General features: G+C 37.9%; 12 protein-coding genes, 3 long non-coding RNA genes and 1 other non-coding gene across 36 annotated transcripts in view; 4 read left to right on the top strand and 12 right to left on the bottom strand.

The window, feature by feature from the left end:
- rras2 (RAS related 2) overlaps window positions 1-23,328 on the bottom strand; it is a 37,602-nt gene extending 14,274 nt beyond the window's left edge. Inside the window, exon 1 of the mRNA XM_042727538.1 lies at window positions 22,928-23,328. Within this exon, the coding sequence (XP_042583472.1) occupies window positions 22,928-23,029 (102 nt within the window). The 5' untranslated portion in view covers window positions 23,030-23,328. The remainder of the gene's footprint in view (window positions 1-22,927) is intronic.
- Window positions 23,329-31,845: 8,517 nt separating this feature from the next.
- copb1 (COPI coat complex subunit beta 1) lies at window positions 31,846-42,410 on the bottom strand. The gene is made up of 22 exons (XM_042727537.1): window positions 42,254-42,410; window positions 41,268-41,409; window positions 40,061-40,290; window positions 39,794-39,963; window positions 39,594-39,708; window positions 39,404-39,496; window positions 38,036-38,173; window positions 37,817-37,936; window positions 37,206-37,313; window positions 36,427-36,560; window positions 36,068-36,226; window positions 35,789-35,885; window positions 34,995-35,155; window positions 34,797-34,917; window positions 34,482-34,709; window positions 34,106-34,285; window positions 33,205-33,349; window positions 32,999-33,118; window positions 32,760-32,905; window positions 32,577-32,666; window positions 32,330-32,485; window positions 31,846-32,186 (listed from the first exon to the last, which is right to left on the bottom strand). Exons 2-22 carry the CDS (start codon window positions 41,356-41,358, stop codon window positions 32,127-32,129), a joined length of 2,862 nt encoding a protein of 953 aa, XP_042583471.1. The 5' UTR covers window positions 41,359-41,409; window positions 42,254-42,410; the 3' UTR covers window positions 31,846-32,126.
- A 1,944-nt stretch (window positions 42,411-44,354) lies between these two features.
- LOC109094294 (cGMP-inhibited 3',5'-cyclic phosphodiesterase B-like) lies at window positions 44,355-92,294 on the top strand. The gene is made up of 16 exons (XM_042727534.1): window positions 44,355-45,929; window positions 77,148-77,198; window positions 78,439-78,687; window positions 79,805-79,941; window positions 80,405-80,511; window positions 81,478-81,697; window positions 81,793-81,884; window positions 81,990-82,153; window positions 82,735-82,869; window positions 83,217-83,328; window positions 83,500-83,613; window positions 85,410-85,609; window positions 85,868-86,071; window positions 88,823-88,984; window positions 89,056-89,293; window positions 89,403-92,294. The coding sequence occupies exons 1-16, from the start codon at window positions 45,036-45,038 to the stop codon at window positions 89,624-89,626; spliced, it is 3,303 nt and encodes a 1,100-aa protein (XP_042583468.1). The 5' UTR covers window positions 44,355-45,035; the 3' UTR covers window positions 89,627-92,294.
- A 1,724-nt stretch (window positions 92,295-94,018) lies between these two features.
- On the bottom strand, window positions 94,019-98,697 carry LOC109094296 (vitamin D 25-hydroxylase). The gene is made up of 5 exons (XM_042727535.1): window positions 97,914-98,697; window positions 96,732-96,873; window positions 95,460-96,089; window positions 95,043-95,369; window positions 94,019-94,958 (listed from the first exon to the last, which is right to left on the bottom strand). Exons 1-5 carry the CDS (start codon window positions 98,151-98,153, stop codon window positions 94,777-94,779), a joined length of 1,521 nt encoding a protein of 506 aa, XP_042583469.1. The 5' UTR covers window positions 98,154-98,697; the 3' UTR covers window positions 94,019-94,776.
- A 3,258-nt stretch (window positions 98,698-101,955) lies between these two features.
- On the top strand, window positions 101,956-106,202 carry LOC109094399 (calcitonin gene-related peptide-like). Of its 2 annotated transcripts, XM_019108126.2 has the most exons (5): window positions 101,969-102,274; window positions 102,845-102,936; window positions 103,351-103,485; window positions 104,787-104,972; window positions 105,635-106,202. In XM_019108126.2, exons 2-4 carry the CDS (start codon window positions 102,851-102,853, stop codon window positions 104,944-104,946), a joined length of 381 nt encoding a protein of 126 aa, XP_018963671.1. In that variant the 5' UTR covers window positions 101,969-102,274; window positions 102,845-102,850; the 3' UTR covers window positions 104,947-104,972; window positions 105,635-106,202. The 2 variants fall into 2 exon arrangements, with proteins under 2 accessions (XP_018963672.1, XP_018963671.1); XM_019108127.2 differs by lacking the exons at window positions 104,787-104,972; window positions 105,635-106,202 and adding an exon at window positions 104,074-104,779 and having other exon boundaries at window positions 101,956-102,274.
- Window positions 106,203-137,706: 31,504 nt separating this feature from the next.
- LOC122137867 lies at window positions 137,707-139,867 on the bottom strand. Its single transcript, XR_006155102.1, has 3 exons — window positions 139,755-139,867; window positions 139,465-139,541; window positions 137,707-138,995 (listed from the first exon to the last, which is right to left on the bottom strand). It is a non-coding gene; the product is annotated as an uncharacterized LOC122137867 (long non-coding RNA).
- Window positions 139,868-170,932: 31,065 nt separating this feature from the next.
- LOC109094401 lies at window positions 170,933-236,399 on the bottom strand. Its single transcript, XR_006155171.1, has 4 exons — window positions 236,167-236,399; window positions 176,003-176,128; window positions 172,593-172,800; window positions 170,933-172,516 (listed from the first exon to the last, which is right to left on the bottom strand). It is a non-coding gene; the product is annotated as an uncharacterized LOC109094401 (long non-coding RNA).
- A 935-nt stretch (window positions 236,400-237,334) lies between these two features.
- Window positions 237,335-388,026, bottom strand: sox6 (SRY-box transcription factor 6). Of its 18 annotated transcripts, XM_042727519.1 has the most exons (19): window positions 385,806-386,063; window positions 385,666-385,724; window positions 382,979-383,095; window positions 365,916-365,986; window positions 354,811-354,861; window positions 336,695-336,941; window positions 333,827-334,037; window positions 312,024-312,113; window positions 301,178-301,350; window positions 299,356-299,424; window positions 280,014-280,137; window positions 274,593-274,672; window positions 264,980-265,129; window positions 262,848-263,025; window positions 262,034-262,221; window positions 251,731-251,836; window positions 244,939-245,172; window positions 243,256-243,472; window positions 237,335-242,244 (listed from the first exon to the last, which is right to left on the bottom strand). In XM_042727519.1, exons 5-19 carry the CDS (start codon window positions 354,852-354,854, stop codon window positions 241,935-241,937), a joined length of 2,421 nt encoding a protein of 806 aa, XP_042583453.1. In that variant the 5' UTR covers window positions 354,855-354,861; window positions 365,916-365,986; window positions 382,979-383,095; window positions 385,666-385,724; window positions 385,806-386,063; the 3' UTR covers window positions 237,335-241,934. The 18 variants fall into 18 exon arrangements, with proteins under 18 accessions (XP_042583453.1, XP_042583457.1, XP_042583452.1 ...); XM_042727523.1 differs by lacking the exons at window positions 385,666-385,724; window positions 385,806-386,063 and adding an exon at window positions 387,965-388,026; XM_042727518.1 differs by having other exon boundaries at window positions 385,666-386,063.
- Window positions 388,027-396,238: 8,212 nt separating this feature from the next.
- On the bottom strand, window positions 396,239-484,856 carry plekha7b (pleckstrin homology domain containing, family A member 7b). Its single transcript, XM_042727513.1, has 30 exons — window positions 484,401-484,856; window positions 484,104-484,307; window positions 483,920-483,996; window positions 483,675-483,732; window positions 439,859-439,942; window positions 432,081-432,192; window positions 430,400-430,504; window positions 430,001-430,073; window positions 429,503-429,603; window positions 423,472-423,647; window positions 419,476-419,916; window positions 418,194-418,728; window positions 416,357-416,440; window positions 415,975-416,100; window positions 413,134-413,187; window positions 411,733-411,801; window positions 410,828-410,908; window positions 409,661-409,810; window positions 409,403-409,504; window positions 408,208-408,373; window positions 407,923-408,086; window positions 407,643-407,834; window positions 407,461-407,551; window positions 406,698-406,789; window positions 405,312-405,530; window positions 403,342-403,524; window positions 402,815-402,949; window positions 402,400-402,541; window positions 399,156-399,313; window positions 396,239-397,374 (listed from the first exon to the last, which is right to left on the bottom strand). Exons 2-29 carry the CDS (start codon window positions 484,184-484,186, stop codon window positions 399,171-399,173), a joined length of 4,038 nt encoding a protein of 1,345 aa, XP_042583447.1. The 5' UTR covers window positions 484,187-484,307; window positions 484,401-484,856; the 3' UTR covers window positions 396,239-397,374; window positions 399,156-399,170.
- Window positions 484,857-489,460: 4,604 nt separating this feature from the next.
- rps13 (ribosomal protein S13) lies at window positions 489,461-491,564 on the bottom strand. The gene is made up of 6 exons (XM_042727512.1): window positions 491,419-491,564; window positions 490,785-490,833; window positions 490,617-490,695; window positions 490,042-490,211; window positions 489,812-489,912; window positions 489,461-489,531 (listed from the first exon to the last, which is right to left on the bottom strand). The coding sequence occupies exons 1-6, from the start codon at window positions 491,439-491,441 to the stop codon at window positions 489,498-489,500; spliced, it is 456 nt and encodes a 151-aa protein (XP_042583446.1). The 5' UTR covers window positions 491,442-491,564; the 3' UTR covers window positions 489,461-489,497.
- On the bottom strand, window positions 489,602-489,730 carry LOC122138109. The gene has a single exon (XR_006155321.1). It is a non-coding gene; the product is annotated as a small nucleolar RNA SNORA19 (small nucleolar RNA).
- Window positions 491,565-492,652: 1,088 nt separating the features above from the next.
- nucb2a (nucleobindin 2a) lies at window positions 492,653-497,794 on the top strand. Its single transcript, XM_019108032.2, has 13 exons — window positions 492,653-492,824; window positions 493,371-493,511; window positions 493,694-493,801; window positions 493,889-494,021; window positions 494,163-494,266; window positions 494,708-494,893; window positions 495,386-495,476; window positions 495,577-495,635; window positions 495,784-495,876; window positions 495,991-496,080; window positions 496,228-496,398; window positions 496,513-496,573; window positions 497,072-497,794. The coding sequence occupies exons 2-13, from the start codon at window positions 493,371-493,373 to the stop codon at window positions 497,323-497,325; spliced, it is 1,491 nt and encodes a 496-aa protein (XP_018963577.1). The 5' UTR covers window positions 492,653-492,824; the 3' UTR covers window positions 497,326-497,794.
- A 636-nt stretch (window positions 497,795-498,430) lies between these two features.
- On the bottom strand, window positions 498,431-510,004 carry caprin1a (cell cycle associated protein 1a). Of its 2 annotated transcripts, XM_042727510.1 has the most exons (19): window positions 509,844-510,002; window positions 509,012-509,143; window positions 508,160-508,222; window positions 507,968-508,054; window positions 507,490-507,728; window positions 507,323-507,405; window positions 506,116-506,262; window positions 505,983-506,032; window positions 505,189-505,272; window positions 504,917-505,096; window positions 503,221-503,311; window positions 502,822-502,874; window positions 502,617-502,727; window positions 502,402-502,530; window positions 501,551-501,704; window positions 501,252-501,452; window positions 501,033-501,142; window positions 500,865-500,925; window positions 498,431-499,079 (listed from the first exon to the last, which is right to left on the bottom strand). In XM_042727510.1, exons 2-19 carry the CDS (start codon window positions 509,141-509,143, stop codon window positions 499,015-499,017), a joined length of 2,040 nt encoding a protein of 679 aa, XP_042583444.1. In that variant the 5' UTR covers window positions 509,844-510,002; the 3' UTR covers window positions 498,431-499,014. The 2 variants fall into 2 exon arrangements, with proteins under 2 accessions (XP_042583444.1, XP_042583445.1); XM_042727511.1 differs by lacking the exon at window positions 502,402-502,530 and having other exon boundaries at window positions 509,844-510,004.
- A 39,506-nt stretch (window positions 510,005-549,510) lies between these two features.
- Window positions 549,511-572,868, top strand: alx4a (ALX homeobox 4a). Its single transcript, XM_019090555.2, has 4 exons — window positions 549,511-550,198; window positions 563,224-563,534; window positions 566,674-566,802; window positions 568,540-572,868. The coding sequence occupies exons 1-4, from the start codon at window positions 549,685-549,687 to the stop codon at window positions 568,855-568,857; spliced, it is 1,272 nt and encodes a 423-aa protein (XP_018946100.2). The 5' UTR covers window positions 549,511-549,684; the 3' UTR covers window positions 568,858-572,868.
- Window positions 569,139-573,379, bottom strand: LOC122137955. Its single transcript, XR_006155170.1, has 2 exons — window positions 572,867-573,379; window positions 569,139-570,788 (listed from the first exon to the last, which is right to left on the bottom strand). It is a non-coding gene; the product is annotated as an uncharacterized LOC122137955 (long non-coding RNA).
- A 119-nt stretch (window positions 573,380-573,498) lies between these two features.
- ext2 (exostosin glycosyltransferase 2) overlaps window positions 573,499-576,716 on the bottom strand; it is a 28,047-nt gene continuing 24,829 nt past the window's right edge. For both annotated transcript variants that reach the window (XM_019090554.2, XM_042727506.1), the window contains exons 14-15: window positions 575,285-575,367; window positions 573,499-574,495 (exon numbers count right to left, since the gene is read on the bottom strand). In XM_019090554.2, the coding sequence (XP_018946099.1) occupies window positions 574,357-574,495; window positions 575,285-575,367 (222 nt within the window). In that variant the 3' untranslated portion in view covers window positions 573,499-574,356. The remainder of the gene's footprint in view (window positions 574,496-575,284; window positions 575,368-576,716) is intronic.

The following is a 576,716-nucleotide window of genomic DNA, read 5'->3' as shown; positions in this document are numbered from 1 at the left end:
GCATGAATTCTGAGTATGGGTCACCATACTTGGCTGTATGTCACGTCACTTTTTTTTCTTCACTTTGTCATTCCGTGTCAAATCAACCAAATTTCAGATATTTCCATGGCTCAAATTTTTGATTTTGCTAATATGTTTTCTGAAGAAAGATAAACGTATAGTAATGATAGCCCAAATATTAAATGTCATGTATGAATATTTACTAAGTAATCTACTATTCTGTAGATTCAGAGCCAAATTACAAGGGGTTAAAAATGACTTAAGAAAGATGGCAGCATCACGATGTTATTTTTACACAGAGTTTAGTAGGTCTGTTAGTAAAATCTGTTGACCACTGAAAATATGTACATTTTAACAATTTACTCCTGAATCCATATTAAAATTCCAATATCTCTGGAACCGAATCATATAGGGCCTTAAAAATTAAGATGCCAAAATGAAAGTTTGTTAAGACCCAATATCTATAAGGGCATTTAGATATCTTTTATACTTCTTGAGTTACAGGCATGCAAACATTGGAGAAAAACAACTTGAAAAGTGCTCTTTCCCCATTTCCTCAGGTGAAAATGGCCATTTTGACACCACTCTACAAAATAGTGGACTACTGAGTAAACATTAATCCATGACATTTAATATTTTGGCTTTCCTCACTATACATGTCTGTCTTTCTTCAGACAGAATATTAGCAAAATCAAAAATTTGAGCCGGGGTCCTCTGGTTTAGTTGACATGGAATGACCAGTATGCAAAAACAGTCCACCAAAGGAGGAGCATGTCTAAATACAAAATATCTGAAAAATATAGGTAAAAAAGTAAGATTCTGTAAGGAGTCTGTAATTCTGCATCCAAAATTTAATTCAAATTCAGGAATTCAATTCTTACTGCTCACATCTTTTGTAAATGGGCTGACGCTCATCTGAAACTTGTGGAACACATTAAACTTCCTGTTGACATCATGTGTTTTAGATAAGCAAATGCATTTTCATCCATTTTCTCATCACATGAAGTGCAGCTGGGGGCTAAAAGCTGCAGAATCAAGAAGATAACACACAACTCTTTATTTCCATATGTAATCAAGGATTCTAGCACAGTCATTGATCGTTCCCGGCAGTGGTCTTAGCGAATCATCTGAAACCCCTGGAAACTCCTCAGAGCAGCTGGTGATGCATAAAAACCTCCATCTGTGGGTGAAGGAATCTACATGTGTCCTGTTAAAAAGTGTGAACTCACATTAAAATCACACAAAACCACATAAACAGACCATGGGGAAACCAAACCATCAGAGATGTGTGTGTAGTGAGGACACCTGTGAATACTTTTTCAAACAGAGCTTCATAAACCTGAAATAGTTCAATGGAGTCTGTTGATGGTTTTGCCAACAAGAGGAGCATCCCTGCAGAGTTTAAAAGACCAGAGAGACTGAGAGAGCTGACCAATAGTTTAGGCCTTCAATCATGTTGCAAAAGATCAGCGTGATCTAAACACTCTGTTTGAACTCTCCAGGGGGTCCCATAAAGACACACGACCAGCAACCGCCCCACTCAACAGACTCAAAGAGCTCATTTCACGCAACTGGCTTTTAATTGGCGGCTGACCGCTCTGCGTCATGGCCTATATTTTACCGCAATTTGGGGAACTGGTTTCCAGTTGTGTAACACATTTCCTTGTCACCTGCATAGTTGGCTTTGTTCTAAATCACACCAAAACAAGCAGAAACACAGCATCACATGTTAAAAAGAAACACTCTCAGCCTCCCTGTGAGCTCCAGATCCAGAGTTGAGCCACTAATGTTGCTAGGCTGCCACTGTGGCCTGACTGGCCTCTGATTTTGTTGTTGAGAAGGGGAAACACAGACTTTTTGTTTCGGTTGGCATCAGACCCTGAATGCTAGGACTACGGTATTCTTTTTTTCAGTAGCGTAACAGGCTGAAGTAAAGTATCATTCAGTTGGTTGGCCAAGAAAACCAATCAGTCATGGACCACAGTTAAAATGAACTATCTGGCCTCATTCATCACAAGTAACTTGGTGATTTCACTAATGCAGTAAAATTATCCTATGCATGAGCTCATACATATATTCATTTCCATCTGATGTCTTTAGAGCAGCAGCGAAGCCACATAGGATTCAATATGGTGGTCTTTCGCTTAAAGTTAATCCTCACAGGTGAACCATACTGAGAAACGTTTACAAACTGACACTAGATTTTATATTGTGAGCAGTGCTTGATTCGTTAAGACAGCGCTAAGGTGTTGTGGGTAGTGGCCAGGGCAAGTCTTTAATGTGTTGCTATGTGGTTTCCTACTGGCCCAAGTCCCATCCTTAACTCTATTGCTGTCTGAATTTGCCCCCTAAACCTTTATATAGTACACTATTTAAGGGGAGTCATGCTGAATGAATCACCACATCTTGGCAAAAATGGCATCCACAACCCTTCCCAGCAAACTCAATGTTCAAAATCGCTCACTTGTTTTAATTTACTCCATTTAAGTGAACTAAACTAATGACAGAATGACAGAATACTGCAATATTTTTTTAAATAGTTTTGGATACAGCCTATGATAATCTGGCCCCTTTATTAAAAGTAAAGTCCACCTAAAAATGAAAATTTCCTAAATATTACATTGTGTTTCACCAAAACCAATCAAACGCATAATAATAATTTATTTTTCCACGCTGTAAATAAAGCAACAATTATTGGATCAGGCTTTATGAGAAAATACTATTTCTGTCTTTTTACAATTTCATGTTTAATTCAATGTTTTACTTGTCATTTTTTTGTAATTTTTAGGGAAATTTACTAGCGATTTCTAACTGAACATTGTTTCTAAGTAAATTGTACACCCTTTTTTTTTTTTTTTTTGGTGCTCTACAAAATTCATCCTACCAGATCAGTGATTGAACCGCAATGTTATGAAGCAACGAGAATACATTTTGTTGGCCGAAAAAACAAAAATAACAACTTTATTCAACATCTTTTTTCTTCTGTATTGCATTCACAAGAGTAGCACAACGCGCATGTGTGCGATGCTGCTGATGCAGGAGCCGGTGTTCTGACACAGAACATGGATGCGCTGCTTCTTGTTTACAAGCAGAGGAATGCACATGTATGCGTCGTGGTACTCTTGTGAATGCAACACTGTTGAATAAAGTTGTTATTTTTGTTTTCTTTGCACACAAATAATATTTTCATAGCTTAATAACATTACAATTGAACCACTGATGTCTCCCTTGACTATTATAACGATGTCCTTACTACCTTTCTGGGCCTTGAACGTTTCAGTTGCATTGCTCTCTATGAAGGGCCAGAAAGCTTTCGGATATAATCAAAAATATCTTAATTTGTGTTTCGAAGATGAACGAAGGTCTTACAGGTTTGGGACAACATATGGCTGAGTAATTAATGACAGAATTTTCATTTTTGGGTGAACTAACCCTTTAAAGCGAGGATGTATTGCCATTTTAGATTCCCCAACCAGATATTCATCAAATCCATTATTTTTGGGGTAAACTATTATTATAACTCTTCAATGCAGTCCATTGAATCTTTTGACACATTTGATTGTCTTCAGCGAAAGTCCCAATTAATTTTTATTAACATCCATAGAACAAACAGTGTGGGATGAGTACCACGCCAAAATCTAATACTCAGGGTGAGGAGCAACACTAATATACTAATACTAATTACCAGACCACTTCAGATTCCAGGAAGTTCATGACACAGAGTTGGATGAGGTCATGTGTTAGCATACTGCAGTCATTCAATGCTTGGAATGTGGAACAAGTCAGCCGTGTCAAAAACGAGTATCAACAGTGCGACCGGACTGAGACCAGTCACCCTTTCGACCCCCATCTAATCAAACAGCCTTCTTTTATGGTTACTGCTATTCGGTTTGACATTAACCACCCACACGGTCAGAATGTGAACGGCTTTCTAAGGACAAAAGAGGAATTTTCTGATCAAAAAACCTTGAAACAGCTTTCTGGCTACGTTATATTACAATATTTTGGAAGTTAAAAAGAGGCTTGTGCGTTGTTCCAGAAAGACTAACAGAATGAGATCTTTGCTTGGCAGCCTGACAGAAATACAGCACCATTACCGTTTTAGGCCAGCGGTCTCCCAATGCACAGAGAACAGAAATGCTATTAAAGCACCAGACTGCTGCTAATAAATAAGAGCTAATGGCACTATGCACCGACTGTCCTCAAGAGCCCTCCTGTTTGAGAAAGTGAGAAGAGAGCAGTACAATTCATCTCCAGACACCATTTTAACACCCGGGGAGGCTGATACAGATCACATTAAATCAAAACGCTTCTCCTTCTCAACAAACATCACTCTATTCTGACAGAGGAATAGGAATTAGAATTAATCCTGAAAGAATGTTTTGGTTGCTGAAGATTAGAGGTTACCGCAACTGGAGCTATACGAGTGCGATCTGGGGTCAGGTCCTTCATGCAAAACAAAAATATCAAATGTTTTGTTTGCTTATGCCAAACATTTATCAGACCCACTTGACATGTGTCCTCTTAGGCCAAGTGGTTCTAGTAGGCCACATGCTCACGGGTCATGAAGCAGTCTGTGAGACACACGTCCATCACCTGTTGAGGAGCTCTTCGGCCCCCTGCTTTCTATGCAACAGCTGCGCCGCTAATGAACTCAACTCTCGTCTCGCTCGCTGACAACTGGCCTGCCCCTGTGAACTGGAACCCAGGCACCAGCAGACTGAGAAGATCTCCTGCACTACAACGATACAGATTGGTTGGACTGGATCATGTGTTGTTTTAATTGTCTATTTTATCAAATGATCATACAAAAAATATTATGAAAGGTACACATTTATTGCTCAACAAAGGCCTTTAGCTGTTCATAGGAAATGGGATCATTAGAATCACTGAGCCTGGATTCCTGAAATCCTCAGTCCCCATGTCTACTCCGACAATGTGAATGAATTTCAGGAAACCGTGGCATTGGATTACCGTCACAGTTTGAACTCTAACAGTAAACAGCTAACAGAAAAACTATACACCACAAAATAGGTTTCCATCCGCATATTTGTATGCAAATTTTGGCATACTGCATAAATTTGATGGGTGGAAACACCAAAGTGGAATTCAAATTTCTGAAATGTGAATAAAAAGCATATGCTCACTTGAGGTACAACCTGTTGGTTTAGCAAGAAGATATGCGCATAAATTACAGTGGAAACACATTTACGGAATACATTTTTAACTGTGAATCATAAAAGGAATTCACTAACAATTCACTTACGAGATCTGCCATCAATCAGTTATTCGAAGAGTTTTTCGGCAAGTAATTAATTATAAAAATTAATAAAACATGACTTCATTTCACCAGCTTTAAGGATGTAAAAATCTACAATTTATTACTTATTTACGATTGTTATGATTTAATTATTTAAATTATTAAGATCACCAAACTGCAATTAAAATTTCTAAAATGTGTATGTTCATAATAATTTTGTAGATAAAAGTTTGCTTGGTAAGACATGCACATAAAGTGTGACAGAAACACATTTAGTCAATACATTTCTAGATGAGCATCAACAAATTTGTAACTTTTTTCAACATGTCTAAATGAATACCTCATGAGATCTGCGATAAATTACTAGCAAATATGTAGTAAAACATTTTGCAAATAATATAGATTTAAAATAAAATCGTTTCATTTATTAAATTAATAATTTGTTATTTAATTTGATGAAAGAGGCCAGTGGTTACAACATCCATGCATCAATTATCTAATTTATTAAAGAGAAGAACTCTTCTCTTTAATACATTTTCTATTTCTAGCTTTAAAAAAAAAAAAAAAAAAACATATAGAAACCACCTTAAATATATATATTTTTTAATCAATTTAAGGTCTAATTTAAAACGGCAATGTAATGGAACTTGTGATTTACATCATAATGAAATGGATTATTAAGAATGAAAAATATGTCAGGCGGAAGCTTGGTTCGATCCACTGGTTGTTGATTGGATGGAGGTAGATCTGAATGTAAGCTTGCAGTTGATTGTAATTATGGGGCAGAGTTTATGTGGACGAAATTTGTTTAGTGAAGTCTGCCATGTTTCACCAGAGAGAAGTCTGTGGTTTCTTTGTAATATATGTCCAAAAAAATACACGAAATTAGATCAATAACATGGATTTACATAATAGGATGAATTTTAATTTCATGCTGACTGTAAATAGGTTAGAAAAGTCTTCTTTGTAAGTTCAGATGGTGGTCTGCATGCTGGGCTGGGGCTGAGGGGAGTGGGTGGCTCATACTGGGCTAGACCAGGAGGACAGGGTGAGTTATGCATGCATACTGAGGGCACATGAGGAATGCAGGGAAGGGGGGCTGATTCACTGGCCAGACTTCCGGGGGAAGGCGCCATGAGTTCACAGAGCAGCTGAACTGTGACTTCATCAAAGCCCACCATAAAGCCACTGACCCCATGGCACGTGCCTGTATGGAAAATCATCAGAGCAGGCAATGCCAAAAGGCTTAAACATTGCTCCGCAGCACAATGAAATAAAGACAGATAGAGAATGGGGGAGTTGAGCAACTGCAATTGTTTGGGCGTGTGATATCAGGTCAGCACTTTCACAATGCCCTCCTGCGTGTGACTGTTCCACACTTGCTGCCACAATAAAGACTTGCATTGTTACCCACCCAGCTTCAGAGAGCAAATAACTTTTCGTCCAGCTTGCAAAAATAGACAACATCATTTACGAAGAACATTTTTTAAACGTTTCTAAAAGAAGCTTCTTATTCTCACCAAGGCTGCAATTAAAAAAAAAATACTGTAAAAAACGTAATATTGTAACATATAAAACAATTATAAAAATGTATTAAAATATTAAATAATTATTTTTAATTGTAATAATATTTTACAATTTTATTACAATTAAAAATAATTGTTTTATATTTTAACACAATTTAAAAGGTCATTTATTCCTGTTGTGGTAAATATAATAATTATAATTATAATTATACTATATATAAATTATAATTATAAATGTCTTTATTGTCTCTTTTAATCAACTTAATGTGTCCTTCTTGAATAAAAGTATCCTTCTTTTTTGGGATTTCTTCTAACTAGACACAGCATCTAAAAAACAGTGATCCTGAACAAAAAGTTCCTGAAAAAAAAAAAGTTACACATAATTCAATTACCAAAGATTGTGACTGCTGACTCATGTACACAGATCATTTAAATTGAAAAAATTGTATAGACCGGACATCCTATGTGAACCCATAAGTGTACCTGAGACGTACTGACATCCTTTTCTGCAAAACTAACTGTCCTAATTAGAAGCTAAAATAACATGTTTGCTGTTGAACAGACAGAACTCTGATTTAAAAAAAAAATAAATAAAAAAAAGAGATACTTAATTATAATTGAATAGCAGATATATCAAGAAGCAGATATTAAAGCAGATGACAAATTTATTAATATGTTTTGCGGATGCTCAGCAGATTGCTTGACATTACTGATCTCCTTTTATTCTCCTCGTTTATACCTGATAAACGATTGGCGTATTAGAAATACAAACTTTTAATAGTCTCTCTGGAAGAAAAACATAAATATCACAATTCCAAGAAAAGCAAGAGTATGGTTTAACTTCAAAATCCTCTCAGCTTGCAAACTCAACACATTGTATGTTTGCTACGCAATGGAAAGGTTGTTTTTTGTTCTTTAGGGTAGAAAAGGTGTGGTATAATTTTCAGAGCACAGCGTAAAGCAGACAAGGTGTGAGCCACGATTCAGTCAATAGATGTTCATCCAGCAGTTAGCACAAGTAAACAGGATACCTCAGAAGAACGCGAGCCACATAAAAGCCACAGAAGTTAACGAAAGAGGCAGTATGCGAGCGAGAGATGTGTGTGGGCGCCACTCAACAAACATCAGACAAACACAGACGCACAGCCTACATACCCTCCCCCTCTCATGAAGAGTCACACTCCTCTCCTTCAAACACACACACGTGCTCAAAACACATGTAACCAAAACTTACCACTTCTGCAAACTGCTACTCTAACCAGTGCAGAGCTGTGTTTTCAGTAGCGACGCAAATCGGAAAAGAGTGACTTCATTTAAATGAGGGCTGAAAAACATCCGAGAGGTGTATTATTAGATGAGCCGGGCGTGTGTAACCTACAATAGACGGGCAAGTAAATGAGGTACGCCGTGTGCTCCATTTCTGATGATGAGGTGTAGCCTCCTGAGACACCGCGATGAATTGGCCTGTCGCTGTGCTTTATTAAAGAACCGGATAAGTCAGCACAGCAGTGGATAAGCTACAGCTGGGACGAAGCGTAACCCCTCTAAGAAGTTTCTGCTTACAGCATCTGCCTAATGTGCTAGTTGGAATCAATGGGTTTCCGCAAGGAGGTTCATGGAGAGGCGTGTGGGCCTTCTTCTTGATTTATAAAAGCAAAGGCCACATGTAGAAGTTCCTGGCTCTGATCTGATGGAGGTTCCTTGAAAGGAGTCACGTCATATATTCTTATGATTTCATTTTTATACTGAGGTCAACTTATTTAAGTTATTTATGCCCAAAACAGTCATATTTAATTTTTAAATTAATTAATTTGAATTTTCTTTTCCACCCTCTCTCTCTGGCGTTAAGAATTAAACAGTATATTTATCACCATTTTGTGGGTTTTATTTTATTTATTCATTCATTTATTTTACACACACACGCACACACATTATATATATATATATATATATATATATATATATATATATATATATATATATATATATATATATATATATATATATATATATATTTATTTATTTAATTTTATTTTTTTTTATTTTTTTGAAGAAAACAAATTTATTCTGCAAGGATGAATTAAATTGATCAAAAGTGATGCATTAAATTGATCAAAGACTGTTACAAAATATTCTATTTCAAATTAAATGCTGTTCTTTGGAACATATTCAACAAATCCTGAAATTTTGTGTGAATCACAGTTAGTAATGGGAAATAGGGATGCACCGAAATGAAAATTCTTGGCCAAATTCAAAACTGAACAAAACTAAACACTGGGCCGAGGGCAAAGGGCCGAAGGCCGAATAGTTAACATTTTTCCCCATGTATTTTGCTAATTGTTTTCACCATTCCATAAAAAGCAAAAACCTAATCCTGCACGCTATCTATGCAAACAATATCAAAATATTTATTTATTGATTACGTTTCAGTCACATGACCTTCATCAGGAATTTTTTTTAAACATTTCACAATTGCATAAAATTAAATAGCCAAAATGTGCTTTTTACTGTTTTGTCTTGCGTTTCAACGAAAAAGTCAATTCAAAAACAAAAATGTAAAATATTTACTTAACACTGAACATTTTTTAAAGGTGACCTAACACACACAGTTTCACCCAATCTCATGTTAATCTTGAGTATCTATAAAGTAGTACTGCATCCTTCATATCTCCAAAAAGTCTTTAGTTTTATAATATTTATAAAGGAAAGATATAGCTTTACAATTCTCTTGTAAAAAGCCGAGCTCCTGGAGGCGGTGCTAAAGAGTGATGAGCACTTGAGCGCTGATTGCCAACAAAACAGACATTTGATGCAGTTTCACCTACTGTCTGCAGTTCTGAATCATGACCGGGATCTTTTATAGCTGGGACTGCCCCATCTTTCAGTATCAAACAATGTGCAAATCCAGCGTTGAACTGGGCTTGTTTATAAAACGTTCGTCAACAAACACACTTGCTAAACTCCTGCTGCCCCCCCAAAAAAAAAAAAAAAAAAAAAAAAAACTGCATCCACTGTTCACTAACGCTGCTCTTTGGTAAGCTGAACAAGGTCATCTTTCTCTTACGACCAAAAACCGACCTCTTTAAAGACATTCTTACTGAGTGAGTCCCGTGCAGTGCTGCTGAATGAAGTGCGCTGATGGGCGCACTCTTGCTCTCGCTCTGGTCGATGCATGTGCGAGCATGCTCTTCCGGGAGAAGTGCCCATATAAGGAGTTCCACCCTTCATTACGTAATGAAGAGGCATGATCGAGAAAAACATTCCAAAACTTGTAAGAAACCCGGAAGTGTGTATTTGGCATAAAAATACTCTGTTGTATGTCCAAATTGTTTTTTGAAACTTCGGCCATGCTTAGCATGAGAATCCAATACCATCCTTCAATACCACGACTGAGGTGCCCTTGAGCAAGGCACCGAACCCCCAACTGCTCCCCGGGCGCCGCAGCATAAATGGCTGCCCACTGCTCCGTGGTGTGTGTTCACGGTGTGTGTGTGTTCACTGCTGTGTGTGTGCACTTTGGATGGGTAAAAAGCAGAGCACGAATTCCGAGTATGGGTCACCATACTTGCAGGGTTTTTCCTACATTGAAAATTTTTTGGCGGCCGCCAAAACAATTTTTTGTCCCGCCAAAGCCTTATTTGATGTGTAATTGTTTTTTTTGTGAGTGAAGCAGTCTACAGACGGAGTGACGGAGAGAACGAGCACAGCGCCCCTCCCCCGCGCGCGCACTCTCCGTCTTCAGTTCTGTCTTTGCTCGCTCCCTCGCGTCAAAATCAACTGATCCTAAAGGTCGGAAGACCGAATCCATGTTTCACGTGGTGCATTCGGAGAATATTTTTGCTGAATTACCGCTGGGTGTGAATTACAGTAAAAAAAAAAGTTGCCTTATCTTCTCTTACAACTTGTGACAAGCATTCCGCAGCTGACATAACTTTAAATAAACGAAAAAAAAAAAAAAAAAAAAGCGTTTGAAGTGTTTTTTGTGTGTGCGTGTGTTGACAAATATTTCGCGATGTCCTAACAGCCAGGATTCCCACACAACACGTCCGCTAAAGTCCGATTCGCGACCTAATGACTCCTTTGAGCCGATTCATTATAATGAATGGTTACAGCGATCGGTCTGCCCGTCAGTGTCTGAATCGGTGTACAACAAATCATTACTTCTTAGAAGAACATACATATCTGAAATGAGAAAGTAAGTGTGCTTACCCCATTTAGCAAGAGTGTTTAGTAAAATCTAGCCTTAATAATCCACAGTATGTATAGGCCTATGACAATGTGTAGTAAATTACCTATAAAATCATTTAGTTTAAAGTTAGACTGGAGTGAGATGAAACTAGACCAAAGCACAAAGCAAGCTGTTGCTAGCTAGCTGCTAATTTTATAAAATTTTATATGGTAAAATATTACACTATTACACCTTTTAACGCTACATTTTTAATGCTACTTTTTAAGTGATATGATTATACTAAAATAATTATCAGGTCTATCAAAAAAGGATTTTATCTTTCAAAACTATGAAAGCCAGTCGTGGAAAAATCACAGCTTTTTTTGCAAAAAGAGGGCAAGAAAGGATGACAGTGAGAGTGACAGGTAATATCTATGTCAGATAATTGCATAATTTGTAAATAGATAAATTGTGATACCTTTGACACTTCAAATATACTTTGGTATCGATGATGTTTACATTCTTTTACTATCTAGCCTTACAGTGATCGTTTTTTCATGAATAAATAGGATAAGAAAAAAAAAAAAAATCACAAACTGTTTCTTTGTATTTATTATAAATTTAACATTTATTGTCAATATTGGGCTTGTGGATCATGTGGGTACTAGGGTACACTTTGCTGTGTGTGGATGACCATGTCGGTCAGCCACCACCGAAGACCAATTTTGACCCAGGAAAAACCCTGACTTGGCTGTATGTCATGTCACTTTCACTTTCAACTCTTTAACAGTGTAAATAACTCAATGCATGAAACAGAATTAGACCTCCCCTTTAACATTCTAGCAAACATTATTCCAACAAAGCACAATTTAACTTAAAATTAATAAGTTAGTAAAATAATATTTTTGGCCATTTTTGAGACCCCCTTCTTGAATCAGGCATGTATATTTTTACTGTACAAATGAATGCAGCCTTGGAGAGCAGAAGAGACTTTTTTTTAAAAACATTAGAAAATATTATAGATCTTAGTCTGAACACTATGTGTGAATGCTATAATAAATATATTTTATTTTACAGAACAACAGTAAAATTACAATACTAACATTTACGAATGTTGCTTTTTCTCAGGTTTTATTTTGGCGGAAACCCGCAGGAAGACCTCAGTGCTTCTTTTTGTTGACAACAGCAGATTTACAGTTGATTCTCATTACACATTTGGGAAGATGTTTGTCGCACGTATCACATTGTCACATCCATGCCTTTGAAAAAATACAGAAAAATGCTACTGAGCAAATTGCAAGTAAATCACACAGCACTGTTTGAATACCTGCAATTCGTGCATGTATTAGAAAACATAACATTCTGCAGTTTAATTGTTTAAGGCCATTTCGTAATTTCAATTATCATACAGTAACCAGCAACCACCACTCACTGCTTGTAATGATTTTAAATGCTTCCACACTGCGACATGTTTTCTGCATTAGTGTGTGCCTCTATTTGATCGTGTCACATCATTGTTCAGTACAATTTATTCTGTCTTTTTGCTTATTAATTTCGGCTGCCGAACATTTGGTGCATACCTTATACTTAGAAATGTTTCTTGAGCAGCAAGTCAACATATCAAAATGTTTTCTCAAGGATCATGTGAAACTGAAGACCACTGAAGTAATGGCTGCTGAAATTCAGCTTTGACATGACAGGAATAAATTAAATTTTTATATTATTATAATGATATTTTAAAATATATAAAAATTGAAAATTCATCTTATCAATAAATTAACATTGTAATACAGAGGAGAGGTCTGTGTTGGGGGGTGGGGAATCAACATTTTAACCCCTGTTGAGCTCAATTTAGCCTATCACGTATTTCTGACAGTGTCCTAGACATAGGTCACCACACCCAACATGTTGGGAGACAACTCAGAAAATTACATAACATCACATCTACATCTTTAACTTAAAACCCATAACTTCCTGTGAAGTTTTTAATCATAGACAGATGAAACAAACCTCCCTGACTAGCAGAGATAGGCCTACTAGTTATTCACTACAGAGTAGTGAATCTCCTGATAGCTTTCAATCTACTAAAATAAGTAATGGAACATAATAACTAAGGAATATAGTGAAATTGTGAATTAACTGCAAAAATCAGACAAGCAGAAGGAAGTTAACAACACTATAGATAAACCAACGATTGTATATGTTTTAAAAGAAGTGACTTCGCTAGAGCACCATTTATAGCTTTGTTCTAGCTGACAACATGGAACAAAATGGATTATCATACACTGTTAGCAATAAACAAAAAGCAAGAATTAATAATAAACTAATAAATAATAAATTGTTTGCTTAATCTAGAAGATCCTCCAAAAAATCCTGGCCATAAGGGGTGTCTTGCTACAAACACCTAAATGTGAGCAATTAATAGGCCAACCAACAACCAGCAAAATGTCCAATCATTAGTGTGACACACTGGCTAAGAATTAACATGGGGAAAAGAGAAAGAGAAAGTCTTTAAAGAATGTCTTTAAAGCATTGCATGGTTAAGTCATGAATAAACTAATCTATGATTACTTCTAAGAAAATATCTGATCAAAGTGATTATGTGGGTGATATGAGTTTGAGTACAGCATGCAACACAATCCTGTTTCCTCTATCCCCTTTCCTATTGCTCTGTCTAGTAAAGAAAAAAAATTAATAATTAAAACATCTTGATGGACAAGTTACTTTAGGGATTAGACTTAAAGGGTTAGTTCACCCAAAAAATAAAAATTAGGCTGCATTTTACTCACCCCCGAGGCATCCTAGGTGTATATGATTTTCTTCTTTCAGACGAATCCAGTCAGAGTTATATTAAAAATAGTCTTTGATCTTTCAAGCTGTTTCATTGCAGTCAGCAGGTGTTGCATTGCTTCAGTCCAAAAGACATGAAATAAAATGCGCCTATCCATAAAAAAAACGGCTCCGGGGGTGAACAAAGGCGAATTGATGTGTTTTTGTAAGAAAAATAACCATATTCAAAATGCAATAATCACTTGAATCTAGCTTGCGCTCACTGTTGTAAATGGAAGCAGTTCCAGGGGAATGACGTATGAGGTTGGCTTTTTCCATGTTTTTAGAATTGCATGGAAAAACATTATGTCCAGCTATAGACAGGCTCTAAAAGATGCCAGGGCCGAGCATATCCAGAAACTCATAGAAAATAACCAAAACAATCCAAGGTTTTTATTTAGCACAGTGGCTAGATTAACAAATAACCAGATGCCACCCAATCTAAATATTCCCTCACAGTTTAATAGTAATGACTTTATGAATTTCTATACTGATAAAATAGATAACATCAGAAATGTAGATTCTACAGCGTCTAATACTTCAGCTTCATTCATCTGACCCAAAGAAAAACTGCAGTGTAGGGATGCAACAGAATTGGCCGATAATGGCTTTTAATGTAAATATCGGCATCGGCCCGATATGAAAAATTATGCTGATATGTCTAACCGATAAGAGGAATACGTTAACTCACATGTGCTCAGGGTGTGCTAGTGATTAGATCACGTCAGCAGCATGGCTCATTCTTGAAGCAAAGTTTTCTTGAAGCAAAGTTTTGTCTGAATGATGGATAGCTGCATTTAATCTGTGAAAGCATGTACAAAATGACACATTCGGTGTATGACAGAGTAAAAAAAAAAGTAATTGCACCTGCAGTGGCAGCAGTGGCAGCCTCCCCCAGGTCCTAACGCCCGTTCGGTAAGGAGTTTCAGTATGTAGGGGGTGCTGTTGGCCTACTTCTAATTAAATTAAAAGTAAAATAAAAAGCCTACACAAATAACATTTAGACTGGGCTTTTGATTAAATAAAGCAGTAATTGATGTCATAAAATAATGAGTATGTTTTGATTTAAAGGTCAGAAGCTATAGCTTACATGAAAAAAAAAATCACAAACATAACACTTGTAAATTAAATAATTTTATTGATACTGATTTATTCATTAATGTGTAATATGTTTTATTATTTAAACAAATCATAAGCTATAAAAGATTTTCAGAATTTTTACAACTCTTTTGCTTTAGACATCTACAAATGTTAAATCTTAAAACATAATGTTAGGGTTAACTCTGCATCTTTCTGGGGACAAAAATACAGCGATTGACAAAGTTTATTTATAGTTATTTTCAAAGCTTCAAAGTACTGTCAAAAATTAATTTGTGTTTATTTAATTCTAACAAATAAGTTCTTGTTAAAAACTAACCAAAATTAAAAATATTTTGCTTATAATTTCTGCACAGGAGAGACTTGATGTTTCCAAACAAAAGGAAATATATTAGTATCGACCAAAATGACTTGAAAAATATCGGCATATCGGATATCGGCAAAAATCCAATATCGTGCATCCCTACTGCAGTACTTTACAACTATAGGACAGGAAGAGCTAAATAAACTTATCACTGCATCTAAACCAATAACATGTTTATTAGATCCTGTACCCACTAAATTACTGCAAGAGTTGTTAACTATAGCAGAAGAACCGTTTCTTAATATTACTAACTTGTCGTTATCTTTAGGTCACATCCCAAAACCAAGCTGGTGGTTATTAAGCCTCTTATTAAGAAACCACAACTAGATCCTAGTGAACTGGCAAATTACAGACCCATTTCAAATCTTCCGTTTATGTCTAAAATTTTTAGAAAAAGTTGTCTGCTCAATTGTGCTCCTTCCTGCAAAAAAATAAAAAAATAAAATAAAGATCTCTATAAAGAATTTCAGGTTTCAGGCCCCACCATAGCACATGACTTGCTTCTTGCGTCAGACCAAGGCACCATAGATCATGACATACAAATAGATCGATTACAAAACTATAGGTGTATTCAAAGGCAGGCTTTAAGATGGTTTAGATCCTATCTGTCCGATCGCTACCACTTTAACATTATTAAATATAATTTAAATAGGGAGTCATCTCAAGTATCACCAGTAAAGTATGGAGTGCCACAAGGATCAGTCCTAGGTCCTCTGCTATTTTCAATATACATGTTGCACCTTGGTAATATTGGTAATAACCACCACTAACTGCTTGTAATGATTTTAAATGCTTCCACAATGCGACATGTTTTCTGCATTAGTGTGTGCCTCTATTTGATCGCGTCACATCATTAGTACAATTTATTCTGTCTTTTTGCTTATTAATTTTGGCTGCGGAACATTTGGTGCATACCTTATACTAAGAAATGTTTCTTGAGCAGCAAGTCAACATATCAAAATGTTTTCTCAAGGATCATGTGAAACTGAAGACCACTGAAGTAATGGCTGCTGAAATTCAGCTTTGACATGACAGGAATAAATTAAATTTTTATATTATTATAATGATATTTTTAAATGGTTTAGATCCTATCTGTCCGATCGCTACCACTTTAACATTATTAAATATAATTTAAATAGGGAGTCATCTCAAGTATCACCAGTAAAGTATGGAGTGGCACAAGGATCAGTCCTAGGTCCTCTGCTATTTTCAATATACATGTTGCACCTTGGTAATATTATTAGAAAATATGGGATTAGTTTCCACTGTTATGCTGATGATAATCAGATCTCTTGGATTACAATTTGCAACTAGACAGATGTACCGTTACTTCCTCTACAGTCAAAAATCTGGGTGTTATATTAGACAGCAACTTGTCTTTTGAAAATCATATTTCCCATGTTACAAAAACAGCATTCTTCCAACTTAGAAACACTGCCAAGCTATGAAACATGTTACCTGTTTCTGATGCAGAAAAGCTAGTTCATGCATTCATGACCTCTAGACTGGACTATTGTAATGCACTGCTAGGTGGTTGTCCTGCATCCTAGGGTAGCAAAGTCAACTAAAGGAGGTAGAGCTTTTTCGCATTTGGCTCTCAAACTCTGGAAAAGCCTTCCTGATAATGTTTGGGGTTCAGAAACACTCTCTAGGTTTAAATCTAGATTAAAGACACATCTCTTTGGCCAAGCATTCAAATAACGCATCTCATAATCATGTGCTGCAGTTATATCTGATCAAATGCACATTATTATTCTTTAACTTGGGTTAAACAAATAAATATTGCTTGGTTGGAACAGCAGCTACGCTAATTATGTCTCTATTTGTTCCTCTGTTTCTGTGACATTACTAGGATTTACACAAGCTTCAGTCTGGATCCAAAACACCTGAGAAGAGATGATGCCAACCCTGAAACAACATACAGAACTACCAAATTTTGCTACAAGTTTGATTGCAACATATAATAATTGCTGTTAATAGTGTTCATCGTCTGTTTAATTACGTCTTTAATTGATTTTTCCGTACATTTCTGCCATATGTATGTACATTACCTGACATAGTCACCACTGATAAGCTACTACTAAATATATTGTAGAAACTTAATTTTCTTTAAAGCGTGAAAAGAGCTATAGAAATAAACTTTTAATTGAACTGAAGATCTTTTATAATATTATAAATTTATAAAATCTTTGCTGTCACTTTTGTATCCTTGAATAACACTATTCATTTCTTTCACAAAAAAATAAAAAATAAAAAGATCTTACTGACCCCAAACTTTTTAATGGTAGTAGTTATGGGAAAGTACTTTCTCTTCTTCCTGTAATAGTACCATGTTTATCAGTACAGTGTGTGTTTATCAGTACAACAGTGTGAGAAATCAGCAGGTGAGTCTGCAGGAAAAAAACAACATCTCTACTCTCACATTACCTGCTTCACACTGCCTCCCACACACAGTCTTTCACACTTACTACTGTCAAACCCATTGTGAAAATGTAATTTCTTTAAAGATAAAGTTTACATTAAAAAAAAAAAAAAACTCAATGACCTTTTAAGTCTTTATTTCCTTGATAGTTTTCCCCTAAACTAGATCAGTGGTTTGAGGTAAAATACACATGCAAAAAAAGACCTTTTCGTTCTCTGAATGCTGCAAACGATTAGCCACTGCATGATCAGAACCAGCTGATAATCACTTCCACTGATTCGATATATGATCTCCCATCTTGCTGATCACAGTGTTAGGACACAGAAGATGTGAATGTGTATAGCAAATATGACAAAACTCAGCCATGTCTCAGTCTCCACCTGGCTAGAGTAAAATAATAATGCAGTTACAAGGTGTGTGTAATTCAAGCTACTACAGTTCCCGATCAATCAGCTGCTCTTCAGTTTGCATACATGTGCTGCTTTACTTCCACTCTTGACTGCACTCTTCCTTCCCACAAACAAGTCATCATCTTTAAAGCTCCAAGTGTAGGGTTGCTAGATATTTAAAAAAAAAAAGCAACCGGGTCTAATATACACAACGACCCCAGATACTGTGCTTTGGGTAAGTGAAACAAACCCTTAAAAATGCAATATAATAAGCAGGCATGGCAAAACTGTACCAGAAAAACAAACATAAGATCAATATCCTACAAAATTAAAAGACAGGAAGTATAAATTATAAATAAAATAGCTGAGTGCCACAAGGATCTGTCCTAGGTCCTCTGCTCTTTTTTTAATATACATGTTGCCCCTTGGTAATATTATTAGAAAATACGGCATTAGTTTCCACTGTTATGCTGATGATCCTCAACTATATATCTCAACAAGGCCAGATGAAACTTCTAAATTATCAGAGTGTGTTAAAAATGTAAAAGATTGGATGACCAATAATTTTCTCCTATTAGATTCGGATAAGACAGAGATATTACTTATTGGACCAAAATACAGTACACCGAATCTCTTTGATTACAATTTGCAACTAGACGGATGTACTGTTACTTCCTCTACAGTCAAAAATCTGGGTGTTATATTAGACAGCAACTTGGTATGGCAAACCAGTACCACAAAAACAAACATAAGATCAATATCCTACAAACTTAAAAGACAGGAAACATAAATTATAAATAAAATAGCTGAATATAAAATATTTGGTGCTTAAAAAAAAAAATTCTTATTAGTATCAATGTTGAAAACAGTGCTGCTTAATATTTTCTGGAAATTGTGATACATGTTTTCTTTTATGAACAAATAGTTCAAAAGAAAAGCATTTATTTAAAACATAAATGATTGGTAACAATCTTTGATGAATTAAATGTGTCTTTGCTAAACAAAACTAAAACGTAATATAGTCGTAATATTTTAAAATATTTATTATAGCACCCCGTTTGACTGTGACATATCAGCAAAACAAAATGTCTACCATGATCCTTTAAGATTATCAGAAAGAATACTGCTGTTTCTGCTTTCCCTCAGTACAGTACAGGTCTTGTTTGAAGCTAAAACACTCATATGTAAGCACCAAGGTCTGACCATGCTGCAGTCGTAAGGAAACAGTGCTGCAGGGAGTCATTCTCCCAGAAATGAGAGCCAGCGATAAGAGCTAATATTAGCTAACATGTGATCGTGCCTTCAACAGCGCCATGCTACGCTTAGTGTACTCTGAGACCGTCTGAAGCGACAAAAAGGTCAGTGAGGCCTGCAATGATTTTACTTTCACACTTTTGCTAATGAGGAACAGCCGTTACTCACTAGAAGCTCAGCTGACAACTAACAATCTAGGAAAACCAAAGGCAAAAAAATTATTTTCTTGCAGCTTTAAATCACAACACAAACTACATCAACTCCACCTTTTTAAAAGTAAAAATAAAAAACAAAAACTATGCCAGTAGATATATTATTTAATATTATCATTAATAATTAAATTATAATTAATTAATTTAATTAATGTCTATAACACAAAGTTAAAAGTCAAAAATGAAAAATAATAACAAAAATCATCTTTTACATTATAATATATAATTAACATTCATTTTAAAGCAAAAACGGTAATCTGCTACTAATATCTGCACAAAACTCCATGAAATGCCATACTTACAGTATACTACACAGCTTGGGTTGCATCACAATGACGTCAACTAATCTATTTCAGTCTGAGTCACATGCCTGACTGGTGCTGATCATGGCCCATGTCATGACGCTAGTTTGAGATCAACCTGTCTGCTTTTGAAGTGAAGTCATCCTTGAGACACCGTGTGTAGCAGTCGAGCAAAGTAATGCATCACTGCAGTATCGTCAACCAAATTTTGACAGCAATCAATTATGTTTTCTGACAGCATAACTAACAAAGAATGTCACACATGCACCTAACATTTTGTGGTAAAGCAGTGTGAGTTAGGAGGCAGCGCATTCTTTCCCATACACATCCAGGAGGTCCATAGAGACCGAGCAGGAGTGGAGGGACTTCCTCTTTCAGAGGCCGGATTCTGGCTTCTCCATGGTCATTAACCCAACATGACTCAGATGAAACCTCCCTGAGTAACACACATCTGAATGGGAAAGCCTGGAGTCAGAAACAGCTGGGCTGCGCTTTCTCACTGGCAAAGACTTCTAGAAACACTCGAACAGGAAGGGTCTTCCATGGTTTTCTTTGGACTGCTCTCGTTTTTACACATTTAGTACCAGCGGAAATCAACACTATCATCCTACATCCCTACTAAACCCCGTTTCAGAATAGTACATAAACTTTCACTGCATACTGAAGTGTGTTAGGTTAATGTATAACTGTAGTCTGATTTTCAATACTATCTGAAGGTGTTTTATTCAGTCCATTTGCTAGTAACAGATCATGATGTCAACAAATGTTGATTATTAAGCTCAAATGTGGTACTGCCAGCAGCAGTTAAGCTTTAGTAAAAATCACAAGGGCATAAGGTGATCGAGCACATTAATCCACTTGAATTCCTCTCTTGCTAATGCTTGCAAAAATATGGACAAAGAAAGCAATATTTCAGCAAGTCTATAATGAAACTGGTTTATAGGGAGGAGACTGTGACATGCACTAAAAAAAAACAAAAAAAAACAGCAATCTGGCATGATTGAAACAAAGATACAACACTACTATGATGAAGAAAGCAATTAAAGAGAAAACACCTGTTCTGATGTTGATCTGCTGCTTTAAGCAGATCAGACTGGTTCAGTGGAAACATCAACTGTATTTCACTGCTTTTGAATCCAACAAATGTACTTTTAATATCTAAGTTCACACTAGAAATGAATTAGCTACTGACAAGCTTGCTGCACACTCACTCTTCGCCAAGATAAAATAGTTGAACGTATACCTTAAAGATAAGAAACTCTGATTTCCTAGTAAATTTTCATCACAAAAACAAATCAGCTTCCTCAGGCATGTAACTACATTTTCTTGAATTACGCCCAAATCAACGTTTTGCCAGTCGTGCAAAGTTATTTAACACACTGTTACCCTGTAATCTGCTGTAAATATAGCTGCCTTGCTAAAGGTTCATTGGGACAAACTATGAGAGATGAGACAACTTTACGAGAGACAGATTTAGACTGTGTCTCAAAACTCTAGTCAGTTTTCTACCTAGACACCATTTTGGGGCATCACAGGGATATACAGTAGGTCACCTAAAATAAAGCGATTCATTGGTTTCTTGTCTTGTGAGTTCTGGAACAAAACAGACTACAAAACTAAAAAATAGTTAATGCAACAGAATCATTTTTACATTTATACTTTAATTTTCTTATAGAATGCATTTTTTTTTTCTTGTGTAACATTACAACAGTGTCAAATACAAAAATCACATTGACAAATTTAGCATTCACTTCAATGAATGAATGAACTGAGACAACAGGATAGCTTCAAACCGATTTTCGGCTCCAACTATTGAGCGGTCACCACAGCCTGAAGGAATACCTTACAGTGTTGTTGACCGCTTATGATATTCACACAACAATCATGTTTCGCATATCACTTGAAATGCAGTAGCCATTTTGTTTCTCTTATCTTGCTAACTACTAACATGACTTAGCCTTCTTAAACTTTGGGAAAACATCTAAAAATTCTAATCAATTTCTTAATATATTAAAGAGTTAATATATAATAATTGAACAAAGAAAATATAAGCATACTTATTTTTTTTAATACTAAAAACAACTTATTCCTTCTATTAAGACATAGCAGTAATATTTCAAATATATATATATATATATATATATATATATATATATATTTATATGTTTACTTTCTTAAAGTTTAATAGATTTCTATCAGTACATGAGGTACTGATTAATGTAATTAACTGTCTGAGAATAATGTAATAATATCATAGATAAAATAAATGATACATTTGTGTTATGAACATTCTATTTACCCTTATTGGTTAATTGTGATGTGAATATGTTGTATATGTATGTGTATATGTATATTTTGATAACTAAGCAGGTAAAGTTGCGATGCAAGTTTTGTCCCATGTCTCAAGAATGAGTGTAACAATGTTACTGCAGTTTTTACTATAATAACCTGGCATTAACCATTTCCTCAAAAACAACTAAAATGTCATGATTCTGAAAACAACTACTTACACTAGAAATGTCATTTTCATTAGCACAGATTTAGCAGAAGAAACACTAACTACAGCAACTATGGTATCCTGGCAGAAACATTTCTAAGGGACTAGTCAACTATCCAAAAGAAAAGGGGAAAAACTTGTGTCAATATTGTTTTACATACTGTTGCATAACTTTGTTATGCAGTCTTTAAATATATTCCTAGTCACTACATAGCCTTTAAAACTCCAAACAAACAGCCCATGTATTTCAATCGCCTGCTATGGTTATTAATTTGGTGTATCTCAGTCTAATATGCAACAGTTTACGAAAGTGTTTATCATGCCTATGAACTATACACAGCACTTTCGCTACAGAGTTTTAACTCTTACTACATGCATTAACTCTTACATTTCTCCTTACATATTTGTTTTTACGTTTAAGCAAGAATTTCCTTAAATAAATGCGGGGAGTTAAAGTGACGCAGGCCTTGCTCGGATTGCTGAACCCCCTTTTTCGCTTATGGGGTCCCCATTTCTGTGAGCAAGATCCACCCATATCTCCTAAACACCCTCACATCGTTTTAAAGGGCCGAAAAGCACATACGATTCCGCCATCTATCCGCTTACCTGGATAAACTGGATGGTTAATGCTGATTTTCCGACGCCTCCACCTCCGACGACCACCAGGCGATATTTCTCCTGCACTGAGCCGTCCTTCCAGCCAGCCATCGGGGACACACTGCTGCTCTCGCTCCGCTGTCTAAACACACGCACACCGAGACACTTTACTCTGTGACAGGCCTTCAGATGGAGAAATGCAGCGGGGGAAATGCGATACGGCGTTTAGGCGATATGTGAACTCAGTGGTAATCCGTACGAGTGGAGAAAAGTACGACCACAGTCTGTGGGAAATGCATTCACTGCTGCCTCAAGTCCTTACGCCCTCGTTTAAATCGCTACCAGGCACTGACTGCCTGTGCTGCTGCAAGATGAGGGGAAGATAGGGCTAATCAGTTCAGCCAGTACACACGGCGGGCGCTAGGGGGCGCAGACGGCTATTCCCGCCGGTGTGTGTTGGCTTGAAACTCATGTGAATGTATAAATGATCCATGTTACTAAATATGCGGAATTGCGAAGTAAACGTTGAAGTCTGCCACTGACAAACACATATCGTCCCACTCAGTGTCTATGGTGGTCCTGGGCTATCTCATGGTCATTCACTGTTGAATGTAAGTCTGAAAAATACCAAAAACTAGCCAGACCATCAAGCCATCGTTTAGGCTGGTTTGCTTCTCAACCAGAGCACTGGAGCCCAAGCCCAAGGGTCTGCAAGATGGCTTAAAATGGATCATTTAAAAATACTACAAAATCTGTTTTAAAATAAGTTAAAACCACAAAAGAAAAAAGAAACAATTACCCCAACAATTGCCATTTTTATTTAAGAATCAGGGTTCTCTGCTTAGAATAACAAGCTGGATATATGCAGGGATTTTAAAAGTGTGAATTGTTTTGTAAACCTTGAAAAGTTATGGAAATTAGTAAAATAATAAATAGTCATGGACATTTCTAGAATAAATAAAAAAAATGTAATAATAAAACTTCGAAATCTTGTAATCATGCATTGCAGTTCATTCAATTCAGTTCATTAAAAATAGTATTAATATTATTAAATAAAATGTAAAAATAAAAAATTAAAAAAATACTACTTATCAATCATAGTTTCTGTAGGAAAAAAGTTTGAAGCAGCACTGTCATTACATCCAAAGTAAAAGAAATATCTTAGCCTATTATACATAGGTGGTCTTCAAATATTGTTTTGGACAGTGGTGGGTCTTGGAATTAAAAAGGCTGAGAACCACTGCTCTAAACTGTCATTATACATACAGTACTCAGCATAAATGAGTACACCCTCTGAAACTTAGCAAATTCAGCAATTACTTTTTGCTTAGAAGGCAAATTAGTGGTCTTTGGAGATACAATGTTCCAGTAAGTCTGTCTGATCAATTACCAAAAAAGAATAATTACATTTATTCAGGAAAATAAGATTTTTTTTTTTTTTTTTTTTTTTTTTTTATCACAGTGATAAAATGTTGTGTCGCAGAAATTAGTACACAAATGAGTTACAAAATAAAACTAAATAAAAAAGAAGTTCTGGTGCAAGTCAAAGGCCATTTTTGATCAACAGGTGGGTGGGTTAAACCAAAACAATTAAAGAGGAGTCATTTCTTGACAGTTAAACATGTTACATAGCCCACTGAATCATTCTCAGATTTAAGACTGTCAACAATGGAATCACTTGGGAGAGAATTGTCAGGAGACTTATTTCTTTGTACAAAAGAGGAAAGTAGTACCAAATCATTGTTTTAAGTGTGAAAATATAGCAAAAGTACAAACACAAAAACTTTGAGCTTGTGACAAAGTCCCTGAAATAATCAGGCATTCACTTTAAGCTGTCATTTCAATACGAGTAAGAAAAAGAGCAGTGTACCAAGCTAGTGTTTTAGAGCTGGCAAAAGCAATGATAAATGTGACTGTTTAGCAACTGAACTGTTGCCAAAGCACATACACACACACAAATCATTTCGTGTTTTCCGGAGCTCATATTTACAAAATAAAGACGTCTGGGAATCCACTCTGGTCTCATGAGACCAAGTCAATCATTTCGGATTTAAAGGGGTCATATGATGCGATTTCAAATTTTCCTTTCTCTTTGGAGCGTTACAAGCTCTTGGTGAATAAAGAAGATCTGTGAAGTTGCAAAGACTAAAGTCCCAAATCCGAAGAGATATTCTTTATAAAAGTTAACGCTCATCCACGCCCCCTGAAACGGCTCGTTCTAACACACCCTCACATATCTACGTCAGTATGTGGGAAGATTTGCATAACGCCGCCCAGATGTTCCAGATGTCACTCTAGGCCTCTGGCCTCTGCTCACTCAAGCCGGCCACGGCTCACTCTAGACTGCGGCTCACTCTAGGCCTCCGGCCTCTGCTCACTCAAGCCGGCCGCGGCTCACTCTAGACCGCAGCTCACTATAGGCCCCTGCTCAATCAAGCCGGCCGCAGCTCACTCTAGGCCTCCGGCCTCTGCTCACTCAAGGCCGTGGTGTGTTACGCTGTTTCGTTGAGAAAGCGAGACTACTTTGTTTTTGCCTTCCAAAAGAAAACACGACTAGAAATCATGTTTATATCACATTTATAATGGGTTTTATGTTTAATGGGTTTTATGTTTTGTTTTCTCCTCATACAAAAAGTTTTCTCATCGCTTCATAACGTTACGGTTGAATCACTGATGGCAGATGGAGTATTCTGACGATGCTTTTCATACTTTTCTGGACCTTTACATAATAACCCTGCTTGCTTGACACGGGACAGTCTCAAGCCTCCCTGTTTTCATCCAAAATATCTTAAATTGTGTTCCGAAGATGAACAAAGCTTTTATGGGTTTGGAACAACATGGGGGTAAGTGATTAATGACAAAATTGTCATTTTAGGGTGGAGTATACCTTTAAAGTTATGGAGGACATATGTTGAATTTAATCAAGGGTGCATCTCCATTTAAACAAAATTGGCTAATTTACTTATTTTACAGATATAAATCACAGATACTTCTGTTTTTCTTAAGTATATGCTTTATACATTTCAATTTTGCCATCTTTCCATACATTGTATTAGTGATCATTAAGAAAAAAATAACTTTTGTATTTGTTCAGAAGGGGTGTACACTGAGTACTGTAGTCCTTTATCATATGGGTTGTTTGTTTCCTCTCCTAAAGGGAAACTTCTGTCAATAAATTTATCTGTCTACGGAAATCTGAAAAGGACAACCAACAACACAGCACCTGTTTGTGTGACAAATATAACAATTAAGGCCCTTTTCCACCCACTTGAATGTGCAGGGTTTATAATGGAGCTGTTTATTTCCACAGCTGCAGACCAGTGACCCGACACTTACTTACTGAGGCTCAGTCTATCTTAAAACAATGACCCATCCTAATAAAACCCCAACAGTCCTCTACATGTCATGACTTGGTAGTATGACCTCTGTAGGTCTTCACAAAGAGAGCCTGTGAATCAACAGAGCAAGAATTTTTACAACATGAGGAAGCATCAGCTGTGAAATGTAAATCCTGTAAATACTATACCACTGAACTCCAGAAATGTCATTGTTAAAGGATACTGTGGTTTGCATACTCTTTTTTTTCACACGCAATGGTTTGCATACTCTTTTAAGCAGTAGTTTGTACACAAACTGTCAGAAAGATATTATTTTGAGTAGCAGAATTAATCAATTCCCTTTGACTCCTTCAGGAATTTGAGGAATTTCAATTAACTCGTAATCCAGAACTCCAAGATTCACATGGTCCCACTGCAGTCGCTGAGAGGAAAGCAACAACACTCCTGTTGTTGCTTTCCTCCCACAGTCCTGGAAACCAAAAAGATAACGAGTGTACATGTACATGTTCAAGTCAAGTCAAGTCAAGTCAAGTCAAGTCTGCTTTATTGTCAATTCTTCCACATGTACAGCACATACATACAGAGAATTGAAATTGCATTACTCTCAGACCCATGGTGCATACAGATAACACTAACAGTAGAGCCTAAAAATCCAGATAGATACAGATTAAATATAAATATAAAATACAACTATACAAATAAGGGCATGTAAAAAATAATAAAAATAAAAATAAAGTTAAATAAAGCAGCGCAAAGCACATGGCAGATAGAGTGCAAACCAGTGAGGTGAACAAACAGTGCAGATAAAAAGTTAAAAAGGGCTCAGAGAGCAGTTCTTTTATTTAAACTAAATGAAGAGGTAGTAGAATGACATCAGTTCTATGCTGAATGATGTAGTCAGCAGACCAATGCTGCACAAAGTGACTGGTGCATGTCACCGTATGTTAGTGGGAGGGGGGAGTGGAAGGACCTGGGGATGTGAGACCTTGTGTGCTTTCTTGGCCAGTGCTGCAGTGTTTTCTGTCCAGGAGAGGTCCTCTGTGATGTGCACACCCAGGAACTTGGTGCTGCTCACTCTCTCCACAGTCACACTGTTGATGGTCAGAGGAGCATGCTGAGTGTGCACTCTCCTGAAGTCAACAACAATCTCCTTCGTCTTCTCCACGTTCAGAGAGAGATTGTTGTCACTGCACCACCCGGCCAGGCGGCTCACCTCGCTCCTGTAGTTTGTCTCGTCTCTGTTACTAATGAGACCCACCACAGACGTGTCATCCGCAAACTTAATAAAGAGGTTGGAGTTGTGTGACAGTGAGCAGTCATGGGTCAGCAGAGTGAAGAGGAGGGGGCTCAGCACACATCCTTGGGGTGCCCCAGTGTTCAGTGTGATGGTGCTGGATGTGTTACTGATAACCCGTACTGCCTGAGGTCTTCCAGTCAGAAAGTCCAACAGCCAGTTGCACAGCAAAGTGTTCAGTCCCAGCTGGACCAATTTGTAAATGAGCTGTTGAGGTATGATTGTGTTGAATGCTGAACTGAAGTCTATTAACAGCATTTTGATGTATGAGTCATTTTTGTCTATATGTGTGAGTGCTGAGTAGAGGGCAGTTGCAATGGCATCATCAGTCGAGCGGTTGGACCGATATGCAAACTGGAAGGGGTCCAGGGAGGTGGGGAGGGCAGACTTGATATGGTGCATGACTAGCCGTTCAAAGCACTTCATGAGAATAGAAGTAAATGCAACTGGATGGTAGTCATTGAAGCAGGATGGAGACGGCTTCTTCGGGACTGGAATGATGGTGGTAGCTTTAAAGAATGTGGGAACAACAGCCTGACTAAGCAAGATGTTGAAAATGTGAGTGAAATATCAGTGAGTTCCGCTGCACAGTCTCTCAGTACACGACCAGGAATGTTGTCAGGACCCGGAGCTTTGCGTGCATTGATCCTGCTGAAGGATCTCCTCACACTGTCTGGGGTCAGCGTCATCACCTGGTCACCGGGAGGAGGTGCAGTCTTCTGTGCAGTGTTGCTGTTTTGTTCCTCAAAGCGAGCGAAGAAGGCGTTCGGCTCGTTCAGCAGGGAGATGTTGCTGTCACAGGTCCGCAGTGGGGGCTTGTAGTCCATAATGGTCTGTATCCCCTGCCACAGACTACGAGTGTCTCTGCTGTCGCTGAAACGATTGGCTATCCTCCTGGAGTACTGTCTCTTAGCCTCTCTGATGCCACGGGATAGGTTGGCCCTAGCTTTCCTCAGGCCCACCTCATCTCCAGCTCTGAAGGCAGCGTTCCACATCTTCAGGAGCCTGTAGACCTCCCCTGTCATCCACGGCTACTGGTTGGCCTGGACAGAGATGGTCTTTGTGACTGTTACATCATCAATACATTTGGTGATGTAGGCAGTGACTGTCTCGGAGTACTCTTGGAGGTCTGTGGTGTTATTGTATGTGGCAGCCTGCTTAAATATATCACAGTCAATAGTGTCAAAACCGTCTTGAAGAGCCTCTGACGACCCTTCCGGCAACACTTGAATTTGTTTGTGAACTGGTTTGGCGACTTCAACGAGCGGTCTGTATGCAGGCATTAGCATGACAGTGATGTGGTCTGAGGCACCAAGGTGGGGGAGGGGGAGGGCTTTGTAATCTCCTCTCTGTGTGGTGTAAACAAAGTCTAAAATGTTATTACCTCGTGTTAGAAAGTTAATGTGTTGGTGTATTTTTGGGAACACACTCTTTAAGCCTGCATGGTTGAAATCCCCAGCTATGATGAGAAAAGCATTAGGGTGGGCTGTCTGCTGCTCACTGATGTGCTAGTACAATTCATTCAGTGACTCACACCTGTTGCTGTAGTTTGGAGTTCGGAGGAATGTATACAGCAACGAGCTGTATGGCTGTATATTCCCTCGGTAGATAGAACGGCCGGCACTTAATAATCATAAACTCCACCAGGGGTGAGCAGTGTTTGCAGACCACAACAGCATCGCGGCACCACACGTCATTGATGTAAACACAAAGCCCACTGCCACGGGTTTTACCTCCAGCGACGAGAGCTCAGTCCGCTCGATAGCATGTCAGCTGATCAAGCTGAATAGCGCAGTCTGGAACATTGTTGCTGAGACATGTTTCCGCGAACACAAAAACACAACAGTCTCTTACAGTCCTCTGAGTTGAGCGTAGTAGACAGATGTAGTCCAGTTTATTGTCCAAAGAGCATACGTTAGCCAGTACGATGGTGGGGATGGCTGGCTTGTGTGGATTAGCCGTTAGCCGTAGTGGGGCGTCGGTGATGATGCAGGCCTCCGGAGCAGACCGAGGTCCCGCAGCTCTTCCGCATGTGTGGAGTTTACCTCTAAAATTGTGGTTCTGCCGACATCCAGCAGAAACTCACGACTATATGTGCGCTTAAAGACAGATAGACACGATGAAGATGTACAAAAACACTGCGACTCACAGGACATAAAACACGAAATCACCATTCTGACGGGAGAGAGAGAAGCCGCCATCTTGGATTAAAATAATTCTACGACTTTTATGCACTATGTTGCATAAAACATCTGATTATTATTACTTTTCCAGCTCCTCTCAAGAAATGTCAGTCTTATCTACAGAATGAAACATCTGAACACCCTTTATTGAGTGTACAAGAGATAATAATATATTCTGCTTTTCTTAGGAGTCTGTAATAGCACATAACATCTCTGGATGATATCTGTTCACCAGCTTTTGCTAGCTTTACTTCTCTTATTTGAAATTACTTGATCCCTATACCAAACTATTCAAATATTTCAGTAGTTTTTCTATTTTTTTTTAAATAAATAATAATTATGCTCACCAAAACTGCATTTATCTGATTAAAAATACAGTATGAACACAAGTATTATAAATTAAAGGAACAAAAACATCTTAATGCAAAAGTCAAAACTGACACCATGACTTACAACACGGAACAATTCCGTTATAACTATACATGAATGATTAATACTCACCTACTGTGTTTGTAATATCAAAACAGAAAGTCTAGCTATAGCTTTGTCATTTTGTGATTCACCACTCATTTAGTCACTAATTACAAAATGAGTCTAAGCAATCACTGCAGCATTTTCAAAGGGCAATAATACCATAAAACATTAAAACAATTCTACGACTTTTAAGATTTGCCAGAATACTGATCAATTATTGTGAAATCCCTAAGCAGCATAGAGTTTTTTTGTTTTTTTTTTTCGTTTTACTATCAAATTTTGTAAACATATCGAAATTGTTCAAATGTGTGTCTCATGAGAACTAAAGGAGCTGAGAAGTTGCAATATAGATCAAAGTCTCATTCTGAAATTGCTTTCTTGGAAAAAAGCTAGCGTGTAAAGACATGTCAAAAAAACAATCAAGCTACAGCTTTGTGTCACTGCTAGATGGAGAGTCTTGAGTGCTTTATTTGCCTATGAGTTTTGAATAACTATAGAATATAACGGTCTTCAGTTGTTGCACAATATTTTAAGCGTGCCTTCATTACCTATTATGTGAAAACCTTTATGAAAAGCTGATCCCCTTCAATTAATAGTGTTTGCTTAGAACTTTATTACCTCATTTTCCCTAGCTATCATTTGATTATATGTGGAACATTTATAACAGTGAGTTTGAGAAACTCATAAAACTCCATTAACGTAATTTTTATGCAAGTAATGTTCCACATTATAAAAGCCTAATGGAATTAAATGCAGGACTTACATAAAGTCACATCAGCACTTTAACATCCATCTCCAACACCCTACATGAAAATGGAAGCTACTTAAATCTAATGTATCGTTTACATTAAGAACAGACAATGACTAGTGACCACGTACAATGCAGTGACTAAATGCACTACCGTTCAAAAGTCTGGGGTCTGTAAGAATTTTTTTTTTTTTTCCTCTAAGTAATACTTTTATTTAGCAAGGATGCATAAACTGATCAAAAGTGACAATATGAAAAAGGATTTCTATTATATATACATGCCGTTCTTTGACTCAGTTAAAAAAATAATAATCAGGAGCTCCCCTAAAATATTAAGCAACACAACTATTTTTAATGATTATTTAATGATGAAATATTTTTTGAGCTTCAAATCAGCATATTAGATTCTATACCACTTAAGACTGGAGTAATGGCTGCTGAAAATTCAGCTTTGCCATCACAATTACATTTTAGATTAAAATAGTAATTTATTTTAAATGATAATAATATTTCACATTGTTATAGTTTTTATTGCACTTATTTATTGTTTATATTCACTTGAAAATGAATGTGCGTTCTTATAAGGCCAAATCTACTCAGGGCAAGGCCACATCCTTAACGCCTTTGTCATTAATATTATTATACACTACACAAACATGAAAGTTATGACTGACCACAAGTCTTATGAGCCCAAGTCATCTAAGAGGCAGGAGACCATAACAAAATTCTTAAAATTCCAGAAGGTTTTCTTCAAGAGAACACATCCTTTGTTGTGTTAACTGTGGTTAGAAGGCAGGACTGTTCTTGACTACTTACAAACGATTTTTCCAATTCATAAAAAAGGGTTGTTGTAACACTTTTTCGTTAACAAGAGAATACAAACGCTTTTGTGATATATGGTGTGCAATGTTTAATGAAACAGAATACAGATCAACAGGGTCAATTCCTTTTAGAGCAGTTAGGAAGAATCGTGTTGGTAGAAAATGTCAAAATGATCTCTTTAGACATAGTTTAAAGAGCTTAGATCTTGGCCACAGAGCTCTGCATGTGTACGGTAGTCTGGACAGACACAAAAGAAGCACTAGAAAAAAAAAGACAAGACATAGGAGTAACTATAGCACGTTTTAGTCAAATCTCGCCCTTTCACTCATTGGCCATTGGTCTCTGAAATTTATGCGCCGGTCCTCTTCTGAGACAGGTTGATTTTGTCACCCAGACTCAAAGCCATACCCTATTAAAAAACAAAGAGGAATTATCAATCATGCAGTAACAAACTACACATGCAAATTCAAGAACTGACTGTTGTAAAAAAAAATTATGACTTTGTAACTGACCATTAAAATATACAAAGAACTATACATAAGTCAAAATCACCTGGCTTTTGGCTCGGATGCGAATATGGCCATTGACTGGGGCATCAGGTCCCATGTGGATTGGCTTTTCAATGCTGACGTTTGCAAGGGCATCCTCCCCAAATATAGAGCGGGCATATAGATTTGCTGCCATAAAGCCACAGATGCCAGACAGGGCCTGAGTTACAAAAGCAAAACATGAGATATGAATGCAATCACATTATAATGTCACAGAGGCATTTACTGTTCTCTTCGAGTGGGTACTGTACCTTCTCTGGGGTCAAGCACTTCATGTTGGTAGAATTAAGAATGTGTTGAAGGTATTCGTTCAGATCTATGATATTAGTGTTGACGGTAACCTGTGTGGAAACAAAACAGAACAAACTCCAGACATTCCCTCTCACAAAATGGAAATTAACAGCCATTTTCTGCTAAAAGAAATGACCAGCCACCTTATTTTCCCACTCAAATTCAGCCCACATCTGTCTGAACTCAGCATCTGTGCAGGAGGCCGGCTGAATATAGTCCATGATATCAATGTGAATATCGCTGAGGACTACGCAGTTCCTGTCACTGGCTGCTCCTGATACATCATATACTGCAAAACATAACAAAAGTGATTCCAGGTCCCTCCTCAACAACAAAAATTGGTACAGGTATTATTAAGGACAGCTACACAGGGTCCACAAACCTATGTTTCCAAATATGATGCCATTCTCTGTGGAAGCCACTTTCACATTGGCTTTTATGTTGGCAAAGTCGTGAGGAGCCAATGTAAGAGGAGATGGTTTCTCAACCAATTTAAGATCACCTGGAGATTGAAGAACATGTTCAGCAAAACATGCACCAAACACATACAATACAAGTTTCTTTAAGGATCAATGGAACAACTTGTACCAAGTGTCGCCAGCTCCAGGGTGCAGTTCTGTAGGGTGTCGCTAGTCTGATTAACAACCAGGACATCCAGGACAATGTCATACTGATTGACATGGACATAAGCTTCTGCGTACACTGGATCTGAGAAACCAGTTAATTGGGTGACCTGGAAGAAAACATCAGACAGCTCAGACCAGGACAATGGCTTTCAACCAGGTGGCCGAGGGCCAACAGGGGCCTTAAGATAACTTAAAATTACTTAAAATAAGAAAAGTCAAGCTAAAAAGAAAAATAATAATAAAAATAAGCTAAAAATTCATATTTGTTTATTTTAACTTTATTTATTTATTTATTTTTAAACAGGGTTCTTACAGCTCTTAAGGAAGGTAGACTAAGTTTAAAATGGATAATTCTAGACCTGGAGAAGCCATATAAATTTATTTGTTAAAGAATATATTCTATATATAAAAATATATATATAAAATAATAATTTTGAAGAACATTTAGCTCTTAAATCTTTCAAAATTTTATTATTTAAAAAAAAAAAAAAAAAAAAAAGTAATTACATCTATAAGGGAAGAGGGCCTTCAATTATTGTTGAAGACAAAGGGGGGCCTTAGAGTCAAAAAGATTGAGAACCACTGGTCATGGTTATCTAACTGATAAACAAATGCACAAAAATTAAAAAGACCAGAAGCTCACATTTCAAATGAGGATGATGAGTTTGTAAGATGCTAGAAATGGGTGGAAAATTCAGACTCCTGCTTGATGTGAGGCATTAACAATTTCCATCAGTTGAACCAACATGCCCTCTGGTGGTCAAAGATGACAAACTACAAGCAACCTTTCCAATCAGTCGTCATCATCATAAAAATATGGCTTGTACAGATTCAAACATATCCATATAAAATCTTCCAAAAACCTTATTAAGTTTGGAGGCCAGAGGGTCTGCGGCTTCTTTCCTCTGAGTGTTGCCCATAGCAGCCAGCAGACTGAGCTGGAATTGATCCTCTTTGGATGTCATCTCATTCTTAGCGGTCAGCTGCATGAAGGAGATCGGATCATCTGCCTGAACCAATACATTGCGCTTCTCCGACTCTTTCTGAGGGGGAAAAAACAAAACAAATAACACCACAATTAAATATAATGGTCACAAATAAATGAGCAACGATCATCTTTTAATCTGTAAGACAAGATCTGACAATATGTTTGTCTATATCTTCATATGGATATAACAATACTATAATCATATTATTAGGTTTCTGATTTCACTAACTACCAGGAATGACCGCGCTTACCTTCTGAGACAGTTTCTCCTCCTCCAGTCTGACAGCGAGCATATGGGACAGAGATCTGCGGCATTCCTTGTTAAAGATGTCATTCATGAGGGGCGAGCACTCGGACAGGACCTTGAGGCATAGTGAGATCCGGTCCACATCGTCATCTGTGATGGGCTTCTTGGGTAGAGATGACTTGCCAAGATGGAGCACAGTGGCCATGATCAGCATAGCCTCTGCAACAAATGACTAAAGGCAGGAAAATAACATTTATTCCACCATAAATGGACACATGAATAATTAGAGTTTAGTCACATTTTTTTTAAATGAACTTACATTTTGCCTTTTTTTGTCCTCGGCAAGAGCAACGTAGCGCAAGGCCACTTTGGTGAGGGTGGTGGCCAATGAGGCAGCAACGTAAAAGTCTCCATCCATCAGGAAACCCCTCAGAGGAGGCCTACAGAATAAAGGGATCATTTAGAAATGTAATATGGAGGATAATCTCCATAATGTATCAATAAGGGGGATAATCACCTATCCTCTTCTTTTTTGGATGGTCTGGAGGTGCTCAGGGCACTCTGAGTGACGTAAGTGCCCATTTCTGTCACCAGCTTAGGAGCTGGAGCTGCAGTGACCTCCTCCTCTGGTTTCACCTCTCCAGCCTCCTTTTTCAACTCATTTTCCACAATAGGGATCTGAATTAAAAAAAATGTTTTTTTAAAACAAATGTTTGAGAGCTCTGTAAGGTGCAGTAACATTAATAAAGAATGCTTATCACATTTTTGTAGATTTCAGAACACTTCAGTTGTTTTATGTGTACTGTACAATACTCTGCACTTTTCTGCAAACCTGCATATTACTAATATATATATATATATATATATATATATATATATATATATATATATATATATATATATATATATATATATATATATAATTAGTAGAAGAAATAGTTACATTCAGGGCTCCCACACTTTGACAAATTCATTTTTAGTTTTTGAAAAAGAATTTTACAGTGATCACACTCAAAATAATAGTTCCTAGCCAAAGAAAGTTTTTCTCACTTTTATACTGACTACAGAACTGTCCATGATCTATTAAGATATCATTAATTTTCAAGAATTTTCCAGGCCTGGAAACCACATTTGTGAAATTTCCAGATATTTACAGAAACATGGGAACCATCATTTTTATTTTCCAATACAACACTATTTAACCCTAAAGCCATTGACTCTTAATATGTTTTAATTTGGTGCTTGTTCCATACAGGTGTTAATGATGAGCCCTGAATTTAACAAAGCACTATGAACTGCTGCCCTACAGACCTCTCCCAAAGATCTGCGGACTTCTGTCATGACACTCTGGATGTCTTCTTTAGTGCTGCAATATTCACCCAAAATCCACAGAGCACCTCTGTAAATCCTGCAACAGAAAAGTCCTTGTTTAAAATCACTGCAATGCATCATGATCCCTTTTATAACCCCAATCAAATCAAAGTACTATTAAGCAGTCCAGAATAATAGACCAATTAATATTTAATACAGATGATTTACGTAATTGGATTTATCAAACTTCTAATGAAGCAGTTAAGCAGCATTTCTTACTTGACAGTCTTGATAGCATGAAAGACCTCTAGCATCTTCTCAATGATGAGAGGTCTGAGGTTGTCAAACCTCTGAATCGCCTCACGCACAAACTCCAGCACGTCGGCTGCGGCCGCCTCGTTAGTGTCACTCAGGAACTCCATCAGCTGTGGCCACACATAAAACACAAATCGTACATTTAAGAGCAAAGATGAGAACAGTGAGTTTAGATGAGAACATCTAAAAGGACTAGACGTATTAACAGCAAATGTTCAATGAACCAGCTTTCTGGTGAAGTGTGTAACTTCAAGTTTGTTGCTAGAAATAAATGTTTTGAAATAGCTGAAATGCATAAAAAGCACCACAACCACAACAATTGAGATCCTGCCATGTCAGGGAAGCGCACGCTACAGGAGTGGAGAGTGCGAACAAGCAGCTGCCTGTACTTGTCTGTGTCCTCATGCTCGGTCACATTGTTGGTTTTGATGACTTCTTTCTTTAGCACTATAACCAGCTGCAAAAAAAGAACAATTCAGGTCCTTTGCTTGAATCTGAAAGATTGTTTGACATTAAATAGTAATTATTTACCACTGCATGAAAAACTTTTATTTTGTTTAGTTTTTGTATACATAGAATGACAATAAACAGGGAATCCTGGATGTCAAGCTTTAAAAAAAAAAAAAACACTAGAAAATGGCACATAAATCAGTGATCACATTAGACTTTAAAAAAAAAAATGCTAAATTTCTTCACAGTTGAGATATGACATCATGGTCTGTGGCACCTTTTATTTCAAACTTAAATATAACAAACAGAAGTTTCCTGAAGTTTGGAATGTATAAAAATGTGAAACTTCTTTGCATGAGCTTGAGTTTCCGGTCTTCCACATTTGCATGCATATGAATGGAAGTCCACAGGACTAAATGTGCAGATGGACTACTTTTATAGTGCCTTTTTGGCCGTTTAAAGTCCCTGTAAATGTCCCCATGTCCCCTTTATTACGTGGAAAAGAGATGAAAATACATTTTTCGACATTTTTTCTTTTGTGTTCCCCTTAAAAAAGAGCATATCATAAAGGTTTGTAACAACATGAAAAAATTATGATAATGTTCATTTTTTGGGTGAACAATCCTTTAAAATGGAAGGTATTGATACACACCTCTTCTACATTGCGGGATGACACCAGGTCCAGGGCCAGCTGTAGGGTCTTCTTGCGAACCTCAAGATCAGGAGTGGTCAAAACCCTCAGAATATCCATCACAAGGTCCTATGTATAAGACACAGCAACAAGCTTACTGCTAGGTTTCATTTGTGGATAGGGATGTAATTATTCACTCAAGTCACGATTCGAAAAACAGAATGACTTTTGAATGACTTCAGTTTTGTGAAACTATGCATGAAAAATATCAGCATGAAACAGAAACATCAGAAGAGCTGAATGAGAAGCAGATTCACTCTCTGCCAGCAGGTGGCGCTTAAAGCATTTCCTTGGTTTTCACTGTAAGCAAAGCAGTGCTGCACTTATGAACTCTAATATGCATTATACAGAGGCAAGATGAAAAGAAAAAATACCATCTTATTTTTTCTTAAGACCATACGTTCCCCTCAGACATACATTCATATAAACTCCTACCCCTAATTGAATCGCGATTCGTTTAGCATCTCAACCGATTTGAATCGTTACTTATTTGAATCGATTTTCAACCGGCTCACGGTTAGTCGTTACATCCCTATTTGTGGAATGAATGTCTCTGATGCACTCATGTGTACCTGCAGCACACGCTCATGTGTAGGATGTTCCTTCAGCTCGATCAGTCGGTCCAGAACAATGAGCTTAACGTTGTTGTCACTCTCTTTAATGATCAGATCAATGTAGCACTGAGCAGCAGCCTGAAACACAACAAGAACATGCAAACAATGCCATTCAACTTCCATTTACCACCATGCAGAAAAAGTACATGAGAACAACAGTGGAGATAGATGCTGTACCTTGATGGCAGTGGGAGCGCTGGACAGAGTAACCAGAGTTCCAGCTGCTTCATATTTTACAGCTGGACTGGAAGACTGCAGCAGGTTGTAAATACAACGGATGAAACGAGCTCTCTCTGAGGGGTTGGCATGGCAGACCTAAACAAATTTAAGAATGTAAAATAGACACTGAGAATGCATTTAAGACCATCCGGCAGTATGCAGTGTGCGTAAAGAAGAGCTTAGAATTTGATTGAACAAGAGGGAGAAGAAAATGTGCTGTTGATGACAGCATTTCTGTAATGAAATAGTACATCCAAAAAAGAAACTAATGATTTGACGTTGGCTACAAGATAAAATAGCAAAAAACTTTGTGTACTTGGACCACTTTCATGGTTCTTATATGTCCTTTAAGGGGCTTTATAGCCCTAAACTAAAAACTGTTTTTTCAAAAATAAAATAAAATATATACTATTAATATATATATTAATAATAATAATAAAAATAATAATAATAAAATAAAAAAGTTCCAACTTCCAACAAATAAGAAATACCCATAAACATGTTTTTTAAAAAGCCTTTATTTTCTATATTTTATAAAACTAAATTGTGAAATTAATGGGCATTTAGTGTTGTGAAGTTCCACCCCTACAGTACAAAATGTAGGGATAAAGTGGTGAAAGTTGTGTGTAAATGAAGTTATCTGACTGTTTAAACAATGTAATAAATTTTCACATCCAAGCATTTATTTTATTTTATTTATATGTGTGTGTGTGAGAAAGTGACGTGACATACAGCCAAGTATGGTGACCCATACTCAGAATTCGTGCTCTGCATTTAACCCATCCAAAGTGCACACACAATGCACACACCGTGAACACACACCTGGAGCAGTGGGCAGCGGCACCCAGGGAGCAGTTAGGGGTTCGGTGCCTTGCTTAATTAGGCCACGACTTCCCCATATGCATGTATGTACGTATGTATGCATGTATGTATGTAAGCCCAAAGTATACTCTGGGCATAAGCCTTGTCAAAGCCTTTCCCATCACTAGACATATAGATGTAAAATAAAAAATAAAAAACTGATGTCAAATACTTGCTTTGTAAATAGATGTTCCAAACCTACTAAGAATTGTGTCAGCTAGCTGGTGTCATTTTGTGTGACTACAAGCTGTGGCAGTTAATGTGCAAATAGTTTCCCAAAAAAACTGAGATCAAGTGTCAGCTACTGTTATGCATTGTTTTACCCATATTTAGTCAGAGTTATGTATTATTAAATTGGTTTATATTGAAGTTGCAGTTCTACTATGCTGGGTCTCTGAGGGTTAAACAAGAATCACTTGTGAAGATAGATAGTACTGTGAATAGTATTGTGAATAAACAACTCACCTTATAAATCAGTTCCACAATAACAAGCTGTAGAATGTCTCCGAAAGTATGCACCTGATCAATACAGGTGCTAAGGTAGTCCAAAGCTCTATCCTGCAATGATTATTAGAAGAACAGGTAGGTAGTTTCATGAGATTCACATTCTTGTACTTAAAAACAGAATTTCTAAAACTATAAGAAGACTTTGTACCTGATCTGCATGAATCAGCATCATAAAAGCATTTCTCTTGCAGCTTGCGTCTTTCTCATTTACGAGAAAATCATGAATTAACTCAGGGGCGTCTGGGATCAAATGCTCAAAGTTCCTAAAAAAATAAAATAAAATTATATAATAAAAACCATCTCTGATATTTGTTTCTTGCTTGTGAGTACAAAGATCCATCAACACACCTGTAGATAGTGTAGATGGCCAGGACTGCATTGCGGCGTACATAGCTGTGACGATGCTCCAGACAGGCACGGATCGCTGGCATGAGGGGCTCCAGCAGCTCAGATTCCTTCAGCTTGCACAGGAAGCGCAGGGTGGAGCCACGGATGAACTCATTGGGATGCTGGAGATCCTATGATGCAGAACACAGATGGCATTTTTGAACAAAGAAATACAACATACCTCTTTACAATAAACAATAAACATTAAGTTGCATATTTCTTGCCTACCTTCCTGTAGGCATCACAGACCAAGATCATCTCCTGAAGAAGTTTGCCATCAGGAGTAGTTTTGGGAACAATTTCCCAAAAAACTAGTAATAGTTTCTTAATTGTGTGGTCCTGAAGAGGCAGCACAAACCTAATAATGGTCATTAACAGGCCTGGAAGTTTCTCTCCATTCAGGATCATGATGATGACCTTTTTCAAAGCCTCTGTCTTGGCTTTGATTTCCCCCTTTTCTGTTTTGACAAAAATAAACGAGGAAAACTGTTACACACGTTTACTACCTTTTGAATATTTGGAGTCGGTAAAATAGTTTTAAGAATAAATTAGAAATTTTATTCAGTAAGGACACATTAAATTGTTCAAAACTGACAGCAAAGACTCGTAAAGCATTATAAAAGATTTCTATTTCAAATAAATGCTGTTCTTTTGAACTTTAAAAAAAATACAAAAAAATCCTGAAAAAAGACAGTTTCCACTAAACAGCAGTGCAAGTGTTTTCAACTGTGCTAAAACAAAATAATAAATGTTGCTGTGCACCAAATCAGCTTATTAGAATGATTTCTGAAGCTTATGTGAATCTGAAGACTGGAGCAATGGCTCATGACAATTCAGCTTCGCCATCACAAGAATAAATAACATTTTAAAATGTATTAATGTAGAAAATTAAATTGTAATAATACTTGATTATAATAATTATTTTACTGCATTTTGATCAAATATGTGCAACCATAGTGAACATGAGACTTTTTTCAAAAATCTTACCAACCCCTAGGGCTGGGCGATATATTTAACGATATAATCATGCGCATCTAGTCAGTAAAGCCGGTTCCCTGATTAGCGCTAAATCGCCATCACCTGCTTTCAAATGGAGCGGCATTTAATAGACAGAGCCGTAGATCACTGACAAGGTACGCAATATCGCGTTCATTATCAAAGACGATTCATCTGGGATAATGAACGCGATATTGCGTACCTTGTCAGTGAACTACGGCTCTGTCTATTAAATGCCGGTCCATTTGAAAGCAGGTGATGGCGATTTAGCGCTAATCAGGGAACCGGCTTTACTGACTAGATGCTCATGATTATATCGTTAGATATCGCCCAGCCCTACCAACCCCAAACTTTTAAAATGGCATGCATTGCACGTTAATATAAATTGAAATGTAATAAATGTAATTTTATTTAATAAACTACTCCACATGAACATTACCTAAATCAGTTTTCAAGCTGACTTCGGACGGTGGTTCCGAGTCATTGGTGACATTGATGAGTGTGTAACACACATTCTCCGCGGCTGTCATGATGTCAGCTCTTTCTCTTCAAGAGACTCCACTCAGAATGAATGAGTTTTCCTGAAACACAGGCTGCAACACATCACTAAAAGTTCAAATGAATAGTCAATTATATGATAATGTGACAACTCTCTCGGTACAGTAGTCAACATCTGAAGTGGATCAAAACAGTTCATTAAATTTGTCCTTATACAAGAACACATTTTGGTTTTAGGACAACTTTGATGAAAGGTTTTGATCCACTTCAGATGTTGACTACTACTGTATTGTTTGGTAGTTTTCTGTTCATGCGTATGCATAAAGTGACCAGACCACTAGCTCAAAGCACTACATAAATTGTTAGTTTTCATAACTAAAACCTTGTTATCATTAAAAACACAGGTCGCACCTTTAAATGATTGCCATACCCACGCACCTTGTATTTACGTGTCATTCCAAAGCACTTCAAAGAACACCATGGAACTTCCACAGTATATGTATTACTACGTGAATTTTAGGTGATTTCATGGTAAACTCTGTTAACAAGAATTTTTATATCAGTATCCCGTCAGAAGTCTCAAGGTCTGCGGCCGCACAGGAGTCACTGAAGTAGCAGCTAACGTTTGTTTACCAGCCGTGGCAGAAGACCAATTTGCACCATGTTGTGCAGTTATTATAAATAACAGCGTATTAATATCACCACTGCTGTTTAATAACACATCTTGATAACGGACTTAAGGTTATAGAGTTATATTATTGATTGCGTGATCATTCGACATCACTGCTACAGTAACAGCTAGCACGCTAACAGTTTGCGACCAAACCTAACACAAACCACCAGCTCTTCCGTGCTCGAAGCAGCTCAAAGTAACAATGAATCTGTCTTTTATTTATGTGCTCTTTTGTAAAGCTGCCAATTTATTACCTTTCAAACAGGTATTAGGTCTCTCTCCTCTTCTGTGTGCGCATCCGTGTCTAAAGAAATTCTGATCCTTCCGAGTGACGTGGAACCTGGCTGACTTGGCCACATCAATACTACAGCGAGCCGGAAGGATCAAACCACATGTCGCGTTACGCAAACGCGAAAGTTTGTTGCAGAGTAGACTGGAGTTGTGTATGTGTTTGTGATTATGTTGTGCTTGTTTATACTGGAATATTACACTTAAATTTCCCTGTGGTTTGTTTGCCAACCGGTTTAAAACACCAAAAGAAGAAGAAGAAGAAGAAGAAGAAGAAGAAGAAGAAATTTCCACGTGTTAGTCAAGATGTATAAGGAAAAATAACCCAATCTATTTGTATATTTATTGGTGTGAAAATAGGTTTTTCTAGTTAATCAAAACTAAAACCATAAAATTATATATATATATAATAATTAAGCTAGTTGTAGCTAGTTTTTGTTACCTTATCTTGGCGTACTAAAATAACTGAAATAAAAAATGCTAAAAACTATAGACATATTTAAAATGACTATACCTTTAACTAAAATTGAAACAAAAATGGAAAATAGAAATATTTTTTACAATTGGAATAATATTGTACTATTGAATGTTATATATTATATTCATAATTACAATGCAACATTTTTGAGAAAATTCATATAAATAGTGAATTTAATACAATTTAAGGAGGTTTAAAGAAGAATTTCTTGTATTTTTCTAATACCCATATACCTCTGTTATATGTAATAAATGTATTTATATTTATAATATAATATAATTTATAGCTTATATTTTATTAAAGTACACTGTAAGAATAATATCTGTGGAAAAATGGAAAATGGTGCTGTAAAAATCAATAAAGACCTTCATACCCTCAAATTAACACAGTATTTTTTGACTTTTTTTAGAATGTAGCACATAAACATTTGTTTATGTAAATAATAGCATGGCCTCCTGCTAAACAGCTTTCTACCAGTTCCATAAATGCTTGGAAGATACATTAGTGTACATGATCCTCACATGAGAATGACTGGTGGTTTTATTGACTTGTCTACTCAACCACTTCACTTGTGCAGTTGGAATCATAGAAAAGCTCTTAAGATAGCTATGGGGATTGCTGCACAGATGTCAAGTAAATAAGGTCAATTTCAATGCATTATGGAACCAGCATTAGTCTCCAGCATTTGAGATCATAAATGAACCATAATGCGAGAACCACAATTTCAAACCAATTTTCCAGCCAAGTGCATAAATTGTTCTTGCTCGTCGATATGGAATAAATATATTACATTTTCATAAACTTCTATATCTGGATCTTTTTACAAATGTGAGTCATCTTAAGATCATTAAAAAAAAATTCTTTGTGTTCACGCTTCAAAGGAAAGACCACAACTTCGTTCAGAATACAGGTTCTTTTTACCTAAAGCATTGGCATTGGAGGGACTTTCCCTCTTTATAACATGTTTTTTAGGAAAGGGAAAAGGTGTTGACTGAGCAAAGACAAAAGGATCATGGGCCAATTTTATTTTCTACTTTATATTATTTGTCTTATAATCTCTAGATCAGTTAATAAAATAAACGCTTCAGTGTTATCACTGAATGTTACAAAAGTCCTCAAGTTGTAACCTTGAATTAAAATAATGCCCCCCAAAAATATGGTATATATAAATAATACTCCAACAAAATGTTCTTAAAGGTACTGCAGGGGTCTGTGGACAGATCTATTTGCAATAAGAGAGATTTCTCCTTAAAAATATATGAAGAGTTTATTTGTAAAAAGAGATAACTGTTTTTTTTTAAAGTCATGTTTTTTTATTGTTATCATGTTTTATTGTTAGTCAGCTGTATTTAAAAAAATATATATTTTTACTTAATCAAAATAACCCAACTGCAGTTTGATTGAGATTAATTAGAATGCACAGTGAAAAAACTTTGATTTTGCTTTTGTAGAGGACATTGTAAAGAATACAAATTTTACTGAGAAAATTAGCATAATGTAACAATGATGAGATAGTATAGGCTACAGTGTTATAAATAAAACACAATAATATTAGGGGGTTCCTCACCCGGTTAAGACTCAGGATCCCCATCACTGGTAGATAACAGTTGACAACTCAGCTATAGCATAGTTTAATGTCAATGTTAGTGACCTCTTGTGGTGCTTATGCAATGAAACCATAATGGCCTGTTGTCACATTGTTGCCAAAAACGTAGAAGATAGATAGTCAACACTAGCCTATTTACGTGACTGATTAGTGACTTAGCTCAATCATATGCTGCTACAATCGTAGATATAAGCAAACAATAAAGACAACGTATGTAGCCTACACACGACTCCAAAGTTTCTAATTATACACTTGCTCACACACACAAAGGAAGGATACACATATGCTGTTTAAGTCTTGTTATATATTTTCCACATATAGATAGTCTATACTTCAACATTCTTTAGTATTGTTCAAGCACCGCATTAAGGCTAGGAAAAAATGACTAGAAATGAAAGATACAGACATAAATTGAAGGCGGCGCGGTTTGCGTCTCTGTCTCTCGCGCTCTAGTCATTTTACAAATTGTCGCACCTAGACGGCGACATAGAGCTCGAGTCTGCTAAAAAACAACAACATTTCAGCCTCTTTTCCTCCTGGCCAAAATGCCTGAGCACGTTTGAGTGACCATGGAGCGCGTTTTGCCGTCATGTAGTGAAACGTTGACACGCGGAGGATTTATCTCGGAGCAATGAAAGTTTAAAGCGCACCGAAGGAGGACAACATGGCTGTGCAGGAGGAAGGAGAGGTTTTGCACAGTAAAATCAGACAGCACGATGGTGTTGTTGGCAATGCAAACAGCGGGGAGAGCTTCAGGAACGGCTATGTGAAGAGCTGCGTCACTCCGTTAAAACAAGACCATTCGAGGGGCTTTTTATTCAACGTCTGTAGGTTTTGCAATGAGGATATTCTCAAGTCCAAACTATTCCGCGGCTCGGCTCTCTACGTGGGAGCGCTGGCAGTCCTGGCGCTCTCCTGCTTCATTTCGAGGTGCTTTCAGAGTGGACACGGCGTCTCGGACCTGCGGACTTTCCTCTTTGATTTCTCCCAGTCCATCAGTCCTTTATTCAGCATCGGCTGCGCGTATTTCTTCCTCACCCTGTACCTGAGGCGGACGAAGAGGGAGAGCAGCAGATGTTGGCTTTTGTCCTTACCAGCATCATGCTACTTGGGGGATTTGATGGTCTTGCGCTTGTTGCAGTGGGGAGAGGAGCACCAGCAGATGCAAATGATGGGCAGGTTGCTGTTTGTGCTGGGCTGCGTGGGTCTGCTCACTCTCATCCCCACTCTCAAACTCAAACACAGCGTCCTGATCCTGGTCTTCGCCAGCCTGGTGTGGCTGCTGTCTTTCACCAGCCTCGGCTGTCTGTCTCCGTCCCTCAGGCCGGTGCTGGCGTGTACGGCGGGGGTCTCCGGCTCTTTGCTGGCGCTCTGTTTCGATCACTATTACCCACCGAGGGAGACGGCCAGCAGGATTCCTAACGCGGAGGAGAAAGTTCCCGTCATCAGACCCAGGAGAAGGTCCAGCTGTGTTTCTTTGGGAGAGACGTCCAGCAGTTATTATGGCAGTTGTAAGATGCCCCGCAGACCTTCTCTGCCCTGTATATCCAGAGAACAGGTAGGGGCTGTTCAGCAGTCGGTCAACTCAGTTACTGGTTGATACATGGCATCACATTCCTGAAATGCACTTTAAAACCCATCACAAATCATTATACTCCTGATACACACACTTCTGACACTCCAAAAGGCCACATACACTCATAAAAATAAAGGTTCTTTATTTGCATAGTTCCATCAAGAACTGTTAACATCCATGGAACTTTTCCATTCAACAAAACGTTATTTTTAGTGGGAAAAGGGTTAAAAATGTTCTGCACATTAAGAAAAATGGTTGTTTTAAGAACGCTTCACTGAAAGGTTCTTTGGGGAACCAAAAAACGGTTCTTCTATGGCATTTCTGTGAAAAACCCTTAATTTTTCTAGAGTGTACTCTAATGTTGGGCCAGTCACCTGTTGCCTAGTTCCCAAATTTATTTAGGTTTGATTGTTTCACTGTGATGGGGTGAGAACTTTTCTTTATATGCTAAACATTTCCGTTTAACTTTTTGGTATTTTAGAGTGAACACAGAGCATATTTCGGGATGTTTCAAATGGATCGAAATTGAATTTAGGCCTATGTGAAGTTTTGTGTTGTATCCCCTTTGTTGGTCCAGTCTGATACAGTTATATTTTAAAGGTGAATATGTGTCCTTTAAAATATTTTTGATCCTTTTTTTTTTTTTTATTTACAAGTTACAAAAACACATTTTATGAAATGTCTGTTTAGAAATATTTCCTTATTGCCTTTTCTCAGTGCTACAGGAAAACATTTACTTTTCACCCACGAGACGTTATCCAGTTTACAGCACTTCTCATAATGCTGCTCAGAATGGTGTGTTCGTCCTGAAGTGAAACAAAACTTACACTATTAATCATTGATTCAAACACTTGAAAAGTGGGCCACCGCTTGTCCCAGTGTCTGTACCGTAAATAGAGTATGTAAGGTTTGAAATGTTTTTCTTTGATTGGCTCTTCTTTTGCGTTCTAGTGTTAAGTGAAACGTTTTAACAAAAGTTTTTGGTTTATGTTATGTGTGTGTGAGATAATGGAAAATCAGCAGACTGTTTATTTAACTTTTTTAGGCACATGCGGTTTGTTATCTTTAAGTTGTATAAATATGGAAACTTTGTTAGTTCATTGAGTAGGATATGGTGCTTGCAGTTGTTTGATTTATTTATTTATTTTTACGTCAAACCCACATTGCCCAAAAAGTCATCCCCAGCCAAGGGTAAAGGGTCATGTTTAAACACTAAATTCAAGGTCATCAAACCTGTGCTTCAAAGTAAATATACTGACACACAGTGCTGGGTTTTCATGTAGTCATTCTGACTTGTTTCTGCACATACACAAAGGCAGCATTTTAGTAAATTACAAAAATATAATTTTAGTAAATTTGGAATTAGCTATGCATGTTTTCACACTAATTATAAAGAGTTTTGTTCCTTCTCTACTTGCTTGCACATAAGGCTATTCTCTTTGTGCTTCAAGTGATTTGAGTGTGCTTTGAATGAGTGCACTGTTCCAGTCACGCTCATGAATTGAGGTTTCAGTATGACCAGTTTCAGACGTTATTTTGACCTGTAAGCACCTGTTCTTACTGAGCAGAAGCATCAGTTCTCCCTCACATGGGATCTGTAAGGACACCTGGAAACAAAATATCAAGCTAGAAAGAAAGTAAATGGAATTTTGCTATATATGAACTCCATCTTGTCCTAGTTTGAATTGCGGCAGTTGGTGCTTATTGAGACAAATATATTTAAATTTTACTTTTGCATTTGACGTTGAAGTGATGAGAGCTTTCATAATGCATAAAACAACAAATAATTTTATCATCAATCCATTAAATATTTATGCCATTAATGCATTTTTTTTTTTTTTAAATGCAACCTACTTTGTATAATTTTATGCAATTAAATGTGTGCCCTCATCTTATCAAAAGGGAGCTGGAGAAGTTCACTTTGAAGTTGAATATTGAACACTGATGTCTATGTGTTTGCTCATTTTTATTTTTATTTTTATTGAAGTAGAGTTGTTGTACAGTGAATTTTCAGTGGGTGTTTTTGTGCAACTTTTTCTCAGTTTGAGTCATGATATGACATGAGAGACACAATTCTCTCATTCTGATTCTCTCTGACTGTTTTTGATAGTTAAGCTTTTTTCTTTTATTCATACTCTCACACAATCTGGTTTAGATAGACCTTGTGAACAGCTTTTTTTTTTTTCTCCCAAAGTGCTGCTTGGGCTTAATTTTAAGGAATGCATTATATTAGTATTAGTGTTCTCTAATTTAACATGGATATTATTATAAATAATAATAATATATGTTGTTATGACGTTTAGTAAAAATATACACAAGCTCTAGTAAATGTATTATACTCTGAGTGAAGCTGATCTGCCTAAAACAATATTTTTTGTGTACACAACAAAATTAGCTATTTATATATGATATATATCTGCATATATATATTACAAACGTTTTTATATTCTTTTTTTTCACATGCTCCTTGTAAAGACCTTGAAAGTTTGAGAGTGTAAGGTTATTATCAGTCATTATCAGTTGTGAAAAAACGTCATGGGCAATCTGAAGTAAACATAGGTTTAGCCTGCTTTGTTCTGCTGCTAAAATCATTGCTGTGTGAAAATATTGTACATTTATATATTCTTTTATGTTACTGGCACTATGTAGTTTTTCTTCCATGACAGGATCTTAATGTGTCCGCAAGTATTTTTTTTTTTTTTTTTTTGCATGTTGTTCTGGTCAGTGCTGTGTCTCACGTATGGCCTTATGACTTTTTCACTTGCACACAGTGAGAAACGGCTCCAGTCCTCTCTTCAAGCCACCTGTGATTCATTGCATTTTCAGCCCAATGTTCGTCACAGCCTGAGCTGTGTTTAGAACTGATGGCAGGATTATGGCGCTTTCAAGATGGACCACTATATGAGGTAGCCAAGCTGTTTGAGATGTTTATGTGGCTTGGATCTTTAAATCAGTTGATAATCATAACAAAGCCCAGTCACCTTTAACATAGCACATGGAGCGGTGATTATATTGTAGAGATGCTAGGGGCCGAGTAGCGAACAAGGTCTTGTTCCTTTTTGTGTGTTTTTTTTCTTCCATAGAAGTTGAGCTAAAAGTAATGCAGTTAGGTGGAATTAGGTTTGTTTTATACATAATCATATATATTAGAGTTATAATTCAATTTAGCCCCTCGAGTTATGACCATAACATACATACATACACACACACAATATATATATATATATATATATATATATATATATATATATATATATATATATATATATACAAATACAAAAAGAAGTAGTTATTTGCAGATAAGGTGAAGTTTTTGTTGTTTTATTGGATCACGGATTGGAAAAAATCTGTTTTTGTTAAGGCCAAAAAAAGTACTGGTTTATCAGAATGTATTGCATAATACATTTCTATTTAAAATTCTATTTCAAAAATCCAGAAAAACACATAATTAATTTGTACTGTATATAACATTCTTTTTTCTGTTGATGCATATTTAGACTTTTAGTCAAGAAACGTCTTTAATTTTATCACCTAAGGTAGCTAGAAATACAAGGCATTACTAAACTATGAATAAGTTTGAGCAGTTGCAACCAGAATGCAAATAAGCGTGCATGTTTTTATTTTAACATTTCAAACTGATGATTTATTATATATTGTTTATTGAATGTGATCATTCAGGGCATGGTGAAAGAAAAGCTGAGCAATTGAAGAAAATGCAGAATGAATTGCACAGAGAAACCCAACATGACCAGCCAATTGTGTCGCATAATCTGTTTGCACTTTAACCACATTGTAAGCTGGTCAGTTACGTTACATGTCGCAATACAGTTCATAACAACCGTAATGCTTACAGCCTTGAATTAATATGTGCGTGCGTAGATCAACATCAAGCAAAAACCATCATGAGCAGCATCACTGGTGTAGTCGGTTATTGGTCAGTTGTGGCACAGAGCAGCTAAGCTGGATATTTCACTGTTGTCCATGGTAACATATGGGTGCTGCTTTCATGTTTTGTCACTTTGTGGACTCTTGTTTTTCATGTCAACTCAAGTTAGTTGGTGCCATGTAGTGTCTCAAAGCACTATCTCCGACTACTGAATCTTATATTTTCAATATAAATATTCTCTGACAAAAACACATGCTAGTCCCAAAAGAGACACAAAGGAAATATTTAGCTCTTCAAATTTGATATTGTTGCTATATGGTTGTATTGTAATTTAGCCAGGCTGAATGTTAATGCAAGATAATCTACAAGGTAAATAAAAATATTTAATCAGCATTTGATGCCAACATATTTATTTATTTATTTATTTATTTAATAAGGTGTGATACGAGACCCCCTCTGCTTCAGGGTCCTGATCACACTAGCAGGGTTTTTCTTGTGATAATGACTGGCTGACTCTACATTTGGTGACAAAGTGTAGTAAATGTACTGCCTGAGGTTAGGACTGTAAAATTGATTAATTGCGATTAATTGCTTCCAATATAAAAGTATGTTTACATACATAGATACATATATATATGTGTGTGCACATGCTTACTTTTATGTTAGAAGCGAATCATTGATTTTACAGCCCTACTAATAATAATAAAGTCTAATTGTTGTATGACGGCAAAATTATATGTAAACTGATGAACAGCGCTGACATTTGCTGTTGAAAAAGGGTACTGCATTATTAAAGTAAAAAAAAAAGAATATTTACATGCTGTGCCATAATTGATGACAATTGATCACATATTATAAAATATATCATTATTTTTAAAATATCAGTTTAAAAAATATCAAATATCACAATACATTTTTTTCTGTAGAAAACACTTGTGTTATTTAGTTTTTCGTTGCTATCAGAATGATTGGAATGTAGCTTGGCCATTTGCTATTAGTGGCTCATGTTGATATGGAAGCTGTGAAGCTGGCAGTTGTTGTTTGTCTCTGGGGTGTTTTGCCATATGGGTTTGTAGAGAGTTTTGGGTATTTCGTGATGTTCGTGACCTCATGAAAGCGAAGAGAATGAGAACAATCACTACTTGGCTCATAGCTATTTTCAGTTTTGCCAGCTTCTGGGAGGTTTAATATATTGTGTTTAGGTAAGGTTTCAGCTAATCTTTTTCAACACGTCAACAATAAGCGAGGGCCCAGAAGGTTTAGATGTACATAAGTAATGCTGAAGTCACGAAAGGTTAAAATGCTGTCACATGGGCCTGCATCTTTCAAACTCTACAGACTGACCAATGTTTATTTGATGAAATACAGTTTGTTTAACAGCTTACTGCTGATTGTGACACTGTTTCCATTATAGTGCACTCTGCTGAGAAACCGCTGTTCTTGGTCATGCTGTTGTTTTATTGAAATTGGAAATTTATAGGAATTTCACAGGGAGTATTTTATATTCAAATCATTGCAGTGGTATGAATAAAAAACTGACCAAAACATTGCATTGTTTTCTTAGGGAATAGGCTATCTTTCTTCATTGAACTAAGAATTTAAATTCTAAGACTTTAGTTATATACACTGGAAGAAATTGCTTGTAAATACAACAAAGATTATTGGAGTTTTTTAAGAAAAGAAAATCATTTTTTACCCTTTCTACTTCAAAATTGCACATTTAAATCACTTATTTGTGTGAAATTATTTCTAGTTTTTTAGTGTTTGTGTATATATATATATATATATATATATATATATATATATATATATATATATATATATATATATAATGTGTGTGTGTGAAAGTGGTTTGTCAGGAAATGTTAATGGCCTGTGATTGTGTGTGTGAATGCAAATGCCAGAGAGAGGCCATGTGTGCTCACAATAATTTCCCTTAGTTGAAAATGAATAGATCACTTTTGCGAATGAGATGCCTGAATGTGGGAGATGTCCTGGGCTGGGAATCCCCAGCACATTTGGAAAGCGTGCCATATTATGTATTTATGAAAGAACAGTGAGACTGACGATTCATAATTGGACTTGATGAGAGGGATTGACATTTTACCACCGACGAAGTGTCAGTGAGGTGAAAGTGCGTGTGCAGATTCACAGTAAAACATCATCATCCGAACATTGGTTTATGTAAGCTACTCAAAAAGAGCAATCAATCGCATAAGTGCATCTTTTCATTAGGTATAAAGGTCTTGTTACGCACAAATCTTATTTGAATGTTTTTCTACCTTGCTTTGGCAAAGTTGGTGCTTCACCCATTAGTTGTTAAGTTTAATATATTGAAATGTTCTCTTCTGCTGAATGTGGTGCTAGTGTGTTTATCTGTAAGAGCTCTTCAAGCTCTGATTCAGTCTCTAGATTTTATTTTGGATTAGCATTTGCAGTCACTCATCAACATGAAGCGTGTTTGTGTGTGTGTATTTAAGGAATAAAGCCTGTGTGGTATTACATGGCCTTCTCCCATGGTGTGTGCAACAATGTCTTAACGTCTCATTGAGACTTTTGAAACACCAGCTGTTACTGTGCTTTAATGTAATAATACAGAGGACTTAAAATAGTAAAAGACAAAGGCTGTCACACAGATAGCGTGGCGTTATTGTAAGTACAGTCAGCAGTATTGTCTTTTTCAAATTGTCAAATTATGTCAAATGATCAAATTAAATTATTTTTATTTTCATCTTGTATCCCTTTATTAAGTACACACAAAATGCCTCAAAGCAACCCTTAAATATAAAGCAAAAAGAGCGAGCGAGAGAAAAGGTGCATGTGTGTGTGTGTGAGGCGGTGGAACAGTGGAGTGGAGCTCCTCTCAGCTGTCACGTTCTCCTGCACTAATGCCATGTGGAATGATATAACATTGACGTCACTAAGTGGTGACGTATGAGAGTATGTCTACAGAAAAAAAGGCCAAGTTTTACTTATTGCCATGTACAATTTACTGACTGCCTCCTCAACGGCATGATCAGAGTAGAGAACACTACGTCCATAGCGAGCGCTCGGAGACATGACAAACCGTTGTGTGTGCGTGTGTTTTCTCGGAGAGGTCTGATAGTTTCAATATTAATATTTCTCTTTAAATGAAAATTACAGCTTCTAAAACAATGACATCAATACGTTTCAAAAATGTAGTTCATAGTCATAAATGAAAAAGATGAAGTGACGTAAAACAGGGTGTGAATCTCTGAGAATGCCTTTTAAAACAAGTGAAAAGAGAATGGGGAGGCTTGGCCCTATTATGTGTGAGATGAAGCGCTGTGATCTATTTCCATTATTGGAGTGCGAGTGAGGTTTTGGTCTCGTTCTCTGAATGGACTGGTTTGAGTGTGTGTGTATATGTTGGAAAGAAAGGGATAATCTTGAAATGTGGAAATGAGCAAATTTAAAATGAGGAGCATGGGATAGATGACAGTGAGGAATTATCTTTAAGCCGTAGTCTCTTATTAAATAATAATCAAATTACTACTACTATTATTGTTATGAAATTAAATAAAGAACTTCCCGAATGATGTTTATTTTTTTCCTATTGAATTTTTCAAACAATAATGAACTGATATAGTTAAACTGTTACAAGAATTGCACTTTATTTTGTCTCAGCTAGATTTGCAGTGCATTCACGATGTAATGGTGTTAGATTATCTAATAATGTGTTCGGCTGGTTTTAAAGTGAAATGTGCTCTTTATGAGGGCAGCAGCAGATAAATGTGATCTGTTGTGCCAGGAAACTTGCCAAGCTGGAATACTTCAACGCTTGATGCTTTCAGTTGCATCTCTCTCAGTTCGTAAGTTGTCTGTTGCGTTTTAAGGTAGACACAAAGAACTGTAACATAAAACCAGCCGTTCCTCTCTGTTACTTCCCGAAAACCCCTCTTATTTTTTTTTCTTCCCAGACTTCCACCCGACTCGATCCTAACAGCACCTGTGGCGTGAGTAATTACTGTAGTGCACAGCAGTTCTCCAGGTTAAGGAGGAAGGGGTTAACAGAGATCAGCAGCGTTTCTGTCTGCAGACTGAAACAGGATGCAGCGAGTGCATTGTCAGCCTGCTGGTGTGAGTGCAAACAGATGAGGAAATGCTGGAGCGGCTACTCCAAAACTCGGTTACCTTGGAGACCGTTTGCGTCATGATCACCAGCAATTAGCTTGCAGCTCTTTAGTTTTTCGTGGTGGCTGAGCCGAGCTGAGCAGCGGTTGCTGAAAGCGCTGAAGTGTTGCTGTTAGTCAGGTTTACCCACACGGTGTGTTACTTTTTATTTTCATTTGATTCTTTTTTTAAATACAAAATTTTCTTTTCTTTTTTTGCAGTAGAGTTGTTTTTTCTTCTTGTTACCGCCTTGACCACATGTGCATCATTTCTATTAATTTGTCTTAATGTCTCATCCAGTTGCTGTATTTTTTCAGACAAGTAGTGGTTTCTTTAATACATTACATGTGATTGACATGATGAACATTGATAAATCTTATTCATTTAGCACACAAGGGATATTTGAGGACAAGCCGTCCTAGCCAAACTCTTGTCAAATTGTACTCTGGCTGTTCCTCATTTCTCCAGCTTCTTATCTGGCCTTTCTCACTCTCTCTCCACAGCCATGTGTGTGTGTGTGCGCGCGCACTCTCGCTCACCGTATCCATGCAGTGCTTTGTGTCTCCATGTTTTGGGGACATTAATGGAAACAGTAGAGAGATAAGTGGCTTTTCCTGGATGTGTTGAAGTGACGGTTCACACCTTCCCTTTGCGGACGGGGTCGAAAGTGGGCTAGGAGACCCGTGGGTCAAAACAGGGGACGTCTGGCACACCTTCCTTCTTTATATTAGCCACTCATTCAGCACATCTCATTGGTTTTAAGTAGGCCCAGGGATTTTCTGCATGGCTTATCGGGAAAGGTTTATTGCACCATAAGGTTCCCAGACACTCAAACATTTAAGGTGGCCTAGTAGCTCTAAAGTCCACAAGGAGTTTGTTGATTCTTGTATGTGTCCAGCATTTGAAAAAGCTGTTTGTTCGCTTGGCCGGCTGTGGGGGGGTGCGAACACATGGTCAGGTCTGATGGGGAGGAGGGAATTGTGGGTCGAATGTAGAGTTCATGGGTGAGTTACTGAGCTCGGGAAGCCTGTGTCCAATTTACGTAAAGATCCTGATTGTAACTTGGCTTTGGCTCTTTGATTTCCATGACATGAGAATGAAAGGCATGCAAGATTTTATTGGTTTATTTATTTAATTTTTATTACTTGAGTTGTTACACTTGACAATTAAAATTTGAGAGCTTTATTAAAAATACTCTAAATAAATACACAATTCTCTAAAAATAAATCTAAATCATTTTGAGCTTTTCTTAATTATTGTTTTTTAAATACTGTAATTTCCAGAATGAATACTTAATTTTGGAAACACAAGTATTATTATGTTTAATATTTTATTTATTTTTAAGTGTGTGTGTGTGCGTGGGAGGCATAGTTTTAATGTCCCAAGTGTGTATGGAAAGTATTTGCTAAATCAAATTAAACAGATTTTTTCCTTAAAATATATGTGTGTGTTTGAGGAAGCATTAAATTACTGTGGTAATGCATTATGCCATTGAAACACAAGTATCTTAAAAGCGTCGCTGCTCTCCTTTTTCCTCCTTTTTTGTCTCTTTCTTTCTTATTTTGACCATCTGTCTCTCCCTCTCTCTCTCTTTCTCTCTCTCCCTCACTCTGTTTCTGTCTTATTTGAAAACAGTGTCAGCACTGCTGCTTTTACACCAAAAGACTGTTGCTAGGTGACTGCTGACGTCAGTGGTGGCTACAGAGGAAGGTCTGTGTGTTTAGCTGCTGAGAGCGAACCCCACTGAAAGAGGGCAAAACTATGAACCGCTGTTACTCACTACAGTGCAGAAACCTGAACTCCTGGAAGAACTGACCTAAATATTCCAAACATTTCCTTTTCTATTAAAAGTTTTGACTGTGAAAATGTAATGGCAATGAAATGTAGCCGTTCCACCGGCCCCCTCCCCCCACCCCCCGTTTTGAGCTTCAGCTATGATGACGTCAGTCGCATTTCACAGGAGGGGAAAAGTCAATCATTAGTGTCAAAAGAAGGGCCCTGACTTTAGTGCCGGCGTCTCGCCTCCTCTCGCGTGAGCCTTGTCCTGAATTTTCTTGACTTTGTTTATGCTGATCAGGAAGTCCTTCTTTTTTAAACATATGAAATGGATAAAGGCAGATGTTTTAACAGGTTTAGAAATTGCATTTTACTAGCCTTTTTTATAATTATTTTTGCAGTTTTGCTCTGATCCTCTCAGATTTTTTTTTTATCTTTGTGTATGGTTCAAATTTTAAAACTGGCATTTGAAAACTGACAATTAAAAACTACTTTATGCAGGGACTGTATTTTTTATTTTTTTAATTATCAATGTTAGTTTACTCTTGAAATTAATTTTACAATTAAAGTGTGTTTGTGTACAATGCAGGGTTTTTTTAGCAAATAAAATATTTACAAATATATTATGTAATAATTATTAAAACATAAAAATATCAAATTTAAATATATCTGCTTAAAATGACTTCTTTTTAAATTTAGCATTTAGTGAATGTCTTTCAGGTCTGCCCAGATAGTTACACATTGACATTCTTATTGGTACATGACTAAAATTTCTTCTAAGTTTATAGAAAAACTACATCGTAAATGGAAGTAATGAGGCATAAAAGTACTGTCTGTTAAACCCTGAGAGGTGTGTGTCTGTGAGTGTCTCTTTAGAGCTTTGTGTACTTGCTCATGTGTGTGTTATGAATGACGTGAGCTGTCATGAGAGATAAGAAGGCCACTCAAGCATGTGTCTTAATGAAGAGTGTGATAGGCGTCTGTGGGAATCACGTGGCCATTAGCACAGAAGACTCGTTACTTTAGTGAGCTCTCACACAGACACATGCTCCGGTGGTGGTGGTGGTGGTGGTGGCGCTGCGCTAGATTAAATCAGAATCGTGGCCCACCCAAACTGCCACGTATGACGCACACACAGTTCCCCACCAGGTTAATGAATAGAGGCCTCTAAGAAACAGACAAGTGAGCTTTGATTGTTGATTGTAGTTTTTTCTCAAAAGACGTCAGAGAGAAATATAACTGCGCTTGAAGAGAAAGGAAAAAATGCTAATTGCATGCCAGTATATAGAGCAGATATATATTTGTGTTATTATATGTAAAAAAAAAAAATATACACAGCCTGGCATTTGCTAGGATATAGACGTCCGTTTCTGCCACAGAATAAAACAATTAAAAAGGTAATTACGACTTTTTAATCTAGCAATTCTGACTTTTTTCTTGCAATTCTGAGTTTATATTTTGCAATTCTGAAAAAATAAAATAAAAAATCAGAATTCAGTCAGAAGTCAGTTTTTTTGTACTTTTTCTCCTAATTCTGTGTTTATATGTCAGAATTTTGACCTTTTTCTTAATTCTCTACATCAAGTTTACATCTAGAAGTTTTTTTTTTTTTAATTTTTTTATTCACATCTCACAATTCTGATTTTTACTTTTTGACAAGGAATAAAAAAATGAAAAAAATTAATTTTTACATGGTCTCACAATTTTGGCTTTTATCTAGCAATTGTGAGCTTATATCTCACAACTAACATCAGAATTAAAATCTTGCAAATTGGACTTTTTCTTTTTTTCTCAGAATTCTCAGTTTATGTCTCAGAATTCTGACTCTATCTCACATTTTGAAGAAAAAAAGTCATAATTGTGAAATAAAAAGTTTTTATCCTGCAGCAGAAATAAGCTTCCGTATAGGATGATTTTCTTGAGGCGTCTTTTTAAACTTTTTATGCCATTTTTTGAAGTGCTTTTAAGAGGGAACAGGCTCTTGGGAAATGGAGCGTGATGCTCCTCTTCGCTCGTGCCCGGAGAATGACTGCAGCAGCTGCAGGGCTCCCACAGTGCCGTGCAACAGGGATCATAGGAGCACGGCAAAGCCTTTCTCAGCTGCACACAGACAGGCGTGCAGAGTTAACCCGAGAGTTAAAGTTCCCTGGCTCGGCCCGGTGCCTGACAGACAGATCTGACCCTCCCCCAGAAACCCGATGACAGCAAACACAGCCCTGCGTACACATAGGAAGGGATGTATGACCAGAAGCCCTATCACGATCCCTGTCGCAGCCTGTATCATGTTCGCTCTCTGCATCATGGCACACAGGACAAAAGGAGCTCAGTGCTCTGATGGGCACCTCTATCCTCGATGACAGGCCACTGAGGTAAAACCTGCTTAGGGGCGCCACAGATGCGAGCTTGACGTTACTCGGTTACATGCTCGCCGCACGTAGGCAGAGGAACCTTTATGAATCATTAAGACAATGTAATTAAAGGAAAAAAAATTCGCGAACTGTGCCCCTCACCCTTAGGCCTCCCAAGATTTAGTTGAGTTTGTTTCTGCATCAAAACAAATTTGGAGAAATTTAGCATTGCATCACTTGCTCCCCAGTGGATCCTCTGCACTGAATGGGTGCCGTAAGAATGGCAGTTCAGGCATCTGATAAAAACATCACCATAATCCACATGACTCCAGTCCACCCAGTAATGCCTTCTGAAGTGAAAACTGTGTGTTTGTACAAATCCATCAAGATGTTTTTAACTTCTAGCTGAAATATGAGTCCTCTAACCACAATATTGCTTTCTTCAGGAAAAAGGTCATCTTATATCAGGGGAGGAATGTGCACAGATCAAGCACCATTAAGAAGTGAAAACAGTGAAAACAGTTTTAAACAATTATGTTGGTGGATTCTAATTTGAGAGAAGGGATCATTTTTTCCACTAAAGCATCTATATTATGGGCTCATATTTAGGCTAGAAGTGACAGTTTAATGTTTAAATGCCTTAATAATGGATTTGTTTCTTACAAGCACACAACTTTTCACTTAACAAAACGTTAATTAATTTTGTGGATTACTGATGTTTTTATCAGCTGTTTGGACTCTCATTCTGACGGCACCCATTCACTGCTGAGGATCCATTGGTGAGCATGTGATGTAATGCTAAATTTCATCAAAACAAGGGGTGCGCGATATGACAATTTTTTGATCGTGGATGATAAAAATGTCTCCACAATCTGCTTTCAAAGATAGTATCATAGTATCGTGCTACAGTGCACATTCTGTCAGCTGCAATTCTGACACTGTTTGTTTTATTTGTATGTTATGTGTATTTGTAATGTGTATCTTTGTTCTTTTTTTTTTTTTTTTTTATTATGAAGATAAAATAATGACAAAAAAGTTTATCTTCGTCCACTTTAATAATTAAGATCTTGCAGTGGTTGTTTGGGAATGTTACAGATATCCTAAAGACCTGAATGTGGCAGATCTTTGATTGATGCTGGCTCATACTTTAGGACGAGGACCAAGTAACATGATTTAGTCACTGTTTCAGCAGGAGCCGTCCTGGTCCCAGTTACTATTTTTGGGGTTGTTCTCCCTGCCTATAACTCATTAGTCAGCTGTGTGCTGTGTTTGCGCTGTTTTTCTTTTCCTAAAAAGTGATTGGAGAGTCTGTATCGTGATAAGTTTTAAAGCCCCTTGGGGATCAAGTGGAAAGTATTCTTTTTGCATTCCTCACATGCCTCGCTCTTTTCGAGATGCTGTTTGTTAAGGGCAAATTGACACCACATGTCGAAGGTAACTACACTGAAGCATGATAATAGTGAATTTGTGTTTGTTTTTCTATGGGCAAATAAAAAAGATTATTTACTGTCTGTTAATTAGGAGACCACATCAACAAATGTTTGCTAAGGGAAAACTCAATTCCATTGCACATAAAAACATTGCATGTTTTACGTAAGCAAACACAGCCTATCATTTTTATTCTTTTTAATCTTAACAATTAGTTAATAATTATATTTTAATAGTTTAAATGTGTGTGTGTTTTTTTTAAGTAATCGCTAAATGTTTTTAATCAGAATCCATGTGTTTTTTCCTCTGTCAGTGAATTGCTTTTCTTTTGTTTCTGGAAACACATTTAGGAACTGGAACACTGCTAATCTTGCCCAGAGAGTCAGCCTTTCAATTAGTAATCCTGAAGAGATCTTACTTAAGAAATTTCCTCTAGCCACTACATTCCAAAGATGTGACTTTGGCCAACTAATGTGTTTTCACCTATTACCTCATCCAACTTGTTTAACCATAACAACATTGGGGAACTCATTCATGAAGAAGCGCACCAAATCCCTCCATCAAATCAGTTTTTAAGTTTTTTTCCCCCCTTTTATTGATTTTAATGCTTTTTTTTGTATCACTGAACAAGCTAGTGTCAGTTCTGTGGGTATTCTGCATTCTCTGAATAAGACAGTTTGTTCTGCTGTTCTCGGATGAAACTGGTTTGCGCTTGAAAGCTTTCTCTGTTTGGGTTCACATAGGGTTTATATCTGATATTTGAACATTAAAGCACCACAGTGATGTGAAAAATAATGCTCACACTAGATGACACGAGACATGTGGTTATAGAGTCTGGGGTGTTTTTGGGATTTAGTCTACTACCTTTTTTTCTTTACAAATTTGGGATCTTTTATTTTACTTAGCAGTTATGATTAACTAAGAGTAATTAAAAAATTAGTTCAAATTGAAAGGCGTACAGTTTTCAGGCTGAAAATGGGCATAAATGGAACATCTATATCATTTTGTGTGTGCGTGAGCTGATTAATAACCAGGAAGAAACTGGCAGTGCTTTAATAAAGTTACAAACAAAACAAAACAAAAAAATTCCATTGTATTCAAAGGTTTTGTAATAAAAAATTATTTTACAGTATTTCTCTGTTTAGAGTTGCTAGGAAGCGCCCAGTAATATCCGTGTTCAGATCACTCAGACGGTGCTTTATCTTGAAGTGAGTGTTAAGTTGGTTCTGAATCATTGAGGAGTGAAGGAGCAGCATGAACTGAAGGCAGGGAATAACATCAGGTGTATTTTTAAAATGGTTTCTTGGTGGCACCATTTGTGATGACCAGGCTGTGCATTTAAGTGAATGACAGAAGAATCTCTAAAATAATGAAAAGAAAAATTCTAGTTCATTTTCAAATAGTATTTTTTTTATATTTGTATAATTTTAAACTGCTTTAAATTTTTTTTATTATTATTATTTTTATTTAGTGACTCTAAAGTGTGGTGTAAGTTTTCCAAAAAAAAAAAATTCTAATGTACTTCTTAAAATGTTTAGGGTTGGTAAGATTTGTTTTATGTTTTTGAAAAGGGTCTTTTGCTCACAGTGCAAGTAGGGCTGATCCGAATATCATATTTTGAGCTTCGAAGCTTTGATAGTAATCAACACCGAATATTCGAAGCTTCGGAGGGAGGTGTTGAATAAAGCCAGTAATCTCTGTGTGTCTGTCTGTCTGTTTGCATTTTTATTATGTCGAGAACCATTCATCCAATCGACTTCATGCGTGGCAGGTGTGTTGCTGCGGACCCAATGGAGTGCAGTGTGCATTTTGGTGCAATATGGAACACGTTCAGAATTAATAAACTTTTAATCAACTATAGAACAGCGCGAGCCGAAAGTGGTGCACCTCACGCGGCAGGGCTTATATGCGCCGAGAACGGACACTGCTCTAGTGATACAAAACACACAGGTCTGTTAAGAGCAATACTTTTAATATAGACAAATTATTATTAGGCTGGGCTACTCGCAAGTATTTTCCAAGCAAATTTAATGCACGTTTTTATCATGTGTAAAATTACTGATTAACATGGAGGATAAATGGAGCTCGTTTTTTTTTTTTTTTTTTTTTACACCAACAATATACTATAGGCTTAGTATTGACAGAACTCAGGTGATTTTTCAAACTTATGCTGTTGTGGTAGGCCAGTTTCAAATCACATATCTGGCACGCTGCCTTTGTCTTGTCCTCACTCAATTTAAAGTGCTTCCACAGAGCTGAGGTCTTCTGCATCTTTGTCTTCTCTTCCAGATGAACTGAATCATGATGTTCACTCATGGGCGATTCATAAGCAGCTTTTCTACTATCGGGCCGAACGGTTCTCTTTGCTTAACCATTCCATTCTGTGCCGATCCGGGCCAGTCAGCACGGATACGGTTTTATTTTCCACTGTGGCGCTTATAACGGAGCTCTTTGGAATGCAATACAAATGTGTTAGTTGCTTTGGTAATGCAAGTGTAATATAAACAGTGATATGGACGATGATCGGATATTTCTGTTTTTGGAGCTCCTTTTTTTATCTGATATTTACTTCTTTCAATAACAGAAAAAAGACAACTCTCTATGTAAAAAATAAAATAAACAGAAGGTGTCGACGGGTAAAGTATCAATAAGTGCAAATGTTTCCTCCACAGACCAAACTGTCTCAACATTTTTTTTCTTTTTTATATTGAACGTAGCGTTGCTAATACTCTTATATTGTGAAATGTTACAATTTAAAAGAACAGTCTTCTATTTAATATATTTAAGTGTTATATCAACCTTCAGAAATCATTGTAAAATGATGATATGATACTTAAAAACATTTCTTATTATTATGAATATTGAAAACATTTGTGCTGCTTAATTTTTTTTGTGGAAACCATGATACTTTTTTCAATTGAAATAAAACAACATTTATATGAAATGGAATACCTTTCTAATATTATAAATGTTTTTACTGTGACAACTTTTGATCAATTTAATGCTTCCTTGCTCTGCACATCAGAGGGTTGCTGAGGCCTTGTTTTGATATGATGCCTGGATTTCTGATTTCTCACATACGTACATACACACACAGTGTTCTAAACATTTCACACTCTCCTGTCAAGATTTGGACTCTAGATCCAGAACAACACTTGCCTTGCCAGCAAAGGACCATTTTATGTTTCTCATAAAACAAATCATTATACTCACATTTGATAACAAGAGTGCATTTTTCAGGCATTTCTCAAAGCATGCCCTGAAAAAAAGTCAGTGTCTGATATTTTGTTAGAGTTTTGGCCAGAATACCCATGATTTGATTGTGCTGATTGATAGCAGGCAGAGCACACAGTTTGTCAGGTGCAAGATCACGATAACATGGCTGTGCCAGTGAGTTTGAGGAAGATTAGTTCGTTTTGTATTACTTTCTTGGCCAGACTCTTGTGTAAGACAGAGAACATGTTAGCGTGAAGTCCTGTTTGCGCATGTGAGGTCCCTCTGTGAAGCAAGGGCAGGCATCACATACTGTGGCCGCACACTAGATGGCTGACCTTTCCTGCCCTGATCCCCTCTCAGCTCTCAGAGCTCTTCCTTGTCATCCGCTGCTCTTTAACAACAAGCTTCCTGTGAGCTCAGTGCTTAACACTGCCACAATCATCAAAAAGCTTTCTATGAAATCCCTTATTGCCGGTATTATTCGCTTTTGTCAATGTGTGCCGTTTGTATGATTGCTTCGACTTTTAGTGTCGTATTCAGTACTGTCAAGATACCCCAGGTGACCACGGTAATAGATATCACCATACTTTCCCAGCTGATTGATTACAGTATTGAAAACTTTATAGTATTAATAGTTTTCTAAAAAATTTTAATTATGCAAATGGTACATTATCTAATTAAATGAAATGGACTTTAAAGATATTATATCTATAATATAATATAATTGTATTATATTATAATTATATTGTACATGTTAAATATGTGTAATATATAATATAATTAAAAGTTGCAAATAAATAGGGTGAAATAAAATAAACACTTAAAAGTGTATTATGGATGTTTTCTTTCCATTAGTCTGAAACAACATGTTGTGAAAAACAACATAGCCTGAAATCTCCAAAGTTTCCAGTAATGGAAATAAAAACAATTGTTTTTGCCTCTAGTGTCTTGTCTTAACATAGCTGTGTGTTTATTGATAAACTGTGTGAACTGGGTAGTATCTTAATGTAATGTTCCAGGATGCTGTTGTTTACTTACAGAAAACCATTTCAGTTCATCTCTTGGTTTGTGTAATATAAAAATAAAAAATAATGTTTATTAACATATGCATACTAACTGGTATACACTATTTTCAAAGCGTGGTATTCCTTAGTTCTCCTAAAGGTTGGTTAAACAGTAGCCTGAAATACAGTAGGCTAAATATTTTTCTGCATGGCTTTTTACAGGCCTTAAATACAAATATAAACTCTACCCTAGGACAACAAACAAGCCTGCATGCTTCCATTCATCAAAAAAGTTTGACGACGCCCGTCTGTCACGACAAAACCAGATCGCACCCAACATAATCAACAGCGCCGTCTACACTGGAAGGCCTGTTTCTGTTTTTGATGTGCTGCACAGCTAGACCAGCTACTTGCCCAGCTAAAATAATATTATTTACACAAACCATGTGTGTTCACTGATTGCCATATATTTTCAGTTGTTTTATATTTCTTATTACAGTTACATCAATGCCAGCTATTTTAACACTATTTTATTTAATTAGTTTTTATTATTTGTAAATGCTTTTTATTTGTTAATTGTTTTTTTCTATCACTTATAATGTATATAAAATATATAATATAATATGTATAATGCTTAATGTGTAATATATTATTTTTAATATATTTCTCATTGTTAATTATAATTATTACTATCATTTATAATGCATATAAAATAAAATATGTAATATTTTGCATACGCTATTTACTTAGTTATTTATTCATTATAATTTCACATACAATATTTAAACATATAGGCCTACATTGCTGTCATTTGGTAACTTGAATCTGTTTTAACTGTTTAACTGGCTGTCGGGGGCACCCCCTGGTTAGAGGCCTCCGGGTCATATGAGTTCGAGACCCCTGATTTACAGTTCATTCGTTGGATATGATTGATATGTATGTAAGAGTTAAGCAGGAAGAAGAACTCATGGTTATATGATCGCTTTGATAAGCGGTTAAGAAGCCCGTGGCCCCAAGCGTCCACTTGTTTGTAAATGATTCACTTGTCAACAGGCGATTTCTCTGGGTTCTCTAATAGATGGCAGCTCGGCGCCGTTCACAGGCTTGTTAGTGACTGAAGATCTGCAGCGCTCCAGTGTTTATGTGAGAGGTCTGTCCGCGCCGATTCCAAGATAAAGCCAGATGTTCCCTTACAAGGCCTCCAGCCTGGGCCTATCTGGCAGCCATGGCCATATCAGGTAGAGTCTTCCTGTTGAGCTCCGACTCTCTTTCCCCTCCGCATGAGAGGACTCCTCTCTGCCAGCGTTGTTTGTGTGTTTGGCCTTACTTGACACAAATCAGTCTGGCATGAGCCGTGCTCCACGGAGCGAAAAATTCCAGGGCTTGACGTGTTGTATCCAGCATGTTGACGTTTTGGAGACGTTATGGGGTTTAATGTTAACACTGGAGTTCTGGAGAAACTCTGAGGGATCAATTATGCGTGAGGCTGTCGTTGTGTGTGTGTGTGTATGTGTGTGTGAGTTCATGTGTTTTCTGTTCCATCAAGCTGTAAGGAACAGTGGCCTGTGTTCGTTCAGCCTTCATTTACAAGCCAATTACAGCATAAACGTCTGTCTGTCAGGAAACACTATTTATTGCCCCTTTCTTTTAAAGTCACTTGCATAAAATATATGACTGGCTCTTGATGGCGACAACAGGGAAGTCAAAGGCTACTTTGGAGTCAGTCTTGCATCATGTTCTGTAACATTTCTGAACACCGTTTTATTGTACTATTGCACGTCAGCTTCACAAGAAATGCACTGACAACTTTCTGTTACATCTAAATGACATCAGACTAATAAAGTGTATTTTAATAAATTGTATTTTATTTTATTTTTTGATTTATTTTATTTTACTTTTTTATTGTATTAAGTACTTATTTTTTATTGGTAGTTTTATTAGTATCGAAGTAAAAAGTACATAGATACTGTAATTCTGCAGCAGTGTAGATGAACATTCAGGTGATATTAGACTAACAAAGCTTAGTCGAGGGCGCATATACATTTGTTAAAAAATGTTCCAGTACTTTGCTTGCATGCTTGCTTATATTTATTTATTTATATTTATAGTGTCAAATTACTGTTAAAAGCTTTTATTTTGGTTTTGAAATCGGAGATCATTTTGATTTATATTTACATCCAGATGATATCGGACTAACAAAGCTTGGTCAAGAAAGGAAGAAATAATTTGTACTCATATATTTCAAACCTGTGTGCAGTTTTTTAATGTGTGCTAAAAGTAGATAAACTTGGTAAACTGGTGGCCTGACAAATGAAGGCTGAGCTCAAGAGGCTTATCATCGAGGGGGACTGTTGAGGGTGTTCATGACGGTAGGGCACATAGCCAGTGTCCAGAGTCATTTACACCTATTTGTGCTGGGTTGAACAGCTGAGGTCTAGGTCAGTAGAGGATACTGGGTGCAGATAAAGCTGAACCCATATGAAATGCCACCTGCCAGAAACTGATTTATTGAGTGCTGTGCTTTAACTTCAGATCAAACTACCTCACAGAATCTAATCTCAAAAGTACACTGATGGCTTGCATTAACATTGCTGTACGGACGCAATATGCTAGCTGTTATGTCCCTAAGCTGCTAAATATATTGGGTGCAATAAGATGAAAATAAGAGATTTTGTGTTAAACCGAAAATGCTAATGTTTTTTCATGTGGCTTGGAAATATTATATACCTCTCGATCCTGTGGAGCTTGTATTTGAAATTGTTTTGCAATGAAAGGTTCCAGAAGACGATATTAAATAGAAAGGCAGAGGAGGAGTTCGAATTGGTCGAATGAGGCTGCTTCACCTTTCATGCTCTAGACTTTTCACACTGTCTTATCAGCCGGAGTTTGAGAGAGTCAGTCAATATGTCACACACTCCTGCTAGAACTCCATGTGCTCGCACTGGAACAGTTTGGATAAGCTTTCAAAACTCACTTTAACAAAACTGGCTTCAAATTTTGTTGAGAATGTTTTTTGTTTATTCAGGGATCAATAAGGAAGGCCTGATGGCTCAGGGCCAGTGACTTTACAGACCAGTTGACGGAAGTGGGTTATCACTTTATTTTATGTTTGTTGGCCATGTACATGTTGTTGTTGTTTTTTGGACTTACAAAAATTTTGATAGCTTTTATAGGTAATTCAATATGTCATATTTTACAGTTTATGATATTGTAATGACTTGTGATTGTTTTGGAGCCTGTTACAGCTGGTAGAAAACTATTAACAGATTAGTATGAATTTCCAGCCAAAGTGTGTTTTATATTAATTTATAGCTGTTGCTGAGTTGACATTTTAAGAAAAATATAAATTCCTGATATGTATTAATATACTGCAAAAAAATAGGTCTCCATTATATGTTGTGGGGCCAGTAAATTTGGGCAAGATGAAAAAAGAAAACTTTGTTGAATGCATTTATTTATTTATTTATTTTTATTTAATAGTTTTTTTAAAAGCACAAAGCACTATATGCTACAGGTAGGTACACTGCTGTTGAATTTTTTATTTTTTTTAAGCAAATTAATGCTTCTAATGCACTGAATTGGTCAAAAGGAACAGTAAAGAAAAAAATAGATTCTATTTCAAATAAATGCTGTGATTTTGAAATTTCTCTTCATCAAAGAATCCTGAAAAAATATGTATCATGGTTTCCACAAAAATATTAAACAGAGCATCTGTTTTCAACATTGATGATAAGAAATGCAGCATCAAATCAGTATATTACAGTAATTTCTGAAGGATTGTGCGGTACATTAAAATATATTATATATATTGTTAAAAGATTTTAGGTTATTAATCAATATATATCAACATTACTGTTTTTACTGTATTTCTGATCAAATATATGCAGCTTTGGTGAGCATAAGAGACTAATTTAAGAAACATTAAAAAATGTTACCAAACCCAAACTTTTTAAGTGTACATATTATTGTAGTGATGTCAAACACGCAGAGATAATTCTACATCGGTGGGTTTCTTCAAATAATTTGTATACATAAACCATAACCTGTCTGTGTGGTTTGTTTTGAGTCTGTGTGCTCGTTGTAGTTCTGGTGCTTTCTAAACACGCTTGCCTGTGGCTCTTTGTTACTTTTTGACTGTTATAATGTTGACTTTTTTGATGAGTATAAAGCAGAACAAAGCCAAATAGCGAAGGGCCATTTAGTCATGAAGCATACCATTGTGGGAAAAAGTTCATCATTGACGTAATATTGTTGACCTTCCTCAGCTTGTGGCATTTTTGTTGTTCCTGCAAAAACGTGTTTGTTATTATGCAAGCTCTGCTCGGTCTGGCGTGCAGCCAAGAGCCAAAACCTGAAGAATGAGTGAAGAGACAGACACTTTAACAGAGATTAGCCTTGCGTGTGTTCACAGCTTTTGAACTCTCAAGATGTTAGCTGCTATATTCTATTTTTTTTTTCATGGTGCATTTTTTCACATATCTTCATGTTTGAAAGGAAATTCAGAAACACTGCTTGCACACTACTACGTGTAATATTGTTCATTTTATACACTTAACCCAAACCTTATTACAGTCTCTTAAAAGAGATTTGATCATTTTAATCAGTTTTATTTATCAGAATCACAGGTCAATTTAAAACCAGAAGTCCCAGTACTAATGCCACATTCCCAACAGTCTGTGTGCTGGTTTTTGCGGAGGAGCTCTGAAAAATCCAATCCAGGAGTAGGATTTGATGAAGGTAGTGTGACTTGAGAGAGTGAAAAATGCAAGATCACACCGTCAGCAGGTTTAGAGCCAGGTCTTCCAAACGACATGCAACTTTCGGCACAGATTTACTGTCCGACCGGCTCGGGTTTCATTCTCCAGGTGCCACACTTGCGTGAGCTTGATTACACGAGTCAAGGCCAACCTTTGGGAAACCCTTGTTCCCTCCTCCAGGATTCTGCCCTGGAGTCTCCCCCTTTGTTTCCTGTTAGGGTTCTTGGAATGGAAGCGTTTTGACAGCGGAACACTGTGGACTGAACTGTTTTGCGTCAACAGCATCTGTTTGTGTTGGACGCAGGTGACCCCAGAGGCGTGAGCTGTAAATCAGAGAAGCACAGCAGCTGGGACGGCCCATTTACATGCATGCTCATATGCACATTATTTATATGTATATTTGATCATATCAACGCACACAAACAGTGATGAACTATTTCTTTCTTTCCCCCGAGTGCCTTCTGTGTCAGCACTGTCGGAGATTCATCACACACTCAGATATGCTGTATTCCCTGCTCTCCCAGCCACACTTCAGACAGCAGGATTTTCATTTCAGCCCTAAAAAAAAGAGCAGTCACTTTGGAGCTCTTTGCTCTTAGCTGTGCCAAGACAGCAGAGGGGCAACATGGTGTGGGGCAGCCAGCCAGCTGTGCGCAGAGGCAGGGCGAAAGAGAGGGCAGCCAAACTCTAGGCCTGCCCTGATGACCCCATAAAGCCTCCCCAACTGTTCCCAGCACCCGCTCTGGTGTGACTGGGGCTCTGCTTGGTTGGCGAGGGGGGCATGGCAGTGACTCTTGCGGCTGCTGGCCTGCGATTAACGTTTGGCTGCTTTCTTACTTTTCCATTTTGCTTTTCAGGAGTTCTGCTCGAATCATACGTTTATTGCAAAAAAGTACGTACGTATATAATACTTTTATTCAGCAAGGACATGTTCATTTGATCAAAAGTGACTGTTGTGAAGACTGTTGTAACAACCTATTTCTATTTCAAATAAATGCTGTTCTTTTGAACTTTTATTCCTCAAAGAATCCTGAAAAAAAAAACGTATCTCAGTTTCCACACAAATATTAAGCAGTACAACTGTTTTCATTGTTGATAATAGTAAGATATTTATTGATCACCAAATCAGCTTATTAGAATGATTTCTGAAGGATCATGTGACACTGAAGACTGGAGTAACTGGTGCTCAAAATTCAGCTTTGCCATCCCATGAATAAATTACATTTTAAAATACATTTAAAATAAAAAAGTTATTTGAATGACAATATTGTTTCACAATATTACTGTTTTTACTGTATTTTTGATCAAGTGCAGACTTTGTGAGCTCAAGAGCCTTTTTCAAAAAAGTATAAACTTGCTCTAAACATTGTTTTAAATATTTATTTTCTTTTTTTGGCAACATTTTTTGTACCCCGCTATCATTGTTTTTTTTTTTTTTAAAGATGCAGTTTTTTACATTTTCAAATATATAGTTTTGCACATCCCTAGACAGGACAGGATTCCCTTCCTCCTAGTCTAGCAAATCACATACCCTGGTTGACCACTGAATAACCCCACCTCCACAGCCCCCCTACAGTAATACCAAAACAAATGGCGATGGCTAAAGCAGATGCTAGCGAACTCAGACCGAGACAAAGACAACAGCAGACAGTAAACTGGAACATGTCTTAGAGCTTAACTGCGTTCCAGACCCAAATCAAATGAATTCTTGTGATGTTTAGATTGTCATGTTTTGCAAAAAGAGACAGTGAGCTGTTTTGAAGACCATTGTCTATATTGTGGAAAGAAGAAAAACCATCAAAATCATCATCCCATGACGACATTGTGGGGAAATGCTTTCAAACACTCCCTTTGGAACGACTCTCCATTATCACCCCATAACCAGTTTTAATAATTTATAAAACTGCAACTGATACATCAACCCATTTACAGCATCTTTGTTTTAGAGCACCTTATAATGACTTGCATCATTTCCTGGAAGACTGTAATCACACGATCGCTATCATAGCCTTTCGGCCAAGTGAAACAGTGGAAGCTTGTAGCTGGTTTGGTCTGTAACTACCCTCAGTAGTTTAGAAAGAAGTGATGCTCCCATGTGAAAAGCGCAGGATGGCGCGGTATCTCTTCATTCCCCTCCGCAAAGGGAATGTTCCACAAGCCTGCCAGCTCTTCTTGACAACATAACCCTCTTCCCCAGTCTCTCTCCTGTCCGTCAGAGTCCTGACACCAGCCACTGAGAGCCAGACGTAATCACTCCTCAGCATGAAGTCACTGACTGCTTTCCAGAAGACGGCATAACTATGTAATGACCAGGACTGTGAGCCATTAAGGATGGGTTGTGCCCAAGTTCAAGGATGAAAGCAGTGATATTGGAGATGCTTGGATAAATATCTGTCAGCTAATTATGCTTGGCACCAAAAATGTTTCAGGTTGCTGTACACATGGATTGATTAAGTAATAGGATGTGAGATGCTTTTTCACTACTTCCTTTTTAAGTAGCAGCACTCTTGATTTTGTGATGTTGCTTAATGATAGATCAGAACTGATTAAAATGTATTCATCACTGTGTGATTTCAATTCAGATTGATGCGGCCGAAAAGTCATAATGTTGAATGTGAAATGCGATCGTCTCTGGGGTCAGATGAGACTTGAGAAAGGGCCATTGACCTTGTGTTTGTGAGACTGGCTGGAGTTGACTGCAGAGTAGCCAGGACTTTCCCACACTCACAGCTGCTGCAGACGAGCTGAGCCCTGAGGGGCGTTAGCCTGCACTGACGTCAGCTCTCTGACACCCACAGGAACACAGACTGGGACACATTCGGCTCTGCTGCACACTCTTCAAAAGGCCTATTCAAAATCGCCACATTTTGTGGGCTAAAACCAGATACATCATCATTTTGTACATATGGACCTCATCATTTTATACATGGTATTTTATGTGGCATACGTTTTTAGGTGGCATATTAGTTCTGGCTTTTTTGTTGCTCCTTTTTGATTAAGCTTTTATCTACATACTGACCCAGTTTTTTTTACAAACCCTTAAATGCTGATTTCTTTACTTGGATCTATTTTTGTTGTATTTTGATAAAAACACTCTACCATTCAAAAGTTTGGGATTGCACTCTTTGTTTTTGAAGTCTCTTATTCTCACCAAGGCGACAAAAATCATTTAAAGGCTTGATCAAAACAACAGTAAAACAGCAATGCTTTGAAATATTATTATAGTTTAAAACAACTGATTCTATTTTAATCAATTTTATTCAAGTGATAACAAATCTGATGGTTTTTTTTTCATTACTCCTGTCTTCAGTGTTACATGATCCTTTAGAAAACATTCTAATGTGCTGATTTGATGCTTGAGAAACCGTTCTTTTTTTCATTATTACAATATTGAAAACAGATATGCTGCTTATTTTGGTGGAAACAGTGATACATTCTTTAGTTAGACCATACAGAATAACAGAAATTATTTGACATAGATTTTTTTTTTTTTTTTTAATTAGAATACTAAAGTGTTTTTGATCAGTTTAATGCATCCTTGCTGAATAAAATTCTTTTTTTTTTTTAAATCTCACTGACTCTCAAATGTTAGTGTATTACTATAAAACATATAAACTATTACTAGTATATCTGTTTTATATACACAATTACTATAGAACAGCTTTTTTTTCATTTATTAATTTAGGTTAATATTTTATAACTGTTAAGTCACTTTAGTTCATAATACATCAACTAATGTTGCTTTATACAACTTTATATACAATATTTATATATTGTATAAATATATTATATATTTCTATACAAATTTATTTGAACGTAAACATTAACATGTAAGATTAATAAATACTGTAGAAATATAATTAATTGGTAGTTTGTTACACTTAAGCATTGCACAGTGTTAATGTATAGAAGCATACTGTAATAAGTTTCGGGAAAAAGCTTTCAAAATCACCCAATAATGACATGCTTGTGATTTCCCTTGTTGCATATTCAACAACCTGTTTGCTGTGTTTTTAATCAAATAAGACAGTTTTCTCATTTTCATAAAATCATGAAGTACAGATGGGTGTTTTCCGCTCTCTCTCTGCATATAAAGTGATACGTGTTCATCAGTGGTTGGTTTGCTGTTCTGGTTCGCTGGCTGGTCTGTTGTGTGTTGATGAAGCTCTTGACTGGCTCTGTGTAGTACCGTGGCTTTTATCATGCTGTTTATTTTTATTTTTTTTGGGCAGCCCTGGATGGCCTCTTGGTTTCGGATGGTGTGCAGTTATTTAGCCACTTGACTGTAGCCACTATACTCTCCATCTCACACCTCAACACACTGACTCTCTCATAAAGACATTTAGTAGCGGAAGTTCTGGGAGGGGGGGTTTGCAGTCTTGTTGATGTCTCATTTTTATTTAGCCTCATTGTCAGCAAAGTTCCCACATGTCATTTGTGTTAGTTTTAGGTATAAAGTATGTTGGCTTTGACCTTATGTAGGCGAATATCTGCAGACTAGAGTCTACTTTCGAGTGTTGTAAATCGGTGTTTTGTGATGCAAATACTATATGACACATTTTCCACACAGAACACTCGCAGGTTATCTGTCCTTAAAAGAACCAGAGTGTCTCTTTCTGCCTGTGGGTCAGATGAAGAGAGTGTTTTTTTGTTTTGTTTTGTTTTTTACGTGTATGGGTGTTTGTTCTGCTACTTTTTGCTTAGATTTTAATCAGATTTTTTTTGTCTAAATCTCTTTATATATAAATGTGTTAAAAATGCAACTCCTCAGTACAATTTCTATTTTTTTTTTTTTAAGAAATTAATAGTTTTATTCAGCAGGATGCATTACAGTAGCAGCCGAGACATTTTACATTTGTGTTCTAACAAAAATGTTCTATTTTAAATAAATGCTGTTCTTTTGAACTTTCTGTTTATGTAGGAATACTGAAAAAATTTATCACACTTTCCACAAAAATATTTGTTTTCATCATTAGTAATAATAACAATAAATGTTTCTTGAGCAGCAATGTTTCTTAAGCAGCAAATCTGGAAAGTACTAAATTTTAAGATATATTAAAATAGAAAACATTTATATTTAATTCTAATAATATTTCACAGTATTACTATTTGTATTTTTTTTATCATACAAATGCAACCTTAGTGAGCAATAAGAGACTGCTTTCAAAGACATTTTAGGTCATATTTTAGATTTGACTTTTTGATTTATATCAAGGCTGTAACAAATGGTGCAAGACAACACAATATTCATGAGATTCATAATTTTTTTTTTTCACCTTATATAAAACTTTTTTTGAAAACAGTGATTGAGATTGTACGTCCATATGGAGTCAGGGTAAGACAATATCCTTTAACTTTTTACAGGTGTTTACACCTGGTAGTTACATGAATCTCAAGTGCGTCTCCTGTGACCACCTGTGATCGGTTTTCAAGGGGAAAGTCTCTGATTTCATGACTACATGCATCACTGACTGCGTCAGAGTGTACAAGGAAAATCTGCGTAGTGTTACTCTCAAAAATGCATGCATTTTAAAGTTTTAAGTGGAATTGTCCTTTAACTACTTTACTTCCGCTGTGCTTCATGTGATCTGTCTCACTGCATGCCAGCATCAGTCAATTTATCTAAAATGTATTTGAAAAAAGTCTCTTACTCACCAAGGCGGCATTTATTAAGTCTAAAATACAATAAAATTGTGAAATATTACAATTTTAAACTATTTTCTGATTTAATATTAATGCATTTAATGCAAATTTAATTTATTTCTATGGCAATGCAGAATTTTTCCATTTCTCCAGTCTTCAGCGTAACAAGACCTTTCAGAAATCATTATAATATGCTGATTTGCTTTTAAAAAAAGGACAGTATTATAATGAATGTTGAAAACAAGTTGTACTGTTTAATATTTTGTAGAAAGCATTAGACATATTTACAGGATCATTTGATAAAGAGAAAACATAAAAGGGAATTTATTTAAAATAGAATTTCTTTTGTTACAATTTAAATTCCTTTAAAAATCCACACTTGTTAAATAAAAGTATTATTACTATTTTTAATCTTAAAGATGTCAAACTTTTGAATGGTAGTCTAGCAGGATGGATTAGCAGTTAAACTCTAAATGCAATGTGAACACAATGTGCTTTTCCAGCTATGTATGAATAGCTCATGAAACATTTTGTACCTACATTTAGTCCTGTTCACGTCACCCAAACAAATCTTAATACCAGGTATACAAAAGTCAAAATATTGTCAAATATTCAAGGAAGCAGATTTAGTGAAACTGACCCACCTTTATTTTTCTGTTAATCTCTGTTCCATCTGTGAAGCTCACTAGCTCAACAGAGCGTAAAGAACATAGTGAGATTTGCCTAAGTGACATTGTGGGGCATTCAGAGGGGTCAAGAGTCGAGTCTGTGTTTATATACTCATTTAGCTCTATGCCACATGCTCGATTTAATGGGAACGTATCTGACCAGTCAGATGTTAAGTGGTCATTTTTGACCCACAGAACCTTCCCTGTGTTGGTGAGAGAAAGTGTCAGACACCTTTTTCTGACACCTCTCTCCTCTATCTATCTATCTCCCGCCATTCTGAATGCTGTGACGTTTGTACTATTGTTTGCTGGCCTCTGTCAGGTTGCCATGGCAGTGCTTATTTGCCATACTAAATTTCTGATGGTGTTAAGCAGATGCTAACAACTAACAGTTATCATCTCTGTCTGATCAGTAAAACATCTGATTTGAGAGCAAGAGGCCACAATGTCTACATCGTAATCAAATCCCAATCCAGACTTAAGAGGAATTAAGTCATTTGTGTCTTGGTTTAATGTTTGTGTTACTCTTGATTCAGTGAAAGCAGGTGAGTGTGTTTCTATCAGCTCCATCTGTTGCTGTCTGTGGTCATGTCTTTTGGACAGCTCTGAGTGCCTCAGAGTGCTGCTGGTTTTAAAGATCAGAGCTGCTGGAAGTGACACATGACACGGCCAGCGCAGGTGCAGGGGACTTCTGCTTTGTCTGTTATGTGGAGAAACCAGGCTCTTCTCTCGCATATCACCAGTACTCCCCCATGTGGGCAAACGCTGTGCTGCCATTCGGTTACAGTCTTTCTGAGTTTAACATGGCGACTGCTTACATATGAGCCGTTGTTGGCCAAGAACTCTCTCGAACTTTGCTCGTCTGATTATCTTAGGACTGTGACATGCCACTGTTTTGGTAATGCTGTTGAGCTCTTGTTAATTTGTGTTTGCTTGGTTGCTAAATTAATTTATGTCAGTTTTCCCTGAAAGGTTTTCTACATCTTTGAAAGAAAGGATTTTATTTCTTTATTGTTGTAAACAGAAATAAACCAGACTTAGAATAAATAAATGGGTTGTTATTATAAAGTCCAACATGTTTCTATTTCTTATAAAAATACATGTAGTCTTTTAATTAATATAAGGCCAAAAAACTGCATTGAATTTGTCCTTTTAAAAAATTCATTTGTCACTTTGTAGGACTGTAGAATTGTATTGCAAAAATATAAGGTGGCCAGGAAAATTTCTATTCACCTAAAATCTTTATTTTTTTCTTATATATTCATGTAAATTTTAACCAAAACCTTGATGTTTAAAAATAAATGAACACTTTACTTTCTGTCAACCAGCCTAATATGGCTCATACTTCCCAAATATGCCAAATGAAACCGATATCAGTAACACTTATCAACAAGGTTCCATTAGTCAATGTTAGTTAATGTATTAACTGACATGAACAAACAATGAGCAATACATTTATTACAGTATTTATTGAAAATACAGTCCTTCATTGTTGTTCATTAATGTAAAGAAGCACATTTGATTTTAATAATGCATTGGTAAATGTTGAAATTAACATTAACTAAGATTAATAAATGCTGTAGAACTAGGCCTATTGTTCATACTTAATCTTAACTAAAGTAGTTAACTAATGTAAAGTGTTACCAAGGCATCTTTAGCTGAATGCATATTAAAATCACATTTCTCAAATGCATGTTTAGAGTGTGAAATTTATATTTGTTTTGTTGCTAAACATGTTGATTGTGACTTGTGCAAGTTAGTTTGGGCCTTTAATTTGGTATATGGATAAGTGAAATTTCAGTCTACAAGACCATTCAATCATATTTAGACAACTTGTTTTGCAATTTAACTGTATAAGTTTCTATCTACTCCGTGATACCAAAAAACAGACACAGCCTGTGACCTATCTTGGTGATAGTGTTGTGAGACTTGGCTTCTGTTAGGTGACTTTCCTCTGAGCCTCTGAGACAGATAACGTGAAAATGCAGTCAAATGACGTAGTTTGGCTAGATAAGATCTGTGAGCGCTATTGTTGACGTCTCATTGTGGTTACAGTGGTTTTCTTTTTTTCCCCCTGCAAGCGCCAGAAAGGTTTTCGTTTAGCAGCTTTCAGCTCGCGAAAAGCATTTCTCAGGTGTTGACAAAATGTTCAATAACACATCAAATGCTTGTTCAAACCAATACGTAGAAATGTGTTTATTTTTACATGGTTATAGGCACTTCAGAAACATAAAAATAACTATTTATCTGCTTCTTTGTCTTAGATTTCCATAGTTTTTGTGCAGGGTGGCAGTCGCGAATGAAATGTGCTTTAAAGAGCCTTTGTTTTGTGTCCTTTAGATGATCCTGTGGGACTGGGACCTTAAACAATGGTACAAGCCACAATATCAGGTCAGTACAACTCCTGTTCAGCTTTTCAGCATGATTTATGTAAGTTTTATTAGGTAACTGCACTCCCATGACATTCTGGCTTAAACAACCAATATCCAGAGCAGACTATGCTTTCAATTCACTTTTTATGAACCTTTGTGAGTTACTTTCTTTTATTAATCAACGTAAAAAATAAAATAATTGAATAAAATGTATTTAGTAATCATTTATTCGGAATGCCTGGTTCTAAAAGTTAAGCACATTTATGTTTTATATATATATATATTATAAGTTATGTCCAAGTTTTATGTTATAATGCTTTATGTCCAGCCTGGAATAAGAGAGTAATCTTTGTGGTCTGTCACATACAGACCAGCATCTCCTCTCACTTTCTTTCCATCTGAATGATCCTCATATGGTCCATCTGAGAACAGTTTGTAGCCTGTTAGCATGCTGAGGCCTGTAGCCCCTCCATCTGCCTGCCGCTCATTACTGCGGCTGACCTGCGAATGGATAGCCCTCATCCTGGCTCACATAAAGCTTGCCAAATGACGTCAAAGCCTGGAGGAAGTGCTCGCTGTGCACTTTTACCACACACATGAGCACGCACACACACGCAGGTCGCAGCAGTGCCGCCACTCTACTTTATTACTTTCATCAGAACCACCACCCCCTTCAAAAAAAATTATGTAGGTCTGAATTAAATACAATCAATAAAATGAGCTCAGCATGTACGCACACGGCTGAAGATGGATTAAAACGAGCTGAGTTTATAGAGACCCAGAGTTCTTCCTGTAATATCATTATGAACGGTTTCTGTTTTTTTTTTTTCGCTGAGTGGATATCATCAAAACCTGTCTCTGCTACTTGACTGGATTTATCAAATGGATGGCTCTGAGAATGAGTCATTCTTTGCTACAGTTACTACTGGCAAAAGTCTGGAGCAGTGGGATGGCATGCTGTAGCGTTGCTGTAGCTCAAACATTGCATGGCGCTAAAATGCCAAAGTTATGGGTTTGATTCCTAGGGAATGCATGAACTGATAAAATGTGTAGATTTAATGCAATGTAAATCACTTCATATAAAAGTGTCTGCCAAATGCAAATGTTAAAATGTATAAAATCCTGCTGTACTTTTAAATGACCACAAGGAGGCAGTATAAGTCTCATAAAAAGATGCATACAGGGTAAATTGTAGTTTCTTTATGCAGAAGATTTCCTAATTTTGCATTATATGAATGTTCTGATTTTTGTCTGCTTAGGGTGCAGTGAGTGGCAATGGTGTGGATCTCTCTGTGATAAACGAGGCCAGGAACCTGGTCTCAGACCTGCTGGTGGACCCGTCTCTCTCACCACACGTCCTCTCGTCACTGCGCAGTGTGAGCAGCCTCATGGGAGCTTTCTCTGGGTCCTGCCGGCCCCGGGTCAACCCCTTCACCCCCTTCCCCGGCTTCTACCCTTGTGCTGAGATCGAAGACCCCTCAGAGAGAGGAGAGAGAAAGCCACTGAAGGTAGGTGAGCCGCAGTGTTGGGAAAGAGACTTTCCTCACCGAGCTACCGGTCACTCATAATTTGAAGTAGTGTAACTGCAGTCAAGCTACACTTTAAAAAAAAAAGGTTGGTAGCAACACACAAACTACATACAAAAAGTAGCTACTACAATGTTGTTGCGCAAGGGATATAAACATATCTTGTTTATAAGTAATAATTATAATTATTTTAGAGTTTAATGTATTTTTCTGTGCACTGATATTAAAGATATGACCAGTGCTGGAAATCTGATAATTATATACATGTTAAGGCAGATTACTGACTAAAAAGTAAATTATGTGGTAAATAAATTACAGTTTATATTAAAAAGGTAAAATCAGTGGTTTTAAATGCTTGAAATGAATTTAGGCATCACATTATTATAATGTATAGTCTGATAGATGGATATTTATTATGAAAAGTTAAATCTAATAATATGGGAAATGTGGCACAATTACATTTCCAGTATGAGCCATTGTATATCCAATATACAAAACGGATCTAATATCAGCTAATAACTATTATGGGACTGATATACACTATTGTTCAAAAGTTTGGAGTCAGTAAAATTTGTATTTTTTATTTATTTTTTCTTCTGTCAGAACACTGTACATTTGTCACATTTATAATGTCTTTAAATAGCTTATTTTTAAATTTTGAGAATCCTGAAAATCTTGATTTCAAAAACAAAACAAACAAACAAACAAAAAAACGTGAACTGGACCTTTTTTCAAAGTTGATAATACTAAAAATATTTCTTGGGCACCAAATTAAAAAACTGCTTGACAGTTTCATGAACCGTCCAAATGCAATGATTTACTAGAATTAAATAATACTTTTTAATACTACAAATGAGTGAGAGAAAAGGGTGAGAAGGCAGTTTAGGACAGTGTTTTAAAATATTAACTTGGGGCTAAGTGATCAATACAGTGGGACATTAGGACATTTGCTGGTTCAATCCCTGCTAGTAGCCATCTTCTTTGTGCCCTTGAGCACAGTTGTGCCCTTAGATATCTCCAGAGGTATTGTCCCTGTGACTGTTGCACAGTAAGTCATGCCTGTTTATTGAGTACTTCCGAAATGACCTTGTACTTTCAGGGTCTGAGCAGCAGGAACAGTCTCCCTACCCCTCAGCTGAGGCGCAGTTCAGCCTCTTCCTCTCTGTCCCCACTGGAGTCTGCCTCGTCACGCTGGGAACGCACCAATGGAAAGAGATCTCACTCTGAGCTCAGCAGGTCAGGCCTCTCAAACTGCCTCGCGACTACACTCTTACACCTTAGTGTACTCCTCTGGCACGGGCGCGAGCAAGGACAGGAACACTGGTGCATTTGAATCTGTGGATTGGTAATCGCCCCCCGAGCGTGACATAATATAACCAAATAGTTGAGTTTTTAGTGCTTTCTGACTGTGATTTTACTGTTTGTCCTCAAGGTGGCAGTATTAAAACGAGATCGGTCAGAATCTGGGTTGAGAATCCCTAAAGAAACTCCATCTAATGCAAATTTGACTTAGGCTTACATGGAACATTTAGTCATTCATAAAATACTCCATACCACCCTATGTCTTTTTTAATTAAGTGTTTAGATTGATTAAGTCATTTTATTATGCTGTCACCTATCAGTAAAATTGTAGTTATCTCAGCTGTAACACATTTTAGTATGTGACTTCTATACATTTCTTCTTTTTTTTACCCTACAGCCAGAGTTGTGTTTCTAATGGGCCCAACAGCAACTTGCTGACTATTCCTAAACAGAGATCCTCCTCCGTCACACTCTCCTATGGCCACACGATACCCAGAAGACCAGGTCTGCAACCATCAAGAGTGAAATAACCTTCCTTTCATATAAAATTTTGTAAAAGTTAGGAGATTAGCCAGACTGAAATACATGTCATAATTGTGGAGGTGGCATTACTTCAACAGCTGTCCTCTTCATATGTTGGTAAATGACAAATAAAGCAAAATCTAGTATAAAATACTTAAGCCAAGATCTATCTATCTATCTATCTATCTATCTATCTATCTATCTATCTGTCTATCTGTCTGTCTGTCTGTCTGTCTATTTATTCATTTTTAAGAAAAAAGTTACTTCTTTTTTTTTAACCTATTCTACTAATATATTTTGGTTTATAGACTGGTTTTAAAAATGTGTGGTGTAACCAGTAAGTAAAATGTAAAAACAAATTAAACATATTTTCCAAAGTTAAATAAAATAAGAATATGTGTGAGATATAGAATACTTAAAGGTATAGTGAAAATGAAAAAATGAAAATTCTGTCATTATTCACCCTCATGTTGTTCCAAACCTGTTTGGCTATCTTTCTTCTGTGGAACTTATAAAAGATATTATTATTATTAAGATTTATGTTTTTGTCCATACAATGGAAGTCAATGGTCACTGATCTTGACACACAACATGAGGGTCTGAAGGGGTCCTTTCTGGTTGTTTTCTTGTTGCATGACAATGAAATGGCCACCTGTACAGTATGTTGACTACACTACACTTATTTAATTGGACAGAAAAACAATAATATTTGGTTTATGCCAACATTACTTTTTCAAGAATTTCAGTATTTTAATACTGACCTTTACAGACCTTTAGTGGTCTCTGTACAATTGCACCACCTTGACTTAAAGCCCTCAAAAAATATCAAAATGATTTTAATTCAGAAATTAAATCATAGCAGGAATGTACTTGTCCTTTTTTGTATGAATTAAATTTTTAAAATGTATTTTTGGATAAATGAGTAGATATTGATTTCTATGTCTATAGGTGCTTCTCCCAGCCTGAGTCCCGTCAGCTCCCCGAGTCACAGTCCCCCTGCTGCTCCCGGCTCCTCTCTGGTCACACGCTCTCCAGTGGAGTTCCCAGACACTGCTGATTTCCTCACCAAGCCCAGTGTCAACCTGCACAAACCACTGGGCTACACACTGAGCTCACCTGATTTCCAGCCACACTATCGAGGTCCCTCCTCGGCCCCCTTGTGCACCAGGTACTGTAACATCTAGAGCCCTTCTCCTCTCAATTAGGTTGTACCTCATAAACAACATGATTAATAGGTTTATTTTTTGTTTTGTTCTTTTGTAGTTGTGGCCGACAGATGTTAAAAAGTGTGGCTAGCATAGAGGTGGGTGAGGGCCATCATGCAACAGGCAATGAGACGCAAAGAACACGCTCAGGTAAAGTTAATAACCTATGACACTAATGCCATTTATCACAACAGAGTCATTCCTAATTGCGTCCTTAGGTATTACTCAAAATAATACTTTTGCTCGCTTTCTTAGCTGAAGGAGCAGAGTATGGTGGGGAAAACTTGATCCGAGAGGAGAGCTTGGAGGCAGAGTCTCAGGAGGAGAGGACTGCAGACGCAGCAGGGGAAAAACTAAATAGCCAGCCTGAGGAAGAGGAACAGACCTCCAGTACGGAGCAGTCCTCATTGGATCCTGAGGTAGAACACGCACACATGCTGAACTACATGTACACTTTATCCCCGCATGGTTTCGTTATATTAATGTCTAAAACATTGCTTCAGGAAGTGAAATCAAGATGCAGTGTTGCTTGTGGATGAGTAATTTTAATTTATGAAGTGCTGTTTCACCAAAGAAAGCCCCACAAGAGAAGAGCTTTTCTTTCACGTCACCTGAAATACCCTCGTCTTGATTCCACCCCTCTCCTACTTCTTTTATAGGCCAATCTGGCAGTTGTTAAAGTGGCCAGCTGTTGAACAAGCCGAGTGGAGTTTAGAAACAGAGTGCTTATTTGCGTTCTCATGATTTTGCATTATTATGTGGTTGCTGGATTTATAGCTGTGACTCTTGAGTGGATCTCTCTGCAAAACCTCAATTTATTGTTCTGCCCAAAGGGGCCTACAGTAAGAGCCTGTGAGGACAACACAAATTTAGCTGACTTAGTAAAACCCTTTCCTTGTTATCTCTGGAAAAGATGCCAAGCATGACTTTTTCCTGCAAGACTTAGATTACTGCAACACCTTCTACCTACTGTCAGCTGACTGTGATTGATCTCTGGCAGGGAGACGAGGAGTTCAGGTTGGACTCTATGCTGGTGGACCATGAAGCACTCATGGAAAGGATCAACACCTGGAACTTCCAGATCTTTGAGCTGATGGACATGACAGGAGGAAAGACTGGCAGGATTCTCAGCTATGTTAGTGCTTTGCACTTCTAAGTATTAAAAGATCCTGTTGAAATGATTAAGCTAATAAAAGGCCTTAGTTTTGGGAAAATGCAATTGAGAGTTTTTTTTTTCTCACTTTGGTGGAAAACATGGTTCTCTTTTAGCTAATTAAAACGATTCCTGTTTAGTTAAATCCACGTAATTGCACACTTTTATTGTCTGATCTGATGTGACTGGCATTTCATAGATTTAGCTGAATGTAATGCGTGCGAGTGGTCCTTCTCAGTACTCTGTGCCAGTAAACATGAATCTGCAGGGACTCAATGGCTCACTGCTTGTCTTGTCTTAATGAAGTTCTGTTTGTTACATTCTCTCAGGTGGCGTACACTTTGTTCCAGGACACGGGTCTGTTCGAAATCTTCAAAATCCCTGTGCGGGAATTCATGACGTACTTTTGCGCTCTGGAGAACGGCTATCGTGACATCCCCTGTGAGAATAAAAAAAAATCTTGTTTGAAGTTAAACTTGAAAACTGGGTTAGAATTGTTCTAGTATTTCTCAGATTGGACCACAGTGAAGATTTGTGTCTTGTGAAGCCATGAACGGTGGGAAACAATTCCAGTGATGCGATAACTTGGTATATTTTCTGGTCTTCCTTCAGATCACAACCGTGTCCATGCCACTGACGTCCTTCATGCGGTGTGGTATCTTACCACCCGGCCAATCCCAGGCTTTCAGCAGATCCATAATGAGCATGTCACAGGAAGTGATACAGGTACATCTGTACTCTCACACTCCATTATAGTTTTGGCGTCAAGAAACTTTGAGGTCTGCAGATGTTGCTGAGGCAGGGTTGTGTAGTGGACTAGTGACTGAAGGTTGTAGGTTCAAATCCCACAATGGCCGATTCATGATCTACCATCATTGTGCCCTTAGATATCAAATGGTAATATGGAGTACATGATGGACAGATTCAGGTTAGGGCATCTGCATCCTCAGTCATGTCTCTAATTATATCTCGCATATCTCCTGATCCATCGGAAATAAATTAGAGGCCGTCACTGCTTCCCGGTCTTCGTTATTCCAGCCAGCGGCGCAAATGCTGTCCGATAAGAGATCATCTATTGCGACTGAGATCTGAGGTGGCTGCTGCCTCAGCATGTACGAGGCTTATTTTAAGTCTGCTGATGGCCCTTGTAATTTCTCAAATGGAGTTGACTCTGAGTCACTCTGCTGCTGTTCCACGCAGCAGCCAGCTCTGGCAGGCAGAGGTGTTGAATCACACTGAGACCAGTGACTTCACTAGCTGGCTCAAATACAGAGTTGCTAAATATTCAAAAAATCTTTGGGAAAGAGATGGAGTATGGTTTCAGAATATTTGGTTTGCTATAAAAACAGTCAGCTTAATTGCAACCTCTTGGCAGTGTTTGGTTCTCTTATTTCATTAGTGACTTTCTTAGGCCTATGCAAGTTTGAATTAGCAGTGAAGAAATAATGGAATAGGAATAAAAAAGGAATAAAAAAACCTTCTCTGAACATTACTGCACAGATCTCGACGTGTATATATATATATATATATATATATATATATATGTGTGTGTGTTTGTGTATGTGTTTGGCAAGTGTTTAATTTGCAGAACAATATATATAATTGTGTATAGTGTGTATCTGTGTTTATATAGAGTGTATATTTACTTATATAACAATTTCTCATTTAATCTAAATGTATTTAGAGGATTATGGTGAATTAAATTGAATAAATAGGTTTCATACATAAATGCTGCATTTGCATATGGTTACATATTGATTATTGTCTGATATTAGAGATATTAATTTTTTTATTTCAGGTATCTAAATTGGATATATTCAGCATTTTACAGTCCCATTCCCCCTGATTTTGGCAATTTGTTAGGATAGGACAATATTTGACCGAGATACTATTTGAAAATCTGGAATCTGAAGGTGCAAAAAAAAATCAAAATACTGTATTTAGAAAATCATCTTTAAAGTTGTCTAAATTAAGTCCTTAGCAATGCATATTACTGCTAAGTTTTGATATATTTATGGTAGGAAATTTACAAAATATCTTCATGATTTTTGGCACAAAAGAAGAATCGATAATTTTGACCTATACAGTGTATTGTTGGCTATTGCTACAAATATACCCCTGTGACTTATGACTGGTTTTGTGGTCCAGGGTCACATATTGTAATGTTGTAATGTCTAAATTCACATATAGCATTTAAAGAAATTGCTTTAGTATTTAGTATTTAAAATTTATTTAGAAAAAATACTAGCAAATAGAATTTTAAAATCAGCAATTTATCAGTTGTTAGCCACACCATGAAAATGATTATCGGCTAATCTCTATCACATGTGATTAGCTGATAATTGAAATAGTAATTTATTGGCTCATTCACATTTAATATAAAGCAAGTTCATAATATTAGGTTGCATGTGTCACCTAGGTGGTTATGTAAGACACTGTATTGATTTTGGACTGTCACCTGGAAAGGATGTGCAATATTGTTTCACCACTCTTCTTGCATGGTCACTCTTTGTATTTATTAGATTCGGACAGTGGAATTTCCCCAGGCAGGGTGGCATATGCCACCTCCAAAAGTTCCTCATTCTCGGATGACAGTTACGGCTGTCTGGCCTGGAATATCCCAGCGCTGGAACTCATGGCACTATATGTAGCAGCTGCTATGCATGACTATGATCACCCTGGTCGCACAAATGCCTTTCTTGTAGCCACTAACGCTCCTCAGGTAAGTCATGAGCAATGGCCAAATTGTAGTTTAGAAGAACCGAATTTGTATAGTTCATTTGGTTCTGAATAGCTCATTAACAGTCTTGGCTATTTGATCTAGTTTTCACACTGTTGTGTCAAGAAGTGAAACCAGCACATATTTTATCAGAAGCATATGCTTTTGTAATCAGAGCAAGGAACCTCTTGACTCATGCACACCATGTTTCCCTCTTCTTTCTTTCTCTATTTCCACCCCTCCGCACACTCTCTTACACAGGCGGTGTTGTATAATGACCGTTCAGTTTTGGAGAACCACCATGCAGCCTCTGCCTGGAGCCTGTTTCTTTCCCAGCCGGAGTTCAACTTCCTGTGCAGTTTGGACCACGTTGAGTTTAAGCGTTTTCGGTTCCTAGTCATAGAGGCCATCCTCGCAACAGACCTAAAGAAACACTTTGACTTCCTAGCAGAGTTTAATTCCAAGGTAGGTAGTAGGGGTGCATTGATATGGTATCAATAATCAATAACAAGCACAATAGCTTGTTGTGTTTGATATAATAAATCAGACCAACTCTAAACTACAGATTTTTAAAGGTGACGTATCATGAAAATCTGACTTTTTACGTGTTTAAGTGTTATAATTTGGTCCCTGGTGCATCTGCCAACCCAGAAAATGTGATAAAGAACAACCCAGTACATTTTTTTTGGTAAGCCTTTCTCTGCAAGCTTGTGAAAAAACTAGAGCGTCAGATTTCGCTCCCACTGTGTCGTAGAAAGGGGATCTTATTATAATATTACCGCCCCTTGATCTGCCAGCTTCCACCCACGGCGCCGCCATTGTGTGACAACAGTGTACCAGTTCGAACGCCATGGTGAAAGTTCGAGCAAAGCATGCTAACCGTTCTGTCTTTAGTTGCACTGACGAGCACAGAACACTGTTTAGAGTCCCAGCATCAGAGGAGACGAGAGCAATGGATTTATTGATTTATTTACTGTATATTAAGCTGCTGCCACACAGATGTAATATAAACATGCAATTTCCTTCTCATCTGTTTACCTCCACAGACATAACCGACTGTTTTTGTAACTAGTGTGTTTTTAACAAACTTCTGTGAATTTGAAAGTTTAAGCGCAATAAGACATGAAAGAGAACTTAGTTTAGCTGAAAACTGTATATCAGAAGTTTAAGCTAATAAGGTTTAAAACGCATGATTTCAGCTCAATAGACGTAATAATCAAAACCAAACAGATGTTTTTAGCAGAGTATCTGAGCAAGGAGCTGTAAAGGCACAGCCCTATTCTGGAAAAGGGGGTGGGGTTGCAGCAGCTCATTTGCATTTAAATAGACATGCACAAAAACGGCGTGTTTCTTCTTCCGCTCAAAATAGGCATTTTCAAAATGTTATAATAAATGATCTGTGCGGTATTTTGAGCTGAAACTTCACAGACATATTCTGGGGATACCTGAGACTTATATTACATATTGTAAAAAGGAACATAATAGGTCTCCTTTAATTTTCTGATCAGTGTTATTGTATTTTTTTCAATTATCATAAGTAATGTCAATCTATAGTCAGCACCTTGCACCCATAAAGAACTAGGTTCATTAAACCTTTCAACTAGAGACAACCTAACATGGCCAGACATGGACAAACATTTGCAAAATAATAATAATACCTTTTATATACACAAAATATCTTTTATACCATTACAAAATGTCTTCACTGTCACTTTCAATGAACTTAGTTGAAAATCTTAAATCTTAATATTAAGCAACAAAAACATCCCACATTGATAAGAAATGTTTTTCGAGCACCAAATCAACAAATTAGAATGATTTCTAAAGGATCATGTGAGACTGAAGACTGGAGAAATGACTGCTGAAAATTCAGCTTTGCCATCAAAGGAATAAATTAAATTAAAATTACTTTTATATATGAAGACTTTGGCTCCAAAACGCTATAAATCCATTTTGATTAATTTGAGAAAAAAAAGGGGGTTTCTATACCAAGAAAGTGGCAAGCTGAAAACCACTATTTTCAAAGATTTATTTAAAAAAAAAATTTTAACAATTATTTTTTCCCAAACTGCAATAAATCCATTGAATCAATATAATAGTTATTTTTCATATTGAAACTGTTGAAAATACCCAACAAAGTAAATTGATCCACATATGACAGCCTCTGAACTTGGTCAATACTCATTTTAATTAAAAGCTTACGTTTCTTTCCCACCCTAAACGCAAAGTACACAAAGACAATTTAATTTTAGTTTTGTTTTAGAATTTGGCCAGAGGTTATGAGAACCGCTTATGTCATTTCTTTTAATGCGGTGCGCTGTTGCTCTTTCTACGTAAAAATCAGTCAAATCATGTAACGTGAATTTGTCAGTGTCTTACTTGAGACAAAAAAAAAAGAGTTGAAAGCGTACCGAGCCGCTGAAGAGATGTGTTTCTCGAGTGCTTTCTGTGAGTGCGATTCGAGACAGAGTGAATACAGACAAAGGCGTTTCATCATTCATTCATAACTCCGATTGTCATGCGCATCTCATCAGTAAAGCCGGTTCTGTGATTAGTAGTAAATCTCCATCACATGATTTCATATGGAGCGGCATTTACTACACAGAGCCGTAGATCACAGACAAAGCTACGCAATATCGCATTCATAATCAAAATGTGATTCATCTGCGATTAAGAACGCAATATTGCGTAGCTTGTCAGTTACTGTTTACAATGCGTGGAATGGTGTGCTGTGATTGGTTGAGCGGATGTACCGCATTCTGTAGAGAAGGGAGACTGGCGTTTGCCATGGTTTGGAAAGATTGGGAGAAAACATGACAGAATAACACGGCTGATATCGCATTTTGTGTAAAATAAAAAATTGACTTTTCAGTACCGACCAGATACAATACTGACTTTGGCGGGAACTCAGTTTTTAAAAAAATGGTGTTTATCACATTCTGGAACCAACCTCTTCATATATTCAAATAGAAAATGGTTATATTAAATTTTATAAATTGCAATAATATTTCAGAATGTGTTTTTGATCAAATAAATGTAACCATGGTGAGCATAAGAGACTTTCAAAAACATTAAAACTTCTTTATACTAAACGTTTGACCAGTAGTCTGTGTTTAAAAATGTATCATTTAATACATATCTCCTGAACATGCCTACTGCAGAAAATTGTGCTATTTTTAGGTTAATCCACTGATTGGTCCTTTTTTTTTTTTACAGGTTAATGATGTGAATAGTCCAGGCATCGACTGGACTAATGAAAATGACAGGTTGTTAGTGTGCCAAGTGTGCATTAAGCTGGCAGATATCAATGGGCCAGCCAAAGACCGCAGCCTTCACCTCAAATGGACAGAGGGTATCGTCAATGAGTTTTATGAGCAGGTATGTCCTATTCTCTTCACATAACTTACACAACATACAGCAGCTTGAGATCAACATTTGTGCATTTTTAGGGGGATGAAGAAGCCACTCTAGGATTACCCATCAGTCCTTTCATGGATCGCTCGGCACCACAGTTAGCAAAGCTGCAGGAGTCTTTTATCACGCACATCGTCGGGCCTCTTTGTAACTCCTACGATGCTGCCGGCCTGCTGCCGGGATACTGGATTGACGAGGAGGGCTCAGACGATGAAGAAGAAATGGAAGACATTGAAACGGAAGATGAAGAGCTGGACGAGGATCTTGAACCAAGTATGAATATACAGTTGTGCAGAATCTGTAAAAACGGAGAACATTTGTGTTTAGAGTTTTATTTAGTACTTAGGTATCGCACACACTAATCGAGTAGTTTTCCTTACAGAGAGGAGGAAGGGTGAACGTCGGTTATTCTGCAGCATCATGCAGCACTTAACAGAGAACCACAAGGTGTGGAAGAAGACCATCGAAGAAGAGGAGAAAGCCAAGGAGCTGGAAAATCATCAGCAGCAGCAGCAATCTGAGAGCCCCAGCCTTCCTCCGTCCACCTCCTCCTCCGACGACATCCAGGTCATCCAAGAGGAGGCCGAGGAGGAGGAACGGCAGTAGCAAGAGGAGAAGGTCAAGAAAAGACCCCTCCCTTTCCTTCACCTACACAAACACACACATTGACACCCAGAGGAAGACCCTAGCGGTCTCCCCACGCTGAAAATCGTCACCGACACTCTGAAGCTAATGCAGTTCACATTGTGTTGAAAAAAAGGCCTTACTACTGTGAGAGGACCCTTTGGTGGGAACCCCACTCCTATGCACTTTCACCCCATGGAGAATCGGCGGAGAACGAACAGAGCTTTGAAGACGCCGGACCGTGTTGTGAGATTAAAACCAGACGGAGAAGAACACAGACAGGAGACAATCGTGCCATCCCATGGTTCCCTGGCTGTGACGCTGCCTTGAACATAGAGCTCTTAACTCTCCCGTAGGTACTTAAGTCCAAAAGGACACGAAAAAGACAATGACATAATTGACACCCGTTACCAAAGCGAACAGTTCAAAAACAGAAAGACTGCGACTGAAGCCGTTTCAGGCTCAGTGTCAGGAAGCATAACTCGAAATGTGCCTGTCTGAACTTAAAAAAAAGATATATATATATATATATATATATATATATATATATATATATATATATATATATATATATATTAGATATATATATATATATATATATATATATATATATGAAATATTGTTTGTTTTTATTTTTCTTGTGGTCCAGAAAATGGGCTATGTACGCTGCACTGTATGTGCAGTCCCCAATTCATGCTGGCGACATAAAACACTGTATTACTGAACAGAGTCATTAGGACAAGTGGAAATGCTGACATTTTGACTGAAAAATGACCTGACTTCTGCATCGTTTTGGATGCTTTTTATTCATGTTGGTCACTTTCTTGCAGTTTTTTTTGTTTGCCTTTGTTGTTTCTTTCTTTCTTTTTTTCTTTCTTTTTTATTTCCATTTGTGGTGTCCCCCGGCTCCCCTTTTCTCCTCTTCAGGAACGCTGAGTTGCCAATTATTCTCTGTAAAGTCCATCTGTGTTTAAAAGCATAGCAAATGGGACAGGAATGCTGTTCAAATGAAGGGACGTTTCTCCTTTTTTACGTTTAAATAGATCTATTTTTTCACGGTTACTCAGGATTCATGTGAAGGATTGATCCTTGTTTTTGGCGAAAATTTAATTCTGCAATTTCAACTTGCACGTCGAACGTTCTTTTCAGGGGCGGGGCAAAAAAAAAGTTTCTATTTTTTGTACGAATAGCTTGAAAGTCGCTAGCAACAAAAGATGCTCCCCCAAAGTGCAGTGTCCTACATATTAACCCCCATCGTTATCAGCTGCTCCAGACCAGTATATCCATGTTTATTTTTTCAAAGACCCCCTGATAAGAATTGGGAGCCAGGGAAGTTAACTGAAAACTGAATGTTTGAGTTAGCATGCATGTCATAGACTAAACATTGCTTTGGGGTAACTTCATGTTTGGCATTATTTGAACATGCTTGTACTTTAATTATTGCCAAACGCAAAATCCGGCCAGTTCATTTTCTAGGAATCCAGGGTTTCACCTTGAAAGCTGTACTTTTTTCCCTGTATATTTTCTTATTCTTCACCATAAGGCAAGTTTAATACTAATAGTTCTATATTTTTTTGTCTGAAGCAAGAACTCTAGGCATTCCACTAGAATAATGAGGGAAGTACGGGGAGGTGGAGACGAACCTGGGTCTCCAGGTCTCTTTCTCTCTCTCGGTCTGCCTCACCTCAACAAAAACTCATTTTGTCTCTGTAGAGGAAAGTTCTCAAGTAGGCAGTGTAAATCAAGCTAGTATATTTAAGAGTAAAAAAAAAAAAAAAGAAAGATACAAATGTGCACATTTTACTACCAAACAAGTGTTTAACCTCTGCACAGAAAGAATACTTGCATATATAAATATATATATTATATATTTTTTAATTAATCAACAATGTGTCTGTTTTCTACATACAGCTGACATATATTGTACATTGAGACCATGTAATTATCATCTTGTTTCAGGAGTTTTTTTTTTTTTAATCTAATGCTATTTGCAGATGTGGATTTGTTTGGGTGTTGTGTTTTTCAGTTTTTTTTGTTTTTTTGTTTTTGGGTGCACTGTCTTTTGTTCCTGCCCATAACCACTCTTTTGCAGAAAGCCCCTCATTTCTAAAGCTTGTGGCGATGCCGGATGCCTCCCTGTCTCTGTCTCCCTTTGTGGGTTTGTTCATTAGTCACTTTTTTGGCCTGTGCTCAGGGTGTGTTCTGTGTTGGGGGCTTGTGCGCACCCAAAGCAGCTTGTGGTGCTTCTATTTCTCTTTTTCTGTTCAGACTGTGTTTCCATCAGTTCTTGGATCCGGGACTCCAGTGTGGCTCAGTTCGTCCCCCCTCCCCTCCACTTCACTGAGCTCACCCCGGCTGGGCTCATACAGGTTGCCAAGCAGGGTGACGGCGGATCAGAGCATCACGGCGCCCCATCCCCTCGTGTTGACCACTTGCTCGACTGTGATATCTCACTTTTGGGGGTTCGTCGCACCACAGTAACCTCCAATGTTCCTGTCATCATTAACTTTACGATGGCTTTCACTTTTTTTATGTAGCATTTAGATGGCAATGTCTGATGTAACCATTCAGCCTTTTCAGGGTTGTGGGGGGAAACTGACTTTTTTGTTATTATTTATAGCTGTCATAAAAGCACCATCCCTGAACAAGAGTTTGACTTTCTCTCAATTGTTTTCTGCCTGTCTTGTAATTTTTTTGTCTTCTGTGTTTTGCATGGGAGCGGATGTGTACTCGCATGTTCTAAGTCAGGGGATTTCAAACTAGTGTTTGAAGAGGCCCTGGAAAATAAAAAATGAATAAGCCGTCAGAGAAGTCAATGTTTGCATTTACGATGTTAATGAAATCTATTGACAGTACTTGATTTTAAATGGTAAGAAAAAAATCTGCATGGTTTGTTCACTGAGGCGCCATAAATATGATCAAAAATACAAAAAAACAAAAAACAAAGAAATATTGTAAATTCACTTTAGAAACTTTTTTAACAGTCATTGGTCTAGTCTTCACTGTCACGTGATCCTTCAGAAATCATTTTAATATGCTGATTTAGTGCTCAAGAAATATTTATCTCAACACAGCTATGCTGCTTTATATTTTTGTGTAAACCACAAAGCATTTTTTCAGGATCCATTCATGAACAGAACATGAACATTATAAACATCTTTAGTGTCACTTTTGATCGATTTAATCCTTGACGAGTATTTATTTCTTTAAATATGTACTGACCCCACACTTGATTTTATGTAGTTTGTATTTTTCCCCACAAAATAATTTTTTTTTTAGCTTGAGCTGTCGACTCAAAAGTAAATATTTTAGATCAAACGTGTATGTATATATTTATAAGAAAATAATTCTCAGATACTCTGTCTACTTATGAGGAAAGAATGTGTGTTTTAGGTTTACAGCATATTAAAGGCATTTTTATTTTTAAAAATGATTGTCTCGTCAATCATCTCGAAAATACTTTTGACAATTTACTTAACTTTACTGATCATTTTTGTATACATGAAAAATTCTCAGGGTCCCTAAGGGATCAAAATTGTTGGGGGTACTTGTCATCAAAACCTCTGTAAACCCCTGGTCTTGTTAATAGTAGAATCATAATACTTGCACAAACCACATTATCCGGGTACACATAACATTTTAATTGCACCACTGCAGTGAAGGAACAAGCATTGATCATGACCTTTCACCTATTAAAGAGATATCTAAACACAAGCAGAATGTCTTCACCCTTCAGAATTATCTCTATGATGCAACATTTTTTTTTTACATTATCTAAGTGTGCTACTGAGCATCATCGAGTTGCATGTTTCCTTCATGCTCAGATGAAAGCCTAAGTGTTCTCCTGGGAGGAACTGCCTGTAAGATGACAGTCAGCGGATGATGAGTCCCCAAGTGTGGGTCGTATGAAAGGCCAGCCTTATCTCTTCAGATGACAGCATCTCTGTGACAGCTTACCCAAAGCAACAATGCCCCTACCCGTCACTCCACTTTTAAATGAGTTTTCCAGCCCTGTGCAGTTTGTCTAAGTGGTGCCTAGACGACACAGATGGGAAAGATTTTTTTGGCCTGTAAATGTTTTTACAGTGACAACATAGGGGTTTTGAAGGCACTGCAGAAGTAAATTAAGATACTACATAGGTACGCAATCAACACACACAAATGCCATTGAAATTCATTTTAGATATGTGCCAAACCAATTCATACAACTACATGAGTCACTCAGGAAATCTTGAGGTTTCTATCTATATGCTCCTTTTCCAGCTTTATAATTGGCTTTGAAAAATTCCAGCACAGTTGAAAGAGAGGTCGCAGACAGAAAGCTTAGGATCCGCAATAAAACAACTCGCAAAGCAAGAGTTTGTTTTGTCTTTATTTTATTAAAAAAAAAAATTGTCAGGTTTTTCTTCTTTTTTTTTTATCACAACATACAAAAAAAAAAGTGAAGTAAAAATAATATTGAGCTATAAAATGTATATTGGAGTCCAGCTTTTTATGAAAGTACCATTTTTTTCCATCAGAAATATTGCAGCTCAAGTTTCTCGACAGTCTCTTTCCACTGAGATAAACTAGGGACAGGGCCGTTATTGCAGAATTGATATATGGCATTAAACCAACAGGAGTCATGAAGCATTTCCAAAACTTTCTGGGAAAGGCAGCTGTTCTCCTCTCACTTGCCTGACTCCAGAATTGGGGGAATTCAAGGAATGCTGGAAAAGACAGACCTCAAAATCGTTATAGAGGTAAACCCTGTCAATCATTGACACAATAACGCTTCTCATATTGACAAGCACAACGTCCGGTTTGCTACACAGTACACTTACTAGTTCAAGTTATAAAAAGTTACATGCTACATTTATCTTGATACCCTCATGTACATTCTCGTTGGGTAACACACATGTGCTCATTCTTTGCTCTCCAGAGCATGTGTTCTGTATAACAGTACTCTTATCACTCTCAGGCTGGGTTCTGTGAAACTATGGAGGACACGTTCTGAGAATTTAACAAGTCAATATCAGAGGTCAGTATTCCCTGCTGATGGAATTTAAGACGGGGAACTGCTCTGCCGTTTGTGTTTCTTAGTAGGATCCCCTGAGGTGAGTGCATGTGTTCCAGAGCTCAGGGGGCAAGGTTTACTGCTGTCTCCTGATGGCACATATGGAGTACGGTCGAGGCTGAAGGGTCATGCCTAATTTTGGAGAGAGACTTGGAATAAAGCCTTCGGGGAACTGAAGATGGAACCTCTGGAGCAACGTGGTGAAGAACAAGAACATCTCCAGCCTGGCCAACTGCTCTCCCAGACAGTGCCGCTTACCTAAAGAAAACACACAGAAATCAGATACATCAGAACAGCAAAAGTCTTCTAGACTGATCGATTTCCCAAATATCTGCCATTTACCTATGGAGAAAGGAAGAAATGCTTCATGGCGGACAAATTTGCCATTACAGTCAAGGAACCGCTCTGGGCAGAAGATGGATGGGTCACTCCAGTACTTCTCATCGAAATGCACCGAGTACAAGTTAGTGATGACCATGGTGCCCCTGGGGATAGTGTAGCCACGCACCACCGCATCTTGAGACGTAGCACGGAAGATGCCCAGTGGGACGACATTGCAAAAGCGAAGGACTTCATGCAGCACTGCTTCCACATACGGCATCCTCTGCTTGTCTTCAAGAGCAGGTGGTCTGCCATTCAGGATGCAATCGATCTCCATTTGGACCTTTTCTGCACGGAAAAAAACATAACAAGATTAGTGCGACGACATTTTAAATGATGTAAACAAGAAAAAATACCCATCTCTCTGTGGGCACCAACCTTGTATCCTGGGATACAGAGCCATGTAGAGCATAGCCCAGCGCAGACAATTTGTGGTAGTCTCTGTGCCCGCAATGATGAGCTCTCCAACAGAGAAAATGAGATTATCTTGAGAGAAAGATGTGGCTTTATCGGTGGCACTCTGCTCCATTTCGTCCAAGTAGGCATCAATGTAATGTTGCGGCGACTGGGGAACCCTATCCTGCGAGAAGCGCTTGATGATTTGCAGTAGGAAGTTGTAGACCTCGTTGGCATTGCGGAAGAGCTTTTGGTGCTTCCCGAAGGGCACGTACTCCATCCAGGGGAAGGCGTTGTACAGGAAAGCCCAGCCACTGGCTGCCAGCTCCACATTCTCACTGAAGATCTCAATCATGTGTTGAAAATCGCTGTCGTCGTAGGTGAAACGTTGCCCGAAGATAATGAGGTTGGTGATGTTGGAGACGGCATTGGTCACGAGATGCTTAGGGTTAAAGGGCTTCCCCTGATGCTGGTCAATGGCATCGAGAAAAAACAGGCACTCCTCAGAAATCCTCCCAAACATCTGCTGACCACTGCCAAAGTAACGGAAGCAGTTCACGGCCAGTTTATTGTGTTCAATCCAGCCTCGACCATATTTGCAGTTCAGAAGGCCTAGACAGAGAACAAACAATGCTGAGAGATGTCGCTTTAAATATGGAAACAAAGAAGGTTTATCTAATGATAAACTTTTCTGTATGTTTAACCTGAGATTATTAGTCAAACGGTACTAGTCTCATGGGTTAAACATAGATTACAAGAACTGCGATACTGATAAAGTGATAACCTCATGTGTGACTGTCCGCTCTTCTCTAGCTATTGCACCATCTCATGCCAGAGCCTTTTCTCTGAATCACCCAGATAGTTAAAGGAATAGTTCACTAAAAATGAAAAATCATTTCATTCACTTACCCTTGTGTTGTTTTAAACCTGGGTGCTGTTACATATTCTACATAAAGCTAAATATTTTTAATATTTTTATATTTTATAACTAGTCCATATGCTATGCTTTGTGTTACACAAATCAAAATTCAAGTTGTAGTTTTATGGTGTGATTTTTTTTTTTTATCTTGTGTGTTTCATGGAAACAATAACTACACATAGGTTTAGAAGGACATGAGAGGGAATCATAATAATAATATATATATAAAAAAACTTTCATTTTTGGGTGAACTATTTCTTCAATCTAGATCATTCTGCTGTGATCTATTCTGGGAAATCATTCAAAAATAAATGATTCTATAAGGAACCACTTACCTCCCATTTTTGTCATCTTCTGAAATAAAGGGAGGGATGGACGATCTGCAAAAACCTCACTTTGGTGATATAGGCACTCTTTAATGGCATCATAACCATTTAGAATAACAGTCGAGATTCCTCCCAGGTCTAGACTGAAAATCTGGATAATAAAATGGCAATATTCATTAATCCACCACCTTGCCAAACATATTTCTACTAATGAAGGAGTATAATTAGAAGGCTACATTCACTCTCATGGATACAGTGAGGAAATGAATTAGGCTTGCTGACTCAGCATGTCTTAGCCATTCTGCAAAACTGAGTGCTGCGGCGCTCTGCCAAAAACGCAACGGCAGATGCAAGACTCATTTGTTCTTTTCAAGCACCCCAGATACACTTCTCACGACGCGACGCGTCAAGAAGAGAACGCTGTGATTCACTAACACGGACCAATCAGCTGTGAGCTCGATGAGAGACCTCAGCAGCGAACTTTACTTTTAGTGGACTCCCACTTAATAATAATAATAATAATTACTTTTTTTAATAATAATAATAATAATAATAATAATAATAATAATAATAATAATAATAATTAAAGTGCCTTTAACTACTATGTACTAACATTTAAATAATTCATTTATTACAATGCATGTTTTACGTTGAAAATACAAGAACACAGTAACAAAACAAAACAAAAATAATAATTAGTATACACTAGCAGTAAAAAGTTTTTGAACAGGAAGATTTTTTAATGTTTTTAAAAGAATTTTCTTCTGCTCACCAAGCCTGCATTTATTTGATCCAAAATATAGCAAAAGTAGTAAAATTGTGAATATTTTTACTATATAAAATAATTGCTCTCTATTTGAATATATTTTATTTTAGAAATTAAAAATCTTACTGTTAAAAAAAACTTTGACTGGTAATATGTACGTTACTAGTGTATATTTGCAACTCGTCAGAAATTAAAAACTCTGCTTAGGGTGCAACAGCGGACGATTCTATTGTGGACAACTTCTTTCATTCTCATGTGGTGGCTTATACTCGCTTTTTAAACAGCAAAACCAAACAAATGACAGTAAAAAAAATATCAGCGAAAACGTAAAGTTAAAAGCAGACAAGTCTATCGTACCTATATTTTGTGATTATGTGCAAGATAATAAGAGAAAGTGAGGACTGAGAGTGAAATGTCATGCGTACCTGTCCGTGGATATCACTCTGCCTCTTCATGTAGACGTGAGGCTCTGTGGCTAGGGACAGAATATTCCCTATCATGGGTAAAGGTGTCGGTCCAGGGGGAAACCCTCGGGGTCTCCGCTGCTTTACGAGCTGGCGAATTACCAGCAAAATGAAGAGTGTACCGAACAAACTGCCCAGACATATGAGCGTTTGCTCCCAAGACACAGAGAACAGAGATGTCAACCGTTTAATCGAAACCATCTTAGAAGCAAACACTTTGTGCTTTCTGAAAAGTTTCTAGCGCTCCGTTCTCTGTCAGTCAGTGAACTGGGAGATCATCTTGCACATGTTGCTATATATCCCCCGCCTCTTAAAGGCTAAGATTGGCTGGCGGAAAGAGCGCTTTGGATTAACTAGTATTGTGTTTGATTAAACGGTGGCCAGAACTATTGATCGCGAGAATTCAGACCGATTTCTTTTCATTAGTGCAGGCGTCACAGCTACATTTCCAAGCGCGTTCTTCTTTGTAACTTGCAACATAGCCTACATGTGGCCACGCCCACCCATACAAACCAAAAAAGGACTTTTGCATTGGAAACCTTTTCTTTGAACTAATGGTTGATTCATCGAATCTTTTTATTCCCACCCCCACCCCGTTCACTGATTCATTCAGTGTCCATCTCTGCGGTTACACCGTTCCTCCACTAGGTGGCGACAAGCGAGAGTGTATGTAATGATTAAATCATTTTCTGAACTGATTCATTAAACAGTCTGCAACAAACGTGGCTACAAATCCACTTAAAAACTCCAGAAAGAGAATCTTAAGAGAAAATCTTAATTATTTCCTCAAGAATTGCAACACAATATGAGCTGTAAAAATACAATATTTGCATAAGTAAATTAAGAAGTTACAAGTATGTATTTTTTTACGCATTCATAGTTCCGCTGAAGCGTTTCTTGCCGAACTGAACAAAGTAGGCGTATCCGTTCAGTAGTTCCAACCAGTGATATGCTCCTTTACAGCCCGTACTCGAATGCTATTTGCTCGTGTTGCACTAAACTATAAATGAAATTAGTCACGTGCTTCAAAAGGGAGAGATTTGAAGTTCATTCGTTTACGAACGAAACATCACCGCTTTGAATTGATTAAATTTACTATAAATAATGTGAGTTTGACTGAATTTCCGAAGAATATTTTACAAAGAGTCAAAGATTTACGATAATGGTACATTTTTAATAAAAAGACCGCCCTGGCTAGAACATTTTTTTCACAAGTAGTTCAGCAGCTCACTTCCATGACAAGTGAGAGAAAAAGAGACAGTGTGTGTTGCAAACGAAGTAAAACCAGTTTTGCCACTGTACGATTTGTGCTACAAACTTTGACCTTATGGTTTGAAACTCCCCTGCAGTCATGTCAGCATTTTTCTGCTATTTTACTCAAGCAGTGACCTGCAACTTTTCAGCACATTTATCAAGTCATCACAGGCATTTAAATAGCACGCAGTTTAATTTATAAGCACACATTATATACACTGTGATCATTTATATTATCTGTAAGGTGATGTGGGTGTATTTAATTATTTAAACAAAAGCATTATGCTTCTGCACCATGTATAATGCATGCAAGCGTTTATAAACATAAAGGGGTTGACGATATTATCAAGTGCTAGGCACTGCAGAATCATTCATATTTAAAGCTTGGTAGTTCGTCATAAATATTGTAATGTATTACTCATATTTAATTAGGAAATTGTTTTCATATTCATCCAACCAACAATTCAGAACCAACAGTTGAATTCAAGACAGCACAAATGTTGTCAATGAACAGCACCTTAGCAAAAAGTGAATAGTGCCTTCAGAGTGGCATAAACCTTTTATCTTAATTGCAACCTATAAAAATTGCATGAGCTGATATTTATAAACTGTGTAATGTGGGAAATGCTGTCCTGAGAACATAATAGGTTTCAAGAAGAAAAACAAAGCAAATGTCTTTGCATAACAAAAATCAAACCAATCTCTGATGTTTTTATGCTATGAGAGGATGTGTTAATGAAGTATCAGAGTGTTAACTATAGTAATCAAACATTAATTTGATCATAAATCATCCTGTTTTGTTTTTCCAGTAGAAATGTGATTTTCCACACTGATGACGCTCCATTCTGTGGTATCTTGGGTCTTATTATCTATGAAGTTTTCTACTGAGCCATTCCATCAGTATGGATAGATAAATCCAGCAAGTCTCAGAGGATTCTATTCAAAGACCGCAGTGTTGTGATACATAATGAGGACATCTAGAACATTCAATGTATCCCCCCATAAGAAACACATCTTATTATGGATCTCAGTCAACATAGATTAATCAATAAAGGAAAGTGGGACCTCAGAGGAGCACCGGCACATATCGAAAATAAATCCTTTGCTGTGATTTTAGCAAGAGATGAAGACGAAAATGTAATTAGTAATGGAGAATGCCATGATTCAGAAATAGCTTTTTTCCTGCATAGCGCATTTTGCTGTATAGTGTTGCACATGCAGTAAGCAGTTTTGAATTGGCCCAGCTCATACCCATCAGAGGTGTCTCAGTCATTCTTTTTGTTAGTCCTTGGTGGCGTGCCAATCCCAGTCAAATGTATGTAGTCTAAATGAAAGGATGGTGTGTGTGACCAGTAAAGCACACAGACGAGATTATGATGAACTCTAACTCACTCAAGATGGTTGATTGATGAGCAACACTCAGTGATTAAATCTCATTTCCTTAATGTCTAAGGATGAACTGTGCTGGCTCCTCGCTGACCATTTAGTGCTACTCTTTGTCTCAGAGAGGGTTATGGATTGTGTTTAGTTTTCCTCTCAGAGTCATTACAAATCACACTTAATCCCTGTTCGGTTCCATCTGCAGGTGTTTAAACAGCCGTGCAGTCCAGAAAAGCTTTGTCGGATGTCTTCTGCACCACGATAACAGCTGCAGTTAGCGATGCGGTTCCTTAGATGAACTCACAAAGCGTGTCATAGGTGAATGGCGCCCATGAACAAACTTAATCCAAAAGGACATCATCTGCCTCGAAACGAAATGATTATCTGTCTTCTGAGATAACTTACAGAAGGCCGGGTGGAGTGAGTGATGTTAAAGCATGACCAAATTTGAAAGGTTACAGTATCGACTTCAAAGTTTCACGCAGGAAAGGAAAACTTGCTTGCTTACTTTGTTTGCTTACTCACTGATCTATGGACATGGTAAGTCTCAGCAAAGTGTTCCTCTAGCGGAAATGACCCTTCATTAGTCAGAAGGAGTTCATCACGCGTGCAAGTGTAGTTTGCGTCCGTAGCGGGGGTCTCTGGTCCTGTCACATTGCCCAGATTTACCGATTCCGTCATTGGCGAGGCTTTGGGTTCGATAGCACTAAAAGGCTCATCCAGACTAATGGGGTTCCTATGTGACGCAAACACTGTCTCTTAGTGGAAATGGTTTATTAGGCCTTAGCCAAGAGAGAAGAGGAGTAAGATGATGCCTCAAGACAAAGAGTTCTGTAATTGGGACTGACATAGAAGGCTTGTTATGATCTTAACCTCTTTGATTCTGACAAAGGGTCACATCATCATGGAAACCCAAATAAGGACAAGAGCAATGTTGCAATTGATCACACACATTATTACAGGATACTTTTGAGTTTGAGTTTGTTTTCCGCCATCAGCATTTGTCTTGCACGTAATTTGAAATGGATTTACCAAAATGTCACACATAAGCCTTGTATCTTTTTCTCTCTGTTCTTTAAGTAGCCACAGCAACTGTGTATGTGCTTCACTCAAGGATTTCTAAAGTTATCATAACTGTGAAAAAAATTCAATTAAAGCACTAAGCAGAAAAATAAGTATCATGCAAACTCTGTGCCATATCACATACAGTATGCAGAGACAAAATTATAGATCGATAGACAGACAGACAGATCACAGTCAATAGTTTTCTACCAGCTTGACACTAAGAATTATCACAACAGAAAAACAGATCATAGACTTTCTTTAAATAGTTTACTTAATTTTTTTTTTCCAAACGATATTGAATTTTGCTGATCACTGGTAAATTTTTGTGAATGGAGCAGTTTGTGATTGAAGAATGACGTCATTGGGGTGACACACTCTTCTTTTTTTTTTCCAGTAGCCCGAGGACACTCTGATTGGTTGGATGAGTGAGCAGTGAGCTCTGGTTGGCTGTCGGAGAATCATTAAACACCCACACTGTCAATAGTGAGACCCACATGGTGGGTATATAGGCAGGTGTATTGTAGCTTAATGCAACAGACTCAAAATTTCATCAAGTTGAAATATCCCCTCTATTTTGGGACAACTCTTTTCTATATCTATTGCACGAAGCCGAACTTCTCAAGGTAAGTAACAACTATTTATGGCTTGACACATACTAGATGTGCCACGCTTCTTATCATTCTCAATACACTGTACTGTAGACATGTGTAAATAAACTATATAAAATGTTAGGGAGCACTTAATGGTATATACATTATTCTTCGGGACAGAAAGTCATGCTCGATGGATTTTTTCAAGGAGAATCGGACGGCTCCTTAGACCTGGCTGTGGGTGCAGAGACAGCAGCTCATTACACTAATGCACAGGGTCCTGCTGGAAGGGAAATCACGAGACTAATATCTTTAATGCTGCAGTTATAGCATAGAGCCTGACAGTAGTAGACGTCTGCACCAACCACAAAAGCTCCGGTTCTTCTGCAGCAAACGGGAGAAGACTTTCCAAATATTATTTTCATTTTTAAGCTAGGTTAAATGGTGTGCCAATGACATTGAAAAGCAGGTGAGAGTTTGAGGGGAATAAAAACAGATAGGAAAAATGCATTTTCGACTCTTTCACCAGTAATGGCTTGACCAAATTTTGTAATTTTTCCGGTCTGTTCTTAAACTATCTAATGATGAAATGTTTTACCACAGGGGACCATGGTTATGTTGAAGATCTCCGCTTTCCTTGTTGCCTACGCTCTGATTATTTGCCAGATGTACAGCTCTAATGCAGCTCCTGCCAGGTGAGGTTTAATAAGAATCATATTGTCATCTTGATAAATACTCAAAGGGCAGTGTTTTTCCCCGTGATAATTCCTTAAATTAACTACAAATATCTGTAAGTGAAACTGGTCGTTCAGACGGAGGCAAGAGAGCATATGTTTTCATTAGAGGTTGTGGCTTCATGGACTATCAGTCTTCTGATTACATCAGATGAATCCCGGCCAAACCCACTCTGCTTACGACAGTATTGATCGGGTGATAAATCTTAACTTGGCAACTGGACAGCATTTAAGTGCCATACTCTTAGCAGATTGTTTTGATTATGTTTAGGATTTGATGTAGCAAGCAAAAAGTGCTTTTATCATGCAAAAAAAGAATACCTCACACAAACCGTTTGCATAGTCCCCTAAGACATGATAATCGTTGCATTGCAGGCCTGCACTGGAATCATCACCAGATCGAACTACGCTTACCGACTATGAAGCGAGAAGATTGCTGCACGCAATCGTCAAAGAATTCATGCAGATGACCGCGGAGGACATGGAGCAACAGGCAGCTGAGGAAAACAGGTACAAATCCCATCGTATCTACTTCTCGAATCATTGCAAGACACAACCTGTTGAATAATTTAGCGAGTGTGCACTGATTTGTTTCTCTCATATTTAAGAAAGTAATGCTGAAATTCTTCCAACATGAGAGCAATGCCTCCTTAATGTCAGGTGTACTTGTACTTGTTGTATATGGCAGGTATGTGATACATTTCTGTACAGATATGTGGGTTAATTTTTCGATTAAAGCCGCAGAGTCCTCTGCCAGTTTATTCTCTGCATGAAACTTTATTTACCCATCAGATTTATGAGAGATTGATCGTTTGTAAATGCCTGTTTGCTCTTAATGCATGAAAACGAGTATATCAAATGGCATGGACGGAAGCATGATCTGAAACCATGTGAGGAAATGCCTGCATGATATGCTCAAGTAAAGACATAAAAAGTGCAGCAGAAATGAATTATTGAAGCATGATTTGAGACTATAATGACAGCCTTGCGATGAAGCATGTCAACATGCATCCTGTCATCATGTCTATCCTGTATGTGAATGCTCTTGCATGTTTACGTGTCTATGAGTTTCTCTGCATGTGGTCTGTTTCCATACAGCTTGGGTAGAGCCGTGTCCAAGCGCTGCTCCAGCCTCAGCACTTGCGTGCTGGGGAAACTGTCCCAGGAGCTGCACAAACTGCAGACATATCCACGCACCAATGTAGGAGCGGGTACACCGGGCAAGAAGCGCAGCCTGGAAGAGAGTGATGTGTTGGCTGGATACGGAGAGGCGCTCAATCGTGTCTAATCGGCAGCGGCTGTAAACCCATGCTTGGCCCTGATATGCGAGTGCATGTGGAAGTTTGCTTGCCTGATTGACTTGAAAGAACATTTTTTTCTACTTTCTTTGGCAGAGTAGCAAATCTCAGACAGACTCTGTTCCACTAATTTCATATAGTCACTGGATCTATTTGGGTTATATAACTAATTCATGAAATCGGGGAGCTCTCATTGGTAGATAGGGCGTAACGATGAGCTTTTTTTAACCCACAGCAAAATTCCTGTCTTGTGTGATTTGACTTTGTTCTTGATCTAATAAAGATATTTTTAGACGGAGATATTTTTTGCTTGTTGTTTGTTTAAAGCTCAGAAATGAACAGCATTTTTAATTTGATCAATTATAAGTATTCAGGCTTAAGTACCCATTTTAGGTAAGATACATTACTGCTGCCATTTTTCTTTTTTGTTTAAAATCTCATACATGAATATTGCACATTTCAAATTCTTAATTTTAATATGATAATAAATTCCTAATATTTTCCCCCCTCCAGTGTTACAACACAGAAGAGAGCTTGTAACACGGCCACATGTGTGACCCATCGCCTGGCAGATTTCCTGAGCCGCTCGGGGGGAATTGGAAGCAGCAAATTTGTCCCCACTAATGTGGGCTCTCAGGCATTCGGCAGACGAAGGAGGCTCAGTCAGGAGTAGTCAACTTAATGGGTCTTTGTGAAATGGTATGTGATTAGTGTTCTGAACACTCTCGTGTCATTTTAACTACCAGAGTCGTCCCATTAATTTTATGTGAACCACAATCGGGATAACTCCATCATCACAATGGTTGGAATTATTGTGCTTTATGTTAGAGTGATATCACAGTATATGATTACATTTATGTTCTTGTGACAAAATTCTATAATTATGTGACAATTGTCACAATAAGGTATCCATTTGTAAAAAGAAAAAAGCGAAAGATAAAACTATGATTTATTACTAAATATTTCATGTTGCACTATCTACTATTTAAAATAGCTCAAAGTTAATTTTATTATAATGCTGATATTATAATTCTGTAGTATAATAAAAGAAATAAGAAATTAATAAGAAATATTCATGAATTTGCACTTTAATCTATTTAAAATAATAATATTTATAGGACATGAATTTAGGAAAATGCAGAAAGAAGCATTATCAGCAGTGGACTTACTTTTATATGTAAAATAAGAAATATTTGCACTTTTGCACATTTCTCGTTTTTTCAGGTTAACTTCTCTCATATTGTTATGCTGATATTATATTTATGGTATCAATTTTGATGAATGCAAAAAAGAAGCATTTTCATAACTGTACTCTTGATATTTTGCTGATGTCATACAATTCTGATAACATATTTTGACAGGTCTCCAGTCTACACGTCCACAGTTCTTCTTTGATTGCTGTCAATAAAAGAGAAAGCATCATGTCCACATTATGACCCCTGGGAATGGAAACTCCTTACTTTCATCTGAATGGACTCCAATTGATAGCACTGATCGTTTCCATCCAGCCAGACATTATAACTGCTCCTTTTATTTGGCTCTTCCATGAAGCAACATAAGTTAAAAAAGAAAAAGAAAAGAGAAAGCGGTGATCAGTAGCCCTCATTTTTCTACTCATGTGGATCCAAGGAAGAGCATTGCTTCTTTCCTTCCTCTCAGAAGAGAGCACATTCAGTATGTACAGTCTGGTTTGGCCCATGTTCCTTTAATGTGTCTCAGCACATTACGGTATTTTGGGGATCATATTAAAGCAGTGCCTCATAAAAAGGCTTCCCTGAATATGGATGTGTCTTGTGCCTTGATGTAACACACTTTACATGCCGCTGTTGTACAGTATGTTTGAATTAAAGGAGGAAGGTTCGACCACTGAATTACAAATTGTAACAATTGTGAATTTGAGCAAGATTAAAATGTATTTTAGATACATAAGGTTTGGGGTACTTGATTTATTGACTGATTGACTGGTTGTTTTAGTAATTGGTCTGCAATGCATAGTCGTACACATGCCCCCTCATGTCACGTTCAATTTTGCATTTCTGACACAATAATCAGAAATAAATGATGACGACAAGGTTCAGTATTATTCTACAGTTGTTCTGAATTCCCATTTAGCATAATAATGGAGCAGGGAAATTGTCTGGTTGAGTTTTCATGCATGAAAACATAATATCTGACTGAAAACCAACAGAAAAAAAAAAACCTTTTAAAAACTATAAATCTTTGCACCATTGCATTCTGTTTTGTAGTCCCAAAAGCATGGTTCATTGTTTCTTATTGGGTCCTCTGTGCATATTACAATGACAGCAGTCATTCTGTATTAACCCTTGTGGGAGCCGTTTGTCATGATTGTGTTTTTCAGTGGCTAATTGTCATGCAGTGGCCACCCATGGGAACTTGTTTACAGTCGAATCAATTTCCCAAAATACAAGTAAAATCACCGTTTTTGGTGTCATTTAAAGAGAGCACAGAGACCCGTTATGCCTTATCAGGGTGAATTGATCTTTTGATTCGCTCACGTCACTGAGGTCTTATGAAACACATCTTTCTGATCTCGTAAGCAAGAGTGACATGTTTAAATAAGGAGTCTTACATACACCATACAGCGACTTTCCCTGTGACTATCTGAGCAAACGAAACCTTTAATATATTTCATCATTTAACCAATAACATTTTAAATGAGAATAAAAGACCACAATGTGAATGATTCATTTTCCTTCATATAATCTCATAAACGGGGCTCGTTCTAATCACTGAAACCACTCATCCAAGTTTCCCATCACAACCTTCTCAACAATCCTGATGGCAAGTGCTTTCTTGTGTCCTCACACAGTTCAAATGGATCCCATCCAGTTAGATACTTTGTTAATTAACCTCTAAGCCCTCATAGTAGTAGTGACTCATTTCATATTGCAGTGGCTCTGCCGCCCGGCCCATTCCTCTCTGCTAATAAGGAGAGATGGTAGGTTCTCGTGCCTCTGAGAGGCAGGGTCTCTCTGAGAGCCAGCCAGTCAATTAATCTTTATCTGCAAACTTTTACATTACATTACTCCTATCACTAGACAAATTTCATTGTAATTACTTATAGCACAGAGCAAACAAAGGAGGAAATGCAACAATTGCATAACTAAATGCCCCTGGCATTGAATTTGATGTATTCTTTTTATTGCTTTAAGTAACAGTCTTTCATCAGCAATAAAAACTGATGGACAGTTCTTTTTGGTACGTTTAAGAAAACGATAATAATTAAAAAGCTTTGCAGGTATTTGCTAATTGAGCTGCATAATTGAGTACGGAAGTGCGATGATTTCGCCACAGTAAGATGTCATTAAGTAAATGGATTACAAGCCTCCGGCGCTGTACATCCAACTTAAAAGAAATGGAGTGATCTAAATGAAATACATCAACACATGGAGCTAAATAAAGCAGCTAGTGCTTCTGAGTCTGCATGGCAGTCAGCCAGTCACTTCACCTATGACAAATACTGTTTAAACATGCTGGCTAAAATGCTAAGCAGTCTAAAATCGAAGGACTACATTTCTAGAAGAAGCAACAAAGTATCCTAAACCATCAACTAGCCTGTTAATTACTGTTTAATAGTATCTGTCAGAACAATTCAATAACACAGCCTTCTAAAATTACATTAACATATTGTACACTGAAAAAAAGATTTGCAATCAGAAATTGGTACAGTTACAAAACAATGAATTAAATGTACAATTTTGACATAGAAAAACTGAAGTAGTTTTTTTTGTAAAATGTACTCCAGTAATCTTGGATTTTTTTTTTTTTTTTTTTTTTTTGGTAACAGTGTATAATAACATTCATTATTATTAATAAAGATTTTTTAAATGAGGGTTTACATTAACTGATTTTTTTTCTGCATAGGTGATCTCAGTTGAATAATTTTCATTATGGAGAGCTGTATGGGGCGGTTCTATTTGTTACCACTACTGGATGCGCTTTACTGTAAAAAGCAATTGCTTTGATTGAAGGCAAAGTGACGCACATCCGCTAATGAGATCAATGGCAGAATATAAAAACATGATATTTACCAAGCCTCTCACACTGAGTGGAACACGAAAAGCCTGAAGAAAAAAAATCAATTCTTTCCACATCACTCTCTTGTGGACTCTGTTTATGGAAAATGAAATGGCCATTTTGGCCCCAAACCAGGTAAAAGATGTTTGTCTGCATTCTTATAAGAGATCCTATTCTACCACGATCGAACAATACAAATGAATAGCCTGAAAAAATTCAAAATTAATAATCTGTTTCTTTAACTAAGCTGTTCTGACATTTCCACACATGTGCTGTGATGCTAAATGTTTGTTGCATTCTGTGTGGCACAAAAACATCTGTAAGCTACTCAAATTATCAAAAAAAATAAAATAAATAATTTTATTTATTTCTGTATTTTGATTAAGATGATGACGAGTTGAACAGGATAGTAAAGGAAAAGAAAACGCCTGTAGATTGTTTAGTACTATAATTTTATATAATGCTTATACTTCCATTTATGTTAGTTCATACTTTTAAGAACTTTTAACTATTGTCAAATGTGAGGAATAGAAATGAATAGGATGACCACAAACTGAAGGCAGCTGAAACTATTAACAAGACATAATAATATTTGGTTACATGAGCCAATCTGCACATTTTTATCATTGTGTGGTTGAAATCTTGAGACATGAAATCGGTGAACTGATTCCTCTTTATTCCTCATCAAAAACAGTTTGCATTCGATTATCAATAATCCGTGAAATTGAAGTTACATTTAGATGAATGAGCAAAGGGTAAGCCGTGATCATAATTTGCTTGTGAGGGAGGGAAGCGTCTAATCAAAACCTTAATCTCTTATCAAAATTCCAATATTAATGATCCGTTCTTGTTGTAAAACTGCTCAGGCCAGAGAGATAAATCCTATCCTAGAAAAACTGTGATCATTTTCAGAGACATCAGCTGAAATTGAGAAAGTGCTCAGGGGGAAGGAGGAATTGTTTAACCTTTGTGTGTGTAAAGCCATCTCTAAATCACAATGTTTAGAATGTTGATCACTTAAATAACTGGGAAAATTATGCTTTTTCATTTATTAAAATTTCATAGTACAAAATGGAAGAAGTGTTATATTTTAATACCCAAGACCTTCATTTGGCAACAACCTCCCCATAACATTTCTTGTAATTGCACAAAGATCAAGAGGAATTTTATACCATTCTTAAAAACAACAACTTTCTTGCAACTTCTGTTGCGTTTTAATGGGCTCACTTTTCATCCACAGAACATCTGCCAGTTATGTTTTGGAATATTCAGGTGCTCTTTTGCAAAGATTACATGTGCAGAAACTGGTTTTAAGCAAGTTAACAAGATGTTCAGACATTTCTTGAGTGTTTTTATGGTGGAGGGGGGATCTGACCAACCCCTTCAATCTAGTCTCATTGATTGGCCTCCAGGTTAGATGAAGCCCAATACTTTTTCCACCTAGCACTGTTTACATGGTATGTCCAATAAAGACATGAAAATGTATTATTGATTAACATTGATTGCCATTTGTGAAACATTTAAGCACACACTATTTGCTGCTTGTTAACTCGGTTGAAAATCAGATCAAATTTTATAACCAAGTTATGCAGAAATCCCTCCAGGTAAATCCAAAGGGCCCACATACTTTTCCTAACAGCTAATAATAATAAAAAAAGGGACAAATCCATAGTGTCTTCACATTTCCGTACAAAAGCTACAGTCACTTTGTGGATAACAGGGCACTTTATGTGAGCCTGAAGACTCACAAGCCATTAGCTCAACAGTGTTTCCACTATATATTTGATAAGCGTCTTCCCGGGTCGTCACTTATGCCATATATCCATCCCAAGATCAATAGTGTGCGCTTGCATTAGAGACACATGTAGGACCAAGTGGACTGACCATATGGAAGCAGGCATAAAGAGCGGCCCACATTGTCAGATCAATAATGAAGATCTTTTAAAGCATTATGCTTCTCTGAGCATGATTCACACTACATTTAAGAGGACAGCAAATGTCAATGACTTTCAAAAGTAAAAAAAAAATATATATATAAAAGATTCATACAGTTTGACCCAATAAATGACAGGTGGTTTTGTACCCATCTCTTCTGTCAGGTTGCCATGGTATGGTACAAAGAAGAAGAAAAAATAAAATAAAAAAATCGAAAAGTGTGCCCACACTAACTGATCAAATTACAATGTAGATTCTGTACTGCCCTATACTGACTTTGTAGGATAACACACTCAGTAAAAAATTAAAAATTACCAAATGCCCAACATAATTAAACAAACACAATAAATGTTAAACCATTTAGTTAAAAAAGTAGCTTAAATGTTAACTTTTTTTTTTAAATGTCAAAAGTCTGCATGTGCTGATTATTTTTACACATCACAAATGCAATATATCTTCTATAACTTCAATAGACAGATAGCACACTTAATGTTGATTCAATTGTTTCCTTTTTAACCGGCCAATTACTACAGTCTGGTGCAACACAACTAAACTGCTATTTAGAAAAGGTTGTGCATACTACAATAATTTTGTCCTGAACACTAGTAGGTTTAAAATAAATAAAAAGGTTATTTTGTATTTTTTTTTTTTTGAAAAAGTGTAAAAAAAAAAAAAAAGCAACAACGAAAACAACAACCTATTCTGCAGATGATTTAATTTCTCTACTGTTTTCACATTACTTTTTGTGCAAGATTTGTGCAACACCGCCACCGTGCGGACAAATCAGCATCTATTGATTCTTTTTTAATTACAGCAGAGGGCGCACCGTCAAACATGCCAACATGCTGCTAATCATCATCGCGGCACCCGTACTGGAACAGCAGTAATTCACAGAAACAGAGGTTTCTACTCCAAACACATAGGCCTATTCATATTCAAAGAGAGAAAAAAGCAAACTAACAGGAAATCGAGATATTAGTCTATAACTATTGCATTAACAATTGAACATTACACACACAAATTTAGATAAGATTCAGCTAGTTTATATAGATTTTAATCTAAAGGGTTTTCATGTTAGTTTAGAGAAAGTTGCCCCAGATGTTTCATGTGTTGGAATTTGATTTATATGATTTAATAATATTTAATTTTAATAATAAAAAAAGGTTTTATCAAGGTTTAAGTTTGATTTAATTTTGTCTAAAGAATAGTTTTGTCTTAATAAAAAACTGCATATTTTCTTTGATTATTTTCTATGTGAAAAAAAGGAACAATACCAACAGTTGTTCAGACCTAATATCAACCATCTCACTGGTGATGCAAAATATTTCCTCTAGATGGTAGTAAAGATCCAGGTCTTTTAGCAATACTGCATTTGTTCTCCACTCTGCCCTGGAAGGTTTTCCTTGAGAGTTTGTTCTCTCAAATAATAAAGCTACATTTTTAATATATAATTTATATTATTTAGATATTTTATTGTTATTATTCCACATTACAGTTAGTGAATATAGTTTACAGTAAGAAAAAAATAAAAATTACGAAAAACAATGTCAAACTGCCCCGCCAGTCTATTTTTGCCACTAAACAGAACAGTTATTTGGTTATTTTTATAAAACAGCTGATTAATTACAGCTATAATTATTATACTCTCTCTCTATATATATACAGTGTGTATATTTTTAGGTTAATAAATTGCATTGTGTTCTCAAGTCCACAGCTTTAATATACATTGGGATATAATTAAGGAAGGATCTACAGTTTAATTTGACATTACAAGTCCTAAGCTCAGGGTGGTAAAACTTACATGTATTAGAAAAAGAAAGATGGTATTTCTACAAATATCGACCTTTATTTATCAGTTGTTCACTAATGCATTTTAAGATACAATAATCCTCTACTGACAACTGACTTCATCTTTAAAATGTATTTTCCCCCATATATTTAATTGGGGGGTCAACTTTATAAAAAAAATTTCCTTATGACATAAAAAGTGCTACATATCAGCTCATGGCTTATGTAAGAAAATGTAATATGTTTATTGCTTTGTGACTGAAGTAACTGAATAATCGTTAGGACCCGCAGCCCCACCTAAAGAAGCTCTCCGTATGCTCCTAAAGAGACAAGTTTCTAAAAGTCCTGTCTCTGTATCATTAGATCGAAGCCTCATTGATGTCTGTGTTGATAATGAGTTGATTGTGCTGCTTTGACCAGTGGTCTGTGAGAGCAAGCGTCTTGTAATCAGATCTATATTAAGGCTGAGTTGAGTTTTCTGATAGAGCCCTGTGCAAGGGCTAATGTTGACATAGCTGACTGATCATACAAGTGGACAGGCTCTCGAGATAAGGCTAAAATTGACTATGAAATGACTATGTATTTGATCAGAGAAAATCGTGTTTCAAGGGCTCAAGGAAAAGTTTGCAGTAGCCTACCAAAATGTTACAGCAGTTCTTGTGGAAGATCATTAGTGACGACTCCTGCCTGACTCACCTTCCCTCAGCCTACGATACACCAAAGAACCCAAAAGATCACATGCACTCAGTATTGTCTTCCAGCCACACTTTTAACATCAAACCTCCACTGTCTCTGGAGAGACAGGGGCAGCATTGGATGAAGAGCTGCTCTCCTCTGACACTGCTAACCAGCACCAGGGGCTAGCAGAGCCACCTCAACCTGCTACAGCAGGAATTTCAACTCCTCTGCGCACTGTCACTGAAGACACAGAGCCACGTTTGTATACCCTTTCACAAAGCTTTACTTGTTCTAACAACTGTAGGTCCAATCAACGCTGTAGGACATGTTTAAGGAAAAGGCGGCAGTGGGCTCCGGTTTAAACAATGTTAGTCTATGTGATCAGCAGGCATGCCGCGTGGAGTTTAAACAGACTGATTTTTCCAGAACACCTGCGCAGGAATACAAACAACAGAGAACTTTCATAAGCACGTGATCATGTGTGATTGCATTTTAATTGATTATTTTTTACATACATTTTTTTATTTCATACAATTGAGTTTTTTTAAATACAGTTTTGATTTATAACATATTATAACATTTACAATTTTCTAATGATCACCTATTACCAGGCTTAAGATTTTTATCTTTAATTAGTCACTTTCATTATAATTTTTTTTATAGATAACTTGTACATAAATATGCACAACAGAGAACCTGATGATCAACTATTATAGATTCTATATTTAAATTTTTCATTTTTATAGTTGTTTATAATAAATATAAACTTTTTTTTAATAATTACAATTATTTAAAAAAATCTATTGTTATAAAATATATAACTGCATATGTTTTAAGCTATGAGTTGTGAATATAATGTTAATTGATATTACTAGCAAATTAGCTGTTTATTAGTACTTATAAAGGACATATTAATGCCTTATTCTGCATGATGATATTTTATATCCCTAATCCTACCCATCATACCTAAACTTAACAACTACCTTACTAACTATTAATAAGCAGCAAATTAAGAGTTTCTTCAGGGAAAATTTTTCATTTTTAAAAGTTTTAATTTTACTTTTTAAAATTTGTACATAAATGCAAACAACAGTGAACTTGCCTCAGGACCTGACGATTAACGACTGGATTTTACATATAATTTCAATTTCATGATATTTCTTCAGAATCACTTTTTTATGATTACATTTTTAATAACATAATTAATTTTAATAATCCATTTTGTAATCAAATGTATAATTTTCTGACAATCAACAACGGTTTTTAAACTGAACTTTAAATTTTAATGGTGCACAAATAGGAACGAGAATGTTTCTTAGGACCTGATGATCAACTATTAATGGGGTTTATTCTGACTTGCCTTTTGATAAACTGACATTCACATTTCCTTTGACAGATGGCAAAATTAATATCTTTCACCAGAGATGTCAAACTAGACCAATGACTAACTTTTCTGCGGAAAACGTCTTGATTTTCAAGATAATTTATGTTTTTATGTTTTCTAATCTCATGCCGTCAAGCTAACCCTCAAGGGAATATATTATCCTGAACGTATATGAAGAGCAGAGAGATCATTTACAAAAACAACACATCACTCACTCTTTGAGAGCAACAACTGCTCAACCGCTGGGCTCTCTCAGAACCATTTACAGAAAGGAAGAAAATATGCATCTGTCAGGGAGCTCTGAAATGTAATTTCACATCCCAGCAGATGAAATGCCGCTTTGTGCTCCTGTTCTTCCTGCTGTCAGCATGCTCTCTCCACTTTCTACAGGTGCTGCTTGGCTCAAAGGGAACAATGCCGGTGTTTTTTGCTTAAGTATGAACAAAGCCTTTGTCTGGGGCTCTCAGAGGGAGGTCCAAAGGTCCATTGCGCGCTTTGAACTACCAGGTCAAAGACTTCACAGAACTGCAGGGCCTGTATTGCTCCCATGCCACAGCCAGTCACATTTGTCCTTTTGATTGTCATCTGTGTCTTTAAAGGCCCTGCAACTATAGGTCATTTGGGGTCTTTTATGTGGAGATACCAGATCTGACTCCACTCTTTCGTCTTCTGCCCTTCAGGCTGGGTAGAGATGTCCTCTTGCTATTACAGTTCCGCACTGCTGCTTAAACAATTGGGATTCTACAAACACAGGGCTCCAAAATGAAAAAGAGAGAGGCCTTTTTATTTCAGGTTGAGTTGTACTCATACATCAGCTGAGTGAAAAGCGGGCCTGTAAAGCCTTTGTTCATAAAATATGCAAAGGCACCACACAGAATAGGAGAAAAAACACAGGTTTCTTTTGATGTGCGCTCCTTTAGTAGTGCGTGTCTTCATCGGAGTAGCCTGTGGATGTTTTAACCTTCTGTAAAACTCACCCCAGTGCCACTTTCTTTCTCTCTTTCTATCTTCTCTGTACTTCAGCGCCATGCTACGGTGAGATTGAGAAAATGATCTTTATTTCATGAGGCCTTTTCTCTCATCTGTTTGACACTATGGTCGAGGGCGGATTTCTCTGTCCTGCAGCGTGGATGGAGTCTCTGTTCTTCTGCAGCTCTTTGTACAGTGAGAGACCTGCGCTTTAAATACTAGTTTACTAGTAAACCCAATAATCTTTTCTTCTCAGTGATGACTTTTTTCTTGTTCCGTGGAACACACAAGGAGGAAATCTGAGGAGCATAATACCATGCACTTTTTTCATAAAATTACAAGAGATGTGGGCTAAAGCTTTGAGGTTTCATAAAAGCGATTGGTGCAACTAAAATCACGTCTTTTTAAGTCAGTACAATAGCTTTGTGTGATTAAAATTTAAGCCATTATCATACTTCAAGTCTGATCTTTTCAGTGAATTAGTTGATTTTTCTTTGATCTTGTCGCAGATGTGAACAGCTTATTGAAGGGGAAGCTTATCAGTGAATAACAATGTGACTTTACGGTCTGTTTCACACAGAAATCTATCATATAGCTTCAGAAGGGTTGAAATATACTAGTATAATAGTTATGATTAAGGGATCTAGAATATGGTCATGCAGAATATGGCATTAATATGTGATTTATAAATACTAATAAACAGCCAACATGCTAGTAATATGCATCCTAAAAAAGCATCCTGATTAAAAGTCAACGCTATCTCATGACCAATTCGTTCGTATTTGTACGACCTCACTTGTACGATTTTGTACAATTTGTCTAGTCCCCAGTGATGGGTAGGTTTAGGGGTGGGTTAGGTGTAAGTCATTCGTACAAATTCATAGGAATTGTGCAACTCAAAAATCATATGAGTGAGGTCGTACGAATTCGTATGAATTAGCCACCTCATAAAATACGTACGAATTAGTCATGAGATAGTGTTGACTTTTAACCACTATTAACTAGTTGCTTTTTAGGATACATGTTACTAGCATGTTGGGTGTTTATTAGTATTTATAAAGCACATATTAATGCCTTATTAAATATGATACAATATGTACGTAATATGCCACCTCATAAAATATGTACGAAATGCCGTGAGATCGGACTGTTAAAAGTACATAAACTGAGGGAACAAATTAGTACAACATGGTTACACTATAACTATCTCAGCAAACAATAAGACAAAATGTGGCCACCAATAAAGTCGAGAAAATTAAAAAAAATGCACAAAACAAAAATTAAACTAAATATCAAACAACAAAATTAAAATAGTATAGAATGCAACAGAAAAGTATAAAAAATGCATATAACAAATATGAAATTAAATTGCAAATAACAAAATGAAATTTGGGTTACCCTTTATTTTAAGGTGTCCATGTTACAGTGTAATTATACATTTAAAACGGAGTAATATTAATTAACTACATGTACTTACTATATGAATAGGGTTACTTGCATGCAATTATGCATAATTAATTGTACTTATAATAGTAAGTGACCTGTGTAACAAAGACACCTTAACAAAGTGTTACCGAAATTTGCATGTAACAAAAAAATAAATGAAATGAAATTTGCGTAAAACAAATATTTCCTTATATATCTAAACATTTTGAACAGTGTGGCTCACACAATGATAAAAACACTTTTTATTTTGGTGGCATCGGCCAATTCACTGACACAATAAGTTTTGAAGCATGAATGAAATGTTTTGGGTTACTTCCTTTTGCAGACAGCAAACAGCTTTGACAATTGCACTTACAGTTTAGAGATTAAGACTGTTTCGAAAAATGTGCCAAAGCAACTGAGAAAAACTGTAATGCTAATGCTATATTACTACTAGTTAAACATCATAGCAAAATATGAACACACAGTGCACACGGTGCTGATGGCTGTGTGGAGTCTGAGTAGCCCAAACCTTTATTAGTATTCATGTAACAGAGCCTTTGATGTAGCCAGTGTTCTCTTCAGCCACAAGCTGCATCTGCATTTAATGAGACCTGATATCCACCTTTTTAAAGCATGTGAATATTCCAGACAACCGTAAATTGCATTTGTTTGTCTGGCTGGACAGAATCACTCCACCGTGCCGAGTAATACTTGACTGATGTGTTGTTTATATATGCCTGTGTATATAAAGGCGGTAGGTCATTATACAAAACCTTCTTAATCCCACTTAATCAAATAGCTATATGTCATAGGGAATACTGCCTGGAGCTAAACACACTTGTATAATTTATCACCCCAGGTCGGTCCTTGCAACTGGCATCTATTATCTCAAAAAAGACACACAACTCCCCCGTTCAGCCTGAACTTGTCTGACGTCTCTGTCGGTTATGTTATATGTCATGTTAACATATGTGCAGCCTGTGCTATGAAACAGCTTTCTGCATCTCCATTCAAAAAGCACAATCTTTTCTCACCTGTTTGCTTCACTGTCTTATAGTACGGCAGCCTTCATTTGACATTCCTCTGGATCCACTATCAATGCAGGTGTTTAGGACTGTGATGATGTAATTGGCCACAAGGGGGTAAAGACAAGAGCACAGCAGCCACTGATCTGATCCCCTGGTTATTGATTTCTCCGTCTAGCTCTAACGAAAATAATTGCCACATGTAATGTATTATTCAATTACAAGACAGAGCTCTCAAGTTCAGGGGTTTGATGGTCCTAGAATCACAGAGGCCCCATAGATAATTCAACACCAAGACCCCATTAAGAAGCACTGATATTAAATGCCCTGTGTTAAAGCTCGAATTTATTAGAATCGTCCTCAGCTCAAACTTTCCAATACGTGGGCCTTTGTATAATTGAGCGGAGTGAAATTAACTCTGATAGAACTTTCTGCCATCTTTTATTTATTCAGCATAAGGATCTGTTTCTAGTTGAGTGAGCTAGCTACTGCATGATTTTTGTATTAAAAAGTTAGTTTCCATGGAGTAAAGGAAAGGATTTTTTTTTTCAGGTTATGTTTCCAGATCAGCTCTTATATGATATCAGGAAAATTACATGTTCATGTTATATTATCATTTTGCTCCAATCCATCAATGAACTCATCTCAACATATTCTAGCTATGTTTAAAAACAGGATCCATAGAGAATATTTAGGAAAAGATTCCTGGTTAACTGGCAACATTTTTATCTACATTTACTGTATATAAATAACTAATACCTGAATAAAATGAGCCTTTTCTATATAAACTGTATATGAAAACTGTTTAGGGTCTAAATTTGTCATGCTGCCCATCTTATTGCAAATAATTGCTAATTAAAACACCTCCAAAAGTTGACTATAATACACTTTCTCTGTTTCTTGTGTTTTGTTTTCTTATTCTGCCTTTGACTCTGGCATATTTTCCATGTGCACACTATTCCATTCAATATACTATAATTATTACTCTGCCAGGCAGTCTTCATGCTCTTTACCATATATGGACTTCCATGTAGGCTACTGATAAACAGTTTTGGGTAAGTTACTCAAAAAAAGTAATCCACTACAAATTACTAATTACTTCTTTAAAATTGTAATTTGATTGCATTACTGATTACTGCTTTTAAAAAGTAATCAGATTACTAATTACTTTACTTTTAAGTTTACTTTACTTTTCAAGTTATCAAACCTAAAAAATACACTACAAAGAGAAACTCACAGTTCTTTCATTAATTTAATATTGACTGAAAAATTACATAAGTATTATTTGTATCACTCCCAATATCAACAAAACTTTTTTTTAAATAAAGAAAACAAATAGGGTGCGCTTTCTGCAATCTCAGTCTTGGTGAATATCTTCCTGAAACAAGTCACTAAAATGAACGAAAATGACATGAGAAATACAGTATATCTAAAGAAAGTGGAAGTGTCTATTATTAAATGAAGAAAGCCGTTGAAAACAAAAATTCTCTGATAAAATAATCCATAAGAAACCAATGCGAGCTACAATCTTTTCTGTCTGAGCTCACTTATAATGTGATCATGCCCACGCACATTGCGTGCTATAAGATAATCATCTATGTGAAATGTCATCACCTCCGTAAACAAAGAAAGATTTTAGTTGAAAGAAGACACGCTTTGAGGAATAAGCCTTGAATTGTGATACTGACGCGGCTTAATCCAGTGGATGATCTCATTCTGATGAGTAATTTATTATATATATATATATATATATATATATATATATATATATATATATATATATTTTTTTTTTTTTTTTTAACTTATATTAGTGTTACTGTGACACAAACGTGTAAACATTCACTTGTTGAACTTTTCCCAAACTATAATGTTAAAATATGTCGAGTGCAACAATGGCATACTAATGTCCAAAACATGATTCTTATTTCATATTTTTTAACACTGCATTTATAACTTAAGTAACGTGATATTATTGACATTTGTAACTGTAATCAAATTACATCAATTTAAAATGTAACGCATTACTGCATTACCAGGAAAAGTAATTCGATTACAGTAATCTTGAGTAGGATTACACTCCTAATTGAGATTGTAGATAGAGTGTTTATGGTCCATTTGAGAGATAGGTGGCGGTAATGCACTTATAAGTCTGCTATCTGCCTTAAAGGAAGAAGAAGAAGAAGAAGACGCCTCACGAGCCTGCTGCTGAGAACATGCTCAGGAGAGTTCTAACAGTTTGGACATTGCGTGTTCAGTTTCTTGCACAGACCAAACGTTTTGTGTCTTTACACATCAATGTATTGTCACGAGCTGAAGGGTTTAATTTGGTTTTGTTTGTGTGTGTTTTTTTTTTTTTTTTATAGTTTTATTGTATGTTTTAGCCGTGATTCCCATCCACTTACATTATAAGAGTGATAGACTTCAATGGCTTGAGTTAAAAATCTTGGTTTGCGTTCTGCTGAAGAAACAAAGTCACCTACATCTTGGATGCCTTGGGGGTAAGCAGATAAACATCAAATTTTAATTTTTGGGTGAACTATCCCTTTAACTCAATTGATTTCTTCAGAAACACTGAGAAAACAAAACACCAATATGTCTTCATTAAAAAAAAAATAAATAAATAAAAAAAAAAATGGGTTGATTCTGCTTTGTTTGGAACCATTTTTGTCGGCTGATCAAAACCACACCACGTAGGCTAATTAGTAATAATATTATGTTTAAAATTTAAGTTACTCAACTTGCGTAGACTTCTTATAAACAAATTCAAAAAGGCACTTTTTACAAGAATTCCATTGAAAATACACTTTTGTTTCCCCAAAGAACCTTTTAGGTTTTTTTAAGACCATTGTAATAATCTAAAGAAGCTCCTTCCACTTTTTCCTTTCTCCAGAACCTTTTGTGCATTGAAAGGTTCTGTGAATGTTAAAGGTTCTTAAACGAACCATTGATTCCAAAAGGAACACAATCGCAACAAAATTTGCCATCACACCATTTTGTTTGTGTGAAATTGATTCATTATATTGTGTTCAGTATCAATAACTTTAGAAAAACATTTTTGACAGAATGGAGAGTTATCTGTTGCGAATGTAAACCAAAATCATAGCTGATAAGACGGCTATATGGTTGTATTTTTCTTCTTCTTCGTCTCTCAGGATCCTTGCTGCAATAAATCATCCTTGGTGGATCCTTAAGGAGACAGAATACACATCATGACCCATCTGACACGGTCTTCTCAGCAGAACGATGCTTTAAACAAAAATTCTGAAAAACCTTTGGGATCTAGTGGACCTTTTTATCTGAGTGATGTGCAGATGAATATTAGTTGTGTCTGTGGCTCTCCCTTCTGAAAGATCTGACTTTACCCCTAACATGGGACTGTGGGCTCACCATGCAATTTTGACTGATCTTGAAACAGTTTGAGGAGTTTTCTAGCAGCTGTTAAAGACTACAGTGCTATTCCCCTCAAAGTGTCTCAGGATCAGTGTTTTGTAGACAGCTGAGATGCTATCCTCTGGGAAGGGTTGATTTGTTCATGCTCTGGATCTTCTGCACTCTTCTGTTTCTTCATCAAACGCAGCTCCATGTTCAAGGATGTTCTCAAAACACTTAAAGGACTCTCATGGGTGGGCTTACCCTGCATTTACACACAGAGACAGAGCTTTAAATGGTTGCCTCTAAAACACTTCCCTTGTTTTGAAATCCAGAACTAAGAGCACAAAAGCTGACAGGGCCCAAAAGTGTGGGACTGTTGTGTTGTGCTAAAGAGAGACATTGCAGCAAGATCAATAAAACAAGCACTATAATGTTGTGTTCCGACGTGCATTCTACACGAAATATCAAAGTCATGAAAACTTTGTCATATCCATCAAGTGCACACACAGAATGTTAATTCTGCCATGTCGATCTCAGAGGACTGTGAGACAAGCAAACGTGTTTCACTAATCATTCCAACCCTCAAGTGTGAACATCTTACATGTATTTAGTATACATATTAATCCAACATTAATTAAAACAAGAAGAGCTTGTTGGATCAAACAGCTCTGACGAGGAAAGAAAAAAAAAAGAGACACCCACAGTCATCACTCTGAACAGCACGCAGACGGCGGTAATGACAATCTCCTCCAAAACAGTTGTTTACAGCCTCGTTCAGGCCGCGTGTTTGCCGAACACCCACAAGTGTTAATTTTTATCATCATGCTTAATTGGCATGATGTAGCTACATGGGTTCAGTCAGCCAGCGTAGAAGGCCGGTGTTGTTTCAAAGTCTTTATTATTATGACATGGCAGTCATGTTCATTAAAGTTTCACATTCCATTTTCATTAGGATGAATCTCATTCTGCAAATGAATGGTTGCTGCAGAAGAATCAAACCCCTGTGAGCAATCACAAGGGAGCCCCAAAGTCTGTATTAATTATCAGGAATGCAGTCTCGATCGAAGATGTTAATTGCACTGATGGTCGGCTATGTAGGGAATTGCCCCTGCATTTCATGCAGGGATAATAAAAATGAATTTTTAAACAAAGGGATCTTAAAATAATATCTAATCTACAGAGAATAACCCACTTCAAAGGCAGAGCCTGATGCTTTGAAATTTAGCTTTGTGGTCCGAAATGTTAAAGAGAAGCCTTGTGAATCTTTCAGTTGGTTCAACTTTGTCGAGGGGTGTGCTAGAAAGAAAACAAGAGTTAATTAACAGTTATTATGGGCCCTTTCAACTTTAATTTGACTTTCAAATATTAGCATTTATATATAAACTATGCTCTTGGCATCTTCAAATGAGCTCTCACATTTTGCAACTCATTTAATTGGGCTCCACTGTGTAACTGTGTCACTGTTGAGAAATGACTCGATTCATCAATGATCTACAGTATACACATATCAAACTATTGGGCGAAATCACACCTCGTGGATCCTCCAACAGTCATATAATATAAAACTTTTGCTGTTTTAAAATTTAGGACAACATATAGATCAAAAAAGTCTTACAGACGGTAAACAGCATGGTGGTAATGACCAGCACAATTAAAGAGAATATTTTAATGACTTTCACGGGGACTTGCCTCATACAGTATTCTGAGTATAACAAAAATCACTTCACAATGTTTATATGAGGGAGAACGAAGATGAACCTCTATATTTGTCTGAAACAACATCTTGCTAACTTCATTTTTATTGCAGCCATGTCACTATATAAACTACCATTTAAAAGTTTGGGGCCATTATTTGTTATTTATTTCTTCATTTTTAAAATACATTAATACTTTTATTCAGCAAGGGCACATTAAGTTGTTCAAACGCAACAGTACAGACAGATATAGTGTTAAATAAAATAAATTATACAAATTAATATTAAATATTTTAATGAAATATTAAAAAACAGTTTTCAACATTGATAAGAAATGTTTCTTGAGCACAAAATCTACATATTGGAAGAGCATTGTGTTAGCAGCGCAAAAGGTTGTGGGTTTGATTCCCAGGGAACACGTGTTAGGTCAAAAAAATGTTAGCCTGAATGCACTGTAAGTCGCTTTGGATAAAAGCGTCTGCTAAATGCATAAATGTAAATGAAAATCAGCTTTGCAATCACAAGACATTTTAAAACATATTAAAGTAGCAAACAGTTATTTAAAATTGTAATAATATTCCACATTTTTACTGAACATAAAAGACCTCTTTCAAAACATTAATAAATACCTTCAAACTTTTGAAAAGTAATTTATATACTGTATATAAACACCATGACTGCAGTATTTTATCTTTTTTTTAATATTTGTATTTTTTATAGATATAAACACAAAAACTAAATGACAAGTATTCCACAAGGGAAAAAAACACAGTCATGCCATTTAATTCAAACATTGTCAAAAGCTCATCTGAAAATCTGTCTTTTTTTGCTGGTGTTAAATGGAAAGTGTGCACTTCTCCCCCTCTTCCTGTAACCTCTCCATCCCTTCCCCCATCACTCCACCCCTGTCAGCACTCATTTCGCCTGATGGAACTGATCAAACGCACCTGCCAAGCATCGCCGACATTCCACCACATTTGCTAATTATCTTCAAAGGCTCACAAGACTTTGCTCCTAATGGAGAAGTTTAGATTTGACCTAAAAGAAGGGGCTGGGATGCCTGTACATTACAATGCTATTTATTTACTAAATTGTGGGAGGGCAGACCCCAAGAGGAAGAGCATATCATCATTTATAAAGGGCAAACTGAACACTTCCCAACTGACTCCCATGTTATTTCGGTCTCTGGTGGCGTCTCCACATATTGCCGCAGAATACAAAGCTCATATTTATAGAGCAAGTTATGTAGAGAATAAAACATTGAATGGTGGGTGGTATTATAATAATGTAGCAGCTTTTGAGTTCAAAGCTCATTTATATTCCAGTTAATGTGCTTTTTTGTCTTGGGATTCTAGTAATAGTAGCATAGAACAAAGCACAAACAACAAAGGAGACCCCCAACATACATTTTATGTAGTTAGATCGTTAGAGAAAAGAGCTTTAATTGTGTACTTATGGGAACAGTCTGATATCAAAACATTTACAAATGGCCAATTAAAAAAAAGTAATGTTTTGATTTCAGACTGAGCGAAATATTGTAGGAAACATCCATTGATAATCATCCAACTACCAATCCAACATCCAGCTTCCAATGACTGAATGCTAGACAGTCAGACAGATATTTTCTCTGCTTTTTTGGATTTTGTTTCTAAAGATGTAGCGCGCTTTTGGTGCTGCACTTCTGTGGTTCTAGCTCTTCCCACCTAAAGGGAGGATGTGACGGGTGGGGTTGTGTGAATATTAAAGGCCTAGCAGCAGGAGGTGACAGCCTCTTTCCTCCCACTTCACACTCACAGTGTCATACGGCTATGATTATTTCATCTGACTGTGTCTCCGCCGCCCTCAGATACTCTTGTTTATTTCTCACTCTCACTCTAAACATCCACAAGGGAGCGTTACGAGACATGATGCTGACCGATATGAGATTCTCATTATTTCAGTATACTAGTTGTGACATTGTGTTAGGAAATTGTTAACTTTAATTGTTTTAAATAACAAAACAACAAATCACTGCTGTAAACAATGCATGTATTACAGCACAAGAATCTGGCAATATGTGTTCAGAGGAGACTTAATCCTCCAATATAGAATTTGTGCGGGTGCTACACAACAACAGCGATATAAAGTACAGAGCAAGTGTTCTGTAAATGCAATAGTTTATGCATCAAGACTTACAGATTTGTTCTTTAAGAGAATATGATATAAGTTATGCTCACTGATACATATTAAACACTTTAACAACACTGTTACTTTAAACAAGAGGCACATGTGTTTTTTTCAAACAGTCTGATTATATTAACACCATAACAATTTGAGTGAAAGGCTGAATTCAAAAAATGCACATGAATTTGAAAATATTTTAGTATTTGGTTTGTCCTTTGCTTTAGTGTCAGTAGCATTGAACTGCATGAACTCCACAAGTGTTTGTGATTTGAGTGAGCTAAAGAGCTTGAAGTCATACATTTGCTACAATACAGACTTAGAAATAATGCAGAATACAAATGTTAAAAATTTCTTATTCGTTGTGTCACAACTTTGCCTTAAATGTTTCAATATCTGAAAAGCTTCTGTTTATATATAGATTTTAACAGAACAAATCAAACGATTTTCAAGGTCTCCGGCTACTGTACCCCACTATATGTCTGATATGCCATTAAATATTTATGTGTACACATCTTCTATATACAGTATGTGTGTGGGTAGATACACAGCTTTTGACACCAGTTCATACATTTTTTATATAAAATGTATACATCTATATACAATCAGAAGAACGGCATTTGCACACAACACTAGATTCATTTGATTAGCATTAATCTGTATATTCTTTCATTGTGACTCAATCAATTCTCCCTCCCAATTTCTAACCATTAACATGTAAAATTAATCTGCTTTAAATGAAGACAGAATTAGGTTGTTTAGTGTGTATATATATATATATATATATATATATATATATATATATATATATATATATATATATATATATATATAAACAAACAATTAAGAAAATTTCCATACGAAATTTGGTGCATTCATGTTGATACTATAAATGGCATCCTGCTATAGCTGCAGATAATTTTTTTTTTTTTTTTTTTTTTGATAGAACAAAGGACGCATTAAAGTTACTGTAGAAACAAAAGGAAAGAAAAATAACAGAACACAGTTAACTAAGTTTAGTTTGAATTGCTGTCTAACAGTCTCATATCCATCTGCTGGTTCAACACTATTGCTTTTTTTTTTTTTTTTTGCTGAAAACCATTTGTTTTTCCAGAAAAGAGACACTGGCCAATTCCGCACCTTGCTTTGCAACAAAGTCAGGATTCAGAAGCATGCTGTGAACTCTAACTCACTGGAACAATATACACACTGTTGCTGGAGACATCATAACAGCTTGTGTAAATAATTCACACATAATTTAAAATGGGCAAATCAAACAGAATACTACACATCAAAGGCCACTTCCTAGAAGGAAAATTTTCATTTTTGTGGACTGGGAGGAGAAAATGAGTGTCGAGACTATATTTTGAGTGGGAAAATTGGAGCACATATATTTATTTTTTACAGAAGGATCCAATCCTCAAGGTAACAGAGGTCCAGTTGCTGTTGGGTTTACTGAAGCATCTATATGCGTTTCAGTCAAATGAAAGCAAACACTTTTAAGAGGAGGGAGGGTTTGATGCCCATTCATTTATGTAAAAGAAGAGCAGGCTTTTATTAGAGACCACTGCCCTGAATGAGTGCTGGAAGAGAAACGGGGGCACTCTGAAGCACAAACATGTGGTCAAGGAAGAGTCCAGAGCTCTTCAAACTAAACACGACTGAAACTCAGCTGAGAAAACACGAGCAGGACGGCTGCCACAGACGATGACGGAGAATCTCTTAGCTCTCACTATTAAGTACTCTTCCAATTTTATGCTTAGCAGGACGCTTGAACAAACCAACACAAGTCTTTCTAGATTTTATTTCAGTAGGCTGAACAGACCTACGATTTCTCAGTATCACTCTTGCTCTCTCTCTTTCACACATGCCTAGTAATCACAGATCAAACCCAAAACTTTGTCCAAACTGTTCTTCCAAATACACAAAGTTTTGCTCTGTGTAATCTAACAATTCTAATTCAAATTCATGAGCAATTTGCAATTTACCACAGAAGGGAAAAAACAAATAAGAAATACAATCGTAAATTGGAAACATAAAGCACGTTTCAATTTGAAATACATGCATATATACATACATACATACATACATACATACATACATATATATATATATATTATACATATATATATATATATATATATATATATATATATATTATATATATATAAAAAAAAAAAAAAAAAACACACACACACACACACACACACACACACACACACACACACACACACACACACACACACACACACACACACACACACACACATATCTTCAACCAAAAAATTATTTTGTGTTATTAGTTATCACTGTCAATTTTTAAAACAACATTCAGTATGTAAAGAACAGCCTCAGTTCTTAAAGCATTCTATCTATAAAATCCCATAAGGTTTGGAAAAAGTTGATACAATTTAAAATTTGTTTCAATATGAACTATGTGTTTACCTACACATCCCTTAAGCCTCAAAGTTTGTTTTCCTGGGAACATGATAAAGAAAACATAACCAGGGAACAAAGAGGCCTTTGGACAGAAACAAATCAACCGATTACTCTGACTTTTTTCATTCCCCCTTTTCTCTGCTAACCTTGATCCCTTTGTGTACGTGTTGAAGCTGTAGAGAGAAAGAGACATGAGAGAGCCTATGTCCCTCTAGCAGTGAGAGAAAGTCATTGAGAGACTGGAGACCTCAATACACAGAGACCAGTTCCTGTTGCCTATTATGTGATGCAAGCTTCTATATCCTTAAGCGTGGCTGCCGTCCCTTCAGAATTACACTCGCTGATGAGCAAACACATCCATTCACCGATCTCATTTCATGCGGTCAATACATAGACCAACCTGAGCTCTCCTTCCACACAGCATCATGTTTATTTATGCTCTCCTTCATTAAGAGCTGGTTTTATTTACCCAACAATGTTGCCGTGGCAGAGTGGGGAAACAAGAACCCCTTCAAATGATTCCAAGACTTCACGGCTTAATCAATAAACTTAACAACTGACATTTTGATGGCATTTTCATACTCATGTGATCAATATGTGTACTGAGTCAATTACTCCCAGGCCAGCAGATGCACATAAGCGCAGCTTTGCACTGTCTCAGAGAAGGGGAATTAAGAAATAGTCCTTGAGCATCCCTCAAGGTTTACGGGTGAAACGAGAGTGAGAAAGGCAGCTGTCGGATTTGAGACAAAATAAGCATGATTTTTCCACATTCATTTTTCTCTTGCCTTTAGTAACATCACGCATTATGAATCATAATGATTATTGATGAGGATCTCTGATCTCAGAAGCCGATGAGGATTTTCTGATTTAACAAAAAATATCTGTCATCTACCTTTATGAATGGCAGTTATAATTTTACACATACAAATTGGATTAGTTGATTCATTGTTCCACAAGAAGTTTTTTTTTTTTTTTTTTTGGATTGTTATTTTTATACCCCAAAAAACTTTGGGAAATGGAATTATCAATTTCTGAAAATATTAAACGAGAAACCCAATTCTCAAAGACACTAAAACATCAAAGATTAATACAGATTGTAATATAATCAAATATGAGGTAACATAATCAAATATGTTTCCTCTCAACACTGCGTAAAGTGAAATTTTATTTACATGTTAATTTAGTAGATGCTTTTATAAGTAATTATATTTTATTATCATTTTATATTTAAGCATATATCAATTTAGCAGATACAATTACAAATGAGACTAATACAGAAGCAATTAGTCCAGTATATCACAATTTCCTTGAGGCAAAAACGTAGAAGTTAATGTACAGAGCATTATTTATTTAACTTTCCTTTTTAAAGGGTGCAAAAAGCCTAGTTAATCAGTATAGTATGCCTAGATGTGGTGTGTTGTTTTTGGAAAACTGCAATGATTTATGCTGTTTGGCTGAGGAATTTTAATCAGTGTTCTTTAAAAATGTTATTTTCCAATTCTTTTTTTTTCACCTGACAACCAGATGGTGGCGCCATAAAATCACAAGAAAGCCTTTTTGAGAATCCCAGCCAGACTCTTTGAAGGGGAGCACTGAGTTTAGGCTCTCAACACAATGTAAGTGTGTGTGTCTGCGTTCGTACTCCGAGCTGCAAAACTACCGACTAGAGAAGCAGAAAACAGCACTCATTTTCAATTTCCACCAGCATGCTCAGGAGGTGAGGATGAATAATGGCAGAATTCATCTGCTCAGAAATAAAATCACACTGCTTCCACCCAGGCTGAGAAAATCAACAACTTCTCTACTCTACATCTGTAACTAGAAAATCCCTGAATCCAGATGAAAAAATTGTGACGATATGTATTTTATCTACATAAGAAAACTCAACAGTAGGGATGAGCTGATGGTTTTGGGTCAGCTGATATAACTGTCACTTTCTATATCTGACCAATACTGCACTGTAATTATATCTAACATTTTTTGATCCTGCAGATGTGCGTTACATGATGTGTTGTATGTTAAACATTAATTTTACTGAACATTGTTATGAATTCTGCTCACTTAAATAAGCCAAGGTCACGTTATCGGCTGACTATTAATAAAGGTGAGAGGGAAACTGCAAGAATGGCTTTGATGCAGTTTTAGACACTTCCAATACTAATCTGAATAAAAATCATCAAAAACAAGTCAAATTCAATCTGGATGACGTAAATTAAGTTCTTTGCCTCTTCCTTTACAGGTGCTCCAGTGTTTTTTCACAGTCTATACAAGAACAAGATGTGTCAAAACGTGCAAATATCCCAAGCGTTTCCTGATTTCACAACATTCAAATAGTTTCTCACCTAACCTAAATATTTGGCAATGCAACAAACACTTTTAGTCAAGAGCTGGATGCAGTGAACTAATCACAGCTCATTGAGAACATGTCTGCTTCATTTATATTTATGATCCTATTTCTGCGCATAACACATTTTTAATTCTTTGGCACTGCGAATTCAATCATGTACATAAAGTCATTACATGTCCGCATGGTTGTTTTTGCCTCATCCAGGAGGGGATACTTACACACGCACACATAAACACAGACGTGCATGCTATAACTCACCGATGATAACTTTTCCACCCACCACAGACATCATTCCCTGTGCCCTGATCCTCGAGACCTCAGGTAAACAGATCAAGCGAAGGTGTACTACATATTTAAATTCACACCACAGAAAGTCCAGGGTGGGCACTCAGAGAATTACAAACAATCCACTAACGTCTATGAAGAGCACAGCTGCTGAATAACTCGCCCCCCAAAACACTTGACATTGGGATAGCTACGGCTACCAGCAGTGCTAATGGCTTTACCTGATGGCGCATCGTTCACGTAACCGACGTTTCATAGAGTCGGTTTTGGCAGGCGCTCGCTCTGGGCAGTGCCGGTAGCTGACTTCTCTCTTTTTTTTTCTTTTTATCAGCCCCATGCTATAGAGAAGGCCAGCAAATTCATCCTGCAGCGATTACCATATGTTGTGATTGTGGTTTTGGAACAACACCATGACATCTGTGTTATATTGGTATCAGGGGCACAGTGAAGGAACTTCCACCACCTGCATTCCATATCTACATCTAGTAAGCAGGTGCTCGTGTGCATGTGTGTGTGCGGGAAGAGATTGCTCTGGTTATCCTTGAGTTCTGTGGATATACAAAAAGAGTCAAAATTTAGTTTGCAACTAATTATCTTGTCCCATGTCTTTTACCAGCAATTCATTTAGTTGAAATAAACTTTTCCATCCATCCATCCAAACCCATGAAACAGTGAAGATTTCCTTTTTCAAACACTAACTGAAGCAACTTTGGACAAAAAGCAGAGGAAAAGTAGTGTGAACACAAATGATGTGTCAGGTCCCTGACCTGTCTCTCTTCAGACATCCGAAGAGAATGGGACGCTCACGACTTGAACACATGAGGGGGCTTTTAAAGGTAATCATAAAAGGAACATCACTTCACTAATTTATTACGGCTGTCGCAATTAATGAATTAATCTGCTGCATTCATAAAGCATTCGATTACATAAAGCAGTCAAGCGACTGAATAAATTCAGTCATTTAGAAGTACGTGGGCAATGAAATAGGGAGTAATAAATATGTATTTATTGCCTGTAGCGCTGAATTGAGGTGGAGGTAAGCCAGCCCGTTAGATACAATCAAACAATCAGCCCTAACAAGACAAGCCAGGGAGGGCAAAATACACATTAACTATGCCTTCCTAAGAGAGCGGGATATTACGGGCACAGCAAAGCCAATTACGCTCTATTAACCTAATATGGAGAAATTGTACATATGAAATACAGGAACTGCGTGCCATGTTGTTTGATATGTTGGAAAGCGAGAGAAAGAGAGATACAGACAGACAGTGAGAGAGAGAGAGAGAAACAAAGAGGGAGAAAGATTCCGGAAGATTTCTGTCACTGATCCAAGCTGACAATCTGTTTTAAAGAAATGTGTAATTAGGAAACCGACACGTTTGGTGAAACACTGCTGGAGCTCTAAAAAGGAAGAGACAGGCATTAAACACGCCGACCACAACATAATGTTTTAATAAATGGGAAGAATAAGTCAATTAAAAAGGAGCTATTTAGGTCTGAAAGGAGGAGACAAGCACTGCAGTGTGCAGAAATATAATCAAAATCATATTTTACACGCTCATAAATTTCAACGTGAACACAAGGGGAAAGACAGAGGGCTTGGGAATCTCTATAGTGACAGGATGAATAAAACATTCATGGTCAGGAAAATAAATGAATTATACTCTAAATTACAGCTTTCCAACATTACAGTGCAGTTTTACCACCATGTAACATTAAAAACATGTGTGCTCTTTTTTAGAAAAAAAGAAGCAAAGACTCTATCTCCATCTCTATTGTAACAAATATTCTATTCATGCCTCAATAAAATGTCAATTATGGACTGAGCCAGATTGGCAGGAAGATTTCTGTCATTAAACTGTATATGTGTGTTTCTTTGACTGTGGGCACTACTGACCTTGCATGGGAACTTTTAGAAAATAACCTCTCTTAAAATACAATTTTCACACTAATTTGTCCACTAACATTCATCCTCCAGTGCCATTTGCATCACATCTCAAACCATGTATGACGTTTAAATTTATGATTCTTTTTGTACAAATTAACAAAACTACTGCTTAATTGGAAATGACCCTCAGTGAAAATATTCTACTCACAAGTGGTATTTGAAATTGTTTGAAGTTTTTTGTTTTCTTAACACATATTTCTTCTCAAGCTCTCCAGTGGCACCCTTGTCTTCTTGGTAAACAAGAAAACACTTAAGAAACAAGTATAGTAAAGGAATAACTGTTTGGTGTGGTGGAAATGCATTGTCACAGATATAGGCCAAATCATTTTTTACAAAATTATGATTTTCACTTTTGTTTTGGTTATAATTTTTAAATATAATAATTCATATTTGTATGATGGATTTTCAAAGTTTAAGATCGAAAGTAAACTTCTCTCAGCTTCCTGCAGCTGGCTGGAAGGTATCACAAATCCCGCATTCACAGCTGTCGAATACGACAATTAATTCTTTATCTAATAAGCTCACACGGTAGCAAAAAGATGACACCCAGGGCTGCAAAAAGAAGGGTTAAAGACTACACTGCCCCAAATAGACTTCATGTAGACACACAGCAGCGCAGCTCCAAATATTTACAGAGTTGCGCGGGATGGGATTTGTCTGGTAAAACAAAACTTTCACAAATGCTTTTAAAGAGCAGCAAATGTGAATGATGATGGAATTATAAAAAGTGCACAGGATAGTTTTAATGTGACCTTTATATGACAGACAAACAAACAAAAGGCTGAAATCTGTTAGTTTTAGGCTAATATGTGCCTGAAGCTGTACAATGGGTGACCACTGTAAGAACAAACAAAAAACATAACAATACAAGTGTCTACATATGAGACCTTGGACCACAAAACCAGTCATAAGGGTATTTATACATGAATAAATAAGCTTTCCATTGATGTATGGGGTTTGTTAGGCTAAGACAATATTTGACCGAACTATTTGAAAATCTGGAATTTGAGGGTCAAATATTGAGAAAATCGCCTTTAAATTTGTCCAAAAGAAGTTCTTAGCAATGCTTATAACTAATCAAAAATTAAGTTTTGATAGATTTATGGTAGGACATTTACAAAATATCTTCATGGAACATGATCTTTACATAAAATCCTAAAGATTTTTGGCATTAAAGAAATATCGATCATTTTGACCCATACAATGTATTGTTGGCTATTGCTTCAAATATACCTGTGCTACTTAAGACTGGTTTTGTGGTCCAGGGTCACACATCAGGACTTAAGAATAATAATAAGAATAAAATGAATCATGTTAACATTCTCTGTTTGTTCTCTAACTGACAACAGAAAACAAGGCAGCAACATTTTAAAATCCAATTTCGAAATTCTAAAACAAACCAGCAAAAAAGGCTCGCAGACTAAATAAGCACTGTCCACCATCAGAGTGACTGTCTTATGAGAAGACTGAAACCTGGTGAACCTTAAAAAGATTTAAAACAGGCGATTTAGGGAGGGGGAAAAAACTTCAAAATGCATATTTCATCTTTCAGAGTGAACAGCACTTGCTTGCTTGAAGTGGATTGCTCGCTTTGACATTTCCCCATTGTGCGCGGTAGTGCAGTGGGCAATAATTAAATATCAGGTGCATAAGCTGCTCTTTAATTTGACATGTGTGCTTCAGGCAATAAACACACGTGGAGCGATGGGGAAAGCATAATTGCAGGGGAATAAAATATCATATCTGGAGTGAGGAAGCGGATCATTGTATCAGGTACCCGGTGACAGCTCATTTGATCATTACGCCGGGCTGAAGAGGTTGGCTAATTAGTTGCCATTAAATCTCACCCCCTAATCAGGGGTCGCTGTAGCATACAGAATGTCACTCGCTGCAGATGAATGAACAATGCCGTTAACCCTTTCCTGGCCTTCTCTCAGCTTCCTGCAGCTGGCTGGAAGGTATCACGAATATCGCATTCACAGCTGTCGAATACGACAATTAATTCTTTATCTAGTAAGCTCACACGGTAGCAAAAAGATGACACCCAGGGCTGCAAAAAGAAGGGTTAAAGACTATACTGCCCCAAATAGACTTCATGTAGACACACAGCAGCGCAGCTCCAAATATTTACAGAGTTGCGCGGGATGGGATTTGTTCGCTCATATAGAGCACTTCAAAAAGAGGAGGAAAAAGACGGGATGACATTCTTGCACTCTCAAGAATGGGAACTGCTGTTTAAATGTACTCTTGAAAAATTCAGAGCAGGGCTAGAAGCGCTAGGCCATAATAACATGTGGAGTGAAGGGGTTGAACAGGGGAGATGAAAAAGAATGCTTATCAGACAGCAGCATGGATGCATTATGTCAATAGTGCAGAGCTATGAATTCTTCAGAAAGCAGAAAGTCCCCGGTGAGCGCCGAGCCCCTGTCGGTGCAACTTTGGGTGTCTCTCACTGTGACTTGCAAGGATGGCAGAGAGTGCTCTGTGGAGACACACATGCAATATTAGCTGACAGCCCTGTATAAATAATAAGGCACATAATGCCGCATGTGAGCACCACAAGGGCTTTCAACAGGTGCGATGCTCGTCTGCGCATTTCCATTTTGTTCGACAAAGAGAGAGTCTTTACCACTGACTTGTGTCTGAAAGCCTCGCCTGATCATTCTTTTATGGGCCCTCTTACCCAGAATGCACTATATTCACAAGAGCTCATGATAATAGGGCAGTCGTGGATAAGGTGGCTGGGGGTTGATGGGGTATTTGGGGTGGGGGGAGCAGATATCCAAGTCAATATATTCAGAGGGGACACCCAGGGGACACAGAGGTCTGCGGAACACACTCCAGTGGCCGGATGAGATTGTGATATGCGTGTGTATGTGTGGGCTTGTTCGGGAAGGGTCTGCTAGAAAATACTGAAGTTCTACATATTGTGATTCAAGATCTATCTATCTATCCAGCCGTCTGTATGTCAGAAAACTTGAGAGAAATTGAATAAAATTATTACAGTATATACTTGTATATAATTATTTTATTTTATTTCTCTTAAACCTACCTACCTACCTATCACACATATAATGTATCAATTTAGACAAATTTTGCAGTAAATTAGCTTTAAAAGTCCTCTTATAAAAGTTCCTAACTAAAAGGGTTGATTAGGCCAACCTGATAACTAAAAACGTTACAGGACTCAATCAAAAGCTTACTTCAATGACATTTAGACATCATCTTTTCTTAATTAGATTAATACAGCTGTAGCATCGAAGCTAGAGGGCCTTTTGGTACACTGAGATTCATATCCATATGAGACTCATTTTGTTTTTATTATTGTGTTTGCTGTTCCCGCATTGTGTGGGTGGATCTGCAAGTTTCCATCTTTCTGACAAATCTAGTAATGCAAAAACGCAACGCAAACACTTCCCTCTCATTCTCTGCATAGCTAAAGAAGTTAAAAAAAAAATAAAAAAATCACAGGATTGTATAAATTAAGACTGCCTGAAAAATGTCATAAATAATGAAATGTGTGCACTATTTTCCCAATCCTGTTTTTTCCTTATAAATAAATTATCATTTGTTTCTCAGCATCGCCACACAAAGGCCTCGGACTCCTCTTGCACATTTTAATTATTCTGAAAAAATAAAATAAAAAATGCAACAAGAACGGAAGGGGCCTGTCTTCTTGCTTTTGCACTTACTGAGTGAAGCAAAGGAACATGTGTTGAAAAGAAAATAAGGAGCACTGTAATAGATAAGGACAGTCAGAGAGCCAGAGTTAGAAACTGTGCTCCCTCTTGTTCACGAATCATTAAGGTTGAGCATGACCTGCAAGCTAGCAAGGATTAATGATATTGGATTGGTTGACAGTACTTGCAGATGCTGTTTAGGAATGGAGTTACTTCTTGTTAAAGTCTCCCTCAGTAGTAGCAGGAGCAGAAATGGAAATGAAGAGAGGGAGAGAGAGAGGAACATCACTTTCTCATGTGTAAACAGCGCTATCCCAGGACACATCTGTCACGGCCCTAATTAGAATCCGCCTTTGGCTTTTGGATGAAATGGAGGAATGGAGAGGGAGGTTTATTTTCCAGGCCCAATAACATCTGCAGAACAAACACTCCACCTATCTAACCACGGTGCTGTCAGAGGCTCACAGGCTGAGAGATGGCACACACACACAGCCGTGTGACATAAGGGCAGAAGCACAGCTATTAAAGACCCTTTCTGTAAATGCAGCCGGAAGGTCTTGTATGTCAGAGCAATGTAGATACAACATTATTCTGACAGGCAGTAAAGCAGCAAAGACGTCTTCAGGGGTGTTGACAGCGGGACAAGCAGGAATGCAGCCCAGGCCTCGTAACTGAGGAAGCCCCCAAAGAGACAGATTAACTACAAAAGAGGTCAAAACATGAAGGTTTGCTCTGGACATGCTACTGACATCACTGAAATCAGAACATCAGTATCAAAAATGGAAATTTAGTCACCCTCAGGCCAACCAAGATGAAGAAAATATATATTTTTTAATCAGATTTGAAGACATTTAGCATTTCATCACTTGGACACATTGGATGCTCTGCAGTGAATGGGTGCCGTCAGAATGAGAGTTCAAACAGCTGATAAAAAGGTCACAATAATCCATAAACAATCCACACTACTACAGTTGTGTGGATTATAGTCTCATTTTTTATTTTTAAGAAAACCAGTGCTTTGAAGAATCTATAAACTGATATTCTGATAACAATAACTTATGCAAAACTAAAAATAATGTTTTATTTTTTTATTTTTTAATGTTTCATACAGATTAAAAGATAACGACTGTCAGCTCTGACCTGGTGTTCATGCTCAAGAGTGGAAGGAGTCCTGTTACAGTTCATACAGTTAAAGATTTTCCTTACTAATGCATTTAATCAATGAGTGTTATGAATATTCCTCAAGACATTTATCTTACAGACTGAGTTTCAGCTAATAGAAAGCACCGTGGGTGGAGTCTATTCAAGATGAAACGATGTCTTGTTCATAGTTAACATTTTCATCCTCATTAAATGATGTGACATCATGCAACCCAACAATGTTTAATATTAATGTTCTTAACACTATGAATATTTGATGAATCACAAGATAAACACATATCAAATATTCCATACGGTAAGGTTCTACCCACAATTCATTAAGTTAATTTTCATATTATTTAAAGGGAAAGTAACTTTCTTTGATCCTTTTCTTTGCTCCTTTGGCACTGACATTAAATTGGTAGCAACGTTTACATTTATTAAAGGTCAAATATCAGCTAATTCGCTAAATTATATATAATGTGTCATTAGGGTATAATGCAAATTTATCTAAAGGTCTTAATTAAAAAGTGCCCCATTAATGACCAACAATGTACAGACAATATAAAGCATGTAAAGTATATAGCTTTTATATATGAACTCTTTAATACTTCAAATACACCTGTACTATACTATTCGTACTCTTAAAAAACATTTGTCTTGTCATTTGCACTAGCATGGTAACTTACTTTCATGCCTCATTCTTAGCCTTCATGATCTGTACTGTAATGACCACAGGACATATAAACATAATTATTCTGTACAATGCACCTTCTATATTTGTACTCTTTGTCATTCACACTGAGCTGGTCTCTACTTTCTCTACTGCATAATCGTGTACTTTTTATAGAAAAATAGTAATATTTTACATAACCATAATTATATTCTATATTATTATTATACAACCATAATATATAGACATATTGCTATTTGCACTTCTGGTTAGATGCATTTCATTGCCTCTGTAGTTGTGCTCTACACAAGGTGGTCAATAAAGTTGAATCCAATCTAATCTAAATGTGCACCCAGTCTCTGTTTTCTTTTCTAAGTTCACTTGTTTCAGACGCAGAGGTAGACTGGCTGTTCAGGTAAGTCTCTGTGTGTGTGTGTGTGTGTGTGTGTGTGTGTGTTTGTGCATGGTGTATTGTCTACAGCACTGGTGTGCTCATGGGGCTCTTTGAAGGGCTGAGGCAGAGCTGCCTGTGATAATTAGGGTGCAATGACCTTCTCATTAGAGCCAGGAGTCCTGATGATTATTTCCCCCCTTTTCTCTTAACGTGGACCAGCCACAGAGACAATTTTGGAATATCAAAGCAATTCTCTAAGATATTTATTACAGTCCAAATGACAAAAACACATAGCAAAAACCTTTGAATTACCAAGCCGCTAATGTATGCAGGGCCAAATGAATGGCTCGACTTTCTTTTTTTTTTCGCCCCCTCTCTCTTGTAGCTTAAATTTTTCATTACAAATTTCCGGAGCTTCAAAGTAGCATCTGACAGTCGGCCCCCTTTCTTCTCTCCGGCATGACAAAGAACTGTCAAAAACTGTCCCTGTGTTTGTTACTGTCTCCCCCTCTCTTTTTATTCCCCCTTGCATCTAAATGTCAAATAACCACGCTTAAATACAGCACAGCATCCCCTCATCTGGAGAGGCTTAGAGAGACGGGGAAAGAGAGAGAGTGGGTGAAAAGAAAAAAAAAAACAGCAGAAGGCATCTAAAAGGGCCTTAATTAATCTTGTGCATTGATTTTGTTTTAGTGTGATGTATTCAATGAAAAAAAGATGACTCTACAAGGAGCTCTCATTAAAATCATTAGCAGCTTGATGTTAGCTGAAAACATCTCACTCTTGCACTTAAAAGCACATTTGCAGGTCTGTCTTTAATGTTGTGGAGAATGGTCTTCTCTAAAGAGCAACAAACAGGGCCCACTGGACCTCTTCTGCTGGAGCGTAAAATGTGTGGGACAATGCATCCCTGTTCTAGCCAAGCTGGACAGTGCCCAAGCTGTCCAGTGCAGGACACAGTGGCTCTACCTGAGTATGGGCAAACAGGAGGTTTTGACACTTTCCGTCCAATTATGGGTATTCTGAATGGGGCCCGGGCCGAAATGCTGACTGTGGGGGTTGAATGGGGTGATTAAAGACACTAGGTTTAAATACAGGATGTGCCAAAAACAGCATGGGGAAGAGAAGTGATTCACAGCACACTAGGCTGCACTAAAACCAAGCTGGAGGAGTGGGCTATTCAATCAAATATTCATTATTGTTTAATTAGTGGGAATTCAATCAAATATTAATTATCACTTGGGTGCGACACTTCCGTTTGTTCAACATTATCACACTGATCAACAGTTCATCAGATGAGAATCAAATGAAATTCCATGTATGACTATGCACTGAAGACACTCTGTAAAGAATATGTATAGAGGAAAATTAATTTACGAGTAACAAATATCTAATGCACAATAGTTCTGGGTTCAAGGTAGTTTGTCATGGTAGTTTGAAAGTACATGACATTCAGGATAAAAAAAATAAATAAAATACATAAAGGAAATTTTAAATCATTATATTCTACATGATACTGTTCTAACTATTATGCTTGACAGACAGATAGATAGAATGCATAAAGGAAAAAATTTCTTGTCATCTGGACAAGATTGTTCAAAAAATTATGCAACATTGATAGACAGAGAGACAGTGGCTTAGGCATAATGGAATGATGTGAATCATCAAACTGTCACACGGAATTCACACTCATAAATGAGGGTACATGTCAAAATGATGATGTACAAACATTCTAAAATTAGTAAAATTCTAATGACATCTGTAATTGCATCAGCATACTCTTATTCAAATGAATGCGCAATCTCGCTTACCTGCATTAGAGCCGTAACAAGCAAATTGCTGATCAGACTCATCAAACTCTTTCAATAGAAGTAACTTGAGGTCTAATCTGAGGCAAAATATAGTTGATCTGAGTTCGTACAAACTGCCCATAAAAAAGTACAAAAACATCAACACATAGCTTGACTGACATCAACGTGATCGGCACGCAGCATAATAAAACAAATCCCCATGCTATTTAGAAATCATCCACAAACTTATAAAACTTAAAAAACCACACAAAGATCAGATGCAAACTTTATAAGACATTTAGCAGAGAAACCTGATTTGAATTATCCAGTGGTAAAGTGCCATATGGTTCAAATGCACTTGGAGAATGTGAAGATTAAAATGCTTGACTGACGTGCGTTGATAGACATCTCCCTCACATATGATCCCTCACTCATCAAGAACAAACAAAGCCACAGCCTCCAAAATAATTACATCATTAAAACTGTGCTGGACCAATTAAAGCCCAGCTCCCCTTACCTGCTTTCACAGCTAATTAAGAAATTAACCCTCCATTTAGGCTTTGGCACACTGCCGTCAAAGCTAATAGATGGGTGACTTAAAAAATGGGCCAGGCCTGTAAACATATAGCACCAAATATGCATGACATAGGATTTGATTATCTCTGTTTAAGATGCTGATTGGTGTTGACATGAGGTTAAAATGGAGGGAATTGTTGATTTGGTTTAATCATGATATGATTGCAAGGAAATTAAACATTTGGGGTTTAAAACATCCACAGGACAATCGGTGTGTTAGTGAACTGGACCCATTTTGAGTTCCTTATTTAGGTCAGCTCAACCAAAGGTGTGGAATGGACAGGCTGAAACTTGAAATGACACTGAATGAGTGATGCACTCCAAAAGAGGAATGCACTTGAGTGTGATCTATTAACTTGGCCTTTTTTTGCAGCCTTGAGCCTGATGCACCTGCAAAGCTTCCCCTTATACCAAGTGCTGTATAAATTAATCACATGCAGCCTCATGCACTTTGATGCATTTCCTAATGCACATTAATGAGGGGTGACAGCTGTAACCAAAAGGCAGAATAAATCAATCACAGTTTAGGTAAGATCACAGTGTATCTGGAAGACATTTGTTCCATGTCTGTCACACATCCGATCCCATATTCCTTCTTTCTAAGAATTTTTAAACAGTTTCAAACCTGCTTGTGAATTAGCAGTCTGAATCAGACTGATCGTAGGGGGCATTAATGAGTTAACACTCCCTCGTTGAAACACAAGCAATGTTTAGCAACTGTCCAATTCAAAATGAAATGGGAATCACTCCTGTGATGTATATTTCAGATTACTGAGATTTGTAAATGTAAATGTGAATTCCTATAGACTTCCATTACGTTTCGGTATATCTTTTGAACTAGAATATAGAAATAAATGTTACTGTATCTTTTGACAACAAAAAGTGATGTTATTCTTCGGTATTTTCCTCTATTCTTAAATCAAGGTACAATTTCTTAAAAGCAAAATGACAAAAGCAAAGAAAAAGATATTTGTTCTTGTTTTAATCAAAGTAACTTAATTTCGTCCAGTTTCTCAGAAAACAAGACTTTATACAGTACATTTAATTTGCACCTCAGGTCTTGGTTTAAGGATGTTAAGATATTTGCACTTGATAAAAATACAAAAATACTGAGGAAGATTAATCTTTTGCAGTGTATGCAACATTGAATGCCTTGACTTTATGAATTTAAAGATTTTTTTTTTCCTGATTTAAGACCATCTTAAAGCCTTAATTTATGTAAGTGTGAATAAAGAAAAAAAACTTTTAATTATTTTTTAATATCGGATACCCACATTATATGACAATGTGTAATTAAAGATACATATTTGTTGAAATAAATTATGGTAGACTATTGTAATATATTTAATTAATATATTAATATATTTGATTAATATATAAATATTAAAATGGTTGACGACCAACTATAATCAACACAGCAGAGTCACTCTGAAACGGCACAAATATAATTAACATCTCTAGAGTGACAGCATCAAATTGGAATCAATTTATATTAAATGCAACAAGAAAAACTTTTATGTGAGTTTATGTGACGTAAATCATTGCGATCTATACTAAAATCTGTGTACATCTCACCATAAACAGAGCATTCTGAAAAGTATAAATACACTGCAAAATATCTCATTAAGATCATTAAATGACCTTCAGCAGTGTTAATTAGATATAAAGCGCGGAATACAGCGGCGGTGTGGCCGATTCTATTATTCATCTTTGGCCTGTAATGACATTTCTCAGCTGTCAGAAGCATTGCGGGGGGTTTCCTGTGAGGACTGGGGTGAACTGAGCCCCTAAGGGGTGCACAAGACATTTTCCAGAATGCGTGAGGCTGTTTATACTAAAAAAACACACACAAAACAGTAAATATGGTTACAATAAACTGAACGTCAGCCTGCTTAAGGGGAGGCTTGTGACTTTCCTGGTTCCAGAGCAAGCCCATATTTCACCCTCCCAATAAAAGGCTTTAAAGGGATCCTAAAGATTTAATTAAGATGTCAGCTGGCGTGGGTCACTCCTAGTGCAGTATCACAGGCTGGAAGATATACTGTACCACTACAAAGGGCCAGGCTGAAGCTAAGTGGCCTGGCAGAGCTGTGCTGGAATGCAGGATTCCTGATTTACAAAGGGAGCCTCACTGTAAAACACTAGCAGTTTAAACACATTGGCAAAGCTCTGAGCAGACAGAGCTCACTGCTCTGTCCGGCCAAAAAGGGGCTCAGGACAGTTGTTATTATTCGGATTAAGGAATATCAGTCTGAGAAATAGATGAAAACAGTCTAAACATGTTGACACAGTACCACAGTTAAATCTGTTTGGCCAAGTAGCGTTCCAACAGCACCAATATACAGTCCAACAGAACACGTTTTTACATTCCACCGTGTAGATTACTCTATGTAAATGCATTAGGACGTCTCAAACTTGCTTGTGTCGTTTATGCGAGTTCTGACATCTGACTTCAGAGGTAGAGTAAAAGGAACACAGCAAATGTCAGTGATTTATTCAATCAATTTGTTCAAAAATTATGATTTAATCCAAAAACACGCAACTGCCATTAAGAGTGAGTCATTGCATTGTTTATTCAACCGATTCTTTAGAATCTGTGATTTGCTGAGCAAAAACAAATTTAAGTTGCTAAAAACCTCTAAAATAGCTTACACATTCTCCACTTTCAAAATATCAAACAAAAAGTCCTCATCCAAGACTTTTTCATAATGCAAAGCAAAATACTGACGGGCCACAAAAGGGTAAAGAAATGCTTTTCTCGCTGTCTGTCATCCTGTTATTTGAAAGCCTTTTTGCATCTCACAACAGATGAGATTTTGAAGGGCACTTAAGGGGCTTCTTTGGGGGCTCAGGAAGAGGAGGGTGGGCATACCGAGTGACAGTGGGCCAACAGTAAGAGTCTCTTTAACACTCTGGAACAAACCGGCCTTCATGTGCACCAAAAGAGCCCTGTGACAACCCCCAGAATAAAGCAGTCCCACGGCTCATGGGACAAATATCAAAAAATAAGCCTCCACAGGGTCTGACAAGAACTTGTCTTAGTTGATCAGGTAGGACAGCACTGTGTGAGCCAGAATATCTAACATCTGCCTCTCATGCTATCTCATCCAATTATTTAAAACTACATGTGGCATTATTTCATCCAGTCACATGAGAAATTATAAATGAGAGTGTTTTTTTTTTCATCTTCCTTTTTTTTTTTGAATGCGTCCAGTTGGGGGCTCTCTGTGCATTTTTAACCCCCCTAAAATGACTTTTTGGATCCCAAAAAAGGGTATTTTGAAAAGGTCCTGTAAAGAAGACCTGGCAAGGTTCACCTTTTTTCTCACATGCAGCAATGAATTAGGAAGATGTGGAAGAGCTATTCTGGGTCATGGGCCATGCACGTCTCCCTTAATCCTCCTCCACATGCGTCCAACCAAGTGAAGACCGATGCCTTTGTTAAATATTCATCAATGGCTGTCAATAATTAACTGCTCATTATATGAACTCAACAAGGATTCCCATTCCAAAATTAATGTGCTGCTAATGCACAGGGTGAAACTGCGCTCTTAAGAGCCGGAAACCTACCATGAAAGCGCGATCCTCACTATTCTTCCACAGTTGTAGAGAGAACAGAGAGCTTTGTCTTCAATCAAAAATTTAAAGCGCTTGTCCCCGCTCCTCAGAGTTCGATCTGTTGGTTTTGTATTCTTTAACTGAACAAGACGTTTCAACTACGGCAACAGAAAATGGAGCTTGTTATTTCTGCTTCTTTTAAAAAAAAACTTTAAAAGAGCAACTTTCTGAACACGTATCCTTCTGAGAGCTGAGCATAATGACTTGAGAAAGAAATTTGTTCGGATTTGTCATAGAATCGTATTGTAAGATCAGCACTGATTTTTCTGCAGACGTGAGGAAGCTGTCCTGAGGCGAAGGCAATGCAAAAGCAACTGTAATCAACTACATCAAAGAGAAAAGTCACTGTTTCTGCTCTGAGAAACTTTGAGGCGTGTGTTAATAAGCATGCATAGAGAATTTTCTTTTCTTTATTGTTGTTTGTTTGTTGTTCTGATTTACAGCAGGAAATCCCTCACTGAGCCATCAGAGAGTTGAGCTGTTGATTATGTGTGTGTGTGTGTGTGTGTGTGTGTGTATGGCTTTAGGCCATGACCATGCAAGTAAACAGAAGCAGGCTGCACACTCGCAAACACACATATATAGTTCATACCGCACACAGCTTTGTTATTTCCATTGTTATTACCCCATTTGTATAATTAGGCAACTAAATTACTCAGATCAAAGATGCCCGTCCCTAATAGACACCCATATCTGAGGATCATGAAAAGCTGCCTTGCTCCTCTCCTACTAAAAGATGCTAGCCTTGATTAGCACGCTATGAGTGCTTAAAGCAAAGGAGGCTGAACACATTCACACATTCTCTCTGGCACTTCTGCCTAGAATAACATTATTCTCCCTGTCTGTCAATGGGCTTCCTGTCTTCCTTGTGGGCCATGGCTCATTTTAACATAGATTATAAACACACAGGAGTCAATATGTGCTTGAGTGTGTTCAGCATTGTTCTTTCCCCATGAGGTTTTAGGAGCAGAACTCTGTTAAAATAAGCATATGTCAACACTGAGTAAGTCTCACAATTGGACTGCTTACTCTAATCAATACAGGCTTTCTGACAGCACACATTCTGTCTTTCTCTCTCCTTTAGTTTCAGAACTCAAATTCCAGTGTCATTGTAAAAATGATATGATATGATATGACTAAAAAATAAGACAAGACTGCTTGATTATTGTGGATTTTCTGGTAATGCATCTCAGTGCAGACTTTTAGCTAAGAAGAAAAAAAAAAAAAAAAAAAAAACGACAACACAGAGTTAGTTGGATGAATGTAATTTTTAGTTCAAATTGTCATACACAGAAAAAACAATTCCTGGGTGCACTAGAGCATGAATAATTAATAAGGTTGCATTGTTTAACTGTTTGCTACTTCTGTTTACAAGGTTGTTGAATTTGTTGTCATGTTTAATAACTTACTGCCTTTTTATCAGGATGCTTTCATTCTTCTATTTCAGAATGATATTTTTTTTCATGTTACCCTTGTCATCTTTAATGTACCAAGTGTTTAGTCTCATAAATGTTTATATGATGAATATTCATGTGATGTTGTCAGTCGTTCAAGATGACAAGCACATGATACAGTATGTGCTTGATATGTAAATTTAGTACGGGAAATATGTTAAAATATTAAACAATTCAAACCAAAGTAACAATGTACTGTAAACAAAGGCAAACATTTACAAAGAACTCTTTCTGAGAGGATATACTGTAACCTGAAAGAGTTGCTCAACTTCAGTCAAGAAGACATTTACCTAAAATAGACACCTTGAGGTAAAGGAAACTGAATTAAAAAGCCAGGCAAATTGTCTAAGAAGTCTACACAGCCCACTCTGCTCTTTCCCTGTCCCGACTAAAGCCACTCTTCTTACACTAAAGTGCTGAATTTGCTAGTCTACTGACATTGGAGTGAACAAAGATGGCTGTGCAGTACTAAGTAAAGGGAGAAAGACTTGTCAAAGACAGTTTGCAGCAACTTGAGTGACAAAACCAATGCTGCCCCCGCCATCAATTTAATGGCAATTACTATTTAATGTATTTTACTTAAGAGCATATGCAAAATTAAGAGTAAGTCACAAAAAAACACATTTTATGTGGTATTTAAAGAATAATATCCATAATATATTGAGCTGTTAATATTTATGAACAGGAACCTTAAGTATTGCTTGTCTTAGTCTACACTTTCACTGAAAGCTTTGACTTCATGGTCTCAATTAATAAAAAAGTAAAAAAATGTTGGGGGGTTGGGGGGTTGGGGGTTGAAGCTTTTTCCAGATTCTCAAGTGTATGTTAGACCTACATGTCAGAATGAAACATGTCGTCAGCATATCACTATTAAGATTAATATGTTTGTCAGAGCCATAAACTGTAAAAAAAAAATAAAAAAAATACATTTTATAACTGAAAAATATTGTAAAAACCTAACTAGACCTAACTAGACATTTCATGTAATTTTACAGTAAAATGCTGTTGATTGTACAGTTTTTAGAAGTAAAAAATGAACACATCAATGTATAATTTCAAGTCAAAAACTATAAACTGATATTCCCAGAGTATTCCCTGCATGACACTCCACATTTGAAAGTATTTTGTTTAAATAATCATGTTTCTTAACCGTTTTGTTGTAATCAGTTATGTACATTTCGGTTTTACAGTATGTTACATCTTCTGTTGTTAATTGAATGTTTGTTGCATTATTAAGGTTTCATGTGTGTTACCATGATGATGTTTTGTGTTTGCATGAATGACATATGCATCTTGTGTATATTAGTATTGATTCTTCATGTGGCTTTCTCTTTTACCACCTGCATTATTATGGTGGTTGTCAGTATATGTTAAAGGACATATCTGCAAAACAGATTTTAGTAGCAGTGTGCATTGTTGAATTTACTGGTTTACATTCAAAGTTTCTTGTTTGTAATTTACAGTTAAACCTTTTTTTTTTTTTAAACAGTGCAGCCTTCTGGGCAGTGCTCCCCCAGCTCAAGTCTAATATTATTTCACCAACTCAGTAATGCTGTATAAAATGGAAACATCAAACATGACAACTATTATGGTAATTATGACTCTTACATTTTAATTATGACACTTATTATTACACTTTAAGATAAGACACAATTTTTTCCAAATAAGAACACAGAATAAAGCATATTTATCAGGAGCCTCAGAAAGATGAAATCGATGTCTGAGAGAGGGACAAGGACTGAGGTTAAGGGATAAAGAAAATCTGCTTATTTTATTAGCATGATCCCCCAGGGAACCTGGAGAGTCCATGCACTGTCAGGACCTATTAAACATGTAATTCTTGATGGAGGAAAACTTTGTACATAGACAGCCTGAGCAACGTGTTATTAAAAATATGAGCATGGCCGTGGAAAATAAATAAATAAATAAGAAATACTGATTAAATTTTAAGCAGCCGACGGGCCGATATTTTGCCTGAGGCGTATTTGTCAGTTTCAAAGGGTGTTTTTATTAATTTTGTATTTTGCATTTTGTTAGTGGAAAGAGCCTGCTCCACTGGGAGCGCCACAAGCTATAGACAGCAGAGCCTATAGGAGAGAGAGCAGAGAGACGCAGAGAATGTCAAACAGCAGAAAACACACTCACAGAGTCAAATCAAACCTGGGTCCTGAGCTAAGACCCCCACAAGACACACACACACATACACGAACAAGAGGGCCAATTTAAGCTTATTACACAAGCACACAGAATCATGATGATGTTTAATTGTAACAAATGTTTTTACACTATGCTCACCCCTCTTATTTATCACTGCAGCGATCACAGCATTATTTAATGCGTGTAGAGAAACTAAATATTTACATTCTGAATATACACTGTATACGTACATAAATTACATGCAAAATGACTTTGTAAAACAAATGGAATCACCATAAAAGAAAAAAAGAGAATAACAAAAAAAAAAAAAACCTAAATATTTTAAGTCCCTCACAGTTGTAAGATACTGACAAACATTTCTTAAGTGCATCCACCAATCATCAATTGTCAAGGGCTTGAGGGAAAAAAAGAAATCTAGGCCAAATATATGAATTATAAATCTTATTTTGTATTTAAAAAAAAAAAAAAAAAAAGCACCCTAAGACACCAGCTTGAAGTGTGCAAAAATGTGAACAACCAAAAATATAAACATGACAAAATAATTTAGCTCTGACACATCAACAAATAAACACTTTGCCAGTCTCGCAGGCACTGGTTACTTCAGAATAAAAGCTAATCATTTCCATAAAAAAAAGAGATAAACAAAATGCATCGTAACACTTTTTTATTAACTTTCATTAATAAGTCATTCATAAAACACTGTATAATGCCAGGTGAGTAACTTGTGTGTGTGTGTGTATATATATATATATATATATATATATATATATATATATATATATATATATATATATATATATATATATATATATTAGAAACAATTAAATACAATTTATGTAAATTAAAGAAAAAAAAACAATTTATGTAAATAAATACAATACCAAATATCTGGTAACTGTTCAGACATACAGAAGGTGTCAGATGCAATCAATGTTTCATGCAAATTGTATTGAAAACCAGTGGCATCAATGGGTTAATGGTGAAAACAAACCCAATTTTCAATATATTGAGGGCTCATGCATTCGGACTGCTTCAAACTGCACTGAGCACTGAGTAAAGAAGACCTGCCCTTGGGCTACAATTTACAGAAAGCTTTACCTGCTGCTGGCTCAGCCTGGACTGGAGCCTGAAGACAAAGCAGAATGATTCCCACCTGTGCGTGAGCAAGTGTGGGTGTGTGACTGTGTGTTTCTGTATGTGTGTTCTTATTAACTGCAGTACCCTCTTGTGATGCAGAGACAACTTATTACCCAGAGTCAGCGAGTGGTCATGGGAGTGAATGGATACAAGCACACCTTGGATGCCTGTAAAGAAGAGAAGTTAAACTCAAATCAAACTATGGGACTTCGGTTTGAGGCCTCAGAAAACATCAGACAAGCACTGCAAGATCCTTGCACTGCAAGACAACAAAGATGTTTTGTTTGGTTACCCACTGATCCGCTCACATTACCAACACACCAAATACAAATGATGACATGTTAATATGCCACCTTCCCCCAAGCCCTCACAATTACCTCTATTTCTGTATTAAAAGGTAAAATATCCTAGCACGCTCTCTCTAAATGGGTCCTATTAACAAAATGCATCACACCTTCAAATTCAATTTACATTATAAATGTTCACAGCACATTTTGTGTCAGCACTGCATGTCAGAACGGCTCACTGAGGAGACGCCACTTTGTTGTGCAGTAGAGAAGAAGTTAATTAGCCAATCGGATGCAATGCGTTAAAAAGAGAGAGAGAGAGAGATAAACCAAGTACTTGGATAATCATGCTTTCCTCTTATTTATTTCATTATTTGTTGACAACGTTGAGCTTTTGAAGTCTGAGCTGTCAAAGAAGCAATCTGACACACGCCTGAGCTTATAGGGATGCATAGGGAGTGCAAGCTTTGTTCATTATGCTTAATTCTGAATAAATCTCATAGAAACCACCAAATTACTTTTAAGTGATGTGTTGAAAGCGGTTCAGTTAAAAGCACTTTGAGTGCAGGCATCGCCTCTCGCTTTCTCTACTCTTTTCTACTCGCTTTCAAGCAGGCACGTTCCTTCGATCGCATTGCTAACGGGGCAGGCTAACTGTGCAGATTAATTTAGATGGGTATAAGGGATGATTTGTACGGACGGGATTGAGCAACGCTTATTAAACACGGGAGAAATTAAAGAAGCCGTCTGAAAGACTGCCTGTTTTATGCCAACACACTAATCAGTAATTAGTGCCATATGCGTCCTAATACACGGCCCTCCGTGGCACTGAATTCATGCATTTTGTGAAAGGGAGGATGGAAGGATCCTGAGTTTGGCAGGTCTTTCATCATTACCAATATTTGTGTCTCAACCTCTGAGTCTGATTTGTGGTTATTTAATGATTGTGATGGCATCGTTGCGTGTGTTACTCTGCCATGATTGCTTGGAAAGAGAGAAAGAGAGCAAGAGAGAGAGAGAGAGAGAGAGAGAGAGAGAGCGAGAGAGAGAGAGCGCAATAAGAAGCAACAATCAAAACTGTTTCTGAATATGCAATAAATGAAAGAAGTGTAAAAGGAATTTAAAAAGGCTTGTAATGGCGGTTATATCAGATATCTGTGAACTCAGAATTACTCAGAAAACAGAAATACTGACTTTACCCTCTAGTAGAAGTTTTCAAAATGTTGTCTTCCTAAATATGACATGCCTCTCTAGCAAATGTGATACAGGCTTGAATGAAATCACACTAGTTTCTGCACACTAAGATTTGTTAGTGATTCCTAACCAGGGGGCTATAGGATGACTTATAGGATGAAAAAATAATCTAAATCTAATTTAAATTGAAATGCTAAAAAATATAATCAAGTTATAAAAATATGATTTTTTTATGTATCAATATTCCCAATTTATAAAAACTATTTATAAAAAGTTTGAAAACAAGCACATCTGTCATAGCTCAGCCCGCGACATTTACTCCGCAATCTACATTAACAAGGTACTAAAATCACTAAACTAATGCTGCACTGTATTAATATCAATTTCTAAGCTCAAACATGCCTCCTTTGTATGGACATTAGACTCACTACAGACTGTACTTATTCACAAAACAGCCTGTGGAAAAAAGTGGGACATGGAACTTTATTTACTTCCATATTTGTATTTTTCTACATTTTTATTGATTGCTGTAGAAGTTATTTATCACCTTCCACAATCTAGCATTCAGAACTGACCTGCAAGTTTGGAAAATGCATTCAGCCCAGCTTTTTAGTGAATCTTTAGTGAATTGGAACACAGAAAGTGTGGCAAAATATACTGTATTATAAGTGGCTGCAATTCATTCATAGCAAACTCCCCCTAAAGTGTTTTACTAAAATATAATTCCGATAAGGAGAATGAAACAAATTTGCTATCTACATCTCACTTACTAACAACATTGATTTAGATGACATCAAGATAATCGAGGCAAGATGTTGTAGTGTAGCTGGCATGCACAGGAAAGTGAAAAGTGAAAAGAGAGATTTTATCAGTGCACCCATGCTTAGCATCTTAGTTTAATGCAAACTGCTGCAAAACACCATTGTTCAGTATGATTAATTCAGGAGGATCTTAACAATAACATGAGAGAGAATGCTGCGGGTAAAAGAGAGATGAATAAACCATGTGAATGTCTCTTAAACATTGATAACACTCTAACGCCCAGTTACATCGCTAAGATTTCAAGGATTGTATGTCTCAGAGCAGCAGAGCGAACTGTGAAGCCCAACAGGTGTACAAAGGACAGGATGTACTTGGGGTGATTGGGATTTGATACTCATTATAATTAACCCTGAAGAGAGAGGAGACGAACTTGAATAATCCACACACGGTGAAAATAATTCTATTCCCTAGCCCTATACAATTCCCTAAATGTAGGCCTCATACATACCTTGTGTGCATATACTGTATAAGACATACTATTTCGTCAAACTTTCCATTGATATTTTGTATGTCCTAGCCCTATAATATAATATAACGTAACGTAACGTTACATAATATAGTATAATATAATACATTTTTTATTATTTATTTAGGTATTGCTATTCTTCTGGGGACTTTTCCCAAAAGTATAGAAAAACCTACTCACTCAAACAGTTCAAACACACATAGCCTACACATTGTTTGATTCACATACAGTATAAAAAGCACTTGCATTAAATTTTCTTCCATGTCAAAACAGCGTGTTTCCCCACATGCCCTCAAAGAGGTTCCCTTAACGCAAAAAACAAAAACAAAAAACAATTCTGGTCTCTATCCCTCTCACAAGCGTAAACATATAGCTAAAAGAACTTCACACAGATAACACGCATGCCGGTTTACTGCATGTTCCTCATGTTGTCATACTGATGGATGGTGACTATCAGTTCTGTTTGGGACTGGTGGTCTTCATTATGAAGCAGAAACTTCTCCTGTCAAAATGAGGCGGATGAATAAGTGAGCGTGTGAGAGAGAAAGATTACATTCTCCATCCCCAGAGAAAGAAAACAACCAGCTTTCGAGCTGCTAAACAGGATGCTTTATAAACAGATTTAAACAATCCATTATTCACTCATTCTTTGTTCAGTGTTAACTGTTTACACTGTGTCATATTACAATAGCTCTTGTTGACTGACACAAAAAAGATTAATTGATGCCTGGCAGCAATGCAAATCAAAACCATAGCGAGCAATTAAGATCAGGCTGCGCAAATGATTATGAATTAATGAAGAGGGGGCATTAATGAAAGATTAATAGTTAAAATGAGTTGCGGTTGTGGCTTCAAACACAGTATTTATGGCTGATAGAAAGCATAAGTACAAGGTGATTTCAAGCATGACCAAGTGATTTCCCTCACATTATCAGCCATACATCAGTGAGCCTGAGGAGGAGAAGAAGGACGAGGAGGAGAGGAGACAAAGAACAGATGGATGAAGGTGAAGACCTCAGAAGTTAATGAGCACGACATTCTGAATCATGTAAACAAGCAAAACTCCAGCCACTCTAGAATCTGCATCTATCCATGTGCTTTGCTCTGTTGCTATCTGGACTCACTCAGTTTAATTTAAATGGTACCGTTTGGACAGAGCATGCATCATCTTTGTCAGCCACTTGGCGAGGGATGCACACCGGTTTAAAATTTGTAATTAAGATATGGTCAAAGGTGTGTGTATCATTCATTTCCAATGTGTACCGTACAAACCTGATTCCAAAAAAATTGGGACACTACAAATTGTGAATAAAAACAGAATGCAATGATGTGGAAGTTTCAAATGTCAATATTTTATTCAGAATACAACACAGATGACATATCAAATGTTTTGATTGAAACTGAGAAAATGTACCATTTTTAAGGGAAAATAAGTTGATTTTAAATTTCATGGCATCAACACATCTCAAAAAATTAGGGACAAGGCCATGTTTACCATTGTGCGGCATCCCCTCTTCTTTTTTTATAACAGTCTGCAAATGTCTGGGGACTGAGGAGACAAGTTGCTCAAGTTTAGGAATAGGAATGTTTTGTCCCATTTTTGTCTAATACAGGCTTCTAGTTGCTCAACTGTCTTAGGTCTTCTTTGTCGCATCTTCCTCTTTATGATGCGCCAAATGTTTTCTATGGGTGAAAGATCTGGACTGAAGGCTGGCCATTTCAGTACCCGGTAGGGATGGGCGATATGGGCTTAAAAATGTATCACGATAATTTCTGATATTTACTGCGATAACGATATCAATGACGATAATTTAGGGAATCCTGTTTTTTTTAGAGAAAAGTATTATCTTTCCTAGTTTTACCCAAAAATAGGGTGTTGTGAGCAGTTCACACGACTATTTATTTCATACTGGAAGCCGGAGGGCGCCCTTGCGCAGAAACTCCACATATGCACAGTAGAAGTAATGCTCCAGGAAATCACTGATATGGACAGAGGTATCCAGTGATCGCTGTAGCTGAATAAAACTCAGATAGAGAAATCTTTACTGAGGAAACCTGAAGACAATAAACAGTGCGATTGCACAAAATACATGGTCTGTGTTCTTCCAAGCAATCTTGGGTATTTTCATAAGAAATAAGTATATTTATAATGCAATGGTAATCGACATAGCCTTTATCACTGTATATAATGCTATAAAATAGTATGATTTCTGCCTTATTCTGTGATACGAAACCACATCTGATCTCAAAAATAAGTTATTTGAAACCTGTTATGAAGTTTAATATGGAGAAAAAGCACGTCAATAAATAATATCTTTGTTGGACAACAGGTTTGTAAACGACTCATACACATGTAAAACTGTATTGCACACGTGCTACTGTAGTACATTTACTCAAGGCTCAGACCGATTTTTTGTCGCACTGTACAGTGTTATCCAAACCTGTTCCAGATTGTAGGAGGAGCTGCTCAATTTCACGTCCGCATTCCTTCACATCACTCCACACAGTCGCACACAGAAAATGTGTCATCAACTAGACTTTATCGTTATTATCGTGGGACACTGGCTCAAAGGTTCATCTCATTATTGTAAATGGCTTGATGTTCATCCTCCACCTCATCAATCCCAATTACCCGGGTCCTTCTTCTACGCAGCCATGATGTTGTATTTGATGCAGTATGTGGTCTGGCATTGTCATGTTGGAAAATGCAATGTTTCCCTGCAAGAGATGACGTCTGGATGGGAGCATATGTTTTTCTAGAACTTGGATATACCTTTCAGCATTGATGGTGCCTTCACGAATGTGTAAGCTGCCCATGCCACACGCACTCATGCAACCTCATACCATCAGAGATACAGGCTTCTGAACTGAGCGCTGATAACAACTTGGGTTGTCCTTGTCCTCTTTAGTCCGGATGACATGGCGTACCAGTTTTCCAAAAAGAACCTTCAAATTTTGATTCGTCTGAACAGAACAGTTTTCCACTTTGCCACAGTCCATTTTAAATGAGCCTTGGCCCAGAGAAAACGCCTGCGCTTCTGGATCATGTTTAGATATGGCTTCTTTTTTTGACCTATAGAGTTTTAGCCGTCAACGGCGAATGGCACGGTGGATTGTGTTCACCAACAATGTTTTCTGGAAGTATTCCTGAGTCCATGTTGTGATTTCCATTACACTAGCATTCCTGTATGTGATGCAGTACCGTCTAAGGGCCCGAAGATCACGGGCATCCAGTATGGTTTTCCGGCCTTGACCCTTACGCACAGAGATTGTTCCAGATTCTCTGAATATTGGATGATATTATGCACTGTAGAGATACTTCAAACTCTTTGCAATATTTTCTCTGAGAAACTCCTTTCTGATATTGCTTCACTATTTTTCGCCGCAGCATTGGGAGAATTGGTGATCCTCTGCCATCTTGACTTCTGAGAGACACTGCCACTCTGAGAGGCTCTTTTTATACCCAATCATGTTGCCAATTGACCTAATAAATTGTATAATAATAATAATAATTGGTCATCCAGCTGTTCCTTATCAGTGTCCGGATATGGACAAACTTTGCCGGCCTCTTATTGCTACCTTTCCCAACTTTTTCTGGAAGTACTCTCACTGAAATCCAAAATTGCCAATATTTTGCAGGACATTTCAAAATGTCTCACTTTAGCATTTGATATTTATCTATATTCTTGATGAATAAATATAAGTTTTGTAGATTTGTAAGTTATTCCATTTCTTTTTTACTTCACACATTTACCCCCAACTTTTTTGGAATCGGGTTTGTATAGATCATAATTCTTATTCTTGCCAAATGCGTGTTTGAAAATAGGACGTCCTCGAATTTATCTGAGAAATATTGCTGAAATAAGGAAATCTCTTCACAGTGATTGGTCCATGCGTATTCTCATCCAGAATCCTGTTTGTGGCACAAAATGTTATGAAATCAATCATAATGACACTTAAGATTTAGGTCTCTCCACTTCACCTCAAATACGACTGAAATGCTTGTTTCGCTTATTTTTGTCCAATGCATGTTCTTGGTGAAATTTTCAGAGGCTTGAATGGAATACAGGCTCCGGTTTCTGACCTTCCTCAATTTGTTTGTTGCTTGCTAAAGTAGGGCTGTCAGAAAGTGCAGCCTAAGCAGCATTGGGAGAATTGGTGATGTCCTCAGCTGCCCATCTTGCACTTATGAAATAGAGACACTGACGCCACTCTAGATGCTCTCACACTGACAGAATTTAAATTAGCCCAAATGTTGCCAACATTGCACCTACGAAATTGTATGAAACCCTACCTTTTTTAAAAATAATTGGTCATCCAGCTGTTCCTTATAACCCAGAACATTTAACTTTTCCGGCCTCTTATTGCTACTTTCCCAACTTTTTTTGCATACAACTTAATATGTGTAGCTCGGCATGAAATCCAAAATGAGGCCAATATTTTGCATGACATTTCAAAATGTCTCACTTTCAACATTTGATATGTTATCTATATTCTACTGTGAATAAAATATAAGTTTATGAGATTTGTAAGTTATTCCATTTCTTTTTTACTCACAATTTGTACAGTGTCCCAACTTTTTTGGAATCGGGTTTGTATATCATAATGTATTCTCTTAAAATACTTTATTGCCAAATGCGTGTTGAAAATAGACTCCTCGAATTTATCTGAGAAATATTCTTAAATAAGGAAATCTATTCAGTGATTGGTCCATGCGTATGTCATCATCCAGAATCCTGTTTGTGGCACAAAATGTTATGAATCATCTATAAGACTGACACTTAAGATTTAGTCCTATACACTTCACTCAAATTACGACTGAAATGCTTGATAACTAACTTTTAAGCGCAGCATTGAGGCAAGAATTTTTTACTCAAGTCAATTCTTAGCAGTGTTCTTGTGAGTAATTCTCAGAGGCTTGATGAATACAGGCCCCGGTTATTATGACCTCAAATTTAGTTTGTTGCTCTCTCAGTGCTAAAGTAGGGCTTCAGAAAGTGCAGCCTAAGGGTGAGCACATGCTGACAGGTTTTTAATTTTGCATATACTGTACCAATATTCAGTGCACATACTGATTTTGGATATATACCAACTACGTGAAATATTTTGTTGTAGATCCGCACTGAGCTGCAGCCTCACTTTTGGATCAAGATGCTGGCAATAGACTTTAAGAAAACAAAAACTGACAGAATTTACAATGAAGCCGCATAAACTAGTTTAAATGAATCAGAAAATGCAGTGACCTCTTTTGAGATTAAAAGTAGGGGTAGGTTTATGGTAAGGAAACCCTACATTTTTTAAAAACTCACCTTAAGCACTAATTGGTGGACATTTGAAATGGAAAATGCAGTTTGATCTTGCACAACATATTTTTTTTTCATGTTTTTCTCATTGGATGTCAGAGGTCGGTTTTGAGACATTACGGTGACCAGAATCAACCTGTCTCTCCCGCATAAACACCTCAGATCAATCCGCAAGGTCACGGCTCTAACTGCGCATGCATTTCTTCACATACAAAAAGGGCAAATTTGCCATTTTTCTTGTGTTTATGGAGTATATACATACTCTGACCTAAATTCACTGGGTTTTGTGGTGGGGTGGACATAATGACACACATCAGCACTTATCCTTGCAGCCACATGAATAAAGATCTACATGGCAGGCCATTATTAAATCAAAATGTGGAAAGCGTCCAAAGTGTATACTGAGAGAGCAGAGATGCCATCTTCAATAGCTGCGCTCCTTTCTTCTCCATCTCTCTCTCGCTCTTTCCCCTGGTAGTGAGGCAGACACATTCATATGAGAAGTGCCGCCGTTCCTCCTAAAAGGCATTAATGTGGAGGCAGCCAGTGTCCCTCTGGTTGTGTGTCATTTGAGTTAATCACCATGAAAAAGACCACCCCACAGCAGGCCTTCCATTTACCCCAGCTCCTGTTTTTCTGCCATGTCCCTGCTGAAAACAAGGCGCGCTTTCAGCGTTTAATGTGAGGATACAAGGCCCGCCGTTCCCTGCTCGATTCTCTTGACAGAGAAATAGTTTCCGCAGACACACACAGACCATGTCAGCTCAAATGTGCACAAAGAAACACAATACCCCTCTGCCTGTTTGATGGAATGGAACGTCTCTGACAGTGAGATGGGCCTTGCTTTCTGAAAGCCCAGTCATTCACCAGGGAAAAGGAGCTGTGTAGTGCGGTGCTGGTGAAGGAGTACACAACATTACAATTATTATTCTCCCAGGATGTGGAGCGAGAATGTTTGGTTCAAAAAGGTCAAACTGCATTTTTAATGTTAAAAAATATCAAAGATAGATCACAACAATTATTACTATTAACTAGTTGCTTAGCATGCACATTTCTGGCATATTCGCTGTTTATTAGTACTTATCAAGCACATATATTAATGCTTATTCCTTATTCTGCATGCATGACCATATTCTAGATCCCTTAAACCTACCCAAACTTAACTACTACCTTACTAACTATTAATAAGCAGCAAATTAGGAGTTTATGGATGGAAAACCCTTGGTCAACAGTGAATGTGTGTTCCTAAAGTGTTACCAAATTGTTTACAGAATTAAATTCATGAGGATGTACCAATATTAATATTCAGGTCAATACAAAAAAAACAAACAAAAAAAAACAACAACAAAAAACAAACAAACAAGAAACCAACATCAATCAGTCAATCAGTGTAAATGCTACAAGTGAATTATTTGTAGCATATATATACTATTAATTATTATTAAATTATTAGTGTTTTTAAAGACAACAAATCTGTCACAATGTACATGGCATCACATCATTCCAAGCCTGTGTGACTTTCTTTCTTTTTTTTTTTGAACAAAAAAGATGATATTTTATGAGATTTTCTTTCATAGAAATAAGTATACAATAAATGTCCAATATCGACCATTAATATAAAAATGTAAAATTAACAATGTTTAGCTGTATTTTACAAAAAAAAAAATAAAAAAAAAATAAAATACCTGTATGGGTGGTATAACTTGATTTCATAAAATAAAAAGCCACAAACTATTAATCACAACATATTATAAAGAGTTACAGTTATGCTACTTTCATCACACTGTTAAAGATTAAATGACAACGTCTGAATTCACTGTGTTTTAGCAAGAACGGGTACTACTGAGCACAGGGAAAAATAAATGCAAACATATCTAAGAAATAGCAATAAAAAAAGGATGATTAAACAAACTACATAGCATTCAACAGACAGACAGCCATCAGAGGATTGGTTTCTCACTCTCTAACTGAATCAATGCAGGTCTGCGATCAGAGAAACAAGGACCTATTCATCTACTCTGTGTTAGATGCTCTGAGGAGCAACATCCTACCCAGCACCACATCATTTATCAAAATATAATAAAAAAAAAAACATTGAAAATAGACAATGTCAATGTTAAAAGAGTGACCCACAAATGCAATATACAATTTCCAGACAAAATAAGATTTGATGATGGGCCTCAGTTCTATATAACTTTGTATTGGCCCCTCATTTATAGGCCATATGGGGAGAGAGAGAAAATAGTGCAATAAAAGCATGCATTGACCAGTTAATATCACGCTCGTGGCCTGAACCGTGTTCTTGAGCATCTCAGATGTGTAGTGCTGATGCTGCAAGCAGCATGCGTGTCTAACACAGATATTTCATTACCAATTCATATCTCCAACTGATCTCTCTCTCTCCAAATCACCACCAGATATAAATGACTTCCTCAAATGTTTTCCTCCATGTGTTATTTTGCCATTTATTTCCACTTCCGCGCTTATTTAAATGTTTGCCCCTCTCTCTTTCTCTCACTTATCTGCCATAGTGGTAAATAGGAGAATTCTTTACTTAATTCCATTAAGTTTGTTGGCCCCTCCATCTCTCAGTGCTATGAGCATCAGTATTGCAGCTCGGCCTGTCTCTTAGCAGTTCTGCATGGCTGCTCTGGGATAAAACATGACAGTTACATTAATGTCTCTATGTAAATTACCCCCTACACATGGACCAATGGGCACAAAAAAAAAAGAAGAAGAAAAACGCAGAGGGGCATCCATTGCCTCCGTGACAGCAGAAATTACAACAACATTCATTGTGTGTCGGCCCAGAACGCCCGAGTCTATTATGGAATACGGCAATTTCACTGAGTCTCCATCCAGGCAGATGGACAGGCAGGGCCAGCACAGTGGCTAAAAAGCAATGACAGCCACTGATTCTCCCACCTGCGGGCGCCCTCTCTTTAACAAAGCAATGAAAAATAGAGAAGATGGGGAGGTTAGGGAACCTGGGTGCACCAATAGACAGTTTGTGTCATGTTTCAGTCAAAATGACACGTTGCTATACCACGGTGTAAAAACCGATGTTTCCTGACTTATCAACATGCTTCTATACACCATGATTTAGCCATGTACATGAATATATATTCTATGTCTGAAAAAACATTTTGTATCCTTGCATAAAAACGATTTTTCAAAGTCTTTTTTTTTTCATATAGACAAAGAATTCCTTCTACGAATTTTAATTTGCCATCTCAGGAATAAACAACATTTAAAAAAAAAAAAAACAACAAAACACAACTGCCTTTGACTTCCATGCTTTTAGTCACAATGGACGTTGAAACTTTATATACTAATGCCCCTTTTGAAGGGGGTTTACAAGCAGCAGAGTTTTATTTAAATCAACGTGCTCATCAGGTCCCTAATACTGCTTGTTTAACTGATCTCATGAAACTTGTGCTTACTCATAACTATTTTTTTGTTTGGATCTGATTTCTTTTTGCAGATTTCTGGAGTTAGCATGGGCTCCAAAATGGCTTTGCATCCCTATTTTGTGAGCTTTCAGAAGAACAGTTTGTATTCAGTCAAACATTTAATCCATTTATTAAATATATTGTTTTGTGGAAACATTACATAGATGACATCTTTTTCATTTGGAGTGGCACAGAATCTCAGCTTGCAGAATTTTATGAATTAGTTAATGCAAGCAGTGATGCTTTGACATTCATAATGGATGCTCAGCTAGATCAAATACATTTCTTAGATGTTAATGTGATTCTGACGGAAACTGGACTTGTAACTAGCATGTATCATAAACCTACCGATTGTAATATGCTCTTAAATGGATCATCATATCACCCTGTTCCTTTGAAATGTTCTCTTCCTATTTCCCAATTTAGCCGGATTTGCAGAATCTTTAGCAGAGATGAGGACTATCAACAGCAAGCTGAGATCTTGGCAGACAGGTTCAGGTAAAGAGCGTACAAAGAGGAGTGGATCCAAGCTGCCACCGCACGTTTCAGCAATGTTTCCCAATAAGATTGTCTGGTTAAGAGATCTAATTGTAAAGAGCAGGGTGTTAATTGTTTTATTCGTAGTTCCCCTTTGGCAAAAAACATTGATTGTATTATTCAGAAATATTGGAACATTGTTGAGAGCGATCCCAAATTGCAATCAATTTTTGATAAATCACCTAGGGTGGTCTATAAGAGACCTCCCAATTTGCGCAAAATCCTGGTTAGGGCAACCAAGTTTCGCAACCAACACATTTCTTGAGTCATATACCTTTTGGTAATTTCAAGTGTGGTAGCTGTCAACAATGTAATTTTACGTATAAAACACAAACTTTTAATCATCCCTCTTCTGGTAAAACTTTTAAGATCCGAGGAATGATTTCTTGTAAAACAACCAACGTTATTTATATGTTGAGTTGTCCTTGTGGACTGGGCTACGTTGGGAAGACAAGTAGACAACTTAAAACTCATATTGCTGAACATAGATGTGCAACTAGGCACCATAACCCAGTCCAGTAGCCCAGTAGCACAACATTTTTCCAAGTTTAAACATTCGGTTTCGACTCTACAATATATTGGAATCGAAGCAGTTAAAGGGGTCATATGATGCGATTAAAATTTTTTCTTTCTCTTTGGAGTGTTACAAGCTCTTGGTGCATGAAGAAGATCTGTAAAGTTGCAAAGAGTAAAGTCTCAAATCCAAAGAGATATTCTTTATCAAAGTTAAGACTCTGCCACACCCACCTAAAACGGCTCATTCAAACACACCCCCACATCTCTACATCACAATGTGGAAATATTTGTGTAATGCTGCCCAAATGTTCACGCAAAGAAAGAAGGCGTGGTTTCAGTAACCGCAGTTAGTTTTGAAGCAGCCATGTCAGGGAGATGCTGTTTGTATCTAGGCGACAGCAAAAGCACTTTATTTGGCTTTCCGAAAGTAGATGCATTTAGAAATCTTTAAGATTACTTACAACAGAACAGCAATTCTGACTTTGCTACGACAATCTGGCGGTTCTGAATCAACTACTGTAAGTATGTTTTGTTATTAGTTTAAGTATTTGGTATTGACTGTTCAAATGCGGAGTTTTGCACATGTTTTGAAAAGATTATGTTATGCCATATTACTGTATTATATTACTTGGATGTATATTTTGCCTCTGTAAATCTAATACTATTTCTTATTTTATTTTATTTCTAATTATACACTTACATATACTAATTAATTTTGCACTACATGCTTAATACTTTTTATATATTTTTATTATTACTATTATTCTTTTTTTTTCTATTAATACATATGTGCACTATTTGTAAGCAGTCCAGCTGGAACGGCTTTGGCAATACAAATGTACAGTTTTTGTCATGCCAATAAAGCTCACCTAAATTGAAACTGAAATTGAGAGAGAGAGAGAAAGAGAGTGAGTGAGAGAGAGAGAGAGAGAGAGAGAGAGGGTCACACAATGGAGTCAGCCGTCTTAACATTCCGTGGCTTGTGTACTGCAATTGCAAACACATAGGAGCTTCATCACTGTGTCTGTCACGCGACTCTGTTCCCCTTTTGGGCTTGAGCTGATGGTAAAACTAAGTACATTATTAACTGTCATTACATTTATTTTGAAAGATGAAACTCGAGATTATGGAAAGGGAAGTTACATTTCCGACGAGTGCTTGCGGTGTTTGCACAATCACAATGCACTGGGTCAGTTGGCCAATCAGAACAGGCTGCGCTTGTCAGAAGGAGGGACTTTGTAGAAAACAACGTGTTGGAGAGAGGCGGGGCATAGAGGACCTACAATATTTGAATCACAAATATTTGCTTCGCAAAAAAAATTTTTTGAACATTAAAGGATGTCAACATATTCTGTTACTCCAAATACACAAAATAATGATCTAATCAAATGGTCTTATCTAATCTTAACTTCTAAAAACTTGGCTCATCATCTTATCCATTTCAAAGTCATCCATAGAGCATACATAACTCCTTACAAAAGGTTTAAAATGAAACTGCAATTGACCTATAACTGTCATATCTGTAACACTGTATCATCAGGTACTTTTCTCTATGTTTTGGGAATGTCCAATTGTTGTCAATCTATGGACACATGTGAATTCTGCTTTATCCTTTTTACTACAACTTGATTACATGTCTAATCCATGTTTATGTCTTCTCAGTGACGATTCCAACTCCTGTATAAGTTCATTAAAGAAGAGAATGTTGTTTGCTGGTTTTACAGATGCAAAGAAGATAATAATACAAAACGTCTCAGGTTATGAATGTAACCATGGTTCCCTGAGTAGGGAACGAGACACTGCGTCCTCTAGGGGTCACTATGGGGGAACGCCTCGTCGTGACCCCATGTCTGAAGGATACATTGTAAACACGACAAGTTGGCCGGTGACAGCCCATGACGTCACTACTGGTGCGACTATAGTATAAATAGGCACCGGGAGAACACGTCATTCACTTCTTCGTCTGAAGCTTGCGTCCAAAACATGGCAAGAAACTAGAGGACGCAGTGTCTCGTGCCCTACTCAGGGAACCATGGTTACATTCATAACCTGAGATGTTCCCTTTCAAGGGAACGCCATCACCCATTGACTTCATCACCTGGTGCGACCACAGTATAAATGGGCGCCGGGAAAACATGTCATGCGCTTCTTTGTCTGAAGCTTATGTCCGAAGCATGGCAAGGGAACTAGAGGACGCAGTGTCTCGTTCCCTTCTCAGGGAACCATGGTTACATACGTAACCCAAGATGTTCCCTTCTGAGGGAACTTCGAACTGTGTCCTCTAGGGCTCGCTATGGGGAACAGTATACCCACACCGCCATGCTGAGGGGAGTGCAGGCCAGAACCATGGTGAACACTAAGTACCAACTCTACCATTTCCATGGGAGTTGCCCCTGAGACGTTAAATGGCTGTCCGTGACATTATCCCTTATGGCCAAAGGCCTAAGCTACATACCAAACTTACCTGTTAGGGCCAGATTCCTGGGCCGGGGGTAGAGCTCAAGGCTTGGAATCAAGAATAGATTCCTTTAAAGGGATAAAGAGCCTAGCATTCATACTAAGTCTTGCATGTCACACAGGGGCTACAGCTTGCCCTTGCATAAGCTTGCTGAAGGAACTGTCTCAACAGATCCCTAGTAGCAACACCCTGTTCAAATAGGTATCCTGAGGATACATAGGTGGAGTGGCGCCCAAGATGAACGGGGCTTACCAGCTCAAGAGAGGGCACGAAGCCACCACGCGAAGCCCTCACCATATAGGATTTTAGAAAAGAATGCAGAGAACTAGTGCGCGAACTTACCACAGTGTGGATATTAGAAAGTGCGCAGAGACTTCACGTGCACATTTACCATAACATGGATTTTAGATACTGTTCTAAGGGGCTTTCGTGGCACTCTGAAAGAGCAGCTCATAGATTGAATGGTGCGTCCCTCTATGTTATAAAGCTGGAGTGTCCATGATGCAAACATTTTTAAATATCTTAAAAATAGGCCTACTTTAATGTCTTTAAAGTGTTGACTATTTTGTTTAGTACATTTGGTCAAAATCTAGAAAAGATGATGCTGTATGATTGGTAAGCTGTGTATTGGGGGAAGTCGTGGCCTAATGGTTAGAGAGTCGGACTTGCAATCCAAGGGTTGTGAGTTTGAGTCTCGGGCCGGCAGGAATTGTAGGTGGGGGGAGTGAATGTACAGCGCCCTCTCCACCCTCAATACCACGACTGAGGTGCCCTTGACAACCAACTGCTCCCCGGCCACCGCAGCATAAATGGCTGCCCACTGCTCCGGGTGTGTGTTCACGGTGTGTGTGTGTTTACTGGTGTGTGTGTGCACTTTGGATGGGTTAAAAGCAGAGCACGAATTCCGAGTATGGGTTACCATACTTGGCTGTATGTCACGTCACTTTCACTTTCAGTCTGTGTTGTGATTGGTTAGTAATAGTATTATTTAAACTATAGGCTTTGTTCTTCACTTGCATTTTCAATATAAAACATCATCCTTTGCATAGGCTATAACAGCACAGTGAGGCGGTGGTTACGCTGAACGGCACAGCTTAGCGTGCACACTTACCACAATGTGGATTTTAGAAAGTGCACAGAAGCTCAGTGTTTGCACTTACCATAGCATCAGATGCCCATATAGGGAGTGGTACACTTGCAAGAGGCCCTTCATGGTGAGGGGAGCACAGCTACCTCACTTAACAAGCAACCCGCCAGGGAGGCAGGAGATGGTCCAGCCGCCTGGCATGATTGCCATCCATAGCTCAAAAGAGCGAAGGCCTAACTTCAAAAATAGAAGGGGGACTCAAACGCTCCGATCGAGAGGGACATGCTCATGAAACCCACAAGGGCACTACAAAGCTTGACCAACAGAAAGAGGCCGAACAACCTGAGGCCGCTACTCAATGGAGCTTAAACAAGCAGAGGACTAAATGAGAGGAGACCACAGTCGTTCAATTGGCAGGCTCAAAGACAACGCTCCCAGGTGAGGGGAGCACTGCCTGGCTTAACCCAAATAGAGGCAACTTATTAGGGAGGCAGAAAGCGGCCTGACTACCTGATGTCACTCCCACGGAGCTCAAGAGCAGAGGGTTCAACCTTTAGCGAGGAGAGAGAGGAACCCAGCTCGACCAAAGTGATCAATAGCCCTGGGTTAGAGGACCTAACTCTCAAGTCGAGAGGAGGACTCACCCAGTCTGCCCAGGAGTGGGGAGCTCAAAGGGACCCTCCCACAGTGAGGGGAGCACAGCCATGTCTGGGGAGCAGATAGATCGCAAATGGGACATCAGAAATGGTATCCTGCTAGAAGGGGATCACACATTTCTAAAGGGAACAACAGGGTCCCGGCATAGAGGCAAATGACCAAGGAGGTGACAGGAATGGGCATTTTTTGTTGCAAATGAAGTTTTTACAGGAGCAGTGCTCTCAGCTCTCAAACTGAGGCGGGCCTTTATAGCACATACTGGGAGCGACTCATAGCTAACCCTCACAGTGAGGGGAGCAATTCTCGGCTTGACCAGAAAGAGGAGCTATATTAGAAAGGGTAACCCAGTAGGGCCCAATAAGAGATAGTCCACTGGTGCAGCTGGACACAGTATCATGGTCTTTATCTCGATAGCAGAAGCATACAAGATGGGTTTCCACACAAACACAAATTATCTCTTATCTCAGGGAGCGCAGTGTACTCAAGCCCACTCCGCAGAGGGGCGATAACTAGTTCAGTAGACAAGGAGGACCCGTGGGCCTGACTGTCTATGGAGTGTTGAGCTCCTTAACTCCTCAGCGAGAGAAGCTCTAACTCAGAGAACGTGCATGATGGTTAAGGAAAGATTCAGATCTCAGGAGACCCCTCAGGGTGAGAAATGAGTAGCGCACCCTGGCCAGAGGATAGGGAGCATGTCACGAAGCATGTACTCAGAAGAGTACTAGCCTGCAAGAAGGACCGGCAGGTCCTGAGATTGCAGCATTATACTGGGGACCTGATGCTGGGAGGCTTCCACCAGCCTGGATCCAGTACCGATGAGTGAAACCATCACTGTAATCGGCCAACAGAAAGGAGGTCCTGACTTAACAGGGGGGTCAAACCTAAAAGTCAGAAAACAGAACAGGTCAGAGTAGCGCTGCAGAAAAAGGCTAGTTTCAAATACACAAGAACTAGCAGTCCCAGCACCCATTTATACTGTGGTCGCGCCAGGTGATGAAGTCATAGGCTGTCGCCGGCCAATGTTTTGCCCAGTGAAAAATGTTGGATTATGCAACAGACATGCAGCTCATTATAATTGTCTCCATGCAGTTAATTGATAAACCATTGGTATCTGCCCTGTACATGCTATTTCTGATATGCCGATGGCTTTAAAATAATCAAAAATCATCCGATACATCGTTGCATGCCTAAAACATACCCTTTAATCTAGCCTAGGTCATTTTAGTTTCCAGTGGAGATCTCCATGACACATCCTCTCACGTGCTGACATGTTGCTTTTAGTTGTCTATTTCAGGTCTTTTCCAAGGCCTTTTCGAACACCACTGTCACTGAAAGCCAAGTTTAAATTACACACAAGGAAAAGCCATGGAAGGAAAGGCAATCACCACAGCTGGTCAGCCCAAATTGTACAGAAAGCCAAGAAAAAACAAAGACAACAGAAACATGCTGTTTGAAATACTGACACCAGCTGTGCAATCTCAGAATAGAAACAGAGAAACACACATACACACAAATCCAACATGGCAATAAATCATTGTTGAAGATGTGTATGAGTGGAAAATAATTACAGAATAAAGGACATCATATCTCTTTGAAGTCATCTTCAATTCTAGTCCTGCTGATTAAGAGGGGCATAAAGCAACTGTTCGTGTCGGTGTAGTTTAGGTTTAGAGGTGAGAGCGGATGGATTCCTGCTTGTGCACTCAGAAGTACAGCTGCTGCTGAGACACACAATTCATTGACACCATAGTCTGCATCTGCAGAGGCAAAAGCAGCAGCACAGTACAGGAAATGAAAGAGAGCAATATTAATTGTTAAACAATTGTTTTGTAGTGCAAAACTGAACAGATCACAACTTTACCAAGCAAGGAGTTTTCCTCTTTTTATGCCAAAGAGACTTTTTATGACAGTCAACCATCTTTAAGTTAATAGATTACAATAATTTAACAATATGGTTCTCTAATGTCAGTAAATGGTCACAAACACATTTTGTTGTTAGTTTGTTTTAGTAAACATTTTATTTTTGGCTTTTGTGTTAAAATTATTTATTTACAGTACAGGGCTCTTTGCAATTGTGATAGTGTCTCAGTCACATAATATTCATATTGTTTTAGGAACCAAGTTAATGTAAATAATAATTACAATATTGTAATATGTAATAATATGTCCACAAAAATGTTGGAAATTATGTAAAATGTGAAAAAGTGATGTTGGCGAATGCTGAATTACTAAATGTACTTTATAAGTGATATGCAGAGATGATTTTTGTGTGTAAAACACTAAAAAACACCAGATCATGAGCTGCTTATATGTCAATTAAAAGACAGCAAATCAAACTAAGCCATATCATAATTTTATTTTGATTATTTGTGCAGTCCTATTAATAAACATTGACATGATTACATATCGATTGGATTTATTATTAGTTTTCCCATCAACTCACAGATGTTTTACAGTTCTTTCACAAACCTCTGTTTGGGAAACCCTGCTCTAATACATGCAGTCCACTACAGTGTAGAGATCATAAAATAAAATTAACCATCCAGGTTTCCCCATAATACCTATAATTCTAAATTAATGTACTTTTCTGGGCAAAACAAATTTAACACATCAAATTAATATTTATTCTGGAATATTTCATTCTATATTATTTTAGTAGACAAAACTATTTTGATATTATTATTATTATTATTATTATTATTATTATTATTATAACAGGATGTTATAATGTTATATATCTTAAAATATTACACATCTTGTTTCAGAGTAAAAAGAAACATCAAAAAAAGGTGAAAAAAATAATTTATTATTTAGGGTTAAACAGGTATTTTATATTCAAATAAAACATCCAAAGTCATCCTCAGAAAGTACATTTAGACTGTGTCTATGGCTGGAAATAAATAGAGCAGGACCCAATGTGGAATCCCACAACTGTAAACTTCAAAGTGTGTGAAGTGTTTATCTATAGACAGAAAGGGTCTAAATGCTTTGTGCTGAGAGACAAAGCAGAGACAACACACAGCATTCAGAGTGAGGTGGAGGTCTCGCAGAAGGGAGTGCTCAGGTTTTGAAGTCTGGGAGCATTCTCAGCATGAAAGCACAGGTAACTCAGTGAAGAACAAGAAAGAATCACTTTAGGCTATGTCCTGAAGCCATGTGATCAGCATGTGACTAGCCCCAGCACTCTGCGAGACTGTAGACATATCAGACAGAGCAAGTGGATACCTGGAGGCCGATGACACGTTGGCAAAGTGTGTATGTGTTTGTGTGTTGAGTGTCACTGATCAGAGAGATGTGCTCTTAAGGAGCAGTAGGCATTCCCTCACGCCAGACAGAATTCCCGTCCCGCCCTTTTCACACACTGAGGCTAAGTTCCAAAACACAGCAAGCTGCCTTGCAGGCGCCAGGTTTAATCCTACTAAATGATTGGAGAAGTCCATCATACATCACCATAAAGAAGTCTGTTGTTTCACAGGAATGTCAGACTATGACATTTTGGTTCAAAATTAGATGTATAGATGAATTAATCGTTCACAATAATAAAAATAACATACATTAAGAAAACAAACTAAACTGAAAAAAGGGAGAATTTCCATTTCTTGCTGAAAAACAAAAAACAAGACAGCTTATTGCTAAGCTAATGGGGTTTAATTTGTGCTGATTTAATAATTAGTAGGTTAGTCTTTTTATAAATAATATAATTAAGTTAATGTTTTCAAGTGCTGTATGCGACCACCCTCTAGAGATTACAGTTGTAATTTAGTTTTTAGCTGACATGTATTACAATACATGTGTTTAAACTGTACCTGTACAAACATACAGACAAATAAACAAATAATTATATAATATATATATATATATTTATATATAATATATGATAATATCATTTTTCATAATCAACATGCCTTAATAATGTTGCATATATGGGCAGCTCACTATACTGAAAAAAAAACCTAACCTAAAAATGGTTACATCTAAATTACCTGGTTTTATTTCAATCAAAAATATTTTAAAATCACTAATCAACCCAAATACAGTAATTTATGAAAAAACTATGGGTTAAAAACTCATTGTATGCATTAAATCAGGTAGAAATAGCCCTGTAAGGTAAAAATTGCAGGCTACCACTTTTTACATTGTAGGTTTTGGAATAGAGCCATTATGTTCAATAGAAACAGGAATTAAATTAAAATCAAAGTCTACGTCCTATATTTCACTCAGATTAAACTACTGAGAAAATATAAACAAACAAGCAAACAATACAGTGCTGCTATCATAAAGGAGCATTAATAGCGCATGCAAACAAGAGGGGTAGTGACCGAGGGGCTCTATTAGCCTGCCCTCAAAAAAAAAAAAAAAAAAAAAAAAAAGACATACAACAACAGAAACAATCCAAGACAATATTCCTGTAGGCCGCAGCCATCAGTCAAAATGATGAATGTGAGTAACTAAACTGTGGACATAGATCTGCCAGGTCTTGCCTGGTCCCACTGACATCACATTTAATTATAACGCATGTCTAATTGAAAGCCCCCTGGAAAAAAGGGCGGGATATTGTGGTCTCTCTCTCTCTCTCTGCCCATGGCAGGCCACGGAAAGTTAATTAATTAGGAGGCACCTCCTCCCTCCTTTATCTTGAGTTACTATCAGCCCTGCCTCACTGAGCTGATGAGATTTTCAGCCAGCTTTTCATCTCGTGAAAGAAAAAAACAGAATGGCGTGAGGAGAGTGTTATCAAATGAGCTGTTGAAGCAGCCAGTGAATATGTCATTGACTGTGACTGCTCCCGGAGTGAATGGTGATTTATCCACATGACTCCCGTCATGCTAACTCTGTGTGTGTGTGTGTGTGTGTGTGTGTGTGTGTGTGTGTGCCAGTTCTCGTGGACCTTTCGTTTTCCCCTCATTCAACGCAGCCAGATGCGTATTAATACCATTCTGCTCTCAAACTGGCCCTCAGCAACCATCCTGCTACAACCTGAACATGAACTTGCATGTTCTAGATAAAGAGGATCTATACTTTACAGTCTTATGCAGAACATGATTTTGGAAGTGAGATGCACTCCTTTAAAAACTCAGATAGCACAATAACTTGAAAAGAAAATGAAAGACTCCACAAACTATGCTTTACAGCTTGTATGTGTTGAAAGCCAAGAAAACAGGATTTGTGAAACACTGACAGGGCGCCCACTGATCCCTTCAGTGTTGACTGCAGATGAGACACTTTAAAGATGTTTATATTTATCCATCTTCTGTGTCTCTGTGTGTGTGTGAATTAATAATGTGAGTATCAGGCCACCAAAGAGTTTCTGTCTCTTCATGATGGGGACTCTGAAACCAAGGCAAACTACTTCCTCCAGCATAAAAGACGTGCTTGTGTGTAGAGTTGGGACCAGAGCAGGTGGCTAGTATGGACCAGGCTGTGTTTTTAAGTGTGTGAGTGTCTCTTGCTCTGTCATAGAGGTAATTAGTGAACCCCTGAACCTGTAGAACTCTGTTGAAAGGCTGCCAGCAGCTAGTCAGCGGTAAATCAAGAACCTCAATGCCAAATCAAAAGAAATCAGTTGATCTCTGCATAAACATGAGATTGGAGACACACCAGGCGGCGTCTGCCTGCTCTGACACCCCCGTCCCATAAAATCACCCGCTTCTTCACCCCCCCCTTTTCAGTTTTCCTGAAGATACACACAATGTGGACAACTACACAATTATTATACTGATCATTACATTATTCTTCGTTTCTAGGGGAGAGCTGGGATGCATGTAACACTTCTTTGGTTTCATTCATTTATTTAGAAAATCGTTTTAATAAATTCTGTCAAATATCTTATTAGTCATATTATAGTGTCAATTACATTTATAACTTAATCATGTGAAAAGTAAATGTAAGTATACAAAGGTGGTATGTCATACATGTAACAGCGTACTCAAAAGCTCTATAATGTGAACTGTTATATTTTATATTTACATACCAATATTAGTCAATACAAATTTATTTTACAAACAAGGAAGGACTGCCTTCAAAAGGGACATGAGATTATATGTAAACACCACCAAGCAAGACAACTGTTAAAAGCATGGAAAAAAAAAAAAATACAAAAACAATAATAAAACAGAATATTTATGCTAAATGTACATATTTGCACTCTGCTTTCCTTCATTAGACCTTTCCTCTGTCTTGTCTAGAGATATTCATACAACCAGGAACAATTTTTTACTTTTTAATACTGCTATCAAATCAGATCTTAAAACAGCCACAAAACGTATTAAACTTCTGAAGGAGAAAACAGTTAAAAATTATGTATTTTATGTTACAAAAAAAAAATATATATATTATGTCTGCAAAACCAAATACAAGGAATATATTTTTACTAAGCTCAAAGAGTGGGAATAAGGAGACAAATGAATTACAATTACAAAGAGCGAACAACCACTATGAGTGCATTTAACTTTAATAAATAAACATCAAATTTGCATTTATTGAATGAAATTAACACTCTTAAATTGTTTTAATGCAATTCTTGCTATTTATTTTCAAAATGTTATATTTTAAAGCGTAACTACCATATTTCTTCAAAAACTATTTTTGTTGTGGACGTTATGGAAAAGAACATGACTGACAATATTACTTGGATACATCTTTAGCCACTAGCGCATCAGCACTTGCTCAGTAATTAGCACATTGAGAAATCAGCGTTGTCGTATTTCAGCATTCTCATTACGACTAAAGAAAACAGGTATGCATCATTATCATCTCTTGGGTGTAAAATTAAACATTTTTCTAAAGATGCTCACTCATTTAAACACGGAGACAACGGTATCGGGTAATTCATGACATATCAGGTACGAGGAAAACATTTTTATTATAATTAGATGCTAATTAGCAAGATAAAAACAGTACAGGAAGTCCTGATAATGAAAATCGTCAGATAGCAATGTCATACTACGGTGTGTTCTACAAAATCCTTAAGGATCCAGGTGATTTTAATAAACACAAAGCAGCCAGACTGTATTGTATGACGGTTTGAGTGAGTGAACAGACATGCCTTATTCTTTTCTCTCTGAGCCCTAATTGGCCCAGTCAACAACAGCCTGGCCACATCAGCGTTATATACTCAGACACATCCATTTGTTTAACAACCTCGAGCATTTGAAGAAGACAGATGAAAGGGGAGTCTTGGACAACTGCATTAGAGCCTCCCGACCACAAAAGAAATACCCTGCTTCATTAAAATGATAATACAGCAAAAAGACCACAGCCCACGTGCGTTCTCTCTGAAGTACACAAAGCCTCGAATAAGTCTGCGCAGCTACAGTAGATCCCCCCTCTTCCCAATCAAATCGAACTGTCATCTGAGGAGACAGGTCATTTACATTCATGATAAAATGATCTTGCATTTTTTATTTGTCTTGGAAATTAAAGACTTACTTAATCATTGTGGATTGAAGTGGGGGCCCGGGCGATGTAGTCATGTGTTTCTGATTGCATTAGGACTGATGTGGCGTGGCGTGATGGATATTTAATAGTTAAGCTGTCCCTCTGTATCATGTCATGGGCCCCTGATGCGCATGCAGCACAGCAGTACGGCGCCGGTTGCAGGATAGCTTTAATTATTAGGCCGATCATGGGACCAGGTCTGGAAGAGAAGGAAAAGAGACAGCACCTGTACCTGTGTCTGACTTAACACTTGATATTGGTGACAGAAATGAACTTTTAAGCAGTTCAAGGGGAAAGTTCACCTAAAAATTATAATGATTATTCTTAGTCTTAGGTTCTAGTGTTATCTAGTGTTATCAAAGAAAACAAAAATAATGACTTTATTCAATAATTCCTTTGTCAACGATCTCCTCTGTGTCTCTCCATATCATCTGTATGCTGTGTATGCTCTTCTGTGTCATCCGTGCCACAATGATGCGCTGTTTTCTTTCAAATCAAAGCTTAATACACGTAGAAACAGCGCATCCTTGTGGCACGAATGACACAGAAGAGCATACACAGCATACAGTGACATAGAGAGACACAGAGGAATTATTGAATAAAGTCGTTATTTTTGTTTTCTTCACTTACAAAAAGTGTTCCCGTCCCGTTCTGACGATGACTTTCATACCTTTTATGGACCCTGACACTGTTATTTACTTGGCAGTCTATGGGACAGTCACAGGCCACCCAGTTTTCATTCAAAATATCTTAAATTGTGTTCCGAAGACTAACGGAGCTTTTACGGGTTTGGAACGACATGGGGGTAAGTGATTAATGACAACATTTTCATTTTGGGGTGGAGTATCCCTTTAACTCAAAGAATCTTTAAAATAATGTATTTCCACCAAAATGTTAATCAGCAAAACTGTTTTCAACATTAACAGTAACAAGAAATCTTTCTGGACTACCAAATCAGCATATTAAAATTATTTCTAAAGGATAATGTGACACTGGTGACTTGGGAAATGGCTGCTGAAAATTCAGCTTTGCCATCACAGGACAAATTACATTTAAAAATATATTAAAATAACATTTATTTTAAATAATACTAATAATAATGAACACATTTAATAGCATTATTACAATTTTTACAGTTTTTTGAATAAATAAATGAATAAATAAATACAACAAATCCCTGTGAATTTCTGATATTGCTTGATATTGTTACAATTTGTCAGTTGCAGAGGAAATGGCACTAGTGGCATGGCTTCATAAGGCCATAAATGTAGTTTTTCACAAAGTGAAAGTCAAACAAAAAATCAAATATTATTTTGTATCTGCAGAAATCATGTGATTATAATACTGTGAAGTTTTTTTTTCTTTTGAATACATATTTGCAGATCACCTCATTCTGCACAAATGTGGTTCAACACAATGGCCGCTTTATGAGTCAATAGTAAGAATGAAGGGCTGCTCTCACGGTGGCATCTTTTTTTCTCTGCCGCCTGAAACAGATGATGGGCCATCTGCTAGAGGACAATGCTAATCACAGGGAGGCGCGCAACGCTGGTGTGGATGAATGGCCAGGCTGGGCTCTCACATGTCGAGTGGCTCGTCCCACAATGCCGAGCGCCGGTCTGCCAAGTCCAGTCCTCTGCTCTGGGCCTGCCTCTTTCCTGTACCCACGCTCCCGCCAGACAGCCACCACACACATGGCGTTTCCTGTCAATTCAGGAAGTTTTTGGTTGTGGTCCCACCGATCCCACTGACACAAATGGGTAACAACATGGATGTTTAGTCATTTCCTACTTCCTTGTAGAAGTTACGGGTCAATGACTATTCTCTAAATGATCACTGATGGGTTACATCTGCATACTTTGAGAGGTTTTGTTTTGTTTGGATTTGACGCCATTTTTTCCCCGTCTCTCATCTGGTATTGAAGAATCGCCTGGTTATGTGTCAATTGAACTCAATTATCACAGTTATTATCTTAGAGAAGCCACTCTCACAGTTTTAGAAAAGAGTGATATTTCGCACCACGCTAAGCGGATACAGAAGCCAGACGTCCCAAACACAGGCAGTTAACGTTAAATGGAGTATTACATTCTTCATCCGTCGATATTGCATGGGTGGGCCCCTGACACGATCACCCTTCCAACCACCTCAACTACAAATATAGCCTGCAAAAATCAAACAGCCATCCTCTTTCTCAGCATTAACGTTTACAACACCAGGAAATTGGTCCTTAATTCCTTTATCCTCTGAAAATGTGGGAAGCTAATCAGGCCTTACACATTTTTATGAGCGAATAAAAGTGAGTGCCAGGTTTGAGCACTGCGTTGCATTGAGTGCAGAATACTAGTCCTGTCCTCATGTTCACGATGCGTTCCAGCTGTGGCTGAGGCTGCACTGCAACACTGCGTGTTTGACTGAAGAAACAACATGAGTTAGGCTCGTACCCAAGGCTGTGATGCTTCCAGCTCTGCTTGTGTTGCTATTGTAGTGTTTGTTGAAGCAGATGTGATTTTGTAACAGCGGTGTCCCCGTTCCTGTCTGATTAGGTGTGTCCTCTTAAAAACGTCACAGCTGTGGCATTTTATGTATATTTACAATGATGGATATACAATGCCACAAGCAGAAATTATAGGGAATGCTGGTGATAAACTGAAAAAGTCTTGCAATTTGGAGCTTGTTAAAGGAATCGGGAGTGTTTGTGGAGGAAGCCAGATTGTAATGCCCCTTGGTCTCCATTTTGGGCCTGAGGCTTTGTCTTAAATTGTTGACTACGGTTTACTCTGGCTGGAAAACCTTGCAGATGTCAAAAACATTTGTGTGTAACAGGCTTAATATAATTAACTTAAATTTGTTTACATTTTTAATTTAACGTCATCATAAATCAATAAATTAGAACATAATTTTGTGCACAGGAAATTATTTCAACTATTAAAGTCCTAGCAAATTGTTGTAAGCCTTTCAGGCCTTATGCGTCAACACAAATTACAATTAATATATACATTTTTCTTTTAGTATGGTTTTAACAATTTTAAACTTTTATGCAGGGAGTATCTCTTTCTGTTCCTTTCCACCATGGCACTTCATTCTAATGTACCAGGGCTTAGCAAAGCGGATTCCATGTAGAAAATAAAAGCCTAGACAACTGCATTACTGTCCGACCTGTCAGATTCTTTAAATATATGCTCAATCCTCTCTGCCAAGCCCTTAAAAGCAGTGCTGGCAGAGAAAGCAAACTGGGAGTGACAAAAGCACGTCGTTTGGGGGGCTGTGATTTTAGTTGAGGAGAATGGACTTTTAAATGTATTTTTATACATTCACAAGGAGTTCATTCTGTTCCCCATGAATCAATAATAAGCAGTGTGCCACAGACCTGGGATACAATTATCCACCCTGAAGAAGCTCACCTGTCACAATGATGTCTGAGGAACTGAATATGCTGTCAGGTGTAATGGCGTTCATTTTGCTATTCCCACAGAACCGGGGCCTGCAGCAGCTCTAACATGGCAGCTTCTTAGGGTTCACCATCAGGCCTAAAAAAACATGTCTGTAAATACACTACACACAGATGTACCGTATATAGACATTCTAATGTAATGCAAATTCCATTACCACAGTATGTTCAAGTTCCTTACTGTTTCTGTTAATGATTCTCTTATTATTTTGTAGGGGGAAAATAATTTTTAAAAAAAGAAAAAAAAAAAAAAGCCAAATGATGAAATAATTTCAATAATAAGTGAATTTAAACAACTCTTGTAAAATGAATTAAAAAAAAAAAAAAATCACAAAATGAGTGTTAACAGACTTAATTACTTTTTCACTTTTTTAATTTCTTATTAAACAACAATGCTAAACAAACCAAAAAATGTATTAACATTTATTTATTTATAAAATGCTACTGACTAAACCTATAACGCTTTTCTTTAAAAACATGATGTCATACAGTATTAACAGCCAGTCAGTATCTACAAGTCTCACAGTCAGTCAAGCTCTGTTTGATTCACTAAAAAACAGACTCATTTTGAGTCAGGAATTGGACTATTCTGGTCACACTGTAAGTTTCGTGCTAGGTTCACTATTTATACAGATGCTGCTGAATTAGTAGTGTAGGAATGGGAAAAGAAGGAAACAGTTCTCAGCACAGACATAAAAATGACTGAAATTACAACTACATTAATTCAAGGTAGCCACTTGAAAATTAACAATAATTATTTGAGGACAAAACCAATGTTGGTGTGTCTTGGTGAGCACACTTCTCTTACAGGTACATGTATGATAGCAGTATGCACACAGTTGTGTGTTTTTTTTTTTATGCAAGCCATCTGTTTTTGAAACAACCTTCAAGAAATTCAAAACAGAACATGTTATGCACTAAGGGTTTGATTCCATCGTTTTGGCCCATAAGAACTCACCCTTTAGTGGGCAGCTCTGTTATGATGGGTACTAGGGAAGGTCCTAATAGGGCAGTAAATATTTGTTGGAGGGTAATGGGAGCGGATCCAACTGATTCTCAGACCAGTTCACAGCAGATGTTTGCATGTTGTGCCTTCTGGAACAGACGCTATCACTCTGTTTATTTCACTACCCTTTAATTTGCATGGCATCCTGTCTTCCTGATAACCAGCACCAACTAGAAAAATGCAGGAGAGAAGGCTCTGAGAAAGTTTTACAAAAAGAAAAAAAAAAAAAATTAGCATAGTGGAATTCATTCTTTATAACATTATAGAAACTATTATAGTTTATATAATATCAATGCTATGAATAGCACTGGCACACATGATATAGCCTCTGGAAATATAGATTTTTAGTCAATATAATGTAATACAATAATATTAATTTTTCACACAAAATCTGACAACTAATCCAAACACTGTGTTGACTGACAGACCATCTTAACACCAAAGCTAAATTTAATCACTGGAATTGAACACTATAATTGCTCTAATTAACATGTGCAGTGACATTTGAATCCTTATATTTTCTTGGGCTCTCATACATGTGCAGTTGTGTGGGCTGATTTGTATTGTAAACAGAGTGTTCAAGAAGAGACCAGACATAATTAAAATCCCTGATGGCGGGATGTTAAAAAACATACGTGTTGCAAATTGCGGCCCATCTGCTGCAGTGCATGGCTTTATGAGCGCGGAGCAATGCTCAGCGGTGGGTCAGGGATGGTGCAAACTGATTGATGACAGTGGAAGACCAGGCCACTCCCATTAACATGTAGACTTCAGAGAGTGTATGTGTGTATGTGTTAAAAGATGACAGCACTGGGCTGTCAAAATTCATTTAATGGCTAACCACTCGAAAATCAAAGCCAGTAGTTAGGTCATATTATTAGCATAATGCATTTTCAGGCTATTTTCCTAAAATGAATATTTCTTTGAGATGACATTAATATCATAATGACATGGAATACTATTAAAAGTATGGTAAAAGTTTTTTTTTTAAATTATATCCATTAATACTAATATTATTTACTAATATAAATGTTAAATAATATGCATAACAGATCACTAGTTAATTTACATTAAAAAAAATTATAAATAAAAAATATATAAAATCTAACCACTTTCCTAACCACTTACCAACTTGCAATAAAATATTGTCGAATCATTTTCCATCAATCACTCATATCTAATAGACCCAAAGAGTGAAATGTGAATGGAAGTTAACACTGAGGCTTTCAGAGTGACAAACCTGGACGGCACAGGGGGAAATTGAATGAATACACAGAATGACAAACAGCCCTTTACTGTAACCTTTCAACAGAGAGCTCCAAGAGAGACATTACCCCGCTGAAATAAAAACGCTCACACCATTTGTGCTGCGGCCATCACTTCATTCAATGCCCTGTGTGTCGGTGTCAGTGAAACGCTATTCATGTCATCTTTTCCAAATAATTTACCAAGTGCAATTAGCAGTCAGAAGTTGTCACCCGCAGGCTTCTGGAAACCGTTCGGCGGAGGAGTTAACGTATTAAAGACACTTACAGCCTGCATTAAAAAATAAACGTGTGGATCTCTGGTGATTACCCGGCACCAGAAGAAAGAAATGACATTTCCCTGAAAAATTAGAAACAAACCTGTTTGACAGCCCCTGTTAGCTTAGAACAAATGGGAGACATGGGAAATTGTTTGACACACTTTTATAAAAAGCAAGTGAAGGCAACCTATCCTTTGGTGTCGGGTAATGGCTCCTCGTTGTTAGATTCAATGGAAAAAGCTATTCATACTGTTGTGTGATTGAAAAGAAAATTGAATCCTTTTGATGTTATAAATGTGTCTATTACTGCATTTGCACACAAAATTTCAATGGAAATTACAGAGAAAGGAGTGATTCTCTGAGGGAGGGGGGTGACATATTGAATTCTATTCCGGCCTGAATATCAATATACTGTACGCCTGGCAGAATGACTCCAAAACCATATGATTTTTCACGCTGGCGTCAGAGTAAATAGGGTGAAAGGCTAAAATTGCAAAACTATATATATGAATGTTAATGCATAGATATTTCCCAAACAACCTTCTCTATTTGCCACATAGTTATAGAAAACTTTTCATTGCCGACTGCAGAAATCTCCCGAGGAGGTGCGCAGTCCCCCTGAAGTTCACGACGTGTACGACTACAAAAACACTGGCGGTCTGTGAGGTGCACTTGCCATATTAAAGGGCCTTTTGATAGGGCCTCCGGCAAGATATAATAGAGCCGTTGTGCATTTACAGGTAGTTAAATAATCAGCAAATAGAGTTCGGGAGATGGGTTCAGCCCAGGTTTGTGAGAGGAATGTGTTCCTGAGAGCCCTATTCAATTTAAGAATTTCTGAAGCCGCCACTTCAAGCAAAACACTGCCGCACCTCACTGCTCCATCAAGAACATGGCCACTGAAGGTCCCCTACAAAACACAGCAGTTGTCTTTAGCTCGGCGACTGTTCCTGGTTTCAGGTAACGTCGGCATGTGGCAGCCAAAAGTTCTCTGAAAAGACTCTGTAATCGGGCCTCACACGTAGCGCTTCCGAAAACATCAGTCACTGCAGTTGCATAGAAAACAAGACTTAACAGCGCTGTGTTAGAGATGTGTGCAAATACAATTAACAAAAGATTAAAACATTTCAAAATAAATTAAAAGACATGACCAGTGACCTGACACCCAATACGCAAGAAGCCTCACGGCTAAGCGTACTGTCACTCCTCGTCGAGCATGAAGCGCTCTCTGATCACTAAACTAGGGATTTTTTCAATTGCCTTGATGAATACATTGAGAGGCTATTCAGCGATGCACACATTTGATGTTCCAGGCCTACGATACAACATTTCTGAAGTCTGAGAAAAAGCTTGTAATAGCATCCTTTTGACGCATCTGTAATAATTATGGATACATTCAAATTGAACAGCGTCTTCCACACACTGGCGCAAGTCATTGTGGGTAACACACAAATCATTTAACTGACTAGTGATGTTAATATATCGGCACTTTTGAAGCAAACACACAAAGGTACAATGATTGCTTCAATTCAAAGGCAGTCATATTACAAATACAAATGTAAATCAAGGTTCCAAAAACGTGTTTGCATTCATTTCCTGCATTCTGGAGAACAGATTTGCAGAGAATGTTTAGCAAATTAAAAAAAAGCAGATGGCAACCCATTTTTACACTCATTACCGAAGTAGATGAACAAAGTTTCCACCCCAAAGAACATTCAACCAAAACATCAGAATGATTAAAAACAAATCACTCTGTGTGTTGGGATCTTGGGATAAGCACTAATGAATAATTTCAGCGCTACTCAAAAATCCTCACAATTTGAGCATTTGCTGTGGCATTTCATGCAATCTCCTCCTCGCTCCTGGATAAAGAGAGAAAGGAAAAAAGAAAAAAGAAAAAAAAAAACAGTGAAGACAGAATATTCTCTTTATTTAGAATATTCACACTCTTGCGAAGAGCCTGTATGTGCGTTGCAGCTATTTTCTCATTTTGAGGGTGAGAAAAAGATGAGTGACAAAAAACAGCTCTTGCTGTTAGCATGGGGGATATGACCCAGGGATGAGAGCTCATTTATTAGCATGTGATAAGCAGTATGGTGAGTGAGGGAGAGCTTTGGCCTGTCATGACACCGCTGCTGGGATCACAGGACTGCAGCTGACAGAGTAGTCCAGTTCCTTTCTTTTTCGCCCTCCAAATCTTCTTCACAACTATTTCAAATAGCTACAGCAATCATAAACCATCTCATTTTCAACCTAGGTCTTACTAATTCTGCCATGGAGACATCTGTGAAAATTCATCTATATTATGCATGTTTGGGCCAGTGCTGCTGGTCTAGCACGTGGTGGAGATCTAAGATGATGAATCAATAGCGCAGAGGGAACATTCATGTCCTGGCAGAGGTCAATTAATGCTGGACAGCATTTACTGGAGGCTTAAAGCACATTTTTAGTTGTTAGGCTTTCGTTGATGGCCTACAGCTTTGGTCTACACAATGGTCTGAAAATCAAGTTTGGCCGACGGTACCATGTACAGTCAACTGAAAGTGAATTACTGGGGACCTCAATGTTATAGAAAAAGTTACCCTTTTAAACAAAACAAGAGGGAGGTTGCTTTCCTATTTTTATACCAGTTTTACAAATGAGGACGTCCCCCAAAGGGCAATTTTTCCGGTTTTGTTGACTTTTGGGTACAGATTTAGTCACTAAAATATGGTTAAATAGGTACACACACACACACACACTTACATTTTATTTTGACTGAACTAAACTACTAATCAGATCATTAAAATTAAAACTAATATTCAAATTAAAATGTAATTTGTCTCACACACAGATACACTATCAGACATAGTAGGCCTATGGCATGCAGTCAAATGCTTTTTTTCAACACTCCACACAAAGAATAAAAATTCACACAAGAAAAGCATACAATAAAAAAAGATATTTTATAAACTATTATTTAAATTCTTTTTAAATATAAAATTTAATACAATAATATTATTATTTTTTTTTACTTAAGTTACTAATTTAGACCTTATAGACTACAGTTATGCCAAACTATATAGTGATGAAACAATAAAAAATTAATTAAACAAATAAATAAATTGGCATTTACAATCTAAAGTAATTTTATGTTTCAAAATCTCCTAAAAATAAAAAATAAAATAAAAAAACCTAAAAAAGACAATACACAGATTTTGCAGAAAACTATAGCAAGCTCTTTTTGGTTGAAAACCACAAATTCACTGAGACAGTCTGATACTTACATTGCTTTCTTTACTATTCAAGACATAATAAAATTCAAACTGATCACATTTTAGCTTTCGCACTATTCTATATAAGATCAGCCGCTTCCCCCTCCTCTTCTGTTGTAAAATGCTGTGGTCTGCGGACCATTAATATCCAAAGAGTAAGAGCCCCTGCATCAATATATCAGTATGAAGCCCTGGGAAGGAGGTCAGGAGCAAAGCCCTCAGTATATTCATCCTCTCACATTCTCATGTGTATACGCTCATACAAAGCAACAGCTAAACAAGGTCTGTCAAACTTGGTAATTACACATTCATCACCTCCGAGATGTGGCGGGGTGATTGGATGCCTTCAGCAAAGAAGCAAGCTTGTCACTCCGGTATTAACAGTTTCATTAGAACACAGTGATTATGCTAAATTAATTGACGCTAGGGCTCGACACCTTGGCCGTGAAACTGAGGAAATACTTAGAATGCGGCTCCCGATGCACCGAGACGATAGAGGGTGGGTTCAGGGGGTGAAAATGCAAGGTTGGATGCACAAAGAAACTGATTATCAAATCTTTAATCCAATTAATTTTCCTCAGCGCAACAGAATACATCAGATTTGTGAAACGGCAGTCCCATGCGGAATGGAGACTGTGTGAACTGCTCTGATTGAGTTAAATTGAGATACAATATAATAATTATGAACTGACTCGAGAGACAAGGCAGGGCTCATCTCTGGTAGTGCGGTTCTATAGAGAAACTGTTTGTTTGTATTAGTCACAGTCAGCCGGGTGTGATGCATAAGAGAAGGGATATTCACTTCACGCTCAGCCCACGGTCTCCAACAAAAACAATGTCCTGGTTCTATGATTAAAGAGCTCATGAGTGCCACAAAAATGTCCTCTGAACGGATAACTTGAGATGATACCAGATCCAGCCATACGTAACAAATGAAAAAGAAGAAAATATTTGCGTTGCAGTGTTCCCTTGTGGCCCCGTTCAAATAAACCGATGGCAGAATAATTTAATCACATGCCAGCTGGAAATTTGCTAAATTGATTTTCGTTAAATTGTCACAGAATACAAAATGAGCCAAATGGACCAACAGGAGCGTTTTCTACCTTGTCTTGATTTCAGTAGAGCTATTCAGTAAGGTCAAAGATTCTGGGGTCAGAAATAAGCTGGCGAATGAGAGCTTCACAACAAAAACTTTGACTAACAACCCAGTACAAAGCAACGGCCAGCTGAAACCCTGCCGCTATCCTTGATCAAGATCTGATCAAGAACTAAATCAAGATCTCTCTTAGATCTCACAGCCATCCTCCATTTGATTGTCTTGAAGGAAATCAGAGAGAATTCCACAGAGGACTCAGGACTCACAATTTGGTGACAAAGATGTAATGATATAGAAAATTATCTTCAACAAGTACCGTAAAGGTCAGAGTAATTACATGCCAGATAGAAAAACAAGCCTGACCCTTAGCAATGCGTACAATTCCTCATTGATTTTCTATAGACAAAGAGAATTTAATAAATTTAGCTACTGTAACCAGACCAGGTGGTCAATCATTGTCCTATTTTCAAAGCCCTTGATGAGAGACGTGGTACATCAGGGGAAAAAATAGAGCATTGTTCTACTTAATTACAGCATGTCAGAGACAAGAACATATTTGCATTTTAAACAAGCACTTAATCTGATTGGAGGACAATTGTTATAAATTTCATTAAATATGTGGAGGGCAGCACATGCTGCCTCTTTTCTGCAGAAGAGAGGCTGCTGGGGAAATCTGGCTAAAATAACCCAAGTTTGCAGCATTCCAGAAAGAGAGAGAGAGAGAGAGAAAGAAAAAAACCTTTCTATCCATTTCTGATTCCTGATTCATGTTTTCTTCCAAAACTCGGTATAGTTTGCAGATGTATTTTTTTTCCTTTTCCTATCAATGTTTAATTTCTTTTCCTAGCTTTTTCAAGGTCTTTTTTTTCCTTGGGTTCAAATACTAGATGTATACGGATCTCGAGAAGAAAGAGGGAGGAAGGAGACTGAAACGCATGGCGCAAAAGAAATAAATAATCAAATCAACTGTGCGCCCTAACAATTTATGACCATTTTCTCACAATTTCCTGCAGTCAATTTAAAGTGTGCTCCACTGCTTCCTGCATATCTAACAGCCTCCTCAGTGTCTTTATCTACAATTCCTCTTATTTACAGATCGCTGGTGGAACAGCTGCTCCTACACTTGCCCCGAATCCATGAAGTGATGTTTTGCAATATACCATTTAATTTTTAATGCTGATATTCATTTCTCCTTCAAAACACTAGAACTTCCATGGAGAGGTGGCTTTTGATGACAACTACACAACATCCAATAGACTGAAAAATGGTGGAATTAATAGAGATAAACAGAATGATATCAAGCAAACAAACCAGAGGGTAAACACAGGGGAACTTTACACAGTAAATATACATTTTGTGAATGTGAAATGAGAGAGAGAGAGAATGATTTCCGCCTGGTGTGGCGACCGTTTTAAGAGTATATCAAAGAGCGCTGAGAGGAATTAGTCCAAAAAACACACACAAAAAAAAAAAAACAGTGCAAAACTAATAACAAAGGTAGACCTTTAAAATGCTTGATTTTTACTTTAAAATATTTAATGTAAATATAGATAACATAGAAATAAAAATAAAAACTGTTCCCTGTAAAAGATTGATTGGAAAATTGTTGATGTGTGCATGCACAAGTATGAAAGCAATCTATACAAATAGAAATAAATTTTAAAAAACCAGACAAAGTAACTCTAAATATGCTATAGAGGAAGAGGAAGAAAGCGATACAGAGACAGGATCCAAGCACCTGTCTAACAAAAGCGGAAGGCTTTCTAAAATGAGCATTCACACACAATTACACTAGAGAGACCTGCTGCCATTGTGACCAGCCTGTTCTTCCGTACCCCCTCCTCCCGATGACAAAAAAAAAAAAAAATGCTGAAAAAACAAAAAAAGTTGTGATGCACCTGCATCTGCTCATTCATAGTGTGCGATGGGCTGGATCCACGCCAAGCCTTCCTACTTCAACCATCGCCAGGGACCGTACATATTGATTTGCAATACAGCATAATAGGCCATCAGCTTAATTATTACTGAAGAGAGCACATTGTTCTCCAGCATTTTTCACCCTTCCAATCCCAGAGAATTGCACAGAAAAAATGAATGACTCATGATGCCCGCATTTGCATAACTTCCAAACAATATGCGTTATTGGAGATTGTTGAATGAAGCTGCAAGTTTATTTGTATGTCTGTGTGAAGTTGTGAATAGCAAACATTTTTGCTCCTGGTTCTGTGATCATAGTTTGTGTTGATAAAAAGGAGAGGAAAAGAGAGGGCAAAAGAGCAAAGGAATGCCAGAGGGTGAAAAAGAAAGACAGAAAGAACAAACAAATGAAAGACAGTGAAAAGAGAAACAGCAACAGAGCAAAAGAAAGAAAATGCAAACAAAATAAGCGAACAAAACAGAAAAAAGATAGCCATGCAAAGGAGACTAAAAGAAGGTAAAGCAAAGAAAACAGAAAAGAGTGAAAGAGCAACAGAACGAAAATGTGAAAAAGAGTGAAAGAAAGAGCGAAAGAAAGAAAGAAAAGTTAACGGGGAAAGGAAAGGAAAGGAAAGGAAAGGAAAGGAAAGGAAAGGAAAGGAAAGGAAAGGAAAGGAAAGGAAAGGAAAGGAAAGGAGAGGAAAGGAAAGGAAAGGAAAGGAAAGGAAAGGAAAGGAAAGGAAAGGAAAGGATAGGCGAGGAAAGACAAGGAAAAAGAAGCTGAGAGCTCTGCTCTGTCTGATGATAAAATTATTCATACATTGTAAGTCTTGGCTTGCACATCACAGGAAGTTCAGAAGTAGACTGTCTAGAAATGGGAAGTGGGTGGAGCTTCAAAGGAAAGAACAGCACAGGAATCAAAAACTGCCTGAATTTAAGATGTGTGTGTAAGGCAGGCATTATATATTTGATGAGGAAACAATGAGACAGAGAGAAATGCATTTTTATGTGGGTGTTTAAATATGATTATACTTGGGTGAACTCAAAATACAACATTTATACTCAACATTTCTAAACAAGAGAGAAGTCACAGTATCTAAATGCAACTGCATTGTAAACATCCACATGCATGCTTCAGGAAGTTTCATGTATAATAAATTGTATTGCTTATGAACCAAAACAACAAACCTTCTGCTTTCTGATCCAGTTATGGTACAAGTTAGTATTCTACTATTCCCCTTATCTAATATTATATAGTTATTTGACTGGGCAAGACCCTTCAATCTAGTCCTTTAATTGCCCATAGACACCAAAGTCAATAAGCCAATAAAAAAATTAAAAAAATAAACCCAAAAATTCTAACAAGCAAAAAGACACAGCAAATTACTCATCTGTCATTTAGCCGACGCTTTTATCCAAAGTGATTTCAGCAAGAAAACCTTTGATCTTTTGGTTACCAGCCCAGATCTTTACCCAAGCTACACCCTTTTCACTAATGACGTCAATCACGGTGAAATGTCAAAGAGCGGGGGCTGCTGGGATTGCTGCACATCCTTTTTCAGGGACACAAGAATGTTTTTTGATCACTTATCATGCTTTCAGACAGTGGCTTTATTTTGTCCTCATTTTTATTATGTTATTTCTGTTCTTTTCTCGCATGGCTAGGTTAACTGAGGTTAGTCTGGGTGGGTAAGTCAAAAGCCAGTCGAATGAAGAAACTGCATCAATGTAGGCTCTGCATGAGAAAGCTGGGCGGCAGTGTTTCCCAGTGTGAGAGTAATGAGAGAATAGAGTGAGGACATGTTTTAGTGTGCCGTGGGTCCGGTGGTCAGGTCCTCCACTACATGTTCAATGGAATCACGCCTCTCCAACTGGCATGCTCAGGAATGCCTGGGACTGTTTGTGTTGGACCGTCGTGAGTGTGGTTTTAACCCATTTCCTAGTACCAGGCACAAGAGTTAACTCATAGACCGAACAAAATGCCACTTCTTCCCAACTGCTGCCGGGAGAGCTCGTAAAATACTATTCAAACATATCACTGAGGAAACCAAAAACAAGCAGAGCTTTATTATTTAAAAAAATAAAAAATATTAACAAACCGGCGAAAAGATCAGTGTGCATGTGTCTGGGTTTCTTTATGTCGAACTTCTTTATAACAGCTGGAGTTGTTGGATCTGCACATGTCTAAAAGCAGCTCTGGATCTATCGGAACAGACTATGTAGAAGGTGAGAGAGAAGGAAAGCCACGTCCCAAGGCAAATTTGCAGATCTGAGGACACGACAGCTTTATTCATGTCAGCAAACAGTGCAGCAATCTCCCAGAGAAATGGGCTTTGTGTCTACAGGGGTCCCAGCAGAGCGGGCTCACAGATCTCTCCAATCTAATGCCTGGTCTGTGAACAGAAAGCACACAGAACAAGCAGGGCCAATTCCCAGCCTCCCCAGCCCCCTCTCCACCAGCACAGCCCACCCATTGCCCACAGATACTGTTTTCTTTGGCTGGCCACAAAGTCCATGACAACTCCAGCAAGGGACTTATTGTTAAGACTTGGAGGGGAAAAAAGCTGCCAGACAGGTAAAACTGTCAGGTGGAAAAAAGAGATATACTGTGGAGATGTGTGACAGATACAAAGAAAGCATTGTTTAAATAAGTATTAAAAATACATAACGCGGGCAGCTGACATTGTGCTGCCAAATCACTTAAGTAGCATATTATACTAGGTTTCAGGGTGGTGATATTTATCCATATGTGAAATGTGCCAGAAGGATCAGTCAGTGCAAGTGAAATGTATGTTCAGGGTTTAATTTCTCCTTCACCAATTACCTCATCAATCTCAGTACTTCTTATTTCATTATGTGAGACAATAAACTTGTATGTAGCCAAGTACGCCTGTGTGGAAAAAGAGGATGATGAACAGCAAGTCACACTCTACTGTATTTTAATTATTGTTAGTAGTTGCATTTTCATGCACCCAAATAATACGATAACAATTAGATTGATGATGGCTCAATCGAATTGGAAATTCTACATGTAAACGCCTTAATCAATCATGTTTAGGGTTCATATAAACAGAACTTTCAGAATCTAAAAACAGATTGGATTCATTCGGTTAGATGTAAAATAGTGCATGTAAACAGATCTCATGTGAACTACAGTATTTTCCCCCTCACAAGAATAAGTTGCAATGAAACAACTCCATGGAGCTGTATAAAAATATTCCATCAATGCCCTGCTTATGTTGTATTTTGTGGTAGATAATTTCATTGTTGTGGGAGGCAGTATGATCAATGTGCATTTGTCAGAAGTGCATACTGATTATACATGACAAACGTAATCTGTACTGCGCTAAAATCTTAGTAGCCCTGACAATGCATAAATTGTCTGATATTTAAGGCTGAAAGGATAAACTTTTCCATCTTTGACACAAAGGAAGTGAAAATGCTAAGAAGCTGCAAGGGCTAGAGCAAAAGAGGTTTGATTTGACAGATGAATACTTGAGCTCTGTCCAGATGGAGGAGGAAGGAGACGAGGAGAGAGAGAAAGTGAGAGAGTCTCATCAGTGGCTTTCAGGCTAGGATGTTTCATTATTACCCGTCTTTTGTCTGACTCTCTGTAGATCCTCCCTACTCTTGAGGCACGCTGCTGATGCTGGGTTAGGTGTGCCAAGTGGTTTTCAATTCAAAATTACAGTCCTTTTTCTCTTTCACGTCACTGGAAAAAACATGTAATGCATAAAGCCAAGCTTAACAGAGCAAGATGTGCAGAGCAGACTGCCAAAAGTCTTCCCTGTCTACTATGGCACAAAAAGACAATGAGAAGCATAAGACACAAACCATATCACCTGACTATAATGTATACACACTGATAATGATATTGTACCATTAGATGATTAAATGAACAATACGCCATAGGCCAAACATCGTCTTGAACTTACAATGGAAATGAAGACATAAGTCGAAAAAAAAAGCATATGGAGAAGAAAGCTAAAGTACCATCCATAATTATTTAAAAAATATGTTTACATCAAAATGAAAAGTCTTTCATCATTTTTTCCTCATGTTGGTTCAAATCTGAATGAATTTCTTTCCTTCCTGGAACACAAAATGAGATTTTAACACAATGTTTTCACTGCTCTTTTGCTTAAAAGGGGTTAAATGTACCATACAAGTATTATTAAAGTGGCCTGTATCGCTCATGCTCTATATTTCAAGTCTTCTGAAGTTGCATGATAAAAAGGCTTAAGTTGAAAATCTCATCTGTGGAATTTAAATATGCACACTTTCAAGTTCAAATGTCAAACCTGATGTGATACATTTACTTACTTTTGGTACTGTTATAGTGTTTTTGCCACAGCATTCACTTTCATTCTATATAAAAAATATGTAACGTAAAAAAAAGCGAGTCATACAGATTTGGAACAATGTGAGAGTGAGTTAATGATGAGCGAATATTTATATTTGGGTGAACTATCTCTTTAAAAACACACAGTTTGGCAGTTAAGGTATACTTAAAAACTACTGCACCAAATGAATTGCAAAACATGCAGCTTTAAATTCACTCATTTCAGAGTCTATTTTTCCAATTGAGTCTGATTGGCTAAGCGTTCCATGTTCTGTTGACAAATTGGTTCTAAACATAATCACCCTTTGGACCTGAGTCATAGACCTGTGATTTATGCCCCCCATAAAGCATACAGACCATACAGGCCGGTGCCAGATATGAAATGTATTACTTGAGGTCAATAAGCAGGGGGGCTGCATTTCAAAAGTGCTGACCCATATGTTTGCCAGGGCAAGACTCAAGCGCTTTGTTATAATATATGGCTGCCTGTCAAAAGCATTGTGACAATCAAACGACTATGTTTGGAGACAGAGAGGAAAACAGAAACAAAGTGTTTTAACGGCATAACAAAAAGCAATACTTCTATGCAACTTTACTGCAGTCTATATTTAAGCATTCCTTCTCTGTCCAAAAAATGCTTGGAAAACCACCTTTTCCTCTACTGTATAAAAGGGGCATAATTTCACAACTTCAAGGCACTTCCCTCTTTATCAGAGGGCTTCTTTGCCATAAAGATAAGTACTTTGTTCCATCTTAAATGGGATTTTCCATAAAAGCCACAGTAAACACATACTTCCAAGGCAAGGCTTCCTCCCCATAATTTTTCTAAGCTTTGCCTTTATGAGATCCAATTAACTGTAAAGTGAAGAGGCAGTCGCGTCCATGTTAATTGTTTTCCCCATTGACAGAAACACTTGGAATGGGAGCTGTGCTTCCACTGTAGCCGGCGCTTGGCTTCCTTTGAAAGGAAAATGTGCATGCAGATGTGCAATAGTATAAGAAAGTTTGCATAACTTGTATCAGTCCACGTTATAACTTGAAAAAGAGGTCATTAAAAGTAGTAGAAATTAATATAGCAAATTCAAAAGAACAGCTTTGATTTAAAACAATTTTCAGTGACACGAATGTCTTATTCATCAATTTTAATGCATCCTTGCTCAAAAAAGTATTAATGTCTTTCAAAAAGAAAAAAAAATCAATATAATTAGTTAAAAAATACTATTTAATATTTATGGCTCAAAAAAAACTTTTTAGTGCTTCCCAACTACACATATCAGGATATGAACATACAAAGTTTCAGGAGGTCATAAAAAATAGTATCTTTTCACTGCCTAATGTCAGTTTTCATCAAGACACCCAAAAGAAATCATGTCTGTATCAACAATGTTCATAGGCAAAAACCAAAGAATGAACTAGAGTAAAATAAGAAGTGAGATGTGAGACAGCCAAAAATATCAATAATTTAAATCTTTCATAAAGAAAGACAGGTCAAACAATTCAAGTCAATGCTGCTGAAAGAACTGATATTTTTTTATATCAAGCGTTCACAGTTTTTTCCAGCAGACAGTGCATGGCTCAATGTATGTTCAGTGAAGACAAGCAAGGTATGGTTTTTTATTTAAAAAATAAATAAATAAAAGAGTCATTATAACCATTGCAACAGCTTGAGGGTCACCTCCTACTTTAGAAGTTTATTGGATAGTAAATTCTGAACTAATTAAATTTTCAACATGTCTACAGACACTTTAAGCGCTGTTCATACCAAACTGGTGGACCTTAGAAGACATCAGTCTTAAGATCTTCTGCAATGTTCTTTCCTAATAAAAAAATAATAATAATACTAAGAAGAAGAAAAATTGTGTGTAGTAGTTAAACATAGCCTATGTATCTGAAGGTCTATTTGCGGAACACAGCACTCATCCTCAGAATTATTGGATAAATACTGTGAGGCTGTGTAACTTCTGAGGCAGGGGTTCTCACATCATTGTGATGGTTCATCATCATAAATCTTGGTGTTCCCCAGAATATCACTACACCTCCCTGTACAAAACTTAAGGGGCCGTCTGCCAATCACTAGGAATCTCTGGCCACTCTGCAGCCATATTTACAGGAACACAGTCGCAAGGTCACAACATACACACATCAATTCAAAACTCCCCAGACCTTCGCCAACCTGTGGAAATCAGTCTGTCTCCTACTGGAACATGGATCCCATCGCAGTTCCCGCTGCCAGTACAGCAGTACAATTCCAACAAACCTCTTTTTTTTTCGTTCTCCTCTTTCAAAGACAACGATCAATACAGCACGCACTACGCACTGCTTCCACAAAGACCGAAATATATGTAAACTTTTGTTTTACACGCAGTGTCTTTGGAATCCACTTCAAATAGAGCATACTTCAAACACTAGGCCCCCACAAGTCTTTGATCTGATTCTGAATGCAGTAAAGTTATGTTGCATTAAATTTTAAAAAGTGGACTTAAAAAACAGGAGACTAGTGGGAAAACCTGTACAGAAGTAAAAGAAGAAGAAAAAAGTTGTATTCAACCAGAGAACAGTATAAGGTTCATTAATGCACAATATCTCTGAAGAAGCCAAACAATCGATTGCTGCTCTCGAATCCCTCAAACGATAATGCAGGATTTCAGTAAACACAACACAAATAGAACGATTCTCAAGGTCAAAAGAAATGCAACTTAATGACTAATAAATCTGAAAGTTGGAGAAAACTTTCAAAGGCTTTTGGAAAAGTACAGTAGAATGAAAAGGCGCACACACACACACAAAAAAGATTTATTGCGTAAGTGGACTTTAAGTTTGATGGGAAATTGGCAAGTCAGCTAAAACAGGGTATATGTGCACTTCTATTAGTGTCAGCAGGTCTGGGAACAAATAACCTCACACGATCCAGAATGCATGTGATTTTCTCTGGCTTTTTCCTACATGAGAAGTCAAATGTCCAAATGTGATTTCCCGAAGAAATGTGAAGAATTAAATGATTTTGGTTCCATTAATGATTCTCTCTGTACTTCCAATGAATAAACATTTGGAAAATGTAAATGTGATTTTATTGCTATAATTACTTAGATAATCTAAATAATGAATACACTGCCATTTACAATTTTGGGGTAAGATTTTTTTTTTTTTATTCAGCAAAGACGGACAACATTGATCAAAAGTGACAGTAAAGACAATAATAATGTTACAAAAAATATGATATACATAAGCTGTTCTTTTGAACTTTTCAGTCATCTAATTGTCATTATGGTTTCTACAAAAACTTTAAGCAGCACAACTGTTCTCAACATTAGTAAAAATATAGATAAATTATATTAGCACCACATATTTACTATCAACAAAAAGTTTTCTTATTACTGCTTATTGATAGTAAGTAGGGCAGTAGTAGTGTGCTTTATATGTACCAATAAACGGCCAATATGCTAGTAATATGCATGTTAATAAGCAACTGGTTAATAGTGAATTGTGTCCCCTAATTGCTGGATTAATGACTGCTGAAAATTTAGCTTTGCTATTAAAGGAAAACATTCCTTTTTAAAAAAGTAAAATAAAATCTACTTTAAATTGTAAATATATGTCACAATATTAGACCTGAGATGACCGAACACCTGTGAAAGGAATGATGCCAACCCTGAAACAACATAAACTACCAAATTTTGATTGCAACATATAATTATTGTGTGTTCATCGTATTTTTATGTCACTAACTGAATTTTACCGTACATTTCTGCCATATGTACATCAGTTTGACATAGTAACCACTGATAAGCTACTACTAAATATTTTGTAGAAACTTCATTTTATGTAAAGCTGCTTTGCAACGATTTGTATCGTGAAAAGCGCAATACAAATAAACTTGAATTAAACTGAATTATTACAGGTTTACTGTTTTTTTGACCAAACATACACAGCCCTTTTGAATAGCAGTGTACATTTAAAACAATTCTTGCAAAAAATGTGTTTACACAGACTATTTAAATGACTTTTCACAGTATTGTTAATGGTGACATTCATGCTATCCAATAACTGCATGTATGAAAGAACAGTTCTAAAACTGTGCAGTATGCCTTTGATTCACTAAAAACAACATACTCAGGATTGTTCGCTCAGAAATCTGACTAGACTGTTTGAGCTGTAGATAGTAGTGTTGTCATACCAAAGACAAAATAGTGCTGGAAAATATATCAGAGCATTCTGTATGTATGGGGCGACAGAATGCAAGTGTGAGAACCGTTAACGGAACAAAATGTCATTTGCTGAATACACTATACTACATACAGTAGAAAAGAATAATAAATACAAATAAAAACTGCATTATGGATGTTTTTCCTATCTTTTAAATAATCCATTACTTTAAAGTTAATCTAAATTTAATGAATTCTGTTTTCATTAACTATTTCATTACTAACATCTTAAACTCTAAATGCTGGAAACTTCAAGATCGACCTTTTTTGAGGAAAGTTCATGAGATCACTGTTTTCATCATTGTAAGTGACAACTGTTAACATATTTGAGAATAATTGAGTTTAGAGGTGCATCTATATTTGGGGTGGGGATCACTTCCATTAGAGCATAATTAAATAATGATAAGCTGGTGAATTTTTACTGTGGCATCACAGTGAAAGGAGCCCATGACCCACTTAAAGCCTTCATATCTGATACAGAGCCACCCTTTGATAGTTCTCTCAATGCAGACACTATTTGACAGTTACTTTTGGGTATTAAAATGTGCATCTCCATCACTTCTTCTTCCTTTTTTGCCCCCTCCAAAGAGTATGTGCATTCAATGAAGGACATGCAGATCTGTGGTCTAAGGTGAATGTGACTGAGTGATGTCTCCTATAATCTATCGGACATGTTATTTCAGTGGAGGATATGAGGCGGACCTCATGAAACATTTATCTGGGAAGAGTGGCTGAGGAGAGATATAGATGAAAACAGAGATGATAGAAACAGAGACCACAATTCCAAAAAGGACACTGATGAATACCTGTAAGCCACGTGTATGTGTTATATTTCTCAAACGCGACCAATTACGATATGCAGCAAAGGCAAGGGGGAAAATGGAAGACACACACACACACACACACACACAAAACAACAACATTCAAGCATTCAAGGTGAGATGTCAAACTACAATAATGGGCCAATCATTAATACAAAGCTTTATGAAGACCTGAAAAATCAGTAGTTCATACAATAGATCCTATTTAAACCCCTTCCTGGGCTCTCACTTTCACAAATGCGCACGCACGCGCATGCACACGCACACACACATAGGTATCTACATGCACCTCTGTGCTGCTACATTGAGTTAAACACGCTCTGGAAGCTTAGAAAAGCTTTGTGAGTTCTAACTCTTAACACAAAGCCCTCAGGCTGAGATCTCGCACAAAGCTCTTAAGCTGCCTGTGTTCATGGTGTGCCGTGCCAGCGCTGAGCTGTGTACAGAGGACAGACTACTGCCTACTAGAGGACCGATTCATTCTTCCTGTGATTCCAGCGTCAATAACACACAATCTTTTACACCGAGACTAGCAGCGGCCCTGAACCACAAGGTTATCGTATTGTCAGCCAGGCCTTTTCTTAAAGTTGTCCGTGAGGAAATGAATAAGCACAATGTTATTTCGGACATGCTTTTTTTTTTCTATGACCGCCATTTCGTTGAATTATCATTCAAGGTTGAAAGCCTCATGCAAAACCATCTAAACCATATCTGAGTCTGACACAACATTCTCTTGACTTCCAGCCAAGTTCACTTGGAAATCTGTTTCTGCTCCAAACAAAACAAGTGACAACAGAAAAGTGAAACGTGTTATTTTATTAAATCTGACAATCTCTTCAGCTAACACAATAGCAGGGGATCATGGGAAAACACTCCGGCCTTTTCATAAGTTACAGTGAGTCTGGAAAATCTCTGAGCTCAAATGGCCGGCAGTGTGTAAGGACTGATAAAGAACAGAGCCTGGACGATTAGCTTAATTTATACTTGGCCATCCAAGGATCCATCAGACTATTATCCTCTCTCCATTCTTATAGCGGTGCTGTAACGTGCAGTACAGGCTAAAAGGCAAGGAGACGTCAATGAAGTTTATGTGGGGGCCAGACATTTTAGAGGTCAATTTTCTAATTCCATTCAATGAACTTCATTTTCAGACATTGGTTAAAAGCCTGGAAACCACTTGAAACATTCGAAGAGCAATTCCACCTCAACAATAAGGGTCAGGTTTGGGTCATTATCTGGTGAGGAAGAGCGTGAAATATTTCTGAGCCGAGCATATATTCACATTGCCGAGTAATTATGTGGAGAAGAAGAAGAGAAGATCATTGATACCTTTTAGAATACTGTTTGTACATCTGCCATGTTAGCATTGTCCTATAATATGTCATTGAATATAATTTACTTGGGTGTAAATTTAGCCAAGATTAGCATTAAGAATTGAAAAGAGTGGCCCGGCTCACAATTTTCCTGTTGACTCTTGTGGCCTTATGAGATAGCAGTGTCAAATGCATTTGATTTGCAAACTGTGTAGCATGGGAAGCATATTCGTTCACTGTACCACTCTCACAAGAAAAAACATCAACATTTCAGAAATCTCCTGCAAGAAACTGAATAAAAAAATGTCAACATTCACACAGTATAAATGCTTTGACTATCAACAGTCATTCAGTCACTATAGGTCAGGGGTCTCCAACACGTAGCTCGCAGTCTGATTGGAGGTAGCTTGCCAAGACATATTGACATACTGTATGGGCTGTGAGGTTATTTTAATGATCCCATTATGTATTATAATTATCATTAAACCTGTATTTGATTATCGCGATTTGAAAAACTCACGGTAAATACAGTTCAGCTTTAATCAAAGTTATTAAGAGTCTCATGCAGGCGCAACACATAGTTTCGTTTTGTGTGAAAAAATGACTGAAGGCAGACTGCTGAGGGAAATTATATGAAAGAATATATGACTTCATTATGTGTGTGAATGCATAATAGGAAACCGAATGTTTTCAGAAAAGTTTTGATTGCATTTGCTTTCCATCTTCCCTCTGTGTGATGCGTAATAAAGCAGTGTTTAGAAGCGCAGCGCAGCTTTGTTTACAGAGGTTACCGTGGAAACAGCTCGGTTCTGTATCAGTACTTTTTTTTTAATATTTCCAGCACATTTTAACAACACCGTGTATAATGGTTTGGATTGATACATTGTTTAAGAGATTTAAGTACTGTATAACATTGGTAGCCCTCAACCGTTTTCATTTTTAAAAAGTAGCTCCCGAATGAAATAAGGTTGGAGACCCCTGCTATAGGTACATTAACACAACACCAACTAAAAACTGACATAATACAGGCATGTGTGTGTATGTGTGCAGACGAATCGAATTTCTTTACAAAGTGACATTGCCAGCTACTGGCCTGGCATTCATAATACAGCGTTTTTTGGATCTGTGTGAACGGGGATTGTTTTGACAATGTTGTCTTCTGCACGCAAAACTTTTCAAAAATGTAACTTAGGAAAAACTTTCCCGTGTTTTAGTACTTTCTTGTTGTGTAAACGTTCCCTGCATTTGTACCAAGTTGAGTACTGAAAGCAGCTTGAATCCAAGATTTTGATCCCTATCCTCACAATGTCCCATCCAGGTCCACCTCCACCTATATCCATTCTGACTCCCTCTATCTCTTTCTGTCTCTCCTCAGTAGAAGCTCCCCCTCTTTTCAGCCCACACAGGGTTGATCAGCTGGAGGAAATCAAGCCCCACTCTACATTTCCTCTCAGCTGATTAAGATAAACTGCTTTTCAGCCATGGTTACCCCCGACCAATCAATTAAAGCAATCAATTAAAGGCCTGCCGGCTGAGCCTTTGGTAATTGAGGGTTGAATAAACATAGGCCTCTGATACCCATGTTAAAGCAATAACAAAGCCAAAGCCATGAAAGGCGCTTGAAAAATGTAATTTTTGGGATTTGAATAAGCCGCTATTGTAAAACATCTAAAAGGGGGTGGGGGTCCTCTAGTTCTGTCCTTTTTCACTTTTTTTCCCCCTCTGTATTTCTAAGCGTTGCCTGGAATAGCACCTCAGGATGTTAAATAGTGAATCTAATCGTCTTTACAGCCTTTTCAATTTTGCTATGAACACAATTTTTTACAACTGCTAGCGTTATTTAAACATGTGCGATGTGCCAGTGAATTTTCCAGTGAAAACAGTTATACTGGGCAGAATGAACAGACTCTTTGGCCAGTCTTGGGTGTGTGGTCAGAATCAGCCATAAGCACTTGGGTTAGTGAGTGTATGGTTTCACTAATTCAATCACGACATTTATGCTGGCTGAACTCAGCAGTCCAGTCAAAGGAAAAAATGGAAGGAAAAACAACGTTTTCCCTATTTAAACCACAAGTTTTTGAAGGAACAAGACAGGTACACTTGTCCATAGTAACTTTTAACAATACTTAAAGAAAGCATCTCTGATCACCATTAGGTTTAACTTGTATTGACAGCCTCTTGTAAATCTGAGGAAACCTAACATTAATGACAAAGATTTTAAGAGAATACATCCACAAGATCCAAGATAACTCACTAATACAGTAGGCTTCCCTCATTTATTAGTCTTTAACAAGAGTCTTTCAGCTTTTATGACACATTTTTTACTTGTTGGAAGTCTTATAATGTTGAGGCTGTGCATTTGGTTTGAATTAGTCAGCTTTTTCCGAGGTTTGCTGAATGGGACTCCTCTGGATTTTTCTCAGAAGGTGGTGGGCGAATGAATGGTTGACGTGACATGCTTTCATATCTGTCCAGGCTGTCAGACATAAACAGTAAACAGTTTAAATCTATTTTTATATTCTTAAATCAAATACAGCATTAGAATCTGCATTAGTTAAATAACTTGTTATTCAGTTAGTTAGGAATTGCAGCAGAAGAATTAATATTGTTATAAGAAAAGAGAAAAATCTGACATGATATACAGTGAAGGATATAAAAGTCATATTTTATAATAAATTCTGAACCATCCTCTATTACTGTCCTAGGGTATGTTTCAGAATCATCTGATATAATATTAAAATTAGCCAATGATTTGGTTCTTAAAGAAAAAAGTAAAATGATTGAGAGATGAAAAAAGTTGTGACTTGCCATAATCAAAATGCAAAAGGAAAACCATAAATCACACACACTAATTAATATATGAAATCTAAGGTTTGATTTGAGTAAACTAATGGTCAGAAATAAGTATTGTACTTTTAACAGAACATGTTTCTATATAAAAAGCAGTGTAGCCAAAATTGTACACATGTAGCACTATATATATATATATATATATATATATATATATATATATATATATATATATATATATATATATAAAATTATTATTTTTTTATTATTATTATTTTTTTTTCACCTGATCTGTCACTAAAGGATATTATTCGTAATAAAAAAGTAATTAAAATGCGGACTGAATTAAAATATTTATCATATTAGTGTAATGCAATGCAGCTATGTAATTTTCATGCCTTGGTCACACACATTTTTTTTTTTTTTTTTTTTTTGCAAACTCCCTTAATTGTCAACCGCCCCTGATTACATAAACACAAACAATCCAAACTGTCCTTTTCGGATCATGTCTTTCTGGAGGGCACAGTGTCACCCAGACAGTCTGAAAGCCATACGTCCTACAGTAAAAACAACAGCCAAGGTGGCTTCTCATTGATATAGTGTAGATGTGCATGACCCCTCTTTATGAAAAGGTCGGCCATTTACACACCAGAACCATGGGGTAAAATCAGAGCTTGGACTCCTCCTGAAGTCTTTCTCTATGTTTTGATCTCTCCCAGCAGGGGATTCCCAACCTGAAACTAACAACTGGACATGTGATGGGACAGCACATCTTGACAAGACAGGGAAATGGAGATGGAGTAAGCAAGAGACAGAGAGAGACTTCCTCCATACTGTAACAGATCCACGTATACAACATTAGCATCATTTATAGCACCATTTAACCTTTCCTTTGTGCTCAGGGACACTGAAGCTATTAACAAACAAGTGGAACATCTATTACACAACCCACAAACCCCAGAAAGCAGAAAGCCTCTCGGATGGCATCTGAACAACGCAGACTAACAAAAGAGATTAATAGACATGAAATCAAATTTCCTACTGTTTTCAATTTTTCATCACAGCATATATTCTGAACAGTATAACAAGCCTACACGATATACATGACAAAAGTACAGGATCATACATGACGGGCTGCAAAGTATAGTTGCTTGAACATGCTTGCCTGTACATTACTTCTGTAACACACTTCGTAGTTCAAGGAAGGAGGCGGGGACCAGCCAACATTTAAACAAAACTTTAATAAACAAATGAACAACACAAAACTGAAAATAGCGCGACAGCCCCTCACAAACAGAACCAAAACAACAACATAAAATCCAGGCCTGGTCCTCTCTCGTCTTGCACCGTGGTCACTCCTCCTTTTATCCTTCCGGAGCTCCTCCGTGGGACTCGAGACGGGTGAGTGGCACAGGTGTCGCTCATCATCATTAACTCCACCGGCATCGCTCCATTCCCACGGCTCTCGGCCCCGCCCCTCTCGTCACAACTACCATTACACTACTATACCTGTACGTCTGTTACATCTGTTACAAAACAAGACGTATAAGCCCCTCGCTCCTGACACCTCATTCTTCCGCCCCCCGTGTTGTTGCGGCCCATAAATAATGAAAGCACACTGCTTTTGCAGAGATTGAAGTTTGTAACCTACTGCTACAATCCCGGCTCAGCACGGAGAACACCATCGGGGCTCGGCATCCAACAAGGTCCATATTGACCCACGACCTCCACTGAGCGCCGCCACGCACACACACTCTTTTGTGTGTGCAACCTGGACACTTCGCTCTGAAAGAGAGTTTACTTCTAAATAAATAGTTAATGCAGCATATCTGTTTTGATGAAATAATTCATTGACGCAGAGTAACATCTGTAATAACTAACTAGATGCCACGTTTGGAGAAAAACAAATTCAAGGCTGATCAATAGAGGCCTTGGGGGTTTATTTACTGTACCCTGATCAAGGCTGTGAGATTAGTATAGGTATAGTGCAAATAGGACCATGCACCCACACCAAGACCCATCCCCTTCCTCGCTGCAGCACTGGACGGTAGATGTGGAGATGTTCTCATTAATATGGCTATGGAAAACAGCCTTCAGGCAGTTGGAATAGAAAGCAGCCCAACGGAGAGTTCACTGGACACACAGGCCCATCAGGAATCACCCAGCACAATGCTAAATGGGGTTTGTGTTCGGTTTTACTCTGCGTCTCTACCGCTGTGCAAACGAAGCTTACGGAAAAAATCCATAATGCTGAGCAGAATGCATAATGGCACACAATAACGCAGGAATCCAAGAAAACCGCCGCCGTAAACATGAAAGCCAATTATAAGTAATTTATTGACGTCCAAGGTTCCATACTTAAAATATTAAAACGCACAACGGATTTCAAACGAGGAGAAGTTTTGATGTGGAGAACAGGTGAAGATCACTTATTCAGACAAGTTTTAGGAGCTTGAAATGTAACATTTGTGGCAACTACCCCCTCCACACTTCAAAAAAAAAGAAAGAAACTACAAAAATAATAAATACACAAGAATTTGTTCTAACTACCTAAATAAAAGCCACGAGATAAATAAACACTAATACAGTTCCCATTTAACATTTTCAGGAGGGAATATAATCAGACAGACAAGTAGCAGCATCTAATTCACGCACGACACGCTGCGTCTTTTCTCCATTCCTCTAAAAACATGTCGTCTGCTTTGACGTGCCTCGGCCCCATCTAAATTATCATTGCTGACCCCGAAGAAAGAAATATGGTTTGGCAATGGTGTTGGTGCTATTAAAACTGAAAGTGGCTGCAAATAATGAAGAGTATTTTTAAAGCAGGCTGAGACAAGAGGACAGGGTTTTTCTTAAACTGTCACTCTGTGAGTAATCATGATTGCCCTCCGCGTCAGATGGAGAGAAGGGGGCACATACGCGCACTTCCACTTCCCCATCCATCTCTCATCGCATCCGCCACCGGAGGAAACATCTCTCTCCCCTGCTCCATCTCAGACTAGATTTGCGCCTCTTCACTCAAACGGGCAGATGAGGCAAGTGTTACAAATATGTGTTTTATATTCAGCGAAAAATCATAAAGTCAGGCAGAGGTCTTGCCGTGTTGTGCACAGCGCAACTTGCTTATGTGACAAAAGAATCATAACTGCAAAACAGCCTTTGCTAGATACATTAATTAGCTAATTCTGACATAATGTATCGCACATGCTTTTAGGTTGTCCAATTATGGTAGATATTTCAATGCAAATGCAAATGCATTTCATTACCAAATAAAGTCGGACAGGGTGTTATTCAAGAAAAGTCAATTATTTACAATAGTTGAGAATTTATGCAAATGTAATCACAGATATAGGATGGCAAATAATGGAAAATGACTCCCAGCATGTTTCAGGGGCCATGTTTCATACTCGTATATTTGCATGGAAGCTGACAGTGTGCATGGATATGTTTTTGTGTACATTATTCTGATTGGAGCACTTAAAAAAAAAAACTAACCTTCAGTGTATTCTGAGGAGAAAACAAATAGTGATTATATATATATATATATATATATATATATATATATATATATATATATATATATATATATATATATATATATATATATATATATATATAGCAACTGTCATTTAGTTTAAGGCTGTCACCGTGCTTATATGAGGTGCAGGGCAGTTATTTTCCAGTAGATGGCACTATACTGTGGCTCTAAGTCCCAAAGGTGAGCTTTTGCAGCATGTTAAAATGCTTTGCTGTATTTGTCACACACACAGCACACTTTAATAGAAAACATATTTAAAAAAAATATATATGAATAAATGATGGAAATATAATTTAAAATTTAATACTGCATAAAATCTTTTTTTTTCTGTTGCAAATAATTATTCAAAATATTTTTATTTTCCAAAAAATCTAAATATTCTCCAAATGCAAGCAAAACATAATTTATTAAAATTTTAAACACTGATTGTGGATTAAAGCGTACACAGTATGTATATTTTATGCAATAAAGTGTGCATAACGCATAAAAATAATATCAATAAAATATCTCTGACTTCATAGGAGACAGTCATGTACACATTTGAGTCAATATCTGAAGGAAGGAGACACTCACTCACAAACACACACACACACTTTAGTGCATATATTTCCACAGCAATTGAAAATTGTGAAACAAACAAAGAAATAGCCTTAGAAAAGATTTGTCCCATAAGGAAGTGTTGACATGCTGCTTCTGCTCAACAGGGAGAGAGCGAGACAGAATGAAAGACCACTGGCACTAGTGCGATATATCTGCCCACTATAGACACCTCGAAGCACGTAGAGGTGTGAAAGCATCTGGATCTCAACCCCTCGAGCCGCTGGGTGGGGCCCGGACAGACTCCAAATGTAGGCTGATGGAAAAGCCTGATTACTCCTGTCAAAGTGTGGACAACAATGCCTCCCGGTGCTTTGTTTACCCTGCTTTTCAAAGGCGTTTGTTCTTTGATAAGGCCCCGGAAATGGGCTCACTGGTGGGAACCCATGGAAAAGAATACACTTTCTATCAATTGTGCCGGTCTTATCCCCCAGAGCGGTGCGTCTGGGTGTGGGAATGGTGCGCGGTCCGTATGCTGCAGCGCGGCGATAGCATTCACAACCCAGGGCCGGAGAACAGGCTACATTCAGTCCAGAGAACCACAGGCTCCACACTGGCCCATTGTACACAGATGGACAATATACTCTATATTTGGTTTAGCACAAAGAAACAAGGTTCGATGGAGAGGGCGCTGGGCGGGAGGGTGTGTTGACAGGGTTGTGTGCGGGAGTGTTTGAGAGGTAGCGTAGGTGCATTTGTTTGTGCTGCGTGTGTGTTCGAGGTGAGAGAGCGAGAGAGCGAGAGCATGTGTGTGAAAAGGGGAAAGACAGAACGAGACACCAGACACACATATGTGTTTGCAAGACAAGTCATAGCTGTCGTAATTCATTAATACATAATTTAATGAGATGAGTGTAAACAGGAGAATCAGGTCTGATGGGCACCTCGGTGAATAACACATTCGCCATAATGAATGACAAATGGGGAAAGAGTTTCTAAAAAAAAAATAAGAAAAGCAATTCATCTAAAATTTGCTTATATGGCTACCTAATAAGAAATATATAAATACTGAACAAATATATATTTAATTTTTATTTCATATTTAATATATATTTAATTAAGCTCAAATTAGCTACCAGATCATATACATCAACTGATAAAAAGCAATCCTTTTAAAAATTTTATTGTTTAGGACTACTTACATAATTATTCATTATACATTTAGTATAATACAATAACATAAAACAATATAATTATTTATACTTAATTTTATTAATATATTATTAAATGTATTAGTACTACTTACATTTTTTTATATATATATATATATATATATATATTTTTTTTTAGAATGATTTATTTATTATTATCTTGGTTTAATCTATAGACTATGCAAAACAAAACAGGAAGAGTGTACCATCAGAGCAGTGAGTCGAATTGATCAGAGCCAGTAATTTGGGTTTGCTGTGTTTTGTATGGAAAGCATTAGTCTGACACATGTGAGGCTGAGCACCTTCTCAAGCAAGAAGAGAAAAAAACAACAACTTTGAGCCACCACCGCCACCCACAGAGGCACCACAGTGCATTGGGTAAATTAGTATTATGATTTTAACGGATAAATACCCGTTCCGCCTAATTAATCCCGTACATCACAGGGGGATATGACACCATGGGCCAAACAGATCAAGGAGTACACATCAAAGGTGCCACTGCTGTGAGGGTTCTACAGAGGCACAAAAATCATTTTCTTGTTTATTTTTATGTGCAGATGGTCAATGATGCCGCGACAGAAGAATGCGGAGAAAGAGAGTTAATTCCTCACGATGGACTGAGAGGACAGAGCATCATCAGCCAGGCCTCTAATTAGGCTCCCGGTTTTCAAAACGTCAGTCGTGAAGCGCAACATTGGCTAAATCAATAGGACATAGTGCAAATACATATGGTGTGTTGCTAGAAACAAATAATTATGCAAAAAGCCAGCATTCGCACGATGAGGCGAAACACGGTTTTAAAGAGCATTTGGCCAGGTTTTAGAATGCGACAGAAAGATCTGGCTCCTAAATAAAAGGCTGTGTAGTACATATTCAAAAACACCACCCCAACTCAAAGTGTAAATATTTATCAGACCAATCACCTCCCTCTCACATTTGTCCTAATAAATCATTTCTGCTTTCTATTTAGTGCTTTCATTATGAGCCGTAATCTGCCTGAAAGCGGCTCTGCACACTGGGGAGGAAATAAAGGTTTGATCTGAATATAGACTGAATTTGCCCAACATTATCCATGCTAACACACCATTGACATTAGAGCAGAAAGAGATGACTTGCCTTTCATCTGTAACAGCCGTCTAATGCTAAATGACAGAAAGATGATCTTAGATGCAGGCTATTGTAAGGTGATCACTAAAAATAATAAGGAAAAATGAATGCTAACTGCATTACAATCACATTTCTTTTAGTTTCATAACTCTTTACTGAAATGGGGAAAAAAAAACCTGTCCACTTCTTATATATTGATAAAGAAAAATGTAATGTAAAGCTACAATACAACTTTAAAGAAAAATAAAAATGCTACAATTTGCTAAGAATTGTAGCTAAACTGAAAGATTCACTGCTTAGTGTCACTCCTGTCCGAAACTGGCTTTGTATGCATTCAAAGGAATTATTTCATTAGATATCATTATGCTTCGTTTATATGTAAAAAGCAAAACATATTTTAAATATCAGTCCATATATGTGCACACATTGTCCAGTGTCTCTGGTTTCTATACCTATTCCTGTCTGACAGTGAACATTTAGCAGTCAGTTTTAGGGTTGTAGGGTGTACCCTTCAACAAACGGCCTCAAAATAGTCACTTACAAAATGAGAAAAGGGTGTTTCCTCATACCCAGAGAGAGAGAGAGTTTGCCGTCTTCTTATTTGACACAAATTGTCTGTGCACTCTAAAGAAAATGCAGTGTCCTGCCAAGTTGACCACATATTTACTGTTTACTGCTGGCTGTTGCACATGTGGTTTTAGCATACGCTCTCCTCTCCCAGTTAAATCATCTGTGGTCCCTGGGCTTTCTTCTGACATACGCTGCATTGGCACTGCTGCAGCAGCTTAAATTTTTCAAGCAAAGAAAGGCATTTGTATTAAATAATAATGACAATTTCATACATTTATATTTATGTGTTTCTGTTTTGTTTCCTTTTTTTCTTGTCTGTTCTCGCTCAGCAGGAACAATGTCTGTCTATGTTTCTCTCTCAGTCAGTTACAAGTAACAACTCAAGCTTTGTCCTGCCACGATCATCTTTCTGTCTTCAGCTATTTTTACAAATTTCCTCTGTTGTACACCCTCACACCCGCTCTTTACTGACGGCAGCACCGCTAGCATGCGCTTTCACTCTCAGTGTCTGCTCGCCGCTCTCTGATATTTGAGTGTGCTGGAGTGGAGAGAGACTGACGGGGCCGAGCGTCTCTCCCAGAAGACTGAAGCTGGACTTATAAATGAAGTGCTCAAAACACCTTCAGGAGCACTATCAATGAGATGGTCACATGGACAGTGACTGATAATGAATTATAGATTTCAGAAATATCAGAGTACAGCATTAATAACCAATTCAAACAGACCATATTGAAAGCCAGGAAAATAAGAGTTTCTCCTGTAAGACTTTTAGTCAGATTATCAAAAATGCAATGATGTTTTTATTATATATATATATATATATTTTATTTTATTGTTACTTTAACAGAAGTAATGAAAAAAAAAATTAATAAAAACCATAAATATATAATGTTTTTATAAACAATTCCAATAATCATCCTAATTTATGTAGGTCTATCTATCTATCTATCTATCTATCTATCTATCTATCTATCTATCTATCTATCTATCTATCTATCTAAAAGTTGGTCCAATAAAAACAAAGATTTAGTATCTTATTATAGTGTCAACTATTTTCACTATTTTGCTTTTCAACTTTTAATTTTTTTCTCATCTTTCATTCAGAAAGCTGTTTTGCTTCTCTTCTCTGCCAGCACTAACAAAAAAATATTTAAAAAAACTTATAATTTACCATAAAAAAAAAATTTTTCTTAACGTATGATGGGCCCTTTCTAAAAAAACATTACATTACAGTTACAGTTTTTTACATTAAGTGAATGGCACAGTGTATGCACTGATACACACTCTCTCCTGCACTAAAAAGTCCATATAGCTGTTTCAACATCTTGCTCACACTCTAATAATTTATTTTATATGTCAAAATTAATTAAAAAGAGCCTGTGAGCAGAATCCTGCCTCTGCATCACAGAGTGAGACTTCTTCTCTGTTACATTAATTGCATCGGACGCTCCCAGTTTAGCGGGAGAGCAGCAGCATTTCAGTAGCATGTAGAACAAAGCAGGCTGCCATGTACTTTGCCTGAGGGGGGAAAGCTTTCATTGGCAGAGTGTGTGAGAATGTTAGACAATGAGCGTGAAGTCAGCTGACAGCCCCATTCGCCTGAAGAACCTGCACAGTCATCTAGTGTGACAGCACTGAAACTGAGAGCACAAAGCCACGTCTGGCACTCTCTGACAGTCTTTACATGAGCTGCAGAGGAAAGACACTGAGCTCTGTGAGGAGCACTACAAATGGGAGGGAGGACAAAAAAGATCAATAATTATTGCTGTTTCGATGAGTCTTAGTTTTTGATTCCGGCTTTTTCTAGTTGTGACATGTTGTTAAACCACAATAAAAACATTTAAATATGGGAAACCAGCACCTCTGAGAGGAGAGTGTTTGGGGCTTCTTGAGAAGAAATACAGAGTGAGGTAATGCGATGCTACTTTTTTGTCTAAATAGAATAAATATATATAAATGGAATAATAGATATTAAAATGGAATATATATATATATATATTTAAATGAAAAATATATATATATATTTAAAATGGAATATATATATATATTTAAATAATATATATATATATATATATATATATATATATATATATATATATATATATATATATATATATATATATATATATATATATATATATATAAACTCTAATTTAAATAAACTTTTAGCTTATTTTTTTTAGCTTTGTTTATTGTAAAACATGAATTAACTCCAGATGAGTTTTCATCTATCCATCATTACTCATTATTTGATCACAAATACAGTAAAAAAATAAAAAAAATAAAAAAAAAACATTAAATTTTGATATATTCTTGGAATTTTAAACAACTGTTTTCTATTTAATATATTTTATTTCTGCGATGGCAAAGCTGACTTTTTAGCAGTCCTCAATATCACATCATCCTTCAGAAATTATTCTAATTCGCTGATTTGGTGCTCAAGAAACATTTCTTATTATTTTCAATGTTGAAAACAGTTGTGTTGCTTAATATGTTTTGAAACCATTCAGGATTCTTGCATGAATAGAAAGTTCAAAATAACAGCATTTATTTAAAACAGAAATATCTATATTTATAATTTATAATCAGTAACATTATAAATGTCCACACTGTCACTTTTAGTTGGTTTAAAGATGAAGTTTGTGTGCAGTTTCTGCGCTGCTAGTGCCACCTAGCGGAACTACAAAACATTAGTTAAGCAAACGCTTAACGCGCGCATTATGCTTCTCCCAAATCAAACATTACACACACAGCTCTTACAGGTCTGTAAGAAAAAGCATGTCCAAGCAGGTAAAAGAAGGCTACTTTCAATAAAAGTTCCAACATATTAAGATTACTTTAAAGGTGAAGTTTAACTTACCTATTGAGAAGAAACTCCACAAGTTGTATCGAATGGAACTTTAACATTAAATCAGGTTCCTCCATCTTGTAAGAAAACCGCCAGTGATTACTCGTGTTATATCCCGTTGTCTGTCTCTGTGTATTTTTGCATTTTTGCAAGAATTTTAGCTTGCATTTCTGTAAGGGAATCTGAATTTCATCTTCCACTCCTGCTAAACACGTTCAGGCTCAGCCTGCTACACTAGCCACGCCCCCAAACCCTCGCGAGCGGAGGTATGTAAAAAAATAGGTTGACAGACAGGTAGGACATCCTATCATTGCATTCGGACCGAATTGCAATTGGATGTTTTATGGTCCTGAGACTTTCACAAAAGATTATTGGTTTTAATATATTGGACCTTAATAAATGTATAAATATGGTTTGGTATGAGAAAATCGCATTATATATAAAATGTATTATTATTATTATTATTATATAAATGTGTGTGTGTCCTCAAAATATAGATATATAAATTGAAATATGGCTATAGAAAGAAATAAAATCACAAAACAACCTTTCAATATTTTAAAATCAAATTATATAATATAATTAATTATGATCCCCTATCCCCCTTGTCAATGTAAATCTGTGTTTAGTACAGTAAACAAATGGGACATACGTGGCTTTAGGATTCTATTAAGTTGCCAGGCAGGCACTATATGCTAGCTCACACAATACATCTAGTGAGTCTGTAATTACAAATCATCATTGATATACCATCACTATTGCTAGCAATGCTCAACAGAACCCACAGACAGCTTCCAGCAACAACCTTTCCCCTCAGTGAGATCCAGTCACTTTCACATCATGGGAAAGGCGTGGACCGGGCGTAGGCCGTATGTGGGTTGCCGCTTCTCTTAATGCTAACTGATGGGGTTAAACAGGAGCAGATGCCTCTGTAGACACATGGGTGTACGTTTCAATGCTGGGAGTCTGAATAAGTGTCTATGTCTCCTGACAGGAACGCTCTGCTTCCCTTGAGTAACAACAATAATAAAATGCCACAATTATAAAAAATATAATCAAGAGCTGGCACTTCAGAGTGCTTACATGAATCTAATTTCATCCTTGTCTGTGGTGGCTAATACATTTTTCCCTGCTAGCATTCAAGCCACACAAAAATGGCTAAAAGAATATTTCAATGGAAAGGCATTCTGTGCTCAGTTTCACGTTCAGTAAAAGCAAAATCTGAATTCAGAAAATAGACTGTAATTGGAAATGTACAGCCATGGCAAGTTGGATAACACTTAGAACACTACAGTCTCGGCAGCTAACATCCGCCGGCCTGTCTGCCATGTTTTGGACCCTGTGCCATCAGGGGAGGTTGCCCTCCATATGCCAACGCAGAGGAAAGGGGGCTGTGCACTCGGGGACATATGGCCCACATCTTCTCCAGCGACGCGCCTCTCTCGCACTCAGGGCCGGGGATGTGCTCGCCAGCGCTAAACACTTTTCTCATTAGTTCAGGCCAGGAGCTTGATGCAGGGCATGTCAAGAGGCATGTCTGGGAGCCACTCGATATGACAAGGCACAAGTGAGGGGCCAGTGGGCAACATATGGTGCTTATTATGAGAGAAGCATGAGGGTTTTCATCTCCTTAATCAGACAAGTGCTGAGCCATGCACCCTCTCCCCCAATGAACTGCAACAGAAAAACAACACGAAGGTCTCCGACGTTGAAGCTCACAACCATCATGCGAAGTACTAAAATAGTGGAAAAGTGCCAAAGAGCTTTGATACTCTGTAAATCACTCTAATGTGAAATACGCTGAGAGGCGTTACAAAATTCTGCTAGACTAAGTGAAATGTAATCAGATCTATTCATTATAGACGTTTTACTACAGAGTATATCATATAGCCCACATTTAATGTTTTAAAATTAAATTATTATTGTTTGTTAATAATGCAAAAAAATAAAAATAAATAAAAATCTTATGTTAGCTGTGGATCTAGATCTTCCTATGGTCAGCACAGATGGCAAGCATCCCTTAAAAAAATGTGGAATTAATGACAGAAAAACAACATTTCCATCCCACCCAAGGGAAGCATGTCAAATTAGGATGGATTGCTACATGTTCTGACAGACTGAAGCAAAGAGAAAAAAAATCACCATGTTTTATTACATATTAATGATTATGGAAATAATCTTGCCTGCCATCTACACACGCCTGGTGAAGTGAGGGTTCAAATTCCCATGCAAGGTTCAAACTCTCTGAAACAAAACTTTCAGTGCCACAGTCTCTGGCAACATCTGGCTCCTCATGTAGACATATATTAGGATCAAATTAAGTAGAAATGAATAGGATGCTACATGACAGGCTGCAGATGTTCCAGGCAGTGGTGTGAAAATCTGGGAGCGAGAAACGGAATAATTAGTTTTGGCCTTTACAGCAGGGGTGCCACACTGGGTTCACAGGTAATAAAAAAAAAGGAAGAAGAAGGGGGAGACAAATTTAATCAAATCTAACTAAGCTACCATCACTAAAAACTGAGCGTGTGTATTTTGATCTCTTGTACCAAATTGGGTTGACAAAGGACAAACGTGTTTCTATTTGTTTGTGCTCTAATTGAGCATGATATTCACTTGCCATGTCTTTTGTTCCCTAATAACCGAGTGTGTGAGCTGCGTGTACACTTACAAAAAAAATCGTAACAGGAAAGAGCAGTCACATTTTATTTTGATTCTGCACTATGAAAATGATCTGAATTTTTATGATATTTCTGTGCATGAGACCATGCACCTTCTATATATTAGTATTTACATTAGCTTGTGGAAAAGCTACTTGTGAACTTGGATTCATCATGTGACTCTTTTTAAGCTGGTTGTTAGTTTAAAGGTTAACAAATATAATTTGCATATTAATATTATTTCAGTTAATAAAATATGTTTTAACTGTAAATTCATCTTCAGTCTGTAAAATCTTAAAATGTTTCCACAGTATTTTATGGTTAAGTTCTGCCAACTGGTTTTTACTGTAAATTTTGCAGATTTTTTTTTTTTTTTTTTACAGTGTATTATACATTATACATAAATCATTTATGACAAAAATCATAATTGTCGATTATTCCCTTGAAATTGTAATTGTGATTATTAATTACGATCATCACAATTTACATTGAATGATGTTTATACCATTGTTTGATGCAACTGCATGCCATATTTTTATAGGAAAATAAACAAGCTAAAAACACTAACTGAAAAACTTTGTGCTTTTCTATAGTATTAAGCCTCAAATGTCAACTATACAGTACATCGGATTGGTTTCTTCTTTAAATTATAAAAAGTAAAAATATGAATGGTATTATAATGCTATAATATACTAAAACTAAAATTAAAATAATGGGAAACTCCCTAACAAGATAACATGTAGAAAGAAAAAAAAAAACGCATCTTAAGCATGCAGAATAATATAAGTGGACATTGAACATTTAGATAATTGTGGCATCCATAATTGTAATTGCGATTAGAAATTCGATTAATTGTGCAGTCCTAATACAAACATCTCATAAGGTAACAAATTTATGGTTAAAGCCTTTTTAATAAATAAAACCTAATACCACCATCAGGGAATTGCCAACAGCAGACTGTTATGACATCAATGAAGAAATGTACATTATTATTTGATTTGAGTACACTAAACAAGTACACTTAATGGTATTACCTGTCTCTTAAAAGAAAGTCTCTAGGATGTATAACCCTGGGAGAAAAAAAAAGTGTCATAACAGAACTTCTAAACTGGGATATATTTACTTTTGAGTGAGACACACCAACTGGGCTCTATTATAGACTACTGCTAAATACTAGTCGGCTTTCATTTACCTTGCCCATGAAACCCCCTTCACAATATTTAATTCAGCACGAGCTCATAAAGCACAGAGCAGTGGGTTACCTCTGGACCTCTTGCCACATCATCACCCAGCGTGCCAGTCCGCACCACGGCTCGCAGGTGACAACAACGTGTTACTATGGAACCACCGTGAGTCTCGCCATGCGGGGAGAAGTGATCACACTCCTTAATGTGACTCACAGGCTGCTTTACTTCCAGCTAAATGACACGCTCATGACTTCATTGTTGAATCACAATCCGTTTAATTACAGCCCGGAGATCTATTATTTGCGTTTATTTTCCTAGTGTGGAGCAGAGCTGCCCCTCCTCTAAATCACCAGATCGCTCACTGCTCATTAATGTCAGCTCGTAGTGTATACGGTGTAACAAGGCCAGGCCGGGCCAGCAGCTAATTTATACGCAAAAAACGCTTTCCCTAAAGAGTACAGGACTAATAAGTAATTCCTTATAATTAGAACTTTGCTAAATACCAGTGCAAAGCATCCACCTGGATGATGTGACGGCATCTATAATATGTCATGTGAGTGGTGGAGAGGAGACAGTCATGTAGCCAATTATATGTGGGGATGATGGGGAGGGTGATGACAGCCAAAGGGGAAAATTTGTCCAAGAGGCCTGGGTTGTGCCTCTACTGTTTTGGAAAAGCACCCTGGGATATTTAATGTCCTCAATTTAACATCTCGACCAGATGACTATAGAACTATAATGAGCAGCAAGACGTGAAGGCAAAGGTTAAACACACAATGACACAATGGTAAGTTGGGCCTCTGTACAACAACGCCCTACTGGATTGGCTGAAACAACATGTGAGTTTCTTATGATGTCAGAATTAGATATGTGCAAAACTACACAACTAGATGATCTTAAAAGTATAAGAATCCATGTGTAATTAGGTTGGTTTAGGGTGAGGTCAACCAGACATCAGCAGCTATATTTACATGCACCCAAATATTCTGCCTGTATTCCGATTAATGCCTCAATCGGAATGAAGATTCTTCACGTAAACACTTCAATCATTCAGATTGAGCTAGATCTGAATGAAATTCGAATCAGATTGAAAGAGGTGGTGAACATGAAATAATACAAACAACAGAAAATAAATTAAAAATTTAAATGCTCCAATTTGAGTATTTTCTCAGTCAGATTCAAATGTTTATATTAGGTATACATGTAATGCACCAGTAAATGAATGTGAATCAGACTACAATGTGTAAGGAGTATATAAACCGAACATTACAAAACAGAAAATGAATAGGATTCATTCCGACTGATGAAAACTGATAACGAAAAGTGCATGTGAACACATCGACTAAGAGGCTTTACTTACAGGTTCAAATGCACTTTATTTTGCAATGCAGAAGTAAGCTATTTTCTGTGAATGTGCAAGACTTCCGATTCATTAGCTGCTATTGGTGAGTAACTATGAGAGTAGAAAAACGCAGTAAACAGTAAATCTATTTGTGGTGGTGCTTTAAACGGAACAGATTTTTTTATTTTTATTTAAAAATTACTTAATTACAATATACTGAGCAACCATTAGAACAGGAAAATGCATTAGACTAAATGTATAGGCTTTTCCAGATCCTCACTGTCAGACTTGTGTTCCTGTTTAGTTGTGTTTTTCTCCCCATGTGCTCCCCGTGGCCCAGTTTCTCACTCTCATTTTGGTTCAGGTGTGTCCTGTTAATTACTCTTGTTTATTTCTGTATTTAAAAAGTGTTGTCTGTGCCTTAGTTCCTTTGTCCGGTTTTTCTCCCGTTCCTGGTTTGGGGGTGTGAATTCATTAAAGACTGTTTATTCTAATCTACGTCTCCGTTGTTCAGTCTGACACCACTGCTGGTAATTCTTCAGAAAGACATGTCCAAATAAGTTTCAATTTTGCATACTGTGCTGATAAGAGCATCAAAATAATGCGCTAAAACAGCTGACTATATAGGCTGCGCATATAAAGTGGCCCATATTTAACTATTGTACGGTCATTTCAAATGCATCACATTTACTAAGTTGTGGTGTGGTCTGGCATCTGTTGGGGAAAATTCAAAAAGTCAAGTTACGAGGCCATAGATCTATTAAAACAGTGCAGGGCTGCACCATAGCTACAGCTGGAAATGAAATCTCTCCTCTTCAAGTGACTGAGCTCAAAAAGTCATTAGCATTCTGGCTTCTATATGCTATTATCCCTACGCAACAGAAAGGAAACTATCTTAGGAAAAGCCATCTCATCTGGTAAACTCATGATGATTGTGGTCAAGCATATATTGGTTTGTCTTTTACAGTAGCACAATTGGCTTGTACGCACCAAGGCTATAATAAATACAAAATTCTGTAACGTCATTCTTTACCTCAAAAAGCAATCAAGCGTAGCTTTAAGCTGAAGAGCTTTATTAATAATACAGAACCACCAGCATGTCATCAAAATGACAATAACAATTTATAGTTTATGATATTTATGACCAGAACAGGAGTCAATCAAGTTAATCATAGCTCTCTTAAAGGCATAGCTCACCCCAAAAAATGAAAAGTCTGTCATCATTTACTCAATCGTATGTCATTTCAAAGCCATATGACTTTATTCTTCAGTAGTGGATCACAAAAGAAGATATTTTAAAGAACTCTCCTCTTACAAAGATTTAGTGTTGTCTTGGACCCGACTGACATTCATTTCATGAACTAAAAAACCTCACTGAGATATTTTATCTTTTATATTTCATAATATTTATTTTGTGATCATGAGGGTGAGTGAATGATGACAGAAGTTTAATTTTGGGTGAACCATCCATTAAAAAAAGAAGAAGAAAAATAATCCTGAAACCAGGTGAGTTATTTCACTGTCAGTACCCTGGCGATGTATTCTGGCACACCCAAATGTCGACTTGTTTTCCCAGAGCTACAGTCTAGAGCGGGCAGCTGCCATACATCCTGAGAGACACACGGACAACGTTCCATCGGCAGGAATATTTGCCCCTTGTCAATGCTGCTTTACTGGACAGCACACATTCCGTGTAGTGGCATATGGCAGGAAAGCATATGGCCGTCTTGTTTAACAGAATATTACATATGGTGATAAAATGCTAAAGCAAATATGGTGCTTACAGGCTCCTAACTGACGAAAAAGACATTCCAGATAATATGGGATAACTATAAAAATCCAAAATTTTTCCAAGAGTATCAGAAGCCTTATCCAGACCACTACCACCAACACCGCAGACACACACACAGACAGAAGGGAAAAAAGAATGAAAGAAAGAAAGAAAAAAAGAAAAAAAAAAAGAAAGGACATGGTCACACACACTGTTTGCCAGCACACTCATTCCTTCTACGCTGGCACTTCCAATAGGAAACTGACAGTATTATGTGACACCATGGAATGTTCTGAGGTTCTGGCTGGCGAAGCTGAATTAAATCCCACAACAATGCCGTCTTTTGTTTCAATTTTCCCTACATTTGAGTCCACGGATTCCTAATAGCACATATAATCATGAAGAGATACAGATCCACAGTTCTTTATCCGCAATCACAAAACTTGGATTTTAAAACTAATATGCTAAGAGAATTGCAGTATTAAAAGAAAATGTTTTTTACTTGCTTATGTACCTTGAGTGACATCCCCTTGAAAGGAGACATAGAGGTTTAGAGGACTGTATGTTTTCAATATAACATGTCAAATTATGGGTAGACTGCTTAAAAAAAATGAAAAATTAAAGTATGTACACAAATTGTATGACATGGAAAAAACGGAGAGGCCACATGTCATGATAGCAGGCAATTCTACTGTAAACAAAGACCAGCAGTCAGCAAATCAGAAATAAAAATTATTGCATTCAACATTGCACTGATGAAAGTTATCCGCTTGTCCCTGGGCTTTAACTTAGTAAGTGACTTGGAAACATTATAAGAGCACCTGCCAAGTTTATATTTGATTTGAGGGATAATTTTCATTCTTAAGACATTTTGGTTATCTTGGACTATTTCAAAAGTACTTTTATTACCCCATGTACAATGGCTTAAACTGTCTGAGAGGTTTGCGAATGCTGTCTTTAGATTATGAGTAAATGATGATAGAGGGTTTTCATTTAAAATTACCCAAGTGAAGCCAAAACCAAGAAATGTCACTGTCAAATATTAATCAGTACAAAATATTATTTTAGAACAAGAGACAGAGAAAAAGAGACACTAATATGACTGCATGACAAAGGCTTTATTATGAGTTCAAAAATTCAGAAGAATGTTTAATAAAATTAACAGTATGTAATGAGAAATGGACAGTATGTGTATGAGAAATGGAGAAATCTACAACCTTGACATTTTTAACAACCCACATTACAGAATTAAAAGCTATCGTTAAAGTATTAGCAAATTAATAATAGCATTTACATTTAGACTAATTAACCTGTTCATTTAAGTCCATTTTATTTATCCCTCCAAAACAAAAACAAAACACACTTACACAGACAAAAGTACTGAACAAACAAATGCCTGATTCTCACTAAACATCTCCATGGAATTTTCCACAGCCATCTAAGTGCCCTAGAAATCCAGTACTTGATCGATTACAAAGAAACTCCCTCAGAGAGTCATGGGATGAAGGGAAAATAATTTGATTTCATACATAAATAAATTCTTCTTATGCGCATGGAAATTGCTTTCAGTATCTGTTACGATCTCAGGCACATTATCAATTTAGCCACTAACAAACTGAGTGAATCTGTCATTGCTTAGTTTTTAAATGGAGATTAACATGAAAATAATCTACTACAGGGCATACTGCCAAAGACGTCATGTAAAAATTTACAGAAATACAATTTTATAGTCCTTTTCCTTTGGTTTTATGTTGCTTTGAAGTGGAAAAAGAGTTGCAAGAGGATGGATTAATGATTAAGTTGTCTTTTTCGAACTTGTCCTAATATGAGGGGATTTGAAGCTTGTTTTGGCTACACTTGAGCTTCAACCACACAGCAGGGCATAGATGAGAAAAGAAGAGCTTTGAGAAGAAAAAAAAAAACAGAATCACAGAGCATTAAAAACAAATCTACTGAGGGAGCCAGCAGCTGGAGAGCCAAGACGATTAAAGGGTCACAGGTTATCTGACAGGTGGCTCATACCTGATGATGCCTCGAACCTCGTCTCTGAGGGGATATAATACCGGTCCTCTTTTCCAAAAATTGACGCATTTGATAGTAAAGGGCACCGCCGTCTTCAATAACAACAATCGAGACCGACGTTAAGCCGATCTGAGCATCTTGAGCATGTCGCTTCAAATCGGTTTACACAAGGCATTTCTTTAAATACTGTTCTTTACTGTCCCTCACCAGATTGAGAGCTACTGTAAAACTGCAAAACATTGTGAGAGAGGGACAAGAAGTCAAGCAGGAAAATGAGGATGATTGCTGTAAACACGAAGGAGAAGATGAGATCAGTCCAAGTGTCCTATTGGTACAGTAACAGTTTCAATGAGGGTTCAAACCAAACACCCTGTAATCAGCAGAAAATACAGCACACAACCACCTACATTCTAATGATGACAATTTAGAAAACCAGACAAATTTCTGCACATTCCGCTTTTCAGCGGAGGAAACTACTAATTCTTACAATTCAGTCTGTTTGTTTATGTCTTTACTGAATTGAACACAAATCCCGTGCTGTGTTTTGATTCCAAGTAGGCCACAGGGAAAGCCTGATGTCTCACCCTGACTTTCTCTCTTGGCACCCGACACCAAGGCCCGTGAGGAAGCGAGCGGCGACTCTCTAAAACATCTCCCCATATCAATAACCATCTCTCCTGCTACCTTGTATCACCGGTGCCCCGAGGCAATTCTTCAAGTCAAAGCCTTGCTTTATCAACCGCTGGATTTAACGAGACAGCTCTTTTTATGCTTATTGGCTTCTCGAACGGTAATGGATTTTCTCAATGAGTCACTCTTTTCTTTCTACAGGTTTCACACTTTTTCCACAGGGCTTCTGGGCTTGTCTCCAGGCCAGATCCTCTACCATTGGTTTGATTTCCTGAGGTAAGTGATCCATCGCTCCAGGCCCAATGAGCATTGCCTGAAATCTGGCCTTACTTTGGCTCTCTGTGCCTGATATTGTACACTCTAATGCAAAGTGAAGTAGCACGTCTAAATAGCCTGTCAATTCCCCCCACCCTCCGCTCTCTCCGGGCTTCCAAAGATCCCCAGCTGGGACTCATTTCTAGCATGCTCGGGAACGTAAACGAAAACAGCGATATTAAGGAGCATTAAACTACTTGATGACATTTCAGTCGTGTTGATGAAGACTGGCATTCGTTCTAGCAGACGGCCGACAGCCGCCAGATGGACGTAAGGTGATCGTCTTTTTTTGCGAGACAGGGACAAGGAGAACTTAAAACGGGAACCTTTTCTGGTTTAAGATGCGTCTCTGTTTCTCAGCGAGTGAGCATGTGTCTCTGCTGTACCCTCACTTTTAAATTCTATGATAAAAATATAGTCTTATCATAAGATTTGATCAAATCCACACATCCAGCAGCTGATGGTGGGTACATTAATTGTTAATGACAAAGGCAACCTTCACTCTGTGTGGTTTCCTGCCAACATTCTGGATCACTTACCAGGACCTCTTGTCCTGATAGGAAATGCAATTCAAGATGTGTGAAAACAGAGCCCACATTGTAGCTTAAGTGACCCTCTCCGCTGCTCATCCCCGGCGTGTGTGCTACGGGGTGTCTGTTCCACGACAGGAAAGAGTAAACCTGGGCCAAATCATAGGAAATTCATCAAATCTGGTTCTTGGAGCTGCATCTTTCAAGCCCTGTTTCCTTGCCATATGATCTCTATAAACCAAATCACTGTTGGCTCCCTCACAGGCCGGCAGGCGCCTGGGGCAGGAACATAATGAAAGCCAAATGCAAGTGACAATAGAATAGGAAACCTCCACCTTTTTTCTTTCTCGACTTGGACTGAATTTTTTGTTTGTGTTGAGACATTTCTTTCCAGACATGTCTGAGGAGAAACCTTTCAGGTATCAGGTTTCACGCTGGATAAAAAAAAAATAAATAAATAATAATAATAATAATATATAATATATATATATATATATATATATATATATATATATATATATATATATATATATATATATATATATATATATATAATATATATATATATGCTGGTTTATTTTTGAAATGTGATTACATTTGATGCAGGGCACACAATTGATATTGATAATTTGACAGCTTAAAAACATGTCTTTTTCGGAAAGCAATGCTGGAAAACTTCTCTTAGTTATTGTATTCGTTCAGTTTAAATGTTGTTAGATTCAGTTAGCATCTAACTTAATTTCACTTAGGGAGGCGTGACTCACTCCCTAACCCTGAAAGAGCAGCTCTTGGGTATCCTATCCTTGGCACACCCGTGTCCCTGACGGTCTGTCCTGGTTTCTTGAGAGGAAAAAGACAGGAGAATATCCGCCTGTTAAAAGGTTTTAAGTATGATTTGGTGCATCCTGACAGTGGACACTATTCCAGACTTCTGACATTGGCTGTTTGAGAACAAAAATACTCGTATCCAAATACTGCAAAATATACTTTGAAAACATAGAAGAAAAAAAGTCAATAAATGAAATTTGTGGGGCTCAACATTGATGGCATGGAGTCAGTGACAGAAATTACTTCTCATAGTACTCTTGGAAGCATCAGTATGTCAATAAACATTGACAGCTACAAACCAATCAATAATGATTTGCATCATTATGCCACAGTTTCCAGAAAATTTATGAATAGTTAAAACACAAGTTACAATATTATAGCTTTTTCATTTCTAGCTTATCTAACTTATCTTTCATTTTATTTAAAGAAAACTTTTATTTTTTTATACAGTATATGAATATAAACACATATACTGAGCAAGTAAAAATAATAACAATAATAATTACTGGCCCAGCTGAAAAAAAAAAAAAAAAAAAAAGAGTACTAGTGTTGTTATTGTAATAAAACCTAATGTTGAACACTACTTTGAAGTGTATTTGCACATGTTGGCATATGTATTGGGAAAAAATACATTCTTAAATTCAGCATACATAATTTATAAAACATAATACATACCCAAAGACATATGCACAATTCACATTGGGAAAACTGAAGATGGTTGTGCAAACAAACAAACAAACAAACAAACAAACAAACAAACAAACAAACAAACAAACAAACAACTTTAATAGTATTTTATTGCTTAACTATTAAAACAAAAGATGAACAACTCTTAAGCTGGAATCAGGAATCATGGCAGCAACATGCCACATCAATGGTAATGAAAGTCTTTTGAAATCAAAGTCTTCTGGTGAGGTTCACAGACACATGGGATTTTTGAAAGCACTCCTGCCTCAGTCTCAGACTCCAGTCATTCAGTTCTAATAGTTCTATCTTTTATGACACAGCACACACGTGAGCCTTCACTGATCAGCAGTAGTGATGGTGAACTTCAAATGGCTGAAATACTGTTCTTTACTCATCTGCATGCAAATGTATGGGTGGAAACTACAACTGAGTGGAGAATACCAGAGAGGATGAATATATTTGCTTTGCACATCTACAATGCACATCAGACCGACATTTCTTTATATCACAAGGGGCAGAAAAAAAATCAATTGTTAATTAAAAGTATGTTTTTGTAATTTAAATAATGCCATCCAGTTTTATTTTGTATTATTTTTTAACATTTGGGACTTCACATCGATTCAGATTTAGCTGAATAACAATGAAATGACTTTTTATCGAGTTTAATTGCCTACAGGTTATGCAGAAATCTGAGAGTAATGCTTTATTATAAACCCTATAATACTTCAGCAATCATACGTTTCTGATTAATGAATCGGCAAAGGTCCACAAATGTTTTCACCACTACGAAGATCAAGATAAATTTATTTGGCAAATTGAAGCAATTCCCTAGCCAACTTCATGTAATTGTTTCCTTATTTGACCAGGCAGCTTAAAGCCACGATAAAAAAAACTAACAAAAAAAAACAAACAAAAAAAAAGCTATCATAAAACCATAAGGATATTCTCAGACAAATGCAAACCTTAATGCAGTAGCACAATAAGATGGTTGGAATATGTTGGGTTTTGCCCGTACATGTTCCTGTTCACCAGATTAAACTATACACTGTACATTAAAAAAAAAAACTGTATAACAACAACAACAACAATATAAAAAACTAAATAACAACAACAATAATAATAATAATAATAATAATAATAATAATAAAAAAAAAAACAATAATAATATATGAACATTGTTACACAGCCTGTAAGAAGAAATAATCAATGAGTGCTTTGAAAGTCAAACAGTCATTAGCGGTCAAACCTGAAACCCTCATCTCTTTTGATGCTCTCTAGAGATGAAACTGAGAACACTGAATGCTTTATTCTTTTAACCTTATTAGTGTAATTGATTTCTATGCCATTTTTCTGACATTGCTGGAAATTCTACCAGAAAAGTCAAAAAAAAAGAAGAAGAAAAAAAAAAAGTGGATCAGTGACTAAATGAAGAGAATGAAATATAATGCTGTAGTTTGATATAGCAGTCTGTAAAGGTTAAGTCATGATAGCGGGCACACTTACGGGTGGGAAAGCCAATCACAGTAAACTCTGTGATGATAAGTAGTCCGGCAGAACACTAATAGGACTGCAACCGCATTTCATGACGTCTTCACCAGAACGAGTCTCACAGAGGGAGGCTCTGGAAAAATTACATTGCCATTTAGTAAACTACTAAAGTTTTAAAAACCAAAAGCTTAATAAAAAACAGACCGAAGAGCAGCACGTCCCCATAGAGAGAGAAAGAAAGGTATAGTTTTAAGCTTACACATTTCTGACACTTCAGAAATTAAGCTCCATTTTAACAAATATATAAAAGTCATCGGAAATACTAAATATGTTAGCGATGCTTTCCTAAACAAACAAAAACATTAAGTAGCTTTAGTGCTGTGATTTTGTATGAAGTATCAAATGGATTTTGCAGTTGCACACAGGCCACTATTCAGCAAAAAAGCCACAATGATGACAGCAATTTCTCAAAATACATGGGTAGTCAATAATGTAACAAATGTATTTCTAATGTAGCTACTATAAGAGTTGTATTCCACACTTTTATGCTTGAGGCGTTTCAATAGCAGATTTTTTTAAGCCTTTTTTCTTTCGGAGTATCTAGCAATTACAGCAAAATTAAAGTTGAAATGATTTTATCTAATGATCCCTAACCTCTGAAAACAAATTACTGAAATTGATATTCAGGCTGTAGAGTTAACTACCCTAACTTATAGTTAATAAGAAAATTTGAATCCCTATTAATTGAAGAACAGAATTTTTTCTCCTGAATCGACCGTCTTTCTTTTAACAGACATTAATGTATCTGTCCCTGTATATAGAGATGTAAATGTATGGGTGATATTCATGAAATATATCACAAATACTGAGTAACGTGTAATGAATCCAGTTTTCCTTCAGTGCTCCACCAATTTACCTATAAAAGACTGCAACAATGAGTTTGAAATCGAAAATGTAATGGTAAATGGAAGATGAAATCAATCAAGGACATTGCCATTTAAATAGAGAAGAAACACAAGAAAACCACAAATGAATTGTAATAATGTAAAGACATTATTAGATGTAATAAAAAGACCTTTCCCTGTTCATGGTCACGTTAGCTATGGAGAGTTTTCATAGGTTTAAATATTTCCCAGCTATTAGGTAAGATAAGGCGAACCATTATCGACAGAGCTGTCTTTGTGGACTGACATGCTTTCACTCTTAGAAAACGACATAAGTGATTTACAGCTGGGAGGTGATGCTGTCTTCACAATTATGTTTATGAGATTCAGAGATGCCAGATCCTCGCTGAGCTCTCGTGCCATTGTGGTGATTCTAATCACCAAAAGTTTCTGGAATTTCCTGTAATAAGATACTGATAATGCACCTCCTCCTGGTTGAAACAAAGGTATTTGATAATCCGCGTGTACTTAAAGGAGCCTGTTCACAGCATTTGCATAGCCAAATACAGGGTATTAATGACTGGATCCACGCCAGCAAAGCCGTCACAAGGCTGAGGATCCTCCTTTGAAGCCTCGTCGCTCAGAAAGCTTTTTACAAAATGTTTGAAGTGTCTGCCTGTGTAATAATGATTTATAATTCTCTTGAACTGATGCAAAATTTGCTGGTAAAAATCATTTTTAAAATAAAATAAATTGTGCCCGGAGGGTCAGGCTGGGTTTCAAAAGGAGATCACCCAGGAGCGGCAAATGATTTAATAAGCCACCAGTATCAGAATGGCTGGATGGAGGGGAGCAGGACGAGGCATTTCAAAGCGTGTCTAATTAAAATCAGTTTATTAGCGTGTCAATCTTTTCAAAAGCAATGCCACAACCAAATATGAATGCTGGGAGAGAGAGAAAAAAAAAAAAAAAAAAAAAACAAGGACTGAACAGACACTGCAGCTCACATTAGGTTTGTGATATTCTTGGATGATACAGATTTACATTGTTCTTTTCTATTGCACTTAACTATGCACTACTTTCAAGTCTATTTTTGTGTTATTAAAAGGATAAAACGAAAATGTTTTTTAATTTTAGAAGATCGAAAAAAAAAAAAAAAAAAAGGAATTAACCACCACAAGCCCATCCTTCTCCCTTTCTCTTATTCCTCAGGGAAACAGTAGATGAATATTTAAACTCACTTTCATCAGTGTGACTGCATAGTGATTATCGAAATCTGAAAGCATGTTTGGTTTAATTTTTGTGCGGGATGCGTGTTGAATTTCTAGGGAGGTAACAACAGTATTTCTGGCAGCTTCACGTTTTTATAATCATACTTACATTTATGATTATGGAAGAGGGGTGAGAAATGAAAAAGGAAAATGACACTGGAACGGCATAAGATGCCAGTAGCCTGTAAGTGCTGTTACAAAAAGGGCCAGTAAATTGTCAATTTGTAAGAGCCCTCTTTTCAATGGCTCGCCACTTACGCTAGGATGGAGCAATAGTGCACTATGAAAAATAGCTCAGCAACTGGCAACAATACACTGAGTCCAGTGGGTTGCACCTCCCCAATTCAGCTAGTACTTTTCTTATCATCATCTTCGTGTAAAACAGATCACCATATTCACAGAGGCACAAAACATAATGATGACCTTGGAGCCAATGAAGCAGTTGCCACCTTACGGAAAAATAAAAAAAAAAAAGAAAAAAAAACTGTGCTCCTGTCCTTAAAAGGTTATATTTTTTAAATGTTATTATTAATAAAAATAATAAAATCATCAAAATTATTTATATGCTCATTATCCACTTATTGTGCAATGCCTTAACCAAAAGACGTGGAATTGAGAGAAACATATGGCTTTGTGATGAAGAGATTTGTTTGTGTTAAATCTCTAACTGTGCATTTCCTCCACCAAACTACTGAATGGGTAAACGGAGAAAAAAAAAAAAAAAAAGACAAAACAATCTGTTGTTTGTACAATGGTGTGACATGATGATCATAATAACATGTGTATTTGTTTCTTTTCACCGTAATCTCATATTAAATGCTCCAGAGGGTCCCAGAGCACCAGATCACACTCATGTTTACATTCAAGTGTCGCTTTGGCATTTACATAAATATATTTCTAACCCAGTAGGGAGGTGGTAACAAAGCGGCTGCATCTTGGAGGACTGTAATCCCAAGAAATGCACCATACCCTCTTTCTTCAGCTTTCTACTTTCATGTTAAATTCATGGTTCTGGAATGTGCTTTAGCCAACACACTAGATCCCTCTGTGGCTGATGTCCCCTGTGTTACGGTCTCAAAAAATGCTTATGATTTCACAGTTGGGATGGGGGAGGCCTCTTTAAAAAAAACTAAATACAAATCATCTTCCTCCAAAGCACACAGAGGGACCTAAAGTAAGCAAAGGTCAACAGAACCATGTCTTTGTTTATCCTTGTGCAAGTATCACAGTCCCAAAAGCAAACAGTCTGTTTAATTCAAGTGATTATCAAAGACAAATAAGATCAAGTGGGCCCATCTAAGGAATATATTATGGCACAGAAGGATTAAAAAGGAATACAGGAAACAAGATAATGTGTGTTGCAGATGCTAAATACTATAGAGATGTTTACTGGTTTAAAAACACAGGTTGACAACCCAGGGTTTAAAAATGAGGGTGACCTGACTGCTCAGAGCCAGTGTGAAAGAGTTTCAGGAAAATTCATTTTCACCTGCCCAGTTGGGTCAGTACCCATCAAATCTCATATTTATAGATCTTATGTGGTTTTTATCTCTCAATAATTTAATTTTGAAAACTACAACTACAAAATTATTTTAGAAACATCAAAGAATGGGATGAAAAAAATACTAGTTATTTAACTACCTGTTCCCAGGCTCAGTGGTAGAGCTTTGCGTTTGCAGCGCAAAAGGTTGTGGTTTCAGTTCCCAGGGAACACACATACCGGTTAAAAAAAAAAAAAAAAATGTATACCCTGAATGCACTGCATGTCACTTTGGATAAAAGCGTCTGCTTAATGTAAATGTAAACTATGGCTCTGCAGTTTATAAAAAAAAAAAAGTGCTTATAATGTATAGCCGTCATGGAGCTATATTAAATCTGTATAATATCTAATGAAAAATAATCCTGTGTGTGTTTGTGTGTGTGTGTATATACAGGTCCTTCTTAAAAAATTAGCATATTGTGAAAAAGTTCATTATTTTCCATAATGTAATGATAAAAATTAAGCTTTCATATATTTTAGATTCCTTGCACACCAACTGAAATATTTCAGGTCTTTTATTGTTTTAATACTGATGATTTTGGCATACAGCTCATGAAAACCCAAAATTCCTATCTCAAAAAATTAGCATATTTCATCCGACCAATAAAAGAAAAAGTGTTTTTAATACAAAAAAAAGTCAACCTTAAAATAATTATGTTCAGTTATGCACTCAATACTTGGTCGGGAATCCTTTTGCAGAAGTGACTGCTTCAATGCGGCGTGGCATGGAGGCAATCAGCCTGTGGCACTGCTGAGGTGTTATGGAGGCCCAGGATGCTTCGATAGCGGCCTTAAGCTCATCCAGAGTGTTGGGTCTTGCGTCTCTCAACTTTCTCTTCACAATATCCCACAGATTCTCTATGGGGTTCAGGTCAGGAGAGTTGGCAGGCCAATTGAGCACAGTAATACCATGGTCAGTAAACCATTTACCAGTGGTTTTGGCACTGTGAGCAGGTGCCAGGTCGTGCTGAAAAACGAAATCTTCATCTCCATAAAGCTTTTCAGCAGATGGAAGCATGAAGTGCTCCAAAAAATCTCCTGATAGCTAGCTGCATTGACCCTGCCCTTGATAAAACACAGAGGACCAACACCAGCAGCTGACATGGCACCCCAGACCATCACTGACTGTGGGTACTTGACACTGGACTTCAGGCATTTTGGCATTTCCTTCTCCCCAGTCTTCCTCCAGACTCTGGCACCTTGATTTCCGAATGACATGCAAAATTTGCTTTCATCCGAAAAAAGTAATTTGGACCACTGAGCAACAGTCCAGTGCTGCTTCTCTGTAGCCCAGGTCAGGCGCTTCTGCCGCTGTTTCTGGTTCAAAAGCACACGCCTGTGCACGGTGGCTCTGGATGTTTCTACTCCAGACTCAGTCCACTGCTTCCGCAGGTCCCCCAAGGTCTGGAATCGGTCCTTCTCCACAATCTTCCTCAGGGTCCGGTCACCTCTTCTCGTTGTGCAGTGCTTTTTGCCACACTTTTTCCTTCCCACAGACTTCCCACTGAGGTGCCTTGATACAGCACTCTGGGAACAGCCTATTCGTTCAGAAATTTCTTTCTGTGTCTTACCCTCTCGCTTGAGAATCCCACTGATGGCCTTCTGGACAGCAGTCAGGTCGGCAGTCTTACCCATGATTGCGGTTTTGAGTAATGAACCAGGCTGGGAGTTTTTAAAAGCCTCAGGAATCTTTTGCAGGTGTTTAGAGTTAATTAGTTGATTCAGATGATTAGGTTAATAGCTCGTTTAGAGAACCTTTTCATGATATGCTAATTTTTTGAGATAGGAATTTTGGGTTTTCATGAGCTGCATGCCAAAATCATCAGTATTAAAACAATAAAAGACCTGAAATATTTCAGTTGGTGTGCAATGAATCTAAAATATATGAAAGTTTAATTTTTATCATTACATTATGGAAAATAATGAACTTTTTCACAATATGCTAATTTTTTGAGAAGGACCTGTATATTAATTAAAGAAACATATTCTGGTTTTTGCTTACCCTGCCAACCTTTTTGAATATTTGTTATATTTAACAATACATTTATTGAAACTTAAAAAAAAAAGAGCAAATCTAAAACAATCTAGAAATTATACAGCTAAAGTAACTTCAAAAAGACTCATTTGTTCGAAAACAGTGGTACATTCATTCCCATCACAATTGCATATATTATTTTATTAAAAGAAAAATCCTGTTGAACACTACTGTATATCACAGAAACACATAGAATACTATATTACAGAAAACCAGAAGTTTGACTTTGCAAAGAAAAAAAAGAATATATTTTTTAAACAACAATGAACATAAAATTTTCACATCAACGCTGGCCAGAAAAGACAAGTGATGGCTCCGGGCCAGCAGTACATTCTTATTGTTGAGCTCTTATTTACTACCTGTAGCTGTAGCCTGTCTCCTTTCATATCAAAGAGCGAAATAAACTACGTGCATGCAATGTTGTGGTCAGTTAAGTCATGAAGTTACCAAAAAGGCGATTAAAGCTGCCTTAAATTGATAGTTCACCCAAAAATTTAAATTTGATGTTAATCTGCTTACCCCCAGGGCATCTAAGATGTAGGTGACTTTGTTTCTTCAGTAGAACACAAACAAAGATTTTTATTTAAATGTATTTTTTTATTTATTTTTTTACTCAAACAGTTGCAGTCTGTCAGTAATATAATGTACTGTAAGTGGATGAGAATCACGGCTTTGAGAGTATATATATATATATATATATATATATATATATATATATATATAAAATAAAAAACATACACAAATAAAACCAAATTAAACCCTGCGGCTCCTGACAATACATTGTTGTGTAAAGACACGAAACGATCTGTCTGTGCAAGAAACTGAACAGTATTTATATAGTTTTTTACCTCTGATTTTCACTGCAGGGTTTAATGTGCATATGGTTTTTTGAATCAAAGCAGTGATTCCCCTTCACTTCCATTATAGGACTGACAGACTGCAACGGTTTGAGTTAAAAATCTTAGTTTGTGTTCTACTGAAAAAATATCTCGGATGCCCTGGGGGTAAGCAGATAAACATCAAATTTTCATTTTGGGTACACTATCCCTTTAAAACTGTGCATTAGGTATGTGACGAGATCTCGTGGTACGAGATCCGATGTGTCCTGCGAGATCCGGCTGGTCTCGCGAGAACGTGACAATATCCTCGCAAAACAATTTGCAGTTTACATTAGAGCTGCACAATTAATCGTTTAAAGATCGCGATCTCAATTCAAACACACACGCAATCTTATTCCTGAAAGACAAGATTCAGATATGTCCATTAGTCTGTTTCACATCGCGAGTGTCAGTGGAGCGTGGGAACCTCGTTTTATCGCTGCCCATGTTAATGAATCATTCAGGCTGCTGCTGATCCAGAAAGAGCAACACAAAATGTCTTTTCAACACACATCATTTCTGTGTTACAGACATTTAATTAACATAAGCACTGGGATAAAAGTTTATAGTTTGGGTATAAACCATAGACTGTATAAAAACATAAAAAATTAGCTATATAGACCAAAATCATTTTTTGAATCAGGCTGTAAACATGTTTTTTTTCTGCTGTAAAGTTGGGCATTTTAACATGGGGAGTCTATGAGACTGACCCTGTTTGCAGCCAGCCTCAAGTGGCCAGTCGATGAATTGCTGGCGACAACTGCCCGTTTAAAAAAAGTATTTGTCATTGAATCATTCATTCAGGAGATTCCAATAGTGAAACAAGTCTTTATTGAGGCACTGACTCCTTCATTTTTATTTTTATTTTTATTTTGTTCAAATAATTTTTTTTAAGATTAAATCAATAAACCACTAGTAAACTTATTTTGTCGTGATCTCCAATTTATATATAAAAAAACATGATTCTCAATTTATCCAGAATCGTGCAGCTCTAGTTTACATGTTTATTGCTGCATATAATAGATATATTATATTATATAGATATATAATATAAGTTTCATTTCATAAAGAACAAGTTGATTTTAAAATGCTCCTACATTTTTTGCACTTTGTGTTTTTCAGTTGAATAAAAGACTGTTTTTCCCTATGTATTTCATCATTGAGGGTTTCTTTAAAAAAAGAAAAAGTCTAAAAATCTTGTCTTGTCTCGTTCTCGTGAACCCAGTCTCCTGTCTCGTCGTGTCTTGTGGGATAAGGGTCTCATTACACCCCTACTGTGCATGCAAGTAATATTTTTTAATATAAGTCGAACATGTCTCTGAAATGGTTTTCAAAACTGTCCTGGAGCAGCTCAGCACTGTCTCACTGATCTAACCACCTGATTTAACTCGTCAGCTCATTAATATAGACTTTAATACCTGGAGTGGGTCAGAAAAGGTAAAAAGAGTTGAGAGAAAATATGATGTGTGTCAAATCTGCATCAAGATCAGCAGCGGCTGCTCTTAAAGTAATAGCAGCCAAAACAACCTAATAACCAGCTGCTGTGATGTCTTAATCAAAGGACAAAGAAAAAAAAAAGAAAAAAAAAATCTTTTATGGCTTTAAGGATTCATCTATATTAAATTTAGAATTCAGTGTTTAATAACTTTAATTTCTGTATATTTTAGCTAAAGGGCACAGGTAAATATGACATTTATTATATTGGGTTTATGTGAAGATTGTTTTAAGTTTACTGAAATTAGAAGTTATTTTTTAAAGTCTAATAAATCTTCAAATTGATAGCTCTCAATTGTACTGTAATGTTGAATGGCTATAGTCAATGGTTAAATATGGGGGCGGGGGGGCAATTTTATAGAGAAATTAGTACTGGTATCATTGATACTGCCCTTCAGTCATTAAAAAAAGATGCCATTAAACAAATATAAAAAAAATATACTGTCTTTATGTGAAATTATTGCAATTTAAAGGTCTATTTAAAAACTTTAATGTTAGGTGGGATTAATTGCGATTAATTTCAGAAAAATGTGCGATTAATTAGTTCATTTTTTTAATCGATTGATAGCACTAATATATATATAGTTGTATACGTGCAGCCAGTGCTATGATCCCTGAACACAAAACAACACATCGGAGAACAAGCCAGACAGAACTGACAGCTATAGAAACACTAACAGAGCATTCCCAGTCACTGTGTCGAGATAACAGCAGATCACTTCCTACAGGACGAGATTTTCAAAACGAGTGATTTACTAAAAGAAACAGATATCTTAGATGTAATAAATGATAATTCATCATCCTCCATTGGAAATGTACTGGGGTTGTGAAAAATGCATGAATTACTAATTAATGAGGCATTCTGAGCAGATTTACATATTCATAAAGGTGGGGTTGAGTAATTGACATATGCATGAGAGAGCTGAGTGATGGTTCTGAGATAATAACACATGCCTTCATAGGAACCTTTATTTTTCTAAATTCTTCAAAAAGCAGAGGGAGTGAAGATGCTTTTAAATTTCCATTACGTATTCATTCTTCCCAAAAGAAATGCAGTCAAATGCTTTCAGAGATAAATACACTGAGGGAATGCAATGATGTGAAACAGTATGTAAAATTACATTTTGTGAAATATTGCCCTATACAGATTCTTCAAAAGTTCATTTAGCAAACGGATGTGCCCAACAACCATGGTTAGAAATTCTAAACATGTGACTGAATCCTAAAATGAACACACAAATATGCTTTAAAAGACGAGTGAAGGGAGAAAAAAAGAGAAAAAAATAAAGCATAAATACATTTACGGTAAGCACTAACTCGCAGACATGCAGTCAATCAATCATCGGCAAGCTTGACAAAGTGTGCTGGGTGCCCGTCTAATCCAACGGAGAAAAATGTAAACTGAAATTCAGATGTCAACAAAGCTCTACTAGCTCTAATCATGTGGCACTTTCCCCAAAGTAACATCCATTTCCAGACGTCCCACCTAACAATTCTGATAGGCCATTTCACACATACTTCTGCCATCTTAAAGATGACACTTAATGTTAAGACCTCTCAGATAGCTGATGAAAGGATCTGATTTATGGCGTCCCGTCGTGCCATGAGGTCAGCTTTTTGGAGACTTACTGCAGATGGGGTGGGTCCAAGAGCATTTGGACGGGGCGAGCGTGTATGTCACTCGGAAAACGTCTCTGCCATTGTTAGGGGTGCTGGAACAAAAGCCTTGTGAAAGCTGACCCAAATATGGTGCATTAGAAGAGCACAAAAACATTCAGATGGTTCCTAGGCTTTCTTTACAACTATGCACGGCCGAATGACAAGTTCAACAAAAACATGTAGAGTTTTTCACCCGGGGCTATTGTGTTCCCACATTAACTCCAAGCTGAGCTCTTTAAGCTCATCCAGAGTTGTGTCTGGACTCCATGGGTCTGCGATGGCTCTGTCAGCGAGCTTGGCCTCCGCTGCACTCCACACCGTCTCCTTCAGTGTTCTTTTCATTCTCACTCCCTTTTTCCCCCCTCTCAGCAACTTGGCTTCCATGCACGCTGAAGCAAGCGATTGATGGGGCAAGAGAGAAGTTAAACAATTAAAGATGGCCCTCTGCGCCAACTGTTTTGTGCATTAGGCATCACGCTGAGAGGAAGCCTTTGTGCTCACAGTTATTGTTTAGATGGAAAACCAAAGATCTCATTCTCAAAGCAGAGGGACTCTCTGTAGCCAGTGTGAATAATATATCAAGGTGTCTGGGTATAACAATCATTTGATTCCCACTGGGACTGGATGGATGTAATTATTCCTGGACCCCGGCATAACTGGAAATGAGGTTTGTGCAACATCTGGTCAAGCGCGGCCAATGGGAGATCAAAAACGAATTGCAAGTATAATGGCAGGTCTCTGTACTTAGCAAAGCGAATAACAGCTGTCCTTATCAATCAGATGCAGATGATCACTATCAAGCACGGGGGGCTTGACGGCAGAGGTGAAGTATCACAAATTAGGCACAGCTTTAGAAACGCAGAAGTTTGACTTTAACCTTGCAGGACTTTTTGGAAGGCACTTCCGAGTATGGGAGAAGAGTTTTGGCAGAGGAACAGAAAGCCTGGTGGGTCCGCACATCTCGGGATGCTGGTACTCCACACTAATCCATTTTAAACCATCTGTGAAATTAGCAAGATTCCTTAAGTCCTTCACCTCCAAGGATTAAAAATGGCCCTGGGTCTGAGCCATCGCATGTACGCATATGTATGCATGTCTGCTATCAGCCCAAACTTCTGAGGCTGTAATCACACTTTACCCTCTACATGACAGACCGCTTTTGAAAAGGTAACTACTTTGAAGACAATTTCAGCCGAGTCTCTCTCCTGACGTCTTTTCAGATGCTCTTTGAAATCTATAGAATCTGCACTTTCTGTTATATTACATAAATATGAGCCTTCTTTGTGTGACTTACTCCCCCTGCAATTCAGCACACTCCAAAGTTGAATAGCAACACGAAGCAGCATGCTGCAAAGTATGTCAAAAACAAACCGAACCACTCTAAATATCTAAAAAAAAAAAATTAAAAAAAAAAAAAAAAAAAAAAAGGAAGGCATTTCAGGGCTTGAACATCTGCTGAATGGCAGTCTGGGCTGCAAGAGGTAAACAAAAGCCATACATAGACAAAAGTTACCTGCAATGTCTCCTTGAACCGTACACATAAACAGCTCGAAAGTGCAACTCTTCAGCCCTGCAGAGCTTCGGCCAAAAGCCGTACAATGAAGTCATGAGTCAAGTCTAATGAGAAAATCAGATAAATAGCAGCTGGGCTTGGGGAAACAGCCCTCCCTGACTGATTCACTGGACTCAGTGGCAATAGCATGGAGCTCAGGAGGAGCCGCCACTTCCAGAACAGTAAAATATTGTTCCAGACGACTCCCTCCAATGTTTAGTCATCAGGGCCATGAAATAACAGGGCTGTCGCCTCCGCGCAGCAATACAGTATTAATTATTATTTGCAGCCCAAACACCTACATGTTTGTACTAACACTCTGACAGTTCATCCAAACAGGCCATTTAGAGGCTGCAACATCATTCTCCGTACTTACCAACACCCCCACCTAGCCTTCCCCCATACGTCCTAGCACAGGCTTGTGCGGAGAAGTGCACCGTATCAGAGGGATTCAATCCCAGTTCCACGGAAATGACAATGATCATGTCTTATTCCAAATTAGACCGTCAACAGCTGCCACATCTGCATGTGCCCAGAGAAGCACAAGGGCAAACGTGCAATGCCAAGTCTGCCGTACGGGCCAAAGATTTGTAATGCAAGCTTTGTGAATTACAATAAGATTTATTGTGCAGCAATATATGTCTAATTTTCCATCTACTGCGGGGCGCTTCAGCAGCAGAGAGCTGACACAGGCGTCTATTATACACACCACAGTTAAAATGTGCTCTCGGGGGAAGGAGCTTACTGTGCACTCTGGCATTGGACAAAAAATGATTGATGAAGATAACAAAAGGAACACATAAATGGTTTTCCAAAAATGTTTTGAAGTAAGTTCTATTCCAGATCCATGTTTTTTTTTTTTTTTTTTTTTTTTTTTTTTTTTTCTACCATGGCAAACAGAACTTAGGGAAACGATAAAATGCTTCCCTTTTTTATTTCTTCATGCTAAAACCGGTACTCAACAGACAGGAACTGATAATCTACAGTACTTTTTAATGCCAAATATCACATCGGGGGACACTAACTTTTAAAAAACATTACAACATCCAGAAATGCAATCAAAATCACTGCTTCTATTCAAAAGCATTTATTTACTGAACAATTACATTTTGCTCTAAAATTAATCAGTAATTATTCATGACAAAGAGCTATGTCAAAGAGCTGAGGCTAGCTGGGAGCAAAAAGAGAGATCCCAGTGGCTGGAATCCAAAAGATGAAAAAACTCCTGCAGTTTAGAGGGCTTGGAATCCACCAGGATTTCCACCCTATTCCTGGCAGATGCTGCAGCAAGTCAGCAGGAGCACATATACATTAAGAATACCCTCTATACATTTGCTTGATGTTTTTAGGAAGACACATCAAGGTATACATAGATGGTCCCTCACACTTACTCTAAAAGATTTATGAGCCAGCTCTAAACATCTATACTTACTGTGAAACAATGATGGACCCCTTGGGAGGAAAACAAATCCCAGTTACCTTTGTAAACCATTCAGTTCTATACTGAAAATGATGAGATATGTGGCTATTTTGTTCTGCATTTCATTCATTCGTTAATAAATAGCCTGACCTATATGGGATTTCTCAAAGAAATTAAAGATGCACTGTTTTAGTCTAAATTTCTGTTTAATGCTGAAAATTATTTTCATATCATTGTTGATAATTAATAAAATGGTTAATAGAAAAATCCTACATTTTTTGTCTAAATAAATGTTCCCTTTCTGGTTTCATAATGAACAATGCATATCAAACCCATGTGGAATATAATACAGCATTAGGTAAATATAAGCTCATGGTCAACATGTCCAGTTGTTTGTTGCCAAGGAAATACTTGTATAGAAGTCTGACAAATTAGAGAAGAATGTCTGTGTGCAGCACCATATTCCTTACATTTCATGCCAGAGTAAAAGAAAAGGAAATGAGCATGTGCTTTCAGCTTTAAAATTAAAATATCCACCGAAGAAAGTGTGTGTGTTCTTTCCAATTCCTAGATTAAAAAAAGCTACAAAACTGCACCCTTATCCGGAGCTGGAGGACTTCACTTGCAAGCTGAAATTGGGGAGTTGTTTTAGTGAAAATAAGACAAAACTACTTGCAAAAAAAAAAAAAAAAAACATATTATACCTTAAACAAAGGGACAAAAGGACACAGTATTCCTTGTTTTAGGATAGACTTTCATAAAATTCTCTAAAATCTAAATATTGTCATTTACTTCAAGTAAAACTTATTTTAAACAAGGCACATCTACTGGAAATAAAAATACAAATAATTCTTTGTAGTGTACATTGTTTGATGCACTGAATGCTATTCACTTATGCTTTTGAAAAAAAAAAAAAAAAAAAAACATTTTTGACCCTCTAACGGTCTAATAAATTTATGAAGCAAATAAAATAAACACTGATGTTATGTTCATTTCATTAATTCCTTAAAATACTATAGAAGATCAAGTGCATTGCATTGTGGGTACAATAATCCATGCAGCAAGCGCTGCTGTACACTGTGCATTTTTGTCTTATTCCAGAACCAAGAACACAAAAGCATTTCCAGTCAGTGGAATATGACCGAAATGGACAACTCCCTGGTTAGTGCACTACCTAGGCCTACTGAACTAGGAAACTGACTGAGACACCTGTAGTATTTTTGCATACAGCAAATTTGAATACTCTGCACTGTCTACATACTGTAGTATGCGCACAATATGTACAGCAGCAAGTGTAGTTTGCTTTTGCAAACATTGACCCAAGTCCCTTTATGGCACTCGGTGTAACTATATGCCAGAACTGCGTTTTAATAACATTTCAAAGAGGGATAAAATCTGACAATAATTACATAAAAAATGCCTCTCAAGCTGAACTCGTAAAAAAATAAAATAATAAAATAAAAACACTATTTTTGAGGCTGAGCCGGTGAATGCGCCTTCCAGCGTAGGAAATAGAAAACTTTCATTCATACCGCCTACATATCGAGCGTTACGATTTCTCCCTTTCATATAGCCTACATGAGTAGACCACTTTTAACTTTAACATATAACTTATTTAATACAGTTCGTTAAGCAATGATATATATATAAGAGCATAGAGACCACCATTTATCGTGATTCAACTCTTTTAATGGCCAAATTCACCAAAGTTAACTGGATAATACGAGACAATTACTGTACAACGTGTAACTATCAACTAAACCACATTCAAAACGTATCCATCTTCAATTTCCCATTACAGAAAAACAGCCCTTGTCGTGTTACCTGACCGTCACCGCACCCACCTGCACGCTCTGCTGTTCTCCCGCGTTCACAGGTCCACGTGCTGCTGAAACGTTGTTGGCGTTGTACCCAAGCACGTAACAATGAACTGATCATATGTCTAAAGAAAAAAAAAGTCACCTCACAAATAACTATAAATGTAATTATAAATAATCTTTTTAATGAGCAATTTCATCAGTGTGCAATACACGTGTATGCACGGATTAGTGTGATTTCATTTGAAAGAATGTAGGCCTAAACACACTTCTGTGTTAATTTTATAGGCTAACCTTGAACCTAGAGCTCAAAGTTTCAGAAGTAGGCAAGAAAGGAATTTAGAAATATATGTATGTCCAAGGACATCTATATATTTTTATATAAAATATTAATTGAGATTTCATTTTCATTTAGCACAAACTTTTTATCATACAAAATAGACTATATTGCACAGCTGTAACTGTTCCTCTTTAAGGTGCAATGTTGATAGAGTAGGATGAATTAGTATGCCATATTATTAGCTTTGTTGTCCATCTAAGTAACCTGCTAGTGCAAGGAATAAAACAAGGCATCTGTTTTCAAAGCTGCCACATAATATGTAAATTGTTTGCATGTGCGAAGTTTACTCTTTCGCTTACTGATACACAAAAGTATGTAAATGTTTGAATTCTCTTAAGTCGCATTTCTACTTCAGCTATTGCATTTATTATGGCAGTTCATATTACGCTTAAGGCACATTAAGTAAATTCATTTACTACTCACTTTAGCACAACAAACTCCCAATGTCAAATTAATTGCAAATAATGAATTCATTTTAAAACTTCTGGTTAAATGATATTTTAAATATACCAACAACCGAACACTATTTAAAAAAATACAACACACAACAAATAAAACAAAATGTCTCTTTAATTTGTAAGTGTCAACAGCAGTACAAAAGATGGAGTGATGGTGAGACGATTTTGTCATATGTGTGTGTACTCTATCTTTTATGGAAAAAGAGGAACTCTTGAGGTAAATAAGCAAACAGACAGGAACACCCTCATCTGCCGTCATACATCAGTGAATTGAGAATATACTGTAAAAATGGTGTTACATTACAATATGCCAAATGCTGCTTGTGGGGAGAACAACCTAGATATTTGTACAATCCACTAAGGTGTCTAAATACACCGAAAAGTGTCACTCATCTGGTTTATTTTATTTGATATAATAATACTACCATTACAGAGAAGACTGGTCTCTGGACATACAACTGTAGCATTAATTAGTTTACCTCACGTCAATACTGCACATGGAAACCAATGACTTGCTGGTTTACATACTAAAGCCAAGCAAAAAATATTTTTAGTACCTTTTTTCTTTTTTTTCTTTTTTCTTTTTTAACAATAATATCCTTAGCAAACAGCTGTCTTTTGTACTGTATAAAGAAGAATGTGAACACAAATGTGATGGCAACCTTTTTAAGTTCAATTAAAAACTTTACACTGGACTGTACAAGATATTATGATAAACTATTTACATTTTTAGACTTAAAACTTTTTTTTTTTCCAAAAGCAGCAACAGATACTATTCTATATCTCTAACGCCCAAACAATAATACCTGCCATGGGTCTATGTACCTGCTGAGAAACCGGTCTCTACATACACACTCACACACACAAAGACAAAATTAAAGAAAAGTGTTATCAGGCTGCTAGCGGGATTCGTAACAAGTGTGTACCTAGCGACAGAGGAGCCACACACAGTGCTTGAGAGACTACAGAAATCTAAAAGCAAAGTAGCATTGACAACAGCATACGTTGTCCCTGACAGCAACATTTTACTCTTCTGAACAGCAGCTAGCATGTCAGTCCAGCATGTCAGTGAATTGTGCTGATTAAATTAACAAAGACTATCCCACAATATACATCACAAAAGTCCATACCAAAAAAAAAAGCAAAAAAGCATTACAGTAAGATAAGTAGAAACACCCAAGCTTTGTCCTCAGTTATTGTACCTACTTTGCATTAATATGGCAGTGATAGTTATAAAAGAAATGTCATTTAGACTTGCTGTTGACTGGATGGGAAATAGTCTATTAAACACTATGAAGCAACACAGAGAAAAATACTGTATGAAAAAAAAAATATTTGCACATTCCCAATGGATTAAATGCTCAGCGAGAAACTCGCATGTTTTCAGATGAAGTTGAACTGTATGACACGTCACAACTGATGCCCCTCAACTACATGTTCTCTCATTCAAATTTGGCACAAAACCAATTATTATAGAACTTCAGCAAGTACCTCAACATTTATAAAACAATTTGTAAAATAAAAAAGACAAAAAATTACGTACATGGATTTCAAGATTTGTCCTTTGCTACAGAGTGCACCAACAACATAGCAAATGGCTGGTTAACTCAGCATGGAGTGCGAGGTTCATCACTTAAACACATGGAAGTGAGATGCCCGGTGTCTCAGCTGTGTCTCCAATACTACTCAATCAACAGGGATGTGAATTCAGCAACTACATGAGGTACAGTGAATTGTCAGTTTGTGATTTCATTCTTTTTTCCTTAGTACAATGACCAAAAACATACACACACAAAAAAGAAGAAAAAAAAGTAAAATACATAATTTATACTTCAGCAAGTATCCATGAACAAAAATAGAATTCTATTTTCCTATGTTATATTTACAATGAAAAGGAAAAAAATCTGTAATGAGATGGAAATTTAAAAAAAAAAAGAAGAAGAAACTTTGTTTTGAGCTCCAATCCATTTTGAAATTTCACTGTTTTTATTCTTGTTCTCTGATTGTCCTTGAATTCTTTTCTACTGACACTTTTAGAGCCAAAAATGGCTAATAAATACAATAAAATGTCTATATGCACTAGAGAGCTTCAAATACAATATACAACACAAACATACATGAGCATTAAAATGTGCTACTGAAGTCCGGTGTGTCTCAGTTGGCCAGTCACTATGCGAGCCTCTCCGTTGAGTTTACTGCTCTTTCTCCCCTAGGCAGCACTGGAGCTTAAACAAAGTGTTCATTCATCACGTGTCTGCATAAATAAACAAAATATGTCAAGAGAAAAATGACTCAAATCTGGCAACTGTGAGGCGCGCTCACATGAGTCCAAACAGGTGACTTGTTCATGTAGGTTTTTTTCTTTTTTTTTTTCTTCGCGGCTTCACATTAGTCAGAATTGATAAAAATACCATTTATATCCAGTGCTTGTAACACTTTTGAATCATTGTCTCCGTGTGAGATTGAAATAGTCTCTTTTTTCTTTTCTTTTCTTTTTTTTTCTTTTTTGTTTTTTTAAATCTATACAAGCGCAATCAAGTTTCAGTCCCAACAACAGTCCTTTTGTCTGCTTACCAGCCTAGAGAACTGGCTTGGCATGGTCAAGGAAATATGTACAAATCACGTACAAATCAACCAATCCACCAGCAAACAGATATAACAGCTTTAAACAATAAACGTTGGCTTGTAAGCAGGGAAGAAAAAAAAAAAAAAAAAAAAAACTGAACGCGGATGTCAAGGGACACCCAGCCAAGAACTGTACCCTATGTAAAAATCACGACAAACTTAAACAAAACCAACAAAATAAAAGTTACGAATACAAGCTTCTAAAGAAGTGCTCAAAACTTCTACGAATTAAGTAAATGCTTTTCAAAGAGGGGCGCTGAGGAGAAAAGTCAATGCTTCAACTGCTGGGAGAAGTAAGCGCTAAATAGCCATCGGTACCTTTTAGACCTTTGGAGGTAATGCAGTGACCAGCAGCCTCGCTGTGACATTTCCTGTCTATTCTAATCTCTGGGTTACTGATGAAAAAGACAGGTTCAAGGGCAAAGGCAAAATAGCAGGACTCATGCATTAATAATGCCGTATTTCAGATGATACCGACTCGTCAGTCATTTTAATAATCCCCCACAGCTTGATCTACTTGTTCCATCTGCTCGCTAGCACCTCGTGGCTGCTTCTGGCCGCGGCCTATCGCGAGCGCTTTGATGGAAAGAGGGCACAATAAACCACATGGGCCTCGTCTCCATTGTTCGCTACCTTTCTCCTGGGCACGGGCCGATGCCGGGAGCCAGATGGCAGCCCCTTGAGGCAGGGTGTGCGCCGGACAGAGGTCAGGCGAGTGGAGGTGAATGGCACTCACACCCTGTAGGAGCCTTCGGTAGGGCCAAAGCCTAAAACAAGAGGCCCTGCCCGCTGGCTGCTTCTTGGCTGTCCTTCCACATGGAAACAATCTGAGATCCATTCTGCTGCCGGAACGAGTGGATAATTTAGCAGAGGCGCAGGACTGCCTATTTGAATTGTCTTTTTTTTTTTCTTTTTTTTTCAAGTGCTCAAAAAACTGATTTCAATTGCCAAAAAAAAAAAAAAAAATGGCAGATTTGTCTCTGTGCTTTTTCAAATGTATTTGTTTCAGAACATGTATTGCAACGTAAATACAAAATATCTCAAATCCAAGTATCCTTTGAAAATTTGGTAAATAAGTGCCATTATTCGTTTAGTTAAATTTCTCCTTAACTCTCTGCATAACTGGCCAAAACATCCTGATAAACTGGACGTTTTCTTAAGACTTAACGATGAACACACTGCAGAGGCCCAAAGGCCGTATGCTCTGCTTTAAGACTATTTCCATCAGTTAAGATTATAATGTCTACAAGACTTAAGCATAAATAAAAGACTTTAAACTTGCTGCCCTGGAAAACAGGGCTAAAGACTTTAGCAGAATGTGCCTGTACATACTGTACAACAGCAATTTGTGATTGTAATACACCAAAGCTGCCTTTTGCTGCCTGTCCAATTCTGCAGATTGGATGCCATTTGGCCCCTTGGCATTCTGGCCTGATTACAATCACTGTGATTAAGAACCGAGCGGGTAAGACTGAACTAGACGAGGACGGTGGTCAGGGCGATCACTGCATTGAACCTCCTGGAGAACTATGACATTCTTAGTTCCTTAGCATTTGGACGTGGTTGTCAATGGAGAGGAGAAATAAAAGTGGGAGAAGAGGAAATAAAAGTGGGCTTTGTAGATAAGATTGCAGGGATTGTCTAAGACTCATGCAGTCTCTTCTTTAAGACTTTTAAATTTAAGATTTAAGAGCAGGAAGCTTATGATATGTTTGGCACATCTGGACTTGTAGTAGTAGTAGTAATAATAATAATAACAAGAACAACAATAATAATGGGGAGTTTTAGATTTTCCCTCAATGGTTCAAATGTAAGGACTTCTTCAGTTTTGTCGTATTATGAAATATCAAATGAAGTGTCGTCTTTTTCCTTTTAAATAGTTCTGATTAAAAACATTCACAAGCTGTTGGCTGGTACAGCATACCTGAGTGAGATATAGAACCCCATCGAAAACAGTAATGTACGCTTCAAAAGAAAAAACAATACATGTGTAAATCCATATGAATTTAAGTAAGACTGTGAGTTATGCATTCATATGAAATGTTTCAATCGTCAAGTCCTATTATTCCAAAATGTCGTAGGAAATACCCTAAATTGTCCATGATCAAAACACAAGAAAAAAAATGTTTCAATAAAATAACAATTAAAAAAAAAAAAAAAAGCCTAAATAAAACACAATCAAATTGTTTCACACTCGGAGAAACACTTAAGACCAATAGCTGTTAAATCTGCAGGAGCCACATCTGCATGCTGGCTCCCAAAACGTATTTCATCAGAAACAAGTTTTTTGTTTTCTTTTTTTTTTGTTCTCTTTTTCATCTTCTTCAGTCTTCCCTCTAATAAAAGGATATTCTTCGCTGGCTGTTTTCGTCTCAGTTGGCACTGACCGGCTCCTGTGTTTCATTCTCACTGCTGTAGTCCGATTTGGGCTCGTCCTCAAAGTCCTCGTACATGTCCATCTCGTCCTCTCCGTTCACGGGGTCGTTAGACACCATGGTGCCCGGTTCCATCTTCATGTTGAAGGTGCTCTGGATGACGGGGATGGTGGGCTCGGGGCTGGCTGAGGCACTGGAGCAGTCTGACGTCATGTGAGGGGAGGGCGTAGTGGTCGCCATTGTTATGGCACCGGGGTATACGACACCTGCGCTGGTGGTGATGGGGATCTGCGTCTGTGGCTGCTGCCTGATACAGAGGTGAAGAAACAGACAGATTTACGCTCATGAAGTGCCAGTGTGCGCTTTTGCTTTTCGCAAAGCTCAGAGAAGCTTAAGAGCTTTTAAGAGACGAATGACAAGTTTAACGTTTTTCAAGGAAAACAATTACGGTCTCGGGGAATTCGAGAATGGAAAGTATGCACAGAAGCACACAAAACGCCGGTTGAAAGCATAAAGCTTGAGGAATTTAAAAGCCGACTTCAATGGAACATGCCCAGCCGGTAGCCCTGTAAAAATGATTCCCAATCAGCGACAACAATTTGGGAACGATTGTGAAAATGACACTCGTTTCTTTCTGGGTGACAAAGCCAATTGGTTGGTAGAGACACAGTCTCCTGATCTTTAACAGGCTGATTGATACTCCAGCGCTCGTATTTCTTGCTGTTGAAGTGGAAACACCTGGAGCAGACATTTTCTTCACTCACCACACGCAGTAAATTATAGAGTTGAGCTCCAAACATCTGCCCTGCAGCCCTCTCTACATTCATACTCGACTCTAATATCCTAAAATAATGGCTACGTGAGTCCCGCTGCCCTCTGTTACCGTCTAAATGTGATAAACCACTACTTTCAGGCAGCTGAAAGAAAATACTATTTTGTCAATGGCATTCAACCCAGGGCCATATAGTGCATTTCCCCTCCTCCGAGAAAAAATAAATTTACCACAGTATATAATCACAAAGGGAGCGTGTAGGCAACAAAAGGCTGCGTTCGCTTTGTTTTGAAGTGTATATTAAGATTAAGTGTGAGGGCCATATAACGTGACAAATGAGCTAAGTGGTTAAATTACTCCAATCAACCTGATTAAAGGGTCACTGGCTTTACACCAGGAGTTGGCACACGGTATGGAGTCATTACCTGCCTATTGTGAGAGCTCTAAGCTGGCTTTATGAACAGCGTATAGGGCTTTAACAGAGGGCAGGGCATTTTGGACGGCCGCCTGCTATTGTTCGTGCCGTTTTTTCCACCGTGCACCTACCCCACAGTGAAGAACTGCCTCATCTCCTGCCTCCTTGACCTCATCATCTGCTTGTACTCGCCTATGCGCAGCTTCTTGCCGTCGATGATGCAGGTGCGCTTGGGCCGGGGCTTGTACTTGTAGTTGGGATACTTCTCCAGGTGGATCTTGCTGAGCCGTGCCTGCTCCTCATAATACGGTTGTTTCTCCTGGTTCGTCATGGACTTCCAGCGAGACCCTGTTGGCCACAGTTGAGAAGTTAGAAGTGAGAAATTATCATTGCGGATTTTTATTGATTTATTATTGAATGACTTTTAATCATATTTTGTAGCTACATTTCATTTTAAACTTTTTAAACTATATAAATTAAATACAATTTAATAAAATGAATAAAACAGTATTTTAATGGAGAAAGAATGGCTTTTAACTACATTTAACATTTTTTTATAAATGCGTTTATGAATTCAAAATATTTTAATACAATTAATAAAATAAATAATAATATTTAAGTGTATCTGTACATTTAGAGACAAGATGAGCTTAAAAAACAATGTAAACGAAATAACCACATTATTCTGAGGCAAGCACTGCTTTTGTGAATGGAGGGTAACTGCATTACTGTTACCGTTTCTGCATTAGTGAAAACAACCGGCTAGTAAATATCTCCAGCCTTCAGAAACGTCCGGGCTGACGGGTCTTTTAGTTGCTGTGATCTATTGACTCTCTGGACTGGGGGACAAGACCCATTTAGCCCTGTCATTTTTCATGACAAACACTGCCTACGTGACAGCCACTAAATCCATCTAATTGAGCTGCTCTTGCGGGCATCAAGCCATCAAGTTTAACTGTGCTCGTCTGTTTGAGATGCATTGAATTGTGTGGAATTACTTGCAAAAGAAGATTAGGCAGGTGTAGTAATAGCCTGAACATCTTATTCACAGCATACATTTTGCTTAGTAGCTTTGTAATGCTGAGATGCTTGTCTATCGATTGCTAAGAGGGGAGAAACTGCCTTGGCTATATTCATTTGCATATTTTGTGCAATTCAAGGTCCGGTGTACTATATGCTGAAATATCTAGTCAATCAACATAACACTCAGCCTCAGCTCCAATTCAGCTACATTTTAGTCTTGTAAGTCCTGGTTTTGGTCCAAAACAGTGAGCTGTTTCAGTTTGGAAAAAACAGACCCTCCCTTTACCTCAAAAGAGGTTCAGTTTATTTAAAAAATGTCATGTGACTTTGCTTTCGAGTCTCAACAAATTTTCTATTGCTATTTTTTTTTTTTTTTGCCAATTTCCTGGAAGCAATGACTTTGTTTGTTTTTTTTTTATTCAAGGGATAAAAATGCTGCTTATTTCGAAATCGATTTCACAATATTTGCGGGGCTAAAAATTATTTCAGAACTTGTATAAAAAATTAGCTAACAACAATGATTCCTTGAGTAGTTACTTTGAAGGAAAGTACAGTCATTTCAATAAGTAGAATGACTGTTTAAATGGCTGTGTTAAAAAAGACTATTGGGTTAACGTGATCCAAAACAAGCAAAGACATTTTCAACAGTTTCTGAAGCACTCTACAATAGTTCCCTGGATACCAGTTCAGTTTATTCTTATGGAGCATGGCGTAATCCCAAATGAAAATGGAAAGGCTAACGCAGACGGCCATGGCTGCTGGTCGTGATTGATTTCGGGGCTTTGACTTACCCAAGATTTTGCTGATGTTGGAGTTGTGCATGTCTGGGAAGGCCTGAAGGATTTTGCGGCGCTCATCTTTGGCCCAGACCATGAAGGCGTTCATGGGCCGTTTGATGTGAGGTTCGTTGCTGTTCCTTCCCCGGGGTTCCCTGTAGACCCGTGCCTCGGCAGTGCTGGCGCCTCCTGTTGGCCAACAATAATACTGATGTGGTTTATCTGCAGAGCCATTCAGTTCCTTACACCCTAGGAACACCAGAGCAAGAAGGAGAGAGTGGGTGCAAACCGTTAATCAACTAAGTAGTGCAGGGCATCCGTCAGCACATCAGAGTGAATGGAGCTGAACCAGAGAAGCTGGGTTTGGGGATCCCGAGAGGCCTGCAGCTGTATATTATACCCCAGGCTGCCCATCCCAGAACTGGATGGGATAAGCCCATGTTTTGAAGTGTAGAACAAGACGGCATTGTTGGTCACGGAACTCCTGATGAGTGAAAACTAGCTTAAACCAGATGAGTAGGACCCTGACTATAATGCCTTTTAAATATTTTGTCTGGGTCGCAGCGTTCGTACATTTGAACAGCCGTACATTTCTGGATGACTGTCGTAATGTTTTTCCTGCTATGAGTAATAACGGTAATGCTCTGAATAACAAATGTGGCACAAGGGTGTTTGTGTAAGGGAGGTAAAATTAGGAGGAGGATCAGTGCCAATGTCCTGACAAAACATATATCTCCATGTGATTGCTTTCAATGTGCTAACACATACAGAGTCTGACAAAGGGCAGACCTAGTGGTTAAACACGGGATGGTAATAAAAAAAAAAGGTTTCTGTATTTAAAAGATCACAGGTTTCACACACTAGAGTTAGTGAATGCGGCCTGGTGTGAGTATGACTTGAACAGACTTGAAGGAGTGTAACTCCTCAATCAGGCCATTCACAATCAGCATGTGTGTCCCCCAGTTTCTGTATTTAACTTTACAGCAGAGTGAAAATGATTCTGTTTGCATGCGCATTTGCTTCCTTTTATATGTAAGATGTGAAAGAATTAAATAAAAGCTGTATGAATATTTCAACAAACAAAAACATGTTGATAAACAAGGCTTGAAAAATGAAACAAACAAAAAAAAAAGCCTTCCCATATGCTACGATACATCTTTAATGATCCAAAAACTGGATAAGAAGGCTTGGAATCAGTCATGAATATTTCATCATCCACATGTGATGTGTATTCATTAGGACCCTGAAACTTCAAGTCTTGGCACACAGTACCTGCTTTTGATTTCTATTATCACTGGTGTTGATAAACAAAATAAAAACTCCAGCTTAGTAATGGATCTTGGCACTACACAGCTATAAAAACACCGGGATACCGAGACTATTCCGAGGGCAGCGCATTGCTCAAAGGAGGAGGAGCGTCAAAATAGGCAATGTCGAAGAGCTACGTTCTCTATGCATACACACAGACACACATTCGTGCCACACTGGGGCCTGGAGAAAGAAAGAGACAATGTCTAAATTTCAGGCAGCCAGCAGGAGGCTCTATCCTCCAGGCCTTGCTGGGCAGAATGGCTTTGCCCACAGGGCCCAAAAGATCCATTTACACATGTCATGTTTAACAATCATAATAATCCAGAAAGGGCTGCTGTTTATCTGGCTGCCCAGCTCCACACAGTCATGGTGCATCAGTCAGGGTCTCTCTGATCTTGCCTCTCCACAACTTTGTAGCACTACAAGCAGCCGCCTCATCCCAGCCCCTTCCGTCGGGATTATACGGCGACGGCGTTCCCCGCACAGTACATTAATTTCATTTAGCACGCGCTCACCGTGCAGGATAAATTGATTTCACTTTGTTTGGCTTTGACAGCCATGTTTATTGTGCAATGAAATGTAGTGTGGCGTAGGGCTGACAGTATCCATCAACGCTGGGCAATCTGCTGACTGCCGGGGCCAGATGAAGGCATTCATTACCTTGCCAACCCCAGCTCGCTCGCTCGCTCGGCTACCTCGCCCAGACACGACCGCCACTGTCTGCTCAGGGGGAGGGGGGATGGCCGGCTCTAATTTACGATTCGCCCCATGCCATTACTTTACCACTGACACTGATTCAGCAATTTATATACTGGCATGCATGCAGATATAAGAAGAGGTGAGCAGCTTACAAGCAGGAAACCAGCAGCTGGACTTTTAAATTGCAGATCGGATTCATTTTTCTGTTTCACTGAGAGAGGGCGAGAGCAACTGGGGTTGGTTGTAATAATCATCTCATGCCCTGTTGTTGCTGTAGTGCGTCAGCAGACACAGACTCAGCGCTCTCAGTCATTTGAGCGGACCGCAGGAATGAGAGCCGACTTACAGAGTGCTGGTGCTCTGCGGGATGAGATGAGCGGCGGCCCCTGGCACAGAGCCCCGCTCGCAGACACGGGTGGTCCGTGCCCCCCCACCCCACTGCAATCATGATGTGCCTTAATCAAAAGCAGCCAAAGAGTTGGCAGCGAGGTCGGCTCGTGCAACGTCACCCCGCATCTACAACATGCAATTTACAACCCTCTGCTTTTTTTCCTGGCTTGTTGTTGTTTAATAAGTAAGCTTACATGCTTCTGACATTTACAAATTAGCATTAATTGACGTTTTTTCCCCCCGTGCAGCTCTTTTAGGAAGCACCTAGTTAGGTGTGTTATTGTGTAAATAAATGCAGATGTTTCGTTATGCCATGGGAGACCCCCTGAGGTGTGTGAGGGTGGGGGGGGCGAGACGGCAGGAGGCTTCTAATCGACTTTATTGTGATTTATGAGACCCGGTGCCCAACATGACAGAGTGATACAAGAATCTCTATTTAATTTGTCTCTCCCGGTGAACAGGAGGGAGAGCAGAGGGGGACTGTATGAATTACAGAGAAAGAGAGAGAGCGCTTATGTGGAAGCGTACAAGGGAAAGGGGCCCGGCGGCCCGGCACACCTGCCTGCAGCAGGCCCAGACTCGACAGTACGCGGAACGGAGCCAAAAGGCTGAGCCTCTCAGGCTCTCGCTGCAGCTAGCCTTTTGTTCTGAGGGCACACACAGACTGTCACACAAGAATCCGCTTGGAGAAACAAGCAACAATCACGCAAACCCGCCAGGCCCTCTGTGGACGCCTTTCTGCAAAGGTATTTAGCGCTGACAATGGGAGTCTCTCCTAACGCGCATAGACAGATATGACACAATGCTCAGCTCTCCCATTCATGTCAGCACTCATATTTCGCTAATTAAACCATTACAACTTACATGTGATTTAAGCCCACCACTTTAACGTGCCAATTGTTGAGTTGCACCCAGCTGGATATTTGGAATTCTACTCTGTGTGTGTGTGTGTGTGAGAGAGAGTATATACGGACAAAAGCACAACTTGCTAGTGCATGTTTCTTTAAGCTATTGTTTCTCATGCCTCTCGCCCTGGATGTTGTAAGGTCTTGAAGAGGGACATGCTAAATTCCTTTTCGCAGCACACCATTTTGATGAAAAGAGTCCTGAGCTGACGTGCAGACTATAGAGACAGTAAAACTGGATAAAGAACCGGCAATGGGAATGCTGGGAAAACATAGACATATACAAGTCACACACATGAGTGTGATAAAACTATAGATCTATAGATTTCAAACATAATAATAATAATAAAATACAAATTTTATATTAATTCTTGCATCTGTTTATATCTCAAAATTGGTAGTTTATTTGTCTTGACTTTATATTATACTACATGACAATGTGACTTTTTTTCTTTGAGCAAAGCTGAGGACAGTAATATTTATTTAATTATATTTATTCAGCAAGGACACACTGAATTGGTCAAAACTAACAGTAAAGACATGTATGATGTTACAGAAGATTTCTCTTTGAAATAAATGCTGTTATTTTGAACGTTTTATTCACCCAAAAATCTTGAAAAAAAAATTAATAAATAAAAAACTTGATTTCCACAAAAGCATATTAGCATATAAGAATAATTTCTGAAGAATCATGTGACACTGAAGACTGGAATAATGGCTGCTGAAAGCTTTGCTTTGCCATTACAAGAATAAATTACATTTTAAAATGCATTAAAATAGAAAACAGTTATTTAAAACTGTAATAATATTTCACAATATTACTGTTTTTCTGTATTTTTTATCAAATAAATACATTTTTTGCTGATTGTGCTATTGTTCCAATTAATTAGACTTTAATGTTAAATTTGAGGATCTGTGGATTGATTAATTATGCTCACCTGATGTTTGTCGTTTACTATAGAATCATTGAGAAACAAAGAATTGTCACACTGATGAAGGCAGACAGCTAAAACGTTTGTCTTTTTTAACTCAAATAAAAGATTTTAGAGTGCAGACCAACCTTTTTATGTTGTATAATAAATATATGTCTTGGCACCTAACCAGCTGGGAGAGCGAGGTGAACTGCATTGATCAAATAAATGCAGTCCTGATGGCCATACAATTTTTTTGAATTTTTTTTTTTTATTAAATCTTACAGAGTAGTGTAGATCCTTGCATTAGATCCTTGTGTTCGTATTATGACATAACATGGTGCCGTTTATCAGACTCCTTTATAAAACGATCGTCGAACCCACAAAAATGTCTGATTGAACTTTTGGTTCCTTTGCTTTGACTGCAGCGAACCTCAGATTGCTAGTCTATAATAATTCAGCGATAACCTTGCCACAATTTAACCATATGCATTAACATAGCTCAGAGATTACAAAGTCAAGCAGTTAATCAATCCTGGTCAATGTTCATTTTGGCCAGCATTGTCTGAAAAGCGTGCTGATATTACCTCGACTTCCTGCCCCTGGAATCTCTCAACAAACCCTTTGTTCTGCTAAGACCCCCGTCTGACAGAGATAGTTTAAACACACGCACGACCCCAGCCTTTCAGCAAACAAAACTCATACGCTGCCATATGTGAATGAACAAAGGGGCCATACTAAAGCCTTTTGTGGTATTAGTTAATGTTTTTCATCTGAGCTTAAAAAGACCTAATGACTTTGCGGTGAGCTGATGCATGTGGCTCGTGGCTTTTTGCGAAATGAAGGAAATTCTATCTATTTCCATACCCCGCCGTTATTTTCCAACGGCCTCTCTCTCGTTAGAACTTTGGCAGCTGTTAATTTGGTTGCTGCATGCTTTGCAAATATTAGTTCAAGCAACCTAAATCTTTCTGCGAGTTACAGCAGTGACAGAGAGCTGTTTTACACCCCGAGCCTTTTCCAATATAACGTGTCTTTTCAGCAGGCAGGACCTCCGTACAAGGAAGCATGTGGCCGTTACGGACCCACTCAGTAAATTTCCTCTGCTCTCCGTGGCAGTTACTGCATGAGTCTGTTTGCCCTGTTAAAGCGTCAAGAAATTTAATTCTCAAATGGTAGTTTCCTACTTAGCTGATAAATCATTTAAAGTGCATTAAAAAATAGCTAGCTTATACTGATGAAGCCCCAATGCTTCTGAACAGAGCAGTGTAATAAAACAAAGACTAGTCGCAAATAAACAGGATGAAGGGTTGGCTTTTTTAAGCGTAGGTATCACATACACGGTGCGTACATTCCTCAAATGTTCAGGGAGAGGAATGGAATTTGTTTTACTTGGTCTATCGAAAAAGGCTCTAAACACAAAAACACACAAGTAAACACTCCATGTTTCCCAATGGGTAAACACATTCTGCTTGTAAAAGAGACTATTTAATGTGGGGCGTATCATCATAAAATGCTGTTCACATCCTTCATCTCGATGTGTTTGTGGGAAGATGGAGATGGGGATGGCTCTGAGCACTCACAGTGGCGCCTGTCCACTGGTATGAGAAACCTCTGTGGCCTTCTAATCCTGTCTGTACTGGGAGTAAACTGAAGGCACGCTCTCCATTCCTTCACCTCCACTTAGGGCTTTAAAGGAACTCTGCATCACTTGGGCGACTGGGTGCCCTCAACCCTTCCCCTGACTGCTCCGGTGCAGACAGAAGTTGGTTTCCCACCGTGTTGGAGGACCCGAGGACCCAGCTTTCTCACTGATCTGAGAGGGGTGGGACAGGCTTCTTGGCGGGAATCTGCTCTGGTCTGGTCAGATCATATCATGCCAGACCAGAAAAACTGCATCTCTAAACCTCTATTTACAGATTTGAATACTACCCAGCCAAAATAAATAATTTATGTTTTAGAAAGCTCATAAACAAACAGAGTTATGCGAGGCTGATTATCTTGCAAAAAAAAAAAAAAAAAAATTCTATTGTGCTTGTTCCCTCTAGGCCTCTTTTTAAAGATAATACCCATAATTATATGAAACTTGAATTAAAATGTTTTTATTTCTCCTTATATTGGTTGTAGATTTCCTTGGGAACTGTTACAAGAATTTTACACCGAAAAAACACTGGTGCATACAAGCGTACTGTTTATGAACAGGGTGACAAAAGGAGCTGACACCTTGTCATGTAAGTTCTATCAGCATTTACACCTCCACACCCAGCACATCAAACATGAGCTGTGGCAACAGAGCCTGGTCCTGGAGGAGGGCCAGCATTGTCCCATCACTTTGTCATCAAAAACTAGCTGTAAAAACTTTAAATACAGCCGTGCGCACTGCTTTACCCCATCAACTTTCCCTGACACTGGCCAAGCAACCATGGAATCCAGTCAGTCTGATCATCTGACTGAACTGTACCTGACCTCATTCCTCACTGTAGTCAAGCAGCAAGCAGCATTAGATATATGGCAATGCTCTGCAAGGGTGCAAAGCACAGAATTTGTGAGCAGTCATGTTATGTTTTCAAACACTACGAATAGATACTTACCCTCAAAATCCTCTGGCCTGGTGAGGTCGATGACTCTGTGACCAATCTTCCCATCCTCGCCTAGTTTGCCCAGGTGATGGCCCAGGTTCTCATAATGAGACCTCTCCTGCAAAAATGAGAGAAAATTTGTGTTCAGATACTACAGCTTCCTGGCTACAGATATTTAGTGGTTTGCCTCCACATTGCATACTCTAATGTGTGATTAAGAAAATTGTATTCATTTAGGTCTTGACTCAACATGAAACTCGCCTGCTGCATGTTGCTTAAATTAGAGCAGTCAGGGAAATTATGTATTTTTCCACAATGGAACATTAAATAATTAAATTAATAAATATAGCAAATTACTACTACTAAAATTTTTATTCCTTAATTATTATTCTTATAATTATTTCATCCAATTATTTTATGTGTATGTACCGTATATGCACACAGACACACAAATAAATACCCATTATGTTTATACTACATACAAATTTCTATTTTTATTTAAATAAATGGAATGGATTTTTTTTTAAATGCATTTAAAGCAGTTAAATTAATTTCTTAAAATTTCACTTGATTTAATTGTATTTCCTTAAATTACAATTCAAAAATTTAAAAGTCACTTCACATTTAATACTGAATGGCACAGGACCCTGTAGGACACACATGCTCTTCACATGCATTTTGACGGGCCCAAGTCAAGTCGTCTTTATCACAGCTATAGTCTCTTACTGTCTTCATCTGCAGGGACTTGTACCGATAATAGTCTGGAACACTCTACTAAAAAGGATTTAGAAACAACACACTGAAAGATCCTGAGCACACAATGCAGCCTGGGACCTCCAGTGAAATGTTCAGATTTTTTTTTCTGCTCTCTAATCTTTGCAGTACATGTCTCTGCTGCCTTGAGCTCCCTGTCTATCATTTATTCAAGGCTCATGCTCGGAGGAACACGCCGTGTTTTCCCTTTTGTCGTGTTGCTTTCTGTTCAGATTAAACTTGGCATCATGTCGCACTTGATGCACAATAAACCCCTGTCATTCCTCGCCCGTGCGACAATATTAAATGTCATGTCCGTGTGCATTTACAGAATAAAATAACAGCTTTTGGGGGGCCCTCCTGAATGGTTGCAGCACATTAGACTTAATGTATTATGCAGAGGAAGAGGGCCGACTGCTGCTCGGGCCCATTGTTAAATGACCTAGTTCTGCCGTGAGTGCAGCAGGGCATTAGTGGAGGCCCGTCTCGCTCTCTCTAAAGACTCGAGGAGGAGATGGACACTTTGACTCGGCATGATACAAGTAATCTCTCCCCCCTTCGAACAGAGCAGGAAGATGCTAAAAGCAAAGCGAGTTACGGTGAGTCGGCCCCAGAGCGTTTGTTCTTCTCCCAGGGTGTGCGTTCAATCTCAGGCAAAAGGTGTGCCTGAATTGTCTTTTCTTTAGAGAATGCCTATCACACACAGTTTGAACAGACACTCGGGCGGCCTCCCAACACAATGCTAACAGCTCCCCTGCCACAGACGCAGACACAGATACCGACGTACACATTAATCTTTCAGCCGCGCTGCTTTGGCCGTTTTGCCTGTTTGTTTGTTTTCTGTTCTTTTTGCCACTGGGGAGCCTGGTGATCGAGGAAGCTCTTCACACGGCAAAAGATTATCACTCTGGCTCAACTTGTCAATAGCTCATGACAATAGTGGATTACTTGGGATGATTCTGTGCTTATTGCTGTTGTCACTTGAAACAGACTTTATTATCACTGAGGGGCAAATTCACTAAAGAGTTCAGGCATGTTTGTGTGAGGTATTTCAGCATAAAAACCTGCGTTCACTACCTGCAATCAGGTTTCAAAAAGTTCTAAATGCACTTAACTAGCCCTGTAAATATTTAAATGAAGTAATCATTTTCAGCACTAACATGCCTTTTTTATGTGTCAGTTAGGCCCATTATAGAATATTTAAATTCTTTTTCATATGGAAATATACACTGCTATTTAAAAGTTTGGAGTCTGTAGAATTTTTTTTTTTTAACTTTTACTCAGCAAGGATGCATTAAATTGATCGAAAGTGACAGTAAAGACATTTATAATGTTGCTAAAGGTTTCTATGTCAAATGAACGATGTTCTTTTGAACTTTATATTCAGAATCCTGAAGAAAAATGATTATAGTCTATATAAAATATTAAGTAGTACAGTAGTTTTCAACATTTATAATTATACAAATGTTTCTTAAGCACCAAATCAGCATATTAGAATGATTTCTGAAGGATCATGTGACACTGAAGACCACAGTAATAGCTTCTGATAATTTCTGACATATTTCAAAATGTTACTGTTTACTGTGTTTTTGTTCAAATATATGCTGCCAATATAGGCAGTGAGCATATTAGACCTTAAAAAAAAAAAAAAAATCCAAAAACTTCAAATTGTAATGTTCATTATTTATAAAATGCAGCACTTTTATTCACCTTAAATAACGTTGCACTATTACTGTCCACTGAAAGCAGGCCTTAAAACAATAAACACTGTTTTAAGCTGCCACAAATTGATTCATAAAAAAATGTCAGAATGATCTTTTATTTGCCTACTTTCCCCCCAAAAATAAAAAATCCAAATATCTGTTACTGACTTTTTTTTCTGAAAACTATTACTATTACTCGAAAAACAGCACAAGCATCAGAGAGGCAGAAAGAAGAGCTGTACAGAGAGAGAACTGCAATTTCCCACCACCACGCTTGATGGAACAATCATTATTTATGGCCATCTGAGTGATTCTGATGTACAATTAACCACTACCTGCTTATGGCCTGTCATTAAGAGCTGCCTGTCTTGACTCTGCCTTGCTTATTTAAGTGTTTTCTAATTATGACATATGTAGCGGCTCCCGCTGGGCTCAGGCGGCTTTGTAAAGATAAGTTGGAGCACTAGCTTGGTGTGCCACACTCGGTGTGAAGCCTCCTACGCTGCTGTATTCATCACCAGACCGCATTATTGCACTTAATGAAAGAGGCGCAGCACCCAGTGACAAATTGACTGATGTGCGATTAGTCGCACGAGCGATGGCCGATGCGCCGTGGACTGTCCACTGGGGAAGGGCTCAACAACTGCAGAGTGTGTGCGTGTAGCGGGGTTGTAAATGACTTGCTTGTGTCGTTCCCTCCTCCCCACTCTGTTAGCTCTCTCTGATCAATCAACTCCTTTTATAAAGTCATGATCATTAAACATCAGTTTGGGGAACAAGGGGCATCAATCACTGAGTTTCATTAAAAAGGCTTTAAGCGCTAAACTCTCATTTTCCAGAACAATAATTAAAGAATGAGCCAGACGGGAGCTATTGTATGTGAAAACAAGATTAGACACTTCAGTGTCTCGGGTCTAACTTAATGGAGTGAGGTAGAGAGTTCATTCATGCCTAGGAAATGCTGATATCCACACGAGACAGTGACGTTGTTTACAGTACACATTAGGGAGTCTGTAATTGAGAAAGTGAATATGAACATAAAAAGCGACGTGCACACCTTCAAACATCACACAATGAATTTCCATTAAATTTAATATACTGTTTTATATACTTATTGGTTGTAACTTGCGTAATTTATATCATAGCATTATCGAGAGAAATAATTTATAAGCATTATATCAGGCTTTTTGTTTGAAGATTCGAAAAAGAAATCGGTCTACAGTGCCTTTACTACTGTCTGCATCAAGTGCTGTGATAAATCAATGGCATTTTTATTATTTTATGATGTCATTAAATTTTTACTGATCACTTTGCCACAGAAGAGCAGTAAAGGGTGTGTACCATCCTGAAAAAGGACTATCCAGCCAGGCAAATGCTCACCAGCAGATCTCTGTGACCATTGTGCAATAAAGGATATTTATAATGTGCATTACGGCAGTGAGATGGCAGGAGCTCAGAGTCTCCGCAAGTACAGAGAGAAGGAGAAAGGGAAAGGGCGGTTAGGGGAACGAAAAAATGGAAACAATGCAAAAAAGAAAAGATGTCATGGTACACGTTGTGCCCCTCCCATGCTAACCACGACCTCTCTGGCGCACGGCTGGCCCTTCCCTCAAATGAGTTCAGCATGCAGCCCTTCATTCCCACATCTAAAATTATAACCACACAGTCCTAAGCTGAAGTGGAAAAAGACACCCACAATAATCTCCCCTCCACTATCCACTTTTTTCCTCTCCATCCTCATTCGGTTACAGAATGCATTTTGTTTCGACGGAGGAGGGTTGCATGGTGAAGTAATAACACAGAAGGGCCGATGGCAAGGCTAGTGGAACTTCTGAACATCTGGAGGGGAGCCAGAACGAGGAGCCCATGTCAGCGCAGCGGAGAGGGCTTTAATCAGACCGGCCGCAGAACATGTGCCTGAGGACTGCAGTGCTGGCCGCAGATTTCGTGTATTTCGGGCAGGAGCGCATTGTGCTGGTGTCTACCCTGTACTTACGCATCACACTGCCATAGAGTGACGCTTTTCCTCTGGTAAAAATAGCCCGGCTTCAGCCATATGGCCTTAACATAACACCAATTGTGAGGCAACCAAAGACCGGCCTTTGTCGACTTAGCAATCTGCCTTTACTTTCGCCCCAGTGCACATGGCTAATATCATAACCTAGTAAAAAAAAAAAAAAAAAAAACACAATGGTCAAGTGAATAACCGTTTGTTCCTTGTCCTTGCCTGAATTCTGAATGCTGAGAATACAGCGTGTTCTGTCAGTTCCACACCTGGCTGAGAGATCCAAGTGACAGAGGAAATAAAGGGAGGCTTTGAAAGCCTATAACAATGAGTTCTGACTGTGTGTATATGTGGTGTAGGTTGCTTCAGCCTTCTGTATTGAGAGTAAGGCCCAGCAGCGCACGTCTATTTCGCCCCTCATCTGCTTTCAATTCCCGCAGTAACCAATCACAATGTTATTTATAATTGTGCAGCTTTCCAGTAGTTGGTAGTTTTGAAACGTTTAGTCTAAAGCACATGCAGTTGTGCGCTGAGCCCAGAGTTCCTTTCATGAGGTCGCTTGTTTTTATACTCGAGCAGTAGTCCATGCTTGTAGGCTCCCAGAGCGGGTGCTGGCAGAACGCGTCTGAGGCTGCGACCTCCCTCCATTGGTGGGCATCCAATCCTTGATATTTTTTTTTACCATGCAGAAACACTTCATCTGAAAACACTGACATGAGAGAACGCTGACATTTCCGTATAGACTTTTTTTTCTAAACATCCCAGATTAAACCATAACCATGTTAAACCGACAACTCGCTCGCTTATAAAACTGAGAAATGTACCCACAACATCTGACCTTTTGACATCACGGGGGAAATGAAGCATTTTATATGTGTCCATCCCTCTGCTATAAAAGAAACTCTGCAGCGCTGTTTTTCTATCTTGCTGCATTGAGATCATCAGATCTGGATTTTTTTATGGGTTTTCTGCTATGACCCTGAATTGTTCACTAGGTCCTCAAGGATCTGTTAAGAAGGACCTTGCTTTTTCCTGCTTTTATCACGCAATCTATTTACAATAATGGACACTCTGATTCACATGATCTGGGGGACAGAGAGTTCTTTATACACCTGTTCAGAAAAGTTCTGTCCCAATATGGTGGCACATAAATGACCCATTGTAGCCTATTCTTTACGCTGGCTTTGTTGCAGGGTATCTGGCGTAAGCAGAGCCTCGCCGGTCTGGAGTATAAGACCTTTTTGCATTTTTGAATGAGTGCCCTGTTTTGGCCATTTGTGTGATTTTATGCAACCACAGTGTGAAATCAGCTGAGCTTCAGTCATGTCTTACCTAAGAGAGAAAAAATGGAAGAGTAAGTGCATGATGTTGTTTTAGAACTAGCCCGAGATGTGCGCCCGCCCTTACGCATTGCTGAAAAAGGCGCTATTTATATAACCAAACAAATGGAACAAAGAATTAATGTAAGCAATACTCAACAATGGCACATGCTGGCTATGGGCAGTGCTTGAGTTCAGAATATAATCAAATTTTGGATGGCCAAAGCCATGTATGGCAGGATTTACTTTGCAGCCAAAAATAACCTATGCTGGCAATTTTCAAGACAGCAGCAGAAAAAGGGGTAGAAAATTGCTTCCAGGGCTGCAGACCAGACAAGATTATACCCCAAGTCTTTGTAAAGGGAAGCGTGAATAGGCCCCTAACACTCACACGAGGGGAGGGAATGAGAGCAAACATTGGCTTCGGGTCTAAAAGTAGGGGGTGAGAATTTCGAGGAGAGTGAGCAAAGCTCCATTTAAATGTTTGTGGCCCTGTGCTCTGGGATTTGAGAAAAGTGAATATTCCACTCATCAATAATGTAGGTGAGAGGAGGGGGCAGGGAGGCCGGCGGATGCTCAATAGGTTAATACACTGGCCTTTCACCCTTTGATTCCAGTTTGGGAAGTGTCAGCACAAGAATATATTTTATCTCCTTGCCAGGCCCCGTAGGACTGCAACATCTGTCGAAAAGTAGGTTATTAGGCAAGGGCGAATTATCTGAAATCAAAATCTGGGCTCTTTCCAGAGTGAAATCTCATCATTAGGTGGCTTGTGAAATTCAATCTGAAAATGTAAAATCAAACAAAGTAGTTTAAAACTAGTGTATAAAATGGATCAAAAAATGTACAATTCAGTGTGCTTTCCAGGGGGGAAAAAAGTATAATAAATAATAAAACAGAATAATTGTGCTCAGTAGACAATCGTACTTCTAATAAATATTTGAAAAAAAAAAAGCAAATTGTTGGAGGTCCCATAAAAGCTTTCTTTTACTGACGGGACATCAAAGGGGAAAAAAGACAAATAGAAAACAAGCAAGCAAATGCTAAAACATGAATATTTTACACATGCACCTAAAAGACAGAAGACTCAAAGGAGATGGCTCTTCCATCTTAGAGAGAGCGAAAAATGGCTCAGTGCGAGTGAAAAAGGGATGCAGGTCATTCCATTGTGTTCTACGGACACACTTTGTATTAAAAGATGAATTGATCCATCTGTAAGCAGCACTTAGCCTCACTCTTCAGCTCAGTCGTTACACCGGGATAAATCAATATTTAATATCCCCCACCAACAGCCCCAGTAGATGATTTTAACCTCTCCTTAATCCCATTTATGTTACCTTTCCAGAATCTTCCACGTAAGCTTTCACTATGATAAACTTCCAAACAGCAGACTGGAAGGCAGTTATTAAAGGGCGTACAGTATTTATGTCAGGTGAGGCGATGTGTTGAAATATTAATATTCTGAAACTGACCAAAGTGAAAGCTTTTATCTAGAACACTTAGAGGCCTTTTTTTTCGTCCGTCAGGCGCGAGCAGCAGGCACTGGCCAACTGTCTGACTGCTGGCAGCGCTAGGTGATATACAGCGGGCGGTTCATTACCGTTTTGTACATGGCTGTAGTAGCTCTTCCCATGACATGTAAAGTGTCCCCTCAGAAACATATGGCTAGAGGGCATTACAGGGGCCTTAACTTTGTAACTGTATCAATGAACTATTCTAGGGTGACATGAAACAGTTAGGCCTGCCAATTAATGATTAATAATAATAATAATAATAAATACAAGATATTAATCATGTCCCCAATGTATACGTTAACTATGCAAGATGAGCAAGGAGCTAAGAGGAGAAATGTGTGCTTGTGTTCCAAAACGACTAGATAGATTTTTCCAAAGGTTAAAAAATACTAAATTAAAACTAATTAAAGGTGAGATGAAAAACCTGAAAGATAAAGCCAATAATGTCAGTTTGCACATGTAAATAGAACAACAAGAGTTAAAATAATTAAACTACTATTCAAATATTGCACCCAAAATGCATATAAACGGACCCTAAGTCACAAGAAAACTAAATAAAAAAATTAACAAACCAAAATAAAACATTAATTTCAAACAAAATTAATTGAATTATTTTGTATTTGCCAAAGTAATGCTGTCTGAAAAGTATTGATTTATCAGCAAATACTGATATTCTGATTCAATAAATCAGAATATCATGTAATTCATTTGATCACAATTTCAAATCAACCCTACTAACAAAACTGAGAAATAAGGAACATTCTTCATATTACGCTATATAAAAAATAATGAATGTCTGCTCAGTCTCACTCATTTGAACTTCAGAGACATATGGAACATATGATGAGGAAAATACAGCTTCTGTTTAGCCTCTGGTTGTTTGTGACATCAATACGTCTGTTTGGCTTAGCACAGAATGAGATGAAGCTGCCCTTATGATATCATCAGATGCAGACAGGCTTCTGAGCGAGACTACAGTACAAAAGAGGCCTGCCGTTTTCTTCCATCGTATTTTAAGGTCATAAACTTGCATTCTCTGATAGGCATAAAGAAGGAGAAAGTCTTTGCAAATGATACTTCAAAAAACGAGGGAGTCTTTGTGATGTGCTCTGTAACCTATAGCAACAATGATAACCCAAACATACCAGTCATATTTTCACACTGATAGAGCACCTAATTATTATTTGTCATTCCCTCCTCTGCCCCTTTCTTTGTGCCACTGACTGCCCAGAATTACCTTGCCCTTACTTCAAAGACCTTTAGGGAAAACACATTTAACAACAAACTTAATGTCTTTTTCTCTGGGGGGTTGGAGGTTGGGAGAAACAGAACTGATTTCCTCCCCAAAAACACACAAAGCTCATCTGAGCTGAGATGCCCAAATAACCATGTGAAAAGGCAGGGCCTTACAATCGTGCGAAGACAAAACCCAAGCCAGACAAAAGAGGAGGAGAAAAAAAGCGTTAAGCTCGGCCTGCTAAGAACAATGCAGCTGTAGGTGTGTGCTGCCTGTTGACAAACGCGCCTTTTCAGTCATTGTTGGAGCAGCATTCATGTCATGTAGCGGCATATTCTCCCATTTGGCTGACCATGAGCTAACCCCAGAGCAATTTTGGGAGGAAGAGAGGGAAGGAGAGGATGAGTTGAGGCTGGTGAAGGTAAAATGGGAAAAAAAGGAGGGAGGGAGACAGCCACAGGTGATGGCTGCATGTTCACGTACTGCATCCACCTCCAAAGAACACGAACAAAGAGTGCGAAATCTCAAAAGAATGGTGCGTAATGCACTGGCTTAGGTGATGTCTCTGTTTATAATGGCTTAAAGTTGGGCATTGTGTTTGAGAAAACAGGATTATGACCCCCACAGTGCCTTCCTGAGCAGTAAAGAGGTACTGTAAATTGTTGTGAGAAGTAGCAATGATTTTAAAACACGATCTCTGCCTTTATCGAGGACGCGCTGGGGTCTCAGAGTTTGCTCTGATGCCACCCACATCGGGGCACGTCTTTCGCCCTGGCTTCTAAGTTGATTGAAAAATAGTCCCTCTACTTTTTTACATATACATTGACCTACTTTAAGATGCTGGTTGAAAGTAATCAGGTGTTGAAAAATTAATGAGCCTCCACTCCCAGTTCCTGCCTGCGTCTCACAGCCAACTGGCAATATGGCATCAATCAGATGGTAGTGGTGTCTGTTTTTCTGCTCCTTGATTGACTCATTGATTGAAGATATTTTTAAAAGGAATCCCTGAGAGAATGCTTGCTCCCGGTACAAAGTGGGCCTGTCCCACACCAGGGGCTGAAGAGGGCTGCCTGTTTGCAGCTTTAATTGGGCAGAGACATCACAGTTTGAACCCACACAGGCCAGGCACCAGAGGACCGCGATGGTCCTCCTTGCTCACAAATGCACACACACACACACATATTCACCATCTACCCTGCCAATGTCAATCAAAGGCACTCCTCTGGATGTGCTTCAAAGACCTTGACTGATTTTAAAGATCATGTCCGAAAAAACACTGTGGGCTTAAGTCCTTGAGTTTTGGCTGTTGTTGTGTCCTCAGGCAAAAGGGGCGGGAACAAGAGTCGGTTGTGTTGGGTTTATTACTTCTGCAATGGAATCTGGTATTGATTGCAAATTGCATGAATAAAATTGGGTTTTGAGGTCATCTCATCACTTTGATGACTTTGATGGTTTTTTTCTATTTTGACAATAATATACAATAAAATAAAGAGCAACATATTTCTTAAACTATGCCTTTCTCAAAAATAGCCCCACATAAAATATTTTATGAAAATCTAATGATCTATTAATTTCTATAATCGACTAGTTACTGTAAGTTGTCTAACTTGCAAATTAATTTTTTTTAATTTCTTTTAATTTATTTTTATTATATATTTATTTATATAGTGTATATATTTTGTGCACTTTTGGCAAGGATTTTTATTGCACAACAATATTTTATTATATTTCGGGATTTTATTTGTTCATTTTCATGTGTGAGTGTATGTGTCAGACACACTCACCTTATCAGCCCTGCAGTTGTTCAGGCCCATGCTGGTGAGGGCGGACAGCTTGGCCTCCATTCCCTGCTGATGGTGCTGAAGCTGCTCTCTCTGAATCTGCTCCCTCATCTTCCTCGCTTCCTGGATGGCCTTCATCACTGCATCCTGATCTCCAAACAGCGCTGTTGAGTTCAGGCTAGACAGAATGTCTGCAGAGACAAATCACTCATGTTCACACATACGTACACATGCTTAGGGCCGTATTGTGAAACACAATATAGGAGGTCTTGTGAGTACAGTCTGCATGTGTGCAGTGTAAGTGTGGCCGACTCCATGTGTGGGGGGAGCAGGAAACTAAGGGAGCAATCTCAGTGTGTGTCGCCTTTCTGTAATTAGTGGATCAAAGTGAGGTGAGGCGGGATGGCAGTTAAATCTCGGAAATAGAAGAAAAACAAACACCAAGCCTGTGTTCAAAGCCCAACTCCAAGAGGAGGAGGGAAATGAGCACTGCTCAACAACACACTGTCGTTTTAATGAAAGACTGTTTTTAGTAACTGTTAGTAGCAGCTTCCAAAAAAAAAAAAAAAAAAAAATCTTAATATGAGAGATGAACTACAAGCTTTGAAAACAAATATACAGCAACGCCATCCGTTACTCTTTAAAATAGCAGGGTCTAAAAGAGATTATGAGTTGGGAGTGTGTCAAGTTCACTCTCTGATTCCACACTACAAAGAATCAGAAATATACAATTAGTCTCTCAGCTGTGAGGATGTTAATAATTATAAAAGATTTCACTACACAGAACTCTAAAAGCAGACAAAATCTACAGTTTTACCCAGAGACGAGCCACGGCCCATTCCTCCGATGGGGCTGGGGATGCCTCTGCTCTTGGACAGGCTGTTCGGGCTGCTCTTGTTGCCTGGGAAGAGGCTCTGTGTCGGGGATGTGGGGGATCTGACGGGCTCAGCTGTCTTGGGCCGGGCGGAGAGGTTGAGAGGCTGCGTTCCCTCCTCCTGTACATAAAAGACACAAAGCTTCTGTTAAAACAGGGACGCCCTATAGAGAGATGCTTTCCACCTTACATAAAAGACAATGCACCAGAGGCTATTACTGTAGACTAATTAGTCCGACTCCTCCAAGACATGGGTTCTGTATTCATAGCCAGGCTCTGTGCCATGCTGTAGCTCCTCAGTACAGTGAGAGCCAGGCTTTGTTCAGGTTAATTAAAACCCTCTCTGTCTGAGCACACATCTTTATCTTCTCACCTGCTCTCATGCCCGAGAGAAATGGTTAACAGCTAATACATCCTGTTTCAAACAAATGCAATCAGACCAGAGAGCCTGTTGCATGACAATTAAGTGTGTGTGTTCTGATGTCTTTGTGGTGACCAAATGTGGTCCCTATAGGAAGAACAGCTCTAATTTGTGTTATACGGTTTCATATTTAGGGACATACACTAATGTTTAAAAGTTTTCTTTTTTATATTTCATTTATTTATTTATTGAAAGAATTTTATTCAGCAAGGATGCATCAAATTAATCAAAAGTAACAGTATGTATTTTTGAATGAATCCTTAAAAAATGTATCACGGTTTCCACAAAACGAATCACAAGCACAACTGTGTTAAACATTGATAATAAGAAGAAATGTTTCTTGAGCACCAAATCGGCATATTACAATGATTTCTAAAGAATCACATGACACTGAAGACTGTAGTAATTGCTGCTGAAAATTTGTCACAGGAATACATTCTAAAAATAGATAAAATATCTATTTTAAATGATAATAATATTTCACAAAATCACTATTTTACTATATTTTTGTATTAAATAAATGAGAGACTTTAAAAAACATTTAAAAAAATCTTACCCAGCCCAAAGTAGAGAGCTTGATGAGTAAAACACAAGGTACAATTTGTGTCAAAACTGCATCATAAATCCAGAACTTTAAAAATGCATCTCATCATATTAATGCATCTTGTAAAGGTTAGAAAAAGATTTCACTGGCAGTGTTGTACTGTCCAAACAGATGGGCCACATACAGAGACTGCCCCCAGCTCTTTACAAATCTGACTGCCAATAACAGTTTGTCGTTCAATTACGCTTCAACTAGACAAACAAACAGACTGCTAGCTAATTAAGCACAGTGTATCTACATATGGAGTTAACGGGGCAAAAATATGATCAACATTAGCATAGTGTACCTCATACAACACGTGTTGCCAACATAAACTGAAGTAGAATGTCTAAAAATGCCCGTCCGACTCTGAATTGTGGCTCAGTGTAATTGCCAATGATCTTACCGTATGCTTTGAGATGTTGATATGTGGCGGCTCTCTCCAAGGGCAGAGCTCCAAAAGCCCTGGAGGAGCAGCTTAGCTGAGCGACTGAAGAGGATTATGGGGGCTACGCACACACTACTGTTCGTCTCAATGATTTACCCCCGTTCTATTGTGATATTAAACTAAACTTTTCCAAATGTGCAAGTGTTTTAGGTTACAGCCGCAGCACAAAAAAACAAAACGATGATGTATATCAGTGAAGACTGATGGAAAAGCCCTATGTGCTGCGAGTGTTGATCTTATAAAAGAAACAAAAGACAGTCATCACATCATTGTAGCCTCATCAATATATTTAGATTATGTGCCTCTGATGTCATTGCCTTAGTCCGGTCCAAGTTAAATGTAACGCGCAGGAAAACGTGGGCCAGTCTCTGTCATGAGAAACTGTGTATTCCAAAAATTGCTCTCCAGGAGCAGGGAAAGCCATAGCAACCCTGTCCACAGAGTTCTGCTTGAGAGAGCGGGTGCCTTGTAAAAGCAGCCCAGATTGATGGGCTCGGAGCGAGAGGAGAACTGACGGTGCGCGCTTGCTGCTGTACCTACCACAGCTGATTTAGTGAACAAGGAAGTGGAGAAGACTAGGTCAAGTACCACTCCAGTCGCACCAGACCAGGCTGGGCTCGTACCTTGACTTGAGCCAGGGGGGTTGAGGCCCTCTTTTCATTCTTCAAGCCAGACGGGGAGATCGGCCCAGTAGAATTGGGGGGCTGGGGTAACGGAGGCATCTTGGCTCCTGGAGAGACCTGCATGCTGGCCAGCTGGGCGGCGTAGAGTTGCTGTAAGGAGGGAGACAACCCACAAGGCGTTAACATCCAAAGCCAGACACCATTCAAAGCCTTTATTCTCTCTTTTCTTCTCTCCCTCGCATTGCTTTTTCCCTTTCCATCCCAGCATAGAAGCTCCATCAAAGGTCTAACTGTATATCAAAGCTTGGATCCAGGGAGAGACAGCAGCCTCAAAAAACCACAAAGCAATGGCACGCATACAAGAGACTTGGAGCCACTCGTCTTTCCACTCATCATGCAAAATTTGCAGACTGATGCCTAGCTGCTTCTAAGATCTGATTTCCTTCCCCTCGCTCACTCTAGTAAGCCCTTTTGACTTTAATTGGCGCCTTTTCGTGTCGCTACGCAGACACCTGAACTTCCCCCTACAATGGCGCAATGCACATTCCCCTAAAGTTACACAAACTCAAGGTAGTCGAGTTTCAATTACGCACTCTATCAATGACATTCATTAAGAGAGGAAGCCTGACAAAGAGAATTCACATTCTTCTGCTTATTTTCACTGGCTCACGGTCAACACGCTCGCTAACATCAGCAACCTTTCAGCGGTACACATTCAGCATGCTGAAGTGCTGCGTGCCAATCACTTATCAGAACTGAGCTGAGAAAGTGTGCGGGAGAGGTTTAGATTTCAGCTCTGAGACTGACTGACTGTCATAACCTATTGAGAATGATTTTATTTCAACAGATCGCTAATACCCACACACCATGCAGACAAAATAACAAAAATGAAAAGTAACAACTGCACCATTCAAAAAAACAAAGCAGTGTTAGATCAAAAGGAACAATTAAATAGAAAATCCTGGGTTAGAATGTCAAATTGTACAACACTGTATATTGACATTTGTTTTAGCGCGTTGTATTATTCACAGACGCTTAAAACAATCACACTTCCTTTCAGCTCTCTAGTGAGAAGACAGATGTATGCACGGCTGCTTTCCCTCAGGCAAATATTGATTAGTGAGCAGGTAAATGCTTATATTGTCTTTTGTCTCTTACATTAAATAAGAGGAATCAAACCAGGCCACGGGACATACAGTAAATGTTAAAACTGAAAACATTGAAAGTGCATGAAGCAAAGACTTGAAACAGAGATTGGAGACAGTAGAGATCTGTATAATCTAACATGAACTGGACGAATATTTAAAGTGGATTCCAAGACAGGGCTATTTGAATAAAGCTGAAATAAAATCTAAATATTAAAACAAAAAAAACTTAAACTAAACAACTTAAATTATAAATGCTGCCTTTACAACTACTTGAAATATGGTATAAGTTGAAGCCCTAAATTTACTTACTGGGGATAAAAACTAAAAATGACAAAACCACAAAATGACAAAATTGTATGTACAAATAAAAGCGAACTCAAAATATCAATAAAAACTATAATTCTATGTAAATCATATTAAAATAACACTGTTCTATCAGCCCTATCTGTTCTATCTTTTTTTATACTAAAAGTCAGTAAAAATAGTAGAACAGTCAGTAAAAATACAGCTCAATGTACCATGTTAATGTGAAAGAGTTTAGAAAATAATTTTGTCATAAGTTTCAGTGATAAAATATCACCCCTTTAATGAATCAGCCGGAGCGTTTCTATATTTTGCTCACTTTATGATTTTTACATGGATAAGCCAAACCCAAAACTACAATGCCAACATTTAAGCCAAATTTTTTCAGTCCCCCCTAAAAATAGCGGCCCAGTGCTATTATTCATATGTTTTTACAGCCTCAGTCGTTGTATTTTTAACCCCAAAAAAGCATAGAGGTTTTCTGAATGCGTATGTACCAGAGCGTGTTTGCCCTCTCTCTGCTCTCATTTCCTTTCCTTACTGGGCTACATAAGGTCTCCATTTGTCTGAGATGGAAAAAGTGGCACCAGCATTAGTGGCCTGCCCCACCTCAGCCACTCGCATAGAAAAACCTGAGCCCAGACAAAGCACTTTGTGTCTACATGTATCAGGAGATATAAACACTAAAATGCTCTCTGGTACCAAAGTTAAACGCTTGCACATTAGTGGCGCACAAAAGGGTCATTCTTCTGCAGGAGACCTGGGGCAAGCGCCGGCACATGGACAGCGGAAATGGCAGGCTGATTAGGTTCACACAGTGATAGTGCAGCTCGCCAGCCTGGTAAACAGAAAGCCTTTGTCCTGCAGAGCAAAAAACACAATCGCTATTCTTTTTTTCTCTATAGGTAGTAAGTGAATGTACGTGTGAGTTTGTGTGCTTGTGAACAAGAAGGAAGCCCTCGGCCCAGTCTGCTGGACAGATGTTTGTTAACAGCGCTGCTGCTGACGATGTGGATGGGCAGAGGGACTCTGACCTTGCGTGGGAAGAACTTTATTGTTCCGGAAAAAGAGCATAATTGGCTTTTGCTTCAAATTAGAGCCAGTCAGACTGCCTTTTGTGAGGCCTGATTAACGGGTCAAAGCCACAGGGTTACGAGTAAAGTGGTCCGCTAGAAAGACACAGGCGGAAAAAAAAAACAATAAATACTAATAGGTGCGACACGTAGCAAGCTTCTTACTGTCAAGGGCAGGAAAGGAGAGGATGCTTGCAAATGTGTCACATCGAGCTGTGCACAGTCTGGCTTGTGTATTAAGGTCATGTGTTTTGATGCTGAAAGGTGTGAAAATAGACAAAAGGAGACAGAGAGAGAGAGATGTGCTGATGTGGTGGGAGTCTGTCTGAAGGGCATGTAATGCAGGGCTCCACTGGGCCTCCTCTGCCTCTCCTCCAGCCATACTGCAGGGTCTCCACAGCAGACAGGGCCAACGCTAATGAGGGTCATGCTCAAAGTCAATGGCTGAACAGGGAGTGGGGCAGCCGGGACAAGCTGGCTCCATGCCCCCTGCCCCACAAAACTAAAAGGCTGAGCATACTCAATCTTATCATTCTTCAGTCTGAGTTAACATTGTCTATTAATGCTTTAAATCTATTTATAATAATTAAGCTTCCACTCTTTATGTTTCACAAATGAGCAGTGAAAGATAAAATTCACAAGATTTTCATGAGCATCGTTTTCTCAGGAATACTTAACACATTCTGATGATTTCTCATATAATACAAGCATTTCAACTCAAATCAATATTTCATGTGCATTTGGGCCATACCGTCTGTTGTAGAAGTCTTTGTTCATACAAAAATCTCTCTCAATTATAACAATATTTGCAAAAAGAATGTTTGGGAATCTCAAATAGATACTTTCTACTGGCACACTTAAAATGTTTTTGTGACTTCCGCACAGTACAGTGAAAACAATAAAACAATCAAACTCAAAAACATATATAATATGTACAAAATATGTATACAAATGTTATATATAAAACCTCTAAAATATAAGTAATAAATATAAAATATATAAATTAATATAAAAAATATAAATATAAAATCTTTATATGACACTTTCCGAACATCCATTAAATATAATAGAATGTAATGTAATTATTGGTTATTGGTTTTGATACTTTAAAAGAGGAACAAAAGATGAGTGCCTCAGCTGCTACCTAACACACACACACTCAAAACACATGTGTGTGCTGTAACACCAACAGACATACAAGTGGTGTGTAAGCAGCAATCTGACACAGTGGAGAGCTATTACAGTGTGTACTGAAGCTGCTGGCTCTGAGGAAATGGAAGTTGATGGGGACCGAACACTAGTGGTGCTGGAGAGAAAGAGAGCGGCCAAAAGCGAGCTAAAGAAAAAGAGAGGCAGAGATGTTGAGCTGCTCTCAGCATGTGGTTTCAGAAAGGCCTGCAGAGAAAAGGCCTGATCCACCCCAGTGACTCAGGTAATACCTTTGTCCACTTGAGCATTAAATGACTCGCTGCTATACAGCTTAGTTAGAGAGAGAGGGGCTCGGGAAATGGGGCTTTTCAATTCGCTCGCCCGCGGTCCTCATACTTTGAGCGATACACGCACACACACGCAGCCAGACTAATGTCTCCCGCCTCCCTCTCATGCACACATGAGCCAAGCCCATCTCACAGTCCGTGGATCCCAAATGACTGGGGTCCAGCCCAAGGTCAGGCGGTTAGCCTCTGATAATTAAAAGCAACCCCTCTGGAGACAGAAGAGGTTAAATGAGAGGGCCCACCGATTCTGCCTGCAACAACAGTATTTGCAGATCATCCAGATTATCTGACACTTTCAGACCACACTGCTGGATGCATCAGCACTCAGGGATACTTTGCTTTCAAGTGTCTTGGAGAGCCAATTCAGTGCTCCACCTCTGTGTAAAGGTATGTAAACGCTCAGAATAAACTGTTTATAAACGAAAAAGGCACGATTAAGGTAGGTATTGCATTCAAAGACACTGTGTTTTACACTGTAAAAATGGATGTTATAATCAGAGCCGAGGGTCCGAGTCTGAGCTGGGTCGTAACTGAATCACAACTTTTTCAATACTCAACTATCCTATACACAAAGTCTAAAAAAAAGTTTGGAAATCTGGTGCTCAGGAAACATTTCTTATTTTCGTCAATGTTGCACTGTTTCACGGAAACCATGATACACTTTTTTTCAGGATTCTTTTGAAAAGGAAGTTACTGCCACTTTTGAGCAGTTTAATATGTACGTGCTCAATAAAAGTATCAATTTCTTAAAAAAAATAAACAAAAAGATTTGGGGTTAGTCTGATTTTTTAAATGGTAATAAACGTCACCTTTATGGTTCACAGTGCTCACAGTGTGTATATTTTCTGATTTTTTCTCTGGAATGAGACCGCAAATTGAAATGGTTCATGAAACACTAAATTTGAGCACATATGATGGGCAAATAGGCCATCATGTGTGGAAAAAAAACAACTTGAGTCTCTTGTTTGTTCTTAAAGAGAGGGGCCGACTGCTCTCTGGCAGATGCTGTGAAATACAGTGGCAGATTTAGCCAATTTTAGTGCTTCTAGCTATAATGGTGCATGACTGTCTCTCCAACTTATCCGCACAGGCCCCAGTCTGAGCTCACTGAAACGTGTCCATGAGGCCCAAAAAGCCCCACTGATACATTATCATACGTCAACACATAAGCACACTATACACACTAAATTACATACACTAAGGCTCTTGTGTTTGTGCGTCCTCCTCGGCTCTCTGTATGGGCACAGCTGAGCGGTAGCATGGGGAGAGGACTGCGTTACTGCCGCATGGCCGACTCTGCCATTTCAGTAGCATTGGGGCGCCCGCGCCCGTTTGCCACAAGGCTTGTCCAGGCTCATTGCCCAAGGCAGGCGGGCTGACCCAGGCTGGCCCAGATGTCAGAAAGGGAAGCAGGGGTTCGCTACTGCGCTGCGCCAATGCTTTCCAGTATGGCCAGACATCTGTCCCATCTGCTGGCGCCCAGCCTGCTCCCTCGCTCATTTGTCCCTTCCCCCATCTCAACCCATCCACCTCATTTTTTCCTTCTATTTCCTTACATAGCTCCACTAACTTGAAGGGTAGGATATGTCCTGCACATTTCTGCTATACAAGCGTACACTAATAACCCTGTGCTGGTATCAACCCAGGTGGTCATTCTAAGCTAGATGGTCCACATCTCTCACTATCTGTTTACTTGCCTCTCTGTTTTACAATTCCAACCATCCAGATGTCCACCTATCCCTCCCATTAGAGGCTCTGCCCCGTGCTCATACCGCCTCTTGTCTTCTGGCTATCTCTCCGGAGTCTGTCTCGCACAGCACTCCTTTCCCCTCTCCTTCTTTCTCTCCTCTCCTCCTCAATCACACCAGCAGCTGTTCGCTCTCATTTCTGCAGCTCATAGTCAAAAGTGTTCCACTTGTTAGTTGTGGCAGAAAGCCCTGCTCTCTCCACACATCCGGAATGCAGAGACATGAGCATCCAAACAAAAGATAACACAGTATTTCCTCTCTTCCCTCATCCCTAGCAGAAGTTTTGGAGAAGTTTCCCTGACTCTTAAATGTGTTAGCAGTAATAAGAGCATGATATAAAGCACCTTTAACTTGAGAAATGCTATAAAAATGTAACCCTCATGTTCTGTTTGGGGTCTCTGAGACCCCGGGACCATTTAAATTAAATTAAATTTAAATTAAATTTAATAGATGCTACTTAAAATTGAAGCATCAGGAGACATGATTTAAATTAATAAAAACTTGATATTAACAAAACCTTGAAAACGGACCTACTGTAACACCTAAAATACCTAAACATAACTGCTTTATTAAAAGTGTTAAGGGCTTTCATTGGGTCAAAATAAAATGTATGTAAAGAAATAGAAACAAGAAATTACTTTTAATTAATTATTATTTTAAAAAATTAATTATTAAATTAAATACGTATAAATTAAAGAAGGTTATATATACACAGTAAATTCATTTGCATGACATTTAAAACTGTAACAGAGTTTGTCAATTAAAAGAGATAAAGTGAGACTGAAGAATAAGAGAGTAAAAGAGAGCAGGATAGAGGCCAGCAGGTCCTATTTGTGTTCTCTCCCTCTATTATATGCCACAGGGAAGACCCAGATGTTCGGCTTTATCCCATGATGCTTTATTTTAGGACTGCTTAAACCCAAAAGACTGCTCCCAATGATAAAACACAGGCCTCTCACAAGTAGACTTGAGATTTGTATAAAGCTCTTGACAAAACAATATATCAAGGACAGAATGGCTTTAAGGAAATTGTTTTCCTCTAAGCAATTGATGTAAGGTGATCTTGTACGCTGGCAAATTAAATGCCAATTCAAGCAGACAAAAAATAAAATCGAATTCTTTTGTAGAATTAGGATAATTCCTTTTAGACTGTCTGGCCATACGGCTACAATCCGACACAATTTCCGCCTGAAGGTGAGAGGTGTCACTTCTAATAGGGAAGCAACGCCGGGGGATGGAGCCATTGTTTGGAGGCTGTGCCCAGCTCATCCTGAACCCTGAGAGGGTCTTAATGAAGAGAGGCATGCGGTCTGGGGAATAGTTTGAGCGGCTTTTCTCTGGTGACTTGCAGACGAGGGCCAATCTGTCAGGGATGCATTGAGCGAAATTACTCGGCGCGTTGGGACGCGCGGTGACAAGCGGGTGCATGTACGCGCATGTCGCTGCTCGAGGGAAATGTATTGACAAGCAAATTACGCTCTCAGATCGCCTGGCCGCTTTCATTTCCACTCCCCAGGACCTGAGGCCTTTTGTTAGCCTGCGGTAGGGCCGGGGTGACGGGGAAGAGACAGGACAGAAACAGAAAGAGAGAGAGACATTCCACAGCCAGCCCACTTACTGTTATGACACGGTAAAATTGTGAGCGGTAGCATCGGCAACATAAAGACTGGCAGAGCGGCCGACCCTCTTCCTGCATGACCGAGCACAGCATTGTGGGAATTAATTCCTTTCCAATCAGAGCATTTTTTAAGGTTCATATATTTCCCCAGTCTAAACTGAGCAAATTAGGGAAAATGATACCTTGCCAGAATTGCTGACAAGTGAAGATATTCTAATTAGACAGATGCACCCAGCCAGTGGCACAGGGTGGGTGGGTCCACTGGCACAGGAAGTGCGGATCTCATAGGTGAGGTCACTCCCACCGAGCGGATCAGTGATGCATAAGCGGCGAGAGCTCAGTGATACCGCCATTACAGATAATCACCCAGACACAGCAGATAAATCCATACATACCTCTCATTAACACTGACCCAGCGCTGGCCCTCATTTATCTGACATATTTAGAAAGATCCGCTTCCTTTGATTTAAGACAGCAATTCAAAGCTTGTTATTTCTGCTCAAAAAAGGAAGAGAGACAAAAGCAGCCCCGACCGCATGCTAGCACGTGCTAACTGCCGTACAAATCGGTCCGCATCTCCCTTTCTCATTTAATTACAAACTCATCATTTTCTTTAAAAAGAATGTTTTGCCTGCACTTTTGTCCTCAAAGTGAACTTTTGCGTACAACTTCTCTGTCTTAGCCCGCCAGACAAAACGCGAGCGTTAACGGCATTATCATCGCACCCGGAATGAGATTCATCTCCTCTATCTCCGTCCTGATCATTTTTAATCATCTTCCGCGTGATGATCGGAGCTCAGTTGCGGCGGAAAGGGTATGTTTGACTAGCCGGGCTTTCTTAGACTCAAGGGTACGGAGAGTAAATACCAATCTGCTCGGCTAAATCTGCGGCAGACAGACAAACTTAAATTAATGGGAATGCAACTCATTTGTGTTTACTGTATTTTCTAAAGGTCAGCCAAGTCATGGACTCGGAGGCTTGCTCTCAGCCCATTCCCAGGGTTAAATCTATTATCACAATGAATGGCTGAGAGGTCTCAGTGCCTCCTGATATATGACTATCCCAGACTCGAGCTGACCCATCAGAAATGCTATTAATAGATGTGACGGGCCCTGGTTTTGCCACCGCAGCTTACTCCTTAGGGAGGAGGGAAGACGCGCTTATGCGTAGGGATCCAAATGATTTTCAATCCGTTTTTGCATCACAAGCTCACTCCCTGTTTAGCTCGTTCTTACAAGTGCATGCAAATTCTACACACGCTCTTTAACATGAATAGATGCATTCCACACCTTCAACACAGATGATTGTTCTCCCCAAAGTCGCATGCTATAGCAAAGGCCTTTCCAGCTCCAGCTGCAAGCATTGTTCCAACTTGCCAAGGCTCATTAATGCTGAGAGCGATAAGCTCCGAAGGACAAATTGTGCACATGTATCAGCAAGAAGAAAAGGTACGAAACGCTCTCCTATCCTCTCTCCCCCGCACGTCCTCCTCCCTCCGCTCTCAGCTTTGTTTTGTAACATTCCCAGCTATCAGAGAGCTTAATGTCTAATTGCTATCAACCGCTTACTACTGTTGTTGACAAAACAACAAATGTCTGTGAATAAAAAAGCGAGAAAAAATGAATAAATGAATCCGCTATGTGGCTGCGAGCTCCATCGCTTTCTGCTCTCGTTCATTTGATCCTTCTGTCTTTTCTCAAAGAACTTAGAGGAACTTAGGTGCATTTAAAGTTTCAAAGCACAAGTCTAATGAACAATTTCTCTGAGTAAACAGGAAGGACTAATGGCATAAGTTGCATAAAAAATAAAACATGCTGTTTGAATGACGAGCATGATAAGATAAATTGTAATGAAGGTGTCAATCGATATTTAAGCACATGGAGATAGCATCTGAGAAATGCTTCCAAGGCAGCCCGGAGGGTCTTGGAAGCTCTTCCATCATTATGATACGCAACGTTACCACAAAGTTACTCAAGAAAAAGCAATTAAAGCATGAGGGGCCTCTGAAATACCCTTCAACGATGCAACAACTGATTCCCATGCACAGGCGACAATGCTGCGCTGTAAAAACGGGCTATACTGCAGATGGAAGGTGTTAAGCTTGTAGGGGTGGACTGGTGTGTGAGTGATTTAGCTCTAACTTATTATTTAGCATACAGCTGGTTTGCTCACACGGTGCTGAGGGCTTGGCCCGCTGCCCGTAAATTCTTTTGTGACTGTACATACCTGGAGCTGGAGAGGGTTGAGTCCTGACGCGGCAGCAGCTGCCATTGTGGATGGAATGAACTGCACCGGGTAGTTATCACCTGTCGGAGAAAGGAGGAGGGGGAGATAGTGAACAATGCACACAGGTTGAGACAATGAGCGGCCCAACGGCAGGCCAGACAAGTGCCAACACAGTTCCTGTGGGCCTGCCTGCACCCAGCCTCGGCACTCAGCCCAAACATCTCAACAAAAAAAACAGCCAGCCAGACAAAACAGAGATTTACACACAAACGAACCTCTCTCTCTCACACACCATCCTTCCTTTCTTCCTTTTTTATCTTTGCCCACACTTGCACAGTCTTTTCTGATCTGGCTGTGCATTGTGTTCAATATTATGCCATTTTATGTTATTGTTCGTAAGTAACTACGATTTATATCATGTTTTGTGAGAAGCTTGCCTAGTCAAACTATTGTTCTACATGCCATTATGTGTTTTACAATGTGATCTGGCACAGTAAAATATGTGTGTGAAAGAGAGAAACGGTAGACGTCAACTTCAACAGGTTTTAACAAGACAATTTTCTTATCTGAAAGCAGCTTGAAAGACATTTTCATCACAAGATCAAACATATCAAAAAGAATCAAACAATACAATAGGGCAAACAGAAAACACAATAGGAATCCGATGAAAAACTACAGGTTTGAACAAACTCCCCCTGGAGATATAGCTCTGGAAACCTTATACAGATAATTGAGTTCCTCTGAAAGTGTGTGTTTAAGTGTGTGATATGTGTTTTGTACTGTGGTTGGTGTATATAACACTGTCTCTGGCTCAGAGAGCATAGGTTTGACTGAAGTGTACCCATGAAAGGGAAACTGACCCTCTTTCAGCCCCCACTTCTGCCTGTCACTTCTTCTCACAAACATATGGAGCTATTAAGCCACAAGCATAGGGGTAAACACATACATCCTCCCTCTTTCCCCCCCTCTTACTCACTTTGCAATCTGACTGACCACAGCACATTGTGATGCGGCCAGGAAATTCAATCCCAGCCTGTGGCAGGGGTGAATAAAGAACACAACTGAACTGATTTCAAATAGTGCAATGAGAGTCGTAGAGGGGGTCATTATCTCCCAATCTCTCCCTCCCCCCCCCCCCCCCTCGCCTCTCTCTCTCTCGCTCTGTGCTTGTGGTGATATGTTATGTGAGCCATGGGCAGGTCAGGTGCCAGCCAAGAACACTAGGCCAAGGCTAATGGTCTGGGGGCTGGGTGGGCAGCCAGTGTCTCAAGTAGACAGGGTCGGCTGCCAGCATTTTCTATGTCAGTCTGTGAAAGTTAATCTAGTTTAAAAGGCAAATCTGCCTGTCTCCAGCCAGTGGATGCCAGTGAGGCTCCAGTGACGCCACTGCCCAATAGGGTTGTTTCTCCAAGCTTGCTAAGGCCAAGGACCAAAATCTTATTATCAGCCCACCTTGGAGGCCAATAGTAGTCTAGTATTGTGCCACTGGCAGAGTTAATCTCACCTATATATATATATATATATATATATATATATATATACATATATATATATATATATATATATATATATATATATATATATATATATATATATATATATATATATATATATATATATATATATATATATATATATAAAATCGATTAAACTTATATGCTATAGTCATGATGAAGTATTGACTAACTTTAAAGGATATTTTCATTAAAAGACAAAAACAATGCCTAAAACAAAAACTGACTTAAACGGACTAAAAGCTATTTCCATGTAGCATCATCTGCCAGAGTAATCAACAGTGGCTGAAGAACTTGGTTGGCTTGCACATTTCAGGCCAGAAAACCCAAGCCAGAGCATCCACTTCATCATGTAATTTCCCTGTGATAGCATCACTTTATTAGAGAGGTGCCTTATCAAAGCAAGCTTTGCAAAGACAACAAGCAGGAAGTGGCAAACCCTCCTAAGCGCAGATCACAATACTCCACTGTCTTCTTTTCTTTAAAAAGGGCTAGGTGGGCTGCTGAATAATGCTTAAAGTGCTTTCTTTCATAAAGGTATTGCTAGAAAGCTTCATAGTGTATTCTGTTTCAGCCAGGTATCATGCTGTAAACTGAGGCCAATTTGGACTGCCAACTTGGCACAGGGCCTCTTTAAGTGGAAGGACCCAAGGGTCTCGCACAGTGCACCACTACCGCTGTTGCGGGCCGGTGCTCCATAAGAAGCGAGGGCTGCCAGGCTAATGAAAAGGTGGAGGAGAGTGGGAAAGAAAGGCTTGCGGAGTGCTCCTTCTGCAACCTCTTCACTTCTACTCCACCTGATGCCAAGAGCCAAGCATGTGGAATATTCAAGCCGAGTGGGGCTCTCTTTGAAATCAATGGTTTTGTTAAAGGGCTCAGTGTCTACCATGCTCACGACCCTACCTCCAGGCCAAGACTGAAGGCTCTTTTTTATAAAGAAAAAAAAAATACATTGGTCAGGGCTGTGGCACAGTGGACTAAAGCTGTTATACACATTCAATCCATTAATCTATCATCATTACCCAACTATCTACACCCCAAAAAACAAAAAAATAAAAAAACAAAAAAATAAAAAACAAACAAACAAATAAATAATTTTTAATAAAATAAAATAAAATAATGACTATATTGGGATTGCTGATGAAATAAAATTACTCAAAATCAAACAAATATACATAAATCCAACCACCAACCAACCAACCAACCAATCTAACCAACCAACCAACCAACTATCCATCCATCCATCCATCTATCTATCTATCTATCTATCTATCTATCTATCTATCTATCTATCCATCCATCCATCCATCCATCCATCCATCCATCCATCCATCCATCTATCAAATTGGAAATGCGGTTCGGCTTTGTTTGCCACTTCAATTCAATTTAAATTTAAAAGGATTTCTCAATCAGCTCAAAACTGGGATCATCAATAGCTAATGTAGTGTATCAATGTCTAAACGCCTGACGCACATTCTCTGTGACATGAATGCGCCCTCCAGGCAAGGTTCTGTACCATCACTGGCTGTCAGCGGTTTCGTCAGCAGGGGTTTCGAGAGCTCATTGCGTCCCAAGGGCCGTAAACATCCACGATCAGCAATACCTATGTGTTCATGTCTGCACGGGGGGGATCACCACTATCCTCCACAGGTCTATTTGAGTAAAGAATGACCCGAGTCCTCTCTTTATACCAAGCCCAAGCCATTGAGCACAGTGTGTGAGAAAGGGGATCTCTGCTGTTTCACTGCAGGGTTAGGGCCATCAGCATCGGGCCTTGGCCGCTTGCGCTGAGCCCAACCGGGCCACCCCACGCTGGGCAGTACAAACAGCAATGAGACCTATCACATTATCTGTGGCAATAAGTCGAGTCATGCGCAATAACAGCAATAAGCTACGTCCTAAACTTTCTCCCCTCCACTGTCTCGCAAATTATGAATAATGCAAGTGGTTTACACACGCCAAGGATTCCATTACAGCTGCTGTTATTTGTACTAAAACACTTCCCATGTCAAACATATTAAAAAATCAAACTGGGGAAAAGAAAGCCCTCAGGCTCTTTGTACAACCTGTCATGCCTTTGTAGTTCCAAAATAGCTGACTATATGTTCCATCATTTACCTTTTTAGTTAATTTATTAGCTGCTCTACCACACCCTGTAATAATCTAACTCTCAACTTCTGAAGCTTTCCTCCCTCTTATCAGTCTCTCTGTCTAGCGCTCTTTCTCTTTTCTTGTATATTTGCCTTTTGATGAGGTGCTGACAACAAACGTGGTTTCTCAAGGCATACTTTGAAGACAAAAGAAAAGCTTTTTTTACTGAGCTCCACTGATCATTTCTCTTTTTTTCTTCTTCAATAATTCTCATTCAACTTTTTCCTTCTTAATTTATGTTTCTTTTTATTTCCTACAGCTCTACTAACACAACTTAGCAGCTACATTGAAAAATCATTACATGACCATTTTTATTTTTCTCAACAGTTTTCTGTGGTAAAGAAAAGAGGGGAAAAATAAGGGGAAAATGATAGAATGATGGAAATTTAACTAAATGCTACAGATCCCTTGGGAGGCAGCAATATACTTGGTTTAATTACATTTAGGCATTTACATTTGGCAGACAAAAGTGACTTACAGTGCATTCAGGCTATACATTTTTTTTTTTTACCATGTGTGTTCCCTGGAAATTGAACCCACAACCTTTTGCACTGCTAACGCAATGCTTTACCACTGAGCCACAGGAACACAATTACAGAAAATGAAACTGGCACATCCTTAAACCTCAGAACAATGGCTGGATACGAGGATGAGAGACACTGGCAGTGAGTCAGCCTGCGTGTTGTAGCAATTTCCTACAAATTTGTTTTTGAATTTACAGTGCTTGCGTGAGGAGCAATTCTCTTTTTCACAAAAGGAGAAAAAAGGCGTGTCAAGACAAGTACGATGGCTCCTTCACCAGAGGCCCTTCGGTTCCAAAATGAGAAATGTGCACTCCTATGGGTCATCTTCCAGTTTTTTTTTTTTTTTTGGTAAGAAACAGAAAAAATGTAGAGAATTAGAGATAGTGATGTATTGTTAATTTAGTATCACCTATCAGTTTTTAGTATCTACAGATCAGTGCCAATGACAAATCCTTCACAAAAGTGCCAGTTGGATTATATTAGTAATGTGTTCTCAATAGAATCATGACCAACGAAGTTGAAACCTTTATTGCTGACAGTGTTTATATTCCAGCCCTCATTCACGCCATCCATTGTTCTGAAGGCTCGAAATTCCTTGAACTCTTCCAAACCAGGCTGCCTCACCGAGGTGATACACTTCACAATGTTCAGAATTAATTGCCTTGACAAAGAGGGCTTGATGTTCTGCTCTCTGAATCCAAAAGGTTGGGCTTTTTAAAAACATTGTGATGATTTGGTCAGGGAAATCAAGCGATGATAAAATGTGTGCTGAGGAGGTTGAGAGGAGAAAAAGAAAGCCCTAAAGTGGCCCGTATATATTCCCCTGAGGTAAGGTGAAGATTGGTGAAGCAGAAAAAACATACCACAGATAAAAGAATAAAAGACAGCCAGGAAAGAACTTTTTATTTTCTCCCCTCAAAGACAATTATGAGGCCTCCATTTTTTTATGCTGACAACTAATATTAAACTATTTCAATGATTAAAGGAGTAGTTTAGCAAAATGGAAAATTCTGTCATATTTTGAAAAATGTGTATATTTTCAGTTTACTGAAATGTATAGTAAATAAATTAAATTAATATTTATTTATATTTACATGTAAATATGTAACATTTTGGTATGTGAATATTTAAAGGTGTATCTGATTGTTAGGATAACCCAAGAAAGTGCACAAGGAGCAAGAGGAATAAAGATGTGTAGAAGAAACTCAAGGAGCTGAAGTGTGTTCTCTTACCTGGCTTATAGGACATGCCTGGGGGGAAGAGGAAGCCCTGCTGGGCTGCCGCGGCTGCTGCCAGAGTGCGCTGGTCGTGTGGAAAAATGGGGATCATGAGCGGAGGCATGTGACCCTGGACCTGCTGAACACACAGAGAGAGGAGATCACACGGGAGCCTAACACAGCCTGACAGCACCGCTCATATTCTGACCCCGATCCATCTCACACACGCTCACCAAATACCTGCACTTAATGCCCACCAATCGCATATAAGCGCTTCAAAGTGGCTATCACACACACAAACAGTAGTGTTTATTCTATTATTTGTATCATAAACAGTGTGTTAAGGTTGTTCAGGTAATATCGACATACAGTACGCTAGATTGAAACAGAAATGTCAGGTAGGCATTCCTAATAAAACTTAATCATGACACTGAATGAAAATGTGGATCCTCTCAGAAATACGGCTCTTGTCTCTTGTTCTTGGAAGGTCATTTATATACATGATAAATGCCCAAGGGAGGCTGGTAATTTACAGCACATGTTTTCAGCTGTGAAAAAGATGGAATGAGCCCAAAAGCTCGTGCATTTCTGATATTTCATGTATAACGTCAACACCTGGCATCGCGTGTGGTGCCTTTCAAATCTTTATTCCTGCTTTATTGCAAAATAGAGAGAACGTTAATGGCGTGCATAAGGATAGCATTAGCTCTGTGTAAGAGCAAAAACAGACATGCTGAACTAGAGACAAAGAAAAAGAGAGTCTGTGTGTATTTAGGGATCTGAGCGGCTTCCCATCGAAGTTTGAGAACACATGTTTGTGGAGTGTTGGCCGGACCCAATCTTGCTGTCATTCTCTGCTTCCTGCCTGTGGGTGATAGGCTGCAGCGGCGCTACCGTGGGCCAGGGCAGAGTTAATGCAGTCGAGCCGGCTCACCTCTGGGGAGCCCAACCGGAGAACGGGTTAATAAAGGTCGTCCCCCCCAAAATAAACACATTATAGAATGTTTCTCCATTCATCGCTCTTTAAAATCAGCCTGCAATAAAAACCGGTCTGGACGCAATTACCGCTGTAGCATTGGGGCATGAAATCAACCTGCTCTGAGAAACCACTTTCTGCTCTGCATTTCTCGCTGAGGTCTGCGCGATCTCTGCCTTTTTAATACCGCTTTCGCCTTTCAAGCGCCTAATATTAGAGATCAGTAGGGCTTGTTCCCCAGGTGCTAAACAAGTGTTCAGGTCCACTTCAGTGATTCGGACTAAGTGAGTTCTCCTAAGCAAAAATAAATAGAAAAAAAAATAAAAATCCTGCACTTTTGCATTTACAAAGCTTTGCACTTTAAAAAGTGCATCTACAGAGTTGAGACTGCGCCGAAGTGAAAGAACTGCGTGTTTTTGTTTTTCATTTTACAGATGTTACAAAAAATGCTCTTTAACATGACCTCATAGATGTGTTTGTGGAAATGGGTAACTTGCATGTGAGGTGAATCAAAATGAAAGTGGAGTGAAAGGGGCTATTACATTGAAAAGATAAATAGCGTCTGTGATGTCACCAACTACAGTCTTATACTACCTCAGATACATTTAAGTGCTTTATAAAATGGCTCTGGCCATGTAAATTGTTCTCCTTCAGAGGGCCGCTAAGGTCAGTCACATACATAATTGCCATTAGCCTTATTCACATTACCCTTGCAAAACGAATCAGTCTAAAGCCGCAGTATTACATGGAACAGCTGCTTTTAAAGTGGAACCAAAATACAACTGTTCCTTAACATGTCATTTCACATAGTCCTGCACAGAGGCTCACATGCATAATGACAGAAACACCTGGTCTGCCATGCTTTATTCCATCTGTTCCTAAACTATATCATCAATGTCTTATTTCAAATCTAAATCATTTAAAATAACCTGGAATTAGACATCATTTGAAACAAACAAACTGACTAACAGTGCTAACAATAACTCCCCTAATCAGACAGACTCCCCTGATACTGTTTCAAAAGGTGCAAACAGCAAGAGAAAGCAAAAGGGAAGGTACAAACAGATAGTTTGAGAGGTCGTGATTTGCAGTAATGAGGCCTTTACATTAAAGTGTAATTTACATACGCCACATCTGTGAGTGGCAAATCAAATAAGCGTCCTTAAAGTGGGGACTAATAGTGAAGGTTAGCTTTCAAGCCTGTCAATTAACGTACACTGGTAGAGCTGAGCAGACAATGCAGATAAAGATTTAAAGATGATCACTGGCAATTTGCTTTGACTGCTAATAGACAGAGAATGGAATTAAGTGCCTGCACTTAGACAGATGGATTTTGATAAATTGCATATTGCATTCTACATTGAAGCTCGCTTATTATATGCATCAGTCTCTCTCATTCACTGGATCTATTTGTCTCTCTATATCTGTCCCTTGTGTCTTTATGTACACAACTTGCTTGCATCCAAGCATGCTTACACATGAGAAAATTTATACCAAACTAACAGTAGAAATCAGTAATAGATTTATTATTATTATAAAATAAAATTACAACTATGATAAACTAATGTAAATATTAGTTACTATTAAAATAAAATTATTATTGAATTATTCTTAATATTATCATTTATATTAATTGAATGTTATTTTTATTTTTGAATGCTATTTTTATAATAATTTTTCCTACAAATGGGAATATAATTAATTAATATGTTTCCATATGTATTATTTTATTAATTTAGCATATTTATCAATTCGTAGAGGCATTTAATAAAACAAATTAAAACCCAGATCTTGATAGGCACAACCAAAAATAAGAATTCTTAACAAATTATATATACATATTTATATGACCACAAAGTTATTATTAATTATATTTTTATTTATTTTTTATTCATTTATTATATTTATTAATTAATAAATTGATTGAAATCAATTAAAACAGATATTCCTTGATAGTATCATACAAAATAATATAATTCCTAACAAATTAATGATAATTTAAAAATAGTAAAAAAAACAAACAAAAAAAACCTGTAAGATCATAAAACAAAGAATTTTGATATTATACATTTGTACAACCACACCTGCTCATTCACAATATACACACAGCAAGTAAATTCTTCAAGACAAGACGAGATCTGATGCTCTGACACACACACACACACACACACAACTAAGCTCCGATCTGATAAAATTTATTTATTGAATTGTAAGCTGTATAGCGTAGTCATAGTAGTTGATCCTCATATGTATATGGTACATGTGGTATGTATGAACATGCTCGCCCGTATCTGTGTATCTGTGCCCTGATATTTTGCCCCTCCCTCCATCAGGGTACCAGGCATCTGGCTGCCTGCAGCATTAGTATTTCCAGTCAGATCTTCAAGAGCATGAAAGAATGAAGTGGAGCAGATGTGAGGAGAAAAGCTCAGGCCTCTGGAAGCTCTGAACCTCATAAACTCAGCTCATTGTAGGCCTGCCTCCTATCTGCCCTTTGTCTTATCAAATCCTTAGAACCAGAGGATGGGATAATGCCATTTCTCGCCATCTGCCCCAAAGCTTCATTAAAGATACATGAACGAGCCCCATCTTATGAGGAACAGGTGCTATTGTTTGTCCCCGAAGACCTGCTGTGGCGAGGATGTAACTCGCGGTACTTGAGGAAGAGCATCTGTAGCAATCAGTCAGGCTGTGTAGCTGGCAGCCTCTTTCTCTCTTCACACAGCCGACTGGTTCATGGGGGCGTAGAGACACACAGAGAGAGAGAGAGACCTCTTCACCTTCAGCGTCTCGCATATATCATCAGTTCAGTGCAGCTTATGAAGTCTGTGGTGATACACAGCACAATCTGTCTCTCTGTCAGGGATACACACATCACCTGGCCATGTGTCTTCCCTACTGTCCCCTGCCCTTAGATCAGGCATTCATTTACCCTCCGTTAAGAACACAGGCCATGTCGGGAAGCCTTGTCAACCTACTCATAATTTAAAGCAATTCTACTACAGTTCATCTACAATTCTACAAACAAGTTACACTGAAGAAAATTGGTGTGGTGTGGTATTTTCACTCAGACATTGCCAGTAAATTTCACATTTAATTACAAAGAAATTACAAATAACACTTTGAACTAAACATGAAATTTTGAAGTAGACTGAAATATTTTCTAATAAAACGCAGTCCAATAATGTCTGTTTTATTTACATTTTCATTTATATTAAATGATATATTTTTAAAACAATAACATAATACCACTATTTATATTTAAATAGATAAATATTTAAGATATATTTTATTTTCCTTTTGCAAAAAGCAAATAAATATATGGCACAATAATGTAAAACTCATTAGGATGAACAAACCTAAATATATATATTCACACAAAAATTAATCAAAGCTAATAGACAAAAATAAAAGCTAAAAAAAATTTGACTAAAAAGAATTGAAAATAATATTTATAACTAAATATCACTTCTAAATATAATATACATTTTTAAAATAATATATATATTTATATATATATATATACGTAACAACTAAAAAGAAAATATAAACGACTTACAGCCTTTCAACTGCATAAGAAAATGAGACTTCAGTGTTAATTTTTGTGAATGAAGTTGATTTTGTTTTAAGTGGTTCATTTTGATTCATTCAATTTAATGAACAATTCCATTTACTGAAATGAACTAGATGGGATGAGAAATGAAATATGTTGGATTAATACTTGCACATGTAATACTTTGAAAAAAATAATGTTTTGTCATCATACACGGAGGAAAAAAAAGTAGTGCATTGCTGGAAATGCTACTCTGTTTAGAAAACAGCTGAGCTACAATCACGCTACTGATCACTAATTCCCAACACTGAACGCAGACTTGTCAGCAGTGGGTTGTTTAAACACAATGTGAGCTTGCTGTAGGTTAAATGACCGAAATAAAAGGAGGAGTATGGGGGGGGACTCCTGAAGTAAATAGGGAGCTACAGATTAATCAATGTTGTTAGTGGAAATGTTGACATCAGCATTTAGCTTCAGTAATGGTTTATCCTAAGGTCAGACAGCCCAGCCAATCCATGGAGCTGCACTGTACGTGGATTATTGTGTGCTTCTAATCCAGCAGGTGCACTAATATGTTTATGCCTTCCTGCAGTGGCCTATGTAGCTGTAAATGTGTATTTGCTGCCATATCCTAACCCAGTCTGTCACACAAGCGCATGGAAAATGGAGATGTACAAGTCATTACTGTGCTCAATAGGGCCCCTGTCAGCACCCATGCTCCTCGCTGTCTTTTAAAGGGTCCCGCTGGGCTCAGGAGACGTGCCCCCCTATACCTGTTCCCAACTCCCTTTAACATGAAAATAGAGATTGATCTTCAAGGAGCATCACTCTGGGATTCTTTCCCCTTTTAAAAGGAAAAGAGGGGGAGTTGTTTTAACATGTCCAAAATGCCTTTCAGTGTTGATGAGATAAGACGGAGATGGGGAGGGGTGGCTAACTTCTCTTCTTTTTACATTTTTGGAAGGAGCCAAAGAGCCTCTGGAGCCCTAGGTTAAGCATTAAGCACCAGCCACCCTGCTTTTTAAAAGCCAAAGGTGAAGCCATACCAACTTCCACCCTTGTGGTGTATTTTGGTCCAAATTTGGAGCCATTTCCCTTGGACATTACCGTTTCTCGTTAAAAGTCTCAAAGAAAGGCTCTAACATAGGGGTGTTTTAAATTTAGCAGGAGTGAAAACAGCTTTCACTGTTACTGTAAGTACCGATACGTCACATGCTCTTGCCCTTGCTTGACGCTGCCAGAGACAAAATGACTGTGAAAGAAAACCACCTTAGGGGATCCATTTTAAAGCAAAGCGATTCTAGAGGACCTGGCAACTGCGCTCAATCCGCACGGCGAGCCCCGACAGCGCGAACTTCACACCCGCTACTTTGTGAACACACTCAGCGAGCACTTTCTGGAAACTCACCAGCAAAGAGAGAGTGGGAGAGAGAGAGAGAGAGAGAGAGAGAGAGAGAGAGAGCTCTTTGCTGAATGAAACCACTTCTGCGCTCGGGAGTCTGCACATTATTCTGTTCTGAAGAGGTCAATTTTTTAAACAATCCCATAGATCCCCAAGTACACATTACTCCCACGTCACAGGTCATTTATCAGTTAACCGCACTCCTCCAGCACACGGCGGCTGCAGCTTTGAGCTCTAATCCCACCCACGCACACACATAAACCCACGCTCACGGGGCCGTTATCAAAGCGCAAGATATTCTGCTCAGCCGTGCTTCAGCCCCTGATGACAATCGGGCCGTGTGGATCGATAGGGCTGAGTCGGACTTTGATCCCCGCTCTTTCTGTCAGCACCGGGCCGGAATTAAGACCAGGCCTCCACCTCGGTGCCACAGACTAAACGCATTGTTCTCCTCTCTCTGCTCTGTTAGCGAGGAGTTCTGCAGGAGGCCCTCATCAGACACACAGATACAGGATTGGGAATAAAGAGGCTTTGTGCGGCGGCCATGGCTTTGACCTGGACCGACCCACCATCGAACAATCCACTAGCCCACAGACTCAAAGGCTTATCGGTCGATGAGCACCGTGTTTTCTTGCTTTCATTCTCTCTTTTGTTCTGTGTATGTGTGCATGTGTTTTTTTTTAAAACAGGTAAAAGATTAACCTTCCCGATACTGGAACAGGACAACTAGCAAGCAGTGCGTTCATGTGTATTTGGATGTATGTTACACCACCACTGACAAAAGACTCCAAGTTGACAGAGGACAAATGTATTCTGAGGACCTCGAGCATGTGCACGCATGCGAGTGCCGAACGGGGCAAGGTGCACAGAAACCAGACACTGGCTCGCACTCGGCTCGTCTGGAGAAATAACCAATAGATGACTTCTTGTTCCGCTAATTCCTTACACAGTAAAACAAGCCCTCTTGGAAATGAGCCATTCCAATATGTCTATATTAAGTCCGGGGCTGTTAAAAGCAGAACGGCCCCTTCCTCCCCCACCCTTCGCTTTGCACTTCAGCTTTAGTTCAAGTCCACCCTGGAGTTTATGGCAAAAAAACAAGCATACAATACACACACACACACACAAAACTAAGCTTCGATCTCCGAATTTCATGCTCAATTTCCCTTAATATTATAAAAGGGTTAGTTCACCTGAAAATAAAACTCTGTCATTTTTTTTGACTTCCTTTCTTCTGCAGAACACGCATGCATGGAAAAATTTATTTTGAAGTCTTCCGCCCATACAATGACAGTCCAAAACAACACTGGACCCCTCTGACTTTCATTAAATCAAAAAAAAGCACTATGAGACATTTTTCAAAATATCTTATTCTTTATTCATACAGGTTTGGAAAGACATGAGGAAGAGTAAATGATAATAGAATTCCCCAATTTGAACGAACTATCCCTTTTAAACTCCCAGTGGTGCAATACTGTACCTGTATTTCTTTATCACTACAATATGCTGATCGTAATTTACGAATAATCAAATGAGCGTGCTTAATATTACAAGGGGGAAAGTGCGGCTCATGCTGGGATGCTGAAATTAGTAAATTAGTTCAGTACAAAGATGCGGTGGGGGGGGGGGCTATTCCCTTAAGAGCACCAGCAAAATGTGATCAGTGTGTTCAACAGAAATGTGTTCTTAAGGCAAATTCTTGTTGAGCCTCTAAGAACCTAAAATGTAATTTAAGTCTGTAAATATTTCAAGCAATTAGGGTTGTATTGCATATAAAATATCAAAGACGAGCCTAAGGCTTTAGTAGACTTCTGAGCTCAGCACTGCTGTGGCATAGTGCACACAGATATCACGTCCACCTCTCCCTCACTACTCATTTAATTTACTCGCCGTCTGCTTTACTCAGGGTTACCTGCTCTAGGAAGACAATTAAGGTGGGACTTAGTTTACAAAATGATAGAAAAAAAAGAGAATTGAAGAAAGAAATAAAGAAGCAGAGGGAGAAGAAAAATATTATTTTTTTCTCTCAGGGTCTGGTCATAAAATTAAAAAGGTTTTCAGTAAACTGGCTAAACCCGAGGGGACTGGCTCAAACAGCATGGGTAATGAGGGGAGAAAAGGACAGACATAAACAAACCCACAAATGAGTCCGAGGCCAACATCATTATCCCACATATACATCCCACATCTATGAAAACCGGCACCGGCACCGGCACAATACACAAAACACCCCAGACCCTTTTGGACCATGATGGTGTAGGGCAGCTAAACAGGAAAAAAAAGGCAATAAGCTAGTATGATACAGTATGCCTTCATGCTTTCATTCATGCAATATGTTTCTTTTTCTTTTCTTTTCTTTTTTTCTTTTATTTACTTTCTGCTCGGTCAAACCTTTCAAATCATAAATATTTAAGATATAATTAAAAGGCCTAATATAAAAGAGAAATAGTTTACTTAATTTTAAAAAGAAAAAAAATAAGGTAATATGTTAAATTTTGCAAAGAGTTTATGGGTCTTTAGCAGGAGAACAGCAGAAATGTTTTCATAAAACAATGAAAATTAAAATTAAAATTATTAATATTAAATAGCATACATGCATTTGTGTATTTATTAATAATGTTCTACTAACAATACCATTTCCTCTTCTTAATAATTCTTATTAATTAAAAAAATATATATATTCTTAAAATATTCTTTCACTTTCCATAGTTTTGTTCATGGATTTCAAAGATAAAGGCATACCATCTGTCCATGTTGAAATCCAAAACTGCTTTGACAAGGATTTGGAAAGTGATTTGTTCTCCCTTTAGAGTTATTTATTTTACAGTTTTATATGGTTAGTGGTATTTATCATTGTTTTCTCTCCATCAGAACAGACCTGCAACCCATTTTTGGGTCATAAACCACCAGTTTAGAACTGAAAGTCTAGAGTCAGACCACCCATTAACTAAAAATGGCATTGTCCAGTGAGCGAGTCCATGAAGAGAGATAGAGAAAGAGGAGAATTTCTCCTTCTTCCTGTCATCTGTGTGGAGACTAAGCCACTGTCTTCACTCTACCCTTCCAGCAGCTGGGCCCAGAGAACAACAGAGAGCGCTCTGTTGTCCAGCAGAAAGCTGACATTGTTATGCCCGGGACTTTATTGCAGGCGCATGAGAGTGTTGAGACTTTAAAACACGCTCAAATGTCATGTGCACACCCAGTGACGGGGAAGAATAATTATGAAAAAGAGAGAGAGGTAGAAACGGAGAGCGAGAGAAAGACAACAACAATTCAGTGTGCATGAAAAACGGACGAAAGACAAAATGGCCCATTCATTGTATTCCGTCGGGAATGCTCGGACCCTCCTCCGCCCCATCCGAAACACAAAGCGGCCCTTTTTTGTGCTGCGACGCGCAGGGCTGAATGCTTTGCTTTGCCACCCTAGCCCTAAGAAAACACGGGCCCCCTTTCTAAACTGCCGGCTGGCCGCACACAGTAGAGGCTATTAATGCCTTGCCTTCTTTCCCCCTGTGTGTGTGCCCACTGCGGAGGCTGAGGACCACGTTAAAAAGCCAATGCAAAGACAAAACAGTTTGCTCAACATTAACAGGGAAAACAGTGGGCCAGGCAGGAGGGGAGAGGAAACTAAGTCAACATCACACTGGAGGATGTGTTCTCCACCAACTGATATTTTTCCCCTGGCTGGGCCCGGGCACAATGAGAGCTAAGTATAGGTCCGTCGTGCATGGTCTGGGAGGGCTTGTGGTGCGGCGGCGAGTGACAGGTGCTTTGTGATGAGATTCAGGGGCCGATTCTGGCTGGACAGCGCCCGCTTTATGCCACCCTCAACTGGGTTTGGACTCAAGAGACCGCTCTCATGGATCGTGAATCAGCCACTGATTATGATGATGCTCAGTTGAGATGCGTAGATGCACTGGCTTCCAAAATGTCTTCGGTTTGTTCATTTCAAAAACTAACTGAATTTGGGTCTGTATCATATATATTTTGTTCCTAATCTGCGGGGCCGTGTTAAAGGGATAGTTCACACAGAAATGAAAATGTTCTAATTATTTACTCACCTTTATCTCATTCCAAATGACTTTCTGAAGTGTTTTTGTCCATACAATGAAAGTCAGTGGGGTCAAAAACAGCATTAGACAACAGTAACTTTCACTGTAGGGACATTTTTCAAAACATTATGTTCTACAAAAAGTCAGGCAGGATTAGAACAACATGGTTGTTCAGCATGGGTCGAACCATTCAATTTAAGCCGTTAGACCCTTTTTATTTAATTGTGAAAAAGCATGATGTTATGCAGTCAACGTTAAAAATCAGCCTGTGTTTGTCTACTTTTTCTAAGCAGTCACTTGGAATGATCGCATACGGAACTACACAAGTATGTCTTTGTGTTGTGATCTCTCACCATATGCTGGAAACATGGTCTTTAGTCCGAACACATGCACAAAGAAACAAAATACTGACTCTTCTAGCAAGTAGTGACGACGCCAAATCCTGTATCCTCACTCTTCCTGTTGGCACAAGTGACTATTTGATCACACAGTGAAAACCAATACTAAACGCATCGCCTTAACGGAAAAAGCAGTGATCGGCCTGTTTATATTCTTAATATCCGAAACTGTTTGAACTGCCGTTAAGCATTCTACCTTCACCCATCCATTAGCTTAATACCAAAAGCATCATGGCCCACTGGTGAGGATGTAACTATTAGGCCCCTTTTTATGCGTCATTAAGTTTTAAAACGGGCCTACAGAAGCTTTATTGTTCAAACCGCACATGACTTTATTTAACGTCAGCATTTCTCCTGCTTCGTGACAAGAAGTCACATTTCATAACTAATTAAATTGATCCCCCGCACCCCCCTCCAACCAAGCACACTAAATGGAATTATTTGTATCCAAGTGTCAATATATTAAATCAAAGGGGGCTAATGAGTCGGGTCACTGCTTTCTTTTATCTCCGCTCTCGCATGTTGGGCTCTTCATCAGCTAACAGTCTCCGCTAAATGGAGGATGAGCGCGTTTCAGGCTCCGCCGCACTGGGCCCAAGCCAAGAGGATTTGATGAGACCGTTATGGCCCTCATCCTGGTAGAAGTAGAAGCTAGCATACTCCACACCATAAAGAGAAGGGCATTACACGCAGAAAGACGCAGAGATGTAAACACACGCCCGCACTCATTTCCTTCCTTATTACAATCCATTTGCCTGGCAGACAATGCTAATTGGCAACACATTCTTTTTTAGCATAGCTTGTTTTCAGCGCTGTCTCTGCATAAATGAGACTTTAGCATGAGAGATCACAAGGGTTCTGGGAGACAACCAAAATCATCTAACAAGAGTCAAATTAGGAGCATTATCTTTGTTCAATTAGACACCCCTATATTTATCTAAAAAAGCCAAGCTGAATTATTCACTATTATATGGCGCCTGGTGCATTTGAGGGAGCTTAATGAAATATTGGATTTAATTGTTGTTCATTGAATTAAAAAGGCAAACCAAATGGCTCTAGGCTAAAGACAAAGCTATGGTAATTAGCTTCATGTGCAGCGGCTAAATAATGGTGATTGTAATACGACTGAGAGGAGATGAAACCGGCGTACAGTAACTGGATTACAATTCTCTTAACACGGATTCCGTCGAGCCGGAGGGAAATAGAAAATATGTTAACAGGCCAGAGTCTATTTTAATATATGACCTTCTCCTTAAATAACTTGAGTACACTACAAAAACAAAGCATTTATTTATAATGGATCCCTCATGTTAATAAGCAAATCGGTTAGCTAAACTACAGAAAAAAGAACTGAACATATCCCAAAGAAGAAAAACAGAGAGACACATTTTCTTCTCTCTAAAAAAGACATAACGAATGAGTTCCTCAAAGTCTTGTGTGTTTAATTAGGAGGCTCTGTTCTGTCTGCACAGACAGGGTTTCTTTTTGTTCGACTTCCCCCTGTGAATTCTGTCACCGCTCTGCAAAATAGTGAGAGGAGAGACCTGAATACCATTATGCAACTTCTCCGAACAGACTGCTATTATTCCTCCATCCCTGTTTGTGAGTTTTAAAAAATGCCAAAAGACGATGAGAACGGCTTTTCAACCTGTGTGGCTCCTCATGGAAACTGTCAAGCTTCTTGAGTGCACATCAAGTTTTATAATCAAATAATGCTATTACAGCACAAAAATTCAGGATTACTTACAACAAAATGAGTTTGTCTAGGGCAACAGAGCCGGAGGTTTGAGACCTGGCTCTGATTAACCCTTTAGCCTGGCCTCCTCTCCCACTGATAAACACGGCTATAAGGGCAAACTCACAGTGGCCTGGGGAAATGGTACACATATGAGAGACATCAGTCTCACACACACTCAGACATTTGTCTATCAGTCCACAGGAACAAAGGAATTTCCTGAAGGCCCACTCAGACTGTTCACAACACACAAACACACTGGCACATTGTGTCTATCATCTGCACAGGTCGTCTTTAGTCTGTCTGGCTTCACTATGCTGGTGGTTAGCCGTGTATAATTAAAAAGAATCTTTAATCTGGTGGCTGTATGCAGCTATTATCAGTTAACCCTTAGAGGCTCCCTGCTGCTCCCCCCCACCATTTAAAAACCACATGTGAGGGAACCTTTCCTGCTTTGAAGTGAATGTTGACAACAGCTTCTGCTTTAGCTGTAATAGTGCCACTCCTCTGCCACTGAGCTGGAATGCAGATCTTATAGCGCTGGAAAAGATGAAATGAAAGATGTAGAATTAATCTATAATCTTTGTTTAAATGTAGCGGCTGATAAATAAATAAATAATAATAAAAAGCCAGAATTCTTTCAGATGGCGTCTGTCAGTGTGCTGATATTGAAGAGAATGTACAAAACCCAACATAGTAGGAGTGAGTGATTATTGAGATAATAAACAGGCCTGCTTGGAATCTGTGTTCATAAAACAAAAAACTCAAACACAAATATCTGAATACAAAAATTCCATCTCTCTTCTTTTCATTACTTTTTTCTCATTATAACTGCATACTGAAAAAAAGTTCCATTGCTTTTTGTGAGCTTTGAAATACCAAAGGACAAGGAATTACTACCCAACCTGTGAAGATTTAATTTGTTTTTCCTCATTATAATAGCAGAATGAAAAAGTTTGGAAAAAATTATAAAATCGTTAAAAATTGAATAAGTATAAGCAAAACTTCAGCTATCCAGTTTTTTAAATTTCACTATTAGTTCCCATTTATTTTATAATAAAAGTATATGCTATCCAATTAAAAGTAAACTCCCATTAAAACACCTATTTATATATATAAACATACGTTATATAATTATTATTTAAAAAGATGCAATAAATATAATTATATATTAAAATCTATACATAAAATGCAATATATATATATATATATATATATATATATATATATATATATATATATATATATATATATATATAATAATATATACATATATATATATATATATTTTTTTTCATTTTAAGTATTGATTTTAATTATGTTTTAAAATCTATTTTAACTTCTTCCTCTGATTAATATATTTTACCAAATAAATTAATCAAATGCATTCCAAATTTCTGTGATCCCCCCCAAGTAAGCTTGGGAAAAAATGGGAATGAGAGAAGTGGATGAGAAGTGGCGCTTGGCACTTGCCAGAAGAGGGTGAGAGATGGAGAGCAAGAGATCTGAGATCTGTGTGATCCAGCCGCTGCTGGCAGGAGAAAGAGGGGAGAGGGAGAGAGAAAGAGGGGGGACGGGTGGGAGGAAGAAAGGGGGGAGGACAGCGGAAGACAGCCACGTGGAGGTTTCTCTCAGTAGAGTAGCAAGAGGAAGCGGAGCCCTGGGGTTAGATAAGTAGAACCAGGCCTGCACAATGACAGAGTGTTTGAACCGGCGGCCTGCTTTAAAACACAGGAAGCGACCGTCGGCACAACAATGGCCCTACACGGACAAACAGCATCTCTGTCTGTTGACAAACAGAGCTCAGTGTTTCTATCACTCTTTCTGTCTCTTGTAGCCACGCTGTGTGAGGAGGGAGAACGAGATCTAATAAACTCTTGTTTGCTGTGATATGAGAGACAGTATATGAGCGTCATAATGGGATTCTCATAGAGAAAGAGTTGTTTAATCTCAACAGGAATTTTTCCTCAAACACACCGCAGCCTCGCCTCTCCTCAGTATCTAAAGTTCACGCTGACCTTTGAGGGAATCATTCTTCTCTTGATGCTTGTGCGTGTGTGTACACAATAAGATGAGCCAGCCTCCACCTGTGTGTTCTCCTCCCTGCGTCACCTCAGCTCACATCGTACCAGCCCCAGCGTGCAGGAATGCCTGGAACTGAGCCAAGTCTGCGCTAGAGATGCACGTCAACCTGGCCCAGATCATCCCTGAGTCCAGCTTGGGAATTTAAAGCTGCCATCGCAAAACACAGCCCAGAGAGAGACAATAGCACCTAATACATATGCACACAAGTACAGGCCTTTGAAATCTCAACTGAGCACAGCAGCTGTAATCATAAGTATGAAGTGTAAGATATGTATGAACTCGGAAGACAATGAACATTCTCTCCTGACAACCTCTTGGACAAAGAAAGCCTTTTTGTGCTCTAACCTCATATACATAGACATATTTCGTCATTATTGGGAGCTCAGGCAAATCAAAAGACAAGGAAATTAAAACGTGAACATGATTAATTTCATATCAGTATCATTACGTTGATCATAAACTTTTGGTCATAAACTTCTCTGTTTGACTGCTCATTCGAGTGTTGTTTTGTTTTTTTAGCCAGTTTTGGTAATTTAAGAATTACAAACGAAAGAAAGAACAATTATTGCAACCATTTGAAAAGAGAAATAGAAACTGAAAATTGAAAGCATTTTCAAACTGATGTTTTGGTAAAATTGCTATGAATTAGTTATAATATTAGTTATACAAATATCAATTGTTATCAAATATTATTGTATGAAATATCAAATTGCTAGTTTGATAAAACTATAAATAAAACTCTTTTAACATTATTATATATTATAAATGAAAAACAAATAAACAAAAGTTAAAAAAAAATTAAAATATACATACACAAATATTAAAATAAAATAAAATAAAATAAAACAAAAACATAAAAAATAAAAATAAAATAAATTATATTATATTATATTATATTATATTAATCACACACATTAACATTACATATAATATTACTTTCTAAAAATATATTATAATTCTTGGACTAAAATGCATGTATTTACAGAAGATTAAAGTATCCATTTTCTCTCCATTAAATCTTTAAAATTTAATTTTTCTTTCCTACAGGAAGCCATCCACAATTACAGCTGATTGTAATGGCATGAGGGCGAATAAAACAGTGAGTGGAACTGTCAAGGAGACTGGCTCTTTGTAAACAGGTCAGCGGAACCCGAATCACTTGGCTTGATTAATACTGATTCTCAGAACAACCAACACAAGCTTGCCTTCCTGTTGGAGGCGGTGGCTTTTACACGGTCTTATTTGTGCGGCTTTACTTTTCTTACATAAGTAACACATTTTCTGTTTCAGATCAAGATTTACTTTGACATTTGTTTTTAATTGTTTCTAAGCCTCTCCTTCAATCTCTGATGGTGCTTTTAAGTTGGTGCTTGAGACACATAACAGTAATCCGGTCCCTGGATGGAATTAGTTGCCATATGAAATTTCTCAGCAAGAGGCTTTTGGCTAAAGGAATAAATAAGAAGTAAAACCTTGAGCTTGAAGTTCTGATAAGCCTCTAACGCTATAATCTAAACATCTGTTATCTTTAAAACAAGTGACATTGTAATTCCCGAAAAAGACAAAGACTCAATCTCTTCATCTCTCTGAGCTCTTTGTACAAAATGTGATGAAACAGAGAGAAGGGCAATTTAAAAGTGGTTTGATTTGGGCAACGCACAGTGCCAAACTCTGTAGAAAACCAGAACTGATTTTCCAAGCCGAATCTGTATTGGGTTACAGGCCCAATGGTTTTATTTGGACCCGGTTCAGTCCCATTTACAGAATCCAGTGATGTGATCAGTTATATCATCAATAAATGTCTAAAACGCTGCCTACCATGTGAGCCAAAACAGTAGCGCTTTGATGGGAAAGCTGGCTCTTTAAACCACGCACACGCTCTACGCTAACAGCGGGGAAACCCAATCCCTGCATGCTGGTGTTTTACCACTCAACTTTTACGTCTTCTACATGAAGGCTGAAGAGCTTGTTTGGAGTACTAATTAACTCAAAGCTGTTGTATATTAAGAGCACTGGGCATTTTTTGTAGAGCTAGCTCTAATGAAAACAGAGTGCCAGGGAACTGGATTAGCAAGCCTCCTCCTCTCGCTTCCCATTGCATCCTACTCTTGTCTTCCGACTTCTTCTTTACAACAAGCTGTGGCCTCTGGAGATGGAAGTTAAATGGGTCACAATGGGAGGCAATGGTAATGATATATATGGAAACAAAGTCAGAAAAGATAAAAAGCATCATAAGATAGTATGCATCCTAAACCTGACTTTCTTAATGTCTGTGTTTTTGGTGGTGTTCTGGTATAAAAATGTGTGATTACAGTGTAACAGCCATTAACTGCAGCAGATGGAGACCATCTCTTTTGTTTTAATCTTGGACAAGAAACGGGGCTCCATAAACTACAGTCGAGATATATTTCAAAAGTCTTTAATGTTACATGATCCTTCAGCAATCAATATGCTAATTTGGTGCGAGAGAAATATTTCATATTACTGATGTTGATAACAGTTGTCCTGCTTAAAGGGATAGTTCACCCATAAAATGAAAATTTTTGTCATCAATTACTCACCCTCATGTCGTTCCAAACCCATATGAGTTTATTTTTTATGTTCAACATAAAAGAAGATTTTTTGAAGCATGCTGGTAATCAAACAGCTGCTAGTCCCCATTTACTTCCATAGTATTTCTTTCCCTACTATGGAAGTCAATGGGGACCAACAACTGTTGGTTCTTTAAAATTCTTCAAAATATCTTCTTTTGTGTTCAACATAAGATAGAAACTCATACACGTTTCGAACGACATGATAGAGAGGAAATGATGCAAATTTTAATTTCATTGTCACTTTTCATCCATTTAAGGCTCTATTGTTGAATAAAAGTATTAAAGGTGGGGTATGTATTTTTTGAGTCGGGCCGAGTACCAAAACAAACTTGTAGCCAATCAGCAGTTAGGGTCGTGTCTACTCATGATGTGGAAGAGAGAGCGCTCAGTGCACAGGATGGACATTAGCCGAGCCGAGCGACGACAGAAAGATAGAGATGGTGGATAAAAAACAAGAGGAAACTGTCTGCGGAACAAAAGAAGGCTTACGATAAGGCAAGGATCAGCTTTCCAGTGCTGGAGAGAACTCAAGGAGCGGGAAGGCCTGCGATCGGATGCCAAGGTTGCTTCGTTTCCTGCGTTGCGCATGTATGTGTGGGGCGGAGCTATCAAAATAGGGGCGAAACCCTTTGGGGTAGAGACGTGTTTGTATTGGTGATTTAAAATGTCAACATTGGCTACCAGAAATCAATTACCCCACCTTTAAATTATTTTTTTTTTTTTGAATGGTAGTGTATATGCACAATACAATGTGACAGTTAACATGATGCTCCACTGCCATTTGTCCTTTGACAACAGCTTAGCTAATGTCATGCTATTGAAAAAACATACCTATGTTAACATAGCAACTTCAATTAGCTACTCTTCAGCGCACTGCAGGAATGACAGTATAGCATAGCCCAGCTGTTTTGGATGAGCTCTGTCGCTAGTTGAGAAACTCCAGCAGCCTCCACTCCTAAAGGTAATTAAACTGTTCACACGAACTCGTACTGCGACTGCGACACACAGTAAGCATGTAGAGGCCTGTCTACTGAAAAGTGAAGAGTGGTGCTTCTCACACACGCGGTGTGTTAGAGTGGTAGTAGCACAGTGGCTAGTTCTGCAGGCTCTTCAACAGCGTGTGCCTTTAACAGATTGAGCCTTTCTCTTGAGAAGTGCACTTGAAAGAGGTTTTACTGCCAAGCTATAAATCTGTCGTGCTTCGGGGCTGCGTAAATAAGACAGTGGTTTGTTTTTACCTGACACATCTGAGCAGCGAGAGAAAGAAAGCCTGATGGTTAACCTCACAATGATAGGTAGAGCGCTGAGAAGAAAACTGGCCTGGATTCCTTTCTGAGGGCCTCAAGCTCAGGGGCTTTGAAGTGGAAGTCAAATGCAGAGGAAGATATGAGATGTGAAATAGAGAGTGAAAAGAGAGAACTGAGAAGTAAAGAATGAAATGAGTGCATCAAATGTGAGAAAAGAACAGCTGACATAATGGTGTATTGGGTGTGAATCTGGGAAAGAAAAGAGGAGTGGGGATCTTTGTACCTGTCTCCAATGAATGTGCAAAAGCAAGTGGAAAAAAGAAGAGAAGCAAGAGAGTATCTCCAGGCATGGGTTGCTCATGTTGCCCTTGGCTTTAATGTGTGCATAGTGTGTGTGTAAAAGACCTTGACCACTGCCACTGACCAGCTTGTGTACGTCCACGTCTCCGACTGGGTGGTCCGCTAACCTTGCTTGATTGAGAACCACATACCACACAAACCAACGGATCACAAACACTCATTCTTATCCTGCATCTTTTCCTACTCTTTCTTCACATATACGTCAAATTTATTTACCGCGCTCTTGTAAGCATTTTTTTTTTATTCTGCCTCCTTTCCATTTTTTTCATTTCACATAATTGCTTGATGGAGAGGGAAAAAAGCACAATCCACTTTGCGGCGAGAAAACGGATTTGGGTGACCACAGTGTGTACTTTGCAACTAATCCAATTCAATTATTTTTAAGCAAAGAGCAAACTTTCAATGAGCCTATTCTTGAAGCACACTTATAAAGAGAGACCTTCAAAAGATCGCTCAAACGGACTTAAAGCAAGCAGCAAATATTTGCAAGAGGCAAGGTTTGTGCAATTTACATGTCAACAAGGTATGTTTACAGGCTCGTCGGCCGCAACGGAGTTAAGCAAATGAACGCAAAGTGATTTTTCCAATATTAGACAATGGGAAATGGGGCTAACAGTAGTGACTGTTTTCCAAAGCTGCTGCCACGTCACCATGCAGGGACGGTGTAATTTCAGAGGCATTTATCACCGGCTTTCATGTCTCAAACCCTTAGGGCACTTTTCCATAAAACATGCAAACAGGCACCACTTGGTGTCATTAAGCTTTCTCTCATTTCTGTTTTTTCCCTTCCTTCATTAATTAGGGAGTGATAATTATTCTACCCATCTATAGCCCCTTTCCGAATTACCATTGGCCAATTATCCTGATTGGTGACAGTTGCAATGTGATTGATGACAGCTGTAAAAACAAAATAACGTTTTTTGACAGAACGAAGATGCGAAAGTCGAGCACTGACCTGGATCTGCTGCTGGAGGAGATTGATTTTGTGCTGTTGCTGCAGAAGTTGCTGCTGTTGTCTGGCAATCTGCGAAAGCACAAATATTCTTTTAGCTGAACATCGCTAGAAACCTTCGAACATTAAATGATATACATTATAATAGTATACGAGAGAGCAACTGGATTTATTGTACTATGTTTTTATGCAGACAGATAATATATGCAATCAGAGCTTGTGGGTAACATCTCTCGTCCACCAATTGACCCTAATGACTGTAATCAGAGGACTGCTAATGTGTATTATACCCAGCTCCAGGCCTGGCCGGGGCGATGCGCCGCGGGGTGAAAGACTGGCATGTTTATGCAACCTAGGAGTGGTCGGGTCTGCCCAAGGGTGGGCTGTGGACATTAAGTGCATTGCCTCCTCCCTCTCTCTCAATTTCTCCCAGCCCCTTCAGAATCCCCCGTTCTACCTCCTCAGTTAGCCTGACAGCCTAGGTTTAAGTGTCATTTAATTTTCATTTTCAAATATAATTACAAAGTGTTCACTGTAAGATATCACCCGTCTGCAAATGTGTCAGGATTAATTTGTGCTGGCTTCTTCACTAGTGTCAACAGTTAATTACTGTGTCGTGTCTGGATGGCTAAATGACATCCTAACTTCAGGCTCCCCCTTCCTCCCTCCCTCCCTCCCTCTTTTTCTCTCTGACTGTCTTCTGTCCTCCTCTCCCTCCATTTTGTTTGCCATTAATGGAAAGGGATGTGGTTTTGAACCTTTGCAAAACAGTAAATTCCTGAAATAACCATTTATTAAAATCAGCTGAGCATACAAGGAATATACAATCCTCACAAAGTTGATTATTAATGCGGAGAGCCGGGTGACATTAATAGAGTGAACTAAAAAAAAACATGCATCCGTTTCAGGTAAATGCAGACCACATTAATATGCACCTATCTGCATAATAAATTGACAGCAATTATATGGTTTCGCTATAAAAACAGTGAAGATGTAGATGGATCTTGTGCGACATTAACAGAGCTCACGAGCTGCTGATGCGTTCAGTACGCCTCATTTGCTTGATCTACACATGCTTTTCGTGCTAAGTTTGATCTAATTGTGATCAATTTCCCTACCAGTTTACGTGCTTCCATATTTCATCATTTATATACAATAACCGTAACTCTGTGCTTCCCTCCTCATGACAGAGTCTGATTTACCAAGGAGTAAAACATCAAGCCATAAACTAAATTAAAATATTAAATCGCTAAATAGAAGAACTCATTACCTATTTAAAAGCAAATAAGAGCAATCTTGTTTTAAGTGCCTCCTCTAATAAATGAGGCTGTAAAATGAGAATATGTGATGCATGGCTGATAATATCTTATTAAACTGGCTTTATACAAAACAACAGGATTTATAGGACATATACACTATGAAGCCAGTAAGAGATTTGCTTTTGAATTAAATTGGCCTCACTCCACAGGAAGCTGAATTGGAATTGCAAGAAAAAGAATTCATTGAATTGTACTTCAAGTAAGCATTATGGGAATTAAAGTTCTTCTTTTTCATCCACAAAGTTATTTAAAAAAAAAAATAGTAACTATGAGGAAATGTACCAACTGAATTCAAATTACTATAGTTAATATTTCAAGCATATTTTACTTTTCTCAAAATTACAAATTTTGCCATTCAAGTTCATTATAGATTTATTTAAAATGTAATTCCATTCTACATCGTTACATTCTCAATTCCAATTAAATTCCAATTCAGGCACTGACTTTAATTCTGATTTATGACTTTGATTCTGAATTGTGCTCCACCCTGGTTTGCACATTCTCACCTGCTCTTGCTGTTGGCGTGCCAGCTCCATTTGCTGACGTTGTTTCTCCATCTGTGAGGCGGCCAGTTTCTTCTGCTCATCATGGGCGGCCAGGAGTTGCTCTCGCAGGCTGATGAGCTGTGTGATCATGGTGGAGAGCTGTCGCTCCTTCTCCGCGAGACTTTCCGGAGTACCTGCAACAGAACACATGTAGTCAAACACAAGGAACCAAACGGTAAAAGAGAAAAAAAGTCCTCTCTCCATGACCCTGTACACTCTCCCAGCAGTGAGAAGAAAAGATTTACATCTCATGTTACATCAGCCACCTCTCCTCACCTCACCTCTTAAATATAGTCTCTATATAAAAGCAAAGGTCAGTTTTCCTAGAGACAGAACAGCAAACAAAGCAAGTGGTGGAAAACAGAGCCTTCTTAATTGATCTGCGCTTCAGAGATATAAAAAGCCCACAATCGAGAAGCTCCAGGGATCAGCAAGGGTTTTTTTTTCTCTTGAGAGGGCAAGACAGAGCCAGCAAATGCTGAGCATCGAGTACGTCTCAGTCCAGAATTCCTGAAGACCACAGAAGGCGGTCTGGGAGGGAAACTCTAGCTCCTTCAAAGCTGAGAATGGTATCATCCAAACAGCCTCTGTCTGATAACAAAACGGCTTCATTAAAAGTGCAAAGGTCACGAGTCCTGCTCTCTCTTTCCACTTCTGGTGATCGCAGCTTCTTGTAGAGATGGTAAGGAATGGAATTGTTCCTATTAAATAAGACTAGCTGTCACAAGACGAGTGAAGGTGGCAGATTAGTGACAGACAATACAGGGCAAGTGTGTGTGAGACAGTAGCACGACTGGAGGGGCTGCCGTGTAATGACTGCTCTCAATTCTCATTAAAGGAGGAGCAGGCACAAACACCTTGGAGCTGACGTGCCTTCTCGCAAACAGGGTCACCGTCACCTCTGTATCCTCTCATTATCTCTCTTGCATGCATCAAATAGCATAATCACACCAGACAATGTGCGTGCCTTCTGCACGTCCTCCCATGAGGCCGCGCTGTACCTTTAGCTAATCAATGCTAAGTGATCCTGCCTCCGGACAGTAACCTTCTGCTTCATGAGAACAGTATGATCAGCTTGGCTAGCGGCCAGCTAAGTGTTAAATTCTTTCCTGGGTGTCTTCCTTTGCTCCCCTGGCCACATCTGTCTTGAGTTTCTCCGAAGGGGCTCCCTGGGGCCTGCTCTAGTTCAACTATTTTAATTTGACTAAACTCCTGATTTATTTTATCTCTCCGATGAGGAAGCCCATTTGTCTTAATAGGGCCTGTCAACCTCCAGCCCCCATTCAGAGCAATTTACTGGCCGGGCTTGCGTGGTGGCGATGAAGGAGAGAGGCTGCAATTCTCCATTTACACTCTCTCTCTCAAAAAAGGCACCTAAAAGCGCCTATTCACTGCTACTGCATGTGGTTTCCTCAGGCCTGAATTGACTTTTTATTCAGCCGACTACACTTGTTGTGAATGGCTTATCTGTAAAATTGATACATTTGCTACCGATTTTATTAACCTTTGGCTTGTGCCATGAAGGGCCGTATTTAGCTGCCGACGCTGTCGGGGCTGACATCTGCCCCCGTGCAGGCTCAAAATAAGAAAGGGAGAGAGAGAGTCCGAAGGGGATGGGGGCGGCAGAGCATCTCTCAGTGGGCGAAGGGAGAGACACTTCACCGAGTCAGAAGGGCTGTTGGATGTCAAATAGCATAACTTGCTCCTCCTCCCAATGGAGAATCTCAGGGGCCTCTGGGGGAGGACAGGACTCATATCCTACTGAGGGGCAAACATCTGGACTCAATTCTGCCCACTCAGGAGCTCTCAGGACAACCCTCCAACTTGATCACACATTTCAATCACACAATCCGCTTTGCTTGATTCTGCTATACAACAGTTAGGCAATAGCTTTACACTCCTATTAGGTTACATACTGTAATTTTAATTTTCATGTATTTGTATGTGTAGAACTGTCGTATATATGTTATACATAAAGTTGTGGCCAAACACAGACACGTGTTACAGTAGCCAAGTTTTACAGAGGGGCTGCAGACTGTTGAGGGCCCAGGACAGGTTCTTGTGTGTGTGGAGTGCTGGTCTGCACAAACACCAACAGCATACTAACAGAGGCTCCATTGTTTCGTCTCCGGCTCAATTGTCCAGAGTTCACCCCAACTACCCCACCCTGCTACCAAAATGTCTTTCCACTTCTCTCTCACTCCTGTTTTCCCCTCCTCAGATTTCTGGCCTTTTCTGGTCCTGTTTCATTGTTTTCTGACTATAACAGTAACTTCTCAGTGCATTATGGAAAGCTGAATGTTTTAGAAATAAGTGCATTAGAATACCAAACAATATCTTGTCTAGGATGAAACAATATTATGCAAGGTATTGTGTAAAAAAAGATTGCTTTATTTATTGCTTTATATCCTTAATTTATATATTGTTTTGATTTATTATATAAACTAACTTTTTATTTCTAAGCATATATATATATATATATATATATATATATATATATATATATATATATATATATATATATATATATATATATATTAAGCATTGATCTAATAGCATAGTAAATAGCATGTGTGTATAGTATGTATATAGCATATAGTACATGTATGTAAATATGTATATTTAAACAATACACAAATAAATAATATACAGATAATTATAAAAAAATTAAATAACAAAAAAGTATAAAAAAAATACTAATACACATTCAATATATAACAATAATACAAATGAAATAGGAAAAATATTTGCAAAAAGTTATTACAAATAATTTCATGCACAGTTTAAATCTCATAAATATGTATCCATATAAAAGAAGTGAATACATAAATATATATGCAGTTATTTTTTTAGTTTAGGAATTAAACAGGAATAGTGTATTTTGGTAATCCTGTTTTGGTATAGAGAATCCTGTTCTTCCTGCGTTGAATTATAGATCCCTTTTAAAAGCAGATAAAAGTTTTATTGGCAGGGGAGCACGGGGGGAGCTCGGCCTGTATCTGTCTGCAGAGTGCTGACAAAGTGAGCAGTGGTGCATATTGCATTGCTCTTAACAGCAGTGAGTCTGGCTGCTCTTGCAAAGGTGTCTCATTGCATTGTCGTTCTGACTTGACACGGCCTGGCAAGGAGATGCCAAATAATGAGAGCAGGTTAGGTTTGTCTAATTCATCAATGAGGACATAAGATTCCACTCAGGACCTTTGGCTGAGGAGGAAACACAAAGAATGAGGGAGAGTATGCGAGAGAGACAGCGTCAACAGAACATTCACCTTCCTCTCCCCTCACTGTCACAAACCAGATTGGATGACATTTCCCACAATGCCCAATTCGAATACCGGAGAGAAACAACTGCGACTGCAATGAATGAGCGAGAGAGGGAGCTGTCAAAGAGAGGGGCCACCAGATAAAAGACACTTTGTAGGGGTGCGATTTGTTCTGTCCAACAGCCATTCTGCTACCCCAGGCCAACCCAACCCCCCTTCCCCGCTAATCAAGCAGTCCCTAATTTGAGTTCCAAGTCCAGCACCAAGGGAAGAGAGGGCAGCTTGTTACTTTGAAGAGTCCCAAGTGAATAAGAGAGATAAAAGATCCAGGCACACACTAGGAAGAAAGAGGAAAGGGGGCGAAAGAGGGAAAGACTCTCTATTCTCTTCTCTTCCTTTGGTTAGGACAGCTGAACCATTATGACTAAATCTGAATGACTTTTTCCCCTCCCTAATGTCCGAATACTGGAATTTCTTTGTCTCTCCATCAGTTGGCTTTTGTGGATGCTCCCATATGCTGCGAGCCCATCCTAAGCAAATTAAGAGGGCTCTAAAAGCAGCGATTGTGCCCAGGCTGTGTCCGGACGCAGGCTGCGCATAGCTGGAGTGCCTGACATGGCTGGCGGTTCGAGGGCTGTGAAAAGGTATATTCCCTCATCTCACCCAAAAAGAAGAAGAAGAAGAAAAAAACAGTCACTAATGATTTTCAGCCCAGCAATACATATACACAAAGACTAGCATTTATGGTTCCCCTTTTGAGCTCCGAAGGTTCTTTTATGTGAAGAATCTGTGTCTATTGTCAATAGCGAATAAAAGAGTTCACGTCAAATAAAAGGGAATTTAAAAACTATTTGATTGTGTCTTGTCAGTGACCTCAAAGTTTGCACGGTTAAATCACTATTAGAACCTTGTTGCATCTAAAGACAAGACCCAAGGGTGAAGATCAAACTAAATCAAAGATTAAAGACTGAGAACACACACAGGCACACACAAAATCATTATAATTCTGCTCAACTGACATTTATATGAACCTACACATGCAAATAAATACAACAACTGCATAAAACCACAAACCATTAAACTAGATTATATATATATATATATATAAACATTTTATTAAAACTAACTACTTATATGTAATTTGTAAAATATAAACTGAAACTAATTTGCTAAATATTTCTAATAATAATAAAGCACCATTTTGACTACTATATTAATTTAAAAATGGTTTCCCTTCTCCTGAATTGAGACGGAATGACCAACAGCTGTTACCTGGCCTGCTGCCCCATGTGATGATCGAAACCCTGCTGATCCTGCCAATAAAACTTCATTAACTAGCATGCACCAGGACCTGCTTGCACATGCAAGCATATGGCAGCTCAAATCATCAACTCAAAAAAACCTTTCAATACTGCATTAAAATTTAGCATAATGCTAATTTACAGCTCTTGTCAAGGCTATAAAAAGAGGGCGAACGTCTTGTCCTCAATATTCACTTGTGCCAAACCGGATAAAGCAAGCATTTAAATGTAATTAGCTATGCATATAAGAAAAAAAAGGTCTTGGAAACCATTTTTACTCAGAAATTGCTAGTAAATTTCACAAATAATTACAAAGGAATACAAGTGCAGTAAAACACTGAATAAATGGTGAAATGTTGAAGAAGAAAGCCTGTATTTTTAACATACTAATACAAAATAATAATACTAAAATAATGTTTTATTTACAAAATCATTTTTTATAGTGTAGACTTCAAACTAAAATTATACACCTCTAACTTTATTTAATATTTAATTTTGGACTAAAAAAAACATTGATTGATGATCTTTTTTTTTTTTTTTTTGCCAATTTGCTAATGTTCTTAGCAACCAAAACAGTATTTAAATCTATTCTGTATAATCCATTTACATATAAGTGTGTGTGTGTGTGTGTGTGTGTGTTTGTGTGAGAGAGAGAAAGAGAAAGAGATGACAGAATACGGAATGTACTCTAAGTATGCAAAGTAAATTAAAACGCACTTCATTACATCTTACTACACACTCTCAACAAGAATTTAATTTTTTCCCCCCTCCCATCTCAAAAACACTTGATTGACACCAAAAGTCAACAGAGTGGTTCTTAAACAGACACACACTTCATGTTCTTGACGTTCATGGGGCACTTTAATGCCGACTAATAATCTAATGACGACAGCAGCGATGCTCACGAGTGTAATTAAGATAATGCAAGAGCCCTGCTCTTCTCTCAGCATCCTCAGCATCACACAAACCACTTCATTAAAGTGTCCTACCGAGATAACAGCTCAACCTGACCACACAACACACACACGCAGACAGACGTGGGACAGAGAGCTCCTGGTGTGCATTTCAATGTTCCTTCTATCAGAGTTGATCGCACCGAGGTCACCGCCGAGAATGAAGCCGCCCTTGAACACACACTTTTAAAATCACCCATTCATCACTCGCTCAGATGCCTTGACCTCTTCCTGTGTTATTATTATTATCATTAGAGAGAATAAAAACCCTGATTAGACGCAACAATCATTCAAGGCCTAACTTGTTCTCGTGCTTGTGTGCCTGTGCAGGAAGATTCCATTAGTAGCAATGTACATCGCTTTAGGGCCCTGCGGATTGGGGAGGAGAGGAGACAGAGTCCGGAGACTCTACTGTAGTCGGAAATCCAGCGTGACACGCGCTAAAGCGGCCCGGGCATGGCCCTGCCAACTCTGTAACAGCATTACACGGCCGTGAGCAGAACATTAGCTCTGCGACCCACCCTCTGATAAACATTAGCTCCCCCGACACTGCAGTACACCGAATTAAACTTGTGTTTGCTAGTGGCACACATCATGCAAAGATGTTTCTAATTTGTGAATAATTGCATTATTGGGTTTCACCACCTATGTAGCCTGGGAACAGTGTAGGACATTGTGAATCTTCTTAAATGTAAATATTTGCTTTGAAGGAAAGCTTAAATGCATGCCATGTGGTTTAGTGAAGTGATTTTCCTCAGGTCTGAAAAGTGTGTGTGTGTGTGTGTGTGTGTTAGCGTGTATATGCTGTTTCGATGGCTGTCTTCCCCTCAACGCTCTCCTGTTCACAAGCACTTTCAATAACACCATGTGAGGAGAGGCAGCAAACAAGGTGTGCCTTTCTACAGCCAAACGCCACAAGTTAAATTCCTCAATTCATTAGGAGAGAAACGGAGCACAGCTTTCCCCGCATTCATCTTGCAAATGTGGCCCAAAGAATAATAATTTACAGTGGCTCATATTTCACTTGTGTACATAAGGGCAAACAGTTTGACTATTGAGGCGTTAGGGAGAGAAAAATGCAGAGCGTGCTGCTAGAGGATGGGGGAGACGGAGGAATATTTCAGACGCTGTGATGGGTGGAGAAGGTTTGCTCTCTCTCGGTCAGGAACAATGCCTAAAAGGAGTAATGGAAAACGCTTTCAAATCTGGCACAGATCAAATATCAGTAAGCTGCCAGAAATCTGTTTTGTTTTGCCTCGCTTCAAAAGATGCTCAATTATTTTGGTAACATATTTGTGCTAAAATTATAAATTGAGTAAAATAATTAAATTACAATTAATCTCATATTTGTTTTGTGTTTTTTGTAACCTCTCTCTCTCTCTCTTTTAAGTTTAATAAATATTTAATAGACCGCTTTGTCCTATTCTTCTCCCACTATGTTTAAAATCACAAAAACAAAATAGTAAATGCAGTTTTAAAAATTATAAAATAACTGTATACAAATTTGTCAGTGCAATAAAATGTACTGAACTTAGACCTACAATAACTCATTTAAATTTTGTGTAAAATAATAATTAATATCAATGTTTAGAATTATCATAATAAAAATGTATAAAAATAATATGATTAATAAAATGTATTTATATAATAATAATAATAATAATAATACAAAATATATAAATAGATAAAAGTAACTCAATTAAAAATAATTCCTATCTATGAGGATCTAATCTGTTTTCTGTTTTTAACTTTTCAACTGTAAATTGAATAATTGTGTAAACACCATAAAAACGATGTGTTAACACTTTAACAGCTCAAGTTTTAATGTTTTATTTTTGCCTTAATGTATAATGCTTCATGTTTCATACCAGATTTTTTTTTTAATGTAACAGCAATGCATTAAAAAAAGACTGTTGTTATGTAAAAAATGTTCATGCTTATCCCTGAGTGTCACGTCACATACTGTATCTACACTAGCATGGGTTCTCTGCCTTTATTGGAGCCATTAAGAATAAAGCTGACGTTAAATTGAATAATCATGTTTTCAAGTAAATCCAGCTGCTGGAACAATCGGTGCTCTGTACCCTCACAGTCAGCTCTCTGTCCGAGAGTGCCTAAGCCAGGTACGAGTCACATCGAAATCACACTCAGCCCTGCCGCTCTCTTAAAAAGCTTCTACTTATCTACCAGCCCCAGGACTTTCTCTCCACAAGCATGTAGACAGTCAGAAATTGAATAGGCAAAGAGCAAGGGACCCCTTTTTCCACACAGCAGCTCAAGTCACCATTTTCATGTGGTCACACAATGCTAAGATTTCAGACTTTCTCTCCTTTTCTGGGTTTCCGATACTCTGATTTTGCAAGTACAGTTTGATTTCCAGACATTTTGTCCGATTTTTTTTTTAAATAGTCAGGGACACCTGAACGTTCAAGGCGATGGAAACAAAACGCACAGACCTCTGATTCATTAATGAAATCCATTAAAATGACAAAGCCGAATTAAAATTCCACAAGAATATTCATTTAAAATATTTTTTGGACGTTTCCATCGAATAATGAAACAAGGGTGCACGGGTGCCGATGTCTTTAATTGTATGAAAAATTAAATCTAGCTGAAGTGAATCAAAGCATTTTAATTGCACCAGCCGCACCTCTTTGCATTAAATTTGGTGAATAACACTCTCTGGCATATATCTGATGTGTTACTCTGTATTTGTTCATATATCTCTCCCTCTGTCTCTCTCTCTCTCTCTCTCTCTCTCTCTCTGACAATCGAGCAGGCACTGCTGTGGTTTGGACGTCCTCCAGACATCCTGCTTCTCCTGCTTTGTGGTTTTGTTTTGCTGATCTCATCTCTCTTTCTTCACCATTCCTCCTGATTGACAGCTGAGCTCAGGTATGAAAACAAACACAGCGCTCCAGTGGCGGCGGGTGGAAAGCGATCCGTAGCTGACTCCCCCATACGCCCTGTACCCGCTACCGCTGCCCCTCAACCCTGAGCCGGAGTCACATGGGGCTTAAAGAAAACACGCAGGATTCTGCAACACTTAAGAGCACTTAAAAACAATTCTGGCCTGCCTGATGGCCTGATACAATTTCATTTTACTAGTTAAACAAGGCTTTAAAACCACCTGAAACTTGAGAAATGTCAACTGAATTAACTGAACTTGTTACACGTGAACCGATGTAAAACCAAAAACCAATCTGGTGTGATGACTTTGTTTACTTGTTTTGTGCAACAGGGTTGGGCAGGTCCGGACGTGTTGCGGCGTTTCAGAAAACAGGTCTAAGTGTTCTCTGAGTTTCAGCTTTTTTCCACTCTCTCTCTCTCTCTCTCTCTCTCTCTCCACTATTGTTCTTAGTTCCCTAAAGCAATCGGTTACTTTTTTCAGATCCTAAACTCTGTTCCTTACCACAGCGTAGTGCCTCGACAGGTTCACAAGGTGAAAAATATGTAAAGGCTTTAAAGAACAGCTGCGGAGATTTTAAAAGCAGCGAGAAACTTTATTTTATTCAGACGAACAGTTCAGCAGGGACAGCGATTCCTAGTCGATTTATTTATCGAACAAAGATCAAAGGCGGGTTTTTGTAGTGCGGCAACAATGGCACAAAGAACTGTGGATAGAATGCACAATGCCATCGGTTCAAATATGAGAGCAAAAACAGCAAGGCCAAACAGGCAACAGCTTCCTTTTCATCCTCGCGCCATCTTTTATCCGGTGCTCTCCTCCATTAATTCCGAGCCGGAGGAACGTGTGGCCTTTGTATTGATTTTTTAACCTGACTATTAATGCGCTCTCTGATTTATCATAACACTTTAGATCTTAATCATAAGTTGTGTGTGTTTTCTCTTTTCCAGCTTGGTGCCTTTGTTTGTGTATTAATTAAGCAGACCTTGTGTGTCTCCAACCCTGAGCTTCCTTTTTAATTGCCTGTATTTACATCAGGCCGACTTCAAACGCAGAGAGAGACATTTTGTAAGGGGGAGCACAAAGGAGGCCTTTGAAATGTCTACAGTCATATGAAATGGCAGGCTAATTAGAAACCTTAGGCTGCCGGTATGATATGAAAAGTAATTCTGTCTGTTTCTCTACAGTCGCCCGCAGCCTCGCTGGAAATCACGACGGAGGCCACTGGTGGGGTATTATCAACGCCTTCTACCTGTTTATACCTTTTAAACATGACCTCACCCAATGCCATTTATCCAACAGAAAAATACCCTGTAATTTAAAAAGATCTCCTTTCAAAAGGCTAAATCTTTCCTCGCCATTTTCTTCGCTGCACTTTGATCTACGGTGCCACATAACGGGGGCAGGTACAATGAATCTGGTTTACTGAGATGTGATTTACATTTGGAGGTTCATTAAGGTTATTGCCGATGAACGCACTTATTAGAATGTACGACTGTTTCTTTTTCCCCTGTTCCACAGCAACCCCCCCCACACACCCCCACCTCGACCCCTCCTCCACCCACACGCTGCAGAGAGTAAGTCTAATCCAATAATTAAAACCAAGGACAAACGTTATTCATAATTCTAAATAGCGCAGGGAAGGAAAGGGAACCATTAGGGAACAAAAAAAACAATAACACTTCTCTCCAATGTTATTACCCTTGCAATCTAAATCCCGCTATTAACTGCCTCCTAAATGTCTTCTCCATTAAAAGCGCACTGACGTATTGATGCTATAACATCGGATATTCTGACTGCTATGACACCTGTACCTCATCCAATTATCAAAACACATGGCTGTAAAACAAGAGTCAGTGTAAAGCTCTGAGGATATGGGGCGGATTGGTGTCGGCAGGAATGGACGACAAACCCCAGCATGCTAGAGGAACGGAAGAGAACGAGAGTTAGCGATAGTGAGGGAGGAGTGCGTGGCTGGAGCCGGGCAGAACTAGTGCGTTATCAGAGAGCCGGTTCAGTGCTGTCTCCTGCTACATAAACACGTCTCTGTAACAGCCAGTGCTAAGACCTGCTCTTGCAAAAAAAAAAAAAAAAACACACACACACACACATCCCATGAACACCTTCACTGGGTATAAACAGTGCATGGGCTGTACTGTCTTCCAATACAAACACACATGCATTCTTCTCCTCTGTTCTCTGTTTGTACCAAGCCTACCTTTCCATTGAATTATATGTCTAATTTCCATTTCAGGAGCTAAATAACAAAATATAGCTGCCATAATGTGCATCACACTCATATAACTGTCATTCTGAGCAGAAAGAGTAACCAGAAAAGGTTGCTTTCCGAAACATATTTGTAAAAGGCTTCAGGCTTCTTACCTTTAATTTCTCCTAACAGCTCTCCTGTGTTGAGTCGCTCCATCTTCTCTTTCCAGTCTTTAGAAAGGAGTTTCTCCATGCAGGAGGATTCTGAAACAAAAAGAACTCAGAATGAAACTGAATGCATATAGAAAGAGAACAAAATACCAATAAAATGTATAATGTACTGCTTTATTTAAAAAAGCAACCTAAATTGCATATTAGCTATAAAAAGAGAATTACCACAAACACAGTTTGAGTGAAATCACCCCATAACACAGACAACCACAGTACAGAGGGATTCATACGACAGTGTGCATTGAAATCCTCTGTATATCTCAACTCCATAGCTTTGAGTAAGACCCACAAACCTTGAGCAACAAAACAATTTGTGGTCATAGAGAAAAGAAGCCTCAAAGACAAAGAAAAAAGACAGAAAGAAACAGGGGAAAAACCTTCCCATTGAAAAGGTGTGCAAGGTGAAGTAAAGGTGAGCAAACTGAAAGAAAGAAATTCTGTCTGCTTCTCGGGAAAGTGAATGTTACACACCTGTCTTTCAACAGCAACAGCACACAATAAATGTCGAATGTGTGTTCTAACGGATGGACCGTGGTAATAAAGTGAAATTCTATAGAGATTACGAGCTGAGTGTATTACAGTAGAAAAGCTTGACAGCTTGGTTCATTAAGCGTATTAGGGGTGATGTCTAAAGGTCATAAAAAAAATTTTAATTTCTAAAAGAATAAATGCATTGGGGTTTGTAACTGAATGAATTGCTCTAATGCAATATTTTCAAGTTAGGTCAACTACATTCAGTGAAAGCGTCAAGGTGAATCTGCTTCTACCTAGGAGTGGGAAAAGATCTTTATGAAAGGCACTTTTTTTGTTGTTATTTAGAAGGGCAGGTATGGTGTTTCTTAATTTCTCAATCTTGCACATACAGACAGAAACCCAGAGACGAACACATATAATATGTGGATAATGTGGGACGTGACCCCTGGTCTGTCGAAGGTCAACTGGAGAGGCTGAAAGAGTGATAAGAATGAGGCGCCGCACAAAGAAAGACATTAAAGAGGAAGGTAGATGGGGTGAGATGGGCCCATTTGACTGGCCCCGCACAGCCGGCAATGATGAAAACAATTAACATTTGTCTGGCAGACAATGAATCAGGAGGAGGAATGGCTGGAATCCGCAGAGCCGCGGCCCCGAGGTCGTTGATAAAGAAAACACTGCTCACCAGCAAGAGCTTGAAGCTCGCAGCCTGGGTCAGCCTGTTCCCATCACACAAACACACATACACACACATGGGACAGAGAAACACCCAGTCAAATGCACTGGACAGAAATAAGAGGAATCTTGTGAAGTGTCCAAAAGGCAAAGTTTAATATATCAAGATCAGATCTCTACCTTCTCCAAGCTAAGGAGCTCTTTTCGCAGGCCTCTGAGCAGAGGGGCTGCAGGTCTCATGTTGCCATTTGATGACATCATGGACAGGAAGAGTAGAGTTTGTTCCCTGTGTAAAAGGCTAAAGGGTACGGGGCTAAAGCAGACATTCTTGCACGCCGCTGGCAGCCCTCCGGCACCGTAAGCCGTATTTAAACCGTTCGTGAACACAATGGATCATTTGTGAACACACTTTGCCAAACAAAAGGGCACAATTCATGAGAATGGGAATGACTTTGGCTACTCTGTTGTCCGTGCTTTGTGTCTGCTTGTATTGTAGTCATACAGTATCTTGAGGTACTCCAGGCCATAGAACATTCCGAGTGAGTGACATCATCACACTCGTGAATGTGGTGTGATGAGATCTTCATCTCATGCCTTAAAAATTGATGTTGCAGCTATGCCTCTATTATCACGAGCACTGCTTTATGTTATTGACTAAAAAACTAATTCACATATGTAGGGAAGCCCTTTTTGTAGCAATTTAAAAAAGTATTTACTATCACCATTTGATCAATTTGATGCATCCTTGCTGAATAAATTTAACCTCTTTAAAAAAAAAAAAAAAAAAAATCGCAAACACTTTTAAACAGTAGTCTACAGTATAAAGTTGTAATTGGAGCAAAAGGTTTCCATTACCAAAAATAAAATGTCAATAACAAAACAAATAAACAAGTAAAAAGAACCTTCTATTTTTATAAACAAACTTCCATAAAATAATAAAAATAAAATAAAACCTAGAACATCTAGGCACAGAAACAGTTTTTTTCCCACAGGCCATTTCCCTATTGAACTGTTAAATGACTCCCAAGACCCCCCTCAGTGCAATATTCCCACTGTTTAATGTAATATTCTGTAAATTCATATTATCCTTAACACTGTGAACACTTGCATAATCTTTAAATATATTTTCGAATATTTCTATTCTGGTCTGTTCTGGCTTTTATATGTTTTTATTCTTTCATTTTATTATTATGTGTCTTATTGAGTTTATATGTGTACAGTGAAGCTATATTACTGAGAAAAATTCCTTGTTTATGCAAAGCACACTTGGCAATAAAGCTCTTCTGACCTGATCTAAATATGTGTACATTGGCAAATAGAAAGTAAATGCACAAAAAAAATTGACATCACTGTGGGCATGAAAATGTTTGACAGCTTGCAAAGAGAAAGAGTCTATGGTGATGGCCACTGCTTTAATACAGTGCAAGGTCACATCAAGGGGAGGTCAAATTTTCTTTGATTCTCCATTTCCTCCATTTCAGAGGGAACGACAGGACACCTCTGTCTGGGTCATTCTAACATTATTTCTACTTTGCTGACTTTCCCAATCCAGGACTCACAGTTTGTTTCCTTGACCTTGTGAGATGCTGCGACCCTGTGTTTTATGTGTGTGTGATTGAGGTCTCTTGAATAAAAGCGCTTCCTGTCACAACACTCTCCTCCCCTCAGATAATAACCACATACACACAACACACATACCAGCATATATATATGTATAACAAATAGCAGTACATTCTTTCCTCCAGGCTGAAAAAAGAGCTGGAAACAGAGAAACTTCCTTTTATGGCACAGGGCCGGGGTGGATCTGTCCTGGGGGGTTAAAAGGTTTTAGGGAAGACTTTTCCCATATTCCTCCTCTGCGTCCTACACACACACCAACACACAGAGCAGTGCACAGATGCTTCTCCAGCACTTGATCATTAAGGAATGCACCAACTGTTGGAGATAATGCGGTGCCAGCTCCCATTCAGCTCCACTCTGCCTCCCTTGAGAGTGGCCGCTCCCTCGCTCCTACACACACACACACACACACACACAAACACACACACACAACAGCTGGAATGTGCCGAAGCTGTCCTCCACACATTTTTACCTGAGAGAGGTGAAGAATGTCCAGCATTTGCGAATGATGGACACAGAAAACAACCTGTCCGCTACGGTTTAAGACTATACGGCTCTTCCTGGGTTTTCATGCGAGGATACTTTAGGCAAACAAGCAGTTAATGAGACAGACGTCTGGGTTTTTTCAAAGTACCCTTATAAAGCTAGAACATTTGAAAGGAATTTAGATTAATAATAAGGGGATATTTTTTGCACAATTTCCCAAGTTGCATTCCATCTTCTCCGGAGAGAGCACTAATGCCAATGGAAACACTGCTTAACATCTGGATAATACTTAAATGTCATACTAACATATTACCGATGTAAAGAAACAAAAGTGGACCATTCATTTTGAAAAATCAAACAAAGCTTCAGCCACGTCCATTCATCTCTCAGCGCTGCTGCTACTACTTCAAATGAGAAACGCAGCACAGCCCATTGAACAAGGTACATTTCCTTCCCACATTTGCATTCGGATTTCAAAATACAAAGAGTTCAGAGACAGTCTGACATTTATAGACTCTGAAAACTGAGGAGGAAGAGTGGAAAAGACTTGTACTTGTCTGGAAAGGCCTGTCAGAGGCCTAGAATGAGCAGATAAATAAAGCAAGCATTGACTTTATTGTCACTATCCCACTAGGGGCCCCAAAAATCTCCTCATGCCCTCTTCTCCTCCGCTCGGATAAAGCATGGCGTGGCTCGAGGGAAACCAATTCAGCCCAGATGAGATTGGAAGGAAAACAATAGCCCTTATCTGTATCCTTTTTGCATTTTCCCAAGGTTCCCCCATCTCAACAGACGGCTTAGCCCCGGCCACATCGGACCCCTTGCCTGTCCCACTGATATGACATAGCCTGGGCACTGGGGAGAAGGCTTGGAGGACAACCCACTGATCTAAAACCTCCTGGGAACTAATTCTAAGAGACGAGAAGAAAAGACAATGCGGAGAGAGAAACCCAGAGACTTGTGTCTCGGAGTGGGTGTTGACTTAGCGTCACCCATCCGCACACTAGGGAGACCATCCCTGTCAAAACACCAGGATTAGAAGGAAGCAGAAAAAATAGCATGTCACAATCCTTTTCTGGCCTGATAAAGCCAAAGTCCCTAGTCTATGAAAGTGGCATTATAGTTGTAAAGTCAGAGAGACTTACTGATCTCAGACATAAGCAGTGATGTAACCAACTTGACATACTAATGGTCGATCTACACCTGGCCCCTGTGTATTTAACCACTCATCTACAATCTGATCTTGACAACTCGGTTTGCTGCCAGAGATATCTTACTCTTCTTCACAAAGCAGCTCAATTAAGACACCTACAGCAAAGATCCGCTGACAAGATTATGCCGATGGTCTTAAACAGATGAAAAGGAAGAGCAGCAGTGCTCATAAATCTCAGCAAAGATTCAGCAATTGTGTTGAGTGTAAATAGTTTTTATCACCAGATGGAACACAGAGCTAAAACTGCATGTCTAACAGAAACCATAACAGTGAAACACTAAACACAGGTAGCATTTGGCTCTTACCTGCTATTCTATTTTTTATAGATATATAAAAGATTTATATAAAGATATTATATAAATACTATATATACAGTGTGTGTGTATATATATATATATATATATATATATATATATATATATATATATAGTAATAGTAATAATACTATATTTTACAATGTAAATTTAATAATTTTTAATTAAAATAAAATGCACACAATAAATACATTAATAATAAATCCAATGAACAAATACATTAATGTGTTACTTTAGAAAAAGTTTGGGGTCAGTAACTTTTTTTAATTTAAGAAATTATTTAGATTCGGCAATGGTTCTTAAAATGTATCAAAAGTGGCAGTAAAGACTTTTATATTGCAACACATTTTTTTCATATTTTTTTAAATAAATGCTGCTATTTTGATTCTATTCAAATAAACCCTGAACAAATAAAGCATTAGGGTTTCCACTAAAATATTAAACAGCACAACTCTTTGCAATAATAATAATAATTAAAAAAAAATGTTTCTTCAGCACCAAATCACTCAACATGATTTCTGCAGGAAATTCAGTTTTGCTATTACAACAATGAATTACATTATAATATATATATATATATATAAAAACAGACATTTTAAATTGTAATATTTCACAATATTACAAATTTTCTGCATTTTTGGTGAGCAGACTTATTTCAAAAACATTTCAAAAATCAACCCTAAACATTTGAACTGTAGTGTATAATATATAATATTGTGTTATTTAAATTATAGAATTTTAAAATAAAATACATTAATATATGCTGCTCACACCAAAATTTTACTTTGCAATATTTTACAATTGTATAAAGTAATAAATGCTGAAATACTGTACACAGGTGAAAAGAAAAAAGATTTCATGTTGAGTACAAAAAGTGGCCTAAAAATCCCACTAATTTCTCAAGTCTAACTCCCTCAAACATTCAAGCGAAATGAATGTAATGTAGTTATGTAGAAACCTACTTCAGTTACTGTCATTGATGACCTCCACGGCTGTGTATGTGGGATGGAGCTGTGTCATGCCCCTAAAGATGCAGTTGTGCTGAGCAGAGAGGGTGTACCCCCATCCCGACGAGTTCTGCCCTGTGGCAGACAGCCAGAACATCTGCCAGCACCCCCAGGTCTCACACCGCTACTGTAATCCCCACCACAGGAAGCTGCTCTTCCCCCAATCAATCCTTACACTTGAGAGACGAGAGAGAGAGAGTGAAACTCTCTCCTGAAACACTCCACTCAACACAAAAAACATCACAACAGCCCTCATCAAACAACCCCACTATCCCCCCTGTGCAGTCTATTGTCAATTGTCCACAAAGTACTGCATCCTTAACCTGACTTTCAATGACGTGTAGCTACAGTACATTGTGCTTCTTCCTCTCAACAAATCCCAAAAATCATCACTCTTATGCTCTCAGAGGAAGAAGGAGATATATCTCCACCTTCGGTCCAGCACACGAGCGGCCCGCTCCTCAGGGAAAACTGGGAATTACCAAATCGATGATCAACTGACAATGACGATATAAATTTCCCAGGCTTTCTTCTGAACGCACCCTCTAATGATGGAGAAAGCAGAGGAACCACTCCCAGTCCGAATGGAAAGAGAGAGAGAAAGAAAGAGGAAGAAGGCCCAAGCGAGGAAGAGGTATTATGGTTCCACTTGAAGCCATCCAGGTTGAAGGGCGCTCTCACTGCAAGTGTCACAGTTAGGTTAATAATTATCTTCTAAGCACTCTCATTTCTAATAATGTTATGAGAGAAAAGGCTTGAGCAAAAAAAGAAGTAGTCAAGCAGTCAAGGTCAAGAGAATATTGAGAGTTTTGTGCAATTTAGAGGGGAAAACAAGTTATTCTAAGCATTCTCCTTGGCTCCTGCTGGAAAAACACTGTCCCCCCTCTAAAATCACATCTCAAGGCTTCTCTTGCACTGGATTTGTTTCTTACAATAGAGATGCTGCAGTCAAAAGAAAACCAAAAACGCACTCTTTCTCTTCCTATTTCTCTCCACAAGCTATGCACACACACACACATGCGAACGCAAGCGTGCACAGAACACTGAGGGAAAATCTTCTGAATGTCTTAATCACAGAGCCACTAAAACAAGACTCCATCATCACACAAAATAAGAGTATAATAATTACAAGAGGCAGACAGGAAAGTGAAACGGCATAAGAAAACATGTTTTGTCGTTCCCGTCGTTAGTTCCAGAGACAACAGCTGTTAGCTGGGGCGGCGGCGGCGAATGCTCCTGAAGTCTCCATAATCACGCCGTTATTGAAGTGAGGACAAAAAGGGCACTAATTGCAAGGGAGCAATCTAAACGTAATAGGTTACACACCCAGGCGACGGCGCACAATGCTAACAGCTAAAAAGAAGAGTCGGGTTGAAAAAAAAAACCCCACAAAAATCACGACAGAGAGAAAACACGCACGCACACCCTCACAACACTGTATAACAGTAGCGTTTCCCTCATTTTCTGCCAATTACCTTCTTTCCCTGTCAACAGTTTTAATAACCTCGATCATTTCCACAAGCCCCTTTTTTCTTTTTTGCATGTTTTTTTGCTTCGGTTAAATAATTTCGGTTCTTTAATATGCAAATGCACCCATTGGCATGCATGGGTGAAGAGGCTTCAGCTCCTTGAGATGTGTCAGTATATTGTCGAGCACCTGCACCTCGGGGAAGGCTTGATTTAATTGACACCTAATACTATTCATTATTCCACTTAGTGAGCATCTCTGCTAGTCACCTGTAGGCTGCTCGAACACCGCGCTGCCATTTCCTCCTGTCGACAGCTGCTGTAAATAGACTGACTAACCTTAGAATGTCTTTTATTTCCTTTTAGTATTATTAGTTATTTATAGCTTCTACTACTAATAATAACATTAAAAAAAACAACAACAGACATAATAATGATAATATTCATAATAAATATTGCAATTTTAAAATGTTATAATTGGATAATATTATATCCTATTTTCCTCCACTATCCTTCAAAAACATTTTTGGTGTTTTGGAGGCTGGATTGCAATTACAAAGAAACTGACTGTGCTATAAAAAGACATATGTTAGAAATAGCACATGGTTGAAGTGTCATTTTCTTTATTTGGCAGACCTGAGGTGCTAATCTCAGTGCTGACCCCATCGTCCCGGCAATCGCACGATTCCTGACCTATCTAAACAGGACACGTGTCTATCAAGCACATATGAATTAACCACTCCCAAGAGGCTTCACCTCTTGAGCAGGGCAGCACACGACCTCTTCTTCAATCCATTTTACTGCAGGGCTCGGCACTAATCAGGGTTGAATTATTAAAGTGAGCAGCCATCGATGATCAATTCACGCTGGCCAGGCCTTCCACGACAGGGTACTTCTTCAGCACTAATGACACAAGAGAAATTCCACCGGACAATGAAAGACGTACAGGGAAATAAATCATGCTGATTAGTAACGTGAATGGGAGAGATAAAGTTGAAATATGTGAAATAGAAGAAATAAAGAGTTCAAGTTCAATCAAAGCTGTGGATAAAAAAGTATTTTCGTGGCATGTTTGCGCTGGGAAGACACTCTGCCAGGAACCCTCACCCTCAGAAGGAGAAGGATTCTGGGCACCAAATACAAGAAGAAAACTGAATAATAAATGTTGGTGAAGACAGCAAGACACTAGCAGAGGGTCAGCATCTTCTGAAGGCAAGCCGTCCAAATGAAGACTTGGGCAGGCGATTAAAACACACCCCTGGAGCCTCCATTCCCCAACACGAGGAGGCGAACCAGACAAAATTAAAGCAAAGTTGAAAGAGAGATTTCTAGAGAGAGAAGTACAACTCAAGGATCCTACAGATTGAGAAGAGGAGGGAGATATTAGGAGGGAGGAAAGGGAGGGGGCCCAAGATGTGGTTGGGGGAAGGGGGGGATCCAATCAGAACTTAGTGCAGAGAGATCAGGAGCCAAGATAAGCCCATACTCCGAGCCCCCAAAACTGCAATCTCCTCTTAAGCTGGAGAGTGGCAGCTGGCAGAACAGCTGGTGAATAGGATTAATGTCAGAAGAATGAAATAAAACTCAACATATGTCCGAGCCTGAGGTGTTGGGACTGCGTGTGATTGTGCCCCGATGGATGCCATGTGTGCAGCTGGAAGGAGCTGCGCCGGAGCTCGGCTGCGCTGCCTTCCCCACAAGGTCACTTTTAAGAAAACTAGGACCATTTAATGCTTGGATAGCAAAATGAACTTTCTCTCCCCTGTCCTCTTTAGCCTCCTCTCAGGCTGAGCGAGCCCTCAGAGGCGGCCCACCCCGACTGCTCCGCTCCTGCCTGCTGCTCATTACGGTTTACTCACAACAAGAAACATCTTCAGCAAACAGACAGGAAAAACTTAAATCAGTCAAAGAACTTCACAAATTTCCTTTTTGAATCAAAATCCATCCCTCCTTATGGAAAACCACCCACACAAATGTAGATAAATATTTCTCTTTATTCATTTGAGAGGGTCTGCTAAAAATAATAATAATAATAACTGTTAGTAACCTCTGCTGTTTTTTATGGGCTGAAAAATGAAAAACATTTTCTCAGGACTGTCTCTCATTTAGGACATACACTTTAGACAAAAAATAAACTCACATATTTAATAACTTAGTATGTCGCCTTTTTGTGTCCCATCTTGTCCCTTGTCTATTGTGTAAATCTTTGTTTTATGTTTATTTTATTTATATTTGTACAAGTGTATTTATTTTCTAATCTGCCAACCCAAATAAATTCCTCATCCATTTCTACAACATTATGATGCTTCTCAAGTGTAGGGATTTTGCGCACCAAACTATAATTAATGTTTCTTTTTTCTTCTTTTTTTTTAAGAAAAAATAAATGAATTAAAAATAAAAATACACAAAGACTGCATCTTATGAAATCATCTTGAAATACTGCTGACAGGCTTGAGCACATGTGAAGGTACAAAATAAGAACAGATATGCAGATTTAATCTTAATTTATAAATTCCATTTCATGTCGGTAATCATTAGAGCCCACATACTGTAATAAATTATAATAATTTCACACAAGAATTAAATTACCGGGTACCTTGCAGAGGAGCCATTTTTATGCTGGCTACCCTGCAATCTAACTGTCAGATATAAACCCTTCTGCTAATCAATGCTTCAAAACATTCACTTTTATTCGTCTACGTTGAATTAATAAAAATGTGTGAATAATGTCGCTTACTGTGATCATTTTGGCTCAGAGTGATTTAGTAAATTAATGGGTGCTAGGGACAAAAAGAAACTGATAGGATCCACATGAATAGATTAAAATTTGCTATGAAGCCAACTGTCTTGAGTCGTCACTTAAACTTTATTTCATCTTAAATGCCGGAGCAACTTGGACGTGCTTGAGGGGTTCTCCCCACAATATACGGCGAGTTAAAACGTGCCGTCAAAAAGATGATGTGCTGGTAAAATTCAAATAGAAGACATTTAAAGCATAAAAAAATTACAGCTCGGTTTATACGCACGCTTTGGGTAAAGTAATTGACAGAGTGTTTCATTTCTTGAAGTCTTAATGTTTAATGTTTAAGAAAAATATTAAATAGCTTTCAAATTGATGATCTTTAGTAAACTAGGTACTGTATGTGCTAAAACGAACTAGTGTTTTACAGCCACGAGTGAACTGTTTTACAGTAATAAACAGTGCTGTATGAGTGCATGAGGGCATTAAAAAGTGCAAGTTAAAAGGAGGCTTCTTCGTTCTTTGTAAAACTCACTTGACTAATTAAGGAAGCATATTTTCTGCCACTGCCACTGACATTCTCCGCTTTTATAAGGCAACAATTAAAAATGTTTATGGTCCCGTGCAGCACACTCTGTTTACCAGCATGTCAGAGTTCAGTGCTCGCGCACACGGGCCCAAAAGGTCACTATTTTTAGCCGCCGACCTCCATTCTCTCGCACACACACACGCTACCGTGTAACTGCACACTCTCACTACTTCACAGACCACCAGTGACTGGCGGGTTCAGACCACACAGCTGCACACGGCAATACAATCCGCCTGTGGAGTACCATTGAACAATACAGACATGATCTATCTACTTCAGGGCTTGTGAGTGAATTTTTAAGTGGATGAAATGTAGTTTCTTTGTCTGTTGATATCCAAGCAAATAAAATGAGAGGTTGTGACGACACAGAGCAGTTACTAGTAATCTTACTTCAAAAGGTTAAGAATTTCAATTTCAAGTCTGTTTGCCTTCTACAGCTATAACACACTCAATGTACCATTGTTTCCTGCATGGTTCTGCAACAATGGCCACCGTATTTTCTTTCAAATCGACCCGTTTCTTTTTCTCGCTGCTGTGGGGTCATATTCACCGCAACATGCTGTGAGAGCACGGAAAACGCTGCCGTTTCACTTGGAGCTAAGCTCATTTCTTCATCACCTCAAAAAGAAAGTGTATGAGAGACGAAGAGACAAAAAATATATATGGGGGAAAATATATGCCATGCAACCCAGACCACTGAGAAGCCATCCTCAGGCAGGGCACTCTGGGAAATTAAAGGAGTGAGAAATGTGTGCCTCTTTACCCAAATCACAAACTGCAGTAGATGGAATTTTACAAAAAAATAAAATAATTTTCCCACCCCGCTAAAACCATTAATTAGAATTAAAACTCATAACTTCAAGCTATCATTGGAACTTCATGACATGTAATGGATGACAGGGACCTAAAACGTATTAACCACTCGACCTACACAGACTTAAAATTATATGGGGGCCACTCCCAATGAGAGATGGCGTTCAGCGAATAATTACAATGATCCGAGCCGCAGCGTTCGCCAAGCAATAAAACATGTTTCTATCTGTTTTTTCTGACATCCCATCTCATCCCATGGCACCTTATTGAACAAAGAGAGAGCAAGAGAGAGAAAGACACAAGGAGACAGATGAGTCGTAAACGTTTTGTCGTGTCCAACATATCAGGTGGATGTGTACTGTTCATCTTTTAATTCATTCAAATTGAAAAAATGGATGTATAAAATGTTGTTCCAACTCTATATGAATTTCTACTTCTACTGATCATATTTTTTGTTCATAAAATGAATGTCAAATGTCCAAAACAACACTGGACCGCACTGATGCTTATGATGTGGACAGGGAAAGCAGATAAAATGAAGTCATACGGGTGAATAAATGAAAGAATTAAATTTTTTTTTAGAAACTATCTCTTTAATCTGTGTGTGTTAGCTGTTGTGTCTGTGAATTTCAGGAAGGGTGGTGGTATTAGCAACCAGATGGAGCTGACGTAGCTGGGTCTTATAAAACAAGTCTTGCTATGTGGCCTGAAATCATTAGCTGGGCACACCGGCCCGTCTGTGGCTACGGTGTGAGTTACATTGACACTATTTTGATCCTAGTCAGATGACACCGGCTCTTTTGTCCAGTTATGTGCAGTCAATGCCTGGGAACTGAGCACGAGGCGGGTGGTGGCGATCTCAAACTCATATAGCTCATATGCACACACACTTTACAGGTTAAGTCCAGCTCATCTCCTTCTGACCGCTTTTAATCTACATAAAGGGTCTTGCGCTTTCCACCAGCAGCATTCAGCTGTGCAGTGACAGATTTGAGGATAATTAATGGGGTGGTCCTCTTTTTTTCAGGCATCAGCATTTTGTTTTTCTCACTGTGCTAATCCAAATACCAAGAGGGGAACATAAAGATGCTTGCTCATTAAAACCACTTCATTCCAGTACTGCTTTACACATATACCACTATTCCAACACCGCTGTTAAACAAGTGCAGGACTCAACGCTGTCCTTGTCAACACTGTTGCTTGGGACAACACTCATCGAGCTTTCATCCTACCCTATTACAGTGGCCCCAAAATGTGTTTTGTACATTTTAGCCACATCCAAACATGTATGAATGTCACTTCATTAAAAAAGAAAATGAAGGTAAATAGCAAGATTTATTTATGTATTCATTTATTATCTTTCTTAGGAAATTGTTATAGTAAATAAAAGTAATAGAACACCATAAAAATTGTGTTCAAAATTTAGACAAAAATTATTTGGACCTTTACTTTGTGATTTATACATTTGGCAACTGCAAAAATTAGATTTTTTTTTTTAAACAACTAAATTTAAACAACTTTTGTTTGCAGATGCCATTTGGATATATATTTATTAACTAATTCAATGACACTCAGAGATTTTAAGTGTGCATGTGTAAAAGTGTCTAGATATTTTTTCAGACCATGGCATATTTAGGGATTATAATAAATAAAAAACCTATATAAATATATCACAATATGCAAAGAATTAGTATTTTGAATGTTGTCTAAATATTAAATACATTTCTTAAAAATGTAATGAAAAATCTTAGAAACAAAATAATCCCTTTAATCCCTTTACATAGTGTGATATATTTACTTAGGGATTATATATTATTTACTAGAATCCCTAACATCAATGCTGTGCTATTATAAATACAAACAATATGCAAATTAAAAAAGCATTTGAATATTTTTTTTTTGTTCATTTTAAATTAAAATCATTGGGGAAAAAAATGAAAATTGAGACAACACACATAACTTTAATTTTTATAATGTGCTGTATTTTTAATAATAAAATAGTTTTTTTTTTATTATTTTTTTTTTTTTTTTTATGAAGTATAAGGTATATGAAGTGCAGTGTAAAAAAAGTTTCATTCACGGCTGAGGAGACGTACCTATGGTGTGAGAGGGGGGACAAATGGAGCTTTGTTTGGGAGCCCTGGCTGTGATTTGTCTCCCTGAAACACCCGTTTCCTCCTATCAGGAGAGCCCCAGCTCAATGACAGAGACCGGCACAATGGAAGCGTTGTGCTTGGTCCCACACAAGAGGGACAGAGTCAACAGCTGAGCTTGAGAGAGAAGATGGCTCCTGGAATGCTCCGCAGCAGTTGCTACTGTTGACTAATGGGAATCTGAGAAGAGGGAAGGTGATATGGACACAGAGAATGGCACAGTGAGGCAGAAGCAGCTGCTTGTTTTGTCATCTGAAAGAGGAGCACTCTATTTGGAGCATGGACAGAGTTTTGGAGGTCCGCACTAGGCAGTCAGGAGGGGAACGATTTGTCCCTCCTGTCACACGCTCCTCTGAGAAGCGTGTTTGTGTTATGGATGTTTGATATGAAGCCTACAGGCTGCGGAGGGTTTTGATAGGGATTGAACAGAGCTGCCAGAGTCTGTTTGTATCAGTCTGTCTTCTTATTTTGGTGCTGAAGGCTTGTCAGTAGCACAGCTTTCTCTCTGAGGGAAAAGACAGGAGGAGTCGGAGCTATCATTTTTGTCAAAGTCCAGAGAGTGGCAGAATGCCCGCAACATTAAAAAAAAAAAAAAAAATCTATTTAACGTCTGCCTCGCAGGGTGACAAGAGAGTTGACTGGCAAGGAGCTGAGAGCAGGGAGACAAGCTTTTGATCATGTGTCCTAACAAGCCATTCCAGCTCATGTCTGCTCAACCCCAGCAGATTTACATTACCTATTCAAACAAAAGTGATGGGCCAGATCTTGCTCTTTACTGAGCTACCAACTCACCCGCATGCTAGCTTACCTGCCAACTCTGGAGATCCACACATCACTCTGAAGTGTAACTAACATATTTTGACGTGTTCGAGAACACTTGGATTAATCAAACCCATACGCTTCATTCAGACAAGGTAGACGGAAGCGTGCAAGAGGTGAGAAAACTTCCATTGACTGATGTTTGGCCTAGTGTACTCTGCCCGAGGGACTGGTGGACTGACATAACAGAGCAATGAAATGTTGTGTTTGAAGCATGCTTCCAGATCAGGTTTGGTCAGAACACTACCCAAGAAATTAAAAAGGTCGACCTCATTGAGTATGCACCAAGCCTAGGTCCAGTGCCACGTATCATTACAACAAAGATGATTATTAATTAGATGGAAAAGAAATCAAAAGTATATGAAAGGGCAGCCGGAGAGCAAAGCTAGCCCCTCTGCTGTTTCAATAAGAACACTTTCAAGAGGGTCATAAAAATGCAACCAAAATGGCATGCGGTAAAACAGCTTTCTGCACTCAATTCTCCCGCTGCCCAAACCCATCAATCTCCCGATCTCGATGGGGAAAATACACATGCAGCCTGGAGATATTGGGCTGGATGTTCAAGAAAAGAGAAAAAGGACAGATTTCAGTTACAAATGTATAAATATAGGGGAGGGGGGTGGGTTCCTAAAAATGCCTTCGCTAACATATTTCAACAGAAGAATGAGTGCCTCAAAAGAGATTTTGAGGACAGATAGCCCCCATAGAGCAGATCAGGAAGGTAACAGACACACACACACAGCTGTTATTCAAATGCACACCGGTGCTCACCTGCTGCAGAAATGGCTAAGGTCCGCAGAGCAGGAGGGCTCTGGAAATATCCCCCTGCCCCAGAGATCAGGCTTTACGTGGGATGGAGGCAATGAAGAATCTGCCCCCCTGCTAAACTCATTAACTCTGACTCAATACACAAAGCTCCAGGTGTATAGAGCTGTTTGCTAACCTCGCCTCTCCTCTGCCCCCTCAGAGGTCTCAGGGTTACCACCCCAGAGAAAGCCCTCATCCATGCCAAATTAGCAACTGTTCCTGTTGTCACCCATGTCACTCCTGCCGGTGTAATTCACTCGTTCTCAGAAAGTGCCTTTTCTACACCTGTTGGCTCTGACATATTTCTAAACGTTTCTAACAACTTTGCCCTTTCACTTTTACATGGAAAAAATAGGCGCAAGGGTGCATGGGGTTGAGCAACTGTGCAGCGACACTGAGACAAGAAACCCAGAAAGAGCCAGTTTCAATGCTTTTATGATGGAATTTTGTTATTTAACTATTCTATGAGGACTATGGAAACATTATATAACAAATTATCCTGGCAAAAAAGCTGATATTTTATAAACAAAATAAAATACATAATTTAAAACCGATAGTTTTCGTGTGTGGTCTGCAGCAGTGCACACTGACTAGACATCACGGAGGAATGACATGCTGGGTGGATGGTCTATTTTTCAGCCACCAAAATGAACCCCTGCCACCAAACTGCCTGAAAAATGTAATGCTGGCATTCAGACGAACAGGGCTCTAAGCGTGGATTAGCAGCTAACAAGCTATTACCAGCAGCCATGACCAATCCTGCCAATACCAGACTGCTGACTAAGTTGGCAGAGCCATTGGCTCACTGGTGCCCAAACTAGAGCAGTAGGCAGCGTGCCTTCTTGACTAGGTACGGATGCTTCTTTATAGATCTTTCCATCTGCTGCAAAGTGGGGGAATGTTGAAGTACAAAGAAAATTTGGGATGCACCAATATTAAAATTCTGTTCACTAAAGATAGGCCAATAATTATTTTTCTGTTATTGCTGATTGCAAATAAAATAATAAAATAAACAAATAAAATAAAAAATAAATAAAATAAAATCTTCATCAACCCCAAATACCTGTTGAGTAAGTCTGTGAGAGAGAATGGGCTATGTCTAAGCTGTTGTTCAATGAACAAATCAGATATTTGGAGCGTTAAACTGCAAACAAATCCATTCTAGGTTGAATAAGAGTGAGTGGGGTTCATCCAAATACAGGTCAAAGAACCACTCCACTAAAACAAGGAGTGTTCATAAAAGTGCCGGAAGATTACCACATAACTGCAACATTGAAAACCACCAACCCAGTGAAGGATTCAAACATTAAATTTCATTACTTAAGTACATTTCATAAAAAGGACTTTAATTACTTATGCATCCCAGACAAGGTCACCTTGAATCATTATAATGGACACTAATTTTTCCTCTTGTCCTGTTTACTTTAATTTCTTTTTGTTTAGATTTTTCCTCTATAATTAAACTATCAAAAAGCACCACAGAGCTCTCTATGAATAATGTTTTACAATACCAGTTACAGAAAAATCCCAAGACCTCCTTGGTAGATGAGGTGGTTTGTGTAGCGCTTTTACAGCGAAGGTGACTATTCAGCTTAATGCAGTCCTCTAGGCAGGATATTTTCATTCATTAGAGCGGTCACAATCACTTAAGGCACTTTAAGGATTGTAAGTGAGAGGAGAGATGGAGATGACAGTCCAGTTTCACTGACTTGTGGTACGGTTCTAATAGGTCTGATTGAATTTGAGAGTGGTTGACTCTTAGGGCCCCAGTGCACATTCAATTAAGCACGTGTAAAGACGGGTATGAAATACAGTGTGCTCCTATGTGAATGCATCCTTTCAAGTATGTCCCAATATATGGCTACTTGACTGAAATCAAAAGACGTGTTTTACGAACAAAGCATTATGCTTCACTGCATTACGTGCTGCTGTCAGTCCTGTGTTTTGCTCCCCACATATTCCATAACCCAGTTTTCCCTCATGTAAAATTATGTTTATTGATCTCAGGTGTTCTTCGTCTTCCCCTCGTCAAGTCCTGTGCATTTAAAGTGTTTCCCGTTTCTAGTTTCTTTGTCCGGTATTGAATGTCTTCTGCGTTTGTGCTACGTGTGTTCCTGCCTGCCTATGTAATTCCCATGGATGTTTATTAAAGTCTGTTTGTGAGAAGTTTACTCCTCGTCTCCTCATTCCTTGCTCCGCGCTCCCTCACATTAGCAAACGTGACAACATACCAGACCAAAACAGAAAATAAGCGGCGCCCCTTCTCCCAGTGTTTGTTTTTCATTTTTGAGAAGTCTTTTGTTTTCCCGTTTGTTTCCCCACCACGGCCATGGAAATTGCATCTTGTTTTTCTGCCCTAGCCCACAGAGATCTCCCCTTCGTGGAGTACGCGTGGGAGTTAAGCAAGATAGCCACTAAAACAGTGCTGGATGACGTTACGCTCTTCTCTCTGTTCTGGATCGGGGCCTATTGCTATCACCCCGTGGACTTCCCAGACACCACAGGACTGAGCAGGAGGGAAGGGATCCTCCGGTGTCTGGAGAGTGTCCAGCTCCACTCCAGTGTTGGCTCCAGCCTCTGAGTCTTCTCCAGTATCGGCTCCATCCCCAGAGTCTGCTCCAGTGCCGGCTCCAGCCCCAGAGCCCGCTCCAGTGCCGGCTCCAGCCCCAGAGCCCGCTCCAGTGTGGGTTCCAGCCCCCGAATCCAGCCCAAAGAGGGCCCTGGTTCCTGAGTTTAGCCCACAGAGGGCTCCTGTTCCTAAGTTTAGCCCACGGAGGGCTTCTGTTCTTGAGTTTAGCTCACAGAGGTCTCCTGTTCCTGAGTTTAGCCCAGAGAGGGCTCCAGTCCCTGAGTTTAGCCCAGTGAAGACTCCAGTCCCCGAATCTAGCACAGAAAGGGCTCCAGTTCCCATGTCCAGCCCAAACAGGGCCCAGTTCCCATGTCCAGCCCAAGCAGGGCTCCAGTCCCAAAGTCAAGCCCAGGGAGGGCCACAGTTCCCCAGTTAGGGGTTCCCTATGGAGGGCCTCTGAAACCAACATTCTACCCAAGGATTTTTTTTTTTTTTTTTTTGGGAGGGGGTAGTAGAGGTCAGTCCGTGGAGGCTGGGCTGAGTGCCAAGTCCAGGCTCCCCGAGCTCCCTGTTCTGCTATGGCCTCCTGAAATGTCTGCTCCGCCATGGCCTCCTGAACTGTCTGCTCCGCCATAGCCTCCTGAACTGTCTGCTCCACCATGGCCTCCTGAACTGTCTGCTCCACCATGGGCTCCTGAACTGTCTGCTTCGCCATGGCCTCCCAGTCAGCCTGCTCCACCATGGCATCCTAGTCTGCCTGTTCCGCCATGGCGCAAGGAACTGCCTGATCTACCATAGGTCCCGAAACAGGTACCTCTCTGGAGGCCTGCCATCCAGTGTAAGCCAGTCCTGGCGGGCCTCCAGAGCGCCCACTCCCTCCTCCCCATTGGAAGTTTCTTGACATGTGGACACGCCTTTGATGAAGGGGGAATAATGTCAGTCCAGTGCTTTGTGTTTTGCTCCCCATGTGTTCCATGACCCAGTTTTCCCTCATGTTTAATTGTTTATTGAGCTCAGGTGTTTCTTGTCTTCCCCTCGTCAAGTCCCGTGTATTTAAAGTGTTTCCCGTTCCTAGTTTCTTTGTCCAGTATTAAATGTCTTCTGCGTTTGTGCTTGTGTGTTCCTGCCTGCCCGAGTAAATCCCAGGGATGTTTATTAAAGTCTGTTCATGTGAAGTTTACTCCTCGCCTCCTCGTTCCTCCCTTCATGCTCCCTCACAGTAGTGAATGTGACAGCTGCCTACACAATAACATTGTCAAAGCTTATGATCCAAAGCGATCACAAAAGCCAAGGTTTGTTGAAAGGATGGAAGGAGAAGGTACATTATTGTTTGGCAATGGCAGTGATTTAAAAGTATGTTCAAACAAAGAACAGAAGCAGCAATAGATTCATCTTCTGTTATTGCAAGTTTGTAAATTTTTTATTTATGCTCTCCCTGTTCCTATCCATGCAGGCTGCATAGATGGTCAAGGAGTGTTGTCCAGAACAGAACAATACCCCCAACCTAAAATGTATGCTAATTGTAAGTTATCTTTGACGATAGTGGTCCTGACAGAACTAGCTATTGATATATATTTCATCATGTTTCATCATTTCTTGTTGTTTCGTTGTGGGGTTAAACTTACCACACTTTCCTACTATGTAGTATAAAAACGTCATTATAACAGATGAGCAATATGTACAAATGTGCAATATTTTAAAACTGTAAGTGAACAATATTTGAATGGCCTGTTATTATCCATCAAATGCAGTACACAATGTCGGATGCACTTCTAATTTGACCTTAAACCAGTTAGCCAAGCAAGCTAATGAAAGGTTACAGTTGTTCCCTTAATAAGAGACCAAGATGAGTGATATTTATAGATCATCCATTCTTTGCTTCTCATAACATAACAACATGCTTTGTCGTTAAGACAACACATGGCTCTTGCAATTGCTTTCTGAGTCACGCAAGGGGTTAATCCTGACATTTGAGGTACTGCGGGCTTGAAGATTCCCCTTACAGCTGCACCAAACTGAGACGCCCTCAAGGACGCAGAACCGGTCCATTCCAGCATCTCGGCACTAACGTATTGAACTTTGCATGCCTCTCGTTTCTCTCTCGAGCTCAGGAACTAATTTCTGTGCAACGGGGGAGATTGTGGCATGAGGCGTGGAGGCATGAGGTCGGCTCTGTCTCCATTATTAAGGGCAGATTAACACAGCTGTACACTAGAAGTGAAGCACCCTCTCCTGCCTGCACTAAACATACGGGCCTTCAGGATTACGAGCTGCACTTGACCATTTAAATTACTGCAGCAACCGGCCATACCAGCTGGGGCTCATTAGAATAGCAACCTAGTACACAGAGGTCTGAGAGCACGTCTTAAAAAATAGATTACTAGAAACAAAAGGAGTAACCTATGAGGGCACAAGCCCTTCACACTATCTCTGGTCACCATTAAGCTAGAGAAGTGAGAAAAAAGGAGGGGAAAAAATCACATCAAAAGATATATATATATATATATATATATATATATATATATATATATATATATATATATATATATATATATATATATATTTTTTTTTTTTTTTTTTTTTTTTTTTCAGTTAAATGTTATACAGCAAGTCACTTTAAGTGGTATTTCAAAAATTGCATTTTGTTTAATACGGCACCTTAATTGACAGACAGGCAAATTATAGGTGGAAATAGTTTTAGAGAAAAAAAATCTTAAATCAGTTCACAGAAATGTAGATTGCTGTTAAATTATTTCATCACACCGCCCAAAAAAATGAAGCTCCTTTATGATAATGGATGGCCTGTCATGATTTTCTATATCAATTATGAATATGAAAATATTCATGACTGACAGCCTCTCACTCAGATTTATTTAATTTGTTTTTTCTTATTCAAAATATTTCTCTAACCCTTGGCGATAATGAAACGACCATAAACAAATACGACTAAATTAATATGAAGACCTTCACAGAACGGGAGAGTGAAAAAAAAACTGAAGAAAAAATACTTTTAACTGAATTATGGCCTAATTTATTCTTCTGATCAAGTGTTCGGGCTAAGAGCTCCCCAGATGCTTAAATGAGACTAGTATCTCCCCAAGGAGCAATACTGTCTAAGTGTGTGCGTGTGTGTATATTTGATTGTATAGGTTTCTGCTTTACACTAATTACGAGGAGAGGAACCGTTTCAGCAACTCTTTCCAGTATTTGCTTTTCGGTCGTTCTCCCAGAGGACTCGCTCCACTGCGGCATGATCTGCATCAAACTATTCATTAAAATTATTTTAAAATAAATAAAACAAAATAAGAAATTTTATCAATTAACTAAATAATCCTTTCAGCCACAGGACTGGATTTTTACTTGCTGTAGAAACTACAACTTAAATGTGCCCAAATGCATAAATCCTTCATATAACAATATTCTTACCCTATACATATGTATTTTATATCATTTTATATCATTCAAATTGAACTGCCAAATCCTTGGATACTTCTGGGCCCTAAACACATGGAAGAAAAAAGCCTTCTTGGAGCTATTTGAGTTGGTCTGTAGATTAATTTTGCGGCATGAATGCTGTCGTCTGTACTGAAGAATAAAAAGGTAATGTTCCTGGCGTCAGGTCGTGGCGTGTGTTTTATGGTCTGAGAGTTTGGTTTGGCATCGTTCAGAGACCACACTTAAGCTGAGGGGTAGTGCCACCCACTCTTTGTCACACTGGACTCGGTTCAGAACAAACTGGAAAACATAGCCACGTCAGTCCTCCCAGGTTAAAAGACTGCATGTGTGCGTGTGTACGGTGGAAGAAAAGAGATGGATTATGTAGAAGGAGAAAGAATACAGAATCATACAGAAGGAGAGAAGGCGAACGAGGAAAACAGAGTGACTGAGGAGATCGATGCACGCCAAAAAATGCTTCTCGCTAAGAGGAAAAGAACATTTGCTCACATACACGTAAATTCCTAAATCTGGACACAAACAAACATGCTGAAATCTTCCATACCGTCTTGCTCTGTCTTTGTCATCTCCTCTAGTTTCTTCTGTTTCAGTGTGTCCACCACATCGGCCAGGCTTCCTTTGCGGCGCTCTGGTGTTCCGAAGGCTGAACTGCTCAGCAGGTCGCCGCGCTCCCTGGCCCCCTCCTCTGGCTTGTGTGGAGAGGTAGAGTTATTCCGGAAGGAGTATAAGGAACATACTTTATTGCTGTCCGATTCCTGCAGTAGAACACAAAGGAGTTTGAGAAGATTGAGTTTTTTTTTACTTTTTACTTTATGTCAAAAGAGACGGTAAACTGTCAAGGTATGAAAAAGAGAGCAATTTAATCACATTTAAAATGTAAAAACTGTTTAAGAATTCGGAAAGTGCTAAAGACGTACCATTTATACAGTATTAGAAAGTGAGTTTAGGATACAAGTTAAATGATTACAGAGCAGATAAATGGTGTTTAACAACTCTTTTCTCTTTACATTTGTCATTGCTGTAATTCCTTTACAAAGGTTACGAGTGCGTGTTTGAGCCGAGCTCGAGCGCAGTGTAATTTGCTGGTTCTCAAGCGGGTGGCTGTTCTTCGCGGAACCCTCCAGGCCATCGTAAATCTGGCCCCTGTCTCAAGCTGCTGTTGTTTTGCGGTCCCACCTGTGTGTGGTTTAGTGGTTAACTGGGCTACTGTCTGCAGCTGATAGTTCAGTTTTCCCCCAGCGACTGCACAGAGAGGGAAAACAGAACGAAAGGGAGAAGCGATCTGTTTGTCTGATCCTGCACAGGGCTCAGTAACTCTACACACTACTGAGTGATTGTAAAAATAAAGTGCAAAAGCACATTAGCGAGTGGAGTGGGAGTCCGGACAGAGAAGAGTTTGGCGTAGGACTGCTCCATCAATGAGGGAAAAACTGGCAGGTGTATGTTTTGGAGAGCAGGGCACAGACGGGCATTAGGGCAGTGTGATTATGTGGCAGCAACACATGGAATGAAATCCCACAAATCAGCTGGCATAGACTGAAGGTTCTGCTAACACAAGCATGAAGTCAAATTTACAGATAGGATTACTGGAATATCGCAATTGTTTTGTACAAGACAACAAAAGTAAAAGAGAGCAAGTAAAAAGTAAAAAAGTAATTTTTAAGTCTGCCAAAGTCAGAGTCATTAATATGTACTTAAACATATGGGATCAAATTCTTCAGCGACCAAATTCGAATTCGAAAGAATTCTATGAATGAGAAACAACTGAGCAATAAAATGTTCTGCTGGCCACACAAATATGGTATTGCTTACAGACAAGGCAACATTAGGATTACCAAGAGACAATTCTCTCTCTTACTTAGACTCTGTACATATATTTTATTTCATGTCTCTACACTTATATTGACATACCAGATCTTATTGCATGACTCGATATACTACGAGTTTGCACATGCTTCACATTACATTTACAGTCGTTTTTATCTAAAGTATAGTGAAGTATTTATCAGGTGAGAGCTGAAGCAAACTCCACTGAAGCAAAAAGCCTCACTCAACAACAGGATGTCCTGCTCCTGTGAAGACAAGCGAGCGTGAATGCATTGCTCACTGCAAATCAAACACAAGCAGCTGCTCTTGAACATCAAATGAGCACAATTAACTTTTCATATGCTTTCCCTCATTATATCAAGAGGAAACCGAGAGATCATCCCGCGCATATCCAACCACAGCGGTGCGGTAACAATTCTTTGAAATGCCTTTCTAATTACACCAATCACAAATGCTCTCTGTAATCTAATTAGGAATCAGCACCACCTGAGCAGTGCTAAAGCCTTTTGCATTTACATGTGAGGATTTGTAATTGTGTTTTTTTTATGTTTTTTATTTGTCTGAAAACCTGTTTAATGGGGGGGGGGATATTCTCCATTTGATCTACATTGAATCTGATTGCTAAGAAATATTTGAGATTTCAAAGAAAAACAGATTCTTTGTCTTATGGGTGCAATAGTGCATCCTGCTGTCCCTCACATACATTTGATGTCACATGTTGTGATGTTCCCACCAATGGAATGCAAACTCCTTGCAAATTAGATAAAGAAAAGGCAAAACGTCTCTCATGACAGCAACATTTTTAGGCTAATTAAAGTGGGGTCTGGCGTCTGGATACTGCCGGGCCAGGGGAGTCCAGACCTCAGGGGCCGGTCGGAGTCACCTAGCTCTGGGCCAGCAGCAGCAGCAGAGGGAGGGTTTATGGAGAGTTCCCTTTTACAAGCAACGAACAATAAGTGGCTGTCAGTCTCCCCTCTGGGCTCTATGCCTTATGGTCTAGAGAGACCACCACGAAGGAGGGGGGCGGCTCCCTCAACTCCCTCGAATTCCCACTACTAGTCCCGCTTTCTCATTGTCCCTTTATTTATAGATTCATAAAATCGCTCTGACGTGAAATGCAATTCAATACGTTGTTCTCCTGCACTTTTACAGTGTGAGGGATCTCCAGGCACTTGTGGGGGACTTAAACTTCAAAGCCGAGTCCTTGGCAAATCGCAAAGTCTTAAGTCTTCATTCAAAAGCGTTCCGGAGAGGCCTGCTCTGTTCTAGCTGTGTCCTTGGGTTGAGGATTCCTCTCTACAGGGGTACAGAGTGTGTGTATGTGTTTGTTTTGAGAGAATAGATGTGGGATATGTCTGGAGGTTTACTCCATGTTGTGTTAATGTTGTCAGATTGTGTCACAAATGGAAAATATCTGTCAAGTTCTAGATGAATCATCTCGTCCAGACAGTTCTCATTCTTTGAATCCTGCCAACTATCTTTAATAATGCAATCTTTCATCTACAGCTCATTAGAAAGTTAAAAACACACATAGCCTGTGTTAGCACAGGTAAATGAGCTATGAAACACTGGCAGTGGGGCTCACCATGCGCTGCTGGGCTGACATCAGGCTGTCCCAGTCGGATTCGGGCGGCACGCTGCTGCTGATTGGCTGAAGCTCCTCCAGGGGAGGTTTGTTAAGGAGCAGATTGTGCAGGGGCAGCTGAGGGGCAACTAGTGACTCCGAGTTCTCCTCTTTCTCCCAGGACATGCGTTCCTGATTCACTCCATCCTCGCCTCCGTCAGGGGTCGAGGCGAACGGAGAGGTGGCTTGCTTGGAAGACATGATTCTGCTGAGAGAAGAGTAGAGAAGACATGTTAGTCACAAAACATTCAAACTTCCAATGCAGCAACTTTATTCCAAATAAACAGTCTTGCAAATGTCAGACAGGAAATGCTGGATCTCAGCTTTCATTTTGTATGAGCGCCCTCACATCACATATATATGAACTTGGCTGATGTTCTGAGCCTCTGTGCCACATCTAACCCCACGATTGGACCGGTATCAGAGCTTTGGAGATCCTATCAATGGCTCTGAGCTCGGTGCGGGAGAAACGACATGCACTGGGGTCCCTCTTAATCCTTTGTTTAATGTAAATGGACGTGCTGAGCTACGGCTGGAGAGCTGCCTGAGGCAGGCCCAATCCCCCCGCCCCGCGCCTGATTACCGCGCTAAGAGGGTTACCATACCATATAACACGCTCTCATTAAAGCGCTAACTCTGCCACCAACCACAAAAAGAGCGGTGACGCTGAGACGCTGACACTTAATGGGATTTTGATCATTACGTTCATATTGAGTCTATAAATGTGCCATTTTCCCTTCGTTTTGTTGTAATTGTGCTTTTCTGCTTTTGCAATTGTACATAAGGATTAATGCGACTAGGCTGCTGTGACAGCTGTGAGGTAACTTTGCAAAGATTTATAGCGAATTTCCAATTCACAAAATAGGGTTGGTAAATTCATTTGTTTCAAACAAAAGTCATCATGTCATATACCGTAAAACTCAGCGAAGTTTCTTTTATCCACACCCACAAACTTGACTTTTCAGTGCAAAAATATGTCTCCAGGACTATATTGAAAATAAAATAAAATAAAACATTTTATTTATAAAGATTTTTTTTTTATTATTATGAAAATACTCTACAACTACTGCTAAGGAAAAACTTAACCTGCTAATTGAATTAAGCGCTTGATTTAAATACTTAACCAAAAGGCTGCAACTGATATGGTGAGTTGAGAATTGGCCAAGGCAAAACTTTCCTACCGGCCTTTAAATTGCCTGCTCTGAGACAGTAATTTACACTAGACAGCCAGCACTCATAACATCATGAACAATGACATACACATGACCGTCTGCTGACCACAGGGTTGCAGACTCATTGTTTTGAGCCTGGAACATCCAGGATCTATGAGAGGCTTGGCAGAGATAGCCAAAACGCTGCCGCTAGCCACATTAGCCTGGACAAAGGGCATGGGCATTCTAGGTCATGGGCTGCAGGTGAGCTAATGTCCTTCCACTGCCCACTGAGACTGAGGGGAGATGAGAGAGGCAGGCTGGGTAATGAAGGCAGCTCAAGGTGCCTCCAGAACTCCATATCCCAGCCCTGCCAAGTATTTCAGCATGTGGCTCATCGTGGGACGAAAACAAATTTGACACCGGGAGAGATTATTTTAACACCAAACTGCGAGTTAATCTGTTCAGGTGCGTGCAGCGGCTGTGAACTTCGGCGCATGAGGGATGTGTGGGTTGCAACGGGCTGTCAGGCCCAATTGCTCTCAGGCCCTTTAAAGTATGACTACTTCACTTGAAGACGTGCCATCAATTTGCACACATGGCTGAGCACTTAAACCTCACACTTTCGAAATGAATTGTTTAATAAAGTACTGTAAGTGAGCTTTAAAAAAATACAACAACTCAAGCTGCTATTGTCTCGTGCTAGCTTCTGTATTAATAATTTTGATATGCTTACCAAAAAAATAAAGTAATACAAATAACACAAAAACATCCGCAAAGTCCTAGATGAGCTCTGTGGCAGCTAACAGAAGTAAACAATGGAAGTCAATGGAAGTTAATCAAGCAGGATATCGCAGCTGTGCAAACAAGCTAAGTCTGTTAGTTACCACAGAGGAAGGCAACGGAGACCCAGACCGCTCTGCGCCCCTATTTTCTTTAGCGAGACCGAGGCCTCAATTTTAATCAGCCAATAAATTGTTTCCTGTAATTATATCAAACAGAAAGTGATCTGTAAAATTGTAGAGCGTTAATTGAAAATCAAATTTAAGAGCAAAGTTCGGAGCATGCGGAAGGGGCGTGCGGCGGCTAGGCGAGGAGAAAGCGTGCTTATGAGAGGCCGAGTGATTCCGCTTCTATTTTTTATTCATGGATCCAAAGAGCTGGTGCTTCCAGCACAACAACCCCCACCTTCATCTTCAATGGACTGCGAGTGAAACAAAGCACTTCTTTTGTATTACACAGTAAATCAAGTGGTATTATTTTACCTCTAAAATATTCAGTCTCTCAGGCCTGTCCCTCCAGTCTCCAGCCATCAGTCAAACTGCTGAGGCATGATAGCGAGAAAGAGAGGGGCTGACTCTATCCTTCTGTAACATGTGTCCACAGCAATTTTACTCGAAAATGCAACAGATCTGAGCCAGGGCCCCGTAACAGTATTTGTCAGTTGGAGTTAATAATTCATTAGGAGAGCTGGGAGGGCGGCTCAGCCCATGAGTGCCGGGTTCATGAGTTTTGCCCCTCAATCCCTCCCAACCATAACACCCCCCGCCCTACTCACATCCACCCGGCTAATCTGCACCCACGGCTGAGAACGGAACAATGCGGCTGCCGTTTAGCTGGAATAAAGGCCTGATTCCTGGATGGATTTTTCCTTTAAGCGCACTTCAAAATCATTTAATTCCACCCTACGAGCTATAAAACAAAAGCCTGCTTCGGTTCTATAGTATGTGGCGTTTGACGGAGGAGGGGAAATAGCCTTGACACCATCGTATTTCATCAAATTAAACGCTGCTTTACACTCACGGAACAGTCCAGCGAGCCACCGCAGCACTTCCTTTTATTCTTATTAATAATTCAATCTGTTTCTCCAGTAAATAAGTCCGATCCGTTGGCCTTTGTGCATATTAAGCAGAGAATATATCAGCGAAGCCAGAGCGGCCTCATATGAATTCCTGTCAGCCCTCTCCCGCTCAGGCCTGATTACACAATAACAATGGAAGGCTAACAAACCAAACCAATCAATAAGTGTAGGGCAGCGCAGCCTGTCTTTTGGCAGTCCGAGGGAGAGAGAAAGGCCCCATATATAGCTGACAATATTGCGATACGTTTATGAGGATTAGGAGTTAAGTTCTCAGCATGAGTTCTCATGTAGCCTGGAATGCTTCGACTCATGAATTGTTGCCACTGCTAACGTTTCATCACGCACTGACCTCTGTTTAATTGGTCAGTGGCATTAGAAGACACCCCGAGCTAGTGTTCCTCAGGGGGTCTCATGACTGGGGGCCATGTGTCTTGGGATATCTGCTTTCGTCCCGCTCAATCGGTAGAGGCCCCCCACTCCTCTGTCTCTGCCGTGTCTTTCTGTTGCCCTTTTATAGACAATGGCAATAAGTAACTCCTGAGCTACGGTGTCACTGTTGCTCCCTTCCCCTCGGTCACCCCACACCCCCTTAAAACCACAGGCCTTTGCAGACCCCCTAAATCACCAGCCACTCCTGAAAGGAAATATTAGAAGGCCACCACCCAGACCTATATGAAGAGAAATAATCAAATAAAAGAGGGTAAAACAAGAGGGCCATTGTTGAAGGAGCTAACGATGGGTGAGCAGAAAAATGGCAAAAGCTGTTTTATGACAGGGCTTCAAGTTTCCACGGGTAACGGCACACACACAGACACACAGGCACGCACACGCTCACACGACCGAGTACACATGTGTGTGTTCGTGCTTGAGCATACGCACATGCTTTCAAAATACAGGCTAATAAGAAACATAAAGGTAGGACAGAGAAAGTTGTAGCAATGTACAATTTTGCTATTAAAAAGTTTTCAAACAAGAGTTTAAAAGGCTGATCATAAATCTGAAACCAAACACTCCAATGCAGTTATTCAAAGTGTAACAGGAAGCATTTGAGTCTGGAAGGAAATCCGTAAAAATACAGAAGAAACAAGCAACTGTGTATTGTGTAATATTCCTGTGGCAAGGTTTATAATAATATGCAACATTATACAAACAAATAACACTAACAAAACAAGAAAAAAATAACCCATTCAGAATGGTAAATACACCCTGACAATTTCTGAATACTGATGATTTACGTTCAGCATTTTTTTTTTAACAACAGCAGCTGCTGCAGCCATAAAGGCTGGTGAGCATTCAGTTACGCAACACAGAAGTCACTGATACTTATTTTCAAACAACAGTACAATGTTAAAAATAAAATGAATATAATAATCTCACTCACTGATACTAAACATGACTGTAGAGATTAAACACACACGAACTGCTGTCCAACAGAGAGTAAGAGAACAAGAGTGTGAGACATACAGTGGCATGAGTTCGCATATATGTGTCTTTGTGTAAGCGTCTCACTGACAGCAATTTACACAGGTGACGGCACAGACTCTCAAGGTCTTCACCTCCTATAATCAACCCTCTGTCACCTGTGAAACCTGGGCTGGAAAATTATCATCCCTGCTGTAGCTGTTTAGCACCTTCAAATTATCACCTTCTATTGTACCTGAGCAGTCTACCCATTCATGAACAAACACCTGAGACAGAAGGAAAGAACGTTGTCTCTCAGAACTAGGAGTAGTAATATTAACAGAAAATATATTATTGTTAATCTATTTCGATGTTTTTTAATCTTAATTATTCACTGATTTATAAGTAAATAAATAAATAAATAAAATTATTATTTTGAATAATAACAATAAAAACACAAGTTCATTAAAATTACATAATAAAAAAATAACAATAATTAAATAAAAAGACATTATAAATAATAGGTAAATAAAAATAATAATAATAGTTATTACAAATAAAAAAACAACAACATTTATTATTATTATCATCATCATCATCATTGTTAAATAAATAAATAAATAAGAATTAAAATCTAATTTAATGGACAGGAGTTTAGGACACAGTTCTACTAAAACACTCTAATCCAAACAAGTAAACAAATAAATTAATAGAATTATTATTTGTAATAACAGTTTTTTAAATAACCAATAATAGAAGTTAATACAAATAAAAATATTAACTTAATGAATTAATAAACAAACAATACTATTATTATTATTATTATTCAAAGAAGAGGAAGAAATAATAAAATCTAATTTAATGATTTAATGATTGTAGCACACTTGTAGACAGTGATACTAAGACACCTCTCAACATGTGAAAAAACCTTCACTTTTAAAAGCCATCAAAACACTGTTTAAATCGTAGTCCATAAATGTTAACCTCACAACCCTTCCACACATCACTCACTCCTTCACTGTCTTTCCACTGTTGCTCCGCTCCATATCCAATTCTTAAAATACAATACTCAGTCAATTTACAGTCTATTTTCTAAAAGTGCATTCTAGACATCAAGCATAGCCAGAGTAAGAATTTTGCAAAGAAAATAAAGAGAACTGTGGAAAAAAAAAAATTAGTTCAAACACCCTGCCGCTGTGCTCACTGTGAGTGTGAGATGTGTGTGGGTGTGTGTGTGTGTGTGTGTGTGTGTGTGTGTGTGTGTGTGTGTGTGTGTGTGTGTGTGTGAGTGTGTGTGTGTGTGTGTGTGTGTGTGTGTGTGTGTGTGTGTGTGTGAATGAGTGTGAATCAGGTGTGTACACTCACATACTGTCCCCCTCAGCCTGTTTGGCCGCTCCTGTCCTTCTCTGTTCTTCACACACCACTTCAGAGCCGGATGGCATAACACTTCCTCAAATTCTGATACACACAAACACACACAAAAACACTCGAGCACAGACAGGCCGTTCGTCCCAGCCACGGCACGTCTTGTCAGAACACATCCGACGCCACGCTGAACGAAGTACACTCACACACACAAACAGAGCCACCGGCAGAGCAGCTGTTAAGCTCCTCCGCTCACACACAAACACACACAGAGTGTCTCCCTCGCACGCGTGTCTCTTTCAGTCCTCGTGCGGCCGGAGACAATTCTGAGACACAAGGAAAGCAGCTCGCCGTCTCTCTCCGTCCCTCGCTCGGGGCCTTACGGGGCGGCAGTTCCCAAAGTGCCTGGTGTCAGTGCTGCAGTTAAGCAAACTTTACAGCCAGTGAAGCCATCAAGCAACACAGCCTATTTGCAGAGCAACAGTGGAGCTTTGTGGTTTCCCTCACAGTTGACAGTAAGTTATGAGCCCTTTGTGAGCGCAGGGGAAGGAAAACAGAGATCGGAATTTGGCAGGAAAATATAATACAGAATTCTCCTGTCTGTGGAACCTGGATTCTTTTTTTTTTTTGTACTTTCTGTTTCTTTCTCTCTCACTCTCTCTCTTTTCCTCTCTCCCTTACTCTCTCTGTCCCTCTCGTTTTTTTGTGTGGAAACAATCAAGCATTGTTGGGGGGAAGAAAAGCAACTCTGACAGATGAAATATAGTGGGGGCCCCTTTTTGGAAAAACAGTAAACAAAGCACCATTCAGGGACAGGTCCTCTCTGTCATTTATAAAGATACTTTTCTTCAGAGCGGCCGACTTTATAGCAAAGGAGTCAACAAATCGAGTGTAAAATCTCCCACAGTCCACTGTGACGAGGACAGAAGACAGAGAGACAGAATGAAGTGAGAATGCTAAAGATAGACAGAGGAAGGGGGCTGTATATTGCTCGACTTCACAATAAACATATTAGACAAGATGGAGGGTGACAGACAGGCAAAAAAAGGTTAAAATGGGGGTTGGGGGGTGGGGGGTGGGGGGGTCACAAAAGTGACTAGCCAAAAAAACTTTTTTCAGACTAGCCAAAAACGGGGACAATGGCTAATTATGAGGGAGTAATTTTGCCGCCAGAGGACTGGAGAGAATGAATGGACGCATGAAAGGCTGAGGGCTATTCAAGCCAGTGTCAGCAAGAACTGTATGCCTACAGTCTTGAGCCTGGAGCTCATGAGGTCATCATTGGCAACCGGTGCCCAGAAAAACTTGGGCTGGTACAACTGCCGTTTGGACATCTGGAATGCCGGCGCACAGTGCCCTGCTTTCTCCAGCCACTGTCCCCCTAATTCCTTTCTTTTCCAAAAATAGGAAGCTTTTTTTTTTTTTTTTTTTTTTTTGCGCCGGTCGCTAGTCATCCAAATTGGAAAATTTGCAACGTCTAATGAAAAGAAAAGCAGTTTTGTTCCCTTTCATTCTCATCTCATAAATAGGATTTCTGTGGAGGAAGAAAATCAAAGAAATACCTCGCTGCACTATTCTGGATGCTTTTTGGGGTGGACAAGGGTCCATCCCTAATTCTTCTCAAAGTTTTTTTTTCATTTTGTAACCTAAACTGCCCTTTCTATGCTCCTTTCTGTCCTCCTTACAGTGTTCTCTCTCCTCTCTAGAGTCTACTCTTCTGTCTTATTAAAATAAAAATATGAAATGTATTATTTTTCACTGACATTACACATGTAAAGAAGGACAGGAAGACTGGATCTGGGAGTACTGGGAGTGGATGCCAAAAACGCCACAATTCATGCGACACGTCATCTGGAAAATCAAAACAGGGGCAGTACATTCGCTCCACCCAGATGAGGCCATGTAAAGATGCCTGACGAATCGCAAGGGTCAGCCAGGACACATCTCGAAGATCTACGATTAAGCTTTATTATGTTGGGCCAAGTGACATTGATTGCCGATTTAAACCTCTGAAACTAATTTATTCGCCCCTGTTCAGTGGAAAGCATGGGCAACAGTGTGTGGCCGTGGTGACAGGTCGGACGAAGGCGGCTGAATAAAAAATCCTGCTAAACGAACGGCTGGCACTCATGTCTGTCAGGAGGTGGTTAGAAGTTCCCCACATGACTGACAGCTGATACAAAAAAAAAAAAGAGAGAGAGAGAGAGAGAGAGAACAGAGAGGGTGAGAGGGAGAGTCCATCCATCGATCTGTGTAATTGCCACGAAAATCTGAGTCAGAGAGTACATGAAGGGTTGATGTTTTAGCAATGCTAAGATGGAGCGGCACAGGGAAAAAGCGGTAAAGTGAATATGAAACACGCTGAACCACGGCCTAATAAAACCAGGAGCTGACAAGCATGGTTGAACAGAAAAATGTGCAGTAGATTTGTACCCAGGCCAGAAATCAGGCACATTACTGGATTAGCCACTGACTGATACAGAAAATGTCTCACCCGTCTGCTATTAAATCGTGTGTCTGACCAACTCACATGCTCCCATTTCAGATAAAATAGCACAGTAGTGTCTTAAAAATGTTCTCAACAAGCTGGAAAAATATCTGACTGGAGTCTTGCTAAAAAAAAATATCCTCTACAGTCGGTGACGGGCTTCCTCAACCAGTTGTAAGTAGCATTGCAACGGTCTGCTCCATTCGGTAATACGATCCACATAGCAGCCGCAAGCAGTTAGAACTTAAGTGTAGTCATGTTGACTAACACCTTCATCTCTCTTTCTTTCCTTTTCCTGGCAGGAGCAGACGCATGCATCATGACAGGCTTTCAGAATGAAATCATTATCTAAATTGCTTTCTTTTAAAAAACCGCAAGTGTGTGACAGGGGTGGTGTGTATCTGTCTCTGGCTGCTGTCCATTGCTTTTGGGTTTCGGGCTCGGCCTCTGTTGTGGTTCGCCGTCGCCACAGCCATCCCGCTCCGTGCTCTGTGACTCGCCTGGGCCCCTGTATGAAATAATCGAGTAATCTCAACCCTGCTCCCCGAATTCACAAACCCTGCCTGCCAGCAGCACAAAGAGGCCTTTTGTGCTCCTGAATGTCTGTGTGTGTTCTCAATACTGACTGTATGGATCATCATCACTGAATCAATCAAAAACATATTAAACAAATACACATGTTAAGCTGGGCCATTCAGCAAAGGGTTTGTGGGAAGAGTGAGTGAGCAGTGAGCAAATTAACACCACTTCTGTTTGCTATCGACGCAAAGAGCAACTCTAAAAAACGCTCATGTATTTAAGAGCGAGAGCGTGGCAGAGCACGATGCACTTTTCTGTCAGAAAGAGGCTGCGAGAAAGAGAAAATTGAAAGCAAACTATAAAACAAAAGAAAATGTCCATGTGCCCTCTGACAGCGAGGAGGTGAATAACCCTGGTCAAAAAAAGAGACTGTCACATCTAGTCCTTGGTAACATTGTATTTGGCACAGAGAGACTTGAATAAGCAAAGCAAACAGAGGGAAAGTAAATAGGTAGCGAAGGCCGGACAAATATTTGATAAGTGGATAAGTATTGTGGGATGTGTGGCACAGGTCTTCCCTCCCCTCCTCCTCTTTGTCCCCCTCCATTTCTACGTGCGAGGCAGCAGATGTGTCTTTCACATCCTGTGGAGTGTGCAACCAATCCGCAAACAATAGCCACCGACAAAGGTCATCTTTCGCAATCCATGCATTATCAGAAGCTGGAAAACAGCGAGCACGCAGCTAGCCCGTGCTCTGCACACGTCGTGTGGCACCCCGGCTGTGTCTGTGTGTGTGTTTTAACCCTTCACTACAATGCTACTTGAGCCTTCTTAATAAGCCAATTACACAAGTTTAAGCCACCTCTTTGACCTCGAGTTAAACTAACAGTTGGTGTAAACAAGTGAAATCCTATTAACCTAATAATATACACGGAAGCAGGCGGCAGCAGCCAGCAGTTCAGGCGCTAAAGCCTCTCTACAGAGCCTTAACTGCAGTGAGTTTGGTCCACTGGAGCAACAGTGGCCATGAGCTTTGTGCTACCAAACAGGGTCATAAGTTAATCCGCAGTGGTTATTAGAGTACTTGACAGAATGGATGTGCTAATTTAGCTAGCTGTATTAAGCCTCTCCACTTAGACGCCTAAAAACAAACACATCCTCTTTCATTACATTAATACACATTTAAGACTGGAAACTTGTGAAATGAACACTAATTAGAGTCTAAATAGACCCCATAATCCAGCAGTTACAAAGAAACAGAAAGAGTGCCTTTCCTCTCACTAGCGCTGCGGCTAACAATCTAGCATTGTGTTTGATGAGCTTGTTTCATTTACTGTGGCGGCACTTAACTTTCTAACTGTTCCTCTTATGATCACAGAGGAACTTGGGGATTTATTTTTTATGAATCTAACTTCTAAGTGTTTCCTCTTGAAATCGAGAGCTGCATTATTCATAAAAGTGCTGCATTTTAAAGGCGACAAACAACACGTTTTATGTGGTGTTATGAAAGCATAATGCCGGCAGATGCTCCTTCTGTTTTGTTCTGATGTCACCTCCACAGCAAATGGAGACAGTTTTAGGGTAAATATTTAACAGTGGGCCATTTAGCCTGATACAATTTAAGCATGCAGAGAGTGTGTGTACCGAATGTGTACTTCTGTGTGTGTATGTGTCAGAAAACGTTCCCACTAGGAGTCATTTCTGGCAAGATGATAAATAAGTGAGATTCATAGTACTGTATAGATGGCTCACACACTCTATTCTCTCATTCTAGCATGATTGTGTGTACAGTTTTAGCTCATTTGACTATATTGTTGTAGTGCTTGAGGCATACATGTATTCAAAACACTGTAACTGATTTTTGATGCAACCGCTACCCTCAAGTTGAAGTTCATCATACGGTTGTGTGTTTAAGTGTTTCTACATGTTAGTGTTGTGGCAGACCAGGAGTCTGAAGGAACAATTAATTGTAAAATGATTATTCTGTCATCATTTACTCACCATTATGTAATGTAGGAGTTTCTTTCTTGAAACACAATATAGACTGTTAAGCTCAAAAAAGGACAAAAAGTACCATAAAGTAATCCATATTATATATATATATATATATATATATATATATATATTAAAGTCTTGTATAATGTACAGTATAAGGCTTTTAAAAGCTGCTGTAAACTTTAACTGTCACTGTATGGAAAGATCAGTATGAACATATTTCAAAACATCTTTTGTGTTTCACAGCAGGAAAAAAATCAAACAGGAATGCAATAATAAACTGTCATTTCATGAACTACCCCTTCAAGATACTAGTAGCTTAAACTGACTGTGACTGACAGGTTAGGTAATTTAATGCTACCACTTCACTGGGTCTTCCACTTTTAAAACACTGAGTATCTCTTGGCCAGTTAGTGAGCATCTGTCTGTCTCTGAGTCTCTGTGTAATGTGGTATGTCACATTATGAGCTCAGGAGTCAAGTGTAGATTACAGCACTCTGTAGCACCCTTGCTATTAAACTGTTGGGAGAGCAGCTTGACATACGCAGGTCGAGAGGAGGTGTGTTTGTGTGTGTGAGTGAATATGTAGTGGACCCAGAGGCCAAGGTTTAGAGACAATGTTCAAGTACTTACTTTACAAATTCCCTTTCTCTCTAACCATGACACCCTTCCCCATCCGACTACAACCTATCAGGCTCAGGGTTTGCATCACGGTTCCTTTAAAAAAGGCCAGTCAGAGTCAGCTGGGGAAAATACCTCATGCTGAGCAATTCATAACCTCACAGCAGAGACCTCATTGTGTATTTACAGCAAAACCACTGGTCACAATGCTTCATCAGCTGACCTGGCCAGAAAGCGAGCTGTAAAACTTCATCTTATAGTACACACACACACACACAGGCGTACACTCAGGGAATAAAACAAAGGCACCATAACGGGACCGCATAGGTCTTAATTGAGTTCGCCCCTTTCAAGCGTGCTATTATTTCTAGCTAATGGCATCCACTGGCCCTCTCTCATTACTTGAGTGGGTCTTGAACAAGCCTCTCGTTTGATACAGTTAGAGTTAATGCACTATGAACAGATACACTGCTAGTCATCAGCGATCTGCATATTCAATAACTTCCGTAATTACAGCCGCAATTCATCAGATCCAATCTGATTGCAGAGGGGAAGAGAGAGAGAGAGAGCGAGCGAGGTTTGATTCCTGGAGGACACAATCTAATCACAAAACTAACATGATAATTGAAATCTAAATTGAAAGGGTTGGTGAGCCATGCACAACTGTGTCGAGGCAGAGAGAGCAGAAGTACTTGTGCCTTGAAAGCAGAAGAGAGGAATAAAAGATGCTGATGGAGGGAAAGAGAAAGAGAGATACAGAGAGGGAGAGAGAGAGAGAGGGGGAAGAATGAAATGGTTGGAAGACAAGCTCAAGGATCAGTGAGTCATCACAGGCAGTTTTCTTAAGAGTCATTGTGTTGGTAGAAATAATGGCCAATCATGAATCTTTTGGCATGTCACAACATATTATTGTGAGCCAAAAACAATATCGATGTGAACGGAACATCTGAGGCAAACTCATGTTTAAGTATGTCTACTTAAGAAGATGTGAGTGCACATTCACGGGTTAAGTAAAAAATGTGTGTAATTATAAAGTATAAATACTTATACTTTATATATATATATATAGTGCACTTAAAACATTTGAGTTCATTTCAGAAAACAAAAAAAATTTAAATAAAAAATATATATTGTTTGATAAAATATAACATTAAAATAACATGTTATGTACATTTGATATTTATATTAATTTTTATGTGCATGTGTGTGCGGAAAAAATGGAATACAGTTTCATAATTAATTAAGAAAGTATGTTGAAAAAGCAGGGGAAATATTAGTAAAAGGTCCATTGTCAAAACATCTGTATTCCAGGGTGGCTTAACTAAAGCAAACTGATTCTCTCAAATTATAGATAATCATATAAAAGCTTGGTGAGAGTCGAGCTTGGTATATGATTTGCAAATCATGATCTGATGAGTCAGAAACGTCAAGACAGAAAACAAGAGGTTCACACACACAATTGTTTTGCAGGTGGGTGGAGGGGTTCATCATGTGTTCATCATTTCCTTTGCTATCCCTCTTTCAACTGTCAACATGCAAAGCAGAGAGCTTTACAATCTCTCCCATCTGCTGGGCTTCTCCTCAGCCCTCAATAACAGTTACTCAGTAATGCCAAATTCATTAACCTGTGCTGCTGTTACAGTGGCCCTGACCATAAATTAGGTTAATGTGAGCGGACATATTCCACTGCTAATAGGGGATATAAAATGAAAGCGAGACACGGAGGGACGGAGATTGTAGATCATAAACATATTGTCCCTGACAAAAAGCCCTAATGGCTCTTTGTTCACTTTAACTGCATGACAAATGTTTTTTGAAGGACGGACAAACGGCTTGGAAAAAATTACTGTACAAATAGTGAAATATTAAATTAAATTAAATTTATGCATTTAGCAGATACTTTTATCCAAAGCGACTTACAGTGCATTCAGGCTATCAATTTTTACCTATCATGTGTTCCCGGGGAATCGAACCCCCAACCTTGCGCTTGTTAACACAGTGCTCTACCACTTGAGCTACAGGAGCACATATTATATTAAGATAGCCATATTAAATTTCTTTTTATACTTAATAATAATTGTTTATTATTTATTGTGTTTATTAAATAATAATTTACTTGCGCTTCAGTATAAGCCTCACAAGGCTTTTACTTGAAAGAAAAAGTAATATGATACGACAGCATTTAAAATCTGATGTCAAGTCGGTCTCTAATCTGATAAACTAGTACAATTGTGGAATGTCAGAATAATATTATTTGTGGATACGCACCTATTTATGTTGGATACTTACTATAAATACAGACAGAGGAAGAAAAAAGTTAAGTGCAGGCAGGAAAACTGTTAAGGCCGTGGTTATCAGGCGAACAAAGTGCCAGGAACAAACAGAGCTGTGCAGAAACCTGTTCCCTCCCTCTCTTCGTCTCTACACCACTGTACTGGGAATAGCGATGGGAATGACTGAAGGCCGTCCAAACAACATCTGACAGCTCCTTCTAATTGGAGATTTCAGGCGTAAATCTAGTCAGTGTTTATTCAGAGTCAGTTAGGAACAAGTAGGTTTTGGCCGTGCAGCACTTTTGTTCCTGCTTTCTAAACTGCATCACTTCCCTCTGCTCCTCCCTTTCCATCTTCTTTCAAGAAGCATCGAGAGGAGCCAATCTGCAGGTCCCGCTCCCGTGACGGCGCCGAGCAAACGTGACACCCAAAACAAACTGCTATTGTTCGAGGAGACACCGACCTTTGCTGCCCTCGGATTACGTGACGACCTCTCGTCTCCACTATCCTCCCCTGGTCTTACCAAACAACTTTTACCAAAGAGCCTATTAGGCCAGAATTCCACTTTGTTGTTAAAAAGGGTCTTGTCCTTTCAGAGCGCTCGCTCTTTCGCTTCTATTTTTCAATCAAAGGTGGTGGAGGAACACAAGTCCATTGTTCGTCTCGCAGATGGAAGCTGGAGTTACTACGGCAACAGCTCTAATCCCTCTTTTTACCACCTTTCTTTATATTATTGGCCCATCAAGTGGTACCTTTTAACTCAGGAGCTGGAGGGGCCAGCGGCGACGCTCCCTCTGTCTAATTAGCTGTGATTCTTGCGGCACAGTTCATGATGAGCTAATCGAACATTTGCAAAATAATGACATACCGGGAGCAGCTATTCCTTCTCCTGAGGCCCTGCTATAAGAATCACAATAATGATTCTATTATGGAAGAGCGGACTTTAAAACGCAGCTCGGCCACCACAACAGAGAAGGTAATTGTGCTGGTGTTGTCCACACAATCAACAAGCTATTGTTGGCGACTTGAAAAATAAAGAAGCAGAGAATGGGTGCCACGGTGATTGGTCTGCTCTGCCATGCGGGGCCCATGCTGAATTGTCTGGCAAAGAAGGTCCTTGATAGAATGCATAAAAAAAGGTTTGGATGAAGACAACTGTCTGGCTTTTCTCTTTTTTTGTGTCTGGGCCTCTTTCTCTCACCGCTTAAATAACCACCAATCCGCATTAGACTGCTGCTATTCATATAGTGAATGGGGCTGGGCCACAGAAGAACATCTTTCGGGAGCGGGAGGCTTAGGTAGCCTCCATGTGCTAGACCCATGAAGATCTGAGCCTGTGTTTACTCTATATTATCTCTGTGTAGCTTGGTTTCAATAAAAAATGACCCTGCCATACTGCTTCTATACTACATTAAAGCACGCACGAGCCCAGGTTGAAACTTTCCAGCTCAGCTGTCACTAAAATAAGGCTCATAAGCCAAACGCAAACATGTCAATGAAGTGACTGATAGCTATAAACAAAATAACTAACCATAGAGAATAATATCAATTAATCATCAGCATGCATGGCAAATGAACGACAGTCCAGAAGTGCTGGAATCCGATTAAATCACAGCACATTAAAAACTTAAGAGATTTTTTTTTTTTTGGCTTTTTTCTTCTTCTCCATTTTTGAAATCTAGGTCAATGTGGGACTTAAAGTTTGAGTAAAATCTGAAATGAGTTTTTGAGAGCGATGAAGGCAGTTAGTCATTTGAATCCTCATGTGCTGACTGGTGTGAGAACAGCTCTTTGTTCACGCAAGCAGAGGCCGAGGGGAGAGGGAATGCTAAGTGGGCCCCCTTTGCCTAGTCAACCTTCAGTGTGCTTCATTTATCTTCATCTTGTTAGAGTAAATTAATTAACAATCTAGCTGTTACACACTTTCTCCTTTCATTACATCAAATAATGGCAGAGATGGAGGAGGAGGTCCTCTCCTCTGGGATTAGCCTAGAACTGCTAGAGACATCTCTCTCTTACACTTTTCCCCACTCTGTTTCTCCCTCCCTCACTCTTTTTGTAACCCAACCTTATGCCAAACTTCCCAGTTATCAATTATTTGATAAGATCAAACAAAAAAAGTCACTGTGCATTATGCCTATCAATGAAAATGATCCTCATAATAAAATAACTGATCTGATGCACCTGACTGAATTCATTCAAATTTTCAAGATGACTATATTTAACACATTTGAATAAGGACTGGTTTGGAGAGTCTCACTCTGACTATTGGTACAGTACACATTATTACAAACTAGAGATCGTTACTAGAAAGTCATTTTCTGTTCTCAGCTTTCATGCTTTAAAAGAAGAAGAAGAAGAAGACATTGTGAGTAATTTTGCATGCATTTAATGCATTTATGCATTTTACTGTATGCATTTGTTTCAGTTTAATCATGTGATTACTCTGAAAAAGAAAGAAGGGAAAACATATCCTTTTGTGTGAACTTAAAAGGGAGTGATCTATATTTCAGAACACTTCTTTGTTAAAGGTTTGAACATCTTGGAGGATTAGAGAGGAAGTGATAAGGTGTCTCCGACCTGTCTCAAACTACTTTCGGCACCTCCCCTCTATGTTTAGTTATCCTCCTGCAACAGGTGGCCGCAGTCAAACACAATCCTCCGTACTGTACATGACAGGACGAAGGCAGGCAGATAAACACATTGTGCTGACAATAATCTAGCGTGCTCTACCAGATCCTGCTGCCAACAGCAACATAAGTGGGTCACATGTCTGCCAACAAATTCATCAGCTGCACGAAAGCCTGAATGACAACAGAAAACTATTACAATAAAATAATTGGAAGTTTCTTTACAGATTATATAACTGGAGTAAATCAATAAAGTATGCATGCTTTTCAGCCACAGACTGTCCTAAGAGCATGTGATCACTCACAAACGCACTGAAAAACTCTTGTCTCGGGTCAAATTCTGCAGCCGTTTCATGTGGATATGCAGAAGGATCAGAGAAAGTCTATTCTGCTCCTTTAGGTTCATTTAGTGCAAGTTAGCTTCAAATGAGTTAAGTGGAAGTGTCACTACACTGAAAAAGTAATGGTGTAGGATTTCCTTTGAAACAAGTTTCATTTAGAAATTGCTAATAAATTTCACAAATACTACAAGAAGTAAAACATGAAATTAAACATGAAATTTTTAAGTAGAAGAACTCAAATATTTTCTTTTAAAATATTTTTTTTAAATATTGGACTGTGCTGCATATACAATAAAAAAAACAATATTCAATAGAAACTAAGAAAATACAGTGGCTGCAAAAATTATTTTGTTAAGTCTTAAAAGCTAAGTTACACTTTATTTTAAGGTGTCCTATTTACAGTGTAATTATACATTTACATACCGAGTAATATCAATTAACTACATGTACTTACTATATGGGTAGGGTTAGGATTGGGGTTTGGTTTAGGGTTACGTGCATGTAATTATGAATAATTTATTGTTATTATAATAAGTACATGTAACATGTAACAAGGAAACCTTTATTCTGGAATCTGAAATTTAAATGAATAGCTATTAAAATAAATGTATAACTATTAAAAACTGAAAATCAAATATCAATAATTACTAAACAGCTTTCATTCTTTTTACCTATTCTGACCGTTTGGAAAGAGAATAAAAAATATTATTAATTTAATCAAACAAATGACCTTTTGAAAAAGAAATCAAAGGGGATTCATTAGCTTTAGCCAATTTTGGCTGACAGCAGCTTTGAAAGGCAGATGTTGCTGCTGCTGTTTTTAATGAGAGATCACTAATTAGGGTTGCTAGCAATTCAAGTGTGGGGAAGGTGGTTTGCACAGAGAGAGCACAGCCAATGGCTAATGCACTCGCTGTTATTTACTTCCTCTGTGCAATGACACACAGCACAAATTCTTAATTAGAATCACAGGAAGGGGATGGGGTAATGGTGTCCTTACTCGTTTTTACTGCAGTTATAACACAAACACACAAAACAGGAAATGGTGAGAATCACAAATCAAGCACAGCCCCATTTGCGACCCGACTGATCAGTGAGCTGGGACTGAGGGGACGGTGACAGACATGTGCATGCAGTATGGGGGGGGGAGTGAAACCTGTCTATCACTCACTGACTGACAGGGGCTGGGATGGGCGGCACAGGGTGCATGAAGGGAAGAAAGTCTGATTATCTGCAGGAGGGGAAGTGTGAAGAAGTTGCACTACGGAGTTAAAATTTGCAGACATACACACAAACAAACACAGACAGAGACAACACATCATCCCACAAGTTGGCTAATACTAGGTGGTGTGATATCGGAGCTGTGAAAGGACAGATGAATTCAGCCCGCTGGACCCCCTGTGGCAACAACAGAAAAACTAAAGCAACTAACCTCAGTAAAAAGCTGCTACGCAGAAAGCCCTCCATGTTCAGCATTTGGTTTCTGTAGCAGGAGAAATACACAGAGAGCCATTGTAACTGAGCGAGCACAAGTTAGCATGGCAACTTAAAACAATAACAGAGGGGAGAAAACAGACAAAACCACCAACACATCCTCGACTGTCCCTGAAACATTTTTATCTTCCAAACCAAACACAAGAACAAAGATGTAACACTCCCCACAGCTCCACTAATAGCTTTTCATCCGTCTTTTCGGAGAAGCAGACATTTGTCATTAGCGTACATGGTTTTCCAGTCCCGTTGTTAATGATATGTTATCGTATGACAGTGGTTCCCTGGGCGCTGCTCCTCCCAAAGCAGCGTGTGGTGGTCCAGCTGTGGACCATGTGTGGCGGGGCCGCGGCAGCTTCTAGGAGCTGGACCACAGGGGCCCACACCGGGCCAACCCTGAACCAACGCTGGGCCGCGCACCCATGGAGAGGCGGGAGGATGTGGTCATGATATCACCACGTGCAGAGGCTGCTCTAAAAGTCTAATGCCACAAATTTGGGAGCATATGTTTGGAAATTGTCTCCAAAGGGTTTCCATTAGTCTCAGTTTTTGGTCTTTACAAGACATACATACATATATGACTTATAAAGATCAAGTGTTTGTTTGTATAGTAAAAAAGCTGTCTGGCAAAAGACAATGTAAAGAATGTAATGAAAAACAGAACATTTCAATAATAAAAATATTGTTTTTTATCTTTATATAAAAAAATGTAACTGTAAAATTAAATGTCATGTACTACATAGACACACATGCATTTACATTTACATTTAGTCATTTTGCAGACTGCAGATTTTGCAGTCACTTTGCCTTTTTTCCAAAGCGACTTACAATTGGGGAATATATAAAGCGATTCTTCTTAAAGAGGCAAGCAGACACAGGAAGTGCTCGAAATACCAAGTTTTAGGCATTGTTCAAATAAGTACAAGCTAGAAAGAGAAGGAATAAATAAAGAGAAAGATAAGAGATGAAGAGACGAGAAAGATAAAGCTTTTTTTTATTTTTTATTATTATTTAGGATGAAGTCGAGTGGCGTCGAAAGAGATGATTTTCAGCTTTCGCTTGAAAATTGTCAGGGATTCAGCATTCTGGATATGGGTGGGAAGATCATTCCACCAGCCAGGGATAGTGAATGAGAAAGTTCTGGAAAGTGTTTTGAACCTCTCTGTGATGGTACCACGAGGCGTCGCTCACTAGCGGATCTCAGAGTTCTGGAGGGGAAGTAGGCGGGTGCTGAGCCTGTGGCATCAATGTCTTGAACTTGATGCGAGCAGCAACCTGTAGCCAGTGCAAGGATATAAAGAGAGGTGTAACATGGGCTCTTTTGGGCTTGTTGAAGACCAGCCGTGCCCCTGCTTTCTGAATCATTAGATGATTCAGAGATGATTCAGACCTATATATATACATACATACTGTATATAGGTATATGCCATATTTATTTAACACTGCTTTACATATTTATTTTTTAGAACTTATTTTTATTAGTTTAAGCTAAAAAAATGAGGTGCAGACTATATATAATATATATTTTCTATCTAATTAAAGTTAAATTAATTACACAACCAAAATTGAAATATTAATTTAATTAATCAATTAATTCAATATTTATATATATTTATTATATACTCTAAAACCTTTTTCTAAAGACAATGTGAAGAACATGATATGGTCTAAGACAGAAGAACAAATATTAAAAATATAATTATTAATATTACAAAATAAATACATTTATAGCTTTAATTAAATAAATATTCAATTTATTTAATATATTATTTATATAATGAATTGCAATTTATAAAATAATACAATCCACCTCAAATAGATATTTGTAGTGTGTGTGTGTGTGTGTGTGTGTGTGTGTGTGTGTGTGTGTGTATACACGTGGCACCCAGTGAAGCTCTGCAATATAAGTTCCAAATCTGCATCAGGTCTCTTACTTTTGGTCCCTTCTGGAGCTACAAACAGAGATGATGCATTTCCAGAGCTTTTTTTTTAATGCAATCCTGCAGAATGGGAATTCATCAAGTGCTGAAACTAATTAGCGATTTCTTTCATGCTCTAACACCCCACTCTCTCTCTCACATCATCATAATCATAAATAAGAGACACATCAGAGTCAAAAGACATCCATTCTTTTGCCTCCTAAATGCTTTTGCTTTCAGTTACATGGCTGTAATTTGCCCCATGCTTCTCCCCTCCCTTCATCCTCTCTCTCTCTCTTTTTCTCGATGGCGAGTTATGCTGCTGTGGACGGGTAGACACAAAGCCACTGAGAAAATGGAAAGAGTGAGATCAGAGAACCCCAAGGACACTGCGCCTTTCAGGCCGGCCAGCACTTAGCAGGCCAGAGGACCCGTAAGACCGTCGAGACTTTTCTCACAGTCAGGTGTCTTGGGGCTTTTGGGGGATGGGAAAGGAGTGTTTTCAGACATGGGCGCTCTGCTCACATAATAGTCAAGTGCTGCCACAGCAGTGACAACGCGAGAAAACAACAGTAAAAACGCAACAGAGGCAATCAAGCGTGTCTCCTCACCATTCCGAAAGAGTGTTAAAAACACACACACACACACACACACTCTTGCACACCCTCCTCTCACACTCTCTCTCTCCAACTCTTGCTTTTGTTAGGGGGGCAGCTAGAAGACAGCAAAAACACACGCATGCTGACAGCGTCTGTCTCTTTCGGAGAGAGTGCTCTGAGCAAAGAGAGAAGAGAGATTAGATTTAAGTGTTGTTTGATTGTCAGGTCTGTTTATTCTGCTTAAAAATATGCAAAATAAAACAGAATTAGGAATATGCGATATGTATCTAGATTGACTAGTTAGAATAACACTCTAAAATGTCAAGTGAGATCTCTGGCACAATACAGAATAACTTGCCAACATGGTCAAAGACACATACGTTTTTATATTTAGTTTCAATTCTATTCACTTTTAATTCACTTCATGGGTAAATCATATCGAAATGTGCTCAGGTCTCATTGTACCCCGAAAACAAAAGAAACAAAAATATTATTATTATTATTATCATTATTATTATTAAAATAATTAATGAATATCATTTCTGTCTTTTTTTTATATTTATGTGTTGTGAAATAATGCCACAATGATTATAAAGGAGGCTTAATTTCTTTAAGCAAAATTAAATTTATAATTAAAATAAAAAAAAACTAAATTATTATTACAATTATTAATAGCATTCAATTTATTATTATTAATAATAATAATAATTAAAAATGAATTATTTTAGAATGTAAAATAATTTTAAATATTGGTTAATAATTATAAAAGCAAAATAGAACTAGGAGACCTATAGTAATACCTAGTTCTGTTTTATATAAACTGAGACATTATCACTGAAACGGTAGCATTCAAGTGACTAGCTTCTCTGTCTCCCTCAGTTTTCTTACCCTTTGGCTGTTGTGTTACCTCAGCCTTTTCCTGCAGTTGAAAATAATAACTCAGTGCAGAAATTGAGACAACTAGGATCTCTGTGTGAGGATTTAGCTGTGGTTTACAGGCCGAGCCGAGGAAAAAGTGACTGAGCCACACAGTATTGTCTCAGCATATCGAAAAGAAAGAAATAAACAGAGTAAAGCGAGGCTCAAATTTAGAACAGACCATGTTTCAAGGAAAACATATTTTAAAAAAAAAAACAGAAAATAAAAACAACAGCTAAAAAATTAGATCCACACGCCCCCTTCTCCCAAAAGACCCAGAACACCCAACAACAACCTCCTCTGCCCAAGCGAAGTCTCCCACCATCTGTAACAAATGTGCTCTATTAAAACAGTACCATATGGACAACAAGCCCTTGCTATTAACACGGCTTCTGTACGGCCCCCTCGCTAACGCAGTGCACATTTCAAACGTTCAGTCAAATTGACTGGCTGAATTAATGTAGTGCTATAGAGAGTGGGTGGGCTCGCGCACGGAGATGGAGATCCCAGCGATGCCGTGACTAAACTTATCCTACATACTAACACAGAACTGATCTATAGATGTTCTCCAGACAGCAGGAGGGGAACTGAGAGCCAGACGAATTCATTCAGGACAGGAAAAAACATCTTGCTACATCTTCATTCACAAGAAAAGCCCACAAACCAGATTCATGGCTAAAGTCTTGAGGTTACAAAACTGAATGAAGTACCCAAAATGAATCATTTATTCCATGAAGAAGATGACCATGACTTCCTCTCAGCATGTCAAGATGGCACTGATTAAACCCTGAGGGCGTGGGATGTGTTACTGCGATGCCGTGGCGCTGCAGTGGCGACGCCCCTCCTCAGCGAATCAGAGCAAGGCAGACTCAACGTGACCACACCCACAGACTATAAAGCTCTTCTATTCTTCAGCGCACATGACATCATCATTTGGAGGTCTTCTTTTGTAACACACACACAAACAGAACACACATCAAATCAATTAGGCCTTTGTGGACTTAACCCGACCCAAAGGTTCACTCAATTTCTGTTTGTTTATTTCTCCCGTCACAAGGCCTTGAACACTATTCATAATTATTTGGAAAAAGGGGGATATTTTTCCCCCTTAATGCTGCGTAATGCTGCTCGCTTACAGGTATTAGAGGACAGCATGATGTGAAACACACTTTGTGTTTTTACTCATTCAATAAACTGTTTCTGGACTGGTGACACAGTAATACTAATCTGAAGCTACCGTGACATGCCTGTGCTCTGTCAAAAGGGGTAAAATGAAATGATGACATGTGCCAATAATAACGGCGCACAGTCATGTAATCTCCCAGTGCTAACCAGCATACACCTGAGTGCTCAGTGAAAGCACACTGTGTCGGGGTGGATTGCAATAGGGAAGGTTTAATTGAGGATGTAATAGGGACTTTAGCCTTTTGTGTCAGACTAGCCTTGGCCACACAAGAAAAAATGTGTGTGAGTGAGAGAGAGAGAAAGAGAGAGAGAGAGGGAGAGAGTTTTGTAGCAAAATAAATAAAGTAATTAATTAATGAATTAATAAATAATTCATATATATATATATATATATATATATATTTATATATATATATATATATATATATATATATATAATGTATTTTATTTATACATGCATTTACATATAATAAATACATTTTATAAAAATAATAAAAAATATTTAAAATAAAATTTCATTTTAATATAATTACTGTAAAATTCTGAGATTATTGCCTATTGGAACAACTACGCATGCCTTCCGTTCAAAAACAATAATATTTATTAACTCTTTTCTGTAACTCAGCTGGTATATCTAGTGCTAGCAACACCTAAACTGTGAGTTCATTTCCCAGGGGAAACTGTTATGTACACCTGTATAAAAGTATCTGCTAAATGCATAAATTCACTACAGAGAAGAGGCATTACAAATTTAGACAAAAAAGACCAAAACAGATCCTATAGCAAAACGAAAACACTATATTTTGAGGTGACTGGTGATAGTATAATTAAATTAGTATTTCATCTGCTCTCATCTGAGCCACGAAAGGTGTGAAAAGGTTTTGACAGTGCTGGGAACGGGAGAAAAAAAACCCTCTGTCCACAGATCCAAACACGTCTCACGGGTGTTCTCCTGTCACGCGTGTGCACACACCTCCAAACGGCATCACAAAAGAAGACGTGACAGAGAGGGGCTTGCTCCGCCCCCTACCACAGCCCACCGATTAAATACACTCTCGCTAACAGCACCGGTGTCCCATCCTTCAGTCTCAACCCCCCTCACTCACCCACCCTGAGGAGTAGTGAATTAATTTGTGCGAAGCAACCCAACATTACGAAGGTGTGTTGAAAGGTGTCTGCTCATGTTTCAAATTAAACGCGCTGCTGGTCAGCATTAGCACCTAGATGCCGTCGAGGCTGCGCGCCTGCCTCTGACACTTATCCGAGAGAGAGAGAGAAACTGGATTTGCCTGTTCACACTGGAATAATTAGAACATGTCAGGAAGAATTAATTTCCTCATATTTCAAAAGGATACACAGAAATTACCATGTTATTATATGACAGGGTCCCTGGGAGGATTGTATTAAATTTGATTTCCAGCGCAGCCCACACAACAAATTAAAGTCATAAATAAGATGGAAAGAAGCGGGGCACAGAGCATATGTTTATGGCAATGAGTGAAGCCAGGGGACCAGAAAGAACTATCTTCATTTCATTTTATTTAAATCAGGCCGACACTCTGTGTCTGAATGACAGCGCTTGCTAATGAGGGCTCTTTTATATTAGCAAAGAGAAACAGCCACTTAGTGCACCTTTCCTCTACAACTCAACCGGCTGAGCATCTGCCTCCCCTAATGGACACATTACGGTGTGCTTACAAACTTACAAGGCCTGCAAAAGGTGAGGTCTCTCTTAACTTACATCTGCGCAACAAATCAATTAAGCCTCGGATGCGGTTCTTCGTTTCACAGGTTTTTTTTCCTCGCTGCTTTACGCTTCATTTGATGTTTGGGCTAGTTGAAGGAGACGGAACAAAGTTAAACAAGTTAAAACGTAACAATGTTAAACTTCTTTCAAGTGCGCCATTCATTCATTGCGTGTATGATGTGAAATTCTATAAAGGCTGCTAAGTTGTTTAGCGAAAGACGTAGCTCAAATGAAATAATGAAACTCAAAAATAACAACAGGAGTGACCCAAGGTGAATCATATTTTCATCTCTCTGACTCACTAAGCGTTTGGGTGGGCTTTGCACTTGTGAATGAAAGCATGTGGGAGAATCTACCCCATTATATGCAGCAGAGAAGCAGAAGTGCTAATTATATTCCTACGAGTCAAGTGGTAATCAGATAGCCTCAGATTCATGGGCATGTTTTATGTGTACGGATGACCTCAGCAGTGTCTGCCTTTACAATCTACATGGGCTAAAATAAACAGATTTCTTTAACAAGTCACTCAACTATTCTCATCTAAAAAATATTCCCCTTATTACTGGGAGACATATTTGTGCTTTGTGGATCCACAACCAAAAAATGCGTCAAGATACGTCAATGAGATAAACCCAACAATGATATGCGCACTGTCTCTAATAAAGTTTGAGAAGTTGCTGTGAGTCCAAAACATCAGAACAAGCCATCTTTTCAGATATGCTTTATGCAGGTGGCTGGCAAATACAAAATAGCTAGATGCCTTCATTCATTCAATATAATTAGCAGAAAATGTTAAAAGAAAAATGAGTGTGGATAGTTTACAAATGCAAAAAAAAAAGACATAATGCATGGTTTTGTGTTTATTACCTTTATCATAATCAAGGTTATAAGGAATGTCTGTGAAAAAGAAAAAAATATATATATTTTGTTAATTTATTTTTTATAATTATTATTAAATATTTTTATGCATATGTACAACAACACTTAAAAATAAATTCGTAAAAATTCATATATTTATTTAAATAGGACATTTATAAATGTATTATATTTATTTTTATCATTTATATTTATTTATATAAATGTTGTAATTTATGCAAAAAAATTAATTATTAACCACAATTATAGTTTTTGTGCTGAATGATGAATTATTGTCAAACTTTCCCTCTCGTTAAGTGCTTTAAGACTTCTTAATTTCCACCATTCCTGCTGGGGAAATGCACTGTAAATCTTTGATAAGGTGTATTAGCTTATTACAATTGCGCCGAGGCAGTGGAATTCAGAGAGAAGGAAACTCTCTGGGAATGGGCATCATTAGAGCCAAGCGCTCCCCTGGGCCCCACAAACTTTAAATAATTTGCAAATCAATTAACTGGCAACTCTCAACATAACAAGGATTTTACACCCCAGGGTCAGGGCACATTATCAGCTCTAGAGGATTCATGGCATTTTGGGAGAAAAGTTCATGGTTGGAATCATTAATTCATTTTACAGGACTTTTAGTTATGCATTACTCTGCCCAGCTGTGGAAGCCAGGAGATTAATGACATGTTCCTCAGTAAGTCTATGGCCATATAGCTAATAAGAGAACGCCTTTTTACCTTGGTTACTGTCTTTACCTTAAGACTGCCAAGTTTATATTATGCATAATTCTTCTGAAATTAGATAAAGCACATCCAGCCATCAAAGGACGATATATTTAATAAACCTTGGCAGAGGCCACTGCCTCAGTCATGACAGCATGTTGCTGGGATGTTAAGTCACAGCGGGGTGATTGAAAACCACTGAAAATCTCATGCTCCAAATGATCAATGGTTCTCAGATGAAGTCAGACTGGTTTGCTAGACTACACCAGCTGAATGTAGCACAAATAAATAGAGTTTATTTAATGTGAAAAACCCTGTGGATTGAGAGGCCACACCTGTATGCGTGCAGAAAAATAAGCACCAAGCCAGAATATGATGCTTTTGAATGAAACCTCATGAGAACTAATAAGAAAACGAATGGATACCTTGCCCTAAATACTTCAGCAAGGACCTCAACCATCGCAGATGTCTGAAGACCTTAGGACTTCCTTTCATGAGAATAATTTAATTTCCAACAATTAAATCTTATTCTAAATTCACACTGATGAAATTTTATGTTCTATCGGGCGGAAAGAAGATAACGGATCATTTTTTTCTCCCCCGATTGGGCTGATGAAATTAAAATGCCGAACCTTATTGAACAACCTCTCTGACAACAATCAAGAAGAGGGTCAGTGAAGAACTGTAGCTGGAGAGAGACTGTTAATAGATGGGAAAATAACCACCCAAAGGTTATTCATTTTCATTAGGGGTCCAGGAGAGCTGTTTATTTAATTTTTTTACAGAAAATCATTCCTGGAGACACCAGCCCCACAGAGACATCAACAGCGAGACACGCTAAATGTAAAATGAAGGAAGGCTCCAGCAGCTTTATTAGATGAATGGCACACTCTGACAAAGAGTGTATTCTGCCTGTTCAAACAGATGCCGTCGCCTCTTCCTCAGGTGTTTCCAAATGACTTCTCGCAAGAGTGATTAAACGGCGGGCGCATGCGAGCCACGCGTTCGCCCAAATTACTTACTGCCTCATTTTGTGATTAATTAAACATGCAGATTAAAGTTGCAAAGGAATTTAGATTAATAGGTGTGTTAGGTCTCATAGGTCTGGTAAGCATCAGAGCACTGGATAAAGAATGTTGGACAGGTTGATTTCTTTTCTTCCTCACAGCGTGAAAACTCCAAAATGGAACAAAAAAAAAAACACTGGGCAAATATACGAATTTTTAACACATACTGACAGCTTTAAAATATTGTATCTCTTGCTGAAAGCATGGCCTTCACACCAAAGAATTTTGCATTTAAATGACTGAAATATGTTTTGAAATAAAAAAATTCCTTTCAGATCGTCAGTTTGCATAGTTTAAGTTGCTTAAAACTACTTACTGTTTATTTATTTATTTATTGTATATAAGATTTCGGTCCTGACTAACCTTAAATGGCTATGCTTTAAATTACAAAAAAAAAAAAAAAATTCTCAATAAAGTTTTCTATACGGAAAAATAAAATGCTGGCTCAGCCGTAAGTGTTCACTCTCACCCACCCACATACACACACTCGTACCGGTCTAAATGCTGACACGACGCCAACCTGATGTACAGTACAAGGCTTATACTGTTACCCTCAGTTCTGGAGTGATGCCAGCATATAGGCCTGATGTTTACTGTTCTAACTCAAGTGGTCCTTTCACCTTCATTCAGCCTTACAATCAGCGTTTCATTCCCTAAATAGAGACCTGACCCTGTGACATATCAATGTTAATATCTGTGTTCACAAGACCTGGAATGATACAGGCCACAGCTGTTCTGTAGTGGCGGCTGTATGACACAGACCATGCATCTTTATCCTCAATGGTAAGACAAAAACCACTGCGGAAATTTAAAAAAACTGACATGTTAAACATCACAAACACCAAGACAACAGCATGTCTGTCAAGCAGAGGTTAATCTGAGAGTCATCGAGCGTGGTATCATAATTGTTCCCAGCCCAATTTTCCAATAATATTTCAAGCCTCCATTTATGACTCTTCCCTCCAGAGTTAGAAGCTGGGCAGACCCTTTGTTATTTCTCCATTCAGCTCACCTCACCGATCTGCCTCTCTTTCCTCCGACAGCCATTCAGAGCGGACTTAACACACCAGCGACACGCACTACAACCGCAGCTTAAAAATAAAAAGCGCCTGGCCTGGTGTAATAGAGCATATTGATCTGAGCCGTAGACGCTGTTTGACTTGAAATCACAGGGATAAAGCTGCTGCATTAGCGTGCGGCCCTGAACTTTGAGCTGCAATATGCCATTCTCAGTGGCCTAATTATGCAGGGCCAACAGTGGGGCTTTCTACACACTAATATAACTCTGTCCTGCAACTCATATCGAAGTGACATTTGAAAAAAGATTAATATGAACTTAACTTTCAGGAATCTTGTTTGCTCAACATTACCAGGAGCAACACTTTGCCAGATATGATCTTTATTACTATGCTGGAAAGAGAAAACTCCCATTTAAGACATATTGTGGTAGAAAACTGCAGCCGTATATTGACTGTTTACTAAGACCCTGTCTGTGTTTCTTTAAAAGGGGCTCTTTCTTCATTGCTGTGAATGCTCTTATTGAGGGCAACTGGCAGCCTGAAAGTACCAATAACATAGTTGGTATTAGCATAGAGAATAGATTCACTCTATACGCACAGATGGAAGCGTGTGTTTGTGGGGAATGTGGAGTTAGGTGCTAACAAGCAAATCAGTTTTCAAATGACTACTTTATGCCTTTTAAAAGTAATAAAAAGACTATAGTCTACATAAAATCATTAATATGTGGCATTTTATATGTGTGTATGGGCTCTTTTTCAAGCTATTTTAGTTCCAGGAAAGTGACGCAGAACAAAACAACACACTCATCATTGTAATCATTTGTGTAAGGCCACCATTTCCTGTGTTGATGAAGCATGTACAGTGGTTTCATGAGTTGAAAATCATAGCAAACAGACATAAAGGGGTAAGACAGCAGCAGTCATGGGGGGGGGGGGGTGTTAATGGAACAGTGATACACAAGTGATGTTAGACAAGATGCATAAACCAAAATATACGGTTTGTACTTACATACACAGAAATACTTTATCCCCAGCTCCCAAAGATCACTGGTGAGTTGATTTTGAGTTCATGAAAATGACCTACAACAGAAAAAAAATAAATGTGTTTAAGTTTACATGGCTTCTTGAAATATGTGTACATATCAGTGTTGGGCAAAACTCAGAAATGGCTTCCTTTCAATGTAAAATTATTTACTGTCACTGTAAAATCATTTGAATGCATCCTTGCAGAATAAAAGCATTCATTTTTTTAAAAAGCGAGAAACAACGAGACAGAAGAACAGAAAATGGTGAGAGAGGATGTCAGAGGAGCGAAGTGAAGTGAGGTTGCTGGCAGGCGGTCAGAGTCCCAGCAGATGAAGTTAAACAGTCATAGTGCCGCACAACCTCCAGTTACTCTGCTCTCTCCCTCAGGGACTCAATCCTAGACAATGTTTAGAGTCCACTTCTCTAATACCTCATTAATCTGTCCCTGCACTGTTTGATTCAACTAATAAATGGCTTTCATACAAAGCACTTGTTTTCTCTAATTCCTCTCTCTGCAGAGCACTAATGATTTATTTAGTTACACGCACTGCTAGTTCTAGCAGGTCTTCTGAGGTCCTCCAGCAACGGCGGCACCACCAAGGAAACACAAACAAACAGACGGTGCACCAAAACCACCAACAACACCCAATTTCACCATTATCCCACCATATGTGTAGCATTACACCTCCCCTGCATGTGACAGAAGAGAGAGAGAGAAAGAGTCGTGCATAAACCTCACGGATGTTCATTTCTCCACATTATTCTGTTTTTCACAACAAGCAGGAATCTCATTACCAGCTGATTTATACAATTAGCCTGCCTCAGCATCACCAATTAAACAAGGACACAGGGGTTTGAGGTCACAGCTAATTGATCCGGCTGCAATTTGCGCCATCTCTGCTAGCACAGAAATCTGCCCTCCCGTGCAAGCGTCGAAGATCTAAGTCAAATGCATAGACCAAGTAAATGGCTGTGTGGGAGAGTGGGTTAATAGAATAAACTGAGAGATCTTGGGTCTCCAATGGATCTGAATGTGGCAACCTTGAGGCTGAAGGTGACAATGGGAGAAAAGAGGCAGGAGGTCTGACCCTTGTGTGAATGGAAAGCTGTTGTCATCTTAATAGCACCTCTGAGCTGATAGTCTATTCCACGTTCTCAAAGGACCATGCCACAGGCCTGACTGCCTCCTAGTTCACACCGCACACACACACACAAACACACACACACAGTGTGTATTTGTGTGTACACGCTCACATACATCTCTCACAGAGTTAGTGCCAGCTCTCTTTTTTGTGCTTCACAAACACACAAACCCTTAACAGCGGTGGTCATTCTATAAATGCTTTCCTCTTTGCGAGCCATACAACATCGGACTAATACCTGTTACGCTTTAATAAATACAAAGATGTTTTAATTGCAGAGGGCAAAAAATAAAAAATAAATTTAATTTATTTAATTATAACTTAATGCAAAGCGATGAAAGTAACAAGCTTGTGAAAAAGAAAATGGTGCAATTTTATATTCATGCTTTATTTAAGCTAATCATTTGTTTGGATGAAAAAAAGCCCAAAGAGATGACAATGATATTGCAATGTAATATATAAAAGACTGTGGCAGTCCACTGTAGTGTTAAGCAGCAGAGCTGGATTAAACAGGACTTCACTGCCGTTTCTAAATGGGTGATCATGAATTCATTAAAAAGAGTTCCAATCAGCACCAGCCTGTTTTTATTAGTCACCCAACAGTTTTATTACTGATTCATTGTGTCCGCAATTACCACTGCGGCTTTTTCACATGTTGAGCTCTGTTTTTTTCTCTCTTCTTGACAATGACTGCAGTGATGAAGTAGCTGTGGTTGTACAAATGGGAGCTGAAATAAAGAGAGATGAAGAAAGGAAGAACTGTTTGAGTAGCCGAGCGTCTTGGCAAATTACTAAACGAAAAGCTAAAGCCCATTAAACCCCATGAGGACAGACTAGGGGGCACCCAAAAAATTAATGATAGGTTTTCCTGCTAAACAACCTTTAGTCACTGCATCGGCTAACGAATCGAGCTGTTTAAATGAAAACAGATTTTATTTTCAAATGTGCTGAATATTTCAGAGAGGTTAAGTGGGGTGCTTAAAGCTTGTGTTGGTGAGGCCAATCCATCGACCATGACAGTGACCCCAGCTAGACCCTCCAACAAACACACTAGCACAAACTGACTCCAAGAGAACAAGCCAATGGATACACACGCATGACATGACATGAGAGTAACGGATGCTCCAAAAACCTTCCATTCTCCTTCGTTCAATCATTCACAAGTTAATAAAACAAGAGTGGCAATGTTACCTTTGCCTTAGCCAGTGATATACCTTCTTTACATTTTATTCAAGAAGAAAAGTCCTTTCACAAATCCAATGAGCCTACAAATTCCAGGCATGTGTTCATCTGCAGTAGGTTCGGCTGATTTAATCAATCATCTGCATAACAGTGCTGTGTCTTTGACTGTCATATGACAAGGGTTGGGAATCAGTGACTAACTTGCACAGCAGATGCAGGCAGCTTGTTTTAAATATATTTGCAAAAGTGGGAGAGGTACAGTAGCATGCTTTACATAATACGCTGTAAATGTGTACTGATAAGAGACCTTTAAGAGGCTGAACTCTAAGGAAAAGTGGTTCACATGGGTCACATATAGATGAAATCCTTCATCTTTCTGAGCATGGACATGCTGCACTCTCCTAAGGAGGGAACATTTTCATTTGCATCAACTTTGCCCTAGCTTTCTTCTGATCCAGCAACCTGCAAAAAATAAAATCACTTTAAATGTCCTATTTCCCCCAGTCCAGAACATGTTAAGAGGGGATTTAGGGGAAGTAGTTATTGGGACAAAAGAGGCAATATCCCCCATCAGCAGGACGGTCTCTTACCTGGTGAGGACAGGTTATCTCTGTACTAACAGCAGGACCACTGATGGGAGAAGAGGTGGGGGTGGATGAAAATAAGGCAGAACAGAGCCGATAGACGGGCCACTCACACCCAGCAGTGGGCGGAAGAGCAAAAGAGGTAAAGTGGTGTTTTGTCAGATCCAATATTCCTCCTGACAAAAATCAAGTAGTGCGCGCACACAGCTGACAGATCTGCAGGTGTAAAAGCACGGAACCAGATATTAAGTACAGATGTAAGGGCTGTGAATTGAGAGTATCCTTTCAATTCCAAATCAATTCCTGAATTTGAACTAAATTTGAGCTGAGGTGGCAAACAGGATGCAGAACTGCATTTTAAATTTAAATAAAATACAGTAGTAAAATTAAAAAGGAACTGAAATTCAAATAAATGTATGTAATGTAAATGTAATTTTTAACTTGACAAAAGTTGACAAAAATATCATTTAAAAGGTTTTTGAGAGAAAAATAGATAAGAAGATAGAAGATACAGTACAGTAGATAAATATGAAATGCCACCTACAGAAATTCTGTTTAACAATACTTTTTGTAATATTATTATTATTTATTATTATTATTATTATATTATTTAATATATTTAATATTATTAATTATATTGATATCACTTTATTTTAAGGTCCAATTCTCACTATTAACTAGTTGCTTACTAGCATGCATATTAATAGCATATTGCCTGTTTATTCGTATTTATAGGCACATATTAATGCTTTATTATGTATGACCATGTTCTAGATCCCTTAACCCAACCCAATGCCTAAACTTAACACCCACCTTACTAACTATTAGTAAGCAGCAAATTATGAGTTTATTGAGGGAAAACTTAGTTAATAATGAATGTGTTCCAAATTCTAAAGTGTTACCATAATATTAAATTAACTTTGCAGAATGCATTAGCTGTGTTGAATTCCTTTAAATTGTGATTCAGTATTGCCATTGCTCTTGATTTCAATTCAAGTCCCAATTCAACTTCCTGTGACATGTGGCCAGTTCAGTTCAAATTCAAACTGATACACACTGCCAATTCTTCAATCTGGATTGTCTCAGGTCCACAGATGAGCAATAATGAACTGATAAGTGGGATTCACAGAAAGAAATCCAACTTTCTTTCACAGGAATAAAATTAGAGACTTTTTTTCATTGATCTCCCTCTTTGAATGCCCACATGCTTAACTTAACAGGGTCTGCTTATAGCCTAGGGTGTTTATAAAGTGCATTTCACGACTTCCATCGTGGATGGGGGAGGTTGTGCTGTTTTTAAATCAAACATCTCCTCTCCTTGGACTTGCAGACACTACCGCGACCAAGCCAGACTTTCATGTCCGACAGTGGAGATACATTTCATGTGATTTACTCTGCTGTGAAATAACAACAACGAAAGTCCGTATTAGGGGAAGAAAGGGTTGACCGGCGTCCACAGGCCTCAAATCCACCCCGAGAGGAATTCAAGTCCCAGCTGGTAAAATATACTCTCACCGGTTCTCTGCGAAGCAGACTACACACATTTCAGTACATGATTAGAATGCAAATACAGCAAAAGTGAGAGAGCAGGTCCTTGTCTTTTTTATCATCGATTTGGCGTCAGTCGATGGAGTTTATTCCCTAGCCATGACACAAAGCACTTTTTTCTCCCCCCTATTTATCCATCCCTACTATTGAGTTGGGTTATGGAAACAAGTCTGCTTCCCTCTCGCTCTTTCCAAGGTAATGTGTTTATTCTCCTGGTCTCATCTTCTAGTTTACGGGGCTGCCGGCCGTTCTCTCTCTCTCGCGCTTTCTTATCACCCATGCTCTCACGGGGCATTTTAGCTGCTGAAATCCTGTTCACCACATACCGGTTTTAGAATCTGTGAAATGAGTGCCGAAGAAGCGTGGCCACAATGTCTGCCTGTGTTGCCAATGGCCTCGAAAATGGGTCCGGGAGCTTTTTGTCCAGGGAATGCATAAATGGAAGTTTTTAACACCTCAAAGAAAGGCAGTGCCTTTGTGTGGCCAGACGAGAGAGAGCCCTGGCTCTCCTGAGGAGGCAGACATGCTGAGTGCTACAGGACAAAGAACCCAGAGCCTGAAGCAGCAGGAGCACACGTACACACACACACACACACACCTGCCTCACATGCGCACACACGTTTATAGTATAATACACACACAATGGACATAAGAAACATATACGCGGATAAAGGCATGAGGCACGCACACACAGGTCAAGTTTGTGGGATAACACAAATGATTGCTGAATGTTTGAACATTCACTGACTCTCATGAAGCGCAATTCATGAATATTTGAACCTGCAGTGACAGCTTAGTTGATTATCAAGGGATAAGCATATTCTAATAAATTGACATCATTTATTCAAAATGGCATTTAAAGGGTTTTTAAGCTCATTATCTAGATTTATGCCTAAAACATTTAAATAAAGAATTTTAGGAACACAATAAATGCAAATATGTCTGATGCACAAAGAACCTGTAACTTCTGTCAGTGGCAACATAATCAACTTGCAATTGTCTCCTGACTCGGAGTCATTTCCAGTGACAAGGTCTAAGCAGTAAGCATCTGTATTCAAATTACCGCACTATTTAAGGCCACAGTCTGTACAGGGATATTTTTCCTACAGTAAGTCGTGCTGAAAGTCAATCATATGGTGAATTAAACCAGGATGGAATCAATCGATCCAGAAAAGATCAGGTTACCACCAGGCCCGGCGGTTATGTGCAAATTATTTGTGTTGTTCTTGTTCAGACGCAGGGGTATGTGTACAGCAAAGTCCCATTTTTCAAATATTACATTTGCAATTGAATTGAAATCTTCACGGTTCGCATTCCCTGTGAATGAACAGAGACAATTTTAATGAAGAGATGTGGTCAAGAACACAGATGAAGAAAAAGGAATTATATGCAGTACTCTCCTTCAGAAACCTTAGTTAAGTATGCCAAGAGAGGCCTTGGTTCCCCAAGGGTGGCTTTTGTGGTATGTTAAATCTGAAAAATATTTCAGGTCTCGATATGAATGATGGAATAACAAAAAAGAGGTTACGACTCATCGGTACTTGCATTCTTCATGCACAAGTTCACTTTTAATTCTTTTACCAGCAAGCAGGGAGGAGCACATTGTGCTCTAGGGTTTTGACAAAGAGCAAAGGTAAGTGCAAAAATAAAGAAAAAAATCAGCTTTTCTTCACCTTAAAGTTTAAGAGCATGATCAAATTCCTGCTCTAACTATGTTTGATATAGTTCAATGGGGGATCTGTTCTATGAAGAAGATAAAATATTTCCTAACGCTTTTTTTATTTTTGCATACATTTTCTCTTGTACAAAGTCTCACAGCAAGAATGTCACATAGATGTAAATCCTCAACACTAAGAAAATAGTTTTCCTTTTTATTTCTTAACAAATCACTATTAACCACCTTTCAAAAATCACCTCAAAATCCACAATCACTCAGCATATGCAAACGAATCCATTAATTACAGAAAAAAATGTTGGCTTAAGAATTTTTCTTCGTTCTTAATTTTTTAGAGAGGAAAATGATTTAAAAGATGCACACAAATCTCAGCTGACAGGACTCTCTCTCTCCGCTCGGTTTCTCTCTCTCCGCTCTCTCCCCTATAAGCTACAGCTTCTCAGACTGTACGGGATAGAGAGAGCTCCTCTCTCTTTTCTCTGTGGTTCCCTTCTCCCCCCCCTCCCCCCAGAGAAACAAATGTAGTGTTTGAGCCACTGATCGGTGGTGTAATTGACTTTAACACTCTTTTTCTGCAGGAAAAAAAAGTGTCTTTGAAATGAGGAGGTCAAATTACCTCTCCAGTCAGGCAATAAATAAGTCAAACAAGGTAAGGGCTCCTGCCAGCATATATTAGTGCAGAATTCAATTAGTGAAAAACAAGAGATGCGTAGTTCTTCAGTTAGCTATTAGATGCACGTCCTTTCCCATGATGCTCTCATTCTGCACGAGGCAATCAGGGTGGAGTACACCGCTGATGGAGGACGGCTTTAAAGAAATCCACTCCGTTCCAGCTTTAGTGGGAGGGCTTGGCGAAATTACAGGTCACATGACCAGTGCAGGAAAATCCAAGGATGAGATTATTGTTCCTCTTTCTATGCCCTCTCGCAACAAGCCAGACAGCCATGATCTACCAAGCCTAATATTGTTAGAAAGCAATAATCCAAATAAAAAGAGCTGAAACTGGTGTTAAAGGAATAGTCTGGCCAAAATTAAAATTCTGCCAACAATTACGTGTCATTCCAAACCTGTATGTCTTTTTTTTTCATCTGAGAAACCCAAGATAAGATTTTGTGCTATTATGGACTGCATTAACATTCTTTGTAAGGGAAAAAATTAAATTAAATTAAAATAACTTTTAAGTTGTGCAGAAGAACGCTTTTTGGGGGGTAAAATATCACTTCAAAGGGACACTCTACATTAGTGACTATGAAGTCTAAAAATGGACAGGCATAGTGTGTGGCATATTATACATATTTTTTCCATTATGAAGCCAATATATGGAGCAGTTTCCATTGATTTTAGCATGGGACTGCCGTGACGCACGTCAAGTGTGTACTTGACGGCGGTTGGACAATGTATAGAATTAGAAAGCAAGCTGGGTGCACACAAAAACGCACATACACGAACCCACACTGCAACACACCCTACTGGCTACAATGTCGCCTTTGTGACATAATGCTCCTTGCACAGTGGATTTTTGGAAAATAATCCAACTTTTCCTATCCTACGTATCCAGCAATAACAACTGACATCATGGGTCCAACCATGTGCCCTGTGGTGCTCGTGCACATTTTGCATTTTCTCAGCACGTGGGGGGGTAAAAGAAACACTGTAAAATGGTTATTATATTCCAATCATGGCCAAGGAACCTATTACAGCATGGCACAGACCACATGAAACCCAAGGAACCTTGAGGAACACTGAGGAACCCCAAAGCTCAAAACAACAGACAGTTGAAAAGCTAACAAAAAAGGAGAAAAAAGGAAACTGAGAAGAAAGGAAAACCTACCACCATGACCATGTGCATTTGTGAGATCTGTTTCTCTTTTACTCCAAGGTCCTTGAATGTGTGTCAAACGCAGGTGCTGGGAATCTAGAGAGATGAGAAGCTCCCCTGGTGTTGATACACACACCCTCTTCAGCTCTGTTGGCCGATGATGGCGACGTGAGGTTAACATTATCAGCGCTGAAAGCGCGACTGGTGGGTCACATGAAAGGTCTCTAATTTTCTCTCGCTGGCGGGACACATGGTTCATATTATTCTCTAGAAAAGCTGACCATGCTCCAATGAAAATATCAGGAGGCTTCCACCACCACTACTGTTCGCCACACACTATTTTCAAATGTATCTTAGATTATGTAGCAATGTAAATTTTCCCTCCCTACTGGGCTTCGAAAGGGTAAATTCGGAGGGAAGCCGAAACATAAATAAATAATTGTGGGGAATTGAGGAGGCATGTGGGAAGGTGTTTAAGCGTAGGGGGGTGATGGGAATACAACGAGACACAAGCTAAACACACAATTGACTCCTGCACCTTCTGTTCTAGCTTTATCGAGAGTTGTGTGCGGGGTCGACTTGATTAGCACACGCAAGACGAGGAACTCAAAGAAATGTAGGCTAGATAATTAGAACACGGAAATTAGCCTTCACCTGAAACATCTGCACTTCGCTGCTGTTTACATGGAATATGTGTGTGTGCATGCTGAAAGAATCCCATCTGTATATAATACGGTAAAAGTCAATGCGAAGCTGCTCCTATTTTGTGCAGCTCAAGTGCACAACAAAAGTGAGTGAAAATACGACTCTTTTCTAAAGTCTGTGAAAAGGCTGCAAGATAAGCAGCATTTAGCCATAAATTCAGAGTCGGCCCTAAGCTTTTTTTTATGTATAGCTCACAGAGCGCAAAACCATGCCCTGCTGAAATCAAAAGCAGTAATAGTCAGGTTAGCCACTGTCATTCTAAGAGGGAAGTCGGTTGTGAAATTGTAAAATTGTGAGGCTCTCGCTGTCTATTTCACAGCCTACATTTTATAAACGCTCGCTGAAATGATTTATAAAATAGAGGCTATCACATGGCAGCCAGTGTTTGAGGCTCACAGAGGTGAGGGGAGAAAAGGCTCAAGCAATTCTAATCTGCCCGCTGAAGACGGCCGCTAATAATACGCTCCTTTATCTCCTTTGCTTAAACAGTGCATACCTTGAAGTTCACAAAAACGTGTGATACTCATCGAGCTCTCCAAGCGCAACAGAGTGGAGAGCAAGCAAGAAAGAGAGAGAAAGAGAAAGAGAGACAGAGGACAAGGCCTTGCCATTTTCCCCTTCACATTCCTTGCAGATTCAAGTCCAATTTGCTCTGAAAGTCCTCTGCATGCCAGACTGATAGAATACGAAAACAAGAGTCAAACTCTGTCCATTCCTCCCTTGTTTTCTCCCATTCATAATCAGCAGCCGTCGCACAGTGGCAGAACTAAATCAAACTCTTCAAACTACACAGGGGAAGAAATTTACCTATGACATATTCAGTTTAAAGCTTAAGTTAATAAAAAAAAAAATGAATTGTGGCTTCAGTATATATAAAATGTAAAATATAATTTGCACTCTCAAAAAAAAAAAAAAAGTGGCAAATATTTAACTTTGGAGGTACAGATCCAGTTACTAGCTGCTTTTTAAAAAAACTTAAACATCCCAATGTACTTTTAACTTTAAAAAAAAACTACATAAAAATATGTTTTAAATATCTACTGTTGTGAATAGCACTGCATCACAGGTTTAAGAGAGAGGCTGAACATTAATGGGCCGATATCTGTATGCATATTTTCTGCCCAATAGCTAAAGCTGAAAGGGCCCAGATGAAATCTGTGCGGTAAAGATGATATCATAGGATTGTGGTTGCACAGCAGTCTGGCAGACACATACCTCACTCTAGAGAGAGAGAAGAAAAAACAAAACTCTAAATAATATTTCTCCTTGCCGTTCCCATTTGAATATTCATCCCGTTTCCACGTCCCCAGAAACTCTTCTAATCAGAGTCACTTCCCCTTTAATCACTGGGGCTGTAATTATGATTTGATAAAGCATTTTAGCGCACTCTTCAGTGTCACTCACATATCTATGCTTGGAATACCGTATTAAGAGCTGTCAGCCCTTAAGGGGAGCACTTCCCAAACAGTGCTGATCCAAATATGGCAAACACGCCCATCGGCTCTAATTGAAATTATTACAGGTTTGAACATGCTAACGCTACAGCTAATGTTTCCCCTGAAAGCAAGCGAGTCGAGGGGAAAGCAATGAGTCTAGCAGACTCAACTAAGATTCCTCTACTTTAATCTGATGTGCAGTAATTGTTTAAACCTGAGTGGAAATGGCTGAGTGCCTTTTTTCGCCGTACGCCAACAAAAAAGAAAAGAGAAACAGCCCTGTGTAGCACTTTCCTATTCTGCTTTTCACTTTCTAATTCCGTCCAACACAAGGATCGAAGGAAAAGCCTCTCTGGTTCCATGTTCATCTTGGAAGAGCGAGCGTTCGAGGATGATCGTTGACCACAAGTTGATAATGATGACGATTTAATTAGAAGCCTCTCTCTGGTCTGGAGTCGGCCCAAACTCCTCCACCCTGCAGATGGAATAAATTTAGCAACAGTGAAGAAGAGTAGGGCCATCTTTTGCTTCTTTCTTCCACCAATCCCTTCCCCCTTACAACTTCTCTTTCTTGTCATCTAAGTACCACCTCCAATCAGAGACAGAAAACATTCTTCCTCTCTGACACCGCACCGCAAGTCGTTCATGCGCCATCATCGCTCAAGCTTGCATTCTCTTCGTGCGCATGCGCCTCAATGCTCTACAATTACCAACATGTGGCGCACTGAAATATTAATATAATGCTCACGTTAAACTAACGTTAAAACAGCATTATAATAGTAGAAGCTGCTAAAAAAGGTCCAGGAGGAGAGGAGTGCTTTCAAGGTAACAGCGGGAACAGCTCACGGCTAGAACAGAATAGAACAAGGCAAAAAGATCTGGCTCTAGGACGACCAGTGTTGTGGAGAAAATGTCTCATTTGCATCCTGGCAGGCCCTGGGGGTTTAGTTTAGCCCTGTGTCATAGTTTCGGTTTCTTTCCTGCTAGAGAAACAACTTGTGCTATGAGTGAGCTCTTTTCAGCTGCAGGTCCGTGACGGAGCGCTGCAAGATGACATGCCTGCCGGTGAAAAAAGGGTGGTGGGACTGTAAACCTGCCAGGATCTTTCCTTATTCCGGCTTTTTGTAGAGATTGTATGTTCCTGAATGCTGGCCTGCGATGAGCTGTTTTGTGTGTGCCAGTGTGGGTATTCTGATAGATGTCAAAGAGGCTCCAAGAAAATGCATGGGAGGCAAAACCGCAAGATTTTCTCCAGTATTTTGACAGATTTCTGCCATTCTATATATAAAAAAAGATCACCACATTAGAGTTCACTTATTTAGCTTGACTTGGCTTTAGCTATAGACAGCTCTCTGACACAGCCCTTTGACACCGGCGACTACTCATAAGAAAAATTAGGACTTAAATTATGTTCGTAGCCCTTCCTGCCCAAAGACTTAACATGACAAACTAATGAAAAAGAGGGTCATTTTTTTAATTGAATTTCAATTTGTTTTCCATTCCTCCACAAGAAAATATTCACTTTTTCCAGCCTGGTGTTTTCACTTTGGTGTGGTTAATATATCCTGGCAAAGCCAAAAAGAGAGAGAGCGGAAGAGAAAAGACTTCACTTTGAATATACTGCAGGATTAAACTGAAGTTAAGGCACATAGAATTACTTCAGTTCAGTTCATTGAAGTTCGAATTACTTTTGTTGCACTACACAAATTTTCAAGTTAGAGTTCACCAAGCCTTAAGCAGAAAATGAAACGTCTATGAATGGAACTAAATAGAGTGCGAAATCTAGTGAGTTCATACTACTTTGTTAAGATTTTTTCATTAAGGTGTGGTCACAGTAGCAAAATTTCCACAAAATTTTGTAGGCAAAAATGGTCCATTGTCTAATGTCACAAAAAAATTCCTGATCACCTGGATTCATATTAAAAGAACGAGGGATGGGGGGGGGGGTCACTTCAAACCAAGCAGTTTTCTTTTGGTGAAACCATCAAATTAGTGTAATCAATCTGAACATGAGCGACATCTGCGTGGGGAATTTTGTGTTACAAAATTCCGTACCACACAGATTTCAGCTGAAATGACTGTAAATGTGACAGCACCTTAAGCCGGCGGTTCCATGACCCCTACAGGATCTTCTGAAACCCTCCTCACAGCTCCAAAGCCACATCTCTGAATAAAGACATCATGACATCATTAGCTGCTGCGTCCCTTCACGTGGAGACCCCTCAGAAAAGCAGCTCTCTAAACTGTGAAGGCAAGAATGGCAGATCACACTAACACACAGACTCACACACTCTCTCATCACATCAGCTGCTGTCACTACTTGACCCGTCATCAAAGGCTGTTAATGGACACATCCATAACGGTAGTCAAGTGCTTTCTCTCAGGCTGTCTGTTTGCTGCTGCACTACAACTTATTCCACTGACAGTCAGGTAGTAGCACCTTTCACTTCTTCAGAAGGAAAGAGAGAAGGAGAAGCCATCTGCTGAAGCCATTTTCTCGTGACGCACATGTACATCGATGGCAGAGAGCCTTTAAAACTGCGAGCGGGTGCACATAATCACAGCATAAGGAAACAAAAGGGGCTGGTTTCAGAAATACTTCAGCTGAACTACTGTCAGAAACACAGCCACAGAATTCCTCTCCTCTCCTTACCTACCTCCTTTGTCACTTTAATTTGCTTCTGGCTTTATGCATCTTGAGTTTCCATACATACATGGGAGATGTGATTTTGGCATCTAATTTTTCCACAAAATTTTCCAGACTTTCAGATGTCCTATCAGCTAGTATTATGAGTCTGCAATTAGCTACCAGCTTCAGCATTTCTTCAATCTAGAAGATTCTTATCACAAAATCAGTGCTTAAGTGATTACAATACGGTTTAAGAAGACAGCAACAGGCTCTGTTTCACAAAACAGAAAAGTCCACGAGAATTCAAAGGCCTTTTTGTCTTGACAGTAACTCTGCTCTGAACTTCAGGGTGGATATTTCTTTAACACAAATATATCTAATGTAAATGTAAATCTATATTATATGATTGAAATAAATACTCATTTCAGACACAACCTTTAATCTTTTTAATCACATGTATACTAAAGAGTAAGGTAAAGGGCAATTTGACACCTTGATCTTACTTGCTCACATCTGATCTAATGGCATAGCATTTAAAGTGGGCGGAGTCTTCTGCTGGGGGCCGTACAGATCCCTTTGTAATGGAAAACATAGCATCTTAGGTTAATGATCAATTATTCGCTACTACGAAAGGCCGGGATTATCACAAATCCCGTGCTAAAAATAAAAAACGCCTAGCTCCCAACAAGAGCCTGATTCCCTTAATCTGTGTTTGACAATGATTTAGCTAACATAGTACACTTTCACCATAAGATGATGCAATATGAAATTTATGATCTGAACAAAAACATTTACTTGGCTTTGTAAAGCAGCATTTTTGTTAATAAATAAACACTAGAATAAAAAGTCAGTAAATTGGGTGTTTAGTTTCAGACATAAACATTACAGGAAATTACTAGATCTCAATTAGAACAATTTAATGTTTATTAAATTTGCTCATCGATACATGTCATTCATACCCCAACAAACCTGATGAAATCATCACCTGTGCTCAGAGTTCTTCTTATTAATAACAAAAAATGAACAAGACGCCAATGCAAAATCATAGAACCTTCCAGTTATTTTCATGATGCCTATAAAACACGTCATACAGACCTTTCAGCAACTGCAATAGTGAATTGCTTCTTTTAAAAAAATAAAAAACAAAACAACTGATCCGCCATTCAGCAATATTTGCTACTAACTAGTTTGAGGATGAAAAAGGGTGAAAGAAAAAAGCAAGAACAATCGCGAGCAGAGAAGGACTAGTCCTAAACACAGAGTCCATATCAAAAGATTTATTCTCATTATTTATTCATGCACCAATTAAAGGTTAAACATGTGCCAAAGCCTGTGTGTCAGAGAGCAGCTGTAGCGAGCGAGAGGGAGAGAGAGGAGGCCACAACAAGAAGGTTAAAGAAAAAGCAAACTAACTTTGTCTTGAAATGGTTTTGGCTAGGAGACAAGCTCTCCGCAAAAGAGTACGGACTGGCATAAACATTTGTACAAAATTATAAGTGCATTTGGAGACGCATGCAGGAGTCAACCGCCTGCACACGGTTCCCCGCGCTCGCTCTCTCCCAGCAAACCCTCCACCCCAGAGCGTGTGTGTATATACGGGCTCCAAACCACTGCATTTTAATTACTGCCAGCAAGCACAGCAAACCCCTTTGAAATGGAAATGGACCCAGAATCTTCCTCTGCACCGCAGAAATCTTCTTCTGATTTGAAAGAAAAAAAACAATATGCTACACCAGAGCCTAGACCTGATAATGCTGATTATAACCACCAATAAAGCCAGTGTCAACAACCTCAAGCTCCCAGAGATCCCCAGCATTAAATCTACATATTCATGCATGCTCATAAAAGAGCTATAGGAGATATATTCAATAATGTCGAAGGTATATTTGTCATGCACCTAATTTCACATAAAGTGCCACGCTACATCAAGTTCAAGACATTTTGATTCGAGCAATGGTGTGTATTGATGGGATACATTCAAAGAGCAGCTCTGTATTGTGCTAGCACATCCTGTTATCAGGCAAATGCTGTGAGAAGATGAGGGAAAAAAAGCATTTAGTAATATTTCAGAGTGAAAAGCTTCTGTGTCTCTGCTTTATTGTGCAGCATCAGGCCGTAGGTGAACTTGTGCTTCAGTAGTGGGCAGAAAGCATGCCCTTCCTTTACAAAGAGTGTCCAAGACATCAAAGGCGTCTTCAATTTTTTATTCTCACATGATTGTAATGTCTAGACCTGAGGTTGCAAAAGGGCAAAAAGCATAAAACATTGTAAGAAAAAAAGGCCTTTTCAGCGTGGACTGTCGCTGAAAGACACGGCCATCTGTATTGGCATTTCACAAGGCCTCCTGAGCTATAGCTCCACTATCTTTTTTTCAGACGCAAGACTGCAATTTGGGGCGTGTTGTTAAGCCACAGATAAGTATAGGTTGGATAATTTGTACTTGCACTGGATGAAAGAAATACTTAAGTCCTAATGTTAAAGGTCTTCACAAGACTACAAATCTATTTATTTACTATCTGTCATTTGATTGTTACAGCTTTGATTTGATTTCGGTGTGTCCAGGGTCAGCATTCCTGCCTATGTAAATCATTAAATCATAGAAGATACTGGATGCCCTGGGGATCTGGAGCAGCTGTCAGCGTGCCATCCTCAGTGATGACAATGGATCTGTCATTCTGTAGGAATGCAGCGGACGGCTGCGAGAGAAAGCTGCATGTACTGCATGCATTCAAACGTCAGCATGTGTATAAACACCACCAGTTATGAAAGTGATGCTTGCAAAAAAATAATAATAATAAAAAAATCATGCCTTATGTACCATCATTCAGGATCTGAAAATCACCTACAAGAAAGCTACATTTCTTGTGTCTTCCTCACTTTGCTAATTAGTAGCCTAAACTTACTATAATTAAAAGTGCAGCAAAGCTTCAGTAACACATTCCAGAAACTTGAGAGATTCTGCCACAAAAGGAAAAAAAGCCTTCTAATAAACATGTTGCCATCGGTTTTGATCATTGTTGAAATATTCCACAGCAAATTAGCTAACACTTATAAAGACAGATGTCACAACATGTGCTGCCACATTTCCTCCTCATGCATTCCTCCCCTACGGCTGGCGTGCTGCTTACCTTTACCAGGCCTGCTGTTGTTTACCTCCAGTGTTGTTTATCATTAGGATTCTGCTGGCACTGTTCTAACCCCTCCACTACAAGACACAGCCAGACGAGATTTACACTTGAGCATCTTACACTACCCTCAACACGCTCCTTTCCACTAAATACTAAATATAATACTGGCTTATGCACTACTACATTACAAAAATAAAAACTAGAGTATTGTAAATTAATAAGATGAAACATCATTTTGAAATTGAAAATAGTGTCTGATAAGAACGTGGTTGCTACACTTACTTCTCTCACTGTATTTTCCAGATATTTATCCACTTAAGATGTATAAACATCATTTAAACATTAAAGATGTATTGCTGTACTAAAATAAGAAACGATAAGTAAAGTGAAATTAGGTAATCAAAACTGTAAATAATAAACCTTTGCAATAAAAAAATAAATAAATGCCAGAGCTGTTTAAAACCACTGAAAACAGATAACAACTCAAAATTGCTGGTAGGGAAATCTGAGACAATATTTCACAAGTACTAAAACATATGGCAGACAACCTCTAGAAACAACAGACTGTGGCACATGAAAGAGAATTATTCAAAGTTCATTTACTGTCCAGATTTTAGGACTGATAATGCATTCGAGTGCATGCCAGTTTGCAATTAATGTCTCCAAAGAAGCAATCACAAGTCTCTTCATAACAGAGACACACATATGCAGCTGAACTTACAATAAACTGCATGCAGAGAAAAACTATTCCCTTATCCAAAAAATACATTTGTATTATGTAGCCTACCTAAAAAATTAGAAGAACCCACAAAACACATTGCATGAGGGGAAAATATTTTAGCAATAAATAAATAAATAAATAAATAAAAATTGAATGCATTTAAAGATTAAATTAAATTTATTTTGGTGGCATGAAATTACAATCACTCAGTCACTGCTTAAAGTCTCATACTGACTCTCTGCAACAGTCACAGTAACAATTTAGATTTAGAGATAAATAGATCCAATGCTTCAATTAAAATATAACTATCAACACTAAAATTAATCTGGATGAGCTATAAGAATGAGTAAAAAAAACAGACCAACAGACCAACTTCACACATTTCATGTGTTAAAATACATATTCCAGCTGTCAATATCTATTCAAATTCAAGCGAGATAACGCAGAACAGAATACGGTCCAAATCTCTGAACTTACTGGCACCATAAGCGTTCGTCTGCGATCTGTCGGTATCTGCTCGCCGGATCCACTTAGGAAATGCTCCTTGCTTGCACAAAACCACGAGTTCCTCCCCAAATCCACGGGCAGAAAGTCCTGAAAAAAAAAAAACCAACAGAGATCGTCATTATCTCAAACGCTTTAATCCCAGGGAAAATGAAACTGCGTTTGTCTGTGATATGTTATATGAAACTGCACATAAACCTTCATTCATACTTAATTTCTGTCCACAGGAGGGGAAAAAAAGCATTCGGGAACATCCAGCATGTGCATGGAAAATAGAGTTGAATGAAAACTGCGTTTAAACTTTAAACAGCGAGCCGTGAAGTTTAAAAAAAAAAAAAAATGTTTACACGGATGCGTACATTTGTGGAGTGTATTAATAATGAAAGAGAAGGGATTTTCATCAGTTCACACCTGTAATATTGTATTTGCAAATAACACGTTTAATTGATTTTTAAATTTGGATGAATTTACAAACGTGATCATGGTTTGTCTTTTCAATGCATTTCTTTAGAATAAGTAAATAAACGTAATGGATAGGCAACAGACACCCTTTCTCAAAGGCAGTGAATAAGTCTATCTCTATTGAGTGAAGCATATCCCTGTATAGCAATCAGGACAATGTGCTGAAATGGCAGTCTAATTATAAATGTTCCATTGGACTCCAGTGCCATCTTACCTTATGAGGGAACAGCTAACAGCAACTGCTCAAAACAAAATGCCATTACGGGCTCAACTTCACCCCAACAGAGGGACAAGCCAAGGGGATTGTTTTTCAAACAGCCCCCTCTCACTTAAGACAAGAATGTATTATTAGACACCCGGTTATTCTTACAGACTGGACACAATTTCAGGAGAGAAAAACTAGCAAAGTTAAGCTGTGTTTAATTAAGGTGTCAGGTTCCGTCCCTGCGCGAGAACAACAAAGCTTTTGTGTTCTGCTCTGACGTTTAAAAAGCAAAAAAAGGAGGAGAGTGTCTGGCTTTCTAGCGCCGGAAAAGTGTTTAACAATAAGTAATCTATGTGTTTTCATTTTTGTAATGTCCCGTTTGACGTGTCTGATGTGCTTCAGGAGTTTTTAAAAACCTTTCAGTTCCGTCATACGTCGGCGTGCTGTGTTATGTTCCGTATTAAAATATTATCGCATCTCGTGCAGCAGTCGAAAAGAGCTTATCTGTGTCTATGAGGGTCTACTTTTGGGAAACACCCATGAGATGGTGGGCTATCTGTGTCCCACAGACTGAGTTCACACACATCGCGCTGCATTTGTCCTCTCAATACCTCATCACACTGTTTCTGGAAATCTCAAAAGCATCATGTAGCACAAAACCAAAAACAATGGCAGAATAAGGATAAACACTAATTCAAAGATTAATTAGCATATAATGGAAAATAAACATTGCATGATATTGCTGAAATTATTTTTAATAGAAATTCACTGTGCATGTCATTTTAAACAACTCTCTAATTAAGCTGTTTAAAGTTTTTTTTTCTCTTATCTTCTTGGTTTTAAAATAAAAACGCTAAATAATTAAACAAACGGCAGATATTTTGAATAAGTGCTAATACATCGCTCAAAACTAAATTTTTACACATTCTGGTAAAATAAATAAACACGTAACAATTTCCGGAGTTCACTTACTTTCAGTCTGAATGCAGTGTGTTTCAAAGCACCGTTTTGTTTTTCAAGCTGGGAGACTAAAAGGAGTCTGCTTTTCCAAGTTGCTTATTGTCTCTAAATGGATCAGCTTTGGATGAGTACTTCATTTTAATTTATGGCTTATGCATTCTTCAAAGGTCAATATGCCTGACCTCGAGAGAAAGTTGAGAAACAATTCCCATGCTTGCGTCAGAACAATTTTGCCTTCAAACTATTTTTCTTTAAATTAGCCTACCTCTCTTACGGACAGGAGATGTATCCGATCTTAAATACACAAAGCGTATCCATTTTTATAAAACATAAACTTAAAACGACGTCGAATCGGATTCTTGCCAGTAGGCTACTGTACCTATAGCAGCGCTTCTCCCGTTATTGTCAATGAATAGTACCGCTTTGTGGACAAACGTGAAATTACCTCCCGTGCAGGGAACTTATCCACCGTCCGGATGACAACTACGGGCTATCTTTTACTCAGAAATGAAACTAATTAAATAGTACCGCGTCCGGAGTAATAATCATACAGACATTGTTAGTAATTAGACCTGCGCGCATAATTATTGTTTCCGATCGGCGCGTGCGTTTGTGAGCAAGTTACACTACAAGAGTTCAACAGCGGACAATGAAGTACAGACAAAACATTCTAACGGCTGGGATAACATACAAGAACCACTTGGATCATGTCTGTTGAACTTTTTTCTTTTAGTCATCGAGATTTTTGCAGGTTTTTGCGAAGAAAAAAGCTCATAATCGCTCCTCGTCACATCGGTAGCTATACGGAGTATCACGCGACACTCTTCGCTGGAAATTACCGTCAAGACAAATATCAATCCTGGACAAGCCAAACGTTTCAAATAGTTTGGACATCTCCTGTAAAGCGTCTGTAGTGAAAACCTGAATGCATCAGTGCAGCAGCTGCTGTGTTACGACGCGAAATGACGATAAACGTAACATGACGAAGAGACATGAAATCACGGACGACAGGTTACCAATAATAAAAGTTTACCTTGATGTGAGCAGGGTACCAAAACAAGCGCTCGTCTTCGTCGTATCCCGTTATTGGTACTGAAACAGGTTAAAATAATGTACACTGATGTGTAGTAGCAGAGAAAGAAAAAAAAGCTGAAGTGTATCGCTTCCACTGACCGTAGAGGGAATCCCGCTTTGGCTGTATGAAGTTGAACTGTCAAAACTGCTGAGAGCAGTTATAAGTAGCCTATATTTATCGCGTTTTTCCTCTCTACTCTAAACTGAAGCGACAGAAGACGATGGTTACTGCTGTCAATCTTGGCAATCAATGCAAGCGGCCATGTCGCAAGTATTCAAAGCATTTCCCGTCGTGCAACATCAGAAAGTGAGTGGCCAGGGCATTGATCTGAGGAAAGAGGCAGGGCTCCCCTCCCAGACAACACGAGAGAGATAGAGAGAGAGAGAGAGAGAGAGAGAGAGTCTTTAACGGGGTGGGGTAGAATAGTGTAGATTGTGAGAGGGGAAAAAAGTCAGAGGTGATACATTTTCAAACATCAGGAGCCACATTTGAGTTGTATAGTAGGCTATTTAGGATATGAATATTTAATACATATTATTTACTATATATTGTTATGTAAAAATTCGCATAAAAACAACACTAATAGACTAGCCTACTTGCGAACACTCACGCGATATTTTTTCAAGTTATGTCTTTGCAAATATTTGGTTATAAAGAAAAATCATTTAAAAGTAAGTTATTGCATTTTAAACAGTTCCTTAGTGCTAATCAGGTAGGCCTAAAAGGCTTATTTTTTATTACTATTATTTTAAACCGAACTCTGTGCTAATTTTGTCATACTGAATTAAGCTGAAGCTGCCCAGGAAGCCTATCAATAAATTTGGACATAAACATGGACATATGTATAGATGGGGATTTTTCCTCCATTGCGTTACTCTACTTTTTGTGGATAAACACGTCGAACAAAGTTTAAGCGACTGCAAAGCTCTTTCTTTTTTTATTAAGAGTATGATATAGGCCTAGGCTTTAAGAAATCAGTCAGTAGTAGGCTATTATTATTATTATAAAATAAATAAATAAATACATTTCACTTTACTTGGTCTGCTGATGAGAAATTGCTCTACGAGCACTTTGATGGAATTTGAAGTAACCTAACCTAAACCAATCCTCACTGCAGATGGAAAATCGTAATGTCCCTCACACAGACACAGTTTTTATTGTTATTAAATTGAAAAATGGTTAACGTATTTTCGCTAAAAGTATGATTGCTGCGTCTATTTATCCAACGCGCCTTCGTCTTAAAAGACTGTAAAACAATGTTTTACACCTGGAACGATTATTGAAGTTAGTCTTGTGCCAACAACCAAAGGCCATCTCAGGTCATTCTACAAAACCGAATGTAGAAGATTCCTGGCTGTTGAAACAGCACCATGTTTGGTAGAATGGTTCAGTTATTATAGCAAATTATTTGATCGACATATTGATGAATTACAGAGAGTGGGCATCCTAAACTCTTCACCTTTTGTGACTCCCTGGAACTGCTGGGAAATACTTGCATTGTCTCATAAATGCAAAAATAAAAACAAAGATTTTTTTACACAATATTTAAAATTGTATTACAAATTATTTTCAAGGAGACAAGCATGGATTCAATCATTGTATTCGAATTCAGGTAAACGACTTTGAAATGTTCACAGATGTTTCACAGTATCTTAACTTGATTTACTCGTGTAATTAATTATATAAAATAATAATAATAAAAAAACATATATAACAGAGTTTGATCTGTTTTAAGCTGTAAAACGGTTTCCTTTACACTTGCACAAAAATATTTAAGAAATTACCAGTGAAGTGCATGAACAAAATCCCCTCACTACGGAGACATTCCTCTCCATACAACTTTTTAGACGATCCATAATTATATTTTATCAAGTTGTGAAGAAACTGCCCGCTCTTAAATCTGTCACAGTTCAGGTCAGATGAGTTAGGGATATTTACATGTATAGCGCATTTTAGGAATGCAGGTAACAGACAATGAATTAAAAAGAAATCTACAACACTGACAGACATAAGCAGAGATCGTAAACTATAATACAGTCCGGTTCGATACATACAATGACAGGCAGTAAAAAGTCAGTAGTTAAAAATAAAAGTAAATAATCGCATCTATAGCCTAAATATTACTATATTATAACCGTGAGCTGTAGCGTTTTTAAAATATAACTCCGTGCATCCTATTTTAAATGCATGTTTATTTTTTGCTTAAAATATCAATACGAAAGAAAACAATAGATACACAATACGATGTTGTACTTACAAAGATAAGGGCAGATGCAGAAGAAAATGCTGTTTGTTAACTGAAGAGTCACACAGGGCTAAAGAGAGGGTGAGAGAGGGAGGGCGGAAGAGTGTGTTAGAGAAAGAGAGAGAGAGAGAGAGAGAGAGAGAGAGAGAGAGAAAGAGTGAGAGGATTAAGGATGTAGAGGGCATGCCAGAATAGATATCCTTTCACAACATCTCATCACATCTGTTCTGGCTCTTGTCTGTCTTTCATTTTCACATTCCCTTTTTTCCTGAGAAAAATCCTATCCACGCGTCACATCTTCATACACCAAAGAGAAGATTAATTATTCAAACAAAGCATCGCCTTCAAGGCAATAACACCAGTGCACTGAAACTTTTCTCTTCTGCAGCCTGTTCCAGCTGACACCGAAACTATTTCCCAAATACTGTAAAACAATGTCTGAGTGAAAAGTTTCCATTTTCAAACAGTGATAATTATTAGCCTACTTTTAAATAGCTATTAAACTCGTCTTGCTGTACAAAATTTCAGATTAATATATAAAGGTGCAGACACATTTTCTGACTGGTTCAGAGACATAAAATGTCGATGTTCTCACAAGAGCTGAGAAATGCAAACAGGCACATTCAAACTGCCACTTCATAGAATAAAATAAAATAAAATAAAAAACGCAGTCAACAGTCTTTTAAGGCAAGTGTTTCTCTGACTGTAAACACATTTGTTTCTCAAGGTTGTGTCTCAGAACCTAGTGAGCCGCCTCACTAGACAGCATTTTTAGGAGTCAAGTGTAGCTATTCGCTGTCTAGGTAGGTAGCTCAAGCGGTTTTGAGAGACCCTCAGACATTTAGTAAATATCAGGTATCAATTATTTAATAATTCAATTTTAAAATGTATTTCGGTGTCATTTTAGCGGATATTAGGTATTGAAAGGAACGTCTTACTATTTACGCACAGCGCTGCGCTGAATTATGACTCCTGCAGAAGGCAGGTACAGTGTCAGGTAGACGCCGCTCACCGATGTACAGGACTAATGCGCCACCCATCGATTACTCGAGGAATTGCACCTCTGGATGCAGTGATTTTGTCAAGTGGAAAGTGTTCTTAAATCAACCCTTGTTTTTTAATTTTAAGTTAACGGTTAGGGTTGAGCTTCAGCAAGATTCTTATACATAATTTTATTTATTATTTTACGCGTTTATTTATTTATTTATTTTACGTGATATGAAAATGCAAATGTAAAACGCAAGCGGCTGCTATCAAGTTATTCAGTAGAGGACCTACTGCACCAGTAAGTCTTAATTAAAAGAGAAATTCTGACTAATGAGTTCTTCCAAATTGCAAATCTGATAGAGTCAATGTGTAAAAGACCACCAAACGTACTAGAGAGCTGTGATAAAACATCTTTAAAAACCAAATTCTATTCATGAATAAATTGTGAGTTTGTTTTATTTAATCCTTGGTTATTGCTTCTGATGTAGTTTGGCCTTGACTGTGGAAAACAGTCACTCAAATACTTATAGGTTTTAACAAGGACATGATTCATTTTCATCTCTCTTATAGTGTTCAGGTCTTAATTAATTAGCTCAGAACAAATGTATAAGTAGTTTTTTTGCGGTCCCTTTGACAAAATCTAAAAATCACAAGCTCTTTTCTGAACTATGGGCGTGTAATTAAGCAGTTTGCGGGTGTGAGAGAGCAGGTTCAAGCCTGTAGGTCTGGTTTGGACCAACGTTCTGTCCAGCTCGTTAGAAAAAGAGGCAGCATTCATCACATTAGCATATCATGAAATGCTTTGATGCATCGTGAAATTCAAGCCTAGCCTATTAATATTTTAAAAAGGCCTGCATAAAAATCAACATTTTTGTTACATTAAATTAACATGTGTTCTTCTCCAGTTGTGCATGTTTAATTAGGCCACACTCTTCTGTCAAAGGAAATATGGAGGCTGCCATATGATTTTGCTGTGATTACTTGAGAACTAGCAAACAACACTTCACAAATATATTTGTCTGGTAGATTCAAATGCCTCACAGAGGATGTGCGTACGAGAGGCCTCTATTAAAATCTCATTTCAGACATTTCCATATCTGCAGGAGCCATGGAAATACGTCTGATGTGTTTAATTAATGAGCGATACATTTTTAGCCGAAATCTGCAGAACCGTGTCTGTGTTGCTCCATGAGATTTAACACCAGATGAAGATTCTGCAAAACATCTTCTTTTTAAAACATGCACGGAACAGCCCAGTTGTATAGTCCAGAGGGTTTCAGCATCACTCAGGGTCTGTGTAAAAAAAGAGAAAATGACAAACTGCAAACCATTATGTGGCAGGAAACACAGGATGAGGTATTTTAAATGTCAGTGGTTGGAAAACCCAATCCGTTATTACCTTTTGAAGAGTTTATGAGCATTTTAATTAAATATATAAGTATTGTAGAGCAGACGTGTGCATAGGATTTGTTCTTAAAAACCTAATAATGATCTTCAATATTAATACATTAAGGTTTTAAACTCTTTGGAGTTAAATGCTCATTATCTTGCATCTCCAAAGCTAAAGATCAGAACAATTACATTTAAATAGTTAGCTCACACCAAAATACCAATTCTGAAATCATTACTCACTCTCAAGTCGTTCGAAACCTGTGGAACACAAAAGAAGATATACAGTACCGTTGCACTGTAAGAAATAAATCTGTAAAATAACAGAAAAGGTACTGGCAGCTCATTACCTGAACATTATCCAGTAATTTTAATTTGCAAAATTCAAAATACAGGTAAAACACCTATAAAAATACTAAAAAATCCTTCAAATGAATACAGTACATTAATTACATTTAACACAGTGCCCTATTTGTTCTTTTTCTTTTCTTTTTTGTTTTTTGATATTACAAATTAAATAGACTCTAAACAACATTGGACCCCAATAACTTTATTTTAGTTTATGGATGGAAAAAAGCTTTAGAAAAAAAAGTAAACACAGTGACATCATTGCACACACACACACACACACACACACACACAAACACACACACGTCTTGTATGATCACTCATAAAAGGAACAAAAAGAGTGTATTATAGCTTTTTTTTTTCAAAATGGTTATATCTGAAAATTCTTGTGGTTTAGATAATGCATGAGTTGTAAAACCTAAGATGTTTGATGAGAAGCAAGTAAGATACAGTCACAAGATTTTTCAAACATTTGATTGCCCTTAAAAAAGACTCTAACGATCTGTGTTTTGTGCTGTAAGCACAATCTTTCTCTAAGGTTACAAAGCGAGGGAATAATGGCAGAAGAGTGTTGTGAGAGCGGTCATTATAAATGGAGTTTGTTCCACAAGGTCAAACATAAAACGGTTTTGTCACTTTGAATCAGAGGACAAAGCGCTCTATCTTCCACATGCTCCAAAATACAGTTAGCACAATAATCTCTGACAGGCCCCTTATAGGAAGCAAGAACAGCCAAGAAAGCATTGCACTTTTACAGTAAAGTTATGTAATTAATACATGACTCGTTTGCGTACATGCAAATCACCCCGGTCCCATTTGGATCTGCAAAGTGGGACGCTCTGTTCTCATTTGCTGACCTAAATATCACTTGTCACTCTACATTTCATCAGAGCTTTTATTAGTATTATCATTTATATTTCCTTTTAAGTTAACAAGGAACAGTTGATTGATTAAATGTTTAAATGAAAGAAAGCTACATGCTCTTAATTGCATCATGACTGAGGGCTTCGGCTTCTTTACTCTAGGATGGTTTATGAATATGTTCTTTCCAATTAGTGTAAATCTACATAAATGCAAATCTAAATGACGGAGTGCCAGATCCCCTGTCGAGACTTTCGAATTTGATCTGACTTTGATCAAACACCAATGGTGCAAGACTTTGTCCAAGTTTTACACGGGGACAAATCAAACTGCCCTGTGTTTCTGATCTGACAAATGCAGATTCAAGGTTCAAACGCAGCAATAACAGAACAGTTCTGGTCAAATTAGACTATTGATTCTCAATTGAGCTTTTTCAAACTGAAGCTAACTTTAAAGCAAAGGCTATTAATATTGACCCTGGAAGACAATTTTCAATACAGCAACTCTGAGTCTTTGTTAATGGAGGGTAAATATGCACATGAACTTCCCATCCCTTTTTAAAAAAAACCTTAAGTAACATGTAGCGCAGAGCTGGTGCAGAACACTAGAAGCTTTAGGTGAGCCTCATTAAATGGTTTCATCAATGATTAATTGGCAGGTTTCGCAAACACAGCAAGAAAATGAAGCCGAAGTGTTGTGTTTTTCTGCCTTGAGACAGTGCTTTGCATTAATTTGATGTGAGAGGTGCAGCAAAAAGGCTTCCTGAAGTTAAAAGAACTGTTGGATCGACTGAAAAGCCCAAGGACATTTACCTCATTTATGTTTACAAAAAGCCCAATTCACTGTAGGTATTGTAAATGCCGGGCATTTAGGGAAAATGTCTCATTGCTTTGTTGCAAACAGCACTTTTTACACATGCAGGAGTAATCGTATGTCTGGAACGATTGCATTTTCTCTCTCATCTTGTTCGCTTGTTTGAATCAGAAAGCCAAGACGTTAGTCTCAGTGAATATTAACATCTTTATTGTTGTCAAGAACAAACAAAGACGGCTTGACATTTTAGATCGAGGGTAAATCTTTGCTCTGCTGTACTACTGAAGCTGTGGCGGGACTCGGAGGTATTATCTGCCTACATTCTGTTCTAGTTTTATCTATTCTTCTGTTAGATATGCAGGCATGTGTATAAAAGAACACTGAATGCTGTTGAGCCCACCTCCTCAATTATTCAGCATCTCTCTCCGAAAATATAGATAGTAAATCAATGGTGATAAAAGAGCATAAGATACCATTTTGGATTCAAAGTACCTTTTGTATTAGAATCTCAGCCTCCCTTAGGTGAATGCATAAGTCAGATGCATGCATTATGAGAATCCCTGCAGTGTTGGGAACGCCATGTCGAGACAACACGAAGTCTTAAAACACAGTAATTGTGTGCCTTTGAATTATTAGCGCCCGAAGAGACATGGCTGGATCCAGAGAGGAGTGAATTTGTGATTTCATAGCTGATTTGTTGGGTGCACACAAAGGATATCGCAGTAACGTCTAAGAGTAAGGGAAAGAAAATGACTGAGTGTAGAACAGGTGCATGGAAATCATTAACAGGCATATGCTACTCGCCTTGGATGTATAATGTGGCAGCTTGTCCAACTCAATATGCTCCTATGCATCCATACAGGTTTGGCTACAGTGTGACTCGTTCCACAGTCTGGAGGAGCTTCAGGGACTGGAGAGACACTGAAACTAGTTCAGAGACACCAGACAGGGATTCTTCATCCTCACAGAAGTTCTCAGAACATCAATTCCACCTCAGTAAAATACTTTATACTGTATGTATCAATTACATGTTACCAAGTGAATGATTGTGTCCTTATTTTAAAAAATATGAGCTGACATCTCACTTAAGTTTGATATTTACCCACTACAATATGCATTATGATACCATTTCACAAAAGAAAAAATAAACAAATTAAACTGTTCAAAAGTTTGGGTCAGTAAGAGTTTTTTTTTTTTTTTTTTTTTAATGAAAACTTCTTTTTTTTTTTTTTTTTTTTTTTTTTTAATTTTTTAGCAAGGGCATTAAATTTGTTGAGTGTGACAGTAAGGACTTTTACATTGTTACCAAAAAAAGAAAAAGAAAAATAGAAAACAGTTATTTTAAATTGTAATAAATTCAGTCTTGGTGAGTATAAGAAACTTCTTTTAAAACATCTTACTGACCCAACACTTTTCAGTGGTAGTATATATATGTTGGTACTGTTTTAATGATAACATTATTAATTAATATCTTTTTTTTTAAATAACTGTATATATTTAAACTATGCCTAAATCTATGTAATACTAAATTCTAAACTGTTTATAATATATAATAAACATATAAAAAAAAAAAAAAAAAAAGAACAAGTGTGAGCATCTCTAAAACATCTAGGCTTCCATTATTTTTTATGGCTTCTGATAAAAAAAATAAAAATAAAAAAAAACTTGAATTGCGTATTGCATTTTATCACAATGAGCCACATTTTGTCATGTTACCAAAAGGCAACATCAGAGTTCTTGCAAAACCAGGCCTAATTTTGTGCAAACTTTACGGCATGGTTGCATCCACACATTAGGTTCATGGATTGTATTGTGCCTCTGACCTCACAGGGGCCATCTGTAGTCTTTCACCACTAAATGCTCTTTGGCTTTTCTTTGCACACTGTTTTATCTCTGTTTATTCCACAGATGAGCAGCAGTTTTCTGTAGCTTTGTCAGGCTTGATTCAAGAAAGCAAAGAACAGAGCTTTTTGTCAAGCTGTCAAACTTCAGGGTCAACATAGCTTTCATTCCTAAGAAAAGGTCGTAACAGTTCAAAATCGCTCCGGCCGCTCAGATTTCACTTTGAAACAGGTGGCCATTTGCAGAATGCAATCATTTGAGCCACTCCAAAACACATCATGTTTTGACAAATTTATGGAGACTCGTGGAGAAATGCTGCACACAGTTTTACGCTAATTAATTCAGTCACTTCTAGACATTTAGTAAACAGTCGCCTCCAATTCACCAGAGAGCATTTGGAGTAGTCCTGTGGAGAGAACACCACCCAGATTCATGTCAATATTGACAAATAGTCTATACTCAACTGCATATTTGTAAATGATTCTTGGCATAGACTACAGCTCTTGCCATGGACATTATTGCTGAAAATCCCCACAATCCTCCTGAGAGTTATCACATTTGGTTGGGCGGTGAATAAAGAGCAATGTTTTTTCCCCTCCAATCTTTTCAATCTATCATTCATTCATTCAAATGAAGGACATTTATAGTATTCAACTTTAAATACAGCATTCCTTCTGTATTTCCAAGAAACTTCTATTCTATGCTAAATAACCACGCATTCATCCAAGAATTGAATTACATCGCGGACACAATAGGACCTGTGACGCGCCACAACTTTGATATGGAATAACGCAGTAGACACTCAAATGAATTGGATTGAACAAAGGTTAAATGTTTTTCAAGCACTCAATGCCGCAGAAGCCTTGGACGACAAAGCATCTAAATACAGTTGTAGGCGTACATACATTTAAATTTCTTTGAACGAGGGTGAAATATTTTCTGCTGCATTAGTGCCTGAGACATTCAGTGCATTTAACAGAACAGGACAGAATTTGCATAATGGGTTTTTTCTTATTCTCTTTGAAATCCAGAGTGCGGAATAACAAATGTATATGAAATAGCAGCCAAACATCAATAAATGGAAATGCCACAATTCTCTGTGGATGGTCTTGGGTGGATTTCTGCTGGAGGAGGAAAAACAGCCCGCTTATTGCAAAATAAGCAGAAAAGCGGATGTGATCAAACTCATGCCCACCAGGCTCGCTAATGCACGCACACACACACACAGTATAGCCCACCTCTCACTTCTTCTAATCAGATGCAGTGAGATGTGGCAGCTCCTGCTGTGGAGCTATGGGAGGAGCAGCATGTCTCACAGGTGCATTCAAAGAACAAGACATAGCAGTGGAGAGACTGTAATTACTCTCCAATTACAGATAAAGATCTCACTTGAGGGCTGCAACATAAAGTATCCTAACAGCCGTGCAGACCCACTTACACTACGACTTAAAAAAGTCCAATCAAGAGTGTCTTAGGAAATGCCCTTTGCAGGTACAATGATAATCACGATCATGTACAGGATGCTTTTTAATTGCTGTGGTTTTCGTACTGACTCACTAACAGATAAACAAAAGTGCCACTGAATCAGTCAGCAAAATGTGGAGTTGAGAAAAAAAGCATTCTTATATGTACTTTTTTGGTCAGCATTTAATATATATATATATATATATATATATATATATATATATATATATATATATATATATATATATATATATATATATTATACTGTATATATACAGTACACACACACACACACGCATGTTTGTATATGTTAATTGTGTGTGTGTGTGTGTGTGTGTGTGTGTGTGTGTGTGTGAGAGAGAGAGAGAGAGAGAGAGAGAGAGAGAGAATACAGTATATACATATCTTAAAATACATAATCTATTAAATGTTGAATATATTAAATATATTATATAATTAATTTTTATTATATTAAATATATTAATGTAGAAAGATGTGTACAGGTATGTGTATTTATGTATGCATGTATGTGTGTGTAGACACATACATTAAATGAAGATCAAAAAAATGTAAAAAGCTGTGTGAAATTAAAATCCTTTATCTTTATAACATCTTACAACATAAAGAGGTCAGAACACTTAATGCACATTTTAAAGGAAATCCTTGAAGCAATGACAAGAGCACATTTCACATTTATGGGCAAAAACCTTTGTTCTTCATAAAAATAAGAGGTTGTTACAAAACATACGTGGAAAAGGAATTTCAAAATGAGGTTCTCTCTTCATGTCCTTATATTATATTCTTTTATTCTTTTAACCGAATATGTATGGAAGGAATAAAACACAAGGTGAGATCAGAAAATATTCACAAAACGTGTCATTTCAAATTACTTTGTGAGATTGAAGTTGACGACTGCTTATAATGTGATGCAAATGTAAAACCTTCAAATCATTTCATAAATTCCTTATTTGACATCATTTTTCTTCTGAAGCTGAAATTCTTTTCTCTCTTTCCTTCATTCTTTGAGACCACAAACAGAAGACAAAAAGCTTGTTAATATCTTTAATATTTACAGTTTCTTTAAAAAAGTATGTGGCATTTCCCTCCCCAACCCCTTCCCCACAAATCCTGTCTGAAAATATTATTTAATGTTATTTTTTCCTTAACTTTGTCAACAAAAATAAAATGCATTTGGCAAGCTAACTGGAAACTGGCAGTGCTGGATACATAAAAATAATATTTCAAGTGATTTGGTGTAAGAATATCATCTGAATTGACAAAATACAATCGACATGACATTTTTGTACCCTTCATGTTCATAATGCATTACACATGTATAATACTTTTTTTTTAGTTATTACTTTACCGTTGTTTTCAAACTGAACTCCGTCCAAACATCTGTCTTGCCTTGAGAAGTAAAACATGAGCTTTTAATGTTCTCTACAATACGGTGCATATTAAAAGTGCAGTAATGTATATAAAATGGCTATCTGGGTTATCATGGTTAGATTTTGTACAGCATATGCACAGCAGTTTCCACAGCAAAAAGTCCTCTACAAAAATGCATTTCAGAAGTGAGTTCCCATGTGAGTCCAAAAGTGCGCTAACGTCATCTCTAAATGTGAGCGATGGGATTCGGTAAGCTGAGTTTAAGTTTGTCCACAACTAGTGGGGTTTTCAGAATGTGACAGCACCTCAATACCCAGACACAGCTTTGGCTGGAAAAGAGATAAAAAGCGAGAGATGTGAAATGTGAAGAAATAAAGCAAAACAAAACAATACAAAACACTGAAAAAAGACCCACACATTAGAGTGGACTAAAGTAAAACAGAATAAAGGTTCATTAAAACCTATATGGTGCAAGTACCTACACTGCAAGATTTTAAATACAATTTCATTTAATGTTACTTACTTATTTGTAATTATTTGTGAAACATACAAGTAATTCACTAGAAAATTTTTTGACACCACTTCTTCCCCCAGTGTAGTCTTTTCAACTTAACTGCCAATTTTTTTTTATAACCCAAGAATTACCTTACTAAATAGTAGACAGGTAAACACTCTCCACCCTCCTTCTCTCTGTGCAGCATGTTACATAGAGAAAATGCTGAGTTAAACACACTTTAACACATGCATGTGCATGACACATGCAGCATGCAGCTCACTTTCATACAAATGCTGCTGAAACAGCAGAATAACTCGGCCAGCTCAGGCATTCAGAGATTAAATGGATTGGCTAATAAACATTTACAGTAAAATGTAAAGTTATGCACTGATTTAAATCTTTCGTATAGTATTACGGAGTGTAATCACGTCACTGTCCAACAGAGTACGGTACAAACAATGGCAGAAGATCTTTAAAATATATATATTTTCTTTTTTACCTCAATGGGTCAAATTAAATATTGTTGTTAATGAGGTGTTTCATTTTCTATTCAATTGCATTTTTTGTGATATTTGGCACATGTCTGAATATAGTTTAAAACACTAATGATTTTGTTATTTTCTAGCAAGAATGTATTTTTCTTTGTTTTATATTAGTATTCCTATTCACACATATATACAGTAATGTACTGTCACTCAGTAGGAGATCTATAGTTCTATTTATTTAGGTAGTTATTTTTCAGTATATTTTTTTTTTCCTGGGACATCAAAATAACAATACTATAGTCTAAAATCATAACCAGGATCAAGACTTCTAAGGTCAAACTAGCTAACTTTTCATACTGAGTTTATTTACATGTTAGATAATGATTAGCAATCTAAAAATCATGACAAACTAAAAAAAAAAAAAATGTGCCTTTAAGACCTATTGGGGCCCAAAAGTGTACCGTATTTGTGGACAGTGCCTCATATACTCCACATAATAGCTCATAATTAGCATGTGTCAAATATGAAATCATGGCAGTTCATTAATTTGGGGCATGCTGAGAAGCAGAACACACAATGCAGCTGCAGGTCATGCTCTTTTTAATGAACTGCACTTAAATAGCTTTGGAGAGATGCACACACATATAAAGTGTCCAAAGACGAAGGGCCATGTTTTTCCTTTTTTCCCCACAAAACCCTGACAGTCATTCTGCTGTTTACTGTATTTTAGTGAGTCACAGACATCAAAACACTAAAGCTCTTTACAGATTACAGATGGCAAAGCAAGTGGTGTTTGGCAACACAACAGCATGTGCTGCCTTAGCGATGCCCTGAGTCTTTGTTAATTACAAACAACTCACAAAAGACAGCATTTGTTTATGGCTTTTTAGGCTTATCGGCACACAAAAAGCCAATTTGCACACAATTCACACACCTCTCCATCTCCAGATGTGGAGGCAGTTGTTAAAGGGGGGCCAATCTACACTACTCATGAAGTTACTAAATACTACAGCACAAGCCCTGATGAAGCACAATCATGCAGCATGCAGACAGAAAAGGTGCCAAAACACACAGGGAACAATTAGCAAAAGCGAATTTGCGTGCTAAACGATTAGCAGTTAGTTCTTACTTTGTTTTTCTCTGATTAGACAAAGGTGTAGTGAAATCCATTGCTCAGGGGAGGGGGAGCAGACTGAGCCGTAGAGACGGCAACAGGAGCGGGGGGAGGAAGAGGAGGAGGTGGTGGAGGTTGAGGGAGTGAGGTGGGACTGTTAACCGGCGGTGAGGCTGAAGCAGAAACAGGAACAGGGGAGTGTAGTAACACACGGGGAGCTAGTGACAAAGTTACAGTAATTGCTACTACTACACACAACAAAGTGCTATTTGTGAGTACATAACTACAAGAGCGATCTGAGGACATCAAGGTAGTCAAACTTAGAGGGATATTTATCAAAAGAAATAAAAAATTGGGTCCCACTTTATATTAGGTGACCTTAACTACTACATACTTGCATAAAAAAATAAGTACAATGTACTTACTGTGTTTGTATTGTATTGCAAAACACTTGCTGCTATTGAGGAGGGATGGGGTAAGATTAGGGACAGGTTTGGTGGTAAGGGAAGATTTAAGGGTGGGATAAGGTGTAAGGGATGGGTCAACAGTGTAACTATAAATGTAATTACAGAAATGAATTACAGATATAATTACATGCAGGTATTTTTTTTTTAATATAAGTAAATGTAAAAACATGTATGTACACAATAAGTTAATTGTACCAATTTTAAATGTAAGTACATAGTTAAGGCCACTAAATTTAAAGTGGAACCAAAAATTCTTTCATCATTCATCACCTTCATGCCATTCCAAAACCATGATTAATAATAAGAAGAAATATTTCTTGAGCACATGGAGGCCTGAAGAAATACCATCACAGAAATACATTTTAAAATATAATAAAATAGAAAACAGTTACTTTAAATTGTAATAATATTTCACATTATTAGTTTACTGTGTTTCTAATCAAGTAAGTATAGTCTTACTAAGAAAAACAGATGTCAAATCTCGCCAAGCCCAGTCTTTCGAACAGTGACTTATTTTCAGTGAATCAGAAGATCCAGTTCACAAAACTGGTTTGAATATGAATGCTAGGACTCTCAAGTTCAGCTCACTGACTCAGTGATCCAGTAGCAGTGGTTAACAGCTCACTGAATGAGATTATTCTCAGCTAATAATGACTTTGGTCTGCTCTTCGTTTGACTTCAGAAAGGCTGCGTTTACACTTGGCATTAAAGGGATACTCCACCCCAAAATTTAAATTTGGTCATTAATCACTTACCCCCATCTCGTTCCAAACCCGTAAAAGCTCTGTTCGTCTTCGGAACACAATTTAAGATATTTTGGATGAAAACCTGGAGGCTTGAGAATGTCCCATAGACTGCCGAGTAAATAACAGTGTCAAGGTCCATAAAAGGCATGAAAGTCGTCGTCAGAATACTCCATCTGCTATCAGACGTGCAATCTGGGTTATATGAAGCGATGGGAAACACTTTTTGTAAGCGAAGAAAACAAAAATAACGACTTTATTCAAGAATTCCTTTGTCTCCAGGTTTTCATCCAAAATATATAAAATTGTGTTCCGAAGATGAATGGAGCTTTTACGGGTTTGGAACGACATGGGGATAAGTGATTAATGACAAAATTTTCATTTTGGGGTGGAGTATCCCTTTAACATGCGATCTGTATCCGCATGTTGTCCACATACACATTGAAAAGACAAGTGTAAACGCGCTTCTGATTGGAATGTAATCCAATCAGCGTGTCCTGGTCCAGAGATAGTCGAGGACGCATTGTGATCGGAACTCAGTGTAATTAGGAATATAGCACACAAGTCACATATACCACCTTGATGGTGCTTTTGCATACTTTTTGAAGATTGAAATCCTCTGTGCCAATAGGCACTATGTCCTCCTTTTTTTCTTTGTTAGAAATAAAGTCACATGGGTTTGGAACGATCTGAGGGTGAGGAGTACATTTTCACTTCTGGGCAACTATTCCTTTAACCAAGGTGGTCTACCAGCTTTAACCAGGATGTCCTTGGCTCCTCCAGCTGGTAGTCCACCTAAACCAGTTTGGACCGGTTGGTATCAATTTTAGCTACATCTGGCCTTTTCTACCATTTGTATTCATAGAACAGACAAGACAGGGTTAGTGGAACCAGGCAGTGTCTCAAGCCAACGCGCATTGCCCGCATGAACACCACAATTCGATATGTTAAGAAAATGTGCTTACATGCCACAGCTCTGACTATTTTAGATGATTTCTGTCTGCACTCATAAACTCAAAATAAATGCTCAAAGTGGTGCTGACCTGCCTTCACAGATGAGATCCCTCAAATAAGGTATTCTGGCATGTCCTCCAATGGAAACACTGTGATAATTGTTGACTATGCCAGCCTCACACATTATGATCCATCACATCAGGACGAATTGACTGTAAATCTGTGTGACTAAGAGAGACACGTTGCACCCTGTCTGAAGGTTAGACCTGGCAGAGTGAGTGAGGCCTCTGCAAGAAGTAAAGATGAAACGATGGTGTGCTTTTATGCCAGTTCAGAAAGATGTTCAAAGTGCTGCCACGGGATGCAGAGTGAACAAGCCCCAGTGCATATTCAACTGGGTCATTGATCGGCTCTGAAAAAAAAAATGGCCTCATCAAGAGATTCCTCCCAGCCTGAAAGATCCGACATGTCTCCCAATTAGCAAGCATCTTTACTCGTCAGATCTGCGCTAATAAGGAATAATGTTCAGTTATTAACGTTGTGGCTGATAGGCTTGGTTTTGCTCTTTCTTCTTCCTCATCACGCCTCCAATGCCGATGTTTTGAAACAGGGTGGACTGTTTCTCTCAATGTTCACAGTTAATCAGTAGTTGTCAGTGTGATTATTTAGGAACTTTTATCGATACTGTCAGATTTGCATTACAAATAACAATCTCTGAAGTGTTTTCTTCACATTTACCTTGATCTTTTCAGAGTATCTGAACTTGTCAAGGTGTACTGCAGAGCATATCTGAAATTAATCTATTCAAATAGAGCTCTGGCAGTCATACAGGTGTGAACTGTTGATTGTATTTTATTATGGGACTCTCTTTCAGCGTCCTTAGCCCTAACATGCATTGTGCACACTGAACTCTCTGTCCTTGCTATTGCTATTTAAAATGTTTTGTGCTTTTTACAATAAGTTTTGTAAAACCCAGTATATGCTTCCATAGAAAATGGAGTGTATTAACAAGATCATTTCAGGTATCAGTAATAATAATCAGTAAGAATTTAAGGAATCAGTTCAGGTTAGTAGTAATGGTGCTGGTTAGTTTACCTGCCACTTGTTTGCTCTTGAGCGAGGCCTCTGATGCTAAGGCATAGGACATGGTGATGATTCTCTCTTGCTCCTGGAGAGCCGAGTCTATGCCCGGCAGCACCGGCTTGTCTACTGCTGCAGGAGGAGGCATATTCTGGACTTATATGCACACAAGAAACAAGTACATTAGAGTAAACTCTCAGAGAAAAGTGTAACAAATGTTAAAAATAAATTACATTTTAAGTGATATTTAAATATAAAACTTTGTATAAATTGTAATAACAACATTTCACAATATCGTTTTTAGTATTCTGATCAAATAATTATACTTACAAACCCCAAACTTCTGAATGGTAGTATATATAATGGCAAGAAAACATCTATAAAGATGAAAATAAGAGCAGCTGGGTTAAATGAGACTGATCTGCCAGTACCTAGACTTAGCCAGGATGCTCTTGATTCGTTCCACTTTACGATGTCTGGCCTCCATTTCCTGAGGGCTGAGGGGCTCCTCTGGATCCATGTCCACATAGCGCTCAGGGATGGCCACCTTTTGTGGCTTTGCCAGCTATACAGTCATTGAGACCAAACACACACCATCAAATCACTTAATTCTGAAATCTAACATCCAGTCATTTAAGTTGAACATTTTCTATATTTTGATAATTTTTTGTTCTCTTGAAATAAAAAGCCTAGATTTTATATAATATGAAATGAACTCAGGATAGTTCAACCACAAATGAAAATTCTGTCTGGATTTACTTTCTCTCATGTGAAAGAAAAGGTGAATTTAGGGAGTGTTTTAAGTACTGTCTCACTCAACATGAACATTTACTGCATCTTTCTCTATAAAGCAAAAGCACATAGTGACTGAGGCTTTTGTTCCACACAACAAGGAAATTATATCAAAATCTTTTTCTTTTTTTTTTGGTGAACTATCCCTTTAAGCAGTGGGGTTACCTCTTTGCTGAGGTCCAGCTGGTAGTCCAGAGGCTCCAGATCTAGCTCTCTCATGGGTGTGCTGCTCAGGGTGAACCATTCGTCTGAGTGAGAGCGCTGTCTCTCTTTGTGCTCGACTGGTCTCCCTTCACCCTGCACGGCCCGCTCCAGAAGCTGCAAATCAAAGTCCTGCTCTCTCCTCCACTGAAGGCACACAAACACACAGAGCCCTGAGACGGCTGATCTAGACCTCACATACATCCAACTCGGGACATGAAAATGTAATATTTTGGTTCTGAAATGGTCTTCACCTGATTTACAGGCCAGGTTAAGCATAGAATAACATTTCCAGTTACACTGGGACAGATGTGACTGAGTATTAAAGCCAAAATGACCTCTGTGCTCCACATATCAGCTTACATCCAACATTCTTTCTTTACATGAAATAAAAAGTTTAAAGAGAACAGCCCTGCACATAAACAACACACAAAACTGGGTTAAACTGCAACCTTGAGCTTAATGGTATATTGTCCCAGTGCGCTCCTGTACCTCTGTACCATGTACAAGTGATTGGACTGATTGTGCGTGAAGTGTCTCATGTTCAAGCTCTCAAACCGTAGCTTACAGCACTCCTGCAAACCAAGAAAGATGCAATAAAATGCTCCATCTGTGACTTCATTTACATGCTTCATTCCCAGGCTTTATTGTGCTTACTGAAAAGAAAATAAACCAGTGTGTCGTGAAATAAACTGTGGTTTCACATTCACAGTAGAAAGAAAAAGAACAATTGCCTTCTTGTACTTTTTTTTACTAGCAAAGTGTTTATTTTCTTATGTGCAAAAATCTACATAAAAGATAAAGAAAGCAGAGCTGTGCAATTGATTTTCTTTTTGCAAATTGTGCTACAATCTGCTGTTATGCTATTATGAACATACAAGTGATTAAAGAAAAACATGCTCAGTAAGTAGTACAAATATAAACATATAAGTCATTCATAGATTACCCAGGCCATTCATTGTGCACACATTCAATACATTTTGGTAAAACAAGGTGTAAAATTATAAAAGTATTTATTTAAAAAAAGCCTGATAAGCTAAACCAAGTTATAAAATCATGTTTTGTAGAATGACAGTTAAATTGGTAAATAAAAAACATAAAATGATCATGTCATTTATTCTGTGCACTCAAATCAGACTCAAATTGCAGGGGAAAAATGATTTTGCAGGTTTTGTAAGACTTATTATTAGAAAGCTGGATGTGAAAAGTGAAACTGGGTGAAATTAGTGTAAACCAAAAATATAAATGAGTGAGGTAAACACAATAAAGTCTGGTTTCACACTTCAGTTATGCTATAATTATTGCGGTTGAGTGATGAACAGCTAAAAGGTTTGAGAGCTTGTGCTAGAAATTTAGTTTAGTTTATGAGCCCACTAATACAGCAGACCCCATTTCCCACAACTTAGAGCATTAGGTTATTGTTATAGAGGTGTTAAAAGAGCAGTTTGATGTTAGTGTTGGCTTTTCCCTATTCAAAGAGCCCCAAGTAAAAGCACACTACTTTGATTCACTATCCCAGATGAACATGGGAGCCATGTCCCAAGGTTAAAATTAAACACTAATACAAGTCATTAGAACATTTTGAAACTACATTAAGAGTATGAATCAGTTGCATATCAACTTTCCTCATTTATCTTCTAAACAGATCAGTCCATGTCTTTCATTGGCAAATAGCATAACTCCCATCTGTACCTATTCTTTAGCCCATCAATGTGGCCCAGCAACATATAATAAAATCTCTCCCATCTCCTTCTGCAACACCTCCCACATACCCACTTACCTGCGGCAGACACTACTTCACTAAAATGCTGATCATGTTAACGCCAAATCTTACAGTTCTCCATCAAAACAGTGTAAATAGTTGAATGTGCATTTATGTCAAGGCGATAGACAGTTCTCTCTGGAGGATAATGTGTCATTGTGCTCTAACGTACTGATCCCAGGTCTGCAGACACGGTTCTGGATGTGGAGGAGGAGGAAGCACGAGATGAGGATGCCTGCCGCTCGCCCTGGCTGAGTGTTCTCTTGCGCTCCCGTACGAGAGCCTTTTGGTGACGCTTCATCCTCTCCAGCTGCTCTTCAGCGCTCATGCGTCCACGCTGCTGCACGGGCTCCCCAGAGTACAGCCGCTCCAAGGCACTCTTTGGTCTCTCCTAAGAGACACCAGTGGATGTGTTAATAATGCTGAAACAAACCGCACCAAAGAACAGTGCGGAGAGAGAAAAATCAAAGAGAGAAATGTGAACAATTTGCAAAAGTGAGGAAAGGGAATGAAAAAGAAAAGGGGAAAAAAGAGAGACACAACCACCTACGACCCAACCAATATTCACTAGATGTCTGTCTATGCCTTTATTATATTTTTGCTGTTCACGTACAGTTTTTGCATGTAGTATTGCAATGTACTGTATTTATTGTTTTTTAATGTTAATTACACTTCCATTCAAAAGTTTAGAGTGAGTATTCAACTTTTGTTGAAAAAGAAATCTGAATTAATCTGAAGCTGAATAAAGTTCTATTTCAAATGAACGCTGTTCTTTTAAACTTTCGATTTATTAAAGAATGCTGAAAAAATATATACAGTTTTCTCAAACTGTTTTCAACATTGATAATAATTAAGCACCAAATCATTATATTAGAATGATTTAATATACATTAATTCATTCTAATGATCATTTTCAAAAATCATGTTTTTTTTTTATTTTGCATTCTCAATCAAACTGCAGTTGGGTAATTTTGATTAGGTTTAAAAATAACAAAAAATACAGCTAACTAACACAATAAAAACATGATTTTTGAAAATATAAAAAGAGTTATCTGTTTTTGCAAATAAACTCTTTATATATATATGTCTATTTTAATAACTGTATGTTTTATAGCTATATATATATATCTATATATATATATATATTATGTAATTCAACTTTTTTTTGTATGAAGTGTGTTGTTATTAATGAGTGTAAAACAGTCAGTCAGAAAGAGAGAGGCAGAAGGAGAAAATAAAGTATCAGAAACAGAGGAGTTCATTTCGAAGCTCTGCTGTGCTCATTTCTGTTAACATTTTCTGCATGAATCCATCAGGGTGGGAGACACACACTGTGTTCACAGTCTGCATGGCAACACTACCGCAGTAATTCATTCGCAAAGTACAGTCTGGCCCAAGCCCACACTGGCTGCTTTTATTTCATGTGCTCAGCGGTTTGTACTCCTGCTGCATCTAATCAACCCGCTGTTTGTCAGCTCTGCCAAAGCAAACTATGACGGACACTTTATGTCCCCCTGCCTCTCAACAGACACTTTCAGGACTTTTTTTGGCTTCCAACCTTCAAGCTTGTGGTGGTGAGTCCTCTTCTGAGGGTGACAAACGATGAAATGTTTGATGACTGGTTCAGTCTTGAAGATGAGCCTGTCAAACCTAACAGAAGTTGAACTGGATTAGACAAATCTCATAGGTTTCTCAGGAAATCCTTTCTAAAATTCAGAGCTGGGAGTTCGTACTTTCAAACTACATGGTTAATTGTCAACTGTTGCCCACTGAGCAGCCTGATGTCACGTTCACACTTGGTACACTTGCTTAATTGGGTGTTTCTTCAACTACAGTATGGTCACTTTTGGCCATGTGGACTCAAACTTTTGAACAGCAGTGCATTAAGCCAAAATTCTGTCATAAACGTTTTAACCACAGCATCATTTCCTTCTCAAATTATGTACAGTGTTGTGTTAAAAAGCATTCTGTGATGAAAATGATAGTTGTGGAAATAAGAAATTTGCACCATTTTTGGCTCCTTTGTAATGTTAAGGCTAAATTCACTACTAGCTTCTTATATAGCGTAAACACACACAATTAAATATTATTTCAACATTCGCAGAATTTGTCAAAATTTCTGCTCCCATTGGGAATGGCGGAAATTGGGAAGCGCCTCCACAAGCTACAGTGTAAACAGACAATATAACTAGCGATTTAAGAGCAGGCTGTTTTCATGTCATCAATAAACTGTACTGTGGTTTACATGAACCAAACCTTGTATCCCCCTTTTCAAACGAGTGTTGTACACTAGTGTGTGACGTGTACGGGTCTCTGTGTACCTCTGTTTGGTAGAGTTTGGTAGCCACTATCACGGCTCAAGCCACCAACTACTAGCAGTTCAGGTTCACTCAGGAACGCTCGTATCTCAACCTAGGGTCCCAGGAAAATAGAACTCAGAAATATACTGACATTTTACCATATACACAGATGAAAACTGTCTGTATCACTGAGTGGCACAAACCTTATGGTCTCCATTAGGGTACTGTCCGGTCTCACGATCACGCTTCCGCTCATCAGACTGTCGTTTCAGGCCACGAACTGATGTGTGGCGGATGACGGAGGTCTCTTTGGGGAGAGGGGGCACAGCCGGGGGGTGTTCGTCTGGACTGTAGAGGTGAGGGAGAGGGGGTCTGGGTGGAGCGTCTTCTTCAGGCTGCATTGTGTAAACATGAAATGTCCATAAATACAGATAAATGGACTGAAGGAGAATCCTGATTACTTTGTTTCACTGACTCGCTCACCCATTTTGGCTTGTGCGCTGTACGTGAGAGCTGCAAGGGCTGCTGGGTAGACTGCAGCGGGCTGAGATGGGGGCTGGACTGAGCAGCTTTTAGTTCACCCATAGATGGGCTCGCAGAGAGAGAAGGCACTGCGGACAATGACGCTGAAGGCACGAGTTTCCTCTCTGGGTCATGCAAATATTCCACCCGTTGATATCATATGGGCAAAAAAAACACATGTATGATTATCAGTTGCATCTGTATGCAGTAAGCAGAGCTGCACGTGGTGCTGTTTGACCTCAGTACCTCGGTCTGTGTTCCAGTGCATGGGGGTGATGGCAGGCAGGGGCCCGCTCTCACCTGGATTCCGAACAGAGTCAATGGTCACTTTGTAGTTGGCTTTGCTGGAGCTCAGGCCTGCAAGCACGTCCTCGATCCGCCACAGCTCCTTCCTCAGCTGAGATTTCTCCTGCTTCAGTAGCACAGAATATAATTGTTTGTTTTAATTTAGAATGAAATAAAACAGATTAAAACAGGAAAAAAAACTGAATGAAAAAGTAAATATAAGAGACTGGAAAAGGAAGGAACAGAATACAAGTATGCATACTTTAGTATTTAAGTGAATGTAATGTATTTAGCCAAATAGGAAATAATTCTATAATTCTATAAAAATCGATATATTATTAGATACACAAATAAACACACAACTAAATTAAGTTAATCTTACTATAAACACTCCTACAATATGTAATATTATATATATATATATATATAAATGCAACATTATTTTTGGGAATACATACATTTTTCTTTATTACATTCAATATAAAATATAAAAAATGAGTGTCTGCCTTTCAGTATGTTAAAATACAATATAGTACATATTATAATATAATATAATATAGTAGAGAACAACCATTTCTTCAACAGAATCTAAAAGCTAAAATTTGGAGTAGAACAGAATAGAATAGAACAGAAGTACCTTCATACCACTGCGATAATTCTTAAAAAAATATGACAACCCTAAGGCTTGTCTTTGATTTTCTAAGAGGCAAATTTAGAGCTCAAAGGGGCACTGAAGAAAGGATAGGATTTTCTCTTATTTGTATTTTCAGAACAAGCCATAATTTATTGACTGTGTCTGTGTGTGCTCTCACACAAACACTTGAGAAATCAATAATCTTAGACACTGTATGCCTCGTTCTTACGGCTCTATCACGCTGATCAAAAACTGACATTAGATCTTCACTCCGGCTCCGAGAGCTCCATATCTCTTTCATCACTTTGTTCTTTCTCTATCAATTACCGGACTGAGAGGTGCATGCTGAATAGAAAAGGAGGCTGACACGGTTTAACATCTTCTGATACACTCTGCTGCACAAACAGTATTGATACTTTAGTTTGGAAGGACGCGTTAAAGAGATAAAAGCTGAAATACAATTTTGGTCTTGAGAAAAGAAAGACTGTGTTTCATTTTTCAACTTCTTTCTCTGGTTCTGACCTGAGAGAGAGCACTGTGTGTCATCTGGTCTTGAAGGGCTGACCGCAGTCTGTCCACATCTCTCTCCAATTGGCTGTACTCAGCCCAAGCGTTCTCCATCTCCTGTTTAACACAGAACAAGCCTCAATGAGCAAGTGCAATTAGCTCATATTAGTATTGCACTGACATTCATTTTTGGCTTAATGTGATATTAGTATTTCATGGACGTTCTTGAGTCTTCTGCGAGTGTATTAACACAGGTACATTATGTGTCCTCACCGTGGACACCTGTGAGATGTCCGCCCTGATGTGGACCACGTCCTCCCGTAACAGCTTCTGTTGATAGGCAATCTTCTCTGCATGGGCGGGCTGATCCTGGTACTGCTCCATCTGCTGATGGGAAACATCCAGAACTGACTCGAGCTTGTCCTAGATTTGAGTGAGAAATAGAAGATGATGCAGATCAAGAAGTTAGAAAAAGAACTAGGGCTAGGGACCAAGACATCAGGTTGGACATTAAGGCTGCACAATTGTTCAATTCTGAAAACAGCATTCCACTGAGGTCAAAATTTTGCTTTATGTAGCAACATCTAAATTACATATTGGTTAAAATTGGTTATATTCAAGTCAAAATTGTGGTGAAATCAATCCGACTATATTAGGTTACATATATTAGGTAATTTTAAAGTTTTGATAAACTAGAAATAGATCTTCAAGTGACTGACATGACAAACCACAATGTATCCATTATAATCAACAAGGCATAGACACAGAATAAATCATATTTTTATTGTGCAGTGCAACATTTTTGGGATATTCAAAAGTTTAGGGTCTGTAAGATTTTTTTATGTTTTTGAAAGAAGTCTCTTATTAGTCTCACCAACAATAAATCAGTAATATTGAAAAAATTAGATTACCATTTACAATTACTTTTCTTTTTTCATATATTTTTAACTTTTATTGGCAAAGCTGGAATTCAGCAGCCATTGTTTTAATGGAAATTGTGATGCACTTTTAACAGGATTCTTTAATGCGTTATAATTATTCATAATATGCGTTGTAATGCATTACATATTGTCGTAAAAATTTATAGAGTAACAATGAATTCATAAGTGTTATAATGTATTAACTGTGGTTACAATTATTCATGAGATTGTACAATGCATTATAAGGTGCATTACAAGGCATAAAACTACATTTATAATGGATTATACATAAAAGCTTTAAGTGTTTCCAATAAAAGTAATACAAAATAATTAAAATATAAATCTTACTGGCTCCAAGCTTTTAAATGGTAGTGTATACAGCTTAACTGATATAAAATTACAGTTATGATGAATCGGGTAGTCCTGCTGAAAACTAAACAACTTTTAACCATTCAGTTGACACGCAATTCAATATCCTCAAAGCCTGATTTAGAATACTGAATTTAGATGGGGGGGGCACCTTATCTTCTTTGAGTGTGCGTATCCTGGCCTCCAGCTCTTGTAGGATCTTGTCTTGCTCGCATAACCTACTAAGCTTTACCTGGAGAGACAATCACAAGCAGCAATAAAACACGGTCACCAAACAGAGGCCACGACTGAACTGAATCCATTAACACATACAAACATATCAAACAGAGGGCCGACGGAATACATTCTTCCGCTATTCCATATTCAACATTTCCCACTATTGAAGATATCCATTAGCATAAACTCCATGCACCCAAGACAATTCTGGTGTCATTATTTGCAGAAACAAACAGCATTTTCTCAGCGAAAAATGGGTTAGGGTACGTGTGCGTGTGCGGCAGAAGTGCCTTGTTTACAGTCTTCTTCACACTGCCTGTTTATTCTCTGCTGTTTATGGTTCCCGCCGATTAATTATTAAGCTGTTATTATTTTACAGCCATATATTGTTGTTTTAACAACATTAAATATTCATTACGCAGATAAATCCACCAACAAAATTCTTATAAATTGTTAAACTGAAACAATGTTAATGATGAAAAGCCAGGACTTCCAGATTATTTACCTCCAATCAAACGAAAAACAGTGAGAGCACTGGAATACAAAAATCAAACTGAAAAATTTACAAGCCCAAAGTATAAAACTCCCATTGCATGTATTTTTCTCTTTAAATTGAGCATTGAATATAAAAAGCCCTCGTCAATAATTTCAATTTCTTCTTTACACCGAGAGAGAGCTTGCTTCTCCCCACAGCGTGTACCAGCGCCTCACTCCAATGCCTGTGTTTACTTGCACAAATTCAGGCTTGACTAACAGCTTTCTGTGCAAAGCCAACAGAGAGATCGAGAGGGGAGACAAGGCTCAGAAAATGGGCTTTAATAAACAGAGAACAGAACTTACATCTATGTCACTTTCAGCTATTTTAACCGGCCGAGGTGGTCCATCTTTAAGCGAGTCACGTCCAGTTACCTGTTGACGAAATGCAAAAGCTCATACACTTTCAAAGACATTAGCATCAACATCAAGACTAAGAAGCTGTACGGTTGCATCGATCAAGCAACCATCAACACTGCACAGCCTATTGACAAAGGGTTGTTGAAATCATATAAACAAACTCATAATATCTCGAGATGAACAAAACAACAACAACAAAACACACCAACACTCATTTTGGAAGCTCTGCGATGTGTTTATGTGCAAACAGCAACTGGGGTATTTGGTGAGAGCCGCAATGATCCACCCAATGCGCTGCTCTTGATTTGGCAAGGTATCAATACTTTTCATCAGTGGTGAACTTGACATGAACCATGTGGGAGTGAAGCCTACGACAAGCTGCAACCCACTGAAAGACTATCATTTAGTGATAAACAGGGGTTGGCTAAAGGATACTTTATAAGTAAGAGCAGCTGTCTGTAAACGTTCACTCATTAACAGAAAACCTCAGACTCTAGGGTAATTCCTTGATGCCTAATGCCTTCATGGAAATAATTAGCACAGCCTTTACATAATGTTCACAATTAGAGTGCAATTGCTATAACAATCCCTCATCAGTGCAGTATTGATATTTTACCTAAAGAACAACCCTGGGTGTCCTTGAAAAAAAAATGAAGCTGTCAAAGTAGCACATGCGCATAGGAATGACTCTGCAGAGCAATGATAACGGTCCAGCGGCTTTACATCACTACAGCAGGTGAAGGCATGAAATGGTCACATTTGGTTATGCACACCATCCTTACATTCAGACAGAACGCACTGTGTACCGAATAGATGAGAGGTTCAATACTTTTCATCTGTTTGAAATGAAGATAAAAGGGTTTTTGTGAACTGTGGGTATAAATTGAGGCAATGCATACATTTGAATTCTGAATTAATAATTAAAGCAGGTAATGCGCTCCATATCAAACAGGATCGGAAAAGTCGGTGAACATAAAAAGTTTGTGACAAAAGTGGAGAAACTCTATATAAGAGCTCTAAAGGCCACTGATGCCACTGGACATAAGAAAAACTACTTCTAGCAAATCAAAGAAAGAAATCTGCAAAGAATTTTACTGCTAAACTGCAGCATCAAATCAGACTTTTAGCAGTAAAAGCTTAAAATCACATAATTCTCTCTGTGAATATTGACTGATGTATTTAATCATCGATTTCAAAATTAACTCTACACATCCTTCAGGGTTAGAGAGCAGAGCAGCTGTTATAGAGAATAAAAAGAGGGGGAAAATCAGGAAGAATTTATGCCTTGAGGAGAGAGGGAGAAGATGAGAGGAGGAGGCAGGTGAAGGCAGATCCACTAGAGCCCACCTTCAGGTCTAGATACTCCAGGTCCTTCTTCAGCTGGATGTAAGTGTCATCTGCCTTTAAATGGGAAATGAAGAAACAGGTCACATGACACATGGTTGAGAGTACTATGTGCAAGACTAAGACTGATTTTCATGCACACTGTAAATTCAAATGCTGGTACATTACACATTGTGCAAGTGCATGTTATCACGATGGTTATTTAGGAAAATACACTACTTTTCCAAAGTTTATGGTATTTTTTTACTTTAGAAATTAATACTATTTTTAGCATACAATGTAACATCATTTAACAAAGATGTATTAAAGGGGTTGTTGACTGTTTTTTTTTTCTAGGCTTGATTGTGTTTATGGGGTGCAGTTTAACATGTGTTCATGCTTTGTTTTTTTAAAAACACATTATTTTTCACATAATTTACCTTTATTCCACACCGATCTGTACCTTCTCTGACAAACACCTTGATTATTTCCTATTATCATGAAGCCCCTCCCTCAGAAATACGCAATGGGCTGAGATTGGTCAGCTGGCTCAGTGTGTTGTGATTCGCTCAGAATGTGCAACAGTGGTATTGTAAACAATGGCGTCCTCTATATTGCTTATCAATTTAAGCCCGATTGAGATGCAGAGAATATTAATGAAGAGCATCGCACAGAGAGGATCGCAAGCACGGCTCTTAATGGTATGTTTGTTTGTTGTTGTCTCATACTTTTAGAATCACTGTTATTCGTAAATGCTACTGCTTCTGTTAGCTTTTAATATACGGTTTTATTCTGATTAAAGCTTTAATACAGCACAGCAACCGTATGCGCGTCCATGTATAACGATTCTCATTGCGATGTGAAAATAAGTGTATAAATGGAACAGTTTGTTGGAGCTGATCTGACAATCTCAATGAGAGAGAGAGAGAGAGAGAGAGAGAGAGAGAGATGCAGAGCAGCCCGATGCAAGGAACAGGATTGAGAACCTCTGCTTTAGAACATTGGTTTTGAAACTTGTGAATCCATTAGAATCGTTAGAAGATAGAATCGCGATTCATATATGAACAGATTTCTACGTACACTCCTAGTTTTCTCTTCCTCTTCTCTAAAGCAGCACAACATTGCACGCCCCCTTTGTTGCGTGTTCCCGTGGGCGGGGTTTATCTGGGTTTGTGATGTAACGGACCCGGGAAGAAGCTCGTTGTAGTCCCTTACCAGCCGTTTTTGTAGGCATTAAACCGCCAGAATTTTAAAAGACGATGTCTCCGTTTGCATTGAACTTTCGGCACTGCAACTTTGCAGATATTGTTTATGCTCAAACAACAACATTACACAATAACTAAAGCTAAAAAGTGAAATCGCAATCAACCACCCCTTTAAATTGATCCAAACTAAAAATAAAGTCACAGATCGGATGATTTTTTGGATAAGCAAATATATATATACATATACATATATATATATACATACATATATATATATATATATACATATATATATATATATATATATATATATATATATATATATATATATATACACATTAGTGCTGTCAAACGATTAATCGCATCTGAAATTGAAGTTTTTGTTTACATAATATGTGTGTGTATTGTGTATATAAAAATACATACACACATAGCATATATTTAGATTCATATTATTTATATCATATACAAATATATTTCATATTATAAACTTAACATTTTCTTAAATATATACATGCATGTGTGTGTATATTTACATATACATAATAAATATTAGTACACAGTACACACATATTATGTAAGCAAAAACTTTTATTTTGGATGCGATTAATTGTAATTAATCATTTTCATATTTCATATCATATTTATTAATGATAATAATCATATTTATTATATATATATATATATATATATATATATATATATATATATATATATATATATATATATATATATATATATATGTGTGTGTGTGTGTATAATAATATATGCGCTATCTGAAACACATCTCTATGCTTGTGCGCACTTTGGGTGTGTGCGAGAACAGCACGTGAGTAACAAATTGAGTTTTCTTCTTCTTGTACATACGTATCACAGATCAACTGCAATCTGTGTAACCCCTAATAAATATATGACAGACCAGAGCAATCTTTCATTTACTAATTGAACATTTAATTTATATGAAATCATCAAATTGATACTCCATAGCAATCGTATACAATGAAAATACAGAATAAGTATAACAATAATTAATGCACAATAAATAACAATGTGTCGTATCTGTACACATTTTTTCCCAGAACAATCTTGCGACCCGATAGCAACTCTTCCACAGCCCGGTACTGGGTCGCGACCCGGTTGTTGGGGACCTCTGCTGTAACTTATGTGCTGACAGATCTAGAGAGTGTTCTATCAATTTTTTACACTAATTCTTGTGTACTTTCCTGACATTTCATATCCAAAACTGCACACAAACAAGTAAACCAGTGATGTTGTTAATACGTTTTCAGTTCATAGAAACAATCAATCATGTGAATGCAGGCAAGTCAACAAGCAACATGCTGTTATCTGATGAGCAATCTGACGATCCAAAATACTAGAGAGGAAGAATCTACAAAAAAGTAAATGCAAAATGTGGAAGAAAACATCTTCAAAAACACAAAACAGACTGTTACATCAAATTGCGCAGTCCAAGCTATAACATTCTACTGCAGACTCCATGCTAACGGAAAGCTAACACCAAACCAACACAATCATAACTACAACCAACAGCGTACGATAGTAAGATGAGCACGTAATGGGAGTTAGGAAAGGAGGGCATGGTATGCTCAGATGGGAGGGGGGCTCAGGGTGGGTTGAGGGGGAAATGTGACCCTCTAACCTGCAAACTGGGGCCTAAGAGGCCGTTGTGCTGGTTCTGCAGGTGTGTGAATGTGTCGCTGCGCACGCTGGCCATCTTGGCCCGGTGTCTCCTGAGCTGGATGAGCAGCAGGGTCAACTCCTCCGGCTGCAGGACAGCGGGGAGATGGAAGAGAAAGCACTTCAGGAGGTTACCACCAGGGCGGCGCCAAGATGTTGTGAAATTTGGCCAATAGAAGTGGACTAAGGCGAACTGTAACTGCGTGTCTTTAATGACATAGCTCACTGTCTCAAAACTAGAAAGCAAACAGCTCCTTGTGGCCAAACTGTCATCTACCAAGCAGATCCCCTACATTTCCTAGATAGTTTATCTGAAAAAAATGTGCTCTCTATGGAAGTCTTACCGTTTTTCCATGCAGACTTGGTGCACTGACTGTGTGCGTGATGTATCCCATTGTTGGCATGGATCTCCTCTCTATTTGTGAGGTCTGTAAAGACACAAAAATATTAAAAATGGTGACGTTTACAATGAAAATCACAGTTCTATCACTATTAATCACAAATTCTCTCTTTTAGTTAATGGATACTGTACATTTTTAAAGTCAAGTATAAGTCAGTTTCAAAGTTTAGCACAAAACTAGGGCTCAGCAGAGCACATTTTACTCATTCATCTGTTTATTTAAGCTAAGCAACTGTGTGCTTGATTTCAAATGTGCCACAGGGCTTTGAGGGTTTGACAGTTTTGCTTAACATACAAAATTCTTCATCTAGGCCCATCATAGCACCTCAAAAGGACACAAACAACAAGAGATTTAATTAACTACACATAAATTATCTTTAACCTTCTTTCTTAAAATAACATTTGTTTGCTACCAGCAGAGTAGCACTGTTTCCAATGCGAATCCCACGGCACTGCATTTTTGCTGTATAATAGGTTTTTTATTTAAATACAAGATCAGAAGAAAGAGACCACTGCTGAGGAGGTTCACTGGGCGCTTTACTTAGCCTTTGGCGAATTTTATCAGCTAAAACCAGTCTAGTTATCATCCATAGAGATATGCTCCATGACAGCAGCCATGAAAACACACCCTACCAAACACACTAACTCAACAGCGCTATGAAACACACTCTAGTCTTTAAAATGCACAGATAGACATCTGCAGCTGGGTAGTCGATATCACAAGTCTAGCAGTGACAGCGAGTCCCGCTGTGTGATATATACAGTGCCTTGCGAAAGTATTCAAACCCCTTCATTTTTCTCAGGTTTTGTTATGTTGCAGCTTTATGTTAAATTGCTTTAAATTACTTTTTTTCCAAATCAATCTACACTCCATACAATGTACAATGTACTTATTTCATTTATATATATATATATATAAAAAATATGCAAAGTTGTGACAGTTCTGTTTTGCTTTGCCATTCTGGTGTATGGAGTGTAGAGTGATGCGGAAAAAAATAATATAAAGCAGTTTGACATAAGGGGTTTGAATACTTTCGCAAGGCACTGTGTATATATATATTTATATATATATATATATATATATGTTCCACATTCAAAAATACAGTAAAAACAGTAATATTATGAAGTAACATTACAATTTAAAATAACTTTTTTATAATTTAATTTAAATTATAATTTAAAATTTTTAATTTTAAATTCATTACTTTTTTTAATTAATGTAATGAAACAATAATTTCAGCATTTTCACTAGCAGACTTTTGTGGTATCACTGCGCATTGACTGAAGGTCTGTTTTTTTCTTTCTATCTGTTTTTTGACAGCTTCTGAGAATCTTTCTGTTGGAGGCATGTAATTAGTGAGTTCACACGAGTCCTGACGTATGCAGAGCAGAAATGGTAGTGACAGTATGTTAACTTGTAAAAGGCACAGAGGCTTCTATGACTGCTGTTGCGTGTGAATGTGGCACTGGGAGCGGCGCTCTCATGTGGGGGGTGTAGCTGGCAGATGCTACTATTTGTCACACACGCATCTTCAGCGACACACACAAACAAAAATGCTCTCTTTTAACACACCCTCTGCACCTGGGAATCAAGCCCTGAGTGAAGACTGTGTGAATCTTGTCACAAAGTCTGAATCAAAGCTTGAGTAAATGGAAACTCGGTTTTCCCATAACCCTTAACGCCTTTGGTAGTCAACACTTCTGTGGTCTGAACAAAGAGAAGAACTCACCACAACTAATTTGAAATTGTGAGATTATGTGAACTGCTCCACTTTCCCTACCTTTGAGATCTGGGAACATATTCCTCTGGGAGAACCCAAACTGGGAGTGTCCACGGTGGTGAAATCATCCAATGGGCGCACGGTCACCCTGTCTACGGGCGTATGGGGCCTGCGTGGGGACAAGGACTTGGAGGGGTGGCCGGGTGGGGGTATGTCACATGGTGATGGTGGCACAGATATGGATCGTGGCATTTCCAGAGTAACTCTGAAGGCAGACGTGTCCATGTAGTCAGGGCCGGTGTAGATTGGTGCAGTGGGGCTTCCATGGCGGAACTGTTGACGCTGCTGCCATTCGTACAGCTGCCACACCATGCCCTCTTTAGTGGCCATCCGCTCATCAGAGGACATACGAAAGTGACTAAGACGGTCGTGAGCATACTTGTAGTCACTAGGCAGGTTGCGGGGCACTGGTGGGGAACTGCCTCCGGAGTGGTGGCGAGTGGTCTTTGGCAACGACTGGTACGTCTCCATCATGACAGACTTAGGCTGGAGAGGTGGTGTCCGTCTGGGTAGGGTGTACTCAACAGTGGGATGGCTGTAAATTTGCAAAAATAAAAAGTTATTTTACTGTTAATATTCTGTCCTTCCCACTTTCAGTTACACAGTATTTACATAAAAACATTTAATTTTTTTATTCATGATTTTACACTGGCCTGAGCTGCAAATCTATTGTTATTATTATTATTAATCACCAACAACAATAATAGCTAATTTATTAACTATTATACAAATAATAATAATATTAATAATAAAAATACTAATTATTATTATTATACTAATAAAAAGATAAAAAGATATATATATACTTATAGAATATACACACACGCACACACACACACACACACACACACACACATATATATATATTTATAAATGATAATTATAATTTATTAATATATTACTGATATAAGTTTAAGTGGAAAAAACTTAAAGGTAAAATGCTAAAATCTGTTAAAATGCAGATATGTCCCATGGGCTTTTATTTTAAGTGCAATAGTCTAAATGTGATTACTGGATGGTTTTTACAAGAAAAAAAAAAAAAAAAAAACTTATAACCAGAATGCTGTTGCTACAACACAAAACATTCACTTTATTATTTAGTGTGTTTACATCATAACCACTAGTGGGAGCTCCTTCATAAAAAGAATCTATATGTGAACTGAATCCTACAATGGCTCGAGTTCCCAATGTTACATCATTTAATTAGAGTATTACATATAACCCTGTATGCTTTTCTAACATTTTTTTTTCCCTTTTCACAGCACAAACACACAAAACTGACCTTTTGGGGTCTCCTTTCTGCACCTTCACCCAGTGCTCGACCTGAGCCAGCGCAGTTTTCCTTTGCACCTTTTTCTCTGTGTCTGTACGGGGGACGAGACCCCTCTTATACACCATGTTCCCGTTCTGATCAGGGGGTATGCCCGAGGGGGGCAGCCCATTCCTGTGAGTGGGCACTGTGGAAGGTGGGCGAGAATGAGCACCTGATTGGGAAATCCCTTCCATCTCCAACTCTCCAGAGGAGATTTGAACAGGACCCTCCATCAATTCCTTGCTGTAAACATAGCAGTCCTCCCCATCTCGTTCTGGCCTCAGCTCTGCCACCTCCACATGCACTGCCTGCTGGAGGCCCTCAGCCTGGGAGGAGCTTTTGATGCTGCTGCTGAAATGGTTGGTCTGAGGGATTGCTTGCTGCTCAGATTTGAAGCTTCTTTCGGCTTCTCTGTGAAAGGAAAGAGAGTTATTTAATAGCAGAAAAATAGTTAATATTTGACCTTTAACATGAGATTTAACTTAAGACTTATTTCTGATGATGAATCAGTATTAGGAAACAAACAGGACAGAACTGAGTTTAGACTTTTGCATTAATTATACAGTAACTGACCTTGAACCGACTGTCTAGTTTTCAAAATCTACCCTAATAGCAATATGACATTTCAAACTTACATGGCATTCTTTCTTCTGTGGAAAATCAAAAGAAGAATTTAGCATAACATCTGAGCTGCTTTCTACTACACAATAAAAACATCAGAAAAGAAGTTTGTGTGACTCATGCACTTCTGAGTATACTGTATTATATATAAACTACTATTCAAGACATTAAGGTCTGTAAGATATTTGATGTTTTTGAAATAGTTATCTTACGCTCACTAAAGCAATGTAAAACCTTGTAAATGTAAAAATATTTAAAATAACTTTTTTTTATTTTAATATATTTGAAAGTGCTGTCAAATGATTAATGGCGACTAATCGTATCCAAAATAAAAGTTTGTTTACATAATATATGAATGTGTACCATGTATATTTATTATGTATATATAAATACAAACACTTGCATGTATATATTTTAAAAAATATGTTATGTTTATATATTAAATATATTTATATATAATATAATAACTCCAGTCTTCAGTGTCACACGATCATTAAAAAAATCATTCTAATATGCTGATTTGCTCAAGAAATATTTCTTAATCTCATCAATGGTGAAAACAGGTGCTGCTTAATTTTTTTTGTGGAAACCAATCTTTTTTTGAGCCCAAATGAAGACAGATTTGGTTTCAAAATATTCAAAATATGTTTTTACTAATTATTCCTTCCTAAACAGGTGATAGGTGGCATAACCTGATAATTTTAGTATAATTAATTTACAACTTTAATATAATTAATTTAATTTCATCAGTTAATTTAAGGTCATCTTTTCAGCTACTCGTTTTCTAACTACTGTATATCAACCCAAACACATTACTGACAAAAGCATTCACTAATTTAGAAATGATTTTAAAAGTTATTATTTAAAACACATTTATGATACATTTACAAATGAAACTCAAAAGGAAACTTGAAATGCATCAAAGCACATTAAAAATCTAACTGATTAAGGTGAAGTCATCATGTGCAATACTGTCAATCTATCCCTAGATGGCACTGTTATATTACATTCAAAATTTCCCTCATACAAATCAAGGGCCTACAGAGCTACCTCAAAAGAGTACTGCAGCACTAACATTGGCATTTCACCCCTCATTGTGATCAGACAGGTGGTCTGGCATTAGATTGGCAAGTATAGCAATACTGCCAACAATCCACATACTTGTATAAAAGCATTTGCCTACAAAATCCAACAAATACAGCCACTACACTAGCCCTACCAACCATAAATCACATTATAAACCACCTTCAGGGTTATTAACCAGCTACTCTCCTTTTTATGCATACTATAAAAGCCCAGCTATAAGGAAAGCCCTAGGGACAAACCCTCTCTGCACTCATGGAAGTGAAGAGCATGGGGGCAGCACACTAACATCACGCCCCAGTCCGAGTGCTGTGTTCTGGGCTGGTGGCCCACAGTCAGCTGGCTGCAGCGTGCCGCAGTGATACTCCTCCCCAGAGCTGCAGTGTCAAAGTGTACACAATTATGGCACTGTGCCTCTGCACCAGCACCACAGCAGCAGATGAGTGCGTACACCATGCTGTTTTTGCTGTACCCCTAATCTATTGATCACATCAGACATGAGCTTAAAGGAATAGTTCACCCAAAAATGTCAATTTGCCGAAAATGTGCTCACCCCCAGGCTATCCAAAATGTAGATGAATTTGTTTCTTCATCAGAACAGATTTAGAGAAATTTAGCCTTTGATTACTTAGTCACCAATGTATTCTCTGCAGTGAATGGGTGCCATCAGAAATAGAGTCCAAGAGCTGATAAAAACATAACAATAATCCACAAAATAAAGTACCATTTAGAAACGAGTCATGTGGATTACTTGTGGACTATTGTATTGTTTTTTTTAGCAGTTTGGACTCATTCTGATGGCACCCATTCACTGCAGAAGATCCATTGCTGAGCAAGTGATGTAATGATAAATTTTCTCTAAATCCATTCTGATGAAGAAACAAAATCATCCACATCAAGGATGACCAGAGGGTAAGTAAATTTTAATTTTTAGGTGAACTAATCCTTTAAATAACTAGTCCACAGCATACAGCTACAGTTCATTAATGCCATCAGCATTTCCAGTGACTTGAATGCCTATCTTAAAAAGGACGGCAAATTGTCCCCATAATGAATTTTTAAAAAGTAAAGTAGTAGCAATTTCAAATACACAACCAAGTCAGCACAAAGAGCAAAGCTGCAGTCATACTGAGCCTAGAAAATTACTTTAGACCCCAAAATACTGCAAACCAGGCAATTTTTAGGTTTGTGTATGCTTTGAATTCAGCAAAGAGGTCAATTTATGATGTTTAGATGCTCTTTAGGTCCGTTATAAGATTAATATTTTTGTGCTTTGTGAATTCGCATCTCAGAGCTTACCTGACTTAAATCTGAGCACACAGCGAAAGACGACAGGATTTTTATTTATTTATTTATTTTATTTTGCATGTGCTTGCCAGCCTCCTGAGCTGAATACAAATGAATGGAGCTCAAAGTCAAGAATGACTTTGACAAGAATGAACCCCGATAGATGGCTGACATCATTGGACAGCCTTCACTAGATCAATTAAACTTAACAGTAGTGCAGAAACCATTTAGACCACTTCACTTCTATTGTGCATGAAATTCTCATAGCTGGAAATATCAATCATCACATCACATTACACACAGGCCAAGGCAAAAGAACAAAATATCAAAGAATTAGGAAAATAAAGCTGAAGTGATAGTAATGAATGTTAAACAGAGGAAATTCAAGTGTGAGGAGAATGCAGTGGAGAGAAAAATGAATACTATACTGGGTTATTTTCTCAAAAAAAAAAAATTAACTTTTGATTTTTTTAATGTGACATTTTTCTGAGAAAGAATATGTAAGGGAACCTTTAAGGACATCTGTGGGGGATCTGTATGGACAAAATCCATAGTGATCTGACGGGACCATGGGGGAGTGAAAAATATTAAATTTTTCTCCAGCCATTCAGTCTTGGCCATGTCAGCAGAAAAGAGAAGTTTTCTTTAGAGGACCTATTTATTAAATAAAGTGTATTTCTATGAATCCAACACAATCAGGAAGATTTATTAAGGATGTTTTTTTCAATCCATTGGTGTGTATTATCTTATATTTTTGTCTTTTGATGTATTTTGGATGTTTTTATGCATTTGCTGTCTGCTTTTCCTCATTTGTATTATATCTGACTATTAAAATCACTATTTGAAAAATAAATAAATAAAGTAAGGGTTGTCCTGTTGTATTTAATGGAATATACTGCCCAGGTCTCTAGATACTGATCTTGTTTCTAGACACCAGCCCTGAGAAAAGATTTGCAGCAGCAGGAGGTGACTGACCTCTTCACGCCATGGCTCTGCATCAGCGCAGCCTGGTTCATGGCCCGGATCCAGCCATTCATGTCCTCTTGTGTGTCAGCGCTGAAGAAATAGGTCCTCATGCCACAGTGCTCGGCCTGCGAGCCAATCAGAGAATTCTTATTGTAAATGTAGGAGCGCATTCCCGTGTGGCAGGCCTGAGGGAGAGACAGAGAGAGAGGGGACCATCAGCTTTGACCATACATAGAGGTTTCACATGCACGCGAGGCACCAGACCAGCGGGCCCCAGTATTGCTGTGACAGCATCCCTGTAGCAAGCTCAGAAGTCATGCTCAACTGGTCTGTTTTATTTTGCTCATCAGAGCTGAGGAAATGGCCTTTAAGAGGATTACCAACCAATGATAACTACATTATCATTGTTACAAATTCTACCATGCACTTCAGTCAAATGATCTGCACTAGTGGTCTGTACTGTGCAAGCATTTGAGATTTTGTTGAAAAATAACAAATTAATAATTGTTGTACTGCAGTCAGACTATGCTTTAGAATATGGAAGCCCATTATGCCTTAGAGTATAAAAGCTGATAAGAGTCATAAAGTTTAAAATAAACTTTGTGAGACAGAAAGTTGTGAGATATACAATACAATTAAAATATTTTTGGGCCGGTAAGTTTTTATAATGCTTATAAAAGAAGTCTCCTACTCACCAAGGCTGCTTTTATTTGGAAAACAGTAAAACAGTATGAAATAGTATAATGTAATAATTGAAAACATTTAATAATAACATTTATATTTTAATATATGTGATTTTTGGATTCTTTGAGTAATAAAAAAGTTCTAAAGAATAGCAGTTATTTAAAAATTTTAGTCTTTTTTTATTATTACAAATCATTACTGTAAATTTTGATCAATTGAATGCATCCTTGCTGAATAAAAGTATTAATTATTTATAAAAATGTGGGACATAAAATTTCTAAAGAATAAAGTTGTAATTGGATTAAATGAATTTATAATGTGGATATTAAGTTGCTATTTTGAGTTAAAACATCAGTAACCTTTTACTTTTTTAACCCTGAGGTAGAAACAGGCTTCCATAGAATAAAAACCCATCAATGTCAGGAACTCAACATTGAAGATCTGAACTCCGACCTTCAGTACACAGCAAACAAATGATAAATCAATACACTGAGCCGTTCCTGCAGAGAGGAGAGATGACTGAAATTCTTTTCTACTTATTTCATGTATTCCAGGAGTATCATATAGTTTACTTTACACACAAGTGTCTCTGTGCATGCCCTCCCCCTCTTCATTTGGTTAACAAGTGTACACATAAGTGTTCAAATACATTCTGGGTCAATTATACATGCCAAACACACCACACAAATGTTTAAAAAAACACAATATTAAAGATGCACACAAATACTCACATAAACAAAGCTGTTAATTCTCTTACTCTGTTTAATGCCAGGGTTAACAGCCCCCCCAGCTAAACTAGCTCCATGCACCTTCTGCTACTGCCAAAATGCAACTGTTGGTCTAATCTCTCTGATAGGGGTACGGCCACCACTCACACATCGAAACGCTTTCAAACAGAGTCCAGCTCAGCGCTTTTGCCAGTCCCACCCAGACCCATTCAGACAGGCGGCAGACCCTCCTTTCCACCTCTACAACAACACACACAGAGCTTACATCTGGTTACACTGACTCATTCTGTAGAAAGTCAATGCAGTGGCCTTTGGGCTACATGGAAGGTGCCTCTTAATTCACAGTTTGACCGGCACATCTCTCTTCTGCCACTCCAGGAGTCTATTATCCAGCCTGTCTAATGATTAAAACAGATCCTCCAATGTCCGATATCGGCTCCTGAAGTCTTCATATTATCCTACTGTTTTCTCATCGACTTTGTTGCAGTCCTATGCCTGATAACACACATGCATTGACCAGAGAAGTCTATATGATGTGTCATGTCACCTGAAAAACATTTCAGCAAACCTGAACACTCAAAAATGATTGACAGACTGTCTAAACAATAGTGTCCTGCATTCTTCTGCAGTTTACAGACCCTAGGGCTGTCAGAGAGACACGTGTCATATCTCAGAATACTTGTTTCAGTGATCTGTAAGGACATTTTTTGAACTTTATTCTATTAAAAAATGCATATAATTTAATATAATAAAATATCTTACTCATATACACACATCTTCACATACAAATATGAATAAACAAAATAGCAGAAAGGAAAAATAAGGCACAAATATTGTAACCATTAATAACATTTTATCATGACAAACAATGAGAAATGGAAGACATAACCTGGGCAAGAGAAAAGTGATTTCAGTGCCTGTTATAATATATCAAGTATCAGCTGCTGAAGGAAAGCATGTCTGCTGATAAATATTCTTCTCACATTCCTGTCTTTAAGAAGTTAATGACCTTAGATTACCCATCTAGTCCTGGGCTTTCATTCAGCGTTATCCCTCTAAGAGGGATATGCAGTAATTAATCAGAGGAATTTGCTCAATCACTCAACCCCTTCAGAGGTTAAAGGAATATTCTGGGTTATTTACTACTGAATATATCTATGGATGGCACAAAAAGCAATGTTCCTAAGGTTGTGAAAAATGACCAAAAACAGAACCATAGCTTAACTGTTATGAAAGCAGGGGTGCCAAAACATATAAAATGTACAACTGTTGCAAAAGAACAGCCATAAAGAAAGTTATTGTGTTTGCATTTAGGTTATGTCCAATATGAAAGTTTTTTTTTTTTTTTTTTTTTTTTTTTTTTGTCAGAGGGACAAACAAAAGGGACGAATCTTATAAAATCAAAGTTATATCTGTGGTATTCAAAAACTGCCACAAATGTTGTCCACGGATTAGAAGTTGCAAATGACCTGGAAATTATATTTAAGTTAAGACAATTCATACAAAAACACACAAAAACACTAAATAACAATACAAATTCACAATACATTAAACACAAAAAAAAACTGAATAAAAAACAATACATATTATACACATTAAAAGTTTGGGGTCATTAATTTAAAGAAATTAATACTTTTATTCATCAATAAATTAATCAAATGTGACAGTAATTGCTATAAATGTTACAATGCTGTTCTTTTGAACTTAATATCACAGTTTCCTAAATAAAATATATAGCAGCACAACTGTTTTCAAAACTGGTGATAATAAGAAATGCTTCTTGAAAACCAAATCAGCATATTAGAATAATGGCCACTGAGAATTCAGCTTAGTTTTCACAACAATAAATTGCATTTTTAAATATTTTAAAATGTATTTGAAATATTAAAAATGCAATATTTCACAATATCACTATTTTTATTTTATTTTTTGATACAACAACATTAAATAAATTTTACTGACCCCAAACTTTTGAACGGTAGTGTATATACAAAAACATTTAAATATAATATACATACATTTAACAACAGAGCACTTTATATTATAGTTGCAGTACTGAAAATTGAAAAGTGACTGAATAGCATATGAGAGTGTAGAAATGTGTGGATGATAACCAACACTGGAAACACTGATGCATGTGATGAAGTGAGAGGAGGAATTGAGCAATGCCAGTCCGCAACAGTCCTTATCTTTACTATGGGATCCACACATTCATAAGGACATATCAGCATATCCAATATTCACATCAGGGAGATGAATATGAAGACAGGATTGTCGAGCTGGCATTGCCTGTTCCTGAGGAAGCAGAATGAGTTGCAGAATGCATGCTGAAACACATCAATGCACATGGGCTATGTGCATTTTTCATCTGCCTAGGAAAATGCCATACAGGGATGGTGATGGAGTGGAGATCCGCTGATAGTAATGAATGGAAATTAAAGTACCTATTCATGCAAGAGGCTGACTCAGGAGACGGCCCTTCCACCAGATGCACCCGGTTCAGCTCCCATAATGCACCAGGTCACAACAGGAAGCAATAGGCCAATAGGAATGAGAGAATAAGTGTGAGTTGTGCAAAAACAGAGGGTAGGTGAATCACGGCCTATGTGAAAAAAGTTAACCAAAACTAGAAGATGTGTTGAAATGTCCCTGGTTGTGAAATATCAGTCAGATAAGCAGGGTGAGTGGAAAAGCAATTAACAGTAGAGGCAGCAAAGCTAAGCAGAAAAACGCCACTGGGAGAGCAAAAGTACAACACTCCAGAGAACAGGATAAGATGATTAATAAACATCATAATATTTAATTGCTGTAGCTGAATAAATGAATCAATTGAAGCTAAGAACCGTGAGTTTTTCTATGCTTGAATTCAAATACATGTCATCATCATTTCCTACATGAAATTTCGTAACTTCATGCTTCAACTTCAACTGTATTCTCAGATCTGTCAACAATAAGTCATTTGATTCTTTAAAAAGAACATATTCTTAAAAATCATTTTCGGTATTCAGGCACCACTGTATGTTTTTGATTCAGTAAAAAAAAAAAAAAAAAAAATTGCTCATACTCATAAAGTTGCAGTCACATTTACCATTGTTCTGTGAATTCTTGTGTGCGAAATCCAGGCATTTCAATAGAAATTCACACGGTCTTGAATTTTGACCAACAGATCATATTTAAATATAGAAATTAACCTTACTACAAACAGTTCTAAAGATATCTTAACATTACAGAAAATAAACACACTCTTCTTCACATGTACAGAATGCAGACAAGCTAATTAATTGCTGACTAAGAGAAGACAGTTAGTGCAGAAAACATTAGAAAAAACAGCATACCTTAGGGTCGAATTCACATGAAAATAAAGCAGCCAGATGTTCAAATAGCTGCTGGCTAGTTTCACTGATGGAGATCTCCTAACTAACAACCTGCTAATTAACACCCAGAGCGCCAATGAGAGAACAGGGCCCCTCACCTTGCTCTGGTACATTACAGACTGTAGGGCAAGTAGAAGGAAGAATATTAGAAATAGAGTAGATGTATAATTAATCTGCCTGCTGGCACAATAGTCAAACAAATTCCAGCACTGGGGAATATGGGCAGGGTAATGGAGTTTGAACGATGCACTGTGTACCCATAAGGAAGAATGACTGAGCGGAGGAAATGAATGAACTGCATTGATGGGATCAAACATTCCTGGAGTATTGTTCTTTAGAAGAGGCTTTGCTTCAGGAGGAGACCGAGGTAGATTAAGCCAAAATGTTCAAAGTTAGAGGTTAGCTATCAGTGAAAAAAATGCTGTTTTTTCCCACCTCTGTGGTACAAGGGCTTAAGCCAGACTTGATTTTCCAGAGCATTAGGTATAATATAAATGGTTTTTAAGTATTCTGGGATATTCTGTTCTTAAACATTATTTCACTGTCCGCCAGACCGCAGTAAACAGTGGGAGGTTGTTTGTGAGGCTCAATGGAAACTTGCCATCAATAGGCCTCACTCAGAGAAGGGTTTAGATAAAGATGTTCCCATGTCTGCTCTGTGAAAGAGAACAGGACTGTGGAAAACTTGTTGAACGAGTTGGGTGGAAGCTCAGTGTGAATTCCTGTGAGCAAACAGTAGCTTCGGTGATGACAGCATTGTGATAACAGACATCGAGGGGAACAGTACCAGTCAAAAAGAGATGGGCTTTTCCAAATTTATAGAATTAAGTCATGAGCTAAGCATTTTAATAGTATGCACAATGTGATGCATTCATATAAAATATGAGACGCTTCTAACTTGGCTCACTCTGAGGGTCTTCATCTCCAGGACAAGAATATATTAGATAACTGAGTACAGGAACATGATGCTATTAGTTAAAACAAGCAGAGTTTTAGTTGAGTCCCTTGTGAGGTTGTGAGCACCCTGAGCAGAGAAAGCTTACTTAGTGGTCTGTGTGGTCAGAAGAGGGCAGAGAGAGGAGCTAAGCAACTGCCACATTAATCAGTCATCCCTGACTGCTGCCCACACAACACCACTGATAATATGCCACATGACACAGACTTCCTGAAGGCGTAGCCAATGAAGCCAGTGTGGGTGAGCCTACACACAGGAACAGAGTAGCATTAGAGTGCAGATTATCATGATGCTCTTACCTTGAAGGCATACTTGCGGCTGATGTGGTCCTCGGGTCCCACGGGGGAAATGACATAGCTGGGCAGAGGAATGCTTCCCAGAACCGTCTCCTCTCGACTATCTGTGAGCAAAGTACAGTTGTTAGGTGAAAATATTTGAAAATGGTTGAATTACAATTGAACAATTGTTAGTTTGTTTGTTTGTAATACTCTTTAACACAGATGACAGCAAGTAAGTGAGACTCCGCTCTGCCCACCAAAATGATTAATGATCAAAACAGTGCTATACTTAATGTGAACTGTGTAAAAATCTTATGATTATTCAATATGATATGTGCAAGCAATAGGGATAAAAATAGTAAATGAAAAACCTGCTATTGCATATTAAATTATAGGTACTCTCATAATAATGTATTAAAGAAATGGAGTGTTTTACTTCTAAAACATGATTATTGTGCAATAAAATTAGAGACTGTTTTAGATCATTGCAGCTAATTAAAGCTGAGTATTATAACTCACCTTTATAGTAAAACAGGCAGTAATCAGACAACACAAACCATTTCCTCTTCCACAGTCTCATGCCTGAGCTGTCCTGATAGTGGAAGAACAATAATCAGCCCACAAAATCATTTTCAGAAAATTAAAAAAATTAAATAACAGTCAGTTCATCATTCAACATTACTTACCAATGTAAATATTAGTATTAGCATTTAACTGAAGGCCCCTTTGTTAAGACTGAATATTTCTTTAATATGCTATGTTGAATAACATGTTCAGTTAATGAGCTTATTGCTTGTGGGTCTTAGTTCATCATAAGGCCTAATTAAGAACTAATCTAACATCTGAACACCACTCAGTTCAGATCAAAATTAGATTTTGTAATCACTCGCATTAGGGTTTCACTTTTGAGGGCCGCACCTGTTTGTAGAGCCATCCTCTCACCACCACTGGGACATTAGGGTTCCTTTTGATGGAATGGTCACGCTTGCCAAAGCAATGCACCTTCCCACTGGGTTTCAAACTCTGTGGTATTTAAAAGAAAAAAGAAAACCACTTGCTTCATTTGATTTGATTAAAAATTCTGCATACACAGGCATCAGTAAGGAAAAGTGGCATCCAAAAGCATTTGGATGCTTGAATTTGTTATTTTTTTAAGTGTGGCCAAAGTGTCAAAAAACATTCTGGAGCCAATTTATGTTCAAGGGAAATACTTTGACTGCAAAATGCTTACAACAACAGGATTTGCTGCATTTATTAATCTTGATCCGTATAAAGTTCAATTCAACTGATCATTTGTCAACCCAAATGTGTACAGAGTGTTACTTAAGAGTAAAATTAGATTTTTTTTTTGTTTTTTTAAAAAGCGAGACAATGACTGATGCCCACCAGGAGCCTGGTTTATTCCTAGTAAAGTGTGTGTGTGGTCCTGGTAAACCCTACATTATGGGGACAAAATGTCTCAAAGATGGCAATATCCAAATATCAATTTTTTGTTCCCCGTGAGGAAACAAGCTTATAAATAAAACAGATTTTTCTTTTTTTTTTTTTAAATACTAAAAGTTTCCTGTGAGAGGTAGGTTTAGGTTGGGGGAGGGGAATAGAAAACACAGTTTGTACATTATAAAAACCATTAGGCCTATGGAATTTTCCCATAAAGCATGAAAACCCAACATGTGTATGTGTGCGCAGAGATGAAGGCCTCTGGGATGGATCGATCAGTTTGTGAAAGCTCATATGATGCTGACACAGTCGTCATTGACAGGCCAGCATCAGTCTCTTTACCATATAGTGACACAGCCAATGTGTGTCAGTCCAGGCCATTAAAACTTCAATGTGCCAAAATCACTCTCTAATAGGGAGGAGAAAAAAAAAAGAAATATCTGCATTTCTGCATTCCCATTACCAGTGAAACTTGAGAAATGTATGTATGCATGCAAAATGAGTTATGACAAACAACATACATGTTGTCTAAAAATAGAAATGTAAGAGCTTGTCAGTTCTTCGACCTCTAGTACAGCCCATGTTCTTTAACGCCTGGAAAAACTCTACATATGGCAGTGTATATTAATGCACTAGACCAAGACAGAGTATTAGGGGGACCAGTAAAACAGTTCTGCTGCATTTACACCTAGAGTGTAACTGTGCCACACACGCTCAGATTTAATTAGCAGGAAGTAGTGAGAGGCATTCTGTGCATTTCTCAATCCCCTGCAGATGTTCTATGCAGTATTACCTCATGACCCCTGCACAACGCAGCCGACCCGCACAGAAGATTAAGTCCAGCTTCTCTTGTGCTAGAAAAATCAGTAACCTATTACACCTTCGGCTTGGGTCATTTATCAGATTTGGAGGAATATAGCAAAAATAGATGAGGCCAATTTACTCTCCCCATTATCTAGAAAAACATTATCAGATTTCAATGATTTAATATCAGATACACACACACGTTAGTAATGGTGAGGCTTGCTAGATAATTAGCCAGCTTGGCACTTTCAGGAACCAGAAGTGCTCTTTGTAAATGTTTGCATTTGCTGAGAATCAGTACAACTACCACATTAAAACAAATAAAATCAGCACTAAACAAGGCTGGGCTTCTCACCCTGGATCCTGAGGTGGTGTCTGCAGGGGATGAGGAGACGGCGGCAGAGGACTCGCTGACCATACTGGGAGGCCTCGGCTCTGGTGGTGGCTTGGACATGCGTAAATTTGCCCTGCAAGGGTTAGAAATAAAAGACACGATCTTTACCAGGTATAAAGTGTGATTACTAATACAAGGTGAAATTATCAGTGAAAAAGGTACATTTTTGTAATTTAATAACCAAAAAAGTAAAGCAGAGCCTTGGGATGCATGCAAGTGTTCAAAAGAGGAAGAGACTCAAGTAACACACTGACAAACACATTCTCTGAGGGCAAACTACTTAGAGACCAGAACAGGAGGAGTAGTCAACAGACAATATCATAACTCAGTATACTCAACTCTAGTGAGAGTATTAGTCTCAGGTGACCTAAAAATGGTAACAGTGACAACAACAAATTAAGAATATCTATCTATCATTTTATTAATATATCACTCTATCTATCAATGTATCTGCATATCTACATATTATATATTTATCTACCATTTATCTATGTACCATACATTACCTATATCTATCTACTAACCTACAGAATATCTACATACCTATATTTATCTACCTACCTAGCTATATCTGCCTATAACTAGCAATCTACCTAACTTTATCTACCTATACATATCGACTGTATCTACATCTACCTAAATACTAGCGATGTGCGAGAATAGATGATTAGCCAACTAAACAGAACTGCTGCTGCTAGTTGACATTGGAAATGAGTCGACTAGTTGAAATGTAGTCATTTTAATGTTGCTTTCTAAAAATAACACATTATTTTGAAGTGTGGATATCTGGGGCAGATAAATTCATTTCATTTCACTTCAGACCTTGCATGCATGCGTTTTCTTCTTGTCACTCGTGTCAGCGTATTTACCAGTTTAAAGGGGGAAACAATATGAATTAAAGGGATCTGACTTTCTTTTTGTTGACACTTTTTTAATGTTATTTCCATATAATGCCTATTAGAATAGAGTTTATCAGCGGAGTGCTGATTTGTTTACAGGGGTAAACACAGTAACCACTGTATTGCTACTTGTCCAAAAGCACCACCTAATATCAGAGAGTGAATTTGCATTTTCATTCAGCACGTCTGCTGCTTTTGTTGCTGTCAGTGATGTTGGAAAATAAGAACAACTCAATTAAAATGGTTTCTGGAATTATTTGACTGTTTGATTAAGTATTCCAAATGAATCACATATACACACAATGTTTTTGACTGTCTTCTCAGTGTTTCTTACTTTTAGACCAGTCAACTAGTCGGTTACAATATTTCCAATTGAAATCCCTACTAAATACCTACCTATCTATCTACCAAGTTACCTACCTACATATCTACCTATCCATCCATCCTCAATCCACCTAACTACATACTTATCTATTTACCTTCCTACATCTATCTATACACCTACCTGCCTACCTACCTAGTCAGAACAGGGTTAATATCAATTGTAACAGTGACTTATCTGGAAACTAGAGAAACCCCATATTTAGCTCTTCTTGTTGTGAGCACCCTGTGGATGAGAAGAGCGGAGGAATGCACTGCAGCTGAAGAATGCAGGGCATCTGCAGAAGTCACATTACAAGTCACGGTCACTACACTCAGTCTAACTCTGCATGAGTCTAACGGTTCCACTAGAATTACAGTAAAAAGAGTGTAAACACTCATATCAAAAGTGATGTTTGTTAAATAGGTGTTTAATAATAAATGATTAACCAAATGTGAAATGCCAGAGCCACAATCATTGTGATACAAATACCTTAATGCCAGGCTGCTTCCTGGAAAGTATTTGGGTCCATTTTTCTTTCCTAATAAGGAGAACTGCATAAAAAGCTGCATTGAGATTCAGGCAATGCTAATGTAAATCAGCAGAAAGAAGAGTATAACGCCACAGAGAGATGAGGGAGAAGGGGGGGAATAGATGACAGAAGAAAGGTGAAAAACTGTCAGAGCTGCCACTGCAGGCAACAAATAAAAAACTTCTTCCAAACACTGTCAAAGAGAAGTGTCAGATTCAGAGACTGCAGGGAAAGGTATAACCTAGAGCGAACTCCACCAGAGAGCTGCACCGTTCAACCAAACATCTGTCACATTCCTAAATCTCCTTCAAGTAATTGACAAGGCATTTTGGACTGGTACCCAAGGAGTTATAATTCATTGGATAGACAGTTGCCTTTTCCCATAAACATGCAAAATTAATTTGATATTGGGTAAATAGTTTATACGATGGGCACTTTGAAAAAATACTATGAACAAATGCTGTGAGCAGACCTAGAATCAGAGCCAGACAGCACAGCCACAGAGTGCCTACAGTCTGTCTGATGCATATTACACACAAAATTGCCAAGCGCTGGCTGAAATAACCTACTGCAATGGGATTGGCTGGCTCAACACATCTTTCAGAAATAAGGCTGCATAGGGTTTTTTTTTATCAGTGAGCCTGGAAACAAAGCTGTTTAAAGGTACCAGACTGCTCACATCTCATTTATTTTCCCTTCTTCTACCTTGTAAGCTCTAGCTCTGGTTTCAGCTTTGTATACCACTAACACCTCATCTGTGTTGCGGAGTTTAATCTCTGCAAGTTTAAAGTTTAATTAGAGGCACTCACTAGAACCAGATATATTATTAATTAGAACTGTGTTTCTGTTTTGGTGAGTCATAAAAATACAGATAGAATATACTGCACTAATACAGGGGTCTTTATTACTTTCCAGACGCACTACAAATAATTTTCTGCTTTTTTAAAAACAGTTCCTAAATGGCATGTAAAAACAAAACAGATTGCATTTGGTATCTTACGTGCTAGTCATGCCGTCTCTTCCTGTTTAAGTGGGTGAATTAATGGCAGAAGTGCACCAGACAGTCAAAAGTCTGGCTATGCGAGACTAAGGCCTACAGTAAGTGAAATAAAAACAGCACCACTGGTACTCGAGCATATAATTGAGTCTATAAAATGTAGTAGACTCTCTTCAGAGTAGTAACAAAAATCTCTCTTTCTAACAGCTCTGTCTCCCAGGGACACTCTTTTAGAGAACCATCTGAAACTTACACCATCACTGACATCACAGAGAAGGTGTGGACACATATGGTGAACTCTGATGTATGAGTGGGTTAAAACTAGAACACACTGAGAGAGCAGATAAGTAGGTTTTTCCTACTGCTCTTAAATCATCGGCTTCATAAATCAAATAACACACTCGGGACATAAGGGTATAATTGACCTAATGTGAGGGGAGAAACTTTGGGAAATGCTGTAATAGCATAATAGAGCTTTTGCTGGCAGAATATGATTACTTTCACTTTGACAAAAAAAAAAAACATGAATTTATTAGTATTTATTAAATTATTAGCATTTTATATTATGTAGATTTTTTTGTATTATTCCACAAACATAACATTGTTATAACCCGATAAAATATAACAAAACTAAACCAAAAATGATGTATTATAGATTTCTAAGGAATCACATTTGAATCTGAGGCAGTTTTATTTTTACCACAAATCTACAAATACAAGTGCTGATAATAGAAAATAAACCAGTGACAAAAAGAAATGCATGATGCAAATGAACAAGGTCATCAATCCAAAAAAAAAAAAAAAAAAATTGATTATGCTGCTAAAACTCACCAAAGCAAACAGATTTCCAAGCCACATGTCAGGCTGACTCCACGCTTTTCATGGGTGCTTACAGTAAAACACAATAACCCTGTCCAAAAACTGACAAATGCACACGCACAGGCAGCCCCTCAACAAAATCATAAACAGCTTTTTTTTCCTGTGGAATTTGAGCGGTTCCTGTAGTGTGACAGAGTCAGGAGGAGTTTGTGGCCTGTGTACAACATCAAAACAGCAGGAAGCTACAGCAGCATTGTCATGGGAAGAGCCGCGGACAGAAACAACGCTGCTTTTTTCTCCCCCTCATTTTTCACCTCACAAACTGGCTTCCATCCAAAATAGTTTGAAGTATGTTTGCACCCTGGGACTTACTAGTGTTTTATCTAGGCTTCAAATTATTTACCTGCACTGTCTTTTGAATGGATGGGCACAGAGGGCCTTTAGTTTATGCTGGAGAGATGAAAAAGATCCTGGCTGAAGCTCAGCAAGATTTTAGTCTAAAGAAAAAATGCCCGCATTCTGTTCCCAAATGCTCAGAAGTCCACAGAGGGGGAGCCTCAGACACAATAACCTGGTTAAGTTGCATAATACATAGCATACAGTGGTATATAATGAGCTCTACTTACTTTACATGATGATACAGCAGTTCTCAAACTGCTACCAAAAAACAACAACATGAGTGATGGAATCAGATACACAAGTTCTTTGTTAGGTACCATGCACTCAGTGATTATCATATACAGAAACCTTGATATTTAAATGGTAATTTTTGTTATTGATGACTGTATTCTAAAAAAAAAAAAAAAAAAAAAAAAAAAAACAATGACAGACTGACTGTACAATATCCTGCTTATTGCACAACTACCTAACAAATATATAAATAAAAGGACATGAATTATTCATTTGTTTAGATTATTGTACAGTGTGACAAAGAGACATGAAAGTAGGGTTAAAGGTCAATTAAAATATTTTAGAAGCCACTAAACAACAATAGCAAAATGCCACAACTGACCTATCATTATTATTAATATTTATATCCAACATAATATAAATAAAAAGTATTCTTCAATATGAAATCTATAATATATAACAATATATTTAATTTAATTATACCAGTACCACAGTTATTTTATATATGAATAGGTTTTTTGTTGTTGTTCATTAATAGACATTACATAATCTTATATATATATATATTTGAGATGTTTTTCAAAAGTGAAATTAACTGTAATGAACATGAACTGAGGATCTGTTAATGTACTCATGTTTATTAATTATGTGAATAAAAGTCACCAATAAGTGTTGTATGCAGTTTAGCCATTAGAGAAAATAGACATTACATAATATTTCACAGCAACACAGTTCATTTAAAGAGGTATATTTGAGATGTTTTTCAAAAGTGAAATTAACTGTAATGTACTTGAACTGAGGATCTGTTAATGTACTAATGTTTATTAATTATGTTAATAAAAGTCACCAATAAGTGTTGTATGCAGTTTAGCCATTAGAGAAATTAATAATTCATAGAAAAAGACAGTCAGCCTTTGTGCAGGCAATGCACCATGCCCTAGTGTGTGTTGAGATGAGCACTGTGTTCAGACTAGCCATTCAGATCAATAGTGCTGCACTACCAGGGGATCAGAACACTTCTATCTCTGCACATGTTTCCACTGACATCACCACCAATGGGATCACAGAACACATTTTAGCCCTTCACTGAGAAGGGGTGAGAGTACGCAGCGCTATTAAAGGCACTCAGATCAACTGAAATATCAGCATACCACATATTTAGGTAAGATGTGTCTTTGCCAGCGGACCATAGTAAATACATATTCTCCAGAATTCGGGATCTACAACTTACAGCTAATACAGCTAATACACACCCATGGCAACTTGCAGCAACATACTGGTTATGATGAATGATTTTGATATGTCTCTGCTGATATCATGACATATTTCAGGAGGCTTTTTCCAAAGTTCAGCACTTATCACAGCTGTTAGGGTGAGGTTAGTTTCCATAGCTGGATTACTAGAGGAAAAGGCAGGGTTGATGGCGAGAGAAGAGCGAATGAGGCCGGACTTGTGCTTAAAATAGCACTTATGAGCAGCCAGGAGTGGTAAGTATTCCAGTTATGTCCTCTAACTTCACTATCTCTCTCTTCTACAAACCACAGGCATCCGAGAGCCCACAGAACATTAAGAGTCCCGCCGGCTTATCGACACAGCTGCAAGTGACAAACACGTTTGGCCATGATCTTTATCTCTTGGGCACTCAAACAAGAAGTCTGTAAGCTGGTAAACTAATAACTAGATCCCTCTGTGACACAAAGCTCAAGTGACTCTCCCGATGATGGTTAATCTGAGCCTGAACCTGGCACAGGGCCTCCACGCACTGTGCCCCTAATGAGAAGCATCAATCAACCCTGACAGCAACATTTACTTACCTGTCATCTGCATGAGAAATGGTCTTCATGGCCATGTGCGATATTCCTATGAGAGCCCAACATTCTGAATCCATGAGCCCTCCTCTATATGGAGAACATGGAGTGATAACAGGGAAATCGAGGTAGGCGGCTGAACCCCGTAATAGTTTTCACCTGGGTTATTGTTTCAGCAGGCAGCAGAACATTCAAAATAAACAGCAAACTCTCGGCTCGTTCTTTCCTCTGGCGTTAGCGAGTAACAGAATGAGATCTGTCTCAGCAGGGGATGTAAATCTGAGCTATCTTAACCCTCACAGCACTGATGAGGTAGAAATCCCAGCTCAGCTTACTGGCATATGGGAAGACACAGAAATTAATGGAAAGGAAGAGGAGAGGGACAGGTGCTGTGGTACGCATTTTAATGGAATATTAAAGAAAATGAACAATTATTAATATTTTAGTAATTTAACTTTGATTTAATGTATATTTATGGTTGATAACATCTAGTAATCCATAACAGCAAGCCTCCAATTCCACTGAGTCATTTAGGTTGCTTATTGATTCCATTAACATTCCCCTGGTTCTCTGTTTATTCTAAGTTGGACTTGAGAGTAAATGCGGTTTGGTGGCTAAATCAAGAACCACTTTGAATGAGTTGATTGATTGATTCAAACCAGCAATTAAGGCTGCATTTGAAATTGCATACTCTCTGAGTAGGTTCTTCTTTTGAATAAGTACTTCACAACAGTTCTGTATGGTATAAATGTAATCCACATACTGTTATTGGCAGTAAAGCAATTCATTTGTAATATTTTCATTGGCAGTAAAGCAATGCAACTTATGTTGGTAGGTCATATGACATTCACAAATCCTCTCTCGATGCCTCATTAGATAGTATAAGCACACTTCAGAATCTTGCCTGAAGCAGTAGGCCATCCAGGTACTTTTTGTCTACTGTTTAATTTGGACATACTACTCTTTTCCCATACTGTTTTTCACCTACTATATGGTATAAAAGTATGCAACCTGATTATGCAATAAACTGATTAAAAGAATCAATTCATTAGTTTGCAAATTGGTCTACATTAGTGTTGTGTGTTTGTTACCTTTGAGAAGAATGCAACAAAAAAATGTTGTCTACTTACACTCGATCTTTCTCCCTCCTCATGTTCAATTCAATCTGAAAACTAAAACAATTTCTTTTTCCAAGATGCTGTGAAATTTGTTGCAAAATATATTTAACTCATTTCTGTTAATAGTTTATGGCGTAGGTAGTTTCAAATTATCTTCCCCAACACTGTACCCACCTGCTTTGCAGTCAAAATAAAGTACAGGTTAGCAGATGACTTTATTTCAAATACTATTTAGTAGTGCAGCTTAAAGTAAAAAAACACCCACATCACCTTCACAGGAAAATGCAATAACAGTAATGGCCATCATTAGCATTACCTCTGGACATTTCCAGCTGATTTGCTGATTACAGCACAGGCATATGATATCAGTGGCTCGTGAAACATTACTATACATCTCATTACTCGCGCATCTGTTAAAGAACAATTCAAAAATCCAAGACCCTTAAGAACTTCATAAACATGGCTAACCATACAAATAACCTGCACTGACCTCTTAACCACATGCCCTCAGAGAATGCAGGAAACTGTGCATCCTAAAGTACATTTTGTGCAATAAAAGGAAGAGAAGCACTCACTGGTCCTGTAAAACGAAGTCAGTGTTTTCTGAGGATATATGTCCCGTCACAGGATGCCTGAATGTCGTCGTTCTCAGGTTGTGGCTGGATCCAAGAAGTAAGGGAGGGAAATGTGGAAAAACAAGAGAAGAAAAACAAAATGAGCAATCCAATATTATTCATGCTTAATTTGGCACTTACCTCCCCCGCTGTGGGAACTGTAGCCGTAAGAGCAACATTCTACAGAAATACACTAAGTTTGAAGGATTCTGATGACTTTCCCGCAGGAGCGCAAAATGTGTGGCAGCGCTGAAGCCTGGCCAAGCCCCTTCATATGATTTAACACAAAGTGTGGGGCTAAGCATAAACCGCTGCAGAAACTTTATTGATTTCAATTATACAGGGTCATTCACTGTTTTAACTAGAGCATTAAAAACATCTCACTGTCATCAGATGTAATAAGACAGAGACAGGGGGCTTCTAAGGGTGAGAGGACTGAAATAACACATAATACGCCTGCTGTCATTGATTCAGTTATTTATTCTGTCTTCACACTGTGTGTTGGCTGAAAGGGATCGAGTGGTGGTAATTTGATGAGTAAGAAGGATTCCCACGTGAGTAAATGTGGTCCTATATGAGGGGAAAAGCTCCACCACAAGTCACTTATCTGCCTATCATCATTTCTATTATGTTTAAAAAAACTATATTAAGTCACTTTGCCTCAGTGACTCTCTGTGGACTCAAGGATGATAGATAAGGCTAAAAGAACAGGCATAGTCATGCTTCAGGTTTGCTAGCAATTGTATAGATTGTATTAGATGTCCTTCACAGTAGACAGATGTTAGAACAGATGTTAGAAATAAAACTACACTAGTAAAAAAGTAATACATTTAAAAAACATTTATTTCATAGTAAGTGTACAGTGCAAATCTATTAACATATTTACGGACATATCACTTGAGACTTTCTGATATAGAAATTATAATTAAACTTTTTTGGAGTACTACTTGTGCCCAATGCACATTTCTTAATATTAATGCCTAAAATGTGTTTTAATGTCACTATTGATGAGGATTGTATGATCTTTGAATCATATCGGTCTTTAAATACAATATATTTAAAAAGTACCTGAAGGATTCTTGCAACAGTTCCACTTTAGCACACTCAAATATACTTCAGGATATCTTTATTTGGACTTCAGCACTACTTCCACACAATTAAAGTGCATTAAGCACAAAATTAGTTGTTCCAATTCAGCAGATTTGAAGTATACCAGATTAGTATACCAAAAGTACAACTGCAGAGTATTTTTATTACGTACATAAATCAAATAAATAAAGCGTATTTGAAGTATACTTAGTATTAAATAAATGTATTTAAAATACATTTTAGTATATTAATTTTGCACTAGGGTAATGAAACAAGACTGAAAAAAACTTAAACTTGCCTCAGCAACTAAATGACAAAATTGAAGTGCACAGAAATAAAATGACCAATTAAAAAATGCTAATTGTGTATGCAATTAATATGCAAATGTGTATGTATATATATCTTATTTTTCCTCTTAGCACTTAGTTGATTGGAAGACTAAAGAGATGACAGAAAATAATATGAGCTGGACTCTAATCTGCTGCCTGTATGAGCAGCATGGATCAGAACACTCAAACTGCTACACAAAACATTAACAGCAAGTGATCTATATCACAAGAGATATATGTCAACATCCCCCAAAAACAGCCTCTCTTACAAGCCATCCTTCCAAGGTGGTGGCACGTTCACCATGGGAAGAAAGCTTCGGCATGCGCCTTTCACAGTACACTGTCAAATTTAACAGGGTGTGGAAAACGCTTTTCTGCCTCTGCGAAACATGTCATCATACACCCCCAGTGACACAATATTGTCAAGTTCATTCTTTGGTGAACAATCATACCGCAGGAATCCGAGGTACAAATGTCCTCATATGATAGTTCAGCTGAATGCAAACATATGTCTCCAAACACTACAACAAGCTTTTATCTCTAATTGAACATTTAGTGCATCAGCAAACTCTGCTGCATAAAAGCTTTTCAGTGGCTGCATGAAAGAACACTTGACATGAAAGCATGTACTACAACGCCTTCACTACAACAGTGGTTTTATGCAGTCTGATCCAGTTCCTGAATAAACACTATCCTACAGTCAATTCTGCTAACTCATCTGTGAAATTAATGTATGTAATGATCAATATCATCACAACAAAACCAAATAAAAATTTTAATGCAAAGAACATGTGCAATTGAAATTGATAAAACCATAGTAACACTATGAAAAAACTCAGAATAAATATTAGCAGCAGAACCAGCAGAAGTGCTCCTGAAATGCTGCATCCTTGGTTTTGCCGTGAGGATGGTCAGTCCATCATTGTAATGTACGTTAAAAGACCCTCCTCTGAAAGGTTCTCCATCACTGCAGGGCTCTCAGCCCTTTCTTAGGAAGCCTGACTGCAACCAGGCCTCTCTTTTTTTAGGTATGCCACCCACATCTAAAAGGAGACAGCCGCAGACCTGCAATCAGACTCCGTTTAATTATATTCACCATTTTTTTCTTTATGTCCCTATAGAGTCAATATGAGTTAGGTATAAGAAACTGAATAATTCTTATGGATTATAACAGCTGGATTTGATTTCACAAAATGACTTTAATCCACAATCATTGTAAACAGATAGAATGCATGGCTAAAATAACAATAGAGTTAAAATAAATATATATACATTAATATTAAAGCTTATTTCCATCACAGAATAAAAAATACCAAAAATAAAAAAGGTATTTGCAACTTTTTATCTCACAGCTCAAACTTGTGTCTTCAGAGTTGAAGACATGAACTCAGAATAGCCAGATACAAACTTCCAATTGCAAGACAAAAGTCAGAATTTTGAGAAGTGTGACAAGCTTGTTTCCACCAAGGAATAAAAAAATCAAAGACAAGTGAGACTTTTTATCTCACAACTCAGAAATTTATTCTCAGAACTGTGGGGACAAACATCTGAAGTGATCTGCGAGATATAAACTCAGAGTTCCCAGAGAAATTTGCAATTAACTTTTTTTTTTTTAATTCCATGGCAAAAATAAGCTTCCATACTACTGACAACACTATAAAAACTCTTCACGTCATAACACAACCATCGTAATCTTGTTTTTAGAATGCCAAACACAACAAAACCAAACATAAGTGCTGATTATCTGAGAAGCAGCTCTCTAGGTAACAAACTACAGTAAAACAAACCAGAAGTGAAACCTGTACAAAAACGATGATGCATGCAAGGTACTGTACCTCGCTCAGTCGTCATCAGCCTGGCAGGCACAGACTGGGGCACCTTCCTGCAATGGGCTACAAAAACACAAGCACATTTCCTCTTTCCCTAGCTTTGTTCCAAAAGCATCATGCCATGCGCTTTGCTAAACTACATCGGACCTTTACAATAGTTTAACTATTTTCCACTGTTAATTAGTAATCTGCATTCTTTAGCTCTTTTGTTCTCATCACATTACTTCCGAACTACTTGCTACGGAATTCCCTGCATTAGCATTGGAGGATAAACAGAATGGCAAACAGTAGTGCTGTTTGTTTAGCCGTGATGCAGGCAGCATATGACATTATGAATGATGACTATGAATTAACACTTCTTCCTGTTGGGACTGCTGCTTTGTCTTAATTCTAGAGACAAGAAAAATGGAAATGCATATGATTAATAGGACAAACTAGACGTGTGTCAGCCTCTTATATATTCTCAATACCTTAATATATTGTCACATGACCATAGATTATAAAAAAAAAATAATCTAATAAATCATGAAAAGTTAATAAAAAAAAATTGTGGAAAGATGGACATTATGTATAGTATTTCAGAAACCACAAGAATGCTGACATTCAAGTGGAAGAAGTTATGTAGTGGTGCAGTCTGGCCTGTTGATATTCATTAGATTAAAGTCCACATAGAGAAGTATTACCTCACCTCTCCACTCCCCATACTATGACAGCTCTTACCCGTGGGATGAACATATCATTTGGCATCTAGCAAGGGCCAAACAGGCAATTGTGAAACCAAAAGCCGTGTTTATATGGAGCTAAAACACAACATTATTTAACAAAACTGCTTATAACAGTACAGCTACACAAAACATACCTAGTACTACAACTCAAGTCATAATGCAGAAAAAACTCCATTGGCACTGCATTGCATCAACAACAATTTTATGGGACCTGTCAATGTCTCATAGTATTTAAAGGGGTCATATGATGAGATTTCAAGTTTTCCTTTCTCTTCGGAGTGTTACAAGCTCTTGGTGCATAAAGAAGATCTGTAAAGTTGCAAAGACTAAAGTCTCAAATCCAAAGAGGTATTCTTTATAAAAGTTAAGAGTCAACCACACCCCCCTAAAATGGCTCATTCAAACATGCCCCCACATGTCTACATCATGATGTGGGAAGATTTGCATAACGCCGCCCAAATGTTCACGCAAAGAAAGAAGGCATAACTTTTAATCTCGCTGCAGTATTGTTGTTGCCGCGCCCCCATGTTGTGGAAATGCTGTGTGTTTCATTGTGAAAGCGAAACTACTTTGTTTGGCCTTCCAAAAGAGCACGATATCCGCTTTGTCATGCCTAGAGCTGATCCGTGCTGGTCGCTGAGGAAATACATCAACTTTACACTGTGAATCACCAAATCGGCTTTAACAAATGCGTTCTTTGTAATGAGTTTTATTGGTTTTGTCTCATCGTGCCAGGAGATGGCATCATAGTATGGCAAGGGGCGTAACATTTCTGTCACACACATGCTTGAGGTATTCGGCCAATCACAACGCACTGGATAGCTGGCCAATAACAGCACACCTCGCTTTTCAGAACGATGAGCTTTGTAAAAATAGACACGTTTCAGAAAGGCGGGGCATAGAGGAGAAACAATAATGTACAGTATGTGGAAAATAATTTGTTTTTTGAACCTTAAACCGCATGAACACATTTCATTACACCAAATACACAACATAATGTTCTTTTTAGCAATGATTGACCCCATCATATGACCCCTTTAAGGTCTGTATCTAAAAAGAACTTAGAAGAAGACTTAAAAAGAAAGCATTTGTTCTTAAATTGATGTATTCAGATAATGCAAATGTTTTGCCCACAAAATTGTTCTTTTAAGAACTGTTCACTGAAAGGTACTTTGGGGAACCCAAAATGGTTCTTGTATGGAATCACTGCAAAAACACTAATATTTAAGAGTGTGTATTTAAATGTTGTGGTTTTTCTAATGGTCACCATTAATGGCCAATACTCTTACATGAAAACACTATAAAAATTAACAGGCATTTTTAATGCCAAATCAAGATAGCATTATCACAAAGCACTATCAAGGGGTTTGTAACTAATCAAATGTAGCTTCCCTGACTGATTAACCCAATTTCACTTCCCATCCAACACTTAAAAATAGCAATAGCAAAAAAAAAAAAAACAGCACTTAAAATCTAGAAATATCCTTGAACCACGGTTTTTAACTTCATATTTAAATTCATATTATGTAAAACCATGTTCATACAATGTAAAATCCCTTCTCTAAATAGGCCACTAAACAGTTATAACATAAAAAAAAAGAGATTTATATTGTCACTGCAGAAATTTAGAGTCCAACGGTCAGCTAGCAGGCTGTACTGAATTTCACAATGAACAAACTCAGGGGTAATTCTGTATCAGATGTATCAGAGCTTACATGGCTAATCTAGATACTTCATCACTTCAGGTGTACTATACTAGGGAAACAGAGTATAAATGTTATAGGTTATCATTCAACCTCATTTTCAACTCTTTATCTTTTTCAGAGCATTCTACCCTAAAGTTGTCTCACCTGCACGAGCGCAGTTTTATCTACCTCTTCCTGGGCACATTCCGGGTTTGTTCTCTGAAACGGTGGCAGGATGAGAGAATCGCTCTGATGGGAAAGTTGATATCCTGCTGAAGTGAAGCAGCCAAAGCTCTCCAATCTCCACGAGTTCTCCTGAGAACAGCCTGCTGGGAGTTTCACTCACCAAAAAAGTATTTGACGGCCGTTAAGAGATCAAACTCTTTCATGACCAGAACCAAGCTGAGCTACACAGCTTATCAGATCTAGCCCTCTTCTCTCTAACTCCCACCCTCTCTGTCTCTTGCCAAACTACAGCCCATTAATGAGGACGTCAGTGGGCAGAAAACTAAATTGGGAGGTGTTTCTGTCCCAAAATAAATATTTCCCTGAGCTTCATAACCCAGACCAACCCGGTTCTATCACACTAGCCTGTAGCCCTCCCAGAAACTATCTCTTGTTTCTGTTGTATTGCCATTTTCTTTGGCAAAAGCACAGAGCTGATCGTTATATTGTTTTGAGAGTTTCCTGTGCAAAAATGACGGACAATTAGACAGAAAATCCCTGATGTTTTGACAGTGTCACTATTTTGACTGTAACTTTTACCATATTCAACAGCCAACAGAGGAAAGCGTTTCCCCTCTGTTAACCAAAACCTTGTTCTGAGTCAAGGCACACACCACTGCACCTGCGTCAGACTCTCTCCAACAGCATGTTTGCCACATTTCAACCTACTGGCCAGACTGTGGGCTGTAAATACTAGTTGGTTGGCTCACAGGAGATAAAAAAAATGAGGAATGCAGTCCAGGAAAGCAGGTGTTATTTGCACAGCTCGAAAACAAATATTGAATCAGATACCTTCAGCTCAATGGAACAATGGCCTTTACAGCCTTATTTCAATTACCTTTGCACATTTAAAATAGTATTAAAATGCATTTGGATGTGAAACTGTAATGAGTTTGCTTAGATTAATATGTATATTTGTGTGTAGCACTGTAGGATTTAAAAAAATGGTGCAACAAAAGCTCTGAATAAAATAAAGCCTAAGTCAGCAGCAAAATAAACATTATGCAACTTTGTACAGAACACATCACATTAGGCATGAATTTCACTAAGAAATATACTCTACACTATAATAATCTATAGCTTTATGAACATTATATATCTTAGTCAAGAGTGGAGACTGAGGAAGAAAAGATCAATTGTAAGAGGAAAGCACTGTGGGATTTGGTTACTCAGCCTTGCAATTAATTACTTTAACTGTGCCATTTTTTAGAAGAGAAATTGTCCAATTGTAATTCATTTTGCCAGGGCGGTTTTACTGGATGATTTTAAAGGTTTTATATAGTGTATTCAAAAATCTTATACGGCTATAGATCCTATTATTCACAAGTAGTTTTTTCCCCATATATTTTAAGGGCTATGGAAGAGTCACATAAGGTAAAATATATTATAGTATTTTAAATATATATATTTTTATAGTAATGTTAACAATAATAATAAGATATTTATTTGAAATATTAAAAAATTACAATTATAGGCGTATTACAATTAAGGGTGTAACAGTACACAAACATGATGGTTTCAATTACTATTTATTTTTAACTATAATAATCAACACTCAAATAAAAAATTTGTGTGCAAACATTTAAGTTGCACATAATGCAGTTTTAAAATGAAAGTCTAAATTAAACAATTTCTATTTGTTGCTGAAATACTGTATAATCCTTTACATAGTGGCTGTTTCATAAAAGATTTATTTAAACATACATTAAAAAATTAAGACATCACTAACAGGTAAAGTAAAATATAATGAAGTATATAGTCTCTAGGAAATAAAGAGCTGGAGACACTGATGACTTGCCTGAGGTAAATGAAATGCTACATGACATTTTGTTTGCAAGCTGTTTTATTGACGTCTTTCCGCAATTGAAACACTGTGTTTACATGAGATTTTCATTCATGTTTATTTCACGTTAAAACTAACTAGCAATAAAGAGGAAGGTATGATCACGCTCACTCCCAAACTGAGGATTCTATATGCCACATCAAAGAATGCCAAAATGGCATGTCTTGTCTGAATTCCCTTGAAGTGGAAAGCACATGCATACCGAACCGAAAGACCCGTACCGATAATTTTCGCTATGAAAACGTGTATCATTACACCCCTAATTACAATGGATCGATCAATGCCAAGGTCATGAGTTTGTTTGAATTAGGGGTGGAATGGTTCAACTTACTCACGGTTCGGTTTGTATCACAGTTTTAGAGTCACGGTTGTAGAGTGAACCATTTTTGGTACGGTTCGGTATTAGGGCTGTCACTTTTGAGAAAAATCTAATTCGAACGGATATCGAATATCATGCAATGTATTCAAATATATTCGAATTAGGGAAAATCTATACTGTCAAATAAAAATAAAGAAAATATAAATAATCTGACTAAAGCAACAGCACAAATAAATAGAATAGACTAAAGATACAAATAAAATAAGCAGTGATTTTCAGGTTTTTTAGGTAGGTCTAACATTAGTTTTTAGGTACAGAAATTGAATAAAGTAATGAAATGTAAAACAGCATTGCATATTTGACTATAAATTAAAGATGAATCTTTATTAAAGTCACAAAAGCTATTCAATCAAGAGCAGTGATTGATTTCTTTGTTGTTGCTGTTTGATTAATATTAAGAAAGTGCTGTCACTTTAAGAGAATGCACTGATACAGTACGTTCAAGCCGGCTATGTCTGCTATAGGACACTTACCAAGACAGCATTTTGATATTATTTTGTGTTGATATTATTTCCAGCTGCTCCCCGGCCCTTGACGAATGTGATTCGCAGATTAATTGCACAGCTTAACCATCATAGAGTGAAAGTTTATCATTTGCATGTGTTTTTAAGTCCTGTCAGTTTAACAGGGCACATATAAGAACGAGCAGAACGAGCAGAGAGAGAGAGAGAGAGAGAGAGAGAGAGAGAGCAAGAGAGCCCTGGCCGCGCGCGCATGCTCACCTTCACCGTCTTCAAACAACACGAGCGCTGTCTTGCTCTCTCTCCCTCGTGCATATTAATCAAAATCAATTGACACGATGGTGTCGAAAAAAAATGGTTCCAGTGATGAAATGTTTTCTGTGTTGTCAAATCTTGTGCGATATCCTAAACTTCCGAGATAATTACACAACGCGTCCCGTACATGTCTGATTCACGAACTAATGATTCCTTTGAACCGATTCAATTTAATGAATGGTTTAAATAATTGACCTGTCCAACACTGAACTCACGAGACGTCTGAATTGGTGTATAAAAAAAATCTGTAACACTTTACAATAATGTTCTATTTATTAAACTATTTAACTACATTATTTAACATTTACTATTACTAAACTGCACTTCTACAACATTGTTAATTTCAACATTTAGACTATAGCCTTCATTGTTGAAATCAAAAGTTGTACAGTATTTGTTAACATAGTTAATGCACTGTGAAGTAACATTACCAAACAATGAACAGTTGTGTTTTTATAAACTAAGATAAACAAAGATTAATAAATATAGTAACAAAAGTATTGCTCGTGGTAAGTTCATGTTAGTTAATATGTTAACAATTCAAACAATATCCTAAAGTTACAAACAAATAATTTACTCTAATTTAAATAATACTCTGGTGTTTAAATCATTTAAAATGAGAATGTAAGTGTGCTCACACCATTTTTGTTTGTAAGAAAAAAATTAGATTAGATTTCATATCGCAATATATATCACAGAAAAATAAAATATCGCAATGTCATTTTTTCCCAATATCGTGCAGCCCTATTCAGAATATTTGCATGTGTTGTGAGGCGCGGGTTTGCGTGCTTCGGATGAGCGCACGCACAAATGTTCTCACTGCACGCGTGAGCTCGCATCCTCTGGCTCTAAAATGTTTAAACTGGCAAAGCTTAAATGAGTCTAATTTAAATACCGATATCAACGTGTGCTGTTCAGGTCTCACCTGTGTGCACACGCTATCAGCACCCAGGTGATGAAGGAATAAATGACTGCTTATATTCCAGCATACGGCATTCGCATTGAACAGGAGTGAATGGTTTGTCCACATTTTTTGTTTTTTTCCATCGCTGTTTTTGTAATGTACTGGGAAGCCAGAAGGCGCATCCATCAACAGAAACATACATTAGCCGAACCCTGTTTGTTTTACGTGTTACGTAGCATCGAGCACCTCTCTCTGAACACACTGACCACCCTTTCAATATACAGCCCCTAATCTACTGCTGAGTGACATCATGATCCCAGCCCTAGTAAAGCATCCCTCTTATAAATAAAAAAGGGTTGCTTCAGGGTGCCGTCACTGTGGGGCAAAAGAAAACAACCCATCCATTCTGGCTACCTCAAGCTTCCATGATAGACAGACAGTTTTCCAATATAAGGACACTTGGCATATAAAAGACCTCACAGGCCCAAACAAGCCTTGGTACAGGGGATTCAGAGCCCACCCTGTTCATTACACAGCACATTTCAAAGGATAGCCCACAACACTGAAGAGCACCCCAGCAGAAAGCTAATTAGAGCGGAGTGAAAGGACAAGAGTCCCGGGACAACGAATGGAGGATTTAGTTGGCCACAGACACAAATACTGTTGTTCACCCCGCCTGGCTGCAGTACCCAGTCCACCGTGATGGACTGAAGATGATGTACTAAACGACAAGCAGTGAGCGTAAAGAAACACTTAAAAGGCAACAAATACTAATACATAATTACCGAAATGATTAGGTCAATTTCCTACGCAAACAAACAGTAAAAGCCAGTACAACTACCCCATCGTAATTTATGAAATATCAAATCTCTAATTACGCAGAAAATAAACCCACATGTTTTTGATGTAACCCATTTAATTTCAGACTAAACAGATTAAAATTAAAATCCTGCCGGGTGTTTTGCTCGCTAACAGAGCATTACCATGACAACATTTGCTCAGATGAACTCCTTCGTATTTCAAAGCCCCCGGAAAAGCACGTTCCAGAGCGCCTGGAGGGGAAACTACAGAAAACTCTTCAAAGTTTGAGAACAGCTAACAAAACAAAAGATGAAAAAGTTGAACCCTTGGCCTTGAAACAGTCCTCGTTTATGAGGTAGAGCTTCTTATGGTCAGCACTTCTGAAGGGTCTTTTAATAGCCTAATATTAACAACCCCATCAAACACCTTGTCATTAGTCGGCGAAAAAGTCTTAGTTAAATAACTACTGATCAACAAAGCGCTATACACACCCCCTTTGTCCATATACCGAGTTCTTCACGATGGCCTGAGGGAAAAGATGCGCCCGTAGAGGTACAGCAGCATCAGCACTTCCATCACTTCACTGGCACAAAATTAGCCTGCTAATAAATATTTATAAAGAACTATTTCACAGCAATTTATCACAGAAATAGCTGTTTTATGGCCACCCAGACGGTAACAATGAAATGAATTTCAAAGGCACTTAGAAGATCAATATTGACAGCAATTTGTGTTTGGTGCAGGAAAAAAAAGTTAAAGTTACCCGGAACGAAAAACAATGGGGGATCGATAGTGAGCTCTGCAAAATCAGGGGAAACAATTAGTGAAACACGCCTAAACCTGCTTTATCTAAATCAGGAACGGTTACCTGTGCCGGGTTCATTAAGAAACTTTGGCGACCCCAGCGACAGCCTACAACACGCCTCCTGAGTTGATCTCAGTTTGGCACAGCCTTTCAAACTGCCAGGAAATTTTAGCTCCACTTCTGAAACATTGATTCACATCAGCTAACAGCTCACGTCTCATAGCAGAGGCATAACATTAACAAAAACGTCATGTAGCTTTTATGGCTTTGCTAACACATATGGCGAGATGGGACCTTATGACAGGAGAGACGGAATGAGATGGACATGAGTGGCTTTCATAAGTAATTCTGAGTCAAACAAATGTCAGACAGGCAGAAAAAAAAAACAAATAAAGTCACAAACCATAAAGTTTTCACATCAACCCCCCAACAGATGCCATGTCTAGGTTTAGTACCTCAGCATCTGCAGTAATAGCTGCAGGATAAGAGTGACGTGTCCTGAGACTGCAGCAGAGCAGCAGCACATATGAATATCTTCATCTTAGTTCAGTAAAGTCAACATTCTAAGTAGAGAAAAACATCTTACAATAATCAAATAACATCTGAAAATGTATTATAGTGGTGACTATTCAAATTCATAAACTATTCCATGAACTGCAGTAACAAATTTGTTTTTGGAATCAGGGCAGAACAAAAGATGCATATGCTTGTGAAACTGTGTTTCCAGTATGTTCCTTCCTTTGTGTGAGCATTAGTGTGAGCATTCCTCATCATTATCAATGTTGAAAATAGTTGTGCTATTAAATATTTTATGTGTAAACTGTAATATATATTTTTTCCAGAATTCCTCGATGAATAGAAAAAAAAAGCATTTATTTAAAATAGAAATCTTTTTGTAGCATTAGAAATGTTTTTACACTTTTTGTTCATTCTTTGGTGAATAAAAGTGGTGGGTGAAAAAAACCTAATGACCCTAACTTCTGAATGGTAGTTTCCACACATAGGGCTCTATGAAATCTGTTTAATTTTTTCCTGAATTCCATTTTTTTTCTGCTTTTATTCAAATTTTAAGCAAAAAGCATGTCTAATTAATTAAAATCATGACACTTACACAATTTAACAGCAATTTACTAAGTTTAACCAAAATTACATACTTAAGGCCCTATGAAATTCTCAAATTTAGTTTTATTTAGATCAAATTCTGTTTTCTATTAATTTTCTAGATTCCATTTTAATAGTTTTATTAAAATAAATTTATTATCAAAATAAATTAATAACCAAAGCATCTCTAAATAACTGATTTTATTAAAAACTATTTTTTTTTCCTTTTTTACATAAATACTGTGTTTTTTTATTTACATTTTACTGGTAAATAAGTTATGGTAAAACTTTCTGGTAAATATCCTTAAAAATAAAGTTGTATTAATAATTGTATTGTTAGTAGTAGTACTATGATTACATCAAGTAATATATTTCTGTCACAGTTTCTTTAAGTTAACCGGAACTTTAATTTTGACGGGTTGTTGTGAAGACTTTTAAGTTTCTCTTTTTATATGACATGACAATAGTTTTTTGTTTTGTTTTTTCAAAAGAAATGGTAAAATCCTCATGAAGTGACTCTCAGAGATTAGGTTCATGTGTTCATGTACTCATATAGTGAGAAGGCAGAGGCTAAAAGCACCGCGAACTTCGTGCGCACTTCTGTATGTGTGTAACCACGCGTCTGCGCCATTCATTCACACAGAGATGCGCAGAACAAGCTGGATTTATATTTAAATAGTATTTTTGAGGCTTAATATTCACAGACACTAGTCCATATCATGTTTTTATTGAAGTTTTATAGAATTTTTTTTTTATTACTGACTTACTTTTGATTTATCCATCCAAAATTTAACAAACTCTGTGACATTCTGCATTATACAGAAAATGGCATTTTTAAGACCAGATTCCGCGATTCCATCTGCGTTTTCCGCATTGCGGAAATCATAGGGCCCTACATATATCACAAAGGTGTTAGCGCAAGGGTCATGTTCTTCACAACTGCATTCTCTGGGCTACAATAAGATGCTCAATCTTGATTGTGTGCTGTTTGTAAGTTTGAAATTGAGTGATTGTGGCGTTCAGTGATCTGACACAGCTAACCAGTAATGACAGAGCGATTGGGCTGCACATTTGTCGCAGTAATAAGGACGCATGCGGTCTGTAGTCTTAGACAGCCCCAGGCACCACATCACCACTGCCATCCAAATGAGGCTGTCATAGAGCGAAATTAGAAATGCTGATACTGATTATAATGCTGCAGATTAAATTCACAGGTGCTTTAAAAAAATGGGGAAAAATATCAGATTCTATTAAAACGCAAACACTCAGTCTCATTTTTCTTTGTAAATAGGACTGTTCCTACTTAAGAATTTAAGCCCCCTGTGTGTTTTGTACTAGCCTAAGAGCACAAACTATAATTCCTTCTTCGTCTGAAAGCCAGGTAATCAACAGCAGTAAGATTCATTTAATGGCTCAGCATCAGGAATACACACAAGAATGCGACAAGGCACAAACAAAAATTAAAAGGAGGCACTTTTACCACTTAAAACATCTGGAAATCCTGATCTTTCGGTTTGAGACACAACATTAAAAAAAAATATTTAAATTAGGCACACTGCAATAAACTACCTCCTGTTTTAATTGGACTAAATTGACTCTAATGAAACAGTAAAAAACCCAGAACAAATATACACTAACCATGAATGACTATCCTCATCATTTATATTATTATAGTTGTCAAATGTGGGTTTCATATTATCAAATAGATATGTAAAACACTGACTTTGTCATCAGAGCATGTGACTGCATCAGTATTCTTGGGATCAGTGACATTCAGAGTGACCTGCCAGTGACCTGAGAAAATTTTAACTTGAGATTAAATTTGAGACGCAATACCTTCTTTCTGATTGTCGGAGTGAAAATGAGATGAAGTTGTGAGACAATACATTGTCAGCAGAGTGCTGGAGGGGAAAATATTGCTGTGGCAGTTGTTCTCTGGGCATAAACATGTTCCTGTGGCCTCCACACAGTCAACATCAGAGCAGCCCTGAGAATATCTGCAGCAAGGACACAGTCTCAACCTCCGCAGGAGTGCAGAGTCATACAGGAAATACACATTTCTCTCAGGACACGCTCTTCCTACTAATAAGAGCTGTCAACTGCCCATCATACAGAAGGCATACAAAGAATGCTAATGGTGTACTTTAAACTCACACTCCAACTGGAAACTCTTCACAGATGTCTTGTTTAGGACATTTTGGAGGTCATAAAACATAAATATGCATTGTTGAATAGACTGGGGTCAGTAAGAAGAAATGAATAGGCCTATTTTTATTCAGGTAGGAAGCATTAAATTAATCAAAAGTGATTTTATTCATCAAAAAAAAAATCCAGAAAAAAATTTATCATGGTAGGCAGCACAACATTGATAATTAAAGAATATAACAATAATTCTGAATTTCTGATTTCTGAGCAATGGCTCCTGAAAATTCAGCTCAGCCTTGCCACCACAAGAATAAATTATGTGATAAAATATATTAAATAAAAAAAGCTTGTATATTAAATATTAATACAAATAAATATTATATTTTAATATTTCACAATTTTAGAGTTTTACTGCATTTCTAATCAAATAAATGCAGCCTTGTTGAGAATAAGATATTTATATCAAAAAAAAATTAAAACAACTCTGCAGGTGACAGTGATATTAAAAACTTTTGACTTTCAACTACTGCAGAGTCTAACTGTAGGGAAAACTGAAGCTAAAGAAAAGTAACCCAAGGACAAAATCAAAGAGCAGCACAGGAGGAATATATTCCCCCTGTCATTTCTCAGGTCAGATGACGGAACTAAATTATCTGTGTTTCTGTAACTTCAGTCATCTTGTAATCTCAAGCGCTTTGCTTCTGACAAGTCCTCTGTGCAGTTTTCAGCTCATCTCTTTAGATTAGAAATGTAAGGTCCTGTGCTATTTTTGGGATGCTCTGCAGATGAGGTTTTGACAGGCGATGGCTTCAGTTCAGCCAAACACTTAACTGCATTTATCACTGATGGTTCTTTTCCAAATGTAAGCAGACTTGTCGCAATGTTAGGCTTCACATTGCAATAAAACAGATTTACAGCAGCCCGAATACAGCACTGGCATCAGAGCCAGTGTTCAACCATGCTATTTACCAAAAACAGTAACTACTGTATGGTAACACCAGTGATGGGATGTTTACTACAGTGTTTTAATTTAGATTAGCCAAAAAAAATGACCATTTAGACGGTAACCTCTTATGTTTGGCTGTTAAACCAAGTTATTACTTCCTATTAGCTAAGTCAACGGGCCATTAGATTTTCTAGTAGTAGCAACGATGCCTTAAACAACCAATTAACATTTGGAAGAAGGGGAAAAAAATAAAAAAATATGGTTTTCCTCAATCTAGGGACAACTGTGCTCCATTTAGCAACATGACCTTGTTTTTTGTTTTGTTTTGTTTTTTTACTATTGCGCATTGCAATCCATTAGACACTGATGCTGTTAGACTGAATACACAATGTGGAAACAGAAGAAAGTTTTTAAATGCAAATATTCCAGCCTCAAAGAACAAGCAATGACTCACACTTAGCTGCACATTTTTCTATAGATGTCATACTCATACTGCTGTACCTGAGCAGCTGTTTTCTGGCAAAATGCTGTTTTCTTCTGGTTAGTTTGATTTCAATGGAAAAAAAGAGAGCTTTCAGGTGTGATAATGACTGGCCAAAGAAATAGAAAGTGTACTTTACATCATTTTTTATCATGTTTTCTATCATAGTAAGGAATTTCAATTGATCTCTAATGTTTTTATAGCTTGTGATACTTTATATTCCCTATCTATAAACCTTACTTACACAAACACTTTTATTTTTTCATTAAAACACTAAGTTATTTTGTATGTTTACAAACCTTTTTTCTCACAGTTGGTGAACCACTCTGAGACACAAACACACATATACAAACACAAACCACATGTTTACATCTGGATTATATTTTCCATCTATGGACTAAATCTAAATCTTGGGGGTGGGGGGAGGGGATATCAACATAATCCCTACAGAAATCATAAGTCATTCCAACTTTCTGAATCTTAAGTCTTGAAAAATGTGTGTTATATTGTTGATGCTAAAAATGTTCCTTCAGCAATATCCACTACACATAAAGGCCAACACAATCTATTATGTATAAGGAGATGTAGCTCACTCTTAAGCCCCCGACTCCACGCTCTCTGCACTGAACAATAAATAATCACTGAGCTCAAATGGAACTAGCACTAACAAGTCAATTAAAAAAAATCAATAGATTACCAACTCACACTAAAGTCACATAAGCCATAGGACTCTCATGGTATCACAGGTTAATGTTTGCATTTACTAAAACTTTCTAAATAGTCTGATTTTGGATTTTCATCATTTGGAAACAGGAGCTCACCTACTCACCTCACTGCATCTACATGAACTAAAGAGCTGCAGCCTTGCATCTCCTGCTGTGCAGGACCAGAGGTGAGCTCTAGAACAGATGCAGACTCTATTTAATGGGCCCTTAAGGACATAGACACAGACAGAAAGAAAGCTGTCTGATGTCAGACACAGTATTCATTTCAGTGAGTCTGCCAGACGTTTCTCTGTCTTCTACAACTACTCATATAAATGCAAAAGAAAGAAGAAAGAATCCACCCTTTGAGATGGGTCCTTTATCTTAATTATGAAGATGAAATATGCCTTGCTGTGCCACTAGATACAACAAGCAGAATTGCAAAACAATAACCGTTTTCAAATGGTATCCTTAAATCCCTGTCTGCCAATTGCTCATACAAAATCACGCCATTTCAGCAAACATTTAAGAATGTAAAAACACTGATAGTAGAGTCACAGATAGGGCTGTCAAAAAAAAAAAAATTTCGAATATTCATCGAATAAAAAAAAAATCCACATTCAAATGCAAAAACATTACATTTGAATTTTAGGTCTGCGTCAGCCGTCAGGCAGTGTATCACAATGTAAGTGTCATTGCATTTAAATGCTTTTGTTAGCCTATCCAGATGAACCCACTAGATGTGGCGCTGCTACGTTGTTCATTCAATATGGAAAACGAGAGCATCAATGTGGAGAAGAAGTTGCTTACGTCAAAATTGAAACCAAGCCGTTCACACAGAACAAATATTTATCACATATTTATCACAGGGACATATCAGCGTTGCACTCGTGTCTCACACAAGAGAGCGGCATGTTTAGAAAGCCATGTAAAATTAATGTAAGTTAAACTTTTAAATACATGTCTCAAGACTTTATGGTGTTTTTTCCCCATCCCACTGTATCTCATGTTTTTAAATGAAGAAAGTAGCCTACTCTTTGTGATTGGTTTTTGGTCCTTTGTATTAAACTATATATACATACATGGTGCTGTTTTTTTTTTTTTTTTTTTTTTTTTATTGTTTAAGCAACTTTATTAATTATTATATGGTTTATAAAAATTTTTTTAAACATTATGCACTTTTTTTTCCAAAGATAGTCATGTTATTTTATTACGCTTTAAAGAAACGTGCATAATATTTTGCGCGATGCACCCTCTTGCAGCCTCAGGAGAGAAGCCAAAAGCTTTTTTCCCCCTAACTGAAATTATGTCTTTTAAATTCAAATATAATTTGAATTTTGATAATATTTAAGTAGAAAATTCGAATTTAGTTTTTCAGTCTTTTTGACAGCCCTAGTCACAGTATTTAAATTTTAGGAAAACATATTTTAATACTGAAATAAAATACAAAATTGTAATAATATTTTATTGAAATATAATAAAAATTGTGATATGTGATATGAAGAAATTAAGACATTTTTTAGTCAAATATTAGTATAGCAATTTATCAGTTGTCACTTACCAGAAATAAAAATGCCTTTTAACTCACAATTACAATTTTTATTTTTCCCCAGTGCAGCCCTACTTTCATTGTGTATAAAACTGAGTTTTCCCTTTAGACATGAACTGGCAACTGGTAACAAGATTTGTTTCACTTCACACTAAACTCTACCTAGTATATGATGCATAGCCAATGTAGCTATGAAACAGTCATGCAAGATTACTGAAGAACAATAACCATGTGACCTACAGCCAAGACATGTGTTGATACCATAATAGGTAGCATTTCTGGTCTGTTTTAGGTAAAGATTTGAATAATTTTATCATGAATAATCAGCTATTTTTCCATCGCCAGTGTAGAAAAGAAAGATATAGATTGAGAGAGACATAAAAAAAATGGTGAAAACAGTGTTAAAGGGCTATAAAAACAAAACATTCACAATCCTATTCAGAGTCAGCTGTTGGCCTTCGTCCTTCTGTCACCTCCAAGTCAATACTGTCACACAGACAAAACACACTGAGCGCCGTACACACCAATCCAGTTATAAAACCGCCAGTCTGGTTTTAATGCATATAGATATGTATTAGCCTTGTGAACACTCTACCCGTACACACAATCAGCTCTGACTAAAAACAGCACTGATCAGATAAGGACAGGGACACTGCAGAAAGGTCAGTAAGTGGAATGTTTGGGCTGAACGAGGTCTGATGGACACAGTGTAATAGTTTAGAACAAGGAAATATCAGGCATATAAAACCAAACACAATACAGTCTGAACGGGGGAAAAAATAATTGGTCATTTTGGAATTATCAGCCATATGTCCACTAAATCATTTTTTTTTTCCTGCTTGATTCTAACTCTATATCCAGCTTTATTTTTACTGTACTTTCTCTCTCTCTGAGTTAAATCTCCAGGATGAGTTGTGATCAGCTAATAAAAGGAGAGCATCCACACAGATCAGTGACACACACTTCCTTAAAGGGATACTCCACCCCAAAATGAAAATTTTGTCATTAGTCACTTACCCCCATGTCCTTCCAAACCCGTAAAAGCTCTGTTCGTCTTCACAACACAATTTAAGATATTTTGGATGAAACCGGGAGGCCTGTGACTGTCCCATAGACTGCCAAGGATGCACTGTTTCTACGTGTATTTAGCTTTGATTAAAAAAAAAAAAAAAACAGTGCATCCTTGTGGCGCGGATGACACAGAAGAGCATACGCAGCATACGGTGATATGGAGAGACACAGAGGAGACTGTTGACAAAGGAATTTTTGAATGAAGTCATTATTTTTGTTTTCTTCGCTCACAAAAAGTGTTCCCGTCACTTCATTTAACCCAGATTGCATGTCTGATGGCGGATGGAGTATTCTGATGATGACTTTCATACCTTTTATGGACCTTGACACTGTTATTTACTTGGCAGTCTATGGAACAGTCTCAAGCATCCAGGTTTTAATCCAAAATATCTTAAATTGTGTTCCAAAGACGAGCGGGGCTTTTAAGGGTTTGGAACGACATGGGGGTAATTAATGACAAAATTTTCATTTTGGGGTGGAGTATCCCTTTAAGTCTATCCCTATTCTCAACTTAGACTGCAGTGGGGAAGACATTATTTCCTTCCCAGAAGAACCCTTTCTAACCTGCACCAGTAACTCAACCTGTACTTCATTAGTTAAGAAAGCAAACAGATGTCACGACTGAAATGCTCGTGAAGAAGATAATGACTACAGGGTAAGCCAGCATGACATCAAGAGACTATTACTTTAACAAGTGAAGCTGTAAATGTAAGTGGCAAATCTGATGAACAGACATGAATGTGATAAATCCCTGGAACTGAGATAATAAGTAAATGACATACATTATAGAGTGCAGAAAGTACTCCAAATATATGAACCCAATATTTTCAGATTTAGCAAAAAATAAAAAATAAAATTCCATTCGTCTTTTTATACATAAATATTTCAAAAAGTACTATTGCATTTATATCATTATTCTATTTTTAAAATGTTAAACTTACATGTAAATCTTAAATACAAATCTAAATGTAAATTTTTACTATAAAGCTTGATTTATTAGCGACCCTAGACCTTCTTTGCCAGCGACATAAAACCAGTGCTACAGGCAGCAGAAATTTTGTTTTTATGTAATGTGCACCATTTTACATTCAGCACCCTTTAACACAGTGCCTGCTAATATAGTGGTTGGCTTTTATGTTGAAGCCCAAAGCACTTAAAGTCTTACAAAGATAATAACACTTAATCACATAATTTTCAAGCCGTTTACTGTGAGTAATGTACTATGGAGTAAAGTAAAATAGTGCATGGCACTGCATGAAGCCAAAACAACTGATGCTTGTTTAGTCAGGACAGCAGACTAAAATCATATCAAAGTGGAATGGCATGTCATCTCTAGCTTTATACTATACCCAGGCCCTTTGTTCACAAATAATTCCCTCCCAGGACCTCAACAAAGACATTCTGGGATTTTGGACAATTTCCTGGAATTCCAGATTCCACTGTTAAATCACTTGAAACAAACACAGGTTTAATGATTCTATTCTAGGAATATCAGATCCAGGCCTCTCCTCAAAAGGGTGTTTTTCGGTCTCAAACCAGAGTACCCATGACTGATTGATTGAATTTCCCCCAGTAAAAACAGTCTCTGCAGCTCCTTCCAGGATCCACACTAAGACCCAGTGGCTGTACCACAGATGACGGCTGGAAAATGACATGAAGTCTAGGCCAGAGCTGTCACTGCGGTTTCACAGTAGAGGTAACAGGAAGGGCAGCCAGAGGGGGTAATGATAAATAGATGGGGTCTATTTTTTCATAACCTACTCTGTGACACCAAGACCCTTTCGGCATCCTAACAATGAGCAGGTCAAACAGTATAATGACAGAGCAGACAGGTGAAAACTGTAAAAGTTTAAAAATAAAGGTAAAAACAAATATAGTAAAAAATATTATAAACAATATAAAGACATGAGACATATAAGAGATTATAACAATGGGACCTATAATCCATTGTAACTTAAGTAGATTTAACATGTTAGTTTAAGTTTTTAGAAAAAGTTGTTATGATTATTCATGAGATGAACTATACAACAAAGGTTTTATAAAAAAATTATTTACGCATTAAAATACCCTTATAATGCATTATAAACATATGCTTCATACAAAACTGTTACCAAACAGGTTTTTTTTAATAAATTAACCACACTGAAAAAAGTGAAGCTATCATGGCCGACCAATGGTAGATGGGTGGGTGATCAGGAAAAATTTTGAAAACAAAACTAATTTTACAGTTCCATAATAAAGCTATATAATAATAAAGCTGATAATATAGCTACCCTAATAACTCTGATCTAAAAATGTGAAAAGTGCAGTTTAGAGCTATGTTTGCAATAATGTATAACAGGCCTATAATATACAAAGATGAGAATTTAGGAAACTGTTTCACAAATATGTGTGTGAGAGAGAGATTAAATGAGAAATGTGTGTAAGTAGCTCCCAAACAAGAAACATAATCTCAGCTTGAATCTCACTAGATCTGCCTGCATATCCCAGGAGTATCTCATGGCTGTATCAATAAACCAGAAGCCTGAACAGATCCCACACAGATCGTTCCGCCAATGACCCTTGAATATTTCACTTGCATAATTCAAATGATCAAAGCAGATAGAAGCAGAGAGCACACAGCTACAGCAAGCATGAATAAGCACAGGCTGTATTCCTAAAGGAAATCTTTGAGTCAACATCAGCAGTCAATTAAAAGCCTAACAGTATCAAACAAGATATCCATCCTAACATTAACCACCATGACGGGACAGTTTCAACTTTCACGTATAAATCGGCACATGCATAAGTCAGTATACCTGATACAGGTCTAGATCTGCAGATCTGTGCTTCTGATGCTGGAGAAACAGAGCAGATACACACCTGTGCGGCACATTGCAGGAGCGCTGCTCGGATTGAGGGATGTGCTCAGAATAACTCGCCCGGTTCCACATGCTTGCCGTAGGTTTGCTAGCTTACGATAAACACTCCTCTGAGCGGAGCACAGCTGCTGTTACTGCTGCAGACAAGCACTGCCCAGCTCACGAGTTTCATTTAAACGGCCTTCCCGCTCCCGGGATCTCCCACTCACTGACAGACACGGGGGGGATGGGGATGGAGCACAAGCAGCTAGCATGCACATCAAAACACACAAGAGCAAGAGTGTTTCACCTCTGGTGCACCTTGTACTCTTTCACGCTTACGTTTGTCACAGTTAAATGACGTGAGGGTCTCTATATACTGCGGCATGGGAGACCGCGGCAACATCAGCAGAGATTGGGATGATAGAGATGCAAGATGAGGAAAAAGAGAAGGGGAAAAGGACAGAGAGGTGGGAGGCGGGAAGGAGAAGAAATTAAATGAGACAGTGATAAAAGGGATGAGACTCAAGATTGAAGTAGGCAGGGAGCAGAAAGGTTGAGACAGAGAGAAAAGAACTGATTAAAATAGACAGAAGGAGAGAACAAGAAAAAAGCCCTTTTAAAAGAACAAAAAGGCACGTTTTAAAGCCGCAGAGGAAGGGAAATGGCACGGCTCCAACTGGCGAGACTGATTATAGGCTGTGCAAATGGGCGCTATCAGCTAATGAAAGAGCGGCTGCAGGTGAAGGATGAGTCTCGAGCCTTGAGGTAATCCAGAGAGGTAACAGGCACCGACTCTTCGTTCCTCGTGCTCATCACAATCCCCAAATGAAGAAACCCTCTTGTACCACAGATCCTGTTCTGTTCCCACAGCCCAGATGTAAAATGAGATTCAGTGAGCATCCACAAGTATGGGGTATGGCCCTCAATTACAGTGGGCTCCAAATATGTGAAAAACAACACTAAAAATCTGGGACTCAATATTATAGTTTAAACCTGAAAATAAACAAAAAGTTTCAGGATTTTGAAACAAATAAAACAATGCAATATTATTATCTCAAATGACTAAGAAATGTATGATTCTGTACTCAAGGTCACATAACCAAATAAGCAAAAAGATATTAACCAATCATTCTATTTTAAAACCATAACCGATTAATTCTCTTTTGGGGACCACACAAAGGAAACACAATGGTAATTCATAAGACACCAGTGGGTGATTTAATGTGTTTTGAAGCAACACGATGTGTAAGAGAAAAATACTAATATTTTATAATATTATTTAGCTATAAAACATCACTTCCAGCCAATTGTCATGCGCACATTTGCATGACATAAACAGTGTGAACGTCAACACACTGGGAAGCCACAAAAATCAATTATTTTTCTAAAAATCTTGAGTAAATTGAGTGAGTAAATGAGATTTTTTTTTTTCAGTGGAGCATCCTTTCAATTTTTACTCTTGTTTTTATTCTGGAAAAAAAATTGAATCATCCAAAAAAACAATATAGCTGCAAGCAGCAATTACGGGGTTCAAGCGCTTTAGGCATTTAAGCACATAAGGAAAAAGACATTACATATTATTTAGCAAGCCTGTAACCACCTAAATCAATAATTAAAATAAAAATTTGGGGGCAAATCCAGGCAATGTACCGTAGAAATATGATCTTTTTAAAACATTCATGACTGTTATAGTGGCAGCTGTGGTCCGATCTCCCTGAAACTTTGCATGCTTGTTTAGAATCACCTGTCACGTGTGCTCACTGGGTTTTGGGAGGTTTTGAGTTTTCGTTTAGGCTTTATAGGCTTTTGGGTACATTTGGACAGGCCCCTTTTCTAAAGGACCCCATTATAGCTTCCCAAAGGTTAAATTGCAACATGTTTTTGATAATTATTGACCTAGGGAGTCCAGAGAATTGCACTGCGGTGTTTTTTCCAGATTGAGTGAAAAACCTAGGACTAGTTTACAAAAGTAGGTTTCTCACATCTTCTCAATCATTTAAAAAACGTTTGATTGACAGCAGTGTTTCTAGAGGCAAAGTTGTTCAGAACGAGGAGGTCTATCATACGATAAGAATATCACATGTATGTGTGGAAAACCGCGCATTGTAGAATCATTTACGCACTCAAAAAGTGTGATACCGCCCCCCAGTGGCTGATATCTTTTAAATTTCTCACAGACCTTTGGGGCCATGAGTCAAACAGGCCCACCGAGTTTCGTTCCAATCGGCCTCCGTTAACCTTGTCTAATAGGTGCTCAAACTTCATCTGCCAATAGCGTCCATGTTTTTTTTTTTTTTTGAGATACGCAAATGTGCAAATGTAGACAATTGCGGCATTTTGGACAAAGACCGTGCATAGTAATTTTCATGTTGACAGGACATATGGTTGCCTAGTTATAGCCATTTTATGTTTTTTTTTTCTCCTATAGCTTCACCAAGTAGCCAATTCGCATTTATTTTTTTTTCCCGTGACCTCAGCTTGAGCTCTTACATAAGTGTTCTGAGTTTGGCAAAGATATCTCATTCCGTTCAGGAGTTATAGGCATTTTACTTAAAGTGGCCCTGCCCCTATCGGACATTTTGGCATCCCCCTTTGCGATGGTGAGTTGAAAGTTTTTTGACAATTATTGATATTCACTCTCCAGAGAATCCTTTGGTCGAATTTAACTAATTTTAATTTAGTGTGCGTTTTGTCCAGCATGAGCCAAGGATTCCAACAACATAAGACACTTCAGCCTGCGACTGACGGTTTAGGAGTTATGACCGGTTTCATACTTTCGATCGCTGTAGCGCCCCCGTCAGGCCAACTGGGGCGAGCCTCAGTTACATTGTAGGTGGTGTGAGTACTACCATCCCTCCAAGTTTCAGGTCTCTACGATTCACGGTTTGGTCAGCATTATCAGTTTTATGTGGAGATCATTCATCCGCGACCATTATAACAAATACAGTAGGGTTTTAGCGCTACACACTTGAACCCCTAAAAAACAAATGCATTTTCACTTGTGGTCTCAGCTCAGTCTTTTGTACCCCACAGTATGTCGTTTTGAATGCAATGCAAGTTGCACTATAACTGGCAAAGGGCAGAAGAGGGAAAAGATGATAGGATCTCTTCTGGTTGAATTATGAAGGATGCTCAATCATGCACATGCATCTGGCACTCACCTGAGTGAGTAATTAAAATCAAACATCACATATGCAGCTCACTAAACCCATTACTGTCCCACAGCCCAAGGGGACCTTCAGCCATTAGCAAGGTGGCAGCCTCCTCCATATCCATGCTGCATAAGCCGCTAATTTATAAGTAATTAAACAGCAAATGAGAGGTTATGAAGCAATTACTCCCACATATACGTGACATAAAAACACATTCTTCAAATTACATACAGTTTCTTGTAATAACATTACTTTAAAAATGTTTTAAACTTTCCTGAAATTAAAAGGAATTAATTTTCTCCTTTCTAATTTTGTAAAATAAAACAAAGTCGAATGGTAACTCTGGAAATGCTATGGGGACTGAAAGTCTAAGTAAAAATGCTTCTGTTTTTCTTTTTTCCCAAGTTAATATAGTTTTTTTTAAGTTTCTTTTTTTTTAATAACATGAATTTCAAATACATTTCTTTGTAAAAATCTGATGACAATGATGCCAAATTATGGCACTTTAGAGGAAGCAAGAACATCTGACCATTTATACAAAATTCACATGGCCAATATGAAAAATTTAAATTGTATGTAATTTTACAGTAAAATACAAATTCAAGTTTTTCGGAAGTAAAAACATCTGACCATTTATACAACGGAGGCATTTACATAGTGACATATTTACTTTATTAGTTACCTAGAAAGAGTTTGTAACATTTCTATAATTATTTTTTTTTAATTGTTTTAAATACTAAAGCATTCCAGGTTTCCAGGTTTACATAAAGTTTTTTCTATATGGTCTCAAACTTTTGGACCCCACTGTATTTCTCATGCTTATCATTAAATCAGCCTTGAGTTGCCCTCCACTGACATCTGATGTCTGGCAAAACAAGTTACCTCTGTGATGCATCAGACAGTATACAGCTGATAAAACACATTACTTTTTTTCTTTTTTGACACATAAAAAAGAAGATCTGTCAGTGCCAGAAATTGTTTGTGTACAAGGGTAGTTGTCTGACAGCAGGAGATAGGAAATGAATCATCCAACAATATTCCGCTCAAAGCCCTTGACTTAGCCTTTACTGTCACACAGTCATTCCAAGGAGATAAGTTAATCACAATTATTACTGAATCATCTTCATTCTCACATCCAATAGTGTCAATATAGAAACATTATGACATTAAATTTAAGTCCCACAACCTTGCGGTTGAATTTAGTTTCTTCAGATTGTAAATGTGCAACATCTAAATTTTAATTTGGCAGAAATGTATATCTGGAACATTTGTATAATTAAAGATTTTAGTGTGTGTCCATCAATTTCATATTAAAAGATAAACTTTAAAGGTGCCAAAATAAGTTCAAACGTCATATTAACATCCTGAATCCGTTTTTGAACACCGTTCTTGTTCAAATGAGCATTTTACACTCCTGCAATCCACATTAAGTGTGAAATAAACAGATAATGGTTTCATTTAGAAACTATATGATATATTAACCATTGCCATAGCCTTAATGGATTTCACAGCATCCTTTCGAAATTATAGTCATAACCATAACTTTAACACAAGTTTATTGGCTATCCAGTTAAGCTGTGGCAATATTGAGCAATAATAATAAAATATGACTTCCATCATGACTGCTTTAGATCATCCTTAGAATAAAGCAATTTAATCATTTGGTAATTAATGATCCTTTGTTAAATATAATCTGCTGAATCGACATCTTCCTGTCGATAAATCTGTTCAAGGGAATAACAGAATTGTATGGTACTCACCACTTATTTGGCCTTGAAGACCTAAGGACACACCACAAAAGACACAACTATGCACAAGTGCTATCTTCAGTTTCTCTTATGTATATGCCTCAAGAAGGTCAGGATATCTGACGATGAACTTTATCCACAAATGGTTATTCTCTCCTCCTTTATGTATCTTCTGGTACGTGCTCTGGGCATCCAACAAGACTAATAGTTCTGATCCTCGCAGCTATCTAAACTCACTGAAATGTTACTGAAGGTATATGCCACAGTGTCTCATGTGCCAAAAATATCCCGGTGCTAATTGTTCATATGACCTCTGTTTGCTCCAGTCTCTTCCCACAAACCCCCCAGCCTGTCTGTAGAGGGTGTGGAGTGCAGAGTTGGATGGGTGAAATTAGTGCTGGATCAGCCTGAACTGAGCCGCCCCCAGTCACCCAAAGTCATCCCGTCAGCACCTTCTCAATCTCCCTTGTGAGCCTCTACAGGATGAGAGGAACAGAAAAGAGGTCTCATCCCTAAGTTTAAACAGAGAATGAAGGGTCTGACCATACGCCCCCATCCTCAGTGGTCTCAGGTTACACCTGCTGAAGGGTTATCCATAGTGTGCCGCTTCAAATCAGCAGGAACTGATGAGCTTGCTGCCCGGATGCAACCAGAACCCGCATCTGTCTCTGCCTTCAGGTTTATCTGCCACAGAGCTGATCAACTGATACAGAACAGAATATAATATGATATAATTAAAAACTTTAGGGTCACTAAGAATATTTAATGTTTTTGAAAGAGAGCATAAGTGTCATATGCTCACCAAAGGTGTATTTATTTGGTCAAAAATATAAAAACAGTAATATAGTGAAATACGTTTACAATTTAAAACAACTATTTTCTATCAGATATTTCAAAATGGAATTTATTCCTGTCAAGCAAAGCTGAATTTTTAGCAGCCATAACTCCAGTCTTCAGTGTCACATGATCCTTTAGAAATCATTCTAATACGCTGATTTGGTGCTCAAGAAACATTTCTTATCATCACAGCTAAAAACTAGCGGTGCTGCTTAATTTTTTGTGGAAACAGTGATATTTTTCCAGAATAGAAAGTTCAAAAAGAACAGCATTTATTTGAAATAAACCTTTCTGTGATATTATAAACGTCATATTATAAATTATATTATAAATGACAAGTTTGATCCATTTAATGCACCATTGCTGAAAAAAGTATTAATTTCTTAAAATAAATCTATCTATCTATCTATCTATCTTACTGACCCCAAACTTTTCAATAGTAATTTAATTTACATTGTTAATTCTGAATGTCAAAGGAGAAAGACACTTTTTGTTCCAAATGGTGTAGTTCCAAGCATTTACCTGCAGGGGTCCTACTAACCCATTTAGCCTTGACACCTTGATAAAAAGGGGAATTAATCAAAACCAAAATTACTAAAAAAAAATAAATAAATAAACAAGCAGAAGGAACTCAGATCAATTATTAAAAAGCAGATGGACATGTTAAAATGCATCACTGCACTAGGCCAGAGGTTAGAGCCAGGACGGACATGTTAAAAAAAAGTCTAGATGGTCTACTATCAGTGATGTAAACATTAAAGGATAGGCAGAAAGAAAGAGTAAGAGAAAAATCCAAGATTATCCAAAATTACTTTTTAAGGTATGGGAGAAACACAGGCTAACTCTATTTTGAATTCAGTAAATTGGATATAAATTATAAATGAGCAAAAGGGAAAAGCCTCCACAAGCTGTCCATTTAAATCCTGAATAAGAGTCGGTCCATTGAAAGGAATCTAATCCCCCCTCTCTGGGGCTGTCCACGTGTGACCTATGAAAGTCAAAGATTCAACAGCATTCCCTGGTGGTTGTCTTGAGCACAGCAGAATGTTACTACATTCCACACTGCAGCTCTCACGCTGCTCTGGCCCGGCAGAGGATCATTGACTCTGACAGAAATAACTTCATTCTCTCACCGTAGATATTTCTTCCAGGCTTTAATGTGGGCAAGGTGGGAAACTGCCGTAGCTAGTGCTGGGGCTATTTGTCCTGTGATCAGTCCTGGCAGACTGAGTTAAGAATGTATGTGTGGGTTAAAGCTGATGGACCTGAGAGAGCTACAGACATGCACTGCATGGCTATAATTAGGAATATAAATTGCCATAATCAATGTCACCATTACAGCTTGCTCTAGTATGAAGAGCAGTCAAACTTGATAATGTATGGATAGATTTAGTATGCAAAATCAAGACAGTATGTTACTGTTAAATTTTCTCCACAATAAGCACAGAAAAGCGCATAGAGAAAATAAGTACCAATAAAATGAATTTTCTTTTTAAATATTAGAAAATTTTCAACACTAATAATGTATGTTTTTTGAGCAACTTAAAATATGGATTTATATAGTTATTATTACTACTATTCACACTTCTTCCCACACAATCTGTGCTAGAGACATGAATGATAGTTCAAATACTGTGGCTTGATGAGGCGTGGTATTACTTTAAGCAATCAGACTTAACATTGTCACCTGGTGGACAATAAAACAGACAAAAAAAAGGAGACATGAGTTATGGACTAGAACTAGAGCAGTGTTTCCCCAAAGTGTAAGCTGAGCCAATCGTATTACAGAGGAGCATGAGTTCACCGAAAATGTATAAAATTATTATTATTATTAATATAGCCTTGAAAAAATACACTATTACATGCAGAACTCGAAGTGCCCTGTGGTTTTACACATGCAATTACCACTCAGATTTCATTCAGAAAATGTACAATCTAGTTCTGGTCATTATAATGTGACAAACAACATGACTGGGGTTTTAATGAATAGCATAGCATGCAATTTAACAGCAGGCTGATAGTTTTAACTCAAACTGCAGTCTTAGTGCGGTTGTCTGTTTTTGAACATTTGGACAACTTCACTGCTCGCTGTGAAGCCTTGTGGTGATGGGCAGAAGCTCTGCCATACAAAACTAGACATGCATGCTTTTACTCGCTGATTTGAGAAGACATGTATGCATCATCAGCCTTCTGAGATGTGCAGTTTCTTGTTTAGAGAAGTATCGATGACTCAGCATAACCCAACTGCTAATACTGATTGGTTCATGTTTCTCCTCTCAGCTTCCTAGAATCAATTATCAGATGCTTTGAGGAAAACGCTGTTGTTCCTACAACACACTGCCAGCAAGAACTCTGTAAATCATGTCATTAAATCACTTCAACACAGGACACAGCACTACAAAACACTAAAGTCCTGCCCCAACAACAACTCACTTGCAGGAAGACTGCGCTCTCAAATGGTACTTGGATAAATCCCTGGTAGCAAAAGGAAATGAATGTTTTTCTGGATAGATACCTGCCTCCTCTGACAGTACATCCTCCTGAGATTGTCTGTGCTTTAGACTAATTACACATATGGTCCAGTGTAATGTTTTCTTTGAGGAGTCAAAGCAGTAGTCATCAATAGCTTCAAAAAAGACAAATTGTCCTCCACACCATTTTAGAGAGCGCATATTGATTTTTTTATTCATCAGGGCGCTCCTACTTCTATGCAAAATACAGAGTATTTATGGTATCAAAATTTTTAAAACCTCATTTGGAAATGTTGTTCACACTTACAAAATACGAAAGCATAATCTGCACCTTTTGTATAAAAACACCACGTACAACCCAGCCATTCGGATTAAACAAAATATTTGAGGCTTTTCTTCAAACACGCACCCGTAAGACTGTGAAGATCATAGTTTGATAACAAAACCCCAAGTATTAGCCAGTGGAATTTCCTTTTCCTTTAAAAAAAAGGAGGCCAGCTTCATGGTCTGAAAAACATAATTCCTCATTCTAAACCCCGCAGACTGAAATGGCTGGAGCAGAGGGGAAAAGACATTGTTTACAAGCTCAAGTCATCTCAGCAACTCCTTTTATGTGTGAAGTTAAGGCGAGAGAAAACTGCAGTTCTGCAGTCAAGTTCATTTGCTGAATCTCTCCTGACAAAATGCTGCAGGAGGCCTGACATCTGTGTTCAGTTACAGAAAAATATAACTTTGCAGCACTAGGCTTTTTGGGTCAACGTCAGTGTTTTTTATTATTATTATTATTATTATTATTATTATTATTATTATTATTATTATTATTATTATTATTATTATTATTATTAACTAATACTGAAACTATAAAAAAAATAGTTTTCATTAATTAAAATAAAGTTGAAATCAAACAGAAAAATAATATATATAAAATATAAACTCAAAAAAATACTAAAACTAAAATAAGACAAAATAATGAAATTGTCAAAAGCACGACAAAATTACTAAAATTTTAACTACAGTTTAAATAAACTCAAATATAAAGCTCAATCAAAATATTAAAGAAAACAGTACTATAACAGCATATAAATAATAAACAAGCACATTAGACAAAATAAGAAATAATCATTCATAAATTCTGAGAGTTTGCCATCAGTTTTTTAAAACTTAGAGAACCAACAGAACTGATTAATTCTGATCCTCAATCCACAGCTGTTTACTTTGCACTTGAATTTTAAAACTATTAACCTACTGTGTATAATATTCTCATTACCTTTCCTCCACTGATGTAGTTTCATCCTCTTCCTCTCTGATAGTTTCCAGTTCAATCTCACGATTAACATCCTTCTTGTTTACACGGCCCAGCGGCAGGCAGCTGCACGAGGTACCCATGTTGGTGTTGACTCTAGCATCTCTACGGCTCCTGTGTCTGCTGGTTCTCCAGCCTACAAACTTTCTCATGTAGTGCGACTTGCATGGTTACATCTCAGACACATTTATGAATTCAGTGTGGGCTGGAGGGTTAAATACGACAAGTCAAACTGCATCTGACTGAATGGTCCTGGTGACATACTGCAAAACATAAGCAGCCACTGTCCCCTCTCTCAATCCCGTCATTGTCTTTCCTCTGTCCTTTCCCTTCGTCAATGCTCTGTTATTACAGCCAGTCCCATTTGTTTCAACTAACACAAACAATGTGTTTTTAGCCTGTCATGGCTTTCATCTGTCTCGGAAGATGTGACGGTACCATGGCACTTTGTATCTGGTGCCTACTTCTTTCTCAAAGGAAGTGACATATGGTGTCTGGACAATATGGATTGCTTGAGGCTACAATACAACAGTTGTAAGCAGAAAATCAGCACGACTGGTCTCCTACGCTCCAGATTAGATCAGAATGTGGCTGAGAGCTGCCCTCTGGCAAGTCATTTCAACTGGACTGGCTACTCCAAGGTTGTGTGTGATTCATTTTGATTTCAGAATATGAATTGAATTTAGCACAGGATGCTGAAAAAGTGTTAATGTGACGACATAAAAAAGAAAAGAAAAATTGTTTCCCAAAGCATCAGAGATTGTCCAACCAAAGGAAAATGGAGGGAGTGTAAAAACACAAAAATATATAAATTTATATGTTAAGTAAAATTATGTTATAAATACGCTACCATTCTGATCTAGGGTCAGTAAGTTTAATTAATTAATTTGTTTTTACATTTTTTTTTTTTTTTTTTTTTTTAATACTTTAATAGAACACATTAAATTGATCAAAAGTGATAGTACAAACATTTATAATGTTCCAACAAAAGTCTATTTCCTATAAACATTGTTCATCTGAATTTTCTGTTTAAGAATCTGGAAAAAATTATTACGGTTTTCACAAAAATATTAAGCAGCACAACTGTTTTCAACAGTAATCATAAGAAATGTTTTTTTTAGAACACTAAATCAGCATACTGAAAATAGTTGTTTTAAATTGTAATAATATTTCATAATATCGCTGTATTTTTGATCAAATAAATACTGAATGAAGTTCTCTATTCCAATTTTCATGTCAATATTTATTTGTAAAAAGTTATCTGAAAGCCATAAAGAGTTATCTGAAAATAATGAGAACATACTGTGGTGCACATTGTGTGAAAGTATTTATATATCAGGAAATTAATAGGCATAGTCAGACAAAAATCAATAATGTATATAATTAAATAATCAAAAGTAAATATTTTATGCTGCAAAACTCGTTTAACTAGTAAAAAACCTCCATTTGTGAGACTTCAATTCAATGCATTTATCTTCCTGTCATTCTGATTCAAATTCTAATTCAACCTCCTGTGAAACATGGCCAATTCAATTGTAATTCCTACTCATGAATGGAAAGGAAGCCAATTCTTACATCTGGCCCAACCCTGAACCGCTCAAAACAATCAGTCATGCCTGGATTCATAAGCAGACCCCCCGCTGTTGCTGGTGAGACACAAATAACGCAATTTCCACAAAATAAATGATTCATGCTGCAGGTAGTTCAGAAGGAGCATTTCTCTTTTTTCTCATGAGCAGTTCAGTCCACTGCGGCTCCACTGCGCACAGCCCCCACCGCTACAGGAAAACATTAAGCAGTCCCGTCACAGCGAAAGGCTCCTGCCTCACTGAAAAACGCAGCATAATCACTTTATCCCCTATTCTCTTCAGAGAAAGAGGGTAAGGGGGAGAGAGAAAGAGAGAGAGGTAATACTGGCACAAACATGCTGTCTCATAATGCCTCATGCGTATGCTGAAAAACATCTGAGGGATCAAACAGAACTAGTAAACAAGTCGACACTTCGGATTTCAAATCAATCTAACTGAAGTGAACAACTGCTACTGAGTAAGCATCCATCCTATGTAAACATTATAGTATGAAACAGCTGACTGAGATAAGCCAAAAAGAGCTACTGCACCTATCATATTTGCAATACTTTGCTTTCACTGCAATATTTTGTCTGACGTACTGTGACAAAGCACGACCACTGCTCGGCACTGAGGCTGACTACAAAAGTGAGCCAATCACATGTAGGGATTACACAAAGGAAACAAACAAAGTTCAGTGGAGCAGATGTCATGTAAAGGTCACAGACATTCATAGTATTCCTGACATGGCCTAAAATAGCCCAACAATGCATAGCTATAACAAAAATCACACACAGACAGAAAAAAAATCAAGCAACTTTAAAAGTGAGTTTGTATCTACCTGGTAATAAACTGATGAAGTGTTTATATGACTGTATCTGCTTTCTCTAAACACTCGGGAGGGCATTGTTTGTTAAAGGGGCAACATCATCCAGTTCAGTAAAAGTAGATAATGAAAGAGTTTAGAAATATATTTTTAAAGACTAAAAGCTTGCACAAAAAGTTTGCCTGAAACAATTAAAGGGGGTCATATCATGAGAAACAAAATTTTCCTTTTTTAAGATAAAAGTACTATTAAAACACAAGAGAGCTCTTGGATTTCATCAAAAAATAAATTAATTTTTGTGCAGAAAATGAACAAAGATCTTACACGTTTGGAAAAACATGAGGGTGAGTAATTAATGACCGAATTTTCATTTTTGGGTGAAAAATCCCTTTAAGGCAGAATAGTAATAATACTGGAAAAAGTAGTATTTGCACTGGAACTATTTTGTGAATTTTTCCCTAAATACACCCCATACTATTGATTCTCCATAGAATCAAGTCTAATCTCAAGCATAATTTATTAACTCTGAACTGTGAAGAAACTCAGGATGTTCTGGGCCATACTAATAGGTCTCTAGATTAAATCAAACACAATATCTAGAGTAAAGAATGCAACTGATATCCAAAACATGACAGTTTACCTCAAAAACACTTAGTTGTAGGCTGTTCTGCAGAGTGAGTCTATCTCCACTTTATTTCAAAGCGATGTGACAGCAGGTAATGTAGCATGACTACACCATCAGAAAATAAAAAGTCAAAAGGTCATTTGCAGGATGAGTGAGCTTTGCCTCTGAAATAAAGGTATGGGACTGCTTAAAAACACATATCCACTGGAACAGTGACAAGTGGAGGGGGATTGCTGGTTTGGCACAAATGGTGCTCCACTGACATTGCTGGGAGATGGTGCCTATAGGGAAATCCATCCTCTTTAATCAACATTTAAAGTGTTTTGCCTCCATTCTACTGAAACACATCATGGTTAATTAACTGATGGCGTCCTAAGAACTGCAGGAGACTGAACCAATAATCGGGGGGGTGGGCTCAACACACCGTGAGCGAATCTGAAGAGAAAGGGCAATTGAGGTAAAAATACCAAAAACTGAAATTCTACATTTTTTCCCAAGAGTTCCAACTGTGGGATTGTCGGAGAGCTGGTGTTTGGGAATCTGATTCTCTGTAGGCAGTCAATTTAGGGCTACAGTCTCATGGAAATACAACACTTCCACTGCAGCTCCAGTGGGATGTAAACCCAAATGACAAAAAGGATATTGTCCCAATAAGACACCATTGTGTCTAAGTGCCTTTGGGGAGATATAGAATTGCACAAAATCAGTACAGAATGACTTTTCTGAGTATCCATTGGCTTTTTGGGATGGAAAAACTGGGAAATCCACATTGCACAAGGAAAACAAACTTTTCCAATCAACTGGTGGGTAAAGTAAATCAAATAAAAGTCTTAAATAATAAGTGAACCCAATTTTTTTTTTTCCTTTCCAAACTACTGACCACAAACGTTTGAATGATAGTGTATATTCTCAAAAGGAGGCTATATTTTTCCTGCAACAGGGCTCATGTACTGTAAATGAGTTTGATTTTACTATAGCCGCTCATACTCAACAGTCCCGCCATTGTGTTGCCTCCTCTTATTTCCAAAAACCTGCTGCACAAGCAGCGGCTGTTGTCACGGCAGCGACATGCAGACTTGGCCTGAGCTTAGGCTGTTGGATGAGCAGTGAAGTGAAAGAAGGGGGTCTGGAGTGGGGGGACTTCTCAAACAGAGTCAACATGGACCTTATCACCAGAGATATTCATATTTAATTTGATGTGAATGAAACAGTCTATTCAATAGTTAGTATAGAAAATACACCTTTCCAAAGAAACATTGATGTGAAAATCAAACAACTTTAGCTAGAACAATTTCTATTCCAGGTAACCTGAGAAACATGTTCTGAGAGAAAATATTAAAGTAACCGATGGAAGAACTGGCACAAGACACAAACTTGATCTTAATATTCTATTTTTCTTCTGTTACAGTAAACGCAGTTTCCCATGGCTCTGCCAGAGTTTTGCTATACCACTGCCTACCCAGAAAATTCAGCCACCTCACAATTACATAGTCCAAGTAAGCAACCCAACACTACTTAACAAATAAGCTTTTCAGCATTTATTCTCTCAATCTGACAACTGAATTTTACTCAAATCCTCCTCAGTCCCACACATTATGTTCAATCCCACCTCATGGACCTTTGCCGATCCCATTGATCATAAACACAGCTCAGAGGCTTCCTACCAGTGGCCATTTCAGTCAAATGTAATTTATGCAATATTTCAAACATTTAACCCACGGGGGGAAATCAACCCACAGCAGCAGTTTAGGGGTGTTTTCACATATAGTTTGTTTTAAAGGAACCAAACACAGTTCACTTAAAGTGAACCAGAAAAGGAACCAGCTGAGAGTGAACTCAGTCCATTTGGTGTTCACAATACAGAGGACTCAATATAGAGGACAATTTTTTTCTTGGTCCTCTTCACTGAAGCACAAGGTTTATTCATAAAATAACTTCGATACTGAATCGCAACATTATATTTCTCAGCATCTAGGCAGTAAAACTGATGCTTTGAAGTAACGAAACTCACAACTTTACTATTTGCAGAATGAGACACACAGACGCAATTCACACACACAACTTTCAATCCTCTCTCTCTCAATAATTACTTTAAAATCAATGCTAAAAATTAGGAATAAACAACATAGTACCGTCACGATAAAAATGTCTCCACGATCTGCTTTTGAAGAAATATCGTAGTATCGTCCTACAGCACATTCTATCAGCTGCAGTTCTGGTGCCTCCTTCATATACTGTACAACACCACATGCATTCACATCAGTGTTAACTCAGCTGTAGAGTTACTCTCACAGGAGTTACGCTCTCATTATTTGCATGTGCTTTAAAAGGTTTAATTCGCACAATGGTCTGACCTGTGATTTTTCTGAGCGCTGCATACACCTGAAGCGTGCGTGCTAAAGCCTGTCAAACAGTGCCTGATTATTGAATTAAGTTATCTTTTGCGCTAATACTGTCAAAACACACAAGGTTTACATGTAGACACAGTTGGTTATGTCTAAAATGAAAGTAAACAGCTGAGAGAAAAAAATATGCATGCCTGTATATTACATGCGTGCAGGAGTTAAAGGGACAGTAGGCCTATTGCAAAACATGCAGTCGACTGTCATTAGGGATAGTTCACCCTAAAATTGAATTTGTCATTATTTACTCACTGTCACGTTGTATTAATTTCTTTCTAGTGCTGAACACAAAAGAAGATATTTTGAAGAATGTGGGTAACCAAACAGTTGCTGGTCCAAATTGAATACTATGGAAGTCACTGTGGACCAGCAACTGTTTGGTTTTCCACGTTCCTCAGAATAGCATATTTGTTCAGCAGAAGAAAGAAACTCATTCGGGTTTAAAACAACTTTTGAGTGAGTAAATGGTGGTATAAAAATAAAACACTATGACAGAATTGACAGACAGCTGACAGAATTTGTATTTTTGGGTGAACTATTCCTTTAAAGTTAATAAAAATAAATAATTTAATACAGTTGCTTTAGGAATCAGTTTATATAGCGTTTTATTTTTATATTTGTTCATTCAATTTCTTGAATGCTCCTGCTAAATACACCTATTGTACCTGAAAAATAAAGCACTGTTTGTTTTATTTGTATATTATGTGTAGTTGTAATGTGCATCTTTGTCATTCTTTTATCTGTGTTATTAAAAATAAGAACAAAGATTTTTATCTTCACCCTCTTTGGCCTAAATATCTACCATTCTTTTTTTATTTTGTTACCTTGAAAGGCTTTGTTTTTATAATAGGGAAATTAGTTTGGCTGTAATGCTCAGACAACTTGCAAAATAGTAAAACCAACATGACAAAGAATCGTGATTAAATCGTGAATCGTCATAACTCTAAAAAATCGTGATATGATAGTTTTTCCATATCGCACAGCCCTAGCTATAATTCATGCATTCAAATACATGATCTTACCAGGCAGAATGCTAAATCTCTGATGCGTGTCGGGTTGTTCTTTGCCTCCATCATGAAGAGAATACTTAGCAATGTATGCATTAAATAATTGAATGCACAGTTAACTGTAGATTACATAAATGACAACAGAATCATTTTGTATTCTTAGAGTTAACAGTCGGTTTATTTATTTACTTGTTTATTTATTTTTGAAAAATGTAACGAGATTGAAACGTCTGAAATGACACTGATAAATGATAATAATGATAAGAATTAATAACAATAATAATAATAATACATAACAATATAGAAATAATAAAATGCTTAGTTAAATCTCAAGCATTACTGTTATGTTGGTCCATACAAAGCTTAGCGGGACCTCATTGCTTTCACAAATCAGGAGGAAATCATACCAATGTTTTTGGGTCCTTTTAGGGGGGTCTGAGATCACATTTTTGTTCACATATACAAGCTGAACATCTCTGAGAGCGTTTGCAGGGCTCAAACGACCTAAGTGTAAAAACATCCTAAAAGTAGCCCAATTCCATGGAAAAACATGGACTTGACAACCCTGCATCAAACACGAGCAAATAAAGTCAGAACTTTAATTTATAGTTGATCTAAACTGCTAACACAGTTTCAACAATCATTCAGGAAGTCAAAACATGAGGAATGTATCTTCTGAAGCAGGTGAAATTCCTCTATTCTTCAAGAGCCCATCACCATAGTTACAACTGACGCAATCAAGAGAATGTTGAAATACTGCCAATTTGCAGTACAATGCTTTAACTATAGGATATCACAGTATGCACTAATTAAGACCTCTGCCCCCTGACTGTCCTAGTAAAGACTCTCTTAGGTGTGAACCTGCCAATATGAGCCCTTGGTAAGATGAAGGACAGACAGTCACAGATAAATAACACTGACCCTCGAAGCCTTCTGAAAAGCTGCTGAAGCGAGACAGATGTAGAGTGGAAAGGACATCTGCACATGCACCATTCCTCACACATCTGATCGTCCAGGCGGGAGCAGAGGCCTGCTGAGACCTCCTGCCATTCTCTGAATCTGAATCATCAATGCAGGCTACAGAGATGAATCACCTTGACTCTTTATGACTCAGCCAAACCCTTCTGATGTACGCTGAGTTCAATAAAGCATCCCTCACGCTCAGCTGACCTTTGTGGTCCTTTCAGAGATCATTTGTCCTGAGTCACAACCTTCTAATACAATCACATAGGTCATTCTAAAAAAACAGGTGTATGTGTTCCTCATATACTGTATTTACATGTTAAAATTACTGTGATGAAAAATATATGAAAAGAATATGTTTTTGAAAAAGGTCTCTAATGCTTACCAAGGCTGCATTACAAATACAGTAATGCAGTAAATGTTTTCTATTTTAATATATTTTAAAGTAATCCATTCATATCAAATCAAAACTTTAATCACACAATACACCACTCCAACTCCACACAAAACAAACCAATCAATTAACAAACCAATCTATTAATCTATTATCAATTAACTATTTTTGTATTATATATACAATATTATATATGTTCAAGACAACAAACACTACTTAAACAGTACTATCTTCATATTCATAAGAAATTGCATAATATTAACACAAATCTGCTTAAAATTTACTTGAAATCTCCTTTTTCAAAAAATGATCTATTTTAAAGGTCAACTCAGGATCCACCTTCAATCTCCTCTCCTGCATACAGTGATGGAGAACATGTGCCTCTGTACTGGCAGCAATGTCTCAAAATGAGTGGGAACATCTGAGATGCTTTCCTTCCATTCATATCACTTAATTAGATGAATGCTGGATGGGTACAGACACAGAGTAAATCCATTAGCTATACATTATGGGACTTATTAAATGTTTGGCATAATTCAAGCCTGCAGTATATCAAATATAATTTGGATAATAATCCAGTATGCCGGACACAGAGCAGTCCCTCATGAACCACAAAAATAATAATCACATCACAGAAATTATGGTCTCTGCGAGTGCCTAATGTAACCCAAGCATGCTTTGTCTCAAGGACATTCTAAGCATCACTCTCTCCGTATTCCCTACTGCTCCACATTTAACAACATTTAGTACTCTACACTATGCAGTCTTAGCCATTAATGTTGATTTATAAAATTACAAGAGGATAAAAGAAAAAAATATCTTTTTCTTATAAAGTTTGAGTGAAGGAATGCACACACAGCCACTTACGACTGCCAGTCTTGACACAAATGGTGCATGCTAAATTCTTTGGCATAAGAGAGTCAAATAACCACAGACAGTAAGCAATGCAATTTAAACCACAAAATGGACAGATTAAAGGGCTGGAAGGCACTCACCATACCTAAAAAGGCAAAAATAGGCAACAAGATATGCAGCCTTTCCTATTTTAGCATTCTTCAACTAAAATAACACTCAGCTCCCTTTTCTAGCCCATTAACACAAAATGACACAAAGACAATGTCCAGCAGGATCAAAACAGGAACTGTAATGTCATTTAGCCCACAAATAAGTGCATTACTTTACAGTCTTGACATTTCAGCTCTCTAAGGCCTCTGAGCTGCACTGTTCAGTATTTGACTGTGCCCAGACACAGCACAATGAGTCCCTTCACATGGCCCACAATAAAACTGTCAGCAATAACACATTTCTAAAATCATTTTCTTTGACCTTTAAAACACCCCCTCTCACTATAGCAGCTTTGACGAGATGCAGTTTTCTGGTCAGACACCAGTGGAGCATTGAACTAACAAATAAACAGTTTTATGTGAAAGTGGTGCTATTTAGATGCAAAGCAGAGAGCAAGACACTAAATGCGTTCTGGATTGCATGGGCTATGTTGGTGGCGTTTTGAGATAACTGGGTGATTGCCGTTATGTTCTTATAAGTAGATCTGTCAGATTTTGGCATCTGTGTGCATTGAGACTTACACTGGATAAAACTACTTAATGAGTAATACAGAGGAACAATACATCACAAAGCAATTTTAATAATAAAACTGGGTTACCTAAAGCACCATCCAACAGGACAATCCTCAACAGCCCTGTTCCGTCACTTTTGCACTTTATATTTACTCTGTTGAATGAATTCAAGAGCTCTCCAAAGCTAATACTGAAAATAAGCCACAAGTAAACATTCGTTTTACTGCAATCCTGCAGCAAGTCATTGTGCAGAAGCAAAAACAGGCTCTTTTACCATTCAGACACAAATCCATAAGGGGAAAAATCTTATCTAGTAGCTTCACATTGCCTCTTATTCGCACATGCTGCCCCAATTAGTTTGTTAATATTGCATTGTGCAGCATAAAGTGCAATTACATTGGCTGTTTACTGGCAGCTGTCGCGTTGATTTCTCAATTTAATTAAACGAGCCAGAGCATGCAAATGATTTACTGAAGTACTGTAAACAAACTAATAATCAGTCAGGCAAAAAACATTCTTACAGTATATCTCAGATGGAGCAGGTCATACAATGAAGGACAGTGAATGGCTATAGAAACAACAGCTATTATGATGGTAGTCTGGTTGTGGTTTCTACATTAGCGGAGCCAAATGGGTAAAGTGACTTTGGAGAGCAAAGCCACCATGAATTGGCTGTGTGATCGCACCATACATCTCTGTCATTCCACGGGCATATGGGCACACGCTCGTACACACGTTCAGACAGGGTACAACATCCGCTAAACGGGGAAGGTTAAGGTCCAGCACATTGCCATACATGAGAAGAATTTTAATGGAAAAATCTATCCTGTCTTGCTGGGCAATGCCCTTCATTTCCTCCATTAAGTGGGCACAGAGAGAGGTAATGGGCTGCATGGATGCCTATAAACAGTGGTGAGGGCTCTATAATTAACTAGCATTGCTGCAAAGACAATGGTAAAGGATTCTGCTAACTGTCACATTTTAGCTCTCTTTGTCAGCATATACCTTAGATCAAAGAACCAGATCACCAAGTCATCCAAGTCAACTAGACAGGTAAAGCTATAATACAAAACTTCAGGGCTAATGCAAGCAATAAGCAAATGTGGTATCGCGTCAATCTGAAATTCTAATAAGGTTAAAAATCATGTTAAAGTAATGAAATGTTTAAATAACGTAATAGTGAATATTTCTCATATTCCAACTTGAATACAATCCATTTCAGAGGAAAGACTGAAACAGAATCTACTGCTTCCTAGGGAAATCATCTTTCAGAGCATGAGCTGGTTCATTAATACAAAAGTATTTATTACAATTACACAGAATTATCTTGGGAAACATTTCATAGGGAACAGCTGCAATGTTCACGACATCTAACTGCAGGGAGGACATTACATATTTTGCTTTCATTTCTGTACTATTCATACTACCGAAGCATCTCTGGAACAACTTTGTTTAAAAACTGATCACACCTGAAAGGAAGAATACAACATCAAGATCAATGTAAAAAATCATTGGCAGGCTGTGCCAAGCCACACATTCTGTCAAATTCAGGAGATACTGCCATTGGCCACAGCACTGACCACAGCCCCCGGAGCTCTCCAATACTCTCACGCTTATTCCCACCAATTTTATGGGATTGCAAGTTCTGCCTGCCACTGTCATTGAAAATGATTAGTGTCCTAGCAGCTAATTTTTTTTTCCCAGGCAGCTCCCTAAGCAGTACTTCTCTCCCTGCCACAGTCTACTTCATCTCACTTCTGCTGCTCACTATCTGCCCATGAGTCTCCTCATCTGCTGGACAAGGTGGAGATGGATGTTGACAAATAGATGGATTCACTGATTACTGGATGTGCAAACAGAGAGATAGACAGATAGCTAGACATAGACAAACTAGCATTTTTTCATTTTTTAAAAGAATAATAAACATTTCTAAATATGCTTTGTATTATTTTACCTTGGCATTTAATTACAAAAACATATTTAACTGCTGGGAAAACGTTAACGTCTGAGGGAACGATAATAAATTTGAAATCTTTGTCTCTTCTGAGTGCCATAATAAATCACTCTATATTTTATTTCAAGTTGTGGAGAAATGCTATTGAGTGTGTGTGTGTGTGTGTGTGTGTGTGTGTGTGTGTGTGTGTGTGTGTGTGTGTGTGTAGCAAATCAGAATGCAAATATCATATTTGTTACAGAAATTTACCAATCAATGACAGCTTCCTCTTCTGAGACATCCAGAAATGTGAAAAGATCTAGATGGATGGATGGATGGATGGATAGATAGACAGATATATGGATGGATGTGAATATAAAATGATGGCCACACTGATGAATAAATAAATGACAATCAGATGGATCACTGGATAGATAAACTACCAGACAGTTAACTGGACAAACCAATGGACAAACAGACCGAGAGCTCGAAATCACTTGCCCGATGTCACTGCCTCACATAATCTACACTGAATAGCAAATCAGCAGTTAGCATTCAGTCAAACCTCTGACTGGATTCAGTTATCTGTCTTTTCTTGACTCGTGAAGGTACGAGCAGACAGCGGACACTGATCACTGCGAGAGGCGGGAGTGAGTGAGCGCTCGTTGGGGAGGGCTTTGCAGTTGCACTCGCATCCTCACCGTCTCACAAGGACAAAACCAGAAATTTACTCTCGCTTACTTTATAAAGTAGCTGGCGCCTTCCTCGGTGAAGCCCTCTTCCCATCCCCGCGGTAAATCTAAGGGGAGAGAAATATTTGTACAATACTCCATTAAGTTTTTAATGAAACAGAAAGTAGCCAACCATCAATTATGCAGAGGACGTGTTTCCACCACTGTTCACTTTAAACTAAACTAAACACACTTACCGCAGTATCCGACTAAGTGTGCAAAGTTTAGCCTAGAAAGCATAGTTTATTACCCTACCTGATCGTATCATGTGTCCCGAGTTGACAGGCTCACCAGTGCGGGGATGGAGCCAAGTAGTGCTGCGAGTTTTGTCGCTGGAAAACAGAAACACCTGTTACGAGACCCATCGGAAAAGGTGCGGATTCACCAGAACCACGATCAAATGCAACAAATGTGATTAAACCCTTCATAGGCTGCTTACTTGATGAAAAAGACCCTGCCATCCCCACACACTCCGTAGGACCAGTGCTCAGGTAGTGTGTCCCGCCCGAGCGGAGCCGCCATGATCCCGGTTTAAAGTGAGAGCTGCGCCGCAGAGTTTCCAGGGAACCGGACAGTCCGATAATCACCACTAGGGCTGCACTGCTGTTAAAGGGGCAGGCCAAACTTGGAGAAAGTCTTTGTCCTAGTTATAAGCCGACAGAAAAGAAAGGGGGCATCATTAATCAGGCGGGATGTTGATGCTGGGAGTGCACAGATGTCTCCGACGAAATTCTACCTTTTATTAAAGCAAAGCCCAGTCTGTAATTATTGTAACTTCATGCAGATAGAGTTACACTTTGAAAGCATGGTCAGATTAACATTCCCGCAATCACGCGCGCATTCTAAATCAGTTGGATACTTGTTTATACCTTGTAAGATTTGTATTAAAGCCAGACTGCATTGGACATTTTGTTGTGTTGCGGTCATGACAACAGTCTTCACAGATTTGAGCTTTTTGGCAGGTAACACGTAGGCGAACAGTGGCTAATGATTTAAATGACAATAGTACGAAGTGAGTGATTATTTAGTCAGGTTAAACCTGTCTATTAACCTAAAGCATCTCCTACGTGTTTCCCAGCCAAAAATATCCGACTGAGAAAACATATATTGCGGAATAAACATTTTTTCTTGAGTCTTAGACATGCTGAGAAAGTCTTGTTGGCTCCCTGCTGACAAAACCAGCGTAAAGTTGCTTTGTTTACATTTTCGCGTCACTCTGTTCGAACTATCTGCGTCACCGCGTGCGCGTAGGTCATTTGCTTACCTTTAAATATATCTAGACATGAATATTATTATTTAGCTACCAATGCAGGTATGTTATTTATATTTAATTAATACTCAGTGGTAGTTGATTATATGCAAGAGCCACTTTTAAAAAGTGTCTACACTGTCTCATTTTATATTTCAGAGCACTCATAAAGATATAGTAACTCAAATGTTTATAGTAATTCAAAAAGTTTTTATTCATTAGGTAGCATACATATTTTTATACTTAAATATATAACCTAATAAATAAATAATATTTACTAGACAGCGGATAACCTTAACAACTGGTTATCTGATTTAATATTAACTAACTGGGCTATCCAAAACATTTGTTGGTAAATGGACACATGAGTTTGAGCTAATATTTGGACAAGAATCCATTTCCTCATGAAAGCAAACGTGCCAATACGTCTGTACTGTATGAGAAATATCTGACACAAAACTCATACCTAAAGACTCTCCCATACATTCTTGATCATAACCGCAGGAACACACCCGGTCAAACTTCTCACTAAGGCAGGGCAGAGTCACTACAAAAGAAACAATCCAACTGCAACAACAGCTGATTATCCTTCCACTAGGCCATGCTATTTATAGCCACCTACAGTCTGTAGTCTGGCTGACAGATGATGGTTGACCTTATACTGTAAAATACCTCCTTTTCTGTATGTGGAAATATGTGTATAAACAAGGTCAGTTGCATCTTTCTGCAAATAAAATGTCTTCAACAATTCAGTAATTATATCTTTTGAAATATTTTTTATAATTAATATTTTTTATTTATATTTCACAACTATAACAGAGGGAAAACATTTACTTTTTGGTGAGTGAAGGAAATGGCAAACAAACTAAAGTGATTAATAATGACATTATGTAGGGTCCAGTTCAAACAGCAGGTGGGGATATTTCCAGACTGTATTCTGGAAATAAACTCAAAAAAGCCATGCAAAAGTAAATGTGTTTTATTACTAATGTCATTGTAGAAATATTCTCAGTAAGCCATTGTTAAATTATGGATCATTCCCCTTGTAAACATGTCCAAAAATTGAGGTTTACAGAGAAAAATTGTTCAAGTGTTCAGCTGGTCATGCAAGTTAATTACAGGCAATCAGTTCAGTGTAAAACAAAGCTGACGTTTTAAGACAAAGAACCGCTCATGTGAGTGTACATCACTGTAAACATTTTTTAAAAGTGCTCTTGCCTATACATAACAGTGCAGAAAAAATCAGAGTGCACCTCTAAGGTCATTCCGTGCAGGCAGCAGTTAATATGGAAGGTCTTGATGTTTGTTCTTGTTTGTGTGTGTACCAGGGTGAATATAAATGACACAGCTGAGGGTTTCAATCTATCAGCTCCATCACTTATGACCGCCTTTGGCTGCAGTGAGAATGAGCCATCTCAACCATGACATTACAATAATGCTTACACTGCGCCAAACTGGACTTGCCCTGTCTCCTCATGCCATCCATAAATTTCATCCTGGTATAAGAGGCACTGCTCAAAGTCACACTACATATGTCAGTGTACCACAAGACAAGGACTGTATTAGTGGCAAAGAGGCAACAGTAAAATACATTACATCTAGTGTATTCACTATTAATAAATTAATTGTCATCATAAGATCAGTGCGTGTGTGTTGCATTTTAAAATAACCTGTAAACATCACTTCATGTTCAGAATTTTTGATTTTTCAAAGAAATCTCATACGGATAAACATGATTTTGTTTTGAAAAGACATTTTCCTGGTCCTAGAGCATTTGTATAAAAATGAGTTGTTACAAAATATATGAAGCAGCACAAATGTTTTTTATGTTGATGATCAAATCAGCATATTAGAATGATTTATGAAAGATCATGTGACACTGAAGCCTGTCATCACAGAAATAAATAACGTATTGAAATAGGTTCAAAGAAAACCAATATTTTAAATTGTAATAATATTTCACAATATTACAGTTTTTACTGTAGTACAGTTTTTTTGTTTTTTTTTAATTACAAAATAAAAATTTAAATCTTACAAAATCTTCGAAATGAATGTTGTTGCAGGACCAACAGGAATGTTGATCCAGGAACATATCCGACTTGGTAAAATCATGGTTACCATATCATATGAACTGGCTGGGATAAAAGCATGGATTAATGGGAATGTTGTGAACCATTTCCCTTGAACAAAACAGGAATTATTCCTTGTATCCCTGATTTACACTCTGTTTTTACACTCTGTTCTCGCCAAGAACAGCCATTTGACTCCAGTTGTGTATCTACATCAAACACTTGAGAGCTGTATAAATATTTTAGCACAGAATCCCTTTGGAGTTGGGGGAACTTTTGTCGGCAAGCCTTTTGTTGGTTTGATGCAACATTTCCCCCTAAGGATGACTTAAACTCAAACAGAAGAGACATTGACGAAACAATGGCAAAAGATGCTTGTGGCTGCAGTAATATTTGCTACAAAGGCAGCTGCTGTGGGTTTATTTCTGTTTATTTTCTGACAAATCATTTCATTTCTTTTACTGATCTTAATAATAAAGCATCCAGCTTCAAGCATTTCTCTCACTATGGTAATACATAATTAATAGGCTAGATTATTTCGAAGGAAGACATTGGCATTGATTCTAAGACCCCTAAAACATTTACATTTTCATGTAAAAATGAAACAAAAAATGACATCTGCAAAGGGCACTTTGATATGGTGTCAGCAGTTTTACACAGCCTGTGCCTTGGCTTTGACTGACACTTCTTAGAGGCGGTCGAGTGGATTTGGGAATAGCATCCTGACAGAACTGTAACCCTGCACACCAGCACCGTAGTGGGACCTGACCGCGTTCCGTGTTGTGGCCCTAGTCCGTCTGAATAAAATGCCATATGCCTCCAACAGAGCACAGCACATGTCCGGCTAATAAGCTTGTTTGAATTAGGGGCTTTCTGTAATACCACTTAAGAGGTCTTCCGTCTACTCTTTTGTGTCCCTCGCAGTCGCACACCTTTAGTAATGGGGCGCACTCCTGCGCAGCTCTGCAGTATTGTACTGCTGATGGTTTCCTCACCACTGCCAGCAGCTCACAATGCTGCAAGGTGACTCGGTGTTACTTTTCTCTCTTAGGAGAGGTTCATACAGAGGCAACTGCAGTTAAATCGCTGCATGCAGAATAAAATGATCTGCAACAGGAAACTCTCAATACGTCGTCTTCCTCTCTCGTATTATAGCTGCAAATGCGTGCTAAACAGTGTCAGTGCGTCATATGACATCATGTACACATTCACGGTGAAAGCACTATAGGAGCTACAGTTTGTGGAAAGTGTATGTTATTTCATTTCACAGTTTAAAATACCACATCTCAGTGATGTGACCTCTATTAGTACTAAATGACTTTTAATGAAACTGAAAACGAGTCACGGTGCCGACCGCCAGAGCTTTTCAGAAACTGCTTAAAGCGATGATTTAAAGGCTTTTTGTATAAAAGCCAGACTTCATTAATTGAACAATGATACAAATCAAGTTTTTAAATGATATAAAAGGTGTCGGTTATGAAAGGACGACTAAAAACATCCTTAACCAGGACATATTTTCACATATTTAATTAATGTCCATTTGCTTTGCTTATTAAAAAACATACCCTGTACACCAGGTGACTATTTTTAATAGACCCTTTTCTACATCGATTAATGCAGACAATACAAATTTTGCCATTTTACACTTTTGGAATATTTTTATTTCCATTAGAACACATTTCAAAAGGAGAGTGAGCACTGACCTCTAGTGGACGAGCTCCTTAGCGCCGTCACTTATTCAGTGTATCAACATGCAGCACCTTACAAAGAATCGAGTTTTCCCTCTCTAGTCTTTCTCTGTATGAAGAGTTACCAGTCTTAATCTAATTGAATAATTTCCTTATATACTAATGACACACACCTAGTGAGCTAGTAAACTTTTATAAACTTACTGAGCCATGAATATATTCCTCAAAACAGTAGCATCTCATGATCCAGTACAGGTGCGCAAACATTTGATTTATTCTTCTTTTTTTTTACAAATAATGGCATATAGTTATTTTTAATCTGGGTGCCAGCTAAACATGTATTTAGATCTCTGGCCATTCATTGAAATTAATGTCCATGAGACAATACCTAATATATCAACATGCCTCTTTTTTTCCATTTTGAGCAATACTTCCAACTCATTTATTCTCAATGTTCTTACACTGTCAATAACACAAAATGATACTGCCCACACACTACAAAATGCTGGCCACAAAACTTATTTTAATATCTATAAAATTATCATTTAAACAGAAAAAATAAATGCTCAAAAGATTCACAAATCTTTCCAACTGCATCAACCATAAAATAACTTTGTTTGAAAAGAGCAAAGTGAATATTCAGTTATGATGGATTCTGAATGAGACGTCTACGTGACAATACACACATGTAACCGTTGTATTCTACTAAAAAAAAAAAATGTAACTGCAGCAGTTCTATACCCAACTGGAGTACAGCAAATCAGTCTGACAGAAATAACAAACACATGAATTGATCAAGATATTTTATTTGTCCAAAAACTGCAAATTTATGCCACCAATGCAGAAGCTGTGGAGGATTCGCTGTGGATGAAAACAAACAAATAAATCCGATAAATTCAGGAAAAACACATTTTTGAAAGACAAAGTAGTTTTCTGTGTGAAGGGGACTGGCAGTGCTGGCACAATAAAGCCAAACTGCTAATTTACCTCCAAGGTTTATCTAGCACATCAGAAATATCTCAGTTCTTACAAGGGAAGAATGGGACAATGAAATGTGCACTACATATTAGCCAAAGAATTTCTTGTAATGTCAAAAAAAAAAAAAAAAAAAAAAAAAAAAAAAAAAAGGTCAAACACTCACTACTTCCAGTTGGGGGCAAGTACTCTCTTGGTCTTGTAGTAGCGGGCAAGCCTGTGGATTCTGCTCTCAACCAGAATCAGGCGGAACTTAGCATCCTTGTCCTGCAAGACCACAAGTGACAAAGATGAGACAAAACAGCTGAAACACATTGGACTAATTTTTCCATGATTCTTCAAAAATGATCATCTGCACTGTAAAGATGCAGGTAATATGAATGTCTGTTTTATTACCTTTCTGTTCCTTTCCAAGTGCTTCCTCACAGCGACAGCCTTCTTGATGAGGTGGTAGAGATCCTCAGGCAGGTCAGGGGCCAGACCTTTGGACTTCAGGATCCTGAGGATCTTGTTGCCAGTGACAAAACGCACCTGAGCAACACCATGGGAATCCCTCAGAATCACACCTAATGAGAAAACGGCAGGTGATATTAGTTACACAATGACATTGTGCAGACAGACACAACACAGACATCTAATACACAAATATGAAAACACAAGATAGAAAAAAAAGGATGTATAAGCATCTATAAGCATTGAGCCTATAGATAAACATCAAATTAACACAGAAGCATTCTCTTCTACTGGAAAGCAGCTTACAAATGTCAAATGTGCGTCCGCTGTAACCATTTTACTCATTACATTTATTCATATTAGTAGATTGTTTCCTTTAATGTTCTTAATTGATTTCAAACTTGTCTTCGCATGATCACGGTGTTCTAAAATGCGCTAGAACAATCTTGAGAAATTATTGTTATACAACGGACCTGACTGCACTTGGTAAGAGTCCTTTGATATCAATAAGAACTTACCGATCTGTGAGGGAGTCAGACCCTTCTTGGCCAGTTTGAAGATTTGCTCTTTAACATCATCGGATGTCAGCTTGAGCCACTAAAATACAAAACAACTGACTATTTTAACAGCCTTAACCATTTAGATTTGCATTATCGTTCCACACAATTCTGAATCAGTGGACTTACTGTGGGGACACTTCGTCTATAGGGCAGCGCCGACTGGGACAAACCCTTGCTAAAAAAATAAAGCATTTAACAGTTAAATACATTGTCCATAATGAAACCGTAAATTACAACTTATACAAAAACTCCCTTTACCTTCCGTAAGCCACAGTGTAAACATGTTAACTGATAACAGGACATATATATAAAGCATAGATAAGTGAACAAAATGGTATCTTAAATCTAAAGTGAACTTGAAATTAGAGTTTGACTATTTAATGCTCTGATGAATGCATAAAAACAATTTAGGAGGTGGTCTGATAAGCCCTAACTAACCGCCGAGCACATCTGACACACAAACGTTAAAATAAGCGACATTCTACCAGAACAATCAGACCGCAGATAAACGGTCAATGTGAACTGAATCAGTGAGTAAAGATCCTTCACGTGCCCGTCCCGCAGCGCCTCAGTCTACATGTGCTGCCCTCGCGCTAGACAGGGGAAGAGAACGTGGGACTAACTGTACTCTCAAAACCTCTTCTCTAGCTCCAGTGGAAATACATATTCCAGACTCAGCATATGTCATAAAGAGTTAACAGTATTTTGGGTTGGTAGTGTGGCCTATAGAGTGTGTTTTTAGCGTAAAATAGACGTTTACCCAGGAGCGTGCATACGACCCATGATGGCGGTTTTGCGAGCGAGGAAAGAGAAAGACCGAGCCGAGGCCGAGAGGAAGTGAAGTCTGGAGGCGGAAGTGATGTCAAATATCACTTCCTGTCTGTTGATTTCAGGGTCTTTTAAGTCTTTTTCCTTTGCTTTTCATTTTCTTTTTTCCACCTCTTCTTTCAGACTTTAGTTTAGTATGTTAAATCTGATTTTATTATATTATTGTTTTTTTTTTCAGTTATTTTTTCCTATTTGTTTTCTGCCGTCTATTTCTGTCATCGATAAATGCAGACAAGTTCGTCATTACATTTTACATAAAATAAATTTAAATGACATATTTTTTTCAATTCAGAAATTATATTTTATACTAAGTCTCTTCTCTCTCTAATTGCGAATAAACATTTTGGGTTTGATCTAGAACGGTTCTTTGCCATAAAATCCTATTGTAATTCTGTCCATTGTGTGATGTAATGGGTTCATGTTTTTATTGTCTTTTTTGCATTTTTCAACATTTATTTTATTACTGTCATCCTGTTATACGTGTTGTGCTCTCATACAGTCTATGGTTGTGCTTTGTCGTTTAATAAAAAATAAATAAATACATTATTCTTTAAATGTCCACCGGCTGGTGGCGCTATAAGAAAAGCCCACCTGCTGTAAGAAATAGAATAAGCGCATAGAACAGTAGCAGCTACAGATTTATGAAATGGCCGGAGCTTAGCCGCCCTGATAAATAATAATTCTCAGATTTATAACTCTTCACTGTGTACTTTTAAGATTATTATCTATTTAAAGCTTCTTATTGTCATCATATGAGTTTTAATTATTATCCAAACATCTATTATTATAATTATCCCAACACGTACGCATAGTTATCACCTGTTAACCGTTACATTTTTCAGCGCTGGTCAGGATGGACCAATCACAGGCGTATATGATGAATAAATAATGTTTTTAAAATATTTTTTATAGAGATTACTCGGAAAATATTCTGTTCGTATGAAATGTACTAACCATTATAAGCAACAATTTTTAATCTATCATACTTCAAGTGAACAAATGTTTTAAAAGAAAAGATTATATTACCTGAACGCGATTGAGCGAGGATTCGCTTTCTGAGCCACCACGCGCCACCTTCAGGAAGCCTTCTATATGCGTCATAAGGAACAATATCACTAAATCCCAATATGCAATTCAAGCGCTGTAAATGATCTACGTGGACGAGCCCTCTGTCTACTCCTGCTGCTCTGTTCTGTTAGCTGAGCTCGCTAGCTGTTCTGAATCCGTCTCTGTAAAGTCATCATCATCAGTCCAAGATAGCGGACAGTCAGGAAGCCGGCGGTAATGAACGGAAGCAGAAAACAACCGAGATAGCTCGATAAAAACCAATCTGACACCGTAAGTGCTATTAATTAATTGAGAATTGCCTTAACCCAAATACATCATCGACAATTCAACTTTTCACTAATAAAATGTCCAGCGAGTTCGCTATAACGTCTGGCATAGACTTCACTGTCAAATAAAATCTAACGAAATTAGCCTCTATGTATCGAGATCAGCTACACTTTCGAAACACATTTCTGTAATGCAGTATGGCTTGCCATACAAAACCATGTATATTTTGAGCGTCACTTTAATATAATGACCCGCTTACTGCCTGTTAATGTTGTTTATCCTTAGTAACTTAACGGGTTTATTGGAGAGCTGATCTGCCACTCATTAGCTAGCTGTGTCTCAAGCCCTACTGAGCTGCCTACCTAGACCCCTATTCGAATTGTGAAGAAGAAAATAGTTCGATTCGAATCTTCAGATTCACATGGGATTCCCAAAAATGGTAGTCTGCTCACTAGGGTTTGCGACATAACCAGTCTGTATCGCTATTTAATATGATAGAGCTGTCATCTCCGTCTTATGTTTCGTCTATACGTGTGCTGATTTTTCCAGATGTCCTATTTAAAGGGGCTGCTCACTAGCTGCCTTGTGTTGGCGAGTGTGATGTCCTGGGCCAAGGCAGTGCCAATAAGCATAGATAAAACTAAGGTGAAGCTCCCAGAGGAAACAGTCAAAGAGCCTCCCCAGAGTGTGGTAAGATTTTTGATCAGCTAATTGCAAGTTATAGTAACTAGTCTTGTAATTTGAGGATGCATATTAAATATGTATGGTTATATCTGTGTGGCAATAAGCTCACAATTCTGAAAGCATTTACAAAGAAAAAAAAGGCACACTGTTGTATTCAATGCATACACACATATTATTTATATTTGTAGGACACTGGACTACATTATGACCGCTATCTCAGGGAAGTTATCGATTTCCTTGAAAAAGATCAACATTTTAGAGAAAAGCTTCACAACACAGACATGGAAGATATAAAGGTAAGGAAACAGCATGGCTTTATTTGTGTTGTGTTGTAAAATACAAAGGTCACACAGAGCTAATCCGTTCATTCCTGCTGATTTCAGCAAGGGAAGTTGGCTAAAGAGCTTGACTTTGTCAGCCACCATGTGAGAACCAAGCTGGATGAACTAAAAAGGCAAGAGGTCAGCCGTCTGAGAACCCTGATCAAAGCCAAGCAAGATATTGAAGGAGGGAATGGTAAGAATGGATGTAAAAATAATTACAGTTGAATAAGAAGTCATTTCTCCTACGTAGGCATATTAATGAATGAACAGACCATAAACACAAAATGGGTCTTCAAAACATTCTCTGAACACTGTTCTCTCTCATGTTCATCAGATATTGCAGTAGATCACCAGGCATTACTCAAACAGTTTGAGTATCTGAACCACATGAACCCACACACATTTGAGGTTGAGGATCTGGACAGACTTATCAAATCGGTACGTCATTACTTACAGTTACCCAGCTTCTATCATATTTCATTTAATTCTGTGGCTGTTACTGAAAATGCTTGAATATTCCCTTAATTTGATACTTGATTTTGGTGCTTAAGATAATCCTTAAGGTCAAGAACGATCGATGTCCGATTTGAACATTTCTTAAATTTTCATGTTTTCTATAAAAGTGGGTCTGATATAACTCACTAAATATGGTCTGTACTGGTTAAAAATGTTTTTGAACTGCGTTCTACAAATACACTCTAAAGGATTTCTGGAGTCTTCCATATGCGCTTAAAAAGAACACCAATGTAATACTCTTTGTTTTAAATCCAAGAAAACATCTCATGGCCATTTTCCTTCTTTTCGCATTCATAAGATAACTGAAGATGAAAACATGTCAAGCTATTATATTTTAGTCATATTTATGATCTTGCAATATAGGCTACAAACGATCTGGAGAACTACGACAAGGAACGGCATGAAGAGTTTAAAAGGTACGAGATGATGAAAGAGCACGAGAGACGGGAGCACCTGAAGACACTTGATGAGGAGGGCAGGAGGAAAGAAGAGGAGCACTATGAGGAGATGAAGAAGAAACACGCTGATCACCCTAAAGTCAATCACCCCGTAAGTCGCTACGTATTTATTTATCTTAAAGGTGCTGTATGTAGGATTGACACCGAGTGGTTGAACTAGGTATTGCAGTCCAAATTCAAAATATAGGAAAGGGTTTTTTTCACCCGGCCCCTCCTCCTCAGACTTGACACAAGCAGGTTGCCAGATTGACTAAACCAACAGGAAGGAGAGCATTTGACGATGAATGAAATGAAATACGCTGTGTTTTCCACCAACTGGCAACCCAGGGTGCTGAAATACAATTGGGTAAACTGGCAGTGGGCGGGTTTCACAAACCAAAACAGAGACCCACATTCTGGCCCAGAACGCACATTTTCAAAGGAGAGTAACTGACTGTAGCATTGTTTTTCAGATAAACTTAAATATCTGCAAATATATGGTATTTTTATGTTTTAGTAGAGTCAAAAACTTACATACAGCACCTTTAATGTTTGTGATTTCATTGAGGATATGCTCAAGTTTTTCGGATGTTCTGTTATGTAGGGTAGCAAGGATCAGCTCAAAGAAGTGTGGGAAGAGGCTGATGGCCTGGACCCTGAAGATTTTGACCCCAAAACATTCTTCAACCTGCATGGTAAAATATTTTTTTCTAGCTTAGATGAATCCTGGATATGAGAATGTTAAAAATGACATGCTTAATATTACTCTTTTTTGTGTGTGTGTGTGTATTGCAGACACAAACGGAGATGGCTTCTTTGATGAGCAAGAGCTGGAAGCCCTGTTCACGAAAGAGGTATGCATTGTAATTATAACAGTTGCGTAATTCACCACAGAATAAACTTAAAACATATATAGTAATTGTAGTTATAACATGCTCTGCTATTATATAGCAGCAAATGAAATGGCTTCTATTGTGATTTTTTTTTTATTTTTTCTTTCAGCTGGAGAAGATCTATGATCCAACTAATGAAGAGGACGACATGGTTGAAATGGAGGAGGAGAGGCTGCGAATGAGAGAACATGTCATGAACGAGGTTAAATTATGAATTCTCTTTGTATGACCTTGAAACTTCAGGAAGACTGACAAATCCCTGGGGGACAAAAAACCAAAACATCTTTCTAAATCTGTAATCTCATGGCCTTTACAGGTTGACACTAATAAAGACAGACTGGTGTCCTTAGATGAGTTTCTGGTTGCCACAAAGAAAAAAGAGTTTCTTGAACCAGACAGCTGGGAAGTGAGTATGGTCACATGCTTAACAGATATTTAGACCATTGCTTAATACCCACTAATACATGCTTTAATTTTGGCCTAATTTATTGCCTAAAAGCTTAGTCCTTTAATTAATAAGGAACAACTTAATAATTATCTGTGATGACCCCAGACTCTAGAACAGAACCAGGAGTATACTGAAGAAGAGATGAGAGAGTTTGAGGAGCAGTTGGCCAGGCAGGAAGAAGACTTACATCAGAAAGCAGCTGACCTTCAGCAGCAGAGAGAGGATCTGGAGCGACAGCAGGAGCAGCTCAATGCTCAGAAAATGGAACTGCAGCAGGTGACTGAACTGATTTGTCTCATACCTGCTCATTGAGTAAAAAAGAAAAACAAGAAGAGTTGTTTAATACAAGTAAATGAAAAATAAAACTGTTCTGTGCGTCATCCTTATCAGGCTGTGGATCATATGGAGCGGTTAAAAACACAGAAGGTTCCGCCTCCACCTGAGATGCAACGTAAGTAATACTTTCACTTCACACATATAACCAGATACATGTGAATGTTACACTGGCTAGCTATTGTTACACTGGCTTTTAAAGGTGAGATCCACTGACATGTTATTCTAGGTTAACAGTATTGTGAAGACGGTTAAAGAAACGTTATATCAGTTATTGTATGCAGTGGGTTAACATGGTTTCCAGTGTCATGGCTACATGTTGTTAAAGCACAAAAAACATTAAAAATACCCACACCATTATTCCAAAACATACTTGAATTTCAACCATTTAAATTTAAAATGAAACATGTATTTTAATAGTGACATTAAACATTACATTTACATCTAACACTTTATTTTAAAAGCAACATTTTTGGCAAATATACTTTTAATGTTAAACAATTAAATGTAGCACATTTTCAATGTAACATTCTTGGCAAATGCACTAGAGTTTTAAACATTAAATTTAAGTGTAACCTGTTATTCTTGGCAATAATACAAAACACTTTTATAACAGTGGAAGGGAATGCTGTCCCGGAGTCACTAGGACATGACCAGCCTCCTGTGCCCCCTGAGCACCAGCCTCTGCCCCCAGGACACCAAGATATCCCTCAAGAACAACAACAACAACAGGATGCACCCCCAAATCAACAGGATCTAGGACAGGAACACCAAAATGTACCCCAAGAAAACCAGCCACTGCCTCCAGGACACAATAGCCCACCCCACGATTCTCCACAGATGCCCCTCGACCACAACAATGTGCCATAGAACGGTCATATGGTTTTTCCTGCGTGTTTGTGTGGGAAACTGACCTAGTACCAGAGACTTCAACAAACAGTACCTCCTGCCCAGTCAATGATTACCTGCGTTTGTGTGCTGCGGTTGTAACTAGAACTGAATCGGCTGGTTTTGTAAGCATAATACATTTAATGCAGACTTTGCTGTTTGATATAAGTGTTTGATTTCTTTTTGTTATTGAAAGTATCTTTTTCATATGTTGTGGATATTTTATTTTCCAGCACAGTGAATTGGATGCGTGTACGCTTTTGTTTTGCACATTTATTTTTCTGAAATTTTAATGGCCATAAAGAGCTACTTTAAACCTAGTTGTGTGGTATCAGAATACTGTTGAATTGTACTGGAAGTTTTTAATTGATAGGGCAACTCTGGAGTTTAAATGTTGCTTACAGTGGGAACTTTGAGAGTAACGTCAATAAAAAAAAATCTATTTGAAAAATGTTTTCTTTTATGAACAAAAAACAACACATGCAATTACTTCATTTCAAGTTCATTACAAATTAAGCTCGACTGAAGTAAAAATGAAGGTTACGGTGAGGAATATGCAATGATAATGAATGGGGACAATTTCTGGAGGATTTAAAAACAGAAATACGAAGCATTTACCAGTATTTTTAATTCTGTTCAATTTGTGTATAGAGTTGTAAAGATGTTTAAATAAGCATTTTTACATTTTTAATGTTTATGGTATTGTGTCATAATGGCGCCAATTAAAGTTTCAATTAAAATTGTAAACAACTTTACACAAAAAAGGGGTAGGATGCAGCCCCCCCCCCACTCCCACTAATTGCTTACATCCTCTGCCCATAATAATGAAACCGTTCTTGTGCTAATTACTTTTTTTTTTTTGAGTGTAACTTGTACTGAACGCAACACTAGCTTCACAAGTTTCCTGTTATGCTATACTTAACCAGTCAAAAAACATTGAAAAATCTAAAAATAAATAAATGAATAAAAACCGCTTTAAGATATTAAATGCACAAGCAAAAAAGTGTAAAAGTATATTACGGCTTCAAAGAAGATTCTCTCTGCTCTTGTGTCATACCTAATGTGAGTGAATAACTTCTAAAGTGTCTTGTCCTTCAAAAATCATTTATTATTTAGCATTAATTCTAATCAACATTGATTGGAAGAAATACAATGAAGCAGTCGTTCAGCCACATACAGTACAATGCATTTCCTGTAAACCATTTGGCTGAGCCAAAAAAAGAGAAAAAGCACGTTACAATACGTACAAGTAAATTTTTCACATTCACTTAACAGTTCGTTTGGCCAAAAACTAAGTGCCTTTGGTATACGGTGTACTTCACATTCATAATCTAGCGGCTGTTTCCAGCTACTAAGTCGTCATTCCACCAAGCTCAATTAAAATCCAGACACCCATAATCAAAGGCACGTGTTCTGTCTCAAATGTGTAAAGGCTGTGCAATAGCATATGATTGAGAGAAAGCTTTGAGAGCTCTGAGCAATTACAGTACTGGGAGTGCTATAGTCTCATTGATACTGTGTTTTTCCCAAATCCATTGGTTTTGTCCTTACATGCTAAGATGCGGTCATCTAACTACATGGTCTGGAGTGGCACGGCTCGTGTTTGAGAGTCCAAATGGGTGGAGGAGATTAAAGGGTGGAACAGGGCTGATAAAGGCTAAAGGACTGGGTTTAGCTGGTCTGTTGGGCAGCCATGGGACCCATTCCTCTGCTGGACCGGTACGATCCCCCTCGTCCTGAAACCCAAATACATCAGAAAATCAATGAGTTAAATAGTCTAGTCGCATTCAATGATGTTTTAGGGCCAATTACAATGAGATCTTTCCACGCTTTTCAAATGGTATTGTTTTCATAAAACACCCATGAAATATGTACATTATCTATCTTATACCACAAGTGTTAAATACAAACCATCAATCCCGAAACTACACCAACATAAACTTTAGAACAGCTCCATATATCTTTAGAGCATTTAAACACTCTCACAGCTGGACTGCAGTGCAACATGCAACGGTCTGGATTTTCTTAACTAGACTTCGAAAAAAACAAGTGACAGCGAAATGACATTGTAGGGATAAAAAGCACTGCAAACTGAATTAACTTAAACCATCTTAAGCAGCAATTAGAGCAAATGTCAATAGCAACATACATATTCTCAACAGGATTCTCTGAAATAGTCACATGACAGAGTATTCGGTTTATTTTTTGTAAAGCCCTCTTAAAGGCTTTCCTTAAATTATGTACAATCCAACAAAAAGCTTCTACTGTGTCACTAGATTATTCAACAGTGTATTTTACCCCAAAATGTTTTTTTTGCCATGACAATTTGCCACAACCACCCTCATATCATTCCAAACCCATATTTTTTCTTCTGATGACAACAAAAGGAAATATTTTGCCAGATGTTCTTGCACCTCATTTTTATACAATGAAAGTGTATGAAACCAGTAAGAATCAAAAGTGACCCCAAAAATAAATAAGTTTATACAACTTTTATAGTAAACTTTTCAAACTCAATTTACTTTTAATTGTATATAAAAAAACAGTGTCAGTATGGTAATAAATACAGGTTTGGAATGACGTAGAACATTTTTTGTTAACTATTTTTTGGCTTGAAAGAAGCAGGAAAAGCAGTGCATTGGCTATAGATTGATTTGGAAAAGCATCATAGATCATGGAGGCAACCTTAGGGTCATTTTGTTGCATGAATGCTTCTCACCCAATTAAAAGAAACTCTTAATCTTGTTGGAAAGCAGAATATAGTACATGACGCAAGAGGCAGAAAAGCAAACAGCAGAGCTACAGAAAAACAGACCGATAAGCGGACCAATCACCTGCCTCCCCTTGAGATGACCACAGGAAACAAAGTCAACCTCCAACACTTTAATAGACAAAGGGTCACAGGACAGGTGAGAGGATTTTCGAGCATGGAGAGCAAAAAGAAAGCAGCGGCAGACAAGCAGGTAATGCAACACATCTTTATTGAAACATTCTCTCAAGGAGTGACATGAGCATACAAAGGGCAGGACAACTGAAAAAAAAAACTCTTTAAATGAAATGGGGTGAACAAAAAAACAAAAACAAACAATTAATGCCTTCAGTACCCTATACACAGGCAAGAACCAAGTATGGGAAGAGGGGGGACAGGCCAACAAAATATCAAAAACACTCCTATGGTTTGAAACCAACAGTGGCAGTTATCATTTTGCATTTTATTTTATAATAAAAATAAATTAATGAAAATCTTTCAAGTTTACAGGAATATTTGTTTTAAACACGACCTGGCTGAAAAATCACAACACTGACAGTTTCAGCTCTCCATTGTGTCTCTGTAAAACACATTAGTATATTAAAACTATCAAAGCGGGCTTACTTGAATCAATAAGCCAAAAAAACAAAAAACCACTGATAGGAGTAAAAATATAGGCTGGGGGAACCATTCTCAATAACTGAATGTTCAAAGTGGCCAAAAAGAAACAAGTCTTCCCAAAGATTTTAGGATCGCATCGCTTGAGCATTACCTCGAGAGCAACCTCGAGGTCCCTGGGTAGCTCCTCGCTTGAAGCTTTGCTGATATCCATCCTGAAAAGAAAATACACAGGACTTTGAAACATACTCTATTATGGTAACGCATATATGACTTCTCAAGTCTCCACAAATCTGCATGGTGTTTGTTTTCTTGAAGTTACCCGTTGGTAGGTGTTGTTGGAATAATCTCGCGGAGTGCTGAACTGAGTTTGACCGTATCCGGTGTTTGGAGTGTTGGGGAATGGAGCGCGATACGACCCATCGTATCCACCTAAACAGTAAAAAAAAAAAAGAAAAAAAAAAAGGTTGTGATATTTTACACTGTATTTTTATTTTTTCAGATTCTACATTAGATTTCAGACAAGCTTGTCTTGTCTCACCTCTAAATCCATTTGATTGTCCACGGTAGCCGTTCAAAGCCCCTCTGGGATTTCTGGGTCCAGCTCGTGGCATTGCTCTGTTGCTGTAAAAGGACTGACCCGGCCGCCCAAACCCTGTGCCCTGCCCCGAGGGCTGCTGAGATGGAGACTGGTGTCCCCCTGCAGATTGAATACCTTGGTCTTGAGAATGGAAAGGGCCAACTACAAAGAAACAAAAATACATTTTTAGGAACCAATTAGTTACAGTAGTTTACAGTTAAAACTATTAAATGGCACGAATGTAGCAGCAATTCTCTTACCTGACTGGAGGGCTTCTTGAGGCATTTCCTGCTGCTCAGCTGGAAGGGTGCCTTGTGCACTGAAGCCTTGACCGTAGCTACTCTGATACTGGCTGGAAATCTTCTGAGAGTCCATCTCATTGTTTGGAGGAACTGGAGCGTTCATATTGAATACCTAATGGAGGAGAGAAAACATGTAAACACATCCAAAATTAGCATGTGGCTTGTAGAAAGTTCACCTTTATTTGGTCGTATTATGCCATATCAGCCTCTAAGGCAGTGAAAAAAATAGCTAAATAAATTATTAGACATTTAAAAGGAGATAAAGGATAGACAAATAGAATTTACAGTAAGATAAAAATACAAAGATTGTTTTGGTGCACTAGTCGACGCTTTACTAAACACATCCTTTAGAAAACATTTTTCGAATGTTCACTGACTAACAGTAACGGCTCATCCACAAATGATACACAACAGGCTTGAACACGATAAACTCAAAAGCTTCACATCCTTTTAAACAAAACAAGCCTGTCAAGGGCAATTCACACAGAATGCGTTCTGGCATGTAAAACCGCTAGATGTGGGGCAATGGAAAGAGATAAGCCTAAGTCTAAAGTTGTTTTTTAACAACTTTTTTAGAACACACCATCATGTGTGAGACACCGCAAAAGCTGCAAGACTTGAGCAGAACAATCAAACGTGTCAGTGTAACACTTTTTTTACATAGAAAACCAATGCGTAATGTAATGCAAAAGTGTGTTCTTTGTGAACGGCCCCTTACACAGCATGAAAAACAAAACAGAAGCAGAATGGAGAGACAAACTCTGAGGGGGTGAGTTTGGAGAGGGTGGGGTAGACAGGTTGAGGCCTACCGCTTGCATGGACTGGAATGGAGCTGCGTTAACGTTGATGCCACTGTGAAGGGGTTTGGAGACAGGCTGAAACACCTGGGGCTGAGAGGAAGGGGTGGGGGTCTGCTCAGACGACAGGGGCATGGAGACCTAGGGTGTATATCCTACATCACTCACATATCAAAGCCAAAGTGTACACACAGCTTCTGCGAAACTACTCCGGTGTGCGCTGTTACCTGCAGGGGATCAATGGAGTCTGTCTGTGGTCGGGGTTCAGAGTTATGAGGAGGCTGATAGAGAGGGGGTGTGGAGGAGTAGGCCTCCTTTGGAGCCGAGACCATCGGGACCTGGAAGGCCAAACAGAGTTTTAGGAAAGCCATTTCAGGAATGCAGTTTCAGACAGAAACCACTTGAAAGCATGCTTCTGCTAATTGAACGTACTTGCGTGGGTTCAGGCTGAACAGAAAGAGCATTGTGTTGGGGTAGTCTGGATTCTGTGTGAGCAAAAAAAAAAACAAGACAAAAAAAAACATTGAAAGCATAACATTTTAGGATATAACTGACAGGAAATGAAGTAGTACTTCTACCCTTCACTGTAGCTCTCAAATGAGACTGATTTGGACAGATATTTTATTTATATTCATTGGACATTTGGTCATAAAACCCAAAAAGCATCAGAATCTGATGAATTAATTGATGCCAACCTGACAAAATGGTTCTAAAGATGCCATATTTGATTGAAAAACAAAACAAAACAACCCCTCCCATGTGAGACACCATGAGGGTGAGTATAAAATAATTTTTGCTTTTAGAGCAAACTATTAAAATCTGTGTACCAACCTGGTGGACAGACCATCTGCGCAGGTTTCATGGGCTGCGCCGACACAATAGCAGGATCTAGAGGCGGTCCCTCAAACTCCAGCATGGAGTCCTGCGTTACATTACAGACGAGTTAGAAAAGACCACTGCAACTCTTGAAGTGTTATCAGGGTTCATACAGAAACTGCAAAATGAAATTCCACGACTTTCAATGACTTTTCAAGCACTACTTTTTTGGTTTTCAAGGACTAAAATCAGAGATCTCACTTATCAAACAATATCATTATTATCTTTCAAAAACAAACAAACAAAACAAAAAAAAACAAACAAAAAAAATCAACAAAAAAAGAATCAAATAACTTTGCAACTTTAAAGTTAACATTTGAAAGGATATTATGGCAAAGTTATCGCTTTCCTTATTCCGACTGATTTTTTTTTTTTTATTAATATATGATTGACCTGAATGAAAGCTGTATCATACACTTGGGAAATTATGAGCTATATCACCACTTATCAGCACTAGGGTGTGTGACAATACACTTAGCTCACGAGATATACAGATACTTGGTTCACTAGAATGAGACAATATTTTAATACTATTTTTAAGATTTTTTTAAATGACAAAATATTTGTCTTTTAATCACACAAATCAAAGCAATACAGTTGTATTTTGAAATATCTGAACTAATCTAGGGCTGAAACTAATGATTATTTTGGTAATCAAGTAATCTACTGATTATTTCGACAATTGAGTAATCTGGTATTTTTAGTAATGCAAATAGACCTAAGTGAAAAGCAGGCTCTACGATGACTATTTATTAAAAACTAATGATGAGGCAATAATATTTGGTTCAAATAAAGTATCAAAACCAAGTAATTGCATGGTTTAATTGAAAAACACTGATAAAATAGGCCTACCTAATGTAATATGCCTACACAAAATATGAACAAAACCAACCGAAGTTTATTATGTATTAAAACAAATACCTGTAGAGGGCGCCAACAGCCTGACGATGCTTTCCTTTATAGCGTGATTCAAGGATGTTTTAATCCATGAAATTGTAATATCTGGCCACATGCAAACTCAGAGCAAGGGTTTGAACTTATTTTGAAATCGCGATGTACAACAAATCGCATATTTAGAAATATTGATGTATTCTCCTGTGTTGGTATATGTTTATACATGATTTAAGTAATAAATCTAGTGAGATAACACATACAGTTTTCCCAGATGAACGTTAAGCAATCCAAATTCACAGCAGAGAAGTTTGTGGACCGAGCTGCTGAGATGGAGATGCGCAACACAAAACATGTCAGCCTTTATATGCGTTCCCAAATGAAACCCAAACGAACAGCACATCCAATAAAAGACCGAACAATATAATGCAAGCACTATCAAAATATTAAGAGACCACTTTTGCGAGACCACATATCGCAAGATCTCGAGCTTTTGTGTGCTGCTAAAAAGCCAGAAGAAACGGCTCTGCATTTATGTCAGACACGCTTGTTAATTTTGCATAAAAATATTGATTTATCCAGGAAAAAAAAATAACAACACTAATTTCATATATACTGCCCTTTAAAAATTCAAGTAATTTTCAAGTACCTTCTCAGAAATATAGCTGTTTTCAAGGGTTTTCCAGGACTTGAATTTCGAAAAGCACTTGAAGCACCTTGTACGAACCTTGTGTTATAAATTATAAATTCTGCAGTTTACCTGCATGAAGTTGAAGGTACCCTGCATTTGAGCCATGAGATCTTGGACTGCCTGCTTTCGGACCACGGGATCTGCTGCAGGGGGAGGGAGGACGGCGTTCAGTGTGTGTGGTTCTGAGCTGACCAGAGCTGGGCTCATGGCTGCAGGTGGCTGCTGTGGTTGCTGGAGGGCACTAACTGCCTAAAAAAGCAATGATCACAGTGTAAACACCATTTGGCCAAAGGTTGCTAACAATTCTGGTGCTTCCTTTGAAAAAATCAGGTCTACTATACCTGAGAACTTGTGTTCCACTCTGCTCCTTGTTCTTTGTCGCTGCTGCTGTAGGTGGTTTCTGGAATGAACTGTCTGTTTACAAACTATAAGGAAAAATAAGTGTGGGTCATTAAGAACATATGATTGCCGTTGTGTAGCTTGAAGAATGTTTTCTTGCCTTTCACAAAACCAGGATTTACATAAAGCATGCACATAGTAGTAGTATATATTTATTTAATGCTATGTCAGCATCTTCTATCTGCTATTTTCATGGCAAAAACAACTTAAAATACAAGTATAACAATTACAATAAAAACCAGCAAACAAACAAACAAATTATATTACACAAGATTTTTTTTAAGCATGCACATAAAACAGGGCTTTTCACACTGCGCTTAACACTGATCTTTGATGGCCCCCCCCGGTGGCTGGCTGCAGCACGGGTCATAAACACCGCCCCTTCCATGTAAACGAATGGGGCTTGAGTAAAAAAAAAAAAAGTATTTGCTTCCAATACAATTTTCAGAAAGATGATTTTGGTCATTTAAGGTAGTTATTACGCTCCACCTCATGACACTACTGCGCAGACTCTGGCTCCAAATGACATCATTTACTCAAGATGGCAGCAGCCATTCTGAGATGCTTTGGCTTCACTTTTCTACAGTGGAAGGAATAGGAGACGCATCGTCCATCTTTTTTTTTTTACAGTCTATGAAGATAACCCAGGATTCTGTTTACCTGGGGTTTAGAACGACCGAAGATTAACTATTTCAAAGTGTGAAAAACCCTAAAGTGTGGTAACATCAATTCACACCTCTGTTGCTTCAACCTCAATAGTTTCTGTGTATTCTTGAGCGGTTCCCTCTGTGAAAAGACAAGAACAGCAATGTGAGCAGTCAGCTGTGCGAGGAAGCATTTCTTTTGAAATTCGATGGCTTTGTTTTCACCTGGCTCAGCAGGGCGTTCCTCGCTCTCTGAAGACTCTGCTGCTGCGGCCCCCGTTTCCTCTCCACACACTCCATTCTGATGTGTTTGAGCACGATCAAAGTACCCACTTAGCAGCATCTTGTCCAAGCTTTCCTTAAGGGCTTTGTCTGTTCAAAACACAAAAAAACAGGTTAACATAAGGGGTCAGAGTTATGCAAGGCCCAGTTAGTCTGCTGGCAGATGTTAACTACATCATTTGGACTCAAAAGGCATTTTTCTTCACTGCAGGTAACTTCAACTTAGCCCACAAAAACTACAACAATATCAGCAAACAAGGTCTCATAGGCTGAGTCCGCAAAATTTGATACTATCATGATTCCCACCCTCTCTAGGACTACGCAGACAGGCCCTGTCCATCATTAAAACCTCCAGCAGAGAGGCTTTGTGCAGACCACTGGCTGCCTGCCCAGCTGCTGACGTGGGTCACAAGTCAGCACGAAGCATTGCTGCCCCTCATGGGGGTAGAGCACAGCTTTCAAAAGCCATGGCAAGTGCCACCATTCATAGAGAGGCCAAGCAAGGGATGGCCCAATTGGTATTCAGACTCACTGGAGAGCAAATATTGGTTTGATTATACATTCGGCATTGCTCAAAAACCATTCTGACAATTGTAAATGCAATTTAAAAAATAAAAATGACGACAAGCAGTGACTCGAACAAAACAAAAGAATCTTAAAAAAACGGGTTCTTTTTAACTTTCATGAAACAACCTTAAACTCACTCTAGCGTTACTAAGAATCAGATTCACTCAAGCTATGAATAGTTCAAGAGGCCAAGTTCACAACCGACTCCCTCACAGAATTTTGAAACATTTTTGGATTATGTTCAAAATAAAGCAGAGCCCTTTAATGTCATGCAAGTCCAACAAAACTTAAATGTACATCACTCAATTGACAATGTCAAAAATGTACATGACTCAAGTGACAGATAAAAAAAAATACAAATACATCTTTACAACAGAGCTTTGTTTAATAATAATGGTATTCTTTAATCAATAAATTGCACTCTTAAAAAAAAAATCCATACATAAAAAAGAGACTATTGATTTTTATTTATTCATTCCTGTATGTATATATAAATCATTACAGTTTAAAATGTAAATATTTCAGGTCCAATTGTAAGGCTAAATTGACTGTAAAGTCCGGGAGGAAAAAAAACATTGCTTACATGTGGTTCCAGCCACAGCTTTATCCCTTCCTTCCAAAAGCTCCCACAAATGCATGGATGCTTCCTCAAACTGCTCGGCCAACCTGGAATTAAATAGCAATTTGATAAAGATATTAAAACATGCTAAATCTCAAATTAACGGAACAGGATAAATGAACCGTCCTCACCTTACACTAGAGTCCCGCTCAGGCCCAATTAGCTTGTAGAACTCATCCAGGCCCGTTAGCTCTGACTCTGTGAGTACGGGGGCGTCCCCACTGGACTGAGTCAGGTCCTGCCTCACGCTTTCCTCCCCCAACTGCTCCAGCAGGTATTGCACCTCCAGCACTGCTTTCAGTCGCTTGCGCTCCACTTCCTCCCTCTTCAGCTGATCCCGTCGTGCCACCTTTTTCACTGTTTTCTGGATCTACAAGAAAACAATAAAAACATATTTAATATAAACTCGGCAATATAAACAAACCGAGGCAAAGTGCTGTCCCACAGCATTATCGCTTTGTGAGGACAGAAATATTGCATTGCATTAACGGTTTTAGGCTAGATAGTAGGAGTAAAAGTGAACGTAGATTCTGAAGAGAAACTGAGGCTGGGTGCCAAGTACAAATCAGGGTCATGTTAGGTAAACTTCAATCACAAACACACACATACCTCCACATTTAAAGCCAGGAAGTTCTTCTGCAACTCACGGGCAAAGTCCAAGTTGTGAACCACCTCCGGAGCTTTAGATAAAGCCTCCTACACATATGAAACAAAGCAGCATATGTATTTAATACATAAAGGAACAGAGCTGATATATGTGAGCACAAAGGACTAGAATTAAATAGCGTATACTGCACATACCAGCTGATCCTGGTTGAGACGTTCTCCTTTGTTCTTCCTTGTCTGGTAGTCATCCAGCTTGCTCTTAACAGAGAGTTTGCTCATGTTAATGGCGAGGAGTGGCATGCAGATCAAGATGTAAATTCCACATAATTCATCAGATGCAAGCATCTTTATGTCAAGCTGACACAAATCATACCACTGAGCAGTCCATTTTCACACTATATTTCTGGCTGAAACTCACAGTAAACTAAGACATCAGTCATGTACTATTTTTTTTTAGAAGCATTCATTAAACTTCACTAAAATAAAATAACAGAAACCCAATGCTTTAAGAATACAGTCTTAAAGTGCAAAACTAATTTTAACTGAATTACTGACATGTACAACGTGACATCATCTAAAAAGTATTAAGAAGAAAAATGAAGATGAAAGATATCCAAGTGAAATAGGATATTTAATGTTGAGGGAAAAAATGGATGAGATGGGACATGATCTTATCCATCATTAACTGATTTGGTCATACAAAGTGGCCATTTCATAATATAAATGAAGCCAGTTACTTTATTTGATTGTGGTGATCAACTGACCTACAATAACCACTTTTATAAATGCATTTCAGCAGACACAAATGACACACAGTGTCCATTAAATCAATCCTTATTTGCTGTTATCACCAAAATATTCATTGATTTTATGCTTATCTGCATTATATAACTGTATCAAGTACTGGCAAGATTTTAAGTGAAGCTTTGGTAAAATATAAAAACAAAACTTATCTTCAGAATTACATGTATTAATAAACTGTGCACAATATTCCCAAGACCTGTGAGTTAAGTAAATAAGCTTGATTTCACATTAGCAATGACTTACCTTTTTCTTTTCCATGTTGCGGACCTTCTTGTCGATTACACCAAGTACTTGCTTGAGGGCTTCAGATGGTGCAGCGGCCAAATCCGGACTGGAGGAGTGAACAGCATTGTCGCCAGTGGTCACTGATGGCATCTGTAAAGATAAAGCCAAAGAATATATTTGTTATCATTTTTCTCAGATGACAAAAATAATGATTACCTACATAATGCGGAAAAAAATCAATCGTATTTAATCTAAGGTATTTTTAATGATATACTATATACATAGGTCAAAAACAATCAGATTTAGTTTTTCTAAAACTAGTCAAAATCTAAACTTACTTTTATGGTCCAGAGAGCAAACAAAGGTCTATCAGTTATCCCAAATGAAGACTCAGAAACCCCCATCTCTCTGGGATGAACCTCAATTTTTTCCAATCCATCAATTCTGATATAATCGAATTGCCACTCATCCACAACAGATCAGAAAGAGAACGCCATTTTTGCAGCACATTTAGTGTAATTCGGCGTAACCTTAAAAAGCTTTTAAGTCTAACTAGCAGACTCAAATCTTTCTTCTTGGCCGGATGGTCAGACTGCTGACCAGCAGCACACCCCTTGAGCTCCATTAGCTGCACGTATTAATACACAACAGAAGAACTGAGCAATCAGCCATCACACAACACACAGACGTGAACATATAAACACAAACGCGCTGTTAGAGAATCATACTTCAATCGCGTGCTATCAGATTCTCTAAGTCAGCGGACTGTGAGCGTTAGCCGCTAGCTTCAGCTGGTCGTCGCTTTCATGGATGCAGAACACTGATCTTTCTTATGATGGTAGCGTCTTACCTTTACTTTCAAAGTTTTGAAAGATATATTTGTATGATACAGTTGGATTTCAGTGTTTTAGATGTTATTTTCTGTAAGCACAACAGACGCTCCCCGGCAACTCCAGCAGCTTCGCGAGTTTCGTCTTAACAATGCAGAAGCGCTGAAGGACCCTTATAGGTGTCTGTGTTTGTGCCTGAACTCATCTCCAAAATCAGGTACAATTTAGAAACAGATTTATAAATAAGTTGACTTTTGTTAAAATATTATATATGTAAATATGCAATATATATTACGGAGTATCTATTTCAACATGTATAAAACCCTGTAAATATCTGACAAAGTAGCACACACACACACACACACACATATATATATATATATACACATACATACATATATATATATATATATATATATATATATATATATATATATATATATATATATATATATATATATATATATATATTTATTTATTTTACTACAGAGATTAACACACACACACACAAACGTATAAAATGGTAAAATATGTGCAAATATTATATATGTAAATATGCAATATATATGACGGAGTGTCTTTTTAAACATATAAAACCCAATAAATATCTGACAAAGTAGCCTATATATATATATATATATATATATATATATATATATATATATATATATATATATATATATATATATACACATATGCCTATGTATATATACACACACACACACAAACGTATAAAATGGTAAAATATGTGCAAATATTGCGGCAAAACGATGTGTTATTAGGTTTCCTCCACTAGAGGCCAGACATAGACTGAAGCTGTGCAGTGATTCAGGCAAAAGCTCTGTGAACGATTCTCATTGATGATGGTTACAAGTTTCTATGACAAATAACCAATTTGGTGTGTAAGTCATAATAAAACACTTTCCACCAAGGCAATATCCTTCACATAATATCAAATATATGTTATTATCATTTTGATGTCTAAGGATAACACAAAACATGTATTATTATGATATCGGTTCACAGATGATATAGTTCAGTGGCTTGAAATATTAGATATCTTCTATGAAAACCATGTCTTGCTTTATGTGCAGGGATACTCTGTTTCCTGATTCAGTATGTCTGATGGCCACAGGCTTAAGTTGCCCCGCCATTTAGTGTGCTATAGTCTCGCCGCAAAGTGGAGTGGTAACAGAACCCTTTCGTCTGAGGGATAAGGAATTTATTTGCATTGACGGGAAAGGGGTCTTTTTTTTGTAACCTGTAGAAAAATGACAACCAAGAGTGATGTAGCCACCCACAAACATGCAAGGCTGCACACACGCATGTGTCTCTCATGTATGGCCTCCTGAAATGAATCTTTTTATGTGGACGTCTGTGTTCTCTGAATAATTATCTCTGCTTTATCGGTCAAAATCCCTAATCAGCCCCAATATTCGCACAGCTACGTCAGGCCGCACTTGTGTCTTGCCCAAATATCTGGGTCTGGCACCATCAAGATTAATGATGTTTTAGAGAAGAGCTAGTAAGCTTCTTTCTGTGTCCCACATGTTCTCCAAAAGTTTTTCAAGAGAGTCTGTTTCTGCATCTTTTCCATAAGAGTGCTTGTATTAAAAATGAACCCCACTGACTAGTCTCTAGGTATCATATTGTCCTTGGTGAATCATGAACTGACACTGTCAGAGAACTATACTGTCCTTCCAATTTAATGTATCTAATGCTATATAAATCACTCTCTATAGAGCTCAAAGCTCAAAGATGATCCCGTCAGGGGATTTGAACAGCTCTGTGTCTCTGCATGATTCAGTAATTTATGTTTTTGTTATTCTTCAATATGGTCTGGTTTTGGCTCACCATTTCTTACGGTCTCATCTCTGAAGAAGACTGCATGAGATATGAAAAGCTGTGTGTGGGATTTACTGTCATTACTGACATCAACACATTATTTACGGTACGAACATGCACATAAAATTTGTAAACAAACTCGACTGCAATTTTGGCACATTGCAGCAAGGCATATATTTTTAGTGATTTAGGAAAAGTCAGTGCAAGTGGTCTCTATCAGGAATTACATAAGTTTTTTAAGAGCTTATATATAGCCAAAACTTATGTTATCTAAAAACTATATTTTATATGGTATTTTTACATCATTTTAATATTTTGCAGGTGATAACATTCTAAGACACGGGTGTTCAGCTTTTTTTAATGGTGGATAGAGAGACAGAATTAATTTAATAGAATAAACATTTTGCATTATAATAATTATTGATATACTACCATTCAAAATGATGGGGCCAGCAAAAAAAATTAAGAAATAGCAAGGACTCATTAAATTGATCGAATGTGTCAGTAAAGACAATGCAAAATAGATTTCAAACAAATGCTGTTCTTTTGAATTTTCTATTTATCAAAGACTCCTGAAAAAAAATGTATCACAGTTTCCATAAAATATTAGTCAGCACATTGATAAGAATAAAAAGAAATGTTCCTTTAGCATCCAATAAGTAGGCCTATATTAGGGTGATTTCTGAATGATAATGGAGTAACAGTTCAGCTTCACAAGCCTAAATATTTTGCTGAATTTATTATATTTTTTAAACTAATTTAAGTTTATATTGTATTTTTCACAGACATTAGTTTGAGATCAAACAGTGATTGGTGGACCACAGTGATAACAGAGTGGCACTGTGGTCCGTAGACACAAAACAACCAAGTATAATCTTCATTAGCCCTCCTTCTTTCACTCTGTTATCTCATTTTCACTAATACTAGCCGACGGGAGCGATATGAAGACTGGAAGACTGAAGAGGAGGATAATTGCATCCATGGTTGCCGTCGCCGCCATGTTATTTCATTTGCGTGTGAGGTCCCAGAGAGCATTTAAATCTGTCGTAGTCAGGAGTGGGAGAGATGGCAGCAAAAGACACAAACAAATGGTAAGCGTTTGGATTGTGAAAAGATCCCAACCACATGAAAGAGCTCGATTACTGGTCTCTCTGCACGGCTGATGAGCCCAGAAAAAAGTAAAGTGAAAGCTAGGGTGAAAAAAAAGCAAAGAGAAATACAAAGTCACTGAGGCCACTCCTAGCAAGCATCTTGGAAGCAAGACTTGATGATGGCCCACAAATCTCCAGGCAGAGGAGTGACATATGGAGCTACAAACAGGCTGAAGCTGAGCCTGAGCCAGGAGCAGCATTTCAGACGCAGAGAGTTATGATGGCAATCAGCACTGTGTCCAAAAATGTTTTCTTCATGCTTCACATGGGAGACGAGAGACAGAGAATGTCAGACATCATAGGGAGTTCAAATATTCTAAGTTTGTTCATAAAATCATAAACCTGTTCTCTGTTTTGAATACACTGAAGATCGTCAGTGTTGCCTACAATTGTGTCCACTTGTGATGATACTGTATTTCAGCGTATCCTTGAAAACACTGGCCTCAAATCTGAACACAAAACAAATGCACAAGCCAAACATGGATTTGCTTGAATACAATAATCACTGGAGTTCATCAGACTAATATGCAGCCATGTGAGAGCTGTTTTCATCTTAGCAACCTGAATGTAAACAGAGAAGAAACCTCTAATAAACTGCATGAGAACGTCTGGATTCAATGCCCGTTGCATTCACCCGGTATCCCCTTAATCATATCAAAGACAGACTTCTTGTAGTACCAGTCCCATTACAGCATCTATACATTGGTGAGCTGTTGTTTACTGCATATATATACTTAAGATGTCATGTTGCACATCTAAGATTTAGAGAGAATGGTAAAATAATCTTGAACAGAAGATGGCGCTAATCTCTCAAGAGACACCTTTACCTCCTAGTAGAATGTAAACATGAACAGCAGGGTAATAATGACTATCATCATAGAAAGAAAATAAGTGTAAAACACAATTAGGCTATTGTATGATTGAACTGTCACTGGTGCATAAAAGATTCTGTACATCCATCAGTGCTTCATAACCGGGACCATAAAGGGGACCTAGAAGCTTTAAAAATGCTTTAAAATCAGCTAAAACAACTAAAAATCAAGATATTTCTTAAATCAATTCACCCATAAACTTCTGGAATTCTACAGTTTAGTTATTTTAAATTAAGAATTGAAGTATAATTAGTTTTGCAATTATTTGAATATTGTTGTGGACAGTAGGGGTTCTTGGAGTTAAAAAGGTTGAGAACCACTGCATCATATTTATGCATTTAATAAACACTTTTATCCCAAAGAAATTATTTTGCATTCAAGGTATGGCCTACATTATATCAGTGTGTTCCTTGAAAATGAAACCTTTGACCTCTGTGTTGCTAGCGCCAGCTGAGGTACCAGCAGAGATGAGAGGAAAAATAAACGGGTCAAGGGAAGATGATTTTGCTTAACGGTGACTAGCAGAAATGTTGTAATAATGAGAAGCAGATAACAGAACACAACCTGTCTGTCATGACCCGGAAAACAGTAATAACTTACTGCATATTAGTCAAATTTATTGACATCAGCATGACTAAGATTCAGCTTCAGGTAAAGACAGCTGTGCTGATATTTCAGATCAACAGCACATTATGAGAGTTTTAGTGCTTTTATAGAACAGTAAAATAATAAGTAAAAAAAAAAAATAATAATAAAAAATTTTATGTTTTTGCCCTGCCAGTAAAAACATTTCTAACATCCAAACAAAATCAAACCATGATTAGCCATTTCCAAGCATTGTTTCCGAAGAATCAGTGTCGAATTTGCTGAATTCGAATTGGCTGAGTAAATGATTCAATGACTCACTCATTAAGAATCAGAACTGTGTATTAAATTACGTTTTATGACCCATTTAAAAATGATCAGTTGTCACCACCTTCTGGTGTAACAATGTTATATGTTCTGTGCACACTGACTGCCAAATTATTTCCGCTAAAATCTCAGTTTTATACAAGCTTCCGGTATGGCATTCTTCCATAGTAAACTGTGGAAGTAGCAATCCCTTTCTGTCATATACTATAATGTTTTATAACATTGCATATTCTATATATTTTAAATATAAAATATGGGAAAATTCTTGCAGTTCAAGAATTGAAACTTACTGTTGTTTCATATATGAACACAACAAATTCTTAGTCAGTAACTAGACATCTGAATAAACAAATTCAAGAGATCCAGCTATACTCATGTTAATACAGATATGCTCTCACCCTCTTTTTTTGCTCCACTCAGAAAACACTCTATGAACACTGGCTGTCATTTAGGCTATAGTTAAGTGGCCTGAGCTTCAGGAGATCCATTCCTTTTGACACCTCAGCAGAGCTGTGACTGTCTGCTCGTAGTCTGAGGAAGAGGAGGGAGTTGACTGCGCCGTCCCAGGCCAAGCTCTTCTCTTCAGATGTGGGCCGCTGAGTAATGGCCATACATCCTTCAGCACTCCTCTGCCTGCACATTCTGTCCATATTAAAGACATGCAGTGGATTTATTGGTTGAAAAACCACAGGGGCCCCACAAACACTTCGGCTGAAGCCTTGCTCCCGCTGCACTGCAGACCAGCGCTGGAATTCACCAGATGCCCCTCTTATTCTGCTCTCTCTTCTTCATCCATTCTCTCTCAGCGTCCAGCCATGCCTCACTCTCCTTTTCCATCTTTCCTCTCAGTCTGTCCATTTCAGCCCCATTGACCTGCCATCCATCTGAGCCTGTCCTCATATCTGTGTGTATCACTGGCAGCGTAGCTCGACTGGTCTTGACTTCACATCTGTATTCTAATGGGTTATAGTTTTCATTTTTATTGTGGTTATATGTTTCTGTTCTTTAATCTGCTATGGTTTGTTCTTTCCTCATAATCTACCAATTCACCCTACATGTTCTATTACCTCTAGAAGACCTCAAGAATTGCTTGGTGACACTGTTCTTTGAAACATAAAAACATTCAGTAGTCCTTAGTTATATACTGATTTAAGAGCATTTCATATGAAAAACACCTTTGTAGTGAATAATAATAATATTCTTGTCCTTTTGTTGATGGTAAAAGGTGAGCAATGACAGGAAATATTGAGGAAAAGAGCATGACACAGGATACATTTGAACCCAAAACATCTTTCTTTTTGAAAGAAATGAATTGTTTTATTCAGCAAAGATCCACTAAATTGAGCAAAAGTCATTTAAAATGTTACAAAAGAATTCTACCTCAAATAATTTCATTTCATTATTTAAAAAAAAAATTCTATTAATCAAATAATCTTGAAAAATACATTTGTTTCCAACACTAAATCATCATATTATAATGATTTCTGAAGGATCATGTAACACTTAAAATTAAAAAAAAAAAAAAAAAAAAACTGTCTGCTGAAGATTCAGTTTTGCTTCACAGGAATAAATTCCAATTCAAAACATACAGTATTAAAACAGAAATAAATTATTTTCAATTATAACAATATTTCACAACATTATTATTTTTATGGTAATACTGTAAATGCATTAATGCTGTAATAATGTAAAGACATTGTACTGCCTCCAAACTTTTAAAGGTAGTGTATGAATTTTTAATTCATACCTATTTATTAACCAGTGTCATAATAGCCAATCCAAACTCTGCACAGGCAGTGCATTATTCTACAGAGGTCTATGAGTCTGTGTGTGTCCAGATGTCACAGCATCCAGCTGTGGGGGGTCATGACCAGTAATAATTACCATGGACATTCATCAGGATGCATATCTGTCCATGCACAGGTGGAAACAAGCTCATGGTCAGCTAAGGTTTTCGATAATGTTGAACTTTTTGGTTCTTTTTTTACTTGCCCTTTCTCTTTCTGTGTGAGGATGTTTACCCATATGGGAGAGAGGAGCTGTATTTGGTGCCAAGACTGAAATCAAAGAGAGAAATATTCTTTTCCCCAGGAGGGACCAGAAAGAGAGACAGAACAGCAAACGAGACAGAGAGAGAGAGAGAATGAAGGCGCTAGCTGGAGTTCTGACTAGACGTCTGCTCGCCAGCTGCAATGAATGCAGATCTGCTCTTCAACACTTCTCAGGGGTCTTCCAACACCTCAACAATCTGGTCAGCTCTCTTCCCTTGGTGGCCCTGTTTGTCACCAGTGTAGACTTACATGCATGCTGACTGCACGATTTAAATCAGCCATTTTCCATTTGCTATTTAATGAAAGGTCTTTGCTTGCAGCCGTGATTCACAACATGTGTCATGTAAACTTCAGTGACACTTTATTTCCTTGTAGTGCACACATGGTGAGATAACAGCCTGGGAGAGGATAAAACATAAAACAAAGGCATTTCACTCTTAATAGAAGCACCTCTTTTATTAGAGATGGCTAGATTTCTTTGTTACTGTGGAAAATGTTGTTGAAGACTCGGAGCACCATTTGGGACTTTTAATGTGCATGGCCTCCAAGCCTAAATGAAAGTGCTACAGTGCTTTAAAAGTGCTCATCTCCATAAGGCTGTTAAGACACTCAAAGTTTGCCAGATGAGTTGGCTGAGCATCGTTTTGCAAGCATAGTCCCCCACATGCCCTGCACTCTTCATCCGTGGCTCGAGTGCATACTTTCCACTGGCAGTAAAAGTGAAGCAACTAACATTAAAGCAGGGAACACTTCATTGCAGAGCACATGGTAAAAACCTTGTTCTCGCATTGGCCCACCTGTACATTAAGAATCTGTCACATTAAAACATTATGAACAGCTCATGCACTGAATCATGAACTGAATAACAGGCCACTTGCTACACATTACAGAAAAATGTCTCCAATGTATATGTATATATACACATTATTTTATATTTCACAACTGCAACTTTTACAAGAATTATGTATCTTCTCACACACACACACACATAGACACACACACACACACACACACACATACACACACACACACACACATATATATATATATATATATATATATATATATATATATATGGCTCTTAAATGTTTAAACTGACATGAGTTTAGTTTAAACAGATATCAATGTGTGCTGTTCAGGTCTCACCTGTGTGCGCACGCTATCAGCACCCGGGTGATGACGGAATAAATGACTGCTCATATTCCAGCATATGGCATTAGCATTCAACAATAGTGAATGGTATGTCCAAGTTTTTTTTTTTTTTGTCTTTTTTCATCGCTGTGAAAAGCCAGGATTCGTGTGTGGAGAACCGTACGGTTCATTTTTTTTCCCACGAAGCTTAAAATCCCTACTATATATATATATATATATATATGTGTGTGTGTGTGTGTGTGTGTGTGTGTGTGTGTGTGTGTGTGTATGTGCATACTTTAAAATTTCTATTCATAAGTGAATCCGATAAAAATAATACATTAAAAAAAAAATCACAAAAATACTGATGATAAGAAATGCTTCTTGAGCATCAAATCAACATTTCAATTTTTTATCTGAAGGGTTATGTGACACTTGCAATTAGAACAATAGCAACTGAAAATTTAGCTTTACCATCACAGAAAACTAAATTTTTAAAATATATTAAAACTCTAAACAGTTATTTTAAATTGTAATAATATTTCACAATATTATTGTTTTTGATCAAACAAATGCAGCCTTGATTAACATAAGAAACTTCATAAACTTCATGCAAAAACATATACACACTGCTGGTCAGAGGTTTTAGAATAATTATGATTTATATTGTTTTTGGAAGTCCCTTATGGTCACCAAGGTTGCATTTATTTGATAAAAACATGGCAAAAAGTATAATAAAAACATCACTCTGTGCCTGACACACAGCATGATTCCAGCTGTTGTTACTGCTACACATATCATGAATTCTGGTGTGGTGAGCTACTGAAGAGTTGTGCAGCAGATCCATGCTGGAGATGTGAGTCACTAATGTGTGTGCACGTGTGCTCACCTCACTCGTGACCTCCTCCTCCTCTCTACCACACCTCCCTTCTGAGGGAGGTCAGAGGCCCACACTCACTCACTCACTCACTCACTCATTCCTCCCTTGTTCTATCTCTCAGTTACTGCAGCTGATCTTCTTCCTTTGAAGCAGTCTCTCAGGACTGAGACTGACAGAAAGCAGACTTCTTCTGTGAGGCAGTGGAGTTACAGAAGCAGCGCATCCGTCTTCTGTGACTGAGAAATAGCAAGAGAAAGCATCTTGATTCATCACTGCAAATAAGTCCATTTAGCATCTGCCTATCAAAATGAACATAATAAAATACTTAATCAGTGCTTATTTAAAGACTGGCCATCCAGTTCAAACATGCTGAAATGCACACTTTTTCTGGCTAAAACCTACTCAGAAGCCAATGTTAGAAAAGCTAATGTTCAAATGATTCAGACAGAATCAAGAATGAGTTTTGTTTATTTGTTTGACTGATTCATTGAAAACATTTCGACTCGAAGGAAGTGCAACCTTTGACCTTGGATCCTTTTCTTGTGTAGCGTGACTGGCTGTAGTTTGGACTAAAATGCACTTGGCACTCAGACGTGAGGTGATATTGCATCTACTCTGGGGGGTTATGCACTGAACAGTGCTTGTTGCTGTACAGAATTCACACAAACTTGATCTTATCTCCCAGTATGAAACCTGAGCACACCCTGCTAAAGTGAGTCTGCTAAAACAGAGCAAAGCACAGAGGGCATTCTGGGAACTCCCGGGACACTCTTTCTTGAGCGAGGAGCTTCCCAGATGTCTAGAGTCATGTGACATCACTTGAGCTGGGTTTTCACAGTCAGCTGTCACTCAAGATCACAATGTCCTTCAAGGTTGGATTACTTATAAACGGACTAATATCAGCTGCAAGCTTCTATATCATGAGCTTGCCACCGATTCATGAATAATGGCTGGGAAAAAAGCTTGAAATTTAGTGATTTTTTTGTGGGAAAATACACAGCTGTAGCTGTAGCAAAATAAAAAAATATAAAAAATAAATAACTAAAAAAAAACAAATAAATAAAACAATTAAACAAATAAATTTAAGCCCCTGTAGTAATGCTGAAAATGCTACAAATATTATATATTTGCACATATCATATGTTTTGGGGCTAAATATATAAATATATATATATATATATATATATATATATATATATATATAAAAACATGGCGCTCAGAATCTCCTATTGATAGTTAGATGATTACAGTTAAGTAGTGATACCTGCTGGATCCAACTTTAAGATTTTAAATAAATAAATAAATGTCCTCAAAGTATCTTGAAAATAGGAGTGATCAACGTGCAAATATCAAAACAGTCATTCAAAAGTTAAGGGCCACAGAGATTTTAGAAAAAAAAAAAAGGCCAGACACAAGGATCTATGCTTGAGAGGACAGGATAAGTCAAAATAAAAGTTGTTAACAAAGGACTTCTTTAAAGCATTCAAGAACTTCATCAAACTCTTTCCACTCTACAGAGAAACAGATGGCATCCGCCATGTTTACTCTGAATTCAGATTAAAATCAGTTTAGATGGAAATCTAAACCCAAACTTGGAGCAGAATCGCTTGCACTACAGGTCCATGTTTGTCTTTAGGCTTTATGAAGAGTTTTAAGCTCCCACTGTTACCTAGGGTGAAATCTATCCATATTGGAAAAGCAAAATAGGAACTGATGAAGAGATAACAGAAATGGACATTTCATCCAAACAACACAAACTGGAAACATGTTTGGATGTCTCCTCCTTCCTGCTGAATGTGATGGTATCGGCCAATCACAATTACGTCAGGATGAGCATTCAGCCAAAATTCCGATCTATCTTTGTAACAGGACCAAGGAGAAAATGGGAAATGGATGAAATTGGAAGGAATGGAATCAATGCATAGCTGTATAAAAAATTATTCCACTTTGCATTGACAATGGATCAAGGTTTTGCTAGTTAGTGTGTTCCAGTCAGCCCCTGCTGGTACATGCTGTAACTACAGCACTATGAGAGAAATAGGATCATTTGCATTTGACAGCCATTCAAAAGCATCCTTGCATTCTGAAACATTTATTTATATATACTCTAACCCAAACTTACTCATCACAGAAAACTTTTTTTTAGAAAAAAAAAAGTTTAAGATTTATGAGCAGGAAGTGTCCTCATAAAGAATGTTCACATTGTAATACCCGTGTTATTATACATATTTGTGTCCTCATAAACCATATAAACCTGTACACACACACACACACACACACTCACACACAGTGTACCGGTCAAAAGATCTTTTAAAATGTACTGAAAAAAGACGCAGTGACATCATACACTACCTTGAAAAGTTTGGAGGCTGTACAGAAATATACCGAAAAATTTTAATATTGTGAAACATTATTGCAATATATAATGTGACTGGAGTGATGGCTGCTGAAGATTCAGCATTCACAGAAATAAATTTAATTTGAAAATATATTCAGAATATAATTTTACAATACTTTTTAACTGTAATTATTTTGTAATTATAATTTTTTTAATTATTTAAAAAAATAAAAATGAAATTATTGGCCTATAATATATATATATATATATATATATATATATATATATATATATATATATATATATATATATATATATATATATATATATATATATGTAATGTATAAATATATTATAGGTTTCATGATTGTCCTTGAAACTTTTCACCATCCATCACAGGCTCAAATCTGAACTCCTTTGATGAAAAATAAATACAGTCCATTGTCAAAGTTGAGGAAAGCCATGAAATAGGCCACCAAATGTAGATATCAAAAGTTTTTGCGTTTGGAGAGAGAGCGTCCACATATAGTGGCACACGTGTATGTCAGACTTCAGCAAAAGTCATAACCATATGCCGCAGTGGTATCTGTCACTAAAGAGTCTCTGGAGTCTGTCACCTTATTTGCAGAGAAAGTTCAGTAATGAGGCAAGTTTAATTCAATCAGCCAGGCCTGTTGCTGAACTCCTGGCAAAACATAAACCCTTCATCCTCCCAGCAGGTTTAAGTCTGAAATTATGAAAACAACCCAATGTCCTTCTCCACCCAGCCCAGGCAAAGCAGGGCAGTAGACTGTGGCTTACTAATGGGTATGTGGCTTGACATGCCAGGGCTCTGTAGACAATCTAAGGTCAACTGGCCGATTGAGTGTGATGATTCAAACAGAGCTCTGCGTTACAGCACGGTATGAGACAAGAGCGATCCAGACATGCAGAACACCCCCACAGGCCACAGGGGTCACTGAGTGTGACACGACACGGGTGATCTGGGGAGACGCCTTGTCAAGATTACTTCAGATTGATATTGTTGAAATGAACATGACACCACACAGTGCAGCAGGCTTCAAGGTTTACTTCAGTGGTATATACATGAAGGTCTGATAAATCTTCAGAGAAAGCATTGTGTGTGGATGTCACATAAGGACTGTTTGAAACGTGTACTGCGAGACACATGCTTGAAAAGCAAACAGCTTAACATCAGAGGTCTTCTCTTCCATTAAGTCATTATGGCTTTGGTTAGAGCCTTGTTACTCTTCTGTGTTTGTGACTGTGCATTCATTGTGGCCCACTGTTTCCAACAGGTAAAGGAAATAAACAAGCTATTTTCTGAGCAATTCAAAAAACCTCAGATCGTTTCACAGCAAAATATCCACAGCTTTGTTTTCTGGAGTTTCTTTCTACTTTTCTTTTTTTAACATTTATCTATATGCAATATATAAAATGCTTTCTGTACAAAAGTAAAAATGAGTAAACAACTATTATTCAATTACTAATTAAATAATTATTAATCATTTAAAGTGTTCTACAAGAACTAGAAAAAAAGTGAAACAGCGTGACGTATCCCAGCAGACATAAGGATGCCTCATGCTGTTGTCATGGCAACACAAAACTAACAAACAGCAAATAAACATAAGTGCAGTCTTCCAGATCATGCTGGAAAAAGGAGATAAAATATGCATCATCTCAGAGAAGGAAAAAAGGCCAGGAACAATTATATACTCTCACACAGTCTCCTTACATTAATCAAAATTCTGCAAAAACATCCTCACCACATGTCCATAATGAAAGCATGCCTTCATTGTTTTGTCTCAGCTATTGCTGGAGGTTGTGCGAGGCATATACTATATCTAATTGTTCTGAAAATATTGGTTATATGCATATGGATTTCATTTACATAATCATCAGTATACACAAATGAGAACAAAATCCAATTACAACATACTGGTGGCTGATGAGGATCATGGATGATCTGCATGTAAAGGTCTAATCACTACAGTTTCATCTCAGACTACAGATTTCTCTAGACACCAAGATAAATCTTTGAGGGCCCCCGAGTTGAGACCCCAAAGAGTGTAGGAGAGTTAAAGTTGTGATTTTAAATATGGCACTGTTCAGCAAGGCCAGCGGCAATCTGTGCAGCGTAGAGAATGCACAGTGCACTTTCCTTTGAAAGTGAAAAGAGGGTCTATGAAAAGCATAAACAGAGAACTTCCTCTCATACTCTGGTTTTGATTCTCAATGCAGCTAGTCCCCTGACATGTGGATCAGCTTAAGGGCATACTGAAGTTAAGTGACCTCTGACACATAAATACACAAATACGCACCCTCGCGGAACCGTATGTTAGGCCTTTTGTGAACAAACATGATAGAGGAAGCTGAAAAGTGTCACTGGCCTTAAAAATGTCCACAAAATCTCACATGCCCACAGTAGTTTGTTTATTAATGGGGTGGTTCTTCAACTTCAACTGTGCTTCTCAGAAAATAAATACCACCCCAAAACTGAAAACTTTGTCATCATTTATTAACCCTCATGTTGTGCCAAAGCTGTGTGACTTTGGGAGGCAAATCTTGATAACCAAACAGTTTCATTTCCAATTGACTTCTATTGTATGGACAAAAAAGACAGTGGAATTCAATGGAAACCAAAAATGTTCGATAGAAAGAAAATCATACAGGTGACATGCACATGACATGAAGATGAGGAAATGATGACAAAATGTTTATTTTTTGGGTGGAGTATCCTTTCACCATTTTTCACACTCACACTAAATTAAATGACTAACTTCTGTGCCTTGCTAGGGCTTGATTTCATAGAAATGAGAAATCTTTTTCACTCAAATATTAAAAGAGTTTATGATTATTTAACTCTTTGTTTAAATTATTTTGTCGAAACATAATATTTTTATTTTTGTATTTTTGGTGTTTGAAAAGCATATAAATATTTATATTTACATAAATGATCCATTAAAAAGGTAAAACGTTTCTAAGACAGGTTTAAGGTTCAAATCTTTTTGTTTTAATAAAAATTCACACTTGGAATATAAAACTGTCCAAAGAAGAAACACTCAAATGTTTTACGAAAATGGCTTTGAAAGATGAGAGCAGAAATTAAATAAAAGTGGTCATCTGAAAAAAAATCTTTGAGGATAGACTACATGAGCTAAAAGAGTTTTGGAGGCCCCTGGGTTTACAGCTCATGCTTGCTCGTTGTTCTGCACGACAAACAGAGCATTGCTGGGCAGGGGCATGGATTAATGTTCCCAAACAAATCAGGCACAGGAAGTGATGGCATGGGCCTCTGGGCCAGATCATGTTGTTGGGAAAGTGAGTCAGGCAGTGAGGTTTTCAACTGAGGGGGAGACAAGGTTTAGACGAGTGTTGTGGGGGCTCCTAGAATTAGAGGTGTGAACTGAACACTGCAGTGCGGCCCGGCACCATTCGCTATACCATATCCGTCATGGGAACATCATCTCTATTTTCTTTTCATTACAAGACCAATCCCTCCTCAAGCCTTTCAAACAACAGTGGAATAACAGCTTATTTGTTCTGTGTGGCCTCTACAGAGGGTGGAGGGATCGTAGCGTTGTGCTAAGGTCCTGCCGGATCCACTTCACTATTCCTCATCCCTCGATGAAGGTGGAAACAATCTTTCCTCTTAGTGTAAACTAAGAATCAGAAGAATCAGTGAACCATTACAAGATTTCAGTTTTTCCCATGTTAATAGACCGGATCTTTCCTGGCGCACACTTGTGCTGATTTAACCTCGGCTGTCCGCTTTAACTTGATAATGTGTATAATTATTTTTCAGGACAGTTGAGCAAAAAAAATAGTTCTTACTGTGAGCAGCCCGACACAAAAGCTATAAAAAAGAACCCGTTTCTAAGACTTGATATTTAGACAAATGAACTCCTGATTTGATAACACTGTACATTTTAGACAGAGTGAGCTAGAAGATCAGGTGAATGAAAGGAAAGGTCTTGGCAGACTCAGTTACATTTGGCATAGCACTGGTTTGAACATGTCTCCCACCGGCGGCCTGCTTTAGATCAACCTGACATGATGAACGGTAAGCGGCGGCGGCAGCCACAGGAGACAATCTCTACTGTACGCATCCAGCGCTCAAGACGTTTGAAATCTGCACAGTTGCAGTGAGAATTGGTTTATGATGCGTTTAACTGCACAGGCGAATTTGGCTCTGAAACCTGGCAAGAGCAGCACCAGTCTATTGAAAGAATATGACCACTTCTGGTATATTACAGTGGAAGCAATAATGTTAAGTGATGTCCACCGATCATATTTCACTAGCCAGACTAGGGTTTGAAAGTTATGATCAAGAACAAGCTGCCGCCAAGCAAACATTATAGCTGTAATGTAATTCAAATGTTACATTACATCACATAAATGTTATTGTGCAAATTATAAATTTATCTTCAGGGGAATTTCTATAAGAAGTTTTTAAGATGCAATCTTAAAAATCTTTTAAAATGACTTTATCTAAAATTTATATATATATATATATATATATATATATATATATTAGCCATACAATCTTTTTTTTTACTAAAAAGCTGACTGTCTTAAAGATTAAATCCTTTTATAATTATGCAAAATAAAGTGATAAATAATGACAAGTTTATATTTTGTTAGTGTTTGTTGCCTACTTTTGCAGTCAAGAGAAAATCCAGATCTTGGAGACTTATTAATCTCCCTTCTGTGGTTACTGGAATATTTAAAAACCCTGTTGAAAAATATATCACACATAAATTGCACCCATAACTCACACCTTTCCTATTAGTAAAGGGACTCTGCTTTTTAATACCAGAGAGTAATATTATCAACATTATCAAGTTCTATTATGAAGCTCTTTTCTCTCAGTAACAGTTGAATCTATTCAGTAGCCTATATTTCAGTTTTACCAATAAAAAGGCAAAACATTTTTACCAAATATGTAGTTGTTTTTCAGCAGATTGTAGCATCCTAATGACAATTGTTACTATCGAGAACCACAAAAAAAAGCATACTAAGAAAATAAGGAGCAGATCTGGAAAATATCTGTTCAGAAGTATCACAGGGACAATCAAAGGCTATTTAGCATGCTTTTAAAACTCCCCTCAGCATGCTTAGGTTTTAATATGTAGGCAATCACCACAACAAGATTTTTGAGGCCCAGCCTTCATCCTTTCAAATCCCGCCAAACGTGAGTAATTTTGGAATTCTGGAATGCCATCCCAACCGTGAAGCCCCTCTGCCTCTCACCCGGTACTTCGTGGAGGGCAATTTTCCTCTGGCTGAGCCTCCCAAAGCCGCCTCACCTGGAACCAATCTGTAACACAATCGAAGTGTCCTAACTTGAAAGCCTGCTCCCTTCCTTTGATAGTCTCCTCCTGGTAGTCTGCGTGGCGCTGGAAATAGTCCTTTTGTAATCTTCAGATACAAAAGAGAGCAAAGATGGAGGGCTAATATCGTGCCATCAAAGTGAATTATGCAAATGGTAATGCTACAAAGCTCAGACACTCTCTCTTTTTCCTGTGAGGGAATGGGAAATTGGGCTGACTGTGGAAATTCTCAGAGCTGTTGTCATCTGCAATGTTCTCTGAAATACATCAGGACTTTGCCTAGTAATTGCTGGAGTTATGGTGAAGGACTTGACTGAATGCTCATTAAAGGCAGGTGTCGCTAACCTTGTGCTCAGCCTCTTTTTACTCGTTACCTCTGGATAGCCACGGCTATTTACTTCACGTGAACACGTGATAACTTCCAAAACAGGCAAGACAGGCAAGCAATTAAACTTTAATAGCTGTCCATTGAGGGGTCCTAGGGGATTTTCTCCTGAGTCAACATGCCAAGCTCCATTTCCTTTTCCTCCCCTCTTTTTCTCTCTGCAACCTCTCGCTAGAACTTTGGGATGAAATGCTGCGGTTTTTAAGAGGTTTAGGGCTTTTCATGAGCTAGATGTGAAAAATTTGTGAAATTAGCACTTCAGTTTCAATATATAAGCACACATATATAAACTACCATTCAAAAGTTTGCTGTCAGTATGATTTTTTTAAAAGAAGTAAATACTTTAATTCTACAAGGATGCAGTGCATGAAGAATGGCCATAAAGACAGATAAAATGTTACAATGCTGTTCTTTTGAGCTTTAAATTGAGTAAAATGTAGAGAGAAAAAAAAGTAAATTGAGAGAGAGACAATAAATAAACAAATGTTAAGAAGCATAGAGCAACTTCCCTGCATTTGGTGGTAATATTCTGGATGCTTAATGTGCATTTAAACTTGTAACTAATAGTTGCAATGATTGGGATGTTTTTGCACTGACTGGTGCTATAGATAGAACAATGACTTGAAGCCGTTCCCTTAACATTCCACCAGCAGAATGTTTCAGAGGAAAACAACATCGCTTTCAGTCTGCAGGTTTTTGGCCCATCGAGAGGCCTTATTTACTTGCTGGGTGCATGTGATTTTAATTGTGTGATTAGCGGTTATTGAATTAGCAATTAAAGGGCAGAGTGCATGGATGTAAGTGAGAAAATAAAAGTAAGCGTGCTGAGTGGAGCCTTTGTCTCCCAGCCACAATCGTTACCTTTGAGTGCAAGTCACAAGTCTTGATGGGCACATGGCCAGGGCGAGCGGCTACACTCCAACACAGCCGCTACACCCTCTATACAGGCCTAATCTACTAATGACTCCAACTTTTATTTCTGCTGTTGTACACATACAGACAGCCCGCATCTCTCATCTGAGCGTGTCTTCTGTAATCGGGTTTCATACTTGCAAGTCCAGTAAACCCGTGCAAAGTATTAAATTAACATTTTACCAGACTTTCATCTCGCTAATGATCGTGGGCCGTTTTGATTTCACATTGCCTCATGAGCAAACACTTAAGAGTCTCTATTATCCCATTAAAGGAATCGAAAAGCTTTTAATTGGAAGAGAATACACATGCTAGCTTGAGAAGATCTTAGAAGGAGTCTCACTAAACTGAGATTATGTGTAAAAAAAATTTACAATCCATTAATAACAGAAATGGCCTAATTATAAAAAAGGAATAATTGTGGCAATATAAAGTTTCACACTACTGGTCACTGTTTTACTAAATCATAAAGTCGTACAGTGAAAACATGTGTTTCTAGATGTGTATAGCTCATTACAGTAATAGGCAGCACGTTCAGTAAAGCCCATTGTGTCTGAGTGCATATGGCATAAGGTTTGCTTTTTCTGATTGGCAGTAAAGTTTTATTTCAAATCACTGCTACTGATTCCCAAGCAGGAAGCGGGGCTTGTTACAACAGTTGGTGAGGAAAGGAAGAGGGCAAGGTGGTATGCTAGGGCACCACATGGTGCTTTTCTTAATTTTCCTGTCATGAGATGGAAGCCTGTTACTGACACAGAATAAAAAATAAAAAGGCAATTGTGACATAAAAAATAATAATCTTATTACAATACACAATTAAAAGAAGAAACGGTCATATTATGAGATAAAATTGCAGTTATAAGAATCATTGCCAGAAAAATTCCAAGATATATAATGTTAAAATTATGAGGTTTAAAGTATCAAAAGCGAAAAACAAAGTCACAATTACAAAATATAATGTCATATGGTCATATAAAGCCACACTGTACATTGTAGACATAATTCTTAGCAACAAATTTCAATATAGCCAGATTGTGAGATGTGAAGTCACCCTGTGAGACATAATATTATACGAGGAGTTGCAATAAACTTTTAAAAAAAGTTTATAGTTTTTAAAATTTTTCCCTCTCTAAATCTGAAATGGGATTCAGTAAGATATAACCATATTCTGAAATGACCTGTCCACTCCAGCTGAAATCCTTTACTGTCATTAAAGCACACCTACAGGAAAACTTTGCATAAAACAAAAACTGAACATTCCTAAAAATGTATGTATGTATATATATATATATATATATTTATATATATATACACATATATACATATAGATAGATAGATAGATAGATAGATAGATAGATAGACAGATAGATAGATAGACAGATAGACAGATAGATGATAGATAGATAGATAGATAGATAGATAGATAGATAGATAGATAGACAGACAGATAGATAGACAGATAGATGATAGATAGATAGATAGATAGATAGATAGATAGATAGATAGATAGATAGATAGATAGATAAAAAGTCTTAATAATGTCCTAAAGATCATCGACGCATTACGTATGTGTCATATCAGCAAACAATAGCTCTACACAGAAATGGTTATATTTGCAGTTTAGCGGACAGGATAAGCTTGAGGCAGTTATGCAAACTCTGTCGCTGTAATGCCCTGGGTCCTCCGCGACCGCCACATCATATTCTGTTGTTGACAGGAAGGCCTGTAGCCTTCAGGCACAGCAGACCCTCACCACGGCTTCCTCTCTTCTCTCTGGCTATCCCACCTCTCCCGCCTCACTGCCGGAACTCTCCGCATGCTAAAACAAATTGATTTTACTTGCCTCTTGTGCTCTGAGGTCACATATTAATCTGATTAATTGGTTAACATTGTTCTAGTGCTGTTAGGGAATGTTGGTTATATTTCAACATACTTCAAGGAGGAAGTGGGTTTAGGAGATCTTTGGGGAATCAGGGGTGAAAGGTCTCATTCTCAGAAACTTTACTTTTACTAGAGGATGTGGTCTGATATACGCTAGATGTCTTTTTAAAAGGACTTACAGAATGCAGTGGAGGCAGAGCATCAATTATTAAAAAATTCTTTTTTTTTCTTTCTTTCACTCATTTTCTTTTTTCTTTCTATCCATCCATCTCTGTCCAACTAACATCTCTTTTCTGTCTTTCTGTCTATCCATTTTCTGTGTTTCCCCATCAAGCGAGGCCCGTTTACTACTTTGAGGATCAAACATGCTCACAAATGACCTTTTGACCTCAGCCAATAAACAGCAGTCGCAGCTATAATTGGAATCACTTGCACCTATAGGCAAGATGAAGAAAGCTTTGTTGAGAGCAAGTTCCCTCTTTACTACCTGCATTATTTCAGCAGGATGCCCCAGCCAAAGGCTGTTTTTAGCATATCCAAGAAAAGAAAAAAACATAAACATACAACAATCATCAGTCACTCCAACTGTTCACACAGATAAAATTCCATTACGTTGCATATTCATACATTTTTGGATCATACTCAGAGTTTCTATTTATTGCAACTGCATGGAAAAGAGTGATAAGAGCAGTCTTCAGAAATTGTCCTTTAGTGTTTTCTATGGAAAAGTTTTCATTTTTGAGTGAACTATGCCTTTAATTCAGGATGCTATTTTAGAAAAGAAAATAAGTATTGAGCCATAGTCACTCACCAGACACTCAAGATTGTGCTCTTACACTAAGCTCTAAACATTAAAATGAAATAAAGCAAAGACTGAAATGTATAAAATAGAAATGTATGTGCATGTGTAGAATATGTACCATCTGGAATAAATCTAGTTTTATGGTAGATGGACATAGTACAACCAAATGTTAATTATCACAGTCCTCTGTGAATGGAGCTGTGAAGAAAGGACAAGTTCTTCGATGTAAGTGTCCCCCTAAATTAAATAAGGAACATGACTCTGATTAGGACTCTATTTGAAAGAGCTTCTTTCTGTTCATTCCAGGACATTCTGGGATGTTAGTGGCAGACAGACTCCCTTTGTTTCCTGCTTTGGGTGACCTCTGCCATGGGAGTTGACGCTATTGCAAGCCTGACAGCTCTGGTAAAACTTTGGCAACCAAGTCCACAATAACTACCCGAGCTGCACAGTGTGGTCCGGGAGAGCTTCCGAACAACAGCATTTCAAAACATTCGGGGTTAACTTGACTCAGGTGCAGGTGATCCATGTCACACCGTCTAAAATTCAGAGCAGAGACCGAATTTCCTGGAATCATTGTTTATAAGACTGTATTTTCTAATACAATTGCAGCAGAGACAACATCTGCTAGACAGAATCAAACAGGAGAAGATATTTTTATGACAAACAAAAAACACAAATAATTTGATCCAGCCCACATCTATTGTCTATAATGAATGCTTTTGTTCTTGCCTTATATCTAAGCCAAAAACGAATTAACTTTGCCACGAACTTCGAATGTGAAAAGCAGTAAAATTAAACAATTCAATATGGTGATTAAGTTTTATAATAAAAATAATAAAAAGAATAATAATAATAATAATAATAAATTCATTATTATTATTATTATAATTATTATTATTACACTTCCAAGTGTTTGAAATGGATCAGAAGGCATTATGGAAATTGGCTTCAGTTCATCTGATATTTGTCAAATCTTTTTAATTTTAATTTATATTTTAATTTTGGTTGGTCATGCTATACAGTGTCCCAAAAATTAAAACACATTTGAAAATGTATGAAATTCAATGTACAAACTATGGATTGTTGAGTTTAAGCTGAAAGGTTTATCTTAATTTAGATATCTTTTTTCCCAATTTAAAACCTAACAAGCTTCTTTTTGTTAAATGTTTTCAAATCATTTATTAATTTTTTAAGATTGTCCACTTTTTGGGGCCACTGTACCAACAGTTTATATGTCGTGTGCTATAGGCTGTTAAATTGCTGAGGAACTTGAAAACAATATTTTACAGACCAAAAGGGTATCCAGACTGTGCTTTGCTTAGTCTCAGAAATCTGTGATGACATGATGGCAAAATGATGTCAGCACCAGTTGCAGCGGCTGACCAGAGAGACTTGTGGTCCATTTTGAGTCACCAGACAACCTTGATGTCACACACTAAATTCACTCCAGCCAGTATATAAACCCAACTAACAACAAAATGTTCACTTCGAAGAGTGTCCTTTAACTGCCTGTAAGAATAAAAAAAGACTGCAGCTAACCATGGCCAACAGCTTCTGCCATCATGAAGAGTTTAATAGCAGTGTTTTATGTAAGAAACACCCACTCTATCATTAAAACAAAACACAAGCAAAGATATCAATAAAATTTGCAGCTTGTTGGGCTTCCTACAGAAGCTCCTAAAATTGGAGCAGCCACTTTTCACTGTGTCTGCACTCTGAGAAGACCAGTTTCTTTTTTTTTTCTTGGCTTTCCCTCAGTCTAGACCCAATAATACCTCTGCATTTGGTCCACTGAAATTAACCCAGCAAAGTGAGTGATGTGGTCCAGTGCTTGTTAAACTGGTGAACATAGTGAGAGCACAGTGTTGAAAAACCCCAGTGTGATGCCACTTGGCCAAATCTCCATCTCCATCTCCTCATCAATAGCTGTAAGCCTTTTTCTGTGGCATCACTTTTGAAATGAATTATATGGAAAGCCATGTAAAACGAGATTGTCGCTGAGAGCTTTGAACAACTGTTTCTCTTTTTCAAAATAAATGTTCTTTTGGTCATGGTAATTATCCTGTAGCAAGACCAAAAGAGAGAGTCCACAAGCCTTCAGTGTTACTGCAAGATGCAAGACAGACAGGCGTCTTTCTTCACCACTACACTAAATGAGCAAAATATTTTAGTTGAACCTTTACCAGGACAAAGAATTGGAAAATGCTGTGCTGAAATCATCAGTTTTAAACATCGGTTTATGTGACCAAATTGCCATTAGATAAAAACAAACAACTTTTTTCTTTTGTTTGCAATCAGACCATAGTGTATCATTTCAATGTACTATTGTTAGTATACATACACAAACTACACAAAAACTGTTTAATGAGGACAATGAGACAATCTTAAAATGAGAAAAAATAAGGTCTATTACCAAATTGCTGTTTTCCAAAACCAATGAGGTCAATGGAAAACCTACTTGAGACTAGACTCTGGAAATTACTCAAACTATCATAGCCAGAATTCCATGGAAGAACTCAGATTTTAGGAAAAGACTTGAAGTGTAGAAAGACAAGATTCCAAAGACCAGATTTGTCCAGATTCTATAAACCATAGACAGTCCCACAAGAATATAGCCAGAAAGAGCTATAAAATGACACCTTACAGACTTCACTGTTGATTTAACTCTTTCAAACCATGGATCTATTCCAGTGGACACTGAATTCAGTAATAATTTTAATGTTTTAAAGTAAAATGTACATCAAAATTACATTGCAGAATCTTACATATTTTTATTTGGAAAATTGTAATGCAAAATGTTTCTTAATGTGTGTACAATTTTGTCCAATCTTCACCAAAATCGAGTCAGATCATCACTTTTGTCATCATTTCTTAATAGCAGCCTGATTCTATAACGATGCATGGACAGTAATTTAAAAATAGTTTACATTTTTTTTTAAGTAACTAACAAAGTCTCATGTCCATATCTAGAATTTTCTAGATACTATTATTTTCAGCCCTGTAACATAATTTAGGTACAAAAGGGTTAATGGTTATAGATACCGCTTCATAGATAATACTATATTATAAAAGATAGAAAGACTAAATAACCACAATATACAGGCAATATTTTTCTGGGCTGATGATGATATTGATAAAAATGTGCATCTGCCAAATGCATAAATGTAATATAACATTTTTAATGAAAAAGAAGAAAAAAATCTATCTTCTCTTCTTGCAAGTCAAGATATTATCACATACCAGTCAAAAGCATGCATTCAAGTATTTAAAAAATATACTTGAATTGCTCTACACAGAAGCAGTTCAGTTTAGCTGCATTCTTTTGTCCTGACCTGTGAGTGACCAGACGGTCTCTTCCTGCATGATCCTCTTAAACGAATGTTTAATTAAATTACAGCCAAGAGCCCGAGGGGAAGGCAAGAACAAAAGGGGAGACACAAACCCCAATGATAACGTTTCCACTTGCAGCCCTGATGGCAGTAGGGGCATGAGAAGGGCACGGAAAGGAAGAGAGAGTGTAACCTGGTTTATGTCGAACTGCCAAAGGACAGGTGGGTGACCTGTCTCTCAGATAGGTCTGTTTGTGCGTATGGGTGTAGTTATGCACCTAGGCTTAAGTCTGTGTGACTGACTTAACAGCTTGGCCAAAATACAGAGAGTGAATGCAGTGAAATTCTGCATATCTTGCAGATTTTGAAATGGGGAAAGCCTGGGACTCCGTGACCTCTTCACCCGATTCGATCATTATGAAGAGAGACTGTAGGTTAACCTCAAACAAAAGTCTCAGATTTTATTAGCATTACATTAGCTGAGGCAACAATGAAAATATTACAAATATGAGACGATTTTGCAAAAATTCACTTCTGTTCAAAAATATGTGGTCAGTAAAATTTACTTTTTTAATTAAGCAGTTTTCAACACTGACAATAAGAAATGTTTCTTGATTACTAAATCAGCATACTAGAATGATTTTTGAAGGATCATGTGACACTGAAGACTGCCAAAAAAATCAACTGCCATCACATGGATATTTTAAATAAAATACATTTTAGAAAAACGTTGTTTTAAATTGTAATTATATTTCACAATATTTTACTGTATTTAGGATCAAATAAATGCAGTCTTGGTGAGCATAAGACACTTCTTTTAAATTCAAAACCCTTTCGACTCTTAACTTGTGTAGTGTAGAGTTTTACATTACATTACATTACATTACATTACATTTAGTCATTTAGCAGACGGTTTTATCCAAAGCAATTTACAAATGATGACAACAGAAGCAATCAAAACCAACAAAACAGCGATAATATGCAAGTGCTATGACAAGTCTTGGTTAGCCTAACCCAGTACACATAGTAACACACATATACATACACACACACACACACACACACACACACACACACACACACACACACACACACGTGGCCAAAAGTATTGGCAGTGACATAAATTTTGTGTTTTGCAAAATTTGCTACTTAAGCTGTTGTGGTGCTTGAATTGAGTTGGGCAGGTCAGTCCAACAGGAGGGAACAGTTAGTGTAAAAGTCCATGAAAGTGATTTTGTGCCTCTTTGGGATGGCACAATAATGAGCCGTTTCTGCAAGCTTCTAAAGGGCACATATGTCCTGAAGTACTGAATTTAGATAAACTGGTGCAGACTATATATGCTTTATAGTTTAACACACAGGTAATTACCAGATCAGTTAACCAAAAATAGTTTTTACCCCTAATAGAAGTTATAGAGACCTAATATAAAAGTAAATAAATAAAATATGTTTACAGATCTTGATCTTTGACCCCTATATGAATTTCAGTCCTTGGTCATCTACAATACTGCCTTAGGAGTCCTGGGTCTTACCATCAGTGAGTTCAGAGGTCACAGCGATGACAGCGGGCACCTCACTGTGAGAGTGTGGCCCACCTCACTAAGACAACAGCAGCCGATCTGCTCACCAGCTTCCAAGAGCAGAACCGAGGATCAGGCCTTGGCTTGTGAAAACAGAGCCAGGGTCACCAGATGACCTTCGGGATCACACTGAGCTTTCATCCCTTCCAAATGCTCCGAGGGGGAATGCTGCCTCAGCCAGGCCTGGAGAGACCTACCCTGTTTTTCTTACAATGGAATCATGTTTGACACTGGCAGAAACAAATTATTTATTCTTCACTCTACTTTACTTTACCATTTGCCAGATTCACGAAAGTTCCATTTCAGAGACTAAAAGGAGAAAATGATCTTGAATTGATACTGTGATTCAAAATGAAATAGACATCACATTCACCTTCATTCCCTGACATTGTTTGCTTGAGGATTTAAACAAATCACAATGCATATTATACTGCATGTCCTCCCGCAACTATAAACAGAGCAAATCAAAGCCAATGTTTATTTAGTTGGACTTTTCCAAAAGACCAGGGTTCTTCTAAGGATTTAGAAATGTTCAATGGGCAAGACTGCGGTGAGAGAGCTACAGATGTAATATAGTCTTGGGATACAAATAAAAAGAACTTAAGTGTAGCCAAGTCTATAAATCTTTACTTTACATGGATGTTCCACAGCTAGATCAAATCCATGAGGGAGTTGTTCAAGACAACAGGTCACAAAAACATCAAGAATTTTACATGTTCTATAAATTCATGTAGGAAAGAGTGATGATAAGCCCTCTACTTGACGGAAATGCTCTGAACATGTGGAATCAAAAGCAGTGCCAGTTCTACTCTTGGATGTGTCACAAATCTTTGACCACCCCAACTTTAGCCTACAATAAAAGCACTTATACAATGTTTCTACGCACCTATCATTATTGCCAGCTCAGTGGTCAATGTTCTTGCGTGATAACACTGTAATTCTGTGGTATATTAGCAATTATAATGTGGCAAATGAAAGTGGAAAAAAAAGAAGAAAAAAGTATGTCTGAACATAGTGACAATCGTTCATGATTGAACCAGAATTTTTGAAGGGCAATTATATAATATATAATAATGCTCATGACCCAGTGACTAAGTGAAAAAGAAAGTCTTTCTGGTGGTCATGGAAATAGCAGGGTAATATAATTTTGTGCCAGAATTCCTCTTCTCCACAATGAGGTTTTATATTGCCTTATGGAGCAGATGTGTTCAATATGGCAATATATTGTGTGACAACACCATTCAGAAATTTGACAAGCAGATAATAAAATATAGAATTTTTCATATGGGGGAATTAGGAATTTCTTTTCTGATTCATAGACAATAGTAATTAAATCATGACTGTTTCAGAATTTAAAATGTTACATATGGGGCATCTAAAAAAAAAAAAAAGAACGTCAACCTCAATAACACCAATTTTCTTGTTCAGTATGAGGCACTTAATGATATTTTGTCTCGTTTAATTCTGTTTTCACCTAGTGGACAAAACACCACCACACAATAATAAATGTGCAACAATTTATCTTAATTTTCAGTTCACCTGGGAAAAATCTAATTCATAGGGAGGAAGCAGAGTTAAATTGTTCTAGGCATGCATTAGTCACACAGACCCAATTGAACTATTTTATGAGACTAAATGAAGTTTACTTAAACATTTAGGATCTTGATTCCAATAAACCTATTTTCCAATAAACTGGAATTCCATCTTTTCAGACTAAAAAACAGTGTCTTAATAGTGTTTCCAATTTATTCACCTGATTCCACACAATTTGAACCAAATTCAGGCTCATTTGAACATTATGGGCTTGTTTTCCTTTCTTAAACAGAAGGGAATTGGCAAAATGCAGCAGAATAAGAACAGACCTCAGAAAGTAACAGCCTCATATGAGCAGAATGACAACCATATTGCTCAAGAATAGAGAACTAAAAACATTTTTAAAAAAAATCAGTGCTGCATCCTTAAGCTAAAAAAAAACTGTTAACAGAAGCAATATTGACATTAAACTTTTAAGTCTGAGTCTCTCAAGTCAAATCAAGTCAAAAAGATCATTATTCTTTTCAGTAGATTCAGTATTTCTAACTCACTTCTCACCATTTTTTTAAATACACAGATAGAGCTTGGGAAGTTTTATGTCCTGGTTTCAAATTGAAAGCATTTAGCCAAAAATTAGCTGTCCTTGAGACTGAATCTTTTTTTAAAGAAAATTCAAAGTCCTGGTGCTGCAATGGTTTGCCAAGCCTTGTCCTTTGACCAGTCATAAAAGGCATCCTTGACAAGAAAAAAAAAACCTCCACGCATACCAGATTGCACTGGTTCAGATCAGTCATATCTCAAATATAATAACTCAAAGACATAAGGAATTGTAATTCTAGACAACATAAGCTATTCACAAAGAACAAGATCATCTTTTTACAATAGGAATAGCGACCAAATCAACATAGGGCCTAATAAATGTCTACAGAAGCACAACTGTTGGTTTATTGTCAGACTATCAAACATAATAGAACCAACCACAGCACCCAACACTCCCACATCTGGCTTTTTCCCAACGGGATGAGGGAAGAGAAAAAAAAGAAGACAATTGCCGGACATTTGTGTAATTTATTCAGAATAAATTGCTACCAAAATTGCTGTCTGCAAGCCATTTGCACAGCATTATCTGTGAGAAATGTTTGGAGATTCCCTCAGATACAAAACCAGTATGCTTTTGGGGTGTCATGCATAATATACTTTTTTTTTTTTTTTTTTTCCAGAGGAGCAGCAGAACACATCATCATTTTTCTCAGTAAATATATTTCTAAAGGTGCTGTTGACATGAAATTTTCACCGGATGTTAGTAACAACCCAAGTAATCCATACATACAAAGAAAACAATACAAATAAGTTCAGAAATTAAGTTCTGTGTAATAAAGTATAGAATGATAGGGAAAAAGTATTGAACACATGAAGAAAGGGAGGTGCAAAAAGGCATGGACACCAAGCCAAGACACCAGCAGAAATCTTTCAGTAATTAAAAAGCAATCCTGCCCCTTGTCAGTGGAAATTAATATTAGTTGGTTTAGTCTCAACTGATGGCCTATAAAAAGGTGTCTCATGACCAACGTGTCACACAAGAAACATTACATGATGGGTAAAAGCAAAGAGCTTAAGACCTTCGCAACCTTATTGTTGCAAAATATACTGATGGCATTGGTTACAGAAGCATTTCTATACTCCTAAATGTTTTAGTGAGCACTGTTGGGGCCATAATCCAGAAGTGGAAAGAACATCATTTCACAATAAACCAGCCATCACCAGGTGCTCCTCACAAGATTTCTGCGGTGGAGTGAAAATAATTATCAGAAGAGTTTTCTAAGAGACAAGAACTTGTGGAGATCTTCAGAAAGACCTGGAATTAGCATGTAGAATTGTTTCAAAGAAAACAATAAGTAATGCACTCAACCGCCGTGGCCTGTATGCACACTCACAACACAAGGCTCTATTGCTGAAAAAAAAGCATGTTGAAGCTCATTTAAAGTTTGTGTTACCACATTTAGACAAGCCTGTGAAATACTGGGAGAATATAGTCTGGTCAGATGAAACCAAAATTAAACTTGTGGATGCCATAATACACACAATGTTTGGAGGTCAAATGGCACTGCACATCACCCCAAAAACATCATGTTGTGGCTCTGGCAAAATTCATATAATGGAAGGAAGGATGAATGGAAAAATGTACAGAGACATTCTTGATAAAAATCTGATGCCATCTACCAGGATGATGAAGATGAAGTGAGGGTGGACATTCCAGTGAGACAATGATCCCAAACACAGAAAAAGAAAGTAAAGCTGCTAGTATGGCCCCAGCCAATCACCTGACCTTAATCCAATAGAAAATCAATGGAAAAAACTACAGATCAGAGTTTATGGAAAAGGCCCACAGAACCTTCAAGATTTGAAGACTGTTTGTTTGGAAGAATGGGCCAAAATCACACCTGAGCAATGCATAAGACATTTTTCTCCATACAGGAGGCATCTTGAAGCTGTCATTAACAACAAAAGCTTTTGTATGAAGTATTAAATAAATTTCAGTAAGCATGTTCAATAATTTTTACTTGGGTAATTCCATTTTATTACACAGAACTTAATTTCTGAACTTATTTGTATTGTTTTCTTTGTATGTATAGATTACTTGGGTTGTTACCAACATCTGGTGAAAATTTCATGTCAACAGCACCTTTAGAAATATATTTACTGAGAAAAATGGTGTTCAATACTCATTTTACCTGCTGTATATATATATTATATATAATTATATATATTATATATATTATAGTATTATATATATATATATATATATATATATATATATATATATATATATATATATATATATATATATATATATATATATATATATATATATATATATATAAGCATGCTGCTTAGGACTCTTCTGCTTTCACATACCGCTAAAACTTATCTAACCCATGATGTGGCTGCCATAGAATAAAATGAAAAGCAAGACACTCACAGCACTCATAATTCTGCCCAAGCATGAGAAACACCAGTTATTTACATACCAGTGGCCAATTGTTGGATACTTCTGGTATGATTGGTGTTTCTCGATTATAACTGGGGTCTTTCTGTGCATCTCTGCATTTCACAAGAGAACAGCTGATACAATAACACTCTGTTTTTGACCAAACATGTTTGAATGATAAATAACTGCAGTGACACTGATTCACGGAATGTGCCTATTTTCCATTTCATAACATGGAGTACCCTCATTCCATTTCTTCAGAATACACAAAGTGATTCTTTTGATCAATAATAATCCAAAAGAAGCTGTGGTGCTTCTCTTATTCCTCTCACTCTGATTCTAGTCCTTTTTTTCTTTTCCATTGCTCTTCTTTTCTGCGTTTTTTTTTTTCTTTTTCTCTCTTTTAACTGCCGTACGGCTCATGTCGGGTGTGCTCTGAATTTGATGAAGTGGCGTAATTCACCCAACTGCTTATATCACTAAAGGAGCGATTGCAATATCAAGACCAGATTCCAGCACCAGTCACATATGGAAAGCATTTTTATAAATCTTAATAAACTTTCATCTATAGATTAAGGGGGTCCCAGGCACAAGCATGAGACCTCCAATGTGATTAGCAGATCCGAATCCAGTGAGGTGTCACAAAAAAACGCCTGGGTTTAAATAAAGAATGAAAAAATCTCAACGGTTTGATTTTATATTCTCCAGCATGTGCACCAGCAAATGATACTGAACACCCAACACTGGTTCAATTCCCAAATTTCTCTCCACGGATGAAAGACGATATTTGTCATACACACATCTGACGGCTCTTTGGTCTTAACCACAACTTTATAACGTCTGGCTGAAGAGCTGGTCAGGATGGGGTGTTGAAGGCCTGATTTGCCGCTGGGGGTTAAACTATCTTTGACCATGAGGACAGTGGTGAGAACAAATATGATGATTCTCTCGCCTGGCTTCCTCAAGTCCTGTTTATTCAATTAAAGATCAGTACAACCGCTGTCTTTTTTCCCCCTCTTTCTCTGTTTAATTTGATCAGAAAATCTGCTGATCCAGGCTGCCCCCAACTCATGTGAAACCAATTTCAGCTACACATAAAAATCTTGAGCAGAGCTCCAAATAGCCATGGCTCGTCCTCGCCCAGGAGATGTTCTCACGTCTGGGCGAATCTGAAAGGTCCGTACCAGCATGACCAGGTGGAGGTCAAGAGCCAGACCCTGAGCAGGCTGGGGTGTGGTATTGGTGGGATTGTGTCTCAGAGTGCACAGACACTGCTACAAAACACACACACAACGGAATAAACAAGCCTACAGCCAAGTCTGTGCGTCATGTTGCATACGATCAGGACCACAGCATGACTGTGGTGGAAGAACACCATCTGGTTACCATGGAGAGTTGATGGCAGTGATTCCGCTCCTCTCTCCCAAGCATTCCCGTCCGCCTCACACATAGGAATAATTCTGATGGGAAAAAGATTGCCTTTCAAATGATTCCAGGGTAATTCGGTTCCTGATCACAGTCCCTTAAATGTTGTTGAACATCTGCTCTACCAGAGTGACACTGTAACAGGCAAACAGATATAGAGTTTATACCTAAATGACCATTCTGTCATTGTTTACTCACCTTGTGTCATTGTAAAATTGTCTGACTTGGAACACAAAAAAACCCCAAAAACAACGAAAGAAGATATTTTCCAGAATGTTTCAATAGTTTTTGCCCGTACAATGAAAGACCATGGAGACCAAGAACACTAAACCTCCTTTACCTTCTGTGCATGGACCAAAAAAAAAAAAAAAAAAAAGGCTTGGAATGACATTAGGGTGACTAAATGTTCATCTATCCTTTTAATAATACATATACAGGCATACTTTGCCTATAGACAATGTAATTCAATGTATTTGTGTCCTCTAGCTACATTTCGTAGTGTAAAGTGTTTAAAAGAGTATACTACCGGTCAAAGGTTTGGGGACAGTAAGATATGATCATGTTTGTGAAATCTCTTATGTTCACCAAGGCTGCATTTATGTGGTTAAAAATACACTAAAAACTGTAACAATGAAATATTACTAAAAAATTAAAACTCTACATTACTCATTACTCTTTTTATGTCAGCTGAATTTTCAGCAGGAAAATGTTGAAAACAGCTGCATCAATATTTTAATGATACTGTGACATTTATTTTCAAGATTCTTGGAAATAAAATTGATAAAGTTCAGCAGAACAGCATTTATTTGAAATAGAAATTCCATCAGTTCATCCATTTATTGCATCCTTGCTGAATAAAAGTATTAATAAAAAGAGAGATAAAAAAAAGACAAACCAAACTTTTGAACGGTAGTATATTAACGAAACTAAACAGCATACTAACTTTAACCCATGCAGCTTTTATGGGCTTTTAAGTTAGGAAAAATATAATACAAAGAGAAGAAAAAACATCACTGTATGTTTAAAGTATGTTACCTTGATGAGAAGAATATAAAGTTTTTTTTTTTTTTTTACAGACAGTTAGCATTCAGCTCCTTAAAATCTGCTGTCACCCACTGGAATGAGCTACGAGAGCTGTTTTTGGTGAATTGTGTGAAAAGTGATTGTATCAGTCATCAGGTCATAAAAGATCCTGCTTAACTTATACATATATTTCACATAATTACTTTAAATAGCTTTAAATCACACATTTTGCCTAAAACACCATGACAGACAAAACACACTAATCATTTCTTAATTGAGTCTGTGGAACGTCTCCATGTTAAGTCACCCCAATAAAACACTTTCATATTAATTTGTTTACATTTATCATTTTAAAATCTTCTATCTTCTAAGTTTGAAGTTGATAACTTATATATTAAAATGACATCAACATTTAGCAAAGCTATGGTAAAACAGAAAAAAAGAAAAGTCACTCTCTTTGAAAAAGAGAAGTAACACTTTTTTTTTTTTTTTTTTTTTTTTTACAGTACATTGCACTGTTTGATATTATCCATTATAATTTGACACAGAGGGCTGCGCAACACATTGACATTGCAGCTTTCATCCATGTGCATAACCGAACACATTACCGTGTGGACTGTTGGTGTTAACTGTGATTAGGAAATTAGGATACATTACAAATCAAACGGCGCACAGCAGTATATGCTGTCAGAGCAGGCACAAGTAATCAGACCCAATCTGGGCCACGTTCAGATTAAATGCATGATGTGTATTGCACATATGCACAGGCACAGATGAAAAACTGAACTCTGGTGGGGCCTGTGCTTCATCTGAACATTGAAACGTATGTCAAGTTTGTTTGAGAGCCAATTAGTGTTGTTTATAGCCTCGGAAGGCCTGTTTGGACTCTGGTGGAGATGCACTTTGTACTAAGCATGCAGCCTGTTGAAAGAAAGCAGAGATATAGAGCAATTTAAGTACAATGGCATCCTATTGCCCATGCCCAGGGCAAATTACTCACACTGAGATCGATTCACAAGCACTAAAATAAAATGAGGAACTGCTTTAATGTTATTAGCCAAATGGATTAATAAAGCGTGAAGTGACTCTTCCAAAGAAAATGACAAAGATCATTTCCTTGCTTGTTTTTCCTGCTGTCTGTCTTCGTTGCAACTGCACTGAGAGTTATTGTGAGCTGCTGTTACTGAACAAAACCATCAATTATGACTCATTTGTCACGCCACATTAACATCTTCAAATGAAAGCATCCGCTGCCTTTGCCACAGGCCAGTGCCCCTTGTGACCAATAATGTATTTTCATCAATGGTCAACTAGAAACCGCTACCATAACTTTTAAATATGTTTTGAAAAATACAAAAATAGTTGACCTCCAAATTTACTTAAAGAAGCCCCATTGAAAATGCTGTCAAAGGTCATTTGCTGACACGCTGACCTCTCTTATATCAGAATGAGGAGATGCTTGATAATGACGGAGTGAAAGCATAAATATTATAAAAATAGGTGCAACAAGCATTAAATTTAGAGGAGAGTTAAATTTGTCACATCTGTCATAAATCTAATGTTGTAAAAGAGACGTTTACTTGAGGGCAGAGCATATCATAAAATAATAACCCATGGCATCTCAACACACTAGACTATTTTACCTCAATGCACACCACAAACAATAAGAAACAAATCTGTTATGCTTTATACGCAAGTTAAAAGCTTCAGTACGCATATGGTTTTCCACAGAGCACTGTCAATAAATACAAGATTCATAATATGGCTTGAATCCATGCTTTATCTTTATTTCACAAGGTTGACTTTTTAATATAAACTTCTTGACTGCACCTTTGGCGGAGCAAAACACTTTGTTTCACCTTGTGGTTGTTTATTATTAAAACTGCCAAATTTCATTGACAATTAACTTGATTGAGGGGCTCTTTCAAATTGTGATGGCGTACACCTACTAAGAATTCTTTTAACTGAGACTCTTTTTGGCTCATTAGGCTTGATATTTGTGTATATTGTGTAAGCCTGCGAAAGCACATGTTGCAGAAAGTGCAATATGCATGACTTACTGTAGGTAGGATAAAACCGAACTAAAAGTATGAAGACAGGGCAAGAATTTTTAGAGAACCGTCATGGATCACCTTAAAAAAAAAAACAAAAAAAACTTAAAACTTATTTTAGTGCAAAATATGGTATGTGCAAAGAACTGTTTAGTCATCAAAAAAAATTCTGTGATGCAAAGATTTCAATAATATTAATGAGAAAACTAAAATGTGTTAACATTTTGAGTATTTGTGTGTACTGCTGACAGACCTCACTGTGATTAAATGAATCTAATAAAGTTTTAGTCTCACTCCCTTTGCAAAGGCTGATAAAAAGTCACAGATTTCTTCATACTTTCATATTTTGCCCCCTTTGTCAAGGATTCCATAGAAAACAGCGTGAGATTCCAGCATTGTCTTTCATTGGGTTTTGGGATATGGTTTGTCACTTATGTGAGTGAATGGCTCAAACAAAGGAGTCTTTAGTTTTAATTTATCAGCAAATTTGATGAACATTTCTACTACACAGTCCTCTTACGTTGCATGGTTAAGATGGAAGAATTTCTATTGTTTCTGAACAAAGCATTTGACACTTAACAGATGTAGATAATTAAAGGCTAACTGAGGAGATGACAAATAAAAAGAGCTAATAATTGAAAAAGAAAAATGGCTAATTATGGACACAATAGTTAATGTTTGCTGTAAAACTATACTAGGTTAAAGCAATGTTTTACATAGAAAAATAATTGTTTAAAATTAATGAAAATAAAACATTATGGTTATTTGGTTGGACAACAACAACATGATAATTAAAGCAAACATTTATACAACTAAAATTAAAACCAATGATTTACTTAAACTTTTGCATAATACAAATGCCACTGAATTACTGTTGCAAATAAAGCATTTTGCATAATACAAATGCAACTGAAAAACTGCTGCAAATACAATTTTGCCTTTCTAATATATTGTATATTTTGTGTGAATGAAATGTCATGTTCAGTGTGCTAAATGATTGAAGGCAGGTGGATCTGTGGTTTATTCCAAGCCTTCAATAGCTTTCAAGAAAGCTGATACTTTTTAAATAGAGTGTTATAGTTTACTGTAGCCACTTTCACTTTATTAGCCACATATCTGTTCTAGGTTATAATTTGCATTTATACTAATAACAAAACAAATACAGTAAATGAAGCTGGGCATGAGAGGGAAAAAAGTTCTCTCTTGCAAAAACATAAGAATTCTGAATGGACTGGCTTTCATTACAGAGGATCCATAGGGGGAGTTCTTACAATGAAAAGTAGAAAGTTTTTATAGTGTTTATTTATTTTTTATTTTTTGACTGAATTGTAAGAAACAAGGGGAAATCGGGGAGTTTGAAGGCAAAGTAAATGTGATTTCATGATTCAATATAACACACAATTAACCATTTTAGATGCCAAATACACACAAAAAAAGCAGTTTTGTAGCGGTCATTTTCATTCCTTTCGAAGAAAATCAATCTGAAAGCCCCAGCTATCCATAAATGCTCTTTTGCTAATTCTGAAATAACTAACATTCAGTCAAAAGGGTGGGATGACTTACAAGGTGAGGGCATTGTGCTCAAAATGATATGCCTTGACATATGGAGACAGTGATATATAAACATACAGGCACATTTTCAGTGGACTAACTGCCCTTCATATCCAATCAGATGGAGAGAGCTGGAAGCAGACTGTGGCTGGTTCACATTTGTTCTGCTTTGGCATGTGCCCTACATGCAGGATACTAGATGCAGCTCTGCCAAGAGGCTGATCTCTGCCACAATAAATGTCAGGTCACTGGAACATAGCCTGATGAGAAATGTGACATCATGTCTACTGGTAAATACCTGTTCACATGGGCAGTCCCATCCTGCAAGCCTTATGTGTCACAAATACAACACCATTTCTGCACATCCTACTCTAGAATTTCTATTTGTAGTTCATTTTACCAAAGAGCCATCTGTGGAAGCAGGTTCAGTGAGACGCTTCAGTGATTTGTGCCAGCGGCTGGGCTTTTCTGCAGGGTATGGGAGACAGATAAAAATGTATAAAGCGGGCTAAATTCGTTCTATTTTATTCAGCGTGTGAAAAATTGTTAACACGATGCGCAGACAATAAAGAGAGAGGGGGCCTTTTCCATCTCAGCATAATACAGTTAACTGTGGGTTAATTATTATCAACTCGGGACATTTAATTGTAGATTTATAAGTAACATGGATGAGTCGGTAAATTCATTAGTCAGCATATGAATTTACGCTCTTTTTTGTCCGTAGGCTATCTAGTTACGGGCTATAAAAAAATATATAAAAATGTAGTTCATACGAAAATGAACACACCTTTTCTATTAGCCTATAAATGCATGTTTTCTATCTAAAAAAATATTTTTGATTACGCTTTATTTCTTAAAAAACAGTGAAAAGATTTAAATATTTATTTTACAAACTAAATTAAGATAAGTTTTTCAAATATTAATTTGAATTAAATAAAAAATGAAATAGAGTACATGAAAAATGTAGGCTAATACAACGCCTATTAAAAATAATTGCGAAATGCAAAACCAGCAACAAATTCTATACTTCAAGCTGTTCCAAAAATAGCCTGCTCTAATGAAATAATCCTAGACACGTGCGTAGTGCTGAGACATTTAACGGCCATAAAAAACTCGAGATAACAGATCAAAAATGTTAAAAAATGTCCAAGAGTGTTCGCCATGAAAACGTAGCCGGTTCTGACGGGTCTATGTTTATTATTCACGAGGGAAGTCTGAAAATCGAGACCCAAAACTTTAAACCTGAGCTAATTCAATTACATTTAGCCCTGGGTTTGAAACGAATCGAATCAATGCACCTTTCTCTGAAAGTCAAGCTTTGCGACAGATATTTGCACATTAACTGACCCCAAAGTCTGCTAATTGCGAAATGAAAATACATAGGCTAAATATTTGCGTGCATAATTCCACACTCTATTGTACACTGCAACAGTCAACAACATGGGTTTTTATCCCGTCATTTCTTAAGGATAAAATATAGCTAATAACCTATAAGAAGGTGGAAATATTTAATAAATATAACACTATCAATACCATAATCAGAAAATTTAAATAAACTAGAAAATGAATTTCTCGTTTAGGCCTATAGGCTATAAATAGCTTATACCCGTTAAAGCTCAACTATAAATATGACCTCAAAAACATTACAATAATAAAACCAATTAGTCAGTGTTTTATTATCAATGGCAGACAGCTGCGGTAATATTAACAGCAGAAATACTCATCTCAATATTGTTACGACTACAAGTAACCAAACCATTGCAGCAATCCAATTAAGCTCGTGTTTGCTTTATTAAGTGAAAGATTTGGTTGCGGTGGACAGAACGATTAGCCTCCTACTTTTTTTTTTTTTAGATCTTTCACTGATCGCGGAACAATTTGTGCACGAGAGAATTTCAATGCAGCAGCAGAAATTAATGCTCTATTGAATTTTATAAGGAACGCAGCTTTAGCAGACACAGTTTTATGACGCTCTTTATTTCCCCTCACTAACGTGCTCAGCTAAATCTGCTTCTAATGCCACCAAATACAAACACCGTTAGATCACTTTAAATTAAGGCGCCAAAATAAACTATTTTAATCAAGACATCACACAAAAAATAAAATAAATAATAAACAAACAAAAATAAATAAATAAATAATACAATAATAACAGGCGCAGTTAAGTTTAGTTTGTTATCTTGCCCAGGCTTCCCCTCTGCTTTTCATATTCTAAACTAATGCAGGCGTGCTGAAAAAAAAAAACTATACACTTTTTTTTAAGGTAAGTGGTTTCAAACTATTTATTTTAGCTAGGCCTACATTTAAAAAAATAAAAACGTTGAAAGTTTGTCAACTAAATTTATTTAAATGCATCCAAAATAAATTGATTGCGACCACTTATCTTAATCAAATTCAAGGAATCATTTTTTTTCAGGACTACGCCATCACCGTCTTTTGAGTTATTTAGTTATTATGCATGAAGACGGTATGGGTACTTACAGACAATAAAGCAACTGCAATATCTTTATACAATAAATTACTGTCACACGCTGTTTACTCGACTCATTACATAACCAACTTAAAAGCCTAGCTCGAATAGTATTTGTTATTGCGAAAACAAATCTGGCAAAGAACCCTTAGCATAGCCTTTGTAATACATAATATATATATATATATTGATAGACATCTCACTCAAAAAAAAGATCGTGACCATGAACAGGCCTCGAAACCCCTCGTCTCTCTGGATTCGGATTAATTGGTCTTAAAAACCTCTAAATTAACATAAAATTAAGAACCTGCAAAGGTCACATTAGTTTACATTAGTAAACATTAGTGCTGATATCGGAAATTTAGTATCATATATATTTTTTTAAATGTAGGCCTACCCCCGACTGACAGATTTCTAAACAGAAAAAAAAAATGACAGGAAATTTTTATGAAGTGACATATGAACTTATGAAGTCAGTAAAAAAAAATGTGAGCACAAACTTACTATGTGTTTAATTTGGAAATGACAAACAGTAAAAAGTGGATGTGCTTTACTTGACTGATACAACTAAATTTCATGCTGATTGTTAAACAAATAAAAAGATCAAACAAAATACCAACAGAAACATGATATAATGTTTGCAGTAAGAAAAAAAGTGTCTGCCTAACAATAAATGACAAATTAGTGACGAGTTTTACTCGGGCCTGAATCTGTTTGTCTAATAGGCTTTAAAGCAGTCTGTAGAATGAACATCATCTTGTGCATAATTAATCAAGATCAATAGTCTTTAATAGTCTACTCGGCGTTCAAATTTACATAATTAAATGAATTAATAAAATCGATGGCAATATATGATGTCAAACGCGACATCGGAACAGAAGGATCACCACAAACCAGTCTAAAAAGATAACGTCAGTTAAAGTGAGAAAGGATTTGGAACAGAAAAGAAAAACATCAGAGTCTAACAGTTAAAACACAACAAACATAAAAGCTCGTACTGAGCTCTGGCTTTTTTCTTTGTTGGCGAGATTAAGTCTCGAGTTAAAAAGCATTGCGAATCAACCATTAAATTGCTCCCTCCGTGTTGCCCTTCACATTCAATGAGTTATATATTTCATATCCTAATGACATTAATGTCATGTGTTAAGTCCCCCCGCATATTTCCAACAAAACATTTTTTCTTCTTAGCAAAGGTCTGACCTCACCCATTCATTTCATCTACATAATGACCGAGGAGAGGTCTTGACGTGCGTAGTGGTCTATACCGAGGAGATCTGGGCTGCATCTTCACAAGACGCATTTTTCGTTACTCCTCTAACCTTAAGGGGGCTTTTTAGCTTTTGGTTAGCTATCCGTTTCTGGAAAACATCTGAATCATTTTATAACCAAAGCCAGCTGCTGCACAAGTCAATGCATGCGTGTGAGTGAGAGTGTGTGTGTGTGTATTCGTTTGTATGAGGAAGAGGGAGAGAGTGTGAGAGTATCTCTTCGCTTTGCTCTCCAGAAAGGAAAGAAAGAAAGGGGGAAAAAACGCTTGGACGTCTTTTTCTTTTTCTTCCCGAAACTTCTTTTTTTTTTAGGAATGAACGCCGAGACGTGCGTTTCATACTGCGAAATGACATCCATGGATTCATATTATAGCCCATCTGCACCGCAAGGTAGGGATCACCAGGCGAACCCTTTCAGGACATTCCAGCCGAGTGACACCAAATACAGCCCCGCTTTCCTGACCAACAAAGGTCAGGCGTTCGGGGAAAAATCTGGGAGCCCGTTCCAGCAGGAGTGCCAGTCATTGGATGCCACTGCTGGGGAAGGCACCTTTAACAAATACCACCTCTTCATGCAGAGGTCCTCCAGCAAAACTCCCCCAGACAGCAGCAAACTCCAGCAGGAAAGCGGACACAACGGAGGGCTCATCGCGTGTTATGGTGAGTTTAAAACAAGGCATTTGTAAAATAGTTTTAGGACACAGAAAGAAGCAACTCTGAGATGTGTTCTCCCTTTTCGTTTTTATGACAAATAAATGCAGAGCAAGAGTACAAGCAGGTTCTACCTGCAATGACATGTTTTTATGACTCTGCTAAAACAGGATAATCTGCAAAGCCCTTCAGTAAAAAGTTACAGTTAGACAAGGTTATTATACTTGAAAGGCAGTTATTCATATTAATAATCACATCAGAGTAAAGTCCATCTGTAGGCTAATATTTACAAAGCAAATGCAGTGGACTTCACAACTTACTACCAATATAACTGGCTCAGCTATCACAGTAACACAATTAGGAAGAGGCATAACCTCCCCGGCTATTACATTTTACCTTTGAAGACCGAATTAAATTATATTTAATGCGATAATCTGAATTACAATCCTCAATACTGGATCTGAACCAGACAATTGAATTAACACATTTCGTAAAGCAAACGCAACTAATTTTATACGCTTTTACAAGTTGTCGACGGCACAATGAGTGTTTTAAAATGTTCTCTCACTTGTATGATAGCAGGCTCGGATCTATATAGGTTACCAATATGAAAACCCATCAAGGCAAGCAAAGCCAAGACTAGAAGAACATTTTTGCACAATTCTAACAGGTAGGCCTATGCAAGCGCGTACTCCTGCGCAAAGAAAACTGAGTGGTGTGCTTTGGAATTAGCTATATTCAATTAGCTAACTATATTCAAGTTAATTAAAAACGTTATAGTGAAAATCAGGGGCTTTGCGCTGAAAACTGAAATAGCATTCAAAATCAAGAGTTCCTTAACCAATAGGGTAGCCTTCTGAAAGTGGTACAACCAAGTTGTATATTCAGTTATAAACTCTGTAGAGTCATTTCATCTTCTATAAATTGTATATTTAAAAAGTAACCCACTTATTTATTTCTCTCAACACGTTCTAGCAATCTGCGGATGAAGTCTAGTGTTCGTGGATGGAAACGGTCCTGAGGGCTTGTAAAGGAAGCTAGGAAACTAAAGTTCAGCATTAGATGAAATTACACGAAAACTTTTCTCAGGATTACCGTCCTTTTACATCCATCACTATCTCATGCTATTTATTAATAGGAATAATAATAATTATTATTATTATTATTATTATACGATACGAATGACCTCATTATAAAATAAATAAATAAATAAAATAAAGTCTAAAATAGGAGGAAAATAGGAGGGACACGGAAGCCAAAGAGTTGGTAGCGGTAGCCCATAATGAGGTTGGGAAAATGTTTCAATGTGTCCATAAAAAGTCTTCTGCAAATGTTTGTTTTGGTTAATGCATTTTTAACAATGCACATCTTTTAAGCTGACACTAATGTGTTTAAGATTCGACGAATTTTATCGACTTTAAGACGTCAGGTGTGCTGTGCGACCACATATTAAAGCTGAGCTGTCTGGTGCTTAAAATAATAGAAAAACTGTTTTATAATCACTAAAGCCATTTGTAAGAGTGCATTATTTTTGACTCATTCGATAGTAGAATATACTGCCAAAAAAACAAACAAACAAACAAACAAAAAAATCCTTTTGGCAAAGATGTCGGTGCAGAACATTTTTTTTTTGGAAAATGGCTCATACAATTACAAATACATATAACATTATAAACAAAGCACTGGATAATAATAATAATAATAATAATAATAATAATAATAATAATAATAATAATAAAAACCTGATTCACCTTTCAAGAAGATCAGTTTCTGATATACAGTATCTTGGTATTTTCTAATAATTCAAGATACCAGAAAAACACATAACACTGAATGCAATTAGAAAGAGCAAAAAGAATATCCTAACCATATCTCAATCTGTTATAGACACGCGACAATTCTATATGATATGCGTGGAAAGTGCAACAGTCTACGGGGTTACCTTACAGCCTTAGTTGTTAAAAAGACTTGAGGAACAGCATTGTAAAAGAGACCATAAGAACATGACGAGATTATTGTTAGGCATATTAGTGAAAACAAAGAAAAGTGGGGGAAAAAAAACCTTAATAATAATTAAATTATATATATATAATTAAAAACAACAACAGCAACACAATAACAACGGCATTAATAGTAACACTTTTGGAGATATAGGCATACTAATTAAATAATTGTGATCGCATTCACATTTTTATAACGACCAAACACAAAAGCCACCATTCGTTTACAGCTGCAGCTTTCGGCAACGCGCTGCATAATAAACGGATGACGCAACGAGATATCGACATACATTAGATTTAATAATGTCTGTTGTGCAGATGTTGTCAAATAAAAGTCCTATTTCCCAAACTAATCAAAACCTCTCTGACAGAAAAAAAGACCATGTGAGTTGATTAACAGAACCTTACAAGCCAATGACAAAATTAGCTCGTTTCATTTAAAGTTAATCTGTTTTAATAAACACTTTACAATAACTTATATGTCATTATTAATAACATGAAGTAATGCCTTACAGACCAGCTGTTGATTAAGATTCATAAAGACATGTAAACCGATATTAAAAACTTATATTAACCTTAATGTTATGACTTTTTAAAATATATTACCAATGACCTTTAATGCATTATGTAATGTTTGTCCATAAATGAAAATTATAAAGTGTTACTTTGTGATTGAAAGAAAAGCATTTATTTCAGCACATAAAATAATAATTGATCTGCTCACAAGGTATAATATTACTGTCTGTAATATGAATAAAGTGTCAGCTGTAAAAAGAAGGATTTACCTTCAGCAGCTCATCATGCATGAAAAGAAGGAAAAATAGAATAAAATATGGATGTCCATCCTGAGCAGGTAATACTTATTGAAATCAGTTACAACAAGTGCTGATGTTTTTAACCATATCCTGCTTTATTAATGACTATTATTAAATGGTTGCTGCAGAATCCATGCCTTTGGTTGCAAAAAAAAAAAAAAAAAAAAAACGCTCAAAGGATTAGTTTATTTTTTTAATAAGGGATAATGAATGCATCATGTAATTGATCTAGAGGTTACTGAACACTGAGTAACTGACTTAAATTGAAAACATGTCCCATCCATTTCAAAACAGATGATTGAGTTTATGACTGTTTGTGTGCAATATTTATGATATTAATATATGTTTGCAATGGACATGTGTAACTGCTGAATGCTGCCACAAACAAAACCCATTTAATAAAAGATGTTGCTCATATAATTAGGAAAAAGCAACTTGCACAAAGAATAATAATCAAAAGAATAATAATGAGGCTGGCTGATGCAGATAACTACCTTTCATTAGGACAATAAAATTACAAAAATTTGTCTTATTTGAAAGACCATTAGAATTGTCAAATAGTAAATCATAATATAATATTCAGATCTGCATTTTATTTACAAGAACTTGTTTAAAGGTAATGACTCGTTTGGCTCTGAAGAGACATCATTACAGCAACTTAAAAAAAATGTCCTGTCAGAGAAATTTGTACGGCCAAAATTAGTGATTTTGTATAGTGATTTTATGAGGTGTGACGCCTAAAGAGGAAAGACAAGAAGTTAGTGAATAAATAAATAAATGGCTCAGTTTAAACCATGATACTTACCAGCATCGAGCGTGGCTTACTTAATTCTGGTTTTTAAAAGGAGCCGCAGTCACAGACTAGACTTGCATCAAAGTCACATTTCCCCTGGGCATGATTATTTTGCCGAAGAGGGTATGTGGTTTTCAAAACAAGATTTTGACTAATTCCTTCTTTGTGGTCAGCACCAATAACAAAAGAAAATGACACTCTTAAAAGGAAGCCCTTCATCACCTCTTCAGGGAAAGCCCAATTTTACCACAGCATCGTCCACCATTAGTTAACACGAACTCTAGAATTGTCCTTACAAAAAAGATCACTCATATAGGTCAAATGTACATGGACAAGGTTCCCGTTAATGTAGACTAAGCCCAAAAGCAAAGGGAGTCCATGGAATGTCAAAGGATGACGACTTCATACAACCTTGTAAAACAAATGCCTTGGACAAATACACAACGCTTCAACATCAAAGCATTTGGCTTGAGATATTGATGGAAGAAATCACATAAACTTGCAGTAATATTAACACTAGGCACAAGTATCCACTAGATCATATCATGATGAACAGTAAGCAATTCAGTATTAAAGGGGATTGATAGTCGATATTATGGGCTAAAATATATACAGTACAATGGCTTGGCAGTTAATCGGTTAAGGAATGATGATGGCTTGATTGACAGTCTTGTACAACTTGTGTTTGGCTTGGTTATTGCTTCTTTTTCAGTATTATTTTGGTGTTTGTGTGAATCAGTGAGGCTCAAGCTTGCTCATAGTTTGGCTCTGCTGAGAGCAACAGCAACACACAAAATATTATATTAGGTAAGGGAATGGCAAAATTGAAAGTCTTTGATCCAATCAAAACTTTTGCATAAAATAATAGTAATTACATTAAATTTCAAGAATTATGACCTTATATATTCCTAGTTTGTGTGCGACTGTTTCTATACATTGTTATTGCTTGCAAACCTTTTTTAAGCACTCTCAGTAAATCTAGCAAACTATGTTTTTATGAGCGTTTGGCCAATATGATGAATAACTATATCAAAGGAAGTAGCTCAGCTGCATTTCTATAATGAGCATAAACAAAACAGCAAGACCTTTTTTCCCTTTTGTGAAACACAATTAAATACTGAAGGTAAAGGGACAAAAAAACAAATGATTAAAAATGTTCTAAAAATTGACAGGATTATTTTGGGCATTCTCTTTTTTTCAGTCCTATTTGTCATACAAATAAATAAAAGAAAATCATATAAATGAAAATAGAATGAAAAAAGAGATTTTATATACAGTATTTTTTGACATGCTTAAAATATAATAGTATAATAGTGATTTGTTATACTGTAATTTCTAAAGAATATCAGCTACTGATTTAATTTATATTTAATTCATGATAATTGTGTGTGAATTATTACCATGTATTATATGAATTTACTTAAGTAATAACTTACAATGTCTATAGTACTGCAACAGTACTAAATTAATGACGACGTAACTATGAACAAAATATCACCATGTAAACTTCCAAATATCAAAAAAAGGTATCAGAGTCATATACTGTAGCACAAAATTCACATTTCATAGGAGATGAGGCCATCGGTCTAGTTTGGAGCTGCAGTCTGTTTCAGCAAAGAGCAAGCATACTGCACAACCTGAGGAAAAAGGGCCATTCCCATAGCCTGCTGATCTAAGGAGAGGTGACAAGGACTTGGGATCGTTTTACCAGTTAGCTCAAAATTTGGCTTTACAGTTTACATTAGCTTCAGTCTGCTTGCCTGAACGCGGCACGCCAGCAGTACGCTTCAAAGACAAGGCCTTTATTTAAACAGCATAATCAAACCCCAGTAGATTCCTTCTAATGGGTCCTCAACTACTAGTGAACGGCTGAGCATTTGAGGTGAAAGCACATTTTTTAATCAAACCCTTGTTTGGAAATTTGCTGCTTTAATTCTATTGATTACGAACTTATTTATGACAAAATGAAGACACTCATTTTTTATTATTACTATTTTTTTATAGGGATAGTTCACAAAAATAAGAAAATTCTGTCACTTGCACTCATGTTGTACACATTGTGCTACAATTAACACTAGATTCTGCTGACTTCAATTGCATGAGCATATTCATATTATTTTGTTTTCCACAAAAGTCAGTAAGTCATGAGTTTAAAATCATGTAACAGTGAGTAAATTACTTACTAAAACTGTAATATGTCTCTATGCTACATTACCTTTTGGCTCTTTTCTGTATGTTTTTTTTTTCTTGACATTATCTTAAACGAGATTGGTTAGTTATTTACAACATTCCATAGTGCTTGTTAACTACAACACTGCTCCAATGTGGTTTCTAATGCCATCCAGGAGATTCCAGACATTACTGATGATTTGGAAAATGCAATGTCAACTGCTTAACAAACAAAACGGTAGAAAATAGCACAATAAAAAATAAAAAGAGAGAGCAGTACAAGGCAAGCTGTTGCAACGTGTTTAAAGTGATTAAACAAAAAAAAATAAAAATAAATAAAAAAATAAAATACTCACTGAAACCTGTGATATATCTGTACCTAATGATGTTCCAAAAGAAAAGCCACAGCCGAAATCACCAAACTATTGCACTTACACTACTTTAACTCCCTATATTTTTCAGAAAACCACCAAATCTGATCTCTGTAATCATAATTGTTGGAAAGGCAGCAACCTAACCAAGTGGTGTTAGTAAAACCAGCAAAAAGACACCCTGTTTTTTTCTTCTTCTTTTTTTGACGGTGCGTATGGATTCAAACTGCAGTTGATAAACTCATCCTTCAGGTTTTAGCAGTCTTGAGTTCAAATACTTTTTATCTCGGCACTCCAAGAGAGCCGGACGAGCTGTGATTTATCGCGAGAAGCGGCTTAAAGGAAATGCTCTTTCCCACCATCCCATCATTTGCTCTATCCTGCAACCATAAATCATAAATCATCACTAACGACTAGCTTTGACTTCTCACCTCACACCTAACACCTAACTACCTCTCACTACCTGCAGTATTTTCAGTAAGCACCAGTTGAGATGCAACTCTCCCTCTGAAACAACTGCTGTTTTGTGCATCATTTTGGATAGAGTTAAACGGTTCACTTTGAAGTCCGCTTCTAACACAAGAGCGAGAGGTGACTCTGAAATGTAAAGCAACTCAAAGGAGGAGACGTCCCTGTGGTTTGGTCGCTTTGTGTTAAGAATTGAGCTGCTGTTGTTGAATTGAGCATCTGCCTTTGACTATGTGATTTGCTCTGGTTTTGCAAATGGCTGCGTGTGCAGACGTTTACTAATGAGGCTCCATCTCTACTAATATCTTGTGGTGTCACGCTCACAATCACCAATAAAAAAAAAATGGTTCACCGTTTCCATATGCCACCAGCCGGAGCCACTCTTCATATCACAACCTATCAATCTCTCCATGCCGTGTCCGTCTGTAAGAGCCTGAAATAATTAGATAGCGGAAGAGAAGTTCAGACTGTTGGCCTGGCTTCAGAGCACCAAGCTGCCTATTACAATTCAATCCATATTTTAAGCACTGAAAACAAACTTAATTACAGATAAAAACAAAAGCTTAGATGAGCAAACAGTCTTCCTCAGTTTCCTTTACCATTTGCTTTCAGTCATAATAGAGATGAAACCCAACCCGACAATGTCTTATTTACGCGTTTTAATTTTTTAAACATTTTCGGGAGCTTTGGCGTATTTCACCATTAACCCTTCACAGAGACCCCAGGTAGCTTAATTTATAGTGTTTCTTTTATTTGCCTGCTGCTGACCCTAACAATCAGATTCTGTAAAAAAGCATAGAAGATGCCCTGCCGCTTTACAGCTAGTTAAATTACACTTTGATGTGTTCCCCCGTTTTCAGCTGGTACTAAATGACTGCCCCTTGTAAAGATCTGACCCTTGCTAACTCATAAGGTCGAGCACCGACATCCTACAAAGCCAGGAACCACTGGCGTCTCTCATCGGAGGCAAGGCACCTTTTTAGTGCGAGTGGATCTGGAACCACTGTGTGAGCCATTCATGCATATTTTATGAAAATATATAGTGGTGCCCTTTTCTCATGATTTATAGGATATATCAAATGGTGACCTATTTGAAGATATTTTACTCTGGAGTCAGAGGTAAAAGGAGATGCTGTAAAGTGGGTTTACAAGCCCCATTCTTGCTGCGCATATAGGTGTGAATCTACTCAGGTTAAAAAGCCAATTAGTCTTTTTCCTGAACTTCACCCGTCTCCTAATCAAGAGCTGAACAACTGGCAACTTCTGAGGTGACAAAGCCCTCCATGTTGGTATGACACTGCTGTTATAATACATTTAGTGCGGTATTAATATTAGAAATCCAATCAGATTAGATGCCATGTCTGTCTTACCTCATTGCACTGGGAAAGCAAATGATTTCACACATCCCTCACTCTGTAAAGTAGCAGAGAAAAATGGATGTGCAGTCTTTGAAATCAGTGTTATAAAAGTTGACACACAAATAACTAAATGGAAGACACAAAAAAACATTAAATTACAAATAGAAAAAAAACTCTGTCACCTGAAGGGCAATAAAACCCCACACTGCCAAAGCTTGCAAAAACATATTTATATTTACATTTATTTAATTTTTATCCAAAGCTACATACAATTTGGGGAATACATCAAGTGATTCACTTTAAAGAGGCAAATAGACACAGAAAGTGCTCATAATACCAAATTTCAGGCATTGTTCAAATAAGTAAGATAGACTGCGGATTGCGAAAAGATGCAAAGTTTTATATAAAAAAAATGTTATTACATAACACAAAATATTTAATGCAAGCTACAATAACGTTTAAAAGTTTGGGGTCAATAAGTTTTTTTTTTTTTTTTTTTAATTAATACATCTACTCTTCTATGGAAACCCGTTTCCGCCACTAAATTAAAAAAAAAAAAAAATTCTCACAATTCAGATTTTTTTTCACAAAATCAAGATATAAAATAACAAAATCCTGACATAAAACTCACAATTCTGACTATTTCTCGCAATTCTGACTTTATAACTTGCAATTTTGACTTGATATTTCGCAATTCTGACTTTATAACTTGCAATTTTTACTTTATAACTTGCAGTTGCGTGTTATAAAGTCAGAATTGCAAGATATGAACTCACAATTACCTTGTTTTATTTTTTATTCAGTGGCGGAAGCAGGCTTCCATTTTCTTCAGTGACAAATTGTTTAAAATCTATTTATAATGACAGTAAAAAGACAATTTTAAAAACAATTTCTACTTCAAACTAATTGTTCTTTTGAACTTCCTATTGAAAGAGTTATGAAAATGCATCACTGATTCCACAAAATATTAAGCAGCACTAATGTTTTGAATATTGATAATAAGAGGTTAATAAGAGGTTAATAAATTCAACTTTGCCATCACAGGAAAACAAAAATACATTTTAAAATATAAAACAGTTATTTAATAATATTTTATAGTATATAAGATATGAAAAAGTGTAAGAAAGTTAAAAGTGAAAGTGACATGTGGCTAAGTATGGTGTCCCACACTCAAAATTTGTGCTCTGCATTTAACTCATCCAAGTGCACACACACAATGTGAACACACACCTGGAGCAGTGCTGCAGCGCCCGGGGAGCAGTTATTTTTATTAAATAATAATAATAATAATAATATTTGAATATTTTATATAAAACATTGAAATTTTCAATATAAAATTCTCACAACTCAGATTTTTTTGTGAGAAAAAAAAACAGACTCAACAAATGAACAAACTTTTGAAATGGCAGTGTATATTAGACATTGTAGTCAATAATCAGAAAAATCAGCAGTGGTCAATAGCAGTGGACTATATACACTGGTATACACAAACACACATCACACACAAAATCTACAAAAATATATACAATCAAACTACAGCATCAAAATTTACCATTTCACTAATATTTAGGCAGAAGACTAGCAAAATTAGCAAAAAACTGAACAGATTTCTTGTTCTGAATTTATGCTATTGCAGTGCCGAAAAGTCAGATTGGGCAATATTAAAAATATTTTATTTCTTCAGTATTGCTAAAATAATGATCTCATTTGCATTCACTGGAAAATATAGGAGATTTTTCTGTTATCAACTGTGGTAGACATTTATCCTAAAGCCATATATGATCTCATGAAACGTTGGTGTGTTACCGCACCACAAACAAGGTTAAACAGCAGGACCATGTTCAGCTCTGCACTTTTGTTGCAATCTTCAACCGCCACCCCCCTCAGAGACTCAGAAACATTTTGCCATGAGATTTCTTGCCTAGAAGGCAGGTCATGTTACTCGCCCATATGGTGGATCTACAGGGGCAGCCAAGTCTCTGTTCACCTTGAGCAGTGGAGAGCCTGGGTTGAACCCTCGGTGGACTACGAGACTGTCACAATACTCTAGGTCTGCCAAAAGCCATCAGTGACACAGGGTATAAACAAGAGCCTTTGATCGCTAGGCCCTGATTTCAAACAGGCTGTCAGCTTTTCCATGTGGGGGCAAGAGGCGTGAGGCATCTGAAGGGACAAGCTGAAAATATTTATGTTTGAGTAAATATGCTTGCTTAACAAGATGTGTCAGTCCTGGGCAAGAGGCAATATGGGAGCCATTATACCCCCAGGCCTGGCTCCATGTCTGTCATGGCTGAGCCCACGGTGCCTGGAGAAGGCAAAATAAGGAAACAACCAAAAGGAAGCATACACAACCTGTTAAGCCGTCAAGAACAGGAACGAGACTTAAAGCCAGGATAGTTCACCCAAAAATGAAAATTCATTTAAATTCACTAATGTCAATTCAAAATTGCATGACATTTTCATCTGGGCCACAGAATATTTTGAGAGTGTTTTTTCTCCATACAATGAAAGTCAACAATCAACAAAATGTTCTTCAAATTATCTTTTGTGATTCACAGAAGTAAGCAAGTCACACAGGTTTGGGTGAACTATCCCTTTAAGAGAGAGATTCAACCAACAGTTAATGTCATAAAAAAGCTGTTTCCATTTTATGCAGTGTTATATATCAACATAATGCTTTTTCCCTAGACAGAGTCAATTTGCAAATCATTGACACCACACAAAATTCACAAAGCCACAAACATTAGTTGTCTTGATCAAAGTTCACATAGTTATTGGCAACTGAAGGAGTAGAACTTGATGGAGGAGTGAAAGGATGGTTGTGCCAACATGTTCTAGTTGCACACATTACCAGGTCCAGAAAAAAATTATATTTCAGCATGTGGTTGGTGCAACATGTATAGGGCCATACAAAAATATAGTGGGAGATGTGAAAGAGTAAAAAGGATTTCAATTTGTATTTTTTTTTGCTTGGCGGTACCTTTAAAGCTACATTCTTGTGAATTATCTACCCCTAAATGAACAGTTCACCAAAAAATTTACTGTTGTTCAAAATCTGTATGACTGACTTAATTTTGTAAAGCACAAAAGAAGATATTTTGAAGAATGTTCATGCAATATGTCCATACAATGAAAGTTAATGGGGTCCAAAACAACTTTCATTTTTTTTTCTAATATTTTCTTTCTACTGGAGAAAGAAAGTCATATATGTCTGGAATGACATAAGGATAATTAAGTGGTGACTAAATGTTTATGTTTGGGTGAACTATCTGCTTAATGGTGATATTAGTATATTAGAGAGTATATTAGTATACTAGTACCTTAAGGTATTAACAGGTAATCTAAAGGGGTAGATAAAAGAGTACTTTTAAGGGTCCTACCCCAGTGGCAAGCTGTTCACCATTTTTCTCCCAGCAGTTGGCACCACGATACCTTAATCCAGCCCAATACATTACCCAACATGGTTCTGTGAGAAGGCCTTAGGTGCTGAGAAAGGCATTTGTGCCAGCAGCATTAACCCATCAGCCCCTCAGTTTAAACCTGAGAAGGTTTAATCAAGTCTCACATTAGAAAATGAACACATCTCAACACTGCATCACCTAAAATAACTTTCCGTCACTGAGCATTGAGCTAAAGTAAGACATAAAGCTCAGGGTCGCCACTGGATCACATCAGCGGGAATGTTCCCAAGAGAACTCTAATCCAGCTTTACACCCTATTCCTCCTTGCAGCCAAGTGAGCGAAACAGAGCGAGAGTCTGCCAATACCGCCATCAATTTTGTGAGCATTATGATTCGAGTGAGCATGCCGTTCTTTGTAGTACAGAGCATAGACAGGTAACGAGCACTGAGAGAGAGCTGGAGAAATGACCTAATGTACTGGAATCCTCACATTCATTGATCTGACTGAATTTATGACCGGCACGCTGACTGGGGTTTCACAGCTGAGCTGCTGTGTGTTTCCAGTGGCTTGACACAGAAAATTACCACTCTAGAGTCTTGTAGCTGGGCTAATGCGGCCTCATTACGAGCCAAGCTCCATTTTGCACCCTTGCCACAGAGTGTGTGTATGTTTGAGGCTGCGCTCGTCAAACAGGGCTGCAGTCTTCGGATTGTGCCCAGGCGGGAAACCTGTTATTTTCTATCAGTCTGCAATTACAGCCATGGTGTCTGTTTCACATGAGCAGCTGATTTATGAGAGGAGACTGGCAGCCATTACCGCTGTGAGTCTGACATCAATCCATGGGTCTTAAAGACTCTCTCATTCAAGACCCAATTATGGAATAATTCAGATATTGTGACTGAAGAACTATGCAGGACAACACTACATTATCTTGCCCAATATTATATAGGCAATTCTTAGATAAAATACAATAGGTTTGTTTAATTTCTTAACATGCATTGGTGCATTGCAGGTATAATAAACAATATCAATGTAGGTAAATTTTTACATTGCTCGATAAAACATTTATTATAATTAAATTATGAACAAACATGGATTTAAGATGAACAATACCATACATTAAAAATGCTGTAAAAAAATTGTACATTGTTAGTTCATGACACCCACATTTTATTGTAAAATATAACCTATATATTTTATATTCCTAAATGTCACTGCGAAAATGGATTAAAAACTGGAATCACACCAGATTTTTATTATTAATATTTATTTAATTAGTATTTAATGTTTTAATAGTAAAATATAGATATATGCTAATATAACGTGAATTAACATGCATAGAAATGTGTGTATTATTATAATAAATATAATAGTCAAAAATATTTTTTTGTAATTTCAAGTTATTGCAAAGTGTTCGTTTTCAAAACGTATCCTACGTAACAGCACACTGGAGAAATTTGCATAAGAATACAATGAATATAGAAGAAGAGATGCTAATAATTTCACTAAATGTAAAAAATGTATTACATATTAAGACAATTAAGCCAGGTGTAATTCTCAAAAAAATTTTTGGTGATCTGTTTTGGTCCTGCAGAATAGCTTGACTCACACCGCTTTCATAATTAATAACCCTTCTCTGTCTCTTTTTCTGTCTACAGGTAAAGACAGCACAGGGCTGACAGATTCTGAGTTACCCCAAAACAGTGATCCTGCAGGGATGGATGGCAGCTACCTCAGCATAAAGGAGTCAGGAGTGAAAAGCCCTCATCAGCCAAACTCAGAGCTGGCTTCTCCGTTAGACAAGGCAGAGGGAGAGAGCAACAAGGGCAAGAAAAGACGCAACCGTACCACCTTCACAAGCTATCAGTTAGAGGAGCTGGAGAAAGTCTTTCAGAAAACACACTACCCCGACGTCTATGCCCGGGAACAACTCGCACTGAGGACTGACCTGACAGAAGCTCGAGTACAGGTGTGAACCTCCACATATTCATTAACAAATAGAATTCTGTTTTTTTAACCTTTAACAGTGAGGCTAGACCACCATTCTTTCACTACTAATTTTAGTCCAGTTGTAGTCCAAAATGAGGGATGAGATTCAGGTTAAGAACAATATTTTATTTTTTAAAGTTGGTAAATGAACAGTGACACCAGATATTAAACGCATTGACTATTAAATGTAAATAGAAAATACAGAGCAAAAGTGTCTGAAGTTGGCCATCACAAAAGATCATAAAGGAAAAAAAGGCTTTCATATTAGCCATGTCCAGAGTCTGAGTTTATCTAGAGATGCTACCTGAAGCTCTATTTGGAAAACCAGAACCTTTATGTGACCCATCCCAACCCCCAACCTTACCCTACATTTGCATATAATCCCTCCAACACTACTGCTGCATTCCTGCACCGACAGACAGACCGGGAGATCCCTTTACCCGACCCCAAATGTGCGCTTTACTTAGAAGCCCCGGATTTACACTGTTTTTCTTTCATTAATGTCCCACTCAGGAAAGAATGTGTCCCTCCCTGCTCTCAAGGGTAGGTGAGAGGACCTGAAGCTCCTTCGTGTGGTGAGGGTTGCTTATGACCTACATACATGCAAACAACTTTGACTATTACTAAAGAATGATGGGAAACAACCAAAGAACTAAGATGGCTCACTGTAAATACTAATGTCAACACAAATTGGCTTTAAACCTTTTTTTTTTTTTTGGCTTGCTTAATATATTTAATAATAGTATATCTAGATAAATCTAGTCAAAGGTTAAGGGCTTAAAACAGTCAACCTTTTCACCTAAAAATGTCATTTGACACGATGACCACATAAAAATATTATAAATTGCATTTTTCCATAATTACCGTTCTGGAGGTTCAAGGAAAAAAAAAATCTAAAAATGAATGATTTTTAAGTAGAAGAGGTGAGCTTGAGTGACAGCAGAGGCAGACCATCAATCCTCAAAGCTACTCTGGACTTCAAAGCTGCTCTTTCCCCTTTTCTCCTGGGTTTAGTTCAGTGTTTCTGTTCTCTCTCCTGGTGCTGGAACATAAATAAAGCTCTATAATAAGCCTCTAAGCTGCTGTAGCTGTCAACGTCTTTACCAATTACTGTGTTACTAGCATGCATGGACAACATACAAAAGATTAAAAAAAAAAACTTTCTGCTGTTCCGAACAGGTGCTGGTCAAAATTAGTTAACTTGTTAATATTGGCAGGCTTGAATTTATTCAGCAGCAACCACTAAAGGAAAGAATGACAGAAAATAAAGAAACCAAAATGGAAGACCAAGTTTGTGATTGAACTAAAGACCCAAATAATTCTCCATCTATGATCTCTCTCACTCTCCCTGTCATTCTGGTTCAAAGTTGAGCTTTTGGTACACACCTCAGCATTGGCTCATCAGTATGAAAGGAATAAGGGAACATTTCCACCACTCGTCTACGTGCCTCTACCGGGTCGGAGAGTCAGATATGAAAAGCCAGGAGCTTAAGAGTCAGGAAATTAAACATAGAATGAAAACAAACTCCATTTTGAACTTTCATCTTTCTTTTCAAGCTCCCAACTTCCATGCTTAGATTTATGAAGAGGAAGACAGTCTGAGAAAAAGATAAATACAAAGACAGGAACATAAAAGCTGGTGCACACAATGCATATTAAAAAGACGTTTTAGATGCCCAGACAACATCAACAACTAGCATCATTTCAAAAGGATGCAAACGGAGAGCCACAAGAGCGATGATGCCTGCTGAAAAAAATCTGTGCGATTCAGAAAACAAATGTTCTTTTTTCTCAAGGCAGTTAAGCTCTACAAACATGTGATGTGGAGCCAAGGGACGTCGATGTCCGCCACCACATTAAGTGCAAGCAGAGCTGAGGTACTATCAGGTTACACTGAGAGATAGGCTGACATGTTGCTGGCAATAGATGCAAAAACCACAAACTGATTGACCAAAGAGCCATACCCAGATCCAAGTTTAAGCTCCGTGACGAATCGAGATTGCAAGACAAAAGAAAAAACCAATAACAAAAAAAAACTAAAAAACTTTCCACTACACAAATCAATAAACAGATAGTTCTAAACAGAGAAGAGCCGGGATTAAAAGAATGGAATTTTGGCAGCTCTTCAGACTGTGACCCATGAGAAATCACTTTGTGTGTAATTTGTTCTCTAATTCTCAGGTCTTCAAATAACAACCATCTATTCAGGGAAACAATGCATATTTTTATAGAAAAGCAAAGAGGAAAAAAAAAAAAGAGAGATAAAATCCTGACTAGTTCACCTAATAATAGTTCACTGTATGTCACTATTTACACACTCAAGTCACTTAAACCTGTGTGACTTTCTTTTTTCTTTGGAACACAAAAGAAGATATTTTGAATAAAGTTTCACTTCACTTTTTCAACATCAATGGGGTCAAACAATCATAGGGACCCACTGACCTTTATTGCATGATCAAAATATATTCGTGTTATGCACAAAAAAAGTCATGCAGGTCCAGAATGACATGAGGAAGAGTAAATGATAGAATTGATTTTTGATTCACCTTTTCCTTTCTAAAAGCTGAGCGGCAATTTCCTATTCAATCAAAGCAAGCGTATGGTGGTGGAGGAGCAGGGGGACTGACACAGTTCTCTGAGGCCTCTGGCCCCGGTGGGTTCCTGCTTTCTCCTCCCTGCCCCCTGCTGCTGCTGATGGCTCTGATAGAAAAGAAACTCAGAGGAGGCCATCACAGTCTGTCAGCTCCCACGACATCAAACAAGGGCCAGGTCTCACCGAACTGTTTCCAGGAAAAGATGCTGAAAAATAATACAGCCGAGGGGTTTCCTACATGAGCTCTAGACTTACAACTCAAGTGACAGACTCTCTAGGCACCAAAAAAAAAAAAATGCATCTAGACATTTGATACTAAATGAGTTACACAATGTGATCAGTGCATATATACGGTGTAATAATCGGAAGTTTGATGATGGATGTTAATCACTCTGTTTATAAATCTCCACTAAGACAACATTTCCTGTATATGATGTAACACCACTAATGGCCAGTTAACATGAGGTCATTTAATCACTTACTAATGTGATATCCTCGTGATTAAAAATTGATGTCTCGCTTGCAGGTGTGGTTCCAAAACCGCAGAGCCAAGTGGCGGAAAAGAGAACGTTTCGGACAGATGCAGCAGGTCCGGACACATTTTTCCACGGCCTACGAACTGCCCCTTCTCACTCGGCCTGAGAACTACGCTCAGGTATAGTACTGTCTTCAGTAATAGCTGAGAGTTAAGGAAATACCCGTAATGAATATTAATTATTCTTATGAATATTATATATTATTCATTATAAATACATTCTAAAAGGTTCCATTAACAGTTCTTTTGAGGTGCATCTCAATTTGCATACTTATGCACTATTCTATGCTGCTTTTTATCAAAATAGTACCATAGTGTATTCTCACTGAAAATTCCAAAAAATGTCCCCTTGGAATTATAAGGTTCTATCTGACATTATTCTGTGTCAACATATTGACATTATGTGATAGATTTTTTTTTTGAATGTTGTGTACATTATGGGACTCCTTATTTAAAAAACAATAAGGTTCTATCTACACAGTCGAATGGAACACAAAAACTTTGAAGCTCAATATCTCAAAACTATATGGAATGCAGATAGAACCATATAATTCCAAGGGGACGAAAAGGAAAAGTGCACTTAAAATCTCTGGAAGATGCACTTAGTTAACCAGGAAAAAAAGTGTGGAATGTTCATGCACTTAACTGTCACAGCTTTAATTATGTTCTGGAGGGGGAGGGGCTATTCAGACTTTGATGATGGATGACAAAATAATATATATAATTCATACACTAGATGGTTGGTCATCATTTGGTCTGGGATTTTTAGTCTTTTAAAAACAAGTGTTTCATTCATGGTTCTTTTAGTATGAAAACAAATTTAGCCTAATTCAATTGGCAAATAATTTAAATTATATATATAAATCTCACAAAAGGTGTGACACAGGTGTGAAAACTGTCTTGCACAGTTTTTTTTACACTTTGCAGTCTTTTTAGAGTCAGCAAAACTCAAAATGTTTATTTTCAACTACATATTATTATATGAACAATCATTAGCTCCACTGTTTTAAGTCACACACATAGTTGTAAACTGTAAGTGTTTTATTGACTTTAAAAAGAAAAAAAGTAATCTGTTCAAAGAATCATACTACACTTCTTGTGCTTTGTTTTTGATGCAGTACATAGAATCAAACTAAGAATACCCGAATGAATTAAGTTAACTTTTTAAAACTTGGATGTGGAATATTGCTGATAAACATTTGGGAATTTCAAATGAAAAACAATAGGAAATCAGATCTGTGTAACCACTGATAATTGCGGGGCCTGAGGAAGCACAATGTCGAGGTCAGGTCACACCAGGGCTGTGGCCGAGAACGACACGCCTTCACAGGAGAGCCAAAGAATCTCCTGGATTTATTATGAATATGTGGCCGGGTCGGAGGGCAGGGGTGGCTCTTTGGAGAGCGCGCCTGCAGCTGTGGAATGCAGCTTTGCTCACATCTGGGGCATCTCCCTGAGAGGGCTTTCATCTCCCTCCACAGCCCTCCCTCAGACCCCCACCTCCCCAGGCCCAGAGTAGAATACAGCCCTATCAATTCACTCTGTGCTCCCTCCGCTTAGCAGAGGAGGTTACTCTGGGTGTTGAAGGAACGTCTAGAGACAGGCATTCCTCCTCCACACTAGGCAAGCAGCTCCCACTCAGTACAGGACCAGATGAATGCCTCACAGCTCTTGATAAATCTCCACGTTGAGTACCACTGAGGATTCTGCACCTTCGCTAATGCAATATTTCAAAACAAGAGGAGTCGGACTTGATAAATGCTCTCATGACTATAAGTTACATTAATGTTATTAATGCTGAGATTGCAGAATGTAAACGCATTATACCTTAACCTTCTGCGTTCGTCTTTGTTGCAGATTCAGAACCCTTCTTGGATAGGCAGCAGCAGTGCGGCATCTCCGGTGCCCGGCTGTGTTGTACCCTGCGACTCGGTCACTTCCTGCATGCCGCCTCATCCACATGCTGCTGGCGGAGTGTCTGACTTCTTGGGTGTGCCCAGTGCTGGAGGTCACATGGGACAGACACACATGGGCAGCTTGTTCGGGAGTCCAGGCATGAGCACTGGCATTAATGGGTACGATCTGAACATGGACCCCGACCGGAAATCCTCCAGCATCGCAACCCTGCGAATGAAAGCTAAAGAACACAGCGCAGCCATCTCTTGGGCTACATGACTCCCCCAAGATCAGGACATTATCTCGTAGTCCCTCAACAAATAAGAGAAGAAGGAGCAAATGTGAACATCAGTTGGCCACAAAAGCATGACCTGGGAACAAGGAGTGCATGGATTGACAAAGAAAAGAAAAAGTAATAGATATACCAGGAGATTTATTTCCATTTGAAGTCTAGAGAGACATGAGAAAATCAGAGATCATAAAACTGAGAATGTTCTGGGGCTTTAAAACGAGAAAGAAATACAAGACAGACAACAGAAATGTGACATCTGAATGCACACAAGAATTAAATGAAAAAAAAAAATTAATAGAAAAAAAAAACCCTGCACTTATCCGCCACTAGTGTCCCATTTGTAAACACACATAAATTGATCTAAACGCATCTGGCTTCATTTTCATCTCAGCATAATCAAAACCTTTTTAAATTCTTGTTCTGTCACAGACTCCTTTTCCAAATATGCCATCTCTGCCTAGAACGTTCAGTTTCTCACAGTCAGAACTTTCCTATTGTAGGCTTTATCCAAACATATATGCAGCAGTTATCGGGGGAAGCTGAACTTGCTTTTTATATTAACTCCCCATTGACAAAATCCCTCATTGATCACACCTACATTGATTACTTTGTTCATATTAATTCCATTGATCTTGTAGAAGTCTATCAGCAATTTTAGAGAAGTACTACACTTGAGCAAAAGTCTGTTAGGAGTTGCGCATCAGGCATGGTAGACTTAAGAGGGCCAGAAAAGAAAGACATAACTGTCCTGCAGGTAACTAGAAACTCAAAGGAGGCTTCCACTTGCCTTGATGAATTGTGTGTCCCCCAAGAGCAATCTGCTAGTGCAAACCCAAAGTAATATAGTTAATAACTGTCTAATTACAGGTGGTAGTCACTATCCACCTTGCAATCTATCTTTCTCTTCTTTGCAACCACATTTCATTTTTTTTCTGGAAGAAAAAGTTGTTCTAAAGCTGTTTGGCAAGATTTGACAGCCGCATACTAGATACAAATCTTGGATCCATCATACAGACTGTCAAACTGATTGTCAAACATAACTAAGAAATACAATCTACAGAGAATGAAGGATACAAAAATAGGTTGAGAAACTTTTCTTTCTTTGTGTTTTGAATTTTGGTGCCTTAGCTACTCTGCTTTACTCCTTGCTATATAATATTTACGGTGTTGGGGCTGTCTGAAATTTGAGCCATGCTTCATTAATTTTTTGGCATAAGTCCTCATTGCACCATCTCAAATGAAACTATCAACTTGCCAATCTAGGCATCATCCAGCAAGCCTCTGATTGGGTGGAAGCAATACTGGGCTTTGGTAATCACAGACATTCCCATGCACAGAGGTGACAGAAATATAAAGCAAGCACTATTGCAAGGTACTACAAGCTTTCTGCTTTTTTTAGAGTCAGATTTAGATCAGGTAAAACAAAGCTGTTTGAAATCCGGAGACGAATCCGATACGTTCTGCCCTTTGGAGAAGCCATTTCTAATTTGTAAATGAGAACCACATTTCCTTTCCTTCATTCTGCTGTGCAGCTTATCTAGATCCCTGGAGACACTTATATATACACACACAACTTTTTTATTATAATACCAGAGCAGTGACTTACCTGGTTTGAGGGGGTCACAACATGGAATCAAGTTCTTTTTTAGAACGACAAAAAACTAGGCTTCCATTACTTTTAAACAAAAATTCAAATATATAATGCACTGGATGCAATATCATGTTAAACCTTGTAAAATTATCTCATTGCCAAAAGTTAATTAGAAATCACCTGCTTACTGCTGCTCAGTCTCGTGCCCCATGGCCTGGATACATGATATGTTAAATGTAGGGGCTTCCTGAAGTTTGAGCCATGCTTCATTAATTTTCTGGCAGAAATCTTCATTGCATCTCATCACTTAATGTAGCAAGGGACCTGCTAAAAAAGCCAGTGATAATGTTAATGTGCTTTTCATTAGGACTAAAACTAGTAAGTTGATCTGTCCTGCACTGAATCCATCTGCCAGAGCAACAGTTCAACAACCAATTCTCATTGAGAGCCATGAAGAGTTCTGCCAGTGCAGATTTTGAGTCCTGACACTCTCACTTTGGCCTTTAAGAGGTTGCTGAGAGTGTGAAGTGACTACAGTGTTCCGGTGTTCTGGGAAAGGACAATCCACACAGCTGTGTGCGGGGTAAATGCAAAACAAACATGCCTTGCACATGCTTCCCCTTCAGCTGTCATGGCTCTTCTTTCAAAGCCCCATGCTGAACACGACCTGGCCTTCTACCCCAGCCAAAGCATCAGCCCTCAGCGACTCGGAGTCAATGCACACCCGTGCTCTCAGGCAGACTTTTTAATTAACATCGAGACATCTGCGGAGAGGGATTCTGTGACAGAACAGAGCAGTGTTTGCTCTGTGCTAGCCTATCTTTAACTATTGTGGAACCGGGAGAGGCGTCGATGAAGCTCAGGTCAACACTTTCATTAGTTTGTGTAGTATCAGCACACATATACTTCTGTAGCAATTAATGAGCAAATCTCCACATAACAGAACACAAGTCATCACATTTGCTTTTGATACTCTTGTAATTCATTCATAATTCAAACATTCATCAAAACGGTTCTGTAGAGAACAGATTGTACAGTACCCAAAGGAAATGTTAATTGTCAGACAGTACTTTGCAGATGCCTATGAGTTACAGAGATTCTTAAGTCTCTGTCCCATATCCCAAAACTTATACTACTGAAGTAGGCATATCCAAGTACTAGAATAATATAATGCTTTGTTTTGTGTGTGGTCGCATGTATGATTTTCTTTGGATTCCTTTCTTGCATATAATGGAGCCTTGGAGCCTTTCTTTTGTAAAAATATCCTTTTTAGATATATATTATTTTATGTGTGACTTGAGGGTTCTTGCTTTTGTTGTATTGTTGGTCTGGGGATAAAATGCGATATATTTGGGTTTTTGGTATGTAAATGAACGTAAAATAGTTGTGATGGCTTAAAGCTAAATGTATGGCTTTTGAATCCTTTTTATTAATTATTTACTTTCAAGCTTGTTTATGTTATATATATATATTGTGTGATTTTCAACCGTAAGTTATTGCACTTACATTTTTAATTGTTTGAATTGCTTCGAGAACATCTGATTCGAGTGGAATAGCACTATAAAATATTTGTATTCGATCAACTGTCAAGTACTTTGAGAACATAATGGTAAAGTACAGAGGGCTGGTAAACTGTTTATTATCCATGTGCTTTTTCTGATTTGTTTCAAATCTGAAAACAGGCTAAAACAAGTTGTACATTTTGTTTGAACTTAGAACAAAGAGACACACTGTTCCTGGGACATTTGACATAATGTTCTCAGAGCCGGATGTAACAGCCATCTTACATTAAAGACATACTGAAGACATAAACTTCCTGTTGGCTAAAGACTGTGCTTTAAACTAGGCTTTCCTTTAATGGGTTAAAAAAGACACAACGTTTAAAAGTTTAACCATTACAGGTGCTGGGTATTCTACTATGGATGTTTCATTTCATTTGACATTTTCTGTGTGCTCATTTTTGTTTGTTTCTCTAAATCCAGATGAATAAAATAATAAAAAAATAACTAATCAAATATCCCTGTGCAATATATTACTAATTGTATTGAGAAATTGGAAACCATGAATGCAGCTTTCGATTTATAAATACAGAAAAGCTGCACGAAACAAAGTGGATGAAAAAAAAAACTTTAACTGCTGATATTGTACAAGTGGATAATGAAATGCATGTTAATAACAGGTGACAAATGCCCTCATAATGCAGAAAAGTATAGCACAGATAGGCCTAAATGCTAGACTTTGAAGATTAGCTCAGTGATAAATGCTCCCTCTCATACACATTTTTCTGAAGTAGACAAACTTTGCATAAAACACTCTTCACAAGCTGCAGACAATATGGCTCTCTGTGTGTAATTGGTCATGCAGTGACATTTCCAATATTTAACATGTTGCTTAAATTTCCTTACCAGATTTTCACTTTCTTCATGCAGGAAGAGTCAGAACAGGAATAGATTTCTCTTCACAAGTTCACTCCCCATGGAGATGAAATGAATTTATCTCTGACGTGCAGGCTTCTGAACCTAAATCACTCAAAGCGCTCAGACATCTGCTTCTGGGCCCAGACAACAGAGGCAGCTGGAAAAAAGATGACAATTCATCCAAAATCTGCACTAAGTCAACATACCATCAAATTAGGAATGAGAATGAGAATACTCAGAAGTGACAGGAATGAAAACACAATAATGAACATGAACACTTCTGAACATTTCACGCCAATCAAACTCCAGCAACAACCATTCTAAAATGTGCCGAAATGGCGCCTCATTAATTCTGTGATTCGAAATCACAAAAGGATGACAACTTGTGTCAGCATCGTGAAGCGTGTTGAAACCAAATGAATAATCTTGTAACAGTTTTTAGAATTTGAACTATTTTTAACTTGACACACTGTCAAGTAACAAATACCACACTTACATTGCGAGATGACAGAGACCACCATTTAAAAAAAAAAAAAAAAAGCATGTACACAGAGAAAAAAAAAAAAAAAAAAAAAAAAAAAAAGTACTTTCACAGTCAAAATGACCAAAATGCACATCTCTAAATTTAGCATTTTTTTTCCACACTCTGTTTATTACATATAATACATCTTAATGTAAAAACCAAATAAACAACAAAACAATTCAAAGAAACTGAGAAATCAAAAAGAAATGTGACAAGAATTCACTGAGTATGAATGAATTCTTTGCAATTTCATGGCATTTAACCATACTGTTATCAGCTGTACAATATATAACTCTGCAAATAGTGTCTTTTGATATCTAGTAATACCCAAAATACGCATTAATTAGGCAGACCTAAGAGTTGAACTAATTAGGGAACATTTATATAAAATACTTTTTTTCTCCAGCAACTTTCAAAAAGTCAGCCACTGAATATAAAATGAAACGTCAAACTGATATAACTCAAACTTTAGTATTAAAGTCACTAACAGTGACTGTGCAAAACAATATCTCATGTACAATTTAATGGCCCCAACTCAACATCTGAGATATTCAGTTCAAGTTATGCTACAATTTGTTCAGCGTGATGCATATCTTTAAAAATAAAAAACAAGTTAAACTATAAATGTAAAATTTCATTAATATATATCCTCCACTGTTGGCTGTGAATCATCTGTATGCATTTACTTTCCTCACACGGCTATAGTGTCAACCACAAGGAAAGTTTAAGACCTGACCTGTCCTCATCAGACTCGATGTATCGTCCCGTTTCAGAAACCGTCCTCAAGAGTGAAAACATGATAATAAGTTATACAGTGCATCATTTCCCATCACACCACAAGTGGAACGGCACTCCTCATAAGTCATTATGTCAGATACGGAACGAGAAAGAGAAATCCTGGAGTGCCCATATCCTGTTTGAGAGATAAACGTGGTGGTAAAGAGTAGTGGTAGTGTCACAGACTACCAATGTTGGGGAAACTTTTGAGTTTCTCTGGGAAGTCGTCTTTATAGAGTACAGGATCGGCACGGTGCTCGACAACCTTCAGAGGCATGGTGGCAAACACAGAGGCGAACTTGTTTATGCACTCAGACCTGGAAAGAAAAAAGAAAGCGGCTGAAAGAGTGGAGGAAAAAGGGAAACATGGATCATGGATCTGATGCCAATGTCGGAAAATATGTCTTCAAAAAAATGGCTGTTCATGATACAACCTAACTAGCGTTTTGTAGAAGCATCAGAATCATGAGGTACATGCACAATGTAAAACAGGGATCAGATGTTTTCAAAATGCCTGGCATTCCCAGGACCCTGCACTTATGACAGGAAATGTATCGAGAGAGAAGCATAACCAGAGGCAGGAACCCCTTCATCAATCTAAACAAGTGTGACCCCTGGAAGGGTTCAGCGGTCAACGGAGTCCCTGATTGGCTGCTACCACTCTGTATTCACGTCAAGGTCAAACACTCTCTCGCAGGCTGCTTCGGCTGCTTTAATGCCTCAAACACAGCTTGGAAGTATGAAACCAATCATCAAGACTGATTATGCTTCAGCGGATGAGGAAACGGTTGTGATTTTCAAGGAAAATCAATTCAAGCCTTTCTGATGAATGCTTCGCATGGTTCATACTTGAATTGAAACACAGAATGAATTAATGATTTGTGGTAAGCCTCTGACAGAGAGGAAAGTCACAGTTCTTTGAGAAGAAATGTTTTTCGTAAGGTCCAGTGAATCTGAATGTTTTGATCTGAGAGCACAGGAAAGTATCTCCTGTACTGTGCTACAATGAGCCAATTGTTGGTTAAACTCACAATGTGTTTCAGATGCCAAGAATGCTTCCAAAGCCCCCTCTGCCCAACTAAAGGGAATCCCTGTTTATACTGTACCTCTCCACCATGTGCGTCTGGTCTAGGGACAACCCGTCAATCGCTGTGCACTCCGGGCATTTGAATTTCTTCCGAGGAGTAACCTAGATGATAAGACAGAAAAACAAATGTGATGTATTTGATCATTTTAACTCAAGTGTCACAATGAGCTTTTTTTTTTGTTTCAATCTCAAACTAAGTCTCAGTTCTCAAACTGTCAATTTTATTGTGGAATTGTGGTATTCTGTTGTAGTCTTGTAGTAGTGTCCATCTTGCAAAACAAGTCCTTCAAAGTTTGTCCTTAGAAAAATCAATTTCAAAAAACATTTTAAAACATACCAATTTTTAGTAAAGTCACACATAAATCAATCAGTCAAACCCTACAACAATGTTTCTCACCCATGAGTCAATCTGGTATACCCTACAACAATGTTTCTCAACCACAGTCCTGGTGACCCACCTAGCAGAATGTTTAGATGTCTCACTAATTAAAGGGATACTTCACCTCAAAATGAAAATTTTGTCATTAATCACTTACCCCCGTGTCATTCCAAACCCATAAAAGTTTGTTCATCTTCGGAACACAATTTAAGATATTTTGGATGAAAACAGGGAGGCTTGTGACTGTCCCATTGACTGCCAATTAAAATACACTGTCGAGGTCCAGAAAAGTATGAAAAACATCGCCAGAATACTCCATCTGCCATCAGTGGTTCAACCGTAACGTTATGAAGATCATACGTAGCACACGGTGATATGGAGAGACACAGAGGAGACAGTTGACAAAGGAATTGTTGAATAAAGTCGTTATTTTTGTTTTATTCCCGTACAAAAAAATTATTCTTGTCGCTTCATAATGTTACAGTTGAACCACTGATGGCAGATGGACTATTCTGACGATGCTTTTCATACTTTTCTGGACCTTGACAGTGTAATTTACTAGGCAGTTAATGGGACAGTCACAAGCCTCCCGGTTTTCATCCAAAATATCTTAAATAGGGCTGTCAAATGATTAATCACGATTAATCACATCCAAAATAAAAGTTTTGTTTACATAATATATGTATGTGTACAGGGTATATTTATTATGTATATATAAATACACACACATAAATTATATATTTAGAAAATATTTACATGTATATACATTTAAGATTTATATTCTTATATTTTATATTATATATAAATATATTTAATATATAAACATAACATATTCTTCTTAAATATATACATGCATGTGTGTGTATTTATATATACATAATAAATATACACAGTATACACAATATTTACGTAAACAAACTTTTTGGGATGTGATTAATCGTGATTAATCATTTGACAGCCCTAATCTTAAATTGTGTTCCGAAGACGAACAAAGCTTTTATGGGTTTGGAACGACATGGGGGTAAGTAATTAATGACAAAATTTTAATTTTGGGGTGGAGTTTACCTTTAAA

The sequence above is a fragment of the Cyprinus carpio genome, chromosome B7 (genome assembly GCF_018340385.1).
Source record: "Cyprinus carpio isolate SPL01 chromosome B7, ASM1834038v1, whole genome shotgun sequence".
Lineage (NCBI taxonomy): Eukaryota > Metazoa > Chordata > Actinopteri > Cypriniformes > Cyprinidae > Cyprinus > Cyprinus carpio.
This window is presented reverse-complemented; position numbering and strand designations above follow the sequence as displayed.

Coding starts and splice junctions, on each gene's coding strand:
- copb1 (XM_042727537.1), bottom strand. CDS start 41,358: ATGACAGCCGCGGAGAATGTGTGTTACACACTCATCAATGTCACCAAT. Junction 37,937..38,035: donor GCGCTCCCACTGCCATCAAG/GTACAGCATCTA, acceptor GTTGTGTTTCAG/GCTGCTGCTCAGTGCTACAT. Junction 36,561..37,205: donor CATCCCGCAATGTAGAAGAG/GTGTGTATCAAT, acceptor CTTTTTTTGCAG/CTGGTTATAGTGCTAAAGAA.
- LOC109094294 (XM_042727534.1), top strand. CDS start 45,036: ATGGCTGTGCAGGAGGAAGGAGAGGTTTTGCACAGTAAAATCAGACAG. Junction 81,885..81,989: donor GACGCAAAGAACACGCTCAG/GTAAAGTTAATA, acceptor TCGCTTTCTTAG/CTGAAGGAGCAGAGTATGGT. Junction 82,870..83,216: donor CTGGCAGGATTCTCAGCTAT/GTTAGTGCTTTG, acceptor ACATTCTCTCAG/GTGGCGTACACTTTGTTCCA.
- LOC109094296 (XM_042727535.1), bottom strand. CDS start 98,153: ATGGTTTCGATTAAACGGTTGACATCTCTGTTCTCTGTGTCTTGGGAG. Junction 96,874..97,913: donor AGAGTGATATCCACGGACAG/GTACGCATGACA, acceptor TTTATTATCCAG/ATTTTCAGTCTAGACCTGGG. Junction 95,370..95,459: donor TCTGTATCCCAGGATACAAG/GTTGGTGCCCAC, acceptor TTTTCCGTGCAG/AAAAGGTCCAAATGGAGATC.
- LOC109094399 (XM_019108127.2), top strand. CDS start 102,851: ATGGTTATGTTGAAGATCTCCGCTTTCCTTGTTGCCTACGCTCTGATT. Junction 102,937..103,350: donor TCTAATGCAGCTCCTGCCAG/GTGAGGTTTAAT, acceptor GTTGCATTGCAG/GCCTGCACTGGAATCATCAC. Junction 103,486..104,073: donor CAGGCAGCTGAGGAAAACAG/GTACAAATCCCA, acceptor GTTTCCATACAG/CTTGGGTAGAGCCGTGTCCA.
- sox6 (XM_042727515.1), bottom strand. CDS start 342,588: ATGCCATCCGGCTCTGAAGTGGTGTGTGAAGAACAGAGAAGGACAGGA. Junction 280,138..299,355: donor TCCTCCAGCAGCAGATCCAG/GTCAGTGCTCGA, acceptor CTGTGTGTTCAG/CAGGTCCAGGGTCACATGCC. Junction 251,837..262,033: donor ACAACTGCAGGGCTGATAAG/GTGAGTGTGTCT, acceptor TCATTTTTGCAG/GAGAGGTCTCATTATGAGAA.
- plekha7b (XM_042727513.1), bottom strand. CDS start 484,186: ATGGCGGCTCCGCTCGGGCGGGACACACTACCTGAGCACTGGTCCTAC. Junction 429,604..430,000: donor CTGCCTGTTTTACTATAAAG/GTGAGTTATAAT, acceptor CTTTGCTCACAG/ATAGTCGAGAGGAGACGGTT. Junction 408,374..409,402: donor CACACAGTGCTCTCTCTCAG/GTCAGAACCAGA, acceptor GTGCTACTGAAG/CAGGAGAAATCTCAGCTGAG.
- rps13 (XM_042727512.1), bottom strand. CDS start 491,441: ATGGGTCGTATGCACGCTCCTGG. Junction 490,834..491,418: donor GGTCGTATGCACGCTCCTGG/GTAAACGTCTAT, acceptor TTATTTTTTTAG/CAAGGGTTTGTCCCAGTCGG. Junction 489,532..489,811: donor CTTGCCCCCAACTGGAAGTA/GTGAGTGTTTGA, acceptor TTTCATCCACAG/CGAATCCTCCACAGCTTCTG.
- nucb2a (XM_019108032.2), top strand. CDS start 493,371: ATGTCCTATTTAAAGGGGCTGCTCACTAGCTGCCTTGTGTTGGCGAGT. Junction 494,267..494,707: donor TGGACAGACTTATCAAATCG/GTACGTCATTAC, acceptor CTTGCAATATAG/GCTACAAACGATCTGGAGAA. Junction 496,574..497,071: donor GCCTCCACCTGAGATGCAAC/GTAAGTAATACT, acceptor CTTTTATAACAG/TGGAAGGGAATGCTGTCCCG.
- caprin1a (XM_042727510.1), bottom strand. CDS start 509,143: ATGCCATCAGTGACCACTGGCGACAATGCTGTTCACTCCTCCAGTCCG. Junction 505,273..505,982: donor TTGAGGTTGAAGCAACAGAG/GTGTGAATTGAT, acceptor TTTTCCTTATAG/TTTGTAAACAGACAGTTCAT. Junction 502,531..502,616: donor ACTCCATTGATCCCCTGCAG/GTAACAGCGCAC, acceptor TATACACCCTAG/GTCTCCATGCCCCTGTCGTC.
- alx4a (XM_019090555.2), top strand. CDS start 549,685: ATGCGTGTGAGTGAGAGTGTGTGTGTGTGTATTCGTTTGTATGAGGAA. Junction 563,535..566,673: donor TGACAGAAGCTCGAGTACAG/GTGTGAACCTCC, acceptor TCTCGCTTGCAG/GTGTGGTTCCAAAACCGCAG. Junction 566,803..568,539: donor GGCCTGAGAACTACGCTCAG/GTATAGTACTGT, acceptor TCTTTGTTGCAG/ATTCAGAACCCTTCTTGGAT.